The sequence below is a fragment of the Stegostoma tigrinum genome, chromosome 18 (assembly GCF_030684315.1).
Source record: "Stegostoma tigrinum isolate sSteTig4 chromosome 18, sSteTig4.hap1, whole genome shotgun sequence".
NCBI lineage: Eukaryota > Metazoa > Chordata > Chondrichthyes > Orectolobiformes > Stegostomatidae > Stegostoma > Stegostoma tigrinum.
Genome location: NC_081371.1, coordinates 19,810,455 through 20,238,416, shown reverse-complemented (window position 1 = coordinate 20,238,416; position 427,962 = coordinate 19,810,455). Strand labels below are relative to the sequence as shown.

At 41.0% G+C, this 427,962-nt stretch overlaps 3 protein-coding genes across 6 annotated transcripts; 2 read left to right on the top strand and 1 right to left on the bottom strand.

Moving 5' to 3' along the window:
• Positions 1 to 6,360: 6,360 nt before the first annotated feature.
• LOC125460833 (structural maintenance of chromosomes protein 1B-like) lies at positions 6,361 to 154,395 on the bottom strand. Its single transcript, XM_059652374.1, has 26 exons — positions 154,148 to 154,395; positions 153,601 to 153,615; positions 148,986 to 149,174; positions 136,953 to 137,065; positions 133,206 to 133,409; positions 129,782 to 130,020; positions 120,506 to 120,764; positions 110,973 to 111,113; positions 106,028 to 106,110; positions 104,621 to 104,828; positions 101,448 to 101,633; positions 100,378 to 100,557; positions 95,581 to 95,727; positions 95,276 to 95,413; positions 94,857 to 94,973; positions 92,572 to 92,678; positions 91,522 to 91,663; positions 82,109 to 82,254; positions 74,100 to 74,247; positions 66,741 to 66,839; positions 59,124 to 59,280; positions 58,305 to 58,459; positions 42,164 to 42,315; positions 29,978 to 30,047; positions 9,962 to 10,072; positions 6,361 to 7,481 (listed from the first exon to the last, which is right to left on the bottom strand). Exons 1-26 carry the CDS (start codon positions 154,254 to 154,256, stop codon positions 7,380 to 7,382), a joined length of 3,717 nt encoding a protein of 1,238 aa, XP_059508357.1. The 5' UTR covers positions 154,257 to 154,395; the 3' UTR covers positions 6,361 to 7,379.
• Positions 154,396 to 154,450: 55 nt separating this feature from the next.
• Positions 154,451 to 210,292, top strand: LOC125460766 (RIB43A-like with coiled-coils protein 2). Its single transcript, XM_048548650.2, has 7 exons — positions 154,451 to 154,750; positions 155,557 to 155,638; positions 180,297 to 180,641; positions 192,215 to 192,333; positions 200,397 to 200,624; positions 206,309 to 206,475; positions 209,907 to 210,292. The coding sequence occupies exons 1-7, from the start codon at positions 154,634 to 154,636 to the stop codon at positions 209,986 to 209,988; spliced, it is 1,140 nt and encodes a 379-aa protein (XP_048404607.1). The 5' UTR covers positions 154,451 to 154,633; the 3' UTR covers positions 209,989 to 210,292.
• A 434-nt stretch (positions 210,293 to 210,726) lies between these two features.
• fbln1 (fibulin 1) lies at positions 210,727 to 393,031 on the top strand. 4 transcript variants are annotated; one of them, XM_048548646.2, is made up of 18 exons: positions 210,727 to 210,818; positions 240,573 to 240,645; positions 258,060 to 258,168; positions 262,696 to 262,825; positions 274,474 to 274,672; positions 283,804 to 283,869; positions 290,216 to 290,317; positions 293,940 to 294,077; positions 297,585 to 297,722; positions 310,440 to 310,583; positions 317,585 to 317,713; positions 319,591 to 319,716; positions 320,637 to 320,756; positions 324,471 to 324,602; positions 334,991 to 335,114; positions 351,030 to 351,172; positions 354,053 to 354,184; positions 391,845 to 393,031. In XM_048548646.2, the coding sequence occupies exons 2-18, from the start codon at positions 240,585 to 240,587 to the stop codon at positions 391,982 to 391,984; spliced, it is 2,133 nt and encodes a 710-aa protein (XP_048404603.1). In that variant the 5' UTR covers positions 210,727 to 210,818; positions 240,573 to 240,584; the 3' UTR covers positions 391,985 to 393,031. The 4 variants fall into 4 exon arrangements, with proteins under 4 accessions (XP_048404603.1, XP_048404602.1, XP_048404606.1 ...); XM_048548645.1 differs by lacking the exon at positions 210,727 to 210,818 and adding an exon at positions 239,949 to 239,990; XM_048548648.1 differs by lacking the exon at positions 210,727 to 210,818 and adding an exon at positions 240,162 to 240,166.
• The last annotated feature ends 34,931 nt before the right edge of the window (positions 393,032 to 427,962 follow it).

Genomic DNA, 427,962 nt, shown 5'->3' with positions numbered 1-427,962 from the left:
ATGGAGAGAATACTACAGTATCAATAGTGCAGTCTTTTGGATGAAAAATTAAGGACCAAGGGGCCAACAGCTGGGTTGGACAGATGTTATGGATCTGATGTAACTATTTTGGACGGAGAGGAGCTATCTCTGGTGTCCTAGAATCACAAAACAAGATTATCTGGCCATTCAAGCTGACTTTTCGGGCCTAGACCCTTCATCAGAGAGCTTTTGTGCTCCTGAGATGCTGCTTTGCCTGCTGTGTTCATCCAGCTTCACAATGTGTTATCTTGGATTCTCCAGCATCTGCAGTTCCCATTATATCTGGTCATTCACATTTGCTATGTTAGCTGCTACCTTTCCTACATTAAATTATACAGCTAATCAAATCAAGCCATTGATTTACCAGATCTTCTAGTGTTACATGGAACAGGTGCTGTTTGTATTGAATCCAAGGTCATCTTTATCAATTGTATGTGCCCTATCCTTCTCCTGTTTCTGGATACTTGTGGTTCCTCAGTTCTACACGATTTGTTGTTCCTGAAAACATTTCTGACTGAAAACTTTACGTCTAACTAACTAAAACTGATTCGATTCCTTCAGTTTAGTGGTCATGTCATTTTCCATGCGTTCTGGTGTCTATCAAGCTGCCAGGTATTTAGCTTACAGTTGTAAAGGTACTTGATTATACTTTTTGTATAGGTTGACCCAACAATACAAGCTTTTTACCTGTGTATTGGGCCTGAATTTTCCAAATCCCATACACCATGCCATCTTGTGTGTCCTCCTACTGCAGTGAATCATGTAGGTTAAGTACAGAATCAGTACTAGCTGGTTGATAACCAGAACGTTAGAGATGATTTTAATCCATGGATATATCTATATATTCAATCCCAAATTACACAGGTTCTCTCACCAAGTGGTATCTATTTGTCTGACATCGTCTGCTAATGTCCTGGCTTCTTATTGGAGTGTGTCATTCAATGTATCACTGGGCCAAATCCCAAATAACTTTTAAGATATTCTGCCAACAGAGACATTATATAGGAGAACTGGTTGAGATACTGTCAGGTTTCCCTTGATATCTTCCTTCACCTGTACATTCACTGTTTCTCTTCTGTAAATTTCTACCAGTTCTAGCTTTCCCACCATAGTTAGCACCTGTAGTTACAGAAGCACCCATATATTTCAACATATTTGTTTGTGATGTGGTAATACGAATATTCTTCTGTAGCCAGATAGCTTATTGTACAGTTGTTCGTTGTATTAAACCCACACCTTGCTGCTTATGTATTATTTCAGATGTGGACACCAAAGAAGCTTCTACACAATATCTATCAAAAGTGGTGATTACTATATTACCTTGTATCTGCACTATATACAGTGGTATAATATACATTACATAATCTATCCCAGTAAGCCTCTTATTGATGGGGGAGGACACTGGTATAACAGATTGCCAAAACAATGCTGATTAATATAATATTTATAACTTGTTCAGCATTAATTTTTACACACACGTTAAAGCCCCAGCTGGTAGTTCATCAGGTCATGTTCCCATTTCCATGATAGGTTTCACAGTGCACATTTGCTATCCACAAGAAAACTTCCCCCTGATGAATTCATCTCCCATTTTCACTAGTCTGCTTAAGCACCTACAATCCACAGGTGCTGCAGACACCATTCCTGACCATTGTTTGAGAGATTTTTCGGTACATAAACTCCTTATTAGTCCATGCAGGACTCGCTAGTAACGGTAGCCAAGCTCGGAATCAGTCTGGACTGAGAGGTCTGTTACGGATGCCTTGTCCTTTTTCCCAAGTTTTCTTGTCTTAAATTATCAACTTTACACCCACAGTTAACAAATCAATCAAATTTACTACTGACATCTCTATGTTAAATGGTGTAGTAACATCATTGACTAGGCAGTCTTTTAGGGGTGCACCCACTGGCTGTTCTCCAACAATGAATCAAACTGTGTCATCACTTATTTTACAGAAGCTGTATCCAATGTATTTGGCTTGAACTGAACACCACTCTGGAAAATCAGTTTTGGAGATATTTGAACAATGTGCACTAGCTCATGGTGTACGTTATCATAAAATTTTATAATCCTTTTACCAACACTAGCCCATTTTCTGGTCCTGGACTTGACGTATTTCCTACACTTGACAGCTTGTTTCATATTTCCATGTCAAGTATGAATTTTTGATTCATAACTTCCATCTCGGATCAGGCACTGCTTGCAGAGCTCTTTCACAAATAATTTAATATTCTCAAATGGATACTACTTCCTTGGTACCCAACACAACTTGCCCTTCCAATTTCATTGCACTGTCATTAATTCATGAAATTATCGCTGTTGCTGTATTGGGTGTTGTCCTGATTTCAATTAGTTTCTTAGGCAACACATCCCTGCCCTTTCTCTAGGATGGCTTTAGCTAGCTCTTTTTGTCCTATTTGTTCACTCTACTTTACCTGCAATCTGCAGGTGGTAGGTATTAAATAGTTGTTTGATTGACAGCAGCCTACAGTCACTTTTTGGTAGCAGCCACCTTCTGCTGAAAGCTAGTTTGAGGTTGTTGTGGGTTAGTCATGCACAGCTACGTTAAGATGATCACTGTTTGTGTTGACTGCATTGCCTCCTGCTATGTTTGTTGCCCTCTTTACAAAGATTTGCTCACCATGATCAAAACCATAGTCCAAATTTTGACTGTCCGCAGGAGATTCTCAAGGTAGCGTTCTGGACCCAACCATGTCCAGCTGCTGCTTCAATTACCTGCCCTCCATCATAAGGTCAGAAGTGGGCATGTTCACGAAAGACTGCAATAGTCAGCATCATTTGCAACTCCTTAGGTACTGAAGCAGACAATGTTCAAATGCAACAAAATCTGGACAATAGCCAGGCCTGGCGCAGAAAACCGGCATGTAACATTGGCAGCACAATAATACACCATCCCCAATAAGAGACAGACTGTCCACCCACTGTCCGTTTACATTCAATGGTGTTGCCACTACTGGATCTCCCATCATCAATATCCTGGGGGTTACCACATAAACAGTGTCTGCAACAGCAGGTCAGAAGCGAGGACTATGGCACGCAACTCACTTCCTGACTCCCCAAAGCTTGTTCACCATCTGCAAGGCACACGTTAAGAGTATGATGGAACAAGCCCCACTTGCCTGAATGAGTGAAGGTCCAACAATACTGAAGAAGCTTGACACATTCAGGATAAAGCAGATTGGTGGCAAAACGACAAGCATCCACTCTGTTCCATCGATGCATAGTGGCAGCAATGTGTAGTGTTTACAAGATGCACTGCTGAAGATTCTTAGTTCCTTCCAAACACGTAACCACTTCTATCTAAAAGAACAAGGGTAGCAGATACGTGGGAACACCACCACCTGCAAATTCCCTTCCAAGCTACTTGCCATCCTGACTTGGAAATATATAATAGTGTTCATTCACTGATGCAGTGTCAAAATCTTGGAAATCCCTTCCTAAGGGCATAGGTTGGGTCAACCTACAGCATTTGGACTGCAGCAGTTCAAGATGACAGATCACTATTATTTTCTCAAGGACAGGGGATGGGCAATAAATGCTGGCCAGCCAGCAACACCTAAGTCCCACAAGTGAATAAATTAAAACTGTCAGTTCAATCCATTTAATGCTGTCGGTCACACTGAGATTCCCATAAATTACTTCACTATCAAATGTTGAGTCAGACGGTCAAAATTATTACTTGTTTGTATTCCCAAAATCCATGTAAAGCGATTGGCAATGTATAATTAACACAATATTAGAATTCACAGCTCAAGAATCAAAGTATGGGGTTATTTTTGTACTTACTAACATAATCTCATCCCTACCAATAGCTGAAAACACAAAAGATTAATGGAAACTTTCTAAAATAAAACATCAGAATGCTACTTAGAAAATTATCTGTATTGTTTCAATATATCTGTAATGCACTTAAGACCACTCATTTCTAATGGGAGATCTATATTTTTCATTCTAATTGAGATGCTTTGTGCTTTTTAAAAAGATCAGCTACAATCTTATGAAATGTCAAAGCAGTAAGACTTCCCTTTGCTAATCATTTGTCTTTTCGAAAAAAAAATTGTCTTGTGAATTATTTAACAGCTTGTTATATTTTAACAGCACTGTTAAATTGACAAAATTGGTCATTTTGACTAAAGGTTAGTGCTTTTCAACAAAATTTAGACTTTGCAGTACCTTAAGGGTACTGTTCAATTATAATCAAAACCTTTTTATTCAAGATTTAACTATATATAAAGAAGTAGTGGTGAAAAATATTTAAGTAGTACCGAATTGGGATGAACTTGAATGAACCTGAAGATTTCTCAGTTCACTACAAATAATTTAGCATTTGTTTGAATTAAGAACTACATTTTTGATTTTAGGAAAAATTAAAACTTGGAAAGAGTTGTCTCTTAAAGTAATATTGTGAAGCATTCTGATGAAAAATCCTGTGATGCTGAATACAGGTAAAATGTGTTTCCATTTATTTGAGGCAAAATTTATGTATGTAAATCTTATCAATCTTGCACCTTTACAATTATAGAAATGGTTTGATAGAATGTTTATTTGATAGTGATAGGTTAACTGCACTGCAGTGAGAACACAAATCTGAGCAGGAGTAGGCCATTAAGTCCCTTGAGTCTTTGTCATCCAGTAAAAGCATGGCTGATCAGATCGAGGCCTGAACTCCACACTCTTGCAAACCCCTTCGTAAGCCTTGAAGCAAGAATTAAAAAATACACTGAACATAAGTGTTGATGTTCCCAAGGAAAACCAGTGTAGAGAAACTAGTTCAACAGATGGTTCAATCAAATGGAAGTTGTGTAAGAGTAAGGCAAATATGTCATTGCACCTAGGCACAGATTTTACTTTATAAATGTGATACTATTACCCTATATTTGTCCCTTTGCCCTTTCTTGTTAGGAGAAATGAAGTGACTAAATGAATAACTGATTTTTCACTGTTTATTTTGACAAAAGTAAAATATCAAGCAATAACATCTTCAATATTTTCATAAAATTATTTATCTTTGTCAATGAAACACTGCATTAGTAAAACTAACTATAACCCACACATGTTTAAATGAATAGTTAATCTGAAATGTTAACGCTTCTGGCCACTTATTTTGTAACTGGCACATTTTTAAACAGATCACACTTGTATGTAAACAGTGCTAATTTTTTTTTGCTATTTTGCCCACCCTAACATCCCCATTTCAGAGCTCTGCCTGGTGCTGGCTTTTTATACTTTTTGCTGTGTTCTAACTGCTTATAGACAATAGACCTGCCTATTTCCTGTTATCGCCCTTTTACAAGGAATACTGCGTGCAGTTTTGGCCTTTTTATCTGAGGAAGAATGTTCTCCCTCTGGAGGGAGTTTAGTAAATATACCAAATTGACTCCTGAGATGGCAGCATTGAGTTATGAGGATAGGCTGAATTGATTAGGATTCACTGGAGTTCAGAAGCATGAGGAGGGATCTCACAGAAACCTATAAAATTCTAACAGGAGTAGACAATTATATGTAGGAAGGATGTTCCTTATGGTAAAGGAGTCCAAATCCAGGGCTAATAGTGTAAGGATAAAGTTTAAGACCTTTTAGGACTGAGATGAGGAGAAATTTCTTTACCAGAGAGTCATAAACCTGTGGAATTCACTTCCAAAGAAAGTGGTTGAGGTATAAAACATCTGTCTTTAAGGTGGTAAATATAAGTCTTGTGGCTAAAGGGACCAAGCGATAGGGGGGAAAAATGGGATTAGGGTGCTGAATGGTAAGCCATTATTGTATGAATGACTGAGCAGGCTTGAATGTTCTGCTATTTTCTATGTTTCCATGTTTGTATCAATTCTTTTCCCCTTTTCTATCTCATCATATCCTGACAACTATCTTCTTAACACCTTCAACATTAATTTCTTTTTAATGTTTTCTTCAGCCTCCACAACCCATTTCATTTTTATGCTTCTAGCAACCTCTTCACCAGTCCACATTTCTACTTCTATATCCACCTGAATATTTGCTGTTTTTTTTTGCTCATTGTACTTCTCTCCCTCATGTTTCGTTTTATCATTTTCAACTTTGTCACTTGCACTACGGATTTTCACTGAAACTACTGGTCTCTGGTTTACACAAACTCTTGAGTACTCTCCCCTCTCCAGTATATGTGATAAATGAGGCCCATGCTTCTCAACCTGTTTTCTTCACTGTGTTAACAAGTAATAACTAGAAACAATAACATGATTAACATTTGGGCAAAACCAAAAAGCATTCTACAAGTATATAAAATGCAATCAATATAATAACAATTTATTCAACAGAAATTGCTTTCTTTAGTTCACCTTCTGCAAAATTACCATGTGTGCATTGCAATGCCTTAGATGAAGTTTAAGTGTTTAAAACTTGATCTGTCAACTTAGGCCTGCTTTTGTACCAAGACACTGTTCTGATATCTTAGCACCTTTGTACTCTATTGGGAATTCCAGGTGTTGACTGAGATGCCTAGATTTTGATGCGTACTTGGCCAGTATAGCATTGGACACTGTGTACAGATTTGTAAGATTTTGTATCTCCTAGTGTATGGAAAATAGACAAATGGTAATCTTTCATGAGGAATGAAAATCTCCAAAGAAACTACTGGCAATGTGTTTTGTTTTATGTTTGAGTAAATCTTTCCTCTTCCTTTTCCATATCTTGAAGACTGCAATGTGAAGTACCTAATACAGGTATGTTATACATCTTGGAAACTTTATTTTGGTCCCCATTATGTTTTCAATTATGGTACATTCAAATTTGCTAACTTACATATTCAAAATCAAATGTGATTCCTGAGTGTCCGATGCTTCATGATTTTTAACTTCTTCACAATGTCATTGTTACTGAGATAGCCAGCAGTATAACAATAATTTTAGTTGTTCTCTTAGCAATTGCAAATCTTTTGTTTTTAAACAACCCCTAAAAAGGTGCATCTGAAGATGTGCATGCAAGCTTGCTCTAAAATTGACCATTTGAAGTTTCCTTTCAGTTTTACAAATGTTTGACACTAAATTAGACAGGGCTTTAATGGTAGCAATTGTTGGTTTTATGGAAAAGTATGATCAATAAATGGCACTTTGTTTCTTGAATTCCAACTTAATTTTTATGGTTAGTCAACTAAAAAACCCTATGGCTTTATGAATGATTTTTCCACAGAACATTTTTTTGTTTGACGGAATGGAATAAGTTTTCAAATGCATGTTAACAGATTTGCTAACAAAGAGACACTCTGCTGATTCTTAGATAACACACAAAACGTAAGTGGTTAACAACAATTCAGATGAGACAGTAGTGTTTTGAAGTATTTACACAACCAGACTGTGGTCTATTACTCTTCCTGCCTTGGCTGCAGTATCTCTTCCCTTCTAGTATTTTCTGGGTAAATGGTAAGGTCGAAGGTTAACAGTCGACTGGACATGCATTCTCCTTGCTATAACAAAAACTACAAAAGTTAGCAGATGTCAAAGTTTAAAAATGCTTATTTATTTTGTCTTCACTACTTTGCAAAATGAGGAAAGACTGATATTGAGCAGTGTCTAATTTTATCTTTCTGAATGTTTACTTACATGCTGTCTAATGTAATATGTAGTATTTAAATGTATTGATCTGGATGGCAGTCCCCATAACACCACTTTCCATGAACTGTTTCATTTTTCTGTGATTTGGTAACTTTACCAATATACAAACAACAAACAGGAGTACGCCACTCCCTCCTTTGAGACCTGCTTTGCCATTCAGTAAGATCACAGTTGATCTGATTTTTAACTTGTAACTCTGCATTCCTGCACAGCCCCAATAACCTTTCATCCCTTTTGGTAATCAAGAATTTATCTAATTCTGCCTTAAAAAGATTTTAAAATTTTGCATCCACTGCCTTTTGAGGAAAGGAATTCCAAAGACTCTACACCCTTTAAAAGTGTTTTTTTTTATATCTGTCTTGAATGTGTGCCCCTTATTTTTAAACTTGGACCCCCTAGTTCTAGATCCTCCTGTAAGACGGAATATCATTCAAGTACCCGCCTGGTCAAATTGTTTTGGGATCTTAAGTTTCAATTAAGTCACCTCTTACTCTTAACCCTAGAGGCGACAGTTAAGCCTGTCTAGTTTTACTTAAAGACTTCCACTCGTTCCAGCGCTCTACATATCAACATTTAGTTGATATGCCTCTTTTTATTCCTTGTCCCAAAACAGACAATTGTATACTTTTTCATATGGCACTCCAACTGCCGCCAGGAGGAAGGTATTTTGTTTTCTAATTTATCTTGCACAAATTTCATGTAGTGAAGATGCGAAGATAATTTTGTGCAAATACAGATTAAACATATATTTTGTAGTAAAGTACTTGGGTGAGTGACTATTAACTGATTTTATTGAATATTATTAGACACGGGATGGAAAGAGTGTCTTCAGAGCTATATACTATGGTTCTGGTTAAATCTTGCTTTGACATTATCATTACAGCCCCTTACACACATGCTTGATAATGACTACTAAAGTAATTGTTGGGCCCACACTCCTCAATTCTCACCAAATTTATGGCACAAATAAATACACTTCTTCCACTTGAGTCCTCTGAAGTAAGTGTACAAAAGTTGGAACTATTTGGTTCAGAGGTGAGAGCACTGATATTTAAGGCAATGTATGTAGCTAGCTTGTGAAACTTCTGGGTTTGTAAAGACATGGAAGTAATTTGCTCCTTTTCTACAAGTTCAAACCAAGTGAGATTTAATTCTTTATGAATATTAAGATAGGTTTTGTCTTCAACTTGCCATTTGGGAATGGCTTGTCTTAAGCCAGCATATCAGTTCCACTGAAATTTAGGGTAAAATATTCAAGTTGTGGAATGACAAGGTAACAGACTGAAATTTCATTTAACTAGGCAACATATCTGGATTTCTGCCACATTCCTGCCTCCACCTGAGCTAAGTTCTGGGTAGGATGATTCGGGGCCAGCTTCCCACATTTAATGTTAACTGATGTACTTATTAAAGTCCACTTAAGTGGCCTTCTGCCACAGAGATTGACCCTGCTGTAGCTGGGACCATGATCAAACAGACTTCCTAAAGGCAAAAGAATGTGGAATGCTAATTGGCTTGAGGGTAAAGAAACCACTTGCCAATCAAAGGTATGAATATAAATCAAAGGAGTGGTCACTGAGCAACATGTGCTACCTTTTGCTTTTGATTCTTCTGTGCCTCTATCCCTGCAACATGGGTACAAAAAACAACATTCAGATATGGCAAAACCAGGGAAGAAAATTTTATACCCATCTTAGGATCTCCAGTTACTCCTCCATCTTGCTTTTTTTTATTCATGCAACCTTGAAAGCCCACCTCCATTTCAAGAGTTTTAACATGCAGCAAATATTAATAATGTAAACTTATCCATATAGGTTACAGAAATAGGTTGCAATTGCACAGCATAAGTTGAACAGCTGTCTTGTATAATTAAAATTATTTTCCATACCAAAATATATTGAAAGTAGATTTGAACTGAGGAGTATGCTGTCTGGCTGCCTGGTTTTACCACTACTGTTGACAGCCTGATGTGGCAAAACAGAATCTGTTCTGAGAAAGCCAGAAGCACCTCACTAATTCAGAGGGGTCTCTGGGTGGTTATCTCCTAAAATGGCAATAGGGCCCTAATTTACAGACTGAAATGGCTCACCATCTGAAACTAGTCTGTATGCCATTTTTTTTTAATGATGACATTGGCTGGACTATGTGGCAGGTCCATGGTCACGTGACTTTGAGTGCACAACTCCCCCATTGTTTTCCTCAAGAGATTGATGAAAATCTCTGTACAGTTGCAACCCCAAAGTAAATATGGATAAATAATTAGAACATGTACAAATGTACTTACAAGCCACAACGAGAAAGTTTAAAACTAGAATACTGTTTGGAACAATACCTCTGGATATACTCCAATTAATGCATCGGCTTTTGAATAAAATTCCTCTTTCAGTGAGATGACAATCACTTGGAAGTTCTTCCTGGATTGATCTCTGATGTAATTTGTAACCTGAAGGTAAGAATGGATGATTTTTTGTTTTAGAAATAAAGACAAGATGGGGCTGTCGCATCTAAAAATGGTGAGCCTATTTCTGATATCTCCACCCAACTGCTAGTTGTGTTCACTTTGAAAATGCCAAACACCCATGGCCATTTTTAAGGAAACCTTTTGGGATTTTATTCCAATCAAGATTACACCATGTAACTATGAATTTTTCATAGGTGAACTAACTCCTTCTATGCCAAATGTCACCTTACATTGTCTTCTTTGCTCAAGAATTCACCACATCCATCAGAAATCTGTTCTAGGATGAGAAAAAATGCTTTTGTATCTCTGGTGTTTGGACTTGTAGAACACAGAACATTACAGCACAGTACATGCCCTTCGGCCCTCGATGTTGTGCTGACCTGTCATACCGATCCGAAGCCCATCTAACCTACACTATTCCATGTACGTCCATATGCTTGTCCAATGATGACTTAAATGTACTTAAACTTGGCGAATATACTACCATTGCAGACAAAGCGTTCCATTCCCTTACTACTCGCTGAGTAAAGAAACTACCTCTGACATCTGTCCTCTATCTTTCACCCCTCAATTTAAAGCTATGCCCTTCGTGCTTGCCATCACCATCCTAGGAAAAAGGCTCTCCCTATTCACCCTATCTAACCCTCTGATTATTTTATATGTTTCAATTAAATCACCTCTCAACCTTCTTCTCTCCAACAAAAACAGCCTCAAGTCCCTCAGCGTTTCCTTGTAAGACCTTCCGTCCATACCATGCAACATCCTAGTAAATCTCCTCTGCACCCTTTCCAAAGCTTCCACATCCTTCTTATAATGTGGTGACCAGAACTGTACGCAATACTCCAAGTGCGGCCGCACCAGAGTTTTGTACAGCTGCAGCATAACCTCTTGGTTCCAGAACTCGATCCCTCTATTAATAAAAGCTAAAACACTGTATGCCTTCTTAACAGCCCTGTCAACCTGGGTGGCAACTTTCACGGATCTGGATGTGAGTTTGCTCGCTGAGCTGAACGTAGAACGCAGAAAATGACATCACCAACCCAAGGAAACCTAACCAGATAAATAAAGCGGGACATAACACCAGCGATTCGTCAGAGGCTCACTGATGATGTTACGTAGAATGGTGACGAAACATCTGAAAACTAACCTTCCAGCTCAGCGAGCAAACTCACATCCAGAACGTCAACCTGAGCTACAAATCTTCTCAAAACTCGCTAACTTTCAAGGATCTGTGTACATGGACACCGAGATCTCTCTGCTCATCTACACTACAAAGAATCTTACCATTAGCCCAGTACTTTGCCTTCCAGTTACTCCTACCAAAGTACATCACCTCACACTTGTCCCAGCTCTGCAGCTTATCATGGGTATGACTGAAATCCTTTTTTTAATCTATAATTTGAAATGATCAAATCTGAAACATAGTTTTATGGCACAGATGAGGCCATCTCGTCCATTGTATCCATGCTGGACAATGTTACCCAGTCTACTCGCATCTTCCAACTCTTGGTCTGTAACCCTGTAAGTTATAACAACAAGTACAGATCCAAGCTTTTAAATATATTGTGACGTGTTTTGCCTCTCCTATCCTTTCAGGCAGTAAGCTCCAGCTCTGTCACCCTTGGGCTGCAAATATTTCTCCACTTCTTTCTTCCACTAAACATTTTTTAAATCTAAGCTCCCAGATGACCACTGTCAAAAATGAAAAGGTCAGGAGCCAGATTTTCTGATAAGCAACAATGATTGTAACACATTTGGGGGGGCATCCTGACTGTCTCTGCTGCATCTGCTCCCAGGATGAGACATTTCACTCCCGTACATCTCGGATGTCCCGTTTTTCAACGATCGCAGCATTTCCCCCCACCTCAGTGGTTGAGAATGCCCTCGATCGTGTCTCCCGCATTTCCTGCAACTCATCCCTCACACCCCCTCCCCGCAACAACAAAGACATTTTTCCCTCCCCACCCTCATCTGCTTTCCGGATGGACCACTCTCTCCGTGACCCCCTTTGTCTGTTCCACACTCCTCTCCAGCCCCACCACAACTGGCACTTTTGCCTGCAACCACAGTAAGTGCTACACCTGCCTGCCACTATACCACTCCACCTCACCCCCATCCCAGGCCCCAAGAAGACTTTCCACATAAAGCAGATATTCACCTGCACCCTTGCCAATGTGGTATACTGCATCCGCTGTTCCCGTTGTGGCCTCCACTACAGTGGCGAAACCAAGCGGAAACTTGGGGAGTGTTTTGCAGAACACCTACACTTGGTTCGGACTAAACAACTGCACCTCCCAGTTGCGGAACCATTTCAACTCCCTCTCCCATTCCTCAGAAAACATGTCCAGCCTGGGCCTCCTGCAGTGCCACAACAATACCACCTGAAGGTTGCAGGAAAAGCAACTAATATTCTGCTTGGGACCCCTGCAGCCCAATGGTATCAAGGTGAACTTCACAAGCTTCAAAATCTCCCCTCCCCCTACTGCATTCCAAAACCACCCTGCCTCCCTAACCTGTCCTTCCTCCCACCTATCCTCTCCTCCTGCCTCAAGCCGCACCCCCATCTCTTACCTGCCAAACTCATCCTGCTCTCTTGACCTGTCCGTCCTCCCTGGCCTGACCTATCTCCTCCCTACCTACGCTCATTTTTACTGGCTCCGTACCCCCCTCCTCTCTGACCTGTCTGTCTTCTCTCCACCTATCTTCTCCTCTACCCAGCTTCTATCTGCCTCCCCCTCTCTCCCTATTTATTTCAGAACCTCCTTCCCCTCCCCCATTTCTGAAGAAGGGGCTAGGCCCGAAACGTCGGCCTTCCTGCTCGTTTGATGCTACTTGGCCTGCTGTGTTCATCCAGCTCTATACCTTGTTATCAATGATTGTAACTCTGCTGTTTTCTTTAAACTTCAAAGAACTCTGCATTTTGAAATTCACGGCTCCTTTAGCATTGCGGACCTGTACTTTAAATTTGACAGTCCCTTGGAGTGCAGGATTGTCAAAAGAAGGCAAATTGTCACAACAGCTAATTGTCATAGTCTGTATTTTAAATCTTACTAACACAGCCAGCTGTGAAAGGTTATGTATGCAAAATAAATGAGGATAGGGTGCCATGACATGAGGTTGGGAGAGGGTCAGAGACAGTGTCTGACATGGAGTGGTGAGAATGTTGGGGTTCAATAGGCAGGCTCATTGCCAGGTCCATCAACAGGGATTGTGGGATCAGGTTGCGGGTGGAGAAGGCTTTGTCTAGTTTGGGTATGGGGCCTTGGATCTGGGTTTGGGGCGTATCAGGGTCTGGTAAAATGTAATTGGGGGTGGGCTTTGTGGGAAATTGGGGTTAATTACTAGTTACCTAGGAGGGGGACTAGGTTTTAAATGGTCTAACTTTTTCTGAGCAATTATTTAACTGTGGCAGAACATTCTGAATTTTCTAATTTAAATGGACATTTTGAAGGTTTCCTTGTGTTTTTTTCCCCCCCAGGGCATCTGCTATACTGCAATTTCTGCAGGACGTAACTCCCATCAATGCTGCAGAAACAACTATTTCACCATCAGAAAATCCAGACCACTCTGCCATCTACTCATTTCATCCAACTATCAATTCACATTACCAATTAAATCTGCGCTCCATCTCCTCCAGGGCTGAGAACTGATTAGCGGTTAGGAAAGAGTAGGAATAAATAGATTTTTTTTGGAATAAGGCATGGCAAATTGGGTACTACAAGGGTCTATCCTCAGGGCCCCAGCCAATCAAAACATACCTGTGGTCTTAATGGCTAAATTAAATATAAAAGTTCCAAGTTTGCTGCTGACACAAAACTTGATGGGATTGAGAGTGGTGATGAGGAAGTAAAGAGGCTTCAAAACATTTAGGCAAATTAAGTGAATGAGCAAAAGGATATCCCATGTAATATAACATAGATAATTGTTAAGTTCGCCACTTGGTACATGAAACAGAACGGCAGCATCTTAGTTAAGTTGTGACAGATTGGGAAATGTTGATGTACAAAAGGACCTGGGTTATATTAGATATGAGTCAATGAAAGTAAGCAAGCTGGTGCAGTAAACATTCGCCAATGCATATCACATATTGTCCTTCATCGCAAAAGGATTTCAGTACAAGGGTAATGAAGTCTAAATGCAGTTGTAGAAGAACTTGGTGAGACCACACCTGGAGTACTGTGCATGGTATGGTCTCCACACCCAACATGTGTGACAGACTGCAGAGACAATTCACCAAATGAATTCTAAAGATGGCAGGTTTGTTGTGTAAGGACAAGTTAGGTTAACTGGGTCTGTTTTCACCAAATTTGAGGAAAATGAGAAGGGTCCTCATTGAAACATAAAGTTCTGACAAGGCTGCACAGATTGGTGCAGGGTTCATATTTCCCATGGCTGGGGGTTCAAGCATAAGGGATAGGCCATTTTGGAACAAGGTAATGAGAAATTTTTTTCACTGAAGGTGGTGCATTTGTGAAATTCTCTACCACACAAGGTTGTGGAGACAAAGAAATTAGATATCATTACATTCATTAGAAAAAGATTCTGTTTCGTGCACTTTGCAGCGTACTGAAGTTGTATGTTGTACATGGGTGGTGTGGGGTGCGGAGGCGTGGCGGTAGTGTTTTGAGACAGCTTCATTTTGTTTCCTCATGTTTGAGACAAGCAGGTGGTGCAAGCCAGAGGGATTGCATTCAGCAATCACACTGCATTAATTTCAAGATTGTTATGGAAAAGGATGGGACTGAAATCAAAGTTTCTAATCTGGAGTAGGCTGATTTTAATAAGATCAGATATATTTTTAAGGTCGTAGCAAAAATTTTTAGCTCAGGCTGTGGTTGTTCTGTGGTGTGCAAATGTTTCATTACCATTCTAGGTGACGACATCAGTGCGACCTCTAATTGAAGTGATGCTCTGGTGTGACGAATCTTACCGTTTTCTGGTTCTGTTCTTCAGCAATGGTCTGTATATGGGGTCTATGTCTGTGTTTGTTAATGGAGTCCCATGTTGAGAACATGAAAATCAGAATATTAAAATCAGCCTACTCCAGGTTAGAATTTGCATGTCCCAGTATAGTCGTTTTGTTGTAGTCAAATTCATGGCCCTTGCTGTCTGTGTGTATTGAGAAACTGGACATGCAAAGGAATTAATGGAAGCCTAGTTCTCAACACAAGACTCCATTAACAAACATGTAGACGGCAGAACAATGCCTCATCTTCCTCAGGTGGCTCAGGAAATTTGGCATGTCCATAAGGACCCTCACTAACTTCTACAGATGCACCACTGAAAGCATAGTGTCCAGTTGCATAATGACCTGGTATTGCAACTGCTCTGCCCAGGACCTTTACAGAAGGTGGTGTACACAGCCCCGATGATCGTGGAAGCCAACATTCCACCTCTGGACTCAATTTACACGGCTTGCTGCCATTGAAAGGCTGCCAACATCATCAAAGACCCATCGTGCCCCAGTGATGATCTCCTGCAACCTCTTCAGTCAGGCAGAAGATACAGAAGCCTGAACACATGCACAAGCAGGTTCAGGAACCCTAACTCTAACCCAGCTGTTGTTTGACTGCTGAAGGGACTCCCTAGCCTCAAATAATACTGCTGTATGATCTGCCTCAGTGCTCATAAACAAAGCTTTTCATTGTGCTTTGGTGCATGTTACAATCAAATCAAAGTAGCAAGCTTGACTGGCACATCCACAAGCACCCACTCACCACCACCAACACTCAGTAACAGCAGTGTGTAATGTCTACAAATTGCACAACATCTTCCAACCTCCCAATCATTTCAAAATACAAAGATAACACATACCTAGGAATAGCATCATTTGGAAATTCCTCTTCAAGTCGTTCGTCAGCCTGACTTGGAGATATATCTCTTCCGCCCTTGTAGCTCAGGGACACCGAAAGAATTGTGTCCTTAAAAGCCTTATGGATATATCTACAGCACGTGGTCTGCAGTGGTTCAAGAAGGCAGCTCACCACCATCTTCTCAAAGGCAACCAGGGATGGGTGATAAATGCTGGCCAGCCTGTGATGCCCACATCCCACTAGTGAATCAAAAAAAAATTGTCCTTACCTAGTATGACCAACATGTGACTCCACATCCACAGCAATGTGTGTGGCCAAGCAAGCCCGTTTTCACAATAAACTATAACAAAAAGCCCAATGGACTGCTTAGCTGTGACACTTACAATGGATTCAGAAATGACAAAGACCGACACCCTGTCCACTGGAACACATTAAACTAGGTGACCTGTGTATTCAGCTACAACAGTGCCTCATCTGTTTATCAGAGATTATTTTCATCGACACAATTTCTGTTTAAGAGACTTGTGTCAAAGTTAGAAGGCAGTGCCAATCAGATTACTGAACATAAATGATTTCCATCCAATTTCAGCACAGTCACTATGTTCAGACTTCCACAGGATCCCAATATGCAACATGCTTTCATGCTCAGATTTTGCTACTTAGGACAACACATGGTTTGGACCATTAAGTTCTCACCAATCTTCATACCGTATTTCCACTTACAGTTCTGACATGATCATCTCCATTTAATGTTCCAATCAGAAATGTTTCCTGCAGCCTTCACCTTCTATTTCTTTCCAGACTCCTTGTTATAGATTTTAAAGGGATATTCCAGAATCTGTACTGATTACATTGCATTTCTACATAAGACATGTGAACAATTGCCTCAGCTACGTTTCGGACAAAACTTTGGAAGCAAGATTCTCCCTCTTTGATACAAATAAATTGTGTTAGCAGTAGCTGTGTGCGGCTTTCAGTCATTAGCTCTTTGCTCCATCTCCTGTGATAGCTTCTAATCCCCTGGGACCAGTGATATGTTGCTGAGTGCTTCTCATGGTTACTATGGTGTGACCACACGACACTTGGAAAAGTGGACAATGTTCTCCACAACTAGATAACATCTTGAAGAGCTCTTTGAAGAGTTGGTGGGAAGGTTTCCCACGGTCTGCTCAACATTCCATTCCTCAATGTCTTGGAGGAGATGTTTTTCGAAGTCAGCAATTGAATGGTTCAAATTAAAAGCAAAGCAAAGCTCAGAGCATTTTTGAAAGCACTTTTTCTTCTCCAAGCTTTTCCTCTGGTAACATGGTGTTCTTCAAGTCTTTGTGTGAATTCATTCAAAAAAATTCAATACGATCAGATGAGCTTTTTATATTGTCAATAGTTGTCTTTATGTATTTTCTTTCTGCTGTAGTACCTCTGCAGCTACAAAGTAAAGTATGGACTGTTTGTTGTTCATCTGTTTACAGTGGTTTAGCACTTGCTGTTTTACCTCATCTTGTTCAAACTTCTGGGTCTGTTCAGTGTACTCATAGTACTTGTAAAAGTTATTGAGCTTTTTGAACACAGCATGATACCCGTTTGAAAGTTCCTGTGTGATCTGAGTTACGTGTTTTGCTCTTCTAACTTGGTCCACAATTGCTCAGCCTAGACACTGGTTGAGATCTTCCAACAGAAGTGGCTTCAGGCAGGAATTGCAGAGTAGTTTGGCACATGTCTCATCTGGTCCTTTTACAGGGTATATGCATGTAGATATTGTAAAGTAATAATTTCTCTCACTTAGTAACCTCTTCACCAGATTATGATTATCATAGCATTAATTGTCCATCTTCTGAAATCTATGAATGGCTTTGGCGCACGCACAGATTTTCAAAACTGCACCTAACAACTCACTGATCTTGAGTACTGCCCCCATTGAGTGTCTGTAGATTTCTGTCCACTTCTCTTAGAAGTTCATTACAAAAGGAACCTTTTCTTCACCATTTCTACATAATCTTCACATTGTGATATAAATCTGACTGATTTTTTTTGTTTCCAGTATGCACTCAGGTTCTACCCATTATACCACATCTTTTTTTCCAAGTTTCCTCTACTTTGACAGAAGGCACTTAGCATACCATAAGCCGCATATACCTTTCCTTTAAATATTTTCAGGAAAGATGCTTTGCGTGTTTACAAATTTTGCTCAGTAATCCTCCATTTCACATTGCTCGGATTAACAAGGGTCTTACCAGATGCAAGTTTCTTGGTGAGTGTTCTCCCATGTTTCCTCATGTGTTCCCTCAAGGTCTTTTCCATGTCTCCCTTGCTATTGACTGCTAATGAAAATGTCCTGTTGCTCTTATTTCTTCCCTTTATTTTCAAATCCTTTGTCACTTTGTTCTGCTGATTTTAGTTTTAAACTTCAACCCACTCTTGGATTCTATCTGTGCAGCTACTTAAAATGTAGTTTAAGATCTCTTTGTTTGATGTGTGTTCCAAGTTCTTAACCAACTGACTCAAAAACCCTTGTCATCTCTGCTTTAAAATTCTTAAGCAGAATTGCCTGCTCACTCCTTGAAATACATTCAGTATTTGGCTTCTTTCAAACTTCACTATCCAAAATTTCTCCAAGTTTCTGAAGGTCTCAGTTGCAAGTTGGGGTAATTAGATCAATCATTTTCTGAAAACAGGAATATACCTCAATCCTTAGCCTCCATTCCAAATCTGAATACTCCTCTGACACTCATTGTACATGTTCACCACTAAACTGTTTCATTTTAGTCCATGTACTGGTTATCTAACTGATAAACTCTGGGGTGTTGGAGCATCTTCTGTTTAGAAAATGCTGCAAAATATTGTGTTTGAGCTCTGTCACCTTCTGACTGCATCCCACATTAAGTGGTGCCATTAGCAGATCCTGCATCCCTGTAATATACCAGTTGTTTTTCTTAGATCCAAAACAGCAGAACTCTGAAAGTTTGTAACCTTGCCTCTCAGCTTTAGCTGTGATCCTGATCATCTCGGTCAGTTCCTGGTACGTTTTAATTGAGAAACCCCACATCTCACGTGAGCCATTTGCACGACACCCTTCATTTTTAAGGTTGTCTCTGTCATCATGTTTATTACAATCAAATGGCTTAATCATTACTAGTGTGGCCAATTCATTGTGATGCTCATTTGTGCCATCGAGACTGGGCTGTTCCTCAGCCTGCAACCCCTCAATCCTTCTCGAGGATCAAGATGAAATCACAAACTTTCCTCTTCAGCATTCCTGTTGTTTTAACGAGCTGCATGTAGACCCCAGCACTGCATCTCCCACATCCTACTGCAAACTGAGAGCTAAACCGCGTGTTCAGCAATGTAGAGTTGCCTGCACTGTGCACAGTTCTGGTTGCCCTGCTCCATTAAAGACATGACTAAACAGCGAGTGTTCAGAAAAAAAATCACAATGTTAAAAGGAGAGAATGGATAGGCTGGGACTTTTTTTCACTGCAGTGTAGGAAGTTAAGGGGTGACCTTATACAGGTTTATAAAATTATGAGAAAATAAATATAGTGGATAGCAGAGGTCTTTTTTTCAAAAGAGTTCAAAACTATGGGGTATATTTTTAAGGTGAGAGGAAAAAGATTTAAAAAAAAAGGACCTGAGTGGGAACTTCTTCATACAGAAGAGAGATGAAGGTATAGTTACAATGTTACATGTTGTAACTATGCAACATTTAGAAGACATTTGGACATATACATGAACAGGAAAGGTTCACAGAGATATGGGCCAAATGCAGTTTAGTTTGGGAAACTTGGTCAGTGTGGATAACTTGTACCAAAGGGTATGTTTTCTGTGCTGTATGACTTTTTTTTAAACTTACAACTCTATTTGATTTACTCTCAAACATCTCGGGATGTGAACCAAAACTAGAAAAAAACAGAACAAACAATCACCTGATAAAGTTAAAATCAGAACCATATTTTTTCAGATATTGGTAACAGCTTCTATACACTTTTCATTTAGGATTGAAAGAAGCACCACAGATCTACAGTGGATCCTTAGAAGAAGCTGGTTGTATAAAAGATTTAGCAGAGTTATCACAGTAATGTCTGCCAGGGTGGGACGACTTCCCAGCTCTTCTGTATACTGGCCCTGCTCCAGCAGATGACAGCGTCCCAGACCATCCTTATTCAGCAGTGGCACTAACATTTTCTTTCCTCCAGATGAGTGAGACGCATCAAGGCCACTAGATCTTGGTCTCCTGTACCTCTTCTACATACTACATTGATCTGTGCCAACTATTTCACATTAATGCTGTTTGGCAATCTCTGAATGTTGCTGCTGGTTCCTGCGTTTGCTGATGCATTTGTTTCTCCTCAATTTCACTGCATGTTCATTTGTGCAACAACCACACTCCTGACCAAGTTAGAACTTTGCATGATTGACTAGACTCCCGCTTTTCTCCGAAGCTCCCTGACTGAATTACTGCTAACCCTTTAGTTTCACTAGACATATAGGAATGAGCATGGCTCACAACCTAGACTGTATTCAGAAACAGGAACAGAAATAGGTAATTTGACCCCTCAAGTCTGCCCCACTATTCAACAAGATCATAGTTGCTCCAGTACAGGCCTCAACTCTTCATTCGTGTCAGCTCATCATGGCACTCAATATCCTGATATCTCAAAATCCATCTACTTCCTCTTTAAATACTTTATGACCTGGCTTCCACAACCATCTAGGATAGAGAATTTCACACATTTGCTACCATCTGGGAGTAGAAATCCCTTTGCAACTCATTCTTAAATGAGTGTCGCTTTTATGTTGCAAAAATGTCCAGTAGTTCACGAGTAGGAACAACTCAAGATCTACCCTGTCATCCCCCTCAGAATCCTGTACATTCCAATAAGATTGTCTCTCACTCTTCTAACTTCTAATGACGTAAGACCGAATTGTTTAGCCATTCTTGATAAGTCAACTCCTTCATCCCAACAATCAGCTGAGTGAACTGAACATAGAACACAAAACTGTACACCAAAGAACAAGGCCTCTGGTACACAAATGTTGTGCTGAACGTGACACCAAATGAAACTAATCCTTTCTGTCTGCCCTTGGTCCATATCCCTCCATTCCTTGCATATTCATATGCTTACCTAAAAGTCTCTTAAGTGCCTTTATCATATGTGCCTCAACCACCACCCCTGGTGGTGCATTCCAAACTCCCACCACTCTCTGTGTAAAACGTTTGTCCCTCATGTCTCCTTTGAACTTGCCGCGCCACTTCACCTTAATTCATGCCTTCTTGTATTAGGCATCTCAACTGCAGGGGAAAAAGATTCTGACTGTCAACACCATCTAACGTAGCCCTTCAGCCTCCACCGCTCAAGAGAAAACAACCCATGTTTTTCTAGTCCTTATAGCTCATACCCTCTAATCCTTGCAGCATCCTGGTAACGTTTTCTGCACCCTCTCCAAAGCCTCCACATCCTTCCTATAATGTGGCAATCAGAATTGAATGCAATACTCTAAAGTGTAGCCTAACCAAAGTGTTATAAAGCTGCAACGTGACATCCTGACTCTTGCACTCAATTCCCCAAGCAACTAAAGCAAGCATGACATATGTCTTCTTTACCACCCTATCCACTTGCACAGCCATTTTCAGGGAGCTATGGACTTGAGTCCCAAGATCCTTCTGTATATCAACGCTGTTTACAGTGTTGCCATTAATGGTATGCTTTTCTTTAACATTTGATCATCCAAAGTGCAGCATCTCACGCTTACACGGATTAAACTCCATCTGCCACTTCTCTGCCCATATCTGCAACTGATCTATATCCCATTGTACCCTTTGACAATCTTCCACACTATCCACAAAGCCACTGATCTTTTGCATTGTCTGCAAACTCACCAATCCACCATCTACATTTTCATTTAAGTCATTTATATATGATCATAAACAGCAGAAGTCCCACTACGGATCCTTGCAGAACACCACTAATCATGGATTGGCAGCTGAAAAACACCCTTCCACCACTACCCTCTTTCTTCTAATGGGCAAGCCAAGTCGGAATCAATGAGGCCAAGTCACCATGGATCCCATGCATCTTAAACTTCTGGATGAGGACCTTGTTGAAAGCTTTTCTAAAATCCTTTTAGCAACATCCACTACTCTACCCTCATCGATCACATTTGTCACCTCCTCGAAAAATTCAATCAATAAGACATGACCTTCTCTGCACAAAGCCATGCTGATGGTCCTGAATTAGGTCATGCTTTTCCAAATGTGTGTAAATCCTATCCCCCTAAGAATTCTCTCCAATGGCTTCCCAACCACTGGTGCGAGATTCACCAGTCCACGGTTTCCTGGATTGCCTCTGAACTTACTCCAATGTCAGTTCATCCATTCCTAAACATGGGAACCAAAACTATACACAGTTCTCCAGACCAAATACTCTGTACAATTCTAATGACTTCTCTACCTTTAAACTGCAACACACCCCCTCCCCCGCCTTGCAATAAAAGCCAACATTATATTTGCCTTCTTAATTACGCACACTGCCAGAAAGCTAGCTTTTTATGTTGCTTGCTCAAGAACTCCAAAACCCTCTGCACCGGACTTTTTTGGAGTCTCTCTCCATTTAAATCAGTCTTTCTTTCAATTCTTCTGGTCAAAGCGCTTGATTTAATACTTCCCTACATTAAATGATATTCACAAAGTTTTTCCAACTCATTCAACTTATTTCTGTCCCTTTGCAGATTTCTTCAGAAGACATCCTCATCACAACATGCCCTCCCACCTATTTTGTTTCATCAGCAAATTTGGATACATCTTACTCTGCCTCCTCCAAGTTACTCATATAAATAGTAAGTCATTGAGGCCCTAGAAATGATTCTTCTGACACTCCCTACAGCTTTGCAGCCTGAGAAAGAACGAATCCTCAATCCATGTTACTATTGCTAACATCATGAGCTCCTATCTTGTTAAATAACCTTTCCATGGCACCTGATCAAATGCCTTCTGGAAATCCAAATCTACTACATCTACTGGTTGCCCTTTATCAATTCTGCTTGTTATTGTATCAATTGAGAAAGTTTGGCTAACACAGTTTCCCTTTGTCAAAACCATGTTGATTCTCTGATTGTGTTAAAGTTTGCAGCCTGCTATTTCTTAATGATGGATTCTATAGCATTTTCCCAACAAGATGCTAGGCTAGCTGGCGTATAGTTTCCTGCTTTCTATCTTCCTCCCTTCTTGACCAGGGGTGTGACATTTAGCAGTTTTCCAAACCACTGGAACTCTCCTGGAATCCAATGAGTTTGGAACACTTTGACTAACACCTTTATTATCTTTGCAGCCAGTTACTTTAAAACTCCTGGATACAGGTCATCATTTCCAGATGACTTCACTGCCTTTAGTCTCATTTGTTTGTCAAAAACTTTGTTTCTTGTGATAGAGATTGTTTCAACAGCTTTCCTCCCATCAGCTCTTGCTTATCTGTCATTTGTGGGATGTTGATCACGTCCTCCACCATGAACAGTGATGGTTTCAATACTGGTTTAAATTTTGTTATTAATTCGCCAGAAGCATTCTCCAAAGGCTCACGCTTACTTTAACTACTTTTTATATCTTCTTAAAAGGTCTGGTTATTTGTTTTAATATTTCTTGCTAATTTATTTTCATAACCAATTTTCTCCCTGTTTATTAGGTCTTAAGTCATCATCTGCTGGGTCCTAAAACATTTCCAATTGTCTAGTCTACCTTAGTTGTTTATGGGATTGTTCCCATGACTGCCTTTGTTAATCTTCATACAGTTCTTCCTTTTGACCAGAGTACTATGAAATATCTGCTTGATTGTATGCCATGGTCCACTTTTATATAACTTTTCTCATACCTCTGTAACTGACTTTATTTAAGTTGAGAACATTGGTTTGAGACCCAAGTTACTCTCCCTCAAACTAAATTTGAAATTCTATCATGTTGTGATCACTCGCTACCCCTTTGGAATCCTTAACAATGAGATCTCTTATTAATCCTACCTCATTACACATTACCAGTTGTAAAAACTGTATTTTTAATATGAACCAAAATAAGAGAAGTCGTTTTTGGAAACCAAAGATTGCGAACAATTGCTGCACCTCATTATAGCAAGTAATCTGACACTTACTATAATTACTGTTTACACAGCTGCTAGTTCAAGCAACAGTAGATGGTATGCAGATGAGCTGGAGCAGAGGGTTGCGAACAATGGAGCAACAAATAACTGTCTACGAACTAATAACCAGTTATCAATGACAAAAGGCTTTCTGCCTGTCAAAAATGTAATTGATGCCCAGACAGTTGAACATGTTGGGACTGTGAAACTAGTAGGGAGAAGCCATCAGATTTCTACAGATTTAGAGGCTGTCTCTGTGGTAAAACCACTTTTAGCCTGAAGGAAACCAGTTTATATTTCCTTCAGCTACTGTATGTTGTGACTCTTAAGTGATATGTCAGAGGCCTTTACACGAGTGAACCAGTCACACTGTGTATCCTGCAAACAAGTGAATGTATTGAGACAAGGAAGATCAAGAAGCAACATTCTGATCGTTACAAGAATCTGCTCAGCAGATCATGTGAACAGGGACCACTGAACTGCTGGGTCTAGCAGGATGAAGGGTCTAGGCCCGAAGCGTCAGCTTTTGTGCTCCTGAGACGCTGCTTGGCCTACTGTGTTCATCCAGCTCCACACTTTGTTATCCACTGAACTGCTTTCCGGTTTTCCCTCCTATGTATTTTTTCATATCTGTATGTCCACATTCTAGGGACAGGGTTTATAAGGAGCCTACAGTTTTAACTAGTGCAGTTGTTATGCTGATGATTCATAATTGTTGAACTGTAGCTATAGTCTAATTATTTGTAATAAATAGTGATTTCTGTTAAGTACAGAAGTCTGATGTGAGACTGCTGTCAATGTGAATCTGAAAGCCAAATAAAGTGGGGAAGTGGATGGCACAGTGGCTAGCGCTGTTGCCTCACAGCGCCAGGGACCTGGGTTTGACACTAGCCTTGGGTGATTGTCTGTGGGGAGTCTATACATTCTCCCTGTGTTTATGTGAGTTTCTGCTAGGTATTCTGATCTCTTCCCACAGTCCAAAGATGTGCAAGTTAGATGGATTCCTCTTAATAAGTTGCCCTGTAGTGTCCACATAGGATGTGCAGGCCAGATGGTTTAGCCATGGAATAAAACCCCATGTTGGGTTACATGAACTGGGAGAGATTTAGGTTGCTTTTCGGGTATGTGGTGCACACTTAATGGGCTTAAACGGTCTCTATCTGTAGTGCAGGGATTCGATGAATTCAGTGTACATTTTTAAAATCTTTATTTTTTGGGACAACCCCGGCACTTCCAGTCTGCTACTCCCTTTGAGGGATAACAGATCTAAAATGGCCTGTTTCTAAATGGGTTCTGCAGTGTATTGCTCTTTAAAATCAATCATTGATGCACTCAACAATTTGTCTTCTATGTTCCCCTTGCCAATCTGATTTGTCCCGTCAAAATGCTGATGACAGTTGTAGTATCCTTCTTACATTCCTTCATTATTTCCTAATTTATACTTTTCATTACAATGAGAGAACTCTGCAGTGGTCTATTGATAACTCATCTGCTATTCCTTGCTTCTATCCAAACTAATTCCACACAATGATCTATATCATACACTTATATCACTACTTACCACTGCACTGAAAGCTTCATTTATTAACAAAGCTATCCTGCACCTTTTTATTTTTATCTGTTCTCCCAGAAAATTGAAAACCTGAGTACTGAATTCCCAGTGATAATGGGAACTGCAGATGCTGGAGATTCCAAGATAATAAAATGTGAGGCTGGATGAACACAGCAGGCCAAGCAGCATCTCAGGAGCACAAACGTCAGCTTTTGTGCTCCTGAGATGCTGCTTGGCCTGCTGTGTTCATCCAGCCTCACATTTTATTATACTGAATTCCCAGTCTTAGTCACCCAACAACTACATCTCTATCACAGCTGTAAAGTCACATTAATTTCTATTTGTGCCGCCAACTCATCTAATTTGTTACAAAAGTAGCATATTTTCAGATAAACAGCCCTTAGGCTTTAACGTTTCAAAAGTAATACCTAGCTGGTTCCAATTGCCTCTGCATTCTTCGATGTATATAGAACATAGAACATTACAACGCAGTACAGGCTGTTCGGCTCTTGATGTTGCGCCAACCTGTGAAACCAATCTGAAGCCCATCTAACTGACAGTATTTCATTATCATCCATATGTTTATCCAATGACCATTTAAATACGCTGAGTAAAGAACCTACCTCTGATATCACTCCTATATCTATCACCCCTCAATTTAAAGCTATGTCCCCTCATGCTAGCCATCACTATCCCAGGAAAAAGGCTCTTACTGTCCACCCTATCTAATCCTCTGATCATCTTGCATGTCTCTACTAAGTTGCCTCTTAACCTTCTCTCTAACGACAACAGCCTCAAGTCCCTCAGCCTTTTCTCATAAGACCTTCCCTCCATATCAGGCAACATCCTGGTAAATCTCCTCTGCACCCTTTCCAATGCTTCCATATCCTTCCTATAATGCGGCGACCAGAACTGTATGCAATACTCCAAGTGCGGCCGCAACAGAATTTTGTACAGCTGCAACATGACCTCATGGTTCCGAAACTCAAGAAGTCATGCAACACCAGTTTATAGTCCAATAGGTTTATTTGAAATCACAAGCCTTCAGAACACTGCCCCTTTGCCAGGTGAAATGACTTCATCTAATGAAGAGGCAGTGCTCCAAAAGCTTGTGATTTCAAATAAACCTGTTGGACTGTAATCTGGTGTTGTATGGCTTCTGACCTTGTTTACCCCAGTCCAACACCAGCACCTCCACAATTCACATGTGGCTCAGATAGTAATTCAGAGATGATTACCCTTGTTGTTCTGCTTTTTAATTAGCCCCGAGCTGCTCATAACACCTCAAAGAACCCCTTTCCTAGTCTTAACTATGTCACTGAAGTTTAACAATTGGATCCGTCCCCTCCCACTCTTTAGCCCAGAAGCGATGTCTTGAACATTAGTACCAGGTAGGCAACATAGCCTTCAAGGTTTCAGTCTTTGCTGCAAAGAACAGTAGCTAATACCACCCAGCGTTGTCAAACAGAGACCTACGGGTTCAGGCAGATAGTTCTTCAAAAGTTGTACAACAGGTAGACAGGGTGATTAGAAAGGCACTTAGCACACTTGCCTTTATTGCCCAGACCATAAAGTATAGCAGTTGGGATATGTCATACAGGACATTTGTGAGGCCAATTTTGGAGTACTGTACAGTGTTCTGGACACCCTACTACAGAAAGGATATTATTAAATTAGAGAGGGTTCAGAACAGGTTTCAGAGATAGTAGGAACTGCAGACGCTGGAGAATCTGAGATAACAAGGTGTAGAGCTGGATGAACACAGCAGGCCAAGCAGCATCAGAGGAGCAGGAAAGCTGACATTTCGGGCCGACACTGTTCTGAAGAAGGCTTATTGTCTCAACGTTCAGAAAAGATTAATCAGGATGTTACTGGGACTAGAGGGTTTGAGTTATAAGGAGAGGCTGGATAGGCTGGGTCTTTCTTTTCATTGGAGCATAGGAGGTTGAGAGGTGACCTTATAGAGGTTTATAAAATCATGAGAGGCATAAAGTGATGAGCAAAGGTATGTTCTCTAGGACGAGGGAGCTTAAAATGAGGGGGCATCTTTCTATGGTAAGAGGAGAAAGATTTAAAAGGGACCTGAAGGGCAACATTTTCACAGAGGTGGTTTTAATGTGGAATGAACTGCCAGAGGAAATTGCAACATTTAAAAGACATTTGGATCGGTACAGGAATAGGAAAGGTTTACAGGGATATGGGTCAAATGCTGGCACTCGGAACTAGTTTATTTTGGGAAGCTGGTCAGCATGGACGTGTTGGACCAAAGGGTCTATGTCTGTGCTCTGACCCTACATTCCCTCACAATGTGACACAGTGGCTCAGTGGTTAGCACTGCAGCCTCACAGCGCCAGGGACCCGGGTTTGATTCCAGCCTCGGGCAGCTGCCTGTGCGGAGTTTGCACGTTCTCCCTGTGTCTGTGTGGGTTTCCTCCGGGTGCTCCGGTTTCCTCCCACAGGATGTGCAGGCTAGGTGGATTGGCCATGCTAAATCGCCCATGCTAAACTGCCCGTAGTGTTCAGGGGTGTGTGGGTTATAGGGGGATGGGTCTGGGTGGGATGCTTCAAGGGGCGGTGTGGACTTGTTGGGCCGAAGGGCCTGTTTCCACACTGTAGGGAATCTAATCATACCCTATTACTGCTATATTTCTCCTTTCTCCCTCCATTTGAATGGTACTCTGTACCGCACTGGGAGCAAGAACCTCATACCTACTAGATAAGGGCACCGGCTGACGCTCCTCTAAAACTAAATTCTGGACACTCATTCTTGTTCCACTCACAGTCACGTTCTCCTGTCCCTGACCATGGACCAAATTTAATGCAATTAATCTAAGGACTGCTCTTTACAGAGCTTCTGTCCTTGCTCTCTCCTGATAATATAGTGATCCAGAACATCTGACGCTGAACATCTCAAGCAGCTGGATGACCGTATCCTGGACTGAGATCAAATAATGCCACTGACTGTTCTAACACACCCTGACTGATGACAGACATCCTCGACTAAGGACTTAATCGTTGAGACACGGGCATTTTTTTTGAAACACATTGTGGTTTGCTGCATGAGCTGCTGCACACCTTGAAATGGGATATTGACGTAGCACAGTGTAACACCGCATAATATCCAACTGTGTGACTGATCACTGCTAGCAATTATGACCATCTGCCTTTGTGTTTGCACTGAAAGACCAGTCAAAGTACTGTGAGCGTGTAAATTCTGATCTATGCAACAGCAAAAAGACAAGGCAAAGCAGAGATACTATGGACATCCAACCCATTACGAAGTGCTGAGGAAACGAACTAATAGCCCAAAGACTCATCTTGCTCCGATGCAAAGAATGGGTGCCTGTCCCTGAGCATAAACTGGACTGACAACATTGCGAAGAAAGGGGTAGGTGAGCTCCAAAGTACAGTACTGAAATGGTGAAATGTAGTAGAGGGAGTTGAGAGGTGCCATAATAGTGGGAATCAGATATCATTCTCTGTGGATAGGGGTATGGCACTCGCTGCCATGGTGCATGCCTTGAGATTATGGGGAATGTTGGCCAATGGAGGCCTAGAGGCGCAAGTAGTGAGCTAGAGCCATCAGATACCTACTAAGACTTTCATGTCCTGTTGAGTTTTACTCCATTGCCTGGGAAGATAAAATCATATGACTGGAGATAATAGCAAGATGTTAATGCATGCAAACAGGCCTGTGATCATCAGTTAGATTCTCATCTTGCTGTTAAAACCATGGGAGAAAATTGGACTTCTTTTTACCTCGACTTCAAGGATCTCGTTTTCTGAGCTACCTACATTTTCCCAATCTACTTGCCATTGCCAATGTTGTTCCACGTCCGAGAAAGTGTAAACAACTTTACCGGTCTACTTATGTCCCACTTGAGCCCTCTCCCATCTTTCCTCATGAATCCTCTTATTTTCTTATCCGTCTAACTTATTTAGTCTCCACCTAAATAAATGGATCCAACTTTTCACAACCACTCTTTTTGGTCTCGAGTTTCATATTCTCATCACTCTAGGCAAAGAAGTTTTTCCTAAATTTGCTGTTTGATTTCTTGGTAACTATTTTACATTAATACCCTCTAGCTTTGCTCCTGTCGGCAAGCACATAAACACACATTATGCATACTCTGTAAAAACCTTTTGTAATTTTAAATACCTTTAACAGGTCATACTAAGCTCTCTTTTCTCAGAACTTCAGTTTTTTCATTTTTTTGGAACTTCACATTTCCATTATCATTCTTGTAAATCATTTTTGCATCCTCCATTGCATCAAAGTTTAATGCAAATGCAACTGATCAATTCTATCACTCAAATAAAATTCTGTTTGACTGGAAACCTATGAATTCTTTGGCAAATTGATAAGAGTAATTGATGGAGCATGCACCCTAACAATACTTACTTTTCCAATATTTGTGTTATCCAAAGCAGCATCGACTTCATCCAGCACAAAGAAAGGGGCAGGCCGGTAGCTGGAAGAGGAATAATATTTTAAAGAATGCTTTTTTGAATGTGAATAACTTCTTTGGTGAACATAAAACCTATTATATTTATAAGATTAGAAAATGGCAAACTAATCAGAGTTACAAAATTAAATGGTTTCTGAAGTCTCTTCAGAATGGAGTGAGGCCAAAGACAAGGATGAAATGTCATTATAAAAGACCTATTTCATGAAAGTCTTGAAAGTAATAAAAGCTGTGGACTACATGAATTTCATACATTGACTTCCACATTAAAAGACAATATGGCAAGATACCATCCATTACTGACAAATGTTTATTCAGGGATAGATAAGACGAATAGTATTAGTCTACAATTTGCATATGAACCATGAATTTTGTGAATAATGCAATAAGTCATTTTCCTCTAACCTTCGTTTTGAAAAGACAAATTCTGTAATTATTTACAATTACATTATCAATTTCTTGTTTAATTAAAATGGGCATCATCATGACAATAGCATCAAACATTGAACTTAAGAAGTGCATAAATTGAAGAATTTGCACTTCATCTGCACAAAATAGTTCAATACTACTTATTTGCAAATATAATGCGTGATTTTACAAAAGGGTGTGCTAGTATTTTTTCTTATTCAGAGTGATCTGTCAGCATTATTCCTGCTTGAAACCGTTCATTTTCCTATAGGGAGGACAGAAAATCCACCTACACTAGTGGTATTTCAAAACAACTTATACCTCTGGGCATGGTGAATATTTTTACTACAAAAACTGGAGTCATTATTTAAGACAACTGCAGCTAGGGCCACCAAATTTGTGGACAATGCAAGGAGGTCCTTGAAATAACTCCAGAGAACTCCACATCCCGTCATCAAGTAACCCTTTATTTGCAAACATAAAGTCCTTGACGCTGATCCAGCCCCCTCAGAATTAGCTCTGAGTGACAGGAACTTTGACACTATTTTTATCAGATAACGAGCTCGAATCAGGGAACTCGTATTCAATGAGGTCCAATGGACTCACCTCTTAAAATCAGTACATCCCTCCTTGTCTGAGTTGTAGGCCATAGGCTGGTACTTTTCCTTGTAGCTCCTCCTGGGCGCTTTAGCACGAGGTCAAGTTCTTCCGACTCTGCTGTGGATATAGGCAGCGAGTAACTTTCAGCAGCTTGCATCTTGCGCCTGCGACATCTTGGAAGAAATTCATTCTCTTCTTCAGGCAGAAAAGGCATCAAGCAGCGACACCTGCCATGTCCATCCAAGGTCTCTTCAACATTTGACAAAGAGGGAGAATCCATGGGTTCCACCAGCCTTTCCGACTATTCCAAGGAGCCAGGCACGTTTTGTTCCTGCTCTGTTTGCGAGTTTGCAACTTTCATAAGGTCCACGTGCTTGTTCAGGACCATCGCTGGACTTAATCTTGCATAAACCTTGCCTCTTACCCATGCAGGGCGATTCCAGTCATTTCTACATTAAACTTCATCCCCTGACGTAAACTGTCTCTCTATTGCTGGAATTTTGTGTCCGGCATTGGCACTTCTGACGCCATTTCTCCCTTTCCTCTCACCCCAGGTCCGGGGAGATGAGACTGAACCTGGAGCAGAGTCTTCTGGCTATTAGCAACTCTACTGGAGCTATCACTGTAGTTGCGGGAGGGGTGGTCCTACAATCGAATAGGAACCTAGTAGGGATTTGTGGTCCATTATTATAACAAATTATAACACAATGGTACTAGTGGAGCTTCCTGACTCCAAATATGACCGCTAAACCTCTCTATCTGGACTTATTTACACTCTGTATTAGGCAAAGTCCTGAATGCATACGCTATTGAGCACTCCCTTCCACTAGGCTATGAGCTAATACTACCTCAATGCTGTACAGGGAGGCATTGCATGTCAATACCAGATCTCACCTGGGATCATAGTGTTCAAAACATTATAGAATAATAGCTGTTTCTTCACTTCCCTGAAAGCTATGGTTTGGCAATGTGACCATTCAATGGGTGCCGCTTTTTTTAAAGAGTTGACGCAGAGGTGCAGGATGGAGACCAGGTTACGTGTGAGCTTTCCGTTATAATTTACCAGCTCGAGGAAAGACGTAAGCTCCAGTATGGATGTAGGAGCTGGGGCATCTTTGATCACCCTCATTTCATCTTCTAAAAGGCGTAACCCGGTCTTGTCAACTCTATAGCCGAAGTAGGTTACTTGGGGTGCCTGGAAATACATTCTCCTTTCTCAGGCATATGCACCTGTGAGAAATGTCTAAGGATTATGTCCAAGTTCTCTAAGTGCTCCATATTGGTCTTCCCTGTTATTAGCACGTCATCTAGATAAACGGCGACCCGAGGTAGACCGATGTAGCGTTCTCCATCGTCCACTAAAAAATTGCACAGGCTGATGAAAGCCCAAATAGCAGTCTCATATATTGGTACAAACTCTTATGGGTATTAATTGTAGCATACTTCTAGGAATCCTCATCTAACCCCAGGATTGCAAGTACCCATAGCTCATGTCCAGTTTTGTGAAGGACAGTCCCCCTCCAACTTTGTGTATAAATCCTCTATGTGAGGGATTGGGTGTTTATCGTTTGTTTAAAGCTGTTTATCGTTTGTTTAGAATCTCCACAAAGGCGAACCGAACCGCTGGGCTTCTCAATCAGTGCAACCATGCTGTCTATTATGCAAACTGAACTGGTTTGATGATTCTTTCGCTTTCCAGCCTTCTGATATTTGCCTCTACTTTTGTATGTAAGGCAAATGGTACTGGGCAGGCCTTGCAGAATTGCTTCCTGGTGAACATGCCAGGTGGCCTTGGCTCCTTTAATAGTCCCTAGATCTTCCTGAAAATCTTCCCAGTATTTAACTAGGACTTCACTCAGACACTTTGAATAGAAAAATGTTAAGCCGACCCCTAGGTGCATCTTTCTCAACCAATTTCAATCCATCAAGCTTGGGCCTGAGCCATTTACAGCAATCAGTGGTAACTGAACCAGTTGCTTCTCATAAAAGACTGGAACTGAAGTAATACCCTTAATCTGTAAAGGTTCACCAGTATCAGTTGTCAGGCAAGCTGAGATCTTCCACAAACTTAAGGGCTCGAGTCCAGAGCAAATTTTTTTAAAGACTGGTTCAGTGATCTCTGAAACAGCCGCATGTCTATCAATCTCCATTAGAACCGGTGACCATTCAACCAGATGTTTATTTTGATTGGTTCTGATTTGGATATTGATAAGCAATTTAACTGTTCTAAACCCAGATGTAGGTGGCCTTGCCAGGGTGTGCACTCTCCTGGATACTGGTCTATTAGTTCCCTTACTCAATTTCAGTCTAGTAGGAGTGTTATGCAGTGTTGAATCCAGATATTGGCAGCAGCCACAATGGCCTGAAGAAAATTTTAACCATTTAGCTGAGGCTTGGCTTTGCTTTAGGGTTTTGTTGTGGGCTGACCGAGAGTCCGCCTGTTCAGCTTATGTCCTGAGTGAGGCTATGCAATTGCCTTCACTCAAGTAGTGTTCCCCAAGCTGAGGCAGACTGGTAAACGTGTCAACTTTCATCAGAATACCCGGCAACTCATATGTTCCACTTGCTGCATTTTCAAATGAGAAAGCCTGTTGTAGTGCCTGTTGCAGTCCAATTGGGTTTCAGCTAGTAGATGCCTTTGCATGTATACCATTAATCCAAATGGTTTCTCAGCATCTCATTAAGGGGTAAATCAAAGTCAAATGACTCTACCACACAACTTAAACTCATCAAAAATCTGGATATGGATTCCTATGTTCTCAAATTGCTGAGTAAAGCTAATAGTGTCTCAGAATTAGAAGAGGTTTGGGGTCGCAATATTGTTAAGTAACTTCTTGCTTTAAGATTTTAGTATCTGGAACCTCAGAGAAAGTTGGACTGTAATAACCAAAAAGGTTGCAGGTCCACAAGCAGTCAGGAGACCTGAAATGTCAACTTTCCCCCTCCTCTGATGCTGCCTGGCCTGCTGTGTTTCTCCAGCTCCACACTGTATTGTCTCTGACTCCAGGATCTTCAGTTCTTGCTATCTCCAGGAGAATTAATTGTTGCTTTTCATCTGCCCAATGTAGTTTACCCAGGACAAGTAACACATTATTTCCACACACTGGGTCCAGTCTTCGACGGCAGGATTGAATGAGTCCGGCTTCCCAAATAATGGCATGATGCCAGAAATGCTTACCCCCAATTCAAAAACTACCGCGAGTGAATTTCTTCAGGAGTATGCTTTGCTCTCATCGTCACTGAGATAACTCCAGAGAGGCAGGTATCCCATCACAATGTCGCCCTTAATTTACTTATGCACAGTACTTGACACTGGTCCAGCTTCCTCAGTCAGCTGTCAGAGTGAACAGAACCTTTGACACTCCTGTTCTTTTGTCAGCTAGGGCTCCGTGACTGGACCAGGTTAACAGCCCCAATCAGGAAACTCATATTCTATGAGGTCCCCATGGCTGACTGCATTATAATCACTACAATGCTCCTGCCAAATGAAGGATGCTGGATACCTCGGCAACTAATAAATTAGCAGTTAAAAGCACGTCCACAAAAACTTGGAAACAACAGAACAGGTAGATAAGCTTGTTAAGGAAACATGTGAAATGTATTTAGAAAATTACTTGAAGCACCATAGCACACAAGGGTCTGGACCAAGTACTGGTAAATGGGACTATAGTAAACAAGTGCTTGATAATCATTGTGGTCACAATGGGCCGAAAGGTCTATTTTTGTGCTGTAAAACTCTATGGCTCTATGAAAGTGGTAACTAACCATCCCAATATTAAAAATATTGCTTCCCAGTCTTGGCTTAATGCTTAATTTTGCTGCTGCACTGCTAAGTATCACATCCGTTCCTCTTTTCAGGTCTAACACTTACCAGGCCATGCTTCAAGAGAAGACTTTAAGACAAACCTGAATGTAGTAACATTCAGATTAATGTTTGCCACTATCTCCACTCCACCTACCTCCTGACTTCTCATGAGAGTTGCTGCAAAACCAGATGTTCACCAGTGAAGACTCACCTCTCTAAAGTGGCCATTGTTCTTGCTAGTTCACCGGTAATAAGGCTTGACGCCCAATGGTAGCGGATACATTCGGCCTTCAAGCTTATTTACTGACCATGCTTAATTAACTTGCAGATGGTGTTGGTGAGCTGGCATTTTGAACTGCTGCATGTTATGCAGTGTCTACAGTGCTTTTAAGGAAGGAGATTGAGGATTTTGATCCAGTGATAACAAAGGAACAATGTTATAGATTCATATCAAGATGTTGTGTAACTTTGTGGGCAATTTGCAGGTTTTTTTCATGTGCTTTCTGCCATTATGCTTCAAGGTAGCAGAGGTTACAACTTTAGAAATTACACTGGAAGGTTCCCTAATGAATTGTTGCATTGCATCTTGTACGAAGACAATGGCTGCTATAAAGCAGTAATGGTAGAGGGAGTCCAAGTACTATTAAGCAGAGCACTTTGAGCTCCTTACTGGAGCTGAATTCCAGGCAAATGGGAAATATTCCATCTGACTCCTTATTTATTGAGGGTATATAGGGGGTGTCAGGTGATTTGTTTATCCCCAAAGAATACCATACGACTATGGAAATAGGATGAGTAGTTGGCTGTTCTGCCTGTCACGCCCCCTCCACCATTCACAGATTCATGGCCGATCTGACACTTTTCATGTCCACTTTCTTGCCCTTTCCCCATAACCCTTGTTGGTATCCCTTAATTCTGAGAATTTATGCTCTGGTGCTAGACTCTCCCCTGAGGGGATACATCCTCTAAGCATTTGCCCTGTCAAGCTCTTAAGAATTCTATATGCTTCTCATTTTTAAAAATTCCAATGAGCACAAACTCAGTCTACTCAACCTATCTAATCTTTCTCATAAGGCAATTGTTCCATACTGTGGATCATCCTACAGGACCGCCTCCAGTGAAATAATATCTTCTCTTAAGTAAGGAGACAGTACTCCAGATATGGTTCTCATAAGCACCTTGTATAGTTGCCTACTCCTATACTCAAATCCCCTTGAAGTAAAGGCCAATATTCCATTAGCCTTCTGATTCTCTGCTGAACCATGATAGCCTTCTGTGTTTTGAGCACAAATATCCTTTGGTTGTGTTGTGCTGCAGCTTTTCTCTACTTGAATAATAATGTTTGTTCTTCCTTCCAAAATGAACAACTTAACATTTTGCTACATTCTATTCCATTTGCCAACTTTATGCTCACTTACTCACCCTATCAATATCTCCCTGTAAACTGTATCTCTATTGCAAGCAGCCTTTCCACCTATTTTTGTGACATTTGCAAATTTAGCTACAGTGCATTTGCTTCCTTCCTATAACATATATTGTAAATAGTTGTGGTCCCACACTGATTCCTGTGGGAACTGTGATGATGCTGTGGCTTTAAAAGGTGTATTTTGTCCTGGTTTCTTTTCAGACAGACCAAATGAAGGCATTGACCAATCTGTGGTAACATAAACAGCTTGTGAGGCCTTGGGTTTTTTTTTAAAAAAGCTGGAACAATAGCAGCAACCTCGATAGGTGTGGCCAGGTCTCATAGACCAGGATTTCAAACTCAGCTGAAGCTGATGCATTTGAAGAAGTAATAGCTATTTTTCCCTTCTCTTGGTTGCAGCTTAAAACTGGAGTTTCTCTTCCTTCGGCGGGTGTTGCATTTGAGAAAATTTGTGTTCTGAATCCACGTTTTGCCAGGTAGTGTGTTTATGGGATATTGCGAAATTGGAACAAGTAATTGGTAATAGTTACTGTATCTATTATTCTGTTAAGTTTTCCAACAGAATTAATTTATTCTAAGTTCTTCTTTCTTTTGCATTTTAACCTGTGTTTGAATAAATTGCATTTTGCTTAACTTTGCGTAGTTTGATCAGTCGAATTGCATGTGGTACACAAACCTTACATTTGCCTTCAAAATAAAGTTAGGATCTAGGCTACATTCTTAAAATATATTAAGGGGTGTCTATAACAAATTAGGGCCTCTTGTCAGGATCAAGTCTCTAATTCCAGGTTGGGTTTAGGATTATTGGACTAAAAGACAACAAGTGGTAAATGTCAGCGTCCTTCGTTTAGGTGTTGAATTAGGTTGGTGTAAACAAGGTGTGTCTTGTGTAGTAATGGTTCTTTCAGTCACTAAGAATTTCCTGAAGGTGGAAGAAATCACATCTGGAATTTTACAACAAGTGAGTAAGGTGAAGCTTTTAGAATTGGCAGACCTCCTGGAGTTGGGATTGCCTTTGTCTGTGCGAAAAGGGAGGTAATTGCAGCAAAACGCTCAACATTAATGATTGCCAGATATGCCATCGGAATCTTTACAAATATCTACAATTCAATTGCAAATGAAGCAGCTTGAATTAAGAGGCAAAAGAAAAGGATAGAATAGCCCTAGCAGGAGAAAAATAGAAAGAGAGAGAAAAGCAGAAAGAGAGAGAGAGAGATTAAACTTCAGAAGTTGGCAATTAGAGAAAAAGTTGAATTAAAAGGGCCGAGGTGAAGGTTGAAGGTAGGCTTAGTGGGGTGAATAGTGATAATCAGCAAACTGATTGTAGGCAAAGGACCAGCGGGTGAGTGATAATGGGAACTGCAGATGCTGGAGAATCCAAGATAACAAAAGTGGAGAGCTGGATGAACACAGCAGGCCCAGCAGCATCTCAGGAGCACAAAAGCTGACGTTTCGGGCCTAGACCCTTCATAAGAGAGGGGGATGGGGAGACAGAACTGGAATAAATTGGGAGAGAGGGGGAGGCGGACCAAGATGGAGAGAAAAGAAGATAGGAAGAGAGGAGAGTATAGGTGAGGAGATAGGTCAGTCCAGGGAAGATGGACAGGTCAAGGAGGTGGGATGAGGTGGTAGGTAGGAAATGAGGTGGGAGGAAGGGATGGGTGAGAGGAAGAACAGGTTAGGGAAGCAGAGACAGGCTGGGCTGGTTTTGGGATGCAGTGGGGGGAGGGGACAATCTGGGCTGGTTTTGTGATGTAGTGGGGGGAAGGGGAAGAACTGGGCTGGTTTTGGGATGCAGTGGGGGAAGGGGAGATTTTGAAGCTTGTGAAGTCCACATTGATACCATTGGACTGCAGGGTTCCCAAGCGGAATATGAGTTGCTGTTCCTGCAACCTTCGGGTGGCATCATTGTGGCACTGCAGGAGGCCCATGATGGGCACATCGTCTGAGGAATGGGAGGGGGAGTTAAAATGGTTTGCGACTGGGAGGTGCAGTTGTTTGTTGCGAACTGAGCGGAGGTGTTCTGCAAAGCGGTCCCCAAGCTTCCACTTGGTTTCCCCAATGTAGTGGAAGCCACACTGGGTACAATGGATGCAGTATACTACATTGGCAGATGTGCAGGTGAACATCTGCTTGATATGGCAAGTCATCTTGCGGCCTGGGATAGGGGTGAGGGAGGAGGTGTGGGGGCAAGTGTAGCACTTCCTGCGGTTGCAGGGGAAGGTGCCGGGTGTGGTGGGGTTGGGGGGGAGTGTGGAGCGGACAGGGGAGTCGCGGAGAGAGTGGTCTCTCCGGAAGGCAGACAAGGGTGGGGATGGAAAAATAGCTTGGGTGGTGGGGTCGGATTGTAGATGGCGGAAGTGTCGGAGGATGATACGTTGTATCCAGAGGTTGGTGGGCTGGTATGTGAGAACGAGGGGGATCCTCTGGGGGCGGTTGTGGCAGGGGCGGGGTGTGAGGGATGTGTTGCGGGAAATGCGGTCAAGGGCGTTCTCGACCATTGCGGGGGGAAAGTTGCGGTCCTTGAAGATCGTGGGCATCTGGGATGTGCGGCAGCCCAATGGCATCAATGTGGACTTAACAAGCTTCAAAATCTCCCCATACCCCACTGCGTCCCAAAACCAGCCCAGCTTGTCTCCGCTTCCCTAACCTGTTCTTCCTCTCACCCATCCCTTCCTCCCACCTCAAGCCGCACCTCCATTTCCTACCTACCACTTCATCCCACCTCCTTGACCTGTCCATCTTCCCTGGACTGACCTGTCCCCTCCCTACCTCCTCACCTATACTCTCCTCTCTACTTATCTTCTTTTCTCTCCACCTTTGGTCCGCCTCCCCCCCTCCCTATTTATTCCAGTCCCCTCTCCCCATCCCCCTCTCTGATGAAGGGTCTAGGCCCGAAACATCAGCTTTTGTGCTCCTGAGATGCTTCTTGTCCTGCTCCACACTTTTGTTATAAAGGACCAGCAGGGATCTGTTTAAATATGTCTAAGGATTGCCTAAGTTTGATAAGAAGGAGGTGGAAGCCTTTTTAATTTCATTTGAGAAAGTAGCTACTCAATGGAATGGCTGGTGACCATATGGTTATTGTTGATCTGAACAAAGTTGGTTGGTAGAGTTAGTGAGGTATTTGTATCGCAATCACAGGAGATATCTGGGGAGTATGAGGAAGTGAAGAAAGCCATCTTAAGTGCAAATAAGAGATAACAAGGTGTACAGCTGGATGAAGACAGCAGGCCAAGCAGCATCAGAGAACTGGAAAGCTGACATTTTGGGGCTAGACCCTTCTTCAGCAATCCAATTGACATTTCAGGAGTCTCAGGAGGGACCCAGGTCAAACATACATTGAGTTTGAAAGGATCAAACAAACTAATTTTGACAGGTGGAGAAGGGCAATAAAAACAGATCAAACGTTTGACTTCTTAAGAGAGATGATTATTTTGGAGGAGTTCAAAAATTCACTTCCTGAATTGGTGAGAGTTCATGTGGAAGAGCAGAGAGTTAAAACTGCAAATTCAGCAGTGGAAATGGCTCACACATCAAAGTTTGGCTTCCAAAGTCAATTTCAGTCCATGAGGGATAGAAACTGGGGAAAAGAGAAACCCTTAAATAGTCAGGGGAAATGAGATCTCATTGAAGACAGTAGAGATAGTTCATCACAGGGTTAAAAAGGAAACCCTTAAGGGGGAAACAGAAGTAATAAAGCTCAGCTGTTTTCAGTGCAATAAAGTAGGCCGCATGAAGTCACAGTGTTGGTGGTCTAGATAAAGCGCTAGGATAGAAGATGTGGGGAAACAGGATAAGCCAGTGAGTTTTGTTGAAGTGGTAAAGGAAAGCACAGTGGAAGCTAAATAGCTCAAACAGAATGTACATACTGATCTGGGGGTGGTTGAGAAGAAAATGTCAGATCTCCTTAATGAATTTACTTACAAGGGTACAGTTTACTTGTATAAGACAGGAACAGCAAGTAAAGTAATTTAAATTTTGAGAGATGTAGGAATATGTCAATTTTTGATGTTTGAGTAATAAGCAGATTTGTAATTCCGAAGAAGTATTGCCAGAAAAAGGTAATATGGAGAATATACGGCAAGACGAGAAGTGTTCCATTATATAAAATGAGTTTGGAGAGTCTGGTGATAAGTAGAGAAGTGGTGGTATTAGTACTAGAGAAACTCTCGGTTCCAGGAATACAATTTATTCTGTTAAATGATATAGCTGGATCACATGTTGAAGTAATGCCTACTGTGGTTGAAAAGCCACAGGAAAATCAGGCAACTCAGGTATTACATGAAGTATATCTTGGGACTTTTCCTGACTCTGTAGTAACAAGGTCACAAATCCACAGGTTAAAGTAGGAGGAGAAATCAAAGAATAAAGACACGGAAATTCAAATTCAGTGGTCAGAGACTATGTTTGATGAAATGGTTGAGAAAAATCAAGAACAGGTGGAAGACAAAGTGAACATTATTAGTTCAGAGAAATTAACTGCTGGTGGTGGGTGGGTATGGCTCAGGCCTTTGCTCCAGGAAGAAGTGGAGAGCCTAATGGGGGATGGACATCCAGAAGATCATCAGGTCCCATTGCCACCACCTCCAGTAAGATGCCGTTATCAGACATTTATTCCCCTCCCCTCTGTTGTCTGCCTTCTGCACGGACATCCTGGTCCACTCTTCCTTTACTCCCAACACCCCCCACAGCCCCACAGCACCTTTCCCTGCAATTGCTGAAGGTGTAACAGCTGCTCATATACCTCTTCCCTTCCTGGTATCGAAGGGCCCAAACAAGCCTCCCAGGTGAAGCAGCACTTTATCTGCACTCCACACAATCTACTCTACTGCATTTACTGCTCACACTGCGGTCTCCTGTACATTGGGGAAGCGAAGTGGGGACTGAGTGACCACTTTGCAGAACATCTATGTTCTGTCTGCAAAAATGACCCTGTGCTTCCAGCTGCCTACCACTTTAACACACCACCGTGTTCCCTGGCCAACATCCTTGTGTCAGGCTTGCTGCAGTGTTCGGTGAAGCTCAGCGCAATCTGGAAGAATAACACCTCATTTTCCACTTGGGAAACCTGCAGCCCTCCAGACTCACTATCGAGTTCAACAATTTTAGGGCCTGAACTCTTCCATGTCCGAGCCCCCCAACTCCACACACCAGGCCTTGTTATCACATTGTCTGCCATTAGACACTACCTGTTGTTAGCCACTAACAGTCTCTTTGAGTCGATGTGCACCTATTGTTTACTCCTGACCCCCTCCCCCCACCCTATGTTCTGTATATAAACCAACATTTTCCTAGCTATCATCAGTTCTGAGGAAGGGTCACCGGATCTGAAATGTTAATGCTGATTTCTCTTCACAGATGCTGCTGAGCTTTTCCTGTAACTTCTGTTTTTGTTTGGCTCTTATCCCCACTCACTGTTTACTGCCCACTAGCCAAACTCTATCGAAGCCAATATACCTCCAACACTGTGGGCTGTTATGACTTAACCTTCTGTGAGATATGTCTTCTGGAAGTCCAAATACAACTCATGTACTGGTTCCCCTATGTCCACTCTGTTTGACACTTCTTCAAAAGACTACAATAAATTAGTCAGACATGATTTACCTTTCGTGAAGTCAAACCCATTCTGTTTCGTTGGTGAAATTTTCACTATTGTGAGTGCTGAGTGAAACGTTTTGGTGTATTTAAAGGGAGGTTAGATAAACATACAATAGGAGTTAGATGAACAAAGGTAGATGCAACAAATATCAACATGGACCTTTGCGTTAAATGGGGTGCTTTCTGTGCTATGAATATTTTGGAAATTCACTGACCTAACTAAAAATGATGAGGAGATAATGTTGCTTTAAATTACAAATAAATTAGACAATAATCATTTACCTGTGAATAGCAAAAAGCAATGCCAATGCTGCTACTGACTTTTCTCCTCCAGACAAGTTATCCATAGGCATGAATCGTTTCCCTGGAGCCACACAGTTGTAACCAATACCATCCAAGTAAGGTTCTTCTGAGTTCTCTGGACTGAGAAATGCCTATTGAGTAAAGATATTTACCAGTTTTCAGCAAACAAATTCGAAAAGGGAAACTTCTGAATTAGAAGTAAAAATAATGGAAGTCCAGGATTGATTTATAAATGATTATGTTATTGAATTTATAGAATTGAGGTTTTTCTAACTATTATAGTTTGGTGAAAGTAGTGCGCAAACAAGCAAGGTATTAATATTGTATTATTTCTTTGTGGTCAATGTAAAACACCACAATTTGGGCCTCTATTTATACCTGGATCTCTGAATGAGATGAGGTCTACAATTATCCTAGAAACAACAGCTTGAAGTTAAATACATGGGTCATGATCGAGGGAGAAAGGCAGAAGTATCTTAGAGGTGGCACTCAGCCTTTGCCAGGTATAGGTTTGCACACCAGGTGACACGGCATCACCCTTCTCAGCAGGTTTGATACCAATTTTGGGGTTGGACCTGAAGGAACAGGATGCACCAAGCTCAGAAGATAGAATTTAGAATGTGAAGTAAGGACAGGAAAGTGGACATGAGGAATGTCGGACCAGCCATGACTTACTCCTGTTCCTATTTCTTACGGTCTGTGATTAGTTTTGTACTTATTTTGACCCTGTATATGAAAATTTTTGTGTATGTCTAGGTGAAGCAACTTTTTTATATTTTGTTTAACTTGTTCCAGAAGCCAGCAGTATCTATTAAATCATACATTAACAAAAGATTCCACTGCCTAAAGCATACTTATAGGTTCTTGAACTCCCCAGAACATCTAGATATATTGATTAGAGATTTGGGGTAACATTACAGCACACATCCTCTTACCTCAAGCAGACACAAAAATTATCTCAAGGCGCCTCAATAGCTGTTTCCGGTCCTCTGGCCTCCCGTTGTAGCACTATATTTATATGGTTTGGCCAGTTAAATTTCTGGTCAATGGTAATCACTATCCGCTCCCCCCCCCACCCCCAAGATTGTTGACAGTAGGAGATTCAGCGATTGTAATGCTACTGAATGTCAAGGGGAAGTTAATTATTAGATTCTTTCTTGTTGGTAATGGTCATTGTCTGGCACTTGTTATTTGCCACGTGTTAGCCCAAACCTGGATATTTTCCAGGTCTTGCTGCATTTGGACATGGATCTGAAAAGTCAAAAATGGTGCTGAAATTGTGCAATCATCAATGATAAATGAAAAGTCATTTATGAAGCAGCTGAAGATAGTTGGGCCAAGGACAATGCCTTGAGGAACTCTTGCAGAGATGGCCTGGAACTGAGACAACTGACTTCCAACGACCTGAAACTGAGATGACCAACCTCCAACAACCACGCCCATCTTCCTTTGTGGCAGGTATGAATCCAATCAGCAGAGTTTTTTCCTCAATTTGCAATGACTCTAGTTTTGTCAGACTCCTTGCTGTCACAGTGGATCAAAAGTAGCCATGATGTCAAGGACAGTCACTCTCATCTCACTTCTGAATTTAAGCTCAATTGTCCATATTTGATCCAATGCTACAATTAAGCCAGGATCCGAGTGATCCTGGCAGAACTCAGCTTTCTCACTGATGCTCAGTTTAATGCTAAGCAAGTGCTGCTTGACAGCACTGTTGATGACACCATCTGCCACTTACAAATGATCAAGAATAGGAAGAGCAAAAGTTGACCTGGTTGGATTTGTCCTGCTTTTTGTGCACAAGACTCGCAAGGTAAATCCCTCCTGACTGTGTACTACTTTCCCACCATCTCTTCTGAATCTGTCCTTGGTGGGACGGTCAAAACCCATATTTGGTGTTTAGGGCATTGCAAGATATAATTCTTTGAGGATGACTAACAGGCTGTTGCTTCACTAGTCTGTGAGACAGATCTTCTAATTTTGGCACTAATCTCAGGCGTTGGTAAGGGGGACTTTGTAAGGTGAACAGATTTGTTTATTTATCATTTCTAGTACCTTAACTGATGCCAATTTTCATTCCTTTTTGAGACTTTTTACAGATTCATACAACTGAACAACTTGCAAGACCAATTACAGACCATGTAAGGACAGCAGCCTTCTTTCCAATAAAGTAACATCAATGCACCAGGTGCATTTTTATAACAATTCACAACGATTTCATGGTCATTATTAGCTTAATCTCAAAATCTGCCATGGGATCCTTACCTGGATCTCTGGATTACAAGTGCTAATACCATTATTATGAAAGAAATAATTATTATGAAATTATTTTGAACAACTTATTTTTAAATAAAAGTCTTTTGAGAAGAAAACCTCAATTATTGTTTTGTACGTGATATTTAATTAATGACTTGGATATCAGAATAGAATCGAATTTCAGTTTTTTCCAGTAATGTCAAACCTGGAGAAGTGGTAAACATTGAGGATGAGTCAACTGCAATAACTCTGGTCATCACATTTTAATAATGATGTGAGGGTGAAAATATGAGTTTAACAAACTAATACTAAAAGCACAAACTGAAGATTCTGTACCTGCATGCACGTGCTATAGAAATCAAAGCTGATGGCGTAGAAAGGAACACACAAGTAAGAATTAGTAGCCACTATAGTTGTGGCTGCTAGATGACATGGTTTAAGACCTGATATTGAAGAGTACATAACATTTAGAAGGGACAGGAAGTTTGGAAAAGTGGACAGGCGGCTCTATAAATTAATAATGGCATCAGCACAATAGGCAGGATGAAATATGGTCAGGAAACAGGGATGTAAAAATAATTTTGGTTGGGATGAGAAATAATTAAGGCAAGAAGTCACTGTGGGACTGGTGTTCAGGTGCTTAACAGCAACCATACAATAGGAAGAAACAGGAGCTTGTCAGGAGGTAAGGAGGTACAGTGATAATCATGCCAGATCTAAACCTACACCTAAAGACTGGAAAAGATCAGGTGGGCAAAAGCAGCCTGGATTATGAGTTTATAGAACGTTTTTGGGTAGCTTCTGAGAACAGCACATTCTAGAGTCTAAAGGTGCAGGAAGCAGGCTATATGAGGTCAACAGGGAAGCAATGTTTTCTGTTGGATAAGAGTCTAGAACTGGAGACACTATTTTAAAACTAAGGATGTCCCTTTGAGGACCAAGACGAAGATCTTTTTTAATCCTCTTGAGTTGTGTGGCTTTAGAACTTTCTGCCTCTCTACCCAGTTGGATGCAGGGTCACTGAATATTTTTAAATCAGAGAGTGAAATTCTTGTTAGGCAAGGTAATCAGATGTTATCTAGGTATATGGAAACATGAAATTCAAAACAGGCGAGCCACAATTTTATGAATGACAGAGCAGGTTTGCGGTTTGAGGAACTGAATGTCCTACTTCTATTTTCATGCATTCATATTTTTGCTGTTGTATCCAATGCCTTTCCCTTAGCAAAGTGCCCACTGTTTAAAAGATACACAGCAAAGTTTGTTTTAACCAGCACCTTCTCAAATCTCAAATGCCACGATATTGTAAGTGATGTGTATACCCACTGCATTACATTTCTATTACTCATTGTTGGGTTTGTGCATTGTTTTTAGGAGGTGTGTTCATGTTATTATGTAGATTTTTTGAGGGATGTTGATTGCACCAAGCTTCACTTGGTCAGGGTTTACCGCTGTTCCATGTATCTCTTGATCATCCAGATATTTGAACAATTGGCACAGTCCTGGTCCCATAAGTGCAGGTTAATAAAACATTTGTTGTATTTATTTGGGTCCACAATCTTTTAAAGTATATTCAGATTATTTCTTTACAACACCTTTTACATGCCAGTTCCCTAAAAACATCAATTTAGCATTTTTTTTGTTGTCCAAGTAGATCTGTATCTATATTTATGCTGCCCTTGTGAGCATGTGAACTTGGAAGAGCACGATGCTCTAAATTGATTTTAGAAGTATATGATTACAAGACTAATTTCTTTGCTCAAAAAGCATTTTTTAATAAATTTTTCTGGGGTGTCTAATACGTAGACTAATAGAGAAGTAAAAATTCCACTTCCTGTTCTAGCAATCTGACTGCCCAACTTCAAGATTTTTGCATTTTATTGTGCTTTCTTGTAGTGAAAATAATTTGTTATAGCCCAAAAATGTTGAATTTTCATTCTTACAAAAACTTGAGTTAGATTCCATAATTTTGATAAAAATATCAAAGATATGGTTAAAATACCTTTTGTCATTTTTTTGTGAAAAGTTAATATTTAACAATATCATGCATTAGACCTGGGTCAGCCATGATCTAATTCACTGGCAAAACAGCTTCAACATTTTAATGGCTAAATCCTGTTCCTAATCTACAACTGCTGGATGAGTAAACTTGGCACATCCTATCAGATTTGAATATTTAGAACATCAAACTGCCCTAACAGGTCCTTCTGCATTGTTGAAGGCAGATGTGACATAACTCTAAGACTCTGATAGTTCGAGAAGGTGTCATCTGATTAACAGGTATTACAGGAACAGGAGCAGGCAATTTAGTCTATCGAGCCTGCCTGGTTATTCAACATGGTCATCTAATTGAACGCTTCAATGCCATTTACACATATCACCCCCATAACTAATTAAAACTCTAACAATCTCCATCTTAAACATATTCAAAGACTGAACCTCCACAACCATCTGTGGTAGAAAATTCCAAAGGTACAAAATATTATGACTAAAAGAACTTCTCCTCGTCTCAGACCTAAGTGGCATCCCTTTATTCTTCAATTGTGCCTCTTTGATCTACACTCCCAAACAAAGGGAAATATCTTACCTGCATATAGCTTGTTTAGCCCTTTAAGTATTTTGTACGTTTCAAGGAGATCACCTCTCGTTATTTGAAACACAAGAGAATACAGAACCAGTTTCCCAAACTCTCTTCATGGGACAACCCTGCCATCCTGAAAACAGGTCTGATGAACCACTGAGACCAAAACTGCACATAGTATTCCTGGTGTGGTCTAAGCAAGCTCCTATACAACTGAAACTGAACTTCACTGCTACGCTCTCTCTGATGGAAGGGTCTAGGCCCGAAACGTCAGCTTTTGTGCTCCTAAGATGCTGCTTGGCCTGCTGTGTTCATCCAGCTTCACACTTTGTTATCTCGGATTCTCCAGCATCTGCAGTTCCCATTATCTCTGTTCACTACTATGCTCATTGGCTCTCCTTTATCAATTCTGCGATGTCTTCAAAAATCTCCCAACAAGTTCATTAAACAGAATTTCCCTTTTGCAAATTCATGTTGACTACGCTCAATGAGATCATACCAACCATGTGCCAATTTAGCCCACGTCCAATATACATTCTAGCATTATTTTAATTACAGATGTAAAGCTAACAGGTTAAAAACTGAAAGAACCGTGGATGTTGGAAATCAGAATCAAAAACAGAAATGGTTGGAAAAGCTTCGCAGGTCTAGTAGCATCTTTGAAGAGAAGTCAGAGTTAACATTTCAGGTCCAGTGACCCTTCCTTAGAACTGAATTTTGGAAGATAATCACCAACGCATTGACTCTCTGTATAGCCACGTCCTTCAACTCTGTGGGATGCAGACTATTAGATCCTGGGGATTCATCAACTTTTGGCTCCATTCATTTCTCTTGTACCATCTTCTTAGTAATGCCAAATTCCTTGAACTCCTCTTTCTCCCTAGCTCCCAGCCACATGGATCTCTAGTTCTAGCAGTTTTCTGATATCTTCTTCAGTAAAAACACATACAAGATGATAATTAGCTTCTCTGTTATTTCCCTATCACCCATTATAAATTCTCCTGACTCTACGTTTGAAGTACTCACATTCATTTTTTCCAAACATTTCCTTTTCATGTACCCATAGAAGTTTTAAAAGCTTATTTTTATGTTTTTTTGCTAAACTGCATTCGCATTCTAGAATTACACCTTCTTAAGGGCTTATCCCGTCGAGACTTAATAATAGAAAGGTAAGCAACAATAATTGCAGCTTCACAGCTCCAGCTTATGGGGTATGGTATATGCTATTCTCTAAGAAGTGATGCTGCCTACAATGATGTTTCTAAAGAGCTCCTGATCATTTCAGTCCACACAGCAAAGTATAAAATCCACATTTTCAAACTGTATAATGCCTTTCTGGGATTAGAAGAAGTGGGGTCTCTTTGACGCTGAAGTGGATCCGAATTAATATATCTTATAATCATTCGGAATATTGAGTTTACAATTCATATATTTTAGTGTTTAACTTATATTTTTAGGAATTAAAGCTTAACTAAATAAATGGAGGCATCTCATCATGATTCTGAAAACCACTCCTACCAAAAGTGAAATTCAAATGAGCTAGGAGTTAATCACAGTTAAAGCTGTCTCCGTCGTATATGTTCAGATGAGGTCAACTTCGACAAGGGTGCCTCCAAAGTGTCCACCTTCTTCCTTCACCAAGGACTCCTCAGCGCCGTTGTCAACAGGGCCCTCAACTAGGTCCGACCCATCTCCTGCACTTCTGCCCTCACTCCTTGTCTTCCCTCCCACAACAGCAATAGGGTTCCCCTTCACCTACCATCCCACCAACATCCACATCCAGAAGATCATCAGGTGCCATTTCTGTGACCTCCAGCGCAATGCCACCACCAGATACACATTCCCCTCCCCTCCCTTGTCTGCTTTCCGCAGCGTCTGTTCCCTCCAGGCCACCCTGGTCCACACTTCCCTCACCCCCAACAACCCGCCTCAGCCATATCGCACCTTCCCCTGTAGCCGGGGATGGAGTAACACCTGCCCATTTACCTCCTCCCTCCCCAGTATTTAAGGGCCCATATATACCTTCTAGGTGAAGCAACACTTCACCAGCACTTCCCAGAATCTAGTATACTACATTCACTGCTAACAATGTGGAAGCGAAGTGTGGACTGGGTGACCACTCTTCAGAACATCTACATTCTGCTCGCAAAAAAGACCCTGAACTACCTGTTGCCTGCCACTCTAACACACTAGCCTGTTGCCTGGCCAACATCTCTGTCTCTGGTTTGCTGCAGTGTTCCAGCAAAGCTCAACGCAAGCTGGAAGAACAACATCTCATTTTCCGCTTGGGGACCCAGCAGCCCTCCAGATTCAATATCTAGTTCAATAATTTTAGGGCCTAAACTCTCCTATGTGCCAGCCCCCTACCTCATACATCAGGCCGTGTCATCACATAGCCTGCCATTACCCGCCACCTGTTGTTAGTCACTAAGAGTCCCCATTAACAACTATTCGCCCTCCCAGCCTGATCGTTATCAACTCCTTTGTCTAACCCACTGTTCTTCTCTCTCCTTAGGTTCTATCCTATTGCCTCCCCGAGACCCCGCCAATTTTCTGCATAAAAAATAACGCTTTCCCAGCCACCGTCAGTTCTCAGGAAGGGTCACCGGTCCTGAAACATTAATTCTGATTTTTTTTCTTCACAGACGCTGCCAGACCTGCTGCGCTTTTCCAGCAACTTTGTTTTTGTTCCTGATGTGCTAAAACAAATCTAGATTATTCAGACAATATTAGATGTTGAAACGTTAAACATGAGCAATGAATGATCTATCTCTAATCTTGTAATGCAGCAAGGAAGTTTAGACAAAGTGCAATTACCTGCCCACCATTATGGACTTCATTAGCAAGTGTAGAGAGGACTGCGCACCAAAGAAGTCAATCCATATGTTCCCCAACTGGAAACCTTGGATGAACTGGGAAATCCATTGCCTACTGAAGACCAGGTGTGCAACATTCAGGTCAGACGAATTGAACATTAAAGCAAATCCAGATATGACCTCCATAAAGCCATCAGGGATGCCAAGAAGTAATACTAGACTGAGTCAGAGACGCAAACTAACTACATAGACGCCTACCTTCTGTGGCAAGGCCTGCATGACTTAACAGGCTACGAAGTGAAGCAGAACAGAATCGTGGACAAAAATACATTCCTTCCCAAGGCGCTCAATGCATTTTATGCTTGGTTCAAACAGAAAATCAGCAAAATAGTGTCACCTGCCCTGACAGTCTTGGATGCACCTATACTCTCAGTCAGCGCTGCAGATGTGAGATTGGCCTTCTAGAGACTGAACCCACAGGAAGTGACTGGCTCAGATGGAGTGCCCGGTCATGCACTCAGATCATGTGTGGATCAGCTGGCAGGAGTATTCGCTGACGTCTTTAACCTTTCCTTACTATGATCTGAAGTCCCCAACTGCTTCAAGAAGACCATCATTCCAGTACCAAAGAAAACACATGCAACATGCCTCAATGACTACAGCCAGGTGGCTCTGACCTCTATTATTATGAAGTGCGTCAAGAGGTTAGTCATGACTCATATCAACTCTAGCCTCCCAGCATGTCTTGATCCCTTGCAATTTGCCTACCAGTGCAGTCACAATCTCCCTAGCCCTATGCTGATCACCGGAATATCTGAATGATAAGGATACTTACGTCAGGCTATTACTTATTGACCACAGCATGAACTTCAACACTATAATCCCAACCAAACTAATCTCCAGGCTCTGAGACCTGGGTCTCTGCTCTGATCTCTGCAACTGGATCCTCAAATTCGTGACCCACACACTGCAATCACTGAGGATAGGCAACAGCATATCCTCCATGACAATCTTCAACACCAGTGCACCTCAAGGCTGCATACTCAGGCCCTTACTGTACTCCCTGTACACTTGTGACTGTGGTCAAATTTTGTCTGAACTCCAATGTTCACTGATGACACCACCATTGCAGGCCGGATATCAAACAATTATGAGTCAGAACGCAGGATAGAGATAGAGTGCTTGTTGGTGTCAGTAAGGATAATAATCTGTTTCAACATCAAAAAAACTGAAGAGCTGATCATCAATTTCAGGAAGCAAGGAGGAAAGCACGCCCCTATCTACATCAATGGAGCTGAGATGGAAATGGTTGAGAGCATCAAGTCCCTGGGAGTGACGATCATCAGCAATCTATCCTGGACCACCCATGTTGATGTGATGATCAAGAAGACTAAGGAGATTAGGCTTGTCCATAAAGACTCTCACCAACTTTCATACATGCACCATAGAAAGCATTCTAGCTGGATGCATCATGACTTGGTGTGGCAACTGTTCTTCCCAGGACCATAAAAAACTACAGAGCTGTGAACACATCCCAGTCCATCACATAAGCCAACGTTCCAACCACTGACTGCATCTACACTTCTCACTGCCTTGGAAAAGCAGCCACATCAAAGACTCCTGCCACACCAGCTACAATCTTTTCTAACCTTTTCTGTCAGGTAAAAGATACAAAAGCTCAAACACATATACCAGCAGGTTCAGGAACAGATTTTTCCCCACTGTTATCAGATTCAATCAATCAATTCAAAAAATCAAATAGAAGTTAGGGAATCAGATTTCTGCTGAAAGTAAAATAGAACATAGTATAGTACAGGCCCTTTAGCTCATGATACTGTGCTGATCTATTATCCTACTAAGATCAAACTACCCTGCATATCCTACATTATTCTATCAACCATGAGCCTATCCAAAAGTCACTTAAAAGTCTCTGGAATATCTGACTCCACTACCATTGCCAACAGCACATTCCACATGACGACCACTCTCTGTGTAAAGAAACTACCCCTGACATCTCTCCATACCTTCCTCCAATCACCTTAAAATTATGCCCCCTTCTAACAGTCATTTCTGCCCTGCAAAACAATGATGGATGTTTGACAATATCTGAAAACCTATCAATTGCCAAAATGATTCAAGTTGGCCTTGGTTAAAACTTTTCTTTCTATTTATCTGTGTACGTGTTTGCTGACAAAAACGAGCATTTTATTTTGGAAACAGACTGAAGCACTACAGAGATAATGGGAACTGCAGATGCTGGAGAATTCCAAGATAATAAAATGTGAGGCTGGATGAGCTCTCTGATGAAGGGTCCAGGCCCGAAACGTCAGCTTTTGTGCTCCTGAGATGCTGCTTGGCCTGCTGTGTTCATCCAGCCTCACATTTTGTTATCTTGAAGCACTACAGAATTGGTCTTGTGTAGGCTGCAATTCTCCGAGTGGGGAGAGGCAAATGAAATGAATATCTGTCAGATTTGCATTTAGCATAGAAAATACTAACGTTGTTCACCACATGGAATATAGTTGGGGCACAAGCGAAATTTGGAATTTGTTAGGGTGCTTTGGGTGGGGTGTTGCAGTGGAAGCAGCTGAAAAATTTCCCCAGTTTGAAGCTAGAAGAAGAAAACTATTGTAGTCTTTGCAGGGCCTTGCGGCAGAAAGCAATCAACTTAACCAGTTAGCTTGAAAAGAACTTTATAGAGGCTGTGGGAGCAGACTGGGAAAAAGCACTCTATATATGCCCAAAGTCAGGACAAAAAGCTGAAAATTCCACAGTTTCTGTGAAACAAACTGGAGGACCACTTAGCCAAATGCAAATGGAAGGATTCCCACAGAATTTGTAGCTCAGGGAATAGCTAGAATGCTAATGAAAAGTAAAGGAAACCCTGATAGGCTGTTGTATAATTTTGGGTTGTTCCCAGGAAAGGTAAATAAATCCTCAAAATTTTGTAAGATAACTAAACACCTTCTTGGGGCAGTGGCAGAGGGAGACATTTAAGAATAGAGGCGAGTTTTTGGCATACCTCTTTATCAGGTAAAGTGCAAAGTTAGTGGTGTTTGCAATGATTCTCTTTAACAAGGTGAAATTGTGTGACACAGTTTAATTAAAAAACAAAGTGCTCGAGAATGTAGGTCTGACAGAATCTATGGAGTGCAAAACAGATCTGACACAGAGCCCAGCAGGCCAAGCAGCATCAGAGGAGCAGGAAAGTTTGACGTTTCAGGTCGGGACCCTTCTTCAAAACTCCAAAGACACCCTTCAGATGAAGAAGGTTCCTGACCCGAAAAGTCAAACTTTCCTGCTCCTCTGATGCTGCTTGGCCTGCTGCGTTCATCCAGCTTCACACCATGTTATCTCAGATTCTCCAGCATCGGCAGTTCCTACTATCTCTGACATAGAGTCCAACTACTCTGCCTTGGAAGTGACTGGAAAACAATGGCTTTCTATGCTTGTGACAAAAAGGGAGGAGAAAATGAAACAGAAGGTGAGGGTGGCCAGGGCAAAAGACAAACGAAGTGTTAACGGTGGTACAGAAACAATGGGAACACAAAATAGAAGTTAATAATAGGGCAACTGCAGAACTCCAAAGACACCTTTCAGGTGAAGAAGGGTCTAGGCCCCAAACATCATCCTTCTTGCTCCTCTGATGCTGCTTGGCCTGCTGTGTTCATCCAGCTCTATACCTTGTTATTTCAGGTGAAGCAGTGGGTTTACTTATACTTCTCTCAATCTAGTCTATCATATTCACTGCTCACAAATCACTGATGAGACAAAGTACAGACTGGATGACTCCTTTGTGTTTTTGGGATCCTGAAGGGGGAGGGGGAGCACCCCCAAGTCGTGGTCCACATTGGCACCAACGACATAGGTAGGAAGAGAGATGGGAATTTAAGGCAGAAATTCAGGGAGCTAGGATGGATGCTGAGAGCTAGGACAAACAGAGTTGTTGTCTCTGGTTTGTTGCCCGTGCCACATGCTAGTGAGGCGAGGAATAGGGAGAGAGAGGAGTTGAACATGTGGCTACAGGGATGGTGCAGGAGGGAGGGTTTTGGATTCTTGGATAATTGGGGCTCTTTCTGGGGTAGCTGGGACCTCTACAAGCAAGATGGTCTTCACCTGAACCAGAGGGGTACCGATATCCTTGGGGGGAAATTTGCTAAGGGTATTCGGGTGGGTTTAAAGTAATTCAGCAGGGAGATGGGAATCAAAATTGTAGTTCGAGGAAAGAAAAGGTTGAGAGTAGGGTGGTCTGAAAGAAAGTTTCAGGGACGCAAGATGGCACCGGCAAGCAAGAAGTTGGTTTAAAGTGTGTCTACTTCAATGCCAGGAGCATCCGGAATAAGGTGGGTAATCTTGCAGCATGGGTTAGTACCTGGGACTTCAATGTGGTGGCCATTTCAGAGACATGGATACAGCAAGGACAGGAATGGTTGTTGCAGGTTCTGGGATTTAGATGTTTCAGTAAGAACAGAGAAGATGGTAAAAGGGGGGGGAGGTGTGGCATTGTTGGTCAAGGACAGTATTACAGTTGCAGAAAGGATGTTTGGGGACTCGTCAACTGAGGTAGTATGGGCTGAGGTTAGAAGCAGGAAAGGAGAGGTCACCCTGTTGGGAGTTTTCTATAGGCCTCCGAATAGTTCCAGAGATGTAGAGGAAAGGATAGCAAAGATGATTCTCGATATGAGTGAGAGAGACAGGGTAGTTGTCATGGGGGACTTCAACTTTCCAAATATTGACTGGGAACACTATAGTTCGAGTACTATAGATGGGTCAGTTTTTGTCCAGTGTGTGCAGGAGGGCTTCCTGTCACAGTATGTAGATAGGCCAACAAGGGGCGAAGCCAAATGAGATTTGGTACTGGGTAATGAGCCCGGCCAGGTGATAGATTTGGAAGTAGGTGAGCACTTTGGTGATAGCGATCACAATTCTGTTATGTTTACTTTAGTGATGGAAAGGGATAGGTGTATACCACTGGGCAAGACTTATAGCTGGGGGAAAGGCAATTACAATGAGATTAGGCAAGATTTAGGGAGCATAAGATGGGGAAGGAAACTGCAGGGGATGGGCACATTAGAAATGTGAGCTTATTCAAGGAAAAGCTCCTGTGTGAACCTGTCAGCCAGGGAGGAAGCTGTAGAGTGCGGGGGCCATGGTTTACGAAGGAGGTGGAATCTCTGGTCAAGAGGAAGAAGGCGGCTTATGTTAGGATGAGATGTGAAGGCTCAGTTAGGGCACTTGAGGGCTACGAGGTAGACAGGAAAGACCTAAAGAGAGAGCTCAGAAGAGCCAGGAGACATGAGAAGTTGTTGGCGAATAGGATCACGGTAAACCCTAAGGCTTTCTATAGGTATTTAAGGAATAAAAGAATGACGAAAGTAAGATTAGGGCCAATCAAGGATAGTAGTGGGACGTTGTGTGTGGAGTCAGATGAGATAGAGGAAGCGCTAAATGAATATTTTTCAACAGTATTCACTCTAGAAAACGACAATGTTGTCGAGGAGAATACTGAGATACAGGCTACTAGACTAGGTGGAATTGAGGTTCACAAGGAAGAGGTATTAGAAATCCTACTGAGGGTGAAGATAGATAAGTCCCCTGGGCCGGATGGGATTTATCCTCGGATCCTCTGGGAAGCCAGGGAGGAGATTGCCGAGCCTTTGGCATTGATCTTTAACTCGTCATTGTCTACAAGAATAGTGCCAAATGACTGGAGGATAGCAAATGTGGTTCCCCTGTTCAAGAAGGGGAGTAGAGACAACCCTGCTAATTCCAGACCAGTGAGCCTTACCTCAGTTGTTGGTAAAGTGTTGGCAAAGGTTATCACGGATAGGATTTATAATCATCTAGAAAAGAATAAATTGATTAGGGATAGTCAGCACGGTTTTGTGAAGGGAAGGCCGTGCCTCACAAACCTTACTGAGTTCTTTGAGATGGTGACCAAACAGGTAGATGAGAGTAAACCGGTTGATGTGGTGCATATGGATTTCAGCAAGGCGTTCAATAAGGTTCCCCACAGTAGGCAATTGTACAAAATGCGGAGGAATGGAATTGTGGGAAATATAGCAGCTTGGATCGCAAATTGGCTTGCTGAAAGAAGACAGAGGGTGGTAGTTGATGGGAAATGTTCATCCTGGAGACCAGTTACTAGTGGTGTACCGCAAGGGTCGGTGTTGGGTCCACTGCTGTTTGTCATTTTTATAAATGACCTGGATGAGGGCGTAGAAGGATGGGTTAGTAAATTTGCAGATGACACTAAGGTTGGTGGAGTTGTAGACAGTGACGAAGGATGCTGTAGGTTGCAGAGAGACATAGATAAGCTGCAGAGCTGGGCTGAGAGGTGGCAAATGGAATTTAATGCAGACAAGTGCGAGGTGATGCACTTTGGTAGGAGTAACCAGAAGGCAAAATACTGGGCTAATGGTAAGATTCTTAGTAGTGTAGATGAGCAGAGAGATCTCGGTGTCCGTGAACATAGATCCTTGAAAGTTGCCACCCAGGATGACAGGGCTGTTAAGAAGGCATACAGTGTTTTAGCTTTTATTAATAGAGGGATCGAGTTCCGGAACCAAGAGGTTATGGTGAAGCTGTACAAAACTGTGGTACGGCCGCACTTGGAGTATTGCGTACAGTTCTGGTCACCGCATTATAAGAAGGATGTGGAAGCTTTGGAAAGGATGCAGAGGAGATTTACTAGGATGTTGCCTGGTATGGGGGGGAAGGTCTTACGAGGAAACGCTGAGGGACTTGAGGCTGTTTTCGTTAGAGAGAAGAAGGTTGAGAGGTGACTTAATTGAAACATATAAAATAATCAGAGGGTTAGATAGGGTGGATAGGGAGATCTTTTTTCCTAGGATGGTGACGGCGAGCACGAGGGGGCATAGCTTTAAATTGAGGGGTGAAAGATATAGGACAGATGTCAGAGGTAGTTTCTTTACTCAGAGAGTAGTAAGGGAATGGAACGCTTTGCCTGCAATGGTAGCAGATTCGCCAACTTTAGGTACATTTAAGTCATCACTGGATAAGCATATGGGCGTACATGGAATAGTGTAGGTTAGATGGGCTTGAGATTGGTATGACAGGTCGGCACAACATCGAGGGCCGAAGGGCCTGTACTGTGCTGTACATAGAACATTACAGCACAGTACAGGCCCTTCGGCCCTGTAATGTTCTATGTTTGTGGAACATCTCCATTCTGCCCTCGAGTAATCTCGGCCTTCCAGTGTTTGCTATTTTAATATACCATTCCACTACCATGCCACCATTTCTCTCCTGGGGCTGCTGCAGTGTTCCAGTGAAGCTCAATGCAACCTCAATGTTTGCTTGGGCACCCTGTAGGCTTTAGAACTCTGTCCTCTGTTTTTATGACACCTCCCTGCCGTGGTTTGTTTGTGTTTTCTTGACTTTTGCTGACAGTAAAGTTCTTCTACTCACACCTAACATTAACACCTATTTTGCATCTCAATCTATCCTTTACTACCATAACACTTTCTTTGTCTTTTACCATTGGAACCATCACCATCTATTTCATTCACTCTGCTCTCCTTTTGTTAAGAGCATAAAAACATCGCCTTCCACCCCTTCCAGTTTCAAAGAACAGTCACTGAACTTGAAACATTAATTCTGTTTCTCTCTACCCAGATCTACTGAGTTTCTCCAGCACTTTAAATTTCTATTTCAGATTAACAGCACCTGCAATGTTTTGTTTTTAATTCAAAAACAGAAAGTGCGAGAGAAATTCAGCAGATCTGGCAGCATTTGTGGAGAGAAAAACTCCAGATCTCCACCATTCATAGTTCTTTGTTCTGTTTTGTTTCTAATTGTCATTTAACTGCTTGTCCTTTGGACCTCTTTTGACATTAACAGCTCCTAATATGATCATGACACAATGAATATTAACAGCCAATTTGGGGCTTTGTGGCAAATTCTATGACCAAATATCTCAATTAAGTAAAACATCAGCATTCCTGTTTTAGCCCAGCTAGCTCACTAATGGAAACTGCAACCACTGGCCTATCAAACACCTGGTGTCTTAACATCAAGTAATCTCTCCCAGAAACCACTGCTTTAAAAGGAGAAGAAACCCTTGCACTGTTTACTTTAGCTTGGGTTAACAGTCTTCCTGCTTAGACTAGAAGATCTCTAAACACTCACTCAAACAACTTCATTCAGTTTTAAAGATTTGGGGGGAAAATGGCAATACATTGTAGTGAGATAATGCACCTGCTATTTTTGGTGATTCCATTTCACGTGAGCAGAGTTTTCCATCACTTGAATGAGTGAGTCGGACACAGTGAAATTTTACAAGTATTTCATAGAGCTTGTTCACCTCTTAACCCACACAAAAAGATCGTTATATTCATTATTTACATAAAATACAAATTAACTGAACTGAAACAAAAGGGTACAAAGCTGATTTTTTGGGACAAGAATCATGATACTGAAATTCCATTTTAAAAATATGATTTACCTGAGCACTGGTATTTTGACACATCATCTTGTAGATCTGATCAATTTTCACGGAGACATGCTCAAAGCACTGATTAAACAAATCGTATCTTCTTCTTTTGACAAATTCAAAATCCTGTCTGCATATTCTAGCTTTCTTTCTGCTTGTTTCAAATGCTGAGAAAGAACAGATATTCTAGATGGGAAAATTTAGACTAAAATGGATTGGAAAAAATGTAAACAATTTAATTTCTCATAAGCTTATTTTCTAGCTATTTCAAGGCTGTTTTCTCACATTGGGTTCATTTGTTGAAATGATTTTGCTGTAGATCAAATATTATTCGTCCAGTGAAATCCAGCATTCAAGCTGCCTTAAATGGGGGACATTGACGACTGACTTGGTTGGGTTTGTTTTACTCCCCAAATCTTCTCAGACACAGAATGCCTTTCTTGTTATTTAGTCATCATTCCCACTGTTACTATTTTACAGAATAACATACACTCTTCTCCCACCCTAGTGCACTTTTTCATTGGCTTGGTATTCCAGAGTCTTTTGTTCAATAGAGTCTAAGTCTGCCAAACCAAAGCACCATAATCAAACATCAGAAATTGACCAAATACAATGGCAGAAGACTAAAAAACAGGAAACACCTCATTAAGAGCACATACCTGTAATTAGAAAATAAATCTAATTCATTTAATTACTGTAAATCAGTAAGTGTTCTAAAATGAAGCTTTCAAGTAACCAATTTTCGACTGTAACTAAAGCAAAATTTCAATCATTTTGGGATGAAAGCCAGCAATTGCAAAGTCAGCTCAATACACCAAACATTGAACCTACCAGACAATGACTCTTGAAACTTATCCCATGTATTTTGTAGCTTTTCAACAGCTCTTAAATTTGGTGCAGCAGTTCTTTGTAAAATTGTCTCCTTTTCTTCCAATAGCTTATTCAATCTGTTCTCCTCCATCTCAATGTCCTTAAGAGATGTGAGGCCCTGAGGAAATTGATAAATTTATGTAGCTTGGGTTATGGTCTAAACAAAAATGCAAAATAATTGAAATCTAATTGCGAGAATTATACAGCAATTGGGAGTGTTGAAAAACCTTGAAATCAGATTTATTAAATTACTAAATTTAATAGACTTTAGTAGAAGTTATTTATTTATTGACCAATATAATACTACTACAAATGTTTAAGGTAGTATTTAACACATACCATAATATTAAATTGGGTGCCTTCACATTCCTTAGCATATGGATGTATACTAACAGAAAAAGTGTAAACACTCAAATTGGTACTTGTGGAGAGAGACACGATTAACTGTTAACTTTGTTATTCTCTCCACAAATGCTACTAGATCTGCTGAGTAAATGTTTCTGATAAGATACAAATAGAGAATTAGGTTCTGTCATTCAATAAGATCTATTTCATATCTTAGCCCACCCATCTTAACCCTCCACAATAACCCCTCAGCCTCTTATCAAGAATCTATCTACCTCTGCCTTAAAAAGAAATTCTAAATATTTATTACAAATTTTAAAACATCTCATTTTTAAAAGCCCACTCAGTAAATTTACGGTTCTTTAACTGCCTAATCCTTTACCAAACAAGCATTTGATTCAAGTGTAATGACAATATCTTATTAGCTTTCTGGGCTTCGATCGTGGACTGAAATGGGAAAACAGCTGGTTTAAGTGCAAGTAACTTGATATGTATTGTTCGTGCTGTTCACACAACTGCTTGTTCAAGCAGCAGCAGAAACCTTGTTGCAGATGAGCTGGAGCCAAGGGGTACGAATACAGCTTTGGCTGGCAACAAACAGCTGATTGATCTCTTGACCAGAGATCAGTTATCGATGACAAAGGCTTCTGCCTGGTAACAATTATGTGATTGGTTCTCAGGAAGCTAAACCCCTTAGCAGTGTGAAGCACAGAATCACACAGGACAGAAGATGGCCTTTGACCCATTGAGTTTGCATTGACAAAAATGTACTCTGAATATATACTCATCCCACTTTCCAGCCCTCGGCCAATAGCCTTGAATGTTATGACATTTCAAGTGCTCATCTGAGTACTTTATAAAGTTATGAGATTGTGCACCTCAACAACTCTCCTTGGTCGTGTTTTCCACCCTCCAAGAACCTAAAAGACCATAAGACACAGCAGTAGAATCAGGCCGCTTGGTCTATCGAGTCTGTTCCACCATCCGATCATGGTTGATATGTTTCTCACCCCTTTCTTCCATCTTGTTCCCATAATCTTTGATCCCTTTACTGATCAAGAACCAATCTGTCTCTGCCTTAAATATATTTATCAATTTACACACAGTTCTCCTACTGTGACCTAACCAAAGTCCTGCACACCTCCAACATAACCTCCCTCATCTTACAACTGAGGCAATGACAGAAAAAGGCAAGTGTCTTCAGGAATCTGTGAATAAGCACCCCAAGATTCCTTTGTTCCTCTGAGGCTCCTAGTATCATGCCTTTCATTGAGTGCTCCCTTGTCTTGTGTTTTCTTCCAAAGTGCATGACCTCACATCAATAGGGGTTAAATTCGACCTGCCACTGATCTGTCCATCTGAACAATCTGTTTATATCATCCTGTAATCCAGGGCCTTCTTCTTAACTGTCACCACAATGCCAATTTTCGTGTTGTCAGCAAGCTTACTTACCATTGTCCCCACACTTTCTTCTACCTTACTTATATGTATTGTAAACAATTTGGGTTCCAGCACTGATCCGTCTAGCACACCACTGGACATCAGCCTCCAGTCACACAAACAAACTTCTTTCACTATCCTCTTACCATTAAGTTACTTCTGGATTTTACTTGGCAAGTTCCCCTGCACCCATGTGCTTCCACCTTCTTTATCTGTCTTTCAGACCCAGTTTGACAGAAAGCACAGACCAGCTTTTTGTACTTAATTACTATTTGTTACAAGTAAATAGGCTGTAGCTACAGGTAAAGAATTGGGAGCCATTAGCTTACCATTCAGCTTACTTTTCAAAATTTTCAGCTTTAAGATGACTCCAAGAATAGGAAGGTTTGACTTCCAGCACACTACACCAGTGAAGCAATAATAGAAGTGCAAAATCTCTTATATAGACAAGCAACAGAATTTTTGTTACTTGTTTCTGGTATGTGGACTTTGCTGACTCAGCCAACTTTTAATTTTCCTTGAGAAAATGATTTTGAGTGGCTGACCTGACCTGTTGCAGAATTTGGATTGTAGGTTCACACACAATGCTGTCAGAAAGTTTGAGCATTTTGATCCTATGACAGTGAAAGAAGGGGCATAAAATTCCAAGTCAGGCTTTTGTATGGCTTGGAGAGAAACCTGTGGATAGTGGAGTTCAAATGCATCTATGGCCTTTATTCTCCCAAGTGATAGAGTTTGCATGATTGGAAGGTGCTATTGAGTTGCTATAGCGGTAGATAGTATCTGCTACACGTGTTGAAGGGAGTCAATCCTGAAGATGGTGAACGGAGTGCCAATCAAGCCAGCAGTTTTGTTCTGAATAGTACTGAGCTTCTAGAGTGCAGGTAGGAGCTGTAACATTGATGAGCCGGGTGAATTACTTACTTACAGAACTCCTGGCTGCTGACTGGCTTTGGTAGCCATAGTTTATTTATGTGGCCCTTCCAATTCACAACCTTGTCAATGGTAACATCCAAGACACTGACTGTACAGGATTCTAAGATGGTAGTGTAATTGAACATCATTGGGAGATGGTTAGAGTCCCACTTATTGGAGAGGGTCTTTGCCTGTCACTTTTACGATATGAATGTTGTCTAGACTTTCCTACATATGAACACACACTATTGATGCCAAAAAATGACTCATGGAAGCCTGGTTTTGAGTTATTAGATCAGTTGAAAACTATTCAAATTTGCACAGTGATAGTGCCAAAGGGCTGAATAAAGAAGAAACTTCATTTCCATAGACTGTGGTAGTCATTTTCCAATACGATCATGGAAAATGAAATTGTAGCTGATATACTGATGAGGATGTTCCCATAATACCTGTTACAGATACAATCCAACAACAATGTCCTTTACTACAGCTGGTTCAGTCAGTAATGGTGTTACTGAGCCAATCTTTCTTATGGAGACCGAACTCCTCCATCCTGAGAACATTCTCTGTCCTTTCCACCCTCTGAGTTTGTTCTGACAGATGTTTAACACTGATTATTAATTCATTAACCAACTTCAAGTGATGGAAGCAAGAGCAAGAGGAAAGACTTCATGGGGTTTGGAAGACTCTCAGGGCACCCCCTGCTGGCTGCTGTCACTTCCATTTCAAACAGTTTATAACCACATGAAGTAAACAATCAGATTATGAAATGACAGCCATCCTGCTATGAAAACTGAAAGTTGCAAAGTCAGTCATGGCAGTACTATTCCAGTAATGGTAGTCCTTAGGTTTGTGTCAAGTTTTTTTTTGTAACATCTCAGTTTGTTCAAAGGTTTGAAGGGCAGGGGTTATAAATGCTTTGACAGCTGCCAGTCCTTCTTGATATCTTTGACAGTTGCTTTTGATTGTTGCAATCAGCTTGACAGTTAGTGAACTTTATTGTGCAATAATGTCTACTTTTAACAATCCTCAGGGGCATCATCCCTCCCTCAAAGGACACCTGAACTTCCCCAACGCTCTTCTGGGGCCATATCCAAAGGATATTTTGTGGCTACTCAAATGCCTTGCTACTACCAGTTCTAATCTGAGCACAACACTCTTCACAAATCATCTGCTGATTTGTCTGGTCAAGACCTGCATGCATGAGACACAATCCATTCCTTGAAAATGGCAGGTACCCTGTTTGAGGGGGTGAGGCATCCAATTTTTGACCTCAGCCATTTTGCAATGAGGCTCTTCAGCTTTGTGAAAATCCAGTTGAAAAGAGTTTGTAAGTGAATATTGATAGTTTAAGTGTAAGGCAAAAAATTAGCAAAACAGTATTATGTGGAGTGATATAGTGTGAGGTTTTTCATTTTGACAGGAAGAATATGAAGTGGAATATTATTTAAATGGAGGAACGCTGCAGAATACTTCAGTACTGAGAAGCATGCATGTTCTTATATATGAATCACAATAGCTTAGCATGAAGATATGTGTAAGCACCTGTAATGCCGGCCTTTATTACAAGGGGGTAGAGTATATAAATAGAGGAATCTTGCTATAACTGTACAGGGCATTTGTGAGACTGCATCTAGAGCACTGTGTACAGTTTTGCTATCTTGACTTAATAAAAAGGATGTATTTGCAGTGGGAACAGTTCAGAAAATAAAAACACAAGAAACAGAAGAAGTAGGCTATTCAGCCGCTCAAGCATTCTCCATTTCTTAACAATATCATGGCTGAACTCACGATTCTTTTAAAATCTACTTTAAAATCTTCCTGACTTCTTGTCATTCAAAAATCTGACTATTTCAGGTCTGAATATTTACAATTACCCAGCCTCCACTACTCTCTATGGACTAGAATGTGAAACACCAGCAGCCCGGAGTGAAGAAACTGTTTATCCCTTCAGTCTTAATCCCTCCTCTCAACCTTAAATGGAGACCACTTATTTGGAAACCATGTCCCCTTTATGTAGATTTCACCTTGAGGGGTAAAATCTATCCTGTGAAATACTCTTAGAATCATGTTTGTTTCAACTGGATTACTTTTCTTTCTTAATTCTTAAACTGCTCAAACTTTGCTCAGAAGCCAAACACCTCATTTGCCTAAACAAAATCAGAAATTGCTGGAAAAACACAGCAGGTCTGGTAGCATCAGTAAAGAGAAAGCACAGTTAACGTTTCTGGTCCAGTGGCCCTTCCTCATATGCCAATATACCTTCCCTGGTTCAACAACTGGCTTCCTATTTTAATATTGAGTTTAATGGAAATACAGAAAAATCTCATATTTAAGATATGAGAGAAGAGATATGAGATAAGATATTGGAGAAGATACTGAGGGATAGGATCTATTCCCATTTGGAAGAAAATAGGCTTATCAGTGATAGGCAACATGGTTTTGTACAGGGAAGGTCATGTCTTACCAACTTAATAGAATTCTTTGAGGACGTGACAAAGTTGATTGATGAGGGAAAGGCTGTAGATGTCATATACATGGACTTCAGTAAGGCGTTTGATAAGGTTCCCCATGGCAGGCTGATGGAGAAAGCAAAGTCACATGGGGTCCAGGGTGTGCTAGCTAGATGGATAAAAAACTGGCCGGGCAACAGGAGGCCGACGGTAGTAGTAGAAGGGAGTTTCTCAAATTGGAGACCTGTAACCAGCGGTGTTCCACAGGGATCTGTGCTGGAACCACTGTTGTTTGTGATATATGTAAATGATCTGGAGGAACGTGTAGGTGGTCTGATCAGCAAGTTTGCTGATGACACTAAGATTGGTGGAGTAGCTGATAGTAATGGGAACTGTCAGAAATTACAGCAGAATATAGATAGACTGGAGAGTTGAGCAGATAAATGGCAGATGGAGTTCAATCCGGGCAAATGCGAGGTGATGCATTTTGGAAGATCAAATTCAAGGACAAACTATACAGTAAATGGAAAAGTCCTAGGGAAAATTGATGAAAGAGAGATCTAGGTGTTCAGGTCCATTGTTCCCTGAAAGTGACAATGCAGGTCAATAGGGTGGTCAAGAAAGCATATGGCATGCTTTCCTTCATTGGGCGGGGTATTGAGTACAAGAGTTGGCAGGTCATGTTGCAGTTGTATAGGACTTTGGTTCGGCCACGTTTGGAGTACTGTGTACAGTTCTGGTCACCACATTACCAAAAGGATGTGGATGCTTTGGAGAGGGTGCAAAGGAGGTTCACCAGGATGTTGCCTGGTATGGAGGGTGCTAGCTATGAAGAGAGATTGAACAGATTAGGATTATTTTCATTAGAAAGACGGAGATTGAGGGGGGACCTGATTGAGGTCTACAAAATCATGAGGGGTATAGACAGGGTGGATAGCAAAAGGCTTTTTCCCCAGAGTGGGGGACTCAATTACTAGGGGTCATGAGTTCAAAGTGAGAGGAGGAAAGTTTAAGGGAGATATGCGTGGAAAGCTCTTTACACAGAGGCTAGAAGGTGCCTGGAACGCGTTGCCAGCGGAGGTGGTAGACGCAGACACATTAGCGTCTTTTAAGAAATATCTGGACAGATACATGGATGGGCAGGGAGCAAATGGACACAGACCATTAGAAAATAGATGACAGGTTAGACAGAGGATCTTGATCGGCGCAGGCTTGGAGGGCCGAAGGGCCTGTTCCTGTGCTGTAGGTTTCTTTGTTTCTTAATCAAACACGAATATAGTGTTTGACTAATTCAACTAAAATGCATTGATTTCTTCAGAAATGAACATCAGTATCCTTAAGAGACATTATCATTTTTCATCATTCTCAGTTGAGTAGGCGAAGTCTATAATTAAATATAAAAGGTACTATAAATGAATTATAATTGCCATTTCAGTGGTATATGCATAGAAAAAAATCCATGAGTCAGTCATAAGTTTAGCCCCTAAAGGTTATCTAGTTAACTTCACTTAAATTTTAGCAGGGTGAATGATTGGGTGTAATGTTACGACTGTGATGGCAGGAATGTGCTGGCAATCAAGTCTCATTACTCTACAAGTTGAGCCATTAGTATCAATGATCTTGATTCAGTCACCAAAATGGTCAATTGCTTCCCCTTTCTACTGCTATGAGAATGAAAAAGAATAGTACAATACCTGTTTAAATGAACTCAAAATAATCTGTTTATTATAAAATGAAACTTGTTCTTAAGAAAATGTTGTAACACTGGTTAATTAATTAAGCTACAGGGATGACCAGCAGATTTCATGTTGACCAAACTGAACTGCAGACCGATACAGATTGTTGGAAGATCTTTTCAAACAAGGCTTCAGTTTGTGCGGAGTTCAAGCTCAATCCAAGTCTTTGAATAGTGGTCACAGTGCAGCTCTTCAGACTTTAAAAGGTAGTCAAAACAATGAGGTATGGAAACTTTACTGTAGTTCCTAAGTACTTTAAGCAAGAAAGGGAGAGAGAAATATTTGCAACGTTGATGTTGCTTTGGAGGTTTTCTTCCTTCTGAACTCCACAGGTCTGACAAACAGAAAACAAGTTCACAAAAAATAGCAAGGCAATTATCAGCAGAGTCCTCATAATCTCTTTAAAAGTTAGGTTTTCCTGCTATTCGGGGCAATAAACCCTATCTTTTATCTCTTTAAAAGCTTTGCTTGGCTTTTTTTCCAGTCACTTCAATTGCTATAAACAGCAGATAGAAAACAACTCACATTAAACTTAAACCATCATTTCTCTTCAAAACCTTGGTAAAATCGTTTTAAATCTAGATGTCTTCAAATAGCTCAATGTATTCCAATTTTAATAAAGGCCATACATCCTCAACAATAAGAACTGAACAATGTTTCTAAAGTAATCAAATATTACAACTGCTTACTTTGAGATCTGTTGGTAAACTGCTGTAGTTTATTTCAAATGCAGCTTCCAGTTCAAAGACGCCTCTTGCAGCTTGGGTACTTTCAACTTCCATTAAAGCCTGTAAAGAAAACTCAAATTTACATTGTAATGTCTCCGAAAAGAAACAATTCCCTCACTTTTTCCTATCCTGTGCTATCCTTTTTTCCTAAATAAACCTCATACTGTAGCACGCAAGTATTTGTGAGAAACCTCTGTATGAAACTGTTCCTAAAGAACAGTCTGTAACAGCACTAGTTCTGTAATCATTCCTTACTTGATCTATTTTGAGTGTGATTAATATCTCAAGAGAAATCAACCACTGCAGAAAACAACATATATAGCAAATTTAAATTTTGGTCACTTGTTTCTTTAAAAAAATAATTTTGGGATGGGCTCAAATAAAACAAATTCACAGCTTTCTCTGCTTGCGAATAAAGATATACTGTTTTCAATAACCAAAGGTTGCAAAATTCCATAGAATCCCGAGTGTGGAAACAGCCATTTGGCCCAACAAGTCTACAATGAGCCTCCAAAGATCATCCCACCCAAACCATTCCCCTAACCTATTTCCCACGGCTAATGCATCTAACCTACACATCCCTGAACATTATGGGTAATTTAGCATGGCTAATCCACCTAATTTGCACATCTGTTCCAAATGTGCCATTTAATTGCAATTCTTGAGTTTATATTGATACAAAATAATTAGCCTGTCGAATCTTACTGCCAAAGAGTTGCAGTGAGGGCCAATTATCTCATCCGAATCTAAATAGCCAGGAAGAACCTCATGTATTTTTAAAGCAACAGGAGATGTTTTCTGATGTCTACACAGCAAGGTGGAGGAAGGAATGGTACGTGATTTCATGACAGCACCTACTGTGAAATCACTGTCTTTCAAGTTAGTGACACAATGCTTACCATGGCAGGAACAACTGAGATCAATGGGGCTTAAATATTTGGGTCTTATGCCTGGAGTTTGTAACTAAAATGCATGAGTCTGTATTTTTGGTCAGACGTTCTCACAAAAAAAGGACAAATCTGATCCAGTCATAATTCATTATAATGGTGTTTAAATGCTAGGGGTCACAGTCTAATTGGTTCTAGGCTAACAAAGGAACATCACTGGAATTACATTTCACACCAATTACAACAGACGTTGAGGGAAACATCAACAAAAGGCAGAGAGACGGGCTCCAGTTATGCAAGAGACATGTTGAAACTAAGAATAACTAACTAATTTTTATTAAGTGTCTTTAATGTAGTGAAATCTGAGTGTACAGCGCAGGTATGACATGGTGCAACATGGGACAATATTTGGTAGGATGATCCAAAACTTGGCAAAGTAGAACTCTAAAGGAGGACAGAGAGACAGAGAAGTAAAGAGTCGAAGGGGAAATATTCCAAAGTTTAAGCCTCAGCAAGTGAAGGTACAGTCAAGAATAACGGGGCATTTAAGTTCAAGGACAAACTGGAGACCGGAATCGCAGTGGCAAAGATTTGGGATAGCTGAAGAAAATAGACATAGCGTGTGGAGCAGCTGTGGAGGGATTCGAAAACGTGGGTATGAATTGTGACATAAAACTTTTGCTTGGAAGGAGCCGATGTATACTAGCAAGCACAGACGTGATGGGGGAATGCACCTAATGCAACTTAAGATGTGATTTTGGATTACCTCAAATTTATAGAGGGTAGAATGTGACAGACTAACTGGATGCACATTGTAAAGTTCAGATCTAGAGATAACAAAGGCAAGAGTGAGCAGCTGATGAACTGAAACAGGTGATGCTGGACGCTGTTACAGAGGTGCAAATCAGTGGTTTTGGTGACAACAATGAATATGAGGTTAGAAGCTCATCTTGGGATCAAATGTGACACCATAGGTTGTGAATGGATTGGTTTAAAATCAGGCAGTTGACAAGGAGAGGAGTAGAGTTGCTACCTAGGGATTGGAGTTTGGATCCAGAATTGAAAATGATGACCTCACTTTTCCTAATATTTAATTGGAACATACTTCTGCTCATCCAGTATTATATGTTGGAAAAGCAGTCTGATTATTTAGCCACAGTGGAGCAGTCAAAAGAAGTGGTGGTGAAATACTTTTCATCATATGAACAAGGAATAAAAGTAGGTCAACTTGGCCCTTCGAGCTCTTCAGTAAGATCATGACTGATCCGATTTTAACCTCAACACTTCTGGATATCCCCAATAATCTTTCATTCTTCTGGTAATTAAGAATCTATTGACTGCTGCCTTACTCATATTTAAAGATTATGCAACCATTGTCTTTGGAGGAATGAAATTCCAGAGATGCTAAACAATCAAAAATTTTTTCCGCATCTGTATTAAATCTGTGACCCTTCATGTTTAAACTATGATGCCCTAGTTCTAGATTATCCAACAAGAAGAAATATCCTTTCCACATCCACCCAACCTTAGAAATATACATTTCCAATTGAGTCATCTCTAATTCTCCTAAACTCTACAGGATGTAGGCCTAGCATGTGTAGCTTTCCCTCATAAGGCAATCTGCTTGTTCCAGGTATTAGTCTAGTAAATCTTCTCTGAATTTCTTTCAAAGCAATAACATTCTGCCGTAAGTATGGTGACCAGTACTTTACACATTACTCCAGGTGCGGTCTTAACAATAGCCTATATAACTGAGACTAACCTCCCTGCTCTTGTATTCAATTCTCCTTGCTATAAAACACACCATTCTACTACCTTCCTGCTTACCTGCTGCATCTGTGTACTAACCTTCTGTGATTCATACATTTGAACTTGCAGATCTCACTGTGTCACAGAGGTCTGCAATCTCTTACCGTTTATATTCTATGCTTTATTTTATTCTTTCTGCCAAAATGGACAATTTTGCACTTTTCCGTATTACTCTCTGTTTGTCAGATCTTTGCCAAAACACCATCTATATTCTTTTGCAGACTCCTTATGTCCTCCTGACAACTCACTTTCCTATCTTTGTCATCAGCAACGTTGTCCATTGGTCCCTTCATCTAAATCATCTGTAAAAATTGTACAGTTGACACCAACCACTGTGGCACATTACCCTGCCACTCTGGGAAAGGCCCATTTATTCCTACAGTCTGCTCCCTGTTAGCCAGCCAATCTTCTCTCTACAGTATGTTAACCACAAAACCATGAGTTTTATCTTCTGCAATAACCTTTTGTGTAGTACCTTATCAACTGAACAAAATATTTAAAAAGACAGTTATAAGTTGATTGGAAAGGCTTTCTTCCAGAACAAAACATTGTTGATTATTAGAGATAATGGGAACTGCAGATGCTGGAGAATTCCAAGATAATAAAATGTGAGGCTGGATGAACACAGCAGGCCAAGCAGCATCTCAGGAGCACAAAAGCTGACGTTTCGGGCCTAGACCCTTCATCAGAGAGGGGGATGGGGAGAGGGAACTGGAATAAATAGGGAGAGAGGGGGAGGCGGACCGAAGATGGAGAGTAAAGAAGATAGGTGGAGAGAGTGTAGGTGGGGAGGTAGGGAGGGGATAGGTCAGTCCAGGGAAGACGGACAGGTCAAGGAGGTGGGATGAGGTTAGTAGGTAGATGGGGGTGCGGCTTGGGGTGGGAGGAAGGGATGGGTGAGAGGAAGAACCGGTTAGGGAGGCAGAGACAGGTTGGACTGGTTTTGGGATGCAATGGGTGGGGGGGGGGAAGAGCTGGGCTGGTTGTGTGGTGCAGTGGGGGGAGGGGACGAACTGGGCTGGTTTAGGGATGCAGTAGGGGAAGGGGAGATTTTGAAACTGGTGAAGTCCACATTGATACCATATGGCTGCAGGGTTCCCAGGCGGAATATGAGTTGCTGTTCCTGCAACCTTCGGGTGGCATCATTGTGGCACTGCAGGAGGCCCATGATGGACATGTCATCTAGAGAATGGACGGAACCCCGCCCACGGCCGACAGAACCCCGCCCATGGCCGACGACCTCATCGCTCCGCCCACAACCTCCACAGCCAGCAACCCCAAAGAAGACAGCCACACTGAGCCCTGCCGCATCTTCACCATCCCCCCAGACCTCCCACTGACTGAAGACGAACGGTCAGTCCTTAGCAAGGGGCTCACCTTTGTCCCCCTACAACCACACATCAACGAATACCAGTCACGTTTGGACATACAGCAGTTTATCCGCCGCCTTCGCCTCCATGCCTACTTCTTCAACCGGGAACCCAACCCTCCTTCCACTGACCCCTTCACCCGCTTCGAACACAAGTCCTCCTCCTGGACACCACCCCCAGGCCTCCTACCCTCCCTCGACCTCTTCATCTCCAACTGCCGTCGAGACATTAACTGCCTCAACCTCTCCACCCCTCTCACCCACTCCAACCTCTCCCCCGCAGAACGGGCAGCCCTCCGCTCCAACCCCAACCTCACCATCAAACCCGCAGACAAGGGTGGCGCAGTGGTAGTATGGCGCACTGACCTCTACATCGCCGAGGCCAGACGCCAACTCTCCGACACCACCTCCTACCGCCTCCTCGATCATGACCCCACACCCGAGCACCAAACCATCATCTCCAACACCATTCACGACCTCATCACCTCAGGGGACCTCCCACCCACAGCCTCCAACCTCATTGTTCCCCAACCCCGCACGGCCCGTTTCTATCTCCTTCCCAAAATCCACAAACCTGCCTGCCCTGGTCGACCCATCGTCTCAGCCTGCTCCTGCCCCACCGAACTCATCTCCACCTATCTGGACTCCATTTTCTCCCCTTTGGTCCAGGAACTCCCCACCGACGTCCGTGACACCACCCACGCCCTCCACCTCCTCCAGGACTTCCAATTCGCTGGCCCCCAACACCTCATATTCACCATGGACGTCCAGTCCCTGTACCTGCATTCCACATGGAGATGGCCTCAAGGCCCTCCGCTTCTTCCTGTCCCGCAGGCCCGACCAGTCCCCCTCCACCGACACTCTCATCCGCCTAGCTGAACTCGTCCTCACACTCAAAAACTTCTCTTTTGACTCCTCCCACTTCCTACAGACTAAGGGGGTGGCCATGGGCACCCGCATGGGCCCCAGCTATGCCTGCCTCTTTGTAGGTTTCGTGGAACAGTCCCTCTTCCGCACCTACACAGGCCCCAAACCCCACCTCTTCCTCCGGTACATTGATGACTGTATCGGCGCCGCCTCTTGCTCCCCAAAGGAGCTCGAACAGTTCATCCACTTCACCAACACCTTCCACCCCAACCTTCAGTTCACCTGGGCCATCTCCAGCACATCCCTCACCTTCCTGGACCTCTCAGTCTCCATCTCAGGCAACCAGCTTGTAACTGATGTCCATTTCAAGCCCACCGACTCCCACAGCTACCTAGAATACACCTCCTCCCACCCACCCTCCTGCAAAAATTCCATCCCCTATTCCCAATTCCTCCGCCTCCGCCGCATCTGCTCCCACGATAAGACATTCCACTCCCGCACATCCCAGATGTCCAAGTTCTTTAAGGACCGCCACTTTCCCCCCACAGTGATCGAGAACGCCCTTGACCGCGTCTCCCGTATTTCCCGCAACACATCCCTCACACCCCGCCCCCGCCACAACCGCCCCAAGAGGATCCCCCTCGTTCTCACACACCACCCCACCAACCTCCGGATACAACGCATTATCCTCCGACACTTCCGCCATTTACAATCCGACCCCACCACCCAAGACATTTTTCCATCCCCTCCCCTGTCAGCTTTCCGGAGAGACCACTCTCTCCGTGACTCCCTTGTTCGCTCCACACTGCCCTCCAACCCCACCACACCCGGCACCTTCCCCTGCAACCGCAGGAAATGCTACACTTGTCCCCACACCTCCTCCCTCACCCCCATCCCAGGCCCCAAGATGACATTCCACATTAAGCAGAGGTTCACCTGCACATCTGCCAATGTGGTATACTGCATCCACTGTACCCGGTGCGGCTTCCTCTACATTGGGGAAACCAAGCGGAGGCTTGGGGACCGCTTTGCAGAACACCTCCGCTCAGTTCGCAACAAACAACTGCACCTCCCAATCGCAAACCATTTCCACTCCCCCTCCCATTCTCTAGATGACATGTCCATCTTGGGCCTCCTGCAGTGCCACAATGATGCCACCCGAAGGTTGCAGGAACAGCAACTCATATTCCGCCTGGGAACCCTGCAGCCATATGGTATCAATGTGGACTTCACCAGTTTCAAAATCTCCACTTCCCCTACTGCATCCCTCAACCAGCCCAGTTCGTCCCCTCCCCCCACTGCACCACACAACCAGCCCAGCTCTTCCCCCCCCACCCACTGCATCCCAAAACCAGTCCAACCTGTCTCTGCCTCCCTAACCGGTTCTTCCTCTCACCCATCCCTTCCTCCCACCCCAAGCCGCACCCCCATCTACCTACTAACCTCATCCCACCTCCTTGACCTGTCCGTCTTCCCTGGACTGACCTATCCCCTCCCTACCTCCCCACCTACACTCTCTTCACCTATCTTCTTTACTCTCCACCTTCGGTCCGCCTCCCCCTCTCTCCCTATTTATTCCAGTTCCCTCTCCCCATCCCCCTCTCTGATGAAGGGTCTAGGCCCGAAACGTCAGCTTTTGTGCTCCTGAGATGCTGCTTGGCCTGCTGTGTTCATCCAGCCTCACATTTTATTATATTGTTGATTATTAATGCCTTCTGAAGTAACTTAGAAACTGACTCAGTATTAAGGCGCTTCAAATCAGGACCCAGTAAAAATGGCAAAAATGAATGGATAATCATATTACTTTGCCATCATAATCCACATTCCAAGAAGAAGCTAAGTTTGAAGTGCCCCAATGTGGACACTATAATGAACAGTACAAAATACCATAAAATAGTGGCTACATTTGATTCCTGACCACAACATGGACACTAGTTACAGATCAATGAACAACTGTGCGGATTCAATATCAGCCAGGATATTCACAAATCGATTGTTGGTACTGGACAGTGGTATTTGTATATCTAATCCCATTCTTAGTTCTGGGTAATGGCTTCTAATGGGTATTGTCTGCACCTTCACAGTTTTCTCATTAGCTGCGCAGTGATCTGCAGCCTTCAGCAAAATGTATCATCTACATAATAGAACCTGTAACATATGTGCCATTGAATGTATATGCAAGAAAGCATGTTTACTCTTAGTAACTGCTTAATCAAGTTGTGTGTGACGACCTTTGGCGAGTTGTGAGCTTTACTCCCATTGGACGATAATCTATGCATATAGATGGAGGCTAGAAGTCTTCTTTCCTACCAGTGTTTGGGTCCCAGTTGGAACAGCAGACAACTAAATATTCACAAGTTGAAAGGAAAAAGATCACGTAATGCCTACCTCACCAATTTCTTCCAAGTTGCCTTGGAGAAGTTCAATTTGTACGTCTTGGACTTTGCAGGCAAGTAGAAGGTTGTGTCTCTCCAATCTTTTTTGTTCTATTGAAGTTTCCAAACATACGTGTTCTTTCTGAAGTTTTGCTAGTTCCCTGGACACAAACATCATCATGTCAAATTTTGATTACTTTTTGGCATGCAATAAGTTAAATTGTAAATATTTTTCATTTTACAATTAGGTAAAGTAAAACAGGGAAATACAGCACTCAACAGTACTTGCTATGTTCCCACCTGATGTCATGCTAAACGGAAACATGGTTTGATAGATCTTTGAATTATTTTGATTTTAACAAACCTTGCTGAAACATAAAGACAATACTGTACATTTTGCTTTGACAGTAAAACAGAAGTTTATTAGCAAAAGAGATGAAAATAAAACGGAGTAAACCAAGCTACCTATATATAACACAAATTCAAAGATTTTTAAACACAGTACAATTCCATGAATCGCAAAACACTTGTTTATAAATTGGAAAAAAAAAGCTACAGCTTTTGTATAGTTCACAGAACACACCAGTGATACCGCATCTAAAAATACACCTTGCACAATACCCCAAAACACCACTTCTACAGTACTCGAGTGTGCCTGTCTCTAACATCTTGACTGGTTAAAGTCACTTGTTACTTTAACCTACATACTGTAAATGCAGATAGCTTCTTCCTGGAGCTATTATGCATGTAAGCTTAAATCTACTCAGCTTTAAGTAACCTTTTCAAGGCTTTAACCCAACACTCTGATCTAGAGCTATCACTAAGTCTTTACTCAAAGATAAGTGAGCTAAATTACATTTCCTTCTCACGAAGGGCCATACTAGTCTGAAAATGTCAAATCTCGTCTGATCTTGGAAGCTCAGCAGACTAAGGCTTGGGAAGTACTTGGATGGGAGTGGAACTGGGATTACCAGGTACAGTGGGTTAAAAAAAAGGGGCGGCCATGCTGGCTCAGCGATTAGCAATGCTGCTCAGAGAGCCAGGGACACAGGTTCAATTCCAACCTCAGGCAACTATGTGTAGAGTTTGCATGTTCCCCCAATGTCTGCGCGGGTTTCCTCCAGGTGCTCTGGTTTCCTCCCACAGTCTAAAGATGTGCAGATTGGGTGGACTGGCCACATTGAAATTGTCCAGGGACGTGTAGGTTTGGTGGATTAGCTATGCTAAGTGTGAGGTCAAAGGATATAGTAGGGGTCTGGGTAGGATACTTTTCGGAGTACTGGTGCTCGATAAGCTGAAGGACCTTTTTCCCACTGTAAGGGTTCTATAGTCTAGATTAATTGATTCTATGAATCTAAGAGTACCAGTTTATACAGTCATCTTCATCCAAAATCTTCACAGGACTACTCAAATGCTAAAGTTTCCCTTCAGCTTAAAAAGCTCCCTTCCCACCTTCTAAACTGGAATTTGCTATTTTCTTTGGTGGTAAAATCATACCAATGTACACTAGAACCCACTCATTTTAAAGCTAGAACTCAAGAAACCTTGTAAAAGGCATCTTAAAACATTGCTCAAATCTAGGCAACTCTTGTATCACAATGTACAGGTTAGCAACCCGGAGCTCCTCTGTTAAAAGGTAATTCAGAACATTTGCTTCAGAGGCAATGCTACTGATTGGCAAAGTTACTTTAAGTTTTTTAAAAGGTAGGGTGCAAACAAAAAATTCCAGTAAGATCAACTGTTATAAATTCAGTGACTAAAATGAATGTCTTTAAAAAAAGCTATTGCTGATAATAGCAAAAAAAAGTGAGATACTCGGAGTCTCAGAATGAAGTAGCTCTTTTCAGAAGGGGCAGAAAAGAGGTCCATTTTTCGGGGTAGCTTTATTGAAATTGCAAAAACGTAACAATGTCCCAAGCAATTTTCTGTAATTCAGGTAGGTATTAACTGATATAAACAGAAATAATCAATGACAAAGAAATGCCCATTTTTATTTATTTTTAAGACAAAATATGGAAATTATTTTGTTGAATACAAACAATTGCAGAGCTTCGTAAATGAAACCAGATTCTCAGACCATCACTTTCTCAATTGCAATTAGGGGTGGGCAACTAATACTAACTTTGCCAGTGATGCTCATAGATCAAGTAAGAATAAAGAAACCAACTCCGTGATGAAACATGTGTAAATAATTTTCAGTGCTTGCCTGGCAGGATCCCCATCACAAAAACTGATAGTAATAGCTTTCTGACCAACAATCATTCAAATATTAAATTGCTACATGCTGAAGATCCCATTTACTGGTGTTGACTTTTGACTTTTATGAGCACAATCTTTCTGAAATCTTTTCAAAAGACTGTGCTTTTTAAGTGGGATTCAAATTCCTTCAAGATTTAGCCCTAGCTGAAAAGATAGTGGGAGACTTCCAGCCCTTTCCACTAAATTGGTTACTCATCCAGGATGAATTAAATCAGTACTGCAAATTTCTGATAATTTGCATTTACAGACATTCAGTGAAGATTTAAAAATTAAACTACTTCTTTTGGCCAGAACAATGTTAATTGGAGCATTTTCAAAGGCTTTTTTGACTTTACTAAGGCATTGATAACTGTACCTCAATATGGGTAGGAAACCTGTAAATCATTTTCAGTCATGTATCTTGATTATTCACAGGTGGTGGATTGAAATGATTTAAAAATGCTTTCTTTCTTAAATAAATCCGTTTACAGCCATATCAATCAAAGTGTACTTATAATACCTTTTGCAATCCATTTTTATGTTTTTTTGCTATCTTGCATTCATATTCTAATCTAAGAATAACATGTGGAACTTATGTGGGTGGAGCTAAGAAACAGCACTGGGCAAAAGACATTGGGTGGAGTTACTCATAGGCTACCAAATAGTAGAAATAGTGTGGGATATGGTATTTATCAGGAGATTAGACAAGTATGTAGCATTGGCAACATTGTAATTATGGGTGATATCAGTCTGGATATAGGCTGGGTAAAGCAAATGAACACTAAAGCTGTGGATGATGGGTTTCTGTTGTGTGTTAAGGACAGGTTATGTTGAAGAGCTGACAAGATGACTAACCCTTTTTTAGATCTAGAAAATCTTTAGGAGTGACCGCAATATGACAGAATTTTACATTATGTTTAGGAATGAAGTAGTTCAATCTAAATCATGGGTGATAAATTTGAATGAAGGAAATTATGAAGCCATGAGGTACAAACTGGCTGAGTGGGAAAATTCATTAAAAGGCTTGATTAAAGACAAGGGATAGTCTTCAAAGCATGGCTTACAGCAACTACATATTCCTTCAGTTAAGGATTGTAGAAGATTTTTAAAAAAGACTTATGAATCTGGTTTATTCAACTGTCTGCAAAGATTTGTTCTGAATTCCTAGTGAGGTAATCAACCCACTCAGAGATGTTATTATTTAGAGCAGGTTGGACGTGAACTCATGCTTTCCAGTCCAGAGGTAAGGGCATTACCTAATTCAAGTGATATTAATTGACTCAAAAGTGTTCAGCTAATAAGATAGTAAGCATTGACTTATAATGGGCAGATTAGAGGTAGAATGCTCTATCTCTTCTTCTAACTCTGTTTTGATTCAGACCCTTTTTCCTCTCCCTTGCCTTTGATGGTCTGTATTGCTCTTAATGGGCTTTGCAAGTAAATTAACCAACTGAAAAACACAAGTAATTTACCGGTGGTGGTTAACAGATGAAAAATACCACAGGTGACAAGGTGATGGGGGATAAAAATTCAGTTGTGTGTAAGAGCACTTCTTGATATATAAAAAACACAAACGAAGGTCAGGTCTAAATAAATCAGATTGAATTATTTGATGAAGTGATTAAAGCAGTAAACAAGGGAATGTCTATTGATGTTATTTATGTGGATTTCCAGAAGGTGTTTGATAAAAGCCCTCATAAGAAGTGATCAAAGGAAAAGGAAGAGCACAAATATGGACAGTTCTAACTGGCTGGACACAACTGATGGTAGCCCATAAGAATTTGTGTTGGAACTAATCATTGTATTTGTAAATGACTTAGAAAATTGGATAGAAAGTCACATTTCCAACTTGCTGATCACACAAAGGAAGGCAATTTTCGAAGCAGTATAGATCGGGTAATGATAATTCACAGCTCACAGGCCGTATTTGGCTTATGATTTAGATTTATCCATGCCAGACTCTCTCAGGACTTCACTAAATAGCCAAAACATTTCGGAAAGGGAAAGATAGAAAAACCTTGAATGAATGGAGGAAACAGATGAAATTAATCTTTTATAACTAGAAAACTACAATACAATGTGATATATGTCACAGTTTAGCTGTATAAAACCTTAGGTGAGACTACGCACAGAGCACAGGGAACAGTGCACCCAAAATGGAACTTAGACTCCAATGGTTAAATTACCAGGAAAGATTACATAATTAGAATTGTATTGCCTGGAACTTAGAAGGCAAAAGGGTAATTTGATCGAAGCATTACAGGGAATACATTTGGGGGATTGGGAGAAACTACTTCCATTAGTTGGGAAATCTAGGACTAAGCAATTAAAAATTATAGACAGACCTTTCAGAAGTGAAATTGGAAATGCTTCCATAAAGTTTAGAACTCTTCTGCAAATCAAAATTTATGCTAGATAAATTTTTAACTTCAAAACTGAACTTGGCAGATTATTGTTAACTAAGTGTATTATGCAATATGAAACAAAGGCAGACACGTGGAGATTAGTTGCAAGCAAGCCATGATCTTATTGCATGTTAGAAGAAGTTGACGGGGCTAAATGGCCTTTTCCAGAGTTTGGAGTCCTTGTGTGGTAACATAGACTTGACCCAAACAATGGGAGGAATGGGTACTCAATATTCCTGTCTACAATGTTTGCAAGAAAAATAGGGACCAGAAAAAGGATTGATGACAACAGAAATACAGAACAACACAAACTACGGATTGTGGAAACCTTTAGCCATCAAGTCCTTGCATTTCTGAACAAGAAAACTATCTAGCTTACTTCCCACCTGCTGGTCTCTAACCGGTCACAACCCCGTAAGAGACCATTAATGCCTTTTAAACATACAAGTTATGATTTGGATAGCATGCAAAACAATTCTTTTCACTCTATCCCTGTGTACCCAGGCCACAAGCACCCACAGTTCTTTCCATTTTTAAGATTTGAAAGGGCAGGTTCCAAATGAACTAAATCGTGAGCTAAGTGCAATTAATAGACTTCACAGGCACTTGATAGAAAGACAGCTGAGTAACTTAAAAAGTGCTAAAATTCCACATTTGGACAAAGCTGGGTGTTTTCATGCTTGGAGATTTTACAGGAATATATAAACCAGCAGAGGGCATTCACCACTGGTAAAATTCAGACACTGCTTTAAATTAAAGGAGACAGTGGTGAAACCAGTGAAAGGCAATTTTAAGACCACTCTCCTTACAGAGACTGAGTAATCTTGAACATGGGCTCACAGTTTAAAAACAAAGGGGTGGCTCTTTTAAGGTGAAGATGAGGAAGAATTTCTTCTCTCTGTGGGTTATTAGTCTTTGGAATACTTTTTGAAAGAAACTATCACAGGCTGGGTCGTTGGATATGTTTCAAGGCTGTATTGATTTTTGATTGACATGGAAGTCACAGAATATGGGGGACAGGCAGGGATGTAAAGTTGGGGTCGCAAACAGATCAGCCAGGATCTTCATGAAGCAGCCTTGAGGGGTTAAATGGTGCACTCCTGCTCCTAATTGGTATGATCTTAAGAAATAGAATCCCAAATTGTGAAATGGAGAAGTTTTAAGAAGGGTTTGGATCTTACTGAGTTTTGGGAAGAAATGTTCAAGTTCTTTGAAAGTGGAAGCTTTAAGATGAGCAAAAAGGTTTTTCCTATCTGTAAAATAGCACACTGGAGTTTTTAGCATCTACCAGAATAATTAAAACAGGCGATCATGACTCCACTGGGCAATGTTGTGAATAGAGAAACCCAAAGGATGTAGTTCTTTGAAAACTGTGAGGCAGGTAGGCAGGGTGGTTAAGAAGGTGTTTAGCATTTTTGTTTCCTTTATTAGTTCACAGGATTAGGGTGTTGCTGGCTAAGCCAACATTTATTGCCCATCCCTAACTGCCCAGAGGGTAGTTGAGTCAACCACATTGCTGTGGGTCTGGAGTCACATGTAGGGTCAGACCAGGCTAGGATGGCACTTTCCTTCCCTGAAGGACATTAGTGAGTCATGCTTGCTTTTATATCTCAGACCATTGAGTGCAGGAACAAAAACAGAAATTGCTGGAAACGCTCAGGAGGTTTGGGAGCATCTGTGAAGAAAAAAAAATCAGAGTTAACGTTCTGGGTCCAGTGACCCTTCCTCAGAACTCAGGACCCGAAACATGAACTCCGATTTTCTTCTTCACGGACGTTGCCAGACCAGCTGAGCTTTTCCAGAACTTCTGCTTTTGTTACTAATTCACCAATCTGCAGTTCTTTCAGTTTTCATTGAGTACAGGAGTTAGGACATCATATTGGGGTGTACAGGATGTTGGTGAGGCCACATTTAGAGTATTGCATACAATTCTGCTTGTCCTATTGTAGGAAGATTATTATTAAACGGGAAAGGGTTCAGAAAAGATTTCCCAGGATGTTGCTGGGACTGGAGAGTTTGAGTTATAAGCAGAGATGGGGCGTTTTCTCACTACAGTGTAAAAAGGTTGAGGAATGACTTATAGAAATTTATAAAATCATGAGGAGCATAAATAAGGTGAATAACAAAGGTCTTCTCTGTAGGGTGGGGGAGTTCAAACCTAGGGGGCACATTTTTAAGGAGAGAGGAGAAAGATTTAAAAGGGACCTGAGATGCAATTTTTTTCCACACAGAGGGTGGTTCATATGTGGAACGAACAACTAGAAAAAGTGTTAGATGTGGGTACAGTTATAATATTTAAAAGACAATATGGACAGGTACATGAATAGGGAAGATGTAGAGGGGTATGGGTCAAACACAGGCAAATGGGGCGAGTTTAGTTTGGGAAACATGGTCAGCATGGACGAGTTAGACTTAAGGGTCTGTTTCCATGCTGTATGATTCTATGTGACAAAATAAATCAAATGAAATTAATATTCAATTAAACTTATTTAGTACAAGGAACTAGAACTGTGTATAAAGACTTCCTGATAAAGGGCAGTAAAATTGACAGGAGGGCAAGATAGGTGAGCAGGTAGCCTTTGGAGAATTTCCCCACAACCTTCCCGAGGTAGGCAGTTAAGATCCAGGCAGGCGACATCACTGGATACCATTCTGACCAGTATTACTGAGTGGCCCCCACCTGCCAGCGTCTCAATCTGAGGACGATCAGGGACATGAATGAGACAGCCATTTGAAATCACCCTCATCCTTTTTGTTGAATACACACCTGCCTGCCTTCTCTCCTGCGGGCCCCGACCCACGACCCCTCCCTCTAAGTTATATCACATGCTTGCTGCTCATGGACTTCCAAATTAGGGTCACTAGAAACTTTGGCTTCTGATATAATGCTGTCATTCACAATGGCTGCTGATCTCTCATCTCTGAGGCCAGCAGCCTCAAGCAGGGAGGCAAGGGGAACCCAGTGGGGGGAGTATTGGAAGAAACATTGCTATTACAGGAAGGGACTCTGGTTGGAAGTCCGCTGAGTGACTTTATGTGCCCAATTAGACACAAGCTTGAGTGGGCTTCCCTGTTTGCAAGGGAGGGGAAACATCCTGCCCATTCCCTTTTCACCACCACACTTCGAATAAAATATCAATGATTTTGTCTTGTAATTCACAAAATATTAGTGATTATTCACTCTGAGAAGTACATTGTATTTGATTCATATCAAATTTCCCATCAATAACTTAAAATATTTAAAAAATAAATTTGAAGTATTACCAAAATGTGAAAAACAAATGACTGGTTCTGCTTTAACTGGAATTATTAGTCCAGCTAGTAGTTTGTTTATTCACAACAGATGTCTAATGGTACTTTGATAATTAACAAAACATACCTGCTGATGTTAGATAATTTCTTCCTAACTTCATCAAGCTCCTTTTGTGCATCCTTGACGTGTGTCTTTTTAATTAATAGTCTGTTATTGAGATCCTGCTGTATCACCAAGGCTTCATCTACAATTTTCATTAACTCCATCTCCTCCTGTAATTTACAATAGAAAGTGCAGTTAACAATACCTGAAAGAAGCTTCTACTTATGCATGAATGGGGATGTCCACAGATAAATGTAACTGGCAATCCAGTACACAAAAGGCATCATGAAAATTCAGCAAGTAATCTAGAATGTTATTATTTGTCATGAGGGATTTAATACAAAAGCAGGGACATTATGCTTCAGTTACTCAGGACACAGGTAAAACCATGTCTAGAGTGCTCTGCACAGTAACGGTCATCTTATTTAAGGAAGAATGTAAATGGGGGCAGTTCAGAGAGGTTTAGTTGATTATTATCCGGATTGGGCGTGCTGTCTTCTGAGTAAAGGTTGGACAGTCTAGCTTGTGTCTGCTGGAATTTAGAAGGATAAAAGATGACTGGACTGAAATGTCAGAACCTGAAAGGTCCTGACAAGGTAGATTTCGTGCAAATATTTTTTTCATAGGAGAATCTAGAAACAGGGCTGATTGTTTAAAAATCTGAGGTCACCCCTGTAAAGCAAATTAGGTGAAATGTTTTTCTTTGAGGGCAGTGAGTCTTTGGAACTCTCTTGAAAAGGGTGGAAGTGGAGCCCTGCGAATATCATTACAGCACAGGTAGATAGAATCTAGTTAAGCAACAGAGTCAAATGTTATTTGATAGTCAGATTTGAGATAACAATCAGAACACTGATCCTTGCTCCTGGTGTTCCTTTAGCAAAATTTAGATAAAAATGCAAAGCTGGAAAAGCTGAACCACCTCTGAATTTTTGATTTCAGTTGCGCTCATGTGGGATAGCTATTAAGGAGAAACTAAGCACTCCCAGAGACGATCAAGTCTCATGAAGTCTTATTAGTAAGTTGATGCAGTAAATCTCCTGATAATTGGCTTAACAGTAGTAACTATTTTTGCAGTCATCAGATATTTTTAACAAGTGGTGAAAAAGCAAAGTGTAGGGAGGATATGAAAGCAAATTAGCTTTTTCACATGTGTTTCAGATGTAGATTGCACTACCTGGAAGTGTAATGGAGGCAAGTTCAACTGAGACATTCAAAAGGATATTAGCTCATTGTTTACATTGTGCAAGGGTATGGGGAAAAGGCAGGAGAATGGCACTGATTCATGATGCTCATTTGGAGGGCCAGTATAGACACAATGGGCCAAGTTGCCTCCTTCTGCAATGTAACACTTCCATGACTTTTTGAATTGAACCTAATTTCAATTTGAAAATCTTGCAACACTATGGGATGACAATGACTATTTAGCTCACTTTTTTTTACAATAACAGATGAAATGCAACATTTCAAAAGATTTTGAAAAATTGCATGCTCGCTTAGTCCCATGAAGAATTCAATTATTAATGCTCACTTTTAGCTGCAATATTTACTGCACCTACCACTGAAATATCCTTATGGTCCAATAATTTCTCAGTCTGGCTAAAAGTTGTCTAAATTGGATAACCCCTAAAATCAAGTATGGCAATCATGATGTGCAATTAATCAGAATGTACACAGAGATGTTTGCAGCATATAAACTCTGTGTTTATTATGATGATGCATGCAGCCAGTGCTGAATACACTGTTGCGTGGCATGCATGCTTTAGCTGGGGCTTCAAATTTGCATAGGGCTAGTTTATGATACTCGTGCATGGTACTACTGGACAAGTTCAATCCCAGAATGAAGTCTGGTTTGATAGGTCATGTTCTTTTTTTATTTTAGTTAACACTGTGGTCAGTCACTGAAACACAGTCGCAAAATACTGAAGAATACCTTTAACAACATAAGTTACTACACAAAAGCCAAAATAAAACAATCAAGTCATTTAAAAACAATTTTAAAGTTCTGAAAACACACAGCAAAACATAGTATTATCCTGTTTCCTGACACTATCCATCACAGATACCAAAATCTAGGGAAGTTACCCTTTGATACTAAATATTTAAGTTTGACTTAACTGACTCTTCCCAGACCTTCCATTTGAACTGAAAAGTCTTCTTATACAAATACTTACGAATCTAAGAGCTAAGACTTTGTCAGTTTGTAATAACCTGCTCATTTCTAAACAAACATTACTGTTTGGAAGTTTCACAAACTGAGTTTTTATACTGGGTAACCCTGAACTGTTCCATCCTTTCAAGGATAGAAACTGTATTTGCTTTTGACCCCAGTCAGGTCTCATCTGAACTATCCTAAAGATTTTTAATCTCTGAGTTTTCTAAGCAAAAATCAATCCTTGATTATCCTGTGTCAAAGACAAGTTAATGGCCTTCAATATTTACCTTACTTCTTGTAAACTACTAAAGTAAAAACAGTTTACTGACAAAAGTAAGGAGGCCCCTGCTCTCTGACACATAATGGATTAAATCATTATTTGAGACTGTCTGATCTTTTACTACAAGTTGGTCTGCACTACTAAAAGCCAAAATGTACTTCTTAAAGGCAAACTGTTTACTAATGCAGCAGAGCCCAAAAAGGGTTAAAAAAGCAAAGACCACGAAGAAGCTGCAATGCTTGCAAAACAGGTCAAAGAGTGCTACAAGATTTGTGGATGTCATTGCAGAGGTTTACAGGAAAATACAAGTGTTCTTCCCTCACTGGGCCAGGTTTTTGAGAAGGCAGTGGGAACAAATACAGTCAATACCATCAGTTTAGCCCTGAAAAGTATGCAAAAGAAGTTTCGTGATCTCACAAGATCAATCAATATGTCTGAACATCAAAACAGCCTAACAACTTAACCAACAAATTCACACTACATTGGTTAGCACACTTTACTCATTATCCAACAATCTCTTATCAACTATTCACAGCCTCACCTAACTCTCCCGCTTGGTACTGTAACAATTTGTAACAGGACTCATAAACAGGGGTGGGAGTAACTGAATACACAATATTGTGATTTTTTGTGTGACAAGGAAACATTTAATTGTAGCACTGTTTATGGCCTGTAGTGAAGTGTAAGTACGTCTAGGTCATTTCAAATGGATGGAATTATTAGACTTCAACAGGGTACAAACATTTTCCCTGTGTTTACCTTTGATTATTATCAGGACCAACGCATTTGTATAGAAGCAATAAAGTAAATACAGCATTCAATGCAGTTAATGGGCGTGATATAGTATGAAGACCAAAACAAGGATTATGTACTTGCGAAAAGAAGCAAACGGCTACAGGAGTGTTTCACAAACTATTTTCCAATGTGATCTTATTTTAATCCAGCCTACCTTCTCAGAGCAAATGGGGATGGGCAAGATCCCATGAACAAATATATAAAAGAACTCCTGATTAACGTGACCCTACAGGCCAGCAAAACAAAAACAGTAATGAAGCATCAAGGTGAAGTTTGATATGTTATTATTAAAGTTTGTACATTATAAACATATATGAATATGAAAATAAGAAATTAGAACGCTTTGTATAAAATATTATTCAAACTACTCATGCAGTTTCCAGCCAAAATCAGCTGTGATGAAAGAAGATTCAGTGAAGCCTCCTGTCTCCTGGGAGGAAAGCAATACATAGTTCCGCATAGCCACTTCAAACGTGGCACTAATAGGATATGGTTGAAACCGTTAATGGCTAGAATCTACCTGGGCTGGAGCCAGAGCCTGAAGTCAACTGTAAAACCTCTTCCAAGGGTGCACACCTTGAAGAAATTGTCCTCCGCCCTCCAGAAAGACCTCTGTCGATCCCTCTCCCATTGCAACCCGCTACTGATCTCCTCTGCCCTGAAGCTTTTAGACTACATACTGAAACAAAGCCATCTCCTTTCTCAGCACCTACCTACGCAACCAGCTCATCCCCAATGAACATCAGCCAGTCTTGATGAAGAGTCTAAGCCCATAACGTCGACGCTCCTGCTCCTCTGAAGCTGCCTGCCCTGCTGTGTTCCTCCAGCTCCACACTGCATTGACTCTGACTCAAGCAGATCGTGCTGTAATTCATTTGTCATTTTCATTCCCTTTCATTTATCCTCTTCTAGTACCCGTTAAGTCTGCATGCATTATCCTCGCAATTTATATTCCCAACTAATTTTGTCATCAGCAAATTTGAACATTTTTTTCCCTCATATCCAAATCATTTATCAAGTGTGTGAACAGCAGAACTCCAGCACCTCCACTAGAGAAGTAGTATGAGACAATCTAGTGGGACTAAAGGCAGATAAAGGCCCTGATAGCTTACAGCCTAAGATCCTAAAAGAAGTAGCTAGAAAGATAGTGGGATGCATTGGTTGCAATTTTTCAAAAGTCCTTGGATTTTGGAGAAGTATCTGACGATTAGAAACTTGCTAATGTGACACCCCTATTCAAAAAGGGAGGCAAAAACTTGTAACTATAGGCCAATTAGCTTAATATTTATGGTTGAAAGAGTACTAGAATCAATAATTAAGGAAGTAATAGCAGAACATTTGGAAAATCACAATCTAATCATGCAGAGTCAGAATGGCTTCATGAAAGGGATATTGTGCCTACTAATTTATTAAAGTTTTTCAAGGAAGTCTCAACCTGAATAGATAGAAGGGAACCAGTAGATGTGTTGTATCAGGACTTTCAGAATGCATGTGACAAGTTACTTCATAAAAGATTAAGTTATAAGTTAACAGCCCACAGTGTTGGAGGTATTATATTGGCATGGATAGAGAACTGATTAATGGGTAGGAAACAGTGAGTCAGGATAAGGAGTTCTGGAAGTGGACATTAATCTATTGTACTGACTTCTTTAGCACACCTTCCAACAACTCATAATTGTTTGCATAAGGTTACCTTCCCATGGTTGGAACCTCAATGTGTTTCTTTCTGTCATCAACAGCACAGCACCACTTACGCCCCACCTCTGAATTGAATGTGCCACCAGGATCTATTGCTACCCACTGGAGCTGTGAGTTTTACTATATATTAATTTACTTTATGACTGGGTTAAAATAAATGCCAAACTCTGAGCTATGCCTAGGAAAGGCTGGAGTGCTTAGCTCTGCATTCACAGAGGACTGTTCTCCTCTGGAGTCCTTCTCTACAGGAATGTCTTGATATTGAGAAAGCTCTCAAAGAAACAGAACGACAATAGTTAGGGTAGGAGAATGAAGGTGGAATACTTGAGAATACACACTAGACTTGCCTTCAGTGCTGATTTAAAAAGAGGGATACAAGAGTTATGCCAACACCCTATTTCGACTGCTACCAGACACTTCCTTATTGTTCATGCCTCTACCCACCTAGATCAAATATCCAGGGTTCCCTGTTTGGCTTTTGTAGAGAGCAATGATGCCAGGCATACCACCCGTCTCTCTATGACATTTATCGTGAAATTATTCTGCAGAGAAAGAGGGAGGAGTTAATGAGTGTTTTAAGAAGTTAAATAAATATGTTTGAGAACCATGCAAAGAGTAATCGTCAACGAAGATTTAGAACAAGGAGGATGGAACGAAGATAAAGAGATCATAGAATCATAGGGAGGTAAGCACGGAAACAGACACTTCGGTTCAACTTGTCCATGCCGACCAGATATTCCAAAGTAATCTAGATTCATTTGCCAGCATTTGGTCTATAGCTCTCTAAACCTTTCCTATTCATACAGCCATCCAGATGCCTTTAAATGTGGTAATTATACCAGCTTCCCCCACTTCCTCTGGCAGCTCATTTCATACATACACCTTTTGTGTGAAAACGTTGTCCCTTAGGTCACTTTTAAATCTTTCCCTTCTCATCTTAAACCTATGCCCTCTAGTTTTGGACTCCCTTATCCTAGGGAAAAGGACCTTGGCTATTTACCCTATCCATGTCCCTCATGATTTTATAAACCTCTATAATCTCACCCCTTGACCTCTGATGCTCCAGCGAAAATAGCCTCAACCTATTCAGCCTCCAACCCTTGTAAATCTTTTCTGTACCCTTTCAAGTTTCACATCATCTTTTCTATAGCAACAACCACAACATGACCTCCCAAATCCTATACTCAATGCACTGACCAATAAAGGCAAGGATGCCTAATGCCTTCTTCAGCAATCTGTCTACTCGCAACTCCATTTTCAAGATACTATGAACCTGCAACCCAAGGTCGCTCTGTTCAGAAACACTCCCCAGGACCTTACCACTAAGTGTATAAGTGCTGCCTTACCAAAATGCAGCATCTCCTATTTATCTAAATTAAACTCCATCCAGCACTCCTCAACCCATTTGCCTATCTGATCAAGATTTGTGTACTCTGAAGTAACCTTCTTCATTGTCTTCTACACCACCAATTTCGGTGTCATCTGCGAACTTACTAACCATATCTCCTACATTCACATCCAAATCATTTATATAAATGACAAAAAGCAGTGGACCCGTCACCGATCCTTGTGGCACATTGCTGGACACAGGCCACCAGTCCGAAAAGCAACTCTCTACCACCACCCTCCGTCACCTACCTTCGTGCAAATTTTGTATCCAAATGGCTAGCTCTCCCTGTATTCCAATGTGATCTAACCTTGCTAACCCATCTACCATTGATGAATGTTAAGGAATGTGTATGTGATATGAATTTTGTAAGCAGTATTTAAAAATCACACAAGTTTACATCGGTGGTAGGGTGCGAGGTATGAGTGGTGATTATATTCAATGTGAAGTACAGAGTGAATATGCTTGGACTGCAAGAGCCGTTTTAGTGTGTTGATGACATTGTCAAGATGGAGATAAAGCAGTGGAATAATAGTTGACAGTAGTTTGGGTGATGCGAAATGAGCATTTTAAGGCCTGAGTGAAAGAGATAGAGAAATGAAAAGATATATTCATCATTGCTGCTAAACTCATTTATTTGCTTTCCTCAAGAGCTGTTGTCACTGATCGCATCAGCCATCTCTGTCCAGGCTTGCATTAGTAAGGTGCTGGAAACGAACATGCTCCTTCTTTCATTAGGACACCCAGGAAAACAACAGATCCTTGAGGCAATCAGTGTTACAATCTTTATCCACCTCTCCTCAAACAACAATATAAGGAAAAATTGCATTCCTACTTTAAGTACTGCTGCAAAGTACAAGGTTCAGCAAGTTGGACTGCCTGATTTTGCAGGCAACTGAGGGGGCAGTCTGCCTTTCAAATGTTCATTCGGATAAGTTAAAACATCTCACATTGATTCTACCTATTAGGTATTACTGATTGTTCCAATGAGTTAAAATCATGACTCTCCTTTTTATAAATAACCAATAAAATCTCGCCGATTTCACTTCTGCAACCTTCCCTCCAACAGCCCTCCATTTCGACTGTTTGTCCTTCCCGATTCTCTTCTCCATCCTCTCATCTCTATCTTCCTGTCCTCTTTCCTATATACTAGTATTATTGGTTCAGCAATGCAGTTAAATTCTCTGATGATTTTGATTTTGCCCTTTTAGACCAAACTCTCCTCTATTTGTTTACTCTTCTAAATTTTGTTCCTCTCCTGGAATCTTCTCCTGCATGACCTATACTCTCATAAGCCCCTGACTTGCATTATCTTGCCTCTCATTCCTCGACACTAATGTTGATCTAAACTAGCCAGTCCACACCTTGGTCTACAATCTCTCTTTGCTGTGTTTATATCTTCTCTCTCACTTAAATCACTATGTTCTACTATCACCACAGCCACAGAAATTACTTCACTTTCACTCTACCTTACTCTGCCTAGCCCGTTGAGAACTTTTGACCCTCAGGAATTAAAGGATATACCAATAAAATGCAAATAGACATTCAAAGCAAACTAAACTCAATAAAATTAAAAAAGGTGTTATGAATTAAAAGCAAAAATGACGCAGAATGACACGGAAATTAAGATCTGGTGCAGGGTGAGTAGTACATAAATTGAATAGTGAAGCCCGAGGCTGTACGAAAATTTAGCCTCATTTACATATTTGAGATGAGAGCATGTCCCTTGACATGCTTCTAACACCAGCATTTTCCAATAAGAAAATTCAATTTTGAGCCACGAGCAACAGTATACAGCTGAGTTCCATGTAGTAGATTAGACTGCTAGGGCTACGAAATTGAGTGGATCATCCCCACTTCTCGTAGCTCCTTCGAGTGAAGTTTTTAAAAGTCTGTTTAAAAAATTTATATCCTTTAATGAGTGTCTTCTGGAGCAGCTGAAAATTTAAGGATTCCCTAAATCTTCTCTTAAAATCGTCTCCAAAAATAAATTTAGCAGTGAAATGAATATCTGTGCAGACAGGATGCTAACACTTACACTGCTTGGTTACTTGTTATGCACACATTGTATGTTCAAAACATGGGAATAACACAGGTTAATTTAAACCCTCATCTGGTTGGAGAAATGGATGAGGTGGAGCTGAAACGCAAAGTGACAGCTATTTAACATAAAACACATTTAGTAGCAACAAATCCTTACTTTATGATTCATGGAGGTGGGTTATCCAAATAAATTTAAAGGGGGACTTGTGTTATAACTACAGAACAAAATCTGTCTCAGAGATGTGTATTCTTTCTATCCTTTAATTCCTGAGGGTCTGTGAAATCTGAAATTGGCTGATAAAATGGCCACTGGGACATGCTCAGACACAGTGGCATTATTTTGCAGTGACATATCCTTCAGTGCCAAGGAGCACCTATGCAAGTATGGATACCATGGACAGTACGCTAAACTACGATGACTTTCCCTTCTATTAAATCTCCCACAACCAATGACAGAGACCGTCTATTCTACATTCGCCCAATGGTTTTAAACACACAGACAGCAGAAATCTATTAATTTGACAGCAGGTTACCCGTATATGAGCTGCCTGCATTGTAAAGTCAGCATCCATCAAGTCAGCATTTACAGCAATCGGGACACTGGTAAAAATCTCCGTAAAATCAATCTTAAGAACATTGTTTAAAAGATTCGGTTTTTCTAATTAAACATTTTTAATGATTATGACAGCAGGAAGTGAAACGTTCTTAGATTTCAGTGAGTCGTGTTTAGGACAACTCCATCCAGCCCTGTCATTATATAGTAGGTCCAGTTTTCGATCCAGGCAGCTGCCATTCCACTACCAAGCTGTTTATGTGAGTATGCTGTCACTTCACAATCTACCAGTGACATTTAGAATACAAACAGAACAGCAAGTAAAACTAGGTCAGTAACTGGAAAACAATCAAAACATCAGGTAATCTGCAAAAGATATTCTGAGATTACTACTTTTTAAATTGTGATTAAGTTCAATTTATTTGCAGTATTAGTAAAATTGAAAAGGAAGATATTCAATTAACTCCACTTTAAAGAAGCTAAAGTTCTTGAACACGTTCATTCATGTATTTCTAAACAAACTTAATACCTTCTTTAACTTCACTATTTCTTCTTCATCTTTCTCAAGTGTTTCCTTCCAACTCTGGATTTTGTTAATATCTTCTTCAATTTGGCTATATGAATATTCAAGTTGGATTGAAAGCCTTGTTTTCTGGTTCTCAAACTCTGATCTGCAATGTAGGCAGGAACGCTTTCAAAACAGTGAAATGTTAATTCTAACAAGAGCTTGTTTCGAATGAGGCCAGATCACTTTCAGTAATATGTGGATAAATGCTAAACATAATGTCGTAGGGGAAGTTTCTACATTCACCACTTGGGTAGTAATCTGGCAGCATAGATTGCTCAGTCATTGGAGAAGAGTTTTCACTCCATTAATTTCAATGGGATGAAAATCTGACAAGGTTGTACAAAGGGCAAATTATCCTCAATTGAACATTTCCATTAACCTGTCATACCTAGGAACATAACAGACACTGCTGATTTTTCAACCTAATTCTAAGTTTGTTGTCCTATTTCAGATTTTATTATTTCCCAAAATGTCAATGAACTTTCAATTTGTAGTTCAACAGCTTAAATTTAAAAATCCTTTAGTGGTAGACTATTTCATTAAAAATGATCAAAGTGTCTAATGACACTATTGATGCACTCCAGCTGCTCATGCTCATCTCCATTTTTTTCACTTTGATAATATTCATGTGCAGTAGTAGCGAAGTTAAAAATGTTAAAAATCTTAAGAACACCCAAAAATGCAATAAAAAATGAAGTGGAAGAATTGTTAAACAAAGTAGCTTTTCTTAATTTTGAAGTCTGCTCCATATTGTATGTGTGCTCACAATGTAAAGTAGATTTTTAGAAATTAAAAAAAAGTTACTTTGATTTTTTTTTCTCTTCTCCAGTATGACTTATCTTTCCATTTTTAGGTGTTTTTAAGGATTCTAACACTCTGCTACTGCGGATGCTCCTGAGTACCACCAAATACAGTCAATTTTTATATGCAATTACATCAAACACCTATCTTTAAGCTGCCCATTACCAGATAAGTGGATCATTGTTACATGTTACTCAAATAGTGAATAACCTTTTCTTATCTATTTCTTCTAACTGCTTCACATGCTCATCCTCATACTCCCGAATATTTGCCACACCAATCTTGGTACAGAAGTCTTCAAACACTCTATCTTCAACCTATTCAGAACAAAATAATAACTAGTTATTCTGAAGATACTTCTTTAGCATCATCCTAAAATTTCATCCAGAAATACTGTGTATCACTACAAATAAGATTTCTATTCCAAACAAAAATGGGGAACCATTTCAGCATAGGACGAAAGTGGGTAAAACAATCAGCTAGATTATGGCTTTTGGCGAGGTAGTGAAGTGGGAGTTTCATATAGGTTGCTTACTATGCATCCTCTCTAATTTCATTTTCCACTGACTTCAGTGGACAAAGTTAATCCATGCCAAAAGTGAAAATCACCTCCACAATATAACTATAATGACAATTCATATTTGAACCTAGAATTGGTGCTGTCCTTCAGTCCTTTTGTACAATTATTGGCATACTTATATATTTTCCTTCCCAATTTTCTCCCCTTCTCTCCCTTCAGTGATTTTTACAGGGCATGGTTTCAGATACAAGGGGGCCTCTCGTATCTCTTCCATGTGCTTGTTCTTCAAGTATGGAAGTTAAACTCAAAATATATTTAGTTATACAGGGTAGCACAATTAAGCCTACTGCCCTACTTCATGCCCAGTCTTTTATTTGACTTGGATGGGTTTTAGAAGCCATTGGGAAATTCACCCCAAACAATAGCTTGGGTGCACTAGAGGAAGCCTTGTGAGGAGGCAGGAACATTGTGACAGCTTAGTGTTAAATATTTTGACAATTATAATTATTATTCTATGTTATCGTTTAAGTTAGATGTATTTTTACATCATGATTGAACATTCTTCAGTGTTGTAAAGTGTTGAGATACATTTGTGTACTTTTCCCACCACCTGGGAAATCCTGAATCTAGATCTGCACTGTTTTAAATGTCCAACTTTGAAAAGAAACTGGGTGCTGCTTTAAGTCAGGGGTTTAAAAAAACAGCCATTTCCTCCTGAAATTCTTTAAATGACAGGCAGAATCTTGCCATGTGTTCTTTCCTCTTCAGTAGGCTCCATTATGTGAAGCTATAATGATTTGTTTTGAGAGGTGGAGCTACAAGAATGCTTTATTTTAAAAAAAAGTACTGATGAAGCATTTAGTTCTTCAGGTGGTTGTGCATACTGTTTGACTGACAGTTTTAAAAAGTCTTTATAGGTTTATCTGCCATTGATGTGGTTTCTCAACAGATGTATGCTTTTACATATCAATGACCACTTTTTATTTGGCCTGAGGGTTTTGTTTTCTTGTGAAGTACGCATTTGACTGACAGATCTATTAGATTATTTGAGTTTATTTCTACATTTATTTCAACAACTGTCCACTGCAAATACACACTTACTGACATTTATCCATAGCAGATATTGGGTAAGGGCAGACAAAGGTAGTAGACACATGGGCACACTACCACTTGGAAATTACCTGCCAAGCCACTAACCATCTTGACTTGGAAATGTACTGCTGTTCCCTCAGTGACACTGGGTCAAAATCCTGCAATTCCCCCCCTAGCAGCAATGTGGGTCTATCTACACCAAATGGACTGCAGCCATTCAAAATGTAGCTCACAACCCCCCTTTACAATACCCACATCCCATGAGTCGATAAAAGTAAAGTAGGTAACAGGATATATGGAGATCAGTGATCATATAAGGAAGAATGAAGGGCATGTGAGTATGGCAAGGTAGGTGGTTACAAGGGGGGCTTGGGCTGGGTGGGGGCAGAGAGTGGTTGAGGTCAAGCTGGTAAAAGAACAATGTGGAGAGGTAGGTTGATGTTCCTGAAAACAGAAAGGCTTTTTAACCAGCTCGCCTTGGCGCCAATACATCTTCAATGTTGTCTCAGGTCTGCCTACTGGTTTGAAGGGCCTGAACCTTGACCATCTACACCATTAAACAAAAATATGGCCAGAATGACGGGAGGTGATTAGTTCAAGCTGGCAACTTCAAGAACTGATTCGGCTCACTTTTCCCAAAACTAGGACAAAAATGCAGTCTTTGGACTTTCCAGATTAACTTGAAAGTAACTACTTATGCATGTATTTATATACTGCAATATATGTACACGTTTTTTGCTTGGTTTTTGGAGTCTTTGTATTCGTTCTTTGCAATGGGATAAAGATAAATTTAAAAAGAGCTTTAATATCCATGTGTATCAAATGGAAGTACATGTATTCTACCATATATTGGATTATCTAGTAACACATTTAATGTACTTACTTCATTCATTTGATTCTGAGTCTGCTGCATTTTCACCTGTCTATCCTCGATATTCAAACTTACCACGGTCATTTCGGATTGCAGATTTGCCAGCCCACTTTCTAGTTTTGATTTTTCCTAATTAAAAGTTCATGAAATAGGGTATTTAAAATCACATTAATGTACCATTTTCACCATTCTACTTTAAATAAAGAGGATATTTCGTTCAATACATTCAGCCTGGCACAGCGCCTGTTTTCGACATGCAAAGCAATACTGAGGTGGGCAACTTAAAATGGGGACTTTCTGTACAGTGGAGAGAAAGAGAATGTGAAATTATTTAAGAACACCTGAAAGCAGAAGAACTCTGGGATTTTTCAAGTTAGTTGAGTTAAAATGGGATGAGTAACCTTCCTCTTTAATTTTTAATAAATTCTTACCATATAGCGGTTTGCCAGATGTTTTTTTCTAGTTTGCTCCAAATCATTGAAGGAATACCTCATTCTAGTTTCTGTCCCTTTGGCTTGAGCTTGCAACTGCCTCAATTCTGCTTCCTTCCGATTCACTTTCATTAACTCCTGTGAGTCAAGATTACAATCGTTACTGTATCAACTCTGTACTTCTAGCTCTGTTTGACCATAGGAATAAAGATAAATTTAAGAAGAGCTTTAATATCCATATGCATCAAAAAGCAGTACATTCAGCTTTAAAAGTAATGTGAATGACCAACATCAGCATGACTCACCCGTAGTTCATTTGTCAGTTTCTCTTTCATTTCTTTCAATTGACTGATCTGCTTCTCATCCCAGCATCTGGCTTTGAACTTTAGATCACTGGAACCTCCAGAAATGACACCAGATTTTAAGAAGAGTGTCCCATCTAACGCCACCGTCTATGTTGTAAAAAGAGGGTTGTAAAAGAATAACTACACATTTACCATAAAATGTGGTTACATTCATCTGCATACAAATCTGATAAATTCCTATCAGAAACTAACAACTCCATAACATGTTAACAAATGTTGCCAGATCCAGCTTGGTAGAAATAGTTTACATTTTACAATCACACCACTGTACAAAAATTCTCTCACTAACTCTTGCCACTGCATAAACTACAATTCTCAATGATAATCATCTATGTATTACAAACATCTAATCTTTTCTAACTTCTGTGCTTTCTACGTACTCTTAATACTTCTCCTGCTCACGTATGGCTACTAACTGCTCCTGCATCTGTGTATTCAATGTTTCCTTTTGTCTCATTGCAAGACATCTGGCCCATAATTGGGTAGAGCAATCGAAGACTGGTATTCAACAGTCTCCTCACTCCCTACAAGGAGAAAATAAGAACAAGAACAGCATGACCGCCCACGTGAGCAGAGGTAGACATCAATTGGCTACAGTCCCAGTAAGCTTCGTTGCGCGTTGCCACACCACTCTCCCACCATTACCAGTGCCAGCTGATTTTGGATCTGCACAAGCATTTAAGCATCTTCTACAACTAATTCTCTGTTTTCATATGCAGATACTAGTAGCACCCAGAGAATTTCCATCTTCAGGCCAGCATCAGAAACCCTCAGCTTCAGCTCAACCTCTGAAGTCGGAGAAGCATCAGAAGATGTATCAGCAAGGCATTCACATGTACCTTCCACCAGCTCAGGGACTTTAGTACCTATGATACTCTTTCTAGATTATATTTGGGAGCATAATGTGGTGAACACATTGCTGACACACAACAGCTAGTCAAGGAAGAATTGCCACAGGTAACTGACACTTAGTAAGATGCTAGAGACCAGGCACCTGCTAAGCCATTAATGAATTGACCAACCTACAGACACATTAGGAAGCTTTGACACAGGCACTTGGCAAGAAGGAACAAAGGATGGCAGAGTCCATCAACATTGTTGGTGTTGTGCTGGCCTCAGTGCAAGTGCCTAGCTGTCTATACTGATAGGCTGGCTAGCATCATGGAGAACCAGCTACAGCAGAATGCTCAGTGGCTGCCAAATATGGATTCAGAACAGCATCAATGGCAAGGCAAGAAAAGGATGAAGCACTTAAATCTCATTTTGGATGACTTTTCCTTTTAGAGAGACAAAGTGGTGTCAGCAGGCAGGGACGGAGGAAGAGCTGCAGACAGGTACTATAAAAGCATCCTCTCGAGAAATTCTGGAAGTGCCTGGCCGCTCTACCATATCCCTGCCTGAGATCCATAAGCCTGCTGCAGTACAAGTTAATGAGTGCAAGTCTGCATCTTAGCAGGAGACACTCAGCAGACCTGGACCCTCTAGAACCTAAAGGTAACTGAGGTGGGATTAGGAAGGAGACACCAAGTAATCAAAGTCGACTGGGCCAAACACAGAGCTGAATTCCTCCACTCCTACTGCAGAAGTTGGACTGCACTCAGATGTAGTTGGAAACAGAGGCAGAAAAAAATATACTGGGGTCACTTAAGTTGCACGGGTGGAACTAAGTTTTCCCTTTTGTATGTAACATTTCACCTGCACTGTTAAAATGTCTCCTCCAGTACAATTTCCATTCTCATGCTTGGTTAAGTCACATCCGTGTAAGAATCATATTAACTACTACAGTGTGGAAGCAGACTGTCTGACCCATTGAGTCCACACTGACCCAATGAACAGTATTTCACCCAGACCCCAAGCCCCTACCCTATCCCTATAACTCTGCATTTTCTATGGCTAATCCACTCAAACTATACATCCCTGGTCACAATGGGCAATCTAGCAAGGTCAATCCACCTAACCTGAACATCTTTGGATAGTCAAAGAAATCAGAGCAAACCCGTGCAGACATGGGAAGAAAGTGCAAACTCTACACAGACAGTCACCAGAGGGTGGAATGGAACCCAAGTCCCTGGTGCTGTGAGGCGGCAGTGCTAACCACTGAGCCACCGTGCAAGTACAGAATGTGGAGCCACTTCAGTTGAAAGAAGTTGCAATCACCAAGTGTTGTTTATCTCTCAGAAACATCTGAGTTTTTGACAGCAGGTAGCCTCAGATGTCGGGGATCCTTGAACCATTATGTCAAGGATTGCATCGAAGGCATTTTTAATGTGGTCAATAATGAGGCTGAATGCAACGTGCCGGGAATGTGCTAGGGCCAAGCCTGCACACATCATTCCATACTTAAACACACCGTATGATTCGGAGTACAGAAATAGTGATGATTCCACCCATGTCGGGACAATAAGATTTATTCTGAGTACCACTTTTTCAGGGGAGTGCAAAGCAATTCAAGGCTGAGAGATCCACAATGGGAACCTCACATATTCTCCTTCATAGCACATTGGTGTGTGAGAAAAGCTGCTCAAAGTGATGCCTTTTGCAGGTTCAATCCTCAAGCAATTCAAGGCAATTTATCTTCTAAAATAATCTAAAACATGAAGTGCTACTGATAATGAAACAGAATAAAAGGAAGTTCCTCCGGACTCGTGTCAAATTGATGGGTACCATGAGCAACTTCACTGTACAATGGTCGAATATCATTTCCTAACAACTATCTTAACAGTAAACTAACCTTAGCACCATAAGAAGTTAACAAACTCATTCAATGAATCTTGCTTTTTCTTTGCCTTGCTTTTCTTGTCATCTAGGGCAGCATACAATCACATGGACAATGAGACCTTTACTCAATGACACAGAAGATCAAGGACTGCAAAAATAACATGCTCCACAAAAATTACAAGGTTGACATATACTCTGCACTGAGGAAGGCTGCTTGACAGATTAAGAACAAAATTCCATACTATTAAACAAAGTCCAAACCCAGCTCACTTATTCTGGAAGCAGGTGGTTATTAGGTTCTCTCTGACCTCTCAGGCTCTGCAAAGCTCTGTGAACTGCGCTGTCATATTATCTCAGATAGTCTTCTTGATCAATGTCCCGATCCTCAGCCTCATCTTCATTTCAAAAGACTGCTATTGATCTTCTATTTCCGCTGCATCCAGAACATTCCTTCTTTGTTGGCTCCTGTTTAAAGGACACAGCAATGCTGCAATGCTACACTTCTGGGCCATTTTGCAAGGCCTGCCAAACAGCCCTACGCATGCAGATGTCACCTTTATGAGGCCTGTGGCCTGTTCTACAATGGCTCTGGTTGAAGCAGAGACCATATGATTTTGGAAATTTCCACACTCCTTGTGGCACTAAACCTTCCTCATGAGGCAGCCAGAATTATACTAAGCTGCTTGAACTATACTTCTTGAGCTCTCAGTCTTCTCCCATTCACAATGTTCAAATACTTCCCACCACTATCACCATTTCTTCAGTGACCCAGTACAGTGAAGCCCATTCCATTGAGATGGTTGTTTCCCTTGGAGTCCATGATTGCCCCAACCATTATTAACTAAACTCTAATTCAACTTTGCAGGAGGGTGACAACTGACTGTGGCCCAAACCACCCCACACCGCACCCCCCCCCCACCCCCAAGACAGCAGATTAGTCTCCCAGAAGCATCCTGATTGACCTATCTGTAATCTCCAGACTACTTGCACTTGACCCACAGTACTGACTGTGTACATTTCCTGGAGTGTAAGGACACATGTCTAGGCTCTGCTGGGATTGTGTTTTACCTGCATGCAAAATGACCTGGCATAAGCACGCAAATCAAAGGTGACCCTGAGTTCCAAAGTAAAGCACTGAAATGCTGTCTGAGTTGGTCTGATAGCAGGCACAATCATGCGACAAGACTGGTAGTTTGCCAGTGCCAACTTGTATGGATGAAGGATTGAGAAGAATGGTCATCATGGAACATGCAGCAACATTAGAAGAAGCAGCTGCAATATGGCTGGGTCACACTTTCAGTGTGCTCTAGCTGCTGGATCCAAGCTCTGTTTTACGTGTTGGCAATTTGCACCATTTGGTTTGTTAGTGGCATTCAAATAGAGTGATTTGGGGTTTTGTGAGATGCAAATTTTAGCAAAAAATGTACAGAAACCCTTCAACAGCAAGATTCTTGTCACCATTTACAGCTGGACAATCTTTGGCAACGTCAAGAGTCTGATTTTTTTTCATTCACATTGTATTGTGCGACACTTTTCTTGCCACACCAGGGAGGGGAAATCTTGCCTAATGCACTTTTCAAAACTAATTTCTTGCACATCTACAAAAACAACATTTTTTTCTCATAAGAGAATTAAAAGATGATAATTTACTGAACACTGCAAGAAGCAGGAATATGTATGCTAGTTTACATATAGCGTACATAGCCAACTCAGATATGTACCTAATAGGAAAGCAATTCTTCCTCTCTTACATTTTGGGACGCACTGCCTGGAACTGTGGTTCAGGGCATTGAATAGTTATTTAAATAGAAACAATATGCAAGACCACAGGGAGAAAGTAGGGGATTGGCACTAAAACAAACTGCTCGGAAAGCTGGTGCAATTACCATGTGCTGAATGGTTTCCTTCTGCACCATAGCAATTGCCTGATTTTGATATCTGATAGACTATGCAAAATACCTAATGTAGTTCAATAGAATTAAATCTTAGTATTATTTAGGAATAGACAGATTTGCTTACTTTAAGCCTCTCTGCTCCTTCAAACGCAATCTGCCTGGCTTCTTTCAAGTTGTCACATACTAGTCCATTGCCACAAACAAACTGTAGCACTTTCTTCAGTTGAGGTGATACACACTGAACAACATCAATCATCATTTTTGCTCCTTTAATTTCTCGCAACTGTTCACTGACTGGTTTTATCTGTAATCATTTTAAAAAAAGATGACATTGCACCTTTATACCTTTCTATATATTTTAGAAGGAACAAGTCAGGCAAAATTCATGATAAAGCCCCGAGTACTTTAACAAAATTCAAAATATCAAAAGAAACTCAAACTTTAAATGAAAATGTCGCTTCAAAGGGTGACCCCAGCTCAAAGTGCCCAATGGTCATAGAAGGACAGAAGCTTATGTGTGGACTTTATGTCTCTCAACACAGAAATATAATTCCAACATAACTATTTTTTCGAACCATGGCAATATGGCTCCCAGCATGAATTGTAGAATACTGGAGGAGATTTTTATCTTCAACGCAAACAGGGCAGACAATAAATAAGGCAGCTGCAACTTCAACCTGAGAGGTCACAGCTATTGTGATAATCAGACTTAATGGGCTGAGTACAGGTAAACAACTTTTAAGTGAAGGCCTGTAGAATGGACTTTAATGGAAAGACTGATCTTGAGTTTAATGCACAGACTGCATTGCTGAGTGTGGAGGATTAAAAGAAAGGAAGAGGAAGCTCAAACTATGTGGTTCCTACAATCAAAAAAATGATAAACATATTTAGTCCCACTGCTATTTTTAGTAAGGGATACTTGTCTTTGATGTTTTTCACTCTTTAGATTTGTACTTAAGTACAGCAGGATGACACTGGGATCCTAATAACAACACAGAAACTGATCTGCATTGAAAAGAGATACCCACTTGTCTCCAGTGGAGTGACCAAATCAAAATAGTAGTTGTGCCTTGGATTGGGAAATGATTGAGTTTATTTTTCTAATTTTTCTGCTCCCTATATCTTCCAAAAAAATGCAGTAGAAAGAATAAAATTTGAACAACTGCTATTCTGACGTGAAATTTTCAAACTTACATCAAGATAATCTAGCGCCAAGAAAGTCTCTGGCTCAGCACGTTCTTCTTTCAGGTAACGAATACAATCCCTGGCTGTTTTCTCAGTAGCAACCACAACAGCATTAATGTATCTGCCAAAGACTTTGGTGACAGCCAGCTGATACTTCTTGTGGATGGGATGGCAGAGATCCACAAGTCTTCCATACTATGGAACAAAGATCAAATCATCTGTTATTTTCCCAGGAAATAAACAAAATATAAAATGAAATCACAGACACAAATGATTTACTTTAAATGCATAAATGTGCTAAGTTTATAAGCTTTACAAGCTCTGTTTATGTACTCTGACTTTGTCTCTCAGAAACCTTTGACTTGCCAACTGAATATTAAGTTGTTAGCTATCTTTATCTTTATTTCCAAATGTGCCTAAATTCTTCTTTTGCTCCAAGGCTTCCGTCAACCAGAAGTACTGTAGTTCTCCTAAATTATAGCACATTTTCATGAATGAAACTACAATGCATGCAATGGAAAGCATGGCACGAAAAGCCTGACAACACATAGAAGGCAGGAAGCTATCGAGGCAAAACCAAAGCACCCAGACAATCTAGGGTGTGATTCCTTTTAAATGGGCATTTCAATTAAAAATATGTACAGTTGCATCTTTTTATTTGGACTTTACCCTTCAGTGTTCTGGCAGATTTCTCTTCAACACAATCCTTTTCTTCTCTCTTTATACATTAATTACAATCCATACAAAAAGGTAGGACAACTTAGCACAGATTTTATAAATTTGCATGTATTGAGATACTATTTAAGATTCTATGCAGACTGACTGCATGTGGATGACAATATAGTGATGTCCATTGAACTGTGAGCCCAAGCTTCTGACATGTGCAAAGTCGTATGCAATGTTTTAGATTTGTAAAAAAAACTTTGTTATTTTCAGAAATATTTTCAAATCTGTTAAAAAATGTTGGTTTGTGAATTAACAGATATCAGTTAACAATAACAGAAGGAGTGTTGTTCTATTTTCTACTTACTTTAGTTAGATGTAAGTAATTTTAAAAATGTTGCAAATTTATTTCATATGGTTGGAAAAAACAATGGATCCAATATGCTAAAGTGGGATGAATCTTGGGTCAGGAAGCTAAAAAGCAGACAGAACTAGGTTGCATCTACGTCTAGTGCCACCTAGTCACTTTATTTGGTTCAGATAATTCAGGACAGCTGTGGGCAGTCTTTCTCATTGCCCCTTTTCCCATGGTGATAATTTCCAAGCTACCTTAGAAATTCTACTCTTGTAACTGTTAACAGCATACAGTGGAACTCATGACCTTGAAAGATTTGTAACTTTATAAGAAGGCCACAATAAATGAATTCCCTATGTCTTGAAACAAAATGCCTCAAGAAACTAAAGGAATATAGAACATACAGGCTGAAGCTAAAAGAAATTAGCAAAAGGAGAACAAGATAAAATATTAGCAAGTTAAATAATGGAAAACACAAAACTATTTCATAATTACATGTAGGCAAGGGGATATGGACAAAAGAGTAGAGTTAATCAGAGATGTAAAATGTAACATGTGTGAAGCTGGAGAATGCTAACATGTTCTCAATGAATACTTTGCATATATTTCAAAAAAAGTATAGAATTAAACATGTGATGAGATAGAAATATTGAGGCAGGAAATATCTAGGTGTTTAGCATCCTTGAAAATGGATAAAACACCAGGGTCAGATGAAATTTCCACAAGAAAAAATAAAGGACAAAATACAATTTTCCAATTCTCTTTAGCTACAAGTTCCATACTGGAAAACTGTTAACACTGTACTATAGATCAAAAAGGAAGAGACAGTCCAAATAGTTACAATTGGCCAACCTCAGAGGAAGGGCAATTATTGGAAAAGACTTTGGACAGAATAAATTGTCATTTAGAAATGGACAGATATGATGGATTTGTTAAAAAAGTCATGTCTGACTAATTTGATTGCATCTTTAATAAAGTAACAAGGAGGGTCAATAAGGGTTGCAAATTTGATGTATTGTACTCAGAATTTAGCAAATGTTTGGAAGTCTCATATATTGGTTACAAGATCCAAAGAAAAATATCATCTGGATCTAAAATTAGCTCAGTTACAAGAAGCAACATAGCCAGATCAGGTCTAGAACTGAAATGTTCATGATCTACTACAACCAACAAAATGACTTAATTCATACAATTTGTGAAGGGGGTCACCAATGGAGCATGCTGGCAAAAAAGAGCTTCACAAAGATATCCTACCTTCAACAAGATACCAGTACTGTTAAGATGCACTGTGGCAATTCGCTAATGTTTCTTTGATAGAACACTTTCATAGAATCCTAGAATCCCTAAAGTACGGAAAAGGGCCATTGGGCCCAGAGAGTTGCATCAACCCTTTGAAGAGTATCCCACCTAGACCCTCACTCTATCTCCATAAGTCTGCATTTATCACGGTTAACACATCTCCTTGTAACTTTCTGGACACTACTGGACAATTCAGCACAATCAATCCACGTAGCTTGCGTATCTTTCAACTGTGGGGAAAAAACTGGAGTATCTGGAAGAAACCCATGCAGACACAGGGTGAATGTGCAAACTCCACACAATCATTCGAGACCAGAATCACATTCACGTCTCTGGCGCTGTAAAGCAGCGGTGCTAACCACTGACCCACCCTGCTGCCCTTTTTAAAAATCCTCAACTCTACCAGCTATAAGTACATGCAAACACTGCACAAATCCTCACAGGTCGTGCACCAAAGTGACATGGAGATATACTGGCCTTCTTTTGTTATCAGTGAATCAAAATCTTGGAAAATTTCTAAATAACTAGCAATACTGGTATCTAGTGATTCAGCAAGGCAGCTCACCAACACTTTCTCAAAATCAATTAGTGATGGATAATAAATGCTTGCCTTGCCAGAGATACACAGACCCCATGATTTTTTTTAAATTCACGTAAGTCTCTTTATTGTGGGGAAATAGCTTGAAACCCGCAAATCCAATTATAAACAGAGAAAAAAAGCTTTGTTACAGCTTGATCCAATTCAGTTTTATTCAAACAGGGAAAAATAAAAAATCTAACTCAAAAACATGTGAAATTATCTCACTAATGCATAATGCATACTCAAACATAACAATGAACTGTCTAAATATAAATTTATACATACCACAGAATCCGGATATAGGCGCTTCAAACTTTCGAGGATCTCAGCTTTCTTCTGCTGCCTGCGCCCTTCACGGTGATCAATCCCTGCATTCTGCAACTCACCAGCCACTTCATTTAGTTTTTCACTGACTTCAACTATACGTAGCTTAGCATTTTCTATTTCATTAGTCAATTCTTCTTCATGCTGTTTCTGCTCAGTCAGTGAAGCCCTGGTTTTGAAAACAGTTAAAGGTGGAAGGCTGGTCTTATAACCTGCTGCTTTGGTGACCTGTCTAAAGCATCCAATAATTTTGTCTTATTCTAATATCAGTAAACCTAGAGATACCTGTAAATCCTTGCAAATCAGCATACAAACATTGTGCATTGGATAAACAGGTGTGGAAGTTGCACAAAACTTTAAGCTGCAAGAATTTCCCGACTTTCCTTTATCAACAGTTGTTAGATACTGAGTGACATATTGACGCAATTAAAACTGCATCGCATTATTGAAAAACAAGCACTAACTAAAGGGACCAATGGTTTCTCTGCAATACATATGTCAACTGCTGTTTATTTGCTCCACGTACACTTAGAAGGATCTTTCTTCCAATACGTGAAATCAAAGTTTCACTGAATCTAGTGCACACTACGTGCGGAGGTCCAAATGCTTGAAGTGCTTTCTGCTTGTATTCTCAAGTGTACTGTGCATGGTCTCCAAGAGCACAGTAAAATTTGCTGCTGCTCAATACTTACCTCCTTGCAATAATAGTCACGATGTTACAGTGAAAACCAAAGTAACAACGGAGAAAATAAAAGCATGTCTGCAGCCCACCCAGTCAAGTAGGAAATAACACTATTCAGAATGAACACCATAGTAGAAAACATTACCTTTTAAATAAAGCATGTATAATTACCAAAAAATACTGCAGGAATAAAACCAATGAGTATAAATAATGAAGTTTGTTGAAACCTTACTCTTCAGTTGCATTTTTAATTTGATATGCACTGCTAAACATTCAGTAAAGCCCACGGGTTCAATCTGGTTTGGAGATCAACATATGCATAATTTTTTCCTCTCATTTTAGCTTACATTATGAGATTTATTTGGAGTCTGTGTAGGCTATTGTCAGTAACTGTCTTCTACAGTTTACTCCTTTGAATTCAAAGCATCTGATGATTCTGACTTTTCTTAGCACCAAAACCTCACTTTCCCTTTATGTTGATTAATTCAAATCAGTAGAGGCTAATACTTTTGTTTGCTGAGAAAATATCATTGAACTATCAGGGCTTTGTTATAATCTACATACCATAAATCTATCAGTTAGAATTTTCATAAGTCTTTCAGCTATCTTGATAAACCAAAATCTTTCATAAAATATTAAACTGTTCAAATATGTAAGAGTTGTATCTCTTCTGACTGAAGACTTACTTGCAGGTATTAATATACTCTTCCAGCTTTTCTATTCGTTTGATATAATCTTCTATTTCCAGTTCTGTGTGCTTAATTCGAATCTGAAAATAATTTTTAAGAAGTAACTATATGTCAATATTAAATTAATGAAAATTGCTTGGTAATATGGAATTAATTATAAATGAATTCACAAGCAAGAGTAAGGAATAGGGTATTTGGCCTTTCGTGCTTGCTTCCTCATTCAACAAGATCATAGCTGATTTATTTGTGGCCTAGCTCCACTGCCTTGCCTAACCCCAGTTTCCTGGGTCGTACACAGCTTCAGAGACCAGTTCTGAATCTTAAAAGTGATCAAACTGTAGTCAATTGTACATTTTACTCACCAGGTTAAAATCGTAATTTTCTCCAACACTAATCTCGAACAGATCAGACACAATATTGTAGTGATCTTTATGCCTTGAAGTTTGAAATTGCAACTATTTATTTTCTACATAAACCGTTTACGAATTTAAAATTCATGATTTTTAAATTTGGGACTCCACAAATATTTAACAGCCAAGTACTTTTGAAGTATAACTTTTATAATGTAGAAAATGTTGCAACCAGGTTACATACAGCAAGGTGTCACAGTCAACAATAAATTTAACGCTCAAGTTATCTATTACAAGCACTTGGGTACAGACAACTTCAGTCCAGAACAGAGGAACTGCTCCCCAAACTCTAAATAGTGCCACACGTTATTATCACTACCAAAGATCAGCTTGATTTAACATATCAACCAAAATACTACACCTCATACGGACCAGTACTCCCCGAGTAATGCATTGAAGTATCAGTCTAAACTATTGTTTTGGAGAGTGGCTTGAACCTACAATCTCCTAATTTAAGAGTACCACCATTGAGGTCTGCAAACTAGACCAGCAGCACAGGTTCAATTCCTGTACCGGCTGAGGTTACAATGTTTGCCTGCAGTGTTGCTACCCTCAGGTTAAACCACCCCCGATGTGTCTCTGAGAGAGCATGCCTATGCAGTCCAGTAGGATTATGGCAACCTTTCCTTTCCTTAACCCCTTAGCCTACGTAGCACTGCAAGACATGAGACCATGTGGTCAATCATGTTTTTCTTAGCTTTGCATATTTATCGAATTTTCTCTTAACAGATGCAAACAACCTAAATTCAAGAGGTCAGGTGACAGCAACTGTCCTTGACATCACAGCAGCATTTGATCAACAGGGGCATCAAGGAGCTCTACTAAACTGGTGTCAATGGGAATCAGGGGAAATTCTCTACAGGTTGAAATCATACCTGGCTCAAAGACTGTTGTGGTCACTGTTACCCAACTTTGGGGCATCACTGCAGGGCTTCCTCAGGCAAGCATCCTAGACCCAACCGTCTTCAGCACCTTCAGTTTATCGTAAGGTCAGAAATGGGATGTTCGCTGACAACTGCACAAATATTCAGCACCATTGCAACTCCTCAGATAGTGAAACAGCTAGTATCCACGTGCAGCAAGTCTTAGAACACATCCAGTGATAATATCAATAATCTGGGGGTTAACACTGACCAGAAACTGAACCGGCAGATAGTTAAAACCTGTGACTTCAAGAGCAGTCAGAGCCTAGGAATTCTGCAGTGCGACTCACTTCCCAATTCTCCAAAGCCTGCCCACCATATACAAGTCCACTTGTTGGGACCAGTGCAGCTCCAACAACACTCAGTAACTTAACACTATCCTACACAAACCAGCCCACATGACCAATGGCCTATCCACCACCTTCTGTACTCATTCCCTCCACGACTGATGCATAATACAGCATCAACGTACAATTTCCAAGGTACACCAGCACCCACCAAGGTTCTTTTGAAAGCTCTTCCTTTCAAACACTTCACTTCTATCATCAAGGTCGACAAGGAAAGTAGATGCAAGGGAACACCACAACCTGCACGTTGCTGTCCAAGCTACACGTCATCCTCACTCTGAAATATATTGCTGTTCCGTCACTGTTTCTGGGTCAAATTCCTGAAACTCTCTCCCTCACAACACTCTGGGTGTATCTACGCCAAATGGACGGCAATAGGTCAAAAAGATAACTTACTACCACATTCTCAAGGGCATTAGAAATGAGCAATAACTGCTGCTTCAACCAGCAAAGTCCACATCCTCTGACTATACAAATAGAAATATTTGTAGTGCAGCATTAAATAGTCTGATAGCTGAATTTGAAAATTTTCTTTTCCTTGGTTCATCCAACAGGATTCCTTGGTCTCCAACCAGTTTACCCACTGCAAGATTTCTAAGTTTTGCCTACCTCTAGTTGCTCCTCAACAATACTGATCCATACATCAAATCCATTTCCCAGTTTCCTCCTCTGCCTTCAGCATGAGTTCCATTTTTACAATCCTCAAGCCTCTCTATTTTTCCAAAAAACCCCTTGTTGTCTCCATCTCTTGATCTCACCCTCACTTCTAATGGACAAGGGAGTCAAAGGTTATGGGGATAGGTAAATAGGGGAATCCCCTGCTCCAAATTTGGTTGATTGCTCTCCCCTCCACTGATTCTTAATTCATGAGCTTGTCTTGATATTTGAGGCTATCCTGATTCCCGGGCAGGCTGATGGAGAAAGTGAAGTTACATGGGGTCCAAGGTGTGCTAGCTAGATGGATAAAAAACTGGCTGGGCAACAGGAGGCCGACGGTAGTAGTAGAAGGGAGTTTCTCAAATTGGAGACTTGTAACCAGTGGTGTTCCACAGGGATCTGTGCTGGGACCACTGTTGTTTGTGATATATGTAAATGCTCTGGAGGAACGTGTAGGTGGTCTGATCAGCAAGTTTGCTGATGACACTAAGATTGGTGGAGTAGCTGATAGTAATGGGGACTGTCAGAAATTACAGCAGAATACAGATAGACTGGAGAGTTGGGCAGATAAGTGGCAGATGGAGTTCAATCAGGGCAAATGCGAGGTGATGTATTTTGGAAGATCAAGTTCAAGAGCAAACTATACAGTAAATGGAAAAGTCCTAGGGAAAATTGATGAAAGAGAGATCTGGGTGTTCAGGTCCATTGCTCCCTGAAGGTGACAACGCAGGTCAATAGGGTGGTCAAGAAAGCATATGGCATGCTTTCCTTCATTGGGCGGGGTATTGAGTACAAGAGTTGACAGGTCATGTTGCAGTTGTATAGGACTTTGGTTCGGCCACATTTGGAGTACTGTGTACAGTTCTGGTCACCACATTACCAAAAGGATGTGGCTGCTTTGGAGAGGGTGCAAAGGAGGTTCACCAGGATGTTGCCTGGTACGGAGGGTGCTAGCTATGAAGAGAGGTTGAATAGATTAGGATTATTTTCATTAGAAAGACGGAGATTGAGGGGGGACCTGATTGAGGTCTACAAAATCATGAGGGGTATAGACAGGGTGGATAGCAAAAAGCTTTTTCCCAGAGTGGGGGACTCAATTACTAGGGGTCATGAGTTCAAAGTGAGAGGAGGAAAGTTTAAGGAAGATATGCGTGGAAAGTTCTTTACACAGAGGGTGGTGGGCGCCTGGAACGCGTTGCCAGCGGAGGTGGTAGACGCAGACACGTTAGTGACTTTTAAGATATATTTGGACATGTACATGGATGGGCAGGGAGCAAACGGACACAGACCGTTAGAAAATAGATGACAGGTTAGAGAGAGGATCTTGATCGGCGCAGGCTTGGAGGGCCGAAGGGCCTGTTCCTGTGCTGTAGGTTTCTTTGTTTCTATGCTGTCGCTGAACTCTAGACCTGTTTGTTCTGACATATCTGTTAGTCTCAACTCTCAGCAGTGATGTCACTATGATAGAAATGGAAAATTTAAACTGTAAGTAACTCCCAAGCTATGAGCAGCAATATCTGAGAGATTCATACCCCATTCTGGAAGGCTCTAAGGCATTTTGGGAAGTTTGGTGAATTTTTTTGTGAAATGTGTTCAGAGATCAACTGAGAAGCCAGAAATATGCAAATCAATGCTTATTTTAAAACTAAACTAATACCTTACTTCTATATATTGCTTTGCATTTGCAATGAATAGTGCATTGGAGTATCCATACGGTATAAACTGAGGAGTTGGCTGCTTTTTCACCACTGACAAAAAACTGTGTTATCATAGTATCACAGAATCCCTACAGTGTGGAAGCAGGCCATTCAGCCCATTAAGTCCACATCAACCCTCCAGAAAGCATCTCTCCCAGATCCACTCCCTAACCTATCCTTGTAACCCTGCACTGCCCAGAGCTAAACTACCAAGCCAACACATTGCTAGACACTATGGGCAATTTAGTATGGCCAATCCACCTAAACTGAACATCTTTGGACCATGGGAGGAAACCAGAGCACCTGGAGGACACCCACGCAGACACAGAGAAAATGTGCAAATTTCACACAGGCAGTTGTCCAAGGCTGGAATGAAACCTGGATCCCTGGCATTGCGAGGATGCAATGCTAACCAATGAGCCTACATATGGTTGAGGTGCAGGCAGATTGTGGGTCACAGAAAAGGACAGGATTCAGGTCAGTAGCAATTTTAAAATGGCACATGAAATTCTTTCAAGTTTTTTTTGTGCCGTGCCATTTACATGGTGGAGAAAATAAAATCCCATCAAGATGAAAATGAGTGTCTTAGCTTTTATTCCTGTTATTGCAAATACTAATAAATAGAAATTCATTGCAGGATAAGTCACAGAAATTGCAACAGAGGGTAAATGAAAATCTAGGGTTTTTTTTCAAAAGAAGGAAACGAGGAGGCAGAAGTGAAACACTATTTGGAATAAATGAAAGAGAACTTTTTGACAAATTTGCACTAATCCTATTGAACTGTGATTAGTTTGCTGTACTGAATACATTATGCATTTAGTATAAATTATTCTAAATAGGATGGTTTCTAATTTTAATAGTATTAAAATTAACTGATGTGTCTTTTATGCATAATTTTATCTGATTACTTGCAAATCTTTATAGTTTCTTTGATCCAGTTCCAGCTTGTCTCGATCAGCCTTTTGCTCACGTCGCAGTTTCTCCAATGTTTGGGCCACTGAGGACACCTGTTTTCTCACCAATTGCTTCAGTTCTTTATATTGCTGAATCTATGTAATCAGACAAAAAGTCAACTTAATAAGTAGGCAAAATGTATATTTACAGCAATAGATTATTAAATGTTAAGGAATAATCTGTTTTCTACCACTCAACACTATCAAAGCAAGGATTCTGGGTGGCAATTATTTTATTTTCAATGTGTTTATATGGTTCTTTCTTGTCAAATACAATCATACTTAAAGGCATGAAAGTACACATAAAACCCCAAAGAAGAAATAACTGTCATTACTCAGTTCCCTGGGCTGAAAATAATTGTTTGTAGTAATGAGCAGGTTTAGAAAAGTATACGGATTTATCAAGAAACAGTGGCTTGAATTTCATGTGTGTTACATGCCGGGTGGTCCAGTTTCACTATGCATGCTTGCACAGAGGTTAGAAGCATTGATTTCATGCATAAATAGGGCAATGCTGCTAGCGTGCGCAACTATTTCCTTACCTGCAGAAAGACTGGTTATCTATAAGGAGCATGAAATGAAGTCTTCCCAGAAGTGTTTCAAAGTCTTCAACTGTAGCTTGGAAACTAGAAATACTGCTTTAAGAAGGATACATGATGCCCAGCTTTGGTTCTTCAGAACCCCAGTGATCTACCACAAAGCGTTCTATAGCTCACTGCCAGCAGGAAAGTGCAGTTAAGCCATAAGTGAAATGACGTCAAAAGGAGTAAACAATTGAGGATTCAGCTCACATCCTGGCCCTCCTTGCCCATTATTATTAACTTAAGTTCTGTACTGAATCCTGATTGCTGAGTCAGTCTCTGCAAGGTATAGTTGCAGCAATCTTTGGTGAGATGTTAATGGGCTCCAAAGTCCAAGCACATCTCAGTAGTGACAGCAGGGTTTATGCAGCCTGCCACTATCCCTGTTTGAAGGCACAAAACTTTCAATACATATAAATACTGAGAAATGGGGCATAAAGCTTTGTAGATACACAAAGGTGTCCACAAAGATTTTACACATTACTAGAATGCTACATTTCTGTCTTAAATGTGGGCCACATAAATATTATTCTTTAGCATCTCTTTCTCGTCTTGCCTATTCTTGGTAGCTGGCTGCCAAGTGACCTTTTCAGTTGTGTGACGAAGAATGAACAGAAATTAATTGACATTGCACTGTCAAACCGTGGCTTGGTCATTAACAGGATAGCTTTGTGTTAGTGACACTGATGGACGCCAGAGCTCCCATCAGTGTTAGATTAGTTCACTGGTGGATCCTAAGCCAACCTTCCAATGAGGGAAGCTGGGACGTTGGTGCTGCTTCACATTTCTTCATTCTACGTCATCATCTTCCTCGGATCCACCCGATGATCTTTGTACTCTAAAAATGAGTAGTCTCCTGAAGAAGAGTGATGTCAGGGAGATTAGTGCATAGTGGCAGTGTCTCTGCGTTAGTAATACTGGAAAACCAAGTCATGCTCCTGGGACCAGGGTTCAAATTCCATGGCAAGATTGTGGAATTTGAATGAAAAATAAGATCTGGAAATACAAGTCTGGGATGGTATGAAATCACAATTGATTGTTGTAAAAAGTCATCTGATTTACCGATCACCTTAAAAGGAAATCTGCCCTGGTCTGATCTACCTATGTATCCAGACCCACAGCAATGACTCTTAAGTGCCCTCTGAAATGGCCCAGCAAGCCACTCAGTTGGTTCTCAACACTAAAACATCTCAAAAAAGAAAACAAAACAGACAAATCCCCTGGCATTGACTTTTGCACCAGAAACAACATTGCTAAACTCAGCCCTGTGAACTCTGAAAATCCTCCTTACTAACATCTGGGAGTGAGGACCAAAATTAGAAATGTTGTCTCCCAGATTAATCAAGGAACAGTCTGACGCAATCATACTCACAACATCATACCTTATAAATTTCCAGGTAATAGCAAAACTATTCTTGAATATGTCCTCTTCCACTGGGTGGACTGTATCCAGTAGAATTATTCAGTCAGAATAGAGTGTAATATTGACTCTGGATCTCATGTTGTCTCACAGCATCAGGTTAAACATGGGCAAGGAATCTCCTACAGTTTACCACATACTGCCCTCCCTAGCTGATTCAATACCTCTCCATGTTGAACAATATGGGAAAAAGTACCAAATGTAACAAAGGTGTAAAACGTACGCTAGTGTGCAACTTAGACCATAAGAAATAGGAGCAGTAATTAAGCCATTCAGCCCACTGAGTCTGCTCCACCATTCAATCATGGCTGATAATATTTTTAACTCCATTCTTCCACTTTTTCCCCTTAACCCTTGATCCCCTAGGCGATCAAGAACCTATTTATCTCCGTCTTAATTATACTCAACGACCTGGCTTCCACAAGGGTCAGTGTTGGGTCCACAGCTTCTGTGGCAGTGAATTCCATAGATGTACCACTCTCTGGATGAAGAAGTTTCTCCTCATCTCCGTTCTAAAACATCTTCTCTTTACTCTCAGGCTGTGCCCTCAGGATCTAGTCTCTCCTACCAAAGGCAACATCTTCCCAACATCGACTCTGTCTAGATCATTCAGTATTCTGTAAGTTTCAATTAGATCCCCCACTCATCCTTCTAAACTCCATCGAGTATAGACCCAGAGTCCTCAAACATCCCTCACGTGTTAAGCTTTTTATTCCTGGGGCCTTTCTCGTGAACCTTCTCTGAATGCACTCCAGGGCCAGTACATCTTCCCAGACATACGGAGCCTAAAACTGCACAGAGTACTCCAAATTTGGCCTGATCAGAGTCTTGTAGAGCTTCAGAATAACATCTCTGCTTTTATATTCAAGTACTCTCAAAATAAATGCCAACATTGCATTTGCCTTCCTAACTGCTGACTCAATCTGCAAGTTTACCTTGAGAGAATCCTGGACTAGAGCTCCCAAGTCTATTTATACTTCAGACTTCTGAATTTTCTCCCCATTTAGAAAACAGTCCATACGTCTATTCTTCTTACCTAAGTGCATGACCTCATATTTTCCCACATTGTACTCCATCTGCCACTTCTTTGCTTACTCTCCTAACCTGTCCAAATCCTTCTGCAGCCTCCCCGCCTCCTCAATACTACTTGTCCCTCTACCTATCTTTGTATCGTCAGCAGTCTTAGCCAGACTGCCCTCCGTTCCTTCATCTAAATCATAAATGTATGAAGCGAAAAGCTGTGGACCCAACACTGACCCTTGTGGAACACCACTTGTCACCAGATGCCCTCCTGAGAAAGACTCTTTTAACGCCATTCTCTGCTTTCTACCAGTTGGCCAATCTTCTATCCAGGCTGGCACCTTGCCTCTAACGCCATGGGCCCCTATCTTACTCAGCAGGCTCCTGTGCAGCACCTTGTCAAAGGCCTTCTTAAAGTCCAGGTAGATAACATCCACTGGCTCTCCTTGATCTAATCTACTTCCTCAAAGAATTCTCACAGATTTGTCAAGCATGGCCTCCCCTTGATGAATCCATTGCTGATTTTGCCCTATTTTACCGTACACTTCCAATTATTCAGAAGTCTCATCCTTTACTCATCCGTCTCTTCAGCTATCTCCTTAAGAATTCTATGGTGTAGTCCATCTGCTGATTTATCCATCTTCAGGCCATTCAGTTTTTCTAGCACCTTCTCTTAGGTGATAGCCACCATACTCACCTCTACCCCGACTCTCTCGAATTTTTGGGATATCACTCATGTTTTTCACCGTGAAGACTGAAGCAAATAATTATTCAGTTCCTCAGCCATTTCCTTGTTCCCTACTACTATCTCTCCAGGGTCATTTTCCAGCAGTCCAATCTCTACTTTTGCCTTTCTTTTGCCCTTTACAGTCCTCCTTTATATTACTGGCTAGCTTACCCTTATATTTAATCTTCTCCTTCCATATTTCTTTTTTATTGCCCTCTGTTAGTCTTTGTAAGCTTCCCAATCCTCTGGTTTCCATTGGCCTTTGCCACATTATATGATTCTCTTTTACTTTTATGCTATCCCTGACTTCCCTAGTTGGCCATGATTGCCTTGTCATTCCTGTGCCACGCTTCTTTTTCTTAGCGATGAATTTTTGCTGCGTGTCCTATATTACTCCTAGAAACTCCTGCCACTGCCGTACCACTATCCTTCCTGCTCGGCTCTTCTCCCAGTCATGGTATGAAATCACAATTGATTGTCGTAAAAAATCATCTGATTTACCGATCTCCTTAAAAGGAAATCTGCCCTGGTCTGGTCTACCTATGTATCCAGACCCACAGCAATGACTCTTAAGTGCCCTCTGTCAATTCTGTCTAACTCCTCCCTCATGCCTCTGTATTTGCCTTTATTCAGCTGTAATATCATTACCTCTGATTCTATCTTTGACCTCTCAAATTGCAGAGCAAATTCTATCAAATTATGATCACTGCCTCCCCTAAGGGTTCCTTAACCTTAAGCTCCCTTATCAATTCTGCCTCATTGCGCAACACTAAATCCAGTATTGCTTGTTCCCTAGATAACAAAGTGTGAAGCTGGATGAACACAGCAGGCCAAGGAGCATCTCAGGAGCACAAAAGCTGACGTTTCGGGCCTAGGCCCTTCATCAGAGCTTGTTCCCTAGTAGGCTCTACCACAAGCTGCTCTAAAAAGCCATCTTGTAGACATTCCTCAAATCCACTGCCAATCTAATTTTCCCAGTCCACCTGTATATTGAAATCCCCCATGATCACCATAACTTTGCCTTCCTTAAACATCTTTGCTATCTTCTGGTATATCTTGCACCCCAGCTCCTGACTACTGTTTAGAGACCTGTATATAATTCCAGCTGCGGTTTATGTACCTCTGCGGTTCCTCAACTCTACCCACACAGATTCTACACCGTCTGACCTTACTTCGCTTCTTACTATTGACTCAATTTCATTTCTTACTAATAAGGCAAACTCAACCCCTCTTCGCATCTACCTATCTTTTCAATAAGATGTATATCCTTGGACATTCAACTCCTAATCCTGAACCCCTTTGCAGCCATGTCTCCACGATGCCCACCATGTCATATTTGCCAATTTCAATCCGCAACACAAGCTCATTTACCTTGTTTACTGCGTGCATTCAGATATAACACCTTCAGTCCTGTATTAACTGTCTCCCTTTTCATTGTTTCTCATTTATCTAGTGTGCTCGAAGTTTGATACCTAACCCTTTCCACACACTTTGTCCTATTTGTATCTGTGCTGGAAACTTTAATAACTTCTCCTGAGTTCTCCGTTCCCGTAACTTTTTTCATAGGTTTCCACACATTGGAATCTACCCCAACAGATGTTTGCCTGCTGTTTTGTTCTACACTGGGGAAGTTTTACTTTTCCTTCCTTCCCCCCACTTTCCAGTTTAAAGTCTTGTTGGCCAGCCTATTTACACTTTTCACGAGAGCATTGGTCCCTTGACAACACTTCCTCCATAAACCTGTTTGGCAGTGGTGGCTGTGCCGATTCAAATCTTCATCCCAACCACCGAACAGCGTCACCGCCAACCTCTGCTGAACTTCAAAGACTGTCGCCAAGAGTGGCTTGGCAGCACCACTGGTGACTGAGCTAATCAAATCCTAAAAAAACATAGCTGCAAGCTGTGCCGATTCAAATCTTCATCCCAACCACCGAACAGCGTCACCGCCAACCTCTGCTGAACTTCAAAGACTGTCGCCAAGAGTGGCTTGGCAGCACCACTGGTGACTGAGCTAATCAAATCCTAAAAAAACATAGCTGCAATACTGGATCCACCGCAGATGTTGAAAGAACAAAATGAAAATCGATCTGATCTCATCACGTCCTCGCCATTCTGTCTGTGATTCCGCAGGAGTCAATACTGCCTAGTCCTCATGGAGGCAATACTGAGGATACCTTCAATTGGATTTTACAGCATGACCACAGTGCTAAATGAGATAAGTCAGAACAAATCTAGCAACTCAACTCAAGTGAGGTGTTGTAGGACATCAACAGTAGCAGCACAACTGAACTCAAACACAATCTTCAACCTCATAGTCCAGCATATCCTCAACTCTACAATTATCATCAAACTAAGGGATCAAACATGGTTCAACAAAGGCTGTAGGAGGTCACGCCAAAAACAGCACCGGATATACCTTAATAATAAGAAGTCAACCTGTGAAGACACAACACAGGACTATTTGCATGTCAAATAACAAAAGCAACAAGTATTACATAAGGCTGCAGGATTCCACAAACAGCAGATCAGATCTAAGCACTGCAGCCCCACCACATTCAATTGTGAATGGTAGTGGATGAGTAAACACTCACTGAAGGGGAAACTTTCACAAATAATGGGGAAGACCAGCTCATCACTGCAAAAGACAAGACTGAAGAATGTGCAACAATCTTCAGTTAGATGTGTTAAGTGTCAAGAAGTCTGTCAAAAATTAGAAGCAGTAGCAATCAGGGTGGGACACTCTGTTAGCTGTAGTCATGCCATGCATAACAGGAGATGGTTGTGGTTATTGGAGGTCAAGTCATCTTCCCTCCAGGTCATCTGTGAAAGAGTTCCTCAGGGTAGTGCCCTATGCCGAACTATCTATAGATGCTTCATCAATGATATTCCTTCCATCATCATGTCAGGAGGAGGGATGTTTGTTACTGACTGCATAATGCTGTAAACCATTCACTATTCCTCAGATACGGAAGCAGTCCATGTTCAAATGTAGCAAGAGTTGGATGATATCTAGGCTTGGGGTGACAAGTGGCAAGTAACAGTCATGTCAAGCAATGACCATCCCCTACAATCTAATCTTCACCCTTGATATTCAACTGCATGAGTTTCACTGAATGCCCCTTCATCAATAGTCTGAAGGTTACAACTGACCAGAAACTGAACTGATTTAATTTAATTATTGTGACTACAAAAGCAAATCAGAGGATGGGAAGCAGATCATAGGATAGGATTGCAATGAGTAACTGGTTCACCACCTACCAGCACAAGTCAGGAGTATGATGGAATACTACCAACTTGCCTAGAGGAGTGCAGCTCAAACAATGTTCAAAAACACCATACAAAATAATGGAACTCACTTAATCGGGACCATGCCCTGAAACAGTTACTCCCTCTACCACTGATGAACAGTAACAGGAATCTGTACCATATCATCTATAAGATGCACTGCAGAAATTCACAAAGGTTCCTTTGACAGGATCTTCCAAACCCATGGCCACTACTATCTAGAAGGACAAGGCAATACATTAGATAAATGGGAATACCATCTGCAAGCCCTCCAAGCACTCACCATTCTGACTTGGAAACATAATCGCTGTTTCTTCACTGTCACTGGGTTAACATTCTGGAATTCCCTCCCTGATACCACTTTGAGCGTCCCTTCACCAAAATGGAGTGCAGCAGTTCTAGAAGGCAGCTCACCACCACTCACTGAGAGGCAACTAGGGATGGACAATAAATGTAGGCCAATGCAACAAAACATACATTTTTGAATGAATTAAAAAATACACTAAGCACTAATTCAATTTAACTCTCTACAGATGCTGCCATACTGCTGAGTTTTTCAACTGCTTTCTATTTCTATTTTTGTCCACTACCCTTTGTTTCCATGCCATTGCTCTGCAATTTTAGCTAAGGGCACCCTGCACCCAAAGGAAGCTAGCCAGAGCTGTAAACCCAAATACCCACCCATTCTGACTTGTGTCATTGCAGTTTGCAGTTGAGGGAAATAATGGTACACGAATAGAAGACTGATTAACAACAAAGAGAAAGACAAAAGATAAACAGGAACTTTCAAGCTGACAGGCTGTGACTAGTGGAGTGCCACAAGGATTGATACGAAGATCAATATTCTGTAACAGTAATGCTGAGAAAAATCTTTTTATTAAAACCTTCTGTCTTAATAGGCAGTCTTCAGGCCTATCTATACAACCTATTTAGAGAATTCTGCTCACATCTTGTAACAAACAGTTGTAATAAACAGAACCATAACAACTGAGTCAATCCACAAGATGCTTTAATAAAGTGAATTCACACTATCTCCCAAAGTTAATGACCCCTTTAAACATTTACAGGATCAACGACTGTACTTTTGTCCAAACCTAATCAGATTTTACTTGGATCAGACCCTATGCACAAATTACACTGTAATCTATCCATGCGTTTTTTGAGATTCATTGTTCATGAACAAACAGGAGTGAAAACAATACGTCCACAGCTGAGGTAACATGGGGCCCATTATTGAGGGCACATATGAGGAGAAATTTGCTTCTTCAAAGGCTGTGTATCTTTGTAATTCTCTACCTTGAACGGTCCATCAAAGTATATAGAAAGCAGGCCAAAAATGGAAGTAATGTAGAGTATTAAACATAATTGTTTTGAATGCACAGAATGTTTGAAGGGCCATATGGCCTACTCCTGCTCCTACCTCTCATATTTTTGTCCTTCATCTCTTCTGATACACAGCGGTCATACTTTGGTAAGTGTATGCCACTGAGCATTTGTTTTAATTCCTAACCTTTTTTTTTCATTTATTCTTGTAATATGGGTGTCACTGACCGGACCAACATTTACTACACATCAATAATTGCCCTTGAGAAGGTGGTGGCCAGCCAGTTTCTTGAATTGCTGTGGTCGATGTGTTGCAGCTACTTGCACAGTGCAATTTAGAAGGAATTTCCAAGATTTTCACAGCACCAAAGCTAGAAAGCTCCATCATCAGGGAGTTTCCATATTCCAACCTCTTATTTAGCAGCTGAGCTACTGGATCACATGTCCACTGAACATAAGTTTGAATTTACCTCGGAACCAAGCTAAGATTGTGACTGTGAACCTGGAAACTACCTTCTTTACATACGTGCCATCTGAAATAACTCCAGAGGCCAGTATCCTGTCACCGAGTCACCCTTTATTTACATGTGAACAGTATTTGACTTTAGTACTGCCTCACTTGGAGTCAGCTATCAGCATGTCAGTTTCTCTGACACTCCCCTTTTTAAATTTCAATCAGGGCTCCCTATAGGTCCAGATCACCTGCCCCAATCAGGGAGCTCACATTCTATGGAGTCCAACTAGCTGACCTTGTTACTATCACCATACTACCCTTTTGCAAAGATTTTCACTGGGACATATCCATGTTCATTACACATAACACCAAGAATACAGCAGGAGTCACTCGACTTTTGCAGAATGTCGGGCAGACAGGTGCCGGAAATGTCCTGCTTAAGGTGCTGCTCCAAGCTTCTGTTAACCCCAGAAAATTCACCGGAGCATATGGGTGAACTTCTAAGCAGTATAACATCATCAAAAATAATGGTACTATAAGCTTTTCAAATATCATGATCAATTTGTTTGATTGAACAAGTTACAGTAATGACAAAAAAAATGTAAAGAAGACACAAGGCAACAAAAAATGTAAATAAGAACAGAAAAAGTAAAACAAGTAGCAATTGTTTTTATTCACCTGGCTCTCCTCCAGTTCCATGCTACGGCCTCTGCGGCTGATTTCTGCTACTGCTTCTTCCTCAAAAGCCAAACATACTTTATTCACACCTTCCAGCTCAAACTCCAGTTCTTTCACCACCTGCTGATGATTACTGTATTGTTTCTCACAGCTTTTCAAAGACTTCCTAGCTACTTCCACCTTCTTCACATAGTGTCTTGTGTTCTCCTTGGCTTTGATATAGCTGGGTCGTTTCTCATTCAGATTAAAGTCATGAACTCTGGTAATTTAATAATAAAATTAAATTAAACTCACAAATTCATCAACTTCATCTGCAACCTAAGACAAATTTGAACTGGTGATATGATTTTGCAATGTTGGTGTGATGCAAGGACTTGAAACTCCACACCCTAGACTAAGCTTTATACAGGGAAATCTGCACAGCAAACTAAGCTTTAGTCAGACAGACAAGATCACAAAGATTATGCGAGGGTAAGTTTTCCTTGCCTAGTGGAAACTGGCTCATATGGCTTACACACTGGATCTGCCTTCCTCTTGAGGGTTGAAATGTCAACTGGTCTTTGAACAGGTAAGGAGCGCTAAGCAAAACAAAACGGTGGCATCCTTTTCTGAATATGCAGATCCCACTCAAGGACATCATTACAGTCCAATTGCAGTTTTAACAAGAGGTCTGCAAAACGAACACAACAGAAGGAAGCCAAACTCAGAAGAGGCCTGGAAAAGTAATTTAATTTTTCTACAGGAAAGAACTGTTTCTTTGTGGAACTGCTTCTCTGGACCTCAAAGAAACCTTACGTCTTGCATGCACCATCCACCTATCCCTTAATCTGAATCATAAAAGCATCCTGGACTCCCCTTAGTCTAGAAGTTAGGCCCATTCCTTAAGCATCTCAACTGAAAGTTTCCTACTACATGATTTTCTATTAAAGCAGGGCAGTTACAGCCTCTCAGTTTGTCACATAGGTGAGTAGATTGATGCTGATCTGGCCAAGGAAGAGAAATTTCATGCCTCAAGTGGCCCATATGCCTAGCCCACATCTGTACGATGCCCAGCAGAAACTTAAAATCAGGATTATAATGTGCTAAAATTCGTGGAATCTACTCGTCAAAGGATAGAAAACAAGACAAAGCCTCAAATATGGAAATTCGATCCAGAAATTTTCAAACCTACAGAGTAAAAAGTTGAAAGAAATATATGTAGGAAATGCAATGGTAAGTCTTCTCTTGTTAGGAGACCATTTCATCATTGCAAATGGTGGCTAAGAGCAGAAATATCCAGAGGTTCCACACCGGTGGTACAAAGTCCACTGAACACTAAAATATGGTATTCAGAGCTTGGCAGTTGTTGACATATGAAATGCTTGTACATGACAACTACTCAATTTTAATAGCAATTCGGAAGTGGGCATGTTCAATACATTATTTTCCACTACTCGGGACGTAGGTTTGATGAACTTGAAATGGGCTCCAGCATTCTAAGAGAATCAATTACACCAATTGTTGATTCAAAAAGCACAGGGAAATACTCCAAATCAGAATACAATGAAAAAAAAGTTTAAGTTTCTCTGACATGAATTTTACTTGCCACTTGTCACCCCAAGCTTGGACATCATCCAGGACTTGCAACATCTGAGCAGTGACTACTTCGGTATCTGAGGGAATGGTAAGTCGTGCTAAAATCTGTGCAATCATCAGTGAACATCCCCACTTCTGACCTAATGACGAGAGGAAGGTTACTGATGAAGCAACTGCCCTAAAGAACTCCGGCATGATATCCTGGAACTAAGATGATTGACCTCCAACAACCACAGCCATCTTCCTTTGGGCCAGATATGATTTCAATCAGCAAAGACCATTTTTTCCCTGATTCCCAAAACTCTAGATTTACTACCACCCCTCAATATCACACTTGGTCAAATGCAATCTTTAATTCAAGGGAAATTACTTTCAATTCACCTCTAGATTTCAACTCTTCGTCCATGTTTGAACCAAGGCTGTACAGAGGTTAGGAGCTGTGTGGCCATGGCAGAATCCAACTGGAGTCAATGAATGAGTTATTGCCAAGTGCGTGCTGCTTGATAGCACTGTTATGACACACTCGATCATTCCATTGATAATGGACAGTAGACTGATGGGGCAGTAACTGGTTGTCTTGTCTTGTGTGTACAGGACATACCTGGGCAATTCTCCACATTGTCAGGCAGATACAAATGTTGTAGCTGCACTGAACAGCCTGGCTAGGGATGCAGCAAATTTTGAAGTACGTTTTCAAAACTATTGCTGCAATGTTGTATGGGGCCTCTGCAATATCTGGTGCCTCCTGTCATTTCTTGTTATCACATGTAGTGAACTGAACTGACTGAAGACTGGCAGTGGTAGGGAACCACTGGAAGAGGCTGAAATGGATCATCCATTTGGCAACTTTGGCTGAAGATTATTGCAAATGTTTCAGCCTTGCCTTTTGTACTGGTGTGCTGGGCTCTCCCTACATTGAGTTATTAAACTGTCCACCATCATTCCTGCCTGGATGTAACAGGCCTGCAGGGTAGATCCATTGGATAAAAAAAAATCACCCACAAAATCTGTCTATCACTTGCTGTTTATGCTTTTTGGCATTCAAGTAGTACTGTATTGCGGCTTCACAGGTTGATACCTCATTTATAGCTGCGTCTGATATGCACTCCTCATTCATAAAATCGCAATATCATCCAATACAGAAGAGGCCCTGCAACCCAGTGAATCTGTGCTGCCAAAAATAAAGTACTACCTACAATCCCACTTTCCAGGACAATACCATAGATTTGACTGTTATTCCAGAACCCCATCACCTTTTTGTTAAAAAGGCTCTAAACATCCTGCCTTTGAATTTAAAATTATGCCCCCTGTTATTGACCTTTCAACTAAGGGGAACAACTGCCTTCTATTCACCCTGCCCATGCCCCTCATAATTTTATACATCTCTAATAGGCCTCTTCTAAACCTTCTCTACTCCAAAGGAAGCCACCTGAGTTTATCCAGCCTCTCTTCATTGCTGAAATTTCCACGCAGTCAACTTCCTAGTGATTCTCCTTTGCATCCCCTCCACTGCAACTCCATTCTCCCTGCAGTATAGTGACCAGACTTGCGCACAGTCTTCCAGCTGTGGCCTAACCAAAGTTCTGCACAGGTCTAACAAGACCTCCATGCTCTTATAATCTAGCCATGACCGATAAAGGCAAGCATGCTGTATTCCTTAACAACCCTATTAACCTGCCCAGCCACTGTCAGGGATCTGTGGACAAGCACTTCAAGTTCCCTCTGTTTCTCTGAGCTTCCTAGCATCTTAACATTCTGTCATCTTCCAAAGTGTGTCATCTCACATATATCAAAGTTAAATTCCATTTGCCACTGATCTGCCCATGTGATCAATCCACCTACATCTTCTTATGACCTTAATACCTTCCTCCTCACTGTCAACCACCCAACCAATCTTTGAGTTATCTGCAAACTTACTCCACCCCATAAAATTCTCATCTACATAATTTATGAATATCATAAAACGTAAGAGTAGTGATCACCATGATACATTACTTGACACAGGGCTCCAGTCACACAAGCAGTCTTTTACCACTTCAGTGTCTCCAGTCATTAAGCCAATATTGGATTCAACTTGCCAATTTTTACCTTCTTTAGTAGTGTCCTGTATGGGGCCTTGTCAAAGGTATTGCTGAAAGCCATATAAACTACATCAACAGCCCTCGACTCATCCAAACAACTGGTCACCAATTTGAAAAATTCCACCAAATTTGCTGGGCAGGATCTCCTTCTGACAGAGCCATGATCAGATCTTGCCTCTCTAAATGAGAGAATAACTTTCTCCTTCAATATCTTCACCAAGTTGCCCTACCACTGATTTAGATTCAGTGGTCTATAGTTCCCTGGTCTTCCTCGATCACCCTTCTTGAAAATGGAACAACATTAGCTATTCTCCAGTCCTCTGGTAAATCCTCTATGGTCACAGACAATTTCAAATTTTGGAGCAGAGCCACTGTAATTTCATTGCTTGTCTTTTACAGCACCCTGGGATACAATTCATCCTGGCCTGGAGGAATTTGTCCACTTTTAAATATACAAAATTCCTCACTTCTTACATCAATCTGCTCAACAAGTTCACAGTCCATTGTCCTGAATTCAGTACTTGCAACCTCATTCTTGCAAGTAAAGACAGATATGCAGTATTCATTTAATATTCTACCAATGTCCCCAGCTTCACACATTGCCCCTTGGTTCCAAATAGGCTTTTCTTTCTTCAGTTTTTCTCTTCTCCTCAACATACTTGTAGAATATCGTCATTCCTGTTAACCTTGTCCGCCAGTGTTTTTTCATGTCCCCCTCTTTGCTCTCCTAATTGCTTTCTTGAGCTCCTTTTGCACTTCCTATACACCTCCAGTGACTTCACTGTTTGGCTCCCTTTCCACCTGTTACATGTCGCCTTTTTCCTTTTTATCCTATCTTGAATATTCTTGGACATCTCTGGTTCTCTGGGCTTGTTGCTCCTACATTTCACTCTAAAGGGAACATGCTGGGTGCATACTCCTCCCAGTACCTTTTTGAATACCTCCCACTGTTCTGCTGTAAGTTTACCCTCAAGAAGCTGTTCCCAGTCTATTTTGACCAGAACCTCCCTTATTTTAATAAAACTTGTCATGCCCATCGAAAACCCTTTTTTACAGACCATCTTTCCCCTTTTTCATGACAAACTTAAAAATATATAGTGTTGGAGTCTCTATCACTAAAATGCTCCCCAGTGTCAACTTGAACATGTGGCTGGTTTTACGCCTCCAGCACTGCACCATCCCTTGTTGGGCAACCTACATGCTGACATAAAAAGCCCTCCTGTATACATTTCAAGGAATTTGTCCCCATCTAAGCCTACTTTACCATGATGACCTAATTAATACTGGGGTAGTTGAAATCCCCTAATATAATTAACCCTTTACTTCAAATGCTTTAAGCGAATTGATTGTATATCTGCTCCTCAAATATCCACTGACTGTTTGGGGGGCTACAATACACTGTTAGGAGTGTGACTGCTCCTTTTTTCCCCTAAGTTCTACACACTAAGCCCCATTTGATCACCCTTCCAAGATATCATCCCTTCTGGCTAACTAATAATATGACTATTTTGCACCTTCCCTTGTCCTTTCTGAAGATCCTACACTCCAGAATGTTAAGTTGCCGGTCTTATCCGTCCAGCAACCACATCTCTGTGACGGCAACTACACTGCAGTTTCACATGTATATCCATACTTAACTCATCTCTCTTATCTCTAATACATGTGGCATTAAAGTAGATGCCATCCAGTCTTGCCGTACTCCCTTGAAACATCACATGGCTGCATGTGCTCTACCTTGGTTCCTTTTTAAAATTATGCTGTGTCACAACTGAACTAATGCACTGCGGCCCCTGCCACTGCTGAACTAGTTTAAACTACACACAAAAGCCTTTGGCAAGAATGTTAGTCCCACTTCTAGAGGTCCTATGATCTCCAGATACATTCCCATTGATACAGGAATCTAAAACCCTCCCAATTGTTGAGTCACACATTCATCTATTTTATTCTCCTACTTCTGTGCTAGCTAGGTGTGGGACCAGGAGTAATCTTGAGCTTACAACCTTTGAGGTCCTCCTTTCTAATTAATTACCTAACTTCCTGAACTCTTCATGCAAAACCTCACACCTAGAACATCAGTAACAACGTGTATTACAATCTCTGTCTTATCACCTTACCCCTCCAGGGTGCCCTGTAGCTGCTCAGTGACATTCCTGACCCTGGCACTAGGGGCGCAACATACAATCCTGGAGTTATATCTGCAGCCACAAAAATGCCAATCTGTTCTCCTAATTTATCAATCCCCTATCATTATAGCTCTTCCTCCCCGCATATACAGTTAGGGTGCCAGGGGTGCCAGAATCCTGGCTCCAACTCCACTCCCTTGAAGTACCAGCACACCCCTAAGCTTGCAGAATGGAAAACTGATTTGTGAGCACGACCACCGGAGAGTTTTGTACTATCTGCATGTTTTTCCTTTACTGTCACACATTGCCTTCTTTCCTCCAGACCCTTCAGCTGTCGTGTGAACACCTCACTAAATGTGCTTTCCACATATCTCCAGCTGCTACTCAAGCACCAAAACCTGGAGGTCATGTTTGTGTGTATGAGAGCACTTCCTGCATGTGGTCATCCTGGACACCGGTAGTCTGCATGACTCCTCACATGTGACATAACACACATTCCTCTTGGCTGCCCTTGCCTGCTATCATTTAAAATTTCCTTAGTCTTCCCTAAATATTCTACTCTTGCCAGCTAACTTTATCCCTAAACTATTCTGCATTTTTTGAAAATACTTACTCATCCAGGAGAGTTGCCCAAGGTAGCTCCCCTACCAGCCAAACAGCTTGCTGCTAATCTTCTGACATCACTCCCATATCTTTCTCCTAGCTCAGAATAAGCAAACTTAAAGAACTCACTGCTCCTGCCCTTCCCCCACCAGTCCCAATGTTGTCCCAGCTCCCAGGGAGGTGATCGCCTGGCTTGATGGTTACGGTAAACTGGGGGATATTCCTTACAATGAGGCTGCAGGTTGCATTAGGAGAAAGATTCTGCTGGTACTGATGGTCCAGGGTGCCTCACGGATGTCCGGATTTCAGTTGCAAGATCTGGTTGAAGTGAGTCCCATTTACACGTTAGCAGGCAACATAATATCACTGCACTGTTAATCCAAAGGCCCAGGTAATGCTCTGTGGAATCAGATTTGAGTCCCACCACGGCAGATGGTGGAATTTAAATAAAAGTAATCTGCAAGTACAAGCCTAATAACAACTACAAATCCACTGTCAATTGTTGGAAAGACCCATACGGTTCATTTACTGCACTTCAGGGAAAAAAAGTTCCATCCCACCTGATCCGGCCCACATGTGATTCCAGGCTCAAGATGTGAAGGTGCCGGTGTTGGACTGGGGTGGGCAAGGTCATAAGTCACACGTTACCAGGTTGAAATCCAACAGGTTTGTTTGAAATTACAAGCTTTCATAGCACTGCTCCTTCATCAGGTGAAGTCACCCGAAGAAGGGGCAGCGCATCGAAAACTTGTGATTTCAAATGAACCTCTTGGACTATACCCTGGTATTGTGTGACTTCTGACGTTACCCAGACTCAAGTATTGTGGTTGATTCTTAACTCGCTTCTGGGCAATTAGGCATAGGCAATAAATGCTGGCCTAAACAGCGATGCCCTCAGCATGTGAATAAGTGAAGAAAAGAAAAACACAATTTAAGGTATTCTCAATGTGAGGATGGAAGGTCATCTCTAAAAGACTGTTTGGTGGTCACTCTTACTGATACTGTCACAGGCAGATACATCTGCAAAAGCAGACTGGTAAAGATGAAAGCAAGTTTGTTTTTCGATCTTGATGATTGCCGCAGATCTAGTCTAGCGCCAATGTCATTTAGGACTCAACCAGGTCAATCAGTAGTGCTCTAAGTCACTCTTGGTGGTGGACATTGAAATCCCTGATCTGAGTATATTCTGCACCATTGCTATTTTCATTGCTTCCTCCAAGTGGTATTCAACAAAGTGATTCATCAGCTGACAGGTGGGTGGGATCAGTACATAGAAATTAGCAGGAGGTTTCCAGGACCAATAAAATGGAAAGAATTGTAGGTGCTGTAAATCAGAAACAAAAATAGAAATTGCTCAGCAGGTCTAACAGCATCAGTGGAGAGAAATCAGAGTTAACATCTGCGATCCAGTGAAATTTCTCAGAAGTTAGTACCATTCACATAATGGTCTTCCCATAATACATGAGCGCTGGAATACTCTGAAGAATCTCTTCCTTCCAGTTTTCCTCAAGAAATTGTGGTTCAGGTCCTCCCCATAATTTAGCTCAATGTCTCTTTATGTATATGCTATGCAACTAGGAGCAGATTAATACTAAACAGATCATCTTTGTTGTTTTATACTGGAATGTACCACCAAGCTGGTCGTTACAACAGAAGGGCATCTTCACAATGCCAATGGTTTCAAAATTGCAGGTTTATATTAGGATGCGGATTTGGTTGGAGCCCACCTCTCCAGCTTTGTCCAGGTTCTGGGCTGATGCCAGGAGCTATCTCCTTAGGAATAACATTTATCCCTGAAGAAACCCTTAGAGAGGAGATATTATCCAAAGAAAGAAATCATGGTAGCTGCCTGGGAATGGAGTGCAAACCATCAAGATGTAGTTCCTGAGTCGAAGTGACTGGAAGACTTCTTTGAATGTCTGTTTACATGCTCTGTCCATGCCCTGATGGCAACATCAGTAAAGCTGATGACTTCATGTACCTGAGGCAATTCATCAACAGAGGCAAAATACAATGCCCTTTGTGGCTGTACTGGCCTACCTTCCCTCAAATTAATATATTTTCCCAAGATCCAGAATAGGCAACTGTGACACACTTCATATGATGCGATGAATCGCTGGTTTACAAGATGTCACTTATTTCTGCAGCCGATCTTTGGAACAGCTGAGATGATCATGATAGCTACAGGTAAAAACTGTTAAGGACTGGGAGGCAGTTTTGGACCAGCGCACAAATATCTAATGCCGTCTGGATCTGCCACAATCGCCGTGTCACTGGCACTCTGTCATTGCAGGTAGTTGAATCCTGGAGAGAAAGGGGTTAACATAATGAATTGGAGAACACCTCCCACCATCTTCAGATCTTCACTGTATCCCTCTGATCTCCTCTGGACCAGGGGGATGGATTGTCGGAAGATCCTCCTCAATAATGTCAAATAAAACACAAATCCCACTTCAATTTCCTCAGTTGGGCTTTGTTTGTTTGTCATGATTCCCTCTACAACATTAGCCGCCCTTCTCAACGGTCTAAAATTAATTTCTCACAAATGCATGTATCTCAGTACCAGTGAGGGATACTCCGAACAGTCTAAAAAGTTCAGCTTTATCTTCCACTTCTTAAGTATACAGCTGCTATTAAAACACATTGCTCTCTGCTGTGTTCACACTGATGTGTCCCAGATAATCCACTTCTTCACTGGTCCCAATTAAGTGCTGCCAAACATGATCTCATTTTTGAAGAATGAAAATGGAGAAATGTCATGTAATCAGCTTTCATACAAAAGCAGATTTACTATCAGAAATATTTTCTCTGTAAAATCTAAACAGTAACTATGATTAGAAACTCAACATTTAAAATTATATTCTCATTGCAATAAGATAGAACAGTAAACTTACTTTATCTCCTTCTCAATTTGCTGCAGTTCTCTGTTAAGTTTGCCCAACTCTTTTTTCTTTGTTCTCACTTCTTCTTCTGCTGCAACCTGTCTTGCTTTCTGACTACTTACAGCTTTATTGCTGGCTTGTAGATCATCGCTAATGTTTTCTATAAACTTCTCATTATAATATAAAAGGAACAGGTGCAACTGAATCTTGCTTGCTTTTAGCTCCTCTATCAACATTTGGTAACGATCTGCCTAAGTGTTCAATTATAAGAAAAACGCAATATTTATCATGAGTATTCACTTGTAAAGTATCAGATATAAAATACAATATTCAACAATATTACCATTCTGCTCTAAACATATTTGCAAAGTAGAAAAATATCTACCACATTTGAGCAAATCACAATGATTTAGAACATGCCTAGCAGAGCATGCCAGCTGGCTGTCCAATAACACTAGCTGGAGGTGTTGAGAACTGGACCCAAGTAACCCTTGCAGCAGTTAGCATCAAACAAATGCCCTGACATTTATCAGCTCTAGGCCAACACAATGATGGAAGACCCAAGGTTAATCTAGCTGATAAAACGGGGGTCTGGGATTGGGGATGCAGCAGCTTGACATTATGAAATAGCTGGAACCTATGGTAGCAAGGACCCACAGTGCTTGAGGGAAAGTTAACCGCCTGGCCTCACAATGATACTTCTATTGTTATCTCTTCCACAAAGTTTTTCCAAGTAGGATGCCACAACTAGTTAAATTAGTATTTAAACGCAGAAACTAAATTACATTGTTTAACAGTAGTTGAGATGACTTTGCTTAAGTAAAACATTTTCTTAAACTTTCAGTACTATTTTGAACCATAATTTTACAAGTTGGGCTGAAAACTTGATTCTTCAGAGAGGAGGAACTGTTCCCCTGAATTGAACTGATTCTTCTGAACTGGACTCTAACTAAACTAGTGGCCTCTGCCCTGTTTTCTGTTCTCAGTTTCATTTCTCAGTTGCAAACTTAGCAGTGTAGGAATGGAAGTCAGAAAAATGCAAGAGTGGCTACTAGAGCAGGTCAGAGGCTAGGAATACTGCAGCGTGTAACTCACCTTCTAACTCCCCAAAGCCTGCTACCATCTAGAAGGCACAAGTCAAGACTGTGATGGAATACTCCCCACTTGCCTGTATAAGTGCAGCAACAAAGATACTCAAGAAGCTTGACACCAACCAGGAAAAAACAGCTCACTTGATTGGCACTGCATCCAGAAGCATCCATTCCCTCCACCACTGATGCTCAGGAGCAGCAGTATTATCTACAAGATGCACGGCAGATATTCACCAAAGATCTTCAGATAGCACCTTCAAAACCAATGGCCATTTCCATCTGGAATGACAAGGGCAGCATACACATGGGAACACCACCACATTAAAGTTCTCCTCCAAAGCACTCACCATCCTGTCATGGAAATAATCTGAGGAAGGGTCACCGGGCCCGAAGCATTAACTATGTTTTCTCCACCACAGATGCTGCCAGACCTGCTGAGCTTTTCCAGCAACTTTGTTTTTGTTCCTGATTTACAGCATCCCCATTTCTTCTGGTTTTTATTTGAAATAATCACTGTTCTTCCAAGTCAGTGGCTCAAAATCCTGGAATTCCCTCCCCAATAGCATTGTGGGTCAACCTACAGCAGGTCGACTGCGATAGTTCAAGAAGGCAGCTCACCACCATCTTCGCAAGAGCAACTAGGGACAGACAATAAATGCTGGCCCAGCCAACGACACCCACATTCCACACAATGAATGAATTAATAAATCCATGTATAGTCTTGAGGCTCTATATAAAAGTTTAAAATAGCCTCACGGTTTTTGTATTCTATTCCTCTAGAAATGAATTTGTGTTTGCTTTGATATTTTAATTTGTTCAACTGCGTTGATGCTTTTAATGATTTGTGAATGTGCACACCCCTAAATCTCTCTCTATGCAGCTCCTATCTCATTTACATTATTTTCAATAAACAGGTGTTTTTCTTTTATTATTCCTACTCTTCCTTTCAAACCAGAACACCTCACACTAATCTATATTGAAATGAATTTACCAATGCGCCTTGTGCAAATTTTCATGCTTCATCAGTCTTTCATTGTATTAATCACACCTGGTGTCATCAGTTAGTTTTTGACATTATACCTCTAATTCCAAAGTACAAATTAATTATGTACACTGTCTAAAGACAGCAGTTCTCCAGGACTTGACTGGCGATTCAGTACAGCACTAAAGGTATGGTAAATAAAAACAGAAAGAACTGTGGATGCTTCAAATTGGGAACAAAAACAGAAGTTGCTGGAAAAGTTCACAGGTCTGGCACCAATTTTGTACTAGAATTAGAGTTAACTTTTGGGTCTAGTGACCCTTCCTCATAACAGTTCTGAGGACGAGTCACCAGACCTGAAATATTAACTCTGATTTTTCTTCACAGATGCTGCCAGACCTGCTGAGCTTTTCCAGCAACTTCTGTTTCTGTTCCTAATGGTGTGTTGAATTCTAGACCTATTCACGTAAAGACATCAGCCCATTCAGGTGTACATTTAAAGTCTCATGGCATAATCTGATGAAGAGCAAAGAAGTTCTCCTATTTCCCTAGGCAATGTCCCTCAAACACCTGTAAATATGATTATCTGTTTATTGATCTCACTATTTGTGGCATCCTGGTATGCACAATTTGGTTGCCTTTCTTATTTTCATTACAATAGTCATATAACAAAATTTAATTAGATGTGGGATACTTTGGAGTGCCCTCTGATTAAAGAAGGTATTGTATAATTTGAGAAGTCACACAACATGAGGTTACTGTCTAACAGAAATGAAAGCAACAATTGTTAGAAAAGCTCAGCAGGTGTGGCAGCATCTGAGGAGGAAAATCAGAGTTAACACTGCGGGTCAAACAACCTCTTCTCAGTCCGACAGATCTATTTGATATTACAAGCTTTCAGAGTGCTGCTCCGTTAACAGTTGACTGGTGAAAAAGCGGCGCATCAGGAGTTTGTGATTTTAAATAAACCTGTTGGGCTATAACCCGGTGTTACGCGTCTAACACTGGCACCTCCATATCATGGCTGTTATATAATTTGCAAATTCCTTTGGGATAACATTTGCAACCTGTGAACAATTGCTGATAGTTAATTGTGCATACTGTAACAGTTGTATCCTGTCCTCAGAAGAGTTATGTTCACCTTTCTTACATAAGAACCTCAGTCAACTGTGGTAAACTTACTATCATCCTAGGGAAAAAAAAATAACAATTAACTAGGATGTCTAGACTGAATCTGGAGCTTTCTGGTTAACATCCTGATTTGCATGCACTATTAACTTTTGAATCACCTGAAATCTTAGTTCCATTTCTGCAGAAGCTGTTGATTGTAGAATAGAACAAAGTCAATTTAACCTTTAATTACCTCTTCCTTCTCATGCTTTGCATGTCTACGCTCAACTGCCACATTTTTCTTTTTGTTGTAGTTGAAACGAGCTTCTTCTTCTGCGTTCATCATTTCTTTCTTCTTTTTGTCATATTCATTAGACAGTTCTCCTGAGTTGCTAACTTGTTCAAACAACTGTGTTCTCTCTTTAGGTTTTTTCATTGCTATGTTCTCCACAGTGCCCTACAATATAAAAGTTGTGTACTAAAACTAGACTGAGGATAATCAGTACATATAATAAATATCCATTAAAACACTACTACAACAAATGCTTCAATTGCTGCTCTGGTAAAATATTTTGCTGTTGCATATCCTCCCAACATCAAGCCACAAATCTCCATCTACAATTCCCCATAAACTGGAGAATACTATTTGCTCCATTTTATCTCTGTCTACTCTTCATTACAATGATTCCAGACTAATTACACTATTACTTCCTTCACAGAGCAAAGTATCTTTCTCTGCTTCAAACATTTACCCAAATTTAATGGTATCCAAACGTGAGGCAAATATTTGAAGCAGAGAAAGTATTGCATGCAGCAATAACCTAATATGTTAAGAAATTTTTCTAACCTTTCCTCACTCTTTCGATAATTATAAATTGATAACCTCAGCAAGAGAAAATTCTGGCAGCATCTGTTAAGAGAAAGCAGGGTTAACATTTCAAGCCCGATGACCCAAGTGAAGAAACAGCCTGGGACATAGGTCGCTGGCTATGACTTACATACAGTGTACAGGTACCACCATCACCATGTATGTTCTGTTTCAATGGTAGAGTAGTCTGACCAGAGATCATGGCATAGTGATAAATAGTCGGAAGGAAGTTGCCTTCAGAGTTCTCATGATTGACTCCAGACCCCTTGAAATCTGATGATTTCAGATGAAACAAGGAAACCACCTGTTGATTATCAAGAAATGCCTCACCTCAGCTGATAAATCAGTACACCATGTTGAACAATATTGAGGGTAGTGAACCACTAAGGGCTGCAAAGGCATAGAATGCAGTCTGGATGGGCGACTTCCATATCCAGTGCAAAGGGTTGTTCAGCTGCACCACTACTGACTGGGTTGCTGGATGGTCCTCCTGGCATTCTTCTATGCAGAAGAAATGAAAGCCAGCTGCCTGCTTTCTAAAGTCCTTTAGTTGCTAGACTGGGATTATTGCAGGCAGGTGTTGATGGTACCAAGTGGCAAAAGATTACTTGACCTAGTCCTCACCAATCTGCTGCAAATGGGCCTGTCCTTGACAGTACTGGAGTACTGGTAGTCAAGGCACTGTCATTGTGGAGGTGGATTCCCAACTTCACCATGCAGATGCACTCCACTGACTAGCTAAATGAGATATACCTCAACAGATCTAAATGCTCAAAAATTAGGTATCTATGAGGTGTTGTCAGCCATCAGAAAGAGCAGAACTATAGGGAACCACAATCTGTAAACCACCTCTCTATCATTACCATCAAGTCAGGAGATCAACCCTGGTTCAACCCAGCAGCAGCACCATCATATCTAAAAACAGGTATCTAGTCAGTTTATACCATATCCCTTCCTATGTTCTGTTTGATTTCTCTAAACACATCCTCGATAACAAAAAATTTCAAATATCACAAAGAATTGCATTCGTCATCTGCTACTGTATTCTCTACCTTTATCTCAGGCTCCTAGGGCAAGATTTTAATTCATTCAAAGCTTATTCAATTATAGATAAGGTACGGAAACCAATAAAATTACTCCATATATTTTTAATCTTAAAATGGAGCTTATTTGTTTTGCAGGAATGGCACAACAGAAATATTTTTCTAAAATTATTAACGCAATACAAAAACTAAAAATGCTTCATACTGCTAACTGTAATTACAGAAATTTTAGCTGATATTTTAATAATTTTTCATCCTAAAGATAGCCTCTCACTTCTATTTAAAAGAAAACAAAGATCCAGCCTCTAGTGATAAATACTTATTAATGTAATTTTAATATAAACAAAAGAACAAAGAACAATTCAGCGCAGGTTCAGGCCCTTTGGCCCATCAAGCCTGCATCAAATTATAATGCACATTTAGACCCACTACTTATTGCCCATACATGGTTTTGATCCCTCTGTTCACCTTCCATTCATGCTTTGATCAAGATACGCCTTAAATGCTGCTAATGTGCCTGTTTCCACCACTTCCACTGACAGTGTGTCCCATGCACCCACAACTCTTTGTGTGAAAAATTTTCTTTGCATGTCTCCCCTAAACTTTCCACTTTCACCCTGAACCTGTACTCTCCTGTAGCTGACCTTTTCAGCCTGGGAAAAAGCATCTGACAATCCACCCTTTCTATGCCTCTCATAATTTTGTATATCTCTATCAGGTCACCCCTCAGCCTCCGCTTTTCCAGTGAAAACATCCAAGTTTATCCAACATCTTCTCATACCTAAAACTGTTCTGACCAGGCAACATTCTGGTAAACCTTCTCTGCACCTTCTCCAAAGCATCCTACTGGTAGTGTGGTGACCAGAACAGCATGCAGTATTCCAAATGTGGCCTAACTGAGGTTTTAACATAACTTGCCAACTTTTATACCTGATGTTCCGGCTGAAGAAGGCAAGCGTGCCGTATGCGTTCTTGACCTTACCCACCTCTGTTGCCACTTTCAGCGGTCTGAATTTATAATTCATACCTGAATTCGGTCTTCCAGAATGCATTACCTCACATTTATCCAGATTAAACTCCATCTGCCATTTCTCTGTCCAAGTCCACAATCTAGCCTTCGACAATCCTCTTCACTATCTACAACTCCAACAATTTTGGTGTCATCACCAAACTTACTAATTAGACCACCAATTTTCCTCCAGATTATTAATATATATTATCATTTATATATTTTGTAAGTAACAACTGTCCCAGCACAGAACCCTCAGAACACCACAAGTTACTGATCTCCATTCCAAAAAGCACCCATCCACCACTACTGTCTTCTATGGACGAGCAGTTCTGTATCCATTTAGCCAGAACACTCTAGACCCATGGGACTCTACATTTTGTACCAGACTGCCATGAGGTACCTTATCAAATGCGTTGCTAAAATCTAAGCAGACAACGTCCACTACACTTCCCTCATTAATCATTCTTGTCACCTCCTCAAAAAACTCAATCCAGTTGGTGAGACATGACCTTCCCTGCACAAACCGACACTGCCTATCAATGACAATTCCATTCACTTCCAAATATGAACAAATGCTGCCCTTCAGTATCTTCTCCAACAGCTTCCCTACCACTGACGTCAGGCTCTCTGGCCTACGATTACCTGGACTATCCTGCTTCTCTTCTTAAACAAAGCAACAACACTGGCCATTTTCCAATCCTCTGGAACCTTGTATAAAGCCAAAGGGATGCAAAGGTATCTATTAATGTCCCAGCTATTTCCACTCTTGCCTCTCACAGTATCCTGGGATTGATCCCATCTGGCTCTTGAGACTTGTCCACCTTAATGCATATCAAGACGCCCAACATTTCCTCCTTCATTATGTTGATCTGCCTGAGAATGATCACACACCTTTCCTTAACTTCAATATCCCTCGTGTCTCTCTCTTCAGTGAATACTAATGTACTCATTAAGGATCTTATCCATTTTCTCTGGCTCCACACATAATCTCCTTCATTTATCCTTAAGTGGGCTTACATTTTCCCTAATTGTACATTAATAGCAGAAAATGAAATAAAGCACTGTTTTCCAAATTACCTGAAACACCAGACAGTTTCTGCCTTTCAGTAAAATGCCAATTTTCTCAAGCTCATTTGTGTATTCCGCACGACTAATCGTTTGATTGTTGAAGCGAAACTCTGAAGAGTTCCCTGACAAAGACAACAGGAAAGAAATTGAGCCATCCAATAATTTTTGTAAATACATTTTACTTATTTGCCTATTAAAAACAAACTAAATGACATTTGCTTCCTTCACACTTGAAAGTGGCAAATCTGATGTTGCCACGTATTTCCAAAATTGCTGAATTGGACTTTATCGTTTGTGAAAGCATGGTAAGTCCATGATAAATCCATGCTGAATGATTTTAGCATGGGAGTAATGTATTTAAAACCTGCTCCTGGATTTCCACCTAACCTGTAAGCATTTCTGACACGGTATAATAACAATCAAAAGCAGGAACCTACCATAAATAGTCTTCTTCACAATACAGGGATGCTTATGCGATTGTTATTTTGGCTGAGAATGCAGGCACATTGTGTATTTTGGCCAAAGGCCAATCAACAGAAATAGAAAGATTTCATCCTGTTGTTAAAAAGGGATTGTTTAAGGGTTAATTTGTTCTTAAGTGCTTTGTATTACATTTTAGCTTTCCCTATTGAGTGAGTTTCAATATTCAGTTTAGTTTCTTGGAATTAAAAAACATTACCAAACAAATGCAGCTCTAGTTGTTAAAGAATTCAGAAGAGGCCAAAAAGCTGGGCAGATTTTTAATAATGGAGTGGGCAAGTCAAACAGGGAAACATCCACACATGGTAAACTTACCTCTACACACAGGCCCCCAAATACACCTTCTCCAAGCCAACTAGTGACAGGCAATAAATGCTGGCTAGCAAGTAACAATTGCATCCTATGAGTGGAGAACTTTTTTTAAAAAAATCATTCTGAGGAGGCATAGGCGAGATGGAGTCAGTCCATACCCTGAGGCCGCAATAGGGATAGGCAAATGGCCAGGCTTACAGCTGAAATATGACCATGAATGATTGAACAATTCAATGCCTTTTACCCACCTCATCCTTAACAATCTGCCAGCTGCAGACTCTTCTGTGCATGAGATAAAATCTCCATCATGTTGTATGACACTATCACTGTGTTAAATGGGACATACCTTACAGCTCAAGACTGGGCATTCCTGAGGCACTGAGGGCCATCAAACACAGCAGAATCATACTCCAATGCAATCTGCAACCTCATAGTCTGGCACATCCCTTATTCAACCATACCATCAAGCCAGGGGATCAAGAATGGACAGTGCAGGAGGGCATGCCAGAAGCAGCATCAGGCATAACTAAAAATGAGGTGTTAACCTGGTGAAGCTATCAAATAGAGCTATCAGTGGCCAAAAAGCATATGGAAAAAATAAAAGGGCCCTCTTGTGGCCCAGTGGTAGCATGCCCACCCGTGGACTGGGAGGCCTGAGTTCAAGTCTCACTTAGTCCAGAGGTACGCAACAACATCTCTGAAAAGATTGATTTGGAAAAATAGATAAACAGCACGTGATTGACAGAGCTAAGTGATTCCACAACTGATGGATTACATTAAGCTCTATAGACTTGCCATAACCAATCATAAACGACGTTGGACAGTAAGAAGCACTGGATACGGAAAAGCCTATGAGCCTTGACAACATTCCAACAATAACACAAAAGACTTGTGCTCCAGAACCTGCCATTCCTCTAGCCAAGCTGTTCCAATACAGCTAGAACACTGACATCTATCTGACAACATGGAAAATTGCCCAGATATATCCTGCAGCCACAAAAATATGACAAATCCAACCCAAACAACTACCATCCTAGTCTATTCTTGACTGTCAGTAAAGTGTCAGTTATGAAATTGCATCTGCTTATTAACAACCTGCTCCATGACATCCAGCTTGCATTTGCACAACTTCTGACTGTCTTGATTCAAACATGGATTAAAGAGTCGAATTCCACAGGTGATTGACAGTGACATCACGGCTGCATTCAACCTAGTGTGGCACCCAGGAGCCCAAGCAAAACTGGAATCTATGGGTATCAGGGGCCAAATTCTCTGCTGGTTGGAGTCATACCTGGCATATACGAAGACAATTGCGGCTGCTGGAGATCAGTCATCTCAGCTATGGAGGACAGCTCTGCAGGAGCTCTTCAGTGTAGTGTCCTACACCTAACCTTCTTCAGCTGCTTCATCGATGACCTTCCCTCCATAATAAGGTCAGAAGTGGGATGTTCACTGAAGGTTGCACCATGTTCAGCACTGTTCATGACGCCTCAGATTTGAAGCAGCCCACAGACAAATGCAACAAGACCTGGGTAATATCCAATTTAGGTTGATGACTGTCAAACAGCATTCGAGCCACACAAATGCCAGGCAGTTCCCATCTTCAATAAGGCACAATCTACCCACCACTCCTTGACATTAAATTGTGATTTAATCACTAAATACCTCATTATCAACATCTGGGAGTTACCAGTGACCAGACACACAATTGGACTCGCCACATAAATATAGTAGCTACAAAAGCAGGTCAGAAACTAGGGTAACTGTCTTAACTAACTCATCTTCTAACTCCCCAAAGCTTGTCCACCATCTACAAAGGCACAAGTCATGAGTGTGATGGAATACAGCCCATTTGTTTGGATGGCTGAAGCTCCAACACACTCAAGAAATTTGACAACATTCAGGACAAAGCAGCATGCTTGATTGGCACCACATCCATAAGCATCCACCCCCTCCACAAAAGACCATTAGTAGCATCTCTACCATCCACAAGAAGCACTGCACAAATTCTCCAGAGATCCTTAGACAGCACCTTCTAAGCCCACAACCACTTCCATCTGAAAGGACAAGAGCAGCAGATATCAGGAGAGCACCACTTGAAAGCTCCCTTCCAAATTACTCACCATGCTGACTTGAAAACATACTGCTGTCCCTTCACTGCCACTGGGTCAAAATCCTGAAGTGCCTTTTCTAAAGGCATTGTGGGTCAATCTACAGCACATGGATTGCAGTGTTTCAAGAAGGCAGTTCATCACCTTCCCAAGGGAAACTAAGGACGATAAACGCTGACCAAGCAGTGATGCCTATGTCCCATGAGAGAATAAAAAAAAGTCCATTTTTGTCGTTAGACTGCAATCATATTCTACGCTGTTTTGACAGGTTCTTGGTCATCCATTATAGTATTCCATAAACCTCCCCAACTATTGGAATTATCAAAAATTCTAGCAATTTTATAGACCTTTTCTTTTAATCTTATACTATCTTAACCTTCCTTTGTTAGCCACCATTAACTGACATTTTTTTTGAGTTTTTGTACCTTGCTAGAACATGTAAGTTGTTTTAAGTCATGTTATAAATTTTCAAGCACTGTCCATTCCCTATACAGTCATGCCTTTTAATGAATTTTTCCAGTCCACTAAAGCCAATTTGTGCCTCAATTTCCCTTATTCAAGTTAAACACCCTTGCTTCATTAAGAATATAATGTAATATTCTGTCATTCTGTCGTCACTCATCTCTGAAAAGGTTCTTTTACAAGTTTGTAAGTCAGCTCTTTTTCGTTATCTATTACTTCGTTTAAAATAGCATGTCTCGTTGGGTCCTCAATATACTGCTCTAGAAAGCCATCCCTTACACAACTTAAGTGTTCAATTGGTTTACCCGGTCAATATGCAAATTAATATCCATGAGAACTGTACTGCCAATGATACATGCTTTTATCTCCTGGTAATACTATATCCCACAGTTGTCAATATTATTTAGAGGTCTATAAGTAACTCCATCCACTGCCTGCTCCCCTATGCTGACTTAGTTCAAACCACAGTCCATACATTGTTCTGCCGATCTAAGGTCCGCCCCTTACTCAACTACTGGTCCCATTCTTCACCACTAGTCTCAGTACAGGTAAGCCTCTCAATCCATGCTTTATTTCCCTCCTACTCAGCTTTCGCTCTGGAGACTTTATTTCTTGGAGCAAACCTTGTGTGAGTACCACTTTTCCCCGCAGCCCTAAATTCTGACAATGACCCACATTCCCAGTTACTCATCCTGTCTCAGCTCCACTCCTGCCAAGTCTCCCGCAATCTGCTTGTGCAACTTATTCTGCAACCCAATGCTAATCAATGCAATCAGCTGCAGATGGATTTTTTTAACAATGGGTGATGTTTGTTTTTCACTTTTAAAGAGCTCTGGGGTTTCGCATAATTTCATATTAATGCATTAGAATTTCAAAAAACAGTTTCAAATGCATGCCAACATATACACAATGCTGGACAACACAATCAACAATGTAACTTTGAAGGACAGAGCCTCAGAGAAGCAAATTTACTTTACAATGTATCATCTAACTATCCAAACTGAAAGACGATTTTATTTAGTAGTTCAAAGTCTGTCAATACTACGCCCCTTGACCCACAACATAAAAGTCACCAAGGCAAAGAGTCCAGTGTGTGGGAAAGTTGCTCTCAACATTATCTAGCAAGATTACTGAAAGGCAATGCAAACGAGAATCTCAGAAATCAGGTTTAGATCACCATTCTTGTATGGCTCCTGAATCTGAGCAACTTGATGAAAATCTAGACTGCTGTCGTTGGTAACTTCATTTATCAAACAGGCAAGATAGATTTGCAATTAATCATCTATTGTGATTGAAAGATGAGCCAAAGTACTTTACAACTAATTAAGGACTCTTGAAATGAAGTTACCTGTTCTAATAGTAAATCATGACTGCCAATTTGCCCAAAGCAAGATCTTATAAAAGCAAGGTGGTAATTACCTGATAGTTTTTTAAACAATATTGGACGAGGGATATTACACAAAGTCACTAGGGAGAATTCTCAGGCCGTTTGTGCCATGGTATTTTTATGCATGCTCCAGAAAGCAGACAGACTTTTTATTTTACCATTTTATGCAAAAGAACTTCTGGCAGTGCTGCACTTCATTACTACAATGCTGTCATGTGAGCCAAAATGATACATTTTCATTCTCTAGCGGAGGACTTGAAATTATAACATTCCACCCCAAAGTGAGAATAGCTATTCTACAATTCAACTGTAAAATTAGAATAGGCAACACGCCAGAGTAAACCAGAACCTGTGCACGAAAAGGACAGTAGTATAAAATCAGTGCTACATGACAAACATAGAGCAGACAATTCCGACATAAGTTTAAAAAGTAGCGGAGGAGGGTGGGACAGATCCCATCCAATCACCAATTACAGGCAAGTAAGGTGCTTGTAGGGTTCATTAAGAGATTGTTAATGAGGAGTTGAGCATTTCACTGGTGAGACTGCTTAGATGAGTTATGCAGGTCACAGCAGATGAAGGAAGGGGGGTACATAGTGGGAAACCAGGCGTGGGTGAACCCGTGAATTTCTCTGGAGTCATAGAAGTTTAATGGTGAAGACGGGAACTGAGACATTTGGAAACAAGAGTCCCAAACTGTGCTCAGGAGCAGAAGACCAGTGAGCAGTGGTCAAATAGTGTACAGGAGCAGCAGCCAGAGCCGACAAGAACCAGGCAAGCAACTAGTTGAGCACAAAGAAAGCAGCAGCTGCCAATGGTGATACAACTCTTCAAGTTTGCATCCAGCAACAATCAGAGGCCTTTTCTTTGCAAGAAGGTCAGAATCCCAGGCATCAGACAGAGGACAGGAACAAGTGCAAGTAGGGCACAAAGGCCATATCTTTAAACAGGACCAATTTCCAAAGAAGCAGCTACCTGGAAAAGACTTAGAGCCATGGGCACAGGATACTACAATTCTCCAGACTGATTATTACTAATAACTCACAGGAGACAGGAAACCTTACTGTGAGGAGGAAGACCTCAGACGTCTGTATCCAAAAGCCTGTACCTCACAATGCTGTTCACAATGTGGCTGCCAAAATCATACTGAGCAAGAAGACATTGCTGGATCTGCTGCACATCTTGATGGTGCCCTGAAAATGACTACACAGCTCTGCATCTTACAAGTCACTTATGTCATACAATCAGAGAATCTCTACAGTGTGGAAATAGGCCCTTTAGCCCAACAAGTCCACACCAAACCAAAGAGCATCCCATCTAGACCCATCCTCCTATAACCCACCAAATCTACACCTCCCTGAACACGACAGGCAATTTTAGCATGACCAATCAACCCAACCTGCACATCTTTGGACTGTGGGAGGAAACCGGAGCACCCGGAGGAAACCCATGCACACACAGGGAGAATGTGCAAACTCCACACAGACAGTCGCCCAAGGCTGGAACCGAACCTGGATCCCTGGTGCTCTGAGGCAGCAGTGCTAACCACTGTGCCACCTTCCTGCCCTTGGTGTCCTCTTTACAAGAGCTGACTAATATATTTATTCCACAGCTGAAAAGGCCAGGGGCAGAAGGCAGTGAATTATGCTGACATAGCTCAGTTCCAAAAAGGAATCCAGTAACAGAAATAACAAGGTTCGTGGCTAGAAAAATCTTTCACTCTTTCAATGTTCAGTTGGTCTGTAACCACGACTAGAGATTTCCCAGACTTTCTGGAAGCTGCCCTTTCTCCTTCATTCTCCCACAGTCCTGTAAGAAAACTTCACTCCAAACCCAACTCCTTGGATAGATCCTAGTGGACAAGTGATATCCCTTGACTAGATGGCTATTCACCCCTCAATGAAGCTCAAGATTGAGATAACGAAGATATAACTAAAATCATTTGCCCACTATGACAACTACAGTCATACTTCTGCAGATATACTGCAGTATTTGGACTCTTGAGGCATTCTCAATTCCTGTGGTGATCTGTTTTGCTCTCCACAACATGATCCATTAGAAAGGTGTGGACCTTGAAGTGCCCTTACAATAGGGTAGTTTATCAAAGGAAGAACAGCAAGGGTTAGAAACATCCCTGCACCACATGTTATTCTTGGCTACGTAGTGTGGTCCGCATCCTTTGCATCTTGTTGTGCATCTTCTATTCATATTGTAATGGGGTTGAACATTCACTCATTGGAGTTGTTAGTGTGCTAATTGCCCTGACCCACTAAGAATCTGCACTAGTATGTGGTGTGCTCGTTAAGTGTAACGTTCCTTCTCTGGTGCCATGATGGTAGTGCAGAGAGAGAGGGTGTTGTTGGGTGTGTACCTGCATCTTCTGGAGACATAAGTAACAACAGTGACTCTATCAGAGTACAAAACACAGCATCATAATGCTACTGGTCATGGTGACCTCAAGTGCACCCTCTACTGATAAACATCTTGCACTTTGTAACTGCCATCTCCTCCACAATTTTCTATTTCACCAGAACTAACTTTTTTTTCATCCAGAATCCTGACTATCTCAACGCATGGTCTTCCAGTGATTCTTTGGAAGGCACTGTGTGCCTGTTTCTCCAACAAAGTGAAGAAAACATATGACCTTGTAAGGTACTGCTGTCCTCTGTGGCTAACTGCCTCCATTCTCATCCAGAAGAAGAAGAATGTTTCAGGGCTGGCACATCCTCAGAAGCATTGTGACCATAATGTATTCTGATGGATGTGTCTTAGGCATCACTACTCTCAGTTTTAAGAACATCATGCAGCCTCAGGCCCCTCAGTTGTTGTCACCTGGAAGTTGTAGCCAAATTGCCTACCCTCAGACTTGGGATAACATTCACATTTTCAAAGCTTATGGGATCATTGTGTCTTTTTGTGGCATTGAGTCCAAGATGCTCTGATAACAATTCTTGTAGTGGGCAGTGGCTTTCACCTCAATCCAAGCCAACTTTTTCTATACAGGGAGCCTATACCTTGAGGACTTCCTCATTCAAGAAGAGAGCCTCCCTCCTCTCCTTAGTGTTCTTCAGCAAAACTTCAGTCTTAGTCTGATAACTAAAAGACTTCCCATTCCCTGTTCCAGGTGAAGTACTTTCCAATGTCACTGTGGACAGTGAATCAACGCCATTCTCAACGATTGTCTTCTGGCTGATTCTTCAATGCTCCCCGAGCAGCCACAGTGATGGCAGCCATTGAAAGTCGAATTCAGGCACCAACACCATGTGAACAGCTTCCATTCCTCTTCCTGTAGCTATTAATTTGCCACTAAATCTAACTCCAAACTAAATTAAAAAGTTCAATCCCGAAAATCGAATTTAATTTACTCAGCTCAGAGATTCAAAGTCCTGGTTTCCATTCCCAATCCACAGAATTAGTATCTATTAATTATTGTCATTAATACTCACTGTATGTTTAATTTCCAGAATTACAATAGATGCTTTTCAACCCTATCATTTTACAGAATAGCAGAAATTTATGAGTATGAAAACCCATCTTATTACTGGTTGAAAAAAATCTTATTTCCAAGAGTTCCTGAGATCATCTCAAGAGTTGTGTTTTGATTTTAGGGTCTTTTTCTCATTCTAATTAACTCAATTATAAGATGAACTCATAGAGAAACATTATCTTTGTGATTATGTTGTTATTTTTAGAGTTTCCTAATCAAAAGCACTTTCTGATTTTCATGCAGTTAATGAATGCAACGCAATATGAACCCATACTAACAACAGATTACATACATCAAGCTTCAGTAAAAGCAGAAAGGTACAGTCATCCACTAGAAGGTTGCATCAATTTTCATTACTTTCAGCCCCCAACACCACCACAGGAAATTAAAATATGACTGATCTTCTTTCACAAGCTGCTGTTCCAGTTCTTGGTCCAGGCAACTCCACTGGGCCTGCTCCTGACCTGTGTGTTTTTGATTCTGGTCACCTTCTCCATTCTTTTACTAGAATCATAGCGATATAAAGATACAGGCCCTTTGGTCCAACACGGTCACAGCAATCAAGTATCCTATATAAATCTAGTCCTATTTGCCAGCTTTGGCCCACATCCTTCTAAATCCTTCCTATTCATATACCAATCCAGGTGTCTTTTAAATGTTGTAATCGTACTAGCCCCCACCACTTCCTCTGGCAGCACATTCCATATATGCACCACCCTCTGCATGAAAGAGTTGCCCTTTGGGTTGCTTTTATATCTTTCCCCTCTCACCTTAAACCTATGCCCTCTTGTTTTGGTCTCCCTCACCCTAGGGAAAAGACCTTACTTATTTACCCTAGCAATGCCCCTCATGATTTTATAAACCTCTATAAAATCACTCCTCAGCCTCCAACATTCCAGAGAAAATAGCCCAAGCCTATTCAGCCTCTCCTTATCGCTCAAACTCGCTAACTCTGGCAACATCCTCATAAATCTTTTCTGAACCCTTTCTAGTTTCACAACATCCCTCCAAAGGAGGAAGGCCAGAAGAGTGACCAAAAGTGACCGAACCAATGTCTTGTACAGACGCAACCTCTCAACTCCTTTATTCAATGCACTGACTAGTAAGGACGAGCATACCAAACGCCTTCTTTACTATGCTATCTACCTGCAAACTCCACTTTCAAGGAACCATGAACCTGCACTCCAATGTCTCTTTGTTCAGCAATACTGCCCTGGACCTTGCCATTAAGTGTTTAAGTCCTGCCCTGATTTGCCCTTCCGAAGTGCAGCACTTCACATTTATCTAAAATTAAACTTCATCTGCCACTCCTCAGCCCATGAGCAATTCTGATCAAGATCCCACTGAACTCTGATATAACCTTCTTCGCTGTCCACTACACCTCCAATTTTTCTGTCATCTGCAAACTTACTAACTACACCTCCTATGTTCACATTATTTCCCCTTTCTGACCTCCTGATTTCCCTCTTACTCTTTGCTCTATAAATGACAAAAAGTAGGTGACCCAGCACTAAACCTTGTGGCACACCATTGGTCACAGGCCTCCAGTGTGAAAAGCAATGCTCCACCACCACCCTCTGACTTCTACTTTTGAGCCAGTTCTGTATCTAAATAGCTAGTTCTCCCTCTATTCCTTATGATCTAACCTTGCTAACCAATCTACCATGTGGAACCTTGTCAAACACCTTACCAAAGTCCATACAGATAACATTCACTGCTCTGCCCTCATCAATTCTCTTCGATACTTAAAAAAACTCAATTAAGTTAGTGAGACATGATTTCCCATGCACAAAGCCACGCTGATTATCCCTAATCGGTCCTTGTCTTTCCAAATACATGTAAATCCTATCCCTCAGATTCCCTTCAACAACTTGCCCACCAATCCTATAGTTCCCTGGCTTCTCCTTACCATCTTTCTTAAATAGTGACACAACATTAGCCAACCTCCAGTCTTCCAGCACCTCACCTGTGGCTATTGATGATACAAATATCTCAGCAAGGGGCCTAGCAAACTGTTCCCTCGCTTCCCACAGAGTTCGAGGGTACACCTGATCAGGTCCTGGGGATTTATCCACCTTTATACATTTTAAGACATTTAGCACCCCCTCCTCTGTAATATGGACATTTTTCAAGATGTTGCTATTTATTTCCCCACGTTCTCTAATTTTGATATCTTTTTCCACTGATGTAAAATATTTGTTCAGTATCTCCCCCATCTTCTGCAGTTCCACACATAGGTGGCCTCACTGATCTTTAAAGATCTCTATTCTCTGCCCAGTTACCCTTTTGTTCTTAATGTATTTGTAGAATATCATCAGATTCTCCTTAACCTGATGTGCCAAAGCTATTTCATTTCCCCTTTCTGACCTCCTGATTTCCCTCTTACTCTTTGCTTTCTCTCCCAGGCTCCACTCCAAAGGATGTTGACAATTTCAGTCAAATGGGCCATTATTCAGGATAGTGACAGTAAGAACTGCAGATGCTGGAGTCAGAGATAACACAGCGTGGAGCTGGAGGAACACAGCAGGCCAGGCAGCACCAGAGTAGCAGGAAAGTTAACATTTCGGATCAGGGCCCTTGTTCAGAAATGGGGAGGGGGAAGGCAGCTCAGAAATAAATAGAGAGGAGGGGTGGGGCTGGGGAAGGTAGGTGGGATGGTGATAGTTGAGTGCAGAGGTGGGCATTAGTCAGTGAGGTGGGAAGAGCGGACAGGTGGGAGAGAAGTTAGACAGGTTGTGTCAGGTCAAGGAGGCAGGGATGAGAGGGAGGATTGGTTGGTCATGGGATGAGGGCGGGGGGGGGGGGGGGTGGGGGGAGTTGTTATTGTTTGTCGCAAACAGAGCGCAAATGCTCTACAAAACAATCTCCAAGTCTCTACTTGGTCTCACCATCCCTAACCTGACACAACTTGTCCATCTTTTCTCCCACCTAACCACCCTCCCACCTCACTGACCAATCCCCACCACTCCCTACCTGCACTCACCTATTACTTCCCACCTACCTTCCCCAGCCCCACCCCTCCTATTTCAATTTATTTCTGAGTTCCCTTCCTTCTCCGCATTTCTGAAGAAAGGTCCCGACCTGAAATGTCAACTTTCCTGCTCCTCTAATTCACATCATTCAGGACAGTTTTTTGAGCCTATCTAATGATAGGTTTTTTCTTCTCCACTTTTCATTTTTGTTGCTCTTCCAATCACTGATTCTGCTGTAAAAGCAGAAAGAAGGGGGTCTGTCATTGGGGAACTGGAACAGCAACATGGGCGAGACAGAATCTGTGACTGGGGGAACAACTCCTCACACCCAGATTTTATTCCCCTGTGCTCCTCAAATTACACTGTGCATTGCTTTCTTGCTCCTTGGCCCTTCAACTGTTAAACAAGAATCAGAAGAGCTATAATGTGTTCTGAGAAGCCATGATGTAACAAAATATGAAACTATGGGTCGGGAGTCTTCAATTTATCACTCCAGTGTTTACCTTATTGTAGGTTATTTTGGAAACTCTTTCAGCTCCCACCATCATGCATTTTGAGCCTGATTTTGACGGATGTTTTGGCTACTAATTGTTTTTCTTCCCAAAACACGTTTGCACGTCAAAGAGAATGACAAAGAGTCCTATTAAAAATTTTTTGCGATTGAGGAACACGGGTTATCTTTCCAAAACCATTTTAACTGCAACTTATTTAATTACATTATTGGTTCCAGTTACAGAAATACAAGCATCAACTAAAAGACAGACTACCAATACAATTAAGTCATGTCAAAACCTTACAACTGAAACTGCAGCCCTCCCCTCCCTATATTACCAATAATGGTTCTAGTAAACGATAGCTCCTCTTCATTTTCCCTTTGATACAGCATGGTGACCCTTGCAGTAGATGACACAGGATGCCCTATATGAGCACCGTGAATCAGATCTTTGATGTGCTTCACTCTGAGGTTGGCAGTTCTCTCACCCATCACAAAACTGATTGCATCCATTACATTGGATTTGCCTGTTGGTGAAAGCAAAAAAAACTGTACTGGAAATTACAGAAATATTCATAGTAAAAAGACAGTAATTACAACATAGATTACAACTTATTGCAATACAAAAACAATACTTCTAAAGGTTACACCTACTTACCATTATTTCAAAGTCTGTAAATGTGAACGCCAGTGAAAGCAGTCAATTCAACAGTTACTTTATCCAATTTAAAAGAAACATAAACATTAAATGTCTGCAAATATTGCCAGAAAGAATTTCAATTGATATAACTTTTCAAAATCCCACAATATCCCAAATCATTAGGAACCCTAAGAGGAGAGATTTTATTAAAGAATCAGTTTTAAGTTCGGGACTCTATTTTACATTGACAGATTCCGCCAAATTTGCTAAAAACACATGATAACTAAAGAATATCAACAAATCACATTAAATCATGAGGGTCTACAATGAGTGGCTATCAATATAAAATATAGCTTTGCGTAGCTCTGACACATATGTTTGTTGTGAAATTATACTTGTCAGTACTGCACATGGAAGGGCAGATTTTGCTGTAAAACCTACTGATTGAATTGGAGCTAACTTAGGTTATCATAGACCAAGAACGTGGTGTGATTTAGTGGCCTTTTATTTGAAGATCAAAACCAAAACAACCAACAGAAATTTAGATACAACCCAGGAAAATGCCATGTGCCAACTGTGAGTACCATTTCTCCCAGAAAGAATTCTGTTAGCACAGACAGTACAGCACTCTTTACTGTTTCACCAAACACTTCACTGGATTAACAGTCTCAGAATTATGAAGTCAAGAGTGTTGCCATTTGAAAGCTAACACCGTCCTTGGATGGCATTTACTGAGAGGGTTGATGAAGCTAGTGAAGTAGGTATTTGCCCGTACTGACTCTCGAAAAGTATTTGATAAACATAACAGACTTAGTCAGTAAGTAGTATATTGTCCTTAATGGGACAGTTGGGAATTGGGTTCACGGCTCGCAGGTAGTTGTGAAAAGATTCTTTGCTAACTACAGAGAAGTATGCAGTGGTTCCCCTAGGTGTTGGTGCTATCAGGACCACTTGTTTTCTTTTTATGTATAAATAATCTGCTGAGTGGATATAGGTTTGTATAATTTTGATGTCTATGAATGATACAAAGCTTGCCTCAAGAGTACAAGGAACAGCAGAATGTAGGACACAGATTGATGAAGATGGCAGTTCAAAGATGTGCAGGATAGGTGGATTGGCCATGGGAAATGCAGAGTTATAGGGACTGAGTGGGGTCCTGGGTGGAATGCTCTTTGGAGAGGTGGTACGGATTTGATGAGCCAAATGGCCTGCTCCCACACTGTAGAGATTCCATGAGTCTATTCTATGATATGACAGATACCAATTAATATAGGTAATGTGCAGTGATACCCTTGAGAACAACATGAAAGGCAGCATGTTTCAAATGGCCTTACTTCAGGAGTATAAAAAAGACGGACCATGGTGCACACGGAGGCGTGGAAGAGAATCTCGAGAATATTTACAATGATAAAGCCAAAAATGTGTATTTATAAACATCAGGAAAGGATGGACAAGATGGGATTTCTTTCTCCACCAAAATAAAAGCTGAGGAGAGATGTAGATCAGTAAATTTATGAGATATATTTGTAGAGAGCAAAGAAAGCAAATGTGTCCTTTTGTGTGGAAGAGCACAACTAAAGGCCATTACACAGACAGTCACCAAAAAATTTTATGACAAATTCAGAACAAACTCTTCTCCGCAAAGAGTGATGGGAGTGTGGAACTAACTACCATGGGAAGTGATTAATGAAGTTTGCATGCATTTAATGGGAAACTGACAACCACAGGGAAAAGTGGCAAACAGCAAGTTAGAATAGTAGTGTGAGAGGAGTTAGGAGGAGGGTTGATGGGAGGACAAACATGGATGATTGACTGGCATTTTTTCTACCTTGTATCTGCCATGTAATTCTATGCAAATCTTTTGAGGGCAAGTTGTTATTGCAACAAAAAAAACATGAGAAATTGAATTTTGAAAAGGAGTTCAGAAACACAAAATAATGTTCATCAACATTCAAAATATATAAGGGCAGCGGCAAATATCCTCCCAAAAGGCCCTGGAAGATTCAAAAATGCGGGGATGTTGAAGTCTATCAGCACCAAACATGAGAGAGGAGCAACCAGTGATTGGCACAGTGGTAAGGACAAGCAATGGTGAATGGCAGCAGTGAGTGAGATAACCAGGGTAGGGAAAGGGAGTCCACTGAAGCCAGTAAAAACAAGGCCAATTAAATATTTTCAAAATATAGTCACTGTTGTGATAAGGATAAACCATCAACTAATTTAAGGAGTCTAGGATGAGGGAGTATGATCTAAAAATTAGGGGCGGGTCTTTCAGGCATGAAATCAAGAAATACTCCTTAACGGGATGGGCTGTAGAGTTTGGAGCTCTTTCAGAACTGAAATTAATGTTAGATCAATAACAATATACATCAATTATTCAATTTAAACGGAAGTTCGAGATCTGACATACTGTAAAAATAGTAGTACCTGCCTAATTACAATCTTCTAGTTGTGTGTGTGTGAGATGGAAACACATCAACTGGGATCTTACTGTTTAGGATGGTCATTTTTTGAATACAGAAGCATGCGTCAGTTATTTAAAAACTTGTTATGCTTTCTTACACCTGTTGCCTTGAGCCAATTTAATTACTGAGGCGTCAAGAAAATTAAAGCTTTCCTTTTGTATTGTGGCTTTAAATTTAAGACCAGAAGATGCAGCAGAAGCAGAGGTAGGACTTTCAGGCCATAAAGTCAAATCCATCAAGATCACAGCTGATCTAATAATGTTGAACTCCATGATCCTGCTTTACCCCCATAACTCTTGATTCCCTTAATGATTAGAAATGAGAATATCTGTAAATGTACCTAATGACCCAGCATCGACAGCCCTCTGTAGTAAGAAATTTTATAGATTTACCATCCTTAGCGAAAAACAAATCTTCTTCATCTGTCTTAAATGGGTGACTCCTGACCCTAACATTTGCCTTATGGTCCTAGACTCTCCCACAAGGGGGAAACAACCTCTCCTCATCTATCCTGTCAAGCTTCCTACTACCTCCTATGAGGTTTCTCCTTCTCCTAAGCTCCAATGAATAAAAATCCACCTACTAAACTTCTCCTAAGAAAATCCTTCCATAGCAGAGATCAACCTTCCCTTGGCTGCCTCCAAGGCCAGTATATCTTTCCATGGGTAAGGGAACCAAAACAGTTCATTCCCTTCCGGTTATGGTCTTATTTACTGCCTTCTATTGTTTAACCAAGACCACTCTAATTTTACACTCCATTCCCTTTGAAATAAAGGCCAATATTCTGTGCAGCTTTCCTTTTACAGCTGAACTTAGATGCTAGTCTTTTTCTGATTCATTCACTGGGACTCCAAATTCACTCTTGTGCTGCAGTTTTCTGGAGTATTTATCCATTTAAAAAATATTCAGCTCTTGTATTCTTCTTTCCGAGCCCATTTTCCCCACATTACATTCAATCTGCCAAGTTTATGCCCACTCACATAACTTGTCAATATCCCTCTGTAGATCACAGAAGATCATAGAATTCTTACAGTACATTGACCCTCAGAGCATCCCACCCAGACCCATCCCCCTACAACCCACTTAATCTATACATCCCTGAACACTGAAAAATTTAGCATGGCCAACCCACCTACCCTGCACATCTTTGGACTATGGGAGGAAACTGGAACACCTGGAGAAAATGCATGCAGGCACGGGTAGAATGCGCATACTCCATACAGACAGTTGCCAAAGGGAGGCATCCAACCCGGGTACCTGGCAGTGTGAGGCATTAGTGGTGACCACTCAGCCACTGTGCTGCCCAGATTCCTGTGTTATCCTCATTACTTGCCTTCCAATATAGTTTTGCTCCATCCGCAAACCTGCCAGGAGTACATTCATTTCTATCAAACAAATCATTAATATGCATTGTAAATAGTTGTGGCCCAAGCACTGATCTCTGTAGGACTCACTAGTTAGGTCGCCAACCTGAAAATAGCTCATTTATCCCAACACTCTATCTTTTGTTAGTTAGCTTTGCTCTACCCATAATCAGCCATCTCATTTAGCTGGTCAGCTGGTTTGTGATGCAGAGCAATGCCAACAGTGTGGATTCAATTCCCTCAGGTCACTTGGAATAACTCTCCTTCTCAATTTTCCCCTTACTAGAGTTATGATTACTCTAGGTTAAACTACCACCAATCATTACTCTCTCTGAGAAAGCAGCCCTATGATATAGTATTTATCCATCTTATACCCACAACAGTAATGGGCTCCTGTCTTACTAAGTAGCTTTATGTGCAGCACCTTATCAAATGCTTTTTGGAAATCAAAATATATTACATCAACTGGTTCACCTGTATCTACCTTGCTTGTTACCTTCTCAAAGAACTACAGTAAATTTATCAGATATAATTTCATCTTCATAAAACCATGCTGACTCTGCTCTATTATGTTTCTAAATGCTCAACCATTACTTCTTTTACATTAACCACTAATATTTTCCCAAGGACAGATGTTCAGCCAACCAGCCTATTGTTACCCATTTTGTCTCCTTTTTGAACATGGGTATTACACTAGCATTTTTCCAATTGCCTTGGGATTTATCCAGAATCTATGGATTCTTTTATGCCTTACAGTTACCTTCCTTAAAATTCCAAGATGCAACCCATCAGGTCCAGGGAACTGGTCTGCCTTTAGCCCCATTTGTTCCCCAATACATTTCATGGGCAAATGATGCCCAATGAGGAAACTGACTAGTTCTCCTAGTTTTGCTTGTGTGTGTGATTTCAAATACCAAACGTCAATACAGATGAGTCACTCTGAGAGGTGGGCGGGCGACGAAAGCTTTATCGGTAAGGAGCGAGTTTTGTGGAAGGCCTTCCCTGAGAATGTGAAGGATAGTGTTTCTGACCTGATCCATTTGGTCCGATGATGCAGTTAAACCGCATGAAGGGCCCGATCAATTGTCGGCCCCGCCACGACTTGAAATTTTCAACTTCAATTAATTGTAAAGTTCCCATTCCTAAAGTCTAATGTTTAAGAGGTAGTTGTGTCGGCCTCTATAGTGATGGCCTCTCCGTTCCCGTCGAAAGACGCCAAAAATTGTCCTTAACACAACTTCTTCAACCGCCGCAGAATACACAACACCTATGACACCAGATTGCCGCCAAACAGAGATCTCGCGATACTCTCCAGAAATCCCGTAACCGTTGCCCGATCGCCTAGCAACTGTTCTGTTTATCTCTTTTGTGGGGCCGGAAAATACTTAACGGAAGGAACTTTGCTTGACTCGTACTGTTGAAGACAATAATTTGTCACTGGTTTATTTGCTCTTCAAGGTCTTTTTTAATTTCATATATACTTAGCTTTCAGGTTATGAGAAGAACAAAACTGGAAAATGCAGAAACTGGGTGGCCCGTTTGATTTGAAAGAGGCTGAGATTATAGCGAGACGAAGAAACTTGGAATTGCAGAGGCAGAACAGGATTTTTAATGCCAGACTCAGAACAATTGGGGTAAATGCGCCATTTAGTATAATTTTACTGCGGATTTTAGTCCGGAGTTTATACTCATGTGTGATTAGAATTTTATAATATCAGGAAATAAGATGACGCATCAATAAACTTGGAAATAGTGGTATGCAGTTTAAACAAAACGTGTACTATTTATCTAGTCATTCGCGAAGTAGTATTGGAAATTAAAATAAAAGGTGCCTTCATTTCTCAAACTGCTTGGAACATTGTCCACATATTGAAGTACAACTATTCCTAACTTACTGACGTGTAAGAATAATGTCATCTATGCAACTACTAAACCTGACTTACTTTTGTACGCAAGCATTTGGAAGGTAGAGAAGGCGTTTGATGGAATATAAAATCAATCAACTTTTCATCAGGTTTTAAAAGTAAAGAATTATAAAGAAATATTTGCATAAAGATTAATAATTCATATTAAAAGAAACCACATAGCAAAACCTTTCTCTTTTGCCTCTGATTTGGCTTTTTTTAAGCATTTATTACTGGTAAATACTATTTATTTTATTGGATCATGAGCATTGTTCTTAAGACCATATTTATTTGACATCCCTAACTGCCTTGAGAAAGTGAGCAGCTGTAGCCCATATTCACCAATAGTGCTGTAAGAGAAAAAATTCCAGGAGCTAATATCAAAAATGGAAATTGGTTTATACATAATGAAGTATTACTTTTACAATGAACATTATTCCTGTTTTCATAGTGAGCATGATCCACAGAAATAGAGAAGTAGACTGAAAGAACTTAAGTATTTTTAAAATGTATACTGATCAGTTTTGTTTTAGTAGATTGATCAACAGGCATTGGATGGCCAAATCAAAGATAAGAAAATTCAGGAAGAGACAGAGGCTAGAAAACATTTAGCCTATGGTAAGTTATTTTGAATTCTGATAAATGGGAACATAATTTAAGGTAATGCATAAACTTGCATATTAGGACACAAAAAATGCTGTCAACTGTCTGTTCAAATACTTGCAAGTGTTTGATGATGGGAGAGACATTAAATGAATATTTTGCATCACATTTTACTGTGGAGAAAGAAATGGAGGCTACAGAATGCAGGGAAATAATATTGCTGTTTTGAAAACAGTTCAAATTACAGAAAAGGATGTGCTAGAGGCATCAGAAAATGTAAAGGTGGAGAAATCTCTGGAATTTAGTGTATCTCAGGATATTGCGGGAGGTTAGAGAGGAAATTGCAGGGCCCCTTGCAGTAATATTTGTATCATTAATAACTACAGGTGGGGTGCTGGATGACTGGACAGTGGCTAATGTCGTGCCTTTGTGTTCTTTTTATTCATTCATGGAAATGAAGGTGTCACTGGCCAGACAGCATTTATTGCCCATCTGTATTTGCACAGAGGGCAGTTAAGCGTCAACCATATTGCTGTGGGTCTGGAGTCACACGTAGGCCAGACCAGGTAAGGATGGCCGTTTCCTTCCCTAATAGACACTAGTGAACCAGTTGGGTTTTTCCTGACAGTCAGCAATGGCTTTATAATATTCATTGCAGTCCTAATTCCAGATATTTATTGATTTCAAATTCCACCATCTGCCATGGTGGGATTCGAATCTGGTCTCCAGAACATTATTTCGGTCTCTGGATTAACTGTACAGCCATAATACCACTAGGCCATCACCTCCCCCTGTATAATGTAAGTCTGGGGTAGAGCTTTCAGTCTGACTTCAGAGGTGGGTAAGTTGTTGGAGGTGATTCTGAAGAATAGGATTTGTATGTATTTGGTGAGGCAAGGAATGATTAGGGATGGTCAGCATTGTTTTTTTTGAGGGAAATCATGCCTCACAAAATTGGATGAGTTTTTTGAGGAAGTAACCAAAGAATTGATCAAGCAGAATGGTAGACTTAGACTTTGCTTAGACTTTAGTAAAGTCTTTGACAAAGTTCCAAATGGTGGACTAATCAGTAAAGTTAGATCATATGGAATTCAGGGTGAGCTTGCCAATTGGATACAAAATTGGCTTAATGGTAGGAGACTGAGAGTGATGGTGGAGAGTTGTTTCTCAGACTGGAGGCCTGTTACCAGCAGTTCCACAGGAATCGGTGCTGGGTCTGCTTTGTTTGTCACTTACGTAAATAATTTAAATGACAATATGGAAGGCATGGTAAGTTTGCGAATTACACCAAAATTGGGGATATAGTAGACAGTGCGGAAAGTTTTCTAAGATTACAAAGAGATCATGATCGATTGGGTCAATGTACTAGTGCAGAGTGGCAGATGAAATTTAATTTGAATAAATACGAGGTATTGCATCTTTGCCAAACAAACATGAGCAGGGCTTATGCAATTAAAAGTAGGACCTTCAGTCATGTTGTAGAACAGAGACCTAGAGTTCAGTTTCATAACTTCTTTGAAGTTTGTGCCACATGTAGATAGGCTGGTTAAGAAGGTTTTTAGCATGCTTGCCTTCATTGCTCAGAATTTGAGTATAGGATTTGGGACAACACGTTAAGGTTGTACAAGATGCTGATAAGGTCTTTTATAGAGGCGTTATACTGTGTTCAGTCCTGCTTGCCCTTTTATAGGAAGCATATTATTAAGCTGGAGGGGGTTCCGAAAATATTTACCAGGTTGTTGCCAAGAATGGAAGGTTTAAGTTGTAGGGAGAGGCTAGATAGGCTGGGACAGTTTTTACTGGAGCTTAGGAGGTTGAGGGGTGACCTTCTAGAGGTTTTTAAAATCATTTGAGGGGTATAGATAAGCATAAGGTGTGGAATAGCAGGTGCCTTTTCCCTATGGTGGGGGATTTCAAGATTTGGAGACATATTTTTAAGGTGAGAGAAAAAAGATTTAAAAAAGGACATGAAGGAAAACTTTTTTACACAGAGAGTGGTTTGCGTGTGGAATGAACTTTCAGAGGAAACATTGGATGTGAGTACAGTTACAACGTTTAAAAGACATTTTGATAAGTACATAAATAAGAAAGACTTGGAGAGATATGGGCCTGGATAGGGGACAGGATGAATTGCAGAAGGGTGAGAGTAGGGTTAGAGGGGTATTTTTCAGAATAGCAGGTGGTGACTCATGGGGTTCCGCAGGGATCAGTGTTGAGACCATAATTAGAGTTTAATACCTTTTTGTTTCTGCTTTTTAGTTTCGTCCCTGGCTGCACATCTTCCTTCACCTCTTTCCTCTTTCTACCTAAATAATTGGTCCAGGTGTGGTCATCCTGTCTACAGCCCCAGTCTGATCCATGCAGGGAGCAAGAATTGCAAACCTGTTAGACAAGTTCAAGGGCTGAGGCTCTTTCAGCACTACTTCAGAATATCTCTACCTTCTCACTGGTAGTCACACGCTCCTGTCTCTGACCAGAGTGCATTTGAGGTAGTTAATCTGAACAGTGTGACTGCCTTCTGAAATACAGTCTCCAGGTGACTCACCCCCCCAACCCTGATATGTCGCTGTGCTGAAACATCTGACTCCAGCTCATCAATTCTGAGCTGAATTTCCTCAAGTAACCAACACTTGCAGAAGATCTGATTAGTTTGAACCGCAATGAGGTCCACCAGCTACTACATTATGCAGTTACAACATGTAGATTTGCCCAGAACCTCTTTAGTTCTTAATTTAATTTTTAAAAAATTCTTTTAATTTGTAGCCTGTAAGTATTTTCCCTATTTTCTCTAACAAACTATGATCCAAAAAAGGGAAGCAAAAAGCACATCTTCCCCTCTGCACTGAATTCTCACTTTGCATCCAAAATCTTTGGAACTATGTAGTCACTCAGTTTGAGACTCACTCCAGATATGACCTTTCCTTCCTGACTATGCAAAACTAACTGTTTCTTTTCAAGGACAAGCAACCCATAATATAAAAGAGCATTTAGTAACTGTCCCACATATCTTCAAGCTTTTACACTGTTTTGAGGAAGCAACTTGTTAAATTCTGGGATGGGCATGCATAAAGTATGCCATGGACAAAGAAATAAAACCCAGAGGGGCATTTCCATCTGCCATTCGTAATGAGCATCATAGAATCATGCAATAATGCAGCAATGAAGGAGGCTGTGAGACTCCTTGAGCCTACGCCAATTCTTTGAAAGAGTAATTCAGTTAGTCACACTCTAGTACTCTTTCCCCATTTCCCTGCAATCTGTTTACTTTTCAAGTATTTATCCAACTCTCTTCTGAAAGCTACTATTGAATCTGGATTAGCATAATGTGGAGCTGGAGGAACACAGGAAGCCAGGCAGCATCAGAGGAACAGGAAAGCTGACATTTCGGGTTGGGACCCTTCTTCAGAAATTGGGGAGGGGTAGGGGGCTCTGAAATAAATAGAGAGAGGAGGGTTGGGGCTGGGGAAGCTGGATGGGGTGGTGATAGGTGACTGCAGGTAGGCATTGTTGGGGTTGGTCAGTGAAGTGGGAGGACTGGATCGGTGGGAGAGTAGACGGACAGGTCAAGGAGGTGGGGATGAGAGGGAGGGTTGGTCATGGGATGAGGTCGGGTTTGGGGAGATTTTGAAGTCCACATTGAGGCAATTGGATTGAAGGCTCCCACGGTGGACTATGAGGTGTGCTCCTTCAGTTTTGGGATGGTGTCGTTGTGACACTGGAGGAGGCCCAGGATGGACATGTCATCCAGAGAGTGGGAGGGGGAGTTGAGATGATGTTTTGGTGGTCAGGGATATGGTCATGATCAAGGGAGTGGTAGGAGGAGGCGTAAGAAAGTTGGCCCTGGCCTTGGAAATGTATAGGTCAGTGCGCCATACCACAACTGCAACTTCCTTGTCTGCGGGTTTGATGGTGAGTTTAGGTTTGGAGCAGAGCGCTGCACATTCTGTGGGGGAGAGGTTGGAGTGAGTGAAAGAGGTGGAGAGGTTGAGGCAATTGATGTGGTGACAGCATTTGGAAATGAAGAGGTGGAGGGATGGTAGGAGGCCTTGGAGTGGTGTCCAGAAGGATGGGGTGTGTTGGAGGCAGGAGAACGGGTCTGTGGAGGCGGGTTTAGAACATTGAATCTGGATTACTGTCATAACAAGTAGTGTTTTACAAATCCCAACTACTTTTCCATTTTGAAAATAAAATTTTCCCCTTTTGATACCTCTGCTTCTTTTGCTAATCATTTTAAATTCATGTTTTCTGGTTGTTGAACCTTTAGCCATTGGAAACAACTTCCTTTTTTTAATTTATTCAGTCTAAGCATACCATTATTTCAAAACCTTTATTGAATCTTCACAGCCTATTTTGCTGTATAGAGGACAACTCCATTTTCTGTAGTCTCTCCTTATAACTGGATCTCTGGAACTACTATAATAAATCACTAGTGTATCCTCTACAAAACTCTTTCATCCTTCATAAATTGTGGTGTACAGAATTAGGATGCTAGGGTGAAACTGATCTTTTATATAGGTTTAGCATGACCTCTTAGTTATTAACTGATTTGTCTGTCTTGTGATCTTCAAAGATTTCTTCAGAAACTTCTCAGGTCTTTCCATTCATACATGATCTTTTAACTTGTACTGGTTAACTTGTATTGTCTCTTTGCTCATGAATTTCATTTTCTCAGTATCAGACCAATCCACCAAACTGCCCATGTCCTCTGAAGTTAGTTACTATCTGCTTAAGTGTAAAATATCTAAACTTCGCAGCATTTCATGTGAACTCTGAATGGAAAGATAAAGAAAGGTTTATAGAAGTACTGCTTTCTTTGTAGCTGTCTGTTCCATTTCAACCTTACTTCCAAGAAGAATGATTTCAGATTCATTGAAAATTGACACATTGATTTATACTGAGCATTGTGCTTATGTTATAACAGCATGAATAATCATCAATGCCTCGTATCTTTCCAAGTAGTTGTATCCTGCAGGTGCAATGGAGGGAAAATGTTTTGGATGAAATGTCAAATCATCGTGGTTCAATGATTCATTAAATCTTTGACCTGGATCTTGTGCTTAGAACACAAGCCTTGCTCACAACCAACCCTCTACAACTCCATCTACTCTTGTGACAGTGCATTCCAGTTCTAATTCTTGATATTACATCATCTTTTTGCTGTCAGTTGAGAGGTGTACTTGAAATATTTTCCTCATGAAATTCTATTAACATTGTTGTAGGTTACATGCACACAATGTCTGTCTGAAAGAAACAGCAAAATAGGTGGACACTAGAGATTCAAAGCCATCCAAGAAATAACAAGGGTACTGCTGGAGGTCTACCTTGGCAATAGGAAGTAGCAGTTAGTAGTAGATGAAATTCATTCATAAAATGTTAACACAAGTATACATAAATAAGTAGAGCAGGGGAGTTTACCAGTAAGATTGAATAAAGTGTTTCTATTAGCACAAACACTCATGCAGTAGTGCCTCACCAAATGATGTCCCTTTATATTTGAGTCCTGAAAGAACATTTTGCAGTTAAGCATCACAGGCAATCTTCATGTGACTTTTGCTGAAGTGGCTACAACAGCAGAGCCATGGAGCAGTTTCCACATCTGACATCCTTTAGCAATTCAAGGGCATTGAAGCTAATTGTATCCTTCACCAAATACTAAGCTCATTAATGAACTGTACTTCTTTCTGCTCTAAATGGCTCAGATTATGGATTCAGTCGATTTGTTTTTGATCTTTGGCATCAACTCCATTTTCTTGTCTGCTCTTTGTAGACCTTGATTCCCTGAGAGATCAAAAGTCTGTCCACCTCAGTCTTAAACGTGTTTAATAAAGGAACATCCAGGTCATGTGGAAGTAGGGAATTTCAAAGAATTACAATTATTTGAGCCAAGAGAACTCTGTCTTAAATGTTCAACCCTTATCATGAGACTCATCCCCCATGTTCTAGATTTTCAAGCTAGTGTCCACCCTGTAAAGCCCTTTTGGAATCACCTATGTTTTAATGACACAGCCTTTCATCCGTGCAGACCTAAATGACTCAGCTTATCATAATGGGACAATCCCTTCATATCAGTGTATCAGGCATTTTAAGAACATGGATGGCTCAAAGACCATGAAGCAGGGATTCTTAATTCTGTTGGCATCAGATCCCTACTAACATAAAGTGAAATTAAAAAAGGAAAACAGAAATTTACATGGAATTAAGTCCTTGATCTTTTATTTGTTTATTTATCAGAAAGGGGCTGGTCCAGGATTTATTAACTATTCCTATTTGGCCTGAACTGAATGATTTGCTGAACATCTTCAGAAAGCAGTTATGTGAGTCTGACTTAGCCCTGAGTCTGGGATCATATTTCAGCCGGACCAAGAAAGGACGGCAGATCTCCTTCTTTAAATGCCACTAGTGAACCAGATGAGTTTTTACAGCAATCAACTGGATCACCATTAGAATAGCTATTAGTTTCAGATTTTTATTGTATTCACATTTCACCCTCTGCCATGGCAGGATTTGAACTCATGTCTTCGAATCATTCACCTGGGACTCTGTACTGTGACAATTTGCTAGTATGCTGCTACTTCCCTCTCTCTCCATGAGGTTTTTTTTCTGGCAAAGGCAGAACCTCCAGAAATATTCCATTTGATTGACCAAGCTGTCCAATTTAGGGCCTTCCCAAGGCCATCGCTACTTGCTGCTGGAGGCACTGTTATACATTTTCCTGCTTGAAACCTTCCTTTCTTAGAGTATCTGGAGAAATGTTAGTAAATAGGTGAAATTTACTTGAGAGGACCTTCTCTGCCTTCTTATCTGTTTTTGGTGCTTTGTGTGGGATTCTGGCTCAATGGCAGATATTTTTCCACCTTAAGGTCTAGGTTGGTTAAATATTCAGGTGTCATATGGTTAGCAGTCATTGATTCATTTGCTGCTTCCTGGCAGGTCATCCTTGCACTTTGAGACCTCCCTAACACTGAACATACTTCTAGATTCATAACATGTAGGCCACTCTAAACTTCACTTGAGCCATTGTAACTAACACTTAAGGTGCCACGATACCATTAGGAGAACTGCTTGCCTCTACGTTATCCACCAGACATTTAGGCTCAAACAACTGAGTTTCTTCACTCAGAGAGTGGTAAGGGCGTAGAATGCCTTGCCTGCCAATGTAGTTAGCTCAGTCACATTAGGGGCATTTAAACAGTCCTTGGATAAGCATATGGATGATAATGGGATAGTGTAGGGGGAGGGGCTTAGATTAGTTCACAGGTCGGCGCAACATTGAGGGCTGAAGGGCCTGTTCTGCGCTGTATTGTTCTATGTTCTATGTTGTATAACAGAGACAGCTGGAGGTTCAGATATATAATTCTTTGAAATTTGCTTTACAGGTAGACATGATTGTTAAGACAGCATCTAGCATGCTTGCTTTCATTATTCAGAACTTTGAGTATAGGAGTTGGAACATTATGTTAAAGGTTGTACTGGACTGAGGCCTCTTCTGGAGTGCTGTGTGCAGTACTGGCCGCCCTGCTATGGGAAGGCTATTATTAAATTGGAGAAGGTTCAGAAAAGACTTATCAGATATTGCCAGGAATGGAGGGTTTGAGTTATAAAAATAGGCTGGGTAAGCTGGCATGTTTTTCACTGGAGCATTGGAGGTTGAGGGGTACCATAATAGAGGTTTTTAAAATCATGAGGGGCATAGATAAGATGAATAGCAAGGGTTGTTTCCTTATGATGGGGGAGTTCAAAACTAGGGGCCGTATTTTTAAGTTGAAAGGACAAAATTATAAAAAGGACATGAGGGGCAACTTCTTTATACTGAGAGTGGTTTGTGTCTGGAATGAGCTGCCAGAGAAAGTGGTAGATGCAGGTATAGTTATAATATTTAAAAGTCATTTGGATAAGTACATGAATAGGAAAGGTTTGGAGCAATATGGGCCACATGTTGGAAAGTGGGACTGGTTTAATTTGGGAACATGGTCAACATGGACTAGTTGGATGAAAGCATCCAATTCCATGCTGTATGACTCTATGAATCACTTCTGTGAATAAGTTTCTGAGGCTGCCCTCTGGTTACTGGTTCAACAGCGTAGATTTAGCCATTTGTGCCTAGCTACTTGATATTGCTATGGAGTTTGGGATCCTGTACTTCCTGAATTCTATTCCCACCATGTTCTGAATTCAGAGGAATAACTGCACTGATTGGAAGGTCAATACTGTCAGCCTTATTCTTGTTCAACATTTATCTTCTCAGCACTTCTCTCCAAGTCCTTTCAGATGCCATCTTTAATACCTGGCTTAGCCCCATGTGATATTCAGCTATCCACTCATTGATCTTGTTGTCTCCTTCAGGGGATATGGTGAACACATGGACAGAGTCCAGTGGAAGGACTGGTTCTCAAGGGGATAAGTATGAGGTAGTTTTCTTAAAATAAATCAGCTCTAGAAGGGGCTTGGGCCACTTTCTTTACTTTCAGGAGTGAAAGTACACAGATGATCATGCAGAATATAATTTAATCATTCACACTGACTGTTACTCTCCAGATGATTGGAGATGGTGCTGTTTTTGGCAATGCCATAGACTTGCAAAGCTCTTGCAGGTATTTGCTCTTGAGGTTACACCCTTGATTACTGTAAAGTTGACATGAAACACTGAAATTGACAAACTAATCGTACTAAAAATCTGTCAAAAACATCCGTGAATATGAGAACGTGCTTGGATGCTTTATTGCTAAGGTCAAGGATAAGAAATTCTATTACAAGGAACTCTTAGAGGTTTCTTGGAAACCAGGGATCCGATATTAGGATATGGTTGTTTCTCTGATTGGCACCTTGGAACAATAAGATTGCTGTCTTATCAGCACCGTTGACTTTTCCATCTTTTAACAATCTTTTTGAACATGTGCTGCTGTCAACAATTGACATTTGAAACTGTCAGGAAGGATGAGTTATTTCACTTTGTTTTTGCTGTCATCAATGTAATAGGGGATTCTGTCCTCCTTTCTGATCCTCTTCTAGCACCTCAGCAGTTTCTGTGCTTGTTTGGACTCCCTCATCAGCTCATATTGGGTTGGTGAATTTCAGGCCTTAAAGGACGGGTACAGTCTACTGACTGATACCAGCATCAAACATAAGAACATAAGGAATGTGAGGAGTACGCCCTTCAGTCCCTTAAGCTTGCCCCCCTGACTCTATAAACTCATCACTAATCTCGCCTAGGCCCCAACAACTCCTTCATGCCAGCTTCTTATACCACTCAACTACTTGATTATTTCAAAAATCTATCTGTCTCCTCTTAAAATACTTTCAGTGATCTGGCCTTACAATTCTGTAGGTTAGAGATTTCCACTCTCTAACAGAAATAATTTGTTTGCTTCTCAGTTTTCATCAGTCTTCCCTTATTCTATGACTAGTTTTAGAATCTCCAGTGGTGAAAACATCTTCTCAATATCTACTCTTCTAAGCCTTCTAAGAATCATACATGTTTCAGTAAAAACACATCTCACTCTTCGAAATTTTAATGAATAAATGTCGAAGCTGTTCAGCTGTTCTTGGGAGACAACCCCTTCATCCCATGAAACTGGCCACTAAATCTCACTTGAATTGCCTCCAATGCCAATATATTCTTTCTGAAGCAAAAGTACTTAGTAGTCCATATGCAACCTCCCCAATACTCTGTGCAGTTGGAACAAAGCTGAAATGCCATTTGAATTAGAGATAAGACAGTGTTGAGCTGGAGGACCACAGCAGGCTAGGCAGCATCAGAGGAGCAGGAAAGTTGATGTTTCAGATCGGGACCCTTCTTCAGATATGGGGAGGGGGAAGGGAGCTCTGAAATATGTAGAGAAAGGAGGGGTGGGGTGGGGAAGGTAGAGGGAATGATGATAGGTGATTACAGAGAAGGAGTGATGGGGATTGGTCAGTGAGGTGGGAGGGTACTGATAGGTGGGAGAAAAGATGGACAGGTTGTGTCAGGTCAAGGAGGTGGGGATGAGAGGGAGGGTTGGTCATGGGATGAGGCCAGGTGTGGGGAGATTTTGAAACTGGTGAAATCCACGTTTAGGCCATTGGGTTGCAGGCTTCCGAGACGGAATATGAGGTTCTGCACCTCCGGTTTGCAGATCATTGTGACACTGGAGGAGGCCCAGGATGGACATGTCACCCAGGGAGTGGGAGTGGGAGTTAAAATGGTTTTCGGCCAGAAGGTGTTGTCATTTATCAAGAACAGAGTGCTGATGCTTTACAAAATCGTCCTCGAGCCTCTGCTTGGTCTCACTGATGTCGAGGACGCCATATTGGGAACAGTAGATGCAGTTAAAGGATGTTCGCGTGACCCGCTGTCTAATGTGGAAGTTTTTTTTTGTGCCTTGAATGGAGGTAAGGGGGTGAGATGTAGGGGCAGGTGTAGCACTTCCTGCGGCTGCAAGGAAAGGTGCCGGGGTGGTGGGGTTAGTGGGGAGTGTGGAGCGGTTGAGGTAGTCATGGAGAGAACAGCACGTAAGGTTGGGGGGAATATCTCTTTGGTTGTGGGGTCAGATCGTAGATGGCAGAAATGGTGGAGAATGAGACACTGGATGCAGAGATTGATGGGGTGATATGTGAGGACATGGGGGATTCTGTCTTTATTTTTGTTAAGGGGAGGGTATGTGAGGGTAGAGTTGGGGAAACACAAGAGATGTGGGTGAGGGCATTTTTGATCACCTGAGAGGGGAAGTTGAGGTTCTTGAAATAGGAGGACTTTTCGCATGTGTGGGAGTGAGACATCCCATCTTGGCAGCAATCGCGGTGGAAGTGGAGGAATTGAGAGTAGGGGATTGCATTCTTGCAGGAAGGTGGATGAGAGGAGGTATAGGCTAGGTAGCTGTGGGTGTCGTTGAGCTTGAAATAAATGTCGAGGTATAAAGGCGGTCACCAGAGATGGAGACAGTGAGGTCCAGGAATGAGAAGGAGATATTGGAGATGGCCCAGGTGAATTGAAGGTTGAGGTAAAAGCTGTTTGTAAAGTTGATGAACAGCTCAAGTTCCTCATGGGAGCACAAGGCAACGCTGATGTAGTCATCAATGTAGCGGCGGCAGAAGTGGGGGATAGTGCCAGTGTAACAGTATTTGCATTACTTGCTGCATCTGGATATTAACTTTTCGTGCTTAGGGTAACAAAACAAAGCAGTACGGGATGAATGCTAGGACACTAGGAAGCTCAGAAGAGGGATCTTGCTGGTTTGCAATGCCAGCAACTTGGGCTCAATTCCCACCAGCTGAGGTTACCATGAAGGACTCCCCTGCTCGACCTCTCCCCTCGCCTCAGGCATAGTGAACCTACTCACCACTCATCTCTCTCTGTAATGTGAGAGCAACCCTATGGTCCTCTTGGATTAGGGTGACTTTACCTTTAGTCAGGGAGGCATGCTGTGATGAGGACAAAAGGATTCTGCGAGGAGATATAGATAGATTGAGCATGTGGGCAAAACCCTGACAGATGGAGTTTAATGCAGTAAAGTGGGAGGTCATGCAATTTGGTAAAAAGCTGGAGGGAATTGAGCCCAAGTTGTTGGCATTGCAAACCAGCAAGATCCCTCTTCTGAGCTTCCTAGTGTCCCAGCATTCATCCCGTACTGCTTTATTTTGTTACCCTATGCAAAGAGCATCATCTGGTGATGCACAAGAATAGCCAGGTCCCTCTGTACTGCAGTTTCTTGGACTCTGTGTCCATTTGAATAATAGTCTGCCTTTTGATTCTTTTTACCAAATTGCATGACCTCCCACTTTTCTGCATTAAACTCCATCTGTCAGGGTTTTGCCCACATGCTCAATCTATCTATATCTTCTTGCAGAATCTTTTTGTCCTCATCACAGCATGCCTCCCTGACTAAAGGTAAAGTCACCCTAATCCAAGAGGATCATAGGGTTGCTCTCGCATTACAGAGAGAGATGAGTGGTGACTAGGGTCACTATGCCGGAGTCGAGGGGAGAGGTTGAGCAGGGGAGTCCTTCATGGTAACCTCAGCTGGTGGGAATTGAGCCCAAGTTGTTGGCATTGCAAACCAGCAAGATCCCTCTTCTGAGCTTCCTAGTGTTCCAGCATTCATCCCGTACTGCTTTGTTTTGTTACCCTATACAAAGAGCATCATCTGCCACTGATCTGCCCACTTGGTCAATCTTTGTGTCATCTGCAAACTTACTTATCATCTCCCCCACATTCTCATTACCATTATTTATGAATATCACAAACAGTAAGATCAGTGATCCCTGTGGAATGCCACAGGACACCGGACTCCAGTGACACAAACAGTCTTACCACTACCCTCTGTCTCCTGTCACTCAGCCAATTTTGGATCCAACTTGCCAAGTTACCCTGGATCCCAGAGGCTTTGTCTTTGCTATTGGTTACCGTATGGGGTTTTGTCAAAGCCTCTGCAGTCACTTCCTTTAAAGCACTTGGATGCAGGCCATCAGGTAATTTGTCAAATACTTTTCTCTTCATGATCAAGGTGTTACAGCCCTTTCCTCTCAATAACTTGCTTAATTAACTGATACATTTGGGATGTTTCAGTGTCTTTCACTGTAAAAATTGATGCAAAATATTGATTTAAATAATGTACCATTTCTGTGATCCCTTGACTGATTCCCCACATCATTCAGTGGTCTCCATTCACATTTTATGTGCTAGAGATCATAAAGCGTAGAGCTGGATGATCACAGCAGGTCAAACAGCATCTTAGGAGCACAAAAGCTTACGTTTCGGGCCTAGACCCTTCATCAGAAATGGGGGAGGGGGTGAGGGTTCTGAAATAAATATGGTGGGGGGGGGAGGGGCGATCGAAGATAGATAGAGGAGAAGATAGGTGGAGAGAAGACAGACAAGTTAAAGAGGCAGGGATGGAGCCAGTAGTGATGAGTGTAGGTGGGGAGGTAGGAAGGGGATAGGTCAATCCAGGGAGGATGGACAGGTCAAGGGGGTGGGATGAGGTTAGTAGGAAGGAAATGGGGCTGCGGCTTGAGTTGGGAGGAGGGGATAGGTGAGAGGAAGAACAGGTTAGGGAGGCGGGGATGAGTTTGGCTGGTTTTAGGATGCAGTACGGGGAGGGGAGATTTTGAACCTTGTGAAATCCACATTGATACCATTGGGCTGCAGGGTTCCCAAGCGGAATATGAGTTGCTGTTCCTGCAACCTTCAGCTGGCATCGTTGTGGCACCGCAGGAGGCCCAGGATGGACATGTCATCTAAGGAATGGGAGGCAGAGTTGAAATGGTTAGTGACTTGCAGTTGTTTAGTGCAAACCGAGCGTAGGTGTTCTGCGAAGCAGTCCCAAGCCTCCACTTGGTTTCCCCAATGTTGAGGAGGCCACAACGGGTACAATGGATGCAGTATACCACATTGGCAGATGTGCAGGTAAACATCTATTTGATGTGGAAAGTCTTCTTGGGGCCTGGGATGGGGGTGAGGGAGGAGGTATGGGGCAGGTGTAGCGCTTCCTGCGGTTGCAGGGGAAAGTGCCGGATGTGGTGGGGTTGGAGGGGAGTGTGGACTGGACAAGGGAGTCACAGAGAGAGTGGTCCCTCTGGAAAGCAGACAAGGATGGGGAGGGAAAAATGTCTTTTGTGGTTGGGTTGGATTGCAGATGGCGGAATTGTTGGAGAATGATGCGTTGGATCCGGAGGTTGGTGGGGTGGTACGTGACGATGAGGGGAATTCTCTTTTGGTGTTGATTACGGGAATGAGTGTGAGGGATGAGTTGCGGGAAATGCAGGAGACATGGTCAAGGGCGTTCTCTACCACTGCGGGGTGGAGGTTGCAGCCCTTGAAACATGAGGACATCCGAGATGTACGGGAGTGGAATGCCTCCTCCTGGGAGCAGATGCAGCAGAGGCGAAGGAATTGGGAACAGGGGATGGCATAACAGCTCTTGCTGTTTGTTTTTACATTTCTTTGCCAATTTACTTTTTAAAATCAATTTTGTTTTTATTTCATTTTTATTAACCTTTTAGTCATTCTCTGAAGATTCCTAAAAACAAGTTCCTAATCTTCTGGCTACCAATAGTTTTTTAACTATATTATATGTATTCATTTTTGACTGGATACTCTCTTTGACCAGATTTGTTAACCACAGGTGATTCATCCTTTACATCAAGTCCCCCTTTCTAACTTGAATAAATTTTTGCTAAGCATAATGAAATATCTGCTTAAATGTTGCTGCTGCTCATCTATTGTACTTCACTTTACTTTATTTTTCCAGACTGCTTTATACAATTCTTTGTCCATTTTTCTTTAATTGCCTTTATTTAAGTTGAGGTTACTGGTTTGAGAGCTGAGTTGCTCTCCCTCAAACTGCATTTGAAATTCTACCATGTTGTGATCAGTACCCAAAGGAGGATCCTTAACTATGTGATTTCTTATTAACCACCCTATTACACATTACTAGACCTAAAATAGCCTATTTTTGGGCTTACTGTGCAACATTTTGCTCTAAGAATCAACCCTTGATACACTCGACAAATTCATTCTTCATGTTACCTTTTCCATCTGATTTGTCCAGTCAATATGCAGATTAGAATCACCCATAAAAATTTTTGTGCCTTTCTTATATATCTGTATTATTTCCCAATTTATACTTTTATCACAGAGAGGTAGCTTTTTGGGGGACTATAATTGATACCTATCTACAACATTTCTCCTTTGCTAATTCTTATTGCCACCCAAACTGATTCCACATCATGATCTATTGCACCTATGTCGCTACTCACCACAATACTGTTTTTATCCTTTATCAACAAAGCTACCCACCCCATCTTCCCTTTTACCTACTCTTCTGTGTCATCAAATACTCTTCAATATTGAGTTCCTACTCCTGGTTGCCCTACAACTGCATTACTTAAACAGCTAGCAAGTAATTTTTATTTCATTTCTATTTGTACTCACAGCTCATTTATCTTGTTATAAGTACTGCGTGCATTTAGGCAAAAAGCCTTAAGGTTTCACATTTTACCATTATTACTATCTCTGGTTTCAATTTCTGCTGTACACGTCTGCTTATATTTTCTAGCCCTTTCTGTAACACTTGGGTATTGTTCGCTTCTTCAATATCCCACACCTTTGCTCTCTTGTTTATTTTTGCATTTTTAAACTTCCCTTCAATTGTATCTTCCCCACTACTAATTTGTTGAATGCCCAATTTACAATTGTAGTTGTATGATTTGCCAAGACATTCCCCCCCCCCCGCCCCCAACCATGGTTCAAATGAAGCTGTTTCAAAAGAACACCTTTCTCTTTCCCCCCTATTTACGTCAGTGCCCCACAACAGAATCCATATTTCCCATAGCAATCTTTAAACCACACATTTATCTCTCTAACCTGATTTGCCCTAAACTAATTTGCATGTGACTCAGCAGACTGGAGATTATTACTTTTGCTTTTTTGCTTTTTAATTTAGCCCTGAGCTGATTATAATCTCTCAGTAAAACCTCTTTCCTTGTTCTACTCATGCTATTGGTATCCATCTGGATCACAACAACTGGACCCTTCCCCTTCCGCTCCAAGTTGCTCTCCAGCCTAGAAGAGAGGCTCTGAACTGTGGCACTCTGTAGACAGCACAGCCCTCAGAACTCTTTGTCTTTGCAATGGAGAATGTATCTATTCCCCTAACAATTCTGTTCGCTATTACTATTACACTTCTCTTTTCTTCTCCCCCTGCCTAACTTTAATAGTGCTCTGTACCACCTGTTTTCCCTGCAATCTGTGTTCTTAAGTAGGAATCTCATACATATTGGACAAGAGCACTAGCTAAGATGCTTCTCGGACTGAATTCTGGATCCTGATACATGCCTTGCTCACAGTCACATCCTTCATGTCCCTGACCAGATGAAATTTGATGTAATTAGTGTAAGGGGTGTGACTGTCACCTGAAACACAGCGTCCAGGTAACTGTCCACCTCCTGGATGTTTTGTAGTATCCAGATCGCTGTTCAGTTACAGATGTACCAACAGCAAATAGAGGAACTGGAAAATTACCTTAGTATTTGAGCTAACTTTTCTCACATAATTCCAAAAGACTTGTCTCTTGTTACACAGAAAGTATATCACACATTTGTAGCCTCGGCTGCCCAACTTCAGTGAAAGTACAGAGCCTAAGAGAAAAATAAATTGGATTTCAGAAAACATTTCTTGGAGATGCTCCTGATATCTTTGAAGTAAAGCAGATTGAAAGTAAGAAATAGCAGAATACTTCTTGTGTTACAATGGGACCAACTTAGACAGACAGCCTGAAGATCATTAATCTGGGATTCTTAATCCAATTTACAAAATTGAGTTGAAATTATGGTTAAACTGGAACAATAGTCTGTTTACATGGAATTGAGCCCATTGTTAACATCTGATTCAGGAAATCCTTTGTCTATCCCTGGATGGCTCACCCAACTGTTCAAGTTCCTCTGCCATGATGCTGGAGGTGCCATGAATCCAAGAACGAATCTGACTTCATTTGCAAATATATCTGTCTTTTTTAAGTATGGAAACCAAAACTCTGTACTGTACTTGAGATATAACTTCGCTAAAACTCAACAGAATTGTGATAAGACTTGCCTATTCTTGTGAACCAATTCCTTTGCAATAAAGGTCACATGCATTCTTAATATCTTGTTGCACAGAATGCCAATGTCCGGTGGGTTTTAGTACGAGTACACTTAATTCCTGATGTTACGAAACACCCTTCGTAAAATATTCTACTTTTCTATTCTTATTACTAAAGTAAATGACATCAAACTTCTTCATACTGTATTTCATGTGGCATCTCGTTTCCCATCATTTAATCTACACACATCACTTTTTTTGTATCCTCCTCACAGCCTACATTCCCATCTGGCATTGTATCATCAGCAAATATAGATAGAATACTGTCTTTACCTTTAATTCAGATTGTATATAACTAAGGCAACAGCACTGATTCTGTGACAACAATGTGTGAAGCTGGATGAACACGCAGGCCAAGCAGCATCTCAGGAGCACAAAAGCTGATGTTTCAGGCCTAGACCCTTCATCAGAGAGGGGGATGGGGAGAGGGTTCTGGAATAAATAGGGAGAGAGGGGGAGGCGGACCGAAGATGGAGAGAAAAGAAGATAGGTGGAGAGGAGAGTATAGGTGGGGAGGTAGGGAGGGGATAGGTCAGTCTAGGGAAGACGGACAGGTCAAGGAGGTGGGATGAGGTTAGTAGGTAGGAAATGGAGATGTGGCTTGAGGTGGGAGGAAGGGATGGGTGAGAGGAAGAACAGGTTAGGGAGGTGGAGACAGGCTGTGCTGGTTCTGGGATGCAGTGGGGGGAGGGGACGAGCTGGGCTGGTTGTGTGATGTAGTGGGGGGAGGGGATGAACTGGGCTGGTTTTGGGATGCGGTGGGGGAAGGGGAGATTTTGAAGCTGGTGAAGTTCACATTGATACCATTGGGCTGCAGGGTTCCCAAGTGGAATATGAGTTGCTGTTCCTGCAACCTTTGGGTGGCATCTTTGTGGCACTGCAGGAGGCCCATGATGGGCATGTCGTCTAAAGAATGGGCGGGGGAGTTGAAATGGTTTGTGACTGGGAGGTGCAGTTGTTTATTGCGAACTGAGCGGAGGTGTTCTGCAAAGCGGTCCCCAAGCCTCCGCTTGGTTTCTCCAATGTAGAGGTGCCACCGGGTACAATGGATACAGTATACCACATTGGCAGATGTGCAGGTGAACATCTGCTTAATATGGAAAGTCATCTTGGGGCCTGGGATGGGGGTGAGGGAGGAGGTGTGGGGGCAAGTGTAGCATTTCCTGCAGTTGCAGGGGAAGGTGCCAGGTATGGTGGGGTTGGAGGGCAGTGTGGAGCGAACAAAGGAGTCATGGAGAGAGTGGTCTCTCCGGAAGGCAGACAAGGGTGGGGATGCAAAAATGTCTTGGGTGTTGGGGTCGGATTGTAGATGGCGGAAGTGTCGGAGGATAATGCGCTGTATCCGGAGGTTGGTGGGGTGGTGTGTGAGAATGAGGGGGATCCTCTTGGGGCGGTTGTGGCGGGGGCGGGGTGTGAGGGATGTGTCACGGGAATTGCGGGAGACGCGGTCAAGGGTGTTCTCAACCACTGCGGGGGGAAAGTGGCGGTCCTTAAACAACTTGGACATCTGGGATGTGCGGGAGTGGAATCCTGGGAGCAGATGCGGCGGAGGTGGAGGAATTGGGAATATGGGATGGAATTTTTGCAGGATGGTGGGTGGGAGGAGCTGTATTCTAGGTAGCAGTGGGAGTCGGTGGGCTTGAAATGGACATCAGTTTCTAGCTGGTTACCTGAGATGGAGACTGAGAGGTCCAGGAAGGTGAGGGATATGTTGGAGATGGCCCAGGTGAACTTGAAGTTGGGGTGGGAGGTGTTGGTGAAGTGGATGAACTGTTCGAGCTCCTCTGGGGAGCAACTGATTCTGTGACATTCCACTAGTAACAGCTTGCCAACTTGAAAGATCTGATGAAGGATCTCTGGACCTGAAATATTAACTCTTCACAGATGCTGCCAGATCTGCTGAGATTTTCAGAAATTACTGTTTTTATTTTTGGAATTGATCTGTTCCATGCTTTTTGCTTCCTGCCCATTAACTAATCTTTTATCCATGCTGCAATATTGTCCCAATTCCATGAGTCCTCAACTTGCATATTGAAATTTTAGTGCAGTGCCTAATGCAAGTATATTAGTTCCTTTTATTGATTCTGGTATATACATTCTGAAGATCCAATTAAATATACCAGATACAATTCCCCATTTAGTAAACCATGTTGACTTTAATCATGCTATGATTTTTTTCAAATGTATCTTAATAAAAGATTGCCACATTTTGCCAATGTCTAGTAATTCCCTTTCTTTTCTCTTTCACCTCTGTTAAGTATTAATTTTACATTTAACTTTTAATCCACTTGGACCATTCTAAAATCGAAGCAATTTTGATGATCATAGCCAGTGCATTCATTATCTCTGCAGATATCTCTATTAGACTCTTAGGATGTTGACTGCCAGGTCTTGGGGATGTCATTTTTTTGACTCTTAAGCTTCTTCAATATGTTTTCTTGGCTGATATTAAATACCTTAAGTTGTTTATTCTTATTAGCCCCTTCGTTATCCTTGACTTTTAGTAAATAATTTGTTTTCTACTGTGAAAACAGATGTACAGTTCTGGATGTGAGTTTGCTTGCTGAGCTGGAAGGTTCGTTTTCAGACGTTTTGTCACCATACTAGGTAACATCATCAGTGAGCCTCCGACGAAGTGCTGGTGTTATGTCCCGCTTTCTATTTATCTGGTTAGGTTTTCTTGGGTTGTTATGTCCTGCTTTCTATTTATCTGGTTAGGTTTCCTTGGGTAACACCAGCGCTTTGTCAGAGGCTCACTGATGATGTTACCTAGTATGGTGACAAAACGTCTGAAAACGAACCTTCCAGCTCAGCGAGCAAACTCACATCCAGAACCTCAACCTGAGCTACAAATCTTCTCAAAACTCGCTAGATGAATAGTGTGGATTCTTACAGGTGTCTTAGCAGCATGGCTTATGGCCAACATTCCCTCTGATTATTTCTTATCCTGCTCAGAGCTCTAAATTTGAATTTATACAAGACAATTATTGAACCTCAGCTGAAGTATTCTATGCAGTTGTGAGTACAACATTATAGAAAGGGTGTAAGTGCATTGGAGAGAGAGAGCAGGAATGATTTATTAGAATGACTCCAGGTGTGAGAAACTTCAGCTATGAGGATAGATTAAGGAAGTTGTGCTTTCTTGACCGTCATGTGGTGCATCATAACAGATTGTTGGTGATCATCACTCCCAGGAACTTGACACTCTTGACCATCTCCACCTCAGCACTGTTGATTTGTGTCGGGGTGTGCCCTCCACTCCAGTTTCCTAAAACCAATGGCCAGCTCCTTTGTTTTGCTGACATTGATGGAAAAATTGTTGTCTTCACACCATGCCGCTAAGCACTCAATCTTATGCTGTGTTCTGTCTTGTCATTGTTGGAAATCTGACCTGCAATGGTGGTGTCATCAGCAATCTTAAATTGAGTTGGGGCAGAATTTGGTCACACAGTCATAAATGTATGAGGGGTACAGTATGGAGCTGAGTACAGCCTTGCAGGCACCGCTGTTGAGGATTATGATGGAGGAGATGTTGTCACCTATTCTTACTGATTGAGGTTTATGGGCCAAGAAGTCGAGCATTCAGTTATAGAATGGGAAGCTGAGACCCAGGTCTTCAAGTTTAGAGAAGAGTTTGTTTGGAATTAGGGTATTGAATGTGGCACTGTAGTCAATAAGCAGGAGCCTGACATAGGTATCCTTGTTATCCAGATGTTCCAGGGATGAGTGTAGGGCCAGGGAGTTGGCATCTGCCATGGACTTGTTACACTGATAGGCGAATTGTATAGGATCAAAGCAATCAAGGAGGCTGATGTTGATGTGAGCTATGACTAAACTCTCAAAGCTGTTCATAATTATGGAAGTCAGAGCCATCTAGCGATAGTCATTGAGGCAGATGGCATGATTTTTCTTTGGCACCAGGATGATGGTAGTCTTCTTGAAGCAGGTGGGGAATTCAGATTGTAGTAAGAAGAGATTAAAGATGTCTGGGAATACTCCCACCAGTTGGTCCACACAGGATCTATGTGTACGGTGGGTACTCTATCCGGGCCAGTCACTTTCCCCGAGTTCACTCAAGAATCTGATGTCTGTGGCAGTACAGGTGGCACACGGGATACAGGTGCATCTGAGGCTGTTGGGATAGGTGACATCATTTCATTGACCTTCTGTTCAAAGTGAGTGTAGAATGCTTTGAACTCATTGGGTCAGGCTATTGCCCATGATTCTGTTTGACTTCACTTTGTAGCCCAATGTGTCATGTAAGCCTTGACACAATCAACGGGTGTCTGTGTTGTTTGGCTGAGTCTCAAGCTTTGTTTGGTATTGCCTCTTAGCATCTCTGATGACCTTACAAAGGCCATACCTGGATTTCCTGTATTCCTATTTTCAGGGTTGCCCAATTTGAATGCCTCAGACTTGGACTTCCAGGGGGAGTGGATCTCCCAGGTTCATTCATGGTTTCTGGTTAGTGAACATTTGGATTAACTTCTTCAGCTCGCAGTCATCTACACACTTACTAATTAAGTCTGTAACAGTAGCAGTATACCCATTTAGGTTGGTCACTGAGTTCTTGAACTAGTCTACTGACTCTAAGCAGTCCCATAGAAGCCCTTTCATTGCCTCAGACTAACACTGCATTACTTTCTGTAATAGGTCCTAACACTTCAACTTCTGCTTCTAAGCTGGGAGGCAGAGCACAGCATTGTAATCAGTATTTCCAAAATGGAGATAGGCTGTGGAGCGGTAGGCATGTTTGTTAGTTGTGCAGTAATGGTCAAGGATGCTTAGTTCTCTGGTGGGACAGGAGACATGTTGATGGTATTTGGGTAGCTCGTTTTTGAGATTGGTCTGGTCGAAGTCACTGGCTATGCTAAACAAGATTTTAGGGTATTCAGTTTCAAGACTGTTTGTAGCATTGAATGATATATCAAGCACACACTTCACTTCCACAAGGGGTGGGATGTAGATCGCTGTCAAGATAGTGGAGGTGAAATCATGTGGTAGGTAGTAGGGACAGCACTTCATTGTATGGTATTTTAGGTCTTGGGAGCAGTTACTTGCCAGGGTCATGAGCACCAGAATGTGTTGATCAGGAAGGGGACCCCCTTATCCCTTGCCTTAACTGAGGATGCTAAGCGGCCCACTTGGTGATTGGAGAAACTCTCAGGTTGTAAGGCACAGTCAGGTGTTGCAGGAGTGAGCCAAGTCTCTGTGACGCAGAGCATAAAGCAGTCTCTCAATTTCCTTTGGAAGGTAAATCGAGCTTTTGTTTTGAATGGCTTGGATGTTTGCCAGAGGCATGCTGGGAAGGGGGAACTTGAAACACCATAGCTTTAGTCTCTCCTGATGGCCAGCACATCTGTCACGTTTCCTGGATAGGTGGCTGCTCCTATTTGATCTCGGTGTCAGTGAGGGAAGTCTGCTGCTCTGAGAGGTAAGTATGTGTTTCTGATGGGTTCCTGAGCACCAGTTGTGGCTTTGATTCTTACGGAGGATCTTATGGCCAGTTCGGCGGGTCTCCTCGATGTTGGGTCACTGTGGGGTTAGGTCTTGTTCCTGCGCTGGAGCACCTTCTGGGCAATGAAGGCCATTATATCCTACATACATTTCTGCCTCTTTGTTCCTCCCTGTAAACATGGTTTAAATTCATGCATTCTGAGACTACAGAATCTTCTGCCTGGGAATGAGCGGGTACCTGGTTGCCCTGCAGCTCTCTGAGTGCTGGGGATGAGGGCATTGTTTCTTCGCCAGCTGTGGAGCTGTCACAGTAAGGTTTTCACCAGATTGTTCTCGCATAATTTTTAAGTCAAACATTCGCACCGAGGTTTCAACGTCTGAGTCAGTGGGCAGTGTAGGAGACAGCCTTGCTGGTGCTTCCTCTGAGAGGGTCAGTACTCTTGTCCTTTGAGGTCAGAAGGTGGCTTCCAGGTAAGCTAGCCATTTCACCACAGTGGCATCTGGAAATCAAAAGAGAGAGGTGCTGTAGCAAGTGGTTAGAAGTGATGTATAATATATGCCACTGACACTGGGTTACTGCGAGAGTGACTGTGGAAAGCAGTACTCAGTTGGTAGGACATGGATATTTCAGCATCCCTAAAGCAGTGGTCCCAGTCCTCTCCTGTAAGGGTCAAGATTCTTCCTCATATGCGATGAGTAACTTAATGTCAGGCACGTCTTCATCCACTTGGGTTATCTCTGCGCTGTCATGGATGTTTTCTCCTGTAGTAAGAGAAAGGAAGGAATTATGTGAGATGAAAGTGAATGGCACTTACTGGTGCTGGCTGACGAAAGGTGGTGAGGTGTCTCAAATAACTGAGTAAGCTGCACAGAGGGAATGCAGGAAGTGTGGGATGTTTGGGGCTTAGAACAGATGGGATAGGATGTTGCAAGCAATCATGAGAGTATTAAGCAATGAGCATTGGTGGGAATGGCTGCGGTACCAGACATAGAGTATGTACCAAATAGCAGAGAGAAGAAGATGGCACTTAACTTGGTGAAGAAACTGAAACTCTCTCACGGCACTGCTGCCTGTTCCTTCACAGTATGGAGATGGCACGGATCCAGGCAGTGACCTTGGACCAGAGTGCCAAGGTCTGCTGATGAGGTGCTTCTCTGCTGGTGCTATGGGAAGAGGTCTCCCTTTCTTTGAATCGCCCCTTCAATCAGAACCTCCAAGTCCCTGTTGGAGAATCCCACTGATATCTTCTGCTTCTGTGACATCTTCTTGACTAAACATGGCAGCTTTGGAATGCCAGTGCTCATCTTGGTGTAGGGTGGTCTTTAAAGATGGATGCTGATTTTCAGGGAATATCCACTGAGTGGTGAGTTATTCTGGGAACGCAAATGGACTCATATGGGCCGGACTTAATGTGCCAAATGCCATACGGATGGAGTAGATAATTACTTAGGTGAGTTTGGCATGGCGAGAAAACATGCTGGGCCTTGTGGTAAAATTTGTTATTCGTGATTACTCCTGAATCTAGTTCCATGGCATCAGTATTACTTTAGCTGCTCTGCTTTTTACACACATATAGAAGTAATTATAACTGATTTGCATCTTCCTGGCAAATTTACTGTCATGTTTTATATTTCCATTTTAATCAACTTTTTGGTAGACGAGAAAGTGTGGGTTTCTAAAGCACTCCTAATTGGGGAAGCAATGGCCTAGTGGTATTATCGCTGGACTGTTAATCCAGAGACCCAGGTACTGCTCTGGGGACCCAGGTTTGAATACTGCCATGGCAGATGGTGAAATTTCAATTCAATAAAAAATATCTGGAATTGAGGATCTAGTGGTGACCATGAATCCAGTGTCGATTGCCAGGAAAAGCCATCTGGTTCACTCATCTCCTTTAGGGAAGGAAACTGTTATCCTTGCCTGGTTTGGCCTACATGTGATGTCACACCCACAGCAAAGTGGTTGACTCTGAACTGCCCTCTGGGCAATTAGGTTTGGGCAATAAATGGAGATGCCGTCTTCCCTTAAATGAATAAGGAAATTTTAAAAATCCTTGGGTTTCCTACAATTCTGGCAAGATTATAAACCACTTCCTTTAATCTGATACTGCTCTCCTCAGGTGATCTTTCTGTCTAAAGTTTGTTTTCTTAATGGAATGCACATGTTATCGAGCATTTTGAATTGTTTGTTTCAACATTCCTCTTTGCTATCACCATACTTTTTAGCCTATTTTCCTGATGAACTTTATTGACCTCTCCTCTTAACCGCGTAGGTATAACTTTAAGATTTCTGTTTGGAATGGAGAACGTCCCTTTCAAACTTAACATGGAATTAAATTATATGATGTTTTCCAAGTGGCTCTTTTACTGTGAAATTACAAATTAACCCTGCCTCATTGACTAAAATCTAAAAGTTTGTTTACATGGTGCAGGTATCAAATTGCAGAATTTATAAAATATTTTTGTTGCAGAATATCTGATTTTTTTGGCATCTTGGCAAAAGGTGTTTTTTGTGTCTTGCTTACTCTCCCAATATTTCTAACGGCAACAGACAAAAAGGTATATGTGATGTCACATTGCTTCTCTCATGTTTTGTTATAGCCAAGGATTTGATTCGCCATGACCAAACAATGTGCCTCCTGGATGCTCGACACAAGCAAGACATGAAGAATTTAAACAGGGCTATTGGTGAATTCCGTATATTGTACCAAAAGCCTGAAACACGTCGCGAGTTTGATCTGAATGACCCACAAGCCTTAAAAAAAGATGTTCCTGCCCGAATTTCGGACACTGATCCTCGTTGCACTGTATCCAGTATACAGAAGCTTCTTGGGGAAGATTTACAACGACAAGAACGGATTAAACGTCAACAGGAACAAACCAGAGAGTGGTTACTTTCACAGCAGAAAGATTTGAAGAATGCTTTGGAAGACCAGAAGTTTGCAAGTTAGTAGAATTAAAAAATAAAACTCAACCTTATGACAGATATTACTGCCAAATATCAAATAACCAATTGTTTGAGAGGTCACTTAGACTCTGCCTGTGGAGAAATGCCTTTTCTTCATTCTATTGCTACCTCAGGCAGAACTGCACAAATTCAAAGTTAGCTTTTTTCCCCAAATTTAAGAATAGCAAAGTCTTCTCATAAATTAATAACTGGAATATCATGCTATTTCTATCCATACAAGTGGATTTTGTGATCAGAAAACATTTTATATTGAAAAATAAGTATTCTCTAATTTTAAATGAAACTAACAACACTTACAAGCACCCAGCATAGAGCACATAAATGGAGACTGAAGTACGCACTGTTAGGACAATAGACACTATTCTCTGCAGCAAAGTCAGAGATTCCCAAAGATTGTGTTGCATGTCTCATGGCAAAGTTGAGGATATCTCTTCTGGGTTGGAGAGAAACTTGGAGTGGGTGGGGAAGGATCCTGTTGTCATCGTCCATGTGGTCCATGTAACAACTTGGTAGGACTAAGAAAGAGGCTATGCTGAGGGATTATGAGCAGCTCAGGCTAAATTAAAAAGCAGAATTATAAAATTAAGAACCGCCAAATTATTACCTGAGCCACATGCAAATTGGAATAGGATGGTTAAGGTAAGAGTGGTAAATGCATGCCTCGAAGATTGTTGGGGGAAGAAATGGGTTCCAATTCATGGGGTACTGGCACCTGTACTGGGAAAAGACAACTGTTATATTGAGATAATAAGTACTTTGCGTCAGTCTTCACAGTGGAAGACATGAGTAGTATGCCAACAATTAGGGAGAGTCAGGGGACAGAGTTGAGTATGGTAGGCATTACAAAAGAGAAAGTGCTAAAAAAACTAAAAGGTCTAAAAATTGATAAATCTCCTAGCCCCGATGGGCTACATCCTAGAGTTCTGAGGGAGGTGGCTGAGGAAACAGCAGAGGCTTTGGTTGTGATCTTTCAAAAGTCACTAGAGTCAGGGAAGGTCTCAGATGTTTGGAAAATTGCTGTTGTAACCCCCTTGTTTAAGAAAGGATCAAGGCAAAAGATAGAAAATTATAGGCGAATTAGCCTAACCTCGGTTGTTGGTAAAATTCTAGAATCCATGAAAAGGATGAGATTTCTAAATTCCTGGAAGTGCAGGGTCAGATTAGAACAAGTCAGCATGGATTTAGCAAGGGGAGGTCGTGCCTGACAAACCTGTTAGAATTCTTTGAAGAGGTAACAAGTATGTTAGACCAGGGAAAACCAGTAGATGTTATCTATCTAGACTTCCAAATGTGAGGTTTTGCACTTTGGAAAAAAAAGAATACAGGCATGGACTATTTTCTAAATGGTGATAAAATTCATAAAGCAGAAGTACAAAGGGATCTGGGAGTCTGGATGTGAGTTTGCTCGCTGAGCTGGAAAGTTAGTTTTCAGACGTTTCGTCACCATTCTAGGCAACATCATCAGTGAGCCTCCAACGAAGCGCTGGTGTTATGTCCCGCTTTCTAGTTATCTGTTTAGGTTTCCTTGGGTTGGTGATGTCATTTTCTGTGTTGGTGATGTCATTTCCTGTTCTTTTTCTCAGAGGATGGTAGATTGGCTCCAAATCAATGTGTTTGTTGATGGAGTTCCGGTTGGAATGCCACGCTTCTAGGAATTCTTGTGCGAGACACGGGACTCCATCAACAAACACATTGATTTGGAGCCAATCTACCATCCTCTGAGAAAAAGAACAGGAAATGACATCACCAACACAGGAAATGACATCACCAACCCAAGGAAACCTAAACAGATAACTAGAAAGCGGGACATAACACCAGCGCTTCGTTGGAGGCTCACTGATGATGTTACCTAGAGTGATGATGAAACGTCTGGGAACGAACCTTCACACTCAGTGAACCAGCTTACATCTGGAACATAATAAAGACCCACTCTTTTGTGGACCGAGAAGAGGAGAGCACGACTGTGTTGGAGATGGAAGGAAGACGTCGGGTTGGCTGTGCACCCTTGCACCCGGTGGATCTTAATGCTGGCTTCAGCCTAACGCTGGTTCAGGGGAGCAGCCAACCTGCAACGATGGCTGTGGTGAGTGCTCATGCCCCAGGTCAGGGGGTCCGGAACACCATCCATGTTACTATGAAGAAGGTGGATGAAGGTGCACCTGTGGACTGCACCTTCTTCGTGAAGAGGGTCCTGTTGGACTGTCGTGGGTTCGCTGCTGCGGACATTTACTGCCTGCAGGATTTCCCCAGAGGAGGTTTCTACGATGTAACCTTCAGGAGTGCCATGCTTCGCAAGCACTTCCTGGAGGTTTTCAAGGAGAAAGGAGGTGAGGGCCCCCTCTCTGTGTTGACCGCTGTTCGTGATGCCGGTGCAGAGGAGCCGTATGGTGACTGTACACGTGTATAATCCACATGTGCCAGCAGTTGATGTCCTGACCTTCCTTGGAAGGTACGTGAAGGTGGAAGGGGACCAAACCAACATCATGGACCCCTTCGGGATCTGGACCAGTAAGAGGCAGGTCAAGGTGACACTGAAGACAGACGTGGACGGGAACATCGTATACCCAATGTCCAGCTTCACGATCGGCGGGAGCAAGGGCTACCTGACCTACGCAGGGCAACCTAAAGTCTGCCATGCCTGTGGTAGGTCAGGTCACGTGGCGGCCTACTGCAAAGCCAGCATCTGCAGGAACTGCAGGGAGGAGGGACACCTTGCAAAGGATTGCCCACAAGAAAGAAGCTGCAACCTTTGCGGGGAAGTGGGCCACCTCTATAGGGCATGCCCGCGGCGGGGGACCACCTACGCCCAGGTCTCCGGCAGGGGCAATGCGGGGCAAGCCCCCCTGGAGGAGAGGAAGGCACCAGGGCCCTGCAAGGACGCCCCTAATGTGCAGGAGGGCCAGGTCGTGCAGGAGGGCCCAGCCCCGTTGATGGACCCGAGGCCAACAAAGCGCCCCTGCAGGCTCCGCTCCGCTCCCCCCACCCCCGACAATCCGGAGTCGATGGAGGAGGCGACAGGTGACCCAGGGGAGTGGATGACGGTCCGGAAAGTGAGGAGGAAGGCGCACCGGCAGGTTCAGGCACCGCAGCCATCAGGCGGGAAGAGGCAGCTACAGGGGGGCTATAAGAGCTCCTCTGACGAGGGAGATTTGGAGGAGGCCCGCCCAAAGCAGAGGCTAAAGATCTCAAGGGAGAAGGAAAGCAGCACCCCGCTTCCAGGTGACGGGAGGCGTCCTGAGGCTCCCTCCGACACCCAACCACGCGCCGCTGGGGCCCTGGAGCACTCCTCGGAATTTTCAGGCGGGAAGGAAGAAACAGCGTGTCCCCAGCCTGACCCAGAGCCAGACTCTCCTGCCTCCGTACCCCCGACAGGGGGATGCCACCCGGAAGGCAGCACGGCCAGTTACCTGAGCCTTGAGAGCGTCCAGCAGTTAGCCCAAGCAATGGGCATGTAGGGACAGATGGAGGGGCTGGACCTTGGACTTGGGGAGGGTACTGCGGTCACTGCCCACAATGGGGGTACGAGTTGTGAGCATTAATGTGTGCAGCGTCAAGTCCACTGCAAGATGTGTGTCCACGTTGGCCTACCTGACCACCATCAACGCGGACCTCCTGTTTCTGCAGGAGTGCGGGATACCGCACCTCAGCAGCTACGGGAAATGGTCCGGTGCCTGGACCTGTGGGCCGTCGATCTGGTCGGGGGGTAACGACTGTTGCTGTTCTGCTGCGGGGGCTCAACTTCACCATCTCTCAATTTCAGGAGGTGGTGGGGGGGTGCCTCCTAGTGGTTGATGTCACCTACAGGAACGCTCCCCTGAGGCTGATCAATGTGTACGCCCCAGTGGTACGGAGTGAGCGGTTGGCCGTCCTGCAGTGGCTTCCATCCCTGCAGGCTACGTCCGGGCCGGTTATCCTAGGCGGAGAGTTCAACTGCATCATCGATGCAGATGGAAGATCCAGCATGGGGACAGTGGGTGGGGGGAGTCAACTGGACGTCACGTCCAGATTCCTGATGGGCACGGTGAAGGACGCCAAGCTGTACGATGTCTTCATCACCCCATGCAGACGGAGCGCAGCGGAGATACACCTGGTCGCGGCCAGACGGGTCTATCCGCTCAAGGGTAGACTTGCTGTTTGTGTCACGGGCGTTCTCGGTCAGGTCCACCGGCGTCGAGCCGGTGTTCTTCTCTGACCACTGCCTCCTGCTGGCCGACTGTCACTTACAGGACGACCAGCAGGCCAGCAAGGGGACGTGGAAGCTCAACACGACTCTGTTGACCCCTGAGAACGTCGAGGAGCTTAAGAGGGAGTACGCTGGTTGGAGAACTGTGAAACCCCTCTTTGAGTCTCCGGGCGACTGGTGGGAGACGGTGAAGGAGAACATCAAGAGGTTCTTTGTCCTCAAGGGTGTTCGGAAAGCGAGAGAGAGGCGGGGAAAGCTGTCGCGACTCCAGAAAAGGGTGCAGAATCTGCTCCTTCTGCAGTTGATGGGGGTCAATGTCACGGAGGACCTCTGCGAGGGTGAGGTGCCAGCAAGCCTCGCTCTTTGCCGCGGAGGCCTCCAGGATAATCTTCCGGTCCAGGGTCCGCTCCATGGAGCAGGACGAGACATGCTCGCGTTTCATCTTTCAGAAGGTGCACAAAGAGAGCTCTATGCTTAGCCGGCTGAAGGAGGACGACGGCTCGGTGACGTTGTCTCGGCCGGACATTTTGAGGATCAGCAGATCCTTCTATGCCGGACTGTACGATGCGAAGCCCACGGACAGCACGGCCTCCGAGTTGTTCCTGTCGTCTATCACGGAGGTCTTAGACGACGGCATGAGGGAGTGGCTGGACTGGCCGTTATCCCTGGACGAGCTGACCATAGCCCTCAAATCCTTGGAGAGGAATAAGACTCCCGGGAGCGACGGCTTACCGCTCAAGCTGTATTCCACTTTGTGGGACCTGGTCGGCCAGGACCTGCTGGAGGTGTACGATAGTGCACTTCGGGCAGGGGAAATGTGCAAGTCCATGAGGAAGGGCATCATCACCCTCATTTACAAGAGGAAGGGGGAGAGGGAAGAAATTAAAAATTGGCGTCCCATTTCACTATTGAACGTGGACTACAAAATCCTGGCCAAGGTCATAGCCAACCGGGTCAGGTCTGTCCTGGAGTCGGTGATTCACCCTGACCAAACCTGTGCTGTGCCAGGCAGGAAGATCGCGGAGAGCCTCGCGCTCATCAGGGATACGATCGCCTACGTGCAGGACAGGCAGGCGGACACCTGCCTTGTCAGCCTGGACCAGGAGAAGGCCTTTGACAGGGTCTCTCATGCTTACATGAGGGACGTCCTCTCCAAATTGGGGTTCGGGGAGGGTATCCGCAATTGGACCCGGCTGCTCTACACCAACATCGTTAGCGCAGTCTCGATCAACAGGTGGGAATCGGACAGTTTTCCTGTCAGCTCTGGAGTCAGGCAGGGCTGCCCGCTCTCTCCTGCCTTGTTCGTGTGCTGTGTGGAGCCCTTTGCCGCACCCATCAGGAAGGACATGAGCCTGAATGGTGTGACTATCCCAGGCAGCGGAGGCCTTCAGGTCAAGACCTCCCTGTACATGGACAATGTCGCCATCTTCTGCACCGATCGTCGGTCGGTGAGTAGGCTGTTGGACATATGCGGCCAGTTTGAACTGGCCTCAGGTGCCAAAGTCAATAGGGGTAAGAGCGGGGCCAGGTTCTTCGGGAACTGGGACGACCGCTCTTTCATCCCCTTCACCAACAGGACAGACTACCTGAAGGTGCTGGGTATTTGATTCGGTGGAGCTGGGGCGTGCACTAAGACTTGGGAGGAGCGTATCACCAAACTGAAGCAGAAGTTGGGCGGGTGGACGCTCCGGTCCCTCTCCATTGCGGGACAGAACCTGGTTGTCAGGTGCGAGGGGCTTTCGGTACGGTTGTATTTAGCGCAGGCCTGGCCTATTCCCTGGACCTGCGCCGCTGCGGTCACCCGGGCTATCTTCCACTTCATTTGGGGGTCGAGGATGGACCGGGTCCGCAGGGACACCATGTGCAAAGACCTGGGAAATGGGGGAAAGGGCGTACCGAACGCCACCCTCACCCTGATGGCTACCTTTGTGTGCGGCTGCATCAAGCTGTGCGTCGATCCTCCGTACGCAAACACCAAGTGGCACTTTTTACTGAGGTTCTACCTGTCCCCGGTGTTTCGAAGGATGGGCCTGGCCTCGTTGCCGCGGAATGCTCCGAGTACTTGGACCGTCCTGTGCCACCTGTCCTTCGTGGAGAAATTTTCGAAGGGAAACACCTTTGACCACAAGGCCGTCAGGCAGTGGTCAGTACGTAGTATCCTCGAGACCCTTCGGGAAAAGGAGAGGGTGGATCCCGTCGTGTGGTTCCCCACGCAGACTGCCAAAGTCATTTGGCAGAATGCCTCATCACCAGAACTTTCAAACAAGCACAAGGACATGGCTTGGCTGGTGGTGAGAGGGGCTCTGCCAGTGAGATCCTTTACGCATGCCCGGAATCTCTGCGCCACCGCACGCTGCCGTCGAGGCGGCTGCGGTGGGGACGAGACTGTCGATCACCTCCTTCTGGAGTGTGCCTATGCGCAGGAGGTCTGGAAGGGGATGCAGTGGTATTTGTCAAGGTTCGTCCCGAGCAGCTCCATGACACGGGACTCCGTGCTCTACAGGCTGTTTCCCGGGACGCACACCGAGATCAACATCAACTGCGCCTGGAGGACCATCAATGCGGTGAAAGACGCTCTTTGGTCTACCCGCAACTTGCTGGTCTGCCAGCTGAAAGAACTGACCCGACCGAGTGTTGCAGATTGGCGCACTCCAAGGTCCAGGACTATGTGCTGAGGGACGCGCTAAAGCTTGGGACAGCCATCGCCAAGGCGCGGTGGAGAAAGACCATTGTATGAAACCCCTCGTCCAGAATAGAAAAAAGGGCCTTATCTGGTAACTGGGCCTAGCTGGCGCCTCCCCCAACTGATCAGCGGGCCAACGGGGACTGTGCGGGGAGACGACTGCCGGGGTATTTTCTTCGCTTTGTTCTTTTTTCTTCTTTGTTTTGTTTTTGCCTTTAGTTTGTGTACGTACCCCCTGGCTAACCCAGAGCGGCTTGCATGACTGGGTAGGTGTATAAATGTTTTTTTTGTACATTCTATGAATAAAGTATATTTTTTTTCAAATAAAAAAAAGTGATGAAACGTCTGAAAACTAACCCAGAGATAATGGGAACTGCAGATGCTGGAGAATCCAAGATAATAAACTGTGCAGCTGGATGAACACAGCAGGCCCAGCAGCATCTCAGGAGCTCAAAAGCTGATGTTTCGGGCCTAGACCCTTCATCAGACCTCTGATGAAGGGTCTAGGTCCGAAACGTCAGCTTTTGAGCTCCTGAGTTGCTGCTTGGCCTGCTGTGTTCATCCAGCTTCACACTTTATTATCTTGAAAACTAACGCAGCTCAGCAAGCAAACTCACATCCAGAAACTCAACCTGAGCTACAAATCTCCTCAAAACTCGCTAGGATCTGGGAGTGTTGGCCCAGGATTCTCTAAAGGTTAACTTGCAGGTAGAGTCCGTGATTAAAAAAGTGAATATGATGTTGTCGTTTATCTCAAGAGGGTTGGAATATGAAAACAGTGATGTGCTTCTGAGACTTTATAAAGCTCTAGTTAGGCCCCATTTAGAATACTGTGTCCAATTTTGGGCCCCATGCCTCAGGAAGGACATACTAGCCCTGGAGCGTGTCCAGTGGAGATTCACATGGATGATCCCTGGAATGGTAGGTTTAACGTATTATGAATGGCTGAGGATCCTGGGATTGTACTCATTAGAGTTTAGAATGTTGAGGGGAGATCTAATAGAAACTTACAAGATAATGTCTGGTTTAGAAGGGGTGGATGCTGGGAAGTTGCTTCCATTAGGCGGCGAGACTAGGACCCGTGGGCGCAGCCTTAAAATTAGAGGGGATAAATTTAAAATGGAAATAAGACGACATTTCTTCAGCCAGAGAGTGGTGGGCCTGTGGAATTCGTTGCCACGGAGTGCAGTGGAGGCTGGGACGTTGGATGCCTTCAAGGCAGAGATTGACAAATTGTTGATCTCACAAGGAATCAAGGGCTATGGGGAGAGTGCAGGGAAGTGGAGTTGAAACACCCATCAGCCATGATTTAAATGGCGGAGTGGACTTGATGGGCCGAATGGCCTTACTTCCACTCTTATGTCTTATGGTCTTATGTGATGGGCTTCATTGGAACTATGCTGGGATGGTGGTAATCCATAAAATTAAATTAAAAATCGACCTCACTTGGAAATATATTGCTGTTCCTTCACTGTCACTGGGCCAAAATGCTGGTATTCCCTCCCTAAGGGTATTGTAGGTCAACCGACACCAAGTGGACTCCAGCAGTTCAAGAAGTCAGCTCACCAACACGTTATCAACAGCAACTAGGGAAAGGCAACAAATGCTTACCAGCCAGCAACGCCCACTTCCCACTAATAAATAGTGGCACGGTGGCTTAGTGGTTCGCACTGCTGCCTCACAGTGCCAGGGACCCAGGTTTGATTCCAGCCTTGAGTGGCTGTCTGTGTGGAGTTTGCGCATTCTTCCTGTGCCTCGTGGATTTCCTCTGGGTGCTCCAGTTTCCTCCCTCAGTCCAAAGATATGCGGGGTAGGTGGATTTGCCATGCTAAATTACCCATAGTGCTCAGGGGTGTTTAGGTTAGGTGGGTGAGACAAGGGAAATCTAGGGGTAGGGGTAGGGGAATGGGTCAGGGTGGCCTTCAGAGGGGAGGTATGGACTTTTTGGGCTGAATGGCCTCTTTCCACACTAGGGATTCTACGATTCTATGAAAAGTGCTATTATTTCTACCTCAATAATTGGAGCCTAGGATTTTGCCAGCAACAGATGTTAGGTTTATTGGCCTGTGGTTTCCTGCTTTCTATCTCCTGCCTACTTGAAAAAGGGTGTCTCCACCCCTACCCCGAGTTTTTGATTTTAAAGTCCTTTTATAAGTCAATCTTCTCAGAGATGGACATGAGAAGTATCCCAAAGATAATAGGTAATCAAGGTGTTAATTAGAGGAAAAATCTTATAATAATCTATCTCATAAGGGACAATTTATTTGACAAAGTAATGGTTTTGAAAGTAGTGTAGTAGCAGGGATAGAAGATGAGCTAACTAATAGAAGACCGAGAGGTGGGATAAAGGAATAATTTTCAGAATGGTAACTTGTAACTTGTGGAGTGCCACAGGGATCACTGCTGGGACCACAATTATTTACAATGTATATTAATAACTTGGATGCAAAAGTGACTATTTTAGCCAAGTTTGCAGATAACACAAAAATAGATGGGAAGGCAAATAGTGAGGATGACATAAAGAGTATAGACAGATTAGGCAAGTGAGAAAAGATTGACAGATGGAATATGATGTGAGAAAATATGAGGTCATGCACTTTGGTAGGAAGAACAGAGAAGCTGAATATTATTTAAATGGAAAAAGACTGCACAGAGCTACAGGAGCTAGGGGTTTTGAGAGTCCTTGTGTATGACTCTCAAAAAGTGAATGGAATATTGGCCCTTATTTCAATGGGAGTGGATTATGAAAGTCATACAAGGTACAAGTCAGACCACAGCTGGAACAGTTTTTGGCCTCTTATCCAAGGGAAGATAGACTGGCATGGGGGCTATACAGAGAAGGCTGGCTGGACTAATACTAAATATAGAGAGGCTGTATTCTAAAGAGAGGTTGAGTAGGCTGAGTCTATACTCATTGGAATTCAGAAGCATGAGAGGTGATCTTATTGTAACAAACAAGATTCTTAGGGAATTTGAGAGTGGATATGGAAAGGTTATTGGAGAGTCTAGGAGCAGGGGACGTAATTTCAGGATAAGGGATTGTTCATTTAAGACAGACTTGAGGAAGAAGTTCTTCTCACAGAGGCTTGTGAATCTATAGAATCCTTAACTGCCAGGGTATGTTGAGGCTGCATGATTAAGTTAGGCAGATTTTCAATCAGTAAGAATGAAAGCTTATATGGAAAAGGCAGGAAGGTGGAGTTGAAGGTTATTAGCTCAGCCATGAAGATTATGATCTCCTATGTCTTGTAGTCTTATGGTACCATGTCATTGATTTCAACTGCCAAAGCTTTCCCCTAGTAGTTGGAGTTCTGATTAAAAGTCACAGACTTCTAGTTTTCCGATATTACACTATTATGCTTTTACTTGTAGGTTACCGAGATTAACGTCGATTCTTGTTCAACTTCAGGTGCTGTTTCAAATCCAGTCTAGAGTGATGAAAATATTTTATTCTCCAATAACATGAATGTTCATAGACGGATTTGTAATTTGGGCACACAATTCTTAATAACTAAAATTCTATGGTACAAAACTTTCCCAGAACTTATATGTAGTGACACTGAGCCAACAATTTCATTGAAAGACTGTTAGGGGGATGTCATTTGAAAGAAAGAGCTTGCAATTATGTAGTTTTATGTATGCCTCCTAAAATACCTCAGATAATTTCTCGTAGAATAAATTGTGATGGATTATAGTCACAACTGTAAAGCATTTGACTGCAACAGCAAGATTCCACAAACAACAGTGAAATATATTACACATCAATGTATTTTCATTGTTGGTTGGAGGAACAATGCTGATCAGAGCACTCGTGGAACTTAAGAATATAAGAAACAGGAGCATGAGTAAAACAAATGGCCTCTCTGAGCCAGGCATCCTGCCTCAACTTTAATGCCTGCTCCCAACATCTCTTGATTCCCCTAGAGACCCAAAAACCTGCCTGACTTCGGCTTAAATCTAGTCAACACTGGAGCAACCAAAATCCACTGCAGGGTAACCTTACAGAAGTTTATAAAATTATGAAGGGCATGGAAAGGGTGAATAGGCATGGTTTTTTTCCCCCAGGGCAGGGGAGTCCAAAACTAGAGACCATAGTTTTAAGGTGAGTGGGGAAAGATTTAAAAGGGACCTAAGGGGCAACGTTTTCACGCAGAGGATGGTGCCCGTACAGAGTGAGCTGCCAGAAAAGGTGTTGGAGGCTGGTGCAATTACAACCTTTAAAAGGCTTCTGGATGTGTATATGAACAAGAAGGGTTTAGACGGATATGGGCCAAACGCTGGCAAATGGGTCTAGACTTATTTAGAATATCTGGTTAGCATGAAGTGTTGGACCAAGGGGTCGGTTTCCCTGCTGTACCCCTCAATGTCTCTAGCGTAAAGAATTCTAAATGGTCTTACCTCTGAGTGAAAAAATATCTCCCCATCTAAGTCTTATGTTAATAGTTCCTGCTGCATCTCCATGTCGACCATGGTCCACCAATTAGTGCTGTATAAATTGGTGTTGCCTTTCAGAATTTGGTTTCTTTCATTCTAGTCCTGATGAATTTAAGATAAAAAGTTCAGATTTGTCTCTCTTTTGAACAATTTTTAAGTTCTGTACTATCCAACAATTAACAGTAAAATTTGAAGTGAAACAAGTACTTTCCTAAGTTAATATTTTGTATATTTTTGTTGCTTTTTTTCAGATAGCCTGTATGATAAATATCGGGTTGCTCAGGACCAAAGAGCTTGTGAACTGCAACAAATGGAAGAAAATACGAGGAGAGCTGTTACTGTAGCAACAAAAGATTTTAATCGGGCACAGGTTTCACTTTTCTTTCCACCATATTTGCTTTTGTTTGGAGATTACATCAACAGTGCACATCTCCATATGTCTTGCCTGTTCATAGAAAGTCCTCAATTGCATAAAATAAACTTGCATATGTAGATAAGGTAGGGAAAAGGTGACTCCAACTGTAATTCAGTGCTTATGGTTCTATCATCCACCAGTTAATTCAAGTCTTTGTGAGAAAGCAAAGTTGTAGATATGAATCTAATAGATGTCAAGTTGTTGATAAATGATTCACCCATATGTTTATAGCACAGTTTCAAATGAGCATAATATTCCCAAAAAATAGGTTCAGTGTGTGTTCATGTCAGCAACCAAGACAAAACTGACAAGGTACAGGATATTTTGAGCATAAGAACTGCCTTTCATAAATTTAAAAGCAACCAATGTAGAAGAAATTGTTGTTATCAATAATCACTCGCTAATGAGTATAATTGTCCACCTAGGAAATTCCATGTCACTGGCCATGGGTTCTGTGAGTCCTTGTGGCTGATGAGCCTAATTCTAGAGGTGCGTCTCCAACAGCACATTTTGCATACGTTTGCAGGAGATGGAATTGGTCCTTGGTCTTGAGATCATTTGCATTCCTTTTTCTGGTTCCTTTTCCATACTTCCTCTTGCTGATGGGTGTTCTCAAAGAATTGTGCTCCCTTCATACAGGAGCTTTTTTCAAGTTGGTTTCTTCTAAATGACGATCTCCCACATACTGACATCAATGTTGCACTTCTTGAGGGAAGCTTCAGGGAGTCTTTAAACACTACTTTTGTCCTGTATTTGTTGGAGAGGTTTCCTACAGCTGGGTAAAGATGATTTGCTTTGGAAGTCAGAACTCGCATTCTAAACACATGATATCAGCTATTTCAAGGATGATCATGTTAGTATGTCTCTCCTTCCAGCTGATGCAGAGAATCAATTTCAAACAGTGTTGATGGTACTTTTCAAGGGCCTTAAGGTGATGATTATATGTAATTCATGTTTTGGAGTTTCACACAAGAGTCATAAGACTGACTGCCTTATACATAAGTATTTTGGTATCAGCAAGTATGTCACAGTCATCAAAGATTCTTATCCTTCAGCAGCTGAAGATGGCACTCACAGTTTGGATGTGATGTTGAATCTTTCTTTTATTTATTCGTTTGTAGGATATGGGCATCACTGACTGGCCAGCATTTAATGCTTGTTGCTAGTTGCCCTTGAGAAGGTGGTGGTAAGGTGCCTTCTTGAACTGCAGCAGTTCACCTGCCGTTAGGGAGTGAAATCCAGGATCTTGACCCAGTGACAGTGAAGGAACAGTGATATATTTCCAAGTCAGGATGGTGAGTGGCTTGGATAGAAGTTGAAGCTGATGGTATCCCCATATATCTGCTGCCGTTGTCCTTCTAGTTGGAAGTGGTCGTGGGTTTGGAAAGTGCTGATGAGGATCTTTGGCAAATTTCTGCAATGCACCCTGTAGATAGCACATACTGCTGCTACTAAGCATCGGTGATGGAGGGAGTGAATGCTTGTGAGTGTAGTGCCAATCAAGTCAGCAGCTTTGTCCTGGATGTCCTGTTGGGGCTGCACTCATCAAGGCATGTGGAGAATAGTCCATCACAGTCCTGACTTGTGCCTTGTAGATGGTGAACAGGCTTTGAGGACTCAGCAAGTGAGTTACTTGCTGCAGTATTCCCAGCTTCTGACCAGCCCTTGTAGCCATTGTGTTTATGTGGTGAGTCCAATTGAGTTTCTGTTCAATGATAACCCCCAGGATATTGATAGTGGGTGATTCAGTAATGGTAACATCGTTGAATGTGAAGGGGCAGTTTTTAGTGATGGCCATAGCCTGACATTTATGTGGCATGTATGTTACCTGCCACTCGTCAGCCCAAGCCTAGATCTTATCCAGATCTTGTTGAATTGAACATGGACTTCTTCAGAATCCGAGGAGCCACGAATGGTGCTAAACATTATGCAATCATCAGTGAACATCCCCACTTACCTTCTGATGAAGGAAGGTCATTAATGAAGCACCTGAAGATGGTTGAGCCTCGGACACTACCTGAGGAACACCTGCATAGATGTCCTGATGTTCAGATGATGCACCATCAACAGCCATGACCATCTTCCAATGTGTCAGATATGACTTCAACCACCAGAGAATTTGCCCCCTGATACCCATTGATTCCAGTTTTGATCGGGCTTCTTCAGCTTGGGCTCCGACCTAAGACAGGTTGGCAAAAGATTTGAGTTTTCTTCAGATTGAGGCTGAGACCAATTTTTTGGTATGTTTCTCCAAAGGCATTAGGTGAATTTTGAAGATCCTGTTCTGAGAGAGCAGAGATGGTATTGTCATCGCACACTAAAGTTGCACACGTGAGGTTGGTGTTAGTTTCCTCTTGGATTTCAACCAGTTGAGGCTGAGAAGTTTTTAAGCAATTCTGTAGACAATGTCCACTCCTCATTTTGGGAGCTTTTTCTTGACAAGCTAAGGAATGGTGGCAATGAAGATAGAAAAAGGGTGGGGGGGAGTGATGGTGATGACAGACCCCTGCCTGACCCTTGTCTTGACCTCGAAGAATTCTGTCATGTCACTATCAATGGGAACCGTAACTGACATCTTGTTGTGGAGGAGAGGGAAGAGATAACCAGGAGGAGAGATAGGGTAATTTGAATTTTAAACAGGACCATTTTACATGGTGAATGTAAATCTCTAAAAGAGGGAAAAGAAATGAACTGAACTTAAGTAGACAATTAGGTGAACTGGTCTAACATGACTAAGCAGCATGTAAGACCTCAGCAAGGGGACAGTGCCGAATAAAGTTTATCTGGAGGTGCTCCCAAAACCCCTTCATTCTTCTCTTGTTGGCAATTTTAATTTTAGCTAAATAATATTGTTAAATGTGGCACAGGTGATACATTGTTGACAATGCCTTACTTATCTATTCCTGGCCACCACAAACCACACATCAGGCAACTATGCATAGTGTTCCTCCCGAAGTGTTGATTTCCAAGATAAACCATGGGTAAATTCTGTTGCATACACTCTGACGCCACAACCTACCCATCCCTTCTTCAGATTCCATGCACCTTTTCATTCGTCTTATCTCCTTTCGCAATATTTCATTTTGGTCCCAGATGTCCCATCATGTACATTCTGCTGTATACAGTCTCCAGTGGAGATTACATCCTCACATCTTCTCTAGGTGGTCATTTAATTGTGGATGACCCCAAAAACATATCTACTGTAAGTATATCTATTCATAGTACTTTCCTTGACTAGGTCTTCAGTGACAGCTGTCAGCTCCACCACTTGTAGAAAGTTGTCTTCCCTGAAGCTTTCCTCAGCCATCATGGTACCTAGCTTTCTACCACAGTCCAGCCTTTCTAGGGTCTCTGTGCATCTGCTCCCATAATCCATGTACAAAAAGAATGGGGTCTGCATTTTTGAGAACGCTTCTCAATGATTCAGCTAGGATTTTCTGATATATAATTTTCTTGTATTTATGTGCTACCCTATATCCACAATGCCTTCTGCCGTGTTGGGTTCCATATCTATAAACATACGTACTGACATCCTTCTGGCAGTATTACTATCTCCTGTATAACTTTACAGCTGTCCAAGACTGAATTTTAATCTGTCTGTGTTTGACTGTTCCAGTAGAACACATCTTGTAAAACATAGAATTAGACAACACCATAATGGGCACTTTGGCCACCACATCTGTGCTGATCATGCTCCCATTCTAAACTAATTCTGAAGTAACTAAAGCCTCAGAAGCCACAGGGGCAAGTATCCTCTCACCAGGTCACCCTTTATTTATATGTGTTCACTAGTTGACACTGGTCTGGCTTTCTCAGCCAGCTCGCAGAGTGAGCAGAACCCATAAGATCGTAAGACATAGGAACAGACATTAGGCCATTCAGCGCACCGAGTCTGCTGTGCCATTCAATCATGGCTGATAAGTTCCTCAACCCCATTCTCCCCCTTTCTCCCCATAACTCTTAATCTCCTTGATAATCAAGAACTTATCTATCTCAGTCTTACATGTACTCAATGGCCTGGCCTCCATAGCCTTCTGTGGCAGTGAATTCCACAGATTCACCACTCTCTGGCTGAAGGAGTATCTCCATTCTAAAAGGTCTTCCCTTTACTCTAAGGCTGTGTGTCCTTGGGTCCTAGACTCTCCTACCAATGGAAGCATCTTCCCAACATCCACTTTGTCCAAGCCATTCAGCATTTTGAAAGTTTCAATTAGATCCCCACTCATCCTTCTAAACTCCAATGAGTATAGTCCCAGAGTCCTCAAACGTTCCTCATATGTTAAGCTTTCCAATCCTGGGACCATTCTTGTGAACCTCCTCTGAACCTGCTCCAGGGCCAGTACATCCTTCCTGAGATATGGGGCCCAAAACTGCACGCAATACTCAAAATGTGGCCTGACCAGAGCCTTATAAAGCCTTAATAGTACATCCCTGTTTTTATATTCAAGTCCTCTCAAAATAAATGCTAACATTGTATCCCCTTGATAATCAACCTTAATAACCTCTGACACTTCTGCTTAGATCTGTCTGCCAGGGATCTCTGATTGGACCAGATTAACAGCCCCAATCATGGAACTCATATTCTGTGAGGTCCACCTGGCTGACCTGTTTACAATCACTACAAATCCTGTCTGCCTCTACATGGTCCATATCCTTCTATTCTCTGACAGTTCATGTGTCTGACTAAATGCCCCTTAAACAATGCAGTTATGTCTGCCCGTACCACCTCCTGCAACAGCACGTTCCAGGCATCTATCATTATCGAAAATTGCAGGGACCACTCTGATATATTTTATTGGTGTCATGGAAAGTATAAGGAGGTCATCTACATATTGTACCAAAGTGTTGTCCTTTTAAGTTAGGTCTAGGTGTTATAAGACCAAACCCATGACGCAGTGAAGTATTGATGATCACTTTTGAAGCTTGTAGAACACATTTCAAAACGTACTATAGATTTTCAACTGTGAATTTAAACTTCTCTTGAGACTCCTGTTTCTATTAATTAACCAGAATCCATTAGTTATTTCCACAGTGGTGAATATTCAATATTCTGACTTAAGGTCATTAAATATTGTCACGGCTACAATTGGTTATTCCCTATAGGTAAACATCTTTAATTGGTATAATTGATTGTTAATACACCCATTACTTTTTCTTAACCTGCCACATGGGCGATTTAGTGTTTAATTTGCTTGGTTTGACCACATCCTTTCTCAACTGTTTTACAATTATTAGCTTTATTGGAATTTTCCTAATTGAGTTCTGGCCCTGTACTTATTCGAATGAGGTCAGGACATCATAGAATATGAGTTCCCTGATTGGAGCTGTTAATCTGGTCCAATCAAGGAGCCTAGGTTGACAGATATAAACACAGTGTTAGAAGTTCTGTTCACTCTGAGAGCTGGCTCTGAAGAAGCTGGATCAATGTCAAGGACTTTCCATATACAAATAAAGGGTGACTTGTTAACAGGATACTAGCCACTGCAGTTAGCTCAGGCCCCTTTTTATGCTTCTTGATTTCATATTCATCAGCCCATAATCTGTTTATCTTTTGCCCATACATTGGAAATCTGTTCATGGATCAGTACCAGGTCTGGGCTCTCTGCAATGTATTTCTGTGATACTGTTAACAGTTATGCCTACCATCCAAGGTATTGCTGACTCCCCAGGGTATCTGCAAATTCAGCTACTCTTTCAGTTCAGCCAAATTATCTATCCTCCTTTGGATGTATTAATATAGCCAGTTCTCAGAGAATGCAGCTATGGAGCAACTTCTGGGGTCTTAAAACAGGTTGCTGATAAAATGATAGCTACATTGGGAGTGTAGATTTGAAAATACAAACAGATCAGCCATGTTTATATTGAATGGTGGAGCAGGCTTGAGGGCCAAATGCTGAACTTATTTTCCTATTTTGTATATTCATCTATCAATTCCCAATGACATAAAATGGGAACATAAAATCTCATATTTTCAATAGAATGACTTTGCTTTGCTATGGTGAAAGGGGTTTCTCATTTACAGTTGCTGCAAATATATGGCATCACGTGGTGGAGGGAATTTAATTCAGTTGCTTGTGGATACAGAGGCACCCATGCTCATTATTATGGTTACCTTACAGTGAGCATTCCCTTTTTATGCCTTATATCTATTTCAGTGGTCCACTGCAGCATCTCATTGTAATTTGCAATGACCAGCAATCCTATTTAAGATCTTTTGAAGACCAGAACTGAATCTCTCCTTCAACATACTTAGGAGCATAATTGCAGGAAATTTTACCATTGTTCAGGGCTTTTGCTACTACAGCAGACCAGTTAAGAGTATGAATCTCCCAATGTTCTTTGTGCCTCTTCCTTGAACTGTCAAATTTCTGTTTATTTCTTTATCTTTATTCCAAAAATCAATATTTGTGTGAAGCTATTCAGGTGAGGACAATACTCCCATCAGCATCTGTTTCTCAGTTAGGGTAAGGAGGGCATATTGCATTATTGTCTGGGTATTACATAGTACCACAGTAAAGTGATCTTTTATTATGTGGACCATCATCTATCCTCTTGCTTTGGCAAAAGTGACAATGACGGAGTCACAACTTCAAAGTCAGATGGGATCTCCTGATTATTAAATTGTCTGCTATACTCAGCAGCTTCCAGGCAACATCTGGGGATGTAAGACACAGTTCTAGTGCCTGTGTTGTGCTCACTTCATTTTGTCACATTTTATGCAGTCTTTTTATGTATTTATAAGTGTTAAGTAGCTGCTAATTACTTTAATGACGCCCTTTTCTTTTTCTGAGTCTCCAACCATCCTTTTTATTTAGCCAGGTTGTCTTCCAGATCCCATCCTTTCTTTCTTATTTTCCTTATTATTTTCTTAGATGTATTTGCGGTAAGTCTGTTTATACCATTCTGACCCCCACTTTTGGTCGCGTGGCATGATTATGGAGTGTTTTGCCTCTGCCCTGCTGTCCGATGGCTCATGCCTACCCATCTTCTGGTACAAATCTATCTGATCTGTCACTTGGGAATGATTCTGACCTATTTACATACTTTGGTAGTGCGTGGCTAATTGTGCAGTTCCTGCATTCTCACCTTCAAGTAACTCTCGGGTTCAGGACTCCACCAATGTTATCATACAATCACTGATGGTAAGATAATGATACACACACGTGTGGTGCATTGGAACAGTTAGTTCCTCAGATAACAAAGTGTAGAGCTGGATGAACACAGCAGGCCAAGCAGCATCAGAGGAGCAGGAAAGCTGACATTTCAGGCCTGGACCCTTCTTCAGAAAATGAAATGAATCAAGTAGCAGTTTATTTGTTGGTAGAAGTATACATTTTGGGGAGGTCATGTTCAGCTTGTTCCAAAAACTTCTCAGTATTACAGCACTTTTCTTGTACATTCAAACCATTCTTTGACATTTCACCATTAACCATAATTACATTATCTGCTCTTATTTATACTTGCATTTTTGCACCAACAGGTCTGTGTAAAAACAAACCACACCTAACCCTTGTTGTTCAATAATTCTACTCCCTCATATCAAAATGCCCTGTCCCCTACCTCCCCTGATCGTCTCAAATTTCCATTTCTCTAAGTGCTTAATTTATCAAGAACATTTATTTATCATAAGTAGTAATATCCTAATATATATAACCTTACACTTGTCATTGTCAACAGAAATATTCCCTTTAACTCACCACTTTTGCTCTTGGTGCTGCATCTGGTAATCCATACATTGCTTAGTAATTTAGTCCTAAACTTTTTCTGCAATTTCAGCAAGACTAGACAAAATATATAATCCACATATATACTATATACATCTATGTAGCTTTGCACATTATACCTTTTCATAAGGGCAAACTAATTTGACATCTTCCATTTCAAATTGAGAAAAGTTAAAAAGTACTTCCATTAGGTGCAATAGGTCAACAAATCAAATAATATTTTTCAGTTTGATTCTATTATGTTTCACAAAAAGGCCATAAATTGGAAGTTTCTTTTATCTTTATGTGGTTTAGGCAACTGAATCTGCTACAAAACATAAACTTGAAAAACTCCAAGAGCAAGAAGACAGTGCAATTGACATTCAAAACCAGATGCACAGTGATTTCTTAACAGAAAACCCTAAACAAGCATTTAGTGCTTTTGGACCAAATCGTGTCATTGTACATCGCTGGAAAGGGATGACACCAGACCAGATCGATGCTGTTGCTCGCAAATGGAAGCAACAGGTCCAGGAGAAAAAGGTATTAGTATCAGTGGTCTTTAATTTTGCACATTTCCCTGCCACTTGCCATATTTATATTTTGTGTCATTCTAGTGACATTGGAATTGTTGACTGCCTTTAGCATTCTTCTTGCATGATACATGGTGAGTGATAATGGCCATTGGTCATGAAACAAATTCTGTCTCACGTCTCTAAAAGCATACTTTACAGAAATTATAGGATGGTGGTCAAGAATGGGGAGTCTAATTTTTCTCTATTTGCCTTAATCGTAGCGTAGGCCATTAAGAGCAATCCTCGTGTTTACAATTATTCCTTATTTTTATAGCCACATTAGAGCAGATTAGGGACTAATGTCTGCTTTGAGTGCATGGCTTAGTGATCCACCAAGTAGTGTTTGTCCACTGACCTGTTAGAACCTCTGCGATTTAAAATAGACTGAGAACATATTGTCATGATTTAACAGAGTTAATGTTTTGGGTCTGGTGGCCCTTCCTCAGAACCCGACCCAGACCCGAAACGTTAACTCTGTTTTTTTTCTTCACAGATGCTGCCAGACCCGCTGAGGTTTTCCAGCAACTTTGTTTTTGTTCCTGATTTACAGCATCTGTGTTTGTTTGATTTTTTTTGTCACGATTTAAGTTCACACCAGACACTGGTCATGGTGAACACGAAAGTGTTTTTCAAAAACAAGCTTTGACTCCCTGTAATACAAAATATGACAATACACATAATAGACATTTGATGTTACAGAATTGAGTATGCATGAAGCTTTTCATTCTGCACTCATCAGGATAATTTTTAATTAATCCAAATACCAATTCAATGGGAAAGTCAACCCTCTTCAACATAATGTATATTTTTTCAGCAGTACGCTTTATTTTAGAAATTGGTGAAAAACAGCCCAAATTCCGTTCATATATATTCTGAGAATAATATGTAACATCATAATACAAACCTGATCTTTCCAGAACTGATTTTTTAAAAATGCATCACTAATGTGTGGATCTATTTTAAGAATATCTGCTATCAGCAGGAGCCTCACTCTATTCACCAGTTTGGGAAATTACAATGACCTTCTAAAAAAAACTCAAAACTCTAATTTAGAAGAGTTAGGAATAGTATAAATACCACTAATTACCACACAGTAAAACTAAATTGCTTTGTAAACACCCACTTACAAACACATGGACAAACAAATGGGGAAAATAGATTATTGGTGGAGGTAGAAAACTGGAAAGACAGTTCAGTGGTCTTTGCTTCCTGGTTCCAATGGTGAGATGATCCTTCTTTGGCAATCAGGCCCTTGCTGTTCAGTTTTCTTTCTCTGGAAGCTTCCACTGGTTTGTAAGAGGTACGGAGAGACTGATTCACTTGGAAAATGTCTGATTTTTCGAATCAAAAGTCGCAGCCCACATCAATTGCTGCAAGAACGGTATCAGTTTTCTTCAAGTTTAAATTTAGTTTTTTTTACTGCAGAGAACAGGCAGCTTCTGTTAGGGGAAAATAACTGCACACACATCTGTATCTTTTGGTCTCTCTGCGTCTCTGTAATGTGTTTCCAATTTAACCTGCTCAGTTGGCTGAGAACCAATCAGTTTCACTTGTAAATAGGTTCCTGGCTGTTGATCATCTGCATATTGCAGGAACCAATAGCCACAATAACAGAGTTCACAATAGGTATCAAATTCTTTGCTATGAAATTATTCAATTCTCCTGATAAATCCATGTTAGTTTAAAAATTTCCATATAATTGCAGTCCACAGTTTTTAAAGACAAAAAAGGACACCGTCCTCATAACAGCAACATCTGTGATTTAGTTCCTGTACCTTTTTCTATACCATCCTGCATGTATAATTGTATGTGTGCCTGTTATAAAACAACCTCCCTGCATGCTGCACTCCTATCTCATATAAAAGTGTGTGAAACAAACACATCTTCTGGCTTTTAACTTCATCAGTGTTGTTGCAGATCCCACAAACACAAAGAGTAGGTGAATAATGTCCCTCTATGTTTGAACGTGAGGAAATAAATGAAACCTCAATCTGTTTATGGACAGGTAGTCAGAATAGAGAGATAGATTTGTTTTAAAATTTTCAGTCTGTTCATGACATAATTTAGTTATGTTGATTATCAGTTGGAAGTATTGAATAAAATGCCTCCTGAGCCAATACTTGGACTGTTTTTCCTAATTTCCATATATAAAACCTATATTCAGAAAATCAATACAAAGTGGTAAAAATATGCAGGTGATAATGAACTAGATGAGTCAGCCGAATTGACCATATTACGACAGGATTTATAAAATCTGTTGGATAAATATGAACATTTTCAGTTGAAATTTCATTTAATTGCCACACCTAGGCAGAAATACACAATACGTTGAATTGGCAGCATCTGTGGAGAGAGATATATGCTACCAGACCTGTTGAGTTTCTCCAATATTTTCTGTTTGTTTCTGATTTTTTTGGTTTGCCATATTTTCCCAATTGGCTTGCCATTATCCATGCCATAGGATTGTAGAATCCCTATAGTGTGGAAGCAGGTCATTTGGCCCATCATGTCCATACTGACTCTCCAAAAAGAATCCCACCCAGACTCACCCCTCCTCCCCTATCCCTGTAATCCCACATCTCCCATGGCTAGTCCACCTACCCTGCACACCCCAGACACTGTGGGCAATTTGGCATGGCCAATCCACTTAACCTGCACATCTTTTGACTGTGGGAGGAAACCGAAGCATCTGGAGATTATGCAAACTACTCATAGACAATCACTCCAGGATGGAATCAAACTCAGGTCCCTGGTTCTTTGAGACGGCAATGTTAACCACTGAGCCACCATGCGGCCCTCTCATTCAGGACTGGAACAATTCCACTCATGGAAACTGGCTTCCAGGTATCTGAACAGTTTGAGGATGTAAATGATCAGAGCAGAAGCTATTGGACCTCTGGGAGGAAAGAAGCTGTGCTCTAACTGCAGTAAACAACATCTGAAACCTGAGATAACTAGTTTACTTCCGGGGTTCTGATTGGCAGAAGTGTCATCTGAGAAAACCCAGTGTAAAGGGACCACTGAACTGTCTTCCTGATTTCTGCCACAAACCATAAACACATTTTTTAATTTTGTGTCTGTCCATATTTATCTCTGTGTACATGTGTCTGTGTAGAGGGGATATTTTATAAGTCAAGTTAGCATTTTAACTAATAGAATTATTTGTCAACAGTTTATAACTATTGATAAATGATTACAATCAATTTATTGTTAGTAAAGAGTAAATCGAAGTACAGAAACCTGCTCCATGCTTTCTGCCCACCTGGGTCTAAAAAAAGAGGTAAATTGTGAAATTCTGCGTACTTCTCAAAATCTTTACCTTTTGTAATGATTCTGGGAATTGTGGAGGTTGATTTCCAGCACTCTATCCCATGGAAGCACAGCAGTTACTAATTGCATAGACTTCTTGCCTCTTTAGCAAAATTCTTATCTTGCTGTTAAAACCTTGGGTGGAAATTTGGACAAGTTTTTCAACATTCATTTCATTCTTTCAATCTTGCCATATTTCCACAACTGACTCACCATATTGTTCAGGTTGCCTCTAAGTTTATTCTCATTTTTCCATTCTTAGCAAATGTCTGTGGAATCCCCTTTTACACTTATTAATGTAGTTTAACAGTTTATTGACTCTGTTGCTGTTTCCGAAGATGGTGCCGGATTACAATGTGTCCTTGATGTTTTTTTTTCTTTGAATGGGTTGGATTTTTATTTGTTACCCTTGAGCAATCACACTTACCAACCTCAAGAAAAATAATACAACATAACATCAAGCACACATGCAAACACCAGTGTAATGTTTGAAAAGGAGAGAGAGTCTAATTCATTTGGGAGTCTATGCAGTTTATATGTCCCATGACACAGTCACTTAATTACTGCTTTGTATTCTAGGCAGTAGCAAAATCTGCAGATAACTTTGCATTCTCGTGATTAGTTGTTTTTCCAGTTTGCTTTTTCTTTGGGCACTTCTTAATGTAAGGATGAAGATTTGAGACTGAGAGACAGTCCTTGCTGTTTCCAATTCATGTGTCTTTTTCTCTTCTTTTTAAGCTACTGAAATACTGTTACATTGTTTATTTCCACATCTGGCTACTTTGGTTTCTTATAAACTGGATAAGCCACAGGCAACCTTTCATGTCCAAAATATACTCCTTGTCAGGTGCATGAAACTGAAATAGGAGATGCCAGTTTTGTTGACTGGCTTTTCATAGAATCGCTACAGTATGGAAACAGGTCCTTCAGCCCAACAAGTCCACACTGACCTTCATACCCAGACCCCTATAATCTACACATCCCTGAACACTGCAAGCAATTTAGTATAGCCAATCCACCTAGCCTGCACATCTTTGGACTGTGGGAGGAAACCTACACAGACAGAGGGAAAATGTGCAAACTCCACTCAGACAATTGCCCGAGGGTGGAATCGAGCCTGGGTCCCTGGTGCTCTGAGGCAGCAGTGCTAACCATTGAGCCACTACACCACCTAATACCTTTTACACCTTTAGATAAAATGGTAAGTTCAGTTCAAACAGCTTGTTTTGCTCTACATTGGAGTCCTAAATTTGCTTCAACCAGATATCCTTTTAAAACTGTTTTAGTCCTTGAAAGGTTTCCAGTATTAAGTCAGATGAATTTAAAATTAACAGTCCATATGCTATCATGCAGCACCTATTGAATCATTAAGAATTTGACTAAGTTGCCAGTTTATTTGCTGCAAATATGGAAAAGAACTGAAGAAGTTCTTGCAGAAAGTTGACATCACAGTATACTGGATACTGTAGACCTGAATAGTTAAGGCGTTGTTATGCCTCCAGAATTGTCTTGATTGCCCCAGTGATTCTGTGAATGTGTGAACATTTTTTCTGCATTGAACTTGGGGATGTTTTTGTCTTTTTTCTTCCCCCAAGAGATTGCATGGCTGCTATGTAGTGGAAAGACTTTGCAGCATGTTGTCCAGTTGCAATGTGCCTGAATGGGACAATTATTGCAATTGCTTCATTGTTCTTTTTCATATCACATAACATCCTGACTTGGAACTATATACCATCTCTTCAATATTCCTAGGATGAAAGCCTGATACTCCCTTCCTAACACTATTTGTACTACACTCCATAGACTGTAGTGGTTCAAGAAGATGGCTTACCACCGCCTTTTCAAGGACAATTAGTAATGGTAATAAATGCTCACCTAGCCAGCAACACTTCTGTTAAATACTTGTGTTAAATTCTTCTGAGGCTTTTAAATCTTCAGCACCCGCAGAGATCAAACTCTATATTAATGATGACAAGTTCTGTTCTAACTGCAGTTGAAATAATAGAAAATCATCTATCAAGAAGTTTAGAATTATAATGATGAGAATCTATTTAAAAAAAACAATTTAGGTATGTGTTTATGCATTCAAAATACTCATCTTATATCCATTTTTTTCATTTTGTACCTGCCATTCAGGGCTGTCTATCTTAGCGCATTAAACTCCTTGTTATCAAATACAAAATACAACATGCAGACCAATTGAGGGAGTTCCAATGACATCCCTTCATTTTGATCAGCCCTGTTGATGATCCATGTCAGAAGATGTGATGATGTTCAAAGAATTGTTTTAAGTATGACAATGAAATACTGTAATGAAAAAATTTCTGTCTTGTTTATATAAAGAGACTAGAGGAGGAAGAGCGTCAGCGTAACGCCGAATGGCAAAGGCTGCGGAGCAATGATGCTCGGGCAGCTGTGCTTCTTGAACGACAGCAGCAGCGAATAAACCGGCAACTTCGAAAAGAAATGGACTGTCAGAACATGCTGCTGTGCAGTGATCATAAAGCACGGTAAGAAGTTTAAATCTGCTGTGACATTTTTGATGTTTAATTTTCCTTTGACATTTATAGTGAAATGAATAGGGCAATAATCCAATTAACTACCTAAACCAGTGGGTGGCAATTGTCTAATAATATTGCCTCTGGACTTAGTAATCTGCAGACTTGGTTTTGTTCAGGGTGCCCGGAGTTGAATTTCAATATGGCAGAATTAAAAGTCTAATAATGTCCATTAAATGGAAACTCAAACCAAGACAGAAATTGCTAGAACAACTCAGTAGGTCTGGCAGCATCTGTGCAGAAAAATCAGAGATAATGTTTCGGGTCCAGTGACCTTTCTTCAGAATAGTTCAGAGAAATGTCACTGGATTCTAAACATTAACTCTGCTTTTTATCCACAGATGCTGGCAGATCTGCTGAGATTCCAGAACAATTTCTGTTTTCGTTTCAAATTTCCAGCATCCACAGTTCTTTGTTTTAGCATAACACCCACCTGGTTCCCTAATCTCAATTCGGGAAGGAAACTGCCATCCTTATCTGGTCCAGTATGCACGTAGCTCCAGACCAATAGCAATGTAGTTGACTTTAAACTGCCCTCTGGAATGACCTAGAAAGTCATTCAGTTATATCAATCACTAAGAAGTCTCAAAAGAAAGAACAAAACTGGATGGAGCACTTGACATTGACAAATGCAATGGAAATGACTGCAACAAACGCAGTTGTGTACACCCTGCAAAGTCCTACTTATAAACACGTGGGTGTGGGTGTCAAAATATCCAATGTCTCAAACAACAGTCTTCATAGTCATATGCCTGAAATCCTACCATATAGAAAATGTCCCAAATAATAGCATTACCATCCCTGTGTCTGTTCTGAGCCACTGTCAATATTGATCCAAGCAGAGGTGGCAGAATAGTGTTATGCAGTCAAGAGTGAATTAACTAGGAGTCCTCAACATTGACTTCAAACTACATGAAGTCTTATGGCACCATGTCAATCCATCAAATGTTTATTACCACACACTGACCCTCCATGTTGAACACTACTTGAATGGGCACTGAGGGTAGCATGGATGGGTGACGTCAGTGTCCACAAGTGAGAGTGGCTCAGTAGCACCACTACTGACAGCGCCAGCCAAAGTCTAAACAGCGTAGACGCTGGACTGAATCTGCTGGAAGGGTGAGGGAACCAACAAAAAGGAAAAATACACAAGACCTTATCTCACCAGTCTGGCTGCCACAGATGCATCTGACTGAGACAGTATTGGGAGAAGTGATCACTGCACATTTCTTATGGAGACAAAATCCCATCTTCACATTGAAAATATCCAGCACCATGTTGTGAGATAGTATTGCAGTGCTAAATGGGATAGGCTTCAAACAGATCTGCAACTTGAGAATGGGTATCTATGAAGCACTGTGACCCATCAGCAGCAGTAAAATTCTATTTCAGAACAATCTGCAACCTCGTTGTCCAACGTATTGTCAGTCTTCCATTAACATCAAGCCAGGGGGGCATGCCAGGAATGGCAACAGGGATACCTAAAATTAAGGTGTCAGTCAACCTGATGACATTGCAAAACTGTAGTACACACAGCACATTCACTAGTTGATAGAACTAAATGACTCCACAACCATTGGATCAGATCTAAGCAGTGATCAGTACTCCACATCTAGTCACGAATGGTGGTGAACAGTTAAGCAATTCAATTGAGGATGAGGCACTACAAATATCACTGTTCTCAACAATGGGGGAGCCCAGGACAGCAGTGCAATAGATAAGGCTGAGGCATTTGAAACAATCTTCAGCCAGAAGTGCCAAGTGGATGATCCAACTTGAACCCTTCCACAGGTACTGAGCATCACAGGTGCCAGTCTTCAGCCAATTTGATTTATTCCACATGATGTCAAAAAATGGCTGGAGGCAATGGATACTGCAAAGGCTATCGGCTCTGGTTACTATTGACCAGACATTGAACTGGGCTAGCCTACAATAGTGTGCCTACAAGATCAAGGCAGAGGCTAGAAATTCTGCAGCACACACCTCCCAACATCCCAAAGCCTGTCCACTATTTTCAAGGTTCCAGTTAGAAGTGTGATGGAATATTCCCTATTTGCCTAGAATAGTGCAGCTCCAGAATACTTAAAGCATCCATGAAAAAACAACTCCCTTGACTGGTATGATATTTGCAAAGATTCACTCCCTCCACACTGGTGTTCAGAAGCAAATTTAGAATTTAGAAGTTTTAGAATCCCTACAGTGTGGAAACTGGCTCTTTGGCCCAACAAGTCGACCCCAAACTTCAGAACATCCCAAGACCCATCCCCTTGTAACCCACCTAATCTACACATCCCTGAACACTACAGGCAATTTAGCATGGCCAATCCACCTAACCTGCACATCTTTGGACTGTAGGAGGAAACCAGAGCACTGAGAGGAAACTCACGCAGACAGGAGGAGAATGTGCAAACTCAGCAACGACAGTCGCCTGAGGCTGGAATCAAACCTGAGTCTCTGGTGCTGTGAGGCAGCAGTGCTAACCACTGAGCCACCATGCTGCCCCTAATTTGCAGACCATCTATAAGATGAACTGCTGAAATCCATCAAGGCTCCTTAGACACTACCATCTTAGAGGGTCAAGAGGAGTAAATGTGTGGGAGGCCCACTACCTTCAGGTTCCCCTCCAAGCTAGTCACCATTCTGATCCTATTCTTTCACTGTCAAAGGGAACTCCCTCCCTAATGACATTATGGGTCCATCTAAACCAAAGGGACTGCATCATTTGAAGTAGCCAGTTCTCTACCACGTCTTCACGAGTAACTGTGATAGGCAATAAATGCCGACCCAGTCATCGATGCCCACATCCCATGAATGGATAAAATAACACATATAAGGATTTGCCTTACCTAATTCTGCTATTGACATAGGTTGCCCTGAAGAAGTTTGATATGGTGTACACCTGGGTGTATTAGCACACTGACTTTTGCGAATAGATTTCCAACCTACTGGAGAAGTTTCTTGGAAAGAAAAGGGAAAAGTGGAAGTTAAATGATATTATAAACTACTATATAAGTGAGTAATCAAAGTTGAAAGTGACAACGAAAAGCCATTGACCCTCCTAAAAGTTGATAATTGATTGGTGCTACCATATCCGAAGAAGAGTCAAACTGAACTCAAAACATTAATTCTGTTTCTCTCTCCGCAGATGCCAGATTTGATGGGTTTCTCCAGCATTTTCTGTGTTTGTTTCAGATTTCCAGCACCTGCAGAATTTGCTTTTGTATAAATTAAAATGCACTTTTAACACTCTATAATCATCTGTTGCCAACCAAGCACACCCAGTCTTCACCTCAAACTATTAACCTTTTGAGCAAGAAGAGTGGTATGTATAGTAGGCAAATATCTCAATGATAAAAAGAAATGATTCGTGCATTTTTTTGCAGGGAGAAATTTCTGAAAAATGAGGTCTACGTGAATGTGCCAACTGGAAAATATTTTGATCAGTTTAACACATCCAGCCGTTGATATGGAATACATGATTATCTTCTGCCTCATTCCAATAGGCTTCAAGAAAATATTTCATATTTTGTTCTTATTATGAATGTCTTCCATTGAAAGAAGCATCATAAGGAAACTCACTTGATTTTCTATAATAATGTTTCAAATATTAAAGTTTGCAATCATTGAGTTTGAAATTACCTTGCAATCAGTCAGTAATTTGTCATTTTAAACAGAGACAACAAAACGGTTTTTAAAAAAAAGGCAATATTTTTCTTTTGCCTTTGTAACCATATAAAAATATTTGAAGTAAACTCCTAACATATGACATAAAATACATCTATCCATTTACTTTTTCAGAAATTAAACTTACCATGATGTAAGTGTCAGCTTACCTCTTAAAACAATGCTGAGTTGGTCTGCAAGTTGGCAGTTATTTTGCACAATGGTGCTAAATAGCTGCTGTTAACTAACTGCCTCATGATGAGATCTACAGTCATCAGGTTGGGCCAAAATGATTTAACTAGTTTAGGACATAGCTGATGTATATTGAAATATGAAACTATATCATGAGTACAGTGGAAAATACCATATAATCTTTTATATGTCTTACCACAGTATTACTGTAATTTAAAAAGTGAATTTCTTCTTAAAATGTGACCAGTCTTTCAGAATAACAATAAACCAAGGATTCTTGGAATAAATGCAAGTGTATTAAGACCTTTGGCATGTTGCCAGTCTGCATGTTTTCCATTGAGAGCTTGGCACTTAGTGAAATTTTTCTGTAGTGGTGCGCTGTGGAAAATGTTAGGAGTTTTTAAAAAAAGCCCCTAAAAGACCCACAGCTCAGGAATGTGGTAAGTATAAGCAACTTACCTGTGTTTCTGACTAATAAAATGTTCATCTGTAGAATACTCAATGGTTTATTATTATCTCAACAATTTTCTTCAATTGCATTTTTAAGATTGTACACTTTGATAACCATTCCAGTGGCAATGGCAATGCAATGTTTATCTAACAAACTGCAAAAAAACCCACTAATTCTTGTCAAACTGAACAAATGTTTTCTGACGCAGCCTTCATATTTCTTGCTAATACTAAAGGAAGGATGTTGTGAAACTTGAAATGGTTCAGAAAAGATTTACAAGGATGTTGCCAGGATTAATGGGTTTGAGCTACATGGAGAGGCAATAGCCAGGCCAATTTTCCCTGGAGTATTTTAGGCTGAGGGGTGACCTTTATAGAAGTTTAATAAAATCATGATGGACATATACAGGGTGAATAGCCAAGGTCTTTTCTCAAGAGTGGTGGAATCCAAAACAAAAGGCGTAGGTTTAAGGTGAGAAGAAGAAAAAAAGTTTAAAAGGGACCTGAGGGGCAACTTTTTCACACAGAGGGTGGTGCATGTATGGAATGAGCTGGCAGATTAAGTGGTAGAGGCCGGTACAATTACAACATTTAAAAGGCATCCAGATGGGTATATGATTAGGAAGGGTTTAGAGGGATATGGGCCAAATGCTGACAAATGGGACTAGATTTATTTAGGATATCTGGTCGGCATGGATGAGCTGGACCGAAGGGTCTGCTTCCATGCTGTACATCTCTATAACTCTATAATGCAAACCACCTTTTGTATATAGCAAAGAGTTATCCTCTTCTTCTAAACTTGCACCCCTGAGATTTGTGTTTTAAAGGGTTAGATTTTCTGAGGAGTGGATATCTCCACCGTTTTGTTTACAAAAGAGGACACTCTGCATTTCTGAGAGGATATTCTGATTAGGACTTCTCAGAAACGTGGAGCCATACTTCCATTCTGGTAGTTCTCTTGTAGATCAGAAATATTAGAGAAAGGCAAACCACATCATTTCACAGCTACCATATTCTGATATTTAAAGATCTAAGCAGCCAATTTTATAGTTCTGACTAATGGCAAGTACGTAAGAGTGATGTTCAGGTGCTGGGAGGATGACGTGGGGGTAGTTTGAGTCCAGCAGCAAGTGAAGGGAGACAGGGTGCAGAATTGGAAAACATAGAGCATGTCCAGTTGTTGGGGGAGGAAGGTCAGCTGCAGATGAAGTTGAGTTGGGTCTGGCGACAGGAAAGTGTGCAGCGTTCAGGTGTGGAACATGTGAAGGGAAGACCATGCCCACTGGTTGTGAGTTAGAGAGGTTGGATGCGGTGCAGAGGAAGAGAGTCTGGCAGTAGAGACAAGCGGTGGGGGGAGCAGTCAGGTGCAGGCTGAGGGAGCAGTCAGATCCACTGGTAGGAGGTCGGGCAAGATACAGCATCGGGTAAAAGAATGTCAAACAAGGTCTGATAGGTCTGGTGTGGTCTGTGGGGCAAGTATGGAGCCATGGGATAGTTACTTAGGAGTTAGACCATGTATTTAATATTTTAACTTTTCTAAATAAATATTTTACTTCATTTCGTTGGAACCCTCTGAATTCTTTGATTTAAATGGAGACCGTTGGAGGTTTTCGGGCACAGAGGAATTTCCCAGCAGATTCTCCAATTTCCCAGCCAAATCCTTTTGAAGCTTGCTATGATGGTGATTTCTCAGGATTCCTATGTGCCACTCTGTCTATGCTGGAAAATGACTCTGACCATTGGAAAATCTGGGCCAAAATAACTACCAGTGGTGATTTTGTCCAACTGGTGTTGCAAAGACACTTAATATTTAATATGCCCTGAAGGACTTAAGTTTTGAAGGATTATAAAAAATTAATTTATAATGACCTGGAGTAGTTTCTTTAAAGACAAGATCATTAGAAGTCACTGTGTTTAGAGTTTTTTTAAAATAAGATTTCTTGGAAATTATGTGATTGGTAATAACTAGTTATTCTGTCATTGAGCCTTCTGGGAATGTTTGATTAATGATACAATGGACAGTGCTCTGCTGTGGAGTTTTCACCTGAGGGGTGGAAAGCCTGCCAGGAAGGGCTGCCCAGTTGATCTCTCCCATTTTTCAAAGTGAAACCTTGTTGAAGGTAGGGTCAATTAAGTCAATAAAGTATTTGATTTTTCTGTGAACAGGAAGAATTTGCAGTGCTATGGGGAAAAGATAGGAGAGTGGCTCCAGATTAATTGTGCCTTAGAGGGCCAACATGGTAAGCTGAATGGCCTCCTTGTGCGTGAAACCATTCTATGATTCAATGGGTGGGATTTTTTTGGTACCTGAGTAGGTGAGAAAAATGGTGGGTGAGTGAAATTAAACTTACCTGCAATAGCATCTCATTTAAAATTGGACTCACTAGAATTAAGAGAGTCTTTAAGGTTTTGGAGTAGATCTGTAGCTTGGGTTGTGGGTGTTGAGGTTGGTTGGCTTGCTGAGCTGGTTTGTTGTTTTGCAGACATTTTGGTACCATGCTTGGTAACATCCTCCGTGCAGCTTCTGAAGAAGAGTAGTATGAAGAGTGTGTTGAGGTATGTAGAATCTTTCTGCTGCGGTTCTTGTAGGCATCTTCTGACCCAGTTCTTTGGATATCCATTGTTCTTGAACACTTGGAAGAGGTATTCTTCTTCCTCTTGATGCAGTTCTGTGTTGCTGCAGTGTGTTGTTGCCCTTTTTAAATGTTCGCACGCAGCGTCGTTTGTGCGTGCTGGGATGGTTACTATTGAAGTTCAGTACCTGGTTCATGTGCGCGGCTTTACGGTGTACTTTCGTTTGTAGTTCCCCATTTGTCTTGCGCTCTATCATGACATACTCATCACACTACCCGACATGAGGAACACGTTGGAACTCACCACAAGACTCCTACGACAGCTGGGCATCAGAGTGGCACAGAAGCTCACATCAACCGTTTGACAACTGCTCACCCGAACTAAGGACCCACTCCCCACCATGGACAGGACCAATGTCATCCACAAAATCCCCTGCAGAGACTGCAAGAAACACTACATCGGACAAACAGGAAGGAAACTAACAACAAGAGTCCATGAATACCAACTGGCTACAAAAAGACACGACCAATGCTTACTCATCTCAATCCACATGGACAAGGAGAACCACAACTTTGACTGGGACAACACCAAGATCCTGGGAAAGGCTAGGCAGCAGCAAGCACAAGAATTTCTGGAAGCAAGGCACTCCACGATGCATGCTATTAATAAACACATCGAACTTGACCCCATATACATTCCAAAACTGAAGGAAACCCGAAAGTGAGGCAATCCATTCCAACGGACCCCAGAGTTTAAAAACCAGGTGGGAAAACACACCGATGCTTCATCGGAGGCTGCATGAGGCTGTTACCAAGCATGGTAATGAAATATCTGCAAAACAACAAACCAGCTCTTCTCAACCATGTCAGCACCTAGGCAAATTAAAAAGACTATAGCAATAATTACAGTATTGCAAATTGGAGGAAGGTATAGGGCAGATGTCAGAGGTAGGTTCTTCACACAGAGTGGTGGGAGTTTAAAATGTGCTGCCAGCATTGGTAGTGGAGGCAGATACTTCAGAGACTTTTAAGCAACTCTTGGATAGGCACATGGAGGATCGTAAAATGTAGGGTATGCAGGGTAGATTGATCTTTGTCGGATAATAGTTTGGCACAACATCGTGGGCTGAAGGGCCTGTACTGTGCTACAGTGTTTTATGTTCTGTGTTCTATGTCTAACCTCTGCCCCCAAAACACATCCTGACTCAAACACCTTGGTGGCTGTGATGTTTTTGGCAGGAGCTTGGGTCCAGGAGCATCCTGGCCTGTGCAGTTTCCTACACCCTCCTCTGGAAGCACTGAAATTGTGGCACAGTGGAATTAGAGAGGCAGAGCACCCTACTGCAGTGTAATCAGATGAAGTTCCCAAGTTGCCTGGCTGGTGCTCCTTATTCCTACAGGTGCTTCCTTGCACTTCTTTGTCCCATTGAAGATAACGTGCAATTGAAGCCCTACATCCCCTCTTGCCTTGCCATTACAGCTGTGCACCAAAGGCTGCCGCAGTAGAATGCAGGGCCAAGTGTATATCTAGAGTCTGGTTTTCCAAGGCAGCTGATGAAAGCAATGAGTCTTGCAACACCCACAATTTTCAGCAAAGCTTGCTTACACGCGGAGACTTGCCCCTTCTTCCCATCCAAGAGAATTTCTATGTGAGACTTACAGGCTATTGTTTTATCTCTGGGTATCTGAAAATCAACTGACAGCACTCTCACTTTGTGATTCCATTGTAATACACCCCTCTATGCCTTGACAATAGGAATTAGAATAAGTAGTATGAATTGCAGGGTTACAACTGTATTCCTCAAGCAGATGGCCTCAAGGCCCTCCGCTTCTTCCTGTCCCACAGGCCCGACCAGTCCCCCTCCACCGACACTCTCATCTGCCCAGCCGAACTCATCCTCACCCTCAACAACTTCTCTTTTGATTCCTCCCACTTCCTACAGACAAAGGGGGTGGCCATGGGTACCCACATGGGCCCCAGCTATGCCTGCCTCTTTGTAGGTTATGTGGAACAGTCCCTCTTCCGCACCTACACAGGCCCCAAACCCCACCTCTTCCTCTGTTACATTGATAACTGTATCGGCACCACCTCTTGCTCCCCAGAGGAGCTCGAACAGTTCATCCACTTCAGCAACACCTTCCACCCCAACCTTCAGTTCACCTGGGCCATCTCCAGCCCATCCCTCACCTTCCTAGACGTCTCAGTCTCCATCTCAGGCAACCAACTTGTAACTGATGTCGATTTCAAGCCCACCGACTCCCACAGCTACCTAGAATACACCTCCTCCCACCCACCCTCCTGCAAAAATTCCATCCCCTATTCCCAATTCCTCCGCCTCCACCGCATCTGGTCCCATGATGAGGCATTCCACTCCCGCACATCCCAGATGTCCAAGTTCTTCAAGGACCTCAACTTTCCCCCCACAGTGGTCAAGAACGCCCTTGACCGTGTCTCCCGCATTTCCCGCGACACATCCCTCACACCTCTGACACTTTATTATCTTGAATTGCAGGGTTGGTTTGGATTGATCAGACTAAAAATTTGATAAGGTCTTGTCCATTCTACAGCAAAATGCCAAATTGTCACGTTGTTTGCTTGCTCTCTATTCCTACTCTCACAACTTTCTCTGTAAAAAAAAAATCAATTTCCCTGTTGTCATGCTTGTTTTGTGACCATAGGGAACAGTATTATGTATTAAAATCCCCGTGTCACCATTAAATTCCAGTGGGCTTACGAGTAATTTGATTTAAGTGGCTCATTAATTAGCTTGTGCTACATCCCACTACCATTTGGTGAGATTCCCACATTAGGCACATCCCTCTCTCTACAATGCTGGGGACAATTTTCCCGGTGTTAAAAATAGACATGGATACTGCCAGCCATTCCTCCAGCCCTACATTGTCCAACATTATGCCCACTCCAGCAGGCTGCATTAAATTCTGCCTGTTATGTGGTCATACCCTTCATGGAGAAGGTATCTTTGGCACATGACCTTGTGAGACTTGTGCCTTAAAAGTCAAAACTCGTCTTTTCTTTTTCATCATGTGTTCCGTTCCATGCAAAGGAAGTATTCAAATTGAACAGGTTCAAAATGGATAATTTCTTAGTTCACTCTTATTAGCATAACGATTCACTGATTCAGGATTTATGTCCTGTGTAAACAACTCAACATATCTAAAGAATACAACACAAATCATTTCTATTTGGTACCGGATTAAGTTTTGACTGTGATTAAGTTTGAGTATGATTTTGCACAAACCTGAATGTGAAGCAACCAAGTCAGGAAACTCAAAAAAAATTGACACAAACATTCAGATCATGCTGAGAAGATAATATCATTTGGAACATTGATAGGTTCCCAGAAGTTTAGATCAGTTTCACAACGTTAAATCTTGTTTTGAATCTTTGTGTAAGCAGGAAGTTGCCTATGTTGAGCAATCACTAATAAATGTGAAGCATTCCATGCTTTACAAAGTTAACATGAAACAGATGGATTCAATCCCCAGCACAAAGACTTCAGTTTATCATCTAATCTGATGCTTCATTTGAGTACTAAGGAAGTGCTGTGCCAGAAATATCAGTTTTTTCAGAACAGGTATTAAACCAGGTCCCTTTCTGCACTGTATAATGGACATAAGAAATTCAATAGAATTCATTTAAGGAGTTACTCCAGTGTCTGATCCAAAATACAGCTTTCAAGCAACACTATTTAAAGAAATTAATGATTTTCTTTCTAATTAATTTATGGGATGTGGACAACATGTATTTATTGCCGATCATTAATTGGTTTTGCAACATTGCTGTGCTGGATTTAATGGAATTGCATTAGGATTAGCACCAAAGAATTAGACTAGCTTATATTTATGCTTTACTCTGGCATCCTTCCACCTGTAGGTTTGATGGGCTCATGATCACTGTTAGCTAATATAGGCAGTCGACAATTTATAGCAATTTTCTGATAGTTTGTGAGCTGTCCCCCTCCAGTCCAGAAGAAAGAAACAATCTGACCCTTTTGGTTTTTAAGAGTAACCCTTGTAGACTAAGACTTCATTGTAGCAGTTGGAAACTCAAGCTTTTAGCTCAGCAGCCAGCAGAAGCTTTCTCAGGTATAATTACAGGTATTTGGGAAGCTACATAAGTAGGAATGGTTTAGAGGGTTATGGGCCAAACACTGGCAAATAGGTCATTTCAGTTCATTTTAGTATAAATGGTCGGCATGGATGATTCAGGCCAAATGATCTATTTCTGTTCTGCATGAATCTTATATCTCTACAGCTCTATAACTCGACTGAGAAGCACCAGTTTAGATGTGGCACATTAGTTAATTAGGTGAAGAAAGGAAATATGTGACCCGTGATAGATAAGACTGCTTTTCCAATCCCACTGTCATTGGTAGAATGGAGGAGTAGAAACAGTGCACTCCCACATTCCAGTGGTCTACATGCTTTTCTAGACTTTGGTGATCTCAACACGAGCAATCTTTGTTTTTCTCTTTGGTCAAAGTAGGAGATGATGAGGCTCATCTCCCTGGATTGTCTTGTGCCTTCCACCCCCTCCCTGTTAATATTCCTTATTTTGGGATCTGACCATCAATGCTATGTTAATTCCCTATCTAACATCTCTTGGACAATTGCCATGGGACAGGTACTCAATGACTGGTTAACTGTTGTCTCCTTGCCCACCTACATTTGAATTTTAGTTTTCGTTCCTTCTAAGAACAAATCCTTTGTTTGTAAATAATACTCTGATAATAGGGAACATTTGGCACCAGGTAAACTGTTGACACTGTTTGTGACCTCTATGTTTCTGATATAGAGATTTGGTTACGTTTGCAGAAGGCTAATTATTAATATGACACAGTTAGGTGAGGTGTCATATTGAAATACCAGCAATGGAACATGAACACATGATTAAGAGGACCCCTAATTCTCAACACACCTTCCCTCATATAGACCTTTTATAACCAGTTGTTCCTATCTCCTCAAATTTCTACCTAGCTTCCACTTAGATGTATCAACATTATGTGCTTCATGCATCCTCTGTGGGAATGAATTCCACAGTCATGTAGAAGGCAGTGATAATGGTAATGCCACTGGACTGGTAATCCAGACACCCAGGCTAATGTTCTGTGGACATAGGTTTGAACCGCACCATAGCTGATGGTGAAATTTAAATTCAATAAAAATATGTAACTAAAAGCCAGCCTAATTGTAACCATTACCAATTGTCATGAAAACTCAACTGGTTCAATAATTTCTTTTAGGCAAGAACATTTGCCATCCTTACCTGGTCTGGCCTACATGTGACTGTAGGTCTGTAGCAATGTGGTTGACTCTCCTCTCGGAAATGGCCCCAGCAGGCTATTCAATTCAAAGAGCAATTAGGAATGAGCAATAAATGATGGCTAAGCAAGTGATGCCAATGTTGCATGGAAAAATAAGTTTTCAGTATTCTTTGTAAAAATATGTTGATGATCTAGTTGTGCTCTGCCCTGCGAAGTGGTAGCATTCTTTCTGTTTTTGCTTGATCAAAACCTTTCATTATTTTAAAGGCCTTTTATAAGCAATCTCAGATTTTTTTTAAGTTTAAAGAAATGCAGCTTGTCAATCTTTTCCTGAATTGTATACACACAGATTTCTGATATCATCCTTACAAATTTCCCATAATCCTTGATTCCTAAACTGATTAAAAATCTGTCTATCTCAGCCTTGAATATATTTAACAACACACCCTTGACAGCCCTCTGCAGTAATGAATTACACAGATTCACTACTCTCTGAGAGAAGAAATTCCTCCCCATCTGTCTTAAATGTGTGTCTCCATATTCTGAGATTAATGTCTCTGGTCCTAGACATTCCTTAAAGGGCCATTTGTTCAATACATCTCCCTTTTTATTTTAAATATACATATTTCATTGCTTGTCTCATGTTTTACTGTCATGTTTATTGCTCTATCTCTGGATGTACCAAAGAAAATTAATTATTTACTATTTCAATCGTCTACCATCCCTTTGTTATTTTCCTGCCTGTCTCTATTTCTATCCCAGTCTTCCTTTTTACATTTTTCACTTGATCAGAACCTTTCATTATTTTAAACATCTTTTTTAAGCCATGCCTTAGTCTTTTTTTTTAAGTTAAAATAAATGCAATGTGTCAATCTTTTCCTAAAATGTATGCACACAGATTTCTGGTATCATCCTTACAAATTGTCTCGCATCCTCTCCTGTGTATCTGTATCATTTTCATATTTTGGTGGTTGGAATGACATGCAGCACTCAAAATGTGATCTAACTAGTGTTATGAAATGGAAGTTGACCCCACTCTGATAACTAAAACCAAAACACCCAGAAAAGCTCTCCTTGCTTAATAATCTGTTAAAGGAAGTGTGAAAAGTGATATAATGTGCGTGTTATCTCCCAATGTTATAATAGGGAAGTTAAATGAAGTAAATTCCTTTCACTCATTCTATAACTAACAAGTAACAACTTATTTATCTAACTCTGTGAAAAAATTAACAGAACCATTAACAAGCCAAACAATTGAAGGTTCAAGGGGAGGTGATGGCCTAGTGGTATTATCACTGAACGCCCAATCCAGAGACCTAGACGATGTTCTGGGGACCTGGGTTCGAATCCTGCCATGGCCGATGGTGGAATTTGAATTCAATAAATATCTGGAATTAAGAATCTAAAGCCAGCCAGAAATCCATTGTCAATTGTTGGTTCACTAATGTCCTTTAGGTAAGGAAACTGCCATCCTTACCTGGTCTGACCTACACGTGACTCCAGATCCATAGCAACATGGTTGACTGTGAAGTGCCCTCTGGGCAATTAGGGATGGGCAATAAATGCTGCATAGTCAGTGATGACAACATCCCAACAATGAATAAAAAAGAAAATTCCCCCCTTAACTATGAACTATCCCAGAGTTTTAAAAAAAATCTAATGGTATGCTGTTCTAGTAAATACCAGTACCACTTATATAAAACAAAATATTTTTTAAAAATGAGTTAAAGCTTAATCAGTTGAAGTTACAGCCATGATATGTATTCCGGACTGCTCCTTTCACTCTCCGCTGATCCTCAGTCTGGAATGCATTTCTCTGTTGAATTCTTGTGTCTGGAATGGTTCTCTCCATCAAATTCTTGTGTCAGGAAAATTATGTAAAAGTGCCGCTATATCTTTATTTATATAATGGATACTCGGAGAGCTCAGAGAACTCTGTGAGAGCCTGTGATTTTATTTTTTCAAAACAGCTGATGGGTTGTTATCTCTATTAGATGGTAGTTGCTCTCTCAATGATTTTCAAATGCCCCCTTCTTTTATATCCTTGATGACCTATTAAATTCTTACAATAGGATTGGCCCTAGGTTGTCAAAACTATCAGATTTAAATTTAGAGATAATGGGAACTGCAGAGGCTGGAGATTCCAAGATAATGAAATGTGAGGCTGGATGAACACAGCAGGCCAAGCAGCATCTCAGGAGCACAAAAGCTGACGTTTCGGGCCTAGACCCTTCATCAGAGAGGGGGATGGGGGGAGGGAACTGGAATAAATAGGGAGAGAGGGGGAGGCGGACCGAAGATGGAGGGTGAAGAAGATAGGTGGAGAGGGTGTAGGTGGGGAGGTAGGGAGGGGATAGGTCAGTCCAGGGAAGACGGACAGGTCAAGGAGGTGGGATGAGGTTAGTAGGTAGCTGGGGGTGCGGCTTGGGGTGGGAGGAAGGGATGGGTGAGAGGAAGAACCGGTTAGGGAGGCAGAGACAGGTTGGACTGGTTTTGGGATGCGATTTAAATTTAAATGGTTTTTTGTTTCTAAGTGCCTGGTTTTAATTAATTGGCTTGTTTTCAATCTGGTTACCTTAATAACAAAACAAATGACTGCCTGGGTTGTTAATCGTACGACCTTTTGAAAAAATATTTCAATTTCAGGAGCTTTCTTTACACCTGCACATTTTTTAAATATCCAAGCCTAGAAAAAGCACATCGTCTTTTAAAGGGACCATGCACCGTCCCCCCTCCCCCAAATCATTTCACAAACAACTACTCTACCAATTTTGCAACACCAGCATTCAGTATAGTAATATAAAGCAAAGAACTGTGGATGTAACAGACATAAAAGAAATTGTTTCAGAAACTCAGCAGGTCTGGCAGTATGTGTGGAAAGAAAGCCGAGATAAAGTTTTCTTAACCCATCTAGTCTGCTCTGCCATACAATGAGATCATGGTAGATCTGATAATCATCAACTCCACCTTCCTGCTGTTTTCCCATCTTGATTCCTGTACTGATTAAAAATCTCTCTCAGCCTTGAATATATTTGACAACACACCCTTGACAGCCCTCTGCAGTAATGAATCACACAGATTCACTACCCTCTGAGAGAAGAAATTCCTCCCCATCTCTGTATTAAATGTGTGACTCCACCTTCTGAGATTTCTGTGTCTAGCCCGAGACATTCCTTAAAGGGCCATTTGTTCAATATATCTCCCTTTTTATCTTAAATGTACTTATTTCATTGTTTGTCTTGTGTTTTAATGTCATGTTTATTGCTCTGGATATTTCTCTGGCTATACCAAAGAAAAATAATTATTTACTATTTCAATCATCTGTCATTCCTCTGTTATTTTTCTATCTGTCTCTATTTCTATCCCAGTCTTCCTTTTTTCATTTATGTGCGTGTGAAGATTGTACAATTTTCTTTGATCTGATTTGATGCTCCCAATGCAATTATGCTTCAAAAGTACTTAATTGACTGAGGAGCACTTTAGAATGTATTGAAGATTTGAAATATGTTGTATAATTTCTGTTGCTGGAGTATAATGCTACAAATACTTCATCATTCCTTTAGTGTGAGATTAGTAGTCAATGGCACCGGCATGCACAAAACAATGTGGAAGCATTTCAACATTTTTGCTTTTATTTGAGAGATTATTGCTGGATTTGAAATTCCTCCTCCACTTCAAGGCACTAAGTCAACTTCAATTCTCCAATCTTCACTAACCAGATGCACGAATCGGAGGTCAAACCTAGGATTTGCTTCAGATGTGTGGCTAGTTGCATATATTACAGCTAACCCTCTCTTATAAGTATTTTTTATAAAGTATTCTAAAAGCACCATCCGAGTACCAAGCAATAGGATACTTATTTGAAAGCATGATTCAATAAACTCTGTACTTGATTCTATAAATACAGTTATCAACTGCCAGACCCAAGAGAGATCTATTCTGATATTGCTCTGATCTATTGTTCTTTGCTGCCCTCTGCAGCAAATGCTAATATTTGTGCCAAAGGTTAGAGAGAACTTGCTTAGTCTATCATCAGAATTTGCACTTTTATTTGTTTAGTGAATTCCATTGATCTTTCCCTGCAAAAGCAGACACATGGATCAAGGACAAATTCAGAACTGCAAACAAAAGGACAGTTGTGACTACACCTTTTTGTAATCATCCAGCTCTTTAGTATCTCAAAATGAAATGTTATCTCTTCCCAGATGTTGATGAAGTTTTTATCCATTCCCGAAGTCATCTTTGTTTATTTTTCCCTTACTGTTGTTCTAATGTAAGAGAATCTGCTATTGAAACAGAAAATAGGAGCAGGAGTACACCATTTAGCTCATCGAGCCATGCTTCTGCTCTCTCCCAATATCCATTGATGCTTCTAGATACTTATCTATTTCTTTCTTAAGTACGTCCAGTGACTTTGCCTCCATGGCCTTCTGACGTAGAGGATTCTATAGTCCACCACCTACTAAGTGAAAGAAGTTCTCCTCGCCTCGGTCTAAAATACCCACCCCGTATTCTAAGGCCATGACCCCCTTGTTCTGAATTTCTCCCCGCCTGTCACCCTTGGATTCAGTCTGCCTAGCCTTTTCAGAGGTTATGTGTTTTACAGCAATTCCCTCTCATTCCCAAGCCCAGTCAACTAGATCTCTCCTAATATGACAAACTTGCAATCTCAGGAATGACAGCGGCCAAGCAGCATCTCAGGAGCACAAAAACTGACGTTTCAGGCCTAGACCCTTCATGAGAGTGGGGGATGGGGTGAGGGTTCTGGAATAAATAGGGAGAAAGGGGGAGACGGACTGAAGATGGAGAGGTGCACCCCGCCCCGGCCACAACCGCCCAAAGAGGATCCCCCTCGTTCTCTCACACCACCCGACCAACCTCCGGATACAACGCATCATCCTCCGACACTTCCGCCATCTACAATCTGACCCCACCACCCAAGACATTTTTGCATCCCCACCCTTGTCCGCCTTCCAGAGAGACCACTCTCTCCGTGACTCCCTCGTTCGCTCCACACTGCCCTCCAACTCCACCACACCCGGCACCTTCCCCTGCAACCGCAGGAAGTGCTACACTTGCCCCCACACCTCCTCCCTCACCCCCATCCCAGGCCCCAAGATGACTTTCCATATTAAGCAGAGGTTCACCTGCACATCTGCCAATGTGGTATACTGTATCCATTGTACCCGGTGTGGCTTCCTTTGAAGGGAAACCACATTGGGGAAACCAAGCGGAGGCTTGAGGACCGCTTTGCAGAACACCTCCGCTTGGTTCACAATAAACAACTGCACCTCCCAGTCGCGAACCATTTTAACTCCCCCTCCCATTCTTTAGATGACATGTCCATCATGTGCCTCCTGCAGTGCCACAATGATGCCACCCGAAGGTTGCAGGAACAGCAACTCATATTCCACTTGGGAACCCTGCAGCCCAATGGTATCAATGTGGACTTCACCAGCTTCACAATTTCCCCTTCCCCCACCGCATCCCAAAACCAGCCCAGTTCGTCCCCTCCCCCCCACTGCATCACACAACCACCCCAGCTCTTCCCCTCCCCCCACTGCATCCCAAAACCAGCCCAGCCTGTCTCTGCCTCCCTAATCCGTTCTTCCTCTCACCCACCCCTTCCTCCTACCTCAAGCCACACCTCCATTTCCTACCTACTAACCTCATCCCACCTCCTCGACCTGTCCATCTTCCCTGGACTGACCTATCCCCTCCCTACCTCCCCACCTATACTCTCCTCTCCACCTATCTTCTTTTCTCTCCATCTTCGGTCCGCCTCCCCCTCTCTCCCTATTTATTCTAGAACCCTCACCCCATCCCCCTCTCTGATGAAGGGTCTAGGCCCGAAATGTCAGCTTTTGTGCTCCTGAGATGCTGCTTGGCCTGCTGTGTTCATCCAGCCTCACACTTTATTATCTTGGATTCTCCAGCATCTGCAGTTCCCATGATCTCAGGAATCAGTTTGGTGAATCTTCACTGTACTGTTTCAATGGCAAATATTTATCTTCTTCAGTAAGGAGACAAAACTGAACAAAATACTTCAGGTGTGGTGTCACCAATGTCCTATTCATCTGCAGTATATCTTCCTTGCTCATGTACTCAAAACTCCCTTGCAACAATTTGCCTCCCTAGCTGCAGGTTACACTTGCTTTCTTGCTTCCAATGACCAATGTTTAAGGGCACCCAGATTCCTTTGTACATAACTGTAGTGATTGGAACCAGGTTGACCTCGTTCACTATGGGTAGGGTTGTTAACCTGGGCCAATCAGGGAATGCCTTGGCTAACCAACATAGCCAGGAGGTTAGAATCTCCTCAGTTGAGGACATCTCCAAGCTGTCTGGCCACAACCAGTGTATTTACACTAGTAAATAAAGGGCAACTAAGTGATGGGACCTGGCCTGTGCGCAGTTATTTCAGGGGCGACAGCAAACAGGACATGCCTCAAGAACATTTGCTTACAACTGTCATCTTGGAGTTGTGGTAAGCATTTCTGGCATCATGCCTCTATTTGGGAAGCTTGACTCATTTGACCCTGCTGTCGAAGACTAGGCCCAGTATGTCAAAATAATGCTTTTCCTGGGAGAATGACAATGGAGCAGATGAAAAGCAATGAGTAATCCTTCTGACTGCATGTGGACCTGCAGCATTTTCAGTTCTAAGGGGCTTAGTTTTCTCAGAGGCACCAGATACTAAAACCTTCCAAGAGTAGACAGAGTTGGTTAAAGAATATTACAAACCTAAACCTCCTCCAATCCTGAGATGCTATCAGTTTTATTTGGCTGCTAGAGAAACAGGGGAATGTATATTGAGATTTTTTTTGATGACTGGCAGAGACATGAAATTTTGGGTTAACCTTGATTGAAATGCTGAGATACCATTTGTTATGTGGGATTAATGTTGTAACCATGCAGAAACACCTATTAGCTGAAACCCAACCGGACTTCAAACAGGCACAAGAGCTGACCTTGCCATTACAAAATGTGGTAATAGAGCATGGTAACTATTTGGCATTCCAACGGAAGTGGACACATTCATCTGTCAAACTGAGCTTGGGGAGCATCACATGATTGTAGGCAATCATGCAGGGCATGTCCTGAACTGAGGAGTCTTAGGCTAACCCACAGAAGAACCCCGCAACAAACAAGTGGATGAACAGTTCTTCAGGATGTGGGCTGACAAGCCATTGTAGTTGCTGCTGGTACATGAACTCAAGATAACAGGAGTCCGATAAGGCTTGACTTGAGTTTTTTTTAAACAAAATTCGTAGGCTGGTATCCAGGAGAGTGCACACCCTGGAAATTACCCCTACATGTGGGTTGGAACAATTAAATTGCTTAGCAACACCCAACTTGGTGCCACTTAAAATTAGCATTTGGTTAAATGCTCACCAGTTCCCATGGAGGTTGAAACTGGTGCAGCCATATCTGTGGTTGCAGAACCTGTCTTCAACAAGATTTGCATGGGGCTCCAACCCTTCAGTTTTCACAAGACCTCAGCCAGACTGGGAACATACACTGGAGAACCATTGCAAAGGTACTACTTCGTTTCTGGTCTCCAATGAGAAGCAGTCAGTGCAGTTACCAGTAATGGTAGCAAAATGCTTGGTCCCAAGCTTATTGAGGTGGAATTGGTTGAGAAACATTCACCTTTATTGACTCAACGTTTTTTGATTGGGAAATGGCTGCCTCAATGAAGTCCAAGTAAAATATCCAGAATTTTTCAAGAAGGAACCATCAAAGGGGCCAAAGCCTCTTTACGTGTTGACCAGGACACAGTTCCAAGATTTTGCAAGGCCTACCCGGTGCCGTTTGCATTACAGGCAGAAATCAAGAGGCTGGAGAGTGAAGGAATCATCAAACCAGCACAGTTTGCAGAACGAGCAGCACTGGCCATACCGATTGGGAAGCTTAATGGCTCAGTTCGCCTTTAAGTGTGATTTTAAGAAAATGCCAAACTGCTTCTCTCAGTTGGATAAATACATAATCCCTCGCATAGACTACTTGTATGTAAAGTTGGCATGGGGGCCTCTATAAAGCTGGACATGAGCTATGCATGCCTGCCATTACGACTGAATGAGGAGTCCCAGAAGTACACTACAATTAATATCCATAAGGATTTATATCAATATACAAGACTGCCATTTGGGGTATCATCAGCTTGTACTCTTTGCCAGCAGACCATGAAGAACATTTTACAAGGGTTACCATAGGTTAAACCTGATATTTGCAGACCTGGCAGGAAGGGTGAAACAGCAGCAGAAATGTCAATGCCAACCAAATGCATCCTCTAAACGAGAGAGACAGTTTAATTTGGAGGATGAAGCTTGGTGCTGGAACCATGAAAATGACCTTGTAATGTGATGTCAAGTCCAGTTACTTATAAAGTTTGGGTAGATGATACAGCCCTAAACAAACATGCGGATCATATGAAAGCTGTTGCCTCGCAAACAGGGCAGGAGCAAAACATTCCTGGAGATCAGAACAGTACAAAAGCCCGGCCAAAACTGTAGGTGCTCCCCCTCTGTCTAGTGTCGAGTAAACCTCAGAGTCTGAAATGGATGCAGCCTCGATATCACTGCCACCAGAAGAAGAGGAAGAGACTCTTCCAAGGTGTTCTGGATGCAAGAGACAGGCTATGGCCCAATAGACATTGCCCATGTTTGAGTGTGAGACAGAGAAACCAGACCTGGGGTGAAAGTGTCAAAGGAGAAGCAACAAGCTTCTCCAGACTTAGCGGGGGAGGAGTGTCATGATTAGATCCAGGTTGGTCTTGTTAACTACAAGGTTCTTGATTAGGAGGTTAATCTGGGCCAATCGGGAAAACCTTGACCCTGTGGGGGATGTACGAAGAGAAGACAGCCACGCTCCAGGTCCTGCCGCTTGTCCGATCGCAGGGCCTGTACATGATGTCACAGTTCCGGCTCCTCCAGGATCTGGACTGTGGCTCCCCCTTCTTGCTGGAAAAAAAGTGCAGCATCAGTCAGCAGCTCCTTGTGCTGCTAGTCAACAATGGGTCCTTCGTCTCAGATCCAGAGGGCATCAGGGCTCAGGTTCATGCCTACTACTCTATTCTGTTCATCCAGACCTGTCCAGCCACGATACTCAGAGAACTGTGGGAGGATCTGCTGCAGCTCCGCACAGAAGACTTGATGCTCCTGCCATCTTTGAGAACATGACCGACTCCCTTGACCGGCTCTTGAAGAGCACGTCCCTCGGGTTGGATGGGCTGACTGTGGACGTTTTCAGGGTGTCCTTGTTGTGGGGGTTTGGCGACTATGCACATGTGCTAGGGGAGTGCCTTATGGCCGGACAGCTGCCTCTTTCTTGGCACAGGGCGGTCATCATGTCGCTGCCAAAGAAGGGGGACCTATGTTTTCTGAAGAACTGGCATCCGGTCTCCCTCCATAGCAGTGTGTTGGCTGTTTGTCTGGCCTCCATGCTGCCCCACATGATCTACCCAGACAGGTCATACATGGCCCTGGGCTGGAGGATTCACAACAACATCCACCTGGTCTGGGACCTGATTCATTTCTGTCAGTGAACTAGTCTGCCGAGTGCTTTCCTGTCTCTTGTTCAGGAGAAGGCATTCAACAGGGTCGATCATGAATGTCTGCTTGGCACTCTGCATGCATTTGGGAACGAGATGCAGTTTGTCATTCAGATCTATCTTTTGCATTCTGCTGCTGAGTGTCTGGTTAATGTTAACAGGTCCCTGATGGCGCCCCTTCACTTTGGGATAGGAGTGTGTCTGGGCTGCCCCTTGTCTTGCCAGCTGCATTTCCTGTGTGTGTGGCGCCTTTCCTGTGCCTCTTGCTGAGGAGGTTGTCGGGTTCTGTGCAGGCTGGGCACGAGCATGGTCCTTTTGAGTTATGCCAACGACTTGCTCCTCACTTTTTTGCTGACCAGGGAAGAATGTGTGAGTGTCAGGCAGTGGACCCCGGTGGCATCTTCTGCCAAGATCAACTAGGCCAAATGTTCCAGACTCCCAGTCCATCTGTGGTAGATGGATTCTCTGCTGGAGGAGTTACGGAGGTTCAGCTGGAGCACCATCCATCTCCTCTATCTGGGGCTTTATCTTAGCCCAGCTGAGGGATCCCGGCTACCGAATTGGCAACAGCTGGAGGCCAAAGTCTCGGCGCACCCCCCCCCCCCACCGAGGCTGCTGGTCAGGACTGCTCCGAATGCTGCCTTAGAGGAGTCGAGTGCTGGCCATAAACCAGATGGTGGCCTTCATGTTGTGTGGCCGGCATCCAGAGAATGTTGGTTCATTTCTTCTGGGACAAAAAGACACCAGGGATCACGGCACAGATTCTGAATCTCCCTGTTGAGGAAGCCATTCGCACCCAGGTGGTGATGTTTTGCCTTCAGACCTTGCAGCGATACCTTTTTACATTGAGCCTCCTCTTTGATGGTGCCCCCGGTGATGTATTTTTTCCACTTGGTGTGTAACCTTGACTACGACACATAGCTCCTGTTTATTGACCATGATGTTTTGGAGATTGCCCTCAGGTATGGTTGCTGCCAGGACCTCCTCACTTTCTGGAACATGGTCAGCTCGTGTGGTGCCTACCCTCCGGCAAGAGTGGTGGCCATTGTCAAAGAGTTGTTGCTTAGGAATCTGCATCTCTGTAGTCGCCCTTTTTGACTGGCTATTAGAGGGATAGGTTGTGGCTACAGGGGTGACCAGAGTCGGGGATGTGCTGGGTGGCGTGGGCCTGGGCTGGATGCTGCCAAAGGAAATGGCACACAGGGCCACGGTAGGTGTCCAGTTCGTGGCCATCATTTAATGCCTCAAAAGAGTGGTGCTCAGACCCAAAATTGCGCCCCAGTTGGAGGATACTCAGGATCCTGTCTGCGTGTGCCCCTGCCTGGACGGAATTTCACATTGGCACTAGGATCCCATATGTTCCCCCGGGAGCCTCCAGAATTTCACCTTTTGTGTCTTCTAAAAATATAAAAAACAGCAGGCCCTGTACAAGTTGCTGCTGCACACCACCCAACTCTTCTCTGTCATCCCACTTGGACACACCTTGGCATGCCATTTTGTCACCGGGCAGTGGGGATCCTCAGTGGCGGGCGCACTATTTCCCTCTTTCCCTCAGAGGTCTAGTGTTCAAGATGTTACAAGCAGCTGTCCCATGTAACCAAAGATTGCAGTGGCTCACGGACTTCCAACACAATTGCCTGTTTTGCGGTGCTGTTGAGTCCATGAACCACGTATATATTGGGTGTGGGCACTGGCACTCCCTTTTCAGTTACCTCAAAGACCTCCTTTTGTGTTTTTGGTTTCACTTTAGCCCTAGGCTCCTGATCTTTGGGCACCCAGTACGGAGGTGAGTAGGCAGGTTAGAGGACCTCCTCATGGGTCTGTTCCTAGGCCTGGCCAAGCTGGTCATTAATCGGGCAGGGGCTGTGCAGGTGGTCAGTATGGCTGACTGCCTGCCCTTCTTCCGTGTCTACGTCCTCACCCAGGTGTCTCTGGATGGGCACTTGATGCCTTTTGGGAGAGGTGGGCAAGTTGGGTGTGGAGCGTTGTTTTCCCCCACAAACTCTATTTTGTTTTGATCCCTACCCACTCCCTCACTTTTTTTCTTTTACATAAGCATTGCCCCTGCAGGGGCTCTGCTTGATACTGATGCTTTGGTCATATGGATGATTTTCCTGGTGGTGGTATGTTAATAAAATTATTTGCACACCTGTTTTTACTGTGTCTCATGTCTTCACACGCAAAAAAAAAGTAGATTGGAATCTCCTCAGTTCAGGGGACTGATGTGACTTGGTGACAGGACCTAGTCCCTGTGCAATTATTTCAATAACATTTCCCAATCTACTACTATTTTCCCTAGCTTTGTCTAATCTGCTTGTAGAACCCAATCTCTCTCTTCACCTATGTCATGAGTATGCATTTAGAGTCATAGTCGTAGAGTCACCATGATCTTTGGCTGTTCATCCTCCCCTTCAGAATATCTTGCAACCAATCAATGACATTCTTGACTCTGGCACCAGGGAGGCCATCTTAGCATCACTTCTATAGCTGCTGAAATGTCTGTATGTCCCTTTCAATAGAATCCCCTTTCACTATTGCTCTCACGCTCTTTTCTCCCTTCGTGTGTAACTGATTCACTCCAGCTGCCATGGACTTGCCTCTCACTTCATTCTTCTGAGAAACTATCTTCCCCCAGCAGTATCCAAAACAGAAAATTTTTTAGTAAGAATAATGGCCCCCAGATGAGCCCTTATTGCTACTCTGTCTAGTGGTACCTATTCCCTTTTCACCTGAGCTTTCATTGAACATCTCACTAAAGAAGAAAAAGAACAAAAAAGAAGTACAGCACAGAAACAGATCTTTTGGCCCACCAAGCCTGTGATGATCAGCATTCTCTAACTAAAGAAAAAGCAAACCTTCTGCCCATATTCGGCCTATATCCCTCCATTCTCTTCATTTTAGTGTAACCAGATGTCTCTTAAATGTTGCCTACATGGCTGCTTCCAACACCCTTTCTGGCAGTGGGTTCCAGGCTCCTACCACTCTCTGTGTGAAAAACTTCCCTTGCACATCTCCTTCCAGAAATGTTCCCCTTCTCACCTTGAACCTGTGCATTCTTGTAACTGAAACTTCAAACCTGGGAAAAAGCCTCTGATTATCCTTGTCTATGCCTCTCATAATTTTGTAAGCCTCTATCAAGTCTCCCCCTTGCTGCCGTCTTCCCGGTGAAAATAATCCTAGTCTTCTTAACCTTTCCGCATAGACAATGCCCTTGAGACCGGACAACATCCTGGTGAACCTTCTCTGCATTGTCTCCTAATCTCCCATGTACTTCTGTTATTGTGGCATCTAAAATTGCTCACAATACTCCAAATGCGTCATAACAAGGGTTTATATAGCTGCAACATGGTTTGCCAACTCTTGTACTCCATGCCCTGGCTAATGAAGGCGAGCATGCTATATGCCTTCTTAACTGCCTTGGCCACCCGTGTTGCCACTTTTAAGGAACTGTGGACCTGTACGCCCAGATCTGTCTGTATGTTACTGTTGTGGTTGGTTGGCTCCCTGAGATGGTTTGTTGGTTTTCCGCAGACGTTTCGTTATCCTGCTGGGTAACATCATCAGTGTATGCACTGTTCCTAAGGGTTCTGCCATTTACAGTATAGTTCACGTAAATTTGATCTTCCAAAATGCATCACTTTGCATTTGTCTGGATTAAGGTCCATCTGCCATTTCTGTGCCCAAGTTGCCAACCTATCTATATCCTGTGGTATCCTTTCATATGTACTATTCAAAAAGAAGCAATGATAATTCAATAATACAAATCTCTCAGCAAGAGAAATAATAATCTCTTCTTGAAGCAATTCTTGCAAATAAACTTCCATAGGCACAACGTATACATCATATAAGTCATGCATTCTGTATGTTTCACTTTGTTCGTTTTAGAATGGTTTGTCAAATACTTTGACAGATGTAACGCTCACATTCATTAGTTTATTTGACTTACAAAAACTGCTAAAGCCCTCTTATTATTGATGTGTTGATTTTTCACATCAAATAAGTCGAGGGAGCTGGAAACATCATTGAGGTCAGCACTCTGTTTTATGGTCACATCAATCTGCTGTTTGCTGGCCCAGATTCCAAACAAAGTGCCACAGGAACTATTCTCCACCATCCATTCCAAGCTTTACAACTAGAGGCAGTAGGGGGACTATATATGTGGGAAACCCAAGGACAGAATTTAATGCCTTACCCTGCTACCACTGGTACTAACTTAGAAGCCGCCTATTGGTTGTGTGGAGCATGACAAAGAAACCTGTGAGGTGCTGCTTAGGTTCCTAGGGGAATTCCTTCTTTCCAAATCACTCAGTTCTTGATTAAGGGATCTGGCATTAAGAAGCAGGAGACCTGTTGAAACACTTCCTATGTAACTCCCATTTCATGAACCCCGCCCCCACAAGCACTCACTTGTGCCCTGGTATTCAATGGAAGTTCAAGGTATCAAGCAGGTGCTATAGCAACAGCAGGCACTGCCTCCCTGGTTGCATCACAGAATATGTATGCCCAGGGCCACTGTCTTACTAGAAGGTCTGCTACTATATAGCTAAGTTCCTGACGGTTATTTAATACAGTGAGGATTAACTAAGAAGAGATGGATGGCTTTTGCCACTTTCCACCTGAGGGGAAACCTCAATTATCTTGAATAAATATAGCTGAGAGTGTGTTGCATCTGCATTAAGTCCAAACAAATGTTGGCTACCTGCATTGAAATCTTCTGCAGAAACTCAGGAATGCCAACCCAACTATATAATAAATCCAGAATTTTAAGAATGAAGAAAGTTAGTACAAAAATCCTGAATTGTTATGGTATGATAAGTTGCAGATAACATTTATGTGTACCAGGCAATGATCACCTCAAAAATCTAACCATCCTCCCTTGACATTCAATGGTATTATCATTACTGAAATTCCTATTATTGACATCTTGGGGTTACGATTAACCAGGAACCAAATTTGACTAGCATTATAAATACTGTGGCTGCAAGAGACAGTAAGTCAGAAACCAGGAATCCTGCAGCAAACAACTCATCTCACCACTCCCTAAGGCCTGTCCACCATCAACAAAGTACAAATGAGAAGTGTGATGGAATACTGTTCATTTGCATGGATAAGTGCATTTACAAGTGTGTCCCACATTTCAGCAGTGATTCCCTCCATTACCTATGCATAGTGACAATAGTGTGTACTATTCACAGGATGCACTGCAGAAATTCACCTAGGCTCCTTTTGATCTCATCTCCCAAAGCCAGGATCTAGAAGACAAAATGCAGAAGATATATGGGCACACCACCACCTCCAAGTTCCCCTCCAATCTATTTATCATCCTTACTTAGAAATGTATCCTTTATGTCACTGGGTCAAAATCCTGGAAATCCCTCCATAATAGTGTTTTATGTAATCCTACAGCAAATGGACTGCCGAAGATCAAGAAGGCAGCTCTCCATCATCTTCTTAACAGTATCTTGGGATGGACAATAAATGCTGGCCCCACAGATGGTGTTCACATCCTGTGAATGAAAGGTGTCTGTGTAAGACCCTCAAGCCCTATTGGAGGCACCTCTCTCCCAGAGCACCCCACTTTAATCTATTCCTCACCCAACCTTTCAAACCAGCTCATAAATCCTCTCAACCACCTCAAAGGAGCCTGCCAGTTAGACCCTGCCAATATCTTGGACACATAGTCAGTCTGTGTCCAATAGTTTCTCATCTTTGAGGACTTTTTAATTCCAGTTTTGCGACCACTTGAACCTAGCATTCCTGGCACTACAGAGCTGCCAGTCATCCAATTGGCTGGCAGCTTTCTAAGGCAGGACTTTCTCACCCAATGGATGTGGAAGTTTCATCCTGACCCAACTAATGCTCTGCTAGATGTTAAATGGCTGTGGAGCAGTTGGTCCTTTCTGTTATACATTTCCTATCAACTATTCAGGAAGTGGTATGAGAAACCTCAGCATCTGAAAAGTGCTCCCATAAGGGGCTGGAATCAATGTCAAACCTTTCAGGTTGTATGTATCAGAGAATATATAAATACAATGAAAGTGTGGATGTTTCCTACAGTATAAGTATACTGAAGCATGCTGCTGTGCAATGTACTGTATCTAACCGATTAATCTCTAATGTACTTTTAATCCAGCCACACTTGAATTCCTTTGTGATGTACTTTCAGAAATTTTGCGAATAAAGCATATTTTGAAGACAATATTCTTCATTGCAGGATTGCTTGCACATTGCTACACATAATAATGAGACATATTTACATGGGCTGTAGATTAAAGGCAACTGAGAGGGGCCAAAATTTGGGCGTGAATATTGACTGCCTCCCTTCGGTTTAAACATAGTGTCAGTTTGAGACAGTCAAAGCAGACATGGTCTACTACGTTTTCTCCAAAGGATTCGTGAAATGAAATCAAGACCAGAATGGGGGATTGTGTCTGTGTTTGGTTCTTCCATATAAAGGAGAACTTTGTGACTCTTGAGAAAATGCAGAGAAGGTGAGCACTTTGACATGTGTTTGGTTCAATGGGACTATAAGGAAGCAGGATCCATTCATGCAAACTGCAGAAACAAAGAATGAGGTTTGATCTTTGGCGATGTTTAACTTTTTCAATATATCGTTGACCTGTAGAACTGGGCATCTAAGGAGCTGTAGAAAGTTGATTCATTAAACTGACACCTTATTTGAATCTAAAGCAAGCAGTTAGTAATCTCTCCCAAATTTTCTTCCGTTTCACTTGCCTTTAAGTAAAGTGCATGTAAACCTAGGTCTCATTATTATGTTCAGTAATAAGCATAACTTCAGACCATCCTGCAATGAAGGATGTTGTCTTCAAAAAATGCATTATTCATAAAATTTGTGAACGTACATTGCAATGCAATTCAAGTGTGGCAGGAATGTGACTGATGTTTTGTTTCTGGCCAATAATAACAGCAGAAGGTAGGAATGAACCATTATGGAAAATAATTAATAGGTTTGGGGACTTCGGGGACCCACCAATGTTGTAAAGGAATTGCTTAGATCAATGGAAATTTAGAATTTGCATGTATTTGTCTAAAGTTATAGCATATCGGGAAAATCTACAAGGAATTTCCTAGTGGATTATTCTTCAGATAAGGAGAAATAGAGATCAGAGCTATTATTATATTTGGTCTCAGCTGGGAGAAATATAGCTGCTCAAAATCTACACTACAAACTCTCAAGATCATAACATTCTCATACTGAGGAATCAGCTCATTTGTAATCTGAGAGCCCATCCTTTTGGCTATTAGAGTGAATTCATGCTACAAGAGATGATGTGGCAAAATTCATTCCAGCATCACCCATTTAATTGATTCCCTGGGGGCAGCAGTGCGACAAAGTTGCTACAATCTGTGTGGCGTAGGCACTAATGATGATTTTATATTGCTGAAAAGTGCCAGGCAGGTCATGAAGATAATGAATGGCTTGCAGTGCTGCCTGCTTCAGTAAATCAACATGAGCCTGTGTAATGTGCTGGCAGGTGTTGTATGGGCATGTCAGCTCATTACATTCTAAAAGCTGCTGCTCATGATGAAGATTGCTGCTACCATTGTCATTAAGCTTCGGAAACTGCAGGACCTGCATGGCCTACTGTGGTAGAGGAAAGGCACCGCCCTGAGTTGAACAGTCTCTGTTTCAAGTTAACAACTACTTTCAGTTTACATTGATATGATAAACATTGCTACAGCGACTTTGAGGAGGATCATACAGAGGGATTCACTCCTACAAAACCCTAAATTGTCTGGCCACAAATCCACTTAATTTCATCATTGTGGATTGTACTTGTGGCAGTTCTCTTTTAATCCTTTTGAATCTAAACACAAAGTAGGAGTGTGCTACATGAATGAACTTCTCCCCTTTTATGTCAGCACACTTTTTTTTAATTGAATGGAACAGGTATTGAGCAATTAATTGACATTAGCTTAGCACAATCTTGAAAAACAGATAAAATTTCTTGGGTTTTAACCATTAATAATAGTGCTTGAAAATGGCTCACCTCTCCCCTATGGTCATTACATTACTCCCTGGCTTTGCAAATATCTGTTCTAATGGATTCTTAGAACTTTTTACCACAGGAGACCATTCAACCTATTACGTCTATGCCAGTGCTTTGGAAGAGTTATCCAATTAGATGCATTCCTCTACCCTTCTCCCATAGCCAGCAACTTTATTTAATTTTCAGAACAGGCTGAGTAATGGTAGATGGTGTTTAATTTGGAAAAATATGATATGTTGCATTTTGGTAAAACAAACAAGGGCAGGACTTGTATAATTAATGGTCAGGTGCTGAGTAGAGTTGAACAGAGAGACCATGGGGATTCAGTTACATAGTTCTTTGAAAGTTATATCACAGGCAATCAGCGTAGTTAAGAGATAATGGGAACTGCAGATGCTGGAGATTCCCTCTCTGATGAAGGGTCCAGGCCCGAAACGTCAGCTTTTGTGCTCCTGAGATGCTGCTTGGCCTGCTGTGTTCATCCAGCCTCACATTTTATTATCTCAGCGTAGTTAAGAAGTTGTTTAGCATGCTTACCTTAATTGTTCAGACCATTGAGTATAAGAGTTGGGACATCATGTTGAGGTTGTGCAGAAAATTGGTGAGGCCACTTTCCAATAATGTGTGCAACAAAGTTTTATAAAGTTACTACAAGATTTCTCTGCTCTTATTTTCTACTCCATGGCTAATGATGGCGAGTTTTAGAGAAGTTTTGGAGAAACCCACCAGGTCTGGCAGTATCTAGGGAGAGAGGAACAGAGTCCAGCACCCACAATATTTGATTTTATTTAAATTAAGTGTACTGAGTTAAGTTTTAACCTTCTTTGAGGTTTGGGCAAGATAGCTCTTTCTGCAGAGTAAGTGAGATTAGTTAAGGAAATAACTAGTGTAATCCTATTCTTTAAAACTAGAAAGCTCATTCATCCAGACCTCAATGATATAAATTGGGAAGAGCAGACTGTAATGGTCACATAATGCAGCTGAAATAAAATGCAAACCAAGAGTAAGAGAGTATGGTGAGGAATGGAGAAGCGGTCCTTTCTCCTTCAGCCCACTTGATCTCTGTTTCATTAGACGACATCTCCCTCACACTGACCATATTCCGTACTGGGATATTATGTAGATATTATTCCTTACACTATTTTCTAAACCACAAGTAAATTAGTGTAGGGCAAATAAAGTTAGAGAAACAAATGTGAGGCTCAAAGACCAATGTGAGAGAAATTGGTTTCCGGTTTGTTGGACATTATCACCAATAATGAAGAAAGTAGAATCTTGTTCCGTTGTGACACTGTAACTGACACATATCGAGGCAGGTTTCTACCCAGCCATATAACTAGGGAAATAGAGAGGGTTTTAAGCTAAATTGTTGGGGCAATTGATAAAATTTATGAAGATGTGGTAAATCAAACAGTATAGACAAGGCAATAGAAAAATGTATTCTCATGGGTAATAATAAACAGACCATGGCAGCAAGGCGCAGCAAGTATAAATGCAAGAGTCAAAAATATGCTAAAGGTTAAAAAAGATCAAATAAAAAAACTAACGTTTGTGTATCTGGATGTGTATTGCAGTCAGAATGTAACAGAAAAAGAAACAAAATGCAACTAATAATGTATAATTATGATCTGAGACATTAGAGAGACACGAATGAAGGATGGTGTAGACTGGGTTCTGGATATTGAAGGGTACAGGACATTCAGGAAGGAATTAAGTAAGAGAAAGGTGGGGGATTGTTTTTTGTTACTTAATCTGTCAATATTAGTGCTGGAAACAGTGTCGGCACACTGGTTGTTATGCACGGATCCAAAGAGTAACTCCAGAGAATGTTGGTGGCAGGCATTTAAGCGGTATTTAAAAATGCATATATAAGAATAGATACATCACAGGTCATTGTGGAAAATAAATGTTCAGTGTTTAGGGTGTAGTATATTAGCATGGATAGAAGTTTGGGTAGCTAAGAGGAAAGAGAGTAGGCATAAATGAATAATTTCTGGTTGGTAAGATGCAATGAGACCTGTGCCACAGGACTCAGTACACGACCTGCACTTTTTTACAACTGATATCAATGTCTGACATGGATGAAGGGACGAAACATATGGTTGCTAAATTTGCTGATAACAAAAGTATGTAGGATAGTAAGTTACAAAGTGGACAAAATAAAGTTAGGAAGGGTAAAAGATATGTTAAGTGTGTGGGCAAAAATGTGGGAAAATGTGAAATTGTCCATTTTGGCAGGAAGAACAGAAATGAAGCAAATCTCTGAAATGCAGAGGAATCTGGGTGTCCTAGTGCATGACTTGCTGTTACAGGAAGTAATTCCGTAGCTAATAGGGTTTTAACATTTATTGTGAAGACAACTGAATATAAAAATAGGGAGGTTATTTTTCAGTTATATAAGGCTTGATGAAGGCACATTCGGATTACTGTGTAATGTACTGGTCTCCTTCTATAAAGAAGGATATAAATGCACTGGAAGCAATTCAGACAAGGTTTCATGGATTAATATCAGGCATGGGCAGGTTGTTTTATGAAGAAAGGGTGGGCAGGCTAAACTTTTATCCATTGCAATTTAGAGGGTTATAAAGCAATTTGATTGAAACTTACAAAATCTCAGGAATCTTGAAGTTTAGATGTAGAAAGGATGTTTACCCTTGCAGGATTATCCACTTCTGGAGATCACTGTTTAAAAATAAGAAATAAGATATCATAAGATAAATATGATGTAAATTATTTTCTTGGAGTTTGGTGAGTTTTGGAATTGGTTACTTCAAGGCAGGGAAACAAAACCCTTGTATAATTTTAGGGCTGAGATGGATAGATTCTGAATAAGGAAGGATGTGAAAAGTTATCAGGAATGTGAAATAATCAAATCAACCATGATATTATTGAATGGCAGGGTAGACTTGATGTGTTGAATGGCCTATGCTTGCTCCTTATTTCAATGTTTGTAAATGATCATTCCTATCCAAGATAGAGACATACAGACCTCACAACCTGCAGAATTGGTGCATATGTTATTGCTTTAAGTGTAATTTCCATATTATTTTCTATATTTCCTTTTTGCCTGCTGTGGAAATGTTAATATCAAGTCCAATATTTTAATGCCCATCTTCGTTAACTTTCCAGTCTTGTCATTGCAGTTATGGAATAGTATTACACTGCACTGATTAGGATGTTTGAAAATTATCACAGGAACAGATTTGAGATTATTGCCACAATATCTAGTGGAGGACAAAGAGAATTATTTTGACTCTGTAGATTGTTATTATGCATTGCCTGGAAGAATGGAGAAGCAGGTTATGTTCAAAACGAAATTACCTCTGTAACTATAAAGATAATATTTGTAGAACAATGTTAAAAGGGCAAAGGAGTAAGACTAATTAGGAACATTTTGAAGGAGCCAGAACAGGCATGATGGGCTGAATGGCCTCCATCTATGTTGCATAATTCTATGATATCAGTCAATTAGTGGCCAGTTTTTCTTTACAACGAAAGGCAAGTAACATAGATAAGCTTTACCATAAAGCTGAGCTGAACTTGATCTCATCTTTACCCTGATATTTGCTGGAGCCAATAATTAGCCGTGAGTTAAGGTACTGATTTTTCTTACTCTTTACTTATCCTTTGGCAGAGGTGGTAAAATCAATTCCATAATGTCTACTCTCGCCATTGCTGAGCTCAATCAGCAATTCAATTGAGAACACTCTTAATGTTTGTAGCGCGCTGGTGCACTGGGGTTAGTGAATTTTTCCTGATTAATTATCAGTGAAGTCTGAATTAATGTTCAATGAAAGTTTGCTGTGTCTTATGCTGTTGTGTCTGCACATGACATGCAATTTCATTTTAATTGCTAAAAGATCTTTCAATATATGCCTCTATAATTTAACAAAATTAAAGGCGAGCTTCTTTATTGTAGGTTTTCTTATTACTTTGTAATTTGGTGATCTGTTAATCTCAGGGTTAAAGATACAAGTTGACAAACTTGTTGGTGAATTAAATGTAGCCGGAGCAATGCTGCAGTGAAGGCCTACAACCCCCACCTCCCTGGCAAAGATTCCCTCAGGGTGTTTGGCCAGAAATCTTAGTCAGGATAATTGCTAAGGAATCTCTTTTGGAAAGGCCCAGACCTTCAAAGTAAACCCTGTGGTTTGTTTTATAAAAGAGTTGTGGTCAAAGGCAGTTTGCAGTCAGGACTGCAGGAGAAAGAGACGGAACAGAGAAAACTGTGCAGGGATAAGATTTTATTTAAGAGAAAGACCAGAGTTTGATGATTTTGTTCTTTTGAATACTATAAAAGAGAGGCTTTTTTTCCTCCTAGTGTTCCTGCCTGATGGATTTCACAGTGCGAATCTTGATGATGTTGCTCAGTCTCTTGTTGTTCAGCCTGCAAGGTAAGAGATTATATTGCAACAAGTACATTCATGACTCTGCTGCCTGGAACCATGCTTGCTGGCTATAAGCAGTTAGAAAACAGAGCTCCTTTGTTACCTGTTTGAAAAGGATATAGATAATCAAATTGTTAACAGAAGAATATATTAAGAAGTATTTTACTATTTTCAAAGGATTCAATCTGAAATTATACTTACTTTTCTTAATTGGCAATGAATTCAATTGATTTAAACATTGAATTGTTATGATATAGGATGATTTGTGACATTTTTTCCAACCTTTAGTCAGGATTTGAAGACTCATTGGAGACCTTGTGTAAGCAGCTCTCTGCACTTTTATACATCATTTGTTTAACTTGTGATTGAAACACAAATTACAAATTGCTTGGTTGCTGCTTTATGTAATTTTTGAAAAACTCCATTAATTTGACACAGTGTCTTACCAAAAGCCTGTGGTTGGGATCTAATTTAACAAATGGTACATTTGTCCGAACCATAACTTACTCATTTTGTAAACACTGAGTGCCTCAATGAAAATACAAAAAAAATTTTAGAAGGCTCAAAATCTATAGCTTCAGTTGATATTATTGTTTGACACAAGATGATAGCATGGTCAAGCTTTCCAGCAAATCTGCCAATTTGCAGAGCCCCACATAATAAGATGTAATTTAAGAATTGCAAAATCAAGGCTGCAATTGCTGTTGTGGTTGTCTATAAAGCTATTTACCTACTGAACCATTATAACCCATTCAGCTATTGTCTCCCTGGAGTTGCAATGAGCTTATCCAGATTGTGCCTTCTGTAGCAGCATTGCTTTAAGCTCACTTGCCTCCTGTAATTGTATGACATGTAAATGTTTGCCTCTAATCTATAAACTATGTGCTCCTTAATTATATTTTTTGCAGAATTATGCATCCTCTTTATCTGTATCACCTGTGAGGCTGTACCCCTCTGCAACTATATCACCTGGAATTGCCCTCAGGGTTGTGTCAGCTCTATCACTGGATCAATTTGTTCCCTGTAGTTGTATCACCTGTAAAGTTATTTGCCCCATTATTGAATCAATTGTATGGCTATATGTTCCTTCTAGCTGTATCACCTGTAGAGCTTTTTGCCCTTTCTGTAACTGTATTCCTTGTCAAGCATTTTATTCTCATCGAGCTTATCAGCTGTAACACTGTTTGGCATGGTAGCTATGTGGTCCAGAAACAGTTTGCTCCTGTAACTGAATTAGAAATTACTGGAAAAGTTCTGCTTTCTGTCCATAAATGCTCCCAGGCCTGCTGAGTTTTCTCAGCAATTTCTGATGTTGTTTCTGATTTACAACATCCACAGATCTTTGTGTTTTTTTTTGCTCTAGTAACCATACTGCTTATAACTTTCTGCCCTTCAGCCTGTAACATGCATAAAGCAATTTGCCCTTGCAGCTGTATAGTTTAGAAATTCTTTGCCCTCTTGCTATATTGCCTGGAAAACTGTTTTCCCTTGTAGTTGAATCACCTGTGGAGTTGTTTGGACCAGTTATTTTATCATTTGTAGAGCTGTTTGACTGCATTATTTGCCCCTTGTAGCTGTATTGCCAGGTAGTTGTTTGGGGTGATACAGCTGGATTGCTTGTCAAACTACTGGCTCCCTATAACTGTATTGCCTTGAAAAGTCTTTACACCCCTTAGGTGTAATGCTTAGCCAGCTCTTTGCCTCAGCTGTTTTACATAAAGGGGCTGCTTTCTTCCTGTTGATGTATTGCCCAGGTATTTTTGTCCCTGTAGATGTATTGTCTAGAAAGCTGTTTGTCTCTACAGCTGTATCAAGCCTGATCAACATCAAACTGTCACAAATGGAAATGACGCAATGTGGATTCACCAGAATTAAACTGGACTTTTGAGGATGTTAGTTTATTTAGTTTCTAAATATTAGAGAATATTTAGTTTTATTTTCTTGAGTGTATAAAGTTGAAAGGCAAACTAATTGAGATGCTTCAAATAATAAGGTGATTCACAAGCAAGATACTGATAAATTATTCCCTTTGATGCAGGATTTCAATAAAGAAGGACATAATTTTACAGAGTTTGACCAATGGAAGTAAAATAAGAACATAGCCTTCTCATATTGGTAGTGAAATTGGGAGCTAACTCCTCCAAAATGATAAAATTGTTGGATAATTTGACAATTCCAAGAATAAACAATTAGTAGACTTTTATCAATATGGGTAGCATGGGAAGATGGAACTGTAACATGAGATTTGAACACACAGACAGCCCAAATATCACGAAGCAAGGATTCTTTATTCCACTGACACTGCGTTATTACAAATATGAAGGGAAAATAAGATTAAACAAGTAAGCATTGACATGGAATGGAGCCTGTGGTTTACATTGGGTTGAGGAATCTTTGTCTGTCTGATGAGCCCTCCTTCCCCAAAGACATCCCTTTTTTCCAGGGAGGGGAGGTGATGGCCTTGTGGTATTATTGCTGGACTGTTAGTCCAGTGACCCAGATAATTTGAATTCACGAAAAAGAAAGTCTGAATTTAAGAGTCTAACAATGACCCTGAATCCATTGTTGATTGTCGGAAAAACCCATCTGGTTCACTAATGTCCTTTATGGAAGGAAACTGCCATTCTTACCTGGTCCGGCTGACCTGCGATTCCAGACCCACAGCAATGTGGTTGACTCTTAATTGCCCTCTGGGCAACTAGGCATGGACAATAAATGCTGCCCAGCCAGCAATGCCCTCATCCTGTGAATGAATAAATAACGAAAACTTGCTCCTGTTGTCCACCATGTTGGATATCTGGGAACAAATCTTAGGGCCTCCTCCGGAGTTGCTGCCTGTACTGCAACCCCTGCCAACACACACCCCCCAACCCCAACTAACCCCCCCACCCCCAGTGAATGCTGGCAGCTGACACTTGTCAGTCTCTCAGGGTCCTCGAGGCATCTTTCCAATTCACTGACAGATGCTTCTATACTTTAAAGCTGTATTACAGACTGACTGGCAACTAGGTATTAAAAAAACTGCTGCAAGGAAACTTCTCATGCAGTGACAGGCACCCAGCTCATGATTCGACCAGGATGCATCTTCTGCCAATAAGCACACTCATCTTGAGCCTATTTGGATTCTCAGATCATCTGTTCCTTGGCATGCTGTTTTGTGCCTTGCCCCTCCCCGGCCAGAGCTACTCTGTCATGCGTTGCCTCATAATTCAGACAAAAAGGAAAGAAGCTCAAACATTGTTATCAGCAGTCCTCAGTCAACTCAAGGGCAGCCTCTGATGCCAGTTAAGAGGCTTGGCCACAGCCTATTAACTACATGGGGCAGTCAGGATCAGGATCTGCTCCTCGTAGGGTGTCAGCGGTTGAATGTTGGCAAGTCCACCACCCATCTTGGCTCTTGCTGCCTTATTGTGGGCTGTTTACTGCTGGAATGAGAGGAAGGGAGAGAATGAGTGAGATACAATTGTGTGGTACAGCTGTTAGCTGCTGCTGGTGGGGAAAGGTTATAAAATCTCCCTAGTGTGTAAGTATGCAGCACAAAGGGCATGCAGGGTTCGAGGTATGGAGTTTGGGTGAGGTGAGAGTTGGTGAAGTTCAATGTCACAAGTAATATTGAGAAGGGCAGAGCTCAAGCATTGGTGGAAGGTGTATGCAGAAGCAGAGTGCGTGTGAGGCAGCACGGAGAAGATGGTTGCACTTACCCTGACCAACTAGAGAAGGATGTTGTTCTTCTTCCTTCACTGTTGGGCATTTATCCAGACAGCTGAGATTGTGATGAACTGTGTAGCAACTTTGGCCCAGATTGGCACAGTCTGATGGTGTTGCCTTCTCTACCTGTCCTGGAATAAGAAGATGTCCCTCCTCTTTTGCCCCAGGTGCCAGTCTGAAAAATGAGTGTCCAACTTCCCGTTATAGACTAAGTCCAGGTCAAATGCCATGAACAATGCAAGACAGCTCCAGACTGACAGCGCTTATGTGGGTGCATAACAGCCTTTTGCCGGGATATCTGGACAGTGGGGAATTGTTCCAGTGAGTGACGGGTAGCAGTAGACCTAACATTGGACATGGCAGTGCTGTAGGGGCAGGGTTGGTAGTTAATGAGGAGAGTCTGGGACAATAGCATGTCAAAGCTTCCAAAGCCTCAGAGACAGAAACGAGCTATGAAACTTAACGAAATTGGCAACTTAGCTAGAAATAGTTACATTCAGTCTAATTAAAAAAAAGAACAAAGTTAAACAAAATGAACAGTATTTTACATTCCCAGACCAACAGATTATGGGTGAGAAGGTGTAAACTGCCCTGGGCACTTTTCTTGGTAGAACATTAAATCTCTGTCGAGCCATACAGCTGGTTAGGAGCAGAAGATACAACTGCATTCATATCTACTCATGGTACATACTGGATGTAAAAGGTAGCCTTCTTTACATTGTGTGCCGCTGACACCCTACGAGGAGCAGATCCTGATCCTGACTGCCCCATGTAGTTAATAGGCTGTGGCCAAGCCTCTTAACTGGCATCAGAGGCTGCCCTTGAGTTGACTGAGGACTGCTGATAACAATGTTTGAGCTTCTTTCCTTTTTGTCTGAATTATGAGGCAACGCATGACAGAGTAGCTCTGGCCGGGGAGGGGCAAGGCACAAAACAGCATGCCAAGGAACAGATGATCTGAGAATCCAAATAGGCTCAAGATGAGTGTGCTTATTGGCAGAAGATGCATCCTGGTCGAATCATGAGCTGGGTGCCTGTCACTGCATGAGAACTGCATGAGCATTTGCTGGTTATTTGTTCTTGAAGTTTGTTGGTAAGGGAGATCAGGCTGTTAGCAATATCTGTCTGGCACAACATCTCACCACATTCTCATCGTGGGAGACTACCTGCCAGTCTTGCCTGGATATTGTGGTTTAGTGTTCAATGGAAAGCAGTTCCAGAGCCAGTAAATAGACCTTTGTAAGGAGCTAGCGAGTTTTGAGACGATTTGTAGCTCAGGTTGAGGTTCTGGATGTGAGTTTGCTCGCTGAGCTGGAAGGTTAGTTTTCAGACGTTTCGTCACCATTCTAGGTAACATCATCAGTGAGCATCCGACGAAGCGCTGGTGTTATGTCCCGCTTTCTATTTATCTGGTTAGGTTTCCTTGGGTTGGTGATGTCATTTCCTGCATTGGTGATGTCATTTCCTGTTCTTTTCCTCAGGGGATGGTAGATTGGCTCCAACTCAGTGTGTTTGTTGATGGAGTTCCGGTTGGAATGCCATGCTTCTAGGAATTCTTGTAGGAATTCTTCCTAGAAGCATGGCATTCCAACCGGAACTCCATCAATAAACACATTGATTTGGAGCCAATCTACCACCCCCTGAGAAAACGAACAGGAAATGACATCACCAATGCAGGAAATGACATCACCAACCCAAGGAAACCTAACCAGATAAATAGAAAGCCGGACATAACACCAGCGCTTCGTCGGAGGCTCACTGATGATGTTACCTAGAATGGTGACGAAACGTCTGAAAACTAACCTTCCAGCTCAGCAAGCAAACTCACATCCAGAACCTTTGTAAGGAACTAGTATAGCCCCATTGGCCTTTAGAAGTTAAACACCGTTTCAAAGGTCCATACCATGATCATCAGTTGGCCCCACTTTCACTTTTTGGCAACCTGTCATAACTGCTCCATGTAGAGTATTTTTCTGTTAGGCTATGGTGAGGAAACTCTTGGCTTGGGCCCCCACATGTGACCTCAGCCTAATTATGTTGATCTTTACTGGAGATAGGCAGAGACAATAATCTTACAGACCCCAGGACAGAAAGCAGAGAATGCCTGAACCCAGCATTTCCAGATCCAGACCTAACTGATAAGCTTTCACCTTGATTCTCACCAGACATATGACAAAGGTTTGCTTGAATAGGCATGGAGCTTTATTGCTAATGTTGAAAAGAAACAGGAGGTTCAGTGTTGAAAATATGTCTTCTGCAAATACATTGATTTTTCTCAATGAAACTACAAAAATATTGACATTGGATATGAACTGGTTGTAACAGTTTATACATTTTTTACAAAAATAACTGTCTACATGCAGAATATGGGTGTCTGTTTTGTGTTTTTGTCAATGAAAATGCATGTATACATTGCTGAATTCCTTTTAAGTCTACATGTTAGTAATTAAAGCCAGATATAAATGATGGTGCATGCAACCTTCACAGGGTGCAGATTCAGTGTCTTCTCCAGTTGCAGTCCTTGTGTGGGTGTAGTACGCTATGGTCTGATAATAATTATATGAACTGTTGTGGAAACTCTTGTATAAATTCCATTAAGCAATTTATTGCTGCACTGCGACTTCTTACTGTGTTTATGATTCTTTTTCACAGTTTTATGGTTATAGCAGGAAGTGTGAGGGGAAGAGATTTTCAGCATGACAAGTTCACCCTAAGGCAGGAAGTTTAAATCATTTGATGATTAACTGAGCGATGCTGTAATCACAAGACAAGCATCTTGCCATAAAACCTTTTTGATGGAAGTGTTCTAAGGGTCTGGAAATGGTTGACTATGAAATAAAATGCCAAACCTCCATTCACTGGGAATGGGGAAATCATCATACGAATAGTAGAACTAGATGAAATAAGTCATCCAGATGCAGGGGAATTTAAAATAGTTTATTTACAGATTGAATTTTAAAGTTCTTTACTTTTGGTCATTGCCATCGCTTTTGAACTTTGAAACCTAATTGAAGTTTATAGTGCATACAAAACTCCACCTCTTCCTCCATTACATTGATGACTGTATCAGCGCAACCTCATGCTCCCCCAAGGAGCTCGAACAGTTCATCCACTTCACCAACATCTTCCACCCCAACCTTAAGTTCACCATCTCTCATACCTCTCTCCCCTTCCTGGACCTCTCTGACTCCATCTCCAGCAACCGCATAGAAACCATTATCCATTTCAAGCCGACCGACTCCCACAGCTACCTAGAATACACCTCCTCCTACCCACCTTCCTGCAAAAATGCCTTCGCCTATTGCCAAATCCTTCGCCTCCGCTGCATCTGCTCCCAGGATGAAGCATTCCACTTCTGTACATCTCAGATGTCTTCATTTTTCAAGGACTGCAACTTCAACCCCTCAGTAATTAAGAATGCCCTTGACCGTGTCTCCCACATTTCCCGCAACTCATCCCTCACACCCCCTCCCTGTAATAAAAACCAAAACAGAATCCCCCTTTTCCTCATGCACCACCCCACCAACGTCTGGATCCAACTCATCATCCTCCAACACTTCCATCATCTGCAATCCGACCCCACCACCAAAGACATTTTTCCCTCCCCACCCTTATCTGTGTTTTCAGGAGGGACCACTCTCTCCGTGACTCCCTTGTCCGCACCACACTCCCCTCCAGCCCCACCGCACCCGGCACTTTGCCCTGCCACCACAGGAAGTGCTACACCGGCCCCTACACCTCCCCCCTCACCCCCATCCCAGGCCCCAAGAAGATTTTCCACATCAAGCAGATGTTCACCTGCACATTTACTAATGCACTATACCGCATCCGCTGTTCCCGTTGTGGCCTCTTCTACATCGGGGAAACCAAGCGGAGGCTTGGGGACCACTTTGCAGAACACCTACGCTCAGTTCGCACTAAACAACTGCACCTCCCAGTCACGAACCATTTCAACTTCCCCTCCCATTCCTCAGACAACATGTTCATCATGGGCTACTGCAGTGCCAAAACGATGCTACCCGAAGGTTGCAGGAACAGCATCTCATATTCCGCTTGGGAACCCTGTAGCCCAATGGTATCAATGTGGACTTCACAAGCTTCAAAATCTCCCCTCCCTCTACCGCATCCCAAAACTAGCCCAGCTCAACCTCACCTCCCTAACTTGTCCTTCCTCCCATCTATCCCCTCCTCCCACCTCAAGCCTGACCCCCATTTCCTACCTACTAAACCCATCCCGCCCCCTTGACCTGTCTGTCCACCCTGGACTGACCCATCTCCTCCCTACCTCCCCACCTACACTCGCCTTTACTGGCTCCATCCCCACATCTTGACCTGTCTGTTTCCTCTGCACCTATCTTCTTCTCTATCCACCTTCTATCTGCCTCCCCCTCTCTCCCTATTTACTTCAGAACCCCCTTCCCCTCCCCCATTTCTGAAGAAGAGTCAAGGCCCGAAACGTCAGATTTCCTTCTCCTCTGATGCTGCTTGGTCAGCTGTGTTCATCCAGGTCCACACCTTGTTATTTCAGATTCTCCAGCATTTGCAGCTCCTACAATCTCCAATACACCTAGTGTTGGTGAACTAACTCATTGAAAGTTTACAATAATGTAGTTGTTGACTTTTGGTTGTAGCCATGATGTGGAGGTGCTAGTGCCGGTCTGGGGTGGACAAAGTCAGAAGGTACACAACACCAGGTTATAGACAAATAGGTTTATTTACAATTGTGAGCTTTTGGACCATTGCTCCTTCATCATGGGTATGGGAGCTGCAGATGCTTGAGAATCCGAGATAACAAAGTGTAGAGATGGATGAACATAGCAGGCCAAGCAGCATCTTAGGAGCACAAAAGCTGATGTTTCGGGCCTAGACCCTTCGAAACATCAGCTTTTGTGGTCCCAAAATGCTGCTTGACCTGCTGTGTTCATCCAGCTCTACACTTTGTTAGCTCCTTCATCTTGGTCACTTTATCTGATAAAGGAGAAGCTGTTTGAAAGTTCGTGATTGTAAGTAAACCGGTTGGACAGCAATCTAGTGTTCGTTGAAGGAGCCAAGGTAATCATTGAATATATTTTCTTGTTTTGTGCTACACTTTTCGAGACGAAGAATTTGGTTCCACAACAGCGCCTGATTTCTTTTCATTTTTTTTTAATGTTCATTCTTTTGTAATCTGGCCAGCGACCCACATATGAACTTGGTCCCAAAAGCTAAGAGTACTACTATTCAGTAGTTCATTCACCTTCAACATAATACACTAATATTATATTGGATTATCTTAACAATGATTAAAGTCTTTTTTGAACCATCCACAAACGTACTCCTAAAGAATGCACGAACATTAGAGAACAAACTAATCCATTTTATATTTGTTGGAAAAATTCAGGCTTTAAGTCAGAATTTTGTCATGACGTTTTGTCCATTAGTTTGTGCTATAATAATGGATAATTAATTGACTATTCCAAAAGATTCTTGGTCCATCTCCCTTCAAGCACCCTCTAAACACTTGAACTTACTCAAAGCTCTGGTGGCCATATGCTAATTAGCACAATGTCCAGTTCCAACTATTACCTTGACATTCCCTCAATGATATTGGCTCCGGGCATAGCAATGCCTTGATTTTATAATTTTCAGTCTTTTTTTTGTTCCTTCTATTCCATTCAACATTACTATCATTCTAAACTCTATCCTATATCCTTCAAGATCTTTTCAATCCTCCAATTCTGACCTTATAAATATTCAAGATTTTAATTGCTCCATTTTGGTGGCTGTGCCTTCAGGTATTTGGGTCCTAAGCTTTGGAATTCCCTTCATAACATACTGCGCCTTGCTACCTCTCAATCCTTCTTTAAAATATTTCTAACATTTCACATCCTTGATTAATATTTCCTAAAATTAAGACTTAGTATTAAATATTGTTCCATAACATAAGGCTGTATAAAAAAATCATCTCACAGACTCAGAGTAATTATGGCACTGAATGAGGCCATTTGGCCCATCAGGCCCCTGGTGGATAGATGGTAGCTAATCCATTTTGTAGCTCTCTATGGGGTAATTCACCAGTTTATCCTTGTAGCCCTGCTAATTTTATTTCCTCAAGTATACATACAATCTCATTTGAAGCCATTGATCATGTCCCCTTTCATTATTTTTGTCAACATTTAGTTCATGGTCAATTCCATTCATGGTATTTAAAATAATTTTCCTCACAGGCCCCTATATCTCTAGTTAGGTGTCTGAAATTGAAAACTTTCATTAAGGACCATTTAGATTTCTTGACTATTTAAGGCAATTTATCACAAAAACATTGTTGACATACGCTAGAGGAATGGCTCTTTGGGACCTTCTATTTGCCAGTTTTAAAATGTTAAAGGCATTGAAAATGTTTTGACAATCTAGTTTTAATGTTCTGGCAGTTTCGAACAAGTTTGGCAGATTTATTATTTTGCAATCCAAGTTGTCATCATTTCCAAATTTTGGTTGGAACATACACAAGATGTTCATCCAAAGTGTTTTTGGAGCTGCACAATTTATGCAACATAGAATAGTAACTCATTTGACAATACTGACAGGAAATGATTTCACTGAAAATACTTTTCTTTCATGTTGATGAAAAATTTATAGAAGTTGCTTTAGCAGGCTTAATTATCACAATTTTATAATACATATGAGTGAGAAGTTGAAGAACATGTATTTTTCAACAATAATTAGTAATTAATGTCCCAAAGCACTTCACAACAGCATTATAAAACTAAGAATGACATTGAGCCACATAAGGAGATTATTTCATGTGTACAACATGTTTCTATGTTCAACACAAGAATTTTACCAAAAATCAAGTATGCATCGATTTTAGACAATTTCATAGAAGGTTTCCCTTCATATAGCGAGTTATCCCATTCAATTTTCCACTGCTTACCCCATTATGTATGAGCCGCACCTCTATGGTGCCGCACTTGCACGATCTTATGCTTAGCAATGGCAAAAGCACTTGCTATTGGTAAGACCTTTTCCCAAATGCTATATTTAAAGCCCAGCAATGCACCAGGTTATAAGTTGTCAGCCACAATCCATGTGGTTGGAGGGAAGTGAAAAAGAAAATGCTTCTGAGGGCACCTAGGTGGCATGGGTCTCATTTCATTGCAGACTGAAGCTTATGTTCATAAATATATTGCTACTTTACATCATCAATTGTCTGTCACTGTAACTGCATATTTACAAGCTACATATCTCCTACAAGGTGTCCAGATTTTAGTTAGAAAGCTGCAGCTTTCATCCAGCTTCTCACATCAAGTGTGGTGAAGATTTTTGCATTTGGAAGTTGTGACAACATTTCGCCTACAGTTGGCATGTTTAGTGAACATTCTTCTGAACCTTTTATAGACACTTTCGGACAATGCATACGGTCAGGTTTCCAGGTTGCTTTACTGCTAGCCTGCCACTAATCCATTCCGTAGGACTTGTCATGTTTTGGTCACTCCCTTATATTTCATCTTTCAGGCTGGCCTTGACGGCAGCTGGAACTTTCCTGGGCAGATGCTGAATTGGTCTTGGATTCCCATCTACTTTGAGATTATATTCTCCAAGAAGACATCCTAACCTTATTAACAACTTGTACTCCCATATGATCTGTTTCATGGTCAATGATTTAGACTGCTGAAACATATTGCAAATCTCTTTTGGAACATTTGAGGGTTACCGGTCCAAGCCTTAGATATGCTCTTGCTAAAGTGAATGAAATTTGTTTGCCATCTATGATCTGAAAATCTAGATCCTCATTCATATTAATGGGTTTACAGACTAATCTTTCGTCTTGACAAGAATATGGTGCAACCATGTAGCCACGACCTTACTTTTGAATCTCCATGTTGTCCAATTCACTAAGACCTATGAAGAACACAATGTTGCATGATTGTCTATTCGACACTTAATGTTGGCTTGATATTCCCATTCTGCCACCCTCATTCAAAGAGGCAGCTACATGTCTCAGCCGTCAACTTGACTGAGCCAACTTGCTTAGCTGAACCAACTTGATAGCACAGAGCGATTCATTGGAATCTTTTGCTGATATTTTTCTAGCGTTCATCTGTACTTCTTGTTGTGCTTTCTTTTAGCCAGACACTTGTCTGCAAAATGATTCAGGTTTGATCAGTGAGAACACTGTTTTCTCCACACTGGACCTGTTTTTTTTCCCTTTGCACAATGTCCTACGCCATATTTGTGTCCTGCCCTTTATCAGTGATTGTTCTGTTCTTTGCTTCTGGAGGATCTGTCAGCAAACGCAGGACCTGCTTTGTTCTGCCAAATATAGATTCTGACTGCTGATTTATAATCTCAGTGCTTCTGCACTGAGATTTTCAATCCTTTCCAGTGAGTAAGATTCTTCTAACATGTTTCACTTTAGGATCACTCATGCCTTATATAATCGTGTCTTTAATTAGATAATTTTTAATTGCACAAATTCTCAGGTTTCTGTGAGCTGAGTTGATGATGTTATGTATTGATTAACAGATTATTTTTCAATTTGGTCCCGATGTTGAAAATATACTGTTCATACATAACATTCAGCTGGATCTCAAAGTGTGTCTCTTAAGCTTTTAAAATTTTTGCCATGTTTTTCTGCTCTTTAGAGAGATTTATGGATGACTGCATTTTGAAATAGTCTCTTCCCAACAGTTGTAAATGTCAGGTGATTAATAACTTTGGTTTGCACAGCAATTCTATTGTTATTTCATAATCCTGCCACTGTACATGGAAGAAATTCCAGTTTTGCCTCATATCCCTTGTCATTTGAATAGAAGCTGGTCGGAGAAAAGCCGCAGCCATTTTCTCTGAACCAGAGTTTCTCTTGCGCCTGGCTTCTTTGTTTATTTTAGTGGAAGCTCACAGTTCTACACCATGAAGAGGCATACATGCATTTGGCAGACACCTCAAGTTTAGTTCAATAAAAGCTTTGTATTGAGCATCGTTCTGCATTGTGTGCACAAAATATAGCATCAGAAGTGGCACTGAGGTGAATGTGGCAGAGCTCTAAGAAAGCACAGCTCTACCCTTGCACTGGGGTCCTAAGGAGTCTTGGGACTTGGTAACAATCTTCCAACTCACAATCCTCCAGTATGGTTGACGGACACTGAATTCTCTAAGCTCATGGAAAATTTGGGTAGCAAAGATTCGCCTCAAGTGGCATGGGTTATTTCCTTGCATGCCACCACCCCCACGCCGACTTCTAAGCAATGTGCGTTACATGGGTTACCCCAATCCTAACCGGCCAAATGCCAGTGGAATCAATATTCAATGGCATCGCGGCAGACCTGATACTGGCATTACTGATTTTTGTGCGATGGATTAGAGTGGAAAATGAAATTGAGGCCAAGATTATTTCTTGATCTTACTGACTGGTAGAGCAGGCTCAAGGGGCACTCCTCTGATTTCTTACTTTCTTTATTCTTTCATGAGAATAGGGGTCACTAGCAAGGCCAGTATTTGTACCCCATTCCTAGTTGTCCATGTACTGAAAGAATTAACTAGGCTGCATCAGAGGTCAACCTAACCACTATGGGTGTGGAGCTACGTATAAGCTATTAGTGAAGCAGATTGGTTTTTATAACAATTGCCTTGAGCTCATTATTACTGAGTTTAGCCTTTAATTCCAGGTTTATTAATTGAATTTGAATTCCACCATATCGTCAAAATATTGACCTGAACTTCTGGATTACTATTCCAGTTACATTACAGTTAAGCCCACTGGTACTGCCTTGTAGGTACCTCAGGAGAATTGAAGGTTAAAGGAATAACACTTAATAATAAATCTGGAGTGGAGCGGACTGATGTCCAACTACTACAATCAAACTAGTGCCAAACATAATACTGTACATTTATTTTGACTCAACCAGGATGTCATGCAGGGGATTTCTGATGTTTGATGAGTTCAAATTCTCCATAAATTTTTTTGCTAGGGCGGCGCAATGACGTGGGGGCACTGCAGTTTCATTGTGATGTGTTAACACAATATGGGAGAATGTGGTTAAGAGTGATTAGCCCAATTCAATTTTTACTGGGGATGCATGGCTGTAATAATGGGAGAGGCCAAAACATCCTAATGGTCAGTCACTGTCCACCTCAAGTAAAGCAGACCCTCACTAGAAAAGTGTTGACCCATCATGGCCCAGCTGCTTTGACTCTGCTAAACAAGTGGATGGAATCTATTGGACCAGGCAAAACAACAAAACACCCAAAAAAAAGATGATGTTGACACTTTGATTGGCAAAATGGAATATCAGGATTATGTGCATTAGAACATGTGCACAGAGCAGATTACTTACAGGTGTAATCAGGAAGGTAAAGACCTTGAACAAGAAAAATAAAGAGAGAAGCAATGTCTTGTTCTTGAATTTCAAAGGGAAAAAGAAATGGGAAACCTTGAATTTCAGCAAGAAAAAAGAAATGGATAAAGAAAGGTTTTGACTGCTGAACAGGAGCTAACAGCAAAACTTGAGGATTACTCAAATTTAACTTGGGCATGAACTGAATATTCTTTGTCAAATCAACTGTAAGTTCAATGAGGAAGGAATCAAATTGGATTTTGTATCATTTGAGAAAATTACTATTGAAACGGCAAAGGCTATAAGAAAGTTGGACCATTTTTCATGAGGAAGGATTTGGAACTATACACATCTCTTTCCAATATACAGTTTGGAGACTTAAGAGACTGTGAAAATAACTGATCTCAATGTTGATTGAATTAGTGTCCAGTTAGCACAAATTTAGAAATTTAGTGAAGGATTGAGTAAGATTTTTATGAAATTTGCTAGAGAAAATGAAGCAAAGTTTGATAGGTGATTTGGGCTGTGGAGGTAGAACATACTTAAAAACTGTGGCATTTTGGAGGGTGTACTATATTCCTCAAGAAGCAATAGCACTGAGTAAAAATAATGACAAATCTATTGTTTCTTCAGTATCTATTACTCAAGTGCAGGAAATTTTGGAAGTTTTCTACTTAAAGTTGGAAGGTCCTCATTCTTACCCGCTGCAGCAGGAAAGCAAATCATTATTCATAAAGGTATTGGCAGGTGACAAGACTTTCTTTCCTGACAATTTGCGAGAGAAAAATGTATTGAATTGGAAATTATTACCTGTATCTCTCTAAAGAGTTAATTTAAGATGTAGTTTAATTTACAGTCCTGGAAATGTGGGGCCTGTGCCTGATTTGTCCATAGGTGGTGAAGATTCTTTCTTAGGAATTGACTTGGAGAATTGCTATCTCTGGTGATTCTGAAAAATAATTGATCCCACGGAAATTACCTTCATGTTGAAAGTATTGATTGACTTAAAAGCATCAATTGTTCTCCATAACGCTGCTGTGAAAATGACAATTTCAACTAAAGATGCGTCCAAGAATCAAATGCTTAAATTGCTGATGATAAGTAGGCATTAGAGTATTAGACTGGAAACAAAAGTTTAATGTCTGTGGGAGATGTAGTAAAGCCATCTGAATCAAATAGGTGGGTGAGGCATGAACAAGGTGGGACAGCAGATAGCAACAGCACTCAAAGTTAATAAGTGATTTGACGGGGAATTTTCCCTTGGATTGCAATTCATAATTGCCAGAAGCTGAACGGTTTGCCAGAAATCAGCAATGTTGTTCATTACAAAGTAAAGCAGACCAAACAAATTGCAGAGCTTTTGGACCAATCACAAATACTAGTTCAGGGTCCAGACAGTGCAAAATCCAATAAAGCTTTTAAAAATGCAATGTGAAGAATGCAAGACTATGGTGCAATTTTTTAAACTGAGACAATGGAAACTTGTACACTGTATGCAAAATGCGAAACAAAAGACCTTTTAGGATTGAAAGAAAGTGAAATAAGCCAGGAGTGCAAGAAACTCAATTGGGCCTATGAAGAATGTGTACAAGCTGAAATTTAGATCTTAATTGTCACACTCAGCTTGCTGATTTGGATTAAGCTTTCTAATATTTTCAAGACAAAATACTTAACCATTAAAGATTACAGAAGGGTTAAGAATATATAACATACAGTTTATATTAAATTACTTGTTAGATTGTTTTGACTGGCTTGATTTGCCCATTTGCAGACATAGTAGGTGGCAAGTAATTTTCAAGGTCTCCAGTCTACCATGGGCTGGGATGAACTTTTTTTCTCTCTCAGTCTTCTGCTTTTCCCCTCATTACTAAAACATTCAAGCTCTTGGGTGCAATTCTGAGGGAAACATGTGGGTTGAAAGACAGAATATCTGACTTGGCTTATACACCTCTGGCACCATTTAAAGCCCAGCTGTAGATGCTGCAAGTCAGGGACTGCTCCTTAAACTGTGATTGGGGGATCTAGAGAGCTAGTGTGCAGGCTGATGGAGAGGAAGGTCTTTTCTGTGTTGACTGTGTGAGGAGACTGCATCATGAGACTCAGCCAGCCTGCACACCAATTACTACATGAGTCATTGCTGTGTCAAAAGAGACACAAACAATGCCATAAGAAGGTCAATGATCTCCAGTATCCACAATACTTTGCTTTTATTCACATGCTGGTGAGAACCAGTTTTCTGTACTACAAGATGGGACTTGTGGAAATTTAATGGATGAGAAATTGCTATGTTGGATTTTGCTGCTGAATGGTCATTCGAGGATGCCCAGAAGACTTAGTGGAATGGCATTCAGAGGACATTGGAATATCTATCCTGGTGTGGCAAGGACAAAGGAGCTTGCTGAAAAGATGGGTCGAGGTTGAAACTGAGTCTTTAAGGCCACGTGTCCACTGGGAAAGTGGCTTAAAGTACAATGGTTGTGTTAATTAACTAATGGGGAAAATCTTTTCTGTTTTTTTTCATGCACTAGTTACCTGTTAAGTCTATGTTGACTTTAGTCTGTTTGTTACATTAGCAGTCTTCAACTGTGAAATCATGTCCTGCAATTCCTTCTATTGTTTGTTGGGAGATTCATCTCTCTCTCTCTCTTTTCTAAAAGTTAGTGGTCTCTGTGGAGATCATAATGCTGTAGACATTTAATTGATCCTATTTATAATGAACAGATTTTCAAACTGAAGCCTAAGGCATAACTCGTCTGATCAAAGCAAATTTCTGTTCTGAAAGTTTTCCACATTAGCAATTGTAAAATATATGACCAAATGTACCACACCTGTATGCCTGGAGGAATAAGAATCTCATCATACCTCATTTGATCAACATAGTAGTTGTCAGTATAATGCATCAAACACTATTTCAAGTCAATGCCTTGATTCCCAAACAGAAATATCAGTCAGACTGGTGCCAGATTGTAACTTGCATTAAAAATGGAAGAATACATTTAACTTTGATTATTTTAACCTTAAAAAGAGGTTATTTTATTAGTTGTCATCTATCCATTTATATCCATCCCCATTTGCAGTTTTGTCAATCATTGATGTAAGTACATGATACTAAGTGTTACCATGAATAATCGATCACGACATATATATCATTTATGTTGCTTCTTATTCTTGGTGCCTTGGGATGTGTGTTATCGTAAAGATAACACTTTGAAAAACCTCATTTTTTACATTTTGTACCTTGCTTGATATGATTGGAGCACTACTGAAATGTGAAATACTGGCTGGTAAGCAAATTTATTAATGTATATTTGGAGAGGAACAAAGTAACCACTGCTGCATGTTCCAAGACAGCCATTTTTTTCAGGTCGAATCATCATTTTTTTTCCTTTTTTGCAGTGACAGTGCAGAGTTCAATCAATGCCTGCTGTTCCAATGGACTCGAATGGGCATCTGAGAAAGGAGATTGTGCTTCTTTGCCCTATACACTGGAAGAACCATTTTGCAGGTATATTTTCAAACATTTTTAAAAATCTGTGCCTCCTGATGGAACTGCTGTTTTAATGCAATACCTTACAATTGAGTGGAATTGCATTGAATTTACGGTGCAGAAACAGGTCACTTGATGGAAGTGATCTGTTAGTGCTTATGCTCCGCACAAGCTTTGACTTACTGCTGATGTGATTCAGTCAATAACATTCTTGCCTCTGAATGAGAAGGTTATGGATTCAAATTCCACTTCGGAGAGCTGAGTTCAAAACTCAAAGTTGAAATTCCATTGCAATACTGAGAGAATGCTATTATTTGTGGGGCTGCTGTCTTTGAGCTGAAATATGAAACTGCCTGCTCTCTCAGATAGATCTCAAGCTAGTGCTATGAGATCTTCTAAGAAGAGTTTATGAGAACTTTCTCTGTGTAAATTAAGTGCCATGTTTCCTACGTTATACCATTGACAACACTTCATAAGTATGCCATTGGCTGTAAAGTTCTTTGGGATATCCAGTAGTTATGAAAGGCGCTAAACAATTACAAGGGTATGTATACAAAGTGTGGTCCAACTAATTACAGGTTGCTGATGGAATTGTGGCCAATTGTGGACACCAAAGGCCATCAACCTGACAGCAACTATCTAATTGGCTCCTGGGTAATTGAACAACTTGTGGGTGTGATCAAGACTGGCAGAAGCAAGTTGAAAAGGCAGATGGTCCCTTTTTTTTCTCCAGTTAAATGCCTAAAGCCTGATCAAAACCAGTTATTTGCACTCACCAGTTGCAGTAAGTTATTGCTTTTAACTAACAAGTCAGAGACTTTACAATTTGTGAATCAGGCACTCTGTGCCACCTGTAAAGAAGTGAAGGAATATGAAGTAAAAGATCAGAAAATTGCAGGTCCTGGGAAACAAGAAGAACACCCTATTAACTCCAGTGGACTAGCAACATTGAACTGCTGCTCCAATTTTTCTTTCCCTCCACCATAATACCATTTTTCATTATCTATCAGTATGCGTGTGTAGTAGATTTTTAGTAAAGAATTAGAATGTAATCAATAGTTGTATTGACAGTTCATTGTTGTTTACGTAGTTAGAATCAACTCATTTGCTTTAAATAGTAAATATTGTTTAGTAGTGAATCCTGGTCCATGTTTTCTATTAACCTGAGTCTCTCAGACACATAAATTGAGGACTTTGTTTAAGCAATAAAATCTTTACATTTTGCGATGCTTTTAGGAATATTAGGGCTGGATATTCAGCATGTTACCACAGTGAGGCATGTCACTTTCCTTAATTAATTCTCATTTACAAGTAACTATTGATTTGTCCTGGACTACAGTTTGTAAAAAGTAAAAAAGCCAAATGCAAAGCAAAAAATCCAAACCTAATGTATTAAAAGAAACCAATATTTTGTAAAGTGTCATCTTGTTACTTTTGTGCATTCCCTTACAGCGTTCCCGCTATGTGTTTTTGCTTGGCCTACTGCTTCTACGCAGTGCTGTTCAACTGGCTTCACTATGGTCAGCAGAAGGTCACAGATCTTCAGATGGCCTGCAGCAAGACCATATCTGGCTCTAGTCCTGGAAGACCAAGTTGTAGACTTGTATCATCTCAGAATTGGGAGCTCTCTCGGTCATTATGACATTGTTTTGTGCAATGATTTCATTCTTGCCATTTGCCACAGCGTCAGTGATGGCCACTGTAATGACTGACTATCCTCTTATCAATCAGAAAGAGCAGCTATACTTATTCTGTGTGGTTAGTTGCTGCTGCCTGTGATTGTATGCCACCTAATAATCCAAGAGGGAGGACAATATGCCTGTGCGTGTGCTGCAGTATGTTTGAGTGATGACGCTGTCATGGTTGACTTGAGCAAGCTGTGAGATATAAGTATAAGGCTTGCAGATGTGCCGAGTCTGTGTAGTGACTGTAATGGGGTCAGCCAGGTGGATATCATATAACATGAATTCCCTGAATGGATGATAATCAATTACAATCAGGGAGCCCTAGCTGCCAAACATCCTGAACACAGAGAGCTGGCTCTAAGAATGCTGGATCAGTGTCAAGGATTTTTGTATGTAAATGAGGGGTTATTCGGTGACAGGATACTAGCCTCGGTGGAGTTATTTCATTGCGGGAGGATGAGATAAACCAATGAAAATGAAGTACATGGCCTGGTTGATACAGCTTGCTGGAATGTGATTGAAGGGAGGCTTGTGAGCATTATGAAACTAATGATTTTATTGTAAAGTATTTAAAAATGCATTCACTAACCAATGTAAAATCAGGAAACTTACAGCACTATATCCATGCCCTTAGAGCTAGAGTGTTTGCATTCCATTACCTTTATAATATCTCTCTTGAATCCTCTTAGCCCTGTAGATAGCTGCCCTTCCTCCTGCTATTTATTTTCTGCACCATGCTGCTGCAACAAAGAACTTTGAGCTTTCAATTTGTAATACTTTACTATTTATTGTTCTTCTTGCAAATGACATGCCTTTTTGTTAGTTTGTTGCATATTTTACATATTGGAAAGTAATGCAGAGACAACAATAGCCACTAACACATGTTATTTACAGTGCTTCAAAGTATTACTGCAATCACAAAATGTCTGCACTTGAGTTTACAAATCAAGCCCAGCTACTAACAGCTTCTCTGCTTAACTGTAGCTCCAGGTCAACACCCAGGCTTTACTTACCTCCACGCAAGCCAAACACACATCCAATGAACAACTGAAAACTACAAAAATCACCATTAGTAGGACTTGCTTTTATCAAAATGCATCTCCCTTTTAAGAAATAAGATGATTTATAAGTATTGCTGGATTCTTTAATCTTGTAATAAACTTTTAATTCTGTACCCTCTGCTGAGATATGCAGTCACTCAACAGTGTACTAAGTGTTGGTTGAATGAAGAAATCTTTGAAATGAATGTTCAACACAAAGTTACTGTCTTTATTGAAATTAATAGGCATGCACTAATGGTGCTTCACAGCCTCCATGCCCATTTTTGGGCCTTGTCCAATTCATAGTTATTGGATTTATACAGTATGATTGTAATTCAAAAGTAAGAATGTTAGAATTCCCATTGACTTATGTTGACACTGATGAAACCACTGACTGTGAATGTGAATGTGAATGTTGCTGATGACAGGATGAGGGGTTGTGGGAGGAGGCGATATTACCATTGAGAAATACAGGAAATACCACAAGTGCTACAATGGAGTAGAAAAACAAAGATTAGAAAAAACAGGAAATAATATTTAGAATGTGCAGAGTCAAAACAACTAAGAAACTTAGAAACATAGAAGCTGGAGCAGGAGGAGGCCATGAGGTTAAAAGCTTGTGCTAAACTTTTTCAGGAAATGGTTGTCTTTAACCCTAAAACTTCAGTGGAACCCTGGAGTGATGCCTTTGAGGTTTGACCTTTTCGAAGTGAATTTTAACAATTGCCTTAGGGCTTTATGTTAAACAGGATTGTTTGCTGGAAACATTTGAAGAATGCAAGTGAAGATGGCCAAATATCCTTTAACTTAGATTCGCCAAATTACTACACTTCAAATCTACTGGGTTGGATTTTGACTTTGTAAAACAGTGTAAATTTCAAGTTAATGAATCCATGGCCTGTGTTATATTGATTTAAATGGAATTAAAAATGAGAAGAGATTTCAAACGAGTAGCTGTTTTGCTTTTACTAGTTTTACACAAACATACAAAGCCACAATCTATCTGACTTTGTCCAAACATTACATTAAGTGGAATTGTTCAATGGTCCCTGAAAATGAAAAGTCTTTGTTAGACTTCGATGACACAATGTGGGGCTGGAGGAATACGGCAGGCCAGGCAGCATCAAGGGAGCGAGAAATCTGACATTTCAGGTTGGGACCCTTCTTCAGAAATCCCAAAATGTCAGTTTTCCTGCTCCCCTGATGCTGCCTGGCCTGCTGTGTTCTTCCAGCTCCACAAAATGTTATCTCTGACTCCGGCATCGGAAGTTCTCACTAACTCTTGCTTGGGTTTTGTATGTGTTGGGCAAGAATTCTTAGGCTAACATTTGATTATCTCCAACACCAAACACAAAGAGAGAGATTTTGGGGATTTATAATCTTGGCTGCTTTGATTGATCTCCTGATGACTGGTTCCTCAGTGGCATTGACAAAGGCTGTTTGATACCAGTCTTGTATGACTCAGGAAAACTGCAAAAAGGGGTCAGAAAATGACAGCTGACTTTAAAACTAATTTTAGTAGTTTTCTTGCTTTCCCCAATTTGTTACAGCTCAAATTCCTTCCTCAAATTTGAGAGCTTCATCTTCTTTTCCCCATTTTCTTAGCTCTTCAATATTCTTTCCTTTCTGCAAGCTACTGTGGGTAAATTTTCCTTCAGTTTAGTAATCTTTCTCTTTTGCAGAGTAACATGTGGCATTGATCAATTGTTAGCATGCCTCATTAATATAATTGTAGCTACAAAATACTTCCGAGACTTGGCTGACTGTACCTTTGTTTCCTGTTTTGAAAGAAGACTAAATTGTCACATTCCTCATTACAGAATAGCACAGGAAGAATGCTGTTGGGTAAAGCTTGAAGAAATGCATTGTTCAGATGGTATAAACATGGCCAGGGAAAACCAAGTATGTGAGGTACTTGGCACTAACACAGGCAACTGCAACATGGTAAAGGTAATGCATATTTTTCGTTCTAAGCTCCTTGATATACACTGAAATTTCTTGTGTACAATGCTTCACATAATGTATTGAACTTCATTCACTAATGACCAAAGCCACTGGTTTAGAAAGTAGTTTGTGGCTGTCTGAATGGAATAGGTAGGCTGACATTATTGAGCTGTTGATGCTTGTTGGACAGGACACTAGCCTACATCAACAGTTACAACCCTTAAATGGGCTATGGTGTCAGTCTTTGAAATGCAGGTCCCTTTAAGGGTAGACCAGAACATTTCCAGAATTGATTGAAAGCATGTAGTGTTCATTCAACTTTGTATTTAAGAGCTATGTTCTTACCCTTTCCAAATCCACTTTGATTAGACCCCTCCCTCTCTACCTACCTGTCCTTCACTTTTGGTGGTCTGCATTGCCCTGAATGGACTTTCCATGTAAATTGGAAAACAAGCGTGATTTACTGATGAAAATAGATGAAAAAAGACATTACAGATGATTTGTTGAAGGGGAAAAGATGTCCAGTTGTATGCAACAGCATTTCTAGATATTAAAAGAAAACAAAACATTCTTGTAAATGAGGTTTCTTGAGGCACAATGGTAGTTTCTGTCCGTCTGAGCCAGGGGACTCGGGTCCAGGTTTCACCAGCTCATTTGTAATAACAAATGATTGCCTTTTGGATAGGGAAATGATCCAGAAGGGAAAAGTAGAAACCAGTGTTTCTGTTCATCTAGAGATTTAAAATAAACTTCTTTAATTTTATTAACGTCTCAACATACAGATATCAATCTGCTAAACAATGAGAAAGGAAAAAAGCTGTCAAAATGATGTAGGCAGTTGGAAGGAGGCTGAACGGGGTTCAGCAATCGTCTTAAGCTCTGCAGTGGTTTCAGAAAGAGTTTCTCCTGAAATCATATTCAGTTAGTTTTTTTTAATAACTTAGCTTTTTGGACATAGCCAATGGTCCCTTAAGGAGCATTGGTTAGGCTGCGTCATTATTTTTTGTCTAAGGTCCAAGAATTTTGATCAATAAACAATAGAAATACAAGCCCATGTCAAGATGGTATGTGTCTTAGACAGGATATTGATAGTGATAATATTCTCAGGAACCTGCAGGCTAGAAAGTAGAGGTTGCTGGTTTCAGTCATGCAACTTAAGAAGTCTTGGAAGACTTGCTGCAGTCCAGTAGATAGTACACACCACAGTCATTGTATACTTGTGGGGGGGGGGAACTGGGGACAGGGATGGAAGTGAATAGTTAGGCCGGTTGATGGTGTGTTGCCTAAGCAGCTCATTTTGTCCTAAATGGATTCTTCAGTATTGGTGCATTGCACCTATCCAGAGAAATGAAAAGTATTCCACTCTTGCGCCTTACAAATTCTGTGGACACTTGGAGGAGCCATAAGATTATTTACTGCACTACATGCAATCTTTGACACTTGTAGCCATGACATTTATGTGGCCAGTCCAATTGAATTTCATTTCAATACTGAACCATGGGATGTCAATAGCGGAGAATTCAGTGACTGAAAGTCAAGGAGTGGTCAATGGTTTTGTTTGTGATGGCTTTTATTTGCTGTTAATGTGAAGCAAATGTTGCTTGCCTGATTTCAGCCCAAGCTTAGATGTTGTTCATGTTTTCCTGGGCTTCTATTTAGGGTAATTCTGTTTTGCAAATTGAGCACAAATGGGCATGAGGCCCAAATTTATATGCAAGGGCAATAATGTATGTTTCAGATTAATACTATGGGAACCTCCTTTTCTCCCTTTGCTTGTAAAGTGGTGAAACAATTTCAACACAAGAAGAGTGTGCCTGCTCTGCCATCATATTGGGTATGACCTGGACATGTATTTCTATTGCTTATTGATCCATATTCTTGAAACTTAGACAAAAAAAATGATGCGGCCTTACCAACATTCCTTTATAAACTGCTTAATAATAATTACATCATAAAGCAGAAATTGCTTACTTGTTCGAAATTATTCACATTATGTTTCAATGCAAGAAGTATAACAGGTAAGACAAATGAATGTGGAGCCTTGATTAATAAATGCAGTTATGATGTTGCTGTCACAGAGATATGAAAACAACAGGGTTGTTGTGGTGTGTAATTTTAACTTACTTGTGACTGTGATTCCCTTAGTGCCAAGGGTTTGGATTGGAATCAATTTGTTAGGTGTGTCTAGGAGGGTTTTTCTAAACAGAATATGGATAGTCCAATGGGGAGGGGTCCATATTGGACCTGGTATTGGGAAATGACCCCATACAGGTGATCAAGGTTTCAGTTAGGGAGCATTTTGGGAATAGTGACTATAATTCTATAAGTTTTCGGATACTTATGAATAAAGACAAGAGTGAATCTTGAATGAAGGTGTTAAATTGGGTAAAGGCTAATTATAACCGAATTAGGCGCAAATTGGAGAATGTCGATTGGAAACAGCATTTGAAGTTAAATCCACATCTGCCATGTGAGAGTCTTTTAATGACCAGTTGATTAGAATGTGGCATTTTCCCGTGAAAGGAAGCATACCTCAGATTGATGCAACTAAAAACAATGTCCTTGAAAAATATAGAGTAAGTAAGAAGACGCTCTAACGGGTTGTTGGCAGGGCTAAAAGAGTCTATGAATTGTCCTTGGTCAGCAGTGTTTAGGAAAATTCCAAGGCATTTTATACATTTTTAAGATGAGAGGAGAGAGGTTTGAAAGAGACATGAGAAGCAATTTTTTACACAGAGGGTGGTTTGTTTGTAGAATGAACATCTGGAAGAAGTGGTGGATGTGGGTACAATTACAACATTTAAAAGATATTTGGATGGATATATGTATAGGAAAGGTTTGGAGGGAAATGGGCCAGGAGCAGGCAGGTGGGACTAATTTAGTTTGGGATTATGTTCAACATGAACTAATTGGACCAAAGGGTCTGTTTCTGTGCTGTATGACTGTATGACTCTATATAGTAGCAGTAAGAGGGTAGATAGGAAAAGAGTAGGCACACTAGGGTAAAAGATAAAGGAGGGAGGTTTTGTGTGGAGACAGAGAAAATAGGTGAGTCCTTAATGAGTGCTTTACATCCGTATTCACCAAAGAGAGGGATGTTACGATTAGGAAAATGTTGTGAATATTGTTGGGCAGGTCAACATGACGAAAGAGAAAGAGTTGGGTGCTTTGAAATGTATTATGTTAGACAAGTCCCCAGATGGCGTCTATCCCAGAATACTGTTGGAGGCAAGGGAGAGAATAGTAGGGGCCTTAACAGATATCTTTGTATTGTCTTTGGCCTCAGGCAAAATTCCAGAGGACTGGAGAAAGGCCAATGTTGTTCCTTTGTTTAAGAGGGCAAAAGAAATAATTGAGGAAATTATAAACAAGTGAGCCTGGCTTCAGTGGTGGGGAAGCTGTTGGAGAAGATACTGAGGGACAGATTTATTCACATTTGGAAATGAATGGATTTGGTAGTGATAGGCAAGCATAGGTCTGCATGGGGAAGATCATGTATCACCAACCTGATGGTGTTTTTTGAGGAGGTGACAGGAATGATTGATGGAAGGGCAGTGGATGTTGTCTACATGGACTTTAGCAAGGCATTGATAGCGTACCTCATGGCACGCTGGTAGAGAAGGTTGAATTTCATGGAATATGGGGTGAGCTGACTAGATGGATACAAAACCATCTTGGTCATAGTGGACGCCATGCAGTGGTGCAAGGGTGATTCTCAGAATGGAGATCAGTAACTAGTGGTGTTCTGCAGGGATTAGTGCTGGGGCATTTGTTGCTTTATAGATAGATAGTTTTCTGCAGATAGGATACAGCAGAATAAAGATAGATTATAGATTTGGACAGAGAAATGGCAGGTGGAGTTTAATCCAGACAAATGTGAGGTGGTGCATTTTGGAAGACCAAATTCAGGTGTGAATTATATAATAAATGGCAGCATCCCTAGAAGCATTGATATATAGAGGGATCTGGGTGTACAGGTCCACAAATCCCTGAAAGTGGCAACACAGGTGGATAAGGTGGACAAGAATGCATACAGCCTTCATTGGCTGGGGCATTGAACATAAAAGCTAGCAAATTATGTTACAGTTGTATAAAAATTTAGTCCAGTCATATTTGGAGGATTGCGTGCATTTCTGGTCACTACACTACCAGAAGAAAAGGGATGCTTTGAAGATTGTGTAGGAAATTTTTACCAGGATGTTTCCTGGTCTGGAGGGTTTCAGTTTTGAGGAGATGGTGGATAAAGTCAGACTGTTTTCACTGGAAAGACAGAGGCTGAGGGATGACCTGATACAGGTCTACAAAATTCTGAGAGGCATAGACAAAGTAGATAGTCAGAGGTTTTATCCCAGGCTGGAGAGGTCAACTACAGGAGGGCACAGGTTCAAGGTGAGAGGGGGCAAAGTTAAGGGAGAAATGTGGTGCCAGTGGAGGTGGTTGAAGCAGGCACATTAGCAACATTTAAACGTGTGTCTGATAGGCATGAATGTGAGGAGAACAGAGGAATTGAAACCATGCAATAAGTAACGGGTCTTAATAAAGATTAAGAAATCAGTGCAGGCTTGAAGGGCCTGCTCCTGTGCTGTATTGTATTGTGTTATCTTGGCCAAATATAGTATGCAATGCAAAAATGACTGGCTCTGGATTTAACACAAATCTTCGGTCCTAATTCTCAGTTGGCATAATTTAAACTTGCCTGGAAATGTTAAACCAGAAACTTGCAATTTAGCACTTAAGTGTACATAGTACATGTGGACTCCTCACAAACACTTTCACTGAAGATATGCTGGCACGTAGCAGCACATTGCTGGATAATGTAGGAACTAAAAAGGGGGTGCTGACATACAGCAGCATATTTCACAACAGCTCAGTAACTGAAAGTTACGGTGTACAAGTTTTTTGGATATGGCATTGGAGAAGGAGGTCTAGAACAGGAGGGAAAGGGAGTATCCTATATTCACAGAAGGAAAGGTAGATTCCTTCTAAGGCCTCTAAGGTGTCCAATAAAATGGATTAGAACAGAAAGGATTCTTTTTAGCTCAATTTCTGAAATAAGTATTACTGCTTCGATTTGAATAAGCCATCCCAGAAAGTCTCCTGAAATATTTTAGAGGTCCTCTTTACAGTTCTAGCAGCAATGATCATGAAAATGTAAGTTTCTCTTTAAGTAGCACTTGAAATCAATATTAACACTCTATTTGCTCCCATCGAGTTGGTCCTTGTTCAGTGAGGTAATTAGGACATGTGTCAGTCACCAAATATCAATCAACTTCTCGACAGAATATTAGCAGACATCTTAAGTAGCAATCAGATGTTTAACAAGTGTTGGGCGGCTGGTCTTAGTGATCTAGGAGCAAGGTTCTCTGGGCCCTTTGGAGAAGTACTGTGTTTGGGGGGGGTGGTTGAATGTTGTGACGAAAGATCTCAAGATGGACCCTGTTATCTTCAAATCTCCAATATTTCTGACAGTGGCCAACACGATAATGTTGTACGTCAATGCTGTGGGAAGGTCATTAAGGAAATTATGAAGGTAATTTTACAGTGATTTTTGAATATTACAAACAGCACACCATGGGCCTCCGAAGCCTTGCTGAGAAAAAGAGGTGATAAGTAAACTCCATGATGGCTTTATCATGGCATCGGGCAGACATCTCCTCAGTGATCCATCAACTAAGAAGTAGTGTAATGTCTCACATAGCCCTGTTTCAGTTGGAATTTGTTCTGAACTGAGTAGAACAGGTCATGGGAGTGAGTGGAGGCTCATTCTAAAGCACTTTTACAGCAATGTGGGTTGTGGCTCTTGGTAGCCTTGTTCAGTACAAAGGTCCTTGATAAGTCTCTCTCTCTCTCTTTCTCTGTTAATGTTCAGATGATTCTCCTTAGATCTCTACGCAATATGCTGTTATCAGACAGGCTGTAGTACAGGTTAAAAACTTGAAAATAGCAGCAAACTCAAACTGTCAAATCATGCTTTTAGGTTTTGGGTTAGCACAGGCCCAGAGCACAGAGCCAGCCATTGCTGAGTAAACATAGCTGAACTGTCTCAACCATTAATTTGGATGGCTCTTACTCTGTCAGGATTTTGGGGTGGTAGAAGAGCTATTCTTGTCCCCAGGGAAATCATTTTCAAGGAATTTCTTCTCACTCTTGGAAACATTGACAAATAGCAAAAGGTCTCTTGTGATTCTTTTGCAATTAACGCAGTCAAGTTCTAATACCAGTTGAATCCACAAGTAAAGTCATGTGATCGCTGGCAGCTATTTTGTAAGATTCCTTGTATCCATTATAAAGGCAGACATGTTTCTTTCAAAAAATACATTCACACTGGGGACAGCTTCACCCGACAGCTATTATGAGAGTCCGCATGACTTATCAGGGAGGGTGGAGTAGCCCAGAACTGACTGAAGTATTTACATTCTACCTTGATTTGGCCTTGATTTTTCAGTTGGATCTTCTAGAATGATTTCTTCCTTTTTTTTCAATATGTTGTTTTCATTCAGCCTGGAATATCTTTCAGCATAACGCAAAGCATTATGTGTTTTCCCATTTATACACTCCAGGTGGTGATTTACAATCCCAGTGATCTATTGACAGCAGTTGTTTTCTCTTGGGGATGTGCTCTCATACAGGAGCTCTTATGTCTGATGAAGTAATCCTTCCACTGTCCAAACTGACAGGATCCAACTGGATGTATCTGTGTGGTCACATATTGATCAATTGTTCCACTCTCCCCATGAACTCTGATATTGAACAAGTGTCATTCAAAAGTAACATGAATATAAGATTTAAGTTGTGTCTTTAAAGTCTATAAAATCTGTCCTGTCTAGCATTTCTCGTCAGTGAGATCTAAGCTGCAATACAGCTAGTAGCATTCTTTCCACAAGAATTTCAACTCTAATTTGCTCAGTCTTTTTATTTAATTCTATAGCTATCTTATAGTTTTGTCACCACTGGAAGAAAACATACCCAAATCTATCTCATATCTCCTTTTATTTCCGTGACAGTAAGGAATGGAACACTCATGGGCACTCTGACTCACCTTGTAATTCAATGTTACTTAGAATTTTTATTTTTTGCTTCTTTCTTGCTGTCTATGTCAACAGCTGGTTCTCTTACAGCTCTGAAAATTCACTCAAACTCAATTGCAGCATTGCTGGGACCACGTTACAAATAATTTATGATTCCTGCCAAAGACTACACAAAAAGGCAGTTACAGCAGAGCAGAGACCACACTACAACAGCAGATCAGCCAGTAAATACAATTGCATTTCTACAAACAGCCTCTACAGTCTCAGGCAGTGTGTACCAGATCCCAAACAGGCATTGCTAAAAGGATTTTTGTCTGTCCTGTTATTCTTTTTTCAGTCACCTCAAATCAGTATCTTCTAATTCTTAACTCTTTAGCTGATTGGGAAAATTTCTCCTTATCAACTTTGCCCAGGTTCCACATGAGTTTGAACAGTTCTATCAAATTTCTTCATAAATGATTCTACTCTAAGAGCAAGAGGCCCCAGATTTGCTAAACCACCTGTATAATTGATATCTTTCATCCATTAGAAATGCTCGTGCAAAACCAATTTTCCTCCCATGCCTTCATGTTTGTCCTTAAGTGTGGTGCTTAGAATTTGACGCAATACTCATGTGGATGCTGAATCAGATATAACATAACTTCCTTACTGTTGTACTTTATGTTTTATTTGTAGTTCCAGTGTAGAGTAATCAGTCATCATATATGATGATGACGTAACAATGAGCACATGATTATGTGGTGAAATCTGGAAGGGATTAGGTGCTGTAAAATCTTTTAAAGGTCTCATGTGTATAGAATGTGTGTAGTTGTAAAACAAGATTTCTAGCAAAGAGGGCATGGACTCAAGCAGCTTGCTTTTAAGAGACAAGACATCCCCAAATTACCTATTATACCCTGACCACAAAGCAGCAGAAGAGACATAAAAGAAGATACAATGCCACTCGCAGAAACATTCCAGCGAACAGAAAGACCATGGCAGGTTTTTTTAAGTCTCCGAGATTACAAAGTGTAGAGCTGGATGAACACAGCAGGCCAAGCAGCATCCATGTCTCCATCTTGTTTCAGTGCTCCAGATTACGGAGGATAAAATGACAAATTTGAAGATCAGATAGTAATCTTCCTAGGGAAAATGAATGTCACCGAAAACAAGCTTGGAATGTGAAACTAGAAGTGTATGAAAATCCTGCAGAATTTAAATTACATATAGGTGTCAAGGGTTACTGTACTATCAGGCCAAGTAAAATAGCTCAAACAAATTACATCACAACCCTCATCCATTAAATTACAAAGTTCTGGAGGAATTCCAATACAAGTAAAACACCAGGTCATGGCAAAGCTGAAATATAAAGAGCAAGAAATCTTAAAGTTCTCTATCTCATTTAAAATCAGGAATGCTCACTACTAAGTAGAAAGGCATGCCTAAGATTGAGATCGATCTGTACTTTATCTAGTGCTTTAAGCCAATATTGCTACCTGCACATTGAGATACCAGTCTGGCATATCTCAAGCTGTGGATGTCTGCACACACTGTCCCTGAGGCTACTTGCTCCTTAACATTTAAATACTGCTCTTGAATTCATTCTATACAATAACTTTCCTCTATTTACATCTGTACAGTGTAAGTAATCTATTAAAGTTCTTTAATGTAGTATTAAGACCTCTCCGTTTGCATGCTCTTGATAAACTGGTGTCTTTACTCTTGCTGAGAGACATGTAATGAATCCTGCGGGTTTTTCTTTGTTGTATATAATTTATACTGAAGGCCAGCATTCCAAAAATTGCAACATTTAGTATTGTAGAGTTCTGAAGTGGTTGCTACATACAACCTTTCCAAAATTAATGATGACAGTTCTGTCTTGAGATAAGGGCACGATGAATTACACAGCAGTTTAGGGGTCACTGAAGAGTAGTTCAAAGTTTACAAAGTCTGAAGGACAATGCGTTCTGAGACAAATAAATGTACTCTTCTTGTTTGAAGTGCTGTTTTCTCAGCTACTAGGTGGCCTGTTAGTCCATTGGACTAAAGTTGCGGCATTGATTTTTACGTTGCTCAAAAGCAATGCAAAATATTCGCACTTAAGTTAGACTAATTTGTTGCAAATTTTTGACTAAATTGTAACTTTCCATATGCTGTTTCTAAATCAGCCGCCAAAAATTACTCATTTGGCTAAAACACAGTGAAGTTCAGGCCAGTTAAAACATGCTGAAGTGTCCAAATGTTTAACAGAAAGATCAGTTTGTTGCAACAGAAACAGCAGCAGCAGCAGTGCTAGACAGTCACAGGTTGTTGTTAGAGATATCCCTTCTTAAGCTTTCTCCAATCCTACCTGGAAGAAGACTTCAATGTATGCTCCTCTTCCTTCAAATGTTGACTGAAAAGAGCCCTCAACTGGGCAAGTTTCTTTCCAGTTGGTGTACATTATTCTGGTAGTTTACTTCTATTTACTCACGGAGTCTTTATAAACATTAATGTCATTATGAACATCATCATTGCCAATTTCACTACTATCACTATCATCACCTCCACTCCTCCTTAAGATGTTCTGGGACTCTGAATAGATGTCCTTGAGTATATTACTGGAACAATGATGATGTACTGTGTCTATAATAGCTGTATGACTCTGTACACCACATGATGTAGTATAGGTTTGGCTGTCCCATATTCTGTGAAATCATTCTTTCTCTCACTTCTTGGCTTAAGCAAGGTCAATGTTTTCCAGTCATCCTGAATGGCCCTTGAGGCATTTTGACAATGCAAGACCTCAACCGATCTGTTTTTCTAATGACTATGATTTCTAACTTCAAGTCCTTTCAAGATTGACAGAATTTTTATTCTGTGTCTAGATTGTACCACCTCTGGTTTTACAGTGTTTTTTTTTCTCTCCAGCTCTTTTATCTTCTTGTCATCTTTAGAAGTTATGTTTAGCTAAGGTTATGTTTTAAACTTTGTCTCTGGACTTTTCACCTCTTCCCATTAACAGTTCAGTTGGTGAGTATCCACAATTCAATGGCATAGCTCTGTAACTGAGTACAGTTAATTCCTAATTTGGACTCTTTTGCATCCTTGACTCCTCAATCACTCTTTCTGCCTCACTGGTTGTGAGAATAGAGTGAAGAACTGTCATCTGGTTGATACCTGCCTTCAAAGTGCACATCCCCAATCACCAGGTGAAGGTCCAATGCATGTATATATTTATGAAGGTCCAATGAATATGCAATATATGTGAAGGTACAGTGCATATACAATAAATGCCTACCTGTAAATGACGTTCGCTTTCAGGCAGCCCTAAATAACCTTCTACTTTCTGACCAATGTCCCAGGATCTTTTATGCCATGTTAACTCCTCTCTTAACCTGTCCTGCCACTTTCAACTATGGTGTACATAGATTCCCAGGCAGGACACATGTGGTCAGGGAGTCCAGGTTGCAGGAATGCCACTTCTGTCTCAAGTAGCATCAATGCATTTGCAAACAAGCTTATGGTGTGTGCTCCGATCAGGGATTAAATTTTAGCCTTTACACTCCTGTTGTCCTGGAGTGAGAGCCCAAATCCAAATAACTATTTGTTTCGGCAGCAAGTGCGCATTCTGCAAAGTTATGATGATAAAATGTATTAGACTGAAACCAAAGCTTCTGACGGACTTGAAAAGTAGAAGAACAGAGTACAAACCGAAGCTTCTGACGGACTTGATAAAAAGAAGAACACTGTACAAAAGTCACTGTCTCTTCCTAAACATATTTTTTATAGTTTAGCTCTGCTGTAGTAATGGTTCTCAACTTTGGCATCTGAATGATTCAGGAGTAGGAATGAACAAAAACAGAAGTTGCTGGAAAAGCTCAGCAAGTCTGGCAGCATCTGTGAAGAAAAAAATCAGAGTTAACTATGATATTTTCTTCACAGATGCTGCCAGACCTGCAAAGCTTTATCAGCAACTTCTGTTCTTGTTCCTGATTTACAGCATCCACAGTTCTTTCAGTTTTTATTTAGGAGTGGGAAGGTATGGGTTAGAGAAGCAGGATATGCCCTGGAGACAGTAGCAGTCTGTCAATGGCCTTGTTGTCAGGTCCTTCTGCTCCTGCAACCTCTTTAGAATTTTGCATTTTATACTGCCTTTCCTTGTTCTTCCTACATAAATATGTCAATATAAATTTCTCTACATCAAATTTCACACACCATCTATCTGCCCATTCCATCACTCTGTCTGTGACCTTGCAACCCATCATTATTGTCTACACAATTCACATTACTTTTAAGTTTTACATAATCTGCAATTAAATCATGTCTCACAACAAAATGGATGCTCGCACAATATAATGGAGCACAAAAATGTGAGGCCTCAGAATATTTAGGGATATTGGTTAAATTTACTTAAAGGCATGAGTTGATAATCACGGTTTGGCACTGTAGCTAAATAAATGGCCAGCCAACAGCATTTATAGCTCTCAAATCTGCTCCCTGATCATTGGTAAACTCCTTGTTTCAAGTGAACCATTTCCCAATGATTTGTTCAATTTCATTATTTAGTTATAATTATTACCTTCTCCCCATTCCTAGATTAATAAATTAAATAATTTTGCTTTATTTTTGTATTTCTTACCCACTCTATTACTCTTTATTTTACAGAAATGCTGTCAGTGTTGCCTTCTTGGTAAAGGAGCTAAAGCTAATGGACTCAACTGTGAAGCAAATCCAGCATTGGGGTACCAGTGTGGACAGGTCTACAGGGCATGCTGCGTCGGAGAACAAGAAGACATCAGTCTTCCAGCTACAGGAAATAACATAGAAGAACATTCAATACCAGATATGCACAATCAGAGTACAGGTAAAACAGAGAGAAAAATATTATTTTGGAGTCCACAAATAAAGAAGCATAAAGCTGAAAGTAACAATACCTGTTCAGATAGAAAAAATATTGACATTTCAAGATAAATGCTATGATAACAAAAGTGAAGGATCACTGTTGAATTTTCACACTCCCCAATCATGTATGTACAGTCAGAAAATTTCCTGGCTCCAAAGCCGACATGAGTGAAAGTGCCCTAAATTGTTAGATTTTGTTTGGGGAAGTGGGTGCTTGAAAAGGTGTAAAGCCTGCCACACCTGGTAACAGTGCAGAGGCAGCAACAGGAGATGCCAGGTGCCAAGGCAATCTTTTCAAAAGGCCCATCACGGTATTTTTGGATTTGGCAAATAAATCAAATGATGTCCCTTACCCATTACGCCCCCCTCAATGCATCACACATTCTTATAGCCCATCTATTCTATCCACCCTAGCCCCATGGCTCCTGCTATGCTCCACAATAACCTTCAATACACCCCCAATGGCATTTGCCTTGCATATCTTGCATGCCAATCTATCACCTTCAATGACAATTGCTCACTAATGAGTGTGATTATCCACCTTTTGAAATTCTGTGTCACTGGTCATGGGTTTTGTGAGTCTTGGTGTGGCCTATGACCCCAATCCTACAGCCACATCTCTGACAGCACATTCTGCATGTGTTTCCAGGAAGTGGAATTGGCATTCCATTCTCTGGTTCCTCCTCTGTACTTTCTCTTGCTGATGGGTGTTCCAAAGAACTGTTTCCTTAATACAGGAGCTACATCCAAATTGGTTTCTTCTGAATAAGGGTATCCCATGCAATGACATATATGTTGCATTATGTTGGGGGAAACCTTGAGGGAATCTTTGAAACACTCCCTTTGTCCTCCTCTTGTTCAAGTGCCTTCCTTGAGCTGGATGAAGATGATTTGCTTTGGTAGTCAGCAGTCAGCCATTCTTAGCAAGTGGCTGGCCTATTGGATCAGAGATAATGGGAACTGCAGATGGTGGAGAATCCAAGATAACAAAGTGTGGAGCTGGATGAACACAGCAGGCCAAGCAGCATCTCAGGAGCACAAAAGCTGACCTATACTCTCCTCTCCACCTATCTCCTTTTCTCTCCATCTTCGGTCCACCTCCCCCTCTCTCCCCATTTATTCCAGAACCCTCTCCCCATCCCCCTCTCTGATAAAGGGTCTAGGCCTGAAACGTCAGCTTTTGTGCTCCTGAGATGCTGCTTGGCCTGCTGTGTTCATCCAGCTCCACACTTTGTTATGCTGGCCTATGGGAGTTGGTTTCAGATGTATTATCACCTCGATGTTCGTGCTGTTGGTTACTTCAAGGTTTCTGATGTTAGTATGTTTGTCCTCCCAGGAGATACAGAGAATCCATCTCAAACAGTGTTGATGGTACTTCACAAGTGCTTTGAGGTGGAGTATACATATATTGCTACTTCAAGACCAATCCATACACTTCCACCCAACCCCATGGCTCCTCCATGTAAAATTTTGTGTCAAATCACACCAATTCATGACTCCCCCAATGACTATCATAGACCATTATAGTTTTAGAGTCATAGAGTAATGCATCACGGAAGCCGACCCTTCGGTCCAACCAGTCGATGCCATCCACGTTCTTAAACTAAATTAATCCCACCGACCTGCTCTTGGCCCACATCCCTCCAAACATTTTCTATTCGTAAAGTTATCCAATTGTCTTTTAAATGTTGTAACTGGACCTGCATCCACCACTTTCTCTGGCACTTCATTCCACACTCAAATCGCTGTGTGTGCATAAAACAGTTGCCCCTCGTATCCTTTTTTAAAACTTTCTCCTTTCACCTTAAAAATATGCTCCCTAGTATTGAACCCCCCCACTCTAGGGAATAGACCGTTGTCATTTACCTTCTCTATCCTCCTCATGATGTTATAAACCTCAATAAGGTCATGTCTCAACCTCCTACACTCTAGTCTATTTTATATCTCAAACCCTCTATTCCTGGCAACATCCTGGTTAATATTTTCCAAACCCACTCCAGTTTAATAATATCCTTTCTGTAACAGGGTGAGTAGAGTACTGCACGCAGTACTCCAGCAGAGACCTCACTAACATACTGTACAACTTAAATGTGATGTCCCAAATCCTAGATTCAAAAGTCTGAGCAATGAAGACAAGTGTGCTAAATGCCTTCTTAATCACCCTGTCTACCTGTGAAGCAAATTTCAAGAATTATGTATTTGAACCTCTAGGTCTCTCTGTTCTACAACACTATCCAGGGCCCTACCAATAACTGTATAAGTCCTGCCCTTGTTTCTATTATGAAAATGCAATACCTCACGTTTATCCAAGTTCTTATGCCAAATTAATGCCATGTCAGGTAAACTCATGCCGTTATACCCACCACCATTTTCCCTTACACACTTCATGCCAACTAACTTATTATCCACCACAGGCAGACCTAAGGAGTGAAATGAAATAAAAAACTTGAAGTATTTCTTATAGCTGTTATTACATTTAAAAGAAAACAGACTTATGAAGGCCTATTCAAGACATTGAAATCCCTTCAGTACTTAACGCATTACATTTGGAAACATTTGTACAATTAGCCCAACATCAAGGATAGGTAATTTCTTAGTAACCACTTGGAGATGTCAATTAAACTAGGAACTTATATAGCCCTAACGGTGATGATGTTAGATTGTGAAAGCATTAATCCATTAAGATAATCTTCATTCTTTTGTCAAAAATGTTGATTAAAATTGCTACTGAGAGTCATCATATTGTGTATTTTTCAAAAAGAAAAGTTAAAAGTTTGGGGATTTTAATGGCTTGATAGCTTGACAGTTCCACAAAACGTATCCACTTGTTATGGACACTAATATTGCCTGTTAGCAACCCCTAAAAGGTACCTGACCTTTCTCAAAGGATATTTATCTTCTCCCAAAGGGGCACTTGACCTCTCTAAAAAGAGTTACTGATCTCTTCCAAAGAGATACCTGATTTCTCCATAAAGGCACCTGACCTTGCCAAAAAAAACAACCGTAGAGATAGACCTCTTCCTCAATTAGTCTTAAGGCCATAAGTCATTTTTCAGAAACCTGGTTGACGAAACAAAATTGCTACTGACTCAAAGATGCTGTGCTGCTACATGTGTTGCTACCTTTGTGAACAATGGATGTGTGAAATACCTCTCATGCATGTTTGTCCCTCCCCGCCCAGTGCCAGGTTCAAGAGGGGTCATTTGGAATTGGCCTCCAGTGCACATTTGGCCAAGATGTGGAAACTGTCAGACTCAGTGAACAATTGAACCTTGGTTTTGACCTTTTGGTGGCAGCATCTCATCTGAGTTCAGCTGGTGCTATTTTTAGAGTTAGAAGATTGTGGATTTGAACTCAGATCTCAGAAAGAAGTGTTTAATTGAGGCTGCAAGTTTTTGTGGTACTGAGAAAATGCAAGATTGTAAAAGGTGCAATCAGACATTACATTAGGATCTAATCTGCCTTTGTATCTCTATTGTTCAGTGGAATGTAAATGACTCTAGCATACCATTTGAGGTTTAGTTGAGAGTACTGATATCCAACCCGACCCAAATGATTTCCTTCAAATGCTGCCATTCAAAACTAATTTCATTCATTTTATTGTCTTTTTCATAGAATGCCCATAGTGTAGAAACAGCCATTCAGTCCATTAAATCCCCCAAACTCCCTGACCCCCCAATCTATCCTCGTAACCCTACACATCCCTGGGCACTGCAAGCAATTGAGCATGGGCAATCCATGTAAACTGCACATCTTTGGACTGTGGGAGAAAACCGATGCAGACATGGAGAGAATATGCAAACTCCAAACTCCACACAGATAGTCACTCAAGGCTAAAATCAAATCCAAGTCCCCGGTGTTGTGAGGTAGCAGTACTAACCACTGAGCCACTGTACCACCCATACTTTTTGTACTTTATTTATACATTCTTGCTCCTGCATTTTCCCACATAGCAACTATATGAAATTATAAACAGATCGGATATTAATACAAAGCAGTAACAGTTATTTATCCACATAAAATGTTTGTGAAACACCTTTACTCAGTGCCATCTTAACAATTTCCATTGGAATAGAATGTGAATTCTTAAATACGCAAGTGGTGACAAGTGATACACAATGAATGTTAATTTTAGGCTCCAATGTGAAATGGTTTTGTATTAATAATAAATACAATCTCTGGCACACATTATGCTCCTTCAAATTACAGGCATGCAATAATCTCTCTCACAGTGTGTTTCTGTGATGACAGAACTAAAATAAAAATACATAATGCATTTATCTTTTGGTCAGGATAAATCTTCCTCTTTCCAATTTGCTGTTTCCACTTCTCTGTTGGATCATCTATTCCATCCCTTCCAACTGGTAGCAGCAGATATGTGAGAAAGGCCCAGGGCTGAATTTCACAACCTCCTGACTGAAATTCCCAGACAAGGTTTCTTTTGAAAAAGGAGACTTGCTGTCTGTGCCTTCTCTTTAAGTGATGATTACTAAAAGAAAACTGCATATTAAAGTAATATTGTTGCTGCCAGTGGGCATTTTTTTGACACTGAGAGGTCTGCTATATTATATTGTATGACAGAATGTGTGGAAGTATGCATTATGAAGTTAGATGAGCAGATTGCAATGAACTGTCAAATTTACAGCCAGCAGCATAAATATTAGAAGTCACAATCAACATCTTGCGCTATCTTTAAGTGCATTCTATTCTGATTGGCCTGGATTTTGTAGCCATTGGTGAAGCTTGTAATTACAATTAACAATGCTGACAAATGCCTAGAAGAAGGCTTTGTGAGCTTTTGAGAATAGATTTGCTGTAATACGGATCAAAATCCTGGAACCCTATCCGATAGCGCTATGGATTTACCACAATGCAACTGCTGGATTGAGTGATGTCAAAGTGGGTGACACTGCTATTTGTGCTGGTACAGGTGAGGGAAATATCATACGGTATACCAAGTGGCTGAGTAGGCAAGGACCTGAAGGTTCTTGTGAACAGAGGGTGCAGATGAGTGCTGACTTTTCCCACATGACCAGGAGGAGGCCATGATATCATGCCAGCCTGGTCCAAGGTTGCTACTTGGGTCACTGAAGTGTCCTCAGTTTCCAGCAAGGCAAGAAAAAGGTCAATGATCTTCTGCACTCCACCAGGGTAACTCACACAAAGGCTGTACTAAGGAAGGACAGCAGATTCCCTCCCCAAAAGGGCAGTAATGCATTAGACAAAAGAAACCTTGTCTGGGAATTTCAGTCAGGAGGTTGTGAAATTCAGCCCTGGGCCTTTCTCACACCTGCTGCTACCAGTTGGAAGGGATGGAATAGATGATCCAACAGAGAAGTGGAAACAGCAAATTGGCTGAGTAGGCAACACAAAGGCTATGCAGCGGTAGCAGTGCTGGGGATTGGAGTGCAAGAGAGCAAGTTAAGTAAGATGTTGATGCTATAGTGGATGGTAGAGAATGAGCTTTGCTGGTAAGTGGGTAAAGTAGCAGAGTTAGAATGAATGTGGTGATCATGATCAAAGCCTGTCTAATGCATTACTGCCCTTTTGGGGAGGGAATCTGCTGTCCTTCCTTAGTACAGCCTTTGTGTGAGTTACCCTGGTGGAGTGCAGAAGATCATTGACCTTTTTCTTGCCTTGCTGGAAACTGAGGACACTTCAGTGACCCAAGTAGCAACCTTGGACCAGGCTGGCATGATATCATGGCCTCCTCTGGGTCATGTGGGAAAAGTCAGCACTCATCTGCACCCTCTGTTCACAAGGACCTTCAGGTCCTGTATTCAAAGTAGGCCAACTTCTCCCTGTCTGTGATGTCTGAGGCAATTTGTGTGCAACTGTGCAGGGTAAGTCAGGATTGCTAGCACTTGACTGAGTGCACAATGGTCTTTTAAACATGGCACCATTACCAGAGATGCCAGTGTAGATGCCAGCACTTTACAAATCCACAACCACTTCCACCTAGAAGGACAAGGGCAGCAGATATATGGGAACACCACAACATTCAAGTTCCCCTCCAAGCCACTCAAAATCCTGACTTGGAAATATATCATCATTCGTTCACTGTTGCTGGGTCAATATCCTGGAATTCCGTCCCTAATGGCATTGTTGGTCAACCCACAGCAAGTGGACTGCAATGGTTCAAGAAGGCAGCACACCACCACCTTCTTGAGGGCAAATAGGGATGGGCAATAATGCCAGAGATGCCAGTGTATCCCAGGATATCCCAGCAATGGTGTGTACTTCCATTTACAGTGAATGAAAAAATGAAGCCAGTATCATGCGCAAGGGCGCTTAGGGTTGTGGAAGTATTTACTCAGGAAAATTTGGGATGATCAGATGAGAGAAATTGCTAGGCTTTGAGGACAGAAACCTTCCACAAAGCTTGATGAAAATGCCACATACAAAATTTGGGGAGCTTCAAATCACAGTGGTTATATTGCTTGATTTTTTTTCTTACATATTCAATTTGTGGGATGTGGGCATTGCTGGCTAGTCAGCATTTATTGCCCATCCCTATTTGCCCTCAAGAAGGTGGTGGTGTGCTGCCTTCTTGAACCATTGCAGTCCACTTGCTGTGGGTTGACCAACAATGCCATTAGGGAGGGAATTCCAGGATATTGACCCAGCAACAGTGAAGGAATGATGATATATTTCCAAGTCAGGATTTTGAGTGGCTTGGAGGGGAACTTGAATGTTGTGGTGTTCCCATATATCTGCTGCCCTTGTCCTTCTAGGTGGAAGTGGTTGTGGATTTGTAAAGTGCTGTCTGAGGATCTTTGGTGAATTTCTGCAGTGCATCTTGTAGATAGTATACACCGCTGCTACTGAGCGTCGGTGGTGGAGGGAGTGGATGCTTGTAGATACAGTGCCAATCAAGTGGACTGTTTTGTCCTGGAAGGTGTTGAGCTTCTTGAGTGTTATTGGGCTGCACTCATCCAAGGAAATGGAGAGTACTCCATCACATTCCTGACTTGTGCCTTGTAGATAGTGGACAGGCTCTGGGGATTTAGGGGATAAGTTACTCACCACAGTATTCCTAGTTTCTGACTTGCACTTGTAGCCACTGCATTTATGTGGTCCAGTTGAGTTTGTAATCAATGTTGAAAGTGGGGGATTCAGTGATGGTAACGCCACTGAATGTTGAGGGGCAGTGGTTAGATTGTCTGTTGTTAGTGATGATCATAGCCTGACATTTATGTGGCGCGAATCTTACTTGGCACGTGTCAGCCCAAGCCTAGATATTGTCCAGATCTTGCTGCATTTGGACATAGACAGTCTTAGTGTCTGACGAGCAACGAATGGTGCTGAACGTTGTGCAATTATTGACAATGACCCCACTTTTGACCTTATGATGGAGGAAAGGTCATCAATGAAGAGGCTGAAGATGGTTGGTCCTATGATACTGCCCTGGAAAATCCTGCAGAGATGTCCTGGAGCTGAGATGACTGACCTTGAACAACAATGACCATCTTCCTATGTCAGGTATGACTCTAACCACCAGAGAGTTTTCCCCTGATACCCATTGATTCCAGTTTTGCTAGAACCCTTGATGCCACACTTGGTAGAATGAAGCCTTGGCATCAAGGGCTGTCACTCTCACCACACCACTGGAATTCAGCTCTTTTGTCCATATATGAACCAAGGCTGTAGTAAGGTCGGGTGCTGAGTAGCCCTGTGGAACCCAAACTGGGCATCACTGAGCAGCTTATTTCTGAGCAGGTGCTGCTTGCTAGCACTGTTGATGACACCTTCCATCATTTTATTGATGATTGACAGTAGACTAAAGGGACAGTAATTGGCTGGGTTGGATTTGTCCTACTTTTTACGAACTTGATATACTTGAGGATAGATGCCCGACACACATTGTCAGCAGATGCCAGCATTGTAACTGTATTGGAGCAGCTTGGCTAGGGGAGTGGCAAGTTCTGAAGCACAAGTCTTCAGTACTATTGCTGGAATGTTGTCAGGGCTCATAGCCTTTGCATATCCAGTGCTTTCAATTGTTTCTTGGTATCATGTGGAGTGAATTGAATTGGCTGAAGATTGATATCTATCATAATGGGAACCACTGGAGGAGGTTGAGGTGGAACATCCACTTGGCACTTCTGGCTGAAGATTGCTACGAAAGCTTCAGCCTTATCTTTTGCACTGATGTGCTGGGCTCTTCTGTCAATGAGGATGGGGATATTTGTGGACCCTCCGCCTCTAGTGAGTTGTTCAATTGTCCACCATCATTCATGACTGGATTCACAATTCTGTCTGAACAAACTGTCTTGTGATTTCCATATGGTCCTGATACGGAACACCAGTCTGCAGTGCAACAATGTTCATATATATCTGAGAGTTCAAATCCCACTGTAGCAGCTAGGGAATATATTTCCATTAATTATAAAATCTAGAATAATTAAACAAATTATAAATTTCAAGAAAATTTAATTTCAATAATGATGACATGAAGATTGTGGTAAAAGCCAGTCTAACTCATTACTGTCCTTTTTGGGGAGGGAATCTGCTCTCCTTACTTAGTATAGCCCCAGTGTGAATCTAGACCCCCAAAATGGGTTGACTCTTACCTGCCCTCTGATGGTCTTGCAAACCATTAAACTGCGTACTGATGGCAACATATACTGATATTCAATAACTGAAATAAATCCTTTCTGGAATCCTTTGTACCATTTCAATCCGTTATTTCACAATCTGGATCAAGTAGTCATTTCTTTCAGTTTTAGATTATTATTCTGCTTCCAAATAAAAAAAACCTTGTTCATGTATTTATTTGATTTTAACAGGATATTTGGCTAAGTCACCTAATGAAAATTCCAGAGTCACACATTTTTCATTCAAAAAGGGATATGACTATAAATATATTTAATGGACCTAAGTCCCTCATTTTTATGGTTCTTAGTAGATGATGTATGGCCTCTAGTAACTTAATTTCATTACTGTAAATGTTTTGACTTATAATTTCTCAATACACCAAGTTTGCACAATGGAAAAATGACAAGTTAACTGAAATCGGTTTACAATCTGAGTTTGTTTGTTTGTTGTGTGGAATGCCCTTTTGTGAGCTCTGTCCATTTGTTTCTTTTTCAGGCAGTTCCCAACCCAGAAAACCATTACTAGAGTTGGAGGATCCATTCCTGAATGATCGATGCAGAGGTACAGAGGATCACTGTTATACCCACTCGGCGAGATTTGGACCCCTCTTTCTTTCATAACCACACAACACTTTTCTCTGTTGTGCTATGAAGAAGTATATCTTCTGTAATTCTGAAGCTGTATTTTGTGCTGTACACTATAAAGCCAGATACTGCCACCAATTTCTGCAATATTTTATGAATAGCTGTCCTAAAAGAGGCAGAATGCAACCTTTAATCTGGATAATTACATAGTTAATTAACTCCCTCATCCTTGTCATATGAATTTTCTCATGAGCCATTATTATGTCAACTGTAAAAGTTGGAATGGCTGTGGACTTTGGATGCCAACCCTCAGAACTTGATTGTAACTCTGCAATAGCTCCACATATTTCAAATAAGGGAAAATAAAATGAGGCAGTAATTAATATACAGTGACTAGAGTTATTTTTAGCAATGGTTCAGAGTAAGTGACAGCAGACTGGCTGTTTGTTATAGTCACTGATCTTCTGTTCGATTGAAATTCCTAAAGAATTATTACTGAACAAAAATGGTGATTATGATTAATTTCTTTATACAGAGATTGTTTTCGGGATGGAATGAATTAAGAGCGAATGAAGAAAGATGGTTATGCCTTTTTAAGGAAAATCAAATAAATATCTGAAACAGAGAAGTCTGAAATGCCAGGGGAAAGGGCAGGGCTGTGAAATTGGTTATGGATTGTGAAGCAAAGCTGGCACACACACAGTGACCTAGATTTTACATTAATGAGTTTGTTAATGCATACCATTATTATGGAGCAACATGAACTTCTGGCATCTGCACAGCGCATTTAAATTTAGAAGTCCAGAATTGCTGTTAGTGTGCCTTGCTATTCCACAGGGTGTGTTGTAGCTGTCCTGAGCAATAGACTTGACAGTGAAAGGCCTGCAGTGGCTTGAACCCAAGATCCTTGCACACAAAACACTAAAGCTTGAGCCTGGTGCATTCAAGAGTAAGTGAATATTTAACAATATGGAAATAAATGTCTCTTTCCATCCTATCACCAATCTCCTCCTTGGTTCTTCATGGTCCTTTTACATTGGCCTAAACACTTTTTAACTTCTATTTTTCTTCTGTTCTGATGTAAAGTCATCACCTCAAAGAATTAGCTTTGTTTCTTTTCACAGATGCTGTTTTTGCTCTTATTTCAGATTTGCAGGACTTGTATCATTTTACTTTCATATCAATGGATAATTATTGCCAAATAACTTTTTAATGAGAAGTTAAATGAACATTTATTTTGCATGTGGCTTCTCAATCCTTCAAAATACAGAAGATTTGGAGATTTTAAGAATCAATGATACTACTATTTTTGCTTTTTCTGTCTATTTTTTCGTTCACTCCTCTAGCTTATTCTCTTGTTCCAATTTTTCCCTTTCATTTATTCTGATTCCTGAACAATTTAAATCTAATTTACAACTCTGCTTTATGCTTCCTGATTTAGATTCTGTGGAGAGAATTTTAATCTAAAATGGCTAAATGGCTTTGGGTCAATTGTGGGGCTAAAGAGTTAAAAATCAGATTCTGGTCAAACTTAGCTGTTAATTCACCTCTTGGCTTTAAACGTGGGTGTCGAGCCAGCCTGCTGCAAGGGGCTGTGTTTATATTTCAAGTTGATAATGAGGATGAGAACTTAATTGCCTTTCAGTCTTTAAATTTTCATCGGATGGTTTGCTTTCCTAAGGCACAGAGAGCCTGGCAGTTATGCCCAGTTCAAGGTTAGATGGCTTCTAGAGGAGGCCTTTACACCCTTGTCCTTTACCCAGGATGCCTGTCTAAATAATCCACACAATAGGGAATCCCTCCTGACCATTCCCATGAAGCCTCCGATGCAAGCCACCAACCCCATGGCTTCTAATCCCCTACCAAACATCTGACCTATCTTCCACCGATGTCAGGAATTCTCACACCTTGGACCCTAATAACTGCCTCTCTCCAATTCCAATCCCTTCCCCATCAATAGGCTCTTAACCTGTCTCTCAGCTCAAACCACCAGCTCCCCCAAAGCTCCAGCAAGTTGTTTTACTTTTTCCCTTCTCCCTCCTACACAACCCAAGACTGTGGGAATGGCAGCCAATGTGATTAACCTCCATCTCCTAACTGACTCACTTCCTCCTCTTGATCAGTCAATGGCCTGTCTCTGTGATCGCCAACACTTCCCCTAATCCACCCATAGTTTCACTGACTATTTGGACAGGGAACTGACTGGTGCCATGATCTCTGTGCCATTCAGACCATTTTTGGTCGTGGTGAGGAAGTTAAGTAAAAATGCAGCCTCTTGTGTCTCTGTGAGAATTTTACAGTGTTTGAAGAGCCTCATTGTGTGATGCCTGCTCATGAACGTCCTGTAGAGTGTGCCATGGTTGATCAGACTGCGCATGAGAACAAGTCTTGATTTAAAGGACTATGAAAACTTTATGAATGGCTGTCAGTGAGATGAATGGCGAGCACTGTTACTTTGCTCCTAACTGCAAAATCCAGGCCAAGGAGCCTCTTTCTGTGCTGTGAATGAGTATCTGTGACTGTATTGCTGCCGGAGTAGGAAATTCTCACTGGAGCCTGATCAATGTTCCCCTATTCAGCTCAGACTAACAAAAAACAATTAACTGACAATTTATCTCAGTGCTGTTTGTGGAAAGTTGCTATCAAAGAATAGCTTCTACATTTATTTCGGCAACAACAGTCTTCATAGTTCACAATTAGCTCATAGTGTGAAGCTCTACTTGGAGGCCTCAGCTTCTACCTTATTGACAATTCAAGCAGTTTTATGTTGACCTACCTGAAATAAGACTTCTTGTTACATGCATGAAAAAGCTCTTTCATATAATACCATTACGAGCTGCGTATTATGTGATAAAACATACACAATTTAACTCTAATAAAACGTACGCATTTAAGCTTCATGAGGAGTCACACATGAATCTCAAAACACCATTGTTATTTACTGACATCTACTGGCAGAAAAAATATCAATACTTCTACACAGTACAATAGTCTTACCCCACTGATCTTCTGTTGAACTGCAGCTCGTTGCAGTTCCCTCATACTTCTCACAAATGTAATCAGAATCTTTGGCTTCACCCTTTGTCTCTTATCCTATATTGTTATGATCACTTCAAAAGGCTTGATTTTCACTCACTCCAACCTCATGCACGTACACAAGATTTTAAATCAGACTGATTAGCTTCCCCTTTAAACCTAATAATCCTACATTCTCCACTTCCAAAGCTACCACCAAAAAATGCAGCTATTTATTTTGTGTCAATGTTTATTTTTCCTTCTAACACTATTAGCTCTCTATAAAGTTTAAGTTTGTCCAAAACTTGAATTACTTTCCAAATGTTGGGAGATTCTGCAAACATTTCCTGCAGACCGTGGAAAGAATATTTAGTTATCTGTTATGTTGTGTCATTTCTAGCCTTCAGACTCTTTCCTATTTCCTAGTCATATTTTTTTTGTCTGTTTCTTATGTCAACATTACTGTCTTGAATTTACTGCCTTGTACACCTTCACGTGTTATATTGCCAGCTAGATTCCAATTTGGTACTCGCAGCAAAATGTGCATTAGAAATGACTCCCAGAGCCAAATAGCTCTAACCATAATGTAGGGAGTTAATTGAGATAAGGTTGTATAATAAGTTTGCAGTAGATTCTGAGACAAAGACGATGTGCAGATTATGTCTGAGGCAAAATCACACAGGCTTTTCTTGTGCTTCTTCTCCAAATCCAGAAGTGCTTATTGAACCCATCAATAACCATCCAGCAAAGACATTCTCATCCTGTCAACTCTTGATGCAGTGAGTGAAAACATTGCTCAAATGAAGAATGTTGCAAGAAATTGAGTTTTGAACAGATCATGAAGAAGACACCTATTTGGAAGAAGAGGAGAAATACCACTATGAGGAAAGATGAAGGGTCTAGGCCCAAAACGTCAGCGTTTGTGCTCCTAAGATGCTGCTTGGCCTGCTGTGTTCACCCAGCTCCACACTTTGTTATCGAGGAAAGAAGAAGAATAGTTTATAACGTGTTAAAGAAAATAAGAGGTTGTATTTTACTGCAATAAAGATATAGCAAGAAGGACCAGACTGTTTCAAATGCTCAATTTAGCCAACCTTGTGCCTTAAATTTTTAAAACTAAGGTTTCACTTGCCCAATATTTCTTCAGCAGTCACTTTCTCCATTACATAGAACACCACACCAACCACAAGCCCTCCTGTTTACAGAGACACTGCAGTCTCTCAAACAAAGCTTCCAGCTCTCAGAGACAGTCTTCTGATTCTAGTTGCTACACTGTTGCCCCAAAATGCAGCAGTGGCAATAAAAAGAGATACACTTTTCTCCTTGCAAGTGGCAGCTTTCTTCTTGTCAGAACAAATCCAACCCAGCCAATTACTCTCAACCAAATGAAGAAGTGCCCTTGATAGTGCAACACATGACAAATTTACAACAATAACATGCTCACCAATGCTCAGTTTGGGTGACCATTCAGCTGCTGACCTCATTACAACCTCAGACAAAAGAGTTGAACTCAAGCTTTGGTGAGACTGTCTGCTCTGGACATTGAGGAAATACTTGACCAAGTGTGGCATCAAGGAGCCCCAGCAAAACAATGGGAATCAGGGAAACTTCTCCACTGGAAGAAGTCATACCCAGCATGAAGGAAGATGGTTGATGGCTTAATGTAGATGGTGGTCATGATCATTATCATCCACACAATAGTTCTTTTATATTCTCTGCATGTCTGCCCTACATTCTGCTGAAAGCATCCTTGCTCATTTTAAGGTTAAGTGATAGATGCAGGTATTTGTATCAGTCAAAGGTTGGACCGAAATGAAAACAAAAATTGCTGGAGAAACTGAAAAGGTCTGGCAACATCGGTAAAGAGAGAAACAATTAACATTTCAAGTTCAATATGACTCTTCAGAATTCAGTTCTGTCCTAGTAGAAATGGTTGTACGGGTAGCCATTTTGAACATCAAACTTGCTGAAAACCTTTGTCCGTGTCTGTGTTGATGTTACCTCTTCCTGTGTTGGAATTGGGAAGTCTTTGCTACTTGATTAGAATCTTTAAGGCAGAGGCAATTTCTCTGTAATCTAAACTGTCCATGCATCTCAGAACCAGGAGGTATTCAAATAAAAGACAACCCTTGTCACTCAGTCGCCATCCTCTAATTTTTTGTTGTGGCATAGATGCAGATCACACAATGGGATGCCCTAAAATTAAAGCAACCTAAAACTAAAGCACCAAGGCTGCTGGCAGGGTGCTGGCCATTGCTCTGCTTGCTTCATTGTGTCTTGTGTACCAAATGATCCTTCAGGGAGCAATAATATTGGTTGTTTTACATTCCATTGTTTATGAATAGTGCCTGCATTACAAAATACATGCTGTCAGTAGCACTCACACCATAGGTTTGTCTGAAATTCTCTTAGAGCCCTATTGTCAACTATGTGTTTTTGTTTTGAAAAAAGGAATGAAGTTTATGAATTGTCATATGATGCAGGGCCTCAGGGTTGTCCCTGATGTAGGAAGTGAGAGGAAACTGGAAGATATTGCTTTTCCTCACTGAGCTTCAGTTTGGAGAATTGCTTGTTTAATTGATTACTCCCATTGTGTAACTTCAGTTCAGTCATCCTGTCATATAATATTCCAAGGGAAATGCAAACTACTTTGGGAACAAGTGATTTAAGCAGATTCCTAGAATTCAGAAGAAAGCCCTTTAGCATGTTACACACTAGACCTTATTAATTTTACCAATTTTTAATGTGGAAGCATCAAACATGTCTATAATCACATATAGATTCAATGAAATCGATTAGTAGCTAAATTGAAAGCTGTTAATGATAACTTCCTGCTGCTGAACATATATTCATCTGTATAAGCTTGACAAAGAGTGTTAGCTGGAGTATTGAGCTCGAAAAAGGCAGAAATATTGACAAACCATTCTCAAATACTGATTGACAATACATTCTGGTCATTCTTCAAACTTCTGGCTCATACTTCGGTGTCCAAAATTGCGCCTCAATGGTTAACATTGGAATTGTGCAACAATGCCATTTTGGAGGTTAATTGCTCCCTAGCACTGAAAAACTGAGTGCTATGGTGTAAATTTGTTTTGGCCTGCATCGACAAGTGTTTTGTGCACAGCCTTACCCTAAAGGGACATCATATTGCATTTCTACCTTGATGTTGTCAAATTGCCCAAGTGTTTAGGGGAAAGCAGAATCTGATGTTCCAAGCTATTGCATGAATAGAATGAAGAGCAAGCATGACACCTGAGGAAAGAACATTCTCTTTTGAATCATTTAGTCCATTATCTTTCTTCTAGGTGGCGGACCCTGCCAACAGCGGTGCACTGACACTGGTACCAGTGTTGACTGTTCTTGCTTTGATGGCTACAAGCTGAAGGATGACAATGTCACGTGTGAAGGTATTGGCGGTTCGATTTTTCTTACTTCCAACATCTCTCTCTTAAATCAATATAATGCAATTATCAAAGAGAAACTGAACTGCAAGTAATTAAGGCCTAAGACAAAACTTGCATATGGCTAAAGTAAAATAGAATGATTAAACTGTCAATAATTATAACAAAATGTATATAGCATGGATTTATGAGCTTTGATAAGAGATCTGGAGGGGTTATGAGGAGAAATATTTTCACTCGGATTAGTCAGGATCTGGAATGCTTTACCGGCCAAGGTGATGAAAGTTGATTCCATAAAACACTATTATTAAAGGTTGTTGCTGTTTCAAAGCATCAATGTCTGAACTGTAAGTTTCTATGGTACGTACACTGCATGCAGTCATTGTTTCTGGTATTTCTGGTATTTTTGAACTTCAAAAGAGTTCAAATGAAATAATATTGTGAGACCATCTCTGTTTCTGATCAAACCAAATCAAGTTCTAAAACATGTTGACAATAAATTAAACGAAGACTTGGATTATTCTCTGGGGCAGGACTACTGTTTATAAATATCTCAGCAAAGCATGAACAAACTTTCATTCGAACTGAATGAACTTTGAGCATACCTAGCTGAGGAGCAGGTTTATAAACTACAGGAAAATATGAACATAGGAAATATCAACAGTGTAGGTAATTTAGCCCCTTGAATCTGCTGTGCCGTTTAATGCTTACAGGTGATCTTTAATATCAACTCCTCTTTACTGTCCAATATATTCTTTGATGCCCTTAGAATTCAATGATATATTGATCTCAGCCCTGAAAGCACTCAACAAATCATAAGCCTCTGGGATAGACAGATTTGCACAGATTTTAACCCTTTGACTGAAGAATTATGCCCCATTTGAGCTTTGAATGTTTGATCCTTCTCTGGAAACTATGATCCCTCGTGTTAGCCTGTTCAACCAATGAAAATAACCTGTCAACATACTGAAATCATGCTTATTCTTCCAACTCCAGACAGTATCGGCTCATTATATTTCATCTCTCCGCATAGGATAACAATCTCCTTCCAGAAATCAATCAATTGAACTATTATTGCAATCCTCTATGGCAAGTATTTCCTTCATCTCATTGGGAGACCAAAGCTGTCCAAAGTACTCTAGGGATCATCTCAGGAACATTTTGTACAAGTGAAATAAGATTTCCTTACACTTGCACTTAAAATTCCTTGCAGTAAAGGTCAATGTACCATTTGCTTTGCATATGTGCTTGATTTATTTATATGCTAACTTTCATTCTCTAGACTATCCTTGCATTGAGAGAAATGTCGAATCGAGAGGCTGAGTAAATTCGGCCATTATTCTCTGGAGTTTAGAAGAATAAAAGGTGATTTAATTGAAACATGCAAAGCTCTTAAGGGGTTTGTCAGGGTAGATACCGAGAGATTATTTCTACTGGCGGAAGAAAGTAGAACATGGAACATGTTCTCAGAATGAATGGTCAATCATTTACCACTGAGCTGAGAAAATTCTTTACACAAAGGGTGTGAATCTTTATAAATCTCTGGTCTAGATGGTTGTGATGCTGTCTCAATGGTATTTAAGGCTGAGATGAACAGTTCTTGATCTCTCAGGGAATCAGGGATATGGGAGTCTGTAGGAAAGTGGAGCTAAGGCCACAGATATATTGAGGGGCAGAACAGGCTGTATGGTACACCCCTCCTCCTGCCTCTCTGTTCTGTTTTTTTTTATGCAAAGGTTACTGGCTGCATATTTCTCCTTATTCTAATCCATCCGGCATGGTCTTGCTCACTCACTTAGTCTGTCAATATTCTTTTGCAGACTCTTAAGAGTCCCAACAAATAGGTGAGACCCCAAAACTTGCAGTACCCACGGTTAACAACTTGATAAACTGAAAATAATGATTTTATTCCTACTGTGTTTTCTGTCTTTTAAGAAATCCTCAAGCGAGGTGATGCATTTTGGAGGATCAAATTTAGGTGGAATTATACTGTTAATGGCAGAACCGTTAGGAACAGTAACATACAGACAGATCTGGGCATGTACGTCCACAGTTCTCTAGAAGTGGCAACACACGTGGCCAAAGCAATTAAGAAGGCATATGGCATGCTCGCCTTCATTAGCTGGGGCATGGAGTACAAGAGTTGGCAAAATATGTTGCAGTTATATAAAATCCTGGTTAGGCTACATTTGGAGTATTATGTGCAGTTTGGTCACCACATTACCAGAAGGGCGTGGAAGCTTTGGAGACAGTGCAAAGAAGGTTCACAAGGATGTTGCCTGGTCTCAAAGGCATTGGCAATGAGGAAAGGTCAAAATGACTAAGATTGTTTTCACTGGAAAGACAGCGGCTGAGAGGAGACCTCTCAGGTGTACAAAATTATGAGAGGTACAGGTATAACATTCCCATAAAGCATGTTGGCGACATTTAAGAGGCATCTGGATGGTTTCATGAACAGAGAGGGAATAGAAGGATATGGATCGAGTAAGAGCACCTTTTTAGTTTAGTCAGGGCATGATGATTGGCACAGGATTGGAGGACTGATAGGCCTGTTCCTGTGCCGTACTTCTATTTTGTTCTTTTGTTGTTCATTTTAATATAATGCTGCTCAATTCCAAGAGCTTCTCAAATGTCTTGAGTAATGGTGTTATGTTTCCTTACTTGCAATCTTCTGGGATCTTTGCAGAATGTAAGTAATTGTGGAAGGCCTGAAACAGTGAATCCTTTTTCCTTACAGTCACCTTCTTTCAAATCCTTGCTTATTCGCTCTCTCGCTCATTCCCTGGAATATTTATATTTCATAATGAGAATAATAAGGAGCTGCCATCCCAGTACTAGTCAAAAGGTCAATAGCAACGATAAAGAAATACAGATGAAATGGCTGGCCTTCAAAGCCCCGTATCATTCATTGCTTAGTTGGATTATTGTGGGATGTTCAAAGAGAAGGCACCTGAGATCCCTATTACTGGGAGGAAGAGAATTACCTAACTTGCTAAGTCTTCTTGCCCTATTTTGGTGCCACCTCATATCAATGATTTAAAATTTAGTTCCCAAGTTCGGAGAAAATAAAACCTTTCCTATGGTTTATGTTCACATGTATATTTCAAACAGGACTCTTACGTGAATGATTTTGCTGTTTCGGAGCAAAATGTGGTAAATTATCAAATCTTCATCCAGTGTAGTTTCTTCAAATTTAAGTACTGAATAAATAATGACCCTCTAGTCAAAGGGATTGCAGGAGTTATGATACATCAGAAAATCTTAACTAAATTAATATAATCTAACCTGGAGAGGATTGATTCCCTTCCTTCATTATAGTGGAAGTATAAAACATATTTCCCAGCCTAAATGAGCCTCTGGAGGACTCAACTCTTACTCATAAGTCAGATCAGCCAAGTTGTTAGAATGTACTTTTGTGGAAGATGAGTGAGAACAGAGTCAGGTTTGTCTGTCATTCCTCATATCCCTTTCTCCAGAATCCATGCACTATAAAAGCTACAGCGTAAATTAAGGTGCTTGGGCAAGGTAAACAGACATCTGACAATTACTATGGTCAACATATCAGCATACGTTAACATTCTAGGGGAGCAGGGAAGAGATTCTGACTAGTTTTTGTTGTTCAATGCAGATATCAATGAGTGTCTGTCATTGCTACACCCATGTCAAGCAGGACAACGCTGCATCAACACTGCTGGGTCCTATCAATGCCTGCGTGAGATAGGCTGTGGCACAGGCTATGAACTGACTGAAAACAATCAGTGCAAGGGTAGGTAATGAACAGAGGTGCATTAAATATGTAAACACGTGTGCATTTGCTAGCATGTATCTGTATGTGTATATGTGTGTGTTAGCATTTGTCTGTGTATATATATATATAAATATGTATAGAAACACATGCATAAGTATAGTAGCAGCAAATAGTCAACTAGATAATTCTTTACTTTCACCTCTGACAAACAAGTAGGAAGCACTGACATTTTGGGAATCAAAGTTTTGTGACAGCATTGATATTAGAGCTTACCATTCATTGTTTGAAGTCTCACCATTGCTCACTAAAATATGTGATGTACCTGTTTGGCATTGGAAGCCAGAAGGTGTTCATGAGATGCAATTTAATCAAAAGATCCTGTTCACATGTCAGTACACTAAAAACGTGTGATTTTAAATAAAATATGCATGGGTAGAAATGTTTCTTGACTTAGGCACAAAATGGGTGCCAGTCTATCAGCCACCTGCTAAACACAATGCCTAATATTTGATTCATTGAATGCAGTGAAAGTGAATATCAGGCACTGGCTATAACAGGCCCATTACCATGTATGCTGTGCTTCTGAGCAACTCAATGTTCTAGAACAGAAATAAGATTGTATCCTACCTAGACTCCACAGCATTAGTCATCCCGGTCAATCTTCATTGATGAGCTGAGATTAAGAATTGTTAAATTATTCGATCACAAATCTGTTATCGAGCCTAGCCCTGTCTGTATAAGATGGTGCTCCTATGACCACCAACTGAGATAAGAAGCAAGAACTCTTTCACGTCTTTTCTTAACACTTGACCAAGCCAGGCTTACTGCAGCCATACATATTAACCACAGCTGAACTAGTTGTGCTTGTATCAGTTTGACAGAGTAATGTTTTTAACAACACAGCCATCTAGACAACCATTTTATTTTTTCTGGTTGTTTTTGCCGGCGATGACTTTTCAGTGAGTCCTACTTCTTCAACGCCAGGATTCTTGATTAGACATTGAGTGTCTTTCAATGAGGAATTTTTTTGGAGAAGGCAAGCAATCCTTGATGATGCAATGATGGTGGAGTGAAAAGGTCATCCAAGTGCCTATCTGCCACTCAATCAGGGCATAGCCAAGATTGTGAAATCCTCAAGCATCCTCTGCCCGCCTAATTAAATGCTCTCTCCACCACTAGAATGCTCATGGGATGGGGGGAAGGGGGTGGGTATTAAATTAAAACTCCAAATTAAAGTGTGAGCTTTCATTACACATCATCAGACTGTGGTGATGCCAGGAGACTGTTACTGTCCAGGAAGCTGGGCCAGCTTGAACTATCACTGTTCCCAACACCCTGTTTGTTGATTAGTAATAGGCATCAAAAATTACGAAAAACACGGGACAGAATATTCAATTAAAGTGCATTGTCGAGTGAGATTTGTGTTGAGATATCAAGTGGTGGAGAGCAAGGCTGTCCTTTCTTCCTGCAGAAAGAGACTGTGCTACCAGACAGACCTAACCTAGTCAGATAGTGGCTTGAATCACTGCAGTGTCCTGTCTTAAGCTGACTACATACCAGTGTTGGAACAAGGTCAATAAACTTCTGCACTCACGAAGGATAAGGACCACCACCTTCTCTGCTTTCTGACAACCACAGAACCACCACACACTTGATTCTGCCACTGTACGTACATCTAACCTAGGCATGTGGACAACAACCCTCACAATTACTGGTGCTCAGCATCAATAACTAAGCAAGAGAGGAGAGGGACATTGACCTCATTCCAGGAGTCCCTTCCTCTCATAGATAGACAATTAGCAACAGCCACTCACAAGAAAGAGAAGCTACACACAGGACACCCAGAATCTTCTTCCCAGGACACTCCAGAAGTGCCCAGTCAATCCAATTTCCCCCTCCCTGCCTGTGATGCCATATCCTTCAGAAGCAGCAGTCAAGAAGATCATGATAGAGCAAGCCCCCCGCACTGACTTGACAAGACAGCTTGGACTGAGCACAGCCCAGACCTCAGACTGATATCTTCACATCTCCCTGATTAATTTAATTAATTTTAATCCCTAGATTGGCTGGACTTGTTATGCATGGCAAATTGACATAATCACTGGCTGGTAAGGATATAAATCCTTGGACTCTGGCAAGAACAAAGGCATTATTGATAATAGCCAAGCCCCATTGTGTAAGTGGACCAACCCCTTGACTGACGCTGATATTATCTCCAGTCTAAATTTAGTTGAGTTTTCAGGAGGCTGGAGTCTAGGGAACATATTAAGACGTCTTGATGAAGTGACAATTACATGCTGACTGAGATAAGCATTCAGTGAACTGCAGCCACCAGGTATTCACTCTGACTTTAATTTTGGGAATTTGTACCATCTTGTACCTCAGGAAGGGAGAGATTCGGAAATGACAAAGGACTAAACCAAGGTGTATGAATGAAATGCAAACGTGTGGAAGTAAGGCCGTTGCCACTTAGAAATGAGATTCTGAAGTCACTAGTTAAAGCTTAAAAACAAGAAAACTCTGATTTCTTTTTTTGTTTACACCTTATTTCCCATCATTCTTGCTACTGTTTGCACCACACCAAAAAGACAAAAATTCACCCATGTAGATTTCGGGGACGGCGGAAGGTAGGTTCATCACAAAGATGCCAGGACTAATAAGGTTAAATTATAAGAGTACATTGTAGAAACTTGAACTGTATTTCATGGAAGTGATTAATTGACATATATACAATGATCGATAGATTTGGGAGGGTCAATAAAGGGAAAATAGCTTTTTTTCTGGTAGTGGAATGCAGAACAAGGAGAAAGTCTTAAAATTAGAACCATTCAAGATTGAAATTTGGAAATAACTTCCAATGAATAGGAAAGCAACAATTTGTAACTTTTTTTTCAAAAGTCTGTAGTTTTAAAGAATGAGGTCAACAGATTTTTGTTCGACAAGAATATCAAGGGATGTGAATCCAAAGAAGACAAAAATGATTGAACTGCAGTTCACCTATGATCTAAGTGAATGTCAGAAGTCTAAAGCTTTGATGAATGGCCTATTTCTGATACTGTGATTCCAGTGCTAAATGTCAGTAACTTTGGTTTTAGAATGTATCTGCAATATCATGTTTGTATTCCTATCTGAAGCAACAAAATTCTGATATTTTTAACATCCACACCCATCTGTCGTCTAGTCAGATGGGCCAATAGGTAAAATGCTCATTCAGTCTAGGCATATGAACATACAAAATAGGGGAAAAAGTAGGCAATTTAACCCTTGAAGCCTGCTCCACCATTTCAACATGAAAACAGCGTGCTACATTATTATTATTATTATTTGTTATTTCGGATTACATGGTATTCCTCTGAACTGCCCTGCTGTTGGATGGTTCGGGCAGTTACATTGAAAGTCTTTTCCGTCCATGGTCTTCCATCATGTAGCAGTTTGCTTGATTGATTCTATCAACTCTTTGGCTTCTTTATTGCACTTTTTGTTTTAGCAGGTGAATAATTTTGATTTGTATTTGGAATCTGATAGATATCAATGAATGTCAGATTGGAACACATAACTGTGGATCCAACTTTATCTGTCAGAACACACAAGGATCATTCCGCTGCCGGCCAAAAATGCAATGTGGAACTGGATTTCTGCAGGATGCTCTGGGCAACTGTATTGGTAAGAAACAAACGCAGATACCTTTGGTATTGTACAATTTTGGAGTGATTTATCAACAAATAGTTTCTCCCTGAACGGAACTTTGAGATTGTGAAATGTTTTTCCCATAAAGATGAGTACTTTGCTAATTAGTGGTAAAAAGTAGGTAATCATAGACTCAATGCAATGCAATCAAAGAGGCTTTACAAAACCATGCTGTAAAGTGCCACCATGCTCATTGGGAAGTCATGCATGCTTTGTGTGAACTTCTGTTTATTTAATAGTCTCTAAATTTTCTCACTATTCTCCCAAATGCTCAATATGTAATCCTAGCTGGTGAGACTACTTGCAGGAGTGTGATTTCATAACATTTCTGCTTATAGATCCAGTGGTATTGTCTTCATTAGAATGCCAGCTCTGGGATTTCTGATCAGGATTTGCTCAATTCAGGATGCAATATTGGATTTGCGTTGTAACAATTGGATCAAAAGCCAGGTAGATCCATTGACTATTAGATCCTTGATTGGGGTTGTTAACCTCATTGGATGTAATTGTCCAATCAGGGAGCCTTGGCAGACAGATATAAACAGGAGATTCAAAGCGTCTCCTCATTTTAGGGACTAGTTCTGACCTGGCTAGTCAGAGCCCATGTACTGTGCATTTGTCAATAAAAGGGTGACTTGGTGATGGGATACTGGCCTCTGTGCAGCTATTTTATGTGTACTAAAATATAGATTTTTTAAAAGTTATTTTCTGGGGATTCGGTAATTATGAGGCTGGAGTGTGACCTGGTTGGGAGTCTGTCAAATCCACACTACACTTTCTGGTGAGGACAAAACTTAATGATAACTTTGGCTAAATTGTGAAGTACACTAAACTTACTCCCATAATAGATTTCCCATTCTTCTCATCTTTCTTCTCCCTGTATCTCTGTTTAACTTTGGCACACAAAGGTTCAACTCACCTGCAGAAGTATGTTTCAAAAAAGTAATTGCAGATTATAAAATTAGTTGAAATTTTCAAACGTTTCATTAGTAATTGTTTTTGTTTTTGCTAAATGTGTCAAAACATCAATAGCTGTTGTTTCACAAAGTTGATTTTTATTTTGCTTCTGGGCTTATATTTGCTGTTAGTTTTCTTTCAGTTCTGTTGCTTTCAACTACGACATAACTACCTGCAATGGATTAGGGCAAGTGGTTCCTTCAGAAATCCCAATGAGCTTCTAGATTTGAGAGCAAGATCAATAGTACAGAGTCAATGAGAAGAACATGTTCAAGTATACTTTGGGTATCTGTGTCTGAAATATGACTTTATTGGCCAGTTAAACCTTCGATATGTTGTCACATTCCAATGCAATTCCAAGCCTAAGAGGCTAACATGGGGAAGCTTTGAACTGTATAGATGGCTGTTCCTTTTACTCCCTTCTTAGTAATTGTTTTTCTCTACCTGCATACAAAATTAGCAACACCTAACAGATATTTTAAAGGATTGAAATATTTGGCTTCAACTTAACATCGAGTGCTACTTTCCACTTAAATGTGAGATTAAATATTTCACATACTCCAATGAACTGGTTGCCAAGGTAAGGCTAAAGATGCACTGGGAACTTCTTGTAATTCAAGCGATTCCATCATGCAAGTTTTATGTCTGAAGTCATCCTGGTGCTCTTTTGTGTAGCTTCACAGCTAAATATACCTGACATATTTTTCCTCAATCACAAGTTCAGAGCTGGAGAATATTGATTCAGAATTTTCGAAATCTGGGAAATACACACAGCCCAGCTATTTCATAGCTCCAGGCCCAACTCTGAATCAATTCTTCTTTTGCCCTGTTTGAGATGCTCACTACTGAAGAACTCAGTTTGCTAAGAATGAAACTATCTGGGCTGTAAACAGCTGCCAAATTTAATATCAGGTTTTCCTGGATTTCCTATCTCACAACAACAACAACACTTCACAAGTACCTCATTGACTCAAAAGTGCTTTGAGTTTTTCTGTACTCTTTAATGGTGCTATATAAATGTAAGTCTTCCTTTTTACAATTGTCCGTAGTTATTAGATCATATAGACAGACAACATGACAATGGTTTTAAAAAATCCATTCTTGTATCCATGTCTAGAGCTCTTTGTAAAAGCATGGCACATACTTCAGTACTTCTGCATTTCATTTTACATTTGTCCATCATTTTCCAATTTGATACAAATCTACACACAATGTCATTGGAAAACCATTACTTCCATGTCATATGCCCTGCAGCTTTGATTTAAATGTTTCTGTTTTGTCATTACCCTTGCATTAACAGTTTAGAATTCCCTATCTAACCCAATTGTAAATGTATTGTCATCTACAACAACTAAAGAAATTCAACAAGATATCAGGAAAATTAAGGACGATCATCTAAATTTACAATAACATCCTCATACTTTCACATTTGTTGATATATTTAAGGAATTAGAATGATTTTTCCATAGAAGGTTACTGCATATACTATCTGCTGAAGAAGAGCATAATGTTTCAGAATGCAAATATCATGGCACATATACAAGAAATCTCAGGATGATTTTACACTAAACAGCAAACAAAACCTATCAAAAACCTATTAGATTAGAGAAACTGTGTTATGTTTCTTTGGTGATGCTGGAGTCAGAGTGGAAATGTTGCTGGATTAACAATCTGGACATTCAGACTAACAAAACTAATAGGCCACCCAATGACAACCTAACTACTAGCAGTGATAAAATCAGTGTCTGACTCTTTAAGCCACTAGCATTTGGGAAGTTTTCAACAAAACTGGGAGATCTGTCTAACTGAACAATTTTGCAACAGCCTTACATGGTGAGACTCGCTGAGTCATGTCTCATAAGTAATAGCCCAGACTCCTTCAAGACCATTCTACAGCATGTCTAGTCCCATCAGCAGGACTGATGGATTGGATTGGCCACACTAACTTGCTCATGATGCCTGGGGATGTGATGGGTAGGTGGATAAGCCATGAGAAATGTAGGGTAACAGAGATGGGGTGGGTTTGGGTGGGATGGTCTTCAGATGGTCAGTAAGGGCTAAATGGCCTGCTTCCACACTGTTGGGATTCTATGAAACTTGTGGTCTGGATATTTTACAATCAGAACACTTAAAGACATCTGGACAGGTACATGAATAGGAAGGGTTTAGAGTATGGTCCAAATGCTGGCAAATGGGATTAGATTAATTTAGGACATCTGGTCAACATGGATGAGTTGGTTCAAAGAGTCTGTTTCCATGCTGTAATCTCTCTATCTCATTTTATGATTTCAAAGTTCATTGCCAAGAATGGTTCTGTAGCACAAAATTGATTTCATTAGCTAGGACTACTGACTGGGCTGAGAACATAGTTTTCATACTGGCTCTGTGATGCTTGGTGAGGGATCAAATAACTGACAATAAAAATTACTTGAACTCATCCTAATCAATTTATCCAGATGTATCAGTCTAGGATAGTATTGATACCTTGATTGCTGCACAGTGATGATGGAAAGTCCCAATTTCACAGTAAAGATATCCTTCATTCTGTCAGATGACATTATGACAATGCTACAATGGATAGATTCAGAACAGATCTAGCTGCTCAAAACTGGTCATCTAAGAGGTGCTATGAGTCATCAGCTGTGGCAGATGGTATTGGGCCACAAGCTGTATTCTCAATTGCCTTCAGTCTACTATTAACATCAAAGTGGCAGATCAACCCTGGTTCAATAAGAAAGGAAGGAAGTGAGCTGCACAAGGTAAACCTAAAATGAGGTGCCAATCTGATGAAGCTTCAACATGGGCATTCATGCAGACTAGGCAGAAAAGTTAGTGTGCTATAGACATAACCGAATAATTCCACAAGCAGTTGATCAAATCAAAGCTCTGCAGTCCTACCATATCCATAACGAACTATGGTGGATCAATAAACAGGAGAATGAGATTCCACAAATGTCCCTGTTATGAATGATGGTGGAGCCGAGCAAGTGAGTGTGAATGACAAAGCTGAAGATTTTGCATCTATCTTCATATGAGAGTCTCAAGTGGATGATCAGTCTTGAACGTCCCTATAATGCCCTCCAAGTGTTCATACAAAACAGCTGAAGGCAGTGGATACAACAAAAGCTATACGCCTTCACAATTTCCTGGCTGCAGTACTGCAGACTTGTCATGCCGCCATTCATATCTTCTAAGCATGTTGGTTCTTAAGCATGTGTGAGGACAGACACATTCCAGTCTAAAAGTAAATTAGATTAAACAAGATGTGTTTTCCTGCATTCCTGCAAAATTTAAAGGTTGTAGGTTGTATATTACTTCAAAGACTGTTAGGAAAATCTTGCCTTAAGTGTAGCTCCCACAGTGGATGGTGCTGAATGATGCTATGTGATACGAGATGGCAGCAGAGTAGCAGGGCTACGTGTGGGCTCATCACTCCTGTCTGCTTTGTTTCCTTTTTTAACTTCCTTTTCCCTTCTGTTCTTTTTCTTTTTTTCCTCCAATTTTTGTTCATTGTTCTTTTCTCTAAAGCCTCTTGCAGCAGGTTAATTGGCCGCATTGGCACGGCAGCAAAAGCAGGCCGTGTGCAGAATGATAGCAGCGTCCTGGCATTCGGAGGCAGTGTCGATGGACACGATCCTCTTGGTAATTTGAGGTGGTCACAGTGGCAGTGAGAACATCCTCCCAGCATTTGGGACCAGTGGCAGGGGCAGCAAAGCTCCTCCAATGATCGGAAGTGGCAAATGCAGCAAACCTTTCAAGGTTGTGGCTTTGGCAAGGCAACATCTTAGAGGAGGGTGGCTGGAGAAGGATTCTCAGAGATGCTGCAGCAGCCTGGCCTCACAGACGAGCCTAGGACTCTTAGATGCAGTAGGCCCAGAATGGGAACTTGTAGCATCATCGAGGTGGCAGTGGAGCCAGAGACTCCTGACTGCGGTCAGGGCAGGCCCAGAGCAGGGAGTCGCGGTTATCAATCAGATGGTAGCAGCAGCTCCTGGTTGCAGTAGGCACGGATTGAATACACCTAGTTATCAGCAAGGTGGCAGCAGCAGAGGAGCTGGAGACTCCTGGTTGTGGGGCATGGGTTCCAGCATCGCTGGCAGCATTGGCAAGGGTGGGCCCAGTAGCCAAGAGATGGCGCCTAAAGAATGGTGGGTCTGGCACAGGTGGTGGAGGAGGCACAGATGTGGTTGGCTCAAGGCTCGGGGGCTGTGGCAGAGGCGGAGGAATGAAGATAGACTCTCTTTAACTCTTATCATTTTATTCTTAAACAATTCATAATGGCACTCAATTGTGGCAACAGTTGGAGCTTTTCACTGTCTTATAGTATTATTCACTGTAAAATGGAAGTGACAATAAATTGTTCAATTCAATTGAATAATGACCTCAATCAAGTATTAACCTTTCCAGATCCATATACAACATCCTGTGCTCCAGAACCAGCTGCCTTCCTAGTCAAAATGTTAACTGCAGATATAACACTGGTATCCTTCTGAAAATGTGAAAGATTGTTCAGATACATCCTGCACACAAAAGGCAGAACAGATCAAATCTGGTCAATCATCGTCTCATCAGTCCACTCTCAATCATTAACTTTAGTTATACAAGATATTGTTGACAGTGCCATCAAGTTGTTACACAACAACTGTTCACAGATGTTCATTTTGAGTTCCACCACAATCAGTCAGCTCTCAAACTTGCTACAACCTTGGTCCAACAAACTGAAGTCAACGAGAATCACAAGGAAAACTCCTCAATGGTCAGAGTCATATCTGGCAAAGGGAAAGATAGTTGTAGTTATTTGAGGTGAATCATTTCACTCCTGGGACATCTCTGCAGGAGTTCCTTAGGGCAGTGTCCTCAGCCCAACCATCTTCATCTGCTTCATCAATGAATGTGTGTCTATCATGAAGTCAGAAATGGGCATTCATGTTGATGGCTGCCCAGTACTTAGTTCCATTCAATGCTCCCCAGTTAATGAAACATCTGTATCCATATGCTGCAAGACCTGAAAAACATCCAGGCTTGGGCTGGTACGTGGCAAGTAATATACACACCACATAAGTGCCAGTCTATGACAATCTCTAATGACACAGAATTAACTATTTCCTTTTGATTTTTAATGGAATTAACCATATTTAATATTCACTCCAACATCACCTTGGGAGTTACCATCAACTAGAATGCTAGCTAAACACTGTGGTTACTAAGGCAGGTTAGGGATCTGGAATTCTGTAATAAGTAACTTTCCCAAAGCTGTCAACTGTGTACAAGGTGTGTTTCAGGACAGCATTACAACATCTAAATGCATGAAGCTTCAACAGCTCAACACATCCATGAGACAGCTTGTTTGCTGATCACCAAATTAAAATATTAACTCCCTTCATCACCAGTGGCAGCAATGTGTATTATTGACAAGATTCACTGTAGCAACTTAGCAGAGTCCCACTGTTAACAGCTTCCAGAGCCACAACCTTTACCAGCTAGAATGACAAAGTCAAGAAATGCATGGAAAACAACACCATCTGCATGTTCCCCTCCAAGTCACTCATCATCCTGATTTGAATTTATATTGTCATTCCTTCACTGATGTTAGGACAGCTGATACTCCCTAACAGCACTGAGGCTACATACATTGGGCATCAGTAGTTCATGAATGCTGACTCACCTTCACCTTTTCCAGAGCAATTTAAGATTGACAACAAATGCTGCCCTTGCCAGTGATGCCAACATCACAAATCCTTTTGTATTTTTACCCATAAAAATAAGGATAATGAGTTGAAATTTTAAAGCAACCTGAATTCATATATACGGATAGTGATAAATAGGGAAAATCACTAATTTCTTTTCTTGTCTAAAGTGCCAAGGAAAATCCTGAAAATTATGTTGAAAGAATCAACTTATTGGAAAGAAAAATGTTAGTTACACAGCAAACACATCACACAACACCACAATCATACAGACCCTGTCCAAAAACCTGCACAGAGCAGAAGATACTAGAATAGAAATCACATATACAAGTGTAGCAAAGATAATGGGAACTGCAGATGCTGGAGAATCCAAGATAACAAAGTGTGGAGTTGGATGAACACAGCAGGCCAAGCAGCAGCTCAGGAGCACAAAAGCTGACGTTTCGGGCCTAGACCCTTCATCCTCTCTGATGAAGGGCTTAGGCCCGAAACGTCAGCTTTTGTGATCCTGAGATGCTGCTTGGCCTGCTGTGTTCATCCAACTCCACACTTTGTTATACAAGTGTAGCAAACTTTGTTTTAACCAGAACCTTATGAACTGTGAGACACTGGCAAAAATTATCTCGCTCAAATACTGGAAGTTTGCTATGTTGTCGCTATCTCTGCGATGTCTGAGTAGTCAGTTGAAGGTGTGAGTGAGAAGGCTGTCTGCTGGTAAGATTTTTTACCTCAGAAAAAGTTGTACTATTATTTAAGTGATTTATGCTGTAAGTATAACAGTGATGCGTATACCCTTTGCATTATGTTTCTATTACTTAGTGTGTGTTTTTACATTGATTAGATGGACCTCTTGATCATCCAGAATATTTGATCAACCGGCACACTCCTGGCCCCATAGATACCAGTCAATAAAAAGTTTACTGTAATATGCACTATGACCGTATAGGAAATTAAGTCCCTGCCAAGATGTGCAGCTAACAAACACATTCCATGTGATGTTATTTTGAAGCAGAAGATGGCGCTGCAGGACAGGATGCAGAATAATTTGCCAAGGGGCTGGTGACAGGGTCCTGCTGAATAACCAGCTGTACTGATCTACGTTCATCCAGAATGGATGATTAATATGTTTGTGATGCTGTATGACTTATAATGGACAGCTGGTGGCCAAAGTTGGCACATTGTCTACTCCCTTGAAAGGAATGATTGATGTGGGGGAGGGCAACCGTTTATTCACTAAACGAATGTAACAAACTGAGCAAAATGCTTTTAAAATCTCGCCATGTGCACTAGTTATAGAACAATTCAGGACCACTGCTGAGTCAACAACAGAAGGGAAGTGTGCCGCATACTCAAAGGACTCACTGCTAATCTATCAGACAACATCTGAGCCAGTGTTGATTCAAATCATTAATTCAGTGCCAGTAGCCAAACAGATGCCACACATTTCAGCAACAGAGAAATGTGTTGAAAGTCAGATGGGTACATACATCCTTTGCCAAGCTACACTTTCTGACAATAAGCATCAGCCACTGCAGATGTCAGAATTGCCTGGAGAACTGTCAGAAAGGAGGCATTAGCTTTTCATGGAGATTTTCCTGCTGGAACAATCTATCAGTTATAATTTATGAATCTCCTCAATCCCCTGCAGCACTAGCAAGCAAAGGTAGCGCACAGTTGGATACAAGACCCTCATATTACATTTGATGCCGAGAAGTGAAAATGGTTGGTTGCCTGCATTTCAGCAGCAATGATTTGAACACTTTGCTTGCAGCCTTAATTTCAGGCACAGCAGTAAGCAGATTACACCATATTAATTATTAAAACTAGTGGTGTTATGTGAAAATACCATGGGAAAGGAGATGTCAATGAATAAATGAATGGAAGCAAGAGTTTTACAAATTTGAGTGAAACTGCCCAACATTTATTGGATTGATGCATTTAGTTGCATTGATAGACTTTTCTCCTCACTCTTCAGCTTCAAAGCGTTTGTGGCACAACGTACTGCTAGCGCTATTCCCACCTCAGCCTTGAATATACTTAATGACCCAATCTTGACAGCCCTTTGCGCTAAAGATTTCATCAGATTCACTGAAGACTGCAGGAGGTATGCCAGGAGCAGCACCTGGCAAACCTAAAATGAGGTATCCACCTGGTGAAGCTACCAAGAGGACTATTCTGCTTGCCAAACAGCATAAGCAGCAAGTGATAGACAGATAGTGATCCCACAGCTAAAGGATCAGATCTTAGCTCTGCAGTGCTGCCACATTTAGTCATGGACGATGGTGAAAACTTAAACAACTCACTGGAGGAGCAAGCTCTACAAATATCCCCATCATCAATGATGGTGGAGACTAACACAGCAAAGATAAGGCTGAAGCATTTGCTGCAATCTTCAGCCAGAGGTGCCAAGTAGATGATCCATCTTGGTCTCCTCCACTGGTGTCCAGCATCACAGATATCAGTCTTCAGCCAAGTCGATTCACTCCACATGATATCAAGAAATGGTTAGAGGCACTGGATGCTACAGAGGCTATGGACCCTGATAACATTCTGGCCATAGTACTGAAGGCATGTGCTCCAGAATTTTATGCTCCCCTAGCCAAGCTCTTCCAGAACAGTTATAATACTGGAATTTATCCAATGGGGACAATTGTTCTGTAGACAAAGTGCAGGACAAATTCAAACCAGCCGATCAACACTTCATCATCAGTAAAGTGATGGGAGGTGTTATCAATAGTGCTATTAAGCAGCACTATTTTTTATTCACTTGTGGGACATGGGCATCACTGGCTAGCCAGCTTTTATTGTCTGTTCCTCTCTTGCCTTCAACTGAATGGCTTGCTATGCTATTTTTCAGAGGGCAGTTGAGAGTCAATTTCATTGCTGTGGGTCCGGAGTCACACATAGGCCAGACCAGATGAGTATGGCAGATTATCTTCACTGAAGGCCAGTAGTGAACCAGATAGGTTTTTCCAACAATCAGCAATGGTTTCATGGTCATCAGTAGATACCTAATACTTGTTTGTTTTTTTTTGTTGAATGCAAATTCTACTGTCTGTCATAGTAGTATTCAAATCCAGGTCCCCAGAACATTGACTGAGTTTCTGGATTAAAAGTCTAGCGACAATATCACCAGACCATTGCCTCACCCGCTTAGAAATGACCTGCTCAGTGACACCCGATTTGGGTTCTGCCAGGGTCACTCAGCTCCTGGCCTCATTACAGCTTTGGTTCAAACATGGATAAAACAGGCAGATTTCAGAGATAAGGTGTCAGCCCTTGACATGAAGGCTGCATTTGACTGAGTGTGGTATCAAGGAGCTCAAATCTGGAGTCAATGGAAATCAGAGGGAAATTCTTTGTTGAATCATAACTGGTACCAAGGAAGATGGTTGTGGTTACTTAAGATCAATTGTCTTAGTTCCAGGACATATCCACAGGAGTTCCTCAGAGTAATGTCTGAGGCTGACCTTCTTCAGCTGCTTCGTCAATGACCTTCCCTCCATCATAAGGTCACAAGTGGGGATGTTCACTGTTGATTGCACAATGTTCAACGTCATTTGCGAATCCTCAGATACTGAAGCTGTCCATGTTCAAATGCAACAAGATCTGGACAATATCTTGGCTGGGTTGACAAGTGACAATGATTGCTGAATCCCCCCAGAATCAACATCATGGGTGGATCACCATTGACCAGAAGCTCATCTGGGCTTGTTACATAAAAGCAGGCCAAAGGCGAGGAATACTGCGGTGTGTAAGTCATTTCCTGACTCCCAAAACCTATGTACAATCTATAAGGCACAAGTCAGAAATGTGATGGAATTCTCTCTACTTGCCTGAATTGATGAAGCTTTAACAATATTTGAGGAACTTGACACCATCTAGGACAAAGCAGCCTGCTTGAATGGCATTACACCGGTAAGTATCTACTCCCTCCACCACCAACACCCAATAGCGCATATCACATCTACAAGATGCTCTGCAGAAATTCACCAAATGTCCTTACACAGCACCTTCCAAACCCACAACCACTTCCATCTAGAAGGACAAGGGAGCAGGTACATAGGATCACCACCATCTGCAAATTCCCCTCCAAGCCACTCACCATGCTGACTTGGAAATACATCGCTACTCCTTTACTGTCACTGGATCAAAATCCAGTCATCAGGATGGGGGGAAGAAAATAAATCAGGAGATAGAAAAGGCATGCTAAGAAAGGCATTATTACGGTAATCATGGTGGACTTCAATATGGATGTGTACAGGAAAAATCAGCTTGGTAGTGGATCTCAAGAAAAGGAATTTGTGAAATGTCTATGAAATGGCTTTTTGGAGCAATTTGTGGTACAGCCCACTAGGGAATAAGCAATCTGGTTTTGGTGATGTGTAATGAGGCAGTGATTAAGGAAACCTAAGCTGAAGGACCCACCCAGGGAGTCAGTAATCATAACATGATAGAATTCACCCTGCAGTTTGAGAGGGAGAAGCTGGAATGAGGTGTAACTGAATTCAGCAAGAATGGCCTCTTCCATGAAGGACATCCATGAAATAAAAGGTTCTCCAGCAAAGAGATGTGTTACCAAGAACCAGGATTGAGGGTGACAGTTCTCAAGCCGAAAACCAACCAAACATCCAAGTCAGAATGAAATATGTTCTGGAAGAATTGTGTAATCTCCAGACCACCGATATTTGTAAAGTCTAGGCTCAGCATGGAAAGGTGGATTGGTGGCAATGAACTGGTCCAACCACAAGACACCAGTGGTTGGTAACCAGAGGATACAGTGACACTGAATGTTTGTTTCTATTTTCCTGGCTCACTTTCTGTCATGCTGTAATTTTTCCCTCATTACTTTTCATAGTTCTTTGCTGGTTTCTAACATTTGTCCAATCTTCTGACCTTGGGGTGGCTCAGTGGTTGGCACTTCTGTCTCAAGTGCCAGGGGCTCAGGTTTGATTCCAGCCTCAGGTGGCTGTCTGTGTGGAGTTTGTAATTCTCCCTGTGTCTGCCTGGGTTTCCTTTGGGTTCTCCAGTTTCCTCCCACAGTCTAAAGATATGCTCGTTAGGTGGATTTAGCCATGCTAAATTTCCTGTAGTGTCCAGGGATGTGCAGGGTAGGTGAACTAGCCATAGGAAATTGAGGGTTACAGGGATAGGGTCGAGGTGTGGTATTGATTGTTGCTGGTAGGCTTCTCTACTATGTGGTCATTACTTATTCTTGGCTCATTCAACATTAGCACGTCTGAAATAGCCTGCTCCCTCTTTGGCTGTAAGAATTTGCTGAAATTCTACTGTATGAATTTATCTCCCATTCTACCTTTGTCAAATTGATTTATCCAATCAATATGAACATTAAAATCACCCACAATTATTGCAGTACTTTTTCTTATAATTCCATTCCTTCGTGCATGCGCTGTTTTAATATTGTAGGTCAGTTAGGTGGCCTATAACTTATTTCCACAAGAGACTTATTTGCTGTTTGTTTTCTCCACCCAAACTAATTCTACATCTTGATCCTCTGAACCAAATTAATCTCTCATGAGTGTACTACTTTGATCGTTAAAAACAGAGCTACCCTCCCATCAATTCCTCTATTCCCATCTTCCAAAATACTCAATCCTCAAATTTGGCCAGTTTATAACCATGTATAATGGCTGTCAGACAATACTTAATTATTTCTACTTCTGACATGGCTTTGAATATCACTGATCACTGTAAGAGACCTATGATTTTTAAAAAATACTAATATGCTCTTTTAAAAATAAATGTGGATCACATCAGCGTGAGGTTAGAGGAGATTTGTTTGTCAGCTTTCTTCTTTCCCAAATTTGCTTCTTTTTGCTGTGGATAACTCGAGTTTGCTAACTAGAAATTATGTTTATTTTCTGGACAGTAAATCTGAAGGTGAAATAATCATCAGTTTTGTTTGTATTTTAATTAAAGAGGATTCTGTCAAAATTACACCCCATCTTCTACCTGTTCCCAAGGTGAATGTGAATGAATATGGATACTGCTGACTACATTGTTAAACTGATTTATTTACATTTTCCAGACATCAATGAGTGTACCAACACAATTCAGCCTTGCCAGGCTGGCTACACCTGTATCAACAGCATTGGCTCGTATAGCTGTAAGCGCAATGTTGTTAACTGTGGTCGAGGTTATCGCATGTCTGCGGATGGATCACACTGTGCGGGTGAGTTGCACATTCTCTAACTTCAACATTCACTGATGTATTAATAAAAACATCTCATTTATAAGTGTGAAGCAGATCCCTACTGTCAAGAACACTAAAGAGTGAGGGGAGACTAGAGAAACTTGGATTTATTTTTATCTTTGAATAGAAACATAGAGGTATATAATAAACAGTAATACATAAAGGTTAGTTTTCAGAATATTACTTCAAGCAACTCCTTGAAACTATGGCAATGGAACAGGGGCTGAAGTAAGTAAAAGGGAAATTTAAGATTGGAGTGATTTTATGTTTCACACTACAAAAGTGGTCACCACATGGCTTTCCCTCTCTAATCCTCTAACTCTGTATCTGGATATACTCTGTGATTTCATCTTAGCAATGCTAGCAGCACTTCCAACTACTTTGTACCCAGCAATTCTGTCATATCAAATCTGCTTTGCTATTCGATAAAATTAGGGCTGATCCCATTGTAGTCTCAAGTTCACTTTCCTGCTTGCCCCCTCTTATAACCCTTGACTATCTTGTAGATCACAAATCCATCTAATGTAGCCTTCAAATATCTCCAGGTGACCCAGTCTCCATTGCTGCCAGTGGACGAAAGTTCCAAAGACAAATAACCCTACAAGACATAAAAGACAGGAATTCTTTTTCAACCCCATTTAGATGGGAGACCCCTTATTTTGAAACTGTGTTCCCAAATCAAAATTCCCATATAAAGGGAAACATAATCTATCCTGTCAAGTCTCCTTGGAATCATAAACATTTGAGTAAGATCAATCCTCATTCTTATAAGCTCTAATGAGCTGAACCTGCTCAATCTTATCACAAGACAGTTCCTTTGTTCCAGGAATCAGCCCTCATGAACCTTCTCTGAATTGCTTCCAATGTGAGTTTATTCCTCATTAATTGAGGAGATCAAAATTATCCCTCAATTCCAAATTGATTGAAATCAGTTGGAAATATGAACTGCTCATAAGTGGTTTGTATTGGCACCAACAGCTCTCAATTTGTTTGAACTAGATAAAACAGAAATACCCGATAACATGCAACCAAGATTGGACAGGCACACCAATTTGTTTAGAGTCCCACTCCTCCACTGATCTCTCCACTGCAATTTTAAATTTCACCAAGATGGTGCTGTTACCAATTAAAAACTGTATTCAGTTTGGTGTTAGGATCAAGTCAGATAGGTTTCTATTGCCAACAAGGAATAACAAATTTATTACAAATAAAATATATTTCTGAAAACATTATTGACAATTTAGACTGAAGTAAGATATGATGTATATTCTAATATCTCATACTTAACACAAGGTATGTATAACAGACAACAGTTGTCAAACACACACCAGAACGCATCAAATGCTATCAAGACGAATAGTACAGATTTCTCTGCAATTTCCTGCAGATGCCAGTGAAACTGTGGGTCAAGTCTCAATAAAACTTTACGACAGATAATGATTCTTCACTTTTGACCTGGCCTTGAAATACCCTCAAAAGCCAATCAATCATGGACTATCTCAATGACTGCATATTCTAGTGGTTTACCTTCCTTTCCTGGGATTATGCTCCTTTGGATTTTTGAAAACCATAATCCAGCACTTACTGACAGGCATAACTCTACCTTTTCAAATGACTAGCTTCTTCAATCTAGTACCATGCCAAGTTTGTTTCCTGAGTTTCATCTTGCACAGTTGCACAAAGCAAATATCGCTTTTGTTTTCAACCTCCATATTCTGCTGCACTGAACTATTCATGGCATGTGGCTCTTTCTGAGGCCCTGTAGCTCCCGGGACTTTTGCACAGTTCTGACTCTGAGCTTACAACTTACTAACTCTGAGAACCTGTTCATAACCTCAAAGAGCACAAAATCATCCACCTGTTCTTGGCTTCTCAATGAGTCCCTAACTATATACACTCAATGTGGTTCATTTCTTTTTTCCGCAGCACAATTTAAGAGTTCCTTTCTGCATTCAGTTTGGTTCTATCTCTGCCCATAGCTAACTAACCATATGGTTCCCTTCAACTGTTTTTCAGTGGTCCCAGAACTATTTTGAGTGACTGACTGAAAAACTTGCAATGAGCCCTGCCCTTGTTCTTCGGCAGTACTGAATGCAACTAATATTTCATAACAGTCAAATATAGTAAGTAGTCATGGAATTCAAATGTAACAATTCCCTTGCAATCATCTGTCCTCTGGATGCTACAATGTTCCCCAGATTGCTGGCTCCATCGGCACAAATTGTTAGAACAAAATAGGGATTCATCATATTATCGCTGGGATGTTTTATGTTTCTTTTAACATAACAAAACACTTGCCAAAGGCTGGCATTTCCTTGGTTTCCATTATTATGTCGTCAGTTTCATTCCCTTAGAGATCTATATTCACTTTCACTTTTCAGTTACTATTTATATGGAGTTATACAGCACGGAAACAGACTCTTCAATCCAACCTTTCTGCACTGACCAGTGTCCCAATCTGACCTAGTATCATTTTCCAACAGTTGGTCCATATACCTCCCAAGCCTTCCTATTCATATACCCATCCAGATGCCTTTGAATGTTGCAATTATCCCTGCCTCCACCTCTTCCTCTGGCAGCTCGTTCCATAAACGCACCCCTCTCTGTGTGAAAAAGTTACTCCTCATGTCTTTTTTAAAACTTTCCCTCTCACCTTAAACTTATGCTGTCTAGTTTTGTACTCCTCCACCCTGGGAAAAAGACTTGGCTATTCACTTTATCCATGACACTCATGATTTTAAATACCTCTATATGGTCACCTTTCAGCCTCTGACGCGCCAGGGAAAAAAGCCCCAGCCTATTCAGCCTTTCCCAATAGCTCAAACCCTCCATTTCCAGCAATATCCTTGTAAATCTTTTCTGCACTATCTCAAGATGAACAAACTTATATCAGCTTTTGTTACGTATTCTTATATATTGTTGTAGTTTCTTCTATGTTTCAATTTTTGCCCTCATTTTCTTTTCACCATCTTTGCAAGTTTTCCCCAATATATAGGATATTACCATTATTTTTTGCTGAATTATTTGACTTAATTTTCAATTTGATGCCAATCTTAACCTTTTTAGTTGTTTTTACACAACTGAATCCACATCCACTTCCAGTCTATTTCCACCTGTAAAATGCTATGGAACTGTTTATGTTGAAGGAACTTACCATGACTACTAGGTATGTCCATTATGTGGTCAGTGAATTGCAGATAAATAAAGCTGATGTGCTCCCTGTTAAATTATACTGATTCAAGTTAAAGCAGACATCCAGACGAGCCTTTGATTAAATAAGGTTAGATGTTATTTTTATTAAAAGTAATTACTAACTGTTTCAAAAGGATAGAGACAAAATTATTAACAAAAGCATGACAGTTACCAAGATTAAAAGAAATATGATAAGACAAAAGAATGCTTGTATAAGAAACAAAACCATAGTCTCTAATGGAATACCATCACCGTTCTTTGCTTGAATTCCTTGTTGCTGAAATGAAGAGGTTAATGCTTGAAGCAGATGCAGCAGCTACAAAGAGCTTCTGTATTTGAATAGGTGGTGTTTTTTAGCAGTTACATTTCACACAACTGCACATTTTAGGTGCAAGAGAAACCCTCTGGCTTCTGGTTCTGAACATGTGCCCAATTATTTCACAGTAGATCACTAGTTGTTTAAGGTAATTCTCCTTTTCCTGCTTTTCTTTAAATGTCTAAAAATGTATATTATCCCTTGAAAGTTCTTGGACATTGGCTGTTCTTGGCCTCACTTCCTTCACAGTGTCAAAATTTCAACTGGTTATATGGTCATATTGAGGAATCAAGGGTTCCACAAAGCAAAGAAATCAGTTATGCTGAGATCTTTTGAGTTCTTAGTCTGAAACTAGGATTGTCACACATCCATCCTTTGTTTGCAAATTCGTGGTATTTCAAGAGTCTTTATATGCTTGGGCACATCTGTTGCAATCCATTCAGAACTTATAGCTGTTTAGCCAAGTAACTTGTGTTATAAATGGGTCCGTAAAGGTTAATACTGTAGATTGTCTTAAGCACTACCCACTCTTATAATGGCAGATAGACTTTTGAGCATTGCAGTTTAGGAATTTGAAGGAATGAAACCTAACATTTGGTCCTCTTCAAAGTCTTAGGAACAATGCCCATCATATCAATCACCAAAGTTGGCAAGAGTTGCTGCAGTCGTACAGGGCCTCAGTTAGACAGCATCTGAAGTACAATGCAGTTTTGGTATCTTTATTTCAAAAAATGATACAATTGCATTAGAAGCAGTTCAGAGGAAGTTCACTGCTTTGGTTCGTGGGGTGAAGGAGTTATCTTATGAGGAAAGGTCATGTCTATACACATTGGAGTTCAGGAATAATCTTTCAGAAATACATAAGATTCTGAGTAAAGTTGGCGAGATTCGATGCTGACAGCAAGTTTCTCCTTATGGAGTAACTTATACAGTTGACTGATTAGTGGTGTCCTGTTTAAGGCTGAGACAAACAGAAACATTTTCGGTGGTTAGTTCACTGGCTGAGCTGGTTTGTTGTTACACAGACGTTTCATTACCCTGCTGGGTAACTTCATCAGTGCAGCCTCCGATGAAGCGCTGTTGTATCTTCCCGCCTGTTATTTAAACTCTGGGGTCCGTTGGAATCGAGTACCTGTTTTCCAGTTTTCCTTCACAGTAGTGCATATATAGGGTCTAATTCTATCAGAGATAATGGGAACTGCAGATGCTGGAGAATTCAAGATAATAAAGTGTGAAGCTGGATGAACACAGCAGGCCCAGCAACATCTCAGGAGCACATTCCTCTGATGAAGGGTCTAGGCCCAAAACGTCAGCTTTTGTGCTCCTCTGATGCTGCTTGGCCTGCTGTGTTCATCCAGCTTCACACTTTATTATCTAGGGCCTAATTCTATGTGTTTATTGATAGCCTTCTTGGTGGAGAACTAGGCCTCTCGAAATTCCCGTGCTTGTCTCTGTTTGGCCTGCCCTAGGATTTTCTCTGAGATTTTCTCTCAGACTGTAATTAGGCTGTGGAATCCCCTTCCCCAGAGAACACTGGAGGTTAAGTTGTTCAATATATTTAAGCTAGTAGGTTTTTGATTGACAAGAGAATCAAGGGTTATGGTAGATGGACAAGCAAGTGTAACTGGGGTGACTATCAGATTAGCCATGTTCTTATTGAATAGCAGAGCAGACTCAAAGAGCTGAAAGACCTATTCCTGATTCTAATTCTTATATTCCTTTGCTCTGGTGCATACAAGATTCCACACCCACTACTAGGATGGAGTTGCTGAGACCCTCACACATAACCATCATGACTGGTATATGAAGCCACGGGGTTGGGGGGTGCCTCAAGATTCTGCCAACAGAATTTAAAGCAAGACTTCCTAATGTTCTCCAATAGTTTTGCATAAAGAATTAGCACTACCTCACTGCCTGTGTAAAGGCATTGGTGATTCTGGCACCCTCATGCAAAAATTACAGTGATCCTGGTTCTCCCTATGAAAAGGGAACAGTGATTATGATCTACCTTGATTCCTTTGTGTTAAGGACACAGTAAGTGGAAACCCACAAGGGTCTGAGTGATGTGGGCTATGGCGAGATGTGTGACAGAATTGGGCAAGAAGTCCAGTGAGGCCAACCTTAATGTAAGGACCGTCTCACTTCACCTTTGATACTTTTGACAAAAGGCATTTCATGTTTCTCACTTGGCAACAGCATTTTTTCCAGCAAGAGGGGTTATTCTTGTTAAACACTTTGTTGACAGACTAACTCACTTTATAAATATTCAGAGAAGACCTGACCTGGAAATGCGAGCAGGTGCCTTGCATATACAGCTGGCCACTTGCTTCAAATGGCCTCCACATTATATTCAATCAAACTGCATCTCATAGCATGATCACAAAAATCAACAGCTGCACATACCCCTCACCAGTAATACTGGCATCTGCCAACCCATCATAACCATCTTGGTACCTCTCCAATAAACTTGCAGGCCATTTAGGAAGTATAGACTTGCATTGCAGGGCACACTTCTGCAAGGATACTTTGCAAATAACAGCAGGCATCCAGTTCAAGGATTTGACCAGGCTGCATCTCAGGGATTGTTGGCTTGCTCACTTCAAATGTGCTTACTTAGCATCTATCTGTATGCACACAGCACAGCATGTTGGCAAGTCAGCTGGAGCCAAAGGCAGTCACTACTATCACACTTAAAAGCATGTGCCAACTTACCACACGACAAGCACGCTGCATGTGTATTCAATCAAATCACCATGTTAGAAACTGACAGGGCTGAGTTCTCATTCCAGTGAAGGCAGGGCAGAGCTGTTTTTCAGGGGTCCTGGTACTTTCAGTCATGGGCACAGTTCAAGAGCTTCAGATGGCCATCATCAACTTGCAAGATTCACAGTCAGTGCATCTATTCCAGTACAGTTCAGGGGCTATTCAATGGTCAGTCCTGTACAGCTAGCACATGCACCCAGGAGAATTGTGTACTATCAGTTAGAGAGATACCATCACAGCAGTTTGGGGTCATATTCTTGACTAGGGGCTGCTCATTGAAATGGGCCCAAGGAGGTCCTTCTGGTAATTTTTCCAGAGGAATCCAGGGACCTGTTGTGGAATCAGGAGGATAACTAAAGGAGGAGGGAGGTCACATCTGGGGAGCGTGGTATCAGTGGTATTTGCTGAGGTAGGATGAGAGCAGTTGATGGGGTGGAAACTCAAGGTGTGTGGTAAGAGTGCAGGACCGCATTGGAGGGTATGGTAGGCTGCTGGAGGTGGGGTAGTGGTGGTGACCATGAGAAGTCATTGAACTAGTTGCTGAACACTTTACCCTGTTCCCAACATTGCAAAACTCTGCAGGGGGCATGAAAGACAACAGACAAAAAGTGCACATTTTTGCTACTAAAGCTACCTGTCAAAAATACCTCACATATGGTAACTCTTAATTGATCTTGTATGATTTCAAGCGTTTTTGCTTATCTTGCAGACATTGATGAATGTGTAGGTTTACAAAATCCTTGTGGTGAAGGGCATTCCTGCATCAATTTTCCTGGCAGTTTTCGCTGTGATTGCAAGATTGGATATTACTTCAACAGCGTTTCCAGAACATGTGTTGGTAAGTGGGATACATACAAAGCTGGCAAAGGCTATTATTCTAAAACTTTACAAATGCAATAGAACTTGTCTAGTAGTTCCAATTCTATTCTGAGTTATAGCTCAGAACCACAAGTTGAGATTGAAGACATGCTTAAGTGTCATTGTTGCTTGACCTGGCTGTCATTAATGCTAAACTTATGATTAATGTCTTGTTGCAGTGTTCAATTTTAGAGGATGAAGAAAAACTGATTAGAACATTTCTGCAGTCAAACCACAATGTGGCCGTGGGTGGATCTAAGGTAGTGCAAGGCAGAAGCAGAAAGGGATGAGTAGTCTATAAAAGAATGGTCATATGGACATGTTGGGATGTGTTGAAGGGTCAAAATTATTAGGGAATATACCGAAATAATTTTTAAGGGGCTCCCATACTTCTGTAGGAAAGTTTGTGCTTATCAGATGCTGGGTTCAACCATTGCTTAATTAACCATTGAATTAGCCATACTATACTTGCACATTGTATCAACATAGAAAGAAAAACCTTGCACTTATATAGCACCTTTCAAGATTTGTGGACGTTTCGAAGTCCTCTAAGGATAATAAAGGTTTTTTTTTGCGGTGTAATTAATTTTGTAATGTGCATTGTAAAATGCCACAAACAGGACTGCGACAAGAAGATAACCTGTTCATGTTGAAATTTACTGAGGGATGAATGTTGCCAAGGACACAGGGGTGAGCTGTCCTGATCTTTTTTGAATGGTGCCATGAGATATTGCTGAAAGTGGCCAAAGGACATGAGTTCATCTAAAGACAGCTCCTCCCTCCCCCCCACCCCCCAACCCCAGCCGATAGCCTGCTCCCTCAGTACTGCATTGGAATATTAAACTGCAAACCCACAAACATCTGACTCAGATGTTGCAGAGCTGACCAGCAGATTATCCTGGTTTGCAAAGAACAAATCTTTTGCCAAAATTTTTTTTGTGAAGTACTCTATCTTTAAATATTTCTCCATAGTGGTGATATTTAGTTCATACTTCAGTTTCCCAAATGGATTAGTAATTGGAACATGAACCTGCAGGACTGATAGGGTGCATGTCACAGCTAAAGCACTTACCCATGTGCAGTAGAGTGGCTCTTATTGATGACACATTTGACTAGGGTGAAGTCCCTTCGACAAGAATTGGAAAAAACATATGAAATGGAAAGCATAAGAAAAACAATGTTTGGAAGAATCATTGCCCTTTCACATTTTATGTGAGAGATGTTACATAGTAGATCTAAATAAGTTTTCTCATTCTGTTCAGGCAACTTTTTCTTTGTTAGAGAATAGCCTGAAATGTTTGCATCATTCATGTTCATAAATAAATCAGAGGAAATGTTTTTTAAAAGCCTTTTTCATCAATATAGTCCCCTTTTAACCTTGTGTAGTTTAAGGTAAGCACAATGTTGAATAATGATTTTAGCATAGCTGTGACCTAGGTCTTGCTTAGCTCTTGTCCAAGGTGATGAATTTTGTAATTTAATCTTGAAACCATTTTCAGATTTGCCTTCCCCTCCAACTCTTGGGTCTCAAACAGTTTTACTCAAATACTGGTTCCCTCCCCAAAGTGTGAGCTTGCCTCTCCTGGCACTATCCAATTTTATCTCTGTTTGAGACTATTACTGAGACGCTGGTAGAGTTGCTTATGAGATGGCAGCTTGCTAACTAATGGTGTTAATGTCAGCAGGCAGTGGGGCTTCTTCAATTGTATTTTCTTTTCAAATAATAAATTCAGTGTAGCCCTCTTGTGATTTGCCTCCATGCATTACAGAAAGGTTTACAAATTGTATGCTGTTCATGTTAGTTTCAAGAAACTATTGTTCCCTTCTTCTTGAAATTTGTACTTCTATTTCTGTTAGATGAAAATGAATGCAGGCGTTATCCAGGACGCCTGTGTGCCCACAATTGTGAGAACACTCCAGGTTCCTACTACTGCAGCTGCAGCAAAGGCTTTAAACTCTCAGTTGATGCGAGAAACTGTGAAGGTATTATACCGCTTAATAACTTACTATCTGATCATTAAAAATAAGACATTTTCTTAGTCAACAATACCTCATGTTATCAAAAAAATACTTTCTGCCATTAGCAATGCAAACTAAGATTTCAGATACTTCAAAATCATTTTATCATAATAAGAACTGAGTATCACAGGATCGCTTTTTTCATTATAGTAGGTATCTACAATTCCAAATGCTGCTTTTCAATAACAAGGATATTTCCTTTTATCCATTCATGGGTATCTGAGCATTGCTGGGAAGGCCAGTATTTAATGCCCATTCCTAATTGCCTTTAAGAAGATTTGAGCTAGCTGCTTGAACCACTGCAGGTCATGTAGTGTTTAGACCTACAGTGTTTTATTTCTGTAGCAATTTAATACAACTGAGTGCCTCTCAGAAAGACAATGAAGAGTCCACTGCATTTAGGTGAGAATGAGAAAAGATTCGTTTGAAAAGCATTAGTGAACCATCTTTTTATTGTGATAGTTTTGTGATCATCATACCTTGTTTTTATTCCAGACTCATGAATTAAAATTCCAACAACTGCTGTGGTAGGATTTGAACTCATGTCTGAATTACTAGCCCAATTAATGATATGACTATATTATTATTTCCCATTCTGGCATTTCCTGGGAGATAGCTCTTTATCACCAGAACAAGTTTACATTTCTCTTTCAACAAAGGCTGTCTTACTCTTATTCCCCACCAATTGCTGTTCTGTTAATTGGTGGACACACACACAGATCCAGTTTAAGATATATGGGTGCAATCACTGTGAACACATAGAAACTATGCCAGCCTGTGTGAGTCATTTATGACATTTAATCTGCTTCACATTTCTGATGAGAGATGAAAATAAAACTAGGGCTTGACCTCTTTTTTTTTAATCTTTTGTTCTGTGCTTTTAGATGTAAATGAATGCGAACACAATCCCTGCAGTCAGGAATGTGCGAATGTCTTTGGCTCATACCAGTGTTACTGCCGCCGTGGTTACCAGCTCAGTGATACAGATGGGATAACATGTGAAGGTGATGTAAATGATGTTAATGCTGTCTGAACTTAACTGATTAACTTGGTGCATCATGTAGGGAAATTCACAAAGGTCCATAGGTATTATCACTCAAGATGCTGAGAGCCAGTAGAAAGTCAGCATAAACTAAACACTGTTCTAAATCTCAAATGTTCAATGACAATGCATCAGTTGGTGTACTTCACTGTTCTACAAATGTTTCATGTATTTTTTTCAGTTGGTGCCTACAAAGACATAGCATAGACATTTGTTATACACCCACCTCCAGGTCACCCTGTGCAGAAAATTGTTTTCAAGCCTTAATGTATGAGATTTGTGTTGATTTTCTCTGCGCATGAATATAAAAATGCATTGTATATAGGCGGCCTCTGCAAAGTCCATGAATCTAAATAATGAGATCTCTAGCATGATTAATTGAAGGTAATTTTCTAGCTCTGCAACCTAAGACACTGTTGATGTTGCGTCAACTTTGCCAGTTATGAAATGTTTGAAGCTTCATTTGTTTTCATTCATAATTGAACTAGTATAAAGTTATCTTTTTGCTTTCCTGTAGTGGTCCAGTCTTCATTACAGGGAGATACTTCTTCATCAAACTGTAATTGCAGTTGTTATTGCAACATGTCCTTGGTGGGTCCTGTGAAATAAGCGGATAATTTTACTTCTTTACCTTCCTTAATAAGGGACAATTCTTCCCAAAAGAGAGAGCAGATACTTTATGAATGGGTAACTCCTGTATTCGAGAATACGGGAAGCATAAGTCATTGCTTCCCCTAAATGAGCAGCATGAGAGACAGGAAAATCCTGGTGAATCTCAGCTGGTCTGGCAGCATCTGTAGAGAGAGAAACAGAGTCAACCTTTTGAGTCTAACATGACTCCTTTTAAGAACCCTTTGGATACCTTTAGTTCTTCTGGCATTAAAAGAATAGACACGTCAGCACCTGTATCCAACTTAACATGAGTTTTCAAGCCATTAACCATGATTTCTTCATGCTAGAAATTGTCTTGAGAGTCTGCAGAATCAGGGAAGTTGAATGTTTCTTGTAGGTCTGCCGTCTCCCCCAAGAAGAATTGCAGACTACTATGATTTGTCTTCTTTTTTCTGTACTGCCAATGCAGCTGTACACTGATCTCACTCTTGTCCTTCTTGAGTCCCTATAATACAAATTGAATCTAGCTCCCACCAGTTGTGTCAGTTAATGACATTGACCATGCCCTGCTTTCTCACATGCTCTCTTTGAGCAGACTGTCTGAGTCCTTGAGTTTTCACCATCTGTATTAAAGGCTTCTAATTCACTGTAGTTTTCTGTTTCTTGCATTGATTCTTATTGCTTGCTGTGTAGTCTGGTATAGCCTTTCTCTTGCACTTTTTCAACTTCTGTGCAAGCTTTTCATCTCCTTGGTTCAGTGCTTAGGTGTTCCTTAACATCCATCACTTGCTGCTTCCTGTACCTGCTGAGTTTCTCTTCAGGTGTTTCCAACATTTTGAGGGTTGGATCATGAGACTGGCTCCAGTCTTCACCTGTAGAACTGGTGTGCCTCTGGGCTTCATTTCCTCTAGCCACTGGTTCTATAGCTCCAGCCTCCATTGATACTATGCAGCAGGTCTGCATCCTCATAGGTGAAGACTAACAATTTTAATAAGCAGAACTATATACAAGGGATAGAAATAAAAGAGATCTTCTGGACTCCGACACACTTGGGCTCCAGTTCCATGTGATCTGCAGTCACAGGGACGTAGATCCTTTCACGCCTCCTCACAAGCTAACTTAGAGTAAAGTAACTGTTAACCATTCATTCCACAACTTTGAGCCTGGGCCATATTCCTATGCTGGTGCTGATTTAGGGTGGCATGGTGGCTCAGTGGTTAGCACTGCTGCCTCACAGCATCAGAGACCTGGGTTTGATTCCACCCTTAGGTGACAGTGTGGAGTTTGCACGTTCTCCATGTGCCTGTGTGAGATTCATCCAGGTGCTCCTGTTTGTTCCCACAGTCCAAAGATGTGCAGGATAGATGGATTGGCAATGCTAAATTGTCTGTAGTGTACAGGCTAGGTGGGATTGCCATGGTTATTGTGGGGTTACAGGAATGAGGTGGGGGATCTGTGTGGGATGCTTTTAGGAGGATTGGTGTGGACTCAACGGCTGTATGGCCTCTTTCCACATGTAGGGATTCTCTAATTAATCATCCAATATCATGCTGCAAGTATGTGGCAAGCTATTCAACTACTGAGGGAGTAACAGGTAAGTACTGTTTAATGACTGCTAACATTGTTTCACTTCCTCTTCTTTATCATAGTGATATTTGGGAAAACTATAAGAGCCCAGCTGAGATTCAGCATAGATATAAGATTAAACTCTGTATGATGGCTTAGTATCACATCGCAAGGTTTATTTGCTTTAGAATTACTTGCTGAACTCTGAACCAACCAGCATTTGTTGGAGCCTGTATTTAGACATGATTGACCTTTTCTGTTGGTCACTCTCCAGGGAACCTTGTAATACATCTGTTTGTGTTACATTTGTCTTTGGAAGTTCACAATTGTTGTTGTTTTCATTGCCACCCTTATATAGACAGTCACCTTGCATACACTCTCTCAAAGTCTAATTTCAAACACATCAGAATTTTCTCTCCATCTCTGCCAAATTCACCTAATTTCCTGATTTGAACAGAAATCCAGAGCTTGCGCCTATCTATTTTGTACTGCAGCTCTCAAAAACTTGACTATGAAGTCATATAAACTCAACTTTCCTCTTACGCTGCAGTATAACGGCTGCAATAAAATTATGCTAAAGTTCTCCCCTGAATAGCTTGGAAGGACCTGTTATTAACTCTGCTGTATGGTGTGAAGCTGAACTTTATAATTTTCTAGTATTATCCCTTCCTGAGGTGAGTGATCTGATCCCAATCAAGTGTTGTGTGTTGTAACTGGACACAGCACCCCTGGGTTGGAGAGGAGGTAAAGCAGCTAAGTTCACGTGGGGCCATTATTTAATGTTTTCTGTTATGTGATAGAAAAGGGATTAAACTCTACACTATAGAAAGAAAAACATGACTACCCACATTGATGTATATAAAACATTAATTGGCAGAGTTAAGATGAACCCAGGGTATGACTTTAAGATCATTCAAACTCGTGCAGTAGAACACAAACCTACATTTGTAAAGTTTACACAAGTAAATTGAAAACAGATCATGAAAAAATGTTTTTGCTTGAAAAGTTAAGATTGAAATTTGAAATAATCAACCAAAATTGGTTGTGGAATAAATATCTTGAGCAGTTCAAAATGTTGTTGAATGCTGAACCAGGAGTAGAAATGTTAGAGGTTGCAATTGGTGGGCCAGATGGGTTTTGTTGCCATTGAGATTTTTTGATTTTGATGAACGAGGTTGTATTCTTCTCATTGCTCAGCCATATTCTAATACTGAAAGCCTAGGCCACTTAGCAAAGCTAGTAGAGGATGGCTGATAACCAATCAATCACATTTGAGTAATATAAATTACCTATTCAGCAGAGAGCTGAAATATGTAAAGAATAAAAAGAAAACAGACTAAATTCTGTTCACACTACTTTGGAGTACCTCTAGACCAGATTGCTAAATCCTTTTGACATATCTCAATAGGTTTATTGCCTGCTCCTCCATTATATCACTTATGATCTCTTGTGTCAATTGACTACTTCTTACTATGTATTTCTTTTCATCTGGTTATAGACATAGATGAATGTGCTTTACCTGCTGGAGGCAACATTTGCTCTTATCGCTGTATCAATACTCCGGGCAGCTTCCAGTGTGCTTGTCCAGTGGCTGGTTACACACTGGCATCCAATGGACGTAACTGCCAAGGTAGGAAAACATTCCTGCAGAATCTATTAAACTGTTGAATTCACTGTTATCATTCTAAGTTTCGCAGCCTCACAGCTGTTCAGAGGTTCCACACATAGGGATCAGTGTTTCGATGAACTGACTTCCCGTTCCAGAAGTTGCTGGTACACTTGGACATGGGAGATCTGTGCAGTGGGGAAAACATGTTGGAGGATGTAGATTGCCACAACAATATCGTACCATAAAATATACTGTTTGTAAATTGTCTATCTTGAAGTATAATGTGAGAAAATGTGAATTGTCCATTTTGATAGAAAGAATACAAAAGAAGCAAATTATCTAAATGGTGAGAGATTACAGAGATCTGAGGTCTGGAGGGATCTGTGTGTCCTAGTTCATTAATCACAAAAGGCTAGTATGCAGGTGCAGAAAGTAGTTAGGAAAGCTAAAAGAACTTCCTCATATATTGTCAGAGATGATGAATATAAAAATAGGGAGGCAATTTTTCAGTTATATAGGGCCCTGGTGAAACATGTACTGTGTTGGTCACCTTATTTAACGAAGGATGTAAACCCATTGGAAGCAGTTCAAAGAAGATTTATCAGATTATTGACCGATTGTCTCAGGAGAAAAGATTTGTGTTTAGAAAAGTAAGAGGTGATTTCAGTTGAAACATATAGATCTTGAGGGGTCATGACAGGTTACAGGTTCAGATGATATTTCCTTGTTTGGAAGAATCTGTAAAAAGTGATCACTATTTTAAAATAAGGGTTGTCTTTCTAAAACAGAAATGCGACAAAATATTTTCTCACAGTGTCATGGGTCTTTGGAATTCTCTTCCTGAATAGGTGTTGGAATCAGAGTAATTGAATATTTTTAAGATAGAGGCAGGCAGATTCTTTGGTAAACAAGGGATGGAAAGATTTTCAGAAATTAATGGAAACATGGTTTTGAGATTACAATCAGTTCAACCATGACCGTATTTAAATGTGATAAAGAGTCTGAATCCTGTAAGTGGGATCATTCTTTACTCACCTCTTTACTCAAGCTTCCTAAAACATAAGCATCATACACAAATGAACAGAGACTTTTATTATCCTCAATGGCTCAGGAATTAGTGTGTAAGTGATATTAGGTAGAAGAAAATCGGCTCCATGTTGTTGCTAAGAACAAATACAGCTGAAACTGTATGACATGTGTCATTGGATCAATTATTCTATTGAGAATAATTGTTGTTGTTTGATGTGTGAAGCATCACCATCAGAGACTGAGGAGAAAGTACTTACTACAAAATAAATGCTAAATGTTTGCATTGTTTCTTTTGTTGTCATTTGTTCGAGTCAATAGGATAGCATTTTTTAAACATACAAATTCCAAAGGAAAATTAGTGAACTGGGTTCAGGAAAACAAAATTGTTTGATTATTTGAAGTAGCTGAAAATCTTCTTTCAGCAAAATTCTTCTATGTCTCTTCTGTCTGAGATCTGAGCATTCTGTCACTTCTTTAAGGTGCTCCTGCCTCTATCAGTTTATCACCAAACAGCAGGATGCTAATGTGGAGGGCTTCTCACCTGTCAGTGTGGAAAGCTTGGCAACTCAAGCCTTTTTATAACCTGCATGATGATGTTTCTTGACAGATGTGAGGATTTCTCTTGCAGCCCTCCTAAAAGGAATAGATTGCATCCAATGATGTACTTTGAAGCTGGCCACTATTGTAAAGTAGGAAATGAGGCAGCCAATTCATGTACTGCAAGGTCCGACAAATACCACTGATAATAAGCAGACAATCAATTTTAGTCGTTTTTGTTGAGGGATAAATATTACACAGAGTATTAGGAAGAATACCCCTTCATCAAAATTCCATAGAATGTACAACACAAAAACAAACTGTTAAGTCAAACTGCTCCATATTGGAGTAGAAACTGATGTTTATTCTGTGCACGAGCTTCCTTCTACTTTTCTTTGTCAGCTTAATCTCCTATTCCTTTCTTTCTTGTATGTTTATCCAGCTTTAAATATTTTCATGATAGCAGTTTCAGCTAGCCATAATTGTACTAGGTTCTACATTCTAACCAGTCTCTGTATGAAGAATTTTTTTCCAAATTCCTTATGAGCTTTGACAGTAATTATCTTTGTTCTTGGATTCTAATTACAACCACCTCCACGAATAGAATAAGCTCAATTATCCTTGGCAGTTATTGTAACTTTTCAATTCCAGTCGCACAGAATCATACAAGTTCTCCTAAGATGCAGCAATCCTTCAGTACTGTATTGTATAGTTAACCCAGATCTGGTACTTAAATATCTGGCGAGAAAGTTGGAGGTGAAAATACAAATCACTTAATCATGGCTGACTTCTCTTTTCACATTTAGAGGTCACCCTAAATCTCAATTTTTCAACTCAGAATTTACTTCCTTTCTTTACTGTTCCACAAAGGTTTGGTATTAATTTCTTACTCCCTTTGTGGTTCATCTTGGGATACTTTTCTGTGCTAAAGTTGATGTAGGGTATACATTTCTTTTCCTTTATTCATTCACTGAATGAGGGGTGTCACTGGCCAGGCAGCATTTATTGCCCATACCTAATTGCCCAGAGGGCAGTTAAGTGTCAACCACATTGCTGTGAGTCTGGACTCACAAGTTGGCCAGATCAGGTAAGGAGGGCAGTTTCCTTTCCTGAAGGGCATTAGTAAATGGGTTTTTCTGACAATCGGTTCACAGTAATCGTTAGATTCTTAATTCCAGATATTTATTGAATTCAAATTCCACTATCTGCTATGGAGGTATTCAAACCCAGGTCCCCAGAGCATTATCCGGGTCTCTGAATTGACAGTCCAGCGATAATACCACTAGGTCATTGCCTCCCATCGATCATGTTAGCAATTAATTTCGGTTCATCAAAGAGCTCATGCTCTGACATTCTTGTCCATATTTCCATGAGACACCTTGTAGTAACTATTTTGTGTGGTGCTTTGGTAACTGATGAAATGTTATTTAAATTATTTTCTGCAGTTTGTATTCCTACTTAATGATAAGGTTATGAAAAGACAATGAGACAAAAATGAAATTGGAAGTGATCCTTGCAAAAGATCTTGCTTTCAGTCTCAAAAACATATTCCACTCCCTACCCATGGGTTCCACTCACGTTCCCAGTCACTATCTCTGTTTGAACCAGTCTGTTTGTGTTGTCAATCTACTTAGCCCTGAGGTGAACTTTTGAGCTGTGGGAATGGTTGGCTAGTACAGCATTTGTTACCCTTTTCTCAGTGCCCAGAGGGCAGATAACAGTCAGCTACATTGCTAGGGATTTGGACTCGCAAGTAGGTCAGACCAAGTAAGGGTGGCAGATTTCCTTTCTTAAAGAGCCTTAGTGAACCAGATAGGTTTGGTCACCACTAGATTAGCTTTAATTCCAGATTTTATTATATTTAAATGTAACCATTTGCATTGTTGGGATTCAAACCCATGTCCCAGAGCATGCAAAAATGACCCTAAACAGAATAAGACAATAAAGGGTACCAATTGACCTGACCAAAACTTCTGACATCAGAAACCAGGAAGGCCTGTGGAAGGTTCTGTCAAGTGCGACTGCCATGAACAGTTGATCAATGAAGGTATGATGGGTGGCTTGATACAAAATGGTAAGTCATTGGATGCCTTTCCTGTCACCAGTGATGCCAAGCAAGGCCATGTGATGATTCCAGCTTTGATTGCTATAAACCTCTCAGGCCTGTTTCTGTACACACTTAAAGATCTTATCACAGAAGTCCAACAATTCTGTAAAGACTCAAGGCTTATACAAAGGTCATTAAACAGCTGCTGAACGACCTCTTCCTTAGGGATGGCTGCACTATCATAGCACACACTCCAGAGGTCAATCAGTAGCTTGGTTATGGCTTTGACCTGGCCTCAGGGCCGTTACAGTGAAGAAGACAGAGATCAAACAACCCACCTCTGGTTGCATATCCAAGATCCTACAGTCACTATCTCAACAACACACCACTCCATTCAGGACAGAAGTACTGCTATTTTTGAAGTATACTCTCTATAACGCTACATTGAATGAAGAAATCAACCATCTCTTGGCAAAAACAAGCTCAGTGTTGGCAGGCTCAATCAGATCTTGGAAAGAGCAGAGTTTGTCTCAGAACAAAGGTGGAACTCTAGCACACAATGCATTTTTCTTAAATCACTTTATTATGGATATGAGACTTAGGCAACTTACCAACATTGCATAAAGCAACTAGAAACATTTGATCTTTATTATCTGTGATTTATTTGCAACATCAGACAACAGGACATAATCCACAGCACCATGATTCTTGTAAAGTGCCCTACGTCTGGTATCATAAGAATTCAGCTTTGCTGGGGTGATCATGTGGTGCTTATGCAGGATTTCAATTCAGAAGAATATCCAAAACTTTGCTAGAAAGACAAACTGAAAATTGACCTCAGAGCTAGAAAACTAGATCACAGCTCATACGACAAAACAACCTTGAACACACTCAAATGGAAAAGACTCGGCCATCAAGTGATTTTTGAGAAGAGATTCAGGACACTTGAGCATGGCACAAAGACAATGCCTCGATCCAACACAGTGTTTATATATATAGTACTTGAAACTGGTTATATAAATTGAGATCCAATCCAATGCCTAATGTCACACTTGAGTTGACATCAACCTAGATTGGTCTTTTTATTGGTGACAAGTCATCAGTTAAAGTGATGGAACAATCCATAATCTCTTTCAGAACATTACGTTCCTCCAACTCTTGCCTCTCTTGTATCTTTCACCACAGTGATAGTGACACTGCTTTAACTATCTAACCCGCATCTCAATTAAAATGAAAGTATTTCCTCAAATTGTAGGTTACATTTTTTGTGACTCTTAATAAGTTCCTATTTAGCTAAGACATTCTTTTCAGAATATTTTCCTTTTTATTTGTGTCCAGTTACAACATCATATCTCCTCTAACCCAATCCCCCACTGCACGTGTGCTCCCTGAGTTCCTCCATTTCAGACTCAGTTGGCAGTTCTGCATGGCATAGACCAAAGATGGTTCCAATGACCACTCTCACTGTGATGGTACAATAAAGATGAATTTACTGCCGTCTCAGCTCAAAATTGAAAATTCAACTCTCAATTTGGGATACTTGAATAAGTCTTGATTCCAACACACAAATGCTGCAACTTTTCCCTACTCCCCAACAGCCTACCAATTCCTTTCCTCCATCTAGTTTTACATCATAATTGATAACAACAGTAACAGTAGCAAAAGTTCCAGAGAGTTTGTAAAAATAATTCAAGATATTCAGGAACTGGCCCCAAGTTGGATTGTCACCAAACTGCATTGACCTGCAACTTGATTGGCCAATCAAATTCCATGTTATAAACATTTTAAAGTGTATTTCAAACCTTTGAGTCTTCTGTTTTGAAATCATAGGCAGTGTCCTGTGAATTGAAAAGCTTGCATTTCATACACTACACCAAAACAATGCAGTAGTAAATAAAATTGTGTTCCAAATGAATTTGATATGTATAAAAACTTCATATCTTTGTTTCAAATTGGATGTAAACCTTTTCTTGAGTTGTTTAAAGATTGAAACAGATTGCAACAGAGTGCAGGTATCATCACTTCAGCACAATGAGATCCTAGAGATGACAGTTTAGATTTATCCTGATAAGCTGTGAGCTTGATGTCGTGATCTGTGTCCTACATCACTGACCCATGTTTTCCAGATCAGTGCACTTAGCCTTTTGAAGTCTTGAAGTCTGGGCCCACACAGAAATGTTCTGATGAAAGGATGGAAAACTGCACATCAGATGTATAGGTGCCTTTCATTCCTTGTAAAACCCTAGTAGCCTGTTGACAAACAAGTGTATATTCTGCACATGAAGTTCAAGATCTAAACAAACTGTGTTGCATTCACTTGCGTTGCCACTGATTTTCAGAGATTAAGTTACAGTAACAAAGTTGAATAATAAATGATTCTGTTGCATTTGCAGATTTTTAGAATCTCTGCAATCATGATTTTCTGCTTGGGATACATTTCCACTAGGACAGGATTTTCGCCTGCCATGGAAATACTTCCTCATCTCCAGGCAAATTTCTGCCCCAGCGTCATTAATATCCTGGGGGCAGACTCTTTGATGTCAAATGGGGACCCTGCCAGAACAAAGGTGGCTGATGCTTTTGCCAGACCTCTCAAAAACCTGCATGGTACAGGATGTCTGCAGTCCTGGAATTGACAGAAAGATAGGTAACGTTCCATCACCCCATGCAGCCCCCACATTTTCTCACCTCATTGGGAATCTATGCATGGCTACACTTAGTTGTAGCGCACACCCTCTCTGCTGCAACTAGTGCCTCTGCTAAATTCTAAATTATGGACACCTGAAAGTTGCACAGTCCCAACATCAAAAGTTAGACTGGCAGAAATATGATAAATATATCCATTTACCTACCTAATGGATAAACAATTTCACATGGCTAGGTCTGCCATGTGGAAGACAGGGTGTGTGGTAGAGGAACAGGGATCTTAGCATAGATCAATGTTCCAGTCATTTTCTCCGTTAAACTCAAGAAATTTAGCAGGAAGGGATTTGAAAATCCAGCCAAGAATATATAAATTTTCCTATTAAAAATACTAATGTTACTTATTAATTCCAGTTGCTTTGAAACTAAAATAAAAGCAATGAATTTATATGTACCAAGGAAGTCTTTGTATTTAGCTGTCAGCTGCATGAGTAGAAAAAAACATAAAACAAATGAATTGATGACTTAGAAATAATTACAATGCTGACCATTTAATGAGAAACTTTGAAGATTTGAGTTTCTTTCTTGGTTAACATAGTATTCACCTCAGTGACCATTGTTTAGTGTTAAAAGGCTCATACCAGGAAGATTGAAAAGTCTAGTGGTAAACAGATGAGCTTTCTTTATTTATTCAAGCTAGCATTGGAATTTGACTTTGCTGTGATCTTTACAATAATTCTCAAATTTCTGAAGTGTGATATTCAACTGAAAATGCTTAAGAATCCTTTGAAACTTCAGCGTCTGTCATACAGTTCCGATAAACTGAAATCCTAGTACAAGAGAGATCTTCTGTTTTTACTAATAAACAGTACTGTGCTGCCGGGCTGTGTACTGACTCACAATGGTACATTGAGGACTGCTGTCCTGGTTTTACACTTCAACAGTGATGAACCAAGAATTAAAGGAAAAGTAACTTTATAAATTATCTATTTACGCCTCTTGGCCCTAAACGTCTAGTGGTCTTCTGGTGTGCTCCAGTCAATTCCCTGCTAGAAAATTGGTACCTATTTATACCAGAGTGAGAAAGGAGGTTGGCCTACCCAATACGATGAGATATACTGATCTTCAGAAGGGCACAACCGGTGTGGGGGCAACTGGGAATGCTGCATAGATTCCTGGAGAGTTGATATTCCTTTAAGATTTTATGACTTTTTTGAAGGACTGGCAACCAAAGAATCAGTTGAATCAAAAACGTTGAGATTCATTGAGTAAGAAATCTCACAATTTTGAAGCTGGCACAGCCCAAGTGTTTCTCTGAACTTCAATCCTTCTCATCTCTTTGAAGCAAATACAGCTTGTGAGCTGAACTATAATGGCTCTCAGGGTTTCACCTTCTACTCAGGGCTTCCTACAAACCCTGACTACGTGCAGTCAGCTAACAATAGCACCTTTGCTCCCCAAAGCAACTTCCTCCTACTAATAGGTAATGTGTTTGGCCACCAGCCCAGAAACCAACCCTTCAGCTCTGATTGCCTATAACCAACTGCCCATCTTTTGTCCCAGTTGTGTGGAACCAGCTAGCATCAGTCATATTTTCACTCCATTAAAGTGTAGCTGCAACTTTTAGCCTATGCCCCCAAGACCAAGATACCCCAATCAGCAGAAATAGTTTTGCTGTATTTACCCTATCTGTGCCTCTTAATATGTAGAAAACTGTGACTACAACCAGTAGGAATTCAACTCCCACTCTGTGGTTCCCATTGACTTGCTGGGGCGTCTTGATACCACATTTGGTTAAATGCTGCCTTGATCTCCCCTCACTTCTGGAATCATCATTTTGTCAACATCTGGATGAAAATTGCATTGAAGCCAGGAACTAAATAACAGTGGCAGAACCGAAACTGAACTTCTGTGAGCAGGTACTGCTCAGCAAGTGCCCCTTGATAACCTTGTATCACGTTGTTGTTTATCAAGAGTAGACATTTGGTGTATTAATCATCTGCTCATTATCCTTACTCCCCGTCCCTGCCACTCTGCTAATATCTTAACTAGTTCAGAAACTTGCATTCAATTCCATTGATTCAGCTTTAGTCTCAGAAGAGGGACATTAACAAATGTCATCTGGATAACCATATTAATCTATTGATATCTATATATATTATCCAGTTCACTACTTTAGACAATTATTCAGAAAATTCATTCAAATATATCAGTCGGATATAATTGCGCATAAGTAAATGAAAGAATGGGCACTTTTGTAACAGGATCTTGCATCAGGACAAAACATTGAAAAACACTTCTCTCTTGTTCATTATTTCTTGAATACTGAATTGGTGATTTTTGTAACTCTGTGCGTGTAATGACTTGCTAAAAATGAAGTAAAGTACGCTTGTTAATATTGTAAAGATCTATTCAATACATATTGAACAGATGACATTCAGTCTGTTAACAATGTCCTGAATAATCAAGGACAGAAAGAGACAATAGTGTAGATGCACCTTAGGCATCTGAACGGAAAAAAAAAAATATTTTTCTGCATCATAAATACAGGAAATGTCTTATAAGACATTTAGGAATTCTATTTAATGAGTTATTGGGATAATTTATGGGGTTGCCTTTATTGAAGCATTTTGAATTCCTGACCCCTCGCAAACATATTCAGATCAAACATGTCCCAACAGCGTATCCCACAGGAGTCTAACACATGGAGAAACTTAAATCAGTTTAAGGCAGGACTTTTACCCTAGCTAGACAGGAGATTCAACCTTAGAGATCTTACAGCCAATGACTGGCAGTGCTTTGGTCCCCAGCATCACCAAAAGTGAGTGGACACTGTCAGGATTACAACAGTCCCCACCATTGAAGAGCCAAACTCAGAGGCTTTGGCAAAGGGGAATAGGAATGATGTCACCATGTGTATGTCAGCATATCTTTAATAGACACGCTCATGGTATAATCTCTATACCATAACATGTGACCTTTTGGTTTAGTGGTCTCAGATCCCATTTAATGCACACCATGTGAAGCATGACATGCTGAAGGAAATGCATTACTCTTTTGAAGCTCTTGTTTGTTTTTTCTTCACTTTTCCTACTGTTCAATAAAAAGTAATATTATTAACATATTTGAAGACTTTACCATGATGAGATATTCTCACATTGAACAATGACAAGATGTTACACTACACTAAGTGCTAGAAATTTTCAGCTCACTAGGATTGAATTTTTTGGTGTATTTACTGATGTAGGCGCTATGTTTTATGCTCTTGTACATGCAATGAAATGTTGGCAGTGCCATGTATATGTTCTGAGAAGTGTTAGTTCCTCATAGAGTCATAGAGTCTTACTCCCTCACTATATGCACAGAGAACGGGAATTCTGGAATGCAAATGCTTTACTGGATGGATGGTTGGGCTATAAAAGTGAATCATAGAATCATACAGTACAGAAGAGGACTGACAGCCCTTCAAGTCTATACAGGATCAATAATCCTTTGATGTTCTGATGTTCATGAGCACTTCTGCCTGTAATGAGTGGGAGAATATGATGGGTGGGATACCATGGGGATCTGGTGAGTAAATAATGATACAAGTTCAGGAAGATTGTGTGAGAAACTTTGTGCATCTTGGGGAGAGAAACACTCCATGAAGTTCGCCCAAAATGATACTTAGCCAATTTCTGTGAAGATTTAGCCTGCAGTACTACAGAGGGTTTTCATTGTGAGGTCCAACGAGTTATCTCACACAATGCTCTGCTGTTCACCTTATTGTAAGTCCACTATGACTCCACAGTCCCATGTTCACTCTATTATGTGCTCCTGAGCAGTAGAAATACTCACTGCTGGGACCTTCCAGGATTCACTGATGCCATATTTAAAGGCACCTGGCCAATCATAACCAGCTAGGAAGAGCACTTCACCGTGCAAATAGACAGAGTAGATGAAAACGAAAAGCTTCTGAGGCATATTGGAGGCATGAGTGACACTTCATTAGAAATAGAAGGTCACATTTGTAAATGTATTCCCTCTTTATGTCATCACATGTCTGATTGCCTGTCATTGTAACTGCAAGTGCAACAATGAAGCCAAAGAAGTTGCCCATCCTTAGTTCTATACCATGTTAGAATCCTGTCTGAACCTGCTTTCCTTTTGACAGATATCGATGAATGTATCGCAGGGAGGCATAATTGCTCTGGCACTGAGACCTGTTTCAATGTTCAGGGCAGCTTCCGTTGCCTGACCTTTGACTGCCCAGAAAACTATCAAAAGTCAAGAGATGTGTAAGTAAAAGAAATTTTCAGCACATTAACATTGGATTTTTGGTGTATTTTTTGATGTAGTCTCCATGTTTCGTCCTGCTAAGTTCTCAGTTGATTTATGACTTTTGTACTTCGGTGCTTTAAACGAACACTCGGCTTAGTTCTGACTATAAGATAAGGGGGACTGGTTGAAACTAGTAATGATCAAATGTGGAATGAATTACAATTTACATTTCTGATGACTAGTAAAGAAACAAATATGATCTACTGCAACTTACGAATGAAGAAAAGTATGTTTTATTTTTAGGCCTCTGTCCTGTCTTATTCTTTTTGCAGATGTTTTGTACTGAATTTGTTTCTTGACACCAAGTACATAAGAATTGAATGTGAAATTCTTGGTCTAATTCTGCACTTAACCCTTTGGCTTAGATTATTAATTTCATGCTCAATCTCTAAGTGTTTTCTGTGAGGCAAATATGTTTCCCCTATGGTTCTACTTGTGCAATGTTGAAGTCATTTAGAATCATAGAATCTCTACAGTGTGGAATCAGGCCATTCAACCCAACAAGTCCACGCCAATGAGTGTCCCACCCAGACTCAACCCCTATGCCCACAGTTCCCATGGCTAATCCACCTAACCTACACGTTCCGGAATACTACGGGCAATTTAGCACAGCCAATTTACCTTACCTGCACATCTTTGGATAGTGCAAGGAAATGCATGCAGACTCAGGGAGAATGTGCAAACTCCACCCAGACAGTTGCCCAAGAATGGATTTGAACCCAAGTCCCCAGAACAGAGACAGCAGTGCTAACTACTGAGCCACCGAGCTGCAAACAAGTCCCCACTGATTCTCTGAAGAGCATCCCACCCATACTCACAGCCCCTACTCTGTCCCTTCAGCTCCCATGGCTAATCCACCTAACCTACATGTCCCTGGAAACTCTGGGCAATTTTAACATGGCCAATCCACCTCACTTACACATCTTTGGACTGTGGGAGCACCTGGAGGAAACCCACACAGACTTCAAGGAGTGGTGTGGACTTGCTGGGCTGAAGGGCCTGTTTCCACACTGTAGGGAATCTAATCTAACCTAATCTGTTATACATGGGGAGAACGTACAAACTCCACACATCCAGTTTGCCGAGGCTGGAATTGAGCCCGTATCCCTAGCACTGTGAGGCAGCAGGGCTAACCACTGAGTCACTGTGCCACCGCAAACCAATTCACCATGAGCTTGAAAATTTATGGGCAGCAATTCATGGGTTCTGCCAGCTACGAATAACTGCTGCTAACTCAAATAGAGTCATAGAGACAAACAGTACAGAACCAAACCCTTTGGTCCAACCCGTCCGTCCAGACCAGATATCCTAGATAAATCTAGACTCATTTGCCAGCATTTAGCCCATATCCCTCTAAACCCTTCCTATTCATACACAAATCCAGGTGTCTTTATAAGTGTACCAGCTTCCACGACTTCCTCTGGCAGCTCATTCCACACACATACCACCCTCTGCGTGAAAAAGTTGCTCCTTCGACCCCTTTTATATCTTTTCCCCTCTCACCTTAAAACTTTGCCCTCTAATTTTGGACTCCTCCACCCCAGGGAAAAGACCTTACCTATTTACCCTATCCGTGCCCCTCATGATTTTACAAACCTCTATGAGGCCACCCCTCAGCTTCCAACACTCCAGGCAAAATAGCCCCAGTCTATTCAGCCTCTCCGTATACCTGAAACCCTCTAACTCTGGAAACATCCTTGTAAATGTTTTTTGAACCCTTTCTAGTTTCACAACATCTTTCCTATAGGAGGAAGGCCAGAAATACATGCAATATTCCAAAAGTGGCCAAACTAATGTCCTGTACAGCCGCAACATGACCTCCCAATACCTATACTCAATGCACTAACCAACAAAGGCAAGCATACCAAATACTTTCTTCACTATCTAATCTACCTAGGACTCCACTTTCAGGGGACTATGAAGCTGTACTCCAATGTCTCTTCGTTCAGCAACACTCCCCAGGACCTTACCATTAAGCGTATAATTCCTGCCCTGATTTGTCTTTCCAAAATGCAGCACCTCACATTTATCTAAATTAAACTCCATCTGCCACTCCTTGGCCCATTAGCCCATCTGATTAAGATCCTGTTGTACTCTGAGGTAACCTTCTTTGCTGTCCATTACACCTCCAATTTTTGTGTCATCTGCAAACTTACCAACCACATCTCCTATGTTCACATCCAAATCATTTATATAAATGACAGAAAGCAGTCAACCCAACACTGATCTTTGTGGCACACTGCTGGTCGCAGGCCTCCAGTCTGAAAAGCAGTCCTCCACCAGCACCCTCTGATGTCTACCTTTGAGCCAGTTCTGTATCCAAATAGCTAGTTCTCCCTCTACTCCACATGATCTCACCTTGCTAACTAACCTATCATAAGGAACCTTGTCAAACACCTTACTGAAGTCCCTATAGATTATATCAACTGGTCTGCTCCCATCAACCCTGTTCATTACTTCTTCAAAAACTCAATTTAAGTTAATAAGACATGATTTTCCACACACAAAGCCATAATGACTATCACTAATCAGTCCTTGCCTTTCCAAATACATGTAAATCTTGTCCCTTGGGATTCCCTCCATCAACTTGCCCACCACTGATGTCAGGCTTTCTGGTCTATAGTTCTCTGGCATTTCCTTATCACCTTTCTTAAATAGTAGCAATACCTTAGCTAACGTCCAGTCTTCTGGCGCCTCGCCTGTGGCTATTGATGATATAAATATCTCAGCAAGGGGCCCAGCAATCTCTTCCCTTTGCATCCCACAGAGTTCTAGGGTACACCTGATCAGGACCTAGGGATCTATCCACTTTTATGCATTTTAGGATGCTGAGCATCTCCTCCTGTATAATATGGACATTTTTCATAATATCCCTACGTTCTATATCTTCCACATCCTTCTCCACAGTAAACATTGAAGTAAAATACCCGTTTACTATCTCCTTCATCTCCTGCGGTTCCACACGGTGGTGGCCTTGCTAATCTTTAAGGTGTCCTATTCTCTCTCTAGTTACCTTTTGTCCTTAATGTATTTACAGAATCCCTTCAGATTCGCCTTAACCTTTATTTACCAAAGCTATTTCATGTCCCCTTTTTGCCCTCCTGACTTCCCTCTTAAGCTTAATCCTACTGGCTTTATATTGTCCTAGGGATTCACCCAATCCCTGCGGTCCATACCTGACATATGCTCCTTTCTTTTTTTTGACCAAAACCTCAACTTAACTAGTCATCCAGCAAACTGTACACCTATCAGCCTATCTGTCACCCTAACAGGAATATACTGTCTCTGGACTCTCATTATCTTATTTTTTAATGCTTCCCATTTTCCAGCCATCCATTACTTGTGAATGCTTTACACAACAACTTTTTCTTAGGATGTGGGCATGACTGGCAAGGTGAGAATTGTTGCCTATCCCTAGTCACCTTTACACTGAGAGGCTGCTAGATCATTTCAGCAACTGTTAACCATGATACAATGGATCTAGAGTCACATGTAGGTTTGACCATGTAAGGACCAGGTAGCCCAGAGGAAAAACCAGTAAAACTGGTAAATGAGATGTACTGGTCCAACTCGTCTTGTATACTTCAAAATGGATATCCCATGTGCTCAATCTCATGTATTACTATTTTTCCTAATTTAAATAATGCAAGTGGTTAGTTGTGCCACAGTGTTGGATGGATGAGAGAAGATCTTGTCACTATTGCAAAGGCATTTTAATTTTTTGATGGGTATAACTAACTATCCCTATCTGCATGGAAGGGGCCTGGTTAACTTAAGACAGGCAGAGTGTGTGTCAGATTAATACCCTAAACATAGGGTTTGATTGCTGCTCCAGGTATAGTCCACTCAGGGCTGCCTCTTTGCCCTACGTGTAGTAAAAAATCAGGACTCTTTGCCATTGTTTGGGAAATTATCAAAAGGGAGCTGTCTTTGACAGAGGACCTAAGCTGTGATCTCTGTCGGTAATGGAATTGGCAGATAATGGATTTAGTTCTTTGCTAGTGATACAGCACCGCTTTAAGACATGTTGTGTGGTTGAATCTATCAGAAATTCAGTCTTTTTAACATTATCACAATACCAAAATTTATTTAGTTTAGTTTATTGACTTTTAACTCAATTAGCTATATTTTTTATTTGTCTGTCTGATTATCTTTACAATCAGCCTACATGGAAATCTCAGCCTGCATCAAAAATGAATGCTTGAAGTAGGTATTTTGCTGAGAGTAATGTTAGCTTTTGAGGTATGACAAGAGTCTGACTATTTAGAAAACTCTTTATTAGGTAATGGGAGGATTCTATCAGTGTATGCCAGGTAAAACTTTTCATGTTTTAAATCCATTTCTGCGTTCTTTTGATATCGTTCCAAATTACTTTTAAGTTTTTATATTTTTATTATAGAATAAATGCTTAGATAAAATTTCATGATAAACTTTTTTCTCTCAGAGACACAATTAGGGATAGATTTTTGTCATCACCACAGGGATATTTATATTGTGGAGTTGTTTGTCCACTCTATGTAAGAACCATCCCAATTTACATTTTATTAAAATCAAACAGTATGGATTGCAAGACATTCTGATAAAATTACACACATATCTCGAGGCAGCTAGGAATACAAATATTAAATAGTGAAAACAGAAAGACTGACAGAGTTTCACCATGTTCTGGTCCAGATGTTTCTCCTGGGTCAGGAACACACTGACAGGGTGTCCACAAACCTGCCCGAGGAAGAAGTGCCACAGAAAGTAGAATTTTCATTTCAGGGCTGCATAATTCCTTTGAGGGGGAACAGGAGCAGAGGTTGCTGGCTGCAGGTGCAGGTATAGGCTGGGTGCAATATCTGCCCCGCTGCACTCACATTATTCTGCAGTTTAATTTTAAAAGCATGAAACCAAAAACATCTTTTCACCCTTCAGTCTTCAAACTCAGTCTCCCTACACTCTGTACACTCCCCAAATCTACTTCAGCCAATCCCCTCTCACTTTGTAACTGTATGCCACTACATGCCCCTTCACCCATCTCTATATCCCAATGCCACTGTATGCTCCTCTCCACATTCCTAAGATCCCTCATAACACCTCTGCCCCCTAACCACTCCGCATGCCAATTAACCTAGTATTTACCGTGGGCAAACTTCAGGGAGCATGCTGATAATAAATAAATGTATCTGTCTTTTGATAATTCCACTAGTACAAAAAAGTCATTAATAAAAAAGTGAATTTCATACCTTGAGATCCTTCAACTAACCTCTTATGAAAACAAACATTTCACTTGAATGCACAATCTCTTATGAAAACAAAGATGCTATTCTATAAGCAGTTGGATCTGTCCATCAAAATGCTCACTTAACAGGCACCTCACTATGAAAATGATAAGAAATCAGTCATTCAGCACAAATCCTATAAATTTTTTCTTTATTCTTACATGGCATGTGGATGTGGTTGGTAAGAGCAGGATTTGTAGCCCTTCCTAAATGCCCTTGAAATGAATGCCTTGTCAACGGGCGTTCTAAAATATCTCATACCATTTTTCTGTAACTCCATTTACTTTTGGAAGTTTGAGACAGCTTTGGAAGTTCTTTAATAGCTTGACAGTCATAATGGATTTATCCACTTTTTAGGCACCGGTATGTCAACTTTTATAAATCTCAAAGATTATCTTACATCTCCTTAAGGGATACTTATACTCACCAAAGTGCAGCTTACTTCCCCAAAAGGTTCCTGGGATGTGATCTAAAGGCGTGCCTTGCCTCTCCAAAATGCTGTCCAAATTAATTCACAAGGACCAGATTTGCTTTTATCTTTTCCAATCTACACATTTTGTTTCAGACAATTGCCTCACTAAAATCATACAGGAGTGGAAAAGCCTGAGGATTTCAATAGTCATCTGCCTCTGTAAACTGCGTGTGGATGAATACTAAGCCAGTTCCATTCCTGCCCCCATGAAAATTTGAAATTTGTTTGTTGCTGAGATGTAAGATACGTGAGCACTTCTGCCGAATTTGTCATGAGAGATTCTCTAATGTGCAAGTCTGTGCCTCTGCTTCTTTATTAAATTTTAGAACTCTTCCACAAAAATGAGCTGAATTTTGAAAGCTTTTTTGATAAATACCAACTATTGATTGACATCCTTGGTGTTTTTTTTTAAAAGGCAGCTCATCATTATCTCTCAAAGGTAATTACAAATGTGTAATAAATGCTGGCCTACCCAGTGATACCCACATCCCAAAAATAAATATTATAAAATTATTAACACCTCACCACAGCAGTGAAAACTGTTTGCCATTGGAATTTAGGAATGGTGTATTGATTTTAGAAAAGAGTGTTAAAATTAGAGTTAGGCCAGTTTGGATTGTAATCACAATGGACATTTTCACAGGACAGGAAATCTGGAACTTTTTTCACATAAGGCTTTGGATGCTGAATGAATTGAATTTTTCCAGACTAAAAGTGATGGACTTTGTTGGGAAAAAGTTTCAAGCAATGGCATTTACCTCAGCATGAAGCTAAGATATATATCAGCCATGATCTATTGAATGGTGAAACAGGATTGAAGAGTTGAATATGCTACTTCAGTTCCTATATATCTGTCATACTTCAGGGTTGTCACATTTTAGTATAGATACAAAGGAGTTTATCAAAATTTAGGAGGGGACATGCTCAATCATGCTCTGCCAAGCAGTTTAACAGCACCGATCCCAGACCACACTTTGGGAAATCTGCTGGTTAAAAGAAAATGAAAGTGTGACACTGACATTTTGAGTGTGACACTTGTTTCTTTTGTAATGGTCACAGTGGTTCCATGTGATTATGACCAATAGAAACAGTTCAATATTATAGACTTTATCAATTAAAAAAAAACTAATTTTGCACTAAGTCAAGGATGCATGACACATAAATAAAGAAAGTACTGTGAACAGTTTCTTTCTTGGTGAGTCTTGACCAAAATCTTGACCTACTTTATAACATATTAGTTCTTTAATTTCATGTCTTCCACTTAAACTGTTGGAATGGATACAACTGTTTTCATTCATAAAGTAACTTTATGCTTGGTTTGGGTAAGAGTTAAAACATTATTTTAAATTGAATTTTGGATTTGTTGTACCATAAACTGATGTCTTGGTTCTCATTTTCCAGTTGGTAGAGAAGATGTTGTCTTCCTTATCACATCCTCTTATTGTTATCAAATAGTGAGGTATATTAAAACCTTCAATTCTAATGCAAAACAATTACATTGTTCTTTTCCTGTTACCTTTTTAAGCATGTATTTTAAAATTTAAATCTGTTGAATGTTTGAAGCTTAAAATTAATTATTTGAGAATGAGTTAATGTTTCTTGCACTGGTCGAGAGAGGTTAGAGACAAATACATTAAAGATGTCAGGGCAACCTATTTCATCATGAACTCGCCAATTACTGCATTGATGATCAGCTGTCAGAAGAAGGTAAGCAAGCAGCAGATGCTGTCTGATTTTAGTTAGGTTCCTCCTCCAGGGTCATGGAAGCTGTATATTTGTGAATGTAAAGGCAAAATGGCACCGGGTTTTGAATCCAAAGCATCTAACTGGGATGCAGATACTCCTGACTTATTTGACTTTCACAAATATGGGTGGTATTGCATGCCACCACATTTAAGAGGATATCTAGGCTATCCTTCTTACATGATAAGATCAGAATTTAGCTTGAGGTAATGAAGGCTGATTTCATTGCTCACTTCCTGAAAATTCATCCCACCATTTTTTGATTGTAGTAAATACTTCCTTGAATGAGTTGTACCCTGGCCTCAGCCAATCTTCCAAGTAACTCCTTTCAACCTTTCATCGCTCTATGCCTAAAAAGATATTTTCTGACCTTTGTCCTAAAATTTCCCATCACAAGTCTAAGCTCAAATCCATTTGTTCCTCTGCATAGATATTTACTTTTTCTATTATGTTAAATATTGTATACTTCGGCAAATTTCCCTCTGACCCATCTCATTTGAAGGCTGAAGAATCTTAGCTTATTATATTGATTTGTACACCTTCCCTCTAACATTGAGGATCATCCCCATTGTCTAAAATGCATTGCCTCCAAATTACTACATTGTGTCTAAACCAAAAGTGTATTGGACTTTTTCCTCTGCTATGGTCATATGCAAGCTTCTGAATGGCTTTGCTCAGCAAATGCCTTTCTACCACTTCTCTGACCACATTTCTGGGGTTTCTAAGGCTCTTTCTGCTGAAATTATAGTGTGAGCAGGAAATTCAATGCTACTAGCATCTAAACATGTCTTACAATTAAGTGGCTACTCACAATGTTTGTTATTACACTGCTAACAAGACAAAATTAAGCTAGAAGTAAGGGATTTTCTGAAAGATCACCTTCAACATATCAGGTTGGATGGGGATTTTAATTTCTGTGGGTTTTCCTCCCGGTTTGCTATAATCCCTTTGGAAGATCTATAGATATTTTGCAAAATCAGTAATTTGCACTCTTTTTCCAGAGATTCTGTAGCTCTTTCTTAGCAAAGGCTAACATAGAGAGAACCTCTTTGGAAATTATCCTGTGTAATTACTTTCTATATGTTATGTAAGTGAGGAAAAATACTTATTGAATTGTCATCAGTCAAAGAACCAAAATCTAAAATTCTGAGCGGAAATGTTGAGGGTTGACATTTTGGAAGGTTTCCTTGCTCATCTGTCATTTATCTGAGACTTTTGCAGCTCTTCAATGGAAGGTAAATAGACCAAGTAAAAGAAGCACCTCAGAAATTTACCTCCATTGTGTGGTAATTCTTTTATTTTCTGCTGCACTGACTTGCTGGCTTTGCTTATGTTCATTAACACCCTTCTTTCCTCTCTCACTTTCTTCCAGTCGCTGTGAGCGCTTGCCTTGCAATGAAAATAAGGAGTGCCAAAGCCTGCCTTTAAGAATAACCTACTATTACCTCACTTTCCCCACCAACATCCAAGTGCCCACCAATGTCTTCCGTTTTGGGCCCTCTCATGCTGTTGCTGGAGATAATATTCTCCTTTCCATCACCCATGGCAATGAGGACAACTACTTTAATACACAAGAACTGAATAGTCACGGCGGAATTGTCTTTGTGCAGCAACAAATAACAGAACCCAGGGATTTTCTTCTCACCGTTGAGATGAAGCTCTTGCGTCATGGAGTCACCAACATATTTATAGCAAAAATCTACATTGTTGTCACTGCGCAGGTTTGATGACTATTGTCTAGTCAATAGTCAGAGTAATAATTACTATTAATACCCCAACTGACCCTATGATATGCTTACTGGCAAAAACTGAAATCTGCTCTTTCTTATATTTTCTAGATATTTGCTAATAACTCAGCGCCCAGGTGTTTTTTCTATTGTTTGAAAGTTTAACTTTCATAATGCATTGCTGTCCTCTCCTTTAGTGCATGCTCAGCAGTTTACTTATAAATCTCACTGCATGACTTTAATCTCCTCATATACATAAAGTGGATGTAAAATTAAAAGAAGTGTGAGACTAGAATATTACTCTTGTAGTGACCCACTTAAGGCATTGTCATTTGTACAACATGAAGTCTTCCTGTGATCCATGGAGTAAACCCTTGTGTGAATTATTGTCTTTTGGATATTTTTCAGAAATCATAATTACATAAGTATAAATGCTAAAAGAAATTTTGCTTTTTCCAGATTAAACAAAATATTTCTATCTCTTAGAGGAGATTAACAATGATACGTATATCGTTGAGAAAGGGTTATATCATCAAAACAGTTGTTGTAAGTGGAGTAGATTTCCCCCTGATTTTTCTGATGTATCCATACATGTATTGAAATGATCATTTTGATATTCCCATTCAAAACAATTGGAATAACAGATTGCTCCTTTGCACCGAGTAAAACTTTGAGGGTGACTCCGAATGAGCATTTCTGCTGCACTTCTGCTGTATTTTGGCAAAATGAAGAGCCTAGGAAATGCTGGAAAAATGATATAAGTCATTTTCTGAGTTTTCTGAATCGCATAGTCACAGGTATGATGGGAAAGCAGGAAAACTGCAGAAATTCATACTTTTTGATTTTGCACGAGTGGATTAGTGTTAAGTGCATTCCAAAGTTATTTTCTAAACAGCAAAGTTTAAAATAGATTCACAAGAAGCTTATTATCATTATTACACATTTTCAGGTTTAAGAATTTATTCTCCACCACCTTGACACCACAACCACAGAGCCCGTCATAATCCAATCATGATTATCATTAACAAGTAGAATATTGAAAGCAGAATTATAATGCTACATAATGTCACAAAACTGCTGTTAAAGTTAATGACCCAAGCAAGTCTATCCCTTTCTTATTTTATGTTGCGCAATTTTAATGAGTTGGAAAAGTTGCTGGAATTCATTACACTGAGGCATGTGTCATTGTGCTAAGTAAGCTTTTCAAGATTACACTGTTTGATAAAATTCATTCTGTTTTGTTTTGAAACAAGGAATGTTTTTGAGTGAAACAGATGCCTACGCAAAATTATGACTAATTTGATCCAAATTAGATATGCAAATGTTAGTTTTACTTAAGTGTTGTCAGTTTTTAATTGCAGAAGGCATTTAATGGCACAATCCAGTAATTTTTAACAAGTCTGTAATGATATTACCTGATAAAATGTCAATATGAAGCAAGGATGAACACATTTATACAAAATAATCATTCTGTTGACAATAGTTAGCAATTATTTTTCTATCTGGGGCTTACAGATACCAAACTTTTGAGAGCCATTTGATACCACTCTATCATTCCCGAGTGTTTATCTTCCTAGCACTCTGGCTGATGTGCCATTTGATTTTAAGACTAATCCCATGGAGGCACTTTTCACAGGCTAATTCTATACCAAATACAGTTAATTGCCAGTTAATGCTGAATGGAGGATTTTTGTACTGTATGATTTATGTACTACTTTCCCATCATTGCAGATTGTTAAATAAATGTTTCATTTTCTCTGAATCTAAAGGTTGTTCGTCTTATTTGTATCTATCCGTATAAATAAATTTTTAAAAAGCTGGTCTCTCATAAAGACCTTTATGCAACACTACTTGCTTCTGTTTGTTTAAATCTACATTGAAGCCCTTTAACCTCTGAATCCTGATGTCTTATGCACTGACAAAATAACCTAACTTATTTCTAGTCAAAAAGCTTTGCAATTAATTAACAGTTGACTTATTTTCTCATCCACACACAATCAGACTGCATAGAACTCCAAGAACAAAAGTCAGTGTAGTAGGTAACAAAGCAAATGGGCGCTTAATGAAGAATCCCAGAGATTGGTGCTGGCTGTATTACTGAACTGTTTCTAATGTATTTCTACAACTTAGATTCAGAAGCTCAAATCAAATTGGTGCAAATGGTACAAAACTAGAATTGGCAATGAAGGGGTAGTAGGAACTGCAGATGTTGGAGAATCTGAGATAACAAGGTGTGCAGCTGGATGAACACAGCAGGCCAAGCAGCATCAGAAGGGTCTGAAATGTCAGCCTTCCTGCTCCTCTGATGCTGCTTGGCTTGCTGTGTTCATCCAGCTTTACACCTTGTTATCTTGGCAATGAAAGTGCAGCTTAAAGGTTACAGAATAGGTTAGACAAAACACATTAGTAAAGTATGGTAGATAATTGCGAAATATTGAACAAATGGAAATCAAACAGAAGTATTCAATGAATGGTGCTGTAAAATCTACAGATGAAGTGAGGAAAGACCTAGATCTAAGTTGATTGTCCAACTCAGAACTGCAATCAATAGAATGGCCTAGGAACATCTGAAGAGTAAATGTCTAAGAAAGCCATTATCAAATTGCACAATGTTTTAGTCAAACAATACATTGAGTACTGCAACAAAAACAGAAAGCATTGGTGAAATTCAGTGGCACAGGCAGCATCAGTGGTCAGAGAAATAGAATTATTGTTTCAACTCTAGCACGCCTCTCCTTTGGAACTCAGAGCCAGTTCTAGATACTGAAAATGGGGGGATATATTCGGATGCTGGAAGTATTGCAGCAAAGAATTTGGTTTCAAGATTTGAGTTATAAGGAGAAGCCTTTGAGCTTTCTTTTTGCTTGAGATGCGAGATGATCCATACAGATTTTGTGGAATAATAGGGGAATGAAAGAAGTAAATTCAAAACTTAATTTAAATCAGATTCTGAGCTAAGGATGAGGGGGAAATGGTTCAAATTAAGAAAAAAGTTACCGAGCGATCAATGCGAGGAAGTGATTCCGAGTTACATCAAAAGACTGGGATCATTCAGAAAACAAATGTTTGTGGCCATGAAGAGATTTTAGTGAATCTCTGGATAAATGAACTATCCTGTAACCTCGTGGAGATATCAGTGTATATCTTGTTTGAGTTTTTTTGCATCAAAAAATTTGAGCTAGCAACTTGCTCTTGGCACTGTAAAAGCTGAAAATCTTGTATGTTGGTAGTAGAAGACTAATTTGGGTGAACACACAGGGCTTAATTTTTACTAAAAATCAGCTAAGTGTCAATATAAGGGATTGTCGTGGAGGATTTAGAACATAGAACAATACAGCGCAGAACAGGCCCTCCGGCCCTTAATGTTGCGCCGGCCTGTGAACTAATCCAAGCCCATCACCTATCCCATCATCATCCATATGCTTATCCAAGGACTGTTTAAATGCCCCTAATGTGGCTGACTTAACTACATTGGCAGGCAGGGCGTTCCACGCCCTTACCACTCTCTGAGTAAAGAACCTGCCTCTGACATCTCTCTTAAATCTATCACCCCTCAATTTTCAGCTATGCCCCCTTGTACAAGCTGACGTCATCATCCTCGGAAAAAGACTCTCACTGTCCACCCTATCTAATCCTCTGACTATCTTGAATGTCTCTATTAAATCCCCTCTTAGCCTTCTTCTCTCCAATGAGAACAGACCCAAGTCCCTCAGCCCTTCTTCATAAGGCCTTCGCTCCAGGCCAGGCAACAGCCTGGTAAATCTCCTCTGCACCTTTTCCAATGCTTCCACATCTTTCCTGTAATGGGGCGACCAGAACTGGACGCAATATTCCGCAAGTGAAGCCGCACTAGCGTTTTGTACAGTTGCAGCATGACATCACAGCTCCAGAACTCAATCCCTCTACCAATAAAACCTAACACACCGTAAGCCTTTTTAATGGCACTATCAACCTGGGTGACGACTTTCAGGGATCTATGCACAGGGACACCAAGAGCCCTCTGCACGTCCACACTACCAAGAATCTTTCCATTGACCCAGTACTCTGCCTTCCTATTATTCTTCCCAAAGTGAATCACCTCACATTTATCCACATTGAACTCCATTTGCCACCTTTCAGCCCAATTCTGCAGTTTATCCAAGTCTCCCTGCAACCTTTCTGTCATCCCGAGTGATTATCTCACAATTCTCTGCAGCTAATGTTGAGCAGAGCACAGCTTGCTGGGGTTATGTGGTACAATCTGGACTGTAAAGCAAGGTTTCCCCAGATTGACCCAATTCTCTGAATCTTATCTTCAGTGGGCGTATCATCTGCTCCAGCAGCTGAAAGAATGACCTGTATTGCACTTAATCGCAAATTCAGTCCAGGACAGAAGTCTGTAAAGTATAATTCAATGAATATATTGCTTGACCTGCTCCCAACTAGTAAGGAGATCTTTGCAGGATTGACTAGTTTGGTTTGCCTTTGGTTTTAGTGCCTTGGTTGATGCTTGGGTGGTCCATCAGATTTCATTACTTTTAGATTCTATTGTGATTTTTATACAACTGAGAGACATGCCCAGTCATTTTAAAGGGCATTTAAGAATTAACCATATTGTTATAGGTTTAGAGTCAGATGTAGGGCAGAGTAGATGATAATGGCACATTTTATTCCCAAAAGAGCATTAGTGCGTTTTTATGACAATGGATAACATCACCATTACTGAGATAAAATTGATTTTAAATTAGTTTTACTTGCATTGGCCTGGGCCTTTGGATTACTAATCCAGTCACATTACCAATATGTCACTGCCTCCTTACATTAATATCAAGGAATCTGAGTGAACTATTCAAATTCTTTTCATTCTTGCTTGTGTTCATTCATTATTCTAATGCATGCATTGAGGCTTTCATTTTCTTGAACATCTTTCTTTCCAGGCTGGGGCAACACTTTTCAGCAGGCAATGTGATGTCAGACAATATTATGGTGTTAACCTGATGCATTATTAGTACCAGCGATTTTGTACCAATACGGCACTTTTCTTTCAAACTGCTATTCAGATGCAGCAATAGATGTAATTAGAAAATATTTCCTACTATTCTTCTCATAGAATGTAAATTAGGAATAGATTTCTTAAAATTTCTTTTATAGTTACTTTCATCTCCTCTTGTATTTCTGATTCAATGAGAATAATGTCAACGTTATTCAATTCATCTAACTTATTCAATTTTCTAAAAATCTGTGCACATAGCTTTTCAATCTAGTCTTTCCATTTGTTTTTCTGATTTTATCAGGGTTTGTTCATTAAATACTTTCCCTACTTAGCAGTACTGTTGCTTTCAGTACTTTATCCTGAGTGCCACTACTCTTACTTGCTTTTGCATACACACTCTTACTGGTCCATCCCATGTTCAAGTATAGCACACTGTTCTTATAACTTTCTTGCAAATATGTTCTGGTTTTGGTTTCTCTTCTTAATTCATTTTTCAAATGTCTGTACTTCAATCTTGATATTCAACTACTTTCACTTTTCTTCCATGTTTTGTAACATTTCAGTCATAACCCATGGTTTTTTGATCCCCTTTCCTCTTTAAAAACATGACCCTGGCATTCCCTTCCTTCCTTGACAGATTCTTTCATCTGTCTCCATTGCTCATTTGTTTTGATATCCATGCCATTTCTAGCCAGTGCTTTATTTACATCATTTATTAATTCTTCATTTACTTTTTTCAGTCTCTCTAGGTTCCACCATTTTCTGCGTATTTCACATTGGATATTCTTCAGTGAGATATTATTTGCAGTTCCACAAGATTTTGATCTCAGCCTGCACTGATATTACGCTGAACCTTTGAGATCTTCACACTTTCTCTGTAGCTTAGTCTTCCCCTTACATAGTGTAGTAGGAATTTTTCTGTATTACATATATTTAATTACTTTGAACCTATTGACTTTTATCTAATCAACTGGCTTGAACTTGATTAAATTTTCAATTCATTAAAATACATTTGTATATAATGTTAGTCCCACAGACAGTTGTTTTTTTCAAGCATTCTCAACATGCTTTAATCACAAAGAGCAACTCCCTCTCTGCACATCAACCATCCTTCTGATGTTTTTGAATGATGCAATAATTTTTGTTGAACTAGATCTGATTGGGCACAGCTCTGTTCATTTCATCTTTATCATAAATCAGAAAAGGAGACCTTCACGTTCAGATCAATCACACCATGCTATCTCCATCTAACTTGGTTGTCTAAGCTTTAAAAAATGTGTAGCAGCTGTTGACTTTGTGGAAAATTGTATAATGGATGGTTGTAAGTCAACTGCTGGATTTTCACCTGTCTTGATTTGTTTCTTTTGTAATGTTTGAGTCCATTTAAAAGATTCCACAAGAACACAAGAGTCAGAAATAGAAAGCACCACACTGGTATGATAAAGGTCCATGCTCTGAAACTAGGTTCACAAAGGATATTGTCACCCATTTTACACCATAACATAAAGTTAAGGTGTATCTCGACATTTTTAAATTCTTCATCTTATTCAAGATGAAGTAAGAAACAAATACAATCTACCCAACTTCACTTGCAGTGAACCAGAATCTGCTGAAATAACATCAGATTTAATAGAGAGTGAATTAAGGTGAATAGCTATTGCCTAGCTTAACTAACTGCTTTTTCTTCTTTACAGATTAAGAGTAGGCAGTACAGAGACTGTTCGATGCATAAAGTCCTGCCGCCCGGGTGATACACGATGCATACTGGACACTGTTAACACAGTGTCCTACACTGTAATTTCACTACCTACCTACAGGGAATTCCTTGGACCAATAGGTGAGAACACTTAATGGGAATAAAGTTATTTTTGTACAGGACTTGACCTATCATTAAGGCAATTAGTGTGGGAACGTGAAATCAATTGCATTATTGAGACCTAGTGTAACTTTGATGGGGTGTCATGCTCTGCCAACCACTTCATGTGTGGCCTGCATGGTGATAAGGGCGTGAGTCAACATTATCAAGATGTCACACAACCCAATCAGCTGACGTGATGCAAGGATACTAAATCTGAGCAATTCAGGTCTAGAAAATTCATTTGTACCTTATGTAGCAAACAATGAAGCTGCAAGACAATCTCTGGGTTAATGTTTATTAAAGTTACAGGTAAGGCAATAACTTCTATTACTGCAAAGTGTCTGGCACTGCTCTGAAGTATTTGGAGATGATATGGTGAGTTTGTGGATTTGGCAGGATTTTTGTTGCATCCCCAGGAAGGGCAAAGGATCACATGGTCTCCGTACACAGAGGCAGCAGTCAAAAGGGGAGCAGCAGTGACAGTTGCGATGTAGACTGCATGATTTTACATTTTGGCTTTTGAGTAATTAGCTTGTGGGCTTTAGTTTTTGAGTTAGTAGCATTTGGGTTTTAAGTGTGTCTGAAGTTAATTGGAAATTATTTCAGCAGCCATGATGATTTCTTACAAAACTGTTTTTGAGTCCTAGTTTTAGAATTAATGGGTTCTTATTGGTACCGTTTTACAAGATAAACAACCTCTAGATTAGAAGATCAGAAGAGGGATTTTTTAAGCTTAAAGGAAATACCAACAGCTTGGAGAGGGAGAAGTTTTTGTGTTATTTTGCCAAGTCCTATGAATTACTCTGATGAAGATGCTTATGTACACTAGTGCTCCTGAGAAGGGAAGGATATAGTGAAATTTGATTACTTGGAGTAAACCATTCGTGATCATTCCAAACCAGCGTTTTGGGATAAACCTCTGAATTGGTCACTTAAAACCGAGAAACTTTAAGCTCAGGAATGTAATGGTTCCAGGAAGACATTGTCTACAGTTCCAGTATGTAAGTTATGCCATGAGTGACTTAAACTTCCTGAGGTATGAAGATGCATCCACTGATCCAGATCACGTATATGAGATTATAAGACCTCCTACGGCACTGCTGCCTGGTTTTGGGTGTAGACTCTGAAAGTTAACCCCTCAGCTCATTTGCACTCACACCCTTCTGAGGGTTGTCCTTTAGGGCAATCTGGTTGCTATGTAGAACCATAACATCGCTCCTATTGCCCATTTCCACCACAAATAACTGCAGAAACAGATATGTCACCCTGGAACACTCACTCTGCCAACTGCTTAAGGCAGAGGCAACTGGCAACATAAACAAGAAGCCATTAGCAAGGAACTTAAATTAATAAACCTTACAACAGTTAGTAAACCTTACCAGCATTGATAAACCTGAATAATGCTTAACACTCTATTGTTTACATAAATCCATATTCAAAGCATCGCTTCCCCCTTGCCCCCAAACTCCCATATAAATCTAATTCTCTGCTAACTTAGTCTATACCTCACTCACGCATAATCTCCTGACTGTATACCCTTATTGACCAATGTTAGTTTCAGATGAAATTATTCATCTATTTAAATTGCCCCAAGCTTACACTTTTGCCACCATGAAACTTTTGGTGTGATACATTCAGAAGAAAAATGGCCAGGTTGCCAATGAGCACTAAGCTCTGATGCCTCAAGTTCCAATGTCTGTAGAGCAAAATAACAACTTCAAATTTACTGCCTTTGGTGATGGACACACTTCCCTCAAGAACGTTTGTGTCACTGACCTACTGCTCATATCATAATGAGAACTGTTTACTGTTTTGGTCTCCTATGTGAAGAAGGATATGAATGTGTTGGGGGCAGCTCAGAGAAGGTTTATTAGGTTAATAGTTTGGAATACGTGGGTTGTTCTATGGGGAAAAGTTAGATGGTTAGTTTTGTATATGTTTGAGTTCACAAGAGTAAGAGGCAACTTGAAGGGTCTTATTAGGGAATGGGATATTTCCTCTTGTTGGGAGAATGTATAACTAGGGTCTCAATGTTTAAAGAAAGTGGACCATGCATTAAGATTGACAACAATCCAAGGAGATTTTTGATTCTTTTGGAGGGTTCTGTGTTTTTAGTATTTTCTTTCTAAAAGATAGAGTAAGAAGTATTCTTGAATATTTTTAAAGTAGTGGTAGTCAGATTCCTGATTAGCAAGGAGGCAGAAAATTATCAGGTTTAGAAGGGAGTATGGAGTAATCAGCTCAATCGTGACTTCATTGAATGGCAAAAGGGCTAAGTGACCAACTCCCAATTTGCATGATCATATGTAATAGTGCGTGGGAGGTAAGCAAGGCTTCTTAACTGGAACCTTGTTACAATGGAGCTGTGATCTCTTGGGAAAGATTTTTGATCAGGAAGTTATCCCTTTCAACAGTATGTGAGAGGAAATTGGGAATGACAATTTAAATGAAAGTTACCCAATACCAGTTCAAAGTACTAAAACAACATAAGTGTAGAATACAAGATAAAAGAGAAAATATAAATAGATATCTTTCAAGATAAATAAAAATTGAAAAATTGGGATGTGTAATTGAGGCACTGGTACCATTTGTCTCAAAGAAGTTCTGAACTCAAATAATTCTATTGTAGAAAAATTCTCTACTCAAATGAAGTCAGCTGGTGATGCAGTACAATGGGACTATTCAGATATTGTGACAGTTTATTCTGTCTACACTTCCAGACTTTGCCTGCTTTTATTTCACTCCTTTTATGCAATGTGGTCCATGGCAACAGGCAGAGAACATATGTCTTATCAAATTCTCAGATATATCTGCAAGGGGCACAGACAAGAGTAATTGACATTAGGCTTCCTTTTTCAGAAATCATATTCCTCCGAGCAGCATCTCCAGCTTTTCCCAGTGTCCAGCCAGAGATTGTGTTTCGCATCACTGAAGGAAATATACGCAATTCCTTCGACATTATCAAACGATACGAAAATGCCGTTACAATTGGTAAGTAATGTTGCTAGTTTTTCCCTTTCAGCTTGCAGTTGTAATCAACCTGAAGAATGTCACATCCAGAGTCAAAAAGAGAGAATTTTAATTCAAGCTGACTGGTGAGAATATTCTGCAAGAATTATGGCCTTAGTCTAGCTCAAACCCTTCCCATCAACCTTTTAATTGGGCTCAATGTTAACCATCTGACTCCCCTGCCTGACTTGAGTGGGAACCTCATTAATGCATTTTCATCAGGATTCTTCAACATCTACAGGACTCAATGACAATGGTCTACCAAACCAAGAACCCATGAAGGGTAGAGGACCTGGTAAAACCTGGAAGAAAGGAAGACTCAATCCTCCTTAAGATGAATCAATGTTTCTTTCACGGTGTTAGGCTGAGGTGGGGGTCTTGTATGATGGCCCCCAGAAAGATTGGCTGCCGCGCACCTGAATTCCCCATGTCTCAGCCCCAAAGAAGCCCTAAACGCTCTCTTCTTAGATCAGCCCTGCACTACAGGCCCTATAGTTTCAACCTGTCGGCTTCCATCTTTATTGGGCAGGCAGATGGCTGTTGGGTGGAGAATGAGATGTGGCCTTTAAAATCAGCAGATGGTCCCCATGAAGACTAAAGTTTGGGTAGGATATCAGCTTCCACCTGCAAATTAATTGCTGCATTTTGTAGTAATAAGATGTCTCTTAATTTTCATAATGAGTTCAGCTTGAATTACTATAAGTATAGAGAGACATTTGGAAGTTATTTATTGCTGATAGCTCACAAACCTTTATTCATTTATTCATTGTTCATCAAGTATTAAGTTTTAGATCCTCCAAATTAAATTCTTTTCAGCATAGTTAATCTCATTTTTAATTTATTTCAAGTTGTATATTTGAATGTTGAAAAAAATGGTGCAGATGGAGGACCTAAATAGAATCCTTTAGCATCGTTGTCCTTATTACAACCGAAGGTAAAGGTAGTGGTGCCAATGAATAGTGAGGTCAAACAAGTGAACATGCATGGATTCTCAGCTTGGATAGTCTGCTTGGTCTAATTATTAGAAATAGAACAGTGATGTGAGTTTTGGGAGCAAAAATAGAAATCTGTCTGTACTGTATTTAAATCGTTATTGCCTGGAATTTCTTGTTTGGGTTAAATGATCTCTCATAGTAATTGGGCAGAAGAAAGTGATTAAAAACCTGGTGAAATAATGAAAAGATGGCCCTATTTATTGCTTCTTTGACGATTCTGATTCTGAGAGGAGAATACCTTCTAATCAGCATCACATTGTTGCATATGTGTTAGATATTCGGGTGAAAACTAATCTTTTTTGTTATAAGCTGCAAAGGAAGAATTGTGTCACATTTTACAGCCATCTTTAAAGCCTCAGTTTGAAATGTTATTTACACTTGAACTTGTTAAGTCTTTTTTTTAGTTTTTGGTCGGCTTGTTAGCTTTTAGAGATTGACAAGAGCAGTCAAGCGGGTCAACAGTCAACTAACATGGAGCTGGACAAACACAGCAGGTCAGTCAGCATCAGAGGAGCAGGAAAGTCAACGTTTCAAGCCAGAAACCTTTGTCAGTACTGAGGAGGGGAAGGGGAGCCCAGAAATAAATACAGAGAGTGGGGTGGGTCTGGGAAAACGTAGGTGAGATGGTGATAGGTCAATGCAAGTAAGGGGTTATGGTGATTGGTCAATAGGAAGGGTGGAGCAGATAGATGAGTAAGAAGATGGACAAGTTAGGTTAGGTCAGGGAGGTGGGGCATGGGCTAAGGCTGGGGCGAGAGGAATTTTGAAGCTGGTGAAGTCAATATTCAGGCCTTTGGGTTGTAAACTCCTGAGGCAAAACATCAGATGTTGTTTCTGCAGTTTACATTTGGCCTCACTCTGACAGTGGAGCAGACCGAGGATGGACAAGTCGCGGGGGATGTAGGTGTGGGAATTAAAATGAATGGCAACCAGAAGGTCAGGTTGGTTGGTGCATGCAGAGTGCAGATGCTCCATGAACCGGTCCCCTAGTCTGCATTTGATCTCCTGATATAGACGAGACTACATCGGAAGCAACGGATATAGTAGATAAGGTTGGATGAGATGCCAGTGAATCTCTGCCAAATCTGGAAGGATTGCTCGGGGCCTTGGACAGAAGTGAGAGGGGAGGTGTAAGGACAGCTGTAGCACCTTCTGCGGTTGCAGATAAAGGTATGCAATGTGATGGAGAGGTTGATGGGGAGGGTTGAGCTGACAAGAGAGCCACAAAGTAAAAGCGGACAGGGGTGGGGAAGGAAATATCTTTCTGGTGGTGGGGTCAGATTGTAGGTAGTGGAAAATTCGGAGGATGATGCATTGGATTTGAAGGTTGGTGGGGAGGTACATGAAGACTAGGGGGACCTCTATCCTTATTGTTGTTGGGGAAAGGATGTTTGAGGGCAGAAGTACAGGAAATGGGATGATACGGTTGAGGGGATCCTTAATTACAAAGGACAAACTGCAACCTCTAACTTAGGAGGATATCCGGGATGTCCTGGAATGCCTCATCCTAGGAGCAGATCCAGTGGAGGCAGAGGAATAGAGAGCATAGAAAAGCATTTTTGAGGGATGGTGGGTGAGAGGAGGCATAGCCGAGGTAGCTGTGGGAGTCAGTGTGTTTGAAATGGATGTCAGTGATGTGTTGGTTTCCAGAGACAAAGATGGAGAGATCCAGGAAAGGGAAGGAGGTATCAGAAATGGTACAAGTGAATTTGAGGCTGGGGTGGAAGGTGTTGGCAAAGTTGATGAATTGGTCTATCTCCTCACGGAATAGGAGAAAGAGGTGAGGGATGGTGCTGGTGTAATTGTTGAAGAGGGACTATTTCACGAATCCTACAAAGAGGCAGCCGTAGCTCGGACCCACGCAGGTTCCCATGGTCACCTCTTTGGTTTGTAGGAAGTGGGAGAAATCAAAGGAAAAATTGTTGAAGGTGAGGATTAAGAATGCCCTCAATCATATCTCCCCCATTTCCTGCACTTCTGCTTTCAAATCCCCTCCCACCAACAACAATAAGGATAGAATCCATCAAGCCCTCACATACCACCCCACCAACCTGTGAATCCAATGCATCATCCTCCGACATTTCTGCCACCTAAAATCGGATCCCACCACCAGGAAGATATTTCCCTCCCCACCCCTGTCCGCTTTCCACAGGGACCATTCACTTTGTGACTCGCTCATCAGATCCACACTCCCTACCAACCCTTTCACTACACTTTCCCTGCAACCACAACAGGTGCAACACCTGCCCCCATACCTCCCCTCTCACCTCTGTCCAGGCCCCAAAAAATCCTTCTGAATCAGGTTCAGATTCACCTGCACCTCACCCAACATGATTTGTAGCATCTGTTGCTCCCGATGTGGTCTCCTCTACATCAAGGAGACCAGGCGCAGGCCAGCAGACCAGCCGTGGTGCACCTGTGCTCTGCACGTACCAACCAACCCAATCTTCTGGTTGCCATCCATTTTAATTCCCCCTCCCACCCCGCAAATCCTCTGGCGACATGTCCATCCTTGGCCTCCTCCACTGTCAAAGTGAGGCCAAATGTACACTGGAGGAACAATATTGGATATTTTGACTTGGGAGCTTACAAGGGCCTTAATATTAACTTCACCAGCTACAAATCCCTCTGGCTCCAGCTTAATCCCATCCCATGCCCTGCCTCCCTGGCCTGACCAAACCTGTCCATCTTCCAACTCAGCAATCCACTCCATCCTTCCTACTGACTGATCACTATAACGCCTCACTGGCATCCACCAATCATTATCACACTTACCTTTCCCCAGACCTACTCCTCTCCCTCTATTTATTTCTGTGCTCGCTTCCCCCTCCCCAGCGCTGACAAAGGATTCTGGCTTGAAATGTTGACTTTCCTGCTGCTCTGATGCTGTCTGACTTGCTGTGTTTGTCCAGCTCCACATTTATTGATTCTGGATTCAAGCATACGCAGTCCTCGCTGTCTCCTAGTCATTAAGAACCTGGTCTACAGATTGAATCCAGCAGAAGCATCGGAAAATGAGAGGAAAGAATAGTTTAGACATCCATAGAAAATGTGAGGGAACAGCTGAATAGTTTAGCCTCATTTTTTTAATTGGTTGTAATAAAAGGTAAAACATGATTACTTCTAGTCTATTTATGCTATTTATAGTGGTTCTAGTCATACAGGAAAGGTTGTATTTAATGTTGTTCTCAGATTGATTCATGTTATGTAACTACTGATAAGATAATGAGCAAGGAATATGCCTAGACTGAGGTTCAGTAGTCTCTGTGGAATTGTGGAAGTGGAGTTAGGAAAGGAGGGGAGACTTTCAAAGTGTGGGAGCACTTCCTACATGTATTGAGTTATATTGCTCTTTTTAGACGAGACAAGGTAATCTTCCAAGTAATAATTTTTCTCATGTTGTGTTCCATGATTTACCATTTCTAAAGCAGTCAGGTATGTACCTGACATCTACAGCACTCCACTTGTGCTATCTTCCCTCTGGCCATTAGTGCCATACTTAAAATGCAGTTGTGCACCAGGTCAAATGCTGTTAGTCCAGAGCTAGCCTGCATGATTCCCTTTTCTCATGAATGGCCCTGTAAATGGTGGATAGAGGGAAATTAGCTCCACACTTTACTGACAGTGACCTGTTCTAGTGGACAAGGAGGTGCAAAGTAGGACTGCCATTGTTCCTCAGCACTGCCACAGGGTACCCTGCCATCAGATCCCACTACCTGATCTAAAGTTGCCACTAGAGTCAGTGGGGTGCCAACAGGCTAAAGGAACACCCAGAAAAGCCACTAGAAGGTCAATGACCCCTTGTGCCCTTGTGCCACCATCTTCTCTCTGCTACATTACACTCACTCTAACTTCACTATTGCACCCACTTTCCTCCAAAGCTCATGATTTACCATTCTCGCTAATTCACACAACATCTTCTGTCACTCATTGTCACCAATACCCAGTCTATGAATGCTGCATGCCCTCTGTGATGCCAACTCACTCAGTCAGGACACGATCTTGCCCCAGTCTGCACCAACACTACAGCTGTGCCACCACATTCATGTTATTCAATCTGTCCCATAGTCTCATTCCATGAGAAAGCAGCCCACATTAGGGCTGAGTCAGCCAAGATAGACTCTGGGTTGCTTGACATTCATCTCCTCATCCACTCCTAGGACTTAGCAGTACAGGACCATAATCATTCATGGGGTGAAGACAAAACCTCCATGTCCCAGCAACCAAGATAGAATCATTGTCTGTTGCTTTGCTGCTCTCCCATTATCTCCACTGGGAATGAACTCTAATAATGCCTGAACCTCCACCCCATTCCATAATTCATTCTTCCTTGTGTGTCCTGCACATACCAGTCTGTACCATTTCAACTGTCGAGAAGATACTCCTGCAAACATCTCCTCCTTCACCTCTGAGAGAAAAGAACCACAGGTTCATCAGAGGACACACCAGTATGACTGCCTTTGGCACATCCCACCAACTCAAACACTGACAACTTGGCAGGTTTGTTAGCTAGATTAAGGTCAAGAGCACATGCTGGTAAGCATATCACTGCCACATCTGTTAATGTAATGGTTTTAATTTTCCAAAACTCCAAATATCCCATAAAATTGGAAGATTTCAAACGTAACTCCTTTATTGAAATGAGAGGGAGACAGAAAGCAGGAAACAGGTTACTGAAGATCTGTCATAGGGAAATGTCAGAAGCTGTTATTAAAGAAATTAGAGCGGGCATTTGAATAAATTAAAGGTAATCAGGCAGGGTCAACAGAGTTTTGTAAAGAAGAAATTATGTTTATCAATCTACTGAAGTTCTTTGGGGAAGCAACATGTGCTGTGGACAAAGGGGAACAGTCAGGTGTATTAGACCTCCAGAAGGCATTTGATTACATGCCACATCAAATGTTATTGTGGCAAATAAAAGCCAATTGTGTAGGGAATAGCATATTAGCATGGACCGAACATCGACAGCTAACAGGAAGCAGACAGTAGGCAAAGACTGCCTGTCAAGTAGAGGTGGATTTCAACTCAGAGTAGAGGAATTTGGCAAATCTATTGACTTTGTTATCTTGGTTAAAATGTTAGATGCAATAGCTATTACACTTAAACTCACTGAGCACGGCAAATTGGCACTTCTATAGAACACACATGAACTTTTCTATTTCTGTCTGAGATGAGTTGGGGGGGTCTGATACTGTGTCAAGATGTGAATGATGTCACAATGATATAAAATATGGATGACTGTTTCTTTGAATTCCATTGCCTAATTTAGTACTGTGATTTACATGTGCTGAAATAGTTTTATAATCAGACCAAAAACGGATTTGTAATGGTCATGGGCATCAGACAGGTTTCATAAAGCCAATGTTGATTAAACATAACCCAGCACGAGTTGCAATTAGTACTTTGCCCATATGTAATGAAACCAATCAGGCCCCCTTAGGGAGTTGCAAAAAGCCCTCATTTGTTGTTTTCATTTATGCTATCTGTTAATCCAGAGACCCAGGAAATGTTCTGATGACCTGGGTTTGAATCCTGCCACAGTAAATGGTGGAATTAAGAATATAATGATGGCCATTGACAATTGTCAGGAAAAATCCATTTGGTTCATTAATGTCTTTTAGGGAAGGAATCTATTACTGTTATCTGGTCTGGTCTGTATGTGATTCCAGATCCACAGCAATGTGGTTAACTCTTAACTGCCCTCTGGCCAGTTAGAGATGAGCAGTAAATGCTCCCTAGCCAGTGTCACCCATGTGCCATTAATGAATGTATAAAAAAAATGTGTAGATGAAACTATTACCTATTAACGATCAACCCTGAACACATTGAACTCAGCAGACAGATTGCAAGCAAGCTGCTATTTTAAGAAGTTCTCTGTTATGCAGAGCAGAGGGAAGGATCATAGACTGAGAACTCAACCAGAGAAGGCTCTCTCTTAGTCTCTCCAGAGGAAAGAAACAGTCTAGAAACTTAGAACGCAAAACAAATGACTGTAATATTCACTAATGACAGCCCAAGAATCCATTTAGCCATTTTTGTCTAAGGTTAAAGCATTATACTTCAAAGATATCCAAAGAATTAAACTATGTTTTTCAAAAAACTTTCTTCTCGCCTGGACCCTGCTCCCTTTTTAATATTATATGTGTGTATACTTCTTTTATTCACTCATGTAATGTGGGCATCGCAGATTTCCCCTGATTCTCTGACTCCGGTTTTACATGTGAGTTTGTGTGCATGTTTGCGTGAAGCCCCAAGTGTCTGCACAAAGGCCACACTCTTAATGTCCCAGTCTTTTAATTTTTCTCTTAGCAAAATTGCTTTCTTTTATCTCAAGAAAGCATTGTGATTGGTTCTGTTCTGCTCGACTAAGCATGAGTTAACTATATTTTCAATTGGAGAGAGATGGAGTCTGTGCTAAAAACAAAGCTCAAACCCTTGCCATGACCAAACAAGAATGTTGGAAAGAGGGAAGCCAGCTTATCGTTTCTCACTTGATATTAACAAGAGTGTGATTCTGTACAAGAACAAGGTGACCATAGCAATTGCAGCAACTGTCAAGTCTTCTTGACAATTTTCCTGAAATGCCTTTGTCAAACTTGGCTGAACATATCTACCTGAATCTAGGTGCAGTTCAGAGATAGAAGATCTATCATTGACATGATCTTCTCAGCCTGGCAGTTGCAAGAAAAATGTTATAAACATATTGTTGAGATACTTTGTATCACTCTTATTGAACTCACCAAGGAATTTTACCACTTGAGTAGAGGTACGATGGGTAAGGTCAGCAAAGAGGTGCAACATCAGACCCCATTTTCCACAATGGAGTAAAACACAGCATTGTGTTGTAGCACTGATACATGTTGACACAGGCCGGAATTTTATCGGTGTCCGAGTAATGTAAGCTATGGAGAGATTTGTGGCAGAATCAGACAGGAAGCCCACCGAGGCTGATTCAACTGTGTGTACATCTTTCATGCATTTGCCGAGTGGCAAGACAGGTTTCTCACTAGGCGGAAGCATGTTGCCATTTAAGGGCGATTATTGCTTTATAAACACCTCATTAATGATGCAGTTTGCCTCCTTAATATTCAGCTTCCCATTGTACTAAATGTGCCAAACATACTAGACTTTGAGAAAGCTCAACATGCAAATCAAAGCAGGTACCTGGCAAATTTAACTCGACACTTGCTCCAAAGGACTTCCATGTTGCTTAGGACTAAACATCATTTCAAGGCACAATCTACGGCACGAGGCACACATGCCTTTTGTTCATTGGCATCCAACATTTGCCAATCCCTCATGGCCATCTTGGCACATCTCTAATCTACTTGCAGGCTGCTTAGGGAGCACAAACTTGCATTGCAGGGCACACCAGCGACCAGCACCGAAAGGGCACTTTGTGCACAGGGACAGCTGCCCAGCTTATGTATTGGACCATATCTCAAAGCTGCCTGACTGTTCACTTAACATCTACCTGCATGCTCATAGCTTCTGCTACTTGCTTTGCCTTACCACACCTTATCATTCCAGTTAGCACATTGGCTTCAGCCAGATGCAAAGCATACCAGCACTGCCATATAGATATGCTCACAATGAGACTGCCTAGGATCTGACTGGGGCTGCGGATGGGGTGATGAACGTGGGGGTGGTTGTGGGGATGGAGATATCTTGTTGTACAGCATCCCAAAATATTAATCTAGCATCTAGGGTGAATTCATTTAAGCATATGTCAGCTGCCTGCACAGCAAACACACTGCAATTTCTTCAACCATGGGATCATGTCTGTCAAGGGTCTTGATATCATCAGTCACTGGCACAATACCCATGTAGTACAGGAGCTTTGTCAGTCAGTCATCAGCTTTGGATATTCACAGTCAGGGGTTCTGTCTGAGGAGTGGGCAATCTTCAGTCCTGTAGGGCCAGCACCAGCAGTAATAGGAATGGCATATCATCAGCTGGGGAGCTGTTCCATTGATGATGCATGGCAAGGTGGAGATTGAACTGTGTGTGAGGGATGCCTTTGGGGTGAAATAGGTAATTAATGAGGTGTGTTTTGTAAGATACAGCTAGAAATCTTGTATGCTTCAAGGCGAGAGTCCCTCCAAGAGGGCTGATGCTGTCCTCACTAAAGCAAAAAGAAATCAAGATACAGCCCATAATTTTCTGCCTTCAAGTCATCTACACTGGGTGTTTACCTACATCCCAGAATGAACAGAAAGCATTGCTGTCTTGTTCACCTGAGATCCAAATCAAAGATACCAAATCCTCATTAGAGAGTTGATTTACACTAACAATGCTACACCAATTTTCCATACTGTGGAGTACTGCAACATACTGCAACCATTGGAACTGTCTGTAAAAACTTTAGTTTGACAATCAAAATCAGTCATACAAATGTTGCTAAGCTGCTACCTATCATAAGTGAAAATGTGAAGGTGTAGGCTTATCTTAACACTACAATCACCAGCAATTTGCCACCTGATATTTAAGTCAATCTGATGCTTCACAAAATCCGCAACTGTTATGTCCAAGCTGAGCACAACAGTGTAGAAAGCAACCCAACGAAGAATACCAAATTGCAAATTGACTAGTCCTGCATCTTCAACATACTTCTCTACAGTGGTAAGATCTAGGTAAAATTTCCCACTTAGAAGAAAAGGCTGAACAGTTTTCACCTTCATCAACTCAGACTTATACTTGGCATCTCTTGGGAAGGTAATGCTGAAATCCTGCAATCATGCTAATTCCATTAGCATGAAGTTCTGCTAATCCCATGATGTCCATGCCTCTGCTACAGAACTTTTTAAGAGATAGGCACAAACAGCTCAGCCAGTGAAAAAGAGAGTCCAAAGAAAATAAAGTCAAATTGTGCACTGTCCTAGCCAACTATCATCTCTATAGCATCAATAAATAGAGGTCTACATCATGGAAACAGGCCCTTCGGCCCAACTTGCCCATGCCGCCTTGTTTTCACAATTTAAGCTCGTCCCATTTGCCTGCATTTGGTCCATATTTCTCCATACCTATCCCATCCATGTACCTGTCTAAATGCTACTTGAATAACAAAATTGTATTCAATCCACCACTACCTCTTGCAGCCCTTTTCAGACACTCACCACCCTCTCTGTGTGTAAAAATTCCCCCCCTTGACTTTTTGGATCTCTCCTCTGTCACCTTAAAACTATACCCTCTAGTTTTAGACTCCCCTACCATGGAGAAAAGCTGTCAGCTATCTACCTTATCTGTGCCGGTCATGATTTTATATACCTCAATAAGGTCAACCCTCAGCCTCCTACACTCCAGTGAAAGAAGTCCCATCCTATCCAACCTTGCCTTATAACTCAAACCTTCCAGTCCAGATTTACTAGCATCCTAGTAAATCTTTTCTGCATTCTTTCCAGTTTAATAATATCCTCTTTATAGTATGGTAACCAGACTGCATCAGTACTCCAAGTGTGGCCTCACCAATATCTTTCACAGCTGCAATAAGAGGCTCCAACTCCTATATTCACGGCTCAGACCAATGAAAGCTAGCATGCCAAAATCCTTCTTCACCACCCTGTCTACTTGTGACTCCATTTTCAAGGAGCTATGAACCTGTACCCCTAGATCTCTTCATTCTATAACTCTCCCCAAGGCCCTATCATTGACTGTGTAAGTCATGCCCTGGTTTGTCTTACCAAAATACATCACTTTGCATTTATCTAAATTAAACTTCATCTGCCATTCCTCAGCCTACTGGCCCAGTTGATCAAGATCTCGCTACATTCTCAGATAATCATCTTCACTATCTACTATACTACCAATCTTTGTGTCATCCACAAACTTACTAACCATACCTCCTAAATTCTCATCTAGATCATTTATATAAATGACGAATAATATTGGACCGTGCACCAATCCCTGTGGCACACTGCTGGTCACAGGTCTCCAGTCTGAAAAACAACTGTCCACCACCGCCCTCTGTCTCCTACTGTCAAGCCATTTTTGTGTCCAATTGGCTAGCTCTCCCTCGATCCCCTGAGATTTAAGCTTACTCAACCATCCACCATGTGGTACCTTGTCAAAGGCCTTGCTAAAGTTCATGTAGGCAATGTCTACTGCAATCCCCTCATCTACTTTCTTGATCACCCCTTCAAAAAACTCAATCAAATTTGTGAGACATGATTTCACACACACAAAGCCTTGCTGACTTTCCCAAATTATTTCTTACCTCTCCATATGCCTGTAGACCCTGTCTGTTAGAATTCCCTCTAACAACCTACTCTCCATGGATGTTAGGCTTACTGGTTTATAGTTTGTAGGCATTTCCCTGCAACCTTTCTTAAATAATGGCACAACATTAGCCACTCTCCAATCTTCGGGTGCTTCACCTTTGGCAATCAGTGGTACGAATATCTCCACTTGAGAACCTGCAATTTCCTTCCTAGCCTGCCACAAAGTCTCGGGATACGCTTCATCAGATTCAGGGGATTTATCTACGTTAATGCATTTTCAGACTTCCATTACCTCTTCTTCTGTAATGTGGACGCTAGTCAAGACATTACTATTTATTTATCCAAATCCCCTAGTATCCATACCTTTCTTAATGGTAAATGCTGATGAGAAATATTCATTTAGGATCTCAGCCATCTCTTGTGACCTTGTTGATCTTTAAGAGGCCCTATTCTCTTCTTAGTCACTCTTTTACCCTTCATGCACTTGTAGAATCTCTTTGGATTCTCTTTTACCTTATCTACTAAAGCCATCTCATGTCGCCTAATAGCCCTCTTGATTTCTCTCTTAAGTGTACACTGACACCCTGTATACTCCTGAAGGAATTCACTTGATCCCAGCTGCCTCTACATGTCATATGCCTCTTTCTTTTTCAAGACCAGCACCTCAATAACTCCGATCATTCAGGGTTCCCTACTCTTGCCAGCCTTGCTCTTAACTCTAACAGGAACAATGTTCTCTCCCCCTTTTTATTTCTCAATTCCACCCATACAGACACAGTGAACAAGCCCCTAAGAATGTCTTCTCTCAGTATTGTTGTGATGTTCTCCCTAATTTTAAACACAATGTGATTTACTCCTTGATCAAAAGCGCAATATTAGCAGAGCCAGCCAAGTCAGATTGACCCCCAAGGTACAAACAACTGAATTACGAGACTGACAAATTCCACCAAAGGAAGCAGTCTGTACCTGCATGCAACAAGATGTAGACAGATTCGGACTACGGCACAATAACATTCATGCCAACGACATCCCAGACAATGATTGTTTTCATCAACTAACATTCAATGGCATTTCTATTGTCAAATCCTACCAGCAACATCTTACAGATCATCACTGATGTGAAATAGAACTGGACTTGCTAATTGGACTAAAGGTCAAAAATTGGGTGTTGTGCAAGACTGAGTCACCACCTAGCTCTCCAAATCCACTCCTGTGAGAAGTCTGGTCATTTTCCATTCACCTGGATCAGTGGAACTCCAATAACACGCATTAAGTTCAGAAACCAACAGTGGAAAGTAGCCCAATGTATTGACAACCCATTCAACATCTTAAATAACATTCCTTACACTAACAGTGCACAATAGCAGCAGTGAGCATCATCTACAAGATGCATTGCAAAGACCTTTGATCCTTCAACAGCACCCTTCAAACTTTTGACTTAAAAAAATCACTTTTCAAACATACTGCCATTTTACACTGCCACTAGCTCAGATAGTTAGAGTTCCCTCCTTAACACCACTGTGGATGCACCTATCCAACTGGTCTGCAGCAGTTTGACAAGGCAGCTCACCACCACCTTTTCAAGGGCAGATATGGATGACCAATAAGTCACCTTTCTAGCAATACTCACATATAGTTGAGTCCCTATGGAAGACAAAGTTTATTCAAAGAGAGTAAATACTGTACATCAGCTCAGATCAAGAAGTCATGCTTATTAAAGAACAGTACAAGTGAAATTATATTCAATGGCATATTGTAACTGGAACCTGATGCCTAGTTTGCTTTTAAGCATTGTTGTTTGAAACCTGAAACAAAGATCTGCAAATACGCCTTGGTTGGTTCGTGTTGTAGTAAAGAGTTTTGGGGAAATATTCAAAGAAAGAGCAAAAACTGTGCAGTGGTGCATATTATATATCAGCAGGTGGCACTGTCACTTCAGTTTGTGATGTGCATTTTATTTCTTTTAACTTAGCAAAACATTTAGGTTTCAGTTTTCAATACCTTTGATCTCGGAATTTTCATATTTTAAATCATTTGCATAAAACACATAATTCTTTGCATAATTCAGATTATGAAATGCCTTGGGGAGAGCAGGCAAATTTTTAACAACTGTATACTTGTCCTTGATTTTCTACAGCTCTATAGAATTTGACAATATGAAAGGGAGCAAATATGTCTACTGTATCTATGTTAGCTCTCTGGAATAACTTTCCACATGTACACATACATTGATGTTTTTCTGCTTATCTTTTTTTTAAAAGATAACATATTTTACTAACTTTCTTGGAAAAACTGCAACGGATTGTGGTAACCAGATTCACTAACTTAATAAACTAAAGAGAATAATCTTCTAATCTTGCCCTATGCTGTTTGATAATAATCTTACACTTAAAACCTCTTGTTGTAAGCTCACTGATAGTTGGAAATAGTTTTTCTCCATATAACATTCTCAAAGTCTCTCATAATTTTGAACACTTCAATTAAGAAGTTCTCTGAACTATTTTTATTATAGTGAAAAAGAGACCCAGTTTCTCTACTTTATTGATTGTAACAGCCTCTTATTCCAGATGTCATCCTGATAAATTTCTTCCATACCAATTCATGGTCTTGACATCTTTTGTAAAGTAAGATACTCAAAACTAGATGATAACTATGTTCTATATATTTCACAAATTGATTGTACCGTTTTGCAATACCTGTTTGATTTACTCCTAATTGCGAAACAAGATCCTAAATGCTTTATATGTAATTTCAGTAGCTTTTTCACAACTTTTAAAGATGTGTTATTTGAAACAATAAATTACTGCTGCTTATCTCCTTAATGTATATTAAGTGTATATATCCTCTTATTTTTTGTCTAAAGTATTGCATCTCTCACTTTCCAACATTAAACTTAATCTAGCATCTACCTGTCCCACTCTAATAACCTGTTCCTGAAATCATTAACTTTATTCTTTAGTAACTACTGTTACTTTATTTTGTTAACTAAAACTTTAGTTAGCCCCATTTTTATGATTTCTGTGTATTTTGAAATTGGGCCATGTATACTTAAGTCCAGAGCATTCACCTTTTTTGAGAGATGTTCACTGATTCTGGAGAAAATCTTACTTGCATCCTTACAGTTTAGAAAGTATTGCTTAACCACTATTCTTTATTTTCTATCCTTTAACAAGCTTCCAATTCGCATCACCCAATTCCCTTTATTACTTTCGAGGAGGTAGTAAATTTAACTTCAAGTAATTGTAAAAAATAGGTGACATTTAAGTCAATGGAATTGAAAACCAATAGAAATGTATAACAAGTGGCTGATTTGATATTGCTCTTTATCATTATTCATACTCAAACTTACCCCATAACATGCAGAAATGAATTTGCCAAAAGAGCCCTCTCTGGCACTAAACCAAATGCCCTTTGAAAATCCATTTTCCTATAGTCAACAGATTTCTTCAAAGAATTGCATCTATTAGAAATATTGGAAGAACCCCTATGAAAATTCACTTAAAATGCAAACAGTGGCTGCTGTCTTTTCCTTGGGGCAAATATCATCATTTTCTAGCCATTCAAAATGAACTGTCCAGGAAAGTACTTAAGTTGCCTTTCTTTAAAAGAAATCTAAATTTTGTAATCGTTTAGAATTTCAGCCTAGGTGAATAGACAATAAGGTATACTGTCTCAGGCTCCAGGGGACACTCTTTGAAGTACCCACTTTCTCAAAATCTATTATTGACTCTAATCTACAACCTATCACATATTGCAGTATACAGGAATACTGCTGTTATTTCCAAAACCTGTTTTCACGCGGACTTCCTGGTTTCTATGCTTTAATTGAAGTCGGAGATGATTTTTAACTAAAGTTAAAATAATTTCAGAAGTATTGAGTTCAGATTAAATTAAAGTTTAGTGTTTCTATGTTATTCTACTTTAAACTATTTGAATGAGGTGTTATAATTTAACAAATTAAAAACATGCATTACAAGAAACAGTGATGAGTCAAAAAAATCATAATTTAAATATAATGCCACTGAAACAATCGCTACAAATACATGTATCCTTTTAAGCTAATTAACATCCACCATCCTAATGTCTATTGAACAAGTGAGGAGCCCTATTAAAATGCCCTATTAATATTGGTTCTATTACAATAATTACTTACCTCTGGAAAAGATACTGCCTCCTATTCAGTTTTCGAACTCATTGCATGGGCAGGTGAAGAAACACACCTGCTGTTTGCAGTGCATTTCATCAGTCTTGAAAAACATTTTTGGGCATATTGCCTTAAACAAACTACCTATCTAATAAGTCATCTATTCACCAAATTCTCCTGTACTTTGTTAGAGCCATCAGAATCCATTCCACTGGACTGATTTTTCATATAGTTTTCAAAGTGTTATCTCTCTTAATTATTTATCAAATTTTCCTCAAAAGATATAATGGTCTCTACCACAATAGCTTCTATGGCAAGTTATTCCACAGATTCTAAACACACTCTGCAGTCATACTATTTCACTCTTGCCATTCACCTTAGCCAAAATATCTGGAGAAGTAATTTCTCCTCACCTCTATGTTGTTGTTTCACCTCCAGGCATTTGTTCTTGGTCCTGTTCCCTTTTTCATGTACACATTATACTTTGATGACCATTAACTGTAGAGGTGGTGGAAATTTTCATAGGCAAGAGACGAGGTAGTTTTGAGATCCCTATGTTTCTACTGAAAGGGTTTGAAGATGAGCTGAGAACCCCCTTGGAGCTTTTGGAAACATAATCTGATTATACAAAAAAACAATTATATATACCTTTAACTGCACATTCTGGTTCTAGCATCCAAAAAAATCTACCTTCTGAGCTGTTAGCAATGCACCAAGTAAATGCACAGTGAAGTGTTCATCTTAAGTGAAACTGATGGGATGGGAAGCCTTTGAACAGTGAAACTGACAAGCTGTTGGCTGGGGGAGATGGTGGAGTTGCATTGACATATCTGGAGCAGGTTTTCCAAGAAAACCCAGGCTAATACACCTGGGTTAATGGCTCCTGTGGATGCTGGAAATCTGAAACAACCACAAAGGATGCTGGAGAAACTCAGCAGGTGTGGCAGCATCTCTGGAGAGAAAAACTGAGTTAACATTTGAGTTTGATATGACTTCTTCAGAAATTAAAGTTCAAGAGCAGTCATGAAACATTACCTCTGTTTCACTCTGAATCACAGACTTGCAGAAGGAATTGCAGAATTATGTTACAGAAAGAGGTCATTCAGCCCATTGTACCCTCATCAGCTCTGTCATCTAGTCTGGCTCTACTATCTAGTGCCAATCTCCAGCCTTATCCCCATATCCCATGCGCTGCACTATCCAAAAAATTCCAATGTCCTCTTGAATACATCAATCGAATCTGCCTCCATCTTATTTTTGAGCAGTGCATTTCACATCCTAACTTCTTGAGGCATGAAAAAGGCTTTTTTCTTATCACCCTTGCTTTATTTACACATCACTTTAAATCTATGACCTCTTGTTCTTGTTTATTTTACAGGCTGAAATAACTGCATCCTATCTACTCTGTCCAACTCTATCCAGACATTGCCAAACCTAATACTCTAGGGTCATAGGTTCAAATTCCTTCAATGCAATTGCTGGAATTTATATCCAATTCATAAAATTTGGAATCTCAGTAATTGTGTCAATGAAATATCATCAATTATTAAAACTAAAAACTCTCTGGTACATTAATGTTCTCGAGAAAAGGAAATCTGCTCTGCCCTATATGTAACTCAAAACTTAACTGCACTCTGAATCCACTCAGTTCAAGGGAAACTTGAGATGGGCAGCAAATGCTGTCTTTGCCTGTGATGTCCAAATCCCACATGAAAAAGGCCAAGAATGAATGCAGTTTATGCAATTCTAACTTGCGCACCCCAGTGTTCAGATAAGCAACAAGAAACATTGCAAACACCAGCAGCAACAACTAATCAGGTCTCTGCCTCCCCCAAGATCTTTTGCTATCTTTGCCTATAAGTAAAAGTAGAGATTTAGAAGTACCAGAAATTTCTAATATGGAAAAAAGTAAAGGATAGCTTCTGTGGATGATGACAGAGAGACTAGGTCCAAGAAAGCATGTCCTGAGGATACATTTGAGTGTTTGCCTTCTCAGATATGGAGTTTGTTGTCTGGGAAAGGAGGAATTGAGTTGAGCTGCGAGGCATGTGGACCTAAGCAGTGCTGAACAGGAGAATATGGCAAGTTGGGGTTGGGGTTGGGGGGGGAGGTTTGATGGTGATGGCGATTGGCACCTGATAACTTCCATTACCAACTCTCCTCAGGTCTTAAATCCTCTTGGTGGATCCACACTCCTGCTGCTGACATCACAGCCACTTCTATCCAATGCTGCTCAATGAAGAGGCTGGGTTCTTCCTCCTTTACTTGTTACAGTTTACTTCACTGCAGTACTTAGACCCTAGAGCAGCATTTCCAGCCTTATCAGGTCTTCTCTCAATTCCTGTGGTTGCGTTAGCATCAAAAACCACGCCCAACTGAGTTGTCCAAACCCATATGGACCCCTGTAATTAGAAATCCTTCTTTTATAGATCTGGCGGTTCATTCTGCTTACCCTTCCAATCAGCTAGGAACCTTGCGGTGTGGAGCTAATGCTGTGGCTCACTGAAAGAGCTATGGCAAAGCCCACTGAAACTGACTATCAGTCCTGACCAATTACAGGCGCTGTCATTTTTGCAAGGGTCATCAGTTGGAAATTCCATTCACTCCATTCTTAATTTGTCCTGAGATTCCAACTTCACATCTTTGCCATCAATAAGATCACTTTCTGTTACATCATCTAGTTCCAATCCTTATGTAAAACCACAGATGGCTAAAACTCAGATCCATATCATTGTGATCTCCAGACATGACCATTATAATGCCTTGGACAGCTTCCCAACCAAACTTCACCACATCCAAAACTCTGCTGCCTATGAAACCATATGAAATAGGAGCAGAATTAGACCATTCAGCCCATCAAGTCTGCTCCACCATTCAGTCATGGCAGATATGTTTCTCAACCTCATTCTCCTGACTTCTCCCCATAACCCTTGATCACCTTATCAATTAAGGATGTATCTATCCTAATTACATTCTTAAATACATTCAGTGACTTGGCCTCTGTAGCCCTCTATGGCGATTGACCACAAATTAACCATCCTTAGGCTGAAGAAATTCATTCTCATCTCAGTTCTAAATGTTTGTCCTTTCACTCTGAGACTGTGCCCTTGGGTCCTAGTCTCTCCTGTTAGTTGAAACATCTTTTCCACATCCACAGTATCCAGGCCTCTCAGTATTCTTTTTGTTTACATGAGATCTTCCTCATCCTTCTAAACTCCATTAAGTACCGACCCAGAGTCCTCAACCACTGTTCAGGTGAAAAGCTCTTCATCAGAATCATTCTTGTAAAACCTCCTTTGGGCCCCCTCCAAGGCCAGCACATTCATCCTTAGGGCTAAAACTTGTTACAATGTACCAAATGTGATCTGACCTGAGCCTTATATAGCACCAGCAAGACGTACTGTATCCTATTGAAATGAATGCTAACATTGCATCTGTCTTCGTAACTGACAGCTGAATTTGCATGTTTACCTTAAGACAGTCCTGAACTAAGACTCCCAAGTGCCTTTGTGCTTCAGATTTCCAAAGCCTTTCCCATTTAGAAAATAGTCGATTCCTCTTTTCTTCCTACCAAAGTCCATTACTTCACAGCTTCCCACATTGTACTCCATCTGCCACTTCTTTTCCCACTCTCCTAGCCTTTCCAAGTCCTTCTACAACCTCCCCACTTCTTCAACACTACATGTGCTTCCACCTATCTTTGTGTCACCTGTAATCTTAGGAAAAACACCCTCAGTTCCTTCATCCAGAGTGTTAATGTATAATGTGAACAATCGTGATGTCAATACTGAAGGCTGCAGAACTCCACTAGTCATTGGATGTCATCCTGAAAAAGGCTCCTTTATCCCAACTCTTGGCTTTCTACCTGTCGGCCAACCGTCTATCCATGCCAGTACCTTGCTCTAGCAGTATGCACTCATCTTATTTAGCAGCCTCCTGTGAGGTACCTTCTCAAAGGCCTGGGCAACTGTCTGTGTGGAGTTTGTATATTCTCCCTGTGTCTGTGTGGATTTCCTCCGGCTGCTCCAGTTTTCTCTCACAGTCCAAAGATGTCAGGTTAGATGGATTGGCTGTGGATTAGCTCTTCAGATTTTCTGAAGAAGGGTCTCGACCCGAAGCTTCAGAATTTCCTGCTCCTCTGATGCTGCTTGGACTGCTGTGTTCATCCAGCTTCACAATGTGTTATCTCAGATTCCCCATCATCAGCAGTTCCTACTATCTCTGTAGCAGCTTCAATTTTTAGTCTCCTTTTTGCAACATTTAAGCCCTATCCACGTTAAATTGCCTTTGTCACTACCTGCCTATTCTGCTAATTATTTGTATCTTCATAAACTATTTTAAAATCCACCTTATTGATGGCCAAAATTTGTATTTGTGCAGCAAACTAAATCTTGACATTTCCCTTTTGACCACAGTATTTCCTGTATCCTTTTTGGAATTTTTCAAGTTGCCTCTTAGCCCACCTTATTTTTCTATTTATCTGACTATCAGTACCAATGACATGGTAGGAAAAGGGATGACTTTCTGAAATCAGAAATGCAGGGAGTTAGGAAGCAAATTTTAAAAGCAGAATATAAAGAGCAGTAATCTCAGGGTGATTCACAGTGCCACGTACAAGTGAGCATAAGAACAAGAGGATCGGTAAATTGAACATGTAGCTGGAGAGCTAGTGTAGGACAGAGGGCAACAGATTTCTGAGGCATTCAGGCTCATGCGGGGACAGGTATGACCTGTATCAGCTGGACAGCTTACATCTCAACAAATACTGAAAATAATATCCTTTCTGGCAGATTTGCTACTATTGTTGGGGATTGGTTTGAACTAGCTTACCAGAGAGATGGGAACCTGAAGGGTAACTAAAATTGGAAGGGAGCTAAGCTGGTAACAGGGAGTAAAAAAGCTGTGAGGGAGATCTGCAGGTCCCTGGACCATGACTGTTCCAAGCCTGACTGATCATGGCCAAACCCCTGGACTGAGCTTGAATGATGATCTTGACTCAGAATGGCACCAACTGCTGACTGATCAATGTCTCTTGACTCAACTAAGGGCTGTACGCTTACACTTTCAGGCATGGCCATTTCATTGAAGCACCTGCAGGGTGCTTGCCACATAGGCTGCTGACACATACTGTAAGTATGACATTAATGCAGAAATATGACTGTTCCCTTGACAAGCTTCCTGGCTTTCTGTCTGCGCTAATATCGAGGCAATATAGATATTTTGTGTGCATCTAAGTCAGTGCAAAATCAGTAAGCATGTCAAGTGCCCCAGAATTCTTTCTGTTTCTGTTCCAATGTACGAGATAGGTGTGTGTCTCTGCACACAGTGCAGCCCGACAGGAGCATTGCAATATAGGATGTCAGTGTGTAAAGTTCAATATTGATGCACTGGACTTCATTACAAGTTAGTCCGAGATGAGGTGGTGAGGCTGGTATTTTGTCAATGTAAACTTCCATGATCATTGGGTGAGAGTATTCACTCCCCATGGAGTATACCCTGAGATGTTGGGCAATGATGGTCAACGTGGAGAAAGACATTGAAAAGCTGCAGCTCTGACTTTCAAGGTTGGAATTGACAGTAATTTAAAAGCAAGAACTGTGGACACTGAAAATATGAAACAAAGAAGAGGAATTTATATGTATATGAAGACTGAGTATGGGAGGAGGTTGTAAAGATTCCTGTTGTCTGCCACTTCAACATACCATCATGTTCGCTGGCTAACATTTCTCTCTTGGGGCCTGCTGCAGTGCTCAAGTAAAACTCAGTACAAGCTGGAAAAACAGCATCTCGTTTTCCATTTGGAGAGCAAATGGCCTGTTTACGTTTGCAAATTGGTACTGTATGGTTTCTCAGAAAAACGCTGGAAGAACAGCCGACTGCATAGAAATCTGGCAAGATGATGTAATAATGAGATGGTAAGGCATGACTAATGAGATTCTCATTTAGCTGATGAAACCTTAAAGGGAAGTTTGGACCTTCTTCTCCTTAACATTGAGAATTTCATTTTTCCACTCTCATATTTTTTCAACTTTCTCACCATTGCCTACAACGTTACACTGGAAAAATTCTGCCCACAGAAACTCCAGTAAATTGTGAGAAACTCCAATATTACTTAATTGTACACAATTCAACAGTCATAAAATTATTGAACATGGAAGATGTGGATGTTTAATGTTTGCATGTCTTTGTGGTGCTCAAAGCTGCTTAAATCAACTTCCTTTATTGTTTTATCATTGTTGTGCAAATCATAATTGTTTTAACATCACCTATGATTCTGAACATTTGGATTCTCTCATTCTGCTTTGATTAATTTGAATCGCCTAAGAAACCACTCCAAACTTGTTAGCAGTTTTACAATCAGCTGTAATTTCTTCACGGACTCCTTACTAACTGTGGCGTCTCTCCGGCTTCCACGTAGAACGAACTACACTTGTAACTAGTCAAAGGAATTTATTGCTCACAATGTCAGTAATTATAATTATAAAAATAAAAGCTTCTGTTTAATATTATGTGTTTATTTGCTGAGTGTCTTTGTGGGCTGCTTTGAATTAATCTATATGTTAAAGAAACAATTTTTAAAGTCCCTTCAGATCATCCCTGTGCAGCCACAACTAGAGTCACAGCTAGAAATAAACTTGTCCCATCAGACAGCTGAAATGAGAGTAGGCTGCACTCCAATCTCTGTAAATACCATGGTGCAGCTCTGAATGATCTGTGTTTCTCATTTCCATTGGAATGTGTGCAAATGTACACATTTTGCAAAAGCTTACTGAGTCTTCAATGATAGAAAATGCCATAGTATTACTCCACTTAAAAACTATAACAACAAATTTGAGAATCTAAGCGCTCCATGATTTATTTTTGGATTTGGTTCTGTTTAGTTCCTGTTCCATGCAGCTATTTGATTATTGCAATCCAAATTCATTCCATTAGAGCATATCTAACCCTGTTTACAATAAACCTCTTAAATTAGAAAGATCTGAATTCAAATCTGTGAAATTTATTTCAAACCAAACTTATTTATTACCTTTTTTTTGCTTCTTTATTGGACCCATTTTCAAAGGGCAAAAAGATAACCTGTTTTATCCCTTGGCCAAATTCTCTTGAGCCAGCACACAAGGGTCCAAACTCCATTGTTACTGGGGCGCTGGAAATTAAATCCCCCAATGTATTAGAACTAGAATTAGATTTATTTTCATGTTATGGAGCTGTTACAAATGTTAAAGATTTTGAAATAAATACACAAAATTCCACAATTTGCCTGATTTTCAACTGAAGTTGATAGAAAGCTTGGATCAGATTTCCAGACTTAACAACTATTACTATTTGTTACAAGTAATCAGATTCTCGCCACAGGTACCAGTAATAAACCATCTGCATATGACTCTACTATTTAAACCTCTAATCTTATCATGAATTCTCCTTTCCAATAGAAAACCTGTACGTATAAGATTTTAACTTGTTATTTATCCATCATTGTACTTGTTCTTTAGACCCATGTGATCTAATATTTTGTGAATTTTGTTGAAGCAACTTTGGAGTATGCAATGTAAGTTGAACTATTCAATTAGTTTAATGAATCAGAACCTCTATTTTATGAAGCCATGTCAGCAATTCCTAATAGCTACTGAACTTAATAAGTGACCACAATTATTAAAATGCTGCGCTGCAGGCATCCACATGAACCAACTGGGATACCCTGGGTGAATTCACTGGCACCAAATCTTGGTAATACAGACAGAAAATTGCAGATTCCTACTATGCAAAAGGCTATTTGATCCATCATGCCTGTATCCCCATAATCTTGACTTTTATATTTATTTAAGTATTCATGTAATGCCCTTTCAGATGCATTGATTGAACTTGACCTCTACTTTCACACAGTGCATTCCAGACCTGAACCACTTGTGGTGTGTAAAATTTCTTCTCATGTTGCATCTACTCCTTTAGCAAATCACTTTAAATCTGCGCTGTCTCATTCTTGATCCATTTGAGAACAGGAACAATTTCTCCTCGTTTGAAGTCCAGACTTCTCATGTCTTTGCAATCTTCAATAAAATCCATTTTTAACATTTTCCTCTACAAGGAAAACAGTCCCAACTTCTCCAATATTATCCTCCTGGTTGAAGTCTCTCATTGCTGGAACCATACTTGTAAGTCTTTTCTGTATTGTCTCCAATGTGGGCTCTGAACTCAATACCCTATGGGCTGGGGAGGATGGTAGCTACTGAGCTTGGAAGTGTCTGACATCCTCTGTTCAGCCTAACTCTGGGAGGCAATGGCAGCTCTGGCTGATGGTCTAGGGCCTGCTCCTGGGGTTTCCTGCTGAAGATCTCAGACATCAGGGCAGCACAGGGTGAGGCTATAACCCAGGAGCCTGGGAGAGACCTCTGGTCTAAGAGAGGGAAAGGTCATACCAAAATGGTGCCAGTTGGGTCAGGTAATGTATTCCTGTAAGCAATATTATAACAATCCTAGCAATGTTAAGCAAAAATTCCTGTATTAATAACTTAGTAATCTTAAAATGAAACAAAATTAAACGGGGCAAACTTAAAAACAGAGATAACAAGTTGTAGAGCTGGATGAACAGAGCAGGCCAAGCAGCATCTTTTTCTGAAGAGGGGTCCATTCAAAACGTCAGCTTTCCTGCTCCTCTGATGCTGCTTGGCCTGCTCTGTTCATCCAGCTCTACAACTTGTTATTTCAGATTCTACAGCACTGGCAGTTCCTACTATCCCCAAACTTAAAAAAACACTCCCTGTACTTGATACTCTCTTCTGAGATGCCAAACGCAAATGAAAAGTAAGTACAGGTTACTGCCACTGAAACGTTCTGGTGCATACAAAATTACACTAACACAGCACTTTGGTCAAACTGATTAACTCCTTTAGGAGCAGTCCTTGATATGGGCAGAGTTTATCTTTTGTAATGACGGTTAATTCTTTCAGGTACGAATTGCTTTATACAACATCTCCCTCAAACTTCATACAATGGTTATTCTAATCTTTATACAATTGTTTCAAATAACTGTTTTCACTGGAGCATAGAAAGACAAGCGGTGACTTTATTGAAATTTATAAAATCATGAGGGGCATTGATAAGGTGAATAGCAAAGAATTTTTCCCTAAGGTGGGGGAGTTCAAAACTAAGGGCTATATTTTTAAGGTGAGAGGAGAAAGGTTTAAAAAGGACATCAGAAGCAACTTTTTTACACAGAGAGTGGAATGAATTTCCAGAGGAAGTAGTGGATGTGGGAACAACTACAACATTTAAAAGACATTTGAATAAATACCTGAATAGGAAATGTTTGGAGGGATATGACCAAATGCAGCTAGGTGGGACTAGCTTAGTTTGGGAACATGGTTGACGTGGACTATTTGGACCGAAGGGTCTGTTTCCAAGCTGTATGACTTTATGACTCTAAATAAAGTTGGTTTATCACTCCACCCATCTCTCCCCAAGTCTTAAAAAAAGTCTGATGACTTGGTTAGTCAGAAAGGGTGCTGCTTGAGATTGAAATATTCAAATGCAGATTACTGATGCATTGGAAATTTGGTGGAACTTTGCTTTCTCAAATGACATTCTCTGATGTCGATGTCAGTGTTGGGTGTTTGTTTGCCTTGAAGGATCTTTAGTTTTCAAATTGTGTCAGAGAATCTAGTTGTGTTTGTGAAAGAAATGATCTCCATTTTACATTGTTGTGAGGTGCACTTTCATATGATTCTTCCATTCTCATCTGTATGCTTCTGGAAAACATCATCATTTTATCAGGTTCAAACATAGACAGCAAAGTCCTGAGCAAGGGGCTCACCTTTGTCCCCCTACAACCACACATCAACGTATACCAGTCACGGTCGGACATAGAGCAGTTTTTCCGCCGTCTTCGCCTGCATGCCTACTTCTTCAACCGGGAACCCAACCCTCCTTCCACTGACCCCTTCACCCGCTTCCAACACAAGTCCTCCTCCTGGACACCACCCCCAGGCCTCCTACCCTCCCTCGACCTCTTCATCTCCAACTGCCGTCGAGACATCAACCGCCTCAACCTCTCCACCCCTCTCACCCACTCCAACCTCTCTCCCGCAGAACGGGCAGCCCTCCGCTCCAACCCCAACCTCACCATCAAACCCGCAGACAAGGGTGGCGCAGTGGTAGTATGGCGCACTGACCTCTACATCGCCGAGGCCAGACGCCAACTCTCCGACACCACCTCCTACCGCCTCCTCGATCATGACCCCACACCCGAGCACCAAACCATCATCTCCAACACCATTCATGACCTCATCACCTCAGGGGACCTCCCACCCACAGCCTCCAACCTCATTGTTCCCCAACCCCGCACGGCCCGTTTCTATCTCCTTCCCAAAATCCACAAACCTGCCTGCCCTGGTCGACCCATCGTCTCAGCCTGCTCCTGCCCCACCAAACTCATCTCCACCTATCTGGACTCCATTTTCTCCCCTTTGGTCCAGGAACTCACCACCTATGTCCGTGACACCACCCACGCCCTCCACCTCCTCCAGGACTTCCAATTCCCTGGCCCCCAACACCTCATATTCACCATGGACGTCCAGTCCCTGTACACCTGCATTCCGCATGGAGATGGCCTCAAGGCCCTCTGCTTCTTCCTGTCCCGCAGGCCCGACCAGGCCCCCTCCACCGACACTCTCATCCGCCTAGCTGAACTCGTTCTCACACTCAACAACTTCTCTTTTGACTCCTCCCACTTCCTACAGACTAAGGGGGTGGCCATGGGCACCCGCATGGGCCCCAGCTATGCCTGCCTCTTTGTAGGTTACGTGGAACAGTCCCTCTTCCGCACCTACACAGGCCCCAAACCCCACCTCTTCCTCCGGTACATTGATGACTGTATCGGCGCCGCCTCTTGCTCCCCAGAGGAGCTCGAACAGTTCATCCACTTCACCAACACCTTCCACCCCAACCTTCAGTTCACCTGGGCCATCTCCAGCACATCCCTCACCTTCCTGGACCTCTCAGTCTCCATCTCAGGCAACCAGCTTGTAACTGATGTCCATTTCAAGCCCACCGACTCCCACAGCTACCTAGAATACACCTCCTCCCACCCACCCTCCTGCAAAAATTCCATCCCCTATTCCCAATTCCTCCGCCTCCGCCGCATCTGCTCCCACGATAAGACATTCCACTCCCGCACATCCCAGATGTCCAAGTTCTTTAAGGACCGCAACTTTCCCCTCACGGTGATTGAGAACGCCCTTGACCGCGTCTCCCGCATTTCCCGCGACACATCCCTCACACCCCGCCCCCGCCACAACCGCCCCAAGAGGATCCCCCTCGTTCTCACACACCACCCCACCAACCTCCGGATACAACGCATTATCCTCCGACACTTCCGCCATTTACAATCCGACCCCACCACCCAAGACATTTTTCCATCCCCTCCCCTGTCTGCTTTCCGGAGAGACCACTCTCTCCGTGACTCCCTTGTTCGCTCCACACTGCCCTCCAACCCCACCACACCCGGCACCTTCCCCTGCAACCGCAGGAAATGCTACACTTGTCCCCACACCTCCTCCCTCACCCCCATCCCAGGCCCCAAGATGACATTCCACATTAAGCAAAGGTTGACCTGCACATCTGCCAATGTGGTACACTGCATCCACTGTACCCGGTGCGGCTTCCTCTACATTGGGGAAACCAAGCGGAGGCTTGGGGACCGCTTTGCAGAACACCTCCGCTCAGTTCGCAACAAACAACTGCACCTCCCAGTCGCAAACCATTTCCACTCCCCCTCCCATTCTCTTGATGACATGTCCATCATGGGCCTCCTGCACTGCCACAATGATGCCACCCGAAGGTTGCAGGAACAGCAACTCATATTCCGCCTGGGAACCCTGCAGCCATATGGTATCAATGTGGACTTCACCAGTTTCAAAATCTCCCCTTCCCCTACTGCATCCCTAAACCAGCCCAGTTCATCCCCTCCCCCCACTGCACCACACAACCAGCCCAGCTCTTCCCCCCCACCCACTGCATCCCAAAACCAGTCCAACCTGTCTCTGCCTCCCTAACCGGCTCTTCCTCTCACCCATCCCTTCCTCCCACCCCAAGCCGCACCCCCAGCTACCTACTAACCTCATCCCACCTCCTTGACCTGTCCGTCTTCCCTGGACTGACCTATCCCCTCCCTACCTCCCCACCTACACCCTCTCCACCTATCTTCTTTACTCTCCATCTTCGGTCCGCCTCCCCCTCTCTCCCTATTTATTCCAGTTCCCTCCCCCCATCCCCCTCTCTGATGAAGGGTCTAGGCCCGAAACGTCAGCTTTTGTGCTCCTGAGATGCTGCTTGGCCTGCTGTGTTCATCCAGCCTCACATTTTATTGTCTTGTTTTCCTTATTCTTAGCATCTGTGCTGGCTTGGTCAAATATCTATTATTACTAATTGTGGTATCAAGGTTTTCAGATGAACAGATAGATAATTTGCAGACTATATTTATCTCCTATTTTTATAATGGGACTGCTCTACTTGAACGCCCTCCAATCCATTGGAGCTACCAGATTTCAATGAGCTTTTAAAATTATGAATCAAATCCTCACATGAAAGCATCCCCATTTTTAAACACACTGTGGTTTTCTTCGAGTGATTAGCGTGCCATCGTAGAATGTATTGCTCTTTTGCAATGCGGTTGACTTTTAACTACCATCTGGGCAATTAGGGCTGGGCACAAATCACTGAGGTAGCCAATGAGGCTCTTATCCTGTGAATGAATAGAAAAATTTACAAAGGGTGCATTGATTTCTTTGAGAGAAATGAAAAGTATGAATGATTCGCAAGAAAATATAGTGTTGTTTCTTTGACTTTGAAAAGTTGTAATGGAAAACCACTTAAGATATTAGTTGACAAAATGGTATAAAATGATACATGGCATAAAACGTAGACCTGGTATTCATGATAAAAGATGGCTGAAAGGTAGGTTTTAAGGATGTTAGTGTGGTACCCCAGAAAGGGTACTGGGGAATGGGAACATTGGGACTGTTGTTATTCTTTGCATTGCTAAATTATTTGGATTTACAGACAGGTAGATGGACATCAAAACTTGTGATGATTTAAAAAAAACACTGTTCAGAATTTAGTGAACTGAAAAGTAAGTAGGGATTATTCTAGATATAGAAAAATATGAGATTATAAAGAAGACAACCACCTCAACCCAACATCCACAGAACATAGAACAGTACAGCACAGTACAGGCCTTTCGGCCCACAAAGATGTACTGAACTTTTACTCTAAACCTAAGGTCCATGTAACTTCCACCCCTACCTTACACTATCATATACATATCTAACAGCCGCTTAAATGCCCCTAATAAGGCCAACTCCACTACTCTCTCCAGCAATGCATTCCACGACCCTACCACTCTCTGAGCAAAGAACCTACCTCTGATGTCTCCCCGATATCTAACTCTACTCACTTTAAAACCATGCCCCCTCATAATAGCTACCTCCTCCCTAGGAAACAGGCTCTGGCTGTCCACTCTATTTATACCTCTGATCATTTTGTACACCTCTATCAAGTGAACAGATTTATATTGTCAAATAACTGTCAACATTCATACCACATAGTTGTTACATAAAGGCTAGGAACTAGGAGAAACATAATGCTGGCCATCAGCAGTAAGAGATACAGCCATCAATAAATTAGGAGTTATCCTGGATTAGCAACATGAACACTAGTTTCAAGTACAAAACAAAGGCTTGGCGCTCTGTGATGAGTGACTCACATCCTAACTCTTCAGGCATCTTCATTATCTTAAAAGCTCACATCAATAGTGTAATGGCTGCTGCTATTACATCACTCTGGAAACTCAAAATGACCCAGGACAGAGCAGCTTCTTTGACAGATGCCCGGATGTCAATATCTATCTTGTTCCTCAGCGGCATATGGTGTCTGCAGTATGGACTGCATTGTCAGGCAATTCCAACCTACCCTACCTAAATTCATCAGGACAGCACCCTAAGCACAAGGATGCAGCAGTTAAGGTGGAAGACAGCCACTAACCCCTTAGAGTCACTAGTATCAACACAATCCGACAAAGATTACTGATAGCCCTTCTTTATTTTGTTATAATTATGAGGTTTAGCTTTTCTTATATTTTGGATTGTGCCTTTAAACTTCAAAATTACAATGAATGGGTTGCTATAAGACAATGTGACAACATTCTTGCTTGTACTTTGTCTCTATTGAAGTGGCAGTAAGATTAATGTCTTTAATGAGTGCTCATTGTAGAGGACACCTAACAACATCAAGTCAGAAGTGCATTAGCATAGCATTGCATTTTTATCTCAAACATTCCCCTTTTGATACAGAATAAAAACACAAAAAAGTGCACTGTCATGTACGTTGTGAGTTATTCAAATCATCCGCTAACCACAAAACAGTTCTTTTAGCAATCTGTTATTCTTGTTAGTCTTCACACATGCATTGTCTTCAAATCATGCCAGCCTCAAATGGCACAAGAGCATATTTTCATTGTTTATTCACTTGGGTAATGTTCCTTCTTCAGAAGTGTAATTTCTATTTCACCTGTTGCTGCCACAGTAACTGTTGTTCTGCCATGCCACTGTTGGGGCATGGTGGGCATCTAGGTTTTGACAGTTGATCCACGGCCAATGCAGTTGGTAAGTTTACATCTTTCTTATTGGGCATTTGAGGAGCAACTTCTCTTATTATGTATGTGCCTGCATCCCTCCTTTCAATTCTTTAATATAATTACTTTCCTTCGTACTATTTGATGCCATCTTGGGCTGTCAATTTATCTACATTGCCTAATATTGTTTAGTGGCCACAGAAGTATTCCTGATGCTTTTAGGCTAACCTTTCATCACCATTTCTTGCAAAAATTGGGGTGTAGCATCTTATTGGATAGATGCTTAATTTGAACAAGGGGCTAGTCTAGCAGATTCGATGTGTCTGCTGTGTTGATGACATCCAGAGCACATTAAGCTGCTCCTTCATTTGGAATCTGGGGATTTCGCATTCGATCATAATGTCCTCTATTGTATCCATATAGAGTGCTGCTCTCAACAGCATGTTAGCAATGTATATCAGTTTTTCCCTTGTTTGTGTGCCACATTTAGTCAATATCTTAATGACGAGAATCAACCATTTGCTGTACAACCATTTGTCTCTCCTGAGTTGGAAGCAGATTTTAGAAAGCTGCTGTTTTTATACCTTTTCACTTGCTACTTACCATCCTTCATGTCCAGGGTAGTAAAAGTTTTGCCTTTCAAGTTGTGAAAAAAATTATTTGATGGTTAACATGGAATAGTGAGCTCTCTTCAGGCCTTTATTTAGATCTTTTGAATTGATGTTTACTCTCTCAGCTTTTCAAACCGTTTCACTGCTATCATCTTGCTAGTTCATTCTGTAGGTGTTGTTGCTTTCTTTCCATCTCTATCTTTTCTTTAAAACTACCTCTGTGGGCAACTGGAAATTTCCTTGACATATGCTGAATTGATCTTGCATTCTCATCTCCATGAAGACATCCTAAACTTTGAAAGATATCATTGTACTGCTCTAGGATCAGTTCCATTGTCAAAAGTCTGGTGTGCTACTTCTCATTGAAAATCTTTTTCGTGCATGTTGAGGATTAACAGTCCAAGCTTTAAACTTGCTCCAGCTGAGACAATTGGCTTTTGTTTGCAGTCTTGGACCTGTAACTCCCGATCTTCATTCTTATCATAATGTTGTCTTCTCAGACTAAATGTCCCCTTGTTATATGTCTGATGCAATCATGTAGCTTCAACATTTCAAGGATTTCATTTTAGATCATCATTTTGAACAATTTTGCACAAGCCTGTGAGTTCCAATGTCAACCTGACACCTTACGTTGACTTGAGATCCTGTTTCTGCAGCCATCCCTCGAACACTCACAAACCATGTATCACCACAAATTTGAAGGAACAAAACTGTTGTGTGATGCAAAATGATTTATAACATCTAAATTGAATCAGTTGGGCCAACGGATGATAAGTGGTGTGGAATAATTTGTCAAAATCTTCAGCTGAAATCTCTTCAGTGGTCATCTGTAACTATTTTCAGAACATAAACATCCTGATTCATGTTCATTACCCATCCCCACAGTCTGGCATCCTGATCTGGATGGATTGCTCCCAGCATAGCCAATCTATTTTCAATCACTCACACTTCGAGTTAAGATACTACTCATCATTTGTCTATTTCTCAGCTTATCATTAGCAATTGATTTCTCTTCATAGCCCTTTTGTGCCTCTCTTGGCATGTATTCTGTTCACTCCTTCCTCAATCCCACCCCTGTCATCAGCATAAATTCTACCACTTCCTAACTCTTTCAGTTCTGACAAACGGTCACTGGGCTCAAAACATAAAGCTTGTTTTTGTCTCTACAATGCTGCCATACCTGCTGAGTTTCTCCAGCACATTCTGTTTTTTGCCATCTGCATCTGGTTATTGTGTTTCATTCTGGCCAAACCCTTGTGTGCAAATGATTCGACTTTTTGCGGTAAGAACATACTAGATGTGCCTTTCTCCACTCTGGACATGCCTTTTATCCTTCATGTGATATCCTCCACAATATTTGTACCCTGCCCTTTTATGTAATTTTCCTCCATTTTTGGCCTGAAATGTCTAACAGCATGATGCAAGACCTGAACATTCCCAAGTAATGATTTAGAGCCTCAGTACCTCTGCATATGTCTGTCACAAAATATGCACCCTTGCTGCAGGATCTCTTATGTTTATCACAATCCTGTCTTTAATTAGATCATCTTTTAGTTGCATAAATAAGCAGATTCTTTGAGCTGTGTTAATACAATCACATACTGAAAAAAGGTTGAGGCTTACATGACAACCATGACATTGAGTCAACACAAGGCAAGACTAGTCAGGAGTAATAGCAACCTGGTTGCTGATTAACTCCAGTTGAGGGCATAAGCACTGAATCACCAAGTACCTGGTCTGACTTCCATGTCAACAATTCTCAACATCCAGCTTGCTTGGTGTATTGGTTGGATAGGAAACTGAAAAATAATGGGGTGAGTTTTGTGCCATTACTAAGGTGCATAATAAAGTCTTTAATAAACAAGCAATAATTCTCCTTAATTGGCTATTGCTGCTGCCTCACAAGGAAGTTGTCACATTGTGTGTGAAAAGCGTAAAAGTTGGAATAAGCTGTCCCCAGTTTCAGGATAGACCTTGCTGGGCTTCTCGTCTGAATCTGCCATGAATTGCAGTATAGTTGCACAATTGCAGACTCTTTAAGATTCCACCTCTTAGTTTTTTTAAGTATTGAACCTTGTTGAGAAAATATGAGTACATATATGTCAACCTAATGTTAATTGAATATCAAATGAGTTTCTACATGGTCTGTTTTAGAAGTATGAAGTATGTTGTGGGCATGTGGGAACATAGAACATAGAATATTGAACATAGAAAATTTCAGCGCAGTACAGGCCCTTCGGCCCTCAATGTTGCGCCGTACTGTGAAACCAACCTGAAGCCCATCTAACCTACACTATTCCATTATCATCCATATGTTTATCCAATGACCATTTAAATGCCCTTAAAGTTGGCAAGTCTGCTACTGTTGCAGGCAGGGCATTCCACGCCCTTACTACTCTCTGAGTAAAGAACCTACCTCTGATATCTGTCCTATATCTATCACCCCTCAATTTAAAGCTATGTCCCTCGTGCTAATCATCACCATCTGATGAAAAAGGCTCTCACTGTTCACCCTATCTAATCCTCTAATCATCTTGTATGTCTCGATTAAGTTGCTTCTTAACCTACTTCTCTCTAACGAAAACAGCCTCAAGACCCTCAGCCTCTTCTCATAAGACCTTCCCTCCATACCAGGCAACATCCTGATAAATCCCCTCTGCACCCTTTCCAATGTTTCCATATCCTTCCTATAATGCGGCGACCAGAACTGTTTGCAATACTCCAAGTGTGGCCACACAGGAATTTTGTACAGCTGCAACATGACCTCATAGCTCAGAAACTCAATCTCTCTACCAATAAAACCTAACACACTGTCTGCCTTCTTAACAACCCTATCATTCTGGGTGGCAACTTTCTATGCACATGGACACCGAGATCTCTCTGCTCATCCACACTACCAAAAATCTTACCATTAGCCCAGTACTCTGTATTCCTGTTACTCCTTCAAAGTGAATCACCTCACACCTTTCCGCATTAAACTCCATTTGCCACCTCTCAGCCCAGCTCTGCAGCTTATCTATGTCCCTCTGTAACCTGCAACATCCTTCCGCACTATCCACAACTCCACCGACTTTAGTTTCATCCGCAAATTTACTAACCCATCCTTCCACGCCCTCATCCAGGTCATTTATAAAAATAACAAACAGCAGTGGCCCCAAAACAGATTCTTGTGGGTACACCACTAGTAACTGAACTCCAGGATGAAAATTTCCAATCAACCACCGCCCTCTGTCTTCTTACAGCTGGCCAATTTCTGATCCAAACTGCTAAATCACCCTCAATCCCATGCCTCCATATTTTCTGCAATAGCCTACCATGGGAAACTTAGCAAATGTGTCACTGAAATCCATAGACACCACATCAACTGCTTTACCCTCATCTACCTGTTTGGTCACCTTCTCAAAGAATTCAATATGGCTTGTGAAGCATGACCTACCCTTCACAAAACCATGTTGACTATCCCTAATCAAATTATTCCTTTCTAGATTATTATAAATGCTATCTCTTGTAATCCCCTCCAACACTTTACCCACAACTGAAGTAAGGTTCACTGGTCTATAATTACCAGGGTTGACTCTACTCCCCTTCTTGAATAAGGGGACATTTGCTATCCTCCAGTCTTCAGGCACTATTCCTGTAGACAATGATGACATAAAGATCAAAGCCAAAGGCTCTGCAATCTCCTCCCTAGCGTCCCAGAGAATCCTAGGATAAATTCCATCCGACCCAGGGGACTTACCTAGTTCCACAGCTTCCAGAATTGTTAACACCTCCTCCTTATGAACCTCAATCCCATCTAGCCTAATAGCTTGGCTTTTTTCCTGTGTGAATACTGACAAAAAATATTCATTTAGCGCCTCTCCTATCTCTTTGGACTCCACACACAACTTCCCACTACTGGCCTTGACTGGCCCTAATCTTACTGTAGTCATTCTTTTATTCCTGACGTATCTATAGAAAGCTTTAGGGTTTCCCTTGACCCTACCTGACAAAGATTTCTCATGTCCCCTCCAGGCTCTTCTTTAGCTCTCTCTCTTTAGATCCTTCCTGGCTAACTTGTAACTCTCAAGTGCCCTAACTCAGCCTACATGCCTCATCTATATAAGCCTCCTTCTTCCTCTTGACCAGAGATTTAACTTCTTTAGTAAGCCACAATTCCCTCACATGACCACTTCCTGCCTGCCTGACAGGTACATACTTATCAAGGACACGCAGTTGCTGTTCCTTGAACAAGATCCACATTTCAATTGTGCCCAGCCCCTGCAGTTTCCTTCCCCATCCTGTGCATCCTAACTCTTGCCTAATCGCCTCATAATTGCCTTTTCCCCAGCTATAACACTTGCCCTGTGGTATACACCTATCTCTTTCCATCGCTAAAGTAAACCATTATCACCAAAGTGCTCATCTACCTCCGAATCAAACACCTGACCTGTTTCATTACCCAGTACCAAATCCAATGTGGCCTCGCATCGTGTTGGCCTATCTACATACTGTGTCAGGAAACCCTCCTGCACACATTGGACAAAAACTGACCCATTTCAAGCACTCGAAATATAGCTTTTCCAGTCAATATTTGGAAAGTTAAATTCCCCCATAATAACTACGCTGTTACTTTTGCTCCTATTCAGAATCATCTTTGCAATCCTTTCCTCTACATCTCTGGAACTTTTTGGAGGCCTATAAAAAACTCCCAACAGGGTGACCTCTCCTTTCCTGTTTCTAACCTCAGCCCTACTACCTCAATAGACGAATCCTCATCAAACGTCCTTTCTGCCACTGTAATACTTGACTAACAGTGCCACCCCAACCCCTCTTTTACCACCTTCCCTGATCTTACTGAAACATTTAAACCCTGGAACCTGCAACAACCATTCCTGTCACTGCTCTGTCCATGTCTCCGAAATGGCCACAACATCAAAGTCCCAGGTATCAGTTGTCTGGGAAAATGGAATAGGTATGTGTCAGGTGGCAAGGCTAAAGCCTTCCCACTAACATGCCATTTTATCACTTGAGAAAATGTGGCAGACAGCCTGGCCACCAAAAGCTCAGTTAGGCCACTTAAATCGTCGTGGCCCAGTCACCTCTGGCAGGGACTCTGCATTTCGGGCATTCTTTAGCCAACCAGGCAGACTTGGGACTGCCTGCCCTCTGAGTTTGCTTGAACTTCGCTAGTATCATCCTGACTGGCCCTGCCACTACCAGAACCACTTACCCACTCATGAGAGAGCTTGCCTTTCAAGGTATTCTCATCCTGCACATGCATTCTTCATGGTACTGTTGGGCAACCATTCCTTCCATCAGGCCAGCAGCTCTTCCAATAACTACCATCTCCATGTGGATGGCAGGCTTGGCAACAGCAATTTAATTGATTATTAATCTGAATGCAAGGCCCTGGAACCCACCAAAGCTGAGCTATTTCACACTTTTGCCAGGACCGAGGTGCCTAATACTTCCAAACAAAATCCCAGCCTCTGCTTCTGGAATCGCCGTTCTGGAGAGATCAACCTAGAGCCCATTTACAAACATTCATCAATTTCTCAGCTTTTGGTTCTCTAATTAAAATAATTTTCATCATTTCTTTACACTTCTTTTTTGAGTGTGACTCCAAAATATTTACTTGATATTTATTGTGCTTGATGGATATTCTACTTGCAATTATAAATGATTTAAGTCTATATACACACATATGCAATGTTTAAACATTTGTAAACATTTCCTGGCAAATGTTTCCATTGTAAATTTCTAGGTCCGCATTTATAACAATTTCTGATGTATGCTTCTATAAGGATTGGAAAATTTTGTCAGTCTCAGAATACAGCAGTACTCTATTTGGATTTTGGTCTTGGGGTCATTGGCATTGGTTCAAGAAGTGGGAACACAGGTGATGCAAATCAATAGACATGGTTCTGATTGGCACTGAGGGAGGAAAATTTGTTGAGTGCTATGCTGTAGAATGGAAGCAAGCCTTACATCTGGTAGCACTGGGAAAGTTGACGATTCTGAATTACTGAAGCCATTGAACAGGCCAGTCCAGCACGCTGAGAGAGTGTTGCTGGCTCACAACACATAGGAAAGGATCTTAGGTGTGAACAGCATCAAGGAAGTATTGGATGTTTCAATGCTGTGGAAAGTAGAATCAAAATCACCAACTGCTGTGCTGATACAAAAGTTGAGTTCATATCTCGTACTGGTTTTCAATGCTCAATGTACTATTCTTGTCAAATGTAGTTGTGAATACTATTAACAAGCACAGACATAAAAATGAACACCATAGTATCTGACTGGATAAATTATAGGATCCCTACAGTGTGGAAGCAGGCCATTCAACGCTTTGAGTCCTCACCAAACCTCCAAAGAGCATCCCACCCAGACCCGTTCCCCTACTCTACAACCCTGCACTTCATGGGCAATTTGTGTGACTTATCCACCTAACTTGCACATCTTTGGATTGGGAGAGAAAACATGAGCACCTGGCAGAAACCCATGCAGACACAGGGAGAATGTGCAAACTTCTCACAGACAGTCACCTGAGGTTGAGGATTGAACTTTGGTCCTTGGTGCTGTAAGGCAGCAGCGCTAAGCACTGAGCCACCATGACACCCCAAATGTTTGAAAACTCCACACGTACCTTGTCATCACTGAATTGAAAGTGTACTTAAATTACAAAAGTAAACGTTACAGTCATGTGAAACTCTTGTCCACTAACTGAAAAAAAAGTTAATATAAGAATTAACAAGAAAGTGATGCTGAAATTAGCTTAGTGAGTTGCTGCAGTGTATTATGTAGAGATAACATGCTAGAGTCACAGATCAGTGACAAAGCGTTTTTGACTAACAATCTAGTCAATGCTCAATGATGTTAACGCTTGTTAACATTTTAACTGTACTAGTCCAGGCGAGTGTTAAGTTGCCCATCAGACAACTGAATTGAATCTTGTACACTGAAAAGATGTTATGAAGGGAGCTTCTAATTTGGCTCATGGTAAAAATTACAAGTTGGTAAAATGGAGTGTCTGCTTCGCGTTCACCTTCCCTTTCCTTCCCTTCTAGGTGTCGTTCGACTAGTGAAACCAATTATTGGACCATTCACTTCCACCTTAAAGCTGGAAATGGACTACTATTTGACAGGACAACTGTCTCATCGCAACATTGTCTACGTTACCATCTACATCTCGGAATACTGGTTCTAAAGGCATTCTTCATGCAAAGATAACCTATCCAACCGGCCACAGATGTAAACCACTGAGTAATACAGGAAAAATTCTTCTGTACTTCACTTCTGCTCCTTAAACATCAGCATCAGTATGATTAGAATGCATTAAGCAGAGTTGCATACGTATCAAAGGTCTATGTTTCCTCTCAAGTTTATATTCAGAATAAAACTTTTTTTAAAAATTCACTTCATTACATTCATATTTTTGAAATAAAGTTCTACCTTGAACAATTACATTTCAGTGTACAGTAAACCAGAGAGATATTCAGAGTCGGATGGTCTTGAAACCTGAAACGCAGACAACTGAGCAATGGCTCATCAATTTCCTCATAAATAACCACAGTATAACATTTTTGGAATGCATGAACTATTTGAACACAAATTGCACTCGAACATTTGTCAGATAAAACACCGGTTGCTGCAGACTTTCTCCTTTTAATAGTTTACACTGCTCTGAATTTGTTCAAGTTTTTCTACATCAGTTCAGGAAAATTACTTGTGCTAAGCTAGGTTGATGAGCAATATTCATTGCTCCTACAAGCTCCAAATACCTTAATAAAACCGCCGTGTTCCTAATATATCATTGTTTCCCAACACATGAGTTTGGAGATTCCTGGGGAGATATAATCAGAAAGTTACACACAAAATTATGCCCATTTATGCACCTATTTTACCAATGGCCATTTAGGCCCAAACTTTCAGCCAATCTCAATAACAAATATAGGTACTTAAAAGTGGGCGCAAACAAAATAAATAGAAATCAACTTGAGGACTGTGGAATGCACTGAACTGGCACCATATATTGAACATTTAAATTTGAGAATTAAAGTTTCATGCCATCTAATTAGACTATTATCCACACTTGCTAAGATCATGCAAATATTAAATCTTTTCAGATTTAATGATATTTCTATGCATAACACAAAATGCACCCAAAGAAATGGAATATACAATGTAAATCTCTGTAAGAATAACTGTATTTTGAAAGTCACTTAGAAAATTACAATAAAACTCAAGAAAAATTGCCTTGTTTCTTGCTGTGTCTAAAATTTTGAATGTGAATGGCTGTTCAGTTTAAGGATATCACCACTATATGAAACAAGAGGCACTTGGGCATAGGGATCATCAGAGGCGTATAAAGGAGTACTTGGATTTCCTTGATTTTTCACATAAAACATTTGCTTTATGTCCTAATTTCATGTATTCTCTGGGTGAAAATACACAGAAAATTCCACGCTTTGCTGTTCACAACTGTTACAAACAGAGGCAATAAATGCACCTGCATTTGGAAATAAAATTGTACTTGTATGCAAACTGTCAGCATGAGCAAAAGATATGCTATTGTTTATTTTTTAAAGACTCTTTTGCTGTTATGCATGATTGATGTGATGTTTCTAACATGTGATAAATTCTTGCAGTTAGGTGAGTCAGACTGTGCAGGCAAATTTCCACAAGACTGCTTGTGCTATTCTTATAAAATAATATCTAATATAGTATTTAGCATAAATCAATAGCACACAAGCTCGCATGAATTAATCATATTTCATGAAGTACCACAGAATGTTTATTTCCAATTTAAGGGAGACAAAGAAAAGCTTTGGGGTTTCTTTACATTGTCCATTAAATGTTTAAATACCATTCAAGAGATGGTGCAAATGAAATAATAACTACTGCAAAGGTTTGGAGTTCCCAGCTTTGACCATAGGTATTTTCAATCTCAATGAATAAGAATGTTCAGATTTCCAAAAAATTATTAACACAATATGGGTAATAGAATTCTTGGTGTAGTTCTTAAAGTGAAACTGCAGAGGTTAGGGGACTGAGGCCTTGCGTGATATGACATTGTAAGTAGCCTGAAGGTGTTAGACCTTCAAAAGGAAGAGTCTGCTGTCGACATACAAAAAAAAAGTGCCTTTTATTCAAAGATTTGAAATGTCTTTTAGTCTTTAACTTATTTCGCACGAAATGTTTTAAAATGGAGTGGAAGGGAAAGAGGATGGGAAGTTTGGAAGATCCCTCAAAACCTCTTCATCAACTGGACCATAAAATATAGTGATATTTTAAAAGGAACTATTCAGCTAAATCTCTTTCAGTGCATATAGGTTTTTAAAATTTACAGAACAAAACTACAAAAACAATGCAGCATTAAGATTTATCAATCATCGAAACCCAAAATGTGGTAATCACTGCTGTTACACCCATTGTTACTTATGTCATGTGGATGGCCACTTTGTTTAAATACGAAATCAGCTTCACTGCCATCTAAAATGTTGCTGATAATATATTTCTTGAATGACTTGAAATTGTCACAAATTTCACAAATCCTCGAAGACAGCTAGGGAGGGGGAATGAATGCTGGCCCAGTCAGTGACATCACATCCCATGTAAAAAACAGAACTATTCATACGGGAACCCAAGACGGCAGTGGAACAGATAAATAGAAAGCAGGACATAACACCAGCGCTTCATTGGAGGCTCACTGATGATGTTACCTAGAATGGTGACGAAACGTCTGAAAACTAACCTTCCAGCTCAGCGAGCAAACTCACATCCAGAGCCATAGAAATGCCTGTCTCTTCCCTTAACTAATGAATTCATTACCACGATTGCACCTCCACACTTCTTCTTCTCTTGATTCTCTGCACCATTTATGGTGCCACAAACTTGGCTGTGACTGCACTTTCTCAGAAACCAGAGGCGTCACCAGCCCCCATATTGAAAAGGTATTTCCACTAAGTGACAAATGTATAACAAAGTATTCAAATTATTTAGTAAACTCACAAGTACAGTCAACTGGTATTGGATCAGAACACCGGAATCACAGACCTGTCACAGTGCAAATGGATCTTATTCAGCCCATTGTGCCTGTACTGCCTTCTCTGTCTCTACCTTATCTGAATGATGATGCCAGTGTCTACACGGTGGGGGTGGGGAGTCTCTGAAGTGTCTACCTTGTCTTCAAGTGAGGATTCTCCATCACTATGTTTGATAAGGCCTTCAGGCATTTCCAACCCAACTCCCACACTTCGGCCCTCAACCCTTCTATTCAACCCACAACAGCAGTAGGGTCCCCCTTGTTCTCACCAACCACTCCATCAGCATCTACATCCAAAGGATCATTAGCCACCATTTCGCCACCTCCAGTGGGATGCCAATAGCAGACACATATTCCCCTCACTTCCCTTGTTAGACTTCTGCAAGGACTGTTCCATCCAGGACATCCAAATCCACTCCTCCTCCAGTTCCCACAGCCTCATGAAACCTTTTCGTGCAATCACAGAAGGTGTAAAACCTGCCTGTTTATTTCCCCCCACCTCACTGTCCAAATCCCCAGATGCATGTTGATGCAGCTATTTACCGGCACTCCATTCAATCTAGTCTATTGTATTCACTGCCTACAACATGGTCTTCTTTACATATTGACAAAACACAGACTGGGTGACTACTTTGCAGCACATGTACATTCTTTCCTCAAAAATGATCCCGAACTTCCAGTTGCGTCCCACTTTCACACAACACTATGTTCCCTGGCCAACATCTCTGTCTACAATTGCTGTGGTGCTCCAGTGAAGCTCAGTGCAACCTGGAAGAACAGCTCCTCATTTTCCACTTGGAAACTCTGCAGCATTCAGGACTCAATATTGAGTTGAATAATTTTATGGATTCAGCACAGCCTTCCATGTCTTTCCCCTTACCCCCACACACCAGGTCTTGCCATCTCATGGGCTGCTACCACAGCCAACCTACTGTCAGCTACTAATGATCTCCATTAGCAACTACTGATTCCCACAGACTGATTTTTTTGCCCATTCCTTTGCCCAGTCACTGCTCTCTGTCTTTGAGCTTTATCTGCCAGAGGAAGTGGTAGATGTAAGTACAGTTGCAACATTTAAAAGACATTTGGATAGCTACATGAATAGGAAAGGTTTAAACGTATATGGGCCAAAAGCAGTGAGGTGGGACTAGTTTAGATTTGGGAAGCTTGGTTAGCACAATCGAGTTAAACCGAAGAGTCTTTTTCTGTGGTGTATGACTCTATGACTCTGTCATTTACTCCGCTCACGTCTCCACCTTCAGCATATATACCAGCCTTTTACTAGCTACAATCAGTTCTGAAGAAGGGTTACTGGAGGCAAAATGTTAATACTGCTTTATCTCCATCGATGCTGCTAGACCTGCTGAGCTTTTCCAGCAGTTTCTTTTTGTGTGTCTGCCTGTACAAATGTTGAATTTTCCTTCAGAAATTCAATGTCAGAAATCTACATTATGCATTTTGGCATCCTTTCAACAAAGAGAAATACTGTATGTATCCAAAAGCATGAAGAGAGTCTACTGCCGTACAGGGCTATATTAACTCTGAGATTTTATTAATTGGGATTCTACATACCTTCCAATTATGGCACTGGCAGGTATCCCAAAATTCAATCATAACTTTCCTCACTGCTACTGAGCTCCTGCAATCCGATTTTCACTCTATTTCGCTATTCTTGTGGTTAGCCATTAGATTATTAGGGCAGGAGGCCAAACCTTACAAGGGGGAGCTAAGACAAGGTTGGTGAAATCACCTGCATCTACCCACAACCTATTGCAATGTGTCTTTGCATTCCATTCTCTACTTCCACCTTCACACTGGTTTTAAATTCAACAAAGGCAGAGCATGAAATGTTTGGGCAGTTTGTTTTCTGACCAGCACAGTTAATAAATCTGCAGCCTCATTGTTACTCTGAAAAGCAGTTTGAATAAACAGCCCAGACAGCTAAAATGATTGGATGTTGCAGTACTTGAAAACCTAGGCAGTCTTGCTTAGTATTAGCAGAAACTTTGCATGCTTATACATGTGCAAAGTTTGGGTGTGGAAGTAGATAATGTTATTTATTTTTCTTGAGAGATTAATGACATGATAAGTAGTGCCTGTTCAGAGAAATGATGGTGAACTGTTAACTATAAGTGGAGCATCAGAGGTAATTGCGAACTGTCCATATGCCTGTCACACAATCCTGGCAAATGTTAACAGAACATTGACCTTTTCTGATCTTTGCTTTACATTTTTTTTTGATATTGGTTGTCCCTTCCACAAACATACTTTGATAGTTAGACCTGACTGTTTATCACTATTTATTTCAGAAAAACTATTTGCTTGCATCCCAAAAAATCTGTTTAATTTTACATTTTACAAATTTTACAGTCTTACCCATATTAGTTTAAGTCTTTCTTCATCATTCTGTTCAGCCTAATGGAAAAGGTATTGGCACCATTTTGGTCCAGAGAAGCCCATCCATAGTTAGGGACTTCTCTTGTCTCTGTGTGTAGGAAAGACCCCACATTACTTATCATTTCAATAAATCACCTCATTCTCATACTAACTTCTCTGTTTGGGGCCTGCTACAATGTTCCTGTGCACAAAGGGTCCTTCCAGCAGTTTCTTTGATAATAGTTGCCAGTGTGTGCATACCACAGCATTCTGCAGCATTGAAGTGCAGAAACATTCTGCAAGTGGGAGAGGCAATGGCCTTATGGTAATTTCGCTGGGTTGTTAATCCAGAGACCCAGATAATGTTCTGGGGACCTGGGTTCAAATTCTGCCATGGCAGATGGTGGTTTTAATAAACATCTGGAATTAGGAATCTAAAGATGACGATAAATATTGAAGCAAAGAGGGACAAGAGGTGTACAAGATGAGAAGAGGCATAGATAGCATGGATAATCAGAAACTTTTCCCAGGGTGGAAATGACTATTACGAGGGGGCATTATTTTAAGGTAATTGGAGGAAGGTATAGGAGAGATGTCAGAAGTAGGTTCTTTACACAGAGAGTGCTGGGTGTGTGGAATGTGCTGCTGAAAGTGGTAGTGGAGTCAGCTACTTTAGACACTTTTAAGTGGCTCTTGGATAGGCATACGGAGGATAGTAAAATGTAGGGTATGTAGGGTAGATTGATCTTAGTAAGATAATAATTTGGCACAACGTCATGGGCCAAAGGGTCTGTACTATGCTGTATTATTCAATGTTCTATGTTCTATGTTCTAAGTGGATCAAGATGTGCCACAATGGTCTGGAGAAACTGGTATAATATCAGATGCCAGCATTTGTAGACACAGGGTGCATGCCAACTCTTCCATTGCGTGTGGCCTAAGATATTGATGTCAATGTCCAAGATGGAGATCTGGAGGAGCAAGTGGCAAGCCAGAGTCACCAAGTACAGCATTCACACTGACTGTCATGTTGGGAATTCTTAGCATCTAATTTCTGTCTGAAGGGAGGTAGGATGAATACCAATGAGGTAAGATTAGAAATTAATGAGGGTTACTATGAGCATTAATCCCTGTGAATAGGCCTCTCACCACTCGCTCGTGAGAATCTCATCTCAATATCAAGAACTCTGGTGGAAAATCTGACTTGTTGTTCGAATTTGCTTGGTCTTGCTTCACAAGAATGGCTTTGTGTGCCTTTTCACATGATTTTCCCACATTTTTCCCCATCGCCCACATCATTCAGTGTCTGAGAAAATTCAGTCCCAACAGTCTATTGATTAGTTTGTCAAAAGATGCTGCAGCAAAGTGCACGAATGTAACTTTTCCAAATTAGAACTATCAGATTGGCTCATTGAATTAGTCATCACCTCTATACTAATTAAAGACCTTAGCAGGGATCTTTTGGGCTGGTAAAAGGGCAATAACATGGATATATTATTCAAGGTCAGATGCAACGTGAAGCCATAGTGACAGTCTAACAGAATTACATGCTTTAGGCACAGCCAACAACATTACCAAAGACATCAAAGTGCTTCAAACTAACATTTGTAACAAATGAAGTTTTTCACATTGGTCACAAGCTGACCAGCTTTTCTTAATATGTGCAAAGCAAGTGTTTCCAAGGGGCATTAGACATGCATGTGCGAGAGATTTGGTTCCAAAGGCCAAGTGAAGCCTCAGAACGAAACACAGATGACCACTAAGACAGCATAACACTGCAAAATTGGAACAAAGGAAGTGCTAAGAAGGTGCACAATCACAAACACATTTGTAAGGCTTAAAGTCAATCAAGCAAAGACCAAATTTTATAAGATGGCCAAACTTTCCATATTGTTAAATTCATACACCATTTCAATGTTTCATAGCAATTGGAAATTTTACAACCATTAATATCAGCTGTCTCGGAAAGGCAAGGCGACACACATTAAGATAAAATTGCATGGGAGCTAGTAGCAACATATTACCACTATGCATCCTGAAAAACATGTACTTCAGTAAATGGTGCTTCATGGTACAACCTCACCATGGTACAAGAGAGTGCCTCACAGTCTGTAATAAATACTACTAATTCTGTGCATCAGTACAATCACACTGAAGTGCCAATACATAAGCTCAGTGGCTGAATGGTTAGGACTGTTGCCCCACAATATCAGAGACCCAGGCTCGATTCCATCCTTGGCAGCTGTTTGTGTCAAGTTTGCACATTCTCCCTATGCCTGTGTGAGTTTTCTCTGGGTGCTCGGGCTTCACCCCAAAATCCAAAGATGTGTAAGTTAGGGAATTGGCCAAGTTAATTAGCCATACGAAATGAAGGGTTATGGGGATGGATTAGTGGTGTCAATCTAGGTGGGATGCTCCTCAGAGGGTCGGTGCGGACTCAATGGTATGAATGGCCTGGCTCCATACTGTAGGATTCTATGATAAGCTGTTCTTAGCTTCCTGAAATCTTCTAACCAGTAGATACCAATAGTTTACCATAGCAGGTCTACCAGCACACTGATCTCAGTAAAGTCACGATTAATAAGATATTAATCACATTCACTGTGCCAGAACAGACCACATGTGATACAACTGCATCAGTCAAAAATCTCCAAGATATAACTTTGATACGTAAACCAGAAGACCTGACTTCAAGGCCCACCTGTTCCAGAGATCTCTTTCAGAATATTTCTGAATGCATTGATTAGAAAATAATAACTGTGCAACAATATATAAACCAGGATGATTACATATCTGGCATGCTGAGCAGATTATCCTATCGTCCATTCCTTGCGTGGATGCAGCAAGAAACCCAATTATGTCATGCAGTGAAGACTCTGTCCTTTTGATGGATTACTTCTCTAAATTTCCCATCATTTTTTGAGGTGGCAACACAATAACCGTGACCATCACTGATACAATGAGTACTAGTTTCAGATTACTCGGTATCCAGGATCAGATAATGACTGGCGATAGACTGCAATACACCAGAAAATGTTTTCAAGGTGTAAGTTCTAAGTAGGGTGTGACCCACATCACATCATCGCCCTACTCTAATGTTCCAGAAGAATGTCCTATCAAATCAATGACTGTTAAATGTCAAGCAATAAAGCAAGATTTTCACATTACATTGCTGCTTTTTCATGCAACACCAAAGGAAATGGGATTGCCATCTCCAATTTAGCTTACATTTTACCCAACAGCCAATGTCTAACCATTCTGAGACATAGAACATTCTCCTACAAAGACAGAGAAAAATACAAAGAAATATATAATGAGAAAGCAAGTAGAGAACAAGCATCACTGTACACTGGGCAGAGAATGCAAGTTAGAAATACAAATGCAAAGGGTAGAATTTTACAGAGCTCTAAGAGATATGAGCGATAAAGAGAATTAGACAAGAAGTCCAGTAAAGCTAATCTCAACAACAACAACCAAAACAGAAATTACTGGAAAAGCTCAGCAGGCCTGGTAGCATCTGTGAAGAAAAAAATCAGAGTTAACGTTTTGGTCTGGTGACCCTTTCTCAGAACTGGACCTGAAACATTAACTCTGATCTTTTCTTCACAGATGCTGCCAGACCTGCCGAGCTTTTCCAGGAACTTCTATTTTTGTTCCTGATTTAAGCCATCCACAGTTCTTTCAGTTTTTATAAAATTAATCTCATCGTTGGGAGCATTTGTCGACCTTCAATGCTTTTGGCAGGCAGCACAGTAAATTTCTCTCTTGGAAATAGTGAATGGCCATTTAAGGGGATTATTGCTTGTTAAATGCCTTATTAACAGCCCAACTCAGCTCATGATATGCAGCTTTCCACTTCACCAAACTCACCAAACAAGCTGCACATTGTGAAAAGAAATATGGAAATCAGCGCAGGTACCTGGCAAATTCAGGTTGCGGTTGCTCTGAATGTCATCTGTGTTGAGCGTCAGGCGTTGACATCTCCATGGGCACCAGCAATGCACATTAAATGCCATGGACATTGGCAGCCGATATCTGCCAGCCTCTAAGAACCCTCAAGGCACATCTCTGACTGACTTACAGGATGCTACTGCAAGGACACTGTGCACACAGGGATGCACACTCAGCACATAGACTACAGCAGGATGCATCCCCAGGATCTTACCTCGTTGGCGTAGTGGTAACTCACTTTGAGCCTATCTGGATGTTCACAGTATCTCTGCCTTGCAATATCTTGCCCGGACTTTTTGTGTTTTGCCTTCTCAGCCAGAGGTGTCAAAGTCATTACTTCTCTCTTGCCTTGCTGTTTAATGCAAAGGAAGAACATTTGTCAAAATTGTCAACAGTCCTCAGTCAAGTCAAGGGGATTGCCTCAGTTAGAGGGTCCTGGCACAGTAATTCAAAGACATCCTCCAATATCAGTACAGAGGCTAGGAAATGGTCATGCAGCTGCTCAGGGTGGACAGAGTCAGGATTATGTCCACATAAGGGATGACGACTGGAGTGTCGAACAGCCAAACACATAGCTTAAATCTTTTTGGCGTATTGGAAGCTATTTTAGAACATAGAACATAGAACAGGCCCGTCGGCCCTCGATGTTGCGCCAACCTGTGAACTAATCTAAGCCCCTCCCCCTACACTATCCCATCATTATCCATATGCTTATCCAAGGACTGTTTAAATGCCCCTAATGTGGCATTACAATGTGAATTACATTGGCAGGCAGGGTATTCCACACCCTTACCACTCTGAGTAAAGAACCTCATTTTCCTCATGGAATAAGACAGAGGCAGTTAAGTAGGAAAGTGAAAGTGGGATAAAGCTATTACAATTGCTTGTAATGAATGTCTTATGGGCTCTCCAATACCACAATATCCTTGCCTGGTTTCATACAGAATATAAGCATCAGGTAAAACATCTGTTTGGAGGCAAAATCACACTTAAAAATATATTGTCGTTTTCCTCTGGCATGACATCTTTTCATTTCACAATCATTGACAATTTGAACTCATATCTATCTCTATCCAAAACTGCATATCTATTTTACCCTAGGTTTTGAGGATGAAGGGCAAAGGAAACAGAATTAATTCCAGCAAATAATGCTCCTAATTGAAAAGTTTCAATGCATTGGGACATTTTTTATTTAAATGAATATGATATAATATTATCTTATAATTATTGCAGGATAAAGCCTGTACTCACAGCACTCAGCACATGGAGAAAGTGTATTAAAATGCAACATCACAATTAATGAATTAAAAATGTCCTCTTGGGTGAGATATTAGAGAGCTTGACAACTGCCATATATTGTTTGCCAACATGGATCAATGCTTTCATTGGACGAGGGCAAAGAAGAATAGATGTGGTGCAGATTATGAAAGATGACATGTGAGTTCAATATGGATAAATGTGAGGTATTGCATTTTGGTACAACAAACAAGGGTAGGACTTATACAGTTAATGGTAGGGCCTTAGGTAATATTGTAGAACAGAAGGACCTAGGTGTGCAGGTACATAATTCTTTAAAGTTTGTATCACATATGGACAGGACGGGTAAAAAGGCTTTTGGCACCCTTGCCTTCATTGCCCAGTCATTTGAGTATAGGAGTTGGGATGTTATGTTGAGGTTGTACAGGGCATTGGTGAGGCCTCTTCTGGAATACTGTGTTCTATACTGGTCACCAGTTATAGGAAGGATATTAGCAGGCTGGAGAGGGTTCAGAAGACATTTACCAAGATGTTGTTGGCTATGGAAGTTTTGAAAGGCTGGATAGGCTGTGACTTTTTTCACTAGAGTGTAGGAAGTTGACCAGTGACCTGATAGAAGTTTATTAAATAATGAAGGGCATAGATAGAGTTGATTGGAGCCGTCTTTTCCATAAGATGGGGAATTTCAGGGCTGGGGTCACATTTTTAATGTGAGAGGAGAGAGATTTAAAAAAGACATAAGAAGCAAATTTTTGACACAGAGGGTGGTTCGCATGTGGAATAAACTTCCTGGTGAAGTGGTGGATGTGGGTACAATTACATTTAAAAGACACTTGGATGGAAATGTGAAAAGGAAGGGTTTGGGTGGATAAGGGCCAGGAGCAGGCAAGTGGGACTAGTTTTGCTTAGGGTTATGTTTGGCATGGACTAGTTGGAGTGAAGGGCCTGTTTCCATGCTGTATGACTCTACGACTCTACTTTGGGGCGAACTGAAGGAGGCTACAATTAGCTAAGGCAGTAGTACTGGAACACTAACAGTTAAACAGCGTTCTCTTGTGAGTGACAATTTGGATTCTCCTCAACTATGAGTTGTGGAATGTCAAACTGCAGCTGCTGAGGTAGAAATGCAATGGATATAATTTTCTTACAACCATTAAAAGACCCTAATAAATCAAAGTGTAATGAAGCCAAGTGACAAACATAGCACAGGTGATGTGGAAAGGGTGGGGAGGATTACAGTTTAGCATTTAATCCACCAGAGGCCAGACAGTAAAGCATTAATTACTTTATTTCTTTTTAATAGTTGAGAAAAGGGTTTTGTTTCTTTCCTTGTCTTGTCAGGAGAACAATCTTACATTCATCTGTCAACACCAGGATAAGATACGGTTTGAAACTGTAGCCTATTCCAGCAATGAACACAGGCCAAAAGCATGCTCATCTGAAACCAGTTTTTGTGGATAACTGCCTATAGGCCATTTATTTCATGCGGGTCTGGACAGCTGATGCCTTGTTCTGAAATAGCACAAGGCAGTAAGAACTCAGTTATTGTACTCAAACTGCAAGAACATGATTCAGTCTTGGCTAGATATTGTGAATGTTAAATTCTCAAATGTAACTTGTTTAACCCATAAGGTTTCAGCCAAATCCAAGCTTGAATTGTGCCAGAGAACAGAGAACAGAGTACAGGTTCAAACTCCCAATAGCAAATGTTACACAATGCTGCAAGTTCTGTGTGAATTACTAGTTGGGTTGATTCCAAGCTGTGGCATTAGTAGAAATATTTTTGAAATTGTTATTCATGCTTCCTTCTTCTGTATGTTGAAACAGAAAATGTTAAAGCAAGAGCTTTTGACGAATGAGAGATAACAAGATGTAGAGCTGGATGAACACAGCAGGCCAAGCAGAGTCAGAAGAGCAGGAAAGCTGATGTTACGGGCCTGGATCCTTCTTCAGAATGAAGAAGGGTCTAGGCCCAAAATGTCAGCTTTCCTGCTCCTCTGATGCTGCTTGGCCTGCTGTGTTCATCCAGCTCTACACCTTGTTATCTCAGATTCTCCAGCACCTGCAGTTCCTACTATCTCTGAAACAACCTTTGAAGAATGTTAGAATTTTATAACAGAGGAGAAGACTATTTGCCTGGCAAAACTCTGTCATCCCTTTGAAAGGGCTATCTGATTATTCCCATTCCCCAACCCTTTCCCAATATTCAGCAAAAGTTTCTATTCAAATATTTATTCAATTTCCTTTTGAAAATTAGTATTGATTCTATTGTCACCAGCCAAATGCATTTCAGATCATATAGTATGCTACATAAAGATTATTTTCCTCCTGTCAACAATGGTTCTATTGTCAATTATACAAAATTCTGTGCCAACTGGTTACTGACTTTTCTGGTATTAACACATTTTTCCCTTCAGGATTTTGAACACATATCAAATCTCTCCTTACCCCTACTGAATGGCAGCACCACTAGAGAGGCAGTGACTACTATCAGGACTCCATTCAGTGAGGCTCAATACAATGAATGCACCAAAGCTGCACGTATTAGGGTTGCATCGTTGGGATGAAGGTAATTGGTATGGGTTAGGAGCATTGCAGCAAGGGCAGGGTAGTAGCTCCGAGCAGGCATCGCACCACACCCCCCATCCCAATTCCAGACCTTTCAAGAGACCATTCAACCACTGAGTGCCTTTGAACAAGATATTCCCTCCCCACACTACCAGAGATTTGTTTGTGGTGCTCCCTGCATGGTGAAGACCTTGATTGCTGCTAGGTTAAGGCCATTGATTACCAACTTAAGGATCTCAATTTGCAGCAGTGTAGTAACCTTACCACTGAGTCTGAGACAGCCATAATGGTTGATGATTAAATGCTCTCCCACCCCAGTGTGTATAAGGGCAATAAGGGTTGAATATGACTTTTTTTGGCTCAGTGTCAGTTTAATCAGTTTCACCACGTTTCATGAAGGGTTTCTCGTCACAGGACCTAGTGAGATCTCTCACTGTAACATCCCAAATTTACCTTATTAACTGTCTACCCCACCTCTCCAGCACTCTTCACATCTGATTTCAGCTGCATTCTACCATTCACCATTCCCGAAACAATTCAGCACTGCTACGATATCCCAGAATGGAGCTACATCTGTGGCACTGGTGCCATGTTTAAAAGGCCGTTGTTCACTCGGAGCAGTACTGTCAGTCTGGAGCTGCCCAGCATGGTTCCTGATATTCACCTCAGACACAGCAAAGAAAGGGAAATTGACACCTCATCTTGCGGGAAGAAATCTGCAGGTCTTGGTGGACACCAGAACCAGCAGTAGAGATCAGAACATCACATCATTATGGCCTGGCCTGCGATGGCCACCAGGCTCTGTCATCTGGAGGAAGGCACAGCACTTTAGGAAGTAGGTCAGTTATGTTCTTCACTCTGCCAGTGTAAATGCCCTCGTCTTCTTTCTAATATCTCATACTTACTCTATCTCTGCCACTGGAGCCACCTCCAACCAAGGCTCATGTTCTCACTACTGCCTGAAACATCGTTCCTCACTCACTGTTACACATCTCAACCCCTTGGTGCTGCCTACTCACTCACTCAGGACACCTCCCCACTTGCCCCTAAATTAACAGTTGTGTCACCCATTGTACTTGCTTCTCTCTCATTACTGGAGGAAAACAGCCCACAATAAGACAGAAACAGACATGCGGCTGGTGGGGATGCCCAGTGTTTGGCTCTTGATCCATTATGTCAAGACTATCCTAAACCTGTCCATTCCGAGTGGATCACTAACCCTGTCCAAGCTCGTGACCTGGTATTGGAGGTTATCCTTGACTTATTGTGCCAGGGCCTCCTAACCAAAGGCTATCTCTCTTGATTGAGAATTGCTGAAAACAATGACACAGCAGTTTTGTGAACCTTGCTGATGGACAAGACGCAATAAGACAAAACAAGGCAAATCAAGAATGCCGGGAGCATCCAGGTAGTTGCTAAGTGAGCAAGTGCTAAGAGTTCAAGTGAGCAGTCCTGAGATGTAGCCTGGTTCATTCCATCAGTTTGGTGGTCCCTGTGGGTACACAATGTCTTTGCTGCAGCATTACAATGATAGATGTTGTTACACCCCAAGGTACTGCATTGAAGTACAGAAGCATCCTGTAAATGGGTCAAAAATTTGCCTCGAGGGTTCTTAAAGACTGGTATGTATCAGATGGGTAATGTCATGGATATGGGGTGCATATGGCTGGTGCCCATACAAAGTGCCCTGAAATATTTATGCTTGGTGTCCAACATGGATGTCTTCTTGGGAAAGTAGTGAGATGAATTTTCCATGTACACAATCAAGCTTCAATGTCACGAATTTTCCCATCAAACACAATTCTGCCACATCTCTCACCGTAGCCCATGTCATTCAGGCCTTTATAAGATCCATGTTATGTTTCAATTTTTTTAAAGTTAAATGTCCTGTACTCTTTTTCACATCTCATCATATCACTTTGAAAAGATTGGTGAATATTTACCCACACATCTGTCTATTCCCAACCCCCTTCAAATTTGGTACAAATTAGCTTGTATCCTCTCTCCTCATTATAGTATTATATTAATGATAGTAGTATAGTATTGATAATATAGTAAGACTAAGTTAAGCTTGAGAGTAAAAATGGCAGCAGACCCCAGACAGATGTATGCTCCTCTTATTCAATGTGGGAGCTCAGGGGCGTGGCTGATGTCTCTGACTCCTACACATGCAAGAAGTGTATCCAGCTGTAGCTCTTGTTAGACCGCATGACGGCCCTTGAGCTCCAGATTTGTTTTGGAGCATCCGCGCTGCTGAGGGAATCGTGGATAGCATGCTCAGCAAGTTGGTCACACCGCAGATTAGTATTGCTGAGCAAGAAAGGGAATGGGCGACTATAAGGCAGAAAAATCGCAGGAAGGCAGTGCAGGTGTCCCCTGCGGTCATCTCCCTCCAAAACAGGTATACTGTTTTGGATACTGTTGGGGGAGATGTCTCACCAGGGGAAGGCAGCAGTAGCCAGGTTCATGGCACTGTGGCTGGCTCTGCTGTACAGAAGGACGGGAAAAAGTGTGAAAGGGCTATAGTCATAGGGGATTCAACTGTAAGTGGAGTAGATAGGCAGTTCTGTGGTCGAAAATGAGACTCTCGAATGGTATGTTGCCTCCCAGGTGCACGGGCCAGGGATGTCTCAGATCGACTGCAGGACATTCTGAAGGGGAAGGATCAACAGCCAGCTGTTGTGGTGTATATAGGCACCAATGATATAGGTTAAAAAACAGGATGAGATCCTACAGCATAATTTAGGGAGTTAGGAGCCAAGTTAAAAAGTAGGACCTCAGAGGTAGTAATCCCAGGATTGCTATCAGTGCCATGTGCTAGTCAGAGTAGAAATGGAAGAATGGGCAGGATAAATAAGTGCCTTGACAGATGGTGCAGGAGGGAGGGGTTCAGATTTTTGGGACATTGGGACCGGTTCTGGGTGAGGTGGGACTATCACAAATCGGATGGTCTACACCTGAGCTGGACTGGAACCAATGTCCATGGGAGTGCTTTTGCTAACGCCGTGGGGGAGGTTTTAAACTAATGACAGGGGGATGGGAGCCAAATGAGGATGTTATTGGACAGTAAGGAGGTGGTAAATAAAGCCTGTAAGGAACTAGATAATGAAGTTAGTGTGACAAAGGGGAAGAGTAAGCAGAGAGCAGATGATAACATAAAGGGACAGGTTGTCTGAGGTGCAACTGTTTTAATGCGAGAAGTGTAGTAGGTAAGGCAGATGAACATAAGGCTTGGGTTAGTACCTGTAAGTGTGATGTTATTGCTATTGCTGAGACTTGGTTGAGGGAAGGGCAAGATTGGCAACTAAATATCCCAGGATATTGATGCTTCAGGCAGGATAGAGAGGGAGGTGAAAGGGGTGGAGGAGTTGCATTACTGGTCAAAGAGGATATCACAGCTGTGCTGAAGGAGGGCACTACGGAGGACTTGAGCAGTTAGGGAATATGGGCAGAACTCAGAAATAAGAAGGGTGCGGCAACAATGTTGGGGCTGTACTATAATCCTCCCAACATTGAGCATGGGATAGAGGTACAAATATGTAGATAGATATTGGAAAGATGTAGGAGCAACTTGGCGATGGTTATGGGAGATTTTAATTTTACAACAACGACTGGGATTCACTTAGTGTTAGGGGTTTAGATGGAGCAGAATTTGTAAGGAGCATCTAGGAGGGTTTTATAGAGCAGCATGTAAATAGTCCAACTCAGAAAGGGGCCATACTGGGCCTGGTGTTGGGGAATGAGCCTGGCCAGGTGGTTGAAGTTTTAATAGGGGACTACTTTGGGAATAGTGAACACTATTCTGTAAGTTTTAGAATACTGATGGACAAAGACTAGAGTGGTCCTAAAGGAAGAGTGCTAAACTGGGAGAAGGCCAACTATGCCAAAATTTGGCAGGAGCTGGGGAATGTGGATTGGGAGCAGCTGTTTGAGGGTAAATCCACATTTGATATGTGGGAGGCTTTTAAAGAGAGGTTGGTTAGCATGCAGGACAGACATGTTCCTGTGAAAATGAAGGAAAGAAAGGGCAAGATTAGGGAACCATGGATGACACGTGAAATTGTGAGACTAGCGAATAGGAAAAAGGAAGCATATATAAGGTCTAGGCGACTGAAAACAAATGAAGCTTTAGAAGAATTCAGGAAAGTAGGACAAATCTGAAATGAAGAATTAAGAGGGCTAAAAGGGGTCATGAAATATCTTTAGCAAACAGGGTTAAGGAAAATCCCAAAGCCTTTTATTTGTACATAAGAAGCAAGAGGGTCACTAGAGAAAGGATTGGCCCACTCAAGGACAAAGGAGGGAATTTATGTGAGGAGTCAGAGAAAATGAGTGAGATACTTAATGAGTACTTTGCGTCAGTATTCACTGAGTAGAGGGACATGACGGATGTTGAGGTTAGGGATAGATGTTTGATTACTCTAGGTCAAGTCAGCATAAGGCAGGGGGAAGTGTTGGGTATTCTAAAATATATTAGGATGGACAAGTCTCCAGGTCCAGATGGAATCTATCCCAGATTTTGAGGGAAGCAAGAGAGGAAATAGTTGGGGTCTTAACAGATATCTTTGCAGCATCCTTGAGCATGGGTGAGGTGAGAATTGCTAATGTTGTCCCCTTGTTAAAGAAGGGTAGCAAGGATAATCCAGGTAATTATAGACTGGTGAGCCTGACGCCAGTGGTGGGGAAGCTGCTGGAGAAGATACTGAGGGATAGGATCTATTTACATTTAGAAGAAAATGGGCTTATTAGTGATAGGCAGCAAGGTTTTGTGCAGGCAAGATCTTGTCTTACCAACTTGATAGAATTCTTTGAGGAAGTGACAAAGTTGATAGATGGGGCAAGGGCTGTGGATGCCATATACATGGTCTTCAGTAAGGCGTTTGATAAGGTTCCCATGGTAGGTGACGGAGAAAGTGAAGTTGCATGGGGTCCAGGGTGTACTAGCTAGATGGATAGAGAACTGGCTGGGCAACAGAAAACAGAGAGTTGTCATGGAAGGGAGTTTCTCAAAATGGAGAACTGTGACCAGTGGTGTTCCATAGGGATCCGTGTTGGGACCACTGTTGTTTGTGATATACATAAATGATCTGGACTAAGGTATAGATGGTCTGATTAGCAAGTTTTCAGATGACACTAAGATTGGTGGAGTAGGAGATAGAGAAGGGGACTATCAGAGAATGCAGCAGAATATAGATAGATTGGAGAGTTGGGCGGAGAAATGGCAGATGGAGTTCAGTCCAGGCAAATGTGAGGTGATACATTTTGGAAGATCCAATTCAAGAGTGAACTCTACAGTAAATGGAAAAGCCCGAGGGAAAATTGATGCACAGAGAGATCTGGATGTTCAGGTCCATTATACCCTGAAGGTGGCAACACAGGTCGATAGTAAAGAAGGCATTCACCATGCTTTCATTCATCGGACAGGGCATTGAGTACAAGAGTTGGCAGGCCATGTTACTGTTGTATAAGACTTTGGTTCAACCACATTTGGAGTACTGCATACAGCTCTTGCTGCCATATTACCGAAAGGATGTGGATGCTTTGGAGAGAGTGCAGAGGAGGTTCACCAGGATGTTGCCTGGTATGAAGGGCACTGGCTATGAAGAGAGGTTGGGTGGATTAGGATTATTTACATTAGAAAGACAGATGTTGAAGGAGGACCTAATTGAGGTCTACAAAATCATGAGAGGTATAGACATGGTGGATAGCAAGAATCTTTCTCCCAGAGTGGGGGACTCAGTTGCTAGGGGGTCACAATTTCAAGGTGAAAGGGAAAAAGTTTAAGGGAGATATGCATGGAAAACTCTTTATGCAGAGGATGGTGGGTGCCTGGAACGTGTTGCCAGCGGAGGTGGTAGAGACGGGCACAGTAACGTCATTTAAGGTATCTCTAGACAGATACATGAATGGGCAGAGAGCAGATGGATACAGATCCTTGGAAAATAGGTGACAGGTTTAGATAGAGGATCTGGATCGGCATGGGCTTGGAGGGCCAAAGGGCATATTCCTGTGCTGTTATTATGTTTGTTCTTTGTTCTCATTCTTCTTAGACACTTATCTATGTTAAATTTGATCCACCTCTCCCCACAACCCTGCACATTGTTTCTATTTAAATATTCAGCTAATGTTCTTTTGAATGCTGCAATTGAAATGGTCTCCATCACACTTCTGGGTAGTGCATCCCAAACTAATTACTTGCTGAGTGAAAGAGATATTTCTGACCTTGTACTTACTTCACAACAATTCAAATCTAACCCCTCTGGTTCTTGATCCTTTTACAAGATGATGCAGTTTCTCCATGTCCACTCTGTCCAGACACATCATGATTTTCAAAGCTTTTATCAAATCTCATCTTGGCCTTCTGCTCACATTCAGTCTGATTCCTCCAGCTGGCTAATTGCAGTTGAATCCATGAGAAGTCAGTTGACTTTTGGGAAACTTGTTTGAAATCTTCTTTGTGTCTATCTTTAAACGATGGCTATAGTCTGTCTTAAAAGCTTTAGTTCATACCTACATGTCTGTGACATCAAGATAGCTCTGATTGAACCACTGATGCTTGGCTTGGATATATTGTGAAGGTGCTGGTCCAATGAATGGCTTTCCTAGAAAATTTAAAGGTAGGTATTAGAACTCTGAGCGCTGCCTGTTACATGCCAGGATGACTTGAAGATTCGGAAGCATTAAAGAGAGTCAAAATTCTTAAATTGCAGATGTACCTGATTCTTCCTAATTAATTACACGGGAATTAATTAGGAGGGGAACAGTGGTATTGTTACTGGATTAGTAATCTAGCACGTTAGGGAACCCAAATTCAAATCCCATCATAGCAGAGAGTGGAATTTTTCAAGAAGGAGTTAGATATCATTTTTACGGCCAAAAGGACCAAAACATATGAGGATAAAATGGAAACAAAGTACTGAGTTGGATGATAAGCTATGATGGTATTGTATGGCAGGGCAGCCACAAAGGACTGAATGGTCTAATCTTGTTCCTAATTTCTAGGTTTCTAATGGGCCCATAAAATGAGGAGCTTTCCTAAAGGGTACTTCGTGTTGAGGTAATGGGCTGAACATGCTCTTTATACCGTAGTAGTCACTAAATGTTTGCAAATGTGTGTTAGAGTAGATATCTACTGCAACTTATTAAGGTCTATAAATTGACATCACAGCTAGAGAAGACAAATATTGGAGACAAAGGTCTGGATGAACTGATAGCCCACAGTCTTGGAGCCAAGTCATGGAACAGAGGCCTTGTAAAGATAAGAGCATGGAAACATGAGGGTCAGTTAGCTCGGTTGGATGGCTGGTTTATAACATAGAGTGATACCACAGCATGGGTACAAGTATTGTATTGGTTTAGTTTACCATGAAGGGCTCTCAATTGCAATCTGTTCCCTCAACTGAGGCATGATGATCCTCAAGTTAAATCATTGCCAGTCATCTCTCTTTTTCATGAGAGAATAGCCCTTTGGTTCAGTAGAATTATGGTGACTTCACTTTTTACTGAAATGTCCCTTCAAAACAAAATAGTTTTATTTTGGAAATTGGTGTACTGGCTGTTTCTGAAACTTTGAAATGAATATCTTTGAATGATGGTGCCCTGAACTCACCAGACTTTCACAATTAGCTCCTGTTTACAGTTTACAAAGATATCATGTGCCCAAAGGTCTTTTCTCAGATGAGGCACAAAATTGAATTTGAAAAACATGAGAAAGTTTGAAGCAAGATAGCAAGAACTGCAGATGCTGGGGTCAGAGATTAAAAAAAAATGGAGCTGGAGGAACACAGCAGGCCAGGCAGCATCAGAGAAACAAGAAAGCTGACGTTTTGGGTCGGGACCCTTCTTTGGGTCCCATTTTTTATGAAGAAGGTTCCCAACCTGAAACATCAGCTTTCCTATTCCTCTGATACTGCCTGGCCTGCTGTGTTCCTCCGGCTCCACTGGAAGTTCTAAGCTTTTTTAAAAACAGCTTTTGTTTACAGCTGATTCTTCAAAATTTCAGATTGGTAGCAGTCATATTTTCCTATTTACGCTGCTGTTTTGGGTCCAAAATATTGTGCCACGTGCACACATTTCTGATATGGGACACACTGGCTGCCATTTTGGAGAGATTGTAGGTGCGAGAGCCTTATACCACAAGAATGCAAAGTATGTAACGTAAGCAAACCATGCCATCACTCAGCACTTAGTCTCGATTTGACTGCAATAGTTCTGTCCCTGACCTGAACATTTCGGCTCACAAAATTTCTTCAATTTTCTTTATTCTGTGAGTAGATGACAGATGGCATTAATAAGGGTAGAGTGGTCAACACAAATATTAGAAAGCTGCCATTTGGCAAGCTAATCTTAAATGCTGAAGTCTTTGAAGTCCAAAGTAGAGTGGAAAATTGAATCTAAATCTAGTTTAATTGCAGGATGCAAGAGATAATGGTTGAGTTTTTTTTCTTATGACTGATTGCTTTGTTTTTAACTATGTGGTTCCATGGGATTCAGCACCATTTCTTACCTTGTTTTTAATAGTAAGGAGAAAGCTTAGGATGCAGGAAGGTAAGGAGAATCTGATCAATTGGGCAAGAAAATAGAGTTCAATCTAGAGAATTATGAAGTAATGTATTATGAGACATTCAACAAGACTAGGCAATACTGAATAGGGTGACAGGTCAGAGGGACCTTGGAATTTATATCTACAAATCCTAAACCATGATGGGCTTCAACGCTGAGTCAGAGAACTTTTATGCTCTATGCCCTATTGTCTTTTTTTACAAATCAGACATTCTTCCTCAGCTACTTGCAGCATTTGCTTTCGTTAAGAGGTGTAACCTAGACTTTAGTAGTGAAGGCTAACTTTGATGAATTTGGGCCCCACACTGGGTGCAGCCACTCAACAGTTCATTTAACATTGGGGTACAAACAAAAATCAACCAAATGATTAAGCAACTTGAAACAAAAGCAGAAATTACTAGGAAAACTCAGCAGGTCTGGCAGCATCTGTGGGTAGAAATCAGGAATAATGTTTTGGTTCGAATGACCCTTCCTCAATGGAAATGAACACACTTTAACCTCACATTACTTGAATTTATCATCGACATATTTAGTGCTGGATTTATTGTTAAGGTAAATTATGGGAATTTCAATACAGCTTATATATGTGATATAAAAACATTATACTTATTCAATTAAATTCTTTTAATTCTTTTTACTGAAATCCAGCGGTAATTTCAGAAATATTTAAATATGCTTTTTGTTTTTATAGCTGCTGTATGTTTGTGCTGTGGTCAAATTTAAAATTCAGTTCTCTGCACCTGACATTTCCAAATCAAACAAATCAAGAATATATTGTGATTGTCAGTGTTTTCTTTCAAAAAGCAACGTCCTGAAATATGATTAATTATTTGAAACTGAACAAGTACCTGGCAAACACAGTTAAAAGTAGATTTACAATTAAATGGAACAAACACTGCACAATTAAGTAATTCAGACTCTGGCATGAATGAACCGGGATCCTCAGGGACTGAAGAGTAGTACTTGGGTCAGCAGTTCTATATAATAGAAATCGTTGGGAAATTCGGCTCAGCAGATTTTATTCAACATTTCTTTTAATTTATTTTAGAGCTGCTCCAGGGAAACGAAAGCATTATTGTCCTCGTGTTCACTTTTCATTTCATTCTTTTTTACATTTTCCTCCTTTTTCCACAAGGAGACATATTCTCATTTTTAAAATATACTTATTGCCTTTTCCTTGGATTTCTGCACCGCTCAGACCAACACCCAGTGACAGGTGATTTCCAATAATGGTACATTTTGAAAAGAAGCCATCGTGAAGGTGAATACTCCTCACCTTTTCCTGTCTGTGAGCAGTTAGCCTCTACTTGTTACTTCTCCACAATTGACCTCTGAGACCAGGAACTCAGCATGTGGATGACATGGACAAAATTTAGTATCCCATTACACTAAAGCAGCTCAACAGCTCCATTTCTGCTCTACTGTATCTCTCGGGTAAGAAAAACTGTTCTGACTTGCTCCTGGAATTCTCCAGATGCCAGGAAGATGTGAGACAGTGCCTCAGAATAACTTCCTATCCCTTCATAAGTGAACAGTGATCTGAAGTGCAGCAAATTCACAGGAGCGGGGTAGGTATTCAGAAATTGTGAGCCACCATGTGACATAATTCCTCAACAGATGTTTAGAATGATTCTGTGCTCTAGGATCACAGCTCAGACAGAATTTCTCCTGTGTGAATGAAGCCACTGAGATTATGTATTGAGAGTTTCTGCCAAAGTTATGGCAGTGGAGAAGTTCATAAGAGAATGTGTCTGGTAATTTAAATATTTGATTATGAAATTCATCAAGCTCTGAATGAGGGAACCTGGACAAACTTTTAACCATGGCATGTTGATCCAAAGGCAGATCAGGAAGTGGACATGAATTCCAATGCCATTTAAATTAAAATTTAAACTGCTGTTGAATTGCACATGCAATGCCACAGAAGGGAAAGCTTTTCATTACTGAAACCCACCATCACTTCACAAATCAGCTGTGAGACTACTAAAGAGTCTCCTTAACAAATGGGGAGACTCTGTATCACAGACCTAATTTTCCTGAGCAGTACTCAGATCCTTTTTTGCTGCATACCATCAACAAATTCAGCTCTGCTCTAATTTCTCTTCACCTTACTATTCTTTCTTGCTCTGGAATCTTCTCCCATCACATAAAGACAACTTCAATTTTACACATAAGAGAGCCCAGAGAGAGACCAATTGAAAGCATAACTTGAGTTTACTAGTTTAGTGATGCCACACCAAAGGTCCTCTGCTCTGCTGTCAGGGCAACACAGAAAGTGTTTTTTCCTCCAGATGACATCAGAAGACCTTCCCACTTGACCAAGGTGCCTGAGACCGGTGGCAAAGGAAGTAAGCAACCACGGGTCCATAGCAAAACTTGGATGCAATGCAAGAAATAGGTAAACAATATGGTCAGATCCATCAGGATGAGTAACAATCTTACATTCCAAAAAATGGTCTCTGTGGGAGTATTATACATTATGTCTGTAATTGGACAGTTCTGACAGGTTGATGAATGCCTGATTGGTCTTAGAACCACAAAGTGCAATAGCAATTGAAGCCAAAGTATTTGGCAATTATTTGTGCTTGGATTTGTGTGGGAAGCATAGTGGCTCAGTAATTAGCATTGCTGCCATACAGCACCAGGGACTCAGTTTTGATTCTAGCCTGAGGTGACTGACCTTGTGGAGTTTGCACATTTTTCCACTGTCTGTGTTGGTTTTCTTTCGGTGCTTTGGTTTCCTCCCACAGTCCAAAGAAATGCAGATTAGGTGGATTGGCCATGTTGAATAGCCCAGAAATAGACACTATGGGATTTAGGAGGATTAGCCATGGAGAATGCATGACTATAGGGTAGGGTGCAGGTGGGATGCTCTTAGGAGTGTCAGTGCAGTCTTGGGCTGAATGGCCTGCCTCCATATTGTAGGGACTCTATGATAACATGCGAGTAACTGGTTATCATGTGTGATGGGAAGCATGTCAACAAGGGACTTGAGTATCACCTGACAATTCACTAACATGCACATGGTCATGCAGGACAGAGGAGAGAGCAAAGGCCAGTGGAATGACTAATCTCAGGAGAAGAAGCATATCCAGGTTGCAGGACAGGAGGAAGTTAAAGCTGGAATTACCTACAATACAGTTGATGCTGGAATGGCTTACAATCCAGACGGTGGCACGTGGACACACAGGAGCATGTAAGATAATGTGAGGTGCTTATGCTTAATCTGGTTCTGCTTGTTCTCTGGGTATGGATTCCAGCCAAGGACAAAGTCAAGGCAAGACTGCATCTCCAAAGAGACCAATATCCCAAAGGATGTCTTGTCACCTGCTTTATTTGGCAATAGGTGTCAGTCATGGAAGAACTGGTATATACAATGTTGCCCCTGTTATTTGATGCACCTTATCTCCACAGCCCTGGCATCTCATTGTGAATCATCCACATTTATGGTCTTCTTTCTAAGCTTGCACATTTCATCCACATTTGAGGAGGAGCTGTGTTTCTCTTGCTCATATTGTTGTAACAGATATCCATTACCTACCATATGTTTTTTAATTAATTTAATTGAGATCTCTGGATTTTGCAACATCTTCCACCAATGCTTAATCTTGAGCAGTAATCAGACATGTATTGCTCAGTGGACAAACAGACCATCAGCAAATGTTGGTCCCTTTAAGACGTGTGCCCAGTCAATCTTAAAATTAGTCTGCCATAAACAGGCTGCACATCACATGGCAATTTACTTAGAAAATTGACTCATCAGGTTGAAACTGCAGCTTTTCTCTCCATTTCAACTGCTTGCACAGCCATGCAAAAAATTGAGTTGTGAAGCCAAAAAGATCAATTGCTAATTATTGACACATAACAATTGGTTAAGTGCTTCAGAAACTACATGTTTGATGTGTAACTGAAACACTCACTTTTTAGAGTTTAGAAGAATGAGAGATGATCAAATTGAATTTACAAAATTCTTCAAGGGCAAGTTGGATGTAGACAGGATGTTTCCTCTAGCTTAGGGGTAGAAGCAGGAGGTTGTAAATGTAGAACCGGGGATAAAGTCTCAGAATAAGGAGCAAGCCATTCAGGACTAAGATGAAGAGGAATTTTATCACGCAAAGGCTACTGAATCTTTTGAGGGTTTTGGTGTGTGAGTCATTGAGTGTGCTAAGAAAAGAGATAAATTGAATTTCAGAATACCAAAAATATCAAGAGAAATTGAGATAATGCTGGAAAATGGCATTAAGGGAGATGATCAGCCATTATCTAAGTTGATGAAGCAAGCCCAAGGCCTACTACTCCTGCTCTTATCTTTCAAAGTTTTGTTTAGAAAGTGTAGCAAGCATTTTTCAAAGTCAATCAAATATTTTTGATTCATGATGACAGATAGACATTGCACAAACATCTTACATAATTGGTTCATGTGGTTCATTAATCACCAAAAATCTCACTGACAGTGTATATAGCACAATCTAGCTTTGCATCGGTTGAGGTTAATTTTCAAACTGGGGGAGGTTGTCCTTGGTCACTCATGCTTACAAATAGTCAGTACGCAGATAAGCATACCTTTAAGCTCATGAAATGTATATGAACAAAAACATACAAAATCATAAACTTCCATTTCTGTAAATCCGCAATAGTGGTTGACCATATTTTGGCTAAGTGTCAATTTAGAAGGTTCCTTCTTGAAACTGGCAATTTCTCATGTAATTGTTTGCTGTTCACCACATTTGCTATGCACCCTGTTTCCAAGGTTCCAGTCTTGGGCAATCTGGCACTCAACAGAGATTGAAATGGCCATCCATGCTGCCAAACTCTGGCTTTCAAGCTGTGAGTTCCATATTTGAGTCCCCACTGCATACTATTGCAAATATTACAAACCAGAAGCTGCCTAAGTGGGTTGCTCAATAATTAGAAAATACAGGGCAAAGAGAGGCAAGCTTGAAGCTTGCCAATTAGTATTTGGAAGTCCTGATGGGTGGGATAGTAGACAGGAGGGCCATTTATTTCCCAAGAACTACCAAAAGATCCCACAACACCAAACCCAGTCATCTCGGTCTAAAGTAGCTATCTGGATCAGTGTGGTCTCCATGGCCCATAAGGACACACATCAATGCCAATGGTAGGTGCCATCACCACCACCCTACTACCTCACACTCACTTTAACCCAACTATGGGACACACCTTCCATCTAAGCTCATGGCTGGCTTCTCTCACCATTACATGCAGCATCTTCTCTCAATGGTTCTCATCAACCCCACTCCTCCAAATGACTAGTCTTTTCGAACCTCTGCACTTGCTACTTACTCAGTTATGATATCTCATCAGCTTTACTCTAACTGGGTCAAGGTGTCCAGCAATGCCAACAGTAACATGCTGACTATAGCATGGGCATGTCAGTTGGCAGCTGTCACAGTCAGCCAGATCAAGAACAGTCAATACCTGTCAAAAAAAAACATAATAACCTACAGTCCATCACTTTAGCCATTGGTAATCAGCACAGATGATAAGGTGACAGGAGAACTGGTGGCCTTGACTTCACCATATTAGATAATAAGCTCTTTCTCTCAAGGAGACAGGGTGGTGCCAGTATTCACCCAGATAGAGGAGAAAGTACATATTAAATCATTGAGTCATCTCCACTCAGGAGATCTACAAACTTTATAGAAGTTCAAGCCAAAGAGGGCATGTCTAGGGTATCTCACCAAAAATGCTCTGGGTCACCTGCTCAAACCTTTAAGACCAATATGCCCCAATACAAGGCAGATTCCCTCTTTAGCTAACTGTAGACAATGAGACATCTTCTTGACGTATCGGGGGGCAAGGCAAAAGAAAACCTTCTCAGAGTACACAGATGGCATTGGTAATACTTCATTGTACACAGAATAGCATATTTACAAATGCATTGGCACTTCACATTATCACGGCTAAAGCTACATGAATAAAGATGTGGAAGCTACCCTTCCTTAGTAACAAATGACAATACAACCCCTTCTGAAGAAATGGTACTCTCTTTCAGTGCCCATCTTGACATAACACGTTGTCATTGTTGAATGCAGAAGTAATCAGATGTCATGAAGCATTAACATTAATCTTTATTAAACTACAGGAAAAGTGAAAAGCGAACCAATATGAAATAAATAGAATTGCATTTCAAGGAAAAACAATTTTACAGTCAATGAATGGTGCCTTCACACAACTCAAATTATTGAAAGCCCATCAATTAAATATATTATGCCCTTCAACCTAACTGTATTTAAACAAAATTCAAATCCATACTTTTAAGAGTGAGGTTTATTTCAATTAGCAACAACTCATAACACTCAAGTATCACTGATTACTAATTCCCCATATTTATACAACTTTCATCCAATAAATCCTTCATTAATATATCTATCACCTGTTCCCTCATTCCATTAGGTCTGAAGCATTCCTTCAGACCATATTAGATAATAACAATGTCTGGCTTAGTGCTTACAATGGTGCACTACTCCATCATGGCGAAGGTAATGTTCCTGTGGCTAAATTTCATGTTACTCCTCAGATCATTGCTGCCATTATCCCAGTTCTTCAGAATCTGTCACTTTCCCTCACCTGTTCCAGAGCACGGCATGTTTGCTTTATGCAATACATTACTTCAAGGCTGCTTGATCCAAGCACTGCAACACAATTTCATTGAGGTCTAATGTCTGGTCCATGATTGCCCTTGTAGAAGAATGGGTTGCATTTTATCTACACTTGGCCTCAGTTGGATGCGTGCGACAGAATCATCAGCCACGGTTGTAGAGGCGAGCCCTCGTCTCTCAGCAGCCAACTTCATAAGGAATATCACCCTTTAAATGAAGCAGGATGCATTGGTGTTATCAACAATCCAGACATCACGACATCTCCCTCCCTGGCACAGACTTCTAAGAGGTGATAAAGATGATCATGATGACTTGGATATTGACGAAATGGAACACTTTTGAATAATTAAGTTAGCTGCATATGATATGGCATTCTCAAAACAATGGGCGTACAGTCTGCAACTGGGAGAATCCAAGATAATAAAGTGTGAAGCTGGATGAACACAGCAGCATCTCAGGAGCACAAAAGCTTCATTCTCTGATTCTCTGATGAAGGGTCTAGGCCCGAAACGTCAGCTTTTGTGCTCCTGAGATGCTGCTTGGCCTGCTGTGTTCATCCAGCTTCACACTTTATTATCTTGGATTCTCCAGCATCTGCAGTTCCCATTATCTCTGCAACTGGGAGAAGCCAGCTTTGTTACCAAAACCTATTAACTGGGCTATAGCACTGACCTTGTCATGAGAAATGACATAGTGTGATTTTGCTCAAATTACATCAGTAACAGCCTTGGCAAATTTGTGGCTTGAGGATTGAAAAATTTCTCACAGGTCCATGATGGGTCCTCGAAAGGAGCCAAAAGCATAAAAATTAAACACAGTTCTTCCTTTGATGGCCATTTACACATTTACTGCACAGGTCCTGGTCCAGCAGATGACACAGTTCAGTTATGATATCCTCAGGCATTCTCAGTTAGTGATGGCATTGGCCTTTACTCATCTGGAGCAAATGAAAGCAAGGTCGATAAATTGTTGCCCTCCTTTACATCCTCCACATTCTGAGGTGACCGTGTGCTATGTTTTTCATGTGGATGCTGTTCAGCAGTCACTGGAGATTATTGTTGGTCCTGCCAGTCCCTCCTCAATTTCTGCCAACTTTTGTTGAACTGTGGCCACAGCAGCAACAACATCTGCTGTACTTGGATCCATTGGGCGTGGTTCCAATGACTATATGTGGGGAATATCGGACATCTTAGGAATGTGAGCAGTCAGCAGTGCAGAAAACACAAATAAGAATTTACCACATTCATTCATACAGTTGGATACAGAGGCATGTGTCAATGACAGCCAAAGGATGTATTTATATGGACCCCTGGCATATCAAACCTTATTCAGATATATGCACCTAAAACATGTTACATAAATACAGTGGGAGATTATAAGTGCGGTAGGAATACTGAAACTTTACAGCCCCCATTCCAAACCTCACATTACCCAAGAAATGCAGCACATCATACAAGGTATGTTCTGACAAGCTCACAGTTCAACATGATAAAAAGGCGACTTTGCACTCTGGTGAAGTTTCCAACACTTTGGATTGTGTTTAGGAATTGGCCATCGTAAATGAGACTTGAAAGGTTGCTTATGATACCTTTTGTTTCACGAAGATTACTAGGAATGGTTTTCAACTATTAATGCCATGTTTGACACTGCTGGTGGCCAGGATTTGTAATCTACTTAGTTGCTTAATGCACGGTGTGCACATAGAGAACTTTATCATTGCAGATGTATTTCAATTTAAATCTAGCCTCTCTAGCTTCATGTCATTGCACCTAAAATGACAGCCACGTAGTGCCGAATTTACAAAGTGAAAATATATTTACAACTACAATAATATATTCATTTTGAGGTTTAACCTGAAGCACCCATGTGAACTCATGAACATTTATTTTCCTTTCACTCCCACTATGTCTAGGTGCAGTCTTGGGGTCCATGGCTGAGTGCAGGGACACTGCCATCTGTTGGTCTTGGAGTTTTGGGTGGGCAATTCTGGAGCTATTTGTGGCTAGAAAGCCCAGACATGTTGAAAGGGTCAAAGCCAGATGCAGTCTCACCCTCCTTGCTTGAATTCCCACAAGGTTGGTAATATCAGGAAGGTCAGAGCTGGAGGGTCTAGGCATCTAGGAGGAGAATCTTGGAGCATGGAGGGTGATGGCGGTACAGTTTGTCATTCTTCTGGTGCAAGTCCCATACTGTCCCTTTGTGAGGAATGGGCACCTGGAGTAAGGTCAAGGTTACATCCAACTCCTCTCATCTTGCTATTAATGTTACTTACTAATGGCTAAAGTGATGGCACGCATGGTGTGCATATCCACCAAATGTTGAGTGTACTGGAGCTGGCTCTCCATGGTGACACATGCACATTGGAGCAAGCAGGGTACTGATGTTATTGATGTACTCTTTCAACCTTAATTCAGTTTCCTGAGGATCTCTGACAAACCTGTCTGCTCTTACTGTGCTTGTATGTGCATTTTGGCTAAATAATTAATGGTGACAGCGTGGAGTCCTCTCCTTCCTGAAGCTGAGCAGGTGCCTGGGCCCTGGTAGTTCTCTGAATGCCAGCAGTATGAGGCAATTCTTTCTTAGTCATCAATAGAATGTGGCACCAGAATATACTTCCAACTCTACTCAGGGTAATGTACAGGAGTCAGTCTTGCTTCCGAGCATTCTGTGACTTTTTCCTCAGAAGTGAAGGAAGTGATAGTGGCTGGAGTGACAGCTGTCTGGAAAACGGAAGCTGTGACTGGGAGGTCTTGACAGCAGCGTGTTTTTCCCCTGCTGTTGACTGCAGGATAGCACTCGCACCGCATTGTGGAAGTATGGTGCATACTTAATAAGATGAGTGATAGAGAATTGCACAAGATAATCCGCTGGAGCTCATGGACTCATGAAGCTCCCTGAAACTGACACAGCTAATTTTTTGACAAAATTCAGTGATATTACATTAAAATTGAGTGATACTAGATTGCAGAGTCCATTATTAGGAAAATAAGGCAAACCAAGGTGTCTGATAGCAAAAAGTGGATTATATTGCATTAAAACGGCTTGTGAATACTTCATCTGATTTCTAGAATTTTAATTTTTTGTTTTAAAAATATCACTGCGAACAACTAAATGTTGGAGTGATGATGGGTGCTGCATTCTTCAAAACCAAAACACACAGCTTGTATTGGATCTACTTTCATTATAAGAGATCTCATTTCGAAATAAACACCTGACTTCTAAAGTATATAAAAAAGTGCTTTTTAAAAACACAAGAGTTAAGTGTTGGTTATTTATGGCACTGTGCAAAACAATTACTTTGAGACTGAGAAACAAAGGACCTGCAAACATGAATCAGAAGCTTTATTCCCTTTCAGTCTTTCAGTGTCTTTGGGAAGGCAATACTCCAAGTTAGCTTGCAGCTCCATCTGACTGTCATCACTTTGTTATATTATCCCTGGCCCGGGGGGAAATCACACCATCACTAACTATTACTTGTATTATATCAACATGTACAATTAAGTTAATCTGTCAGGGCAAGTGGAAATGTACCATGTAGTGAGGAGAGATTGGCACAAGAAAGAAAAGCAGTCTATTTCTATAGGAAAGGGAGAATTGAAGGTAAAGAATTGTGCAGCTTGGACTTTGGATTTATTGTTATTGTTGAAAGATGAGATGTTATCTTTGATAAAATATAGATTGAACGTCTTCACTGTTTTAATGTCCAGATACCCTTCTGTGATTTAACTCAATTGTATGTCAGCAATGCATTTTGCCTATCACATTTAAGGCATCACATTTTGGTTGTTATTTGAATATTTGCAAATATCTTGTACATAAAAGAAAAAGACCCTTTGGACATAAATTAAAGACACTTTAAATCAGTATGAAAATGAATAAAATACCTGCCATCTGCCTTTAGCCTGCATGGTTGATTCCTAACTGCCATTAAAAGTGGCTTAGCGAGTCACTCAATTGTATCAAACTGTGACATAAAACATCACATTGATCACAATAGTTCAAGACTACTCACTACCATCTTTTCCAGACAACTGGAATTGAAAAATAAATCTTGGCCTTGCTATTATTGCCTATATCCTGACAATGCATTATAGAATGAAAAAAAAATCCTCATTTGTGTGTGTGCAGATTGCACAAATAACAACCACATATACACTATGATCAAAATCCAGGACACAAACCATATCAGACTTTAGAAAAGATGAGCATTGAGGGTAGTTGTAACTCAAGCTTAGCAGAGACTTATGAACAGAAATAATACAATGTGGAGCTGAAGGAACACAGCTGGCCAGGCAGCATCAGAGGAGCAGGAAAGCTGATGTTTCGGGTCGGGTCCTTTCTTTAGAAATGTTTTTCAACACACTTGGTGCAACAAAATATTCCTTGCTAGGGAAAGATATGTTACTTGAGGGAAGGGTGAGTGAAACAGACTTAAAGAAGTCAAATCAAAATAATTAGCCCAATATATTCTGGGTCTTGCTCCAATTAAATTATACATTCCCCTTTATTCTTGTTCTCAAAATGTACTGGGTTTACAAATGCAAAATATAACTTGCAAAAACATTTGTGAGAGTGATCTTGAGTGCTGCAAAAGATTGATCGCAATGATTACTATGGCTGCAGCAATACAAAACAATTGAATCCTTTTTCAACATTTCTAACTTCACTTTCATAATATGAGATGCTTTGTGAAGATCAGTATTTTATCATAATTTACAGATAGCCATTTTCTCTATAAAAACTGTTGACATTTTTCAATGAAGTATTATCTCACTTTCCATGAATCATCATATTCTCAGAGAAGTACGGTGGCTCTTAAAATAGTCACAAATATTTCTTGTCTCATGCCACCAAAGTGTCTGGCAAAACATAACAATCATTGTAGCATAATAATGAAGAATGGTGCTCCAGTGGTAGAATATAAACAGAAAAAAATGCAATAGGAAAGACTAGAAAACTGACCAAGATCCCACATAACAGATGAAATAAATTACTGTTTGACAGCATTAATGAAAGATAAAATATTAGAATACTCATTAAGTATATTTATTAGATTTATGCATTTATTGCCATTTAAATCTATTTCAATTTTAATAATAGAATAAACATTGTCATGGATAGACCAAGCCCTCAAAATAAATTAAGAAGATAGTCAAGACCCTTACATTTTCTCCTCTTAAAAGCAAATGTAAGGCGTTGTGTTCTAGCTGCAATTCTATTGGTCAAATCGGTCGCAAGTTGTTTATTGACTTTTAGCACTAATCACCTCTGACTCAACCTTTCTTCATTTCAAAAGGACAAAATATGCCTCTTAAAGCCATAGTATCATCACACCATTGCTTTTCTGTTGAGTAATGGGCAGTGGGAGGGGATAGCCGAATACCTGAATGGGAAGAATTCCAATAGCTACTCATATATAAATAAATTTTCCATGGTACTTTCTGTGGGTCAGGGTTGAAATAGAAAGGGAATAGGTAATGTCTGAAAGGATGGTTGAAGAAGTAAGTTTTAATCTATTTTGATGCTGCCAAGATGAAATACAGTAGAGGGGTTTAGGAAGAGAACTCTGAACAGTTAGCTGTGATGGCTGAAACTATGAACATGCACAGAGCCATCTTTATAGAATAGTTAATGTTTTACTACATCAGCATTGACTAAATTTCCTATGACTGAAAGTAGTTGATCCAAATAGTATGCATGCTCTGGTTGCCCAATAACCACTGTGGAGAAAATGTCATTTACTGGCAAGAATCTTCCTGTTACCCACATAGTCCATCAAGTCCAATGTAATTACTTAAAGTTATACAGAACAAAGATCTTCAAATTCTTGAGGTACAGCAGTTAATCCATAGGGCTGAAAGCTTTCACAAAAGAACAAAATATACAGTGGTTTCTCAAAAATGTAATTCCTTGAGGTCAGAGGCCTATATTTTCATATCCTATGCTTATTGTTTGGAAGAGCACCATAAATATGTTGCTTATTATGCAAGTTGTTTCAAAAATAACATTAAGTTAGTGGTGGTGAAAGTATTTTCGTCATTCAGCCACATTGGTTTTCTTGACCTGCTGCTTTTTGTCATCAAAGAAAGTAAAGTGATGGCATTGACTCAGGTAATGTTTGTCTTGTCACATTTACTGCCTTTTCTCTCTAAACACTCCAAACAAAATATTACTAAAGGGAAAATGAAATTATATTGAACTTTATTCTGAATGGTAGCTGTTGAACTAGTGGTGCATTTCACACAAGACAAGAAGCATAACAAGTAAGCCTATATCAAGGTGTTCAATGAACAACAGAAGCATCCCAATTCTATTTTGGGGTTTTATGTCATCATAAGACCATAAGACACAGGAGTGGAAGCCCATTCAGCCCATCGAGTCCACTCTGCCATTTAATCATGGCTGACGGGCATTTCAACTCCACTTACCCACTCTCTCCCTGTAGCCCTTAATTCCTTGTGAGATCAAGAATTTATCAATCTCTGCCTTGAAGATGTGAGCTTGTGGCTTTAAATAGCGCGAATGTGTGGGAGGAAGTGAAATGATGTAGCTTTATGAGTTACTCATTGCTTAAAGTACTTACTGTTGAATTATCTATATTATTTATATTTTAGTATATTCAAGGCTAAGTTAAATACATTTTTAATCAAGAAAAACATCAAGGGATGTGTGTGTGTGTGTGTGTGTGTGTGTATTTCTGTAAACAGAAAAGTGGACTATGAGCTACAATCATATCAGACATTAGGTCAGAAGCCCAAATGACCTAATCGTAATTCTTGTGTTCTTGTATGATAGGAAGTATTTGTGTCAAGAATTACAAGAATGGTATCATATGTTCCACATCGGAGAACACCTGCTTAGCCCTTGAAGTCCTTCGTGGTATACATGGATTTAAGTAAGGTGTTTGATAAAGTTCCCCATGGTAGGCCCATGCAGAAAGTAAGGAGGCACGGCCTGGATTTGGATTCAGAATTGGCTGAATTGTGGCAGATTGGATTCAGAATTGGCTGACCCTTAAAAGACAAAGGGTGGTAGTGGACAGAAAATATTCAAAATGATGCTCAGTTATGAGTGGTGTACGACAAGGATCAGTTCTGGGTCCTCCTCCATTTGTGATTTTTGGAAATGATTTGGATGTAGGAGTGGAAGGGTGGATTAGTAAATTCACAGATGATATAAAGGTGGGTCAAGTTGTGGATAGTGCGGAGAGCTGTTCTAGGTTACAAAGGGACATTGATAGGATGCAGAGCTGGGCTGAGAAGTGGCAGATGGAGTCTAACCCTGAAAAGCGTGAGGTAATTCATTTTAGAAGGACAAATTTGAAAGCAGAACACAGGGTTAATGGAATGATTCTTGGCATTGTGGAGGTGCAGAAGGATCTTAGGGCTCATGTCCACAGTTCCCTGAAAGCTGCCGCCCAGGTGGAGAGAGTTGTTAAGAAGGTGTGTGGTGTGTTAGCTTTCATTAATAAAAGGATTGAGTTCAAGGGCCGTGAAGTTATGCTGCAGCTATACAAAAGCCTGGTTTGGCCACGTCTGGAATATTGTGTCCAGTTCTGGTCGCCTCATTACAAGAAAGATGTGGAAGCATTGGAAAACGTACAGAGGGGATTTACCAGGATGTTGCCTGGAATGGAGGGAAGGTCTTACGAGGAAAGGTTGAGAGAGCTAGGGTTTTTCTCTTTAGAATGATGAAGGATGAGAGGTGACTTGATAGAGGTGTACAAAATGATCAGAGGTACAGCTAGAGTGGACAACCAGAGACTTTTTCCTAGAGTGGAGGTAGATATTACAAGGGAGCATA

What these genes read in the sequence shown, in the direction of transcription:
- LOC125460833 (XM_059652374.1), bottom strand. Translation starts at nt 154,256, where the DNA reads ATGGGAACTTTACAATTAATTGAAGTTGAAAATTTCAAGTCGTGGCGG. An exon ending in AAATAGTGAAGTTAAAGAAG is followed by an intron (nt 82,255 to 91,521) that starts GTATTAAGTTTG and finishes TGTAAATTACAG; the next exon opens with GAGGAGATGGAGTTAATGAA. An exon ending in GTCAAAATACCAGTGCTCAG is followed by an intron (nt 42,316 to 58,304) that starts GTAAATCATATT and finishes TTTACTCAATAG; the next exon opens with GCATTTCTCAGTCCAGAGAA.
- LOC125460766 (XM_048548650.2), top strand. Translation starts at nt 154,634, where the DNA reads ATGCAGAAACTGGGTGGCCCGTTTGATTTGAAAGAGGCTGAGATTATA. An exon ending in CCAGACTCAGAACAATTGGG is followed by an intron (nt 154,751 to 155,556) that starts GTAAATGCGCCA and finishes TTGTTTTAGTAG; the next exon opens with ATTGATCAACAGGCATTGGA. An exon ending in AAGATTTTAATCGGGCACAG is followed by an intron (nt 192,334 to 200,396) that starts GTTTCACTTTTC and finishes TATGTGGTTTAG; the next exon opens with GCAACTGAATCTGCTACAAA.
- fbln1 (XM_048548645.1), top strand. Translation starts at nt 239,964, where the DNA reads ATGTTTGTAGCGCGCTGGTGCACTGGG. An exon ending in TATGCACAATCAGAGTACAG is followed by an intron (nt 274,673 to 283,803) that starts GTAAAACAGAGA and finishes TTTCTTTTTCAG; the next exon opens with GCAGTTCCCAACCCAGAAAA. An exon ending in CCTGAATGATCGATGCAGAG is followed by an intron (nt 283,870 to 290,215) that starts GTACAGAGGATC and finishes TCTTTCTTCTAG; the next exon opens with GTGGCGGACCCTGCCAACAG.